This window comes from Sus scrofa, chromosome 1 (assembly GCF_054392235.1).
Source record: "Sus scrofa isolate SSC_HxYL_T2T_F1_AM1 chromosome 1, Sscrofa_HxYL_maternal_Yorkshire_Landrace_v2.0, whole genome shotgun sequence".
Lineage (NCBI taxonomy): Eukaryota > Metazoa > Chordata > Mammalia > Artiodactyla > Suidae > Sus > Sus scrofa.
Window position 1 is genome coordinate 85,845,719 of NC_139383.1, and position 576,716 is coordinate 86,422,434.

The window sequence follows — 576,716 nt, forward strand, 5'->3', positions numbered from 1 at the left end:
GAAGGGGCAGTAGGAAAGCTTTGGAGGTACTAGAAATATTCCATGTCTTGGAGTTCCCATCGTGGCGCAGTGGTTAACGAATCCGACTAGGAACCATGAGGTTGCAGGTTCGGTCCCTGCCCTTGCTCAGTGGGTTAACGATCCGGCATTGCCGTGAGCTATGATGTAGGTCGCAGATGTGGCTCGGATCCCGCATTGCTGTGGCTCTGGCGTAGGCTCCGACTACAGCTCCGATTAGACCCCTAGCCTGGGAACCTCCATATGCTGCGGGAGCAGCCCAAAGAAATAGCAAAAAAAGACAAAAAAAAAAAAAAGAAAGAAATATTCCATGTTTTGATCTGGGGGGGGGTGATTACAGATGCACATAAAACTTCACTGAGATTTACATGTAAGATTTGTGCACGTACAAACTTATGTTTTTGAGTTGCACCTCATTAAATAAATCAATAAGAGTGGTGTCTGTGGTAGCATACAGGGTTACTTAGAGTACAATGTGAATTTAGCTTTAGAAAAACTTTCATGATTACCTATGTTCACTCTGTCCTTCACAGATGAGGGAATTGGTACCAAACTGATGCAGAAACTTACCTGCAATGGTACTTGTTGTTGACAGCCTTCCCATTCTTTAGTAATGCCTCCAAAATATGGTTCATGTGCCACAGCATATTTTTAAAAAGAATATCCAGAGGTGTCACTGAATTCCTAGTTATAGTTATTTACCATTTACCATATTATTTCTCATAATTTTTCTCATTTATTTTTCTTGGCTTCTCTGAACTGGATTATTCAAATCTTTCCTTTATTCTTCTTGACTTTTATACCTGTAATCAATCTAACATATTTCTCCCTGAAGGTGCTGTTTTACACCTACAAAGCTAATCTTATTTATTTCATAGAGATACAATAAGTGTACCTGTTCTCAGACTTCACAAAAATGCCCTCCATTCCCAAGGAAAACTCTTTGCCTGGAGTCATTTTATATTTATCAGGTCACTGTTTTTTAATAGTTATAATCTTTGGTCTGGAGTTCCTGTAGTGGCTCAGTGGTTGACAAATCAGACTAGCAACCATGAGGATGCAGGTTCGTTCCCTGGCCTCACTCAGTGGGTTAAGGATCCCGTGTTGCCGTGAGCTGTGGTGTAGGTCGCAGACATGGCTTGAATCCCAAGCTGCTGATGTAGGCCATCAGCTACAGCTCCAATTAGACCCCTAGCCTTGGAATTTCCATATGCCTCGGATGCAGCTCTAAAAAGCAAAATAATAATAATGATCTTTGCTCTCTCACTCTATTGCTAGAGAAGGAGATAATGAATGACTTTGCTTTATGTAGAAGTGTCCTCCCTGATTCTTGTTCTTAACTCTCCACAGGTCTTTTCCCGAAAAGCTGTTCACATCGGAATTCCCCACTCTACCCTGACAAACACCCTCCCCCTGTTCTCAACCACTTCTGAGACCTTGGCAATGAAACCTGCCATTGAGAAAACTGCAAAGTGTTTTCTCTTCAGTTGTTTTCCACTCAAATAGTTCTCAGTTCAAAACTGAATCCTCTAAACTTTATACATGGTGCAGAAGAGTCTCTTTTCAGGGGCCTTGATTAACCCTAGGTATGTTAAGGTTTATTGAAAATCTTTATATAAGTCTACATGACATGATGCAAGTGAATTACCCTAGAACAATCCTTTGGAATACTCATAAACAACTGAAACTTTTTACAAATATGCCTGAGATAACTAGACGGAAGTCGTGGGTACACTTGTGGTCATATTCAGAGATGACTACAATCTCAGTTTCTGTTTTTAACACAGCCTATTATTTTACCTGGAATTTCAGACACCATAATCTGGTAAAAGCCATTTCAGTAATCTTCAGAAGATTAGTTCATGGTTAAAAGCAGCAGGTGCCAAAAGATTGCTATCCACTGCAATCCTTTCGCTGGGCCAAATTGGCCCATGTTCCTCTGTGTTGACCTAAGTGTGGCAATTCGGATAAAAGCAAATTTAGGACTTTCTGCTGTGGTGCAGTGGGTTCATGATCCGGTTTGTCGCTGCGGAGATGTGGGTTTGATCCCTGGCCTGGCACAGTGGGTTAAAGGATCTGGCATTGCCACAGCTGTGGCATAGGTCGAAGCTGCAGCTGGGATTCAATCCCTGGCCTGGGAATTTCCATACACCATGGGGGCAACTGAAAAAGGAAAAAAAAAAGCAAATGCAGGAGTTCCTGTCATGGCTCAGCAGAAATGAATCTGACTAGGATCCATGAGGATGCAGGTTTGATCCCTAGCCTCGATCAGTGGGTTAAGGATCCAGCATTGCCACAAGCTGCGGTGTGGGTCACAGACATAGCTTGGATCTGGTGTTGCTGTGACAGCTGCAGCTCTGATTCGACCCCTAGCCTGGGAACTTGGAACTTCCATACACCGCTGGTATGGCCCTAAAAAGAAAAAAAAAAGAAAAAAGCAAATGCACAGACCACTTGATTCCTGTCATCTGCCCCTGCAGATCCACATTACACTGGATCACCCTGCTCTCTGCCTCACAATATTGACTTGAATGGACCTTATCAAAGAGCTCCCTTGCTCTCTGCCTTCCTGATGGCTTTACAGTGGGAGGATGGAAAGACAATGGAGTCTGGGCACTTTTCCCCTGGCTCTGTCAGAGGAAGATCACCCCAGCTTGCTGAACCCCTTGCGTGAAGGTCACTTTCATAGGTCACTTTCCACACAGTCTGCAGTGCCTCTGGATTCTACCAACATATCATTGCCTGCCTCCTTCAGGTCCAGGAAAAATTACCAAGTCTGGCCTGGACTCCCATATGGTTTCCTTGTATCTTACCCATATCTTTTAAAATGACCTCTTTATTGTCCTTTCTTGAAATTGCCCAATTTGAGTTGTCATCTGCTTTGTACAGGAATCTTTTTTTTTTCCTTCTTTTTTGGCCATCCCGTGGCATATGGAGTTCCCAGGCCAGGGGTCAGATCCCAGCCACAGTCAAAATCTAAGCCGCAGCTTCGGCAGCACTGGATACTTAACCCACTGTATAAATCTGGGGATTGAACCCGCATCCCAGTGCTCCACAGACACCAAGGATCCCACTGCACCACAGGGGAGCTCCATGTGCAGGAATCTTGACTGATAATTGAGTTTCACTAAGTTCAAAGTCACTTTGGGTATTCACTCCATCTTGAAAGAAGAAACATTTGGTTGTTCCTTTTCCCTCCTTCTCACCCTCCCAGCAAGAAGACTAGAAGTGGGTTAAGTGAGTAGCAGTGCATTGCATCAACCAGATTGTCATCCCAATCCCGTGCTCCAAATCCCCCGATACAAACTGAAGAGTTTTATCTGCACCCAAGGAGGTGACTGACATTTTACAAGCTTGTCTCTAATTCCATTTTAGGGAAACTTACTTTAAATTATAAACCTCTGAAATTAAGCACCAACATGGTAGTTTGTCACGAGACATGTTTCTACAATATTTTTCTTAGCCTCTTTGCTGAAAACTCCATCTTGTCCTGCTTTACTTTACCTCATCTTCCTACTTAGAAAACAGTCGCAGTGCTAGTAAATGACTTAAGCTTAAGAACAAAGACCTAAAGGCCTAATTTATTCATAGGGTCAGCTGAATGAGGACTTATTGCATTGGTCTAGGCAGGCTGGACCTGTGCAGATTGGCACGCCATTTGCACAGCATGATACATCCTCTTAAGAATAAAAGAAAGAGGAGTCTCATGGCCCCAAGGGGTTTATGAGAGGTCGTTAGCAGGATACTCATTAACAAAGAGAACCAAGGTGAAGACCTAGGCATGCCGGGTTGCTGCAGATAGGCATGCTGTCTGCAGAAGCACAATGGTGATTCTCTAGGTGCCATGCATAGGTAGCTGACACCAAGCTTCCTCAAATGCTAATGATTGTTAAATGCCTAAAGGTCAGAATAAAAGCTTAATCAACAACCAGCTATGTGACTTTTAATATAACTTAAAAAAACCTATATCCTGCACCTACAACCTCACTTGACATAATCCTCAAGAGCACAATAAAAGCAGTGTGGTTTCTTGAGGCGGGGCTCTTGGTCCCTGAGACCTTGAGTCCCCCAGTTCCCACCTTTACTTAAGATAAATGTCTCTGTGTCTTGTTTTATGTTAACTTTTTTACTTAAGTTCACAGCACCCGTTCTTCAGCCCCATCCTGCTAAGCTGGTCTCGGCAGTAGTTGTTCAATCTTCCCTACATAGCACGATTTATGGAGTAACTCATGATGGTGGTGATAAGTGAGAAAGTGAAAATCAGCCCTGCTGATAGTTAAATTGTGATGTTTCTAACAGAATATCAACAATGTTTACATTTAGACGCAGACGTGGTCCCTGGAGATCCATTCGCCTTCTTACATTTCCTGGAGCGTCAGTATGGAGATTGAGTGTCCAGTCTGTGCCAGGTCATCAAAGCTGTGTCACCTTAAAGGCTTAGACTTTATCCCATGGCTTGGAAAAAAATGATCAGATTTGCATTGCAGACCCACAGCTCTGGCGGCTACGAGGGGGATAAGTTTTTGTTAGATGTGTACTGGAAAAATTATACATGTATGAACTAAATAATAATAATAACAGTTCTAATAATATACAATGAAGCAGGATACAGATTGGAGAGGCAGATTCAAGAAATAAGAAGTAATATTGTGAGATTTCAGTGGATGTGGTTGCTGAGGGAACGATAATAAAGCACAGCTGATTCTGGGTTTCTCAGCCAGGTAACAGGTGGACGGTAATAAAATAGAGAATCTACCAGCAACAGGGAGAGGAGATAGTTGAGTTGAATGCACGAAGATTTGGCTTTGACATGCACTGAGACTGAGCGACCCACAAAACTCACCAAAGAAAATATCCAATAGACATTTGGAACTAAAAATATGAGTGTCAGGTGACATGTCTGAGTGGGAGATGTAAGTGGTAATTAAAATCCCAAGGATCACCATATAACCCAGCAATTCCACTCTTGGGTGTATATCCAGAAAAAAACAAAATCACTAATTCAAAAAGATACATATATCCCAACACTCATAGAGCATTGTCTACAATTATCAAGATATGGAAGCTACCTAAGTGTCCATTAACAAATGAATGGGTAAAGAAGATGTGGTTCTATGTATGGATATACACACACGATGGAATATATATATATAATTTTTTTAAAAAGCCCAAAGGAGGTGTTTAATAAAGGATTATCAGAAAAATAAAGAGAAAAAATAGTTAAGAGCATTTAAAAGGTTTTTTTTTTTTTAAGCAATTAGTCACAAACCTTGGACAAGCCAATGGATGAAAGAAAAGGAAGCCAACACACTTGCCGCCGCACCAGACCTAACAGGATAAATTAATCTATTTAGAGACTAAAGTTCCAGCTTTAATAGGGAGCCCTGTACTTTCAGTGTCTTTAACCAAACTACAAGCCTTTGCAAGACAAACAGAGACCTCCCATAAAGAGCAATCATACGTTCATACTCCAGGATGATCCTTCGTGTGACAACACCCTTATGACTCTGGAGAAACTTCTGTTCCCATAAAACTTGAGGATGCATTTTACAGCCCCAAATCCAAGCCCTCATGGGAAGAGAGATGCTTTTTAAGGAACACATCAGCAGTCTGTTGTTTGCCTCTTGCACGCTGACCCTTCTTGGGTTTAAGATGACCATTTTCCGAGAATAGAAAATTTGGTCTAAATGAGAAATACTCTTTAAAATTGCTTTATTGCTATGTGGGTTTTTCTTTGTAATTATGGTTAAGTTATTCCATAAAATTTACTGCGATGATAGTTCTATAATGGCAGTACAGTCCAACCAATTTTTTTATTCACTGGAGAAGATGGTAAATGGGCCACAGAATCTAAAACTTCTTCTGCTGAAGACACTGGTTAGGTTTTCCAGAAGCCTTTGGTTGGGTTTTCCATAGGAATTGGCCTAAAGGCAAAGCTGAATTTGAGGTGTCCTAGAAATAGCATGAGAAAATGCCTTTCTAGCCTTATTTCCATCTTAAATAATGAGCAGAACCGTGTGTTGAAAGGGAATCATTTGTGTTGGACTCAAGCAGTGAAGGAGGGGAAAGGGGAAAAAAAATGGAAAAGCAAGAACAAATGTAGGCAAAGTGCCTGGAAATAAATATGAATATATATTTATAATATTTTTTAAAACTTTAAAACTATAGACTTGAAAAATACAGAGCTCCCAATCTCTGAAAATAGCAATAGTTTTGCCTCTCAAGGTGATATTGCAGAAAGCACGATCCATTGCTACTTAATTTGAATCTGAATTAGAATGTAGTAGCATATTAAGAATCCTAAAATTCTCCTGAGTTCCTTAAGGAGTTCATTCTTCATGAATAATACCTTAATTTTGTCTGCATATTCATACCCTACTACAGTCTCCCAATTTCCCTCTGTCCTCCTTACTGAAGGCAAGTGAAATCATGAGTTTAATAAAGTGTCCAGCCTGTTATTTAATTAACATTAAATAAAACTTAATTCACTTTCCAACCTTTAAATTTCTTCTGTCTCTGAAATTCAAATCCATAGCTGGTAATAAAAAGAGGGCAGTAATAATTGAACATGTGACACCAAGCCAAATACCACTGTGTCTAAAATAAGTAATAAAAATGTCATCCACACCCTCCCTGAAACCTGGATTCTGTCTGTTATTATATGTTTTAGACTGTTTCAGCTCAGACAGTGTTTCATTCATGAATGAAGAAAGAATGAAAATGCTTGAGTCAGACATAAATATAGCCCCTGCTGTAAACATTGGAGGAAATGCTATGTAGGCCAGAGCTTCTCCTTCAGGAGTAAAGCACCACCAAATGCATCATGATGATAATACAGGGCATCCAAGTATGGATTCCAGAAACCTGGTACCAGGACAGAATTTCCTCTTGTTCTGTCTTGTCACGTCATGTGGGTAAGCTTTACTCCTCTGAGCTTCAGTGCCCACTGGTATAAGATGAGGATAATAATACCTACTAGTCAGGGTTAAAGATTAAATAACATTAATCCTCTGAGCTTTAGTGCCCACTGGTGTTAAGATGAGACTAATAATACCTACCGGTCAGGGTTAAAAATTAAATAACATTATGATGGGGAATCACTACATTTACAGATCAAAGTGGGGTCCTGCAGCAGCAGTTTCTGCAACATCTTGTTAGAAGTGCAGGTTCTCGGGCCCTACCCCGGACTTATGGAGTCAGAAATTCTAGCGGTGGAGCCAAGCAGTTCGTGTTCAACAAAGCCCTCCAGGGGCAAAAACCATTGCTTTTTAAAATAAATATGATCCTGTTCTTTCCATCACAGGATATTGATACGTGGAACATGTTCACATATGTATCCAACTATTCAGCTATAAAACTATTCAACTATGTGAAGATTTATCTCATTTTAGAAACGTGAGAACTAAAATGTTTGAGTGAGTTGTCCAAGTTCGTACAACTTTTTAAAATAGGTCATATTATAAAAGTACACAGACGTACAAACACACACAACAATGTTCCCATTGCCTTGCTTTGTAAATTTAGTGCCATGAGGCCCTAAAGAAATAAAAGATTCTTCAATGTGCTAGGTTGGAAAACTGTGAGCCAGTGTCCTAGCTTGCTAGGTACTATGATCCCTAAGCTCCGGGGGTAACCTGGATGACACAGACCTTCCCAGGTTGGCATTTTGTGTTATTAGACTTTGCCAATTCTAGATTCCCTCTTCTTTGAACTGTCCCCCTTTCCTCCTCAATTGACATGATTTTTTCTCATTCTCAGTGATCTCTGTATTTTACTTCTCAACCTCTATTTGCATGTCATAGAGAAAGAAATTAGAGAACCATGCTAAAGGTGACTTACTGAAATGAAAGCTTCAGGTGAAATAACACCCGCACTACTCAGTACTGTGGGTTTATCAGACTAAGTTCTCACTCCGGCAGAGATGTATTCACTAAATGCTGAATAGGCAAGTTATTTCCATATAATGACTTTTCTCATCCACTTTTTCTCATTCTTTTTCAGCAAGCACATGAGCAAACTCAAAGGTTCTTTTTAATGTAATTTAGCAATTATAACACAGACTTGAAAAACAGTAATCTGAGTTTTAAATACAGGAATTGAAGTTAAGTAGCATTGAAGTCTAGTTCCCAAATCAGGCAAGGTGTGGGAAGAATATGAATAGTAAGGGGAAAAAAAATCAGAATCTGGGTTCATTGTCAAGTTTATGATTTATTCTCTAATGTCCTAACAGAAAGAGTTAAGAAAGCTCTATAGGTACAAGCAAAGAAGTTGAGAAAATAAGTTATATCAGTGATGCAATGGATGCACTTGTTGCATCGGTGTTTATCAGCCTCAGAACTATGGACAAGTTGAGCCAGGTAAATATTTGTTGTAGGGGTTATTCTGTGCCTTGCAGGAGGTTTTGCAGAACTTTGATGCCATCAGCATCCCCCTGAGTTATGAAAACCAGAAATATCTCCAGACTTTGCCAAATGCCCCCTCAGAGAATAAAACTGGCCCACACTGAGAACTACTCTATTATACTAAATGATCTTTCCTCTCCTGAAAATGAAGGTCAAGAGGTTAAAGAGCATTTAAAACAAGGTAACACAGGCCACACATTTTTGCCTTTATCCTGTATAATGCAAATTATGTGAAATGCATAAGGAACAATTAGTTGAATATCAATCTATCCTTTATTTCAAGGGACTAGTCCTAACCCAACTAGATGAAAAATGTGGGTTTAATGCTTTTTCTTTCATTGGTATCTCAGAAGAACAGCCAAGGAATGTATTAACCATATCTTTTCATTTTCTATATTCTGATGCTTCGACCTAGAGGCCTTACTGACTTTAGATGGACTGTCCCACCCAGGGTTAGCCAATTCTCAGAGATAGTAAAGCACTCGCTCATGAGTGTGCTTTTCAAATACAAACCAATCCAGAACTCACACTCAAACCCTCTCTTTTACTGGTTTCCGAACCCTGGGCCACTACGCATCTTCCCTAAGCACCAGAGCCAAGGTACAGCCCTATACTGCAGAACCTGCTGAAATTGCTCACGCTTAGCCAATCCTAAGCCTGTTTACTGTGCCTTGCCCATTCTTCCCACGGAAACCACAATAAAGGTTCTTGCTCACAGTTCCTCCTCTCCCTCTGCCTTGTAACCAGTCAGTATGCCCCTGGGTGATCCCCACCAGAACAGTATTCCTCTTCCTATTAGGAACTGTGAGTAAACAATAGCCTTTCATTGGAATTTATTGGTTTTACTATACCTCAAGTTTCCTATTAACACATTTAGGAGCTAAGTCTCAAGATGTCAATCGCTGGTTTTGACAGGTCTAAAGGACAAGATTGATCTGCCTCTCAAACAAAAATGACACTTTTAGAAGTGTCTTGTTCCTTTCTGCTCTGTCCATGTTTTAATTGACCCTTAAGCTTTTGGTTTGACCCTCCTTCTTGGCAAACAATGTATTTTCTAAGCTTCATTTTGTTGCTGAAATATCAGCTGCCTCTGCCCACCAATGCCAAATAGAAATGTGAGACACCGTTGGAGGAAACAGAAAAAGTAGCTTTAATTGACAGGCAAAGAGGGGACAAAGCAGGCTAGTGCCTCAAGGACTGTGAGTGCCCCCCATCCCGCCCTTGGAGGGGGAGGTGAGGAGTCTTACAGTGTTTGAGGAGTAGGGCAAATGATCAGCTCATGGACATTTTCCTAACTGATGGGTGGAGAGGTCACTGGAAGTCAGTGTCATCAACCTTCTGGCTCTAACTGGTCTGGGGTCCATGTGCTTGTGGGCAGCATACAGTTCACTTCTTCCAGCTGGAGGGGGCTTCAGCACTTGCCAAACAGCTTCAAGGACATGGCTCAGAATATTATCTATCGTCTTTGAAGAATTGAATTTCCTTGACTTTGTTGAACGGCTGAATTATACTTGTTTTCTTTTTTCTCTGTATTTTTTTTTTCACTTCTCTGATTAACTTGGTTCTTTGACTAAAGCTTTTCTATAGATAAAAAGGCAAATGGAGGACATGATGGGGTTCCACTCTGGGAAGGCCTCCTGGGGTCCTGCTCAGTTACAGTTTCAATGGTGTGTCTGGGGAGAGGCCATTACGGATATAACTGTGGATATAAGAAAGTGAATGAGCTTTGGGTAAAATTAAATCTAGCTTTTAATCCACAGGTTAGAGAATATCCTTGGGTCTTCTGTTTCTACCCACCTGTTTCTGTTTTCCTACTTGTAAAAAGAAAATAATAGTAAAATAATGATTAAGATCTAGAATTATTTTAAGGATTATATGAACTAACATTAAATTTTTATTCATTTAATAAAATATGGCCTATTGGGTACCTGCTGCTCTTTTGTGATGTTCAGGATTTTATCAGGGTGACAAAGTAAATAAACAAATGAATAAATGAATGAGAATTTCAAATGAAGGACCCTGAACAGGGCAAAAGGTCATGGAGTGATAGACCTGACTGGGATGTGCTTTGTTTTTTATCCGTAGTGATTCTACCAAGCATTTTTTTAAAAAAAGATTTATTGAAATACAGTTGCTTTACAAAGTTAGTTTCAGATATACAGAAAAGTGATTCACACATGTATATATATTCTTTCTTTTCATTCTCTTCAATCATAGATTTAGATATGGTGTCAGATAGATCTCTCTGAGGCCACCTGACCCTAAACAAACTCCTTTGCCCTTTTAAGTTTCAATTTAATAACTGTAAAATGAAATAAACTTATAGAATTGTTTTTAGCATGCACAAATTGTATTTAGCACATAATAAAATATTAGCTATTAGGATGGCGGTATTAAAGTTTATATCATTCTCAGAGTAAAATTTGGGGTTTATCCCTCTCAACAACTTCTTTCATAGCTTTCATAAATTTCTAATCTGAAGAACTCCTCTTTGGACTGAACCAAGAATTCCATCTTTAGCAAGACTTCTTTCTGATAGAATGTGCTAGATACCATAGCAATATTTACCACAATGAGTTGCTATTCAACAACAGACATCATGAGAACGGGAAGTAGTGTTTGCAATGCATTTCCTAAAAAACATTTCAAAAAATATTGGTGGAGGAGTTCCCATTTTTGTTCAGCATGTTAAGGATCCAACACTGTCTCTATGAGGATATTGGTTCAATCCCTGTTCTCGCTCAGTGGGTTAAGGATCCTGCATTGCCATAAGCTGCAGTGCAGGTTAAAGATGCAGCTCAGATCTGGCTCTGGCATGGCTATGGCTGTGCCATAGGCCAACAGGGCATCTCAGATTCAACCTCTGGCCTGGGAACTTCCATATTCCACAGGTGTGGCTGTAAAAAAATAAAATAAATAAAATAAAATATTTAAACAAAGATTGGCTGAATGAACAAAAAGGAACTACTGATGGAGAGATTATCAGCTTTATTTTCTGTAAGACCCACTTCCATCTCTTTCCAAATTTCTCTTACTCTTTTTTTTTTTTTCACTTTTCTAGCTCTTGCAGGTGAAAATGGCCTCTATACTTAAGTAGACTGACTAACTCTCATTTAAATTTAATTTAAAAAGAAGACTTTAGTAAAGAAACATTTATTTGTGAAGAGTTTCCAGATACTTCCATCTAAGATGCTGTGTAATCAAAACAGGAAAAAAAGTTTAAACAGTATAGAAATTATTAAATACATCCATGTTTAGAATTGACAACTTAAGTTTTTAATATCATTCTTACAAAAGAAAAAGAGCAATCCTCTAGGTAAGTTATTCTATGCACCTGTATATGGGATAAGGTGCATTCTGGGAAAACCCTAATTTTAAAAATAATAATTTAGAAATTTATAATATGGAACACATATAATTTACCAAGTACCAAGAATTCTTCTAAATGCTTTACGTTAATAAAAGTGGATACTATTATTATCTTCATTTTATTAACTGAGAAAACAAACATAGAATAGCAATGTGGTTCAAGTTCTGAGAGCTAGAAAGTGGCAGAGAAGAAATTGATTCAAACCCAGGCAATCTGGCTCCTGAGTCCATGAATTTAGCTCTTGTTCTACCTCTTGAAAGCAATTAACCTCAATATTAATTTCAAGTCTCAGGGTTATATAAATCATAGGACTTCTACAACTGGATTTGGCTCTGAAAAAACTCCAGTAACAACTGGCATCAATTTATTACTTTCATGGACAATAAAGCAAACACTTAAAAATAAATGCTTTCAGTCCTTCCAAAAGACCTTCATACATTGCTTCAATTTTTGTTTTGTTTTGTTTTGTTTTAACATATCATAGGTATAAACAAATTGCTTAGTACCATAAGTAAATTGTAACTTAGTATTTCTTTGTACTTGGAATTACTGGTTTGAGGGAAGTTAAGATGATGTGAGGTCAAAAGGAATACAGCAGAGGAGAAATTTAACATTTACCAGTAAAGTACAAAACCAGACACTTCCTTCAGGACACATAAAAAGGAGAAAAAGCTATTCATGGCAAAGATAGGATGAGGAAAGAAATATATAGAAAGAGTTCAAGGAAATAATGGAAACTGAGCTATTACTGAAAAAAAAAATGTTCAGAAAACATGAATTACTTTTTATTCCAGAATTTGCTGTGTTTAATCATATTGCTTCAAGGCACTAAAATCTACATAAAGAACCAAGCAATCCAGACCTTCACCCAGTCATGATGTTTTACAAACTTTTGGGATATGAAGCAAGATTAAAATGACAATGCATCGTTTTAAAAAATCCTTTTTGGCATTTCTGGGAAAAGCAGATATCCTGGCAAACTTTGTTAAATGATAAATTCTTTCTATAAGTATTTTAGGGAAAGTAATAAAAACTGGTCCATTAGAAAACTATTTCTGCATAAAACAGCAAATTTTTGTGTTATGTAAATATCACTGAAAGGAAAGATTTCAGCTGCACATAGAGCAATTCCAATGACTTCGGAGAAATTACCTTTGAGAAAATTACTCTGAAGTTAACTATTGGGAATCTTACTGTTATTTGAGATGCTAGCATCCAAAGGGTTTGAAGAAATTGCAAGGTTGAAGGAAACTACAGTCAACGTTCCAATTCAGTTAGAAGAGAAAAAAAAAAAAAAAAATGAAGCATGGAAGGGGAGCATAGCAAATATTTCAAGAGAAGAACATTTTCTTCCAAGCTTAGTGGCCAAAGCTAACTTGGCTCCCAGGATCATTCAGGCATGAGACCCGTGGCCTGTGGCCGTGGCACACCTATACTGCTTAAACTTTTACAGGCTAATGCAAGAAGTCTCAAGGCTATAACCACCTTGAACTATCTGCAGATGTCTGATTTCCTAAAATTCACCCCAAATTAAATTTGAAAGTTTCAATCCCTACTACTCTTTTTTTTTTCCAATGCTGCAAAATTCTTATGTTTGCCGAAAAATGTTTATAAAGAATGAAAACTATATGAAAAAGCAGACAAATATCCATCATCTTCTCTCCCCAGACATAACTAAAATGATTTTTTTCCCCTCCAAAAAATGATCAATGTCTTGGTCTTATGTAACTGAGAGCATACAAAATGAAAAGTGAGAAATGATTTTTCTACATCATTTAATTCCTTTTCATTGATCATTTTAACACCTCGTGGTCTTCTTAGGGAAAATTAGGTTATTTCTAATATTTGACTAACATATAATATTGCAGAGAACATATTTTCACACATATTTTTTTGCAATGTGATTTATTTCCTTTGAATCGATTTCTAAAAGGGAGGGGGAAAATGCCAATCCATTCAGTTTATGAATTCATCTCTTTTAAAATACTATATTGGCGAATTAATGTATATCAACATGTAACTTTTCAAAAGGATGTAGTTGGTATATATTATAAAGCCTATGAGTATCTGACAATGTTTCTTTGTTGCCTTCACAGATCAATGAAGCTGTAGATTGTTACCTGGTTCTCTGATATTTACTGTGGGAGTGGTGAATTTGGATATCAGTCTGAATTCTGCCTCAAGATGCTTGTAGGAGGTTTTTTTTTTCATCTTCTTCTTTTCTTTATGGCTGCATCTGCGATATATGCAAGTTCCACCAGGCCAGGGATTGAATCCTAGCTGCAGCTGCGAACTCCAATGAAGCTGTGACAGTGCCAGATCCTTTAACCCACTATGCTGGGCTAGGGATCAAACCCATGCCTCTGCAGCAATCTGAGCCACTACCGTTGGATTCTTAACCCACTGCACCACAGCAGAAATTCCTCCTCCTCCTTATCTTCCTCCTCCTCCTCCTTCTTCTTTTTAAATTTGTGTCAACTCAAAATGTTATAAGACTGGGATAGGTCTACCCTCATTGTTCTCTACTCCCCCCCCACACACACTTTGGAATTCAGCAAGCCCTTTTTGTTTGTATCTGTTAGACTTTTACACTTAAAAAAAGAAAAAAAAGGGAAAAAAAAAAAGAGTCTGCTTCCAGTAAATCTTTCATGATTCTCCTCTTTCTCCCTCTATCCTTCCCTCCCTCTCTCTCTCTCTCTCTCTCTCAATTCCGACTGCTTCCTCAGAAGTACACATACTGCTCAGGCTAGATCTACATTCTCTGTTCTCTGCATCTATCATTATATCCCTTAAGGTTTTATGTTTTAGTTTTGTGGCAATAGTTTCAAGGAGTCTCCACATCACTAATAGAAATGTTTAATTTAACATCATCAATTCAGCCTTTATTGACTCCATTGCAAGTGTTAATTCATATAAATTAATTTCACTCTTGCTTTTTTCTTCAGTTTTCTGGGACTCTCTTGTATCACAAATTTCACTGTAATGCAGTGGATCTATATCTAGCTTCTGTATTCACATTACATGTATTCTAATCCAAGTGCTACCACTTTCTTGCTATACAAGTATGGGAAAAATTTTTTATATTTCCAAAAGTCCTTGAAAAGAAGATAATAATGATACCTGCCTACAAATTTATGGTGAAGATTAAATGAAATAATCTATGGGAAGTGCTTAATCTAGTGTCTGGCACACAGTAAATAAGCACTTAGCAAATACCAAGTCTTATCATTGTCATTATCATAATCATCATCTCATGGTGACTTTCCATCTCAGAGGATCCTCTTTTTAAGGGTTTCTTCTGTTTTTGAGCAAAAGTACACATCACAACACAGTGATTCTATGGTGCTCTTATGCTTCTTGTTTCAAACCTATTTTTGGTTGCAAAATCCAAATAAAGAGATTGGTTTAGAGACACTTCATCTCAGTTTGCCAGATTTTCAGTAAAATGAGTTCAACTGGGTTGTTCCACATCTCAGGAGCTTATCCTGGAGGAAACACATTCCTGTGGCCACCAGGACGAATGAACATGAAGTTTTGAATAAATTAAAATCAAACCTGGGAGTTCCCATTGTGGTGCAGCGGAAACAAATCCGACTAGGAACCATGAAGTTTTGGGTTTGATCCCTGGCCTCGCTTAGTGGGTTAAGGATCCGGTGAGCTGTGGTATAGGTTGCAGATATGGCTTGGATCTGGCATTGCTGTAGCTCTGGCATAGGCTGGCAGCTACAGCTCCAATTCAACCCCTAGCGTGGGAACTTCCATATGCCACAGGTGAGGCCCTAAAAAAAAAGACAAAAAGCCAAAAAAAAAAAAAAATCACACCTTTCTACCAGTATATATAAGTTTTTAAAGTTTGCCTTGACACTTTTCATCAGAGAGAGGATTTTTTTCTTTTTTGGCCACTCCTGTGGCATATGGAAGTTCCTGGGATAGGAATCAAATACAAGCTTCAGCTTCAACCTACACTGCAGCTGCAGCAACACCAGATCTTTAACCCACTGTTCTGGACTGGAATCAAACCAGCACCTCCGCAGACACAAGCTAGATCATTAACTCACTGCACCACACAGGAATTCTGGAGAGGAGATTTTTTAAATGTATATAATGTTATTTTATTTCATTCAACTATAGCTTCCTGAGCACTATATGTGCCAACTTGTTAAATTAGCTTTCTTGGGGGGAGGGGGGTTAGGACTGCACCTGCGGCATATGGAGATTCCCAGGCTAAGTGTCCAATTGGAGCTACAGCTGCTAGCCTACACCACAGCCACAGCAAAGCCAGATCTGAGCCGCATCTTCAACCTACACCACAGCTCATGGCAACACCAGATCCTTAACCCACTGAGAAAGGCCAGGGATAGAACCCGCAACCTCATGGTTCAGAGTCAGATTCATTTCTGCTGTGCCAGGACAGGAATTCCTAAATGAGCTTTCTATTTACTAATCTTTTTTGTTCTCAATCCTTCCTGGAATATAAACTTCCTGAGAGGCTTTAAGTCATGAGAATGACCACCACTCTATGAAGTGAGTCGGTTTCTAAACTTTGCTTCACCCGATTCAATCAATAATATGCACCGTTATTTAGAGAGGAAAGAATCTCACCATTCAATTGACTTATCAATGCTAACACGTAAGGAGTTCCCGTCGTGGCTTAGTGGTTAATGACTCTGACTAGGAACCACGAGGTTTCAGGTTCGATCCCTGGCCTTGCTCAGTGTGTTAAGTATCTGGCGTTGCCGTGAGCTGTGGTGTAGGTCGCACACATGGCAGGTATTCTGCATTGCTGTGGCTCTGGTGTAGGCCAGTGGTTACAGCTCCGATTAGACTCCTAGCCTGGAAACCTCTATATGCCAAGGAAAGCAGCCCTAGAAGAAGGCAAAAAGAAAAAAAAAAAAAAAGATAACACTTCAAAGAAAAGCAAGTGTACACATCCTTACTTTTGAATGACAGAGAAACAGACTTGAAAAGTGACAAAGTAAAGGAAAAACAGGCAAAGCAGAAAGTACAATGAGATTTAAAGACTTGATGAAATGATGACTGCTTCAACAATAATAAAAATTTAAAAAAACAGAAGATAATTTTTTTTTCAAGATCTCAAAAGTCTAAAATCTCTTTAAATTTAATGAATGTCTAGGATCCAAAAATAGGTTAGGTTGGCATTAATTCCGCATTAAAGGTCATCAGAAACAAGGCGGAAAATCTCACAAGCACCTAATGAAATATTCTAAGGTCATCTCAGACAGCATCTTTTTATCCCTTAGTCCAGAGTCAAATTCATAAATAAGTATTCACAGTGAGAGAAATCCTCTGTGTAGAGTACATGAAGAACAATTTCTAACAAGAGCAGAGAAAATTCTTATGGAAAATTTGCTGGCAATACATTCACAATTTAAAATGTTCCACCTAGGAATCAAGGTAAATGTCATATAAACATGGAATGTGAATACCAAAAGTATCCTTTTAGAAGTCATTTAGGGAGTTCTCATCATGGCGCAGCAGAAAAAATCCAACTGGGAACCATGAGGTTGTGCGTTCGATCCCTGGCCTCGCTCAGTAGGTTAAGGATCCCGCATTGCCATGAGTTGTGGTGTAGGTCAAAGATGTGGCTCAGATCTGGCATTGCTGTGGCTGTGTCATAGGCCGGAAGCTGTAACTCTGATTAGACCTCTAGCCTAGGAACCTCTATATGCTGTGGGTGCAGCCCTAAAAAGAAAAAGAAAAAAAAAAAAAAAAAAGAAAGAAAAAGAAAATGGTCATTTAGTCTAATCCTTTTATTTTGCATAGGGAGAGCCTATCCTAACCAGGTACAATAATGTGACTGACTTAAGGTTCCTCACATTTCGAATGGACCAAAGCCCTACTCAGTGTTTTCAAGACTGAGGATACAGTTGAGGCACAATACAAGCATACACAATCAACATGAGCCCATAGAGCTAAATGGCCTGGGGTCAAAGCCCTCAATTAAATTACTAGAACCAGTTCTAGAATAAGTAGAGGCTCATAGAGAAAGGGCTTCTGAATAAACTGAACATTTTATACTGTTCCAAGATCTTCTGTAGGTATATAGGGGTATTAAAGACAGAGAATACTCTAAACAAATTGATATAAACCTATGTATGTTAGCAGTCTTCAGCTCAGGCTTCTCTCTAGAAATTCACAAATGCAAAACCCAATTCTTCCTCATCAACTACACTTAAAAATATGTCCTTCTTATTGGCTGTGGCTGTGGCCTACGCCGGTAGCTGTAGCACGGATTCATCCCCTACCCTGGGAACCTCCATATGCCACAGGTGTGGCCCTAAAAAGCAAAAAAAAAAGAAAAAGAAAAAGAAAGAAAGAAAAGAATCTTCTCTTGAGTACATCATTTAAAAGGTGGTTCTAGTTCTCTCCCTATTTGATGTCTAAACAATCCTTCTTTGAAATAAGACACTATTACACAACCTAGGACTTTATTCTTTGTTATATACTACACCAGTGATTATCCTCAAGGCATTAAAACATATTTGAAGAGGTAGGACATGTAGAAGTGTTTCAGTCCATGACAGCATATAACCTTTCTATCCTTGCTTTACCAATTAAAAGCCACAAGACAACAGGAAGAAAACAGTGACTTTCTAAAAGTAACATCACTTGGTCCAAATGTCCATTCCTTTCTCTTTATTCATGTTAGAATTTATATCAAATCACACTGTAATTCTAATTCACAGAACCTTTAATATCTTGGGACTCATAAGATCAAATATAATTTTGTTAATAGCATTCTACTCCTCACTTCAAGGTTTTGTGGCTCGACTGGCCAAGCTAACCTACCGGTTAAACTCCTGACATGAAGTGAGATTGTTGCTTTCAGGGTGGTCCTAACTGAGCAACATCACAATGCAAGCCACTATACTTTTTTTTTAATTCTGAAAAAAAGTTTGTGCAAGATTTTTCTGACTAATGAAAAATAACCAAGAAGGCACTAACTATTGATGAATGTTTTTCCCACCAAAACAGCTCACTATTTATAGATCTTTAATATGAGAAGAGTACTCTTTCTCTTATTTGAAGGAAAACATTTAATGTTCCATTATATGAAATCTGGTTTCAAACTGAGAAACTCTCAGATATGTGCAGTTTCAAAAAATAAGGAAAATTCTTAAGAGGTTCATAGATGGGATCATATGAGAAGACCAGAATGAGGTCTGAATGAAGAGGATTAGAATCAGTCATACATGGATATGTATACTAGGTAGTGGATTCAGCTCTTAAATGTCTTTTATATATATATTCATATGTGTGTTATATATACGTATATGTATGTGTGCTAAAGAAAAAGACCCAAGACAGGCACAGAGATGCAGTGTTTGAAAAATCCAATCAAAAATTAACACTAAGTTAGCACTCATTCTGGAGCTGATGAGGCAGAGAACTTTATATGTATGAGTTCATTCAGTGCTCATACTGTATCTCTGAGTAGGTTGGTATTATCCATTTTACAGAGGAGGTCTGTGTTAGTTTCCTAGGGCTGCTGTAACAAAGTATCACAAACTTGGGAGCTTAAGATAATAGAAATTTGTTCTTTCATGATTCTGGAGGATACAAGTCTGAATCACGGAGACTGCAGGACCATGTCTCTCCGAAGTCTCTTGGGGAGGGTCTATTTCACAATGTTCTTCTAGTTTCTGGTGGTTGCTAGAAATCCTTGGCTTTTCTTGGCTTGTAGATGTATCACGTGTGTCTCTCTTCACATGTTCTTCACTCTCTGCATGTGTCTCTTCTCTTCTAATATAAATACCAGCCCCATTGCATTAGGGCCCACCCTGCTCCAATATGGCCTCATGTTAAGGAGTTACATCTGTAAAGACCTTATTTCCAAAGATCATATTCTGAGGTTCCAGGAAGCACATGAATTTTGGGGGAAGGGACACAATTCAGTCCAATACCAGATTACTGCAATCCATAAAGACCTCAAGTACTAGAATTATCCATTTTAAAATATAACATAAATACATTTAATATTTAAAGAATTAATATATGGGGTTTACAAGTGACTTGAGAAAAAGAGATTATTAAAATTGGAAAGGCCTATCTTAAAAAATAAAAACAAAACTTCCTTAGAATAAAAATTGTAAGAATATATATACTCAATGTATATTGTAGATCCAAAAATGAAATTAATTTACTAGAATGTTTATCTGAAATTTTCTAGAATGTAGCACATATAAATAGACAAATGGAAAATATGACAAGGTAGCTAAGAGACATGGGAATAAAGTAGGACAATCCAACATCCATTTACACGTAAATAGAAAAGGAGAAAGAGTATTAAACAGAAGAAATGTTTGAAAAGATAACAAGTAAGAAATTCACACAACTAATAATTAGTCATAACTACTAATTAATGAATATCAAGGAGGGTAAGCAGAGAGAGGGCCACTCAAATTAATAAAATCAGAAATGCAAAAAAAGTCAGAGTGACACCACAGAAATACCCAGGCTCATAAGACATTACTATGGACAAGTATATGCCAACAAACTGGAAAAGCTAGAAGAAATGGATAAACTCCTAGAAACACACAGCCTTCCAAGATTAAATCAAGAAAGCTGAACAGACCTATTACTAGTAGTGAAATGGAATTGGTAATCAAAAAACTATCATCAAATAGGTGAATTCTAGCAAAGATTTAAAGAAGAATTAATGCTTATCCTCCCCAAACTTTTTTTAAAAAATTAAAGAGGAAAGAACACTCTCAAATTTGTTCTCTAAGGCCAGAATTACCCTAATACCAAAACCAGACAGAGACAGAAGAAAGGTAATTACAGGCCAATATCCATGATGAATATAGATGAAAAGTTTTCAATAAAATACTAGCAAACCAAATAAAACAATACATTAAAAGGGTCATGCACCATAATCAAGTGGGATTTATCTCAGAGAGGCAAGGATGGTTTGATATCTACAAATCATTCAGTTTGCTATGACATATTAACGAGACGAAGGATAAAAATAATGATTATCTCAATAGATACAAAAAAAGCACTTGTCAAAATTCAATATCCATCCATAATAATAATAATAAAAATAAAAACCTCTTAACAAAGTAAGTATAGAGAGAACATCCCTCAACATAAAGGCCATATATGACAAACCCATAGCTAATATCATATTCAATGGAGAAAAGCCGAAAGCTTTTCCTCTAAGATATGAACAAAACGAGAATACCCACTCTTCCCACTTTCATTCAGCACAGTATTGGAAGTTCTAGCCACAGCAATTAGATAAGAAAAAGAAATAAAATTATCCAAATTGGAAAGGAAGAAGTAAAACTGTCACTATTTGTAGGTGATATGATGCTATATATAGAAAATTCTAAAGAGTCCACACATACATAAAAAAACTATTAGAAATAATTCAATAAAGTTTCAGGATACAAAATTAACATACAGAAATATGTTGTGTTTCTATACACTAATAACAAATTATAAGAAAGTGAAATTAAGTTTCTGTTGTGGATCAGTAGGTTAAGGACCTGACACTGTCCCCATGAAGATGCAGGCTTGGTCCCTGGCCTCTCTCAGGGGTTTAAGGATCTGGCATTGCCACCAGCTGCAGTGTATGTCACAGATGTGGCTCAGATCCAGTGTCTCCATGGCTGTAGCATAGGCCTCAACTATAGCTCCTATTCGATCCCTAGCCTAGGAATTTCCATATACCTCAGGAGCAGCCATAAAAAGAAAAAAAAAAAGTGAAAAAAGCAATCCCATTTGCAGTTGTCTAAAAAAGAATTAAATACCTAGGAATAAGTTTACCTGAGGAGGTGAAAGACCTGTACTCTGAAAACTATTATATTCATTAAAAAAAGAAGACAAAATCAATAAATGGGAAGACATGAGTGCTAATGGATTGGAAGAATTAATATTATTAAAATGTCCATACTACCCAAAGAAATCTACAAATTCAATGAAATCCCTGTCAAAATACCAATAGCATTTTTCATACAAATAGAACAAGGAACTATAAAATTTGTGTGAGAACACAAAAGACTCCAAATAGTCAAACTTGAGAAAGAAAAAAAAAAAGCTGGAGATAATCACACTTCCTGATTTCAAACTACACTACAAAGTCATAGAGACCCAAACGGTACTGGCACAAAAACAGACACATTAATCAATGGAACAGAATAGAGGGATTAGAAATAAACCTGTGCTTGTTCTATCAATTAATCTATTAGAAAGGAGGCAAGAATATAAGTGGGAAGAGAGAGCCTGTTCAATAAATTGTGTCGGGGAAACCTAGACAGATAGATGTAAAAGAAACTGGACTACTCCCTCACAATATAACCAAGGTAAATTCAAAACATATTAAAGACTTATATGTAAGACCTGAAACCATATAACTCTTACAAGAAAACATAGGCAGTCAAGTGTTTGACATAAATCTTAACAATATCTTTTTGGATATAAAGGGAAATAAAGCAAAAATAAACAAATGGGACTACATCAAACTAAAAATCCTTTGAACCATGAAGGAAACTATCAATAAAAATAAAAGACAGCTTGCTGAATGGGAGGAGACATTTGCAAATGATATACCCAATAAGGGGTTAATATCCAAAATATATAAGAACTCATACAACTTAATATCAATAAAACAAGCAAGCCAATTATAAATGTGCAGACGACACTTCATTTTCCCAAAGACAACATATAGATGGCTAACAGACACATGAAAAGATGCTTAATATCACTAATCATCAGCAAAATGCACATTAAAACCACAAGGAGCTATCACCTCATACATGTCACAATGGCTGTTATTAAAGAGAGGATGTAACAAGTGTAGTGAGGCTATGGAGAAAAAGGAACACCCATTTTGGTTGGGGTGTAAATTGGTACAGCCACTGCAGAAAATGGTACAGAGTTTCCTCAAAAAGTGAAAAGTAAAACTGCTATACAATCTAGAAATTCCACTTCTGGATATTTTCCCAAAGAAAACAAAAACACTAATGTAAAAGATGTATATACCCCTATGTTCACTGCAACATTATTTACAATAACCAAAATAAGAAAGCAGCCTGTTTCCATCAAAAGTGGAAAAAGATGTAGTGTAATTGAAAATTAATATTACATCTTAATATATGTAATGGAATATTACTCAGCTATAAAAGAGTGAAGTATTGCCACTTGCAATCCACTTGGATGGATCTAGAGGGAATGAAACAAGTCAGACAGAGAAAGACAAATACTGTATGATCTCAGTTAAGTGTAGAGTCTAAAAAAACCAAAACAAATGAACACAACAGAACCAACAGGCAGATATAGAAAACAAACTGGTATTTGACAGAGGTGAGGTGGGAGGTGAACTGGACAAAATAGGTGAAAGTGATTAAGGGGTACAAACTCCAGTCATACAATAAGGCATAGATGCAATGTACGGCATAGGGAATACAGTCAGTAATATTAAAAAAAACTTTGTACGATGACCGAGGCTTGTTCTGGAAAACATTTCCTAATGTACATAAGTGTCAAATTTATATACTATGTTGTATGCCTGAAATAAGCATTGTATGTCAACAATACTTCAGTTAAAAGAAGAAAAAGTAAAATGCTCAAGATGTATTTTAAAAGAATATAAAGCTACAATTATATTTTAACCACAAGACCATTTATTTAGAATTCTTTGTAATATGCCATTTATTTAGAATTCTTTATAATATGAAACCATAAACTTCTGAAATTCAACAAGGTATTGGAAGCCAAAGCTAAGAAGAAGAATGGTATCCATTCATTGTAGGATTAATGCATCCTTGACTTCTTTAGAGTCTCAAGTAAACAAATTTATCTTGATCCTCAAAAGGGACATCAGGCAAGACTCAGCAGGATTTGTTACACCTTGGCAGATTCCCATAAGGGTAACTGGAAATAAGAGGGGGGGAACGTGTATATACATACACATGCGCACGCACACACACACACTTACACACAAACACACACACACACACACACACACACACATATATCAACCACCTCTGTTCTCTGAGTCCTGAGGGAACATTTACCCTCTGAACATATTCTCTGAAATTCAAGCTTTTAAAGAATCTTCAGATCTGTGCTATCACTATTCAGGGCCAGTCCGTATTTGTGCTCTTCCTATCTGCGTAGGGTGGTATGGCTCTATTAAAAAAAAAAATGGATAACATTATATTGGCCTCAAGGAGGTGAGGAGGCAGTTGAGGAAGTAATGCTGATGCAGATTTAACTCTGAACAAAGGATGCACTTAAATTAAGGGACTGCAGGTCCCTATGTATCCTAGTTGATTAAAGTGCCTAGGCAGTAAATTGGGACAACTGAAATACACAAGGCAAATGGAAAACATAAACAAAAATCTCATTGTCAGCTGATAAGTTTGGTGTCCCATTTCAGATTCTCTCAGGACTTTCTGATAATGGAAACCAATCTACTTACTATACGATGTATGCAGTAATATTTTTTTTATGGCTGCTCTCACAGTATATGGAAGTTCCCAGATCAGGAATTGAATCTGAGCCCATAGCTGCAACCTACACCACAGCTGCAGCAACACTGGATCCTTTAACCCACTGCACCAGGCCAGGGATCAAACTCATGCCTCCACAGTGACCCAAGCTGCCGCAGTCGGATTCTTAACCCATTGTACCATAATGGGAACTGTGCTTTTAGAAGTTCCCTGGTGGTCTTGAGGTTAAAAGCCTAGCATTGTCACTGCTATGGCTTGGGTTCAATCCCTGGCCCAGGAAATTCCACATGCTGTGGGCTTGGCCAAAAAAACAAACGACTAGCTTTTATTTTATCCAGTTCTATGCAAAAGGCTTCCAGAGTTTTTCTCAAGCCTCTGAACTCAGAATATAAGTCCATGAGTATTTAGCTGGTGAGTGGGTAGAAATTTAATTGAGAAAACATGGCATCCCAAAACGTGGTACCACATGGTTCCCTAAACTCTTCTGCGGGTTGATCTCTAAGGTTGCTCTGATGGCCCAGGGGAGAACCTACACCCCTGACCTCAGTTTGCCACAGTTCTGAGGAGCTACTCTGGATCCCTTGCACTTGGAATCACACTATAGAGAAACTTGGAGTTTGAGGGGTCTTGGGGATTGATGCTCCATGTTTTCTCCATTGAGGACAGTTTTTCCTAGCATCTCTGTGTTTCCAATCCTGCCCATTCTTCACAGCTCGGAGCCAAAGCTGCCTCCTTCATAAAGGCTAATCCCCCTGCACACACACATAGCTACTATACCTTGTGAATTCCCATTGCTCCTTTTCTGTACTTCATTCACCTTACATCAGGCCTTATATTCAGCACTTGCAAGGGTGTCTAATATGTACCATTATACATCCAGAGATGACCTCAGTAGACAGACCATGCTCAGAAAGTGTTTTGTTGAATGAATAGATAAGCCATGGGCACATCTTAGCATCCTTGAGAACACAATCCATGGCACAGTTATCTTTATAACTGTAGAGTTCATGGCCTTTACCAAGAACCGAATAAATGAATTGAGGCCACTTATTCTCATTTTGATTCTGAAGAAACAACTTGGCTTACCCTAACATCTCTTCATCAGATGTTTCAGGAATGATTGTGTTTAGTTCTAACCCCTATCATTGCCATACATTTTTTTTTAATTTTTTTTTTTTGGTGTGTGTGTCTTTTTGCCATTTCTTGGACTGTTCCCATGGTATATGGAGGTTCCCAGGCTAGGGGTCCAATCGGAGCTGTAGCTGCCAGCCTATGCCAGAACCACAGCAACATGGGATCTGAGCCGCGTCTGCAACCTATACCACAGCTCCCGGCAACACCAGATCCTTAACCCAGTGAGCAAGGGCAGGGATCGAACCCACAACCTCATGGTTCCTAGTTTGATTCGTTAACCACTGTGCCACGATGGGAACTCCGCCATACATTTTTAATTTCCTTTTAATTTCACTAACAAGCCCTGTATATGTAACCTGTTAGGCATCTTCCTATGAAAGGAAAAAATTAAGGCTTCAAGTCCACTTGATGACAGGTTCACTGGGAACATATATTTGGATGAGGTAATTCTCATGCAAAGTATAATTTTCATGAGAGATCAGAAGCCTAACACCGCCTTGATAGAAAACATTAGATTCTAAATTGAAGTGACTATGTTACAGGGAAAAATTCTGGAGCAAACCTGACCCTAAAATACCCTGATCTTTAAAGTTTGAGCAAGACATATTTAAACACAGCCAAAAAAATCATTTCTTGGTCCATTAGTTAATAAGAACATGTGAAGAACATAAGAAAGCACGTTTCTTTTTTTTATTTTTTCATTTAGTTGATTTACAATATTCGGTCAATTTCTGCTGTACAGCAAACTGATCCAGTTATACATATACATACATTCTATTTCTCACATTATCCTCCATCATGTTCCATCACCAGTAATTGATTAGGTATAGTTCCCTGTGCTACACAGCAGGAGTAAGCACATTTCTGAAGCAGACCCAAGACAGGAAATTAGAATTTCCATAGCTGTTGTGAGTTCATCAGGGAGTTGAAAAGTCCAGTAGAGATGTCGCTGGAAAAACATCACTTCTGGATTCTTAGTTCCTTTTTTTTACCAGAGGGAGTTTTCTGTAGAGGGGAGATTCAGTAACAACATGAAGGCATGGTGACTCCCTCAGACTAGTCCCTGATAAGCAGCCTTTGACAGTAGATATGGAGAGCCCTTTTACCATGTTCAAGGAGACAGCATTCACTCACAATACTTGTCAACGTGTCCAAAACTTCCAAACTCCCAGATCTGACAAGCTCTTTCTAACAAAATACCAGGTGCCTGTATATCTCATTCCTCCAACTTTCCAAAATTCCTTCATTAATAATACATGTAAAGAGGAGAACCAGATGAGCCTTGTAAGAAACACACTCGACTTCCTCCTAGAACTCGTCTCCTGCTTTATTGGCAAATGCAGAAATTACCCAGCAAGAGCTTAAGAAATTTCGCAAGACTTTGGCACTGGGCTGAAGGTCTGAGTTCATCAAGTACCTCTGAGATCCATCCATCAAAAGAAGGTAATTATGACAAGTCATATATCTAGTTTATTTTTTTAATTTTTTTATTTTTTGGCTGGGCCCACAACATAGGGAAGTTCCTGGGCCAGCTATGGAACCCACACCACAGCAGTGACAATGCCAGATCTTTGACCAGGGAACTCCTCTAGTATCCTTTAAAAAAAAAAAATCACTTTTTTATCCAATCACTTGTGATAGAACATGATGGAAGATAATATGAGAAAAAGAAATATATGTGTGTGTGTGTGAGTGTGTGGGGGTCACTTTGCTGTGCAGCAAAAATTGACAGAATATTGTAAATCAACTATTCTTTAATTTTAAAATTTTTTGAAAGAAGGGTTAAAAAAAAAACCCACCTTTTGATGTCCTCCTGGTTCATTTCCATGTATATCCGCAGTTCCCATCATAGTGATCAATGACAATATCAGGAAGCCATGGAGACCTGCAGCACCTAGCCTTCCAATCTCCCAGCAAAAGCTTCCATCTGTGTCAGATATTGCTGGTTTATTGCAAAACCATACCTGGGTCCAGATATCTCTATTTCCCTTCCTCTTTCCCCATCAGTAAAGAACATTTCTTGCACAAAGACAGCAGAAAAATTGAAGAGCAAAAACATCCTTTTTTCTATTCATATACTTGCTGAGTGAGCCCTTATCACTGCTGGGGAAATGCTGATATGTTTACATAGAGGACCTCGGCTATCTGAGGAAGGGTGGATGCAATCAGAGAAAACTCTGAAGTTTCAACCTGGATGTCTATAAATGTTTGTGTTTCTGTGGAGAGAAATGGGGGAATCAGGAAAGGGAAATGTTTTGATAGAGAAATATTACAGGAAGTTTATTTTATTTTATTTTATTTTGTCTTTTTTGGGCCACACCTGTGGCACATGGAGGTTACCAGGCTAGAGGTCGAATTAGAGTTACAGCTGCTGGCCTAGATCACAGCCACAGCAACATGGGATCCAAGCTGTGTCTGTGATCTGCACCACAGCTCACGGCAACACTGGATCCTTAACCCACTGAGGGAGGCCAGGGATTGAACCTGCACCCTCATGGATGCTAGTCAGATTCGTTTCTGCTGAGCTACAACAGGAACTCCCAGGAAGTTGATTTTAGACATGTTGAGCCTGCTGGAGTCTGTCTGAGCCACATTGTTCCCATCTGTAAAATTGGGGAAATATACTGTTGTGCAGGGAAATGTGAACTTTAAATACATTTGTTGTTAAGTTTACAGTACAGTAGGTGCTTATAGGTAGTAGTTGTTTTTCTTTTAAGCCCTGAAAATAGCCAAACCACTTTCTTTCCATGATTAATGGAGAGGAATCTGAAACACACAACAAGGGCTGAACAAATTCAGTAAATTTCAGACAAAAACGTATTGAAGGGAGTTTCCACCATGGCACAGTGGAAACAAATCCGACTAGTATCCATGAGGATGAAGGTTCAATTCCTGGCCTTGCTCAGTGGGTCAGGGATCTGGCATTGCCCTAAACTGTGGTTTAGGTTGAAGATGCAGCTCTGATCCTGTGTTGCTGTGGCTGTGGTATATGCCGGCAGCTGTAGCTCTGATTTGACCCCTAGCCTGGAAACTTCCGTGTGCTGCAGGTATGGCCCTGAAAAGCAAAAAACAAAAAAAGAAAAAAAAAAAAGAAAATCAAAATATAAGAAGCTCAAAATCTCAAAGCTTTTGATTGAAAACAACTCCTCTCTTTGAAAATCTTCATTTGTTTGTTCCATTTTGAGGCAAATTTTGCCCTCATCTCTCATTTCCCTCCAAATCTATCTACATCATAAGGACAACACTTTCTATGGGAGACTGTGTCTGAGGTCTACCAAGTCATAAGAATCGAACATCCTTTTCTTTGCCTAAGAAAAGAATACGTTGCCAAACCTAAACACAGCTTGAATTCAGATGGAGTATTCTTTAAATTCTGAACAATTTTTCAGTTTGGCTAAAACGACTTGTATTCCCTCAAAAGGCAATACTTACCAAAGAGCAATATCCAGCAAAGCAAGTCTCTTTTTACTTCACACATAAGGACAAAGCAAAATGGGCTGTTTAATAATAAAACCATAATTCAGACCAGATCACTCAAAATATGTTTGCACTTATTTAGATCTTACAGATAAATCTAATTTAGAAAAATATGTGATTTTCAGTTCCTCACTTACTCATCCTTTTTTTCTGTTTTAATTGAGGGCGTGTGTCATTCCAACCTCTCCAAATAGTACTGTAGAATTCAGAGAATTCATCTCTGCTACACTTTTGATAACTTCCACTTCTCATGCAATGGCAGCAAGATGGAGACCTGAGACGATGTTCGCGGTGGCTTGTTCCCAGTGAATCACAGTCTGAAGAGGCCCCTGGCAGAAGTAGAGACAAATAGCCCCAAGGTTCATTTGGAAGAAGAGAACTTTATGGAAATATCAAGCCTTCTTGGCAGTCTGTAGCCCCTGACAACCTTTATTAGATTCCCACAAATGCATGGAGCGGCAAGCCCAACATTCTGGATTCCACATGAGTTCCTCAAAGCCATGAATGTGGAGTTAAATATTTCCCTGGTTTTGGAAACCTGGGGCACATAGGCTTTAAGAACAGTGAAATGTCTTTCCTTTGCTCCCTTAGAAGGACAGAGAGATGACTCCTAAAATTCCAGTTGTGGACCCTCAGAACGAGTTTGAAGCTGCGATAGCCTCAGTTCAGTTGTCAGCTGTTTCTCGATTGAGTGGAGGGTACACCAACTATGGAGAGTTTCCCAGAGAGCCTAATGTGATGCTTGGTGATTCTAAAATAAGGCAAGGTCTTTGAATCACATTCTTCTCCTTGAGTTGTAATCTGACGATCAAGTGGTTAATTCTAAAACTTATGGATAGTGCTTACTATGTACCAAGTGCTAAGAAAAAAAGCATTAGGGACACAATGTCAAAAAGATATAGCTCCTGGCCTCAAATATTTCTTGGAGGAAACAGGTAAATATATAGACATTAACAATATTTTTTTGACAAATTACATGAAACATAAATACATCAGGTATTAGAAGAGGTGATAAGGAGGATCATCTAACTCAAATCTGGAGCTGAAAAGAGGATCAGAGAAAGTTTTCCAGATGAAATGCCCACTCAGCTGAGAGGATGGGGGGATGTAAGCCAGGCAAACAAGGAGAGATTGTTCCACGCAGTGAGGAAAATAGTTAAGGCCCAGAGGAAAGGCAGAAAATGGCCCATTCAGTAACTTCAAGCACTTCAATATGGGGGGAGTGTTGGGTTCAAGAGGAGAAATGTCAAGAGCGCTGAAGTTAAAGAGGTTTTTTTTAAATAAATAAATAAATAAATAAAAGGAATTCAGAGCCTGCACGATATGTTATGCTAATGCTTACATGTTTAAACTTTGTCATAAGGATGATGGTAAGTTTTAGAAGGGTTTTAATCAGACAAGAGAAATGATCAAGTGTCTACATTGTTACTATTTTATTATTTTTTTATTTTTTGTGCTGCTGTATGCAGTGGCTTGATGTGGGATCTCAGTTCCCAGGCGAGGGATTGAACCAGGGCCACAAAGGTGAAAGCACAGAATCCTAATCACTAGACCATCAGGGAACTCCTGGTAACACTTTATAAAACTCTGGAGCTTGGAAGAAGGAGTCAGGAAAATCAGGTAGGCATCTGAGGTAGTGATCAAGGTGGCAAGGATAGGAACCTAGACTGGACACTGGCAGTGAATATGGACAGAAATGGATAAACGAGAGAAGAGCAGAATGTGGATACAGCCGATCTTAGTGAATGATCGCTTGTGGGAACAATGGAGGCAGAGAAGTAAAAAATGACACCCAGGTTTTTGAATTAGGCAACAGGAGATAGTGTTCACTGAGAAAGGAAGGATAGGAGAAGCAGGGCAGAAAATGATGAGTTCAGTTGGGACATGTTAAGTCTGGGGTCCCAGAAGAACAGTCAAGGAGGAAAATTCTAGTAAGAAGGTAGAAACATAAACATAAATGTTTGATTCTTCCCCAGTATGTGTAGTAGGTGATGCCCTAAATGAGTGACACCCCCAGGGACTGTGTGTGTGTAATGAGATATAACAAGACCATAACAAATATCACAGGAAGACCAACAATTAAAAGGATCAACCAAGAAAGAAGTGCCATAGACAGGCAGAGTAGAGAATTCCCCTGAGGGTGGAGAAACACAGAAGACAAGGAAGGGTGTTTCATGGAGAAGAGTTCAAATCAAGGAGCTCAAATGTTATGGAGCGGTCAAGGGAGATAAAGTCCGAAAACTGTCCATCTGACTCTGTAATTTTAAGCCAAGAAGACAAGTCTTGGTCCAAAAGTAGTATCTCAGCAGAGTTTTGATTCACTCTGGACTAGCGCTTGCCAGTTTTTTTTTTTTTTTTAATAACAGCAACCAATTTTTCATATTTCTTATTATTCGCAGCTGAGATGTACCACCAAGCTGCAGAGCTCCAAGACCCTTCAGCTTCAATATATGGAGGGAAAACCTGAAAACTGAACTTTTTTGAAACAAAAAGGGCTTCAAGTGTTTTTATTTTTCTTCCTCTATCAAGTGGTGAGCCAATACTTGTGCAGTCTTTACCCAGACATGTAATACATTCATCCTCTCTTTAGGGTGGGGTATTCCAGACAGCTTTCCTTCTGTGTGTCCTTGAAGTCAAGTTCAAATAGAGTTCATGGGAAATATAAATTAAGCAAGTGCTTCTACATTAGCATTTGTTTTGTTCCAGAAATATCCATTTCTAATGAAGAAACTTCTCTCCAAGTTTGCTTTTAAAGGATACTGTGAGCAATTTTATTATTAATTCAAGTATGTGATCTTTGATTTAGAGTTGTATGAGATATATTCAGCATTATTTGTAATAGCTCAATTGGAAAAATAAAAATGTGATTTTCCCAGAAATTTCAAAATGTCTTGCTATAAATATCTCTTCATCAGTTAGCTAATTTTGAAGGCTTAAAATATATAAGCAATGGGCATATTTCTTGCATCTGTTTTCATACGGAAGCCTTTGGGGTAAAATCAATACACAGCTAGCTCAGGATGGGAAGCCCTCAAAAACAGAGGGACATGAAAAATATATCTTCTGCCATTTTTTAAAAACTTAAATCGCGATTCTATTGACAGTAGATGGTCTTTATCTATTTGGGATGGCTAGGGAAATGGCTTATGGATCCAAGTTGTCACAATGAATTGGGATCTCTCAAATCACAGAGTAATTCCATGCAGTTACATAAGCTTGAAACTCAACCTTTGCAAGACTCAGTGAGAACCCTGGTTACATATTTGGGAATAAAATTGATGGAAAAATTCTCTTCCACCAAGTCCTCATGCAGCCAGCTTTCCAAAAGGTAAAGCCTTAACCATGGGCCAAGGAAAGTGTACCAAACACTTCTGCTTAATTGAGTTTTGTTTTTCATGAGGGTTTGGTAACTTTCCCCTTTTCTCTTGGAGTGAACTGCTCAGAAGATCAAGTTAACATTAGGAACAAACGAAAACATAGATATCAGCCTTAATTGTCCCAGCCCTCAAATCCTTGTCAAACAACCACTGATAGTAACAGGAACTTTCTATTGGGTGTTTGTTGACTATATCAGCTACCTGGCTGGGCACTTTGTGTTAATAATCTCATTTAATTATCATCACAACTGTATAAGGGGATTTCTGTTGTACACATTTGATAAGTGAAGCATTCAAGGGTTAGTGGAATAAGTGATGTTCCCACATGTTCACTCAGCTAGTGTGTGACCTAGGCAGGATTTGTTCTCTGATTCCAGAGCCCAAGGTTTTAACCACAGTGCATACTGCCTGTATTAACGGAGACCCTGCCACCTCTCCTACCTACTAACCAATAACTGGAGAGTCTATGCATTTATACATACGTACAAATTCACAAAAAATACCCAGCCTCTCTTGTGTTCCCAGATGCCCACAAGCACTTTTTCTTCAAAACTTCATTCTGGCTATTTGCTTGACCCATGAGGTGAAATCAGGTTACGGCGGACTGATTCACTATGCATTTTTTCCTATCCAAGAATAAGAGATGCTTTCCTTTGATGGTGTAGAGAGTGTGTGGAAAAAATTAATACGACTGGAAGCCAGCCCTTCCTTCAACACACTTGGCTTTTCCATGAGAGTTTGCCCCATTCATTTTTTTCAGCAAGCCTAGATTCTAAGACAGCTTTAAATTCAACCCTAAACTAGGCTCTGGGGAAGTCACAAAAGAGACTGAAGACCGGGTCCCTGCTCTTGATGAAGATAGGAGCTTAGCTGGGAAGATCATTAACCAACAAGAGATCTAGGTCCACACCCAAGTCCCAGTTAATGCACACCAAACTGCACCTGAGTGCTGAGGGCAGCAGAGGAGGGAGGAAAATTGCCCATAATTCCAGATACCCGAGCCCTTCATTTCTCATTTTAAGACACAGATGAAAGCGGACACATTTGCCTTTGATTTCCTGACCACTGGCACTGCAGTGTGTTTGCAGTTTGTGAGATTTCTGTACACTGGGAAAACATAAGAGGGCCACAAAGAGGATTTGTCAGTAGCAACAGGTAGAAAGAAGGAAGGATCCATGTCTGAGGTTTCCAAAAAGGTCACAGCTTCCAGTCCTCATCCTGGTGGCAAAGAGAGTTTTACGCTTTTCTGCAGGACTCTATACAACTGCACATCAGTTCGAGCCACCACATTAGCACAAGAGTGCTGAGTCGTTCCAGAGAGAGAGCGAGGAAGTGAGCCAGCAGCCACAGCTGGCAGCCAGGGAAGGGAAAATGTGCTCCCAACACTCAGTGAGTCACCCGTACAGACAGGACGGAGTGCCTGCCAACTTGGCCTGGACGCCTAGCTGGAGCTCACACACTCAGCTGGGTCAGGATTTGCATCCATGGTGAGTTCTCAGGCAGTAGCTCTAGGTGGCTGGGTTCACGGGATCTTTCTCCCTGGTGCCAGCACTAATTTCCCATGGATCTGATGGTCCAGGGACTTACTTCCAAAGAAAGCATAAAGCTGAGGTCTGGCAGAGGTGGCTGGCCACTGGCGGCTCCACCCACACGTCCCAAGTTCATATCAAGTGTCAGTACTTCCGGTTGCAAGTGGCATCCTAGCTGAAGTTCCTTCCCCCAGCTCATTTCCTCCTGTGGTTTCAAAGGCCACCAAATTCATCCACATGCTTCACATTTGCTCTCAAGCTACTCATTAGAAAGAAGAGTATGTCTGATAAGTTTGTCACACAAGAGGTTGTGTCCAGTACTCTGTTTATGATAAATCAGTTCAATTGAATCATTCTCAAAGGAAAATAAAACAGTTGATTGTGGCCAACAGAGAAGCAAAACAGAAAAGTATATGGCTGTCCACACAGGATAATGAACCCATCTTTTCCCCCATGAGAAAGCAGGTGGGTCATGATAGAAGATGCGCTTGTCCTAAGAATTGAAGAATTCTCTTTAACACAAAGATGAAAAGAGAAAGCACCTACACAATGCACACTTCAAGTATAAGAATCCTACAGGGACCTTACTAAGAAAAGAACACCTCAGTAAGAGTCTGTATTTTTAACAAGTGCCTACAGTGATTTTGATACAGGTCTAAGAACCCACTTGGAAAAATGTTGTCTTGCAATATACAGGGCCACTAAGGCAGCGGCATTTAAATGACACTTGGCAGGACCTTCTGCCCAAATATCATCTTCATAGTTAAGTGCTTAGCTGCTTTGCTTTGGATCTTGAAGACTTCTCTGTTTTCTGATGGGTGATGGAGAAGTGGGAGGGCAGAGTAGACATGCCTTCAGCCATTATAAGACAGAAATTTTATATTTTATATATGAAAGATTATATTTCATAAATTCTAAGAGATTACATCTTTTACTTTTTTAATTAAAAGATCAAAATAGCTGCAGACAGGAATCTAGAAGCTGGGAAAGGAAGTGTGGATGATGAGACAGGTGAGAGAAACTGGGAACTGCCAGCGCTACAGCCTTTACCTGAGCAGGGAAGTACCATAGGCTTTGTTACGGTTTCAGTTCTCTTTTTTTCCTTTTTCAATTGAAGTATAGTTGATTTACGATGTTGTGTTCATTTGGGATGTACAGCAAAGTGATTCAGTTATGTGTTTGTGCGTGTGTGTGTGTGTGTGTGTGTGTGTGTATTCGTATTCAAGTCTTTTTCATTATTAGATAATGAATATAGTTGCCCGTGCTATATAGTAGGGCCTTGTTTATCAGTCATTACTTCATTCAACATGCAAACATTGATTATCTGCTTTGTGAAAAGCACTCTGCTTGGTGCCTAAAAAGATACCAAGACTTCAAAAAAGGATATAAATATATTTAAATGAATAGAAAATGTGCTATTTAAAATAACAGTTAATTTGATCTTTGTGAATAGCAGATGGTTTTCTCTTCAGCCTGACACCTTGACTACTTTGCTCTGAGTGTGACAGGTGAGGTACCCAGCATGTGGTTGGAAGTACTCTGGGAAGAAAAGAGACAGCGAAGTTAGTTTGACAAGAAAGTAAGGAGAATGTGAAGAATGAGGTTTTACGTACCATGGGCAACATGGACAGGAAAGGGGTGTAGGTGTGTAGGGCCCATCCCACGATAGAGGGGTGGCCTTGTGGAGTAATGCTAGCTGGTGAGAAATTCCTCAGTTGAAGGAGCTGAAATGACCCAGAAGGATAGCTGTATCAAATATCCTTTTCTTTTTTTTCTGTCTTTTCTCTTTCTGCAGCATATGGAAGTTCCCAGGCTAGGGGTCAAATCAGAGTTGCAGCTGCAGCTGCCAGCCTACAACTCAGCCACAGCAATGCCAGATCCAAGCCATGTCTGCAAACTACACCACAGTTTCTGGCAATGCTGGATCCTTAACCCACTGAGCAAGGCCAGAGATCGAACCCACTTCTTCATGGATACCAGTTGGATTTGTTTCTGCTGAGTCATGACAGGAATTCCTCAAATATCCTATTTTTACTATATGCCACCAAAAGGAGTGTAAGTGCTACTTCAAATGAACAATATAATGAGGAATATTATGAAGGAAATGAAACAAAAGGAGCAATTTCTAAGTCTAGTTGGTGGAGAGCTCAGATAAGGTAAACGCTTTACGAGTTGTATGTGATTCCTACAAATAGCAAATAGGAATGAGGGGAGCTAATTATGGGACTGAGACCATTGACTTCCCAGAATTTGTTGAAATCTTAGAGGAGACCCTGAACTTCCCAAAGGATGTGAGACAATTTGATTTCTGTTCAGTATGTAGAGGAACTTCTGCTGACAGCCAAGGTACTTAAAAGAATGGAAGCCATCTTTTCATCTCTACATTTCCCCTCACTCCCCATACATTTAACCCTGGTTTTTAAGGATGTCACCCTCAGGAGTATGAGATCCATGCATAAGGTTAAATGCAAGACGGTTCCATATGCAAGAGGTAAATGCCGGACATGGGGGCATGAGACTTCTGGTCTATGTGTAAAACAGGAAATAAGAGGCAAGATGTCTTCCAGCAGGAGTGATTAAGGAGGATTCCTGGGTGAAGTCAGGTCTGAGCTCAATCCTAAAGAACACTTATAATCAGGATGAAATTGAAACTGAAAGGATAATGTGTGAGCAAGTCAGGAAAGCTCAAACCACAATGGAAGGTCATTAAGAAGGACAAATTGGGAGTTCTCCTGAAGCACAGTGGGTTAAGGATCCTGCATTGTCAGTGTTGTGGCTTGTGTCACTGCTGTGGCATGAATTCGATCCATGGCCTGGGAACTTCCACATGCTGTGGGGGCAGTCAAAAAAAAAAAAAAAAGAAAAGAAAGAAAAGAGAAAGAATAAATTGGGCACAAAGGAGGAAGGACAAGTCAGGAGGGCCAGATTACAGAATAGACTGCAAATGCCTCTGAAAAACATGAAAATGTCTGTGTTAACCTTGAAGGACCTGGCTGGATAGGGCTGGAGAGGTGGAGAGCTGGGCCGCTGAGGCTGTGTGTGGTCTTGCAGACAAATCCATGCACATACTCCAAGGGTCTTCGGGGCCTTCATCTCCTGAGGACACATCTGGAAAGATAGTTATGCATCCAGTGCCTTGCAAACAATACTCAACTCCGTCCAGGTCTCTGTGGAAGATCAGAAGCCATAAGGGCGGCTGTCCTGACTTCCATTTTTTAAGAGACTCACCAACATGCAGCCCATTCTCCCACAGTGTTTCATGTCTGAGATCCCTGTGGCTTCACTGCCTCTTTAAACAGAAAGTGTAGACCCTCATGAGTAGAGTAAGCATCAGGGCTTCCTGCTCTGCAGGTTCACATGCCCCAGTCATGTGGGGCCCATACCTCTGCCAGGCCACCAGGGACAAAATTGTGACTAATTGCAGTTGGAAAGAACAATGACCCTTGGCAAGGACCAAGGGTCTGAGCTGATGGTGAGGTTTTGTTCTCAAGAAACAGAGCACATTTTCTGTCTCCTCACTGTGGGATACTCCTAGGGCCTAGGGAGCCACACACTTTTCCCCATAGACTCTGCTCCTTGAATTCTCAACAGTGCTTGCAAAGTTCACAGTAGTCTTGGCCTTTTGGACACACCCTGAACCCAATTCTTTTTTTTTTTTTTTTTTTTTTAGTGCAGCACCTACGGTACATGGAAGTTGACAGGCTAGGGCTGCAATGTGGTGTCCAAGCCATGTCTGTGACCTACACCACAGCTCATGGCAATGCCAGATCCTTTAACCTACTGAGCAAGGCCAGGGATCAAACCTGCATCCTCATGGATATGAGTCAGGTTTGTAACCTGCTGAGCCACAATGGGAATTCCCCTGAACCCACTTCTGATTTCAAAGCCACTCTTGTCAAAGTTAAAAGGAAGCTGGTCAGGGGAGGGTAGGAAGCAAATGTCTTAAGGAGCCTAAGCCACATAAATTCATGTTTATTTAATAGGAGCCCAAATCCATTACATCACAGAGCTCAAAAAAGAAAAGATACAATTCTAAGCAGAGCATCTCTCAGCTGTGTGCTGAGGGGGGAGGTGTGGGGGACAAGGCAGTGGTATGGAGAAGAGGTCGAGAAGCCAGCTGACTCAGACAGTATTGAAGGAGGAGAATAGCAATGGGGGGCAAGGAGACTATGAGGAGCTCACTGAGTACCTGGCTCTCTAGGTAAAGCAGGGAGAACAGGAAGATTTAGAAAATGTTGTAATACACTAACACCTCTGAGGCTTTGAGAACCTGCTCCCTCCCCCTGACTGAGGATGCCTTTGAGGACAGAGAAGAACAAATCTGATTCCACATTGGATCTGTTTCTTTTACTTTAAACTTTATTCTGCTGCTTTTGCTTCAAGTTAAGAATGTTGCCTATAGCTGAAATGTACAGGACAGCCCATTCTCAAGGCTCTGACCTTTAAGGGTATAACACTTGCCCATTCATATAGAGATAAAAAGTTGCAGAACAGAGAATAACATTTATCTGGATGAAAGTTTACAGGAACATTGCACCCTGACCTTTCTAAACAGCAGCAAGAACAAAGGATTCCTGCACCAAAAAGTCTGCAATAAGCAGCCATACCCCCTCTCCTTTTAGTATAAAAAAAAAAGCCTGAATTCTGACTCCAGTAAGATGATTCTTTAGGACATGAGTCCACCATCTGCTCAGTCTGCTGACACTCTGAATAAAGTTGCTATTCCTTTGCCCAATAAATCATTGCTTTATTTGTTGGCCTGTCATGCCATGAGCAGTATCAGCTTGAATTCAGTAACATTTGAGCTTCCTCTTTATACCACTCCATGTCACTCCTTTTTTTCTGCCATGTCCCATTAAACCTCACCAACCCGGTGTCCCAGGTTCTGAGGGCCTTGCATTGTTCTCAGAGCCAGGCTGCCTGTTCCACTAAGTTTTTCTGTATTTCTAGGAGGCTTGGACACAGAGGCTCTCATTGTGTTGGTCATTAACGCTGTTCACATAATATTTCTCATTTTTCAACTGAGGTATATGGTAGAAGCACATCTCCCTGCCTTTGAAGGTTCCTCTGTTTCACCTTGTTTTTTCCACTTCCCCTTGAAATAGCCCCTTACTTTACTTTGTCCATGAAATATGAAAAAGTGACACGTGGCCCTTCCAGACAGAAATTCCCACTTCTGTGCATGCCTCATCACCTGCCACTTCACTTATTCAGTCATAGTGAATCACGTGTTCAGATGCAGCCTTCACCAGCTAGAGTCCCTGGGAACTATGATGAGCAGAGCTTCCCCTCCCACCTACCACTTAACCATGTTGAAGATAATGCATGAAAAAGAAATAAACCTGTTATTTGTATCCACCACACCCGAGGAGTTGTTTGTTACTGCAGCACAACTTGGTCTGTCCAGACTGATGTGCATATGTATGCTAAGAGTGATTTTTCTGAAAACAAGAGTCAAATGCCTGTGATTTTCATGTATCAGGGACTAAGGGTGCATGCTGGTGTGTATGTCTGGGTATTTGTCTTATAGGGAAGGAAATGTATTTGTGTAGTAATATTCCATTGTATATATGTACCACATCTTCTTAATATACTCCTCTGTTAATGGACATTTATGTTGTTTCCATGTCTTGGCTATTATGAATAGTGCTGCTGTGAAAATAAGAAGTCAGAGCACTGACAGTAAAAGGGAGAGTTTCCTGTACGTCAAGAGGCAGTAAGTTTTACAAAATTGCTTGTTTCTAGGTCAATCCAAATAGCTCTTATTCCTGACATTTTGTTGGTAATTGATTCAGTTATTCTTATGAATTCCTTTGCTGTCAACTCTCCCTCCTTCCTTTTGACACTGCTTGGCTTCAGAGGACTCCCTGACCACACTTTCTCCTTCTAACATGCTTCTTAGAATCATGAGTAAAATAAGAGAAATTGGATTTTAAATGAGGTACTAAAGGGTACCTCTGTGAGTAAAGAAGTTAAGGTGTCACACATAGACATTCTGAAATAACAGAAGTGACATTTCATAATCCTTTATAGTATATTAAATACTTTTACATTTGTGACCACCTTCACTTAAAATTTTTTATAGTTTATTTACAATGTTGTGCCAATTTCTGCTGTTCAGCAAATTGACCCAGTCATATATTCATAAAATTTTGTATATTCTTTTCCATCATGGACTATCCCAGAAGATTTGATATAGTTCCCTGTACTATACCTTGTTGTTTATCCTTTCTAAATGTAATAGTTTTCATCTACTAACCCCAAACTCCCCATCCACCCCTCCCCCCTCCCCCTTGGCAGCCACCTGTCTGTTCTCCTTGTCTATAGGTCTGTTTCTGTTTTGTAGATAGGTGTATTTGTACCATATTTTAGATTCCATATGCAAGTGATATCACGTGGTGTTTGTCTTTCTCTTTTACTTCACTTAGTATGAGAATCTATTTGCATCTATGTTGCTGCAAGTGGCATTATTTCTTTCTTTTTAATGGCTGAGTAGTATTCCATTGTTTTTTTTTGTTTGTTTGTTTGTTTTTTTTGTTTTCCCACTGTACAGCAAGGGGGTCAGGTTATCCTTAGATGTATACATTGCAGTTACAGTTTTTTCCCCCACCCTTTCTTCTGTTGCGACATGAGTATCTAGACATAGTTCTCAATGCTACTCAGCAGGATCTCCTTGTAAATCTATTCTAGGTTGTGTCTGATAAGCCCAAGCTCCCGATCCCTCCCACTCCCTCCCCCTCCCATCAGGCAGCCACAAGTCTATTCTCCAAGTCCATGATTTTCTTTTCTGAGGAGATGTTCATTTGTGCTGTATATTAGATTCCAGTTATAAGTGATATCATATGGTATTTGTCTTTGTCTTTCTGGCTCATTTCACTCAGGATAAGATTCTCTAGTTCCATCCATGTTGCTGCAAATGTCATTATGTCATCTTTTTTTATGGCTGAGTAGTATTCCATTGTGTATATATACCACTTCTTCCTAATCCAATCATCTGTCGATGGACATTTGGATTGTTTCCATGTCCTGGCTATTGTGAATAGTGCTGCAATGAACATGCGGGTGCATGTGTCTCTTTTAAGTAGAGCTTTGTCTGGATAGATGCCCAAGAGTGGGATTGCAGGGTCATATGGAAGGTCTATGTATAGATTTCTAAGGTATCTCCAAACTGTTCTCCATAGTGGCTGTACCAGTTTACATTCCCACCAGCAGTGCAAGAGGGTTCCCTTTTCTCCACACCCCACTCCAGCACTTGTTATTTGTGGACTTATTAATGATGGCCATTCTGACTGGTGTGAGGTGGTATCTCATGGTAGTTTTGATTTGCATTTCTCTTATAATCAGCGATGTTGAGCATTGTTTCATGTGTTTGTTGGCCATCTGTATATCTCCTTTGGAGAAATGTCTATTCAGGTCTTTTGCCCATTTTTCCATTGATTGATTGGTTTTTTTGCTGTTGAGTTGTATAAGTTGCTTATATATTCTAGATATTAAGCCCTTGTCTGTTGCATCGTTTGAAACTATTTTCTCCCATTCTGAAAGTTGTCTTTTTGTTTTCTTTTTGGTTTCCTTTGCTGTGCAAAAGCTTTTCAGTTTGATGAGGTCCCATGGGTTTATTTTTGCTCTAATTTCTACTGCTTTGGGAGACTGACCTGAGAAAATATTCATAATGTTGATGTCAGAGAGTGTTTTGCCTATGTTTTCTTCTAGGAGTTTGATGGTATCCTGTCGTATATTTAAGTCTTTCAGCCATTTTGAGTTTATTTTTGTGCATGGTGTGAGGGTGTGTTCTAGTTTCATTGCTTTGCATGCAGCTGTCCAGGTTTCCCAGCAATGCTTGCTGAATAGACTTTCCTTTTCCCATTTGATGTTCTTGCCTCCCTAGTCAAAGATTAATTGACCATAGGTGTCAGGGTTTATTTCCAGATTCTCTATTCTGTTCCATTGGTCTGTCTGTCTGTTTTGATACCAGTACCACACTGTTTTGTGTACTACATCTTCTTAATCCATTTCTCTGTTCATGGACATTTTGGTTGTTTCCATGTCTTGGCTATTATGAAATGCTGTTATGAACACTGGGATAGCTGTATCTTTTTGAATTATAGTTTTGTTCAGACATCTGTGATCACTTTCAATTTTTAACATCCTGGCACCTACTTTGACCATTTGAAAATACGTTTGTGTAGTGCTGTACTATGTCTCTATTCCTAGCCAGAAAGTTACCAGATAATGACAGTCTATGACAGACTGAAAACTTTTTTTCCTCAAATATTTGCACCAACCCCCTTCCTTGTAAGAAAAGTTTTATTTCCTGCCTTCGCCATGTGATTTGTAGTGTCTCCTATAGGATAAATAAACACCCCTACCTCACTGAAATTGCACTTGTTCATATGATGTGGTTTCACCAATGGAATGTGAGAAAATGTGGTCTGAACACCTCAGAAACATTTAAGCGGCTTTACCATTTTTCTCCAGTTATCTCACATTTTCAGCTCCATCTCCAGACTGTATCAAATAGTGACCACTCCTGCAGGCTGGGCACAAGAAGAGGAAGACACTTGGAGTGGAACTAAGTGGATGTCCAGCAGCTATAGCCAACTCATAGCCAAAGACCATATTATGAGAAGGAATAAATGTTTGTTGTTTCAATCCACTGAGATTTGGGAATAGCTGATTATCACAGCACAAGTTGATTAATAGCCATGCTAAGCAGGATACACTAAAAATAATGTGGGTAATTTTTAAAGTACTTTAACATTTCATTTTAGAAAGAGTTGAGAAAAATGGAGGGAGAATGCACTTCAGTATCATCAAAGAGATCTGCCACTTTATGAACTCTTCATCTTAGCAAATATGAAATGCCCTCTGGAGAACATTTTTTTCTGCATCTCTTTCTATCAGAGGCAATTTTCCCTCACACTCCACTTGGAATCTTGTCAACCAACTTGAACTCAAAAAGATTACTTGACCAAATAGTTTGAAATACATTATTATATTAAGATCCATGAGCTCACTATAATTCTCAAAAAAAGAAAAAAGAAAGCCAACTTATTAGTCACCACTGAGATAGCCTGGGAACCAACTCTGTATCAGAAACTAATGGGGAAAATTAAATGCTTAAGTATTTCAATATGAATCATATGAACTGTTTTTCAGTAAAAAATAGTACTGGTTGATGAGGCAAAGTTTTTCTTGGCAGAGGAATCCCAGGTAATGAATATCCAATACATTATTATTTAACATTATATAAGTTTACAACCACCAACGAAATAATGGTTTTAGGAAATGACTATCAAAAAATTCTAAAATCTCTTGGGAAAAGATTGATGGGTAACTGGGTATTTGCAGCATGATCAATTGTTACTGTGTGGGTTGATGCCTGGTTTTAAAGAGGAAATATAAATTTTACACTGAAGGGGTGAGGCTAGCCATATCATCATTTCTAAAAGTGGAACATCTGGACATGGTATGGCCACTGACGATGTAATATGAAGTTCATAGAACAGTTTTCAAGGATTCTTGTCAGGAAAGATGGCCTGAGTCTAATCAAGTCTTTAGATCTAACTTTAGGTTTATAGATAATATGGAGAATAGAGAACAGGTGGAATCTATCTGATATAATTACAATAGGGAAGAAGAACTCTAACTCTGTATTACAGCTGTTCCTTTAACTTTTTGCTGTGTTGCCTGTGCTTAGTCATGCTGGCTCTGCACATTTTGTAAAAGAATGGTTCTGACCTTTAAGAGTGCATTCATATAGAGATAGAAAGTTGCAGGACAGAAAATAACTTTTATCTCATTGGAGGTTTATAGGAACATTGTGACCTGACCTACACAGATAGTTGCAAGAACAAAGGATTCTGACACCAAGAAGTTTGCAACAACTTAAACATGCCCCTCCCTCACCTTGCCTAAATGCTTTGCTGAACTCCTTCAAGGAGTCCTGGGGTGTGAGGGACGCAAGCCATTAGTCTCCTTGCATGGCCCTGCAATAAACCTTCCTCTGCTCCAAACTCCAATGTTTCGGTTTGTTTGGCTTCACTATACATCAGGCACACAAATGTGCCTTCAGTAGTATAACCTTGTTGCATATTTCCATATTGATTAATATGATTAAGTTTGATTCATTTGTTTATTTTTACCACCCATCTGCCCTTGTGGAATATAAACTCCAACAGCACAGGAATCTTGTATAGCTGATTCACCACTCTATTCGCAGGATCTGTTACCATATTTGGCATGCTTTGGGTGTTCAATACAAATGTGTTAAACACACAAATGAATGAACAAGTAATTTTAACCTCATCAATCTTGTTTCCACATCTGCAAAATGGAGATGACAATCTTGCCTTAGAGGGTTTACTCAAGGGTTGAATGGAGTAATAAACAGCATCTGGTCCAATTCGTGGGACCCTCTAGGTGTTCAATAAGTGGCATCTATTCCTTTCACAAATATCATAATCTGATTCTCACAATAACAGTTTATTATGGGGCAGGAATTATTGCCCCCACTCGGCAAATGGGAAAATTGAGGCACTGAAAGACAGGTAAGGAAGATGACTCTCAGAGTTCCCACTGGGGCACAGTGGAAATGAATCTGACTAGTATCCATGAGGATGCATGTTCGATCCCTGGCTTCACTCAGTGGGTTAAAGGATCTGGCATTGCCATGAGCAGTGGTGTAGGTCACAGACACGGCTTGGATCCTGTGATCCTGTGTTGCTGTGGCTGTGGTGTAGGCTGGCAGCTGCATCTCCAATTCAACCCCTCATCTGGGAACCTCCACATGTTGCAGGGGTGGCGGCCCTAAAAAGCCAAAAAAAAAAAAAAAAGAAAAAAAGAAAGAAAAGAAAAGGAATAAAAGAAAGATGACTCTCACCTGGACTTTCATTCAGACTACACAGCCAACCACACCCAGAAAATCCTGGCTTTTAGTCTCCAACACCTACTATGAGCCTCACCCAGGTTTGCAGGTTTCATCACACCAATTGCTCCCCCTGCTCTGGACCTGCTCACTCCTGGGTGGTTGATGCTGGGTCTGCTGACATGCTGCAGGCTACTCCTCTGTATGGAGATGATGCTCCACATTCCAGGGGCCCAGCCTTGTGCTGTCAGGCCACACAGTTCCCCTTAGCAGAGTTTCCAGACAAGCCTCTTGTCCTGGAGCCAGTATGCTACTGTACAAACACAGGAAACCATGTATGATGTATTCTGGACCTTCTCAGGAAGGTCTGTGGTGGAGCAGCCCAATTATTCCACCACATCAGACAATACGCAGGGGCCAGGCTGTGGAGCTGGTGCCCTCACACACACACAGTTTCAAAGCTGAGCAAAATCTCATGCAGTTATGCAGCCAATGATCCATCTAAGGTGTTTTAGTCTGTACAGACAGTGGTCTTTTAACTTACATTGGATTTGGGGAAATGAGTCAATGTTTACTTGCTTTGACATAAAAAGTTTGCACTTTTTCTTGGTTGCACCCATGATACACAGAACTTCCAGGGCCAGGGATTGAACTATGCCACAGCAGTGATAACACCATATCTTCAACCATTAGACCAACAGGGAACTCCCTGCACTTTTGATGCCACTAATTCTAGAAATTGTTTTCACTCCTGGTGCATCCTTGACTCTTTCATGCAACCATAGCCAATAAGCCTCACAGCCACTGAAATTCTACATAATCCATTTCTCCAAACAAATCTCATTCTTCGGCTCTCTGTGTACCTTACATTCCAGTCATGCTGCACCACTCATTTTCCTGAACATTCTTTGGCAAATTCCCTGTTCCAAATCCTTGCTCTGTTGAGTAATACGGCACAGAGATAGCCCACAGTATTTATTTATTGACTTATATATCCCACCTCAGACCTAAAGATTTGATGAGATTGGTTTGCAAAAGGAAACAATAAAATCAACATGTGTAGAATTTAAGGAGCATTTTTTTTATTAATTTATTTTTTTTTCCCCGCTGTACAGCATGGGGATCAAGTTGCTCTTACATGTATACTTTTTTCCCCACCCTTTCTTCTGTTGCGACATGAGTATCTAGACATAGTTCTCAATGCTACTCAGCAGGATCTCCTTGTAAATCTATTCCAAGTTGTATCTGATAACCCCAAGCTCCCAATCCCTCCCACTCCCTCCCTCTCCCGTCAGGCAGCCACAAGTCTATTCTCCAAGTCCATGATTTTCTTTTATGTGGAAATGTTCATTTGTGCTGTATATTAGATTCCAGTTATAAGTGATATCATACGGTATTTGTCTTTGTCTTTCTGGCTCATTTCACTCAGTATGAGAGTTTCTAGTTCCATCCATGTTGCTCCAAATGGCATTATGTCATTCTTTTTTATGGCTGAGTAGTATTCCATTGTGTATATATACCACTTCTTCCTAATCCAATCCTCTGTTGATGGACATTTGGGTTGTTTCCATGTCTTGGCTACTGTGAATAGTGCTGCAATGAACATGCGGGTGCATGTGTCTCTTTTAAGTAGAGTTTTGTCTGGATAGATGCCCAAGAGTGGGATTGCAGGGTCATATGGAAGGTCTATGTATAGATTTCTAAGGTATCTCCAAACTGTTCTCCATAGTGGCTGTACCAGTTTACATTCCCACCAGCAGTGCAAGAGGGTTCCCTTTTCTCCACACCCCACTCCAGCACTTGTTATTTGTGGACTTATTAATGATGGCCATTCTGACTGGTGTGAGGTGGTATCTCATGGTAGTTTTGATTTGCATTTCTCTTATAATCAGCGATGTTGAGCATTGTTTCATGTGTTTGTTGGCCATCTGTATATCTCCTTTGGAGAAATGTCTATTCAGGTCTTTTGCCCATTTTTCCATTGATTGATTGGTTTTTTTGCTGTTGAGTTGTATAAGTTGCTTATATATTCTAGATATTAAGCCCTTGTCTGTTGCATCGTTTGAAACTATTTTCTCCCATTCTGAAAGTTGTCTTTTTGTTTTCTTTTTGGTTTCCTTTGCTGTGCAAAAGCTTTTCCCTTTGATTAGGTCCCACTGATTTGTTTTTGCTTTTATTTCTGTTGCTTTGGGAGACTGACCTGAGCAAACATTTGTAAAGTTGATTTCAGAGAATGTTTTGCCTATGTTCTCTTCCAGGAGTTTGATGGTGTCTTGTCTTATATTTAAGTCTTTCAGCCACTTTGAGTTTATTTTTGTGCATGGTGTGAGGGTGTGTTCTAATTTCATTGGTTTGCAAGCAGCTGTCCAGGTTTCCCAGCAATGCTTGCTGAATAGACTTTCTTTTTCCCATTTTATGTTCTTGCCTAAAGAGCATATTTTTTGTCAAAGGGAAATAGAATATTGGGATGATTCCTTTTGTGGGCCTCATTTCCAAATTGCAGAAAATGGGATCCATGGGGCTGATTAAGACATATCTCTGATATCAAGACATGTCTGTCACAAGCCCTTATGGTCTTTAGATACTTCAGATATAGTCTTCTTTAAATCAGCCAAACCAGTTCATGCATTCCACAGAGTGATTAAGTAGCCTCTGCTGACCTGAAGCAAATAGATTGCCTGATATTTCTCCATCAAAGATGGGTTTATTTGAGATCCTCAGAGAATTGCAGTTTGGGGGTCTACAACCAGGTACAAGGCCCCATACAGCAAGGGAAAGAAGGAGAATGTTTTATAGAGTGGAAAGAAAGCTGGGAGGGCTATATCGAACATGAATCCAAACGCTTTCCATTGGCTGAGTCCTTCTTCCTCCTGTTGGGCTCTGCTATCATCTCAAGGTGTGAGAGTTTCCCATCTGGTCTCTGACTCTGCTTAGTTGAGGTTAATATTTAATGGGTTTTTGTTTGTTTGTTTGTTTGTTTGTTTGTTTTTGCATTTGACCATAACTATAGATGCAAACACATTTACAGTCGTGCTTGTTTCCTCTCTCTTCTGCTTCCTTCACAGGAGTCCCACTCCAGTGTGGGAATCAGCACTAACCAACAGTATTACCAGCTTGGTGAGTGAATCCTCATGCATCTTTTCCTTTCGAAAAGAAAAACAATCGACTATAAGAACAGACCTATTTTAGGCAATGACTTGATAAATTTTTTATGAGCTACAGGTCATTAAACATTTAATCTTGGCAATTAGAGGAGATCTAAACAAGAAGCAAGGGGGCATTTATTTCACACTGAAGGTGGATACTGCTTGAAAATAAAATCTGACAAGTTAAAGGGACTTGAAGGATTGTTTTAGGCTAGTCATCTCTCTATATAATGCACCACTGGGGGTTGGAGATCATCTTATTTCATTAAGAAATTCTATAGCAAAGAGACAAAGAAAATGTAAACAATGTGATCATTTGTCATATTTCTTAGGTTTATTAAAACAAAAGAATGCAGACTAACATTTCTGAAGCAAGAATTGAAAGCTGTGATTTGACAAGGATAAGTGTGTTCATGAGAACACATCGTTAGAAGCTAATACTTGCCTTAGAAAAGCTAAGTGTTGTGGTGGCCATATCTATAGGCAAGATGTCAGAAAAATTGTTGAATTCAATTCACCCTGTCAGTCATTAAGCAGTTCTGGTGCACCCTCTGAGATGAAGGTAATAAAGGCAAGTTCACATAAATTGCAATTTAAGAATCTAACAGTTGTATGGTTTTATTTAGTCACAAAGAATTGTTATTAGCAAATACTTGGATTATATTAAAATAATTTTAAACCAACACTGAAATCTTGAATTTTGTCATCTATATCTGATATTTAATGAGCTGACAATTTTAGACAAATCTAGAACTAAAGATTAAATTCTTTCAAGATGTATTAATAATCTTATTCCTGGTATGGAGTAACATTAGCTTTTTATAGATCTCTTTGTCCCTTTTCTATTTGCTCTTAATTCCCCCTTCTACAGGGTTATCATGACAACCTTCCTAAAATACTTAGTTGGTATTAATATCCTATTTTAAACTCTTCCATGGTACGCAATGACCTACAAGTCAATTTTTAAATGGCAGCATCCAAGTTTCTCCACTATCTGGCTGCCATTTAACTTTCTTAACTTTCCTGTCTTCCTCCATTCCAACCCCTCAAACCAAAAAAAACTATTTTTCCAGCTCACTGAAACTTATCATTCCTAGACATTTTTTGATAGGGCTATCAATGTACTCATAATCTGTAGAGCAATGGAAAATATGATTTTTTTAATTTGGCTTTTAATATGACATGGGGGGGATGTTTAAATCTTCAGCTTTGTTCAATCACTCTCAGTTAACAGAGTCTTAGCCTGCATGGTTACAGTAAAGATCTCTATCTTCTAGATTTCTGTCTATTGAATTAGGGTAAGATCTACTATTCATTACACAGACTCTCAATAAACTTACATGGCTATCAGACAGGAAAATTTTTGATGAACTTGATGGAAAGACTGAAAATTATAGATCAGATGATTACCTGTGGCCAAAGTATAGGATTCTGTTTTTATATGACAGAGAAATCCAGTGATCAGTAAGTATTTTGTTTCTCTGCTCAGTGATAATATGAAAGACAACAATTTTCACTCCACACCCTTAGCCTTTTGGCTTTTTCCTCAGATTTCTAGCTTCCTGGACAAAGAAAAGAGGCTCCAGGCATATGTTCATGATCAAAGAAAGAAGAGAAACATGCTCTTAGCTATAACTCTATCTTTCTTATCAAGGCAAGAAATCATTATACAAAAGCCACCTCCCTGAAAATTCCACTTATAACTACATCATGGACCAATATTTGGCCAAATATTCACTTCAGTGTGTAAAGGAGGAATAGAAAGAGAGCATCTGGCTTTTTCAGCCTCACTAATGGCAAGGGAAAAGGGAGCTGGCGATGGATGTTAGTGATTTCTCAGTGCTATTTGGCACTGGAAACATCAATCCTTAGATCCCTAGACTGTCCTTCCGGTGCTGTCTGCCCCATCTCTGCTAACTTTATAACCTTTCCAGGACGACTCAGGCTGCTCTTAGCTCTGATCACTCTTTGGACTCCAACCATTCACTGAGGTCTGACTACATTATCCATTTGGTCCCTTTCCCAGATGGCACAATTCAATGCAGTTGCTGTAGAGTTCCTTATTCCCCCTGTAACAGTCCCCTCTATCCACATTACAAAGGAATCAGGAATGTTCTTTAAAGAAAAAGAGTATGGCCCCCTTCTGCCCAATCACACTCTATCATTACAGTTATTTATAATATGGAAATATCCCTCAACTGACCTGGAGATAGCCAACAAGTCATCTTCTAGAACACAGCCAAAGCAAATCTCCCTGATTCTTGGAGTTCATATCTTCTCCAACATTTCAAAGTCATTCTCTCCTCACCAGCTAGGCATCAAGTGTGTATTGGAGAATATGCTGAAGTGACCCTAGAATCTTCTAAACTTTGCCTTTGTTCTTGGTCCTCTGATTCTCACAATGCCTCCTGCTAATCCCAAAATAAGATATCTTCTACTTTCATCTTCCAAACACCATTGTCATGGCTAAACTTAAATACTGATCCAAGTTATCTCTTCTATACAATCAGAAAAATAGCTGTGGTAGCCATCAGGCCCAGTCCTTGATGTTAAATGAGAACTAAAATAATTGTTATTATTTTTGCTTTTTAGGGCCACACCTATGGCACATGGAAGTTCCCAGGCTAGGGGTCAAATCAGAGCTACAGCTGCCAGCCTACACCACAGCAACACAGAATCCAAGACACATCTGCGAGCTATACAACAGCTCATAGCAATACTGGATCCCCAACCCATTGTGCAAGGCCAGGGATCGAACCTGCATCCTCATAGATACTAGTCAGATTCATTTCCACTGTGCCACAAGGGAATTCCCAAGAAAAATTATTTTAAAAGTCCTTATTCTCTCAACTTTTGCCTATTGGCAAAATCCAATTTTGAATGAATGAAGTTGAATATGCACTTTCTTTGATTTTTTTTTTCTCTTACAAACTAATTTTTCAAAATGCTACCCAGTTATTTTTCTTTCTTTTTTTTTTCTTTTTATTTTTTTACAGAATAAAATACATACATTTACACACAATTACATTCACACAGATTATTATAACATGGATCTTAAGGAACAGATTAAGTGACTCCCTCTGGAGTAGTGGAATGGAAAATATGCTGAGACAAATAGGAAATTTATTCTATACTTTATCCCAATTTTATGGCTTTCATCTTTACTACTTAGTTTTATCTATAATATTTCAATTTTTCTTTAAAAATTAGCATTATATTAAATTGTTATATTATGCAACTAAAATTTATAAAGAAGAAAGCCTTATATACCATTAAATATTTTATACAGCATAGTAAAAATAATAACTGGTAAGAACAACAAAAATAATACACCCTCTGAAAATAAGTAAAATATAAAATGCATAAGTTGGTTAAAAACAGTGTAGCTATATAAATATGTCCTCACAATTTGTTCCATCTCATTGATTCTTCAATAAAGGCATTATACCATTCTAGGTGATGTGATAAACAAGACATTATAGACTTTACATTGTACCATGGAGAGAAATGGTTATTAATAATACAGTTGTAGAACTGTATTATTTCATTGTACAGTGGCATTATTTAATTATAATTATCATAAATTATTTGATGGAGAGGAAATCAGAATCAGATGTAAGAAGACTTCAGCATTCCAAGAATGATGTCAAATGACCCCCTTCATGGTGGATTATACACTTATTTACTGTAAGATATATTTCTTCTCCAAAGATTCTTTGTTTGTGTATCAATTGTAGATTTTTGGTTTGCAGTTATTCCAAAGTTTTGATGCAAGAGTCTATATGTATATGAGATTGTTTTAAGTTGTTGTTCTCTTAACTGCAAGTTCATCTCCCGTGTCCTGCATTTGTACCCACATCTTCTCATGATTTCTGATTTTGATGGTATAATTGTGCATTTCGTATCTTTACTGTATATATACCTTGACTGGTGAGCCTTGTCATTTGTGGAATTTTTGTTTCCTGTTGCTGTCTTTTCTTTTCTGCCTAGAGAAGTTTCTTTAGTATTTGTTGTAAGGCTGGTTTAGTATTGCTGAATTCTCTCAACTTTTGCTTATCTGAGAATGTTTTACTTTCTCCTTCAAATCTGAATGAGAGCCTTGCTGGGTAGAGTATTCTTGGTTGGAGGATTTTTCCTTTCATCACGTTAAGTATATCATTCCATTCCCTTCTGGACTGCAGAGTTTCTGCTGAAAAATCTGCCAAAAACCTTATTGGGATTCCCTTGTATGATACTTGTTTCTTTTCCCTAGCTGCTTTCAAGATTTTCTCTTTGTCTTTAATTTTGGTCAGTTGGATTATTATGTGTCTCCGTGTGTTCCTGCTTGGGTTTATTTTATATGGTACTTGTTGTGCCTCCTGGATTTGAGTGAGTGGTTCCTTCCCCATGTTAGGAAAGTTTTCGGCTATTATCTCTTGGAATATTTTTTCTGTCCCCTTCTCTCTCTCTTCTCCTTCTGGCACCCCTATAATACGGATGTTGGTGCGTTTAATGTTGTCCCAGAGTTCTCTGAGACTCTTCATTTGTTTTCGATCTTTTTTCTCTTTTCTGTTCTGCATCCATGATTTCCACTAATCTGTCCTCCACCTCGCTTATTCATTCTTCTGCCTCCTGTATTCTGCTGTTAGCTGCTTCTAATGAATTTTTTATTTCAGTTATTGTATTTTGCATCTCTTCTTGTTTAAGTTTTATATCTTGTATCTCTTTGGTTAGTGTTTCCGTAAGTTATCAATCTTTGCCTCCAGTTTATTTCCAATGTCTTGCATCTTCTTCAGCATCGACAGTCTAAAGTCTTTTTCCTGGAGGCTGAGAATCTCCTCATTGCTTAGCTGATTTTCTGGGGTTTTTCCTTTCTCCCTCATCTGAGTTATAGTTCTCTGTCTTTTCATTTTTATAGGTTTTTGGTGTGGTAACCTTTTTATAGATAATAGAGTTGTAGCCTCTCTTACTTCTGGTGTTTGCCCCCGTTGTGGCTGAAGTCAGTATGGGGAGCTTACTGTAGGCTTCCTGATGGGAGGGGCTGATGCCTGCCCCCTGGTAGGTGGAGCCGATTCTAATCCCTCTGGTTGGTGGGGCTTAGTCTCTGGATGGGATTAGAGGCCACTGTGTGCCTGAGGCTCTTTAGATAGCCTGTTTACTGAGGGGTGGGGCTGTGATCCCACCTGGATTGTTGTTTGCCCTGGAACTTCTCAGCACTGACTGATTGGTGGGGCCAGATTTTCCCAAAATGGCCACCTCCAGAGAAAGGCAACTGCTGAATATTCCTGAGAGCTTTGCCTTCAATGTCCTTCCCTCACAACAAGCCACATTCACCCCTGTTTTCCCAGGATGTCCTCCAAGAACCGCAGTCAGGTTTGACCTAGGTTCCTGTGGAGACCTCACTCTGTCCTGGGACCTAGTGCTCGTGAAAGTCTGTGTGTGCCTTTTAAGAATGGGGTCTCCGTTTCCCCCAGTCCTGTGGAGCTCCTGTGCACAAGCCCCGCTGGCCTTCAATGCCAGATGCTCCAGGGGCTCTTTCTCCCAGTGCCAGATCCCCACATGTGAGGGTTTGATGTGTGGCTCAGAACTCTCACTCCTGTAGATGAGTCTCTGTGAACCAGTTAGTTTTCAGTCTGTGGAGCTTCCCACCCGGGAGGTATGGGGTTGTTTATATCATGAAATCACCCCTCCTACCTGTGGATGTGGCCTCCTCTTTTTCTTCTGGAGTAGTGTATGGGTTTCCGGTCCATTTGGGTGGAGATTGCTCAGTCTTTAGTTGTGAATTTTGTTGTTTTTAGGAGAGAAGTTGAGCTCCAGTCCTTCTATTCCACCATCTTAATCCCATCTCCAAAATGCTACCCGGTTATAATTTCACATTCCTACCTATAGTTTGTATTAAAGACAGGCTACATGCACATGGTAGTGCCTTTACTTCGCTTGTCTCTTTCTATATTTGGAGATAATCTTAGGCATCCTAAAAGACTCTTTTAACTGTCACTTCTTCTGTGAAACCATTAACACCTTGGAGGGAGTTTCTACTCTTACTTGGGATCCCAAAGAATTTTAATAGAGTTATTTGTATTGCTTTCACATTATATGTACTGATTAATACTCTCTTTCCCTTTGAGGGAAACCTGTGGCTTATTTAAACTTCCTTTCCTTAAATCTATGCAGGGATTCATGAATGTGTATTGAATGAATGTCTAATAGCATGTTTGCTTTTTCTAAGATTTTTTTAAATTTTTTTTTTCTTTTTTATGACTATACCTGGAGCATATGGAAGCTCCTGGGCTAGGGGTCGAATCAGAGCAGCAGCTAAGGCATACGCCACAGCCACAGCAACACTGGATCCAAGCTATCTATGTGACCTATGCCACAGCTTGCAGCAATGCCTGGTCCTTAACCCTTTGAGCAAGTTCAGGGATGGAACCCACATCCTCTCAGAAACAACATTGGGTCCTTAACCCATTGAGCCACAATGGGAACTCCTCTAAAAAATCATTTCACTTTTAAGTACTGAGACAACCCAAGATGCAGGTTTATTGTCACTAATATATTGAATGCTTTGGCAGAACAGTCCAGAACCATTCATGCCAAACACCGATATTTTCCAGAGTAGTCTGTGGAAATAACCTTTGGATGTAAGCTTCATTCTAACTTATTTAAATTATTTTAACATACCCACCCATAACATTACTAGGTGAGAAAAGGAAGATTGGGGTATTGTTTTATTTTCCTTAGTGGTTAAGAGCATTTAAAATAGTTGAGGGTTTCCTATTGTGGCTCAGTGTCCCTGACAGAGTGTCCCTGAGGATGCATGTTCAATCCCTGGGTTAAGGATCCAGTGTTGATGCAAGCTGTGGTATAGGTTGAGGTTGTGGCTCGGATCTGGCATTGCTGAGGCTGTGGTGTAGGCCGGCAGATGCAGTTCTGATTAGACCCTGGCCTGGGAACTTCCATAAGCCATGGTGTAGCCCTAAAAAGACAAATGATGATGATGATGATAATTTGATTTGATGTAACTGAGTTTGAATGTCCAAATTTCTGAAAAATCCTACTGTCTCAGAACTTGAGACCCAAACAGTGTTTATATTATATCTGGCTCTGGATAAAATGTTTGAAAGCTCAGTTATATAAATATGTGTACATATGTATACATACACATAACCATATATACATACATATACCCATACACAGTTAAAACAGTAGTCCAAGATGTTTTACATTTTATTTATTATTTTATTTTATTTTGTCTTTTGTCTTTTTAGGGCTGCACCTAAAAAGAGTTTCCCAGGCTAGGGGTCAAATCAGAGCTGTAGCCAGCAGCCTGCACCATAGCCTCAGCAACACAGGATCCAAGCTGAATCTGCAACCTATACCACAGCTCAACACAACACAGGACCCTTAACCCACTGAGCAAAGCTAGGGATTGAACCCATGTCCTCCTGTATACTGATCGGGTTTGTTAACTGCTGAACCACGAAGGGAACTCCTGATGTTACATTTTAATTTTTGTCTCTAGAAAGAAAGCTTCAAAACATTAGTATTAGTCCTAAAGAATATTCATTTGTCTCTTGTTTGAAAACCTAGAGGGATATATATATCCACCTCCGCTTTTGCAAAAGCATGATGGTTTAAAAGCCACATCTAAATGGTCTGTCTGCTTGTTCACTGGTGTTGTCTTCAATTCTCTTTGCGACAACCTGCTCCCAGCTGCAGTTGCACATTCAGCCTAGAAGTTCACAGCCCAGAGACTTTTCTATTACTCCCAAGTTTACCAACAGGGAAGCTGTAGTGTTCTCACAGAAAAAGCCAAAAGTTGCTTGAAGAGTTCCAGTAGAGGTCATATTTTCCATTTTATTTTAATTTCTTTCTGATCCGGCACCTTAGACCAAGACTCATTTCTTTGACCCATGGTTTTGTGATATTAAATCCCACCACAGCATCAACATTTTACACTCTTAAAAAGCTCCTACGGTACATACATTTTCACCAAACACTTTAAATAGTTTGTAGCTCTTAATGTTATAGTTTTTTTGAGTTGAGGAACCATGGGACATATTTTAAAAGTCAAAGGATAGAGACGTATATAGAATGGAAAAGTGATAGTCCCCCTTTGTGTTCCAATCTATGCTGCAAATCCCTTGGCCTTGATGGAAGTACCCTTAATGCACTATCTTCCTATGCTTTTCCTGCGCAGCTCACAGACATGTTTTTTCACTCGGATGCAGCTTTTCACACTTTGGATGATGGGGAGGATTAAGCACATTATATGTGAGTTAACATCTGGCTTCCATTACATGTTAGATACTGCGGAAAATGAAGGAGCATGAAAGCACATTATCTCAGCCTGGATTTCTTCCTCTGTTACCAATATACACACTTGGTAACACATATGCACATGCACACACACACACACACACACGCGCGCGCGCGCACACACACACACAGAGTCATTCTTTACTTAAATGGTGCCATAATATGCACACGGTTCTGTGACACGTTTATCTCACTACTTCTTGTCGTCTTTCCTTGTCAGGATATGTAACCATTCCTCATATTTTTCTCTTTCTTTCTTTCTTTTTGCTTTTTAGATCTGCAGTTGCATCACATGGAGGTTCCCAGGCTAGGCGTCAAATTGGAGCTATAGCCACTGGCCTAACCACAGCAACACCAGCTCCAAGCCATGTCTACAAGATACACCACAGCTCATGGTAATGCCAGATCCCCAACCCACTGAGCAAGGCCAGGGATCAAACTAGCATCCTCATGGATACTAGTGGGGGTCCTTATCACTGAATCACAACAAGAACTTCACATTTCTCATCTTTCTTAATGAGGATCTCATAGCATATGGACTTTCCCATAATTTATGTAATCATTTCTGTATTTGATAGACTCTTGGGTTGTTTACAGTTTTCCTGTTAAAAGAAATCTTCACAATTCTTATTTTTTCATATGTTCAAGCTTTTTGGGAGGCAGGTTTTAAGTAGTAAAACTTGAAGGGGAGTTCCCATCGTGGTGCAGTGGTTAACGAATCCGACCAGGAACCATGAGTTTGCGGGTTCTGTCCCTGCCCTTGCTCAGTGGGTTAACGATCCGGCGTTGCCGTGAGCTGTGGTGTAGGTCGCAGATGCGGCTCTGATCCCGCGTTGGCTGTTGCTCTGGCATAGGCTAGCAGCTACAGCTCCGATTAAACCCCTAGCCTCAGAACCTCCATATGCCTCGGGAGCGGCCCAAGAAATGGCAAAAAGACAAAAACAAAACAAAACAAAACAAAAACTTGAAGGTAATGAAGATTTTTGGGTTTTGATAGATAACCACCAAATGGCATCAAAAATACTGTAATAATTTCATTCCATGTTGCATAAAAGTCCAAGATTCCTCACACTGTTATTGACACTGAATAATAAAGGAGAAAGCTTTAGGAGTTTCCTGGTGGCTCAGTGGATTAAGGATCTTACATTGTCGCTACTATGGCTTGGGTTTGACCCATGGCCCTGGAAACTCCACATGCCACAGGTGCAGCCAAAAGAACAAAAAAGAAAATTTTTGTGTCCTATATGTATGAAAACATAAATTCTGGAAAATGTCCATTGTTGTTTGTATCTCTAAATCGAGAAGAAACCTTTTCAAAGTCTATTTGTTTCTTAAGTTTTAAAACCACATATAAAATTTGACATAAGCAGCATGCCTTACTTCCCAATTAAATGGAGTTATAACTGGTAATGAAATATAATTTATAGTTTAAGACAGGACAAGAACATATCAAACATAAGTAGTTCCCATCATGGCTCAGTGGAAACAAATCTTTCTAGTATCCATGAGGATGAGAGTTTGATCCCTGGCCTCACTCAGTGGGTTAAGGATCCAGCATTGCCATGAGCTCTGGTGAATGTCATAGATGAGGCTCAGATCAAAAGATGCTGTGGCTATGGTGTAGGCCGGCAGCTGTAGCTCCAATTTGACCCCTAGACTGGGAACTTCCATATGCCGCAGGTACAGCCCTAAAAAGCAAAAACTAATTTAAAATAATTTTTAAAAATTTTTAAAAGAAAAAATTAAACGTAAATTTGCTCTCTGTTGTTTGGGGCCCCTCCCTCCCTAAGGTACAACGTGAGCCAGAATCTCCTGTTAACCAGAGCTCCTCCAAGATAGGAGAGCTTGTCAACAGTAAAGATCAATTCTTTTTTTTATTCTCCTGACACTAGCAATGTAACTTCTTAAAAGAATAGTGTTCTTTCCTAGCTCTGTAAGTGGTCATGGTGATGTGTTCACTCTGCACTTGTTTACCTGGATTATGTATCCTTGGTGAACTTTATGTAAAATATCAGTACGTCATTTTGATGTATGATCCTTTCTCTGAAAAATGTCTCTGACTGTGCCTTCAGCTTCTAACAGAGCTTCCTGAGACTCTCCTCCCCTGGTTATAATCCTTAATTTGGCGTGAATAAAATTCCTTTCTTTTTTCTTCTTAACTTGATAGTTAATTAAATTTTTCTTGACACTGTGTTAGCTGTATTTTAAATGATGAACTTCCCTAGCAAAAAGGATCCAAACTACAGTGGCTTAGAGGATAGAGAGATGTCTTTCTCATGCAACAGAACTGAAGTGAGCAGTTCCAATAGACACGTGACCTGCAGTCATTTAGAGACCCACATTCTTGCCACCTTATTTCTCCTCCACCCTCTAGAACACACACAAAAAAGCTCCATCCCTACCATATACAGAAAGAGTCTGGAGGAGTTTTGCCCAATGTTTTCATTTCCAGACTCAGACACAGGGCTTCTGCTCACATTCTCCAAGTTCTGTCAAGAACTTGGGCATCTAACTGCAAAGGAGGCTGGGAAATGAGGTCTAGCTAAGAGGCTTGGACTCAACCACAGCTCTGTTTTCATGGCAGAAGGGAAGAACAGATTTGGTGGCATTATCAATCTTGCACTTATTATACTCCCAGATATCATTCAAGGAACTAAACTAAATTAAGGAGAAAACATTTCCTAAAGTCAAAGAGAAGATAGAACTGTTAGAGTCAAAAGGCAATATTTTTACACACACATGCTTTAAATTACACGGAAATTGTCTCCCAATGATTTTTTTTTAAATATTTACTACTATGTGGTCCATCTTATGCCATCTACAGGAACTAGTCATGTCTCCTTATCTGCAGAAATGTCCTGTAAATGCTGCAGCGACTTAGAGTGAAGTCTCAGGACACCCTAATTCTCACACCTTTTTCTTTAATTCTTGGAAATTTCATCTCCAAACTATTCAATTCTGGGCCATTTTTCAAAAGGCTAAACAAAAACAAATTTGTAATAACTTTACATTTTGAAAGTATACAGAAAGGAGCCTAAAAAGAATTGAGCATCTAGAATAAAAGGCACCAAATATATGCTCCACATACAGCTGGCTGTCGATTCCAAAGCAGGCCTGTGAGAGAGAAAAAAACAGAGGAAAGCCTTAATCCCCTCTAGTTGGGCTTAAGCCCACACTGGAAGACAAACCTAACTCCGGTCTTGCTGGCACAATGAATACATTTCACTAAAGGCATACAAATGGTCCTTTATTGTTTTCTGGAAGATGATAAGACCAGCTGAATAGTTTAATGCCTTTTTTGGCAGTGAGAGATGGAGTCAGGGAACTTTGGCAACTCAAAAGGAGCAATAAAATGGCCATGTGAAAAGGGCACTTTGGAAATATAGTAACGACAGCAATATAAGATGCATAAATATGACCAAGATTTACTGCTGGAGATGTCACCAGAACTTCTGATGTGCTGTCACTCTCTACTGAGCTTGGCAGCTGGCTCTTGGAGGAGTAGGAGGTCACAATTAAGTGCCCATAAAGGTAACTTCAGGACTTCAGCCTGCAGCCCGCTTCATTCTGATCTCATAAACAAGGTATTCCATGGAATGTACATGAGCATGAGCCAAGGACTGTATAAAAGGTGATACAATGACTAACATAAAACAGAGGGGTAGGTAATTTACCATTCACTTTACCAGATGGCTCCTTTAAGCACAGTCTTAAATAATAAGATAATGTTATGTAAAAAGAATCAAAGGAAGAGAATACATGGACAATGGCTTCAGCATGGCCATTTTACAAGACTTCAAATGTTTTAAAGGAACTTTGCTCGTTTTTCTGGAAACACTCACCCCTCTATCCTCTGCCCCTTTGAGATTACACTGAGGAGACTCTTTCTGGCTCAAATCCATCCCACCTTCCCATGTTTGTTACCTGAAGATGTATTGAACTTCCGTATTTAGCTTGATAGCTTTCCCTTTCCAAAAATGTGTCTCTGGCACTTGCCTTTATTACTCATTATTCTCTTTTCAGTTCAGTGTCACTCACCTGTGACAAGGAATCATTAGCTGCTTAATGCGAAGCATGATGTAGAAGGAAAACTGTGCAGAGGCCAATTGCCTGCTCAAGAATCTGGCTTTAATTTTCTCACTATCCCAACCCCAACCTTTCTCTAGGAGACCAGTGATAGGGTTCAGAGCAGATTATTTGCTTGATGGATTTCCAATTGGAAGAGGGTTCCAAGAGAGCCTAGATTGAGATGGCCAATCTCCTATACACCTGTGAACCAAGCCAAATTACCATCCAGGGGGTCAGTGGTGAAAGACACCCCATTACCCTCGCTGACATCTATTCATCTGACACACTCTTCTCTGAACTCTAAAGGTCTGTTTCTTTTGAAATATTTATGGCACTGAAAGTAAAGGTCATTCCATTCTGGTCTTTAACTTCACATGATTATTAAAACTGACCCTTAAAATAATGAAATCACTTTCAAAGGCAGAGAGTAAACACACAATGATGTGTCCTTTCCGCCATGCAAGAAGTAAAAGAAATGTACATATCCAGTTCCTGAAAGATAAATCTTCACACCATTATAAATGGGATTTTTATTCAAACATCCCAATGACAGTTTCTTTGGAGCCTCTTCATTTAGTCCATGGTAACCAAATTGAACACATTGCCTTATTCTATTATGCTGTCTCCTCTTGACTGTCAAAACCTGGAGAACTCAAAACAAGGGTACAAGTAAAACTGAAAGAAGTCATCACAAGGGCATTTGCCACTTATTAAGATCCTCTGTGCATTGATTCTCAGAGACATGTTAATGATTAAATTAATAAAAATGACTTTGTAATTTTTTACCTGACACTTTAGATTTATTTTTTTTAATTTAAAAGGAAAACAACAATCAAGCATAAAAAGAGTTGGTCATCAAAATATTTATTTCAAAAAATAAAGTTAGTAATTTGGACTTGAGTTTCTTCTGTTTTCTCAATGCTTTTTGCAGTAGTCAGTCACCCGTTGTCTTAATGTCTTTTCCCATCAATCCACTGAAATTGCTATTAACATGTGTTAATAACTTCTTTGATATTAAATCTAAGTGGCATTTCTCAGTTTTTAACCTACTTTACCCCTTACTAGTAGATCCAAACAACATTTATCAAATATCTACTGTTAGGCACTGCATTAAATGTCAGGCATAAATGTTGAAGTGGAGTTCATTGTGGAGAAAAGAACATGGATATTAATGAGTTACAGAAATAATTATTCAATTGTAGTTGACTAATGATAAAAAGAAAAAATATAGTATGCACTGAGAGAATATGGTTAGAAAATATAATTCAATCAGAGATATTAGCAAAATTTCCCTGAGGAGATGACTTCTAAGCTTAAATTTATTTTTTTCAGTGTTTTTTTTTTTGTTTGTTTTTGTTTTTGTCTTTTTAGGCCTGCCCCCCTGGTATATGGAGGTTCCCAGGCTAGGGGTTGAATCAGAGCTGTAGCCAACTGAACAAGGCCAGGGATCGAAACTGTGTCCTCATGGATACTAGTCAGATTCATTTCCCCTGAGCCACGACAGGAACTCCTAAGCTGAAATTTAAAATTAATCACTCAAAAGTAGACTTGCACAGCCATATAGTGTACTTATCTTCCATTCAGTCACTCAAGAACATCAATTAACCAATATATTCACAGATACCACACAATAGGTATCTAGATATCACACAATACTGCTCAGTAGGTCTTAACTGGGCTGACTTAAACTGACAAATTGAGGCTAGAATGTAACACAGTGCCTGATACAGCCAGTACGTAGGCTGAGGCTGACTGATTTACAATAACTTGATAGGCATAGCTAGAATTATCAATGTTTCTTTTCACTTCAGCATTCTTTGGCACACTAGCTCAGACTTATTCAGTTGACAGGCAAAGACTTCAAGAAAGAGAGTGGAAACCTGTGAAATCTCTTAAGGTCCAGGCTCAGATCTCACATACATCACTTCCACCACAGTATATAGACTAAAGAAGTCATAGGCCAGCCTAGATTTGATGCGCAGAGGAATCTTATAGGAGAAGCTACAAGGTCACCAAGAAAAGTTGGAATAGTTTGTGGCTATTTTCAAAATCTACCACAATGAAGTAGGTGTTATTTGTCCCCATTTTATTAAGCTGAACTAAGGCTGGAATATAGCACAATGCCTAGCACAAAGTACTATTCACTAAATATTATAAAAATAAAGAATACAGTCATGAATAAATTGAATAGATAAATTAATGCATATTTAAATAGAGCTATGACAAATGCCTGGCTTGTCTGTTTCCATAGCCAATTCTTTCTTCTTGGTTCCTGAATATATTTTAAAAAAATCAAATATGATATAAGAGTTGAAGAATGACATGACACTCTCCAGCTGGAGACTCCTGTTGCTAGCCATGAGACAGCTACATATGAAGCAGTGGTTTTAAAACACTGGATCACAAAGAGCACAGAACTATGATCCCTGAGAGAAGGGAAACACACAAGGAAAATTCTACCAGTGCCCCAACTTGCTGCCTAGAAGTTTCCAGGCTACAGTACAGAGTGGGGAAATCCAACAGAACCCAGAAGTCTTCCTAAATTTGAGATTACTATTCAAGAAGGTCCATACAGGAGTTCCAACTATGACTCAGCAAGTTAAGGAGCTGACGTTATTTCTGTGAGGATGCATGTTCAATTCCTGGATGCATGTTAAGGATCTGGCATTGCGACAAGCTGTGGCATAGGTCACAGATGCAGCTTGGATCCAGTGTTGCTGTGGCTGTGGCATAGGCCTCAGCTCTGAATCGACCCATAGCCCTTGAGCTCCCATATGCCGCAGGTGTGGCCATAAAAAGAGAAGAAGAAGAAGGTCCAGATAGCTAGAATTTGCAGAAAAGGGTACTGGAGAAGAGAAAGCTGCACAGAGAGATAGCTCCAAAGATGTACAGAAAAATACCATAGATGGCTGAGCAGAGTTCTGTGAAAGCAAAAAAAGAAACTACCCAAAGCCAGGGAAAGAGCCACTGAAAAGAAGGTGAATAAGTTGTAGAGCTCAAATAGGACTGGGAATTGTCTGTACTCCTGCCAGCTAGAATAGGGAGATTTTATAACCTAGAGAAAAATGAGCAAAGTCCCAAGAAGGGTATTGCCTTAGTAGTGGCTATAAGTAAGCTTGAGACAGGAGGCTTCTCTGGACCCAAGAAAACCTCAAAAAGATCAAACTGAATTCAAGTAACTTAACGGTACATCAGAATAAAACCAACACTCTTTATTTTATTTTAATTTTTATTTTTTGGGGGCTGCACCCAAGGCATACGGAAGTTCATAGGCTAGGGGTTGAATTGGAGCTACTGTTCCTGTCCTGTGCCATAGCCACAGCAATGTGGGATCCAAGCCACGCCTGTGATCTACACCACAGCTCACAGCAACACCAGATCCCTGACCCACTGAGTGAAGCCAGGGATCAAACCCACATCCTCATGGATACTAGTCAGATTTGTTTCCACTGCACCACAATGGGAACTCCCCCAACACTCTTTAAAGAAGTTTAAAAACAAAACAATATCTAACAATGAAAAGAATCACAATATTCAATATCCAATGAAAAATTACCAGCATGCAAGAATCAGGAAAGTATTTGCCCCACAATCAAGAGAAAAATCAATCAACATAAACAGATCCATATATGACATAAATGATGAAACTATGAAGAATTTAGAACAGCTATTATGAATATTACAAATGTTTCATGTAGTCAAGAAGTAGAAAAACACATTAAGATGATGATGAGAAAAATGGAAGATATAAAAAGACTAAAAAAGACAGTTCACACACACGCACACAAATAGAGCATTAGTGACTATGAAATAATATCAAGTGGTCTAGTGTATGTATACTTGGAATCTCAGATACAGAAATGTAGCAAAGCAAAAGAACAAAAGAGAAAAGCACACAATTGCACATCATATAAAATTACTGAAAACAAGTAATAAAGGAAAAAAATCTTAAAATCAGCAATGATGGAGGAAACATTTTTCTAAACAAAGATATGTCTTTTTGTCAAGCAGTATGCAAGAAGAACACAGTGGATTAAGATCTTTGAAGAATTCTATAATGACCAAAAGTATCTGGAAAAAAATGAAAGAATAATAAAGATTTTTTTCAAATGAAAAGGAAAGAAAAAAAATAAAGAAAGCTGAGAAAATTCATTGCCATCAAACATGCATGAAAACAAACATTAAAGAAAGTGCTCAGGCGGAAGGAAAATGGTAACAGATTGAAACTAAACTCTACAGAAAAGAATAAAGAATTCTGAAAATGGTAAAACATATGGGAAATGTAAAATCCTTTAAAAATATTTTCTCATTTATAAATATCTTTTACAGATAATTGTTTAAAACAAAAATAATCATGTATTTGGGGTTTAGAATATGTAGAAGTAATATGGACCACTGCAATACCAAAAAGGTCAGGAGGAGGAAAATTAAAGTATGCTATAGTAAGTTTCTTATACTATATGTAGGGGTTGTAACATTATTTGAATGTAGACTATGATAAGTTAAAGATGTGTACTCTAAACCTTAAAGCAGTCACTAAAAAAACTAAAACTAAGATGTATAGCCAATAAACCAATAAAGAAGATAAAATAGAATCATAAAATTATTTAATTTAGGTGAATGCAGAAAATGGGAATAAAATATCAAATAATAGATGGAACAACCAGGAAATAAAAACTAAGAGGTAGATTTAAACCCTACACAAATGGCTAAACACTCCATTTAAAAGTCAGAGATCATGGACTTCCTTTGTGGCTCCCATCATAAAAGTCAGAGATCATTACAGGGAATTTAAAAGAACCATCCAATTTTATTCTGTCTACAAGAAAGCTGCTTTAAATATGAAAACACAAATAATTCAAAAATAAGAGAATGGGATAAAATATACCATGCAAATACTAAGCGTAATAAAGTTGGAATGGCTATATTAGGAGTTCCCGTCGTGGCACAGTTGAAACGAATCTGATTAGGAACCATGAGGTTGCAGGTTTGATCCCTGGCCTCACTCAGTGGGTTAAGGATCCAGTGTTGCCATCTGCTGTAGTGTAGGCTGCAGATGTGGCTCAGATTCCATGTTACTGTGGCTGTGGTGTAGACTGGCAGCTGTAGCTCCAATTAGACCCCTAGCCTGGAAACCTCCATATGCTGCAGGTGTGGCCCTAAAAAGACAAAAAAAAAAAAAAAAAGAATGGCTATATTAATTTCAGATGAAAGAGGGTTGTCTTTTGTTTTTTGTTTCGTTTTGTTTTGTTTTTCCCCCTGGTCTTTTTAGGGCCATACTCACGGCATATGGAAATTCTCAGGCTAGTGATCGAATTGGAGCTGTTGCAGCTGGCCTATAATACAACCATGGTAACGCCAGATCCAAGCCATGTCTGTGACCTACACTGCAGCTCATGGCAATGCAGGATCCTTTAACCCATTGAGCGAGGCTAAGGACTGAACCCATGTCAGCATGGTGCTAGTTGGGAACTCTCTGAAGTAGATTTTAGAACAAGAAATGTTAGGAGTTCCTGTTGTGCCTCAGTAGTAACAAACCCAACTAGTATCCATGAGGACATGGGTTTGATCCCTGGCCTTGCTCAATGGGTTCAGGATCCGGCATTGCCATGAGCTGTGGTGTAGGTCATAGACATGACTCAGATCTGGCATTGCTGTGGTTGTGGTGTAGGCCAGCAGCTACAGCTCCCATTTGACCCCTAGCCTAGGAACTTCCATATGTTGTGGGTACATTCCTAAAAAGATCAAAAAAAAAAAAAAAAGTAGAAGAAACATTAACAGGAATAATGGAGGACACTTCATAATTAATATGGGATCAACTCATCCAGAGAGTGCAATAAAATTCCAAATGTTTGTGTACCTAGTTCATATACAAATACATTTAAAGTTTTTAAATGCATAAGGCAAATATTGATAAAACTGAAAAGAAATAGATGATCCAAAGTTATAGATGAAAAGTTTCAAAATTTTTATTGTAATAATATAGAACAATTAGACAAAAAATCAACAGGATATAGAAAACATGAACACTATCAACCAAACTGATCTAATTTATATTTATAGAATATTCTTCCTAACAACAGTAGAATATACTTTTTTTCAAATGCACACAAAAATTTACAAAATAAAGTGTATTCTGGGACATAAAAATGGTTAATAATTTTTTTAAAAAAGAGTTATTTTCAATTATGTTTTATGACCACAGGATAATTAAACTAGAAATTAAAAAAAGATATTTGAAAAGTCCCCCAAATACTTGGAAATTTTTAAAAGCATGATTCTAAAAACCCAAAAGCCAAAAAAGACATCTCATGGAATATTTTAAAGCATTTTGAACTTAATGAAAATTAAAACATAAATAAACTGAATGGTTCAGGGCAGCTAAAGCAATGCTTAGAGGAAAATATATAGTATTATGTGATGATATTAGAAAAGACATTCTCAAATCAGCGATTGAAGCTTTTATCTTAATAAGCTAGAAGAAAAGCAAATTAAACCCAAATTAAATAGAAGGCAGCAAGTAATAAAGATAAAATCAGAAGAAAACAGAAGAACAATGAAGAAAATAAATGAAGCTAAGCTCTAGTTTCTAGAAGTGATTATGCCCAGCCAAGGAGGCAAAATAAATTTCAACAGATTATAGGATAAAGTATCAAATCACCTTGTACAAACATCATCACTAATTACAGAGAAATCCTCAGGCCCCAGCAGACAGTATTCTTATTGTTTCTCCTTGTTACAACAAAACATTTTTTTCTCCCTGTTTCACAGAAGATCTGGCACAGATACAAGCAGCCTATCTTTATTTTCACTGGTTGCAAAGTGGGGTGATTTTTCATGTGGGAGCTGAATTCATAATATAACTCTGCTAAACCATAACCCAGGAGGAAATTGCCAGCCTGTATCAGACCTGTGTCAGCAGTAAGTCATTGCCAGGAAGGTCTGAAATGAAACAGAAAAGTAGGTTTGTTTTCCTTAGATACAAAATTGAAAAAAACATCCCCATTAGCCTCTCAGCAGGAAAAGAAATCCTCTTGCTTTGAAAACAATGGAATTGCATTTGTCTAATTTGATTTTTTTTCAAACCAAGAAAAAGAGGTTTAAACACACAGCATCATGTCTTTTGCACTTACAACCTACAGTACTATTAAAACTGAGCAGGACACTTCGGGTGCCCACCCCCAATGCCCATGTCCCCAATGCCTTTTTGTGTCCCTCATGCAGGAAAAAGTCTCTGAGACCTCCCCTGAGTTCCAAAAGGCATATTCAAACAGTTATTAAGCAAGGGAGTGAAGGAATGCAGAAACAAAAGAAAAGCAGTCAAGAAACAATAGTGCAGAGGTAAAGCAGAGACTTAGCTCCTCAAGTTATATACAGAACAATCTGATGTTCTCTGAATTCTTCAAGATCTAAGGCCCTCACCTAGCTGGAGGGTGGTAAATTCAGGCTGAGCTTAAGCACATAGATCCCAGGGTGGATGGAACCAGAAGGCTGATGATTGAGATTCCTAGAAACTTATCTTGTTACCTCCCCACCAAACCAATCCGAAGAAAGTCACACCCTGCAATTCTCATGCCAAATTTTGCCTTTTGACCCTGCAAGAAACTTTTCTCTGCTCCAAACTCTGGCGTTTAGAACAGTACATTGGGCATAGGAAGTCGGGTTCAATAATAATAGGGACATCAAGAAAAGAAAAATTCACTGGAACGTGAACTACTGAGATAGTAGTTGTAAGATTCTTACAGAAGACCATGTCAAAGTGATCAGGTTTCTTAGGTTTCCTTGTCATCACCTGCTATGGTAACTAAGTGTCCAAAACTGTCATGCCTTCTTGAGAATAAAATAACTTAGCCCCATCCATGCTATTTTAAGTCCTTCCATTTTATGCTGCTTTTGAAATGACTTTTATTTTCGGACACCTCAGATATAATCCTTTCACTGACCACAAAGTGGTTTATTCTGAAAACTGCTGTAAAGAGCAAATTCTTTGAATCCATATTTCCTCAGTTGACATGACCAAACTGTTACGATTTCTCAGTGGCATGTGGCAGTTGCATCTGTAACCAGTCATAACCAGAAGAAACTCTGGCAATTCAGTGGTTGCACAATTTATACTAGCCATTGGAGGAGTTGAGTATTTTGGTCTTGAATTCCAGTGCGGCCTAAGGAATGTTAGCAGTCTCTTTTTCCAAAATTGTGGTGTACGTCTAACTCAGTTAATTCCCTAACACAAGGCTTAGTCATTATCCCCTGTATATTTGGAGAATGTTTTGTGTGTGGCAAATTAATGTAAACTCATCTTTGTTTGGTTTCTTCCAAGCTGTAATTCATTAAATTCTCTATCAGTGAGTTGTTCCACTTCTTAAGTCTGGGAAAAGTCTTTTCCAGACACTCATCTATAATTTTGGCCATTCCTCCTCTTTGCATAAGTACAATTTAATTAGTCATAAAACGCTACAGGGGGTCCATCCAGGCTCACTTGGAAGCTTCAAAGCCAGGAAGACATAATGACAAGTTTTACTTGCATTCCTTTCCACTCCTCACTCCAAGAGCCTATGGCTCTCCATGCAAGGGACCCAAAATCCTGTTTCCCCAGATCCTAATTGCTTTCAATACTCCAAGACTTTTATTGGACTTACTTTATTGGTCAGCCATACCTCTTCCAACTGAAGATACGTCCCTGGAAACTTCCAAGGAGACTGATGGAAGTCACAATAGTTTCCAGAACAAGCCTTTCACACCAGAAAAAAGAGACCCTCAGCACTTAAAATACAGAATTCTGGTGACTACAGCCAAGACTTATGGCTTATAGTTCTGTCTCTGTGTCTCACTCACTTTCTGGTCTTATGTAAATCTCCCCATCTCACAGGCTCTCACATCTCTAAGATCTCTCTAGATCCCAAAATGTATGAAACTAACGATATAAAAATTCAAGAGGGAGAGTAATAAAATTCAAGAAGATGACTTCATTATTCTATTTATCTCATTTTAAAAATTTTGGTTAAAAACACAACGTAAAATGTACCCCTTGAATCGTTTTGAGTGCACATTTCAATGTAGGGAGCAATCAACATCCATCTCCAGAACTTCTTTCATCTTCCAAAACAAAATTCTGTGCTCATTAAACAATAACTATCCATTTTTCCCTGCTTGCAGCCCTTTGCAACCACCACTCTACTTTCTGTCTCCATGATTTTGACTACTCTATGTATCACACATATAGAAAATAATACAGTATTTTCCTTTTTGTGACTGGTTTATTTTACTAGCATAGTATCCTTAAGGTTCATCTACGTGGTAGCATGTGTCAGAAATATCTTCCCTTTTAAAAGTGAATGATATTTTATTTTATATAAATGTATCTGTCAATAGAAACTGAGGTTTTGAGAAAATTTGATTTTTTTTTAATTATCTGCTATGGTGTTAATTTTCTTGCAGATCAGATTCTTAGCTACATGTCAAATTTTCATAGGCGTTTTCAAAAACATAGATGCATTATGCATCTCTCTTAATCATAGATTTGCTAAATCAGAATTTCCCCCATAGTGGGACCTAGGAATCTGTGCTTTAAGAAAACTAAAGGTCTAACTTCTTACCAAAAAGTAATTGTGTATCTGTTCTTTCCTAAAAAAGAAAAAATTCTTTGGGGGGTGATCTGAATATCTATCTCTATACCACATTCAGTGTACTCATGGCACGTTGTAGTTACAACTTAAACAAGAAACAAGTCAGGAGGAAATACACGTGTGTGGAGCGGGTATATAAGTTATTAGCCCCTCTGCCCTGAGGGAAATCACTGGAGCTGGAGCAGAAACAGGAAAAGCCTGGCCACAGTGCATCCTGGGAGACTATGACTTTTATTGTCCTTCTTTGATTCACAGGTTTAAGGATCAAATTATGGGAGTAATACAGAACTGCACTATAATGCATCAAAGCAGCTCTATCTGGATGCTGATCAGCTACTGAAAACCTCCCAGTAGGTAAATATCCCAGAAAGAGATTCTTCCATAAAAATAAGTCAAGTGTTAGCCTAGCCATGTAAAAATCACACAGACTGTCTGCTCACAATTCCATTGTGCAAAAATTATTACATCATAAAGAGACAAAAATTAACATGGAACTTAAAAACATGAAAACACAAGGGAAAGAGAACAGCACACCAAGACTCTGATGATAGTCAGAAAATTAGAGAAAGCTGGTCATTCTCAAAAGGATGTTAAAGAGATGCCTTTTCTGAAAGGCAAAAAATAAAAATAATAATGAACAGACTCTGAATATTCGTTAAGATAATACTTACTGCTATGACAAATAAACCCCTGCATTTCAGTGGGACAAGAAATAAAAGTTTATTGTCCTGGTATATGAAATCCAAAACAGATGGTCCTGATAAGCAGATGGCTCTCCTCCAACTGGCAGTTCAGGGAATGAGGCTTTTTCCACCACAGAGCTCCACCACCTTCAACACATGGCTTTTAAGCTTGCCTTGGAATTGGAAATAGCAGGAGAGATTTTTATGGGCCAGGTGTGGAAGTGATTTGATTCAGTTTTTCATAGATTCCATTGGTAACATTTGATCATGTGGACATCCCTAACTTCAAGAGGGACTGAGAAATGTCTAAGAGGTGTGCAGGAGAAAGGAGAAGCAGGTTAGATGAACAGCTAATCAGTTTCCAGCACCCTGACTACAAGAAGCCTAAAAAATGAAATGCACATACAATAACCTGGGGAGAGAGAAGGCTGGCTGAGATAGGCGGAAATAAAAGAACAATCACAAAAATGAAATCCATCACAGGAAGGAAGAGCAAAACTGAAATGGCAGGATATGGAATAAACTTATGAAGCCTTCCCAGCACACAGAAGAAAGATGAAAAGTTCTAAAAATAATAAAAGAATATGGTCGATATGGAGAGCATAGAAGTGAGAACAGAGATCTTAATTTCTGCCTTGGAGATGCTCTAAAAGAAGAACCAGAATAAAGAATACACAGGAAATAACAAAGACAAAACCAAAGAGACCCAAATATGCAGACACGAATAGCCAACCGTGGTTCAGGTTAATGTAGTGAAGATATCCATGCAAAATACATGGTGGAAGAATTTTAGAAATAGAGAGATAAGAAAAAAAGAAATCCTACAAGCATACATGCAAGCAAATGAATCAATAATAGATAATAAACAAAGCAACAAAATCAGATCTGCAACTCTTTTCCTCTGCTACTTGAGATACCAGGAGGCAAGATTGCAATATCTTTTGATTCTGGAGGAAGGAGCTCTGATGAAATTTAAAAAAAGAATTTTACATATGTCAATGTATCACTCAGTACCAAGACAACAAAATGCAATTTTCAGTAAAGCTAGAATTCAGATATATTTGATTCAAGTAATCCTTTAAAAAGAAATACAGAACAAAAGCAACATTTTTCACTGAATAGCATACTCTAAATGAGAGTAAATCAAATTAAATGCCTCAAGAATGGGGGGTCATATGATTAAAAAGTAGTGTTGAAAGTAAAAATTAAGACACAAGAAACACAGTGTCTTTAAATGTGTATTTATAAAATTGAATGCAAGTGTCCAAAAGAATTACTAAAGAAAAGACATAATAAAAATAATGTAGTTACCCTAATCTGCTTACCAGAAACTAGGAAGTAATTACAGGGATAAGTGTTGGGTTGGGAAAAGAGTAAAAATATGCAATATTCTTTAATATGTATTTCTCAGTCGATATTATAAAAGATATGAGAGAACTATAGGTTCAAAATTTTACCAAGTGCATGGCACAGTGAGGCCAAACAAACCAAAACGTTGAAGTCTGGAATTGAGAAAGGATTATTGCAGGGTCATGCAAGAAGACAGGGGGCTTGTGCCTCCCAAACCCTGAACTCCCCAAGAGTTTCAGCAAACCATCTTTAAAGGCAAGGTGTGGGAGGGGCATGGTTGGGTTATTGCAAATTTCTTGATATAGGAATCCTTTGTTCGTGCAGCTGTCCTATAAACCTCCAACAAGACAAATGTTATTCTCTGTTCTGAAATTTTTACCTCTACAGGAATAAAAAACTGGTGTAACTTTAAGGTCAGAGCCTTGAGAAGGGGCTATCCTGTATATTTCAGGCTATAGGCAACATTCTTTTTTTAATTCCCTTTATGATGATTTTTATGTTTTTCCATTATAGCTGGTTTACAGTGTTCTGTCAATTTTCCACTATACATCATGGTGACACAGTTACACATACATGTATACATTCTTTTTTCTCACATTATCATGCTCCATCATAAGTGACTAGACATGGTTCCCAGTACTACTCAGCAGGATCTCATTCCTAATCCATTCCAAAGGCAATAGTCTGCATCTATTATCCCCAAGCACCCCATCCATCCTACTCCCTCCCCCTCCTCCTTGGCAACCACAAGTTTATTCTCCAGGCAACATTTTTAATTTAAAGCAAAGGCAATAGAATACAAAGGTTAAAGTAGGGAGTTCCTATCATGACTCAGCAGTTAATGAACCCAGCTATCATCCATGAGGACTCAGGCTCCATCCCTGACCTCGCTCAGTGGGTTAAGGATCTGGCATTGCCATGAGCTATGGTGTAGATCGCAGACATGGTTGGATCTGGTGTTACTGTGGCTGTGGTGTAGACATGCGGCTACAGCTCCAGTTCAACCCCTAGCCTGGGAACCTCCATATGCCATGGGTGTGGCCCTAAAAAAAAAAGACACAGCTTAAAGTAAAAGAAAAAAATTTAATATAGAGTCAGATTTTTTGTTCTTCTCTATATCAGAAAGTTGCTTTTTCAAGTTTAAAATTAATAACAAGTATAATTTCAAACAGGATAAGAAATCTGGGTCAAAGAGGATCTGGGTGGCAATCCCTAATCCTCCTCTTTCAAATTCTCACTAAATAGCTGTTGAAAACAAAAATAGATATAAAGTCTCAATAACAATGAAAACCAAGACTGAAAGGCATTTAGTATCTGGGAGGAATTAGCACTAGTTGAAAGACAGTGGAGCTGTTGCTTCTGACACATTCTAACTTAGCTTCATGGAAAAAATTTCCTAAGAATGAGTTTCCTGTCTCTGCTATCATCCATCCATGTACTGAGAGTCCCAGGACCTGGAACAACCAGGACACTGCAAAGATCCCTCTCTACCCATTAAGAGATGTTCTCTAAAGCAGAGTATCCTCTGCCTAACTCCAGGTGCTGCCCACTCCTGGAAAACAATCAGGGACAAAGTAAAAGACCATTTCAGGATGCAGTGCATTTTCTGAGACAAAGTACTTGGGTAGGAAAAAACAGAGTGCAATAAGTGCCTATAATATGATTTTTCAGACAAGTTATCAGTTCAAATTAACCATAGGTTAATTACTAGGGACAGAAGGGAAAAAGAGAAAAACAGCTAGAACAGAGCAGAAATAAATTCCACAAAAGCAAGCAATATAGAAACTCAAACAAATTCAGAAGTTACAGAGATTAACCTGCTCTGAAGCTAGAGATTTAAACAATGATGACAAGAGTGAGATGACTGGGAGTTCCTGTTGTGGTACAGGGGAAACAAGTCCAAATAATGTCCATGAGGATTCAGGTTCAATTGATCCCTGGCTTCACTCAGTGGGTTAAAGGATGGGATCCGTCATTGCTGTGAGCTGTGGTGTAAGTGGCAGACGTGGCTCAGATCCCACGTTGCTGTGGCTGTGGCATAGGTAGGCATCTATAGCTGTGATTCAACCCCTATCCTGGGAACTTCCATATGCTGCAGGTGTGGCCCTAAAAAGCAAAAAAAAAAAAAAAAAAAAAAAAAAAAAAAAAAAAAAAGAGTGGGAAGACTGTGTAACCTGGCCAGTTGCCCCAAGTTTTAAAATATGGAAGGAAGAAAACTAAGATGAAAGCAAAAACAAGAAGCCTATCAAAAAGTATTACAGAAGAAAAAGGATAAAGACATGGTTGGGAATTCAAGGTAGATTGAAAACATAATTCCCTCTGCTTTCTCTTGATATTCCAGTCAAATTATTCAAAGGAATTTGAAACACACACACTTACACACACATGGCATTAACTTAAATCCAAGAAGACAAAGGGGAAAAGAGAAAATAAGAGTAGCCAAGAGATAGGAACAAAAATTTGAAAACTAATAAGCAGAGAGGAGTATTTGACCCTGGAAGAGTGCTGACAGTCGGGAGCTGGTAAATGTACAAGCCAGTTTACACCACAGGAACGAAGAAAGGCTTCAGGATTTTATAGGTTAGAATTAAGAGCAGAAGTATTGCTTAAAAGTATATGTGGTTGCCAAGGGGGAAGGGGAGGGAGTAGGATGGATGGGGTGCTTGGGGTTAATAGTTGCAGACTATTGCCTTTGGAATGGATTAGCAATGAGATCCTGCTGTGTAGCACTGGGAACTATGTCTAGTCACTTATGATGGAGCATGATAATGTGAGAAAAAAGAACATATACATGTATGTGTAACTGGGTCACCACGCTATACAGTAGAAAAAAAAAATAATGTATTGGGGAAATTTTTAAAAAATTGCACAATAAAAAAAGAAAGAAAAAAAAAGTATGTGAAGGAAGCAGATAGACTCCAAACTCTTGGAAGCCTACCCCATCTGGTCAAGGTACATGTATTGGACAAGCTGAAACAGAAATTGTAGAATTGGGAATTCTAAGAGTGGAGCTAGAGTTGTATAATATAAGAATTGGAAGATGAAGACAAGAGGTCCAACATATACACCTGGGACACTCAGACTTCTTCCCACTTACCCCTGCACTTAGGCAGGGATTGGCACCCTCACTGGAAAACACACCTGCCCAAGAGGCAAGACATATAGGTAACAACAGTGGGGAATCCTTCCAGAAAAATGTCTGAATCTCTGTCCATTCAAACTTTGGTGAAGCTGCTACTTGAAAAGCCTCTCCTACACTGCACACAATTACAATCAGCTTTAAGTGTCCAGGATCATTGGAGTTTGAGGATAATCATAAATATTGAGACTTAAACACACACAACAGAAACAAATGCACTCGGGGGAGCCAGACAACACAGTAAGAAGTAAATTTTTTGAAAAAAGAGAAAAATTAATTAATATAAACAAAAAAGTCAAGAGAAATATTGAATCCAAAACGGAAAAAAAAATCCATTTTAAAGACACATTCAGGGGAACACAAAATAGCTTTTTAATATTGAGGATTTGATGTTTAAATTCAATTAAAATGTCAAAAAAGAAAGCTGAGAAAATCTTCCAGAAAGTAAAACAAAAGGAAAAAAGATGGAAAATAGGAGGGAAAATATGAGTCTTTTTTTTTTTTTTTTTTTTTTTTGTCTTTTTTTGCCTTTTCTAGGGCCTCTCCCAGGGCATATGGAGGTTCCCAGGCTAGGGGTTGAATCAGAGCTGTAGCCACTGGCCTATGCTAGAGACACAGCAACGTGGAATCTGGGCCACGTCTGCTACCTACACCACAGCTCATGGCAATGCTGGATACCTAACACACTGAGCAAGGCCAGGGATCGAACCCGCATTCTCATGGCTCCTAGTCGGATTTGTTAATGAATGAGCCATGATGGGAACTCCACGGGTCTTAAAGATATACACTAGGATGGTCAATATCCAAGTAATAGAGGAATAGGAAAGAAAGATTAGGGAAAATGTAAAAGATGAAAAATGTCAAATTAAAATGTAAATTTCTAGAACCAGAGAGCATAGTCTTTCAGATTGAAAATCTACTTCACATAAAACAACAAATGAACAGACACATTCCAAGTTCCTTGGTGGTGACATTCACAAACCTCAGCAATAAAGATCCTACAACCTGTCACATATAGATTAAAAGTAAGGGGATGGGAAAAGATATTTCATGCCAATGGACAAGAGAGGAAAGCAGCTGTTGCAATACTCATATCAGACAAAATAGACTTTAAAATGAAGGTCATAAAGAAAGACAGACAAGGACACTATTTAATGATAAAAGGAGCCATTCAAGAAGAGGATATTACAATTGTCAATATATATGCCCCTAATATAGGAGCACCCAGATACCTACAACAAATACTAACAAACATAAAAGAAGAAATTGATGGGAGTACAATCACAGTAGGAGACTTTAACACCCCACTCACATCAATGGACAGATCCTTTGGACAGAAAATCAATAAGGCAACAGAGATACCAAAGACGCAATAGAAAAGTTAGACTTAATCGACATTTTCAGGACATTACATCCAGAAAAAATCAGAATATACATTCTTCTCAAGTGTACATGGAACATTCTCAAGGATTGATCACATACTGGGGCACAAAGCTAACCTCAACAAATTTAAGAGTATAGAAATTATTTCAAGTATCTTCTCTGACCACAATGACGTAAAAGTAGAAATCAACCACAGAAAAAGAAATGAGAAAAAACTGACCACATGGAGACTAAACAACAGGCTACTAAAAAAACCCATCGGTCAATGAGGAAATCAAGTAAGAAATTAAAAAACACCTCAAGACAAACGATAATGAAGACACAACCACTCAAAATCTGTGGGATGCATCAAAAGCAGTGCTCATAGAGAAGTTCATAGCAACACAGCCTTTCCTCAGAAAAGAAGAAGAACCTCAAACTGACAACTTAACCCACCACCTAAATGAATTAGAGGGAGTTCCCATCATGGCTCAGTGGTTAACGAATCCGACAAGGAACCATGAGGTTGTGGGTTTGACCCCTGGCCTTGCTCAGTGAGTTAAGGATCTGGTGCTGCCATGAGCTGTGGTGTAGGTCACAGACATGGCTCAGATCTGGCATTGCTGTGGCTCTGGCCTAGGCTGGCAGCTACAGCTCCAATTAGACCCCAAGCCTGGGCATCTCCATATGACACGGGAGTGCCCTTAGGAAAGGCAAAAAGACAAAGAAAAAAAATTAATTAGAAAAAGGACAAGAAAAACCTGAAGTCAGCAGAAGGAAGGAAATCATAAAGACTAAAGAGGAAATCAATAAAATAGAGATTCAAAAAACAATAGAAAAAAATTAATAAAACCAAGAGCTGATTCTTTGAAAAGGTAAATAAAATTGACAAACCTCTGGCCAGACTCACCAAGAAGAGGAGAGGAAAAACCCAAATAAACAAAATAAGAAATGAAAAAGGAGAAGTAACAAGGGATACTACAGAAACACAAAAAACCATGAGAGAATACTATCAACTATTATATGTCAACGAATTTGACAACCTAGAAGAAATGGACATTTTCTAGAGACTTACAGCCTGCCAAACCTTAATCAAGAAGAAAGAGATCAACTGAACAGACTGATCACTAGAAATCGAATTGAATACGCCTTAAAAACACTCCCTACAAATAAAAGTCCAGGACCAGATGGCTTCACTGGTGAATTCTACCAAACATACAAAGAGGAAATTATACCCATCCTCCTTAAAATTTTTCAACAGGTTGAAGAAGAAAGAACACTCCCAGAAACATTCTATGACGCCACCGTTACCCTAATTCCCAAACCAGACAAAGATACCACCAAAAAAGAAAACTATGACAAATATCTTTGACGAACATAGACACAAAAATTCTCAACAAAATTTTAGCCAACCAAATCCAACAACACGTCAAAAAGATCATACACCACGACCAGGTGGGATTCATCCCAGGTGCACAAGGATGGTTCAACATATGCAAATCAATCAACATCATACACCACATTAACAACAAAAAGTAAAAAACAACATCATCATCTCAATAGATGCAGAAAAAGCATCTGACAAAGTCCAACATCCTTTCATGATCAAATCTCTTACCAAAGTGGGTATAGAAGGAACATATCTTAACATAATCAAAGCCATTTATGACAAACCCACAGCAAATATAAGACTCAATGGAGAAAAGCTGAAAGCCTTCCCACTAAAATCTGGAACAAAACAAGGATGTCCACTCTCACCACTGTTACTCAACATAATACTGGAAGTCCTAGCCATAGCAATCAGACAAACAAAAGAAATAAAAGGCATCCAAATAGGAGGAGAAGAGGCAAAACTGTCACTGTATGCAGATGACATGATACTGTACATAGAAAACCCTAAGGACTTGACCCAAAAGCTCCTTGAACTGATCAACAAATTCAGCAAAGTACTAGGATATAAGATTAACATTCAGAAATCAGTCGCATTTCTGTATACAAACAGCGAAATACTAGAAAAGGAATACAGAAATACAATACCTTTTGAAATTGCACCCCAAAAAATCAAATACCTGGGAATACACCTGACCAAGGAGGTAAAGGACTTATATGCTGAGAACTACAAAACATAAATCAAGGAAATTAAAGAGGATTCAAAGACATGAAAAGATATTCCATGCTCCTGGGTTGGAAAAATTAATATTGTAAAAATGGCCATACTACCCAAAGCAATCTACAGATTCAATGCAATCCCTATCAAATCACCCATGACATTTTTCACTGAACTGGAACAAACAATCCAAAAATTTAGATGGAACCACAAAAGACCCAGAATTGCCAGAGCAATCCTGAGGAACAAAAACCAAGCAGGGGGGCCTAACTCTCCCAGACTTCAGGCACTATTACAAAGCCACAGTTATCAAGACAGTCTGGTACTGGTACCAAAACAGACACACAGATGAATGCAACAGAATAGAGAACCCAGAAATAAACCCAGACACCTATAGTCAATTAATCTTTGACAAAGGAGGCAAGAACATAGAATGGGAAAAAAGACAGTTTTTTCAGCAAGTATTGCTGGGGAAACCTGGACAGCTACATGCAAATCAATGAAACTAGAAAACACCCTCACACCATGCACAAAAATAAACTCAAAATGGCTGAAAGACTTAAATATAAGACAAGATACTATCAAACTCCTGGAAGAGTACATAGGCAAAACATTCTCTGACATCAACCTTACAAATGTTTGCTCAGGTCAGTCTCCCAAAGCAACAGAAATAAAAGCAAAAATAAACCAGTGGGACCTAATCAAAGGGAAAAGCTTTTGCACAGCAAAGGAAACCAAAAAGAAAACAAAAAGACAATTTACAGAATGGGAGAAAATAGTTTCAAACGATGTAACGGACAAGGGTTTAATCTCTAGGATACACAAGCAACATACACAACTCAACAGAAAAAAAGCCAACCACTCAATAGAAAAATGGGCAAAAGACCTGAATAGACATTTCTCCAAGGAATATATACAGATGGCCAACAAGCACATGAAAAAATGCTCCACATCCCTGATTATTAGAGAAATGCAAATCAGAACTACCATGAGAGGAGTTCCTGTCCTGGCTCAGTGGTTAACGAATCCGACTAGGAACCATGAGGTTGTGGGTTCGATCGCTGGCCCTGCTCAGTGGGTTAAGGATCTGGCATTGCCATGAGCTGTGGCATAGGCCACAGACATGGCTCGGATCCCGCATTGCTGTGGCTCTGGCATAGGCCGGCGGCTACAGCTCTGATTAGATTCCTAGTCTGGGAACCTCCATATGCCGTGGGTGCAGCCCTAGAAAAGGCAAAAAGACGAAAGAAAAAAAAAAAACTACCATGAGATACCACCTCACACCTGTCAGAATGGCCATCATTAATAAGTCCACAAAAAACAAATGCTGGAGAGGATGTGGAAAAAAGGGAACCCTCCTGCGCTATTGGTGGAATGTAAGCTGGTAGGACCACTGTCGAGGTACCTTAGAAACCTATACATAGAACTATCATATGACCCAGCAATCCCTCTCTTGGGTATATATCTGGAAAAAAACTTTCCCTAAAAAAGATACATTCACCCGCATGTTCATTGCAGCTCTATTCACAATAATCAAGACATGGAAACAACCCAAATGTCCATCAATAGATGATTGGATTAGGAAGATGTGGTATGTATACACAATGTAATACTACTCAGCCATAAAAAAGAACAAAGTAATGCTATTTGCAGCAACATGGATGGAACTAGAGACTCTCATACTGAGTAAAGTGGGTCAGAAAGAGAAAGAAAAATACCATATGATATCACTTATATCTGGAATCTAATTTACAGCACAAAGAACCTTTCCACAGAGGGGAAAATCATGGACTTGGAGAATAGACTTGTGGTTGCCAAGGGGGAGGAGGAGGAGAAGGGAGTGGAATGAATGGGGAGCTTGGGGTTAATAGATGCAGACTATTGCTTTTGGAATAGATTAGCAATGAGATCCTGCTGCGTAGCACTGGGAACTATGTCTAGCCACTTATGATGGAACATGATAATGTGAGAAAAAAAGAATGTATACATGTATGTGTAACTGTGTCACCATGCTGTACAGTGGAAAATTGACAGAGCACTGTAAACCAGCTATAATGGAAAAAAATAAAAATAATCATAAAAAATTTAAAATAAATAAATAAATAATTTTAAAAATATATCCTACAACCCTTCCAAGCTGAGAGAACAAAATCAGTGTTCAATCTAAGGGGACACACACGATTTCTCAAAAGTAAATAAAATAAGAGTGTCAAGTTATAACAGCAAAACATTTAGAAACTGCAATTCTACATCCTGCTAAAGGAACAAAGAAGTTGTGAGGGTAGAATTTAAAAAAAAATTTTTTTTTTTATTTATACATGTGAGTTCTCAAAGTTTTATATCACTTACACACTTTCTCAGAGGTTTCTGGAAAATTGGCTCCACTGAAGCAAGGAAAGACCAAAATAGGTACACAAGAGTCCAGGAAAGAAAGGGTTCAACACAGGAATGAAGTCAATACTTAATCCACAGTGCCAGGGATCAAACCTGCATCCCAGTGCTCTAGAGATGCCACTGATCCTATTGTGCCATAGCGGGAACTCCAAGAAGTGAATTCCGATGAAGAGGATAATGATGGTGATGATGATGAAGAGGGATTCAACATAGTGTGGGAGCAAAATCTCAAGATATTATCTGTGCTGCTGGTCCAGAGGGCACACAGTCCCAAAGTAGGAGGGACTCCAGAAAGGATGTATCCGTGAGAAAAATAAGACTGATAAATTGAGAAATTAATCTTCTATGGAAAAGTTTAGGTGTAAATTAATGAAAAATGTACCCAAACTAATCAAATAATAAAGAAGCATTAGGGAGAGCAAAAAAGTTGTATTTAGGCTGTATTACATGGCTGATGAGAGAAAACGACCTAGTCACAAAATGTAAACATTAAAATCTGATTGACAGAAAAATTATGAAACTATTCCTTGGTGATATTGGGCGCAGTGTGTATTAGTGAGATAATATGAAGGACATAATCCTCAAATTCCATAGTATGATAATAAATGAAAAACAATAAATTCAAGAGATAGTAGTATGAGTATGTTATTCAGGTAAGATAATTACTAATTACCAGAAGAAACTGGTAATGAATGTGTTCAGAAGTGTTGTCATTGGACAGTGGTAATTAAATGGTCAGAGTTAAGGCACCACGAGGCAGAGAATTGCTTTTCTTTGCTATAAATTTGTTATAGACTAGCTGTCATTTCAACTAGGATATTAAATATAATTTAATAAGAAAAATATTGTCATTGCATAAGAAAATATGAGTTGAAATATGAGTTGTTTTCTATCTCTGAAAACGAGCTACTGTAGGATCCATAAAGAACTTTTCAGAAAAATGCTCAGCATGCTCTATTAAGAACAAGATAAAACCTCCATAAATAAGAATCCAAAAAAAAAAAAAAATCACAGGGAAAAAACAAGTTAGAAAAGACAACTTGAAATGAGAATGGACTGAAAACAGAATATTATGGCAGAATAAAAATCAATATTGAATGCTGTAAGGAATATAGAACTGTTGCAGAAAATAGAAACAATATAATGGAGAACAAACTTAGCCATCCAGGAAGATGGAAGAAAAGGACAATGGGATGAAAATGATGGAAGGATTATGAATATTGAGATCAGAGAAGAGGACCAGTATAAGACACAATATTCATAAAGAAAATCTAAAAACAAAACAGAAAAACAAAAAACAGCAACCAGAACCTGCAATGGGCTACATTTATTTCCCCTCAAAATTCATATGCTGAAACCAAACACCCAGTATTGTGGTATTTGGAGGTGAGGGCATTTGGAAAGTGATTGCTGATTAGATTTGGGAACAGGATTAGAGCCTTAAAGAAAGAAGTCTGGGAACAGTCTCCCAAGGCGAGTTTACAGCAAACGAGAAAGCATGGAACCAGAAAGACATCTATCCTCAGGTGATGTTGATCAAGTCCAAGTCCTTGATCTTGGACTCCTAGCTTCCAAAACTTTGAGGAATAAATTTCTGTTGTTTACAAGCTACTCAGTCTATGGTATTTTGTTATAGCACCCTGGACAGACCAATACAGAGCCCTAATATAACAAAATATTCTGAGCTGAAGGAAACAACTTCTGTATGTGTGTTAAAAGGCTTGCTCCATTCTAGAGAGTTAACAGTCAAAGGAAGCATACACTTGAAAAAGTTTTACCAACAAAAGGATGAAGAAAAAGATCCTACAAATAATCAAGAAGAAAATATGCATTCCATGAAAAAGAATGACAGTCAAGTGTAATGCTCAATAAAGCAATGTCCAGAGAATATTAACAGAATAAGGGTATAAACCCCCAATTTTACACATTGCCAATTTGTAGTTTATATGTTAAGTACATGTTAAGGCAGAGAAAGACATCCTCTTTTTCTTTTCCTTGAAATGTAGTTGATTTACAATATTGTTTTTGTTTCTTGTGTACAGAAAAGTGATTAAGATATAAATATATAATATTCTTTTTCATATTATTTTCCATTATGGTTTATCACAGGATATTGAATATAATTGCCTGTGCTCTACAGTAGGTCCTTGTTGTTTGTCTATTTTATATACAGTAGTGTGTATATGTTAATCCCAATCTCCTAATTGATCCCTTCCCCCACTTTCCCCTTTGGCAAACGTAAGTTTCTTTTTAAGGACATTATCATTTATTATACCAGTGTTCATGAAACACCATTTTATTAGTTTCCTAGGACTTCTGTAACAAATTATCACAACCTCGGTGGCTTAAAACAGCAGAAATTTATTTTCTCCTAGTTCTTGAAGCCAAGAGTTCAAAACCAAGGTGTCAACTAGACTCTTATCCCTCTGGAGGCTCAGGGAAAGAATCTAGTCTGTGCCTCTCCCAGCTCCTGACTTCTTCCAGCCATCCTTGGGTTCCTTGAGACACAGCTCCATCACTCCAGTCTCTTTCTCTCTACATTGTCTGCTCCTTTTCATACCTGTCTAAAATTCCTCAGCCTTCCTCCAAGAAGGATAAAGGTGATTGCATCGTGTTCACCTGGATAATCCAGGATACCTTCCTCCTCTGAAGATCCTCCGCTTAATCATTTCTCTTGCCATACAAGGCAATATTTGCTTTTTTGCCATATAAAGTAATGATTACAGGTTCTGAGGATTCAGATGTGGATGTACTTTTGGGGCCACCATCCAGCCCACTACAACACCTATGTGAACTTCTTGAAAAATAAATTGCTTGTAAATGTCTTACTGCTGATTAATAGAGTGAAATCAAGTGCCCATGAATGAGAAAATTGTAGTATAAAGTATTGATATATAAAATATGATTTTTCTAAATGGTTGTTCAAAATCTATCTTGTTATTCAACATAATACAGGAAAATATTTTTTAAAATTTTTTATTAAAGTATAGTTGATTTACAGTACTGTGCCCACTTCTGCTATATAGCAAAGTGACCTAGTCGTGCATATGTATACATTCCCTTTCTTATATTATCTACCTTCCTGTTCTCTCCCAAGAGACTGGATAGAGTTCCCTGTGCTATGTAGTAGGACCTTATTGCTTATCCATCCCCAGTGTAATAGTTTGCATCTATTAACCCCGAACTCCCAGTCCATCCCACTCCCTCTTCCTTCCCCCTTGGCAACCACAAGTCTGTTCTCTATGTCTGTGAGTCTCTGTTTTGTAGAAAGGTTTATTTTCACCATATTTTAGATTCCACATATAAGCGATAACATATGATGTTTGTCTAACTGTCTAATTTCACTTAGTATGAGAATCTCTAGTTGCATCCCTGTTGCTGCAAATGGCATTATTCCATTCTTTCTCATGGCTGTGCTGTATTCCATTGTACGTATGTACCACACTTTCCTAATCTATTCATCTGTTGATGGACATATAGGTTGCTTCCATGTCTTGGTATTGTGAATAGTGCTACTATGAGCACGTGGGTACATGTATCTTTTTGAATTATAGTTTTGTCCAGATATATGCCTAGGAGTGTGTTGCTGGATCATATGGTAGTTCAATGTTTAGTTTTCTGAGGAAACTCCAAGCTCTTTTCCATTGCAGTTGCACCAGTTTACATTCTCACCTTTTCTCCACATCCTCTCCAGCATTTGTTACAGGAAATAATTCTTAAGATAGAATGGCTATAAAGTAAAAAATAACAATTGTCCGTACATTAAGCCCATATTATTTTATACATTTGGAATTTTGAACCATATAAATGTATTTCTATCCAAAAATTATTAGAATGTTTTAATGGATATTTTAGAAAAAGGACTAAATCTCTCACCTAATAAGGTGAGGGTTTTACGTTATAAACACAAATTTCATGTTAATCGAATAAGACGCAAATTTGAAACTGACACTTGAAAATTATTAGTGAATTTAATTTTATTATGCACAGGTGCATTTAAACTATATAGTCATTTGAAGAATGAAGTTTTAATACAATTTGTGTAATTGGTTACGTAAGAAATTGTTCCTATGCACTTAAAATCTAGCTGTTTACAAACTAAAACGCAAACTAGGAAAATATTTACAAAAAATGATGGAACATAGTGCAAATATTCTCTTTTTTTTTTTTTTGCCTTTTATCTTTTTTTTTTTAGGGCCACGCCCATGGCATACGGAGGTTCCCAGGCTAGGTGTTGCATAAGAGTTGTTGCTGCTGGCCTATGCCAGAGCCACAGCAATGCCAGATCCAAGCCGTGTCTGTGACCTACACCACAGCTCACAGCAACGCTGGATTCTTAACCCACTGAGCAAGGCCAGGGATTGAGCCCAAAACCTCATGGTTCCTAGTCGGATTCGTTTCCACTGTGCCATGATGGGAACTCCCACAAATATTCTTATTATATGTGAAGAACTCTCATAAATTAGTGAGAGAAATAGCTAACATTCTTTTAGAAGACTTGGTAAAAGACAAGAAAAAAGAATTTACTAAATTTATGAGCAAAAAATCTAATAATAATTCAATGTTATTAGTAAGAATCCTTTGATTCTACATTTTACTAATTGGCACATTGGTTCTTTGAATTTTTTTTTATGGCCACTCCCACAGCATATGGAAGTTTCCAAGCCAGGGATTGAATCTGAGTCACAGCTGCAGCAACACCAGATCCTTTAACTCACTGAGCGGGGCCCAGGATAGAACCTGTGCCTCTGTAGTGACCTAAGCCACTGAAGTCAGATTCTTAACCCACTGCATGACAGCAGGAACTCTGGAATTTTTTTTTTTTTTTTTTTTTTGTAAGTAAACAGCCATTTCAAATTGAAGTGAGTTTTGTTTTTGCTTTTTGTCGTTTTCAAGACAGAGAAGACTTTCAGGGCAGTGGTGGAGAGAAGAGAGAATTGAGAAAGTTATAATCCCCTGAAGAGTGGGATAGACATTTGAGTAGATAAGTCACAGCTGAAATAAAGTATCTATCTACAGAGATTTATGCAAACCCAAGGCATGAATATCTCACTGATACCGCATGAATGTATTTTATACAGAGATTTTCAATGAAATGCATGCATAGAGTAGATGTTAGTAATACAAAGAAAATGTATTTCAAATCTAAAGAAAATAACCTTTGCCTCCATTCAATAAGAATCCCAGGCTTTTGAGATGAGAAGGGATTTTCAAATGCCGTTTGTTATCTCCATGCTATTTCAATAACTTTCTTACACCTTTCTTACACAATTTTATCAGAATCAAAATTGATAAACCATAATTTATGTCTTGACATTTCCAGAACTGTGAGTATTATAAATTAATACTATATCTTTAAAATCTTATTAAATATGTTTGGTGGTTGAAAGGAAACAAAAAGGTAATTTTAAACTAGAGTCCACGATTGTCAAAAATTCATCAAGGACGATGGTAAACATTTTCGACACTTGCTTCCTCTTCCTGGACTATGTTATCATTATCCTAATAAATCTGTTGACCGTTGAATATGCTCTTTACTGCAAAGGCTGCCATTTGCCACAAGTTACACTGAATTTAATAAAAACATAGGATATGTAAAAGGATATGTAGAAAGCACATGTCATGTTTACCTTATTTAATCAGGTGTTAGGAATTTCCTCAAGCCTCAGAGGCTTACACTGAATATGCAAAATATGAAACACCTTTTCTAAGAACATAGCCATTTTAAATAAAATAGATGTTATGGGAATTACAGGGCTCACCATTTTGCATCTCTAGAAAACAAAGAATAAAACTTATGGCTCATGGTTAGAAATGTCCTTGACAGAGAAGTGATGCAGAATTTATTTTAAAATTTTAGTCATCAAAAATAACCACAGAAGCATAATTTAATGGAATGTTCTTAGACATAAAAGAACATAATATGCTACTAAAAGAATCAGACACAAGACATATCTCAATAAAAATAAAGGAAAACTTTTTTGTTAGAAAACCTGCTGACCTCATCAAGTGAGTTTAATATTTAAATGTGATGGACTCTGGGGAAAATGAACAACAAACACTGTGTAACTGTTGAAAATAACAGATGGTGATGAAAAATTATGCATAAAATTTTCCTCTGCTAGTGGCTGTATAAAATGTGAGTGAAAGGCAATCTATATTTCATTTCAACATAAGGAAGGAAGGGCCTGATATATCGGACACCTGGAATCACCATATTCTGGTCTGGGGCTATACATTAGATATACTCAGCAGTGTCATTGATCTTGATGAGACGGGGCTTATCTGGTTTAGGAAGTTATACCTTATTCAAAAGGGATGTAAGAATGATAGTGAATGTCACAAATGCAGGCTTCTCTATGGCAGGTCATACAAATAAGGTGAAATGAGATTAGGAACCATCTAAGTGAGACAGAAAAAAAAAATACCTGATCACTTTGTATGCCTGGGTTATATAGCTACACTCCAGAACTAAGATATGAATAATATTTTCCTGATACAGATCGAAAAGGACAAAGTAAAACTCTCTCTCTATTAGCAGATGACACAATCCTCCATGTAGAAAATACTAAGGAATCCACTAAAAAACTATCAGAACTCATAAATGAGTTCAGCAAGGCTGCAGGATATAACAGCAATACACAAAAATCACTTGTACTTCTATACAACAAACAATCCAAAAAGGAAATTAAGAAAACAGTTCTATTTACAACAGCATCAGAAAAAGAATAAAATAGAAATAAAGTTCTCCAAAGAAGTGCAGAACATATATTCCAAAAACTGCAAAACATTGTCAAAAAAATTAAAGATTTAAATAAATGGGAAAACATCCCATGTTCATGGATCAAAAGATGTAATGTTGTTAAGATGGCAGAAAAAAAAGAGAGACAATATCCACCCCCAAAAAAACTCATCTGCAACCCCTATCAAAATGCCAGCTGCCTTCTTTATAGAAATGGACAAATTGATTCTAAAATTCACATGTTTGAAAGTGACTGGAAATAGCCAAAACAATCCTGAAAAAGAACAACTAAGTAGGAAAACTCACAATTCTCCATTTCAAAACTTACTACAAAGCATCAGTACTAAAAACAGTGTTGTTTTGGCCTAAGGATAGACGTGGAGACCAACGGAATAGAACTGAGTGTCCAGAAAGAAATACATGCATCAGTGGCCAACTGGTTTTTGACAAGTGTGTCAAGACCATCCAATGGTGAAAGAATCATCTTCCCAAGAAAAGGCACTGGCATAAATGGGTAACCACTTTCAAATGAATGAGGTGGGACTCTTTCCTCACACCATATACAAAAATAAACTCAATATGGATTAAAGACCTAAAAAGAAATAAAACTGTAAAACTCTTAGAAAAAAAATAGAGGGGTAGATATTCAGGGCCTTGGGTTTATGATACCAAAAGCACAAGCAACCTAAAAGAAATAGACAAATTGGACTTCAAAATTTAAAACTTTTTCATGCTTCCAGGTACACCATGGGAGAAAAAAAGTGAAAAGATAATTCACAAAATGTGAGAAATGTGATTTGCAAACCATATATCTGATAAAGGATTTGTATCTAGACTATATAAAGGACTCCTCCAACTCAATATTAAAAAGAGAACCCAGAGAAAAATAGACAATCTGAATAGAGCTTTCTTATGACTCTCTGCACCCCATTCACATGGAGAAGTGATTTTTTTTTTTTACTGTATCAAGACAAGCTACATTTTCAAATTCTTTTCTTTAACCCTTTATTTTATTTTATTATTAAAGTATAGTTGATTTACAATATTCCTTCGTTTTCTGCTGTAGGGCAAAGACCCAGTCATACATACATACATTCTTTTTTTATACTATCTTTCAATTCTTCAATTCATTGATAATCCAGGTCATGTTCCAACTCTTCACTGTTCCACACTGCTTGGACTTTGGAAATGTTGTGTCCTTTTATGGCTAAAGAAGTACAAAATATCACTCATTATCTATTAGTGTCTAAATTCCCTTAGGTATTTTTTTTTCATCAGTTCTCTGAGGATGCCCTCTTTGGTCTTTACAACATTCCAAGGAGTAAGACTGTTTAAGCCTCGCTTTCTCCTTCCCATGGGTATCTGGTTTCTTCCTCTTCTGACTTCTTTCTATATACTATACTGTTCTATATTTTAAACAATATAGAACTCTATAGAATAGTGTAGTCTCCTCAAATGATTCATCTGCCTTTAACCTCAAAAGTTTTCATTTCTTAAGGTAGGAGTTATTCATTTTACTGCCATTTTATAACTGCTAGATGCATCAAAATTTCAATCAAGTGTTTTTACCTGATTGGTATCTTACTTTACTGGCTTTGATGTTGCATAATGAAATGTCACAAAACTGCTAAGACTATTTAAAGAGATAGTTCAAAATAGTCTGGGATACCTTCAAATTAGAGGGTTACCGTAAATGAAATATATCTTAGAACATCCTAGAAGTAAGTCATTTAAAATCTGACTTTCAAATTTCGCAAATAACTAACACTTTTCTTTCTGCCAGAATGCAAATTTTGGATGGAGAGGTCGATAGTGAATTCGAAGTTGGCTTCGGATTTCTTGTACCTAACAGCTCTCTGGGCCACTTTTGTAAGCCACATGTCATTTTGGCATTTCTTTGGATTTATTATACAAGTACCACATTATTTCCAGCGCCTGGACCATCTGAAATAAGTAAAACTTCCACCTCCGTGTTGCAGGCAGTTAATAACTGGATGAGCCCCAGTCAGGCAAGAAGGCAGTTTAGTCCCTCTACTTGCCAAACCAAGAGCAGGGAAGGCTAGAAACTGGCTTGCAGGGTCCCATAAAAACAGAAACTGACTTGAACCTCACTTAAATACAAACCAAATACCATCATGAGGTTTAAAATAATCTGCACCCCCATCTTTCTTTATTAGTTCTGTTTTTTTTTGTTGTTATTGTTGTTTTTAATGCCCTGAACTTTTCTTGGGTTCCAGTCTGAACTGTAAGTGCCAGCAAAACAACACAAAATACTACCACTGTGTTTATGTCCTGACCAGAAGTGGAAAGCACTGGAAATATCAAGACACCGTAATTAAAGTCCATCCAATGACAATTCATGCAACAAAGAACACAAATAACAAGACAGTAGCCAGTGCGGCTTTGAAAGGGACTAAGTCTGAGGCCCACTGGCAAAGGGTTTTTTAAAGTATATATATATATATATATATGTAAATCTAGAAATAGAAAAGAAGAAATGAAACTGCTTATTTGGGAGTGACTGAAAGGCAAAAGTTGTGAGCATATATAAGTGAAACCTACTCCAAAACCCATCATCCACTTTAACAATTAAATTCAATGCCTTTTCTGTTAAAAGATTTCTGATAGTGTTAAGTAGAAAAGGATGGTTAAATTTTAAATGAATTCTTCACTCCTGTACAATGTCTTGAAGATAGAAGAATAATTTTTATAGTAGAAGAGACTAGAACTAAAGATATGGATCATCTACAATGAGAAAAATCAACTTTTGAATTATTGAGACAATTCTACATATTTGTAACTGGAAGCCAATTTTTCCCTTTTCCTTCCTTCCTCCCTTCCTTCCTTCCTTCCTGTCTTTTTAGGGCTTTACTTGCGGCATATGAAAGTTCCCAGGCTAGGGGTCAAATCAGAGCTGCAGCTGCAGAGCCACAGCCACGCCAGATCCGAGCCAAGTCTCTGAACTCCACCACAGCTCACAGCAATACCAGATCCTTAACCCACTGAGTGAGGCAAGGGATTGAACATGAGTCCTCACGGATACTAGTTGGGTTCATCAACTACTAGAGCCATGACAGGAACTCTTTCTTTCTTTCTTTCTTTCTTTCTTTCTTTCTTTCTTTCTTTCTTTCTTTCTTTCTTTCTTTCTTTCTTTCTTTCTTTCTCTCTCTCTCTCTTTCTTTCTTTCTCTCTCTTTCTCTCTTTCTTTCTTTCTCTCTCTCTCTCTTTCTTTCTTTCTCTCTCTTTCTCTCTTTCTTTCTTTCTTTCTCTCTCTCTTTCTTTCTTTCTCTCTTTCTTTCTTTCTTTCTTTCTTTATTTTCTTCCTTCCTTCCTTCCTCTCTCTCTCTCTTTCTTTCTTTCTCTCTTTCTTTCTTTCTTTCTTTCTTGATACTAGTCGGGTTCATTAATCACTGAGCCATGACGGGAATTCCCTTTCTTTCTCTCTTTCTTTTTCTTTCTTTCTTTCTCTCACTTTCTTTCTTTCTTTCTTCCTTCCTTCCTTCCTCCCTTTTTCTTTTGATGGCCATATCTGCAGAATATGGAAGTTCCCTGTTCAGGGGTTCAATTGGAGATACAGCTGCCAACCTATGCCACAGCCACAGCACTGCAGGATCCAAGCAGCAACTACACTGCAACTTGTGGCAACACTGGATCCTTAACCCACTTAGCAAGGCTATCCTTGTGGAAACTATTGTTCTTAACCTGCTGAGCCACAATGGGAACTCCCAGATTTTCTTTCTCTTTCTCTTTTTTAAATTGAAGAATAGTTGATTTACAATGTTATGTTAATTTCAAGTATACAGAAAAATGATTCAGTTATACATGTATATATTCTTTTTTCAGATTCTTTTCTTTTATAGGTTATTACTATATTGAGTATAGTTCCCTGTGCTATACAGTAGGTCTTTATTGTTTATTTTAAATATAGTAGTGTGTGTCTCTTAACCCCAAATTCCTAATTTATTCCTAGTTTTCAAGAGGAACAATAAAGGTGTTTAGTAAGCAACTATGATGTTATCAGTATTGTGTGTACCAAGGACCAAGTGACTGAGAATTTTGGTTTCAGTAGTAGAAGTAGGGAAGAACTGCTTTAGGAGGAAAATGACGCCTTTTATTTTAGACATGCTATGTGTTGAGATGGGTTTGGCAGGCACTCAGATATTCAGAGCCTGGAGGAAAGTTGGGAGTAGAGACAGAGGGGGTAAATTGAATTTCTAAGGGTGAATAGAATCTAGAAAAAGAAGAGGATGACAGGAGTTCCCATGGTGGCTCAGCGGTAATGAATCCCAGTAGTATCCATGAGGACGCACGTTCGATCCCTGGCCTTGCTCGTTGGATTAAGGATCCAGCATTTCCACGCACTGTGATGTATTGAAGATGCAGCTCAGAAACCACGTTGCTGTGGCTGTGGTGTAGGGCAGCAGCTACATCGCTGATTCCACCCTTAGCCTGAGAACGTCCATATGCCATAGGTGTGGCCCTAAAAAGACAAAAAAAAAAAAAAAAAGAAGAAGAGGATGACAGAATTACACATGACACTTTTAGGTGGATGAGCTGAAAGAGAAATCAGAGAGAGGCCAGGGCCAGTATCATGGGTGTGACCTGTGTCACAGGCTTCATGCTCAGAAGGGCTCCAAGCCTTATGAAACACTTTACCAATACAGTCTCAAAAATCTTAAGAATTTTGTCTTAACTTGTGTCTGTAACAGAAGTTGGGTGGACCATGGAACACAGAATAAGGAGAGGAAATATGTATGCCCCCATACTCATTCACCCTTCTTCACCTTCCCATCACAGGTAGTGCTGTCCCCTGACACAGACTTCCTGTGCCCACCATGTGTGGGAGGAAGTTTGGCAAGACTCCAAGGGAGTACCCGGTGATCTTCACTGGAAGAAGGGAGGTAGGAAGAAGCCTGAACGCCCTAAGAAGCCATGATATCTGTTTAAACCAGAATTCACTGGTTCAAAAGAAATTGAGGCCCTTCTAAGAAACATGAACAACCATGTAACCTTCTTATAGTTTTTCTTACTTGTGTGACTTTCCCGTATTAGCCAACTACTTATGCTTAAAATGATGACATAGAAGGAAAGGTGACACCAAGTTCTTCCTTTTCAGTCTTTCCTTACTGTCGGTGAGCCAGTGGTAGTGTTGGTAGAATGTGTGCATATCAAGAAGCGAGTTTTTAAAACAGCAGTTTGTTTTATGTAGTGCTTCCACTGTCCTTGTAAGAATGAAATATGTTACATGTATCAGCTAAAAAATCCTCATTGTGTAATTTCAGTGATTCTATGTATAAAATAAACACTCTTAAATTTGCATTTAAAATTGGTGTAGGAGTTCCCGTCGTGGCGCAGTGGTTAACGAATCCGACTAGGAACCATGAGGTTGCGGGTTCGGTCCCTGCCCTTGCTCAGTGGGTTAACGATCCGGCGTTGCCGTGAGCTGTGGTGTAGGTTGCAGACGCGGCTTGGATCCTGCGTTGCTGTGGCTCTGGCATAGGCCGGTGGCTACAGCTCCGATTCAACCCCTAGCCTGGGAACCTCCATATGCCGCGGGAGCGGCCCAAGAAATAGCAACAACAACAACAACAACAAAAGACAAAAATAAATAAATAAATAAAAAATAAAAAATAAATAAAATAAAATTGGTGTAGAAGATAAAGATAAATGGTATGGTAACATTCATGTTAATGATTTACAATTTTAATTTTTCTTTATTTAGAACGGCATGAAACAGCAAATTAAAAGACACAAACAGAAGTGAAGAGAGAAACTGTGTGAGAAAGGAAAAAGCTTTATATCTGAGTATCTTTCATTGCATTTTTTTCCTGCTTTTTGAACAAGGGAACCCACATTTCCATTTTGCACTGAGCCCCATGCGTTCTGGAGCTGACTCTGAAAGAGTCATTAGGTTGCAGAGGAACCAGGATTATCAAGGCATGGAAGGAAAAGGAAAAATGTTTGGAAGAGAAGTTTTGGTCATTTGCTCAAATACAGCCCTGAAAGAGCAATCTTGCTGGGGGTGTGTGTGGGCAAGAACTCTCACACCTGCCCTCCCTCTGGCAGATGGCCAGGGCTCCAGAGAGATGGCTCATCTTTGAATTCTGCCTTCCTTCCCTTCTGTCTCCAGGCTGAAGACTGGGAATAGACTTTGGATATGAAAATTAACCTGGTAATCTTTTTGAGAGCAATATGGGGAGACTAGCAGGATTGGAAGCCAGATTTCAAAAAAACTAAGGCGTCAGCAAAGAGAACATTAATGCAGCAAGGATATATTACATCCTCAGAAAATGTATTAGAAGTCTGGATGGATGGATGGATGAGATCGATGGATGGAAGGAAGGGTGGATGGATGGGTGGATGGATGGATAGATGGATAAGTGGATGGATGGATGGATGGATGAAATTATAGATGCATAAATTGACATGAACCTTCTTTTCTACTCTTTATAGATTAGGCACTAATATAGTATGAAATGGGAAAATGGGAGATTTTTTATAAAAAGTTATTTGAAAACCAAGAACAACACTTAAAATACTGTGTAAAAAAATTCTCTGTGGAACAAACTATCACTTTTAGTTCAACAGGACATTGGTTTATAAGCAAAAACTGGACTTTCAGATGTAGGTAACTTTACCTATCCCTTTTTGTTTTTTAGATTTTCCTCTCACCATTAAATAGAAATGCTGCCAACTGAGCCTATGAACAGATGCTGGGGCTGTTCTAGAGAGCAGGCTATATTTGGCACTTTCTCATCCAGTTTTAGGCCTGGGATACAGTACAATCAACATCCATACTCTTCCTCAGGATCAAATTGCGTCCCATGACAGGCATCTGCCTGAAGTTTGCCTGGAGATGGGAATTCAATCTGTGCATTTGAAAGTTGTTTCCCTCAATACAAAGCCAAGCAGCCCACACGGGATTTGGCTCTTCAACCTCTGTCTCATTAACAACTAATGAGTAGAGCTCAATGGCAAACAATAGGGAATTCCTGCTTTGATTATTCCAGGTTCACGTTTATGGCATTGGCCTCCAGACTGAAACTGGCTTGCAGAAAACTGAAACATACTCTGTACTAATAAAAACACAAACTGCATATACCATAAGGCGTCTTGGAGTGATTACACCTGAAAGACTATTAGTGGTAGTGAGATCATTTGCTTTTCAAATAGTTCCAAGGGTGTCATATTATAGCCTCCTGTTCAGAACACTTTCCTGGCTCCAACTTAGCTTTCAACAGTTTCACTGATTATACAGGGAAATCCACAGTAGAAGCAAATCCATCTTTCTATGAATGGCCAACTCTTGTTCCTGTTATCGTGAGGCTGTTTTTACAGTGTGAACAAGTGTGGGTTTTAATCTCAGCTGAGAGTCATGGAATTGTAGGCTCCTGACAAATGATCAGTTTCACTCATTGTGGTGTAACAAAGAAGCTTGAAGAAAAAAAAGGAAGAGAAAGAGGTTCTACTTCTATCTGAAACAGACACATTTTCCTTGTAGAATAATGCTTGTCTGAGAGTTATTTTGAACAGTCAGAGGGTAGGGCTGCCCTCTCAGTGTCATTTCATGGCTCAGGACCTCCTCACCCCATATCAAGACAGAAACGGCCTGGATCTTTTTCCTCCCCTTTTCCATCAAGTACCCATTTCAGGTGCAACAGCAATGCCTCATTCAATTACCTGCGCATCTCTGCAAGCCAGTGGTCCATTCCAGAGCCCTGGTTATCTGTGGGGTTTCTGGAGGATGCTAGCTAGCTGTTCTTTCTTTCCTCAGTTGGTTCCATTAGTTTCCAGTGTGGAGTAACTGCATGTTTGAGTTCATAGCAAAAATACAAATACATAAGTAATAAACACGTGCTAAATTCGAGCGCACCTAAATTATACACCCTTGGATTAAAAAAGAAAACAAAGAGGCTGCAGAACATCACTCCAGGCCATCATGAGTCATTCCAAACTTCCTAAGGAAGGTTGAAAATATTCGGGAATTCTTTGTAACTTACTTCACTGCCTCCAATGTGTCACTGGCAGAAATAACAGCCATTCTGTGGTCCACAGAAGTAGCCCAGGGCTTGCTGGGAAGCTGTAGGACTCCATCAAGCATAGGGTCACCCAAATGTTAGTCACCTCCAAGCCACCTACATAATTTTTGCCATATTAATGTGTTTCCTTTTTTTCTTTTTATGGCAGCATCTGTGGGCATGTGGAAGCTCCACCGGGCTAGGAGTTGACTCAGAGTTGCAGCTTCAGGCTTACACCACAGCCATGGCAACACAGGATCTGAGCTGCATCTGTGAACTTTGCTGCAGTTGGTGGCAATGCTGGATCTTTAACCCACTGAGTGAGGCCAGGTATCAAACCCACATCCTCATGGACACTATGTTGGGTTCTTAACTGACTGAGCCACAGTGGGAACTCCTAACATACTCTTTATCCTCTTAATCTCTCAATATCTTTATGTAGACCTCTGCAGACTTTCAGAGAGTCCAGTTTATCCACTTAAAAAGAAAACTTTTAAGAGATTGCCATTCACCTTCTGCTGAATTGGATTATATGTTCTGGAAGGCATGGACTTGATCCTACATTTCTTTTGTAATCTCCTTGGCCACAGCCTGGGCGAGGCTTACAATAATACAGTTTGTACAACAATGCTCATGGAATGAGGTCAGCTTTTCTAACTTCAAGGAGTTTCATCCATGAAGAATATTCTATACCCAAAGCATAGAAAATTCAAAATATTAATTTTCATGTGTGATTCCATGCATGAAAAAAAAATCACGTCCAATTCTCAGCGGACTTCAGACTTTCACATTCCACCCAATCTTTTATTTGAAGAGACAAGAAAATAAATGATTCCCAATGATATTCTCTTGAAAAAAAAAATAGTTTCTGGTAATCAGAACCATATTAGCCCTTGACACTGTATAGCAGTCTCAGCCTTTTTAGAAATGCTCGTGTCAACATGCTCAAATTCTCACCAGTGAAAAGCCAGAGACGTGGAGTTTCAAAAAGGTGCAATGGGAGCAGCAATAAAAGTGACCTTTTGAAACTACTTCTGCCTCTGCTGTTTATGCCCAGATTTGAAGACAGTCACTATTTTCTTTGCTAAAAATTTTCCAAGTGTCATCAAACAGAGGACTCAGGCCATCTTGTCTGGTTTTGGGTAGAGCATAATTACCATCTGCTTCCTACAAATGTGGGTAAGTTTGCACTGAAATAAACCATCCAAATCCATGACGAACATCAAAATTGTAGACACAAGGAGCAAAGCAGAAAATTGGAGTATGACAAAATAGCTACAGTTAATTATGTCAAATTACAGAGAATTGCAGTCTTCTTTAGAAGTGCTTTATTTAAACTTACATCTAAAGGCACGTCTCTGGTTAATGCAACTTGCATTTCAAGTCAGGGCATTGGCAGAACAATATTTATTAAGGTTAAAATTAAAGCAGACTGCAATTTTGGATAGTTTTAGGGTCTTCTTTTTTTTTCTTTTTTTTTAGAAAAGTGTCATTTTAAAATTGTGAGGCAAACTTGATCTCCTCTTGTTACATCGATTCCTGCACGTGCCCCTACCTGTAAAGGCTGTTCTGCCCCCTCGCCTGTTGTATAAATACCCATTTTAGGTGCCAGAGTCTACTCAAAACTTTGTCTTCTAGGAAGTATTCCAAGAGATGATGTTCCCTGGTACTGTGACAGCTGCTGGGACAGCCCTCAGATGTCTTTATATGCAATGTTAGCCACCCAGTTCTATTCTAGCACCAGGAAGGGCTGGCTGAAGGACTGAAAAATCAATGACATCCACCTCTGATTACACTGGGAAGTCATTAAGCACCATCACACCCATCAGCTACCCTGACCTCTATGGCCTCTTTCGGAGGAAAGTGTTGATGTCCGGTCTCTAAAACCACTTCCACCCTGACTCTAGGAAATTGAACCAGAACGGGGTGGGGGTAGGGGACTCAAGAGTTCACTTTGAGGAGTTCCCATTGTGGCTCAGCGGGTTATGCATCCAATGTAGTCTCGTGAGGATGCAGATTTGATCCCTGGCCTTGCTCCCACTGGCTATGGATCTGGGATTACAGCAAGCTGCAGCACAGGTCACAGACACTGCTCAGATCTGGCATTGCTGTGGCTGTGATGTAGCCGGCAGCTGTAGCTCCAATTCAACCCCTAGCCCAGGAAATTTCATATGCCACAGGTGCAGCTGTAAAAGAAAAAAAAGAGGTAATTCTGAGTCAAAATGAGAGCCGATATCCCTGATCTGGGGCATTGAAAGCAAGATGTTTCTGGAGAGGCTGTACCACAGGTGGGTATCACTAAACAACCTTGACCTCTTGGTCTGAAATTGGGTTTGGCCGAAGAGGCACTGACAGGCTATCAGCGGGTAAAGGAGAGAGACTAGGGTATACACCTTCCTCTGCCAGATACCCATACTATTTCAGCAACAATTCTGTTTCTCTGTGGCCACAGCTCCTGCCAGGCAGCCCCCATGGCAACCGCTCTCACTAGGCTCCAGGTCTGTTCATCCTGCTGCTCCTTCAGGCTGCATAGTGATACCTTCCAGAGAGCTGCCCGCTCCTGCACGCTTCACCCTCCCTTCCTTTTGTGTTGCCTACATCTCCCCATACCTTTGTAAATAGTCCCTTTATTAGGTTCTATTCCATTATAACCTTTGCCATCTTCTGCTCCGACGCTAACAAACTTACAAATCATAACAAAAAGGGCCAGTATATTATAAAGGCATTACTATAGTACTGCAGAAGATGAATTATTTCTTTTTTAATCTTCCCTTCTGTGTTTACGTAACAAGTCGTTGTCATACAAATCATTCATTATGAGGGGGGAGAGTTAAGAGATAAAAAAATTATATTTTATTTACTTCAGGTTTTTTCAGTAATCAGATGGACTAAAAGATTCTTTAGTGCTGGTGTTTAGGAATTATGTTTTAAAAAATAGGAAGGTTACTCAATGTTTAATACTGCTAACAGTTTAGACTTTACTAAATATATGCTGTTTAGTAAAGTATATATTCAGCATATATATATATATATATATATATATATATATATAGACAATAAACATGCTAAAAAGTACCCTTTTGTTATGATGTAACCCATGGCCCTCATTCTAACACTCTGCTATATTCTCTACCTATTCCTATACAACAAAAATCATAAGTAATAATGGTTATAATCACAAGTAATAATAGTTATAATCATAACATACATATAATTTTGCATCCTGATTTTTCCACTTCAAAATATATAATGAGCATGTTTCCATGTGGCTACATAATCTTCATGATCGTTACTTGAAAACTCCACATTGTACCTAATTGTCTGAATGCACCATACATCACAAACCACTGCCAGCCGTTCCATTTTCTCCTAAGCAATTTTCTCTTAATCTATGTGAAAATTGTTACTGTGCACGTAATGATATCAAATAAATCTAACAGACATGAGGTCCTTCCTTAGAAGAGTAAACCAAGTTGGGAATAACATATGTTGCTCTAAGACTTAGACTGGTCTGCAGGATGGGTGGGTGAGTCGGCCAATGGTCCATGTGTACAGAGAATTAGGAGACCTGCAGAGGAGCCCGGTCTCAGAGAAGAGGGCCCTGGGGACCCAGACATAGACCAGAAACACTGCTTGAGTCCAAAGGAGGGACAGAGGTTCTGAGTACAGCAATCACCAACAAAGAAGCACATGGCCCATTTCACCAAATATTCTACTTTTTTTAATATTTGAGATTTATTAAAGCATCTTATCACAAAGAGGGAAACATATGCCAATTAGAAACATGCAACCATCATCCTCCACGGTAAAGATAAAATGTTATCTATTTTTTCTGTTTTCACAACTGAAGACTTTAGATCTTATACTGAATTCACTCACCCTGAATATTTAATTCATTCTTCCTGAATGTATCCAGGGCAGTAAATACCCACAATACAAAGTATTATATAAAGAAAGTGCAAAGTTAAAGAAGGAGATGTGTAGAGAACATCCCCTTCCCATCCCCCAATCAAAGGCAAACAATGGCATTTTGTTCTTGCCTAACCTAGATTGCCTTCAAAAACTATTAAAACTGAACAACAATAAAAATCTGACTTATACTAGATAGCCAACCAGCTCATTTGTGTTTCAAAATAAATGTTTCAACAAAAGAAAAGCTACTTTATATCAAACGAGTTTGAAGAGCCCTGTATTGCAGCACTATAAAATCACGCTGGGGCACATGGCCATGCTCTCTTGGGAACCATGTACCTAACAGGAGATGGGAGAACCCCCTGCTTCGGGAAGGAACATAGAGCTCCAGGGCCTAGTGTGAGACATCCACAGCCTCCTCACCTACACCCAGTCCCTGAGGGGCTCCGAGGGCTCCAGGGTAGGGTGTGGCAGCCACAGTTGGCCCCTGTTGCAGCATCAGCCCTGCAGTGCCTTCCATAGCTGCTAGCAGCGGACGTTTCTGCAGGAGCTGAAGTCAGAGTCAGAGAGCGTTGTGGACTCTATCTGACTGTTGGAGCAGCTCTACAGCAATTCCCCCAAATAATTAGGGAAAGCTTTATGAGGCTGTCTGGCAGTTGGGACAGAATTTAAAAAAAAAAAAAAAAAAAAAAAAAAGCAAATACAAAACACTTCTTGTTACTATTAAGGCTAATTTAAGTTTTCCTCTGGGTTGCGGCAGCCTAGGGAAAATGAATTGTACTTTCCAATTTTTACATTTGGTGAAAGGTACAGTCACTCCGCATATGTTCTCTAACCCCTTTGAAATATTTCACATCAAATATGGAATAGGGGGAAAGTAAATGTATGCTTCAATAGGAGGAAGACATGGGGAATTTGTGTACAGTATTCTCAGAAAAATTTGCTAGTAGACTGATTTGCTAGTAGGCATATTAAACTTCTTTGAAGAAGAAAACTCTCAAGGGCTCTTTTGGGCTATATGGGTAGGTTTAAAAACAGCTCTAAGGTCTCATGACTTCAGTAAAGAACTTTCTTTGACTAGGCCTCCAAAGGGTAAGCCTTCCAAAACAGAAATGCTGTGGAACTGCTCATTTTCTTAGCCTAAGGGAAAGTTGCCAACAGTCTGCATTCATTTATTTTATGGCTAAGACACTTGATATTACCACAACAAAATCTGCATCTAATTTGCATGTTGTAGATAAAAAATTCAAGCACAATCCATAGTCCAGTCCCAAAGGTAGAGAGTTTTCCCCAAGTATATTTTATTAAAAACGTCGACTTTCTTCTTTCAAACAAAATATATTCCAAAGAATTCGAATGACTGAATTAGGATGTTTCTGCTTGCAAGCAACAGAAATCCACTTTAGAACAAAGGAAGTGCAAGCATGTTGAGATAATTCCTCACAGAAGGAGAGGAAGTTAAGGCTGCACGTGGCAGAAGTGGAGCTGGCGGTGGGAGTGCCTGATGCCATCTTGCACAGCAACTTCCTTTTTGGTACACTGGTTCCTTTTTCAGATAGAGATGGCCTTCCTCTACGAGGGAGGCAGCAGTAGGTCATTCCAGAATAACACTGTCTCAGATCTTTTGTTTGAAAAGGGCTCTGATTGGTGGTTTGGGTCACTTTCCACCCCTGGACCAATCATCCTAGTCCAGGAGATGGTGTCCTGCCTCTGGCCTGGTCTCAAGTCTGCAGACCAACTGCAGAAGAAGGGGGACCAGCAGAGATGGGACCACTGGGAGGGTAACTCTGGGTCAGGTTGACTCTCCATTTGTGACACGAGAAGAGCTTAAGAAAGGAAAATGACTGACAGTCTCATCACTCTCAAATTAACAATTCTGAATACACATTCCATTCTGGTCTGTCCATTTGCAGATACATTCTAATGTATAATATTGTTATAGAGCCCCTTAAAATACATGGTTTTGAAATCTATCTGAAGAAAGAGGCCTAAAAGTATTGAAACAAGTCTTGGGGACTTTTGAGGTCTAGCCCCACAGGAAGGAGTTTCTAAAATTCCTAAAGAAATGAAATACAACTCCATGTCTCTGATGGTGCAGAATATCAAGTGGTATAAAATATCAAAGACTATCAATATATTTATTTAAATGTCTACTCAAAGAAAATTCTGCCTAAGTGCTTTTCTGGTACAAGGTCTGATTTAACTATGGGCTTGCATTTCCTTTCATTGGTTTGTTCAGCAATGTACTGAGAGCCTCTGTAGACCAGGCACTGTTCTAGGTTCTGAAGAATTATAGTAAACAAACAGACCAAACCCCCTGTCTTTGTGGAACCAGTAAAATGTAAGGGACAGAGGGGGGAAAAATCCTCAGATCAAGTAGGTAGATGATCCACATGGATGACAAAAAGATTTTAAAAGAATTATTCGAGTTCCCTTGTGGTACAGTGGGTTAAGGATCCAGCATTGTCACTGCAGAGGCTTGGGTCACTGCTGTGGCATGGGTTTGATCCCTGGCCTGGGAACTTCTGCATGCTGTGGGTATGGAAAAAAAAAAACTATTCTAATTCTATATAGAGTGATATAAATTCATATTTTGTGGCAAAACAAGAAAAATTTAAACAAAAAAATTTTCTCTGGCCTTTGCCACCCCACCCCCACGGGACAATGTGTATCTACATTAGGGATCCACCAAAACTTCTCCACTGGCAGAAATATCCATCCAACCTTAAAGAGCAACATTCTCCCAGCATCAACAAGACACCTTAAAAGACAATGTTCCTTCTCTATCTCCTAAGGGGCCACAACGATACTTAGATGTGGATTGTGCAAACGGTCAACAATATGTGATTTAACACACAGCCCTCTGTCTCAAAAAACTCACATAAGTGTACCTTGACTTCTAATGGGCAGAAAAGTTCTCAGAGCTTTATAAAGTATTATTCCCAGATTAGAATCCTCAAATTTGGCTCATTTCTTTCATTCTTCTTCAGCAGTCACTATATCTTAGGAAAATTCATAGTAAATAAAATATTTATGGTAGACAAGTAGACCTCAGCAAGAAACCAAAGGACTTTTGGCAAAACAAGACCTTAATAATTACTTTCTTCAAGTAATGGAATAAAATATCCTAATAACAAAGGTCTTCGCTTATCAACATTTTGGGTAAATAATTAGGTTTGGTTAAAAAATCTCCTTCTCTCAAACAAAGGCCCTTGATGATATCAACTGATACAACCATGGCTATCATGTAGCCTTTATTTCCTGACATCATGACTGTATAAAAACATCCACCATCACATGATACAGACATTATAAAAGAAAAAAAAAAAAAACTTCCATTTTTGCAAAAAATAACCAACTTTACAGTTTTATTTTTCTCATTTGGAAAGTTCTGCTTTTAACTTTATTATTCTTCTCATTCTTCTTGTGCTCCTTCCTCTTTTATCTTGCATCCTTGTATTCTCATTCTCTCTCTTTAAAAGATTTAAAGTCTATGAATTTACCCCTGAATAACATTTTTGCTGAAGTACTAAGTGATCTTATGTTCTAATTATGTTGTAACTGTGTTGTATTTTCTCCTGGGTTCCACAGTTACTTAGCTGGCTGCTTTTTTATTTCTTAGTGGGATGTGTTACCTTCTAATACACTTTTCTTTGGGGAATTTACTGTTATTTTTCCTTGTTCCTTGCTATAGAGTCAACTTTTTAAAACTACTTATGTATATGCTAAAATGCAATATATTCTCTGATCACAATATATTCTCTGATCATAAAGTCACAAAGCTAAAAATACATTTCTATTGACGTAACTCTATTATTTATTCTTGTCTATTTTGTCAAATTGAAAGCAGGCTGGCAAAGACTTTTACAACTATTCTGTTCATATCCTTTGAATTTTAAGTTTTTTGCTTACATTTAAGAGTACACATTTAGAACAAAAAGAATTCACTGCTTTATTTTCCCTGTGATATATTTCTTTTGTCAAATATGGAACATTTGTTGAACATAAAAAGTGTATCTCAGCTAATTATTGATGCATATCTTTTCATTTAGCTGGTTTCCATTCTTATTTCCAGTCCTTTCCAGCTACGATTTCCTCATTCTTGTTCTAATTTTATTTCTCATTTTCCTGGCAAATAGCTTTACTTACAATAGTCAGGGAGGTATCAGGTATCAAGATTTCCAAAACTTGCCTGTATGTGAATGTTTCCTATTTCTTTCCAAACTAGATGGGCTAGAAAAACACAGAGTCTCCAAACCTCACGTCTCTCTGGAAATTGTGATGTGATGCTTTGAGGTCATGTTCCTCACTCCTCAGCTAAGCATCTCTTTAAGGTCATGCTGTGTACCTACCTGGTAGACACTCATTAGTTCCATCCTTGGTGTACTTGGAACAGGTAAAAGTTTGAGAACCAGTCTTTTAGAGTTTGGGGTCCTTGACACAACTTAGGCTCAATAAGTCATGCTTCTACATGAGTAACCTGACTTTCTGTTCTTCAGTACCCGGCAGGCCTGGGTCAGGGCCATCTCTGTGGTTGGTGCTGGACGGCACTGGGGTTGGCAGGCCCTCCAGAGCCACATGCGCTGGAGAGAAGGAGTCCTCTAAATAAAGGCAGTGCTGTCACTAGGGAGGTGGGGGTGGGGAGGCCAAGTGGCCAGAAGCCACCCGCCTCCACCACAAGCAAGCTGACGGGAAGGCGATTTCATCAAACCCACTAAACCGAGTGTAGACCCTCTGTGAAACGTCTCCTTGGGATCCCACCAGGAGTTTCTAGATTATGCAACTTAAATTTCAGGAACTGACATGTCTTTTCTCCTCTGCCTCATTTCTTTTTCTAATGTCTATCATTTACTTAGCTTGGATAATAACTATCAGTTGTATAGAACACAGATGTGATTTGTTTCCCTAAAGGAATGGGATAATTGGAGCAACAGAAGAGTATATTCACTTATATATCAGTTGTAGAGAATATGTATAGAATACATTCTTTTCCTAAAGGAACTATGTGATTGGAACTAGAGACAATTACATTTGCTTATACATCCACGTTGTCACAGGGAGAAGGCTTTTTATCCTGAGGATGGGGATAGTAGGGGGTTTGGAATTTGGCCTTCATGTAACATCTCTTGAGTGTTTTCTTATGGCTATTTTCCTATTTTCATATAGGAAGATCATGTTTGTATTGAAGACAGTGATTTAGATGTATCTGTATATTTTGTGCCATCATCAGAGTTTAGCATTCACTGTAAGCTGTTTATTGTAAAATGGAAGGGGGCATTCACTGGTGGGCACTGCAGGGTTAACTGGAAAAGGGAACCAGAGTAAAAATCAAACTAAAATTAGCTAGGAGGGCGTTCTCATTGCAGCACAGCAGAAACAAACTCGACTAGTATTCACAAGGATGAGGGTTCGATCCCCAGCCTCACTCAGTGGGTTAAGGATATGGCGTTGCTGTGAGCTGTGTTGTAGGTTCACAGATGTGGCTCAGATCCCATGTTGCTGTGGCTGTGGTATAGGCCGGCATCTATAGCTCCGATTCATCCCTAGCCTGGGAACTTCCATGTGCCATGGGTGTGGCCCTAAAAAGCAAAAAATAAAATAAAATAAAATGAAGTAAAATAAAATAAAATAAAATTAGCTAGGAGAAAATTCTTACAGTAACAAATGCATTTTAAAAATAGTACTAAAAAGATACCAATGGCAATATAACTTAAGTAACTTCCCCTAAAATCATAAATAATATCAACTAAAAAAACTGAGTTTGACTAAAGCAAATATGTTCAAATAGAACCCATTATCAGCCAAGACGTGGAAGAGCAGCATACGTTCCCTGCTCTGCTGGACTGACCCCATGAGATCAGAGTTCCCGGCAAGGACGCCTGCAGCCTTAGTGGAGAGGGAAGGCCAAAGCCAAGGTCCATACTGAGTTCTGGCATCTAAAACTCAGAATATCCTGAACCATAAGCCTAATGGATTCCCTAAATCTCTTCCAAACTTACTGCTAACAAGTACATCTTTTTCCATCCTAGACTGTTCAGGTGTTTCTATTTTTACACCAAGCACAGAGCTGTATTTTTAACCCTAACAAATGCTTTTTTGTTCTTTATTTCAGCCTCTGCTATCCAGAATCTGTCGCAAAGTGCCTTTACTTGACCCTCAAAGTTTCTGGCAATCTACAAATTGTCAATTTCTATATTCTGGCTCTAAAAAATCTGATAAAAATAAACAGGAAACATTTATATATATATATATTTATTTATTTATTTATTTATTTTAGGGCTGCACCCAAGGCATGGGGAAATTCCCAGGCTAGGGGTCGAATTGGAGTTATATCTGCTGCCACGGCCACAGCAACACGGGATCTGAGCCACGTCTGTGACCTACACCACAGCTCAGAGCAATGTCGGATCCTTACAACCGACTGAGTGAGGCCAGGGATCGAACCTGCATCCTCATGGATACTAGTTGGGTTTGTTACCTCTGAGCCAAGATGGGAACTCCCAGGACACAACTTTTTAAATTGTAGTTTTAAAGTAATGTATGCATTGGTAATCCTTAAAAAAATGCCCATTTTTCCCCTAGTGTTTACGGAGAAAGGAAAACACTACATGACCCCATTTCTCTGGGTTTTTTTTTTTTTTTTTTTTTTTTGTGGGAGGTGGGGATCTTTCTGCTGGAACTGGTGGGGAGCAGCTCCTCTCAAGCGTATGGGAGGAGAAGGGATCTGACAGCCCTTCCTCTGGGGGCAGGGCTGGGATGAGGACTCTGCAAAGGGGTCCCTGAGACTGTCCTTAGGTATTGCTAAACCATGGTAAAGGGCAGGAGAGGCCCAATCAGAAAAAGAGGCCCTGGCCAAGTCCCCAGCAAGCAGGCTTCCTCCTGTCCAACAGAGTCCTTAGTTGCTGTTAATGTATTTTCTTCTCTTTTTTTAGCTACTTAATAATATAAAGAACATGGAAAAAAACATTTATAACATCACGGCCAAAAAACCAAAACCAAAGCAAGCCAGAACAAACAAGATGGACGTTTAAATGACAATTTTGTCGCAAGAGACAGGCTTGGGCTGGCCATCTCCCCCCCCAAAAAAAAAGAGGCAGCAAGGTTGATCCCACCCCACTACAGTCTGGAGAAAAAGTACATTTGTTCAGCACTACACCACCTTGTCGGGACAAAAGGGAAGAACAAGGGAAAAATCCCAGAAGTTTCGTCAACATACAACCATCTTAGCCACAAAGAACAAAACCAAATACGATGAAGTTGAAAGAATCAGCATTTCTAAACATTTCACTTTCATTCAGATTTAATGAACAAGTTTATTGCTCTGCCACAAAAATTCTTTCTACTAATGAAAAAAAAGAGACGTGATATGAAGACAATCTGATTTTCCTTTATTGAACACTATCCCACAGCCAATATGTACAGATGCAATTAAGTAGAATTTATAAGCCTACCATGTGGAACATTTAAAAAATTACTCTGAAATACTCTTAATGGAAATGATCAATTTACATGTCTTAATACAGTAATTCATAATTTTTCAACCAATATCCAAGATGGTTCATTTCATAAAAACTCCATTTTCAAGAAGAGGAAATATAGAAAAAAAAATCAGAAAAATATTTCAGTATCTAGTCACAATCTTCAAGTTTTTCTGTAAAAGAAATAAATAATAATTATAGACATTCTGGCCACCCTGAACTAAATATAGATTGTATGATTACTTTCTTTAATGACATATTTAACTTCCAGCAGAGCAGAGCTATTCTTGTATCACATTTTCACAATAGACCTGAAGATGTTTTTATGTTCAAAAAGAAATACAAGTCCAGGAGTTCCCATAATGGCTCGGCAGTAATGAACTCAACTAGTATTCATGAGTTCAGTCCCTAGCCTCGTGCACTGGGTTAAGGATCCAGCGTTGCCATGAGCTGTGATGTAAATTGCAGACGTGGCTCCAATCTGGCATTGCCATGGCTGTCGTGTAGCTCCAATTTGACCCCTAGCCTGGGAACTTTCCTATGCCATGGGTACGGCTCGAAAAGAAAAGAGAAGACAAGAAAAGAGAACAAAGAAATACACATCCAAATTTAAAACCAGTACCTTTAAAAATAGCAACAAGGGAGTTCCTGCTGTGGCATAGCGGTTAAGGATCTGACATTGCCACAGCTATGGCATAGGTTGCAGCTGTGGCTTGGATTCGATCCCTGGCCCAGGAACTTCCATATGCCATGGATGGGGCCAAAAAAGGAAAAAAAAAAAAAAAAAAAAAGAAAAGAAAAGAAATAACACTAAGGCACACAGCCTTACCTTGACTCCCTGTTATAGATGGACCATGGAAGGGATAAGATGGACATAAAAGTGATAAAGTCCTCTAACCAGTCCTAAACGAGCCTGTAGAAGCTGGCTGCCCTCATAGGCATTAAGAGGACATCAGAAAGACAGCATCTACTTCTACGTGTCCAAGAGAAGACAGGGGGCGTGTGGACTAACTTACGACACACTTACATAAGTAAGTGTGGCCCTAACTTATGCCCATAACAATATCCTCAGAACAGAACTACCACCATGGGGATCCTAGTGCCAGATGAGGGCAGTATTTTCTCTACATGGACAAATGTAAAGGTGTCTGGCTCTGGTAGGTGAGTGGGCCTTAATATCCATACATAGAATTCAGGGATTGCAGTGTTTTCTAAACTTTAAAAAAGTCTGGGCTATGTTACTATCTAAAACCTATTCTCACTTTTCCCTTCAATACAGTTCTTTAAAATGTATTATTATTATTTGGACAACCTAAGTATTAAAATGTGAAGCATTTAACTCCCATGTATGCATTTTGAACCATTTCATAAATGCCAGAGATAAAGTAAATCAGTATATTAATGACAACAACTTCTTAATTAAAACTGTGGAAAACTAACTTAACAGTTTTTAAATGGTATTCATTTTTGCCAGAGTAAAACTACTGGAGGCACAGAAAAGCATGGCCTAGAAAATCTCAATGAATACATATCACTTATTATCCAAAAAAGGTCTGGAAATGGTAGTAGTGCTGAATATCTTTTTTTTATTATTATTTTTTTTTTCGCTATTTCTTGGGCCGCTCCCGCGGCATATGGAGGTTCCCAGGCTAGGGGTCGAATCGGAGCTGTAGTCTCCGGCCTACGCCAGAGCCACAGCAACGCGAGATCCGAGCCACGTCTGCAACCTACACCACAGCTCATGGCAACGCCGGATCCTTAATCCACTGAGCAAGGGCAGGGACCAAACCCGCAACCTCATGGTTCCTAGTCGGATTCGTTAACCACTGCGCCAGGACGGGAACTCCCTGAATATCTTTTTAAAGTAACAATTTCCCTTATACATAATAAACAGGTTTTCTGTTCAACAAACCTATCTTTCAAGATAATATAAAGGCACATTTCAGAATGCTAAGAATCATCATATAGTTTATGTTTTAGTTTTTTGTTTGTTTTGGTTTGGTTTTGTGCTTGCTTTCTTTCTTTCTTTTTTTTTTTTTTTTTTTGAGGGCCACACCTGGAGCATATGGAAGTTGCCAGGCTAGGAGTCAAATCTGAGCCACAGCTACCAGTCCACCTTGCAGCCACAGCAATGTGGGATTTGAACTCTGTGATCTATAACCACAGCTCATGGCAACACTGGATCCTTAACCCACTGAGCAAGGCTAGGGATTGAACCCACATCCTCATGGATACTAGTTCCCACTGAGCCATAATGGGAACACCTATATAGTTTAAATCACTGGCGTCCAAATTAATGGTGCTTGAAGTGCCGTCTTTCCATAACAGAAATTATCCCTATTCATGAATAGTTTAAAATACTGGTGAAAATATACAGAAAGGAGGGTAAAAGTTGGAACCACTGGAGTAAGACTTATTTGCAATCACGGCAGACGGCAGCTTCATCTGGTGTTATTCGATGGTAACATATGGATGCTTCTGTTTTATAGGAATCAGATAATACATATGCTTGATATGTTTCTATTAAATGTGAACATAGGTTTACATTTTTTTTCTGAAATCCACGCTTTGTTCTGAAAGTTGCCAGTTACGAAAATACAACACACTGATGACTGTTGTTCCTTGGCTCACAGGACATCAATGTAAGGGACCCTCACTAGCTTTCTCAAAAAGCAGGGCAGACTTACCTCCCTGGTCAATAGTTGATCATTTTGCGAAGGGCATCATAGCATTTCCATTTGTCTGGGATATAGAACGGCTCAAAAATGTGAGGGAATGGCGTGTCATACCCACAAACTCTGGATATAGGAGCTTCAAGGTTCAGGAAACATTCTTCCTGCAGAGAAGAATCCAGATGGTTAACTTTAAGAACACTGATGTTTTTTGTTTTGTTTTGTTTTTTCCTTTTACATCCGCACCCACGGCATATGGAAATTCCCAGGGCCAGGCATCTAATGGAAGCTAAAACTGAGACCTACACCACAGCCACAGCAACATGGGATCTGAGCCACATCTGTGACCCATACTGCAGATTGTGGCGATGCCGGATCCTTAACCTGCTGAGTGAGGCCAGGGATCGAACCCACATCACCACAGACACTATGTTGAGTCCTTAACCCACTGAGTCATAGCAGGAACTCCAAGAACACTGCTTTTTATTCATAGATATGAAACATTATGATTTAACATACAATGCACCCAAGGGTATTAAAATAATTACATATATTATAATGTGAAAAAAGCAGGTAACCAGAGTATCCTGGTGGCACAGCAGGCTAAGGGTCTGGAATGGTCACTGCTGTGGCTCAGGTTTGATCTCTGGCCTGGGGACTTCTGCATGTCACAAGCACAGACAAAAACCAAAAACCAAAAACAAAACAGATAATGACATATTTGGCATGATCCCAGTTTTACTTAGAGTATATTTTCATGTTTCTATGTGTATTTTAAGCATACACACCCTCTGGGATTATACCAAACAGGCTATTCTACAAATATAAATGTATGGCAGAATTATAACAAAATGTTCACAGTAAACTCTGCAGGTTGAATTAGTGATGGTAAGTGTTTTCCTGTTTCCTGCATTTTTCAAATTTTACATATAGTCAACATGTATTACTTTCATAATATACATTATCACTAGCAGACTGAACTACCATTTACTTCACTATGACCAGGTCTCTCTCAGCGCCAGGCTTTGGTAGATGCTGTCAGTCCCGGGCTACTCACAACCCAAGCCCACTGCTCTTTGCCTAACAGATGCACTGACATCTCCCTGCTATCACCTTAGGAGGCATCTCCACCAGGAAGCCTTCCTTGATAGTACCTCCCCAATCCTGCCCCACTGATGAGGGATGTGCTTTGGCCCTGAACTCCCACAGCACTGAACTCAGCACAACCCACAGCTGAGGCCCAATTATCACTCTTCCCTAAGAAGGTATGAACTCCACCAGGTGAGGCTAGTGATCTGGCTCAAAAAAAAAAAAAAAAAAAAGTAAGATCCCAATCACAGGAGACCCTGTAGGAAATTATCTTCAAGGGGAAAAAAATAATGTTATTCAAGGGAAAAATTCAAATTTGAAAATAAAAATTTTAGAGCATTAAAAAAAATCAAAAAAGAGATACGTGATTAAACTAGTCAGAGAAAAATGATACTACCATTCACCACTATTACCTGAAATCACAATCTTGGGTTTTTACACATCTACTTTCTACACGGCCTTATGTTCCAAAGGAGTTGAGAGGGTTCACAGTTTCTTAGAAATTTCACTAACTGTATTTTTAAATTCTTATCCAACACCATATACAGGCTGGCTCTTCCAGCAACAGGAAATCTTCATCAACAACATGAGAACCTTGAATGCGTAAGGTTTAGAGTCACCTAAGAAATTCCACAACTAATGAGTTCAAAGAGATGACAGATTGGGTGGGCTGTTTCTTGACTGAAATAAGTAATTTTAAAGGGATTTAAATTGTCAATTTGGGATTAACTCAGTTTATTACTTCAGTTGACATGACCTGCTTTTTTCACCTCCCCTGAATACTACATTCTTCATAAACAAAATATCCATGGGCACTGCTGAATACTGAAAAGCAAGGGCAAAATATTTCACTTAAATACCTTTGATCTTCTGCATGTTAGAAAATATTATTCTTTCAAGCTAGTTCCCTGGAAAGCTGATAGAAGGATGTTTCAGTGTTTGTGAAAATCACTATTTTTTAGCAGAATGACCAACATCACCAAACTAATTTTTTTTTTTTTTCAAATATCAGTGCTTCTAATTCCTCAAGAATGTGCGAGCATGCTACAGGAATACGTCGATATGTTTGCAGAGGCACAGAAAAAGGCTGTGAGGTCACGCTTGAACTGTAAACAGTGGTCACCCTTGGAGGCAGGGAGTGGCAAGGAGGTGACAAAATGATCCCACTTGTACATTATACGTACTGTTGGAGCTATGATGTCATAGCAATGCCTTTGTAATTATGTGGCACTGAGATAAAGGAAAGAGTAAAAGGAATCCTCTTCTTATGCAAATAAAGGTTCCTGTTTTATTTACACAAATCTGTTATTTTATATATAGTATTTTCTTAACTTGGAAGTAGTTACTATAAGGTATGTAGAATTAAATGATTATAAAGTATTATATATAAATGAACTATAAAAATCATGGAAGATAATTCAAGAATATATGATTTAGTTTTATAAAGATATATCCTAACCAATGGAAACAGTATAAAATTTTAATGCTTTGCTATCTGAAATATTAAAGAGACAAGTTATTAAAGAGTATTAAAGAGATAAGTATTAAAGTATTAAAGAGTACAAGTTATTATTTCTGTTATAATAACATTATAATATTATAATTATAATATAATAATATAATACTATAATAATTATTATACAATAATAATAATAATAGAATTATTATTATTATTATTATTATTATTATAACAAGTTATTATTCTCTCTGAAGTATTAAAGAGACAAGTTTTTCTTTCCATGGACTTGTATTAAAACTTCTTTTAAAGAAATCAGAAATAAGATGTTTGGGTCAAGCAGCTGTGCAGTTACTTCCTACTAAACTGGTTCACATACACGATCTCTCTGTAACTATGTGTGTCTTTGGCAACTATCAAAACAGGCATCCTTGGAGTTCCCTGGTGGTACAGTATGTTAAGGATCTGGCATTGTCACTGCAGTGGCTTGGTACTCTGCTGTGGCGTGGGTTCGATCCCTGGCCTGGGAATTTCCGTATTCTGCGGGCGTGGCCAAAACCAAACCAAACCACAAACAAAAAAATAAGTGTCCTTGTTCAAGCTCATTTTTTTCCCTCTAGAAGCCATATGTACACACAGACACAGAAATATTTAAAACTTCTCAGAAGATTTGTAGATCAACATACCAGATTAATGCTGCACAAAGTTTATCTCTCTACATTATTTCCACATTATGACACCCTAACTACAGCAACCACGTGCCCTGAACTTTCAAGACAATTCAGATTAATCATATGCTTCTTTTTCATTGGCCACATATGCCCACTCATATTTTTAAAACTGTGATGATTTTTGATTTAGAAGTAGAAACCCATAAAATTAGGAATAGATAATTACTTAATCTGCGGGGTTGTCATGAGGGTTACCAGTAATATCCAGCCAGGGGCTAAGATAGGAAGTACCAGTTTCTGGTCTCCCTTCCTGGAGAGCTTGTGTGCAGACCGGCTCAATCTGTTTGGCACAATGATGGATGGGACTGCAAGGTTCCAAAGCAGATCACAGTGGAGCATGTAACCAGGGGCAACAGAAGAGAACCCAGGCAGGGCCAAGAGAAACTTTCTTCCAGCTATACGTGTTCCAAAGTTTCTCACCCTGGATCCAGTGAAAAGAGCCAAAAGGAAACTACGAGGTAGTAACACCTACCTATACGGTATGTGCTTTGACATAAATAATCAGGTGCTTTGAGAAAAAGGGATAGTCTAGTCCTTCTAAAAGACCCTCACAGGAAATTCTAGGTGATGATATTTGAATTTACTTCTGAATGTGTCTTTCTATAAGTATGAAAATTTTCATTATGTTAAGAATAGCAAGCAGTACTTAGGATGTAGCGACACAGTGCTAAATGAGTTCTAGTTTATCTCATTTAATCGTTTTAACAAATCTATAAGGTAGGTATTATATTTCACTTCCAATGAGGAAACCAAGTTGAAGGAACTTGTTCAAGGTGGACCAGCTACATACATCATCAAGTTAAGACTCAAAGCTGACTGTATTCATTCTGCAAATTTTGAGGCATAGCAATAACAACAATAAAAATGTTTAAAAATGGTAAAGTGGAAGGCAGGCTGGGAATAAGGTTTTACCATAGACCATCGAGAGGGTTAAATTCGGTCTAAGAAGCCTTTCCCATGTATATATAAGGAAACTAGAAGTTAAGATGTGAAAAAGCTGAAAGCACACATTTAAGCAGGACAGTAACACAGAGTGATAAACAGACAGTCTTGGGTATCAGGAAGCTCCAGGCGGTCCTAAATGATTTAAAGACGCATAACTCAAACTGCTTACATATTAGCCATCTGGGTTTCTATGCATGTTATAACCAGAAAAGGAAGCAAATGATATGAAATAACAATTCCAAATCCTAAAAATCGCAGATGCAGGCAAAACACATTATTTTCCTATGTTCTGTAACAAAGCAAAAAAAAATTTTAAACGCCTTGTTGAAATTGTGACGGATGGAGAGACTATCAATTTTCTAGCAGGTAAGAGAGAGTAAATAAACATTAAAAAAAATAGGATCCACGATTGTTTTAGAATAAATATTATCGCTAGGTTTTGAAAAATTAAGTGTACTTAATATTAGCTATAGTTAATAATACTGTATGGCATATTCGAAAGTTATTAAGAGACTAGATCTTAATACTTCTCATCACAAGAAAAATGAAGTATATGGCAGTTATTCATGTGTTTTGGTGAATGTAATACAGGTTACATGTTATGTACATGGGTATGTAAAGGCATGTATATTTGGGTTTTCATGGGTTCCCTCAAGATATCTCAATATTTAACCTCATTTCTCCATTAAAGTTCTAAGGACCTGAGCTATAAATCCTTGTCACCGTGTCACAGGAGTTATATCACTGAAATCAGTGTCAGGCATTCTACCCTGCAGCTATGGTGACTTGCAACAAATCTTTTTGTTGTTTTTATGGCAATGCTGTATAATGTAATTGATCCAGCATGGAATTCTATCTGAAAGGAATCTTTGTTCTACTAGGATTTAACATCTCTAAGGCTCTGTTGACAGCAAAAGAGAAGTATCAAAAATTCTGTCGGTCGTGTTATCATTTTGTGACTCCACTCTTACTCTGCCTATTTGCCTCTCTAGCTTGGGCAGCAGCATATGAGAAGTACCTGGTTTCATGCCTAACATATCATAGTGCTCAGTAATTGCTAGGTTTTTTTTCTTCCAGTTTTATTGAGATATAATTGACATAGAGCCCTATGTAAGCTTAAGGTGTGCAGCATCATGATTTGACTCATGTATCATGAAATGATTGTCACAGTAAGATTAGTAAATATTCATCATCTCATCTAAATACAAAATTAGGGAAATAGAAACAAAAAAATGTTTCCTTGTGATGAGAACTCTTAGGACTCTTTCTTTCTTTCTTTTTATTTTTATTTACCTTTTTTTTTTTTGGAGGGTGCTCCCATGGCCTGCAAAAGTTTCTGGCCAGGGATCAAACCCGGATCAGAGTGACCAGAGCCACAGTAGCGACAACACCAGATCTTTTTAATCACTAGGCCACCAGAGCACTCCAAGACTAATTCTTAAGAGCTTTCATATATAACAAACAGCAGTTGTACATTGAATCCTAGTACTTATAACTGGAAGTTGGCACCTTTTGACTGCCTTCATGCAGTTCCCCCTCTGCCTCCAGTAACCACAAATCTGATTTTTCTTTAAGTTTGTTTTTAAAGTATAATTGACCTAGTAATTGCTAGATTTTTATTTTCCTCTTAAGATTTCCAAGTTATAATAAACCCAAGATATCTGAAATGATAGACCAAAGCACCATTGAAGACAAGATTTTGGTACAAAGAACAGCCAACACTGAAAAGTTAACATCCATTATAGTGTTGTGCCTGACAGCTACTATTTATTGGACACTTACTAAGCCTTAAAAAATGTAAGAAAATACTCAAAACAAGTTACTGCTGCATGAGGAAGGAGGGTGGAGGCCACTGAGGCCACAGAAGGAACGAGGCTGAGCTCACCAGAAAGGCAGGATCTGGTGCTGCCCCCTGGTGGGGAGCAGGGAGCCTACACACTGATTGCCAGTTCTGGGCCTAGAATGACAGAGTAATTATGGCCAGATAGGGAAGTCAGGCACTCCAGAAATGGTTAAAAAAATAACACACACACACACACCCGGGGCAAAAGAACATAATTTTCAAGCATTGCTACTATAGAAATGTAGCCTGTCAGTCAGCTACTGGAAGGTTCCAGGTAATGTGATCAAGACACACACACTTCAAAAAATAGTCAAGAATAAAGACCAAATACTATCATTTGATTTAGTTTTTTTCACGTTGCTTTGTAAATATCTTTAATTTGTTTAATTTTTAATTTACTTTTTATTGTAGTTGATTTAGTGTTGTGTCAATTTCTGGTTTAACCTGAGTCTGAAATTGCATTGAAGGAAAAAATGAGAACTGAATGATTGCTTTAAAAATAATTCAAATTTCTTTCTAAGAACAATTTTGTTATAATTTTTATTTGGTCTTTCGAATGTCAGAAAGTTGGATACAGCCCATTGCACAAGACTACATCTTGGAAAGTTGTGAAGTTTAAAGTGAGATAAGAAAAAATTAGGTCTTTTATGTTCCTACTTTCTTACGGCTGATACAGGATGATGAAATTTCTTCCCCCTTTCCTGAGAAACTATTCAGCTAATTTTCCTAAAGTTTTAATGGAAAGTCAGAAACACAGGGCACTGTGATGAGAAACACATCAAAGTCAAAATGCACTGCCTATAGGATTATCTGATGAATCCGGATTTCATATTCCTCCTTGGAACAATGAGGACGATCAGTCCACAACTTAATTCCAAAGTAATAACTCAGATTTGTAAATTACTTTGCAAACAAAAAGGTCCAGGTTATACCACATAATCATTATGCTGCTCCTACCACATTTAAATTAGGGGCGCACATTTTGTTTCTAAGAGGGCGTTGGAGGGGGAGGGTAAATTAAGCTTATTGATGTTATAAGCACTGAACAAGGCATATAGATTGTAGAGTTATCATCTGTTTTCTAGGAGAAAACATTAAGAAACAGCTTGAAGTGATTTGCGAATGTGCTTAGTTTTAAACCTAAACTCCAACACCATTTAGTCCTTCTTAGTTATTATTGAAAATAAAGCAAAATATTTTGCTTCTAAATTCAATTAGTTGTCTAGGAGCCGTAATGAACTATGCAAGAGTTGAACTAAAAAAATATGAGGAAAACAAAATTTACATACCAAAATGATGTCTATTTGATAGTCCATGAACTTAGAGACCTATGTTTTGATTTGAAGTTGATGACTCCTAGTTATTTATGTAAGGTGAGACATCACCCAGCTTCCAAATATTATCAGAGAATATTTGTTTCAAATCTACCATGAAAACTTGCCCACAGCCAAAACATTTGAGTTTCAGCAGATGAGAAAAAATGATGCTGGTGTCTGAATCACAAATGAGTCACAGAAACCTGAGAAGGCACTCTGCCAGGAACTTGGAATTAATTTCATTACTGAATTAAACAAATACAACTTTACTGATGTAAAATAAAGTATTTTTCATTTACCCTAATGGTTTGAGCAGTATATATTGCTTTTTTAAAAAACGGAGCTTAAAATATACATGTTATGTCTGTATCACTCTTCTATATAGCACAGACCTATGGAATGTACTCTTCAGACCGCAGAGTCCCTACTCTATCTCCAAACTAACAGGATGCTCCCCTCATCATTACAGCTATGTTTATTTTATTTTTCTAATACCATGCACACGAGATGCACTCAACAAACACTTGATATGAGGTCTCTCACTTTTAAAATACAGTTGAACCAATTCAAGTAAATAAGACAGTATACAAATAATATAATTTCATCCAGCTTTGTATAACACCTATGACTACAAAACATTATAGTCAACCCAAATATTTCAGCAAAACTTTCCTTTAAAATTATAACCTTGACTAAATTAAAAGTTAAGATCTCTATTGCTTAACCTCACTAGAACATCTTCAATGTCTGCCGATTAAAAAAAAAAAGTCCCTTTCTTCCTCTTTAATGCAAATTACTGGCAATTTAGTACAAATTTTGTTTTCTAAGATTTCTTTCAGCTAGTTAAAGAATGGAACTGAATTCTAAACTCGGATTTTCACTTAAATTCAAATTCCATTTTTAAAATGGAAGTTTCTTTCTGAAGTTAGACAGAAATATTATTTCTGATCCAAACGGGTTTCCTTGGATACAGTCTAGCTACCTTAATCAGAGTTAGAGAATGCTATTAAAATATACATAGAAAAGGATTTATGGTTCAAATTTGACAGTTGTGTTAGGATATGAAAATGTTAATATAAAATTACCTATGACTCTCAATACATCAATTTTACATTACTGTAGAACAAATTTTAAAATTAATGTTAATAACTTATTATATAGCAGAAATTGCTTTTTTCTCCAAATGACACTTTTGTAAATTTCACTATTTTAAAATCAGAAGTAAGTGAAAGCAAGGGACAACTTCTTTCTACCATTTATAATCTTATCTGAAATCATTTTTTTTAAGTACCTAGTGCTCATTATGGCCCAGAGACGGTACTAAATATGTTACAAATATTAAGTCTTTTTAATTGTTCATAAACACTAAATTAGCAATCACAAAGGTAAAGCAAGCACCCCATCCAAACCACTCTGGTTTGGTTCTGCTTTCGAACATTCCCCCAGATATAGTTTTGGGCTGTGACCCGCTGGGGCGGCCTCACCATTTACACCTGAAGAGTACAAAGGCTAATAATAATAATAATAACAACAATAATAATTTCTTCATTAAATCTTCCCTCAACATACTCTGTTAATTTGCTGCAATCAGTCTTCAAAGATGTGCTGATGTTTAAAATGTTCCAAATCTAAAGTTCTCTTAAATTCTTGAAAGATGTGCAAATCTTGACATATAAAATGCACTGTGGCTACAATGCCTTTGTTAAAGCACTTTACATTCAACAGAGAGGGGGAAAAAAAAGGCAATGCTCTCAAATTTCCACAGACGCTGAAGCTTCTCAAATTTTATAGTTCAAAATTCTTCCTATAGAAAAAAGAATCCACCGGCAGCGAAGTTTGAGAGCGGAATTTCCTTAGAATGGAAATGCATAATGATAAACATAAGCGACTAGCAGCACTGGGTCGTCTCAGGAACAAATCACTCTCTGTAAGGTAGGATTTTTGCTTGGCTTGGCATTAGGACATTTAAAATACTCCTGTAAAGCAACTTTTGATGATCCTACAAGGCATTCAATTTTTCTGCTTGTTTCTCAGCAAAATTCTTTGTATGGCATTCTGACACCACCAAACGGTGCTCGGAGGGCAGAAATCAATCCTGGCTGAAGTGACCTTACGATTGCTTTGTCTCACAGAAAGCATATTCTTTTAGAATCGGGGGTGGGGGTTGAACCTGCACTCAGAAAATTGCTAGTGGGACGTGTCACTGTCCCCATTTTGCAACCTGTTTTTTGAAGTTTCAAGACTAATTACAAAACGAAACTGCTAGAATAGAGTGATTTGACCCTCTCTGGCAGCATCTTTCTAAAAAGTTTAAGAAGTTGGATTACAAACAAACAATAGAAAAAGAGGGCTAAACTATTTGCTATTTACATATGATACTCTTTTGTTACAGTATAATGGCAGCTTTTTCTTTACGGGTTCTTTCTCTCTAAACGTTAAATTTCTAGTCTACATTTTTGTTTATGTTTAAAAAATGATGAAACAACTTGCTAAATGTAAAAAAAAAAGCAAGGAAAGAGAAAAAATCAACTTTGTTTTACCTATATGATGCCAAAAGAGACATGTCAATGTTTTTTAGCGAATTAAACATAATTTGTTTTTTAAAGTTAATCTGGGGTGTCACAGCAACACAGCCTTTAAACTTGCTTTTGCCGAATGTATCAATCAGACCAAGTTACTTTTTTCTTAGCAGCTTAATGTTGGTCATCAGGTCACTGCAATTTTAATAAGAAAAGCACAGCAGAAATAAATGTCCTAGGCTAGCATCAATTATTTCAATTAGGGAGATTGGTTCCCAAACTTGTTAACTGGACCCCAGGAGCAGTAGCATTCCCAAAGTTTAATAATTGAACAAATTAACAAAGCAAACAAGTTTCTGGCAGAAGTCTCTGACCTTTGTTAAGAAAAGGCTTACTTGTAAGAGCTCTCATTATTTACATGCAGATGACTTTTGTTAACATAAGGAGTTTAACCTATTCATTAAAACAACTCTAGCAATTTTAATTATGGTCTATATCAAAAAAAAATATATATATATATATGATGCAGAGTCCAAAAGATATTTTCAGTCCTATTTACTGTATTTACATATGCATGTTTCTACCTTTAAAGTTGGGTAATATTTCTTACAAAGAAGCTCTTCAGGTTGAATGTCTAGGCATTTACATACATGTTTTCATGTTAAAATTTCAAGAATCAAGAGATAATTGAGAATTAGGGGGATAATATGCATTCCCTCCTTTTTTTTTTAATTTTGTATAAACTGTATGCTAATGAAGTGAACCCAATTCTGTACATATTCTCACAAAGTCTGTATTGCATACTCAGAGTGGACAAATTTCTAACAAGCCTGATTAAATCATAGATACATTAGTGAAGGGGTGGTTAGTAACTGGGAGCTGGTTCTGGTTACTTTCATAGTTAAGCATGAAAATTTAATGTTAGAAATGTCCAGAGGGACTATTCCTTAATACATTTTCATGAACGACATTTATATAGGTCCTATCAACAGCTGATGTTCATATATTTTACTGATTTGGACCAGACCATTTACATACCATTTTTTATCTCCTTACTTGGAGCTAAACTATATAAAAATTCAATCCCGTCCCTCAACGAGGCATCAGGCTAAGACTCATAGCACTGATCCCCACAGAGCATATTAGTCATATGCCAACAGACAACAGTGTACATACATCTCACATGTGGTCACAAACCAATAATTCTGTCTTTAACCAACACATGATGAATATCCTGAGAAACAGCACGGAGGCTACCAGGAAAGAAATGTGTCCAGGTGGCCATGCATCAGTTCAGGAAAAGGAGTACGCAGTACACGTGGTCAGAGAACAGAAAAGCCAGGCGGTCACTCAAGAGTGACAAAGAGATGTTCCTACTGAATAATAAACAAGTACAGTGATTTATATCATCCCACTGAATCCTTTCAGCAGTCTAGGTGTCAGTGACAAGTGGGGTGCCGAGGCCGGCAAAGGTCAAATGAGGTGACAGAGGTCACCCAGGGGTACTTGAAGGAGTACACACACCTGCCTGGTTCCTCCTGGGTCTCCTTGCAGGAGACTTTAAAAGTGGGCACAACAGTCTTTCATGGATGCAAGGTGAAAACTGTATTACTAGAGTTACCACTACCACCTTGAAAGAGAAACTGGTGGAAATGTCTGCTTGTTTAGGAAATACCCTATCAAGATCTTTTTTTTTTTTCTTTCCAATTTTAATAAAAAGCTTAGCAGTTTTTAGTGCCTTGGGGCAGGGGTCACTGGGGAATAAATGGATCTTTTTAGTTGGAGTTGCACTAGGTTAAGCTTGGCTGTCTGTGCTTGGTGTCTTTTAGATTCTCGCTGAGGAGAAGTTGAAGGGAAGGAGGGACAAAAGTGGAATTTGTTCCTCGTTTTTGACCAACAGCTAGTTTGAGTGCAAGGCGCAAGCTGCCACTTTGGGTTCTGAAGCTGATTTTGAATTTTCAGGAAAACATGGGCGTTCGATCTATGGTAGGCTAGACGTTTAAAGTTTCTTCTAAAAGTTAAAAAAATCATTACAGTGCTTCACCAGGAAATTAAATTTGCTCATTTTCATCTCGTTCCTTACCACTGATTGACTCTACATGAACTTAGGTAGCTAAGTAATTTGATAAGAATGCGACGGCTTTTTGACAGATTAGACAAATGGTTTAAATCAACATAGGTCACAAGTTTTCTCCTGGTCTGAACTTAAATTGGAATATGAAATGTAAGCCTCTGCTCCCAGTAAATATTTTATGGCTCTTTTCCATGATTAACTCACTTTGGAGAACTCTAAAGCTACAGGAGAAAATTTCTGGCGGATTTCAATACATGTTTCTTGAGAAGAAAATGAAAAATTCTTTTTTTTTTTTCCCCCTGCAATGAAAACAACAGACAGGGCATTGCAGTTAGGTTCATCTTAAAGTTAAAATGCAAATTTAAGTGTGGTGTGGGGGTCTGCCGGCTTCAGTTAGTGGTTATTGGCACAGTCTGCACAGCTGGCTCTGGGGTGTTTATTAAATAGCCCTGAGCTCTCATTATAGGTGCAAAGCTCGTTGCATGCTCATACGTGCCATCCAGTGGACCTGGCCATGTACAGAGGAACCCATTCCTGTGCGTGGAAGCTAAGGGGTCCCAACTGGCTGAGGCCAGCATTTCGGTTATCCCTGAAAATTGTCACTTTTACAGCTCAATTAAAACATGCATTAGGATTTCATCTTTTTCAACTCCCAGCTCCCTCCATAAGCGGGCTTCTCTTTGACAGAACAAGTCAGCAACCTGCAAGCATTTTCCTTAGGTTGCCTCAAATGCTAATGATGGAGCAAATCGAATTAAGTTTGTATGATTTGCTTCAGCCGTAGGTACCTCAGTGACTCCAAAAGGAATGTGAAGCGTCTCTTTTCTCTCCAAAACAACCACGCCGCACGCCAAACTGATAACCGTTAAACACAGCTGCAGAGCAAATGTGGTGGGGTTGGGATCCTGTAAATAGCGTTTACACTTCCATCTGCCTGCAGAGGCAGAACCACCACTGATGGCAGGTTTCTATTACTGTAAAATGAATGTCATATATAAAGATTAAGTTGCTTGTTTCGCCCAGCACTTACTGAGCTGATTTATGTGCCACGAGTTTCCTCCAGGTGAGAATGTTCACCCACACACTGGAAACCCTGACTATTGATCAGCGCATACCATCAGCATCTTGCTGAAATGGCCTGCAAGCTCTGCAGTGCACAGAAATAAGAGCAAAGGTTGCTTTGGGTGTTTGGGGGCATATTTAGGGAATAACCCACAGGCAATATAGCTAACTGCATTCCTGAAGAAAATCACATACACTGTGTTTATTAGAAATGCTTTTCTTTTAAATTACAGTAAGTGTGCAAAAACAAATCTTCAGACACCTCTGAGCTACAGATATTAAACTATTTTTTATTTCAGTAGGGGCTCTCCAAACTGGGTGGGTTGCTGGGCGCTTAAGGCCATGACCACATTCCCTCCAGAGGCTGTTAGACTGCTATGGCAACTAACCTTCCCCCATCAATAAGCAACAGCTCTGAATGCTGATGTTCGGGGGTGGGGGGGTGGGGGTGGGAGTTTCCTTTTCTGTGGCAATAAATAACGACATGAACTAGTTTCAAGACTGAAAATACCACTTTTTTGTGTGTGCAAAACAATTATCTTTGCTGACTGAATTCTTTCACTAGAATTCAACTTGGTAAATAAAGGCAAAAAAAAAAGGGGGGGTGGGGAATCAGCCATCAGAGTCCAGTTCCATTTTAAAGCAAGAGTAACATTTTTGACATAAGCAATCTAAGGATATGGCAGCTGGAGTAGGTTATGAGTGGAAGAAAACCAGGTCTCCCAAGACCAAATGACCTGTCAGAAGCAAAACTGACAGCAAGAAAACAACATGTGCTTCCCTGCAGCTCTTGGAGTTTCTTAAAAGAAGCACACATGTCAATAGCCCTATTTCTTATCTGTGATGGTTTCCAGGCACATACTTTATTACTGGTCAGGGTAACAAATAAATTGATTACATTTTAAAATTCAATACATTTTATTATATTACAGTTGTACAACCATCATCACAACCTGATTTTAGAACATTTCCATCCCAAACCCGCAGTCCCCTTCTCCCCCCACCTGTCTGTCCCCTTTGGTAACTGCTAAGTTCTTCAAAATCTGTGAGTCTGTTTCTGTTCTGCAAAAGTTTGCATCCGTTTGTTTTAGATTCCACATATAAATGATAGCATATGATATGATTACATTTTTTTTTTTAAGTTAACTACATCTTTCCCTCCTATTTAAGGAGGAAAGTATTTGTCTTCACTGGCTCAAGCATCGCGGTTAAATCTTTAAGCTGTGTCTCGTTTTAGGTTGGCAAACCTGACAGTGTGAAGTGCCGTGCACGCTGGTTTTCACAGCCTATGGTATTAGGAGTGCAGTGTACAGCACAGAGTAAATATCTGCTAACGCAACAATTCCAACTGTGACCTATATTCTGTCCCACGCTGGGGTGTTAATGAACTCTGTCACTGATGAAGCAAAACATCAACAAGGCAGGAAGTGGGGTGTGCAGATTTTCACTCCTTTTGCAATTACTGAACCCTCTTACTCATACACCAGATGCCACACAGTTGCCATTGTCATCCAGTCCCTCCCCTAGTTAGAGCTTTTTCCTGGCTCCCCAAGGCTTATTCTTTATCCTCAATTCCCTCGCAGCCCAGCGCAGACATGCATGGGCTCACTTCCATGCCAAAACTTACTATCTCATAGCACCATCTTGACATACAACTCTCTGAATTTTCTATCCCCTGCTATCTTCACAAAGATCACTTTTCCAGTTCAGCTCAAGGATCCATGTCCAAGAAGCCTTTAGGACCTTGATGTTCACTTAAAAAAAAAAAAAAAAAAAACAAATTCCTGTATTCAACCATTCATCAATCAAATATTCCCAAGCCCACTGTGTTCCTACTTTCACAGGGTTTTATATTCTGCTGGGAAAAATAGGTACAGGGAAAGGTTGGAAAGGAAACAGGTAAGGGGCCTGTGACAGACAGTGGGGTGGTTGAGCTCAGGGAGGATGTGAAAACACAAGGAACCGGCTCTTCCCAGGACCCAGAAGGAGCATCTACATCAGGGATGCAGGAAAGAGCTCCTGTGACCCAGAGATGGAGAGAAGGCCCTTGGGACCGTAGCCCAGGAGGAGGGGGCACAGCCAAGGAGGGACAACAGAGCAGTGAATAGGGAAGGAGGACAACCAGATGGCCAGCAGACCCGCCCTGGCGGGAAGATAGTGACAGATGGTTCTGATATTTTCCGTATCTGTATTCCTCAGAGTCGGTTTGAGAGTAGCTACGGAGACTTCTAAGCTTCTCCAGGTAAACTCAGAGTTCACTTACAGGAAATCAGAAATACCAGGAGATGTGACTTGGCTAAGAGTTGCTGATAATCTGAGTGAGATAGTAAACAATATAGGGATGAGGGCTATAATTCAAAGTACCCCATAGGAACAGATTTTGAATGTGTGTGTGTATGTGACATTCAGAGGTAAACAGCATTTCATTCGGAAAGAAACTTTTCCAGGATCTACATGGAAATGCTCACTCCTGAGGAAGTTGGAAAAATAAAATTAGAGGATTGGAGAACTGAAAGCCTCTTACGGTAGTTTGCGGCTATACAGGATCCCATCTTGGCAAGGAGTCAAATATCTGTCGTAGTAAGTAAGCCATTTATTACCATACCCGGTATCTTCATGATAATATCAATTTCCCATTTATTCACACTACTGATTTTTTCTCCGTCTCTCATCTCCACATCTCTCAGTGGCTTTTTATGATCATGCATTGTGAAGGAAAAGGCTTCTAGGTGAGTAACCTAGCAACGAGTCCAGAGATCATATTTTTATAGATGTTATCGACTATTCCTTTGGCAGGAAGCAGGAATCTACTGCAAATAGAAATGGATTTTCATGTGCTTTGTCTAAGGGCAGCAGAAAGAAACCTTTCCTGCTCATTCATGCCCTCTCCGGATTTTCTGCCACCACAGCTGATTACAATATAGCCAGTTCTGAGCTGGTCCCATAATAAATTTGCTACTTAGCAACTTGGGGGTGATTGTGAGCTAATCTAAAAATGAAGGCAAAGTATAACTAGAAAGATTTCTGTGTTCCCAATTACAATGTGTAGAAGGGTATACTTGTTTTTGCTTTTAGCATTTCTTTTCATTCTAATTGAAAAAATTCTATTATTTGGAATCGCTTAGAAAATTTAAATTCCACTTTATCTTCTTTGTGTTGTGAAAAAATGTTCCCTAAAGACAAAACATCTCGACTTCTTTGGGTTTCAAACTAATACTGTGCTAATGAGCAGATTTGGGTCCTTGTCCTGAATCTGGTATCAACCAGGTAAGTGGTAAGCCAGTGTGGCTCAGTTTTCTCCTCCATCATTCACACTGTGGGAACACACTGAACAGCAAGCTAATAAAGGAAATCAAACCCCAGCTGCTGAGAGAGTAAATATTCTTCCTGAGTCTTTCTAATAGAGGCCATCCTAGCATTCCATGTCTAGCACACAGCAGATACTAATTAGAGGTTGACCTGAAAAATTCCAGTTTTCACTTATCTTCACATCTCTCTGCTGGAGAAAGGGAAGGGCTTCTGAGCTGTTAGCTCTTCAATATTGATAACAGAAGCAATAGATTTTGAACAAGAAGGACTTCAGCCCTGATTTCTTGACAAAGCTTAGACTCGGGAGGTGGTCACCAATGATCGCATTGACACTCAAATGACAAAAGAGGACAATAAAATATAGATGCCCATGGAGCCAAAACCAAACGACAAATAAATAAGCAGGAAGACAAAAGAAACCCCTAGGACCTTACAAAGTAAAATGCATTTGTTTAAGGTATTATTCCAAATAACTGCTAAAGGGAGCTAACGTCATAGTAACAAGACCAAAAAGCACATGAGGAGTTCCCACTGTGGCACAGTGGGTTAGGAATCTGACTGCAGCAGCTTGGGTCCCTGCAGAGGCTTGAGTTCAATCCCTGGCTCAGTGCAGTGGGTTAAGGATCTGGCGTTGCTGCAAGCTGTGGTGTAGGTCACAGCCATGGCTCAGATTCAATCCCTGGCCCAAGAACTTCCATATGCTGTGGTGCGGCCATTTAAAAAAACAAAAACAAAACCAAAAAAAACCCCAAAAACCATGAGAACCATCCATATTGGTGAAAATAATCTTATCACCATAAGCAAAATGTGTGTAGAAAGCTATCCCCTAAGGGAAGTGGAGGAATTTCTTGAATGCGGAACACATGGATGGAGGGGAAAGACTATTTCTTTTGTAATAAAACCCCAGAAAGTCTGACAAAAATATTTTTTAATGGTGAAGGGCAAAAGACAGTTTCCTGGGTTAAAAGGCAGAAGCCATCTCAAGGGAAGATCAGAACCTTCGGAAAATGATAAAATGTTACAGACTTAGTAAAAGTGGGCATAGGACGGACTGGAAGCAAATGTTTGCCAATCATAATATCCAATAGAGGTGTTATATCACAGGGTATGTAAACAATTCTCAAAACTCAACAGGAAAAAAATTCAGTGATCAAGCGGGCAGAAGACAGAACAGCAGACATGTCATTCAAAGGAGGTAGGTAAGCACATTAAAAGGTGTTCAACCTAGTAGCCATGGGGGATATAGAAATTATGGCCACAGTAATAAATCACTGCATACCTATTTGAAAAGAAAAATATACTACTAATACCAAACACAAGTGAGGACGTAGAATCTCAAATACGTGGGTAGTGGGAATGTAAAATGGCACAGCAACTCTGGAAGAGTCTTGTAGTTTCTTACAAAACCAAACTTACCAGATGACCCGGAAATTACACACTTGGGCATTCATCCCACAAAAGTGGAAACTCATATCCACACAAAAATGTGCACACAAATATTCATGATGGTTTTTCATAGTAGCAAAGACTGAAAGCAGCTCAAATGTCCTTCAGTGGAGGAATGGTTAAAAAAAAATTGTGGTACAGTCAAACATACCATGAAAAACTAATCAGTAATAAGTAGGAACAAATTATTGATACACACAATAGGGATGGAGTTCAGGGGATGAGGCTAAGCCAAAAATGTCACATCTCAAAAAATTCCACTAATAGAGACATTCTTGAAATGACAAAAACTATAGAGATGGAGAAAAGGTTGGTGGCTGCCAGGAAATAGAGGGTAGGGAGAAAGTACAAATATCAAAGGGTATTATGATGGATGGCAGTGGTGTCTTATTCAACTCTGTATATTGGATAAACCTGCATGAACCACACACACACACACACACACACACACGAGAAAACTGCACAGAACTAAAGACACACATACACATGAATACAGGCTAAGTAGTGAAACGTTCTGTAGGTCTAGTTAACAGTATTGTGCCCATGTCAGTTTCCTGGTTCTGATACTATACTTGAGTTGTGTAAGATGCCACCATAGAGAGAAGCCAGGCGAAGGGAACACAAGACTCTTAAGTACTATTTTTGCAACTTTCTGAGTGACTATAACTACTTAAAAAATATATATATATATATATTCTTTGTCTTTTGTCTTTTTAGGGCCGCACCTGCAGCATATGGAGGTTCCCAGGCTAGGGGTCAAGTCGGAGCTATAGCTGCTGGCCTACACCACAGCCACAGCAATGTGGGATCCAAGCCACATCTGCGATCTACACCACAGCTCACGGCAATGCCTGATCCTTAACCCACTGAGAGAGGCCAGGGATTGGCCAGTGTCCTCATGGATGCTAGTCGGATTCATTAACCACTGAGCCATGACGGGAACTCCCAAAATTTAAGTTACAAAAGGGGTGTGGGGGGGTTATGGTTAAAAAGATGACCTTGCTGGTATGCATCTTTCCATAACACACAAAGACATAAATGTAAAGAGGAAGAAAGGCCTGGCATTGAAATAACAACCAGGCTCTTGTGCAGAGTTTGTCAGGAAGCACCTGACTCTGGACAAGTTAAAATTTTGAGTCTCAACTTTTCTCACTTGTAGAAATGTTAGGCCTGTCCTACGAGCTTCTAAGAAATGGATGTGTTAACATTAGTGAAATCCGGTATATGCTTGGCACACGATGGATATGAGTTGTCTTGGGTTTTGTTTATTTGTTTATTTTATAGCCACACCCTCAGCATATGAAGTTCCTGGGCCAGGGATTGATGCCAAGCTGTAGCTATGACCTATGCTGCAGCTGTGGCAAGCCTGGATCCTTAACCCACTACATCAGGGCAAGAATACAATCTGCGTTTCCACAGCAACCTGAGCTGCTGCAGTCAGATTCTTAACCCACTGTGCCACGGCAGGAACTCCACAAATTGCCTGTTTCTTAACCTTTGCTACATGACAGTGAAACAGACTATCATGGACCCAGAATAAGGTCCAAAACACCAAATCTAAGGGGCACTCCAGCCCCAAAGAATGCAGGGTTCTGGCCTTTGGCAAGCTCTGTTGTAGTAACCTTGTGGTAGAAATTCTTTTCTGCAAAACTGATTCCCAAATTAAAAAAAAATAATAACTTTTAAGAGTTCCCTGGTGGCTCAGCAGGTTAACGATCCAGCATTGTCACTGCTGCAGCTGGAATGGCTGCCAGGGCATGGGTTCAATCCCTGGCCCAGGAACTTCCATGTGCCACAGGTGCAGCCAAATAAATAAATAAATAACTTTAAATGTAATTTTAGGTTTACAGAAAATTTGTGAAGACAGTACTGAGTTCTCACATACTCAGTGAGAACACGTGCCCACTTCCACTATTATTAACATCTCATATTAGCATGGTAGATTTGTCACAATTAATAAACAAAGATAATACATTATTATTAACTTAGTATTTCCACCCTTGATTCAGATTCTCTTGGTTTTCCACTAATGTTCTTTTTCCATTCTAGAATTTCATCCAGGATCCCACATGATACTTAGTCTCTTGTTTCCTTAAGATCCTTGGCTGGGATGATTTCTGAGTTTTTCCTTTTTTTTGATGAACATGACAGTTTTAAGGAGCCCTGGTCAAGAATTGTGTAGAAAGTCCCTCAAATAGGATTTGTCTAATGATTCTCTCATGATTGGACAGAAGTTTTAGGGTTTTTCTCTCCAGTGTTTTTAATCCCCAACTTTAATTCCAAATTGAAAACAGTGATTGAAATCTGACAACTTAAACTTCCAGAAACTAACAAATAGTTTTCTGTTCACTCTCCTGTTAAGAAACTGCTTTGGGACACCAAATGATTTCTTTTTCCTTTTTTTTTTTTAATTTTTATTTTTTCTAGGGCCACACCTGTGGAATATGGAAGTTCCCAGGCTGGGAGTCAAATCGGAGCTGCAGCTGTTGGTCTATACCACAGTGGCAGTAATGTGGGATCTGAGCTGCATCTGCAACCTACATCACAGCTTGCAGCAACGCCAGATCCTTAACCCACTGAGTGAGGCCAGGGATGGAACCTGCATCCTTATGGATACTAGTCGGATTCTTAACCTGTTGAACCACAATGGGAACTCCTTTTTTCATATATATATATATATATGAAATATATATATATATATATATATATATATAAATATATATATAAATATATATATATATATATAAATAAATATATATAAATATATATATATATATATATATTTGACAGGCAGGGGAGGTGTCTGCAGCAAGTTGAAGTTACTGGGCCAGAAATGGAACCTGTGCCACAGCAATGACCCAAGCCACTGCAGTGATAATGCTGGATCCTTAACCTACTGTGCCACAAGGGAACTCCCAATTTCTTAAGATCATTTTGACTATTAAATACATCAACTCTAATGTGTCAATTAGAACTATACATAAAAACAGTCCTAAGATTGATAGTTATGAGCTTTCTCTAAATAGTTTTTTGATCTCTTACTAAAGCCTTCTTTTATCTCAGCTACTAATTCTAGTTTATAAGAGACTTTGAAGTCCTTTAAAGCTCTTAACAGCAATTGTTCCATTTTCTAAGCAAAGAGTTTGCAGACTCTTAAAATGATACATCTAGGAATCACATTTTTCTATCAGAGAATAGCGAGAGAAAGTACAGCAATGAATTTGCCTGATAATCTCCAGAAATAAAATGACAGAATGCTAGATTCTGCTACAAGGTGAAGGAATGAGGATTTTACAAAAAATAATCAGTAAGACATGATACAGATGGTTAGATGGTACAGTGTTTAAGTAAATAAACCATTGGCTATAAGAAGTTATTATTTGGCATTTGTCATGTTACATTCTAAAATACCATAGGGAGATTTTTCTCTGAAATATCTGATGCTCAGAGAAACACAATCACTCTCGTATTTTCTGTATGCCATTCAAAATGTAATTCATGTATGTAATTTGTTCCACTGAATCAATGTGGCTTCTATTCATGGGGTGGGCAGTACTGGCTGTCTGTCCAGCACCCATTCCCATCTTCTCTGCTCATAGCGCCTGGATTTCCTTTAGGTGTACATATTTTTCTTCCTTCATTCTTCACATATTAGGAGGAAAGCTTATACTTCCCCCAGCTCAGGGGCGGGGGTGGGGGGGCCTCCCCCATCTTAGCCAACCGGCATCTTCTATTGGACTTTAGTCCCTGGTTCAGGAAGTACGACCTCTAATGGTCCAACTGGACTGAATCTAGACCCCTTGCTAGAACTGTTACAGATCCAAGGCCACCGTGAGGGAAGTTAGCTCTGTGATCAAGCATCTGATACCCAGGCTCCTCCCACCTGATTTACAAGGAAAAGGGCACAGTGGCCACAGATAGGGGTTTGGATGGACGGAGAAGGATGGGGAGAGAACGGAGGGGAGTGAGGAAAGGACAGATGTCTTAAAGTTGCCTAGAAGCTTTTGCAAACTGCAAGTTCATCCCCAGTCCCCAAACAGCTGACTCCCGCCCTAGGGGAGTAGCTGAGCCTCACTGCTCTATATGCAAACACACACATGCCAGGGGATTGGTCCTGACAGGCAGATGCTGTATTTCCTGCCAGAGTTCCCTCGTCTTCCCTTCCCCACCAAAAAGTATTAACATGGCAGCCCACATTTCCTCATTTCCTCCCCACCCACTTGTTCCCCTGCAATGACTCCAATCTCATCGAACCTTAGAGAATCCTCTCCAAGAGTAGGACTCACTGACTGCACATTAAAACCCTTGAGGAGCTCTAAAAACAAGATGTCTCTAAGAACAGACTTGTGGTTGCCAAGGGGGAGGGGTGGTAGGAGGGATGGACTGGGAGTTTGGGATTAGTAGATGCAAACAAGTATATATATGACAGATAAACAACACAGTCCTACTGCAGAGCATAGGGAACTATATCCAATATCCTGTGATAAACCATAACGGAAAAGAATACAAAAAAGGATATATATATATATATATGTATATATATATATATATATATATGCAAAAAACTGAGTCACTTTGCTGTACAGCAGAAATGAACACACCACTGTAAATCAACTATAGTAACTTTTTAAAAAATGATGTCTCAATCCCCCCCACCCCTAAAACTCTGATTTAATTTTCCAAGGATATAGTCAGGCCATCAGGAGTTTTAAAACTCTAGGAGGTTCTAACGTACAACCAAGATTGAGAACCAGTGTACTGTTGAACAGATGTTACACATGATGTCTGAATCGCTGAAGGCAATGGCTTTTTCTCAGCTGTCTTTACTGTCAGCTGAACTGGTGGGGAAAATAGGAGAAATAATCTTTTTCTCACTAATAATTCCTTGAAGTGTGGAGAAAAGAACTCTAGGAATGTGGACATGAGCATGATGGTTAAAGTGTGAGAAGTTAAAGGGAAAAAAATACTGTTTGAGAAAATTCATCTTAGAGAAACTCTGAAGAGCAAAGAGGAGAAATTACTTTGTACCATTTGTCAACAAATTCGTCTCTACTATAAAAGTCTGAAATGGGTCTATAGACCTGTATGTAAACCCACTTATTAATAAACTCTAAGAAAAGCCCTCTAAGGTGTTTTAGTGCCTTAAAATTTGTGTTGGGAGGTAGTGTGTGTGTGTGTGTGTGTGTGTGTGTGTGTGTGTGTGTGTGAAAAGAAAACACGAGATAACAGAAATTATCACATTTTTTGTGCAGTTTTGGAGACAAAAACGATCATTCTTAAAAAAGGTTAGTTTGTATTATGTGTTCACAAGTAACAACTCAAAAGGCATTACTAGCAGAAAACAAATTAAGAAGATGGCTTTCTATAGTGGAAATAACACTAATATTATTACAAATGTTATGAGCCGGTATTAAGCCTATAACTTGCTTTACTTCACTAATCCTCAAGAACTCTGTAAGTGGGAAGAAACTTCATTATTCCCACTTTAGAGATGAGAAAACTGAGGTTTAGAAAAGCCAGGCAACTGGCCCAGTTTGCATGTGGGAGGAACAGTTTATTTGAAATCAGCTCTGTCCAATTGCAGAGCCTGTGTTCTTAATTGTTATGCTCTTTAATAAACCATTATAGACTCAGCAAAATCAGTTTAATTTTTTTTTTTTAAATCCACAGACACACAAGGCTGTATTTTTAAAAAGTCACTGGCAAATAAATGGAGAACATTTTGGGCTATTACAGGACAGCAAGAACAGAAGGCGAGGGCAAGTTTAACCTAAAATGTAAAATCCAGAACCAGTCACCCTGGGGCGTCCTCATAAATGTTTATTGGTAATGACGGAGAAATTATGATTTTACACTATTCTTGATCTGTGCTATTTTTTGCAACTTTAAAGTTCTCCCTTTGCGAATATATTTTCCCATAACTCTGCTTTTCATTTCCACACAACCACAAATCACTCAACCAAAGTCTTCTCTAGCTAAAGGTGGCTAAGTAGATCCATTTTTGTTTAGAACACACACGCTGCAGGCTGGCTCCCATGGACACGAAAACGATAGCTTTGAAAGTAGAAATGATGGCAGTATTCTGCACAAGTACTCACCTCTTAGCTACTAAATAATGTACAGATACCTGCTCTACATGATGATGATCCAAACTGGAGCACCTCTCCTTCTAAAGGAATGCTCCTTCTAGGCAGGTACCATATTCTATCCATCACTGTCTCTCTACTGCCCAATACATGTGGTACAATCCATGTAAGTACCTGCCGAGCTTATGTAAAGTTTGATATTCACCAAAATCCTATTTCACATATATATAGGAGGTGAGAAGACACACTGGATTTTATGAGTGTACGTTTCCTATTGGAAATCCCAGATATATTCGTTTATATTTTACAACGTGTAATCGGTAATGGAGAGGAACAGAAAATCAGGAAAGGAATATTTTGTGTTTTGATTACAACTGGATATTTTTACAACTCTTGGGGATACTAGACATTAGTTTCCTATTTTACATTAGCTAAGATACATTAAAGATGATCATCCATCAGGGTAAATAACTATTCCTCCTTTGAGTGTGATCCCTTCTTTAAAATTTAGGCAAGCTGGGTTCTCTGAAAGTTTCTGAGGATTCACACAGTTATAGTCATGTTAATGAAAAATATAAAACATATTTAGGTTTGAAAAGAGTATGTTAGGAATCTAACATCATTCTCATGACCACATGGATTTCGACTTGTCTGTTTCTGGGTAGATTAACTTATTACCGTGGCCATTCCCCAGGTGACCTATCCAGATCCTCTTCCCTGAAAAGGATATGACTACAGAAACAGGGTTTTCCAGAAAAGGTTATTCAACAGAATTAAGGAAAGATCCCACGTTACAAATCAGAAGGTGAGAGGGCTACTGTTCTCCACGTCCCTTGCCATCCAGTCATTTAAGGAGGGAAAATGTGTGCCACTCCTCACCCAGGGCCGACAGTCCATACCCGGGGCAGACATCACTAACTGTCCCTGCATCCTTCCACTCTGAGCCCAGGAGCCTTCTCGACACACACACTCTAGGTAGCACCAAGGGTGATGGGGGTTGCACATGAGGTGAAGGGTGTCTGCCCTAGATTAACTATAGGTGACCCTTGAACAAGGGTTTGAACTGTGTGGGTCCACTAAAAGTGAATTTCTTTCAATAGTAAATACTATAGTACTACACCATACCCAGATATGAAACTGCAGATACAGGGGAACTGCAGATATGGAGGGCTGACCACAAGTTATGGGCAGAGGGTCAGCATCCCAACCTTTCGTTGTTTACAACTTGATTGTAATTTGTCTCTTTTCTTCATTACTAAGTGAAATGTATCAGAAAGATAAAGACAAAGACCATATGATATCACTTACATGTGTAATCTAAAATACGGCACAAATGATCATATCTGTAGAACAGACTCACAGACATAGAGAATATACTTGTGGTTGTCAAGGATTAGGAGAGAGGGGAGTGGGATAGACAGGAGTTTGGGGTTAGTAGATGCAAACTATTACACTGAGAATGGATAAGTAGTGAGGTCTTGCTGTACAGCACAGGGAACTATATCCAGTCTCTTGGGATAAACCATGGCGAAAGATAATATAATATATATATAATATATATATAATGTATATAATATATAATATAATATATAATATATATATAATATAATATAATATAATATAATAAAGGAATGTGTATATGACTGAAATTGGTACAACATTGTAAATCAATTATAATTTTTTTAAATGTGAAAAAAAGAGTCAATTGTATATTGTCTAATTTTTTATCTGTTAAAAATGTCACCACTTTCACGATGTAAACTTGCTTAGGTCAGGAAAGACTCTATCCACGGTGTGCGGTCTCGGTATTTTTACCAAATTTTTACTAGTTACATACTTTTTTCAGGGGCCAGATCCCAAGTGCAGGGAGAAAATATCTCATTTTTATGGCATTATTGAAAGCTGAATCGATGGACAAAAACACTATCTCTGAGAAGGTATTACTTTTCTACTAACATTTCAAAAATATGGTCACTGTTGCATAAGTATAAATGTTCTAAGAAAACACTTATTTATGGACAATTGATATTAGGACGTATTTGTTAACATTCACAGTCTGACACTGTAAAAAAACAATTTTTGAAGGGTAAATTTGGAAGAAAAAAAGGACTTATTTGTAATAGTTTTATAAAAGTTCATGTTTTATAAAAGTTCATGTTTTCTCCGTTAAAAAAAAAAAAAAGTGTTCACTTTGATACGACTTAGATTTCATTTTGCTCATTTGAAACTAAGGCGAATGTGCTCTTATTTAGTACATCTTAAATTTGACAACATATACATTTAGCAATCTTTACACAATGTGTCCTATTTCATTAAAGATTTACGAGCAAATACAACATATGGCTAATCACCCAACCTCTAAAAAACCGGATGCTACAACTGTGTCTATTAATATTTTAAAAGAAGCTACTTCAAAGATCACTTTTTTTTCATATACCCACAGCACATGAACGTTCCCTGGCCAGAGGCTGAATTGGAGCTGCAGTTGAGGGCTACACCATAGCCACGGCAACACCAGATCTGAGCTGTCACCTACACCATGGCTTGCAGCAATGCCAGATACTTAACTCCCTGAGGGAGGCCAGGGATCAAAACCCACATCTTCACAGAGACAACATCGGGTTCTCAACTCAATGAGTGACAGTGGGAACTCCCAAAGATCACTTTTATTTAGGATGCTAATTACATAGCTTAGAGGAAAAATCAGTTTCTTTTCAATGGTCCTTCTCCATATCATATCATTAGATTTAAAAAAAAATTACATAATTAAAAGAAAAATGTGAGAGCCACTTTCGAATGTAAATTAAGCATTATTAATTAACTTGCAGAAAACTGATGATTCCTCTTCCTAAACAAACATAGCCCCTCATTTGAAAGTTGTATCTGCTTGGCTTCACCACATACCCACTTAGGCAATACGACCAGAGGACTTACAAGGTTCCTTAGACATCTAGAGGCAACTCCTGAACATAATTAAGAGAAAAACTGGCTTGAATCAAGACATTTCTTCCATATGATAATGGCAGAAAAGTGATGAGTAATTCAAGAGAGATCATCATGATAAATGGTGATGGATATGCAGTATGAGAACATTATTGAAAGTCTTCTGCCTGCTCTGTGGCATTCTAAAAGCTCAACATTATTAACTAATTCAAACATAACAACTCGCTGAGTTGGATACCACCAGTGGGAAAGGAGGGGAGAGAGAGAGAGAAAAAATTTGTGCAAGACCACACTTTTAGCAGCTCCTGGGCTGATTCTGATCCCTACTGGTTCTTCAAAACAAGGGCTGAGAGAGAGAAGGAAAATGCAGGTTGTGACCTGTCACTTTTTTCCACATTATAAATTCCATAAGCATTGCTCTTTTCATAAAGACCTTTTTCTCTGGATGGGATGGTCATGCTACTGGCTGCCCAGCCCAGCCTCCCCAGAACAATATTTCTGAATCTCGTGTGGAGACCTGAGGGCTTACCTTTCCTGACTTCCCATTATCACACACACACACATACATACAAATGTGCCCCTACCCAACCTGCATGCAGCAATGACTGCACTACAGGTCTTGCTATTACACCGTTAGCTTCTTGAGGTTGGGGACCACATTTTTATCCCATTATCCTTATAACTTGCGTGTGTGCGTGACTCACTGATTAAACTGATGTTCTGGTTTTAGGACCCCTCAACCACTCTTTAAGGAGCAAGGCTGCCATGGGAAGGGGGAGGAGCACAGGGTTGTGACTTACTGCCCTAACGCCCACAATGGCTGGGACCCTCTGGCTACATCTCTGGAGTATGCTGTCAGTTGAGGAAAGTTGCAGGAAGAAGGCTTGCATATTGATTCTAGGTCTCAAAAGAAGCCCCAGAGCTGCTGGGGGAAAGCAGAGAGAGAGAGCCAAAAACCAGCCTGTGAAACAGAAAGGAAACTAGCTGAGAAGTGCTGGTCTGGAGCCACAGGCACTGAATTTTGTGCTTTTAAAAGGACTCTATCCTGGCCCACTGTGGTGAGGGAGAAAAAGGATGGCTTGCTTCCTTCAAGTCCCCAGATTCGTGTGGCCCAGTGAAAAAAAAAACAGGAGATTGTTTTGGGGAGAACTATTCTAAAAAATGCCTACATCTTAATCCTCAGAAACGGTGCATATTTAGCTTTAACATGGCAAATACGACTTGACAGCAATGATTAAAGACCTTGAGATGGGAGGCATCAATCCAGGCAGGCCCCATCTAATTACAGAAATCCGTAAACTTGGAGAACTTTCCCCAGCTGTGGTCAGGGAGAGGGTGATGTGACTCCAGAGGGAGCCAGAGACGCAGGCTTACTAGCCCTGAACGTGGAGGAATTTCCACAAACCAAGGAATGTAAATAGCCTCTAGAAGCTGGGGAAAACAAGGATGACCCTAGAGAATCCTCCAGAAAAGAACCCAGCCCTGCTGACACCTTGATGTTAGCTGCGTGGGATGTGTGTCAGACTCCAGACCCACAAACTGTAAAATAATAAGTGGGTGTCATTCCCAGCCACTATGTTTGGGGTAATGTGTTTCGGCAGCAATAGAAAAGTACACAGGGAACTTCAAATTCAAGGTGATGTCTGCCCCTGGAGGGTAGAGGTTAAAGCTGCAGAGGCCCCCAGTCAGTGAGTAACAAGGGGTCCTGAGAGCTCCATGAAGGCTGAAAGGAACCGGAAGGAAAACTTTAATGCGGAGAATTAGAGCAAGCGCAGAAAGAGTGCCTGATGCAAAGCATGAGAGGGGTAAATCTTTTTTCATCTTTGGAGAACTGCTGCTCTAGTTCTGAACACCACCCCATGCTTCTCTTTAGGGAACCTGATTTGAGCCGACTTAGAACATCTGAAAACAAACAGAAGACAAGACACACTCTTAGGTGCTCCTAAAGCGGTTTCTGCTGTCCATGGCACTCCAAGGTCAGAGCCATCTGTGCAAAGCTTCCTGTAACCAAACCTGCGCCTGGGCGGCAGGGAGACAATGGCCAGCCACCGCGGGCTTCAAGCAAGTAAGATTGCTTTCCTTTGATTTCTGTCAGTACTTCTAGGCAAAGAAAGCCGAAATCATAAGACCAATGTTAGTAGTATGAAACAAAAACTCTCTGTGGGAAGCATCTTAGTTTCACAATTGTCTTCATTAATTAAGAGTGAAGTTGGAGTGCTTGAAGGCTGGACATCACACACACGTTTGCTTATGCTGTGACCCATCACATAATTGTACGATGTGAACCAAGCGGTTGCTGGGAAGTTAAGCTCTAATGGAAAGAAGGATATTTTTATCCTTGTAAAATTTTAGAATAATGACTATGTAATAAGAGGGAAAAAAAAAAAAAAACCCTGATGTAAAATGAGAAAAAAATAACCAGCTTGCGTTGGAGTTTCATTGAATATTTTGTCTCGTAATGATACAGAGCTAGAATTTCTCTTATAAACAAGTTAAATCATTATGATTCAAGGAAACTCTAAGACAAGTATAGCTTAAGTTCTTAAGATGATTGGACTCCCAATTAGAAAATAGCTCATTGAGGTCTGTAAATGTTTTAACATCTGTTTTATGATTTAGCTGTCAAACTAAATTATCCTCAACTGGAGACTGTACTACCTAACGAGCCTCCCTACCAGTTACTTTCACTGTTTCAGAATCTTGAAATTACAGAATATATAGGAAACCATAGAAGTCACTCCAGTCCAGCAACTTGCCTGATGAGAGCAACATTCTGGATAGAGATTTTCACTTTTTAAAAGGCTCCAACTAATAAAGGATTTGTCCTTACGGAATCTTCTGCAGACCAGTTTGTGGTCTAACTTATGATATAGACAGAAAGGAAAGAGAAGGAAATAGTCATTTCTTCTGTGCCTACATGTCAGGTATTGCGGTGGGTGCTTTAAGGAATTTACTTAAAGGAATTTTTAAGGAATTTACTCTTTGAAGTTTTCTGATGGCTCAAGCCAGTTAAGGATCTGGCATTGCCACTGCTGTGGCTCAGGTTCGATCCCTAGTCCGGGAACTTCCACATGCCACAGGCACTGCCTCCCCAACCCCCAAAAGAATTTACTCTCCCATTGTCCCAGTGAAACACTATGAGCTAGTTTTATAGAAGAAAAAAACACAGCAGGCTAAAGTACAGTACACTACTTTTCCTCTAATTAAAACACCTAAAAGTTAATACTGTACAACGAGTAACATTTCAAAGATACAGTATCATACAATGAATGATGAGGCTACAGAAAGTATGAAGCAAATAGGCTAGGTAAAAATGCATTCTTGCTTCTCACATTTACTGTCAGTGATCCATATTTTTTAATAGCAGACCAAAAAATAACCAATAGGGTTACCATAAGGAAATATTTTAAATAATAATAGCAAGTACACAATAGATTATTTAATTTGGGTAAAATTATAAAAATCATGTGAGTGTGCCTATATATCCTATAAAAACACACACATATATGTATATATCTGAATGGCAAACTAAATTTGTAAATAAAATGTAGGTAGTTTCTCATTTCATCTGAATAGTACTGTTTAACAGTGATATGTGTAAGGTGTTTAATCTTATTGTGAATATATACAGGTAATGATCAAAATTAGTAACTTTGATATAGAAATAAATTTGAATACACTTTGTCAAAAATCAACATTAGTGAAATTTTGCTCTTTCATATTTGCTGAGGCTTGACTTTGTGAATAGACTAAATAGTCAACAACAAAAGAAGGTTTAATCTATTCTTATATAATGGAATACCTTATAGCCATTATGCAATATTTTTGGCCATTATTAAGGATATAGGACATCATGACATACTGCCAAATGGAAAAAAAAAAAAGCATGAAACAAAAGACAGACAGAAAGATAGACACACACATAGGAAAATCCCAACAGTGTACAAAAAAATGACATACATGTACATTTAGGTACACAGGGGCAAACATAGATAAGGACTTGTCACTGTTTCCTGGACCTTGCAGTTTAATGTAATCTTTTCTGTTTTTCCAAGTTTTCTCATTTTATTCTATTTTATATTATAATTAATGTGTATGTTTGTTTTATTTCTCATTAGACGGTAAGCTTTTAGGGGCCAGGGACTATCCCTTAGTTGCAATTATAGAGACCTTTGTGCTATCTGGCATTCACGAAGTTTTGCTGGATTAAATTGAATGAAGTGTAAGATAGTTTATGATTTTACTTTAAGAATAGTTTCTATATATTTTAAAGTTTGCTTTTATTTGAAAATATTTACAACAGTCAGTAGTCCAAAGCACATCTGGATAGCATTCCATTTTAATGGATTATCTACAATTTCAATAATCTTATTCTCTTTAAATGGTTTTAGATCCTAATTTTCAAAAAAAAAAAAAAGTCTACTTCATTGTGGTGTGTGTACTTCATATTCTGCACAAAAGAAAAAGACAAGAACAAAAGTCACTTTGGACGTCCAGCTCATGTCCCATATTAAAATTAAAGTAAACCCAAATAATTTATACATTTTCTATACTGGCTATATATTCTGTAAAACAACTTTTTTTAAAAAAAATTATCCTTTTAGTGTAACATGAATATTTTTCACTAGAAGGTAATTTTGTAATCATTACTGGACATATCTGGAGCCTTTTAAGTTTCAACTTACTGAAATTTTAAAAGAGAGGCATGCTCTTTCATGGGGATGTACATGAAAAGATGTAACAGAAAATCATTAGCCCTGTCAATCATAGAAAACTGACAGGGCAAGGAGACACTGAAAAGTGGACACAGTCCAATTTTAGAATATGGGAAAAAGAGAAAATAAGAACAATTTAGGGTATTCCTATAAAGTATTTGCAATGCACTAGGGCCTTTTGCATATATCACCTCATGTCATTCCTGTGTATTGGATTGATCACCCCCATTTTTCAAGTAAGAAATTTGAGATTTATAGAAGAAAATAACTTTCCCGAGAAAACACACCTATTGCATGATATATTCTAATCCCATTCAGTCAAATGAAATAAAGTCTTTTGCTCCGTCATTATGCCTCTTGGAAAAGAACAGGTGGTGAAGATCAGTGGAAGGGCTGAAGGGCAAGTTTCAGAATAAGTGGCTAGCTATATCATTTCAATGACAGGAGAGGCTTAAGGACCTGCTTCAAGATAGAGAAAGAGCTTCCGGAACAGATCTCAGATGGGCTGGAGCTTGGTCTGATGAGGAATCCTTCTGAAAGGTGACCTCTACCTCCCCCAGCCTCATGGTAAACACCAATCAGAAATGCGCTGTGGTTTATTTACTGGTTCCAGCCACTAGCTCTTGACTTGCAGGTAGACTAGGAGCCAGTGTCTAGAAGACTCTCCAGTAGTCAGCCAACTCACAGAAGTAGCAGGTGTCAGGAAGAAGCCAAAGGGAGCATTCACACCTGGCGTCAATCCACAGAGGCAAACGCAAAGCCATGCCCCCAGGTGAGAGTGAGCTGTCATCACCTAATTCCTATCCAGTAAGTTTCTGTATCATTTTCCATTCAGGAAATGAAATTCCTTATCTGTGTCTAATAGTGCCTTTCCATCAACACACATCCTGTCACCCCAACCTTGCAAAGGTCATCAAATACCTACTTACTATGAATGGAATTCCCATCCTATCAGCCCTGGCTTATCTGCTTACCTGCCCAGCACACGGATCCTCATTCTTCAAATCTCAGAGAAAATCCTACTTTCTTTATGAGTCTTCTGGAAGGATTGCCTCTTAGCTTCATTCAGGCACCTCTGCTCAATATTTAAATTGTGCTGTGTACATATTCTCATGATACTGGTGTCTGACAAATGTCTCTCCCCACAAAACCGCTATCTTTGACCAGATGGTTCTTTAAACCCCAGCCTTTAAAGAAGGCTCCATATTAATTTATGAAATAATCTACTAGTCACTGTTTTTATCACTTAAGGAACATATTGTTTAAACACCAGCCATTTAACAATGAATTAAAGTTGACACAAAATAAATGCAAAAGATGACATGCTGATGAAAGCATTTTGAGAAAAAGAATAACGGTATAAAGAAATAAAAACAGGAGTTCCTGCTGTGGTGCAATGGGTTAAGAATCCAACTTCAGTGCCTCAGATTGCTGCATTGGCATGGGTTTGATCCCCAGCTCGGTGCAGTGGGTTAAAGGATCTGGCATTGCTGCAGCTGCTTTGTAGATCACAACTGCAGCTCAGATTCAATTCCTGGCCTGGAAACTTCTATAGGCCTGGAGCCTCTTTTCTTAATTGATTCATTTAATCTTCACAATGACATTACAGAAAAAAGTTCTGTTGTCTCCCGAATTTTCCAGATGAGAAAACTGAAGCAAAGGAAGATTAAACAACCATCAGGTCATAGAGCAAACAAGGGGTGGAGATGGGATTTGAATCCAGGTTCATTGTTCTGAGCCACTATCAGTCAAAGGCCTCCCTGTTGGTGATTTATATATGCCTTTCCATTTAATCCCTGAAGGCAGTTAGTAAAGATAGGAGTAACATGATATGAGGAGAAGATATGTTGAACCTACCTGATCTGGTCCCAGGATTTGCAAGTGGGTGGTGGGGCAGGTGCTATTGGGCTGTGTGTCTGAGTGCCTGGTGAGGAACACAGAGGTGAATGGTGCAAACATTATCAACTCATTGCTGCTCCTTCAATAGGCAGCAGAAATTATCCCTCTAGTTCTGCCCGTTTGGAGCGTGTGAGGTTCTAGTTCTTCTATAATATTTAAGAATCAACTTGTCAAGTTTCAAGAAAAAAAAAAAAACTACTTGGATTTTTGTTTGAAGTTGGACTGGCTCTATAGATCAATTAGATAATAACTTACTATTGTAATGAAGCTCCCATCTGTAAACATAATCTTTTTTAAAAAAAAAAATCACTTAAAATTGTTTTTCTAATGATTTAAAGTTTTATAGTTTTTCATAAAGGTCTCTTTTTTTTTTTTTTTTTGTCTTTTGTCTTTTTAGGGACGCACCTTCGGCATATGGAGGTTCACAGGCTAAGGGTCAAATTGGAGCTAAGTCGCCAGCCTATGTCCACAGCTCACAGCAACGCCGGATCCTTAACTCACTCAGTGAGGCCAAGGATCAAACCTGTGTCCTCAGTCAGGTTCGTTAACTGCTAAGCCACGATGGAAACTCCCTCCAATTAATTCTTATAAGCAATATATAGATTAAGTTGGTTTTTTAATGTAGAAAATCATACCCTTTATCAACAAGTGACTTTTTTTTTTTTTTTTGGCATGCCCAAGGCATGCAGAATTTCCCAGGCCGTGGATCAAATCCAAGCCATAGCAGCAACTCAAGCCCCAGCAGTGAAGCCATGACAATACCAGATCCTTAGCCCACTGTGCTACCAGGGAACTCGTGACATTTTTCTTTCTTTTCTCTTGTTCTTATACATTTATAATTCTTATTCTCATCCTACAATACTGGCTGGGACATCTAGTACAACTGGTCTCAGTGTTTTTCCTGGTTTCTGATTTTAAAAGTAATGCTTCTAAGGTTTACCATTAAATATAAGGGTTTTGGTAGATAACCCTCATCAGGTCCAGGGAGTTATTAATTCACTAAGTTTATTTTTTTCTTTTAACTGTTATCAGGTACTGAAAAATTTTGAATGTTCTTTCTGCATTCACTAAGATGATTACTTCTTCAATTGGTCAGCGAAAGTAATGAATTATATCAACAGACAGTCTAATATTAAACCAATCTGCCATTCCTGTAATAAATTCAACTTGGTCTTGAATATTTCTGGATTCAGTTTGTTATACAAACTTTGCATCTAAGTTTATGAGTGAGATTGGCCTATAGTGTTCTCTTGTTGAATTGTCCTTGTCTGGCTTTAAAGTGATACTATCTTCATAAGATGAGAGGCACCAAGTTCTTTTTCTCTTTCTCAAAATTCTTTTTAAAGAGTTTGTTTACAACATTGAACTCTGGTAGAACTTACCTATAAAATCAATTGGGCCTGATGTTGTCTGGAAGGGAAGATAAACTATTGATTTAATGTCTTTCATGCTACAAGAATATTTGAGTTTTCTTTTTCTTCCATCAATTTATTTTTCTAAGAAAGTCAAAACTACAGTTAATTGACATTCACAGACATCAAATTCAGAATTTGGGGGGACATTAGAAAACAAATAAAAATGCAGAGCAAACCCATTTCCCATTAAATCAGACAGAGAAATCCAAAATTCAAAATCTGGCAAAGGCAAAAGATGATCAACTGATGACTCTACTTGACCTAGGAGAACAGTGGCAGTCAGACCTGCCGAATGCCTCTTATAAAAACCAAGGAGGGAGTTCCCTGGTGGATCAGCAGGGTAAGGATCTGGCATTGTCAAAGCTGTGGCACAGGTTTGATCCCTGGTCTGGGACCTTCTGCATGCCATGAGCACAGCCAGAAAAAAAAAAAAACGAAAACACCATAACATTGATAATATGTACATATCCATATTCTTATACTCTTTGCACATTTTCACAAATGCAATTTAGAGTATTTGATCTTAGGATAGAAACTACTTTTGAATTAATCTTATTATTCCCATAACCTTCCTTATCTCCAGCAAATTACAGGGTTTTTTTTTTAAACTTTCTTTCCAACATTCTTTTGTGCTCATACAAAACAATCTTTAATTTAGTTACATCTTTAATTAGTGTCCCAACTTAAAGATGTTGATCAAACTGCATAAAACTATGACACTAAGTCATGCCTCACTCTAAAACTGAGCATTAGGTTTTCATTTATGTCATCAATCAGAAAAAAATTATAACTCTGTGTGTGTGTGTGTGTGTGTGTGATCTGCTTCAGCAAGATATTTTTTCTTCCTTCAAATTTCTGAAAATAAAGGGGAGGTACAGCAAATAGATCTAAGGAAGCTGTAAGTTAAAAAGTTGGTACAACCACTATGGAGAAGAGTATGGAGGTTCCTCAGATAACTAAAAATAGAACTACCACATGATCCAGCAATCCCACTGCTGGGCATATATTCAGGGAAAACCATGACTTGAAAAGGTACATGTACCCCAATTATTTATAATAGCTAAGACCTGGAAGCAACCTAAATGTCCATTGATAGAGGAGTGGATAAAGAAGATGCGATACATATATGCAATGGAATATTACTCAGCCATTAAGAAGAACACAATAATGCCATTTGCCTGATTCTGGATTAAGATGGTGGAATAGCTCAACTTCTCTCCTAAAAACAACAAAATTCACAACTAAAGGCTGAGCAATCTCCACCCAAATGAACCAGAAACCTTAAAAAAGATACCCTACTCCAAAGAAAAAGAGGAGGCCACATTGAGAGGTAGGAGGGGCAATTTCACAATATAAACACCCCCATACCTCCCGGGTAGGAAGCTCCACAGACTGAAAACTAACTGGCTCACAGAGACTCACCTACAGGAGTGAGAGTTCTGAGCCACACATCAAACCCTCACATGCGGGGGGGATCTGGCACTGGGAGAAAGAGCCCCTGGAGCATCTGGCATTGAAGGCCAGCGGGGCTTGTGTGCAGGAGCTCCACAGGACTGGGGAAAACAGAGACCTCACTCTTAAAAGGCATACATGGACTTTCATGTGCACTGGATCCCAGGGCAGAGCAAGGTCTCCATAGGAGTCTGGGTCAAACCTGACTGCAGTTCTTGGAGGACATCCTGGGAAAACAGGGGTGAATGTGGCTTGTTGTGAGGGAAGGACATTGAAGGCAAAGCTCTCAGGAATATTCAGCAGTTGCCTTTCTCTGGAGGTGGCCATTTTGGGAAAATCTGGCCCCACCCGTCAGTCAGTGCTGAGAAGCCCCAGGGCAAACAATCCAGGTGGGATCACAGCCCCACCCCTCAGTAAACAGCCTATGTAAAGACCCCCCAGGCACACAGTGGCCTCTAATCCCATCCAGAGACTAAGCCCCACCAACCAGAGGGATAGGAATCAGCTCCACCTACCAGTGGGCAGGCATCAGCCCCTCCCATCAGGAAGCCTTCAGCAAGCCCCCATATGGACTTCAGCCACAAGGAGGGCAGACACCAGAAGGAAGAGAGGCTACAACTCTATTATCTGTAAAAAGGTCACCACACCAAAAAACTATAAAAATGAAAAGACAGAGAACTATAACTCAGATGAGGGAGAAAGGAAAAACCCCGAAAAACATTTAAGCAATGAGGAGATTCTCAGCCTCCAGGAAAAAGACTTTAGACTGTCGATGCTGAAGAAGATGCAAGACATTGGAAATAAACTGGAGGCAAAGATGGATAACTTACGGAAACACTAACCAAAGAGATACAAGATATAAAACTTAAACAAGAAGAGATGCAAAATACAATAACTGAAATAAAAAATTCATCAGAAGCAGCTAACAGCAGAATACAGGAGGCAGAAGAATGAATAAGCGAGGTGGAGGACAGATTAGTGGAAATCATGGATGCAGAACAGAAAAGAGAAAAAAGATCGAAAACAAATGAAGAGTCTCAGAGAACTCTGGGACAACATTAAACGCACCAACATCCGTATTATAGGGGTGCCAGAAGGAGAAGAGAGAGAGAAGGGGACAGAAAAAATATTCCAAGAGATAATAGCCGAAAACTTTCCTAACATGGGAAAGGAACCACTCACTCAAATCCAGGAGGCACAACAAGTACCATATAAAATAAACCCAAGCAGGAACACACGGAGGCACATAATAATCCAACTGACCAAAATTAAAGACAAAGAGAAAATCTTGAAAGCAGCTAGGGAAAAGAAACAAGTATCATACAAGGGAATCCCAATAAGGTTATCGGCAGATTTTTCAGCAGAAACTCTGCAGTCCAGAAGGGAATGGAATGATATACTTAATGTGATGAAAGGAAAAAAACCTCCAACCAAGAATACTCTACCCAGCAAGGCTCTCATTCAGATCTGAAGGGGAAATCAAAACCCTCACAGATAAGCAAAAGTTGAGAGAATTCAGCAATACTAAACCAGCCTTACAACAAATACTAAAGGAACTTCTCTAGGCAGAAAAGAAAAGACAGCAACAGGAAACAAAAATTCCACAAATGACAAGGCTCACCAGTCAAGGTATATATACAGTAAAGATACAAAATCATCCATGCACAATTATACCACCAAAATCAGAAATCATGAGAAGAGGTGGGTACAAATGTGGGACACTGGAGATGAACTTGCAATTAAGAGAACAACAACTTAAAACAATCTCATATACATATAGACTCTTGCATCAAAACTTTAGAATAACTGCAAACCAAAAATCTACAATTGATACACAAACAAGGAATCTCTGGAGAAGAAATACATCTTATAGTAAATAAGTGCATAATCCACCATGAAGGGGGTTATTTGACATCATTCTTGGAACGCTGAAGTCTTCTTACATCTGATTCTGATTTCCTCTCCATCAAAGAATTTATGATAATTATAATTAAATAATGCCACTGTACAATGAAATAATACAGTTCTACAACTGTATTATTAATAACCATTTCTCTCCATGGTACAATGTAAAGTCTATAATGTCTTGTTTATCATATCACCTAGAATGGTGTAATGCCTTTATTGAAGAATCAATAAGATGTAACAAATTGTGAGGACATATTTATATAGTTACACTGTTTTTTTTAACCAATTTATGCATTTTATATTTTACTTATTTTCAGAGGGTATATTATTTTTGTTATTCTTACCAGTTAAGTTATTCTTTTTACTATGCTATATAAAATATTTAATGGTATATAAGGCTTTCTTCTTTATAAATTTTAGTTGCACAATATACACAATTTTAATATAATGCTAATATATAAAGAAAAATTGAAATTTAATAGATAATACTAAATAGTAAAGATGAAAGCCATACAAAATGGGATAAAATATAGAATAAATTTCCAATTTGTCTCAGCATATTTTCCATTCCGCTTCTCCACAGGGAGTCACTTAATCTGTTCCTTAAGATCCATGATATAATAATCTGTGTGAATGTAATTGTGTTTAAATATATGTATTTTATTCTGTAAAAAAAAAAATTAAATTAAAATAATAAATAGACTTAAAAAAAAAAAGAAATTATCTCAGAGTTCCCATCATGGCGTAGTAGTTAAGGAATCCGACTAGGAACCATGAAGTTGCAGGTTCCATCCCTGGCCTTGCTCAGTGGGTTAAGGATCCGGGGTTGCTGTGAGCTGTGGTGTAGGTCGCAGACATGGCTCGGATCTGGCGTTGCTGTGGCTCTGGCGTAGGCTGGAGTCTACAGCTCCAATTAGACACCTAGCCTGGGAACCTCCATATGTCTTGCGGGCAGCCCTAGAAAAGACAAAAAAAGAAAAAAAAAAAGAAGTTATCTCAAACTTACTGAAAATTGTGGAAGCAGTTCAAAACATACAAATAAAAATCTGAATAAAGAATATATAAATATGCATGTGTGTTGTTTATGTATCCTTTATCTAGATTTTTGTTTTGGCTGTGCCCTCAGTAAGCATAAGATCCCAAGCCAGGGATTGCTCAAACCTGTGCCACAGAAGTGACCTGAGCCACAGCAGTGACAATGCCAGATTCTTAACCCACTAAGCCACCAGGGAACTCCTGGATTTTCACTTGCTAATATTTTGCTCCATTTATTTATTATTTGTTCTTTCTCTATCTACAGTGTATCTATAAATCTTTTATTATATCTAGACTTTTAGTCATGTGAAAAGAGCCAAGTTATAGAGAAATTCACCCATGTTTTCTTCTAGGACTTGTATAGTTTATTATTTCCATTTGGACTGCTGCTTCATTTGGAGTTTATCCTTGTGTATATTGTATGGAATTCATTTTATTTTTTCCAATTGTCCCAGCACAATGAAGTTAAATTAGTATTTGTCCATTTCTATATGTATTCGGACCTTTCTAGACTTTATATTCCATCCACTGGTTTGTCTCTTCATTTGCCAGTACCTCACTCTTTTCATTATATAAACTTTGTAGTAAGTTTTAATTTCTGGTAGTGCTAGTCACCACCCGTAGCTCTTCATATGAACTTTTTAGCAACTTGCTTAACCCATAAAAATCTTATATTTTGGGGGGAACTAAAATAAATTTATAAATAAAATTAGGTGGAACTATCATCTCAATAATGTTGAACCATCAGCCGAGAATAAGGAATGTCTATTTATTTAACTTTATGTTTTTCAGGAGTATTTTTATTGTTTTCTTCATATAGTTTTGGAGCATTTCTCTTTATGTTACTTCATCATATTTTATCTTTTTGTTGCTACTACTACAAATGAGGCTTTTCTTCCATTAAAAAAAAAATAATGCCATTTGCAGTAATATGAATGGACCTAGAGATTGTCATACCTAGTGACATTAGACAGTGAAAGACAAACATCATATGGTATCACTTATACGTGGAATCTTAAAAAAGGATACAGGGAGTTCCTGCTGTGGCTCAGCAGAAACAAACCCAACTAGTATCCATGAGGATGTGGGTTCCATCCCTGGCCTCGGGGGTTAAGGATCCAGTATTGCCATGAGCTGAGGCTGTGGCAAGCAGGTGTAGCTCTGATTCTACTCCTAGCCTGAGAACTTCCATATGCCGCAGGTGTTGCCCTTAAAAGCAAAAAAATAAAATAAAATAAACATAAGAATGATCAAATGAACTTATTTGCAGAACAGAAACAAACTCACAGATTTTGGAAACAAATTTATGGTTGTCAAAGGGAGCATGTACTGAGAGGGATGGATTGGGGGTTTGGGGTTGGCATATGGACACTCCTATATGTGGCATGGAAGGTCAACCAGGACAGCTGTACAGCACAGAGAACTCTACTCAATATTCTGTGATAATCTACATGGGAAAAGAATCTGAATGAGAATGGATGTGTGTGTGTGTGTGTGTGTGTGTGTGTGTGTGTACAACTAAATCACTCTTCTGTATAGCAGAAATAATCACAACATTGTATATAAACTATACTTCAAATGAACTTTAAAAGGGACTATAAGAAATAAAACTTGCCTTTTCATTGCTGAATTGGATTAAAAAAATTTACATAGCAACGCTTCAGGAAACCTCTGATTCACTCCCTCTCCATTCAAAGACTCACACTAGAGAATGGTCTTACCTTAAAGAATCCTTTAGAATCTTGGAAGAAAAAAATTACTGCCTCCTATGTTTTCTAAAACACCACAAGAGATTTGGAATAGAAAACTTATCCTTTCTAAAAGCCTTCTAAAAAGTACTCCAGTGAACATTTTCAAACAACATCAGCTGTCTTGAAGGCAACACCTGTCCATTTTAAGACCAAGGTAAATTCCATCAGTGGTCACACTGGGCTCCCAAACTTCTACCAAGCAACTCAATAATCAAGCCCACAACTGAAAGGAATTCAAAATCGACTAAGAAGGCCCCAGGGTGACACTTAAATGGCCTATAGAAAAAAATTTAAGGCATATGAAAGAAATAGTAGTTCTCTTGTGGTGCTGTGGATTGGGTTAAGGATCTAGCATGGTGACCGCAGAGGCCTAGGTTGCTGCTGTGGCGTGGGTTTGATTATTGACCCAGGAAGGTCCATATGCCATGGGCTCGGTAGAAAGAAAAGAAAGGAGGGGGAGGGGAGGGAAGGAGAGGAGAGGAGGAGAGGGGAAAGGAGATGGGGGGAGGAAGGGAGGGGGAGGGAGAGAGGGAGGGAAGAAGGAAGGGAGGGAAAGTAAACGTGGAGAAGGCCTTAAGTGAGGAAAGCACTGGCTGCGCAGGTGGGGGCCGGTGGGGGAGAATTCATTAATTGAGAGGAAGGAGGAAGCATAGTAAAGAAATATCTGATGGTCTCAACAGTATTCACAGATGGTGTTCGACTGCATCCAATTTTCCTTGAGCTGTTCAGAGGTCGTGTCCAATTTTCACACTCTGACATTTCAGAGGTTCCTGCCACCTCCATCACTGTTGGGTAGGCTGAAAAAGAGTTGGCCGATTTCCCTAAAATATCAGCACAGGCAAATGAATCTAAGAACCACTTAGGTCTCCACTCTCTTCTCCCCACTGGAACAGACACATTCAATAGACACTATAAAGATGGTAAAATAACAAGAAGGTTACAGCAACAGGAAGTTGAAAACAGAGCTGAGAGTAAGAACAGAACTGAAGTCAGGAACTTGCCTCCTTCTCCCATGCCCAGAGGGAAACTCCCAGCTTAAGGACGTAACAACATCCTCTCCTGGGGACTCAAGGTGTAAGTGCTGCCTAACCAGCAAACAATAAGCAGTCTCCCTGTGCTCCAAATAAAGATACAGGTTCCCTAAAGATTTTATGAATACATCAAATCTACTCACAATTAATTCAGTAAAATAATCACAAGTAAAACTAAAAAAAAAAAAAAAAAAAAAGGCACAAAACGAGTCCAGAGAACTTGGTTAGTGACTAGAAAGTACTTGGCACAGAATAGTCAACTGTGCTGCTTTTTTTTTTTCTTTTTTTTTTTTTGCTTTTTAGGGCTGCACCTTTGGCATATGGAGGTTCCAAGGCTAGGGGTCGAATCGGAGCTATAGCTGCTGGCCTACACCACAGCCAAAGCGACTCAGGATCCAAGCTGTGTCTGTGACCTACACCACCGCTCAAGGCAACGCCAGATCCTTAACCCACTGAGTGAGGACAGGGATCAAACTGGAGTGCTTATGGATAACAGTTGGGTTCATTTCCACTGCACCACCATGGGAACTCCTCAATTGTGCTTTCTTAATCCTGTTATTTTTAATGGCGTGAACTATGTAACAAAAATAACAAACCTGGAGTTCCCGCTGTGGTGCAGTGGGTTAAGAATTCAACTGCAATGGCTCCCATCACTGTGGGACAGGGTTCAATGCTCAGCCCAACACAGTGGATTAAGGATCTGATGTTGCTGCAGCTGGGGTATAGGTTGAGGCTGTGGTTCAGATTCGATCCCTGGTCTAGGAACTTCCATTTGCCTCAGGACACTATATCAGGTTCTTAACCTGCTGAGCCACAGCAGGAACTCCTATGCTTATTTTTAAATTATTGCTTTTCCATTCTTCCATAGCATGGAAAAATAAAAATTTTAAGATATTAAAGTATAGAAAAGATTTCCTAAGTTATGTTTCTATTTTTTAGGTGAGGATCTGGTCATCTTACAAAAGAAAGTTATTAACTAGTGCTGGGGAATAACAATACAAGGTCAATGTAAAGTTAATGATTAAACCCTTCCATTCAGATCTCAAAACACACAGACACACCAGCTAACAATTAGTTACCCATATTTGAAGGACTCCAAACCAGGTCAGAAAGTTGGCTAGCCAAATTTTTCCTATCACTAATATGGAATATTGATACTTGAAAGCTTAGATTACCTAAAACCTTTTAGAAAGATATAAACTTTTCTTCTAGTTCTTAAAGAAAGAAAGAAAAAAAATATCACAAATATGTTATGAATAGTGCCTACTTGTGAAAAAAAAGTTGACCAAAATTTATGACATCGACTGTTGAATAATTTATAATTTTCTAACACAAAATTATCTTGCTGCTTAAAAAAATAGCAAAAAAAGGATTACATGACTAGGGATTCTTTATAGTATTTTTTATCAATAAAACTTGTATCAGTCACATATAAAACAGACTGAAAAGGTGTTCTAAAACTAATCCCAAAGGTCCAAATTCTTCATAAACATGCTCACAAATATTTAATATATTCGTGTTCTTCAAATTCTATGAAAGATATAGCCTCTGTTTTTCTGTCAGAGATAGATTTTAGGGAAGTTGAGCAATCTGCAGTCAGGTGGCAGATGTTCTACCTACTCACTCTGTGATCTTAATTAAGCTGCTCCATTTCTGTGTCTTGGTCCCTTCATCTGTTAAAATGGAAACGACAGTTGGTTCCTATTTTATGGTATTCTTCTTTGTTATAGTTTTGTGTTAATAGTTTTATAAATGAAAATAGGAGTTACCATCAAGGCTCAGAGGAAATGAATCTGACTAGTACCCATGAGGACACAGGTTCGATCCCTGGCCTCGCTCAGTGGATTAAGGATCTGGCATTGCCATGAGCTGTCATGTAGGCTGGCAGCTGTAGCTCTGATTTGACCCCTAGCCTGGGAACCTCCATATGCTGCAGGTGCAGCTCTAAAAAACAAAAAAATAAATAAAAAATTAATAACCCAGAGTGAGAGTTTAGAATGGTGCCTGGTGTAATAAATGTTGATCCAAACATTCTTTACTGTATTTTCACTTTTCATGGTCTCCATTTTCCTTAAACAGACCACCAGTAAATCCACAACAAACGGTTGACAAATGAATTAAAGGGAACAAACAAACAAACAAACAAAACTCAGGCAAAAAAATGCATCTCTTTTAAATTAATTAACTAGTTTGGGCTTTAACAGCCCCAAATGACTTATAATTGTATTCCTATTACTTTGCTCCAACATTTTTAAACCTTGAAATATATAAGATTTTTTTTTTAAATTACTAAAAACCTTGAACATTCTTGGAACACTCTTTTTAGGACAAGCTGTTCCTACTAATTATTTTCTTGGAGATCCACCTAAGTGGACCTTTTAGTTGTGTGATAAAAAGCAAAGACCAAATAAAGACATAGCTATAAAGAGCTAAAATGTCTGTATGATAATGAAAAAAAATGCTCTTGTAGCACCATCTCAAGAACTGATACAATTTCCCAAACAAAAACAAAGCAAGAAAGGGCCAATAGGCATCCTGTTGAATTGTTACAAAGACATTAAAACAAAAGCCAATTAACATCATCAACTGAGAAAAGAAAAATGTACTGTAACATGAATAAAAGAAGACAGACAAAAATCACAGAATGAAGGACTACCCTTCCAAAGGAAGGATGTAAGTATCTGAAGAGTTTCTAATTTCCATGAAATAAGATCAAGGAGGAGGCAGGGGAGGGGAGAGGGAGGAGGAGGTAAGGCAGAGACAGCACTCTCATTGTTCTCCTTTGATCATGGACTAGTTTTTTGAAAAAGAGATTTTTTTTAATTTGTCTTTTTGCCATTTCTTGGGCCGCTCCCGCAGCACATGGAAGTTCCCAGGCTAGGGGTCAAATGGGAGCTATAGCCACCGCCCTACGCCAGGGCCACAGCAAAGCGGGATCTGAACTACATCTGCAATGTACACCACAGCTCACAGCAACCCCGGATCCTTAACCCACTGAGCAAGGCCAGGGATTGAACCCGAAACCTCATGGTTCCTAGTCGGATTCGTTAACAACTGAGCCACGATGGGAACTCCAAGAGATCTTTTTTTTTAATTTATTTTTTATTGTTATTTCCCCCAACACTTTTTTTTTTTCTCTCTCTCTCTCTCCACAGTACAGCACGGGGACCCAGTTACATGTATACTTATTTTTTTCTCCCATTGTCATGCTGCACTGTAAGTATCTAGACACCAGTTCTCAGTGCTACACAGCAGCATCTCATTGTTAATCCATTCCAAGAGCAATAGTTTGCATCTGTTAAGCCCAAGCTCCCAATCCCTCCCACTCCCTCCCCCTCCCCCCGGGGAACCTCAAGTCTATTCTCCAAGTCCGTGATTTTCTTTTCTGTGGAAAGATTCATTTGTGGTGTATAGTAGATACCAGATATAAGTGATATCATATGGTATTTGTCTTTCTCTTTCTGGCTCATTTCACTCAGTATGAGAGTCTCTAGTTCCATCCATGTTACTGCAAATGGCATTATGTCGTTCTTTTTTATGGCTGAGTAGCATTCCATTGTGTATATATACCACATCTTCCTAATCCAATCATCTGTCGGATGGACTTTTGGGTTGTTTCCATGTCCTGGCTATTGTGAATAGAACTGCAATGAACATGCGGGTGCATGTATCTCTTTTAAGTAGAGTTTTGTCCGGATATATGCCCAAGAGTGGGATTATGGGCTCATATGACAGTTCTATGTATAGATTTCTAAGGTATCTCCAAACTGTTCTCCATGGTGGCTGTACCAGTTTACATTCCCACCAACAGTGCAGGAGGATTCCCTTTTCTCCACACCCCCCACCAGCACTTGTTATTTGTGGACTTATTTATGATGGCCATTCTGACTGGTGTGAGGTGGTATCTCATGGTGGTTTTGATTTGCATTTCTCTAATAATCAGGGATGTTAAGCATTGTTTCATGTGCTTGTTGGCCATCTGTATATCTTCCTTAGAGAAGATATTCAGGTCTTTTGCCCATTTTTCCATTGGGTTGTTGGCTTTTTTGCTGTTGAGTTGTGTAAATTGCTTCTATATTCTAGAGATTAAACCCTTGTCAGTTGCATCATTTGAAACTATTTTCTCCCATACTGTAAGTTGTCTTTTTGTTTTCTTTTTGGCTTCTTTTGCTGTGCAAAAGCTTGTCAGTTTGATTAGGTCCCATTGGTTTATTTTTGCTTTTATTTTTGTTGCCTTGGGAGACTGACCTGAGAAAATACTCATAAGGTTAATGTCAGAGAATGTGTTGCCTATGTTCTCTTCCAGGAGTTTGATGGTGTCTTGTCTTATATTTAAGTCTTTCAGCCATTTTGAATTTATTTTTGTGCATGGTGTGAGGGTTTCTAGTTTCATTGATTTGCATGTAGCTGTCCAGGTTTCCCCAGCAATACTTGCTGAATAGACTGTCTTTTTCCCATTTTATGTTCTTTCCTCCTTTGTCAAAGATTAATTGATCATAGGTGTCAGGGTTTATTTCTGCATTCTCTGTTCTGTTCCACTGGTCTGTATGTCTGTTTGGGGGTGCAATTTTAAAAGGTATTGTATTTTTTGTATTCCTTTTCCGATATTTCATTGTTAAAATACAGAAATGCAACAGATTTCTGAATGTTAATCTTATATGCTGCTACTTAGCTGAATTTGTTGATCAGTTCAAGGAGTTTTTGGGTTGAGTCCTTAGGGTTTTCTATGTATAGTGTCATGTCGTCTGCATACAGTGACAGTTTTATCTCTCCTCTTCCTATTTGGATGCCTTTTATTTCTTTTGTTTGTCTGATTGCTGTGGCTAGGACTTCCAATACTATGTTGAATAGCAGTGGTGAGAGTGGGCATCCCTGTCTTGTTCCAGTTTTTAGTGGGAAGGCTTTCAATTTTTCTCCATTGAGTATTATATTTGCCATGGATTTGTCTTAAATGGCTTTGATTATGTTTAGGAATGTTCCCTCTATTCCCACTTTGGTGAGAGTTTTTATCATGAATGGATGTTGGACTTTGTCAAATGCTTTTTCTTCATCTATTGAGATGATCATATTGTTTTTGACTTTTCTTTTGTTAATGTGGTGTATGATGTTGATTGATTTGTGTATGTTGAACCATCCTTGTGCACCTGGGATGAATCCCACCTGGTCATGGTGTATGATCTTTCTGACAAGTTTCTAGGGTCTTACAGCCTGCCAAAACTGAATCAAGAAGAAATAGACTAACTGAACAGACCAATCACTAGAAATGAAATTGAATACGTCATAAAAACACTCCCTACAAATAAAAGTCCAGGACTAGATGGCTTCACAAAGTGAATTCTACCAAACATATAAAGAGGAACTTAGACCCATCCTCCTTAAACTTTTTCAAAAGGTTGAAGAAGAAAGAACACTCCTAAAAACATTCTATGACACCACCATCACCCTAATTCCAAAACCAGACAAAGATGCCACCAAAAAAGAAAACTATAGGCCAATATCTTTGATGAATATAGATGCAAAAATTCTCAGCAATACACAATGGAATATTACCCAGCCAAAAAAAAGAATGAAATAATGCCATTTGCAGCAACATGGATAGAACTAGTGACTCTCATACTGAGTGAAGTGGGTCAGAAAGAGAAAGACAAATACCATATGATATCACTTATATCTGAAATCTAGTATAAGGCACAAATGAACCTTTCCACAGAAAAGAAAATCACGGACTTGGAGAATAAACTTGTGGCTGCCAAGGGGGAGGGGGAGGGAGTGGGGTGGTTGGGGAGCTTGGGGTTAATAGATACAAGCTATTGCCTTTGGAATGGATTTGCAATGAGATTCTGCTGTGTCGCACTGGGAACTATGTCTAGTCACTTATGATGGTAATATGCGAAAATATAATGCGTACATGTATGTGTAACTGGGTCGCCATGCTGTACAGTAGAAAAAAAATGTGTTGGGGAAATAACTATTAAAAAAAATTCTCAACAAAATTTTAGCCAATTGAAAAAGAGATCTTGACACAGACAGAGTTGACTCTCCATAGATTCTCTTCTTAACTTGCTCTAGACCTAAAGACTCTTGCTGATTTTTATGTGGTTGCATGATTTTTATGCAGATGATCCACAATTAGTTTTCTGGGACAGATTCATGGGCATGCAAAGAAATGACAAGGGAATCAAGAGAGATCAGAGTAGAAGTGGGGAGATGGACATTCTTTAAGTTTTTTTTAATTTCATATATTCTGTCCTATTTTTTAGTTTCTTTTGTCTCTCATCTATTTCTGCTAGACATATTCAGTTACAGCTCATAAGTGGACTTGGCTACTTTTGAAAAATACTTTTTCTCCATCTAGTCTGCTAGATTTATTACAGCAGCCCTACCTCGACACTAGAGGATCTTGATAAAGGATTATGTAAGTCCCACATAAAATATAAGAGAATTATCCTTTGAGTTGGGCAATATCATGGCAAAGACTCTTCTCCATATCATTTTACTTTACTTCCTAGTTTTGGTGAAATACAACTATCCTATCTGTGCCAGAAATTCTGCTTTTTTTCTTTTCTTCCAAATTTACCTGGATATAATTGTCATATGTCACTAAGTTTAAGGTGTTCAGATAGTGACTTGGCTTCCATATGTCATGAAATGATTATCACAGCGAGTTTAGTGAACATCATCTAAATACAAAATTAAATACATAGAAAATATTTTTTGTGTGTGATGATAACTCAGGATTTAGTCTCTTAACTTTCCTATGTAACTCTTAGGATTTAGTCTCTTAACTTTCCTTAACTTTCCTATTTAGTCTCTTAACTTTCCTTTCTTAACTTATCCTTTTCTATGTAACATACAGCACTATTACATTTACCATGTTGTATAGTACACCCCTAGTACTTATATTTTAAGAGGAAATTTGTACTTTTCTACTGCCTTCATCCAATTCTCCCTCCCCTCACCTGCCGTCTCTAGTAACCACCAATCTGATCTCTTTTTCTATGAATCTGTTTGAAGCATAATTGACCTAAAACACTATGTTACACAACATATTGACTTCAGATTTCTAAAAATTTCAAATAATCACCAAGAGAAGTCTCGTTAATGATGTCACCATACATATAACCATATAGTTATTGACTATACTCTCCACACTGTATATTTCACACCTGTGACATTGATTTTGCAATTGGAAGTTTGCACCTCTCAGTCTCCCTCACCTGTTTCTCCTACTCATCCCCTTTCCCTCTGGGAACCACCTATTTGTTCTCTGTATCTATAACTCTATTTTATGTTTGTTCATTTGTTTTATTTATTAAGATTCCACATTATGTGAAATCATACAGGATTTGTCTTTCTCTATCTGAATAATTTCACGTAGTCTAATACCCTCTAGGTCCAACCACACTGTCATAAATGGCAAGATTTCATTTTTTGTCATAGTATTGTGTGTGTCTGTGTGCATATAGTATAGTTATAGTAGTATGTTATAGTATGCTGAGGAGTATTCCATTGTATATGTGTATACCAAATCTTAATCTTTTCATCTATTGATGGGCACTTGGGTTGCTTCCAAATCTTGGTGATTGCAAATAATGCTGCAATGAACGTGGGGTACATACATCTTTTCTAATTAGTGTTTTTGTTTTCTTAGGATAAATAACCAGGAAGGGAACTGCAGGATCACATGGTAGTTCTATTTTTAATTCTTTGAGGAATCTCCATACTTTTTTTCATAGTGGCCGCACCAATTTATATTTCTACCAGCAGTGCATGACAGTTCCTTTTTCTCCACATTTGGCACTTTTTCCCTAAATCATCATCATCTCATTTAAGCTAGCACTGCTATTTGTGAATCTCAAACATAAGTAGTGCTGTCACTCCACAGATCAGAGTTTTTCAATAAATGCTGCTTATCTGGTATGTTCACATTACAGAGTTTGTTTCATAGCAGAGCTCTATTTCATTTTATTACAGAATTTCATCTCAGTGCAATTTCATGTAATATTTTTCCTTTTCCTTTAAAATGTAACTTAAAAAATAATAAATCCAAAATATAGCTTAGAACAAAACAAAAGTAAAAGCATAATTAATGGTGACAGTTGTTTTCAAGGTCTGACCAGATAGAAAACACAAATTCCTCTGGATTGTACTGACATCTAACTAGCTGTGTCAGAAAATGCTTCCATCACCTACTTGGCAACATATGGCTTTGCTAGAAAAATTATCATTTCAATCACCCAATCCTCCAACATGGTTCAATTATATCAAGATTATAGAACTATACATTTTGCAAAATAAAAAAGGTGTGCAATAGGCTTTGGCATTCACAACAGATCATGTACAAAACTCTTAAGAAAAATCCTATGATTTGTTCTCAAAAATAATTTAGTACAATAGTTTAAATTATATAATTAACATTAAATATATTTCAATACATGCAAAGATACTTTTCTCCTAGAGTTTTCAATATGAGTTTCACCTGCATTTCTGAGATAGATCACTGAAACAGTATTAAATTCACCTAGGAGATGAAAATGCTTAAATATTATAAGCTTAATTTGACCACAAAAGAATATTTTTTGTATTCTATACCTTGCATTATTTTAAAATATCCCCACAAATATTTTGCATTCTACTTGCTACATTCAATGTGGAAATAGTCATTAAAAAAAAGCCTCCTTTTCTTAATGTAACAGAAAAGAGAGTTGCAAAAAGCTTAACTGCCATTTTTTGTGAGGGTCCCTGGAAGAAAACAAAATAAAGTCTATTTTTCAGAGTATTACTACCCCCCTTTATAAGATGAACATTTATTTAAATTACTGAAATGATGTTTACATCCACACTTGCGGGTAGGGGGGAGCACTTTTATCTTTAGGGCAAAATGAAAGTTTCCTTAACATTCAAATAATTTTGTAACAACCTTCAGCTTAATTCAAATGGATTTCGATGTACAAGTACAGATGTGGTGTGGTTTCTGGTTCCTTTACTTGCCTGCTATCTAGTCTTGGGCAAATTAATTGCCCTTCTTGAGCCTCAATTTTCTAATCTGTAAAAATGAACATTAACAGACACTTTGTTAAGAGAGTGAGGAGTAAATAAAAGAAGGTGTGTAAATTCCCGGCAGAGCAATGAGCACATAGTAGGTGCTGGAGAGTTATCTCCCCTTCCTACCCCATCCCAAGCCCTGCTCCTCATCCTTCCACCACTGTGAGAGCACCCAGCAAAGGAATGTACGGTACATAAAGTCACTCACAGGATGCCCTGATGTCATTTTGATGTTTGTTCAGTTTGCAATGATATTCGTACTTTCATTCCTGATATTAGTAATTTATGTTTCCTCTCTCCTTTGGTTGATTAGTCTTGCTAGAGAATTATCAATTTTACCAATCTTTCCTAAGAACCAGTGTTCTTTTTCTTTTTTCTTTGATTTTTATAATTTCTGTTGTCTTTTTTCTATTTTTTAAATTTCTATTCTGATCTTTATTATCTTCTTCCTTGCACTTACTACAGGTATATTTTGCTTTTCTTTCCTTATTTGAAGGTAGAAACTTCAAACCTTGCTCTAAAGTTTTCTTTTCCTTTTTAATATGAGTGTTTATAGTTATGCATGTTCCTCTAAGCACCATTTTAACTGCTCTGAACAAATTTTATATGTCTATTATTCATTTCATGATTTTATATTTTCTCATTTCTTCTTTAAGCTATCATTATTTAGAATTGTATTTCTAATATCCAAATATCTGTTTATTTTCTAAGTTTTTCATTGTTATTAATATCTAATTTCATTGTGGTCAGACAACATATTATGAACAATCTGAAATGTTTAAATCTTATTCAAACTTGCTTATGGCATAACATATGATCTCTCTCGGCAAACATTTTGTGTACACTAAAAGAATGCATGTTCTGCAGGCTTTAGTTATAGATTCGAGTGACCATCTGGTGATGTTTCCTTTTAAAGTTAAGAATTTCCTTTAGTATTTCTTGCAGAACAGGACCGATGGCAGTGAATGCTTTCATTTTTTATTAGAAAATTATTTTTTTCCTCTATTTTGAAGGATAGTTTGACTGAATATAGATTTTCAGGTTGTTTAGGGTTTTGTTTGTTTTGTTTTGTTTTTAGTTTCATCCCTTTAAAAAAATTCATTCATTGGCTTCCATTGTCTGATTGGAAATAAGCTGCCATTTGTAGTGTAATTCCTTGTATGTAATTGATTCAGTTTTTTTCTCTGGCTATACTGTCCTTATCTATAGATTCTATCAATGTCTTTGGATTTTCTAGTTTTCTCTTTTCCTTCTAACAATTACATTATGACCTTTGCAACCGTATTAATAAGTATAACTGAGGACTACTCTCATCATCATTTGAAAGAGATAAAAGCCAATAAGGAACAACTGAAAAGAAAAAATCATATACTGAATTGTTGTTTAATGATTACCGATTAAAATTACAGGAAATTTTAAATCATATGCTACCAAATGTAACATTTATCTAAAAAACTAAAAGAATGTTTTCAGTTACTTTCATAATTACATAAATCAGCATTAGATATACTTAAAAGTTCTAAATGCTATTCAAAATACGATATTAAGAAAGGTAAAATATAACACCATACCATAAGAAACTTAAGTCACTCATCCAGGGCATTTTTGTCTTAATCTGGATCAATTTTTCTATTTTTGTCTGCTTTGTAAAATATCTTGAAGCTATGGTCCAAAGTACATGTTTTTAGCCTCATGTTTTTTCAACCACAGTTACATTCAGTTAAGGAACAAGTAGGTCTCTGAGAATAGAGAAGAGAGAAAGGGGCAAAGAGGGCTATGAAGTAAGGAGATAAAGTTTCATTATGAGGATGATGGAATATCCCTGGGACAAGGAAATGCCATGATCTAACTTATACTTTGAAAAGGCCATTCCATGGGTAAGAAGATGTGGTACATGTACACAATGGAATACTACTCAGCCACAAAAAAAGAATGAAATAATGCCATTTGCAGCAATGTGCATGGACCTAGAAATTATTATACTGAATCAAGTCAGACAGTGAAAGACAAACATCATATCATATCACTTGTATGTGAAATCTAAGCAAAGGATTTATTTGCAGAACAGAAACAGACTCACAGACTTTGAAAACAAACTTATGGTTATCAAAGGGGACAGGTGCGGGAAGGGATGGACTGGGGGTTTGGGTCCACCATATGCACAATGAAGTATATGGAATGATCAGCCAACAGGGACCTGCTGTCTAGCACTACTCAATATTCTGTGATCATCTATGTGGGAAAAAGAATCTGAAAGAGAATGGATATGTGTATATGTATAACTGAATCACTCTGTAGTACAGCAGAAATTATCACAACTTTATAAATCAACCACACTTCAATAATAAAAAATGGAAAAACAAATTCAGAATGGCAATAGCAAAGCACTGAGAGAGAGAGAAAGAAAAAGAAAGAAAGAAAGAAAGAAAGAAAGAAAGAAAGAAAGAAAGAAAGAAAGAAAGAAAGAAAGAAAGAAAGGAAAGAGAAAAAAAGAAAAGGAAAGAAGGAAGGAAGGAAGAAAGAAAAGAAAGAGAGAAAAGGCCATTCGAACTACACTCTAGAAGCACTTATGAGAAGAAAGTGATAATTCAGAGAAGAAAGGCAGTGGTTTTCACTGAGTAACAGAGACGCTAAGTTAAGTGGAGGATGAAATACTTGTTTTTAGAGTTGTGCTCCTCCTGGTGGATTGAATACAGGAAAAGGGAAAGATAGGCATTAATGAGGCTTCCCATGATTTTGGCCTCAGGTAGGAACACTGAGAAAAAAGTAGTGAGTTTGGACATTGACTCTCTCTCTTTTTCTTTTTCTTTTTTTTTTTTTTTTTTGAGACACTTACTAGAGAGCCAAATTGAAATATGGAGTAAGTTGATAGAAATTTTGGAAAATTGAGAAAATTTAAATCATTCATATTATAATCCCTCTACCTAGAAATAGCAAACATTTGCTAATAATTTAGAATATTTCATTTAAACATTGCTAAATGAATTTGAAAAATAACCTTCTTTAAATGATTTTACCAAAGAGTGAATATATATAAATGTCTCAAAAGGCAACAGTAACTGCAGGGTACAGTAGAAGTCCCCTTTGATCATAATAATTTAGCATTCAATAGCTTCTCTGAAAAATCCAATTATCCATCAATAAAAATACTAACATGTAGAACAGTATCCTTCATCCCTAAAAATATCCAAGTAAATTTTCTACTATAGCAAGTCAGGAACTGACCATATGAATAGACCAACTATGCCAAGGGACAAATTATTTTGTTAGCTGTCTAGCACTTAAGATGACAAAGGGTCACTATTTTATAAAATGTATTATTATCATACCATTTTGTTCATTCTCGATCTGTTTGCAATAAATCAGTGTAATCTGATCATTACTCCATCTGGTGGTATAAACTGGCAGTCTTACCTTTTAAAGGAAAGGACAAATTCAACACCACTGTATGTAACCCTTAAAGGGCTCATGAAATCGATGAAAAGATTACTGTTGTTAGCTAAAATTTTAGACTACGCAATGAAATTTTATATGTGACCATATTATCCAAAATGCCTTACCTGAATCATAAGAAGAAGCAATCCAAGAAACTTCCCTCCTCACAAAAAAAAAAAAAGGGTAGGGGTATTTGAAAGTTCTAGAAGCATACAGATTGGCCAATCAATAATCTCTTAGCAATGAGGACTGTACCAACACCTGTTTTGAGAAATCAACTTGGTATGTTCACCCAAATTGAGAAATGTGAAATTTATACACACAGTTATGTTTTGTACCCTTAAACAAAAGTATACTCAGCTACTCAAGCTCCCTAAACCTCCATGGTGTCCCTAGTCTTCCCAACACTGTTACTAGAGCCGCTCCAAAAATGAACCAAGACCATGCAAAGAAAACCAGGACCTTAAGGCCCAGGATAATTTGTGAAAGGCTGGGCAGTCTCATAAGTATTTTGCCTGAATTTAAGGAAAATAAAACATATATATGCCAAAAAAAAAAAAAAAAGGTGTAATTCAACAAAAGTTGGTTTTAAAAAACTTCAGATGGAGTATGGTCTGTATAACACACAACATGGAAATAGGTCCTCCGTGGTACAGACAGTTTAGTAGCACTTTAGGAATGAAGGTCACTCAGGAAAGGGAGACTCATGCCAGAGACCCACACCCATTATTCCAGTGTCTCCTGGGAGCTGTGTCCTCACTTACTTCATTAAAACACACAAAGTATTTTTAATGTCATATTTATTTGTTCCTAAATCTCTCTTTTCAATGAGATCCTGATCTGGCCAACAGGAGTTCTCTCATTGAAGTATTTTTTTTAGAAACCTACGCCCCAAAGTCAGTATGCTATTCAATAAAATTTTATAGGATCGTTTCAGGCCTCTAATAATATGATTCAATGTAATGAAAATAAAGTTTACTAAAAGACTAAACATACTGAAATAGCTAACAAATCTCTCCGGATCCTTAATTTACCATTAGGGAACAATGCCATTTTTTCCCCTTTAGCAATTATTTCAAAAAGCCAAACTTGTAAAAATCAAAAGTTGTTATTAATAGAGAGAGTCATTTTATTGTTCACTGATTGGCAGATCAATGAAAAGCTTTTTTCAAAGTATATTAAGTCATATGATTTCATATTTTCATTTTCATTTTGTACATAACACAAAAACCTAAACACCCAATTTGGATGGAAGGGAAGTATTTTAAATTATTTTAAATACATTCAGTACTTGATATTTTCAAACCGTTAAGGATAACTTCATTCCTAACACAACAAATAGCAAGTTATTTCATGATTCCCAAGTAGTTTGCCAATAATTAAGATCGAATTACATGTGCGATAAAGCAGCAGCAGCCATTTGCAAAGATAACTTATCCTAAATTATTACTTTTTTTGGCTATATCCTTAGCATGTGGAAGTTCCCGGGTCAGGGATGGAACTCATGCCACAGCGACCTGGGCCACAGCAGTAACAATGCCAGGTCCTTAATCGTCTGTGACATCGGAGAACTTCTTAAATTCTTCAACACTATATTTAAAAGAAATAATCACTAAACAATGAAATGACATTTATGTTCTTGAATTTCATTTTTTTTAATTTCTTGGACATTTAAGAGATCCAAATTTGATTTAATAAGAATCCTTCCTGCATAGTTGCAATTCCATTGTCACTAAACTTTACTTAAGGTTTTTTTTTTTTTTTTGCTCTTTAGGGCCGCACCCCCAGAATATGGAGGATTCACAGGCTAAGGGTCGAATAGGAGCTGTGGCCGCTGGCCTACACCAAAGCCACAGCAACACAAGATCCAAGCCACATCTGTGACCTATACCACAGCTCACGGCAACACCAGATCCTTAACCCACTGAGTGAGGCCAGGGCTTGAACCTGCAACCTCATGGTTCCTAGTTGGATTTGTTTCCACTGTGCCATGACAGCAACTCCCTACTTAAGGTTTAATTGCAAAATGTGGGAGGTGACATGTTCCCATGAAGAAGCCTAAGTAAGTAATTATAATACATCCTGGTTGCATGGAATGAACCCAGTTTATGCTTTCTGTCTATGTTTGGAAGGTAAAGTACATGGTCGCCTTTTTTTCCACTACCAGCTCAAGTCCTATCTCTATGACAAGCATCCTATCCAGACAATAGGAAATGAAAACTAGTAGAAATGAGAACAGCAGTTTTAACATTGGACCAACAGAAGTGGGCCTCATTTCACAACTCCCTACCAGTTGGCCTCTCTTTAGCCTGACATGGAAGCTGAATTTCTGTGGTCACTTACTGTACATACTGAACCTTTCTCTTTAGACAAATGCACCCTAATAAAGATGTCAGCTCTATCTGATGTACAGATAACCAGAGGCTCCATGAAAACCAATGCAAATATGAAATCACACTTAAAATGCATATGGCACAAAAAGGAAAAGATCAGTATTATTACAGGTGATCATACTCCGCTTCTGTGACACCAAGAACCAAGCTTTCATTAATAAAAACCTTTACTTATAACAAAGGGCTTTAGATTTTATCTATGAAATAGCAATTTTAAAATGTTGCAGACAAGAGACAGTTGGCTTCACAGATGTAAGGCAAAGGACTTTCAACAAACCAGTATTCACCGAAGAAGCCCACCTATCCTTCCCAGTGTCTCAAAAGATGCATCTCTATTTGTATAACATGGAATTCTATCCTTTCTGAAAACATTGGTTTAAGGCTGTCTGCAAGGAAAACAAAATTTGTTAGCCATTAGCAAGTGAGCCACGCCTTTGTAAAAGAACCTTTATAATAGAGGTAACGCAATGATGATGCCAGCGACACCTCTGCTTTACATTCTTAGCTAAATGCCACACTTCATCAGTGAACAAATAATATTTAATCCCAATTCTGAGTAAAAAGGCGGGCATAAGAAAAGTCATACAAAGTGAACTTTTCAAGTACGTAGCAAATTTCTTCAAATGGCATAATCAATATTTCAAAATGGGATGTTTTTGGAGTTCCCTGGTGGCCCAGCAGTTAAGGACCCAGCATTGTCACTGCTGTGGTGTGAGTTCAGTTCCTGGCCCAGGAACTTATACATGCTGCAGGCATGGTCCCAAAGGGGGGAGGGGGAGTTCCTGCCATGGCTCAGCGGAAATGAATCTGACTAGTATCTGTGAGGATGTAGGTTTGATTCCTGGCCTTGCTCAGTGGTTTAAGGATCTGGCGTTGCCATAGCTATGATGTAGGTTGCAGATGCTGCTTGGATCTGGCATTGGTATGGCTGTGGAGAAGGCCAGTGGCTACAGCTACAATTCCACCTCTGGCCTGGGAACCTCCATATGCTGCAGTTGCAGCCCTAAAAAGAATAAAAAAAGGGAGGGTGAAGGGTTTTTGTTTTTGTTTTGTTTTTTTGAGGACATTTGTTCTGAAGGGGAAAAAATGAAAACTGTGCTTACTCTTAGGATAAATCATTTTAAAATGTTTTATGGACCCCGTTTTTTTTTTTTTTCTTCACTTGATATTTGGAAAATAATGTCTTTCTTAATTATGCATCCTAATGATCCCCCCCTCGTCAATTTTAGCAAATTATCCTCTAACAGCATCATTAAAACCACTGTGAGCTTTGATATCCTCAGAGGAAATTAATAATATACGTAGAAGTTTTGCATATAACACTCTATTTCATGATGCCTTTTTTAAAAACCATCGTTAAAAAAGTTAATTCATACATTTTTTGGTAGGAAGCACACACATGCATGTCATCCTGATAGAAGATCCACTTTAAAAATGTTTTTCGAACGGCATTAAGCAATTCTATAATTTTTTAAATATCACTCTTGACCGACCATGTGAAAAAGAAAAGATAGGCCTATGTCCAGCCTCCTTCCTCTACTGTCCTCCAGGACAGGACATGTTTAATTCTTGCCAAAGAGCATGGAGAAGACTTTTGTAAGCACACACAACCTAGAATGATGCTTAGTCTGTCCATAGTGAGAGCAGAATTACGGTTTGGCTGCAAAGACCCATGGGTTTGCTGAGACCAGCATGCAGAACATTGTCAGGAAAAGCAAAGAGAAAGAAAGGGAGGGAAGAGGCAAGAAGGAAGAAAAGGAGATGAAAAAGATACTGTGGTTCTCTAGGAGTTCCTGCTGTGGTGCAGTGGGTTAAGAATCTGACTGTAGCAGCTCAGATTGCTGGGGAAGTGCAGGTTCGATCCCTGGCTTGGCACAGTGGGTTAAAGGATCCTGCATTGCTGCACCTGTGGTGTAGGTCACTGCTGTGGCTCAATTCAGTCCCTAGCATGGGAATATCCATGTGCCGTGGGGTTGGCCATTAAAAAAAAAAAAAAAAAAAAAAAAAAAAAAACTGTGGTTCTCTGAAGGGCTAAAAAAGCATCCAGGCCACATCCTCACTAAAGAAGGGTCAAGCTTCACCTGTGCTATGGTGGCTTCCATGATTCAATGTGAACCCAGGCTAGTCAGCATCCTAGTTTTATAAAGTACGGAGTTTTTATTAAAATGAATACTTCATTGAAGAATTAGGTAAATTGCGAGCTGCATACATAATAAAACATTCCATCATATTAAAAGCCTCTTTCATCAACATTTGTATAGTACTTCATTATTTTTTAAGGTACCTCAACTATGTTTTTGGAATTGCCACAGGAAAGCTGGTTTTAATAAAGTATAGGATTGTGAGATGTTGTAGGAATATTATTCACAAAATACATTCAATCTGGTCTGCTATGCACACTTGGGTAGAAATCTATTCCCATAAAAGTTCATGGTTAAGAAAACAGCGCATAAATTTATTGTCAGATTTTAGAGGCTGGAGATTCTTCTGTAATGAGCTGTACAGGTAAGACTACATTTTAATTTCCTTAACTGTTAATATAGAATTAACCATTGGTAACATTTTTAAAAGACGAGTAGAATAAAGGAGAAAAAATGGTGCTAGAACATTTTAAAATACAAGGCATCTCAGTGAAAACCGAAACTGACTGGTCTAGAAAGCATTCAACAATACGGGCACAATAAGTATTTTACAATATCTGTATTCTAAGTGGGGAATTTAAAAGAGGTCCAGGAAAGAAACGCAAAAATGTAGTTATTATGGGGGTGAATTAATCCCATCAAAAGATAGGGAATAATCAGTATTTGTTTAAAACAATGGCACAGGTATAATTGTAGATGATATAAATGTGAATTTCGAAATGTTAGTCATCTCAAGGCATTTCTTAAAACGCAAATATTTAGACCCTCTTAAAAGTACAGTCCTGAATTATACCTTTTGCCTAATAATTTTGATAAAGACAAATAGATTCTTGGTGCCATATGCAATATGAAACTACCTTAAGTAGTAAATATCATTGTATGATTCTTTAAAGGAAAAACAGAAAGGTGTCTTAATTCTTCAAAAGGATTAAGAATTAAAGTCTCTTTTTTAGCATAACTTTAAAGAAAATAATCAAATATTCAATACTTTCCCAATTAAAGGCAATTTTCAGACATTTCTGTAAGTGAAAACCTCTCAAACATTTTCTTTGCTAGATAAAAATCAAAACAATTATAAACTAGATGATTTCTGCTTACAGCTTTCATTTTCAACTGCTTGTTTTAGTGATAAGTACTGATTGTAACTTGTCTTAATTTTCACAAGTGTTTAGATTCTAAGTGAGCAGAAAATTCATTAGCAGTAGTTAGTCTCTACTTTCATGTCTATTTTCAATTCAACCACGTTTTGGTGAGCTGTGAACTCATTCATAGAAAGAGATGATGGGCCTTGTAAACTAATTGGAGCTGTAAAACTAATTACATGAAATCACCAAAATAAAATGAGTTTTCTTTCTCTTTCTCTTTTTCTTTTTTTCGGTCTTTTTAGGGCCACACCTGCAGCATATGGAGGTTCCCAGGCTAGGGGTTGAATCTAAGCTGTAGCCGCTGGCCTACACCACAGCCACAGCAACACTGGATCCTTAGCCCACTGAGTAAGGCCAGGGATCAAACCTGAGTCCTCACGGATGCTAGTCAGATTCATTTCCCCTGAGCCATGGAAAAAACTTTGTTTTCACATTTTTCCAGCTACAGTAAATTTATTTAAGATTTTGCAAATGAGGGACAGCAGAGCATGTATCCATGATGTGGCCAGTCTTCTTGGCCACCTTGTACAACATTTTAGGCAAAAATGGAGAAGCATATTAAGTCAGTCGAGAAATTTTAGGCAGGTTTTATCAGCATTGTTTTCACTATCAATAAGGGGCCGGTTGGCCCCCTGGAGATACCCCAGAACTAAATTTCTCAGCTTCTTTGTCGTGCCTCTTGGTGGGCAGTCGAGTTGCTGTTGTTGAAAGCTCATTTTGGGAATTCCCATCGTGGCTCAGCAGAAAGGAATCTGACTAGTGTCCATAAGGGCACAGGTTCAATCCCTGGCCTCGCTCAGTGGGTAAAGGATCTGGCATTGCTGTGAGCTGTGGTATAGGTCACAGACGTGGCTCAGATCCCGAGTTGCTGTGGCTGTGGCTACAGCTCTGATTTAACCCCTAGCCTGGGAACCTCCATGTGTCGCAGGTGTGGCCCTAAAAAAAGACCAAAAAAAAAAAATTATATTTTTGGAGTTCCCTGGTGGCTCAATAGGTTAAGGATGGGGCATTGCCACTGCCATGGCTCTGATTACTACTGTGAAGCGGGTTTGATCCCTAGCCTGGGAACTTCTTCATGCCATGGGCATAGACAAAAAAAATGTTTTTTAAATACGAGAAACTATTTCACACAAAATAAGGAGATGAAATATTTTAAATCAACTACAATTTTCTTTAAGGATACAACCAGGTGTTCAAGAATTACTGCCTTGAAAGGAAACTCCAAGGCTTTAGGTGCTGAAATGTAATTTAAAGATAACAAAGAACAGAAATCACTAGCTTCTAAAAAAGAAAGCAATACTTTCCTTTAGAAAATCCACTTTGCTCATTAAATGGTCAGCTCATTCTATCAAACTTCACTGGTAACTATACAAACGGAATTGTCTTTTTCCGCCTCATTAGACAATCATGATGAGGCAAAAAGTATCATCCTGTTATTCAAAACAAATAACGAAAGGGACATGGAGTGGAAATGTGAACAACAACAGCATATATATCAGTGCTCATTTCAGAAGTTAACCTGATAAACACAAACAAATCCCTTGGGGAGGGGGCAGGGGTCCACAAATTGGATTGGTGCTCTACAACGGTTAACAGTTCAATCTAGCAGGTTGTATAACTAGGAATTTCTATATACAACATAAACCAGCAAGAATATAATTTTTCAGAGAAACTGCTAACAACAGTGACGCTTGGGGACAAAAATTCATTTCAATTATTTACTGAGCACCATCCAGGGCCCTTAGGCACCAACCATGCTTGTGGGAGCCAAGATGAAGCTTGCTTTCAACCAAGGGAAGAAGGGCACTAAACAAACAAGATACATGCAGACCTTTTAAGAGGTATGAGGACAGTGAGGCAGAGCGACATGATACAGGAAGACTCTGGGGTTGGAGCTACTGGAGATGTGGAGACTCTGTTTCCAAACTCAGGTTACTGGAAGATCCACGAACTCCTTAAACAATATCCACCTTGAGATGTAGGACTATACCTTCATAACATAAACCCTCAGTTGAGCATATTTCAAACAAAACAGCAGAGTTCATTTTTTCCATCCGAATGGCAGACCAGTCGTTCCAAAGAAGGATGAACATCGTCAAAAGAATAGGACAAAATGCTAATTGGGGGTTACAAAGAAGGTGGGGGGGAATGGGGAGGGGAATGGGAGGTCTGGTTATGAATGCACCTTTGAATTCAAAGGGTCCTGCTTCTGATTGGAAAAAAATATGAAGGATTGTAGGAGAGAAACTATACACTTTAGCCTTCCTCCGAGAGATGGCATGTGGAGAATCTTTCTGATGGATCACATCCAAAAAGATTTCAAAAAGAGCGATAGCAATCTGTTGTCAAGCTAATACCAAAAGAAGGGAAGAAAAATAAGCAGGGGACTCAATGTTAGTATCATTACATGCTAGTAATGTTTGTTTCAGTCTCACTGACTGCTTAACACAGGAAAGTTATATCATCTGGACACTCCAACCTTATGCTGCTTTTACTTTTATAATGAGAGCAATGAATCAAATATACCATGCATGTGAGGAAAGAACTAACCTGCCGAATAACCAAATCTATGCGGTGGGGTTTCACTGGTTTTAAAATTACCCCACATCAGATGGAAATCCTGTGAAATCAGATTGTTATGATCATTATACAACTACAGATGTTATAAATTCATTTGAGTAATAAAAAAAAGTAATTAAGGGAAAAAAAATTACCCCACATCACAAATCTGAGTTGAGTATCATCACTATGAACAACAATTCCCAGAAGTCAAATGAACATGAGCAAGCAAATGAAAGATGAAATTTAGAAAATCAACTCCACAAGCAAAATGGGTTTTCTTCTTGAGAACAGCTTATGAAGAATTAAAAGATCTATCGTGCCATGTGGGAGAGACATCTAAGTATAACAAAACTCCTAGTTATTATAAATTATGGTGCATGTCCATAGAAAATAAAGAAACTATTAGGAAGAAAATATCAACCAATAGAAACTTTATTTGTAAGATTTTTTTTCCTATGCCTAGATATACAGTTTATTTTCTATAGTTATTTATAGTTTATAGTTATTCCCTATTTTTCCTATGCCTACGTGTATAGTTTATTTCCTTTTCACAAAATTGGGCAAGTAAAATACCTATTAGGATTGTCTAGTGGGTTTTTCACTTAGCATTATATCCATACAAATGTTATAATGTTGACTATTCTTTTAATGATTTTAACAAATACACAAAGTTCATCATAATTGATTCAATTGTATTCCTGTTGTAATTGATATTGCTTCCAGTATTTTACTATCCGAAGCATGGCACAGAGAAGAATGCTCTTAGCCATTTTCGTGTGTAACTCCAAAATGAGGAGGCCTAGAATTCCTAAGTCAGAGGAAGAATCTTGATACACATTATCGAACCGATTTCCCAGAAAGATGAATTAATTTCTCATTCACTGTGTACCACCTCAACACTAAATATGGTTCATTTTTAAGCAGTGCTACTCTTAAGGGTAACAAAGAATATTGATTTCTCATTTTGAAATATACATTTTTAAGCCATTATAGTGGTACATAATTTCATGTTTACTGGCCATGAGTAGTTCTAAAAATAATCTGCCTCTGAAATCTTTAAATACTATTATTTAAAGGGGCTATTAATTTCCTTATTGGTATTTAAGAATGTTTAACATAGTACACATATCAATCTGTTGTCATGGGTTCCAGCACTTTCCCAGTGGTCATTCTCCTTTTAATTGTGCTTGCTTTTGTCAAATAGTTTTAATTTTGTGCAACTACATTAATCTGTGATAACATGACTCATCCTGTTGCTTTTTAATTTTTGCTCAAAAATCTTACCCATTTCAATATTATTTATTATTATTAATATATATTTATAAATTATATATTATATAGTTATATATATTTATATCTAATATGTACTTATGTATTTTATATATTTAATAATATTATTTTCTACATTTTTTCCTGTAGATTTAGTGGTTTGGTTTTTTCTTCTTTTTTTTTTTCAGTTCATTTAGAGTTTATTAGGGGAATAGAAAGCAAAGGGCTGATGTGAGAGAGATTTAAAACCCAACTGCTGGATGGGCTGGAGGTGAAAGGGAAAGGAGGTGGATGAGAAGGAGGTGGTGTGGGAGGGGAGAAGTTAAGGAGAGACCAGGGAGGGGTTCAAGTTGAGAAAATGGCACTGCATGCTGAGCAAATGGGATTGAGGTTTTGAGCCCATTTCTAACTATCTTATTTCCCCCCTTTCATGAAAAGTCACATTTCATGGAAGAGGCGTCTCTATTTCTTGTTTAAGGTCTTCACCATTCATTCAGCAGCCCAAATACAATAGGCGCCCCATTTGCTTTCATCAAAGTTACCCCTGGCTCCAGGTGTCTCTACTCCAGATACAACCATCAGCCTAGCTGACAAAGGTGGGAGCATGTAATATGATTGGCCACCCATACATATTAAAACTCCCTGCTGTCCTGTCATGCATGGTATGTCCTACTCCTTCCTTCTCACCAGCCACTCCATCTCGCCCTCCCTTACAGCTCTTCTCTTGTTTGCAAATGCTGCTAGACCTGGAACTTCCCTTCTTGAGGCCATTCTTTTCCTATGTGATCACGCCCATATCCATGACCTCACCATCACCGAAAGATGATGACTCCACAATCTTTTCTTACAGATCCTGTGCTGCAGAGACACACTTCCCATCCCCAACCCAAATTCTGCAAGTCTAAAATGAATTTATCACCTTCCACTGATGACGTACTTAAACTTGTTTTCTGGTAATAGCCCCTGACTCTGGGCCCCTCCATTCAGAGATCACCCAACCTAGACACCAAGTGAAGGCTTCCCGGCCTTACTCCTATTTAATCAGCCAGCAAGGCTTTTATTCCACCTCTTACTCTCTAAATTCACCTTTCTCTCCAACCCCATCCCATGTCCTTGGTTTTAGACCCTTAAACCTCTCACCTAAATTACTCAAATTGTTTCTTAATCTCTGTGACTTCTCGCTTCACTCCCCTCCCCACCTCCAAACCCTAGTGCATCCTCAGCATAAGTGCCAGAATTTTTTACAAACTATAAATCTTTCTGTTAATCTTCTGCTTAAAAGCTTTTTTTTTTTTTTTTTCGGTCTTTTGTCTTTTTAGGGCTGCGCACATGGCATATGCAGGTTCCCAGGCTAGGAGCTGAACTGGAGCTGTAGCTGCAGGCCTACACCACAGTCACAGCAATGCCAGATCCTACTGCGTCTGCAACCTACATCACAGCTCACAGCAATGCTGGATCCTTAACCCACTGAGTGAGGCCAGGGATCAAACCCACGTCCTCATGGATACTAGATTGGGTTTGTTAACTGCTGAGCCATTATGGGAACTGCCAAAACTTTTAGTTACATCCCTTTGCCTTAAATAATGATAATAAACTGTGACTATTGTTTTTTGAGTCTGTACTACTTCCTATCTGCCCGGAAGTTTATAAGGTGTATTTTAAATACATTATACAGACAAACTAGATCTCATATTTGTTCACATCTATATTTATATCTATTTATATCTACTTATATCTACTGTCATATCTATTACTGCACACGAAAACAAATTACTTAGTATTACATGTAAGAGTCTTCAGAATCTAATTCCCACCTACCTGTTGATCCATAGGTCATGCTACAAATCTCACATGCTACACCTTAACTATAACCAAACCATTTTAATCCCTAGAACATAAAAGATTTTTCCTGCTTCCTTATTCACATGGCTCCTTCTGCCTGAATCCCCACCCACCCTTACTCGCAAGGTCATACCCATCCTCCAAGAGTTAACTCAGGCCTCACGTCTGAGTGAGGTGATCTATTATTTTATAGCCTCATATTTCTCTGACTCTTTCTCTGTCCAACTATGGAACACAGTATAATTATCTATTTAGCATCTATTTCCTCTACTGAGCTCTTAAGTGTCTATAAAACAAGGACTCCATTTCTTGAATGAAAGGCCCAAATTAAGGCTATGCCCAGAACATTCAATAAAGGCTGGTTGCAAAAATTTTGCATTAATTACCATTTGGTAAATGTCTGATGACTATGATACTGGAATCATAAAAGAATGTGAGAAATAAAATTGGAAACATCCATTTGGGCAAGGATCTTGAACTCTGATATAAAGATCTTATATCTATAACCAGAGAGGGTCTACTGGAGGTTTTCAGAGGATGGACAACATTTGATATGTGTTTTAAGAAAATAGTGAATAGTAAGGGGATAAGACATGAGAAGCTTAGGCACAGAGATAAGATGACAATTTAAGAAGCCCAGAAAGGGCTTGAGATAAGGTGATTCCAGAAACTGGCTCATATCCATGTGCCACCATTTCTCCCTGAATCATGTTAAAATCCTTCCACATAAACCATTTTACCATATTATATTTCTCGCCACTATCAAAATTAGCATGAAGTTGGAATTTGGAGTCAAAGGCTCCACAGGCAGGGCAAATCCAGAAGGTTTCAGATTTGAAGGTTCTAAGACTTAGCCAGTGCAAATGGTTGAGACAGACCAGGCAAAGATGGGGACAGGAGGTAGAGCGCTGAGGGAAGGAGGCTGGCCACCTGTACACTCATGATCAGAGAAGAAGATCAAAGGAGACAAAGTGTGGTCAGGGCAAGGGGGAGACCAACAATGAGAAATAGGTGTAACTGGCAACAGTGATGCGGCAGCCGGGCCCATGAAGCATCCCCAGAAAGACTGGTTCATACTGATGGCCAAGGAAGCTGTTTACTGATTATTCAATAGCTGCAGGGCAAGACTAGCCTTAGAAAAGGCCATCATCATAACATCTGAATACTCTGTTAAACTGGTTTTCTGATGCTCTGGCTCCATCTAGATAGATGTTAGTAGACATCTGCTTGGCCTGATTGGCATATTTTTTGCTGGCAAAGACTGAGTTACTAGTCAAAAAAAAATAGGTTTATGAAATGGCAGTAAACTACTCATCAAATTACTACTACTCTGATAGTTTTCTCTGGTGACCCTGACTTTATCAACATGGTCATTTTATTTAAACACATTTTTCCACAATGACAAAAACTCAAGACCATTTAGGACCTTTCCTTCTTCTTCAGACTGATGTTTTAAAACAGACCGCTGGTAAATGTGATGGTAATAATAAGTTTATAAGGAAAAAAAATATTTCTGCATAATCTTTCCCAACATGAAACACTAAGAAAAGCAAGTTTTCTTTAGTTGAAAATTATGAGTTTCCTTTTACACAATGATTAATGTAAACCCTATAAAAACCTGAAACTATTACAATATGATTACCTTAAAAATACATGTCTGTGTGCATAATTTCTGAGTTCTTATCCTAGGAATAGAGAAAGGATGGAACAATGGTATGGAAATTTACCATCCTCTCCAATTGGACTCTTTTTTGCAGATTTATTGCTTCCATGTGTTAAAAAAAAAAAAAAAATTCAAACCTTTAAGCCAACCCCAACCCCTAAAATTTTTGGCATTCTTATTAAGCATTGAATCCAGAAAATTTTTTAAAAAACATTTTTTTTGTATTATTATTCCAAGCTTATCAGAGTCAAGATGTAGTTCACCATTACAGGAATGTATTAGAAATTAATAATAAAGACTGGTCTCTACAAGGCTTATAGAAGCTATGCTATTTAAAGCTGCCAAAACACCAGAAATCATTTGATCTTTACTATTGATCAATAATGCCTCCTTTGAATATTACATTTTCAAATACAGAATATAATCCGAAGAAATATTAAAATGGATGAGATTAACATAATTTTTTTCTTTACACAATGAAGTTTTTGTTTTTTTGAAAGCTGTGGTTACATAAAGCTGAAGAATACTAACATCACATTAAACGAAGTTATATAATTTTCCAAAACAACATCTCTGCTCAAACTACACAATGAGTTAGCTAAACTATGTTGTCTTTGAGCTTTTCCACAAATCAGGGTACACAGTGGAATGCCTAACTCCCTAAAAGAAGCTCTTCTCCAAGTTTCAGTGTGTGTCAAAGGATAGAAGGAAAAACGTTCCCTCACCCCAAAGTGAGAACAGATGGCAATGTAAAAGGAGATGGCAATGTAAAAGGAGATGGCAAGAGACAGTGCAGCGCAGCTTCGGAGCCCTGACCAAAAAATCTTTCCCTGAGGAAAGCTAGATCCACCAGACTCACTCAGTTTGTTCTGCCTCCCAGTTAACTTCCAAATTAATCCAATAGGAATGCAAAACCGTTCTTAGATTCAATGGATCGGTTTTGAGTTTTGTAAGCGTCTATGTAAATTTTTGGAAGAACTGACGGCTAAACAGAAGTTTAAAGTATTATGTTGAATTGACACAAAGTAGTCTCCTAATCACTTTGGGGAATTTAACCTTACTTTAAAGAGAGACCACTCCCAATGAATATTTTTTGAAATGATAAAAATAAATGGCTTTAGAAAAATGAGGGAATGGGCAGGGAAAAACTTGTGGACAATGAATTCCTTGTATGACAGAAAAGACATCTGCTATGGACTGAAAAGTTACATAAATAAAATATGAACGTATTTTGCAGTCATTCTTTTCATATTTTATCTAACTAAAAATAACCAATAGTAAAGCCAGCAACACTTCCCATAGCTAGCAAAAAAAAAAAAAAAAAAAAGATCCTTTACTTGATATTCAACTTTACACAGCATGATATAATTTTTCTACCTAAAAATATCAGTTATAAACCTCAAGAAATACTGTCTAAAATGCTGTCTTCCCTTCAATGTTTTTAATTTTAATAATTTAAATTTCAGGAAAACCGAAAATGGTGCTCTCAATATTTTATGTATTTAAAAAACAGTACTTTTATTGTTAATAATCATTCTCTTAAAATAGTATAATAATAAGAGCAATTTTGAAAGATTAACCATGAGCTTTTCAAGAGCTACCAAATATCTTCCACAAAATGATGCTTCTAGAGATTTTGTTTGGAGATGTTCCCTTTCACATAAAATTTACATTTGTTGATATGAGGAAAACAACTCAGCATTTTAATCAACAGTGCTCAAAGATACAGACCACTAATCCATAATTTCAAAGTTCTTTTCTAAGACAACATTGACAAGCCCTCTGTGTACCTCTTCCCTGCCTTCCAGAAAAGTGGCTTTCAAAATCTTAACCCTGTTTTATCTTTCTCAACCTTACAGAGTATACATAACAAAAAGAAATACAGAAATATGAATCATTCCAAGTGGTGAAAGCAGCTGCACCTCACACTTAAACGATTTCAGATTGAACAACCTCAGACTCCGGAAATTTGATACAGGCTTCACTTTCAATAGGGAGTGAGGCCTTCTATAAAGAGGACGCTATACACTGTATACGCATTTACTCGAATATATGTGGGAAACAATTACAGAAATGTAGATTGTATTATTCACGTTATTCTACATTATGTGCATAGTGTTACCAAAAAAAACCACAAAACCTCAAGGTATTTAGCCTTTTTTCCCCCTGCTTTGTCAATACATAAAAGCCAGAGCAGGCAAACATTTGAAGTTACTATGCTTATATTTCATTAAAATTCATCTTCCATACTTCCCATTGGTACAAGTGAACTCTGAATGAAGCAGAAAACAGCCGTGAAAGTTTTCAAATTCATTCTCACGTTAAGAAATCCAAATTCTAGTTCCCCAAAATATCAAATGAAGATCCCTCTACACATTTTATATTATTGCTTTAATTCATTCTGTGATTGGTTGGTTGAAAGGTTGTAACATGGAAAACAGGGAACATTTTACAATGAATCCAAAACTTCTATCCTCTTCTAAGAGGTGTGTGTGGGGGGGTACTTTGAACAAAGAATACCTATGCACTCAACATTTACTCAAGATTCCTATACTAGCCCCAAAATCTTCCACGTATTTTTAAAAAACGGGACAATCATAAGCACTACAAACGCTCCTATGCAAAAGAAATACGGTTGGTTTGGTTCAGGATTTCTCAGACTTCAAACACTGGAGGATCAATGGGCATATTTGGAGAGTCTGAGTATTACAAAGCATCTTGTTTGTTTTGGTGTCTTCATATTACAATAACAAATATGATCAATTCCAGATAATCTCTTTCAAAAACTTGACCACCGATTATTACCATATTATATCAGGATCTGATTTTGATATTGTATTTAGGATCTTGTTGGTGTTAGCTTTTTATACTGACTACATTTAACTCATAATATGATGTTCCTCAAACTGGAATTCACATATGTATTCTTGGGGCCCAAGAGACAATTTTCCCTCAACACAAGTCCTTGTTATTCAAGACCGGTAGCCATTAGGTTAGATAATATTTCTAATTCTCCCCTAGGCTAAAAAAATGTTACATTCTATTGCAGCTATAATAATTTAGGAATTCAAAAAATCACACTTAAGAGAAAGCAGACTTTAAAAGAGGAATTATAATTTCTATGTTCTACTTATTTTCCTTTTACATTTAAATACAAATGAAATTCGAGATAATAAGATGGCATTCAGTGGGCAAAATGAAACAAGTCTGTCTGATAAAGATCTTATTTGCAGGAACCACTTCTTCTCATATCCAGTGGTTTAATGGACTCCACAGTAATTAAGAATCAGAAAATCCTAGCTTCTTTTTCCAGTTTGTCTTTGACTTTGAAAGAGCATGTTGGTGCTTAGCGACTCATTCTAGCAAGCCCTGTTTTGGTTTGTTTTTTGTTTTTTGTTTTTTAACAAAGATAGTGCATTATGCTACTCAATGAATAAAATGCTCAGTAAATACCAGGTACTCATGCTAATAATGAAAGCAATATGTTTCAACTTGTAGTCAATTTGTATAATAGGAAAACAACAAATCTACAAAACTCAAAGGTTTTCTTAATTTTGTTAGTGATAATATATAGAACATATAAAAATAATAGCATAATTTTGCTTTTGATCATCATAATGAAATGTTTTGATCTAGTTTTTAAAAGATCGATGTTTAAGTTTGATTCATAAAATTTTAAAATATTTATAACATTGTCGTTTCTTACTTAAAGACATTTTATTGGTAGAAATACTGATGTAAACATCAGTACTCACATATCATAATTTTATATCAAGTTTTTAAACCATATACCCTTAGAAGAATTTTCAGTTTACATGATTTATATGCATCTTAACAAAAGAATCATTTTACCACCAGTAAAGACAAGTAAAATGTTTGCTAAGTGCAAAGGTGCTCTGAATTTAAAATGCATGTATCTTGCTGTTTAAAATTAATTAAATTAAAATTTTAATTTTTAATTTAAAAAATTAGGAAAAATGAAACATTTAAATCATCTTATTTACATCTGTAATATAAATGAGAATGAAAGTTTTAAGGAAAAATTCTCTATAAAGAGGTCTGTAGAATTTTTTCCTGACATGTAGCATCTTAACTGAATACTTTTTTCAAAGAAATGTTTTTAAATCACTTCTAAAGTATTGCCAATAGCACAATTTGATTAATCAAACTAATAAATTTTTATTGTGAATTTGCTGAATTTAAGTCATTGACTTGAGAGATGCATTTTTTGTAAGGCTGGTAACTCTAAGGTCAACTTTACAAATTAACACATTTCATAAAAGGTATGTTTTATCAAAAGAGAAACATCACATTCTAATTTAAGAATTTTCTTTTCCTGTTATCCTCACAAACATAACTGACATTATTAGCATATTATTTCAAACTTTCTTCTTCCTATTAAGCAATTTTCAGTTTTTATTATTTCAAGATTTCTTTTTTGGAAGATGTAATTAGACCATTATCTAAAGGACACTGAACTGGAGTCAAATAGAAAAATGTACATTTCTAAACAGTGCATACTTTTCTATATTGTGATAAGTAATTTTGTTCTTGAAATAGACACAAGCAATTGCACAAATGTTCACTTCAGTGCCAAAAAGTTACTTTACCTGAACCGTTGAGCTGATCTCCGAGGCAAAGCCGCCTGTCAAGGGAGCCTCGTGACTAACTAGCAGTCGCCCTGTTTTGATCACAGACTGAAAGAGAAAAGGAAAGTCCGATGTTGAAGCCAATACGTATTTTCAAGTATATGATGGTACATTTGATTAAGTAATAAAAATAAATTATTTAAACCTAATAAAAATTAAAAATTAGCAATTCTATGGTATGCCAAATGAGTTACAACTCTCTTTCAACTAGACAGCTGTTTGATTTCCATACTGTTAAAAAAACATTTTCCATAGAGTTTATAATCCTAGTGGAAAAGAAAAATGAGATTTATAATTCTATGTATGTCATTAAAAATGCACTCCATTATAGCATATTTTTATGTTATAAACTGAATTACCGTATTTCACATTTTTATATCTGAATAGCACTTTTTTTCTTCATAGGACTTTAAGAATGAAAGTGTCTTTTCTGTTCATTTGAGGGTACATTTGCATATAAATAAAGAATGTTAGGAAATATTGCTTTGTGGAGAAGGAAAACACAGAAATAGCATGGAAAAGCTGTAGCAAAGGAAACGCTCAAGTCACTAGATCCTAGAGGAAACGGAGCAGGAACAAATCACTGGGAAAGTAAAAGGCTTACAACTCCCTTCATTCATAGGCACTGAAATCTGGTTAATGACAGCAACTCCATTGTAAAGTAGAAAATGTCACAGACAATAAGGATGGGTTCTCAACACTGGATCAGTGCAGTTGCTCCCACAGTGCACAACTTACTCTGGACAATAATAAATCAAAGTATAGCTATGATATCACGGCAGAATGCAAGTGTGGTGGAAGGTTAAAAAATACGCAAATCAACAGCAAGTTATTGCTTAAAATATGTTGAAAAAACTACCGTATTACAAAGGAGAAGTGGTCATTTCTCCTCTTCACGTCTATTAATTTGGTATTATTTTCTTTAAATTCTACATTACTATTTTACAAATATGAAATAAAAATCTTCCAAAAAATTTATAGGCAGATCTAATTTTATTGCCCTTTGCTTTACTGCGCTGTGCACATATGTTGCAGTTTTCATAAACTCAAGTTTTAACAAACTGAACCTGTGCATCAGAGGATGGTGAGCACTCTTTAGCAATAAAGCATTTTTTCACAAACGTAAGTACATTTTTTTAGTTAGAATGCTATTACACACTTTATAGAATATGGTAGAGTACAAGCATTAACTTTCTACGCACTAGAAACCAAAAAAATCAGGTGGCTCGATTTATTGCAACATTCGCTTTATTTCAGCAGTCTGGAACTGTACCCACAATGTCTCCGATGTGCCTGTACATAAATTAAAAGATTTCCTTCATTCTAGGCAATTGGAGATTAGCATTTCAAAAGTATGCAGCAGTTTCAGCCAGCCCATGTTAAACTCCAAGATATGGCCAATAGCCATGACAAAAATAAGTTACTGTATCTACTAAATAAATAGTGACTGAAAAACATAAAATTTTATGAACAGCTTAATGAACACCATGCCCAACCCCAGTGAAATATTAACCTTGCAGTATTTGAATTTTATGACTATGATTAATTATGCCAATATGAAAATCACAAATTAAATTTCAATGCACCTGGTTAGAAATATAGACAAAGATATTCCACAATCATGAAAAAAAAAAAAAATCAATGTATTCTCAAAGTATTCCCTAAAAAGATATCCTGACTTTAAGGACTGCCATTTAAAAGAACATATTTGACAATCAGACCTTTCTTATAGCTCTGAAACCCAGAACTCTGCCAACATAAGAATGATATTGCTAAAATCCATGCCAGCTAGATGGTGCAACCTAGCTAGGGGCTAGAAATGAGAAACATATATAAAAATGCTGTTGTTACTTTAACACCCCACACAACAGAGCTGGTACTTTTTATCTAAACTGAGGCCACCCCAATATCAAATGACAACCTTGAGGATGATTTCTGAAGGCTTATAAGCAACTAAAGCAACTGTTCTAGGCTTCCTCTAGCCTGCAGAGTATAGTGGGGAAACTAAGCACAGATGTACCCAGGACAAGAGCTTCCAACCCTTGGAGTTCATGCAACATCATGTGTAAGCAGATGAAATCTGTCAGAAGAAAAGCTAAAGAAACCAAGATAAACAAATACAGGAGAGTCTATACAGCCATGAAAAAGTCCAAGGACATGGAACAGGGCCCACGATAAGTTAATTGGTAAAATAAGCCAATTGTAGAATAATATTATCTCATGTTTGTGAAAAACAACCGTCACAGTAATGGCAACACCAGTAAACATAGCCATATATATATATATTTATAGCCAATATGTGTACATAGTCTAGAAGGATGTATTCCAAACCATTAAAACTTGATTCTCTTGAAGACTGACAGTGAAGGAACTGAGGGGAAAGAACTTTTTTTTTTTTAACTTTACATGAAAAGTATTTTTATATTATTGAAAATATTCTCAATTAAGTCTACAGGAATAAAAATAAAGAGAAAGCCCTTGAATTCATGTCAAAGATAACAAATGCAAAAGACACATTGTGCTATAGTCATATTCTCAAAAAAACATAGTGTTTTTAATGGTATCTTAGGACTTAGCTTCAGATACAAGGGAACCCTGAGATCCAACACTTCAGTAACAAATAGGCACAAGAGAAAACAGGGAGTCAGGCTCTCCACGCCAGGTTCTGTGGGACTTGCTGCACATCGAGATTACATTCAGCACACATAACACTGATTTTTTCAAAGAATTAGCATATATCATTAAAGTCTATAAATAGAGTTCCAGGAATTTATAAAGTATAATATAAATTCAGCTTGGTATGTGCTTTTTATCATTCACAGTTTTAATTTATCAAAATTTTGAAAGATGGCTACTTTTCTATTTTGGAAATTATTAACACTTTGTAAATATTATAATAATGAGAACATTACAAATATACGAAGTGGAAGAGCATGTTACTCTTCCCATTCCTTGTGATTCAAATAGACATTCTGATTAAACTATGCATTTTATCAACTTCAACAGGCATTTTAGTTTTCATACATTTAGGCACAATGTATGTGCTAAGCGCTAGGAAATTTTCCTAGCCAAGTTTAGCATTTTGACCTACTTAGATAGTAAAAATATGGTGCCTTTCAGTGGAGATAGCCATTCACCTTTTAAAATTTTGTTACTATTGATATAAACACTAATGAGTTTAAAATTCCATTTCTTTAGAAAAAAAGTGATATTTCAAGTTTCATGTTTTCTTCTGAGATAAATGTATTTCGCCCCTTGAAAAAAAAATTTAAGGGTTTAAACAACTTTTCAATATAAAAGCTAAACCTATCATAGCCAGGAAAGATCACGTAAGGCTGGATTTTCCAGTATCCGCTTCTTCAACCTCTTGCCACTAAGACCTGCTCCAGGATTCTGGCTTCAGCAGAGGGAACACCAGTGAGTTAGAGCAGCTAACAGCACCAGGGAAAGCTGAGCCAGTTCTAGACAGGACTGTGAATAAATGCCTCTGTGTTCCCAAGCACAAAACAAAATGGCTTTGTTCCCCAAAGGGCTCAAAAAATTTGTTGCAAAAACTTAAAAAACAATTCTGAAAGGCTAGGAGTGAAACAGCCTGTGGCTGGGAAGTTGGTGGGCACTGGCCTGCCCTGGATTTCTACAGGGGATTGTCACTCTTTCTCCCTGTTTCTGTCATTCTCTCCCCACAAGGCATCAGCAGCACCCTATCTAAGAGAAGCCATCCTGATCTTCATGCTGAACACACAAGGACATGGCCAACAACCAACCACCGTGACACCCCTGTTGTGATGGAACCTTTAAGATACTTTGCTGAACAAAAGAAATTAACATGACTTTGTAAATCAACTATACTTCAATAAAAAAAAATTTTTAAGAAAAAAAAAAAAAGATACTTTGCTCCTGGTTTAGTCCCTCCATAACTTTTCCCCATGGTCCACTTTCTACCCGATGTCATTACTAATGGCCAAAACTTAAGGTTATCTATTCAGGATACCTAGCCGGATACTCAGACCATGGTAGACGCTCAAGCCAAGTTAGATAAAAATCTATCAAAATAACTTAACTATATTCAGCATGTCTTTCTTTGATATAATTTGAAGCTATTGCTTTCTTAGCAAAATGCTTTTTCCTTCACTGAAGCACAGTTGATTTACAATGTTGAATTAGTTTTAAGTTCACAGTGATTCAATTATATTTTTATTATGCGTATATATTCTTTTTCAGATTCTCTTATGGCTTATTACAAAATAGTTAACAAAATCCATTTTTAAATTTAAGATAATGCAAAAGTTAACTTCAGCACAATCTAGAACAATGTCGATATGAAACAATTGACTCCAAACTGAGGACATTTTAGTATAACTTTAACAATAAGATATCTGTGGTAATAGCAGAGTTGCTAAATTAAGCTCTGTTAAAATGACTGCACCGATTTTGGCTGCCCAAACATTGGACATATGTTTTAGTGAATGTAGCCTTTAAAGATTTTCACACACTCCAACCGGGAAAACTGTTAAGCTGTCATTCCAGGAGAAAATAATACAGAAAGGCAGACCATTAAGCTTGCATATGCCTGAAAGTGCAACACACATTCAAAAAGCAAAATATATTTCTGTTTTTTATGATTTTTATTTTTTCCATTATAGTTGGTTTACATTGTGTCAATTCTCTACTGTACAGCAAAGAGACCCAGTTACACATACACATATACATTCTTTTTCTCACATTATCCTTTGTCATGCTCCATCATAAGTGACTAAATATAGTTCCCAATGCTATACAGCAGGAAATCATTTCTTATCCATTCCAAAGGCAATAGTTTGCAACTACTAACCCCAAATTCCCAGTCCATCCCACTCCCTGCCCCTTCACCTTGGCAACCACAGGTCTGTTCTCCAAGTTCATGAGTTTCTTTTCTGTGGAAAAGTTGTATTTTTCATTTCTTACTCAAAACCTACAGCAAGACTTTCTTCATACAGAGCAATTCCACCTGACTGACACTATGTTCATCAGTCTATTCTGAAGATTGATATAGTCAAGTAGTAACTAAAGTAACACTTTGTAGGCAATTTATAGCCCTTTTAACATGTTCTATTTGAATATAAAGCTAATGAAATGCAAAAGAAACATCAAAGCTGGTCTTTACCAGTTCCTTTTGAAATGAAATCTGTTGGTAAATACATAGAAGCAGAAGTAAGAGTAAAGTTGTACACCTTTTGTTTGATCCATCAAGAGCACGGTCATCATAATTAAATAGTCAAGAAGCATTAAGGACATGATTTTGATTAGTTTCAAGTACCACTGCAGATAAATTAAATTTTTGAAGCGTGTTCTTGTCTAGTAGCCAAAAGCATTTGACTTGCTAGCCAGAAAAACCTCACAATTAATTACAGGCTAACAAATGTATTCATACATGCCTAATAACTATGATGAATCAGCATGCTTGTCACATACAATCAGACCACTGGCTGATACGCCTTTGGAGAAATACCAACATTTAAAAGAGAAGATTCATGAACACCAGAGAAAATTCGGGAGAGGTCCATTTTGGCAAGGATATTAATGGTGGGGTTACAAAGTGTCTGGTATCATAGGAAATTGGTGTAAACTGAGAAAAACTAAATCCTCAGAGCTTTATCAAAAAAAAAAAAAAAAAAAAAAGTAGGTAAGGAGCAAGTGGAGCAGAAAGAGAACTGAATAAGGTCAACAGCAGAAGAATGAACAAATCACATTGACCAAGGTGTGAAGTGTGGCGGAAACTCAGAAATCCTCAAAGGTTCATTCTTGTCTGAATTATTTACATCATCAGAGCTGATGAGCCTCGGAAGAAACACTTGTGCACAAATTAAAAGTGAACAACCTTCTGAAAGCCACTTCAAAACATGTCGGATAAAGGTGCTTGTCAGTCACCCTGACCTCCCCAGCCTGGTTCCTCCAGGCGCCTGTCTTGCGGGTCTACTGGCTCTCCGTGTCTGTGACCCAGGCTCTCCTGCCTCTGACTTCCTTCCCCAAAAGCTGGAGGCAGGCCTTCCAATGCTCTCTCAAGACCTATCTCACACAACACCACCCTCCCTGGTCCCCCCAAATAGCTAAGCTTTCCTTTATTTTGAACCCTATGTTACTTTCCCTTTTTTTTTCTTCAAAAAGTATCTAAGCATCTCTTAGTTTGTAAGGCGAGTATTCTTTTTCGTAGAAGATGAGTGTAGCTTCATACTCTCCTCTGCCCAGACTGAGTAGACTAAATCATTCAAGAGCACAGAATTCAGTAAGTATCAACTATTCTCTACTGAATCACAATACCTAATATAGGGTTATAAATGCGGATGTTCAATAAATGTTCTTGATACCATTTTTTTTAAAGCATATAGATGCTGTGATTTAAATGAATCACTAACACACTTCCAATTTGCTGATGCCTTGAAGCTGTTAGGAGGGACTAACCATGCTGTAAAAAGACATTCAAAGGGAAGTCCTAAAAACTAAGTTCTAATCCTCCCTTTAGCTCTGAGTCAGGACTGCCCTGGTCCAATTCTTTCCACCTATTTTTCCTAGATCAGATTGGTTTGAGAATATGGAATTAGCAGTATTCAATGTGTTTGTTTTTATGTATATCTTGTAAATGCATGACTGTAACAAACATTCAGAACATTTCCTTTCTCTGGTACTGAATATAAATTTCCTCTCCTGTTGACAAGAGCTCACGTCACCATGGTGATAAAGGAATTTATACTGGACTGGTGTTCACTTATTAGATATGAACTGAAACATAGGTAAATGTGCAAACAAATGTCTTGAAAGTTCTTTTTTTTCCATTTTCCCCATTAGCTTAAACATCATGCTATAACCACCTATAGGTATCAACATAATTTCTGTGTATGCAAAAGCAAATTCTCAGACTAAGACGGTCATACCTCCAAATTGTTTCCTAGTCTTCATTTTTACACTGCCCTACCATTTTCCAGCAGGATTTAAGATACTTCCATAAACTTGTACCCAATCTCAATCTCACTTCAACTTTTCTCCACTTCCTTTTATGAAAAGGAGAAATTATAACACGTCATTCAGACATTAATATTGTTGATTTCCATGTTGTAGAACTTTATAAAATCATTACAAGTACCATTAAAAAGCCAGCTGGGAGTTCCCATCGTGGCGCAGCGGAAACGAATCCAACTAGAAACCATGAGGTTGCAGGTTCAATCCCTGGCCTTGCTCAGTAGGTTGCCATGAGCTGTGGCGTAGGTCACAGACATGGCTTGGATCTGGCATTGCTGGTGGCTGGGATGTAGGCCGACAGCTATAGCTCCGATTAGACCCCCAGCCTGGGAATCTCCATATGCCCCAAGTGTGGGTCTAAAAAAAAAAAAAAAAAAAAAAAATCCAGCTGTACTTTTGAAACACAGTCTCCCACATCTTTTCGTAGACCATCCTGAGCTCTTCCAAGCTTCTTTGAAGTTTGCAGTGGCCGGAAGCACTCAAAAGTACCACATAACTAAAAACTTACTGTAAATATGCTTATATTCTTATAACAAAATGATGATTGCTGAACACACTACTTGGCAAACCTAGAACTTGACCCAGTCATAAGGATTATCAGTAGGGCCATTCCCCAACATTTATTATTCATTAATTTAGGCAGTTCACCTTCATTCAAGTAATATTATTTTTTTTACCACAGTATTATATACATATTGCATGCTGGGAGAAGGAGTTGATACTTCACAGGTAACTCATGTACCTAGTTTAGCATCTAGGTTATGGTTATGGGCTGAATGAAAATTCTATACACAGCATTTTGTTTCACCATTCTAACCCTGTTTAACTACAGTTCTGTGGCATTAAGCATATGCATGCTGCAGTACAACTATCACCACCATACAATCCCAGAAATTTTACATCTTCCCCAACTGAAACTCTGTATCCTTTAAACAATAATTCCCCATTCGTTTCCTCCTCCAGGCCCTGGCACCCACCAACCTAATTCTGTCTCTATGAACCTGTCTCTACTCTGGAAAACTCATGTAAGTGGAATCACAAAATATGGTCCTTTTGTGACTGGCTTATTTCACTTAGCATAATGCCTTCAAGAGTTATCCATGTTATCACATGTGTTAACATTTCCCTCCTTGAAGCTGAATCCCATCCCACTGGATTTACAAACCATATTTTATTTATCCTGTCAGCTCTCAGACACTTGGATTATTTCCATCTTTTTGGCTATTATGAATAATGCTCCTATGAATGAACACTAGTGGACAAATATCTGTTTGACTCTCTGCTTTCACTTCTCTTAGGTATATATCCGGAAGTAGAATTGCTGTTCACATGGTAATACTGTATTTAATTGTTTAAGGAAAGGGCATACTTGTTTCCACAGCAGGGATACCATTTTACATTCCCACCACCAATGCACAGAGGTTCCGATTTCTCTACATCCTCAATGTACTTGTTACTGTCTTTTTTATTTTTTTGATAGTGGCCATTTTAATGGGTATGGGGTGGTACCTCATTGTGGTTTTGATTTACATTTCCCTAATGATTAGAAAATGTTTAATCAAATCATTTTTTAATACTTAAATTTTAATCAAGCAGTTTGATTTTCATTGTTGATACAGATAGTGATTTCAAAATGTGTAAAGCATCAAATTGGTCCCTCTGGGGACCAGAAATAAAATCTTTTCAGAATATGCTATATCCTATGGGAAAAAAATATATAATCAAGCTCAATTGTTCACTATGTCTTCTTTTCTGAAAAAGCATTACATCTGGTTTCCTCACCATTCTCCGTTTTGAAACAGACTCAAGGACATTTTTTCCTAGGATGACTAATGTCACATAGATTATTTGCACAACTATTTATCTATGATAGCACTCCACAAAAAAATCTTCAGTGGTAAGTCAGCTGAAGGTAATCACAAAGATAACTCATAAACAGCACCTGTAACCCACCATCCAAGGGAACAATGGGGTCTAGCTACACCCCATAGAATCTTTGAACCTTAATCTCTGCTTCATACTCTGCCCATAACTAAAAGATAGAATAATGCCAACTAAGACAGTCTGAAACATTGGTACAAAACAGAAAATCACCGTCATCACCTGATTTGACTATTACATACAATTTCCCAATTAACTTTTAATGTTGTATAAATTCCAAAGGTCACTAGTTCATATTAAAAACAATTTATTGAGCCAATCACATGTGAAAATAACTAGGGAAACACAGATGAGTTAACCCAGGTCCCTAGAGGACTGCCACAACATCCTAGGGCAAAGTGTACTCAAGAAAGACAGTAATTAATTTAAATATTGTTAAGGCAGAATATTGAAATTAAAAATCGAGTTATATTTGATTAAAAAAACATTTTTTTTTTTCAAATTTGAAATGTTCACCCCACAGTCTTTTTAAAAATAACGTTGGGAGTTCCTGTCGTGGCGCAGTGGTTAACGAATCCGACTAGAAACCATGAGGTTGCGGGTTCGGTCCCTGCCCTTGCTCAGTGGGTTAATGATCCGGCGTTGCCGTGAGCTGTGGTGTAGGTTGCAGATGCGGCTCAGATCCCTCATTGGCTCTGGCGTAGGCCAGTGGCTACAGCTCCAATTCGACCCCTAGCCTGGGAACCTCCATTTGCCGCGGGAGCGGCCCAAAGAAATAGCAAAAAGACAAAAAAATAAAAAATTAAATAAATAAATTAATTAATTAAAATAACATTAAAAAATGATTTTTTCTTTCTTAAAACAAACAATTATTAATATTCTTTCCCTTTCCATTCATAAGTCTCCTTTCAGCAAATTTTTTTCCAGTGTGGACAACAGAGGGAAATACTATGTCTGGCCATCATAAGATTCTTAAGGGTAGAAGCTGACTTCATCCTCTTTGCTCCCAGCACACCGAGAATAAAAAAGCGACCCTAACCCAAACTAGGATTGCCAGCCAGTTACATTTTACACTGCTGTTTTCAGCATGTATCGAGGGTACAATTTTCCCTCTAGCCAATTCGTTGTCTACCAAGGTAATACTTCTCTAAGGAATGATCAAAAGTATAAACATTGCTACATTTCTGCATCACCATGGATGAATGCTCTTATTTTCTAAAACCTGGTCCAATTCTGTTGGAGCAAATGGATTTTTAGTCCATTATGAAACAAAAAACATGTGTCATTCATACTACATGGGCAAAGCTTAAAATCTTTTGAGTCTTTTTTATGACTCAAAAAAGGAGGTATAGAAAAACTCACAGGATGTTTCAGCAAAAGTGACACACAGGGAGTTCCTGCTGTGGGGCAGCAGCGGAAAGGAATCCATGAGGATGTGGATTGGATCCCTGGCCCCACTCAGTGGGTTGGGGATCCAGCATTTCTATGAGCTCTGGGGTAGGTCATAGATGTGGCTCAGATTCTGCATTGCTGTGGCTGTGGTGACAGCTGTAGCTGTAGGCCAGCAGCTGTCACTCCTATTCAACCCCTAACTTGGGAACTTCCAAATGCCACAGAGGTGACCCTAAAAAACAAACAAACAAAAAGTTACACACATATTTTTGGGTATATACAACCAAGTGCAGAGAGAAATAAAGTAAATAAACACCATACTTTTATTAAATAAAGATGATGGGTAGAAATGAGTTATACAACAGGTAGATTCAGGAGAGGAATTCCTTTAGCAGAAATAGCAATATTTGTCTACAAAACATTCATTGATTACTTGATAGAGTAGGTGAGGGGCAGAGAGGCACAGAAATCTCAAGGTCAAGAAACATAGTATCAGACATCATTGCTAACGGAATATCCATGAGAAGTCAAGATGCAATAATAAGAGTTATCCAGAAATATAATTCAATATTTAAAAATTAATTTATACCAAGATATATGCTTTATTTCTTTCCGGGGGGGGGAACTCTGAAATTTTCTTTCCTTGTAAACTCCAAAAATATTAATAATCCATTCCTATTTGATTTACAATTCTCTATTCTGCAACTTTCTTACTGACAAGAACTAATAGAATAAAGTGATCATGGCCATTATATCACAAAAATTGAGATATACCTATATAACTTGGGTTGTAAGGGATAAAGCCATTTTGGTTTTTTTTTTTTTTTTTTTGAAGAGCAATCCAAGATTTTGTGCTTATTATTTTGCTATAAGCTGATTATTTTGCTATATCCTCCAATATCACTAGTTATCAGGGAAATGCAAATCCAAACCACAGTGTGAGGTCAGCCACACCTCAAATGGCTATTATCAAAAAGAACACAAATAACAAATATTGGCAAAGATGTGGAGAAAAGGGAACACTCCTACATTGTTGATGGGAATGTAAATTGGTGCAGCCACTGTGGAAGCTGTGGAGGTTTTTCAAAAAACTAAAAATAGAACTCTCATATGAGCCAGCAATTCCATGCCTGGGTATATATCCAACGAAAATGAAAACACTAATTTAAAAAGATACATGCAGGAGTTCCAGTCATGGCACAGCTGTTAATGAATCTGACTAACATCCATGAGGACGCAGGTTCAATCCCTGGCCTTTCTCAGTGGGTTAAGGATCCGGCGTTGCCAGTGCGCTGTGGTGTAGGTCGCTTACACAGCTTGGATTCCGCGTTGCTGTGGCTGTGGCATAGGCTGGCGATTCAACCCCTAATCTGGGAATCTCCATATGCCGAGGGTGCAGCCCTAAAAAGCAAAAAAAAAAAAAGGTACATGCACCCTAATGTTCATAGCAGCCAAGATATGAAAGCATCCTAAGTGTCCATCAACTGATACATGGATAAAGAACCTGTGGTATATATACCCAATGAAATACTACTTAGCTATTTAAAAAGAACAAAATTTTGTCATTTGCAGTAATATGGATGGACTTGGAGGACATTATGCCAAATGCAATAAAACCAGACAAAGAGAAATACTGTATGATAGCACTTATACACAGAACATAAAAACTACAGCTAACTAGGGAATATAACAAAAATGAAGTGGACTCACAGATATAGAGAACAAACTAGTGGTTAGCAGTGTGGTGGTGGTTGGGGGAGGGGGCAATACAGGGGTAGAAGAGTGAAGGTACAGGTTACTGGGTAGAAGACAGGCTACAAGGATATACAACCCTGGAAATATAGATAATATTTTTGTAATAATTGTAAATGAAGTACAACTTTTAAAAACTATATATAAAGGAGTTCCCGCCGTGACTCAGCAGATAGCCATCTGACTAGCATCCATAAGGATTCAGGTTTGATCCCTGGCCTTGCTCAGTGGTTTAAGGATCCAGCGTTGCCATGAGCTGTGGTGTAGGTCAGGCATGTAGCCAGCACCTACAGCTTTGATTCAGCCTCTAGCCTGGGAACCTGAATATGCTGCAGGTGTGGCCCTAAAAAGCAAAAATAAATAAGTAAATAAATAAATAAATAAACAAATAAAAACTATATACAAAAAAGAGCAAAGAAAGAAAAAAAAATATTGAAACACTATGTTGTATACCTGAAACAAATATGATATTGTAAATCAACTGTACTTCTATTTAAAAAATTGTAGTATACCCATACAATGGAATACTACTCCACAATAAAAAAAAAAGAACTATTCAGTTACAGAATAACTTGACTGAATCTCAAAGACATTAGGCTAAATGGGAGAAACCAATCTTAAAACAGTATATACTATATGCTTCCTTTTATATGACATTCTCAGGAACACAAATTTACAGTGAACATGAACAAATCAGTGGTTTTCCAGAGATCAGGGGTATAAAGAAGGAAGAGGTAGTTACAAGGGGATAGTCCAAGAACATTTTTTGGAGTGATGGAGCTTCTGTATCATGAAAATATTGGTTATTATAGGAATCAATACATGTGCTACAATTAATAAAAATATGCACCAGGACTATATTCACAAAATGGTTACATAATTAAAAATAAAAGAGAAAATGAATCAAAGTGTGGAAAATACTATTATTATAGAAGAGAAAACCACTATAAACCAAACAAAATGTTCCACTGTTCTAATATTTTTAAAAAAAAATAAGTATAAAAATAAGAATAAAATGGCACCTCATCCATTAAAGTCACAAAATAATTTAAATTTTAATTCTGGCAAGACTACAGTAAACATCTTTCTTACACTGTCTATACAAAGTAAACTGGCATAAAAGTTTTGAGGGACACTTTGCTAATATGTTTATCAAAAGCTAACAATTATTCAGATTCCTAAAATAAGCAATCAGTTCTAAGATTTATCCTCAGAAAAGACCAAGAGATGTAAAATATTGGACTTCTGATTTTAAATGATCATTTGTACAGCCATTAGATGAGAAAAAGTAATAAAAGGAATCCAAATTGAAAAGCAGTAAAACCACTGCAGTTTGCAGATGACACGACACTGTATCTAGAAATCCCAAAGATGCCACAAAAAAACCATTAGAATAAATGAATTCAGTACAGTTGCAGGATACAAAATTAATATATATAAATCTTTTGTGTTTCTATACACTAAAAATAAACTATTGGAAAGAGCTACTAAGACAACAATCCAATTTACAATTCCATCCAAAAGAGTAGAGGAGTTCCCATCATGGCTCAGTGGTTAATGAATCCAACTAGGAACCATGAGGTTGCAGGTTCGATCCCTGGCATTACTCAGTGGGTTGAGAATCCAGCATTGCTGTGAGCTGTGGTGTAGGTTGCAGATGTGGCTCATATCCAGTGTTGCCCTGGCTGTGGTGTAGGCCAACAGCAACAGCTCCAATTTGACCCCTAGCCTGGGAACCTCCATATGCCATGGGTGAGGCCTTAAAAAGACGAAAAAAAAAAAAAAAAGAATAAAATATCTAGGAATATATCTAACCAAGGAGGTGAAAGAACTGTACTCGGAAAACTATGACACCAATGAAGGAAATTGAAGACAGCACAAACAAAGGGAAAGATAAACCATGCTCATAGATTGGAAGAAGTAATACTGTTTAAATAACCATACTACCCAGGGCAATCTACAGATTCAATGCAATCCCTGTCAAAATGCCAAGGGCATTTTTCACAGAACTGGAACAAATAATTCTAAAATTTGCGTGGAAACACAAGTGACCCTGAATAGACAAAACAATCTTTTTTTTTTTTTTTAATTTTATTTTCCCACTGTACAGCAAGGGGGTCAGGTTATCCTTACATGTATACATTACAATTACAGTTTTTCCCCCACCATTTCTTCTGTTGCAACATGAGTATCTAGACATAGTTCTCAATGCTATTCAGCGGGATCTCCTTGTAAATCTATTCTAGGTTGTGTCTGATAAGCCCAAGCTCCCGATCTCTCCCACTCCCTCCCCCTCCCATCAGGCAACCACAAGTCTCTTCTCCAAGTCCATGATTTTCTCTTCTGAGGAGATGTTCATTTGTGCTGGATATTAGATTCCAGTTATAAGTGATATCATATGGTATTAGACAAAACAATCTTAAGGAAAAAAACAACAAATGATCTTAAGAAAAAATAACCAGGCCAGAGGTATCACACTCCTTGACTTCAAAGAATACCACAAAACTCCACTAATCAAAATAGCATAATATTGGAACAAAAACAGACACACAGACCAATAAAAGAAGACTAGAGAGCCCAGACATAAACCCATGCTTATAAGGTCAATCAATCTTTGAGACAGGAAACAAGAATATGCAATGGGGAAATGACAGTATCTTCAATAAGTAGTCCTGGGAAAACCAGACAGCCACATGGAAAAGAAACTGGACTACTGTCTCATAGTATACACAAAAATAAACTCAAAATAGATTAAAGACCTAAATACATAAAACTCCTAGAAGAAAAGCTAGGTAGTATGCTCTTTGGCATTCCTTGGTTCTAGCAATATTTTTTTGGATATGTCTCCTCAGGCAAGAAAAACAAAAGTAAAAATTAAAAAATGGGATCTGCATTAAAACAAACCACCCCTGAAAAGGATCCACTCAGCAAGTAGAACATGTTACTTACTGTGCATTCAAGAGAATACAAGATCTAACTTTCAGTAGACAGGAATAAAAATTCTGAGACCTAAGGCTGGGTGAAAAAGGATACAGATGAGATGCTAAAGTCCCTTGTCGGACCTGAAATCACATGAGTGAAACCGACAGGAGGGGTAGATGTGGGTAGCTGGGTATCTTCCCCCTGCTGCCCTCTGCCAGCCCCATATAATGCTTCTCACTCGGTGGACCTGAAAACTATGTGCGGAATAACTGAGTATGGATAAACTGGCCTCCTCAAAGTGTCAGAACAACACAGGCACAAGAGGCCAGCAGACAAGATGGCAAGGTGAGGAAAAAGGGCTGTCTATTTCTCCTGCCCCGGCCACAGTATGTCAGCTTTCCCTGGATACCTTCCATCCCCCTGGGCACCAGAGGACCAGGACACAGACTGGAGAAGCAGGGCCGGCCTTCCTCCCCTTCTCCCTGCCCTGCGCCTTTCCCCAGGAGCCTGCTATTGTCTGATCTGGGACTGGAGCCAAGAGGAGCAAAGAGCTGGAGGCAGAAGGAAGGATCCTCTTCCTAGTGTGACAGCATCTTAAAGGATAAGGCACAGAGACCACCTACAAAGAGACAAAAAACCCAGGTCTCAGGCCCTGGGGAAGTGATGTGAAAAACAAAATTAACTAGTGGGTCATGGGGGTGGGCTAGGATCATCAAAGAACACAGTTTCTGGCTTAGGTAGTCAAACCCTTTTTTTTGGTTGTTGGAAAAAACCACAGAAGAAATTCCATCTTATTAGTTTACATTCACACTTTATATAAAAAGAAATCTCTCTGGATATATCCTACAGAATGTCAGGTAAAATCTGAATTAGATATACTTATTAATTTTTTCCCATTTTTTAAAAATTTATTGAAGTAGAGTTTATTTACAATGTTGTGTTAGTTTCAGGGGTACAGCAAAGTGATTCAGTTATGCATACACACACATCCATTCTTTTTCAGATTCTCTCCCCATGTGGGTTATCACATTACATTGGGTAGAGTTCCCTGTGCCAAACAGCATGTCCCTGTTAACCATCCATTCCATATACAATAGTGTGTATATGTCAATTCCAAACGCCCAATCCATCCTTCCCCACCACCTTTCCACTTTGGTAACCATACTTTGTTTTCACAGTCTGTATCAAATTCTGCTTTTTTTTTTTTTGATACTGTGATAGCCAACCAAAACATGTCTCCCTGCCAGATTCTGCCCAAGAGTCTGCAACCTACACTTTAAGGAAACATCTTTCTGGCAAAATGACACTTCTTTTCAAATCTCGAGATGCACTTTCTGCCATGTTATCTTTACCCACAAAATTATACACTGAATTAGGCAGCCTTCTCCCCAAACATTCTTGTGGATATTGACCTGTGTAAACATCCATCTTGTTGAACTTGATGTTTAGTGGAGCAGACCCAAAGTTTCAAAAGAAAGACATCTGAGCCATTTCTTCATCACATGTTTCTAAAACCAAGAAAAACAATCAGCTATCCAAGACAAAGTGTAAGTTTAAGCTTTCAGTAGCCCTGCTGTATATTCCAAAATGACATCGTAAGTGGACAGTTTCAGAATTTAGAATTTCAAATGTGCAGAGTAAAAGTACCGCCAGCTCTAAACCTCTTCCCCACAATGCACTGGGTAACCCTGCACTCCTGAGGCATTTATACATTCTTCCAGGCCTTACCAGGAGACCTCCAGTGTGTTTATGTGCTAGTGAAAGAGTCAAATCAGTCTCCCAACTAATTTTAGTCCTTCAAAAGAGAAATACCACAGTAGGAATATCTGTAATAGATGAGACATGTTTATGTTTATTAAAAGAAGTTTTAATAATTCATCAAAAATATAATTTTCTAGAAAATATTCTTACATAAAAAGGACTCTAGAATTCTTTCATATTACCACTACCTACATATACCCACTACCACCACTAGGTGTTTGTTTTTTTTTTTTTTTTTCTGGCTGTGCCCACTGCAAAAGTTCTTGGGTCAGGGATTGAAACTGCCACAGCAGGGACAACACTGAGTCCTTAACCACTAGGCCACCAGGGAACCCCACACCACTAGTTTTTGAATATGTAAATTGCTCACCTTGGCCACCAGCACTGGGAGCTGGGTTAAGTCAAGAGCAGAGGGGGATGTCCAGAGCTGTGTCTGTCTTACCACAAGGAACAGGGATAAGAAGATGAAGCATTGGAGTTCCCACTGTGGCACAATGGGGTCAGCAACATCTTGCAGGCACTGGGATGCAGGTTCGAGTCCTGGCCTGGCACAGTGGATTTAAGATCCAGCATTGCTGCAGCTGTGACTTAGGTTGAAACTGCAGCTTGGATCTGATTCCTGGTCTGGGAACTCCATATGCCTCGAAGTGGCCAAAAAAAAAGAAGAAGAAGAAGAAGAGGAGGAGGAAGCACAGACACCCTAGCCAACATTTTAAAGCATACGAAGAGAATGAAAGTGCCCCATGAAAATAATCAGGTTCTTTCAAGACCCACACAGAAAGGGGGCTAGAAAATTTGAAAGATGAAAATGATGAGGATAAGGACGTTCTTGTGTGGCGCAGTGGGTTAAGGAGTGCCCGGTGCAGCATCTCTGCATGCGGCCCACTGCCGCCATCTTGAACTGAGTGTAGGGAGCAGTGGCTTTGCAGGGAGCTCTGGCTGAAGGGCTGGTTGCAGTACTGATAACACTACAAGTGATGATAGACAAAGCACGAAGGAAAAAAAGGCTGCAGGAATGTAGTTGTCCTGGGAGAGCTCAAGCTGATAAATATTCCTTGGAGCATCAGTGACCAGTGTCCTTATCCTCACAGTGAGCCACAGCTGACCCCCCGCCTCTCCAGGAGACTCTCCAAGTCCTGCAGCAGGTGCAGTCTCCGAGTGAGCCTCTCCCCTCATGACCTGTGCAGATTATGCCATCAATAGCAGGACAGGGGACAAGGAGGAGCATTTGGAGCACACAGCCAAGGGGCCCTGTGAAGGCTTGCAGCAATGTGGGTGCACTAGAAAAAAGAGTTCTTCATTTCTACTAAGGCCAGGGCCAGAATAGTTTCAGGGCAGAGTGGTCCTCCTGTGGGAAGCTCCCTGCAGCCATGCTTTCTCCTGCCACTGATCTGCGAAGTGAATCCAGTCCTGCCAGCTATCCCATCCCACGCTGCACATCTGCTCAGAGTAGAGGTGGTCATTCTAAGTCACTCTATGAAGACAAAGTTTCCTACTTAGAAGATCAGCACAGGGAGAAATGGCTCTAGAGGTGAACAGTGACATCAGGAGACAGGAAGTAGGAGAAAGGAGCAGAGCAAGAAAATGAAGGAGATCACTGAGGAGGAGGAAGAGGAAACTGCAGGAGGAAGAAGAGGAAGAAAAAGAAGAGGGGAGGAGTAGAAAGCCATCATATTCCCTATAAACCACATTTAATAGTGAATAATGACATGTTAAAAGTGGAAGATGAGTGACAGTCATGTAGTAATTGCTAAATACTTTCCATCTTTGATGGGTATTTCTGAGCTAGTGCAGCATATTTTTTATTCTGATGCAAGTAATCCTTCATCCTACTGATTAACAACAGAGTCCTGAAATTCCTGAACCTAGAGTACAAATACCAGCAAAAAATTAGGGACTACTAGTCAACTTTTCCAAATCAAACTCATTATTTTTGTTAATTCTCTCTCTGTATTTGCCTGGTTAAAACTGTGAGGCATTTATTGTTTGGGGGAAAAGAATAGGAATTGAGACCATGCATATTTCACCTCAAATTTTTATTCCACTACTTAGTAACTGTATGACTCTGGACAAGTCATCACTTCTTTTTGAATATATTTTTCTATTTTTAAAATGAGAAGAATAATATATTATGTACATATAATAGTCATTCCATCGATGTTAAATTTTACTACTAAATTCTTCATCTATTAAAAAATATTATATAGTACTTGAATAAAGTAAACTTTTGGAGGAAAAAAATGCTATAATCTTTCAGTGTTGTCTTGAATTATTTTTTATTATACTTTACTTCAGTATGTTCAAATATGCTTATAATTCACATATGGTAAATATCTAAATGAAGCTTCACATTACATAAATGAATTAAACAAGGAGGAGTTGCCTTCGTGGCTCAGCGGTTAAAGATCCCGACTAGGATTCATGAGAATGCAGGTTTGGTCCCTGGCCTCGCTCAGTGTGTTAAGGACTGGGTATTGCCATGAGCTGTAGTGTAAGTTGCAGACAAGGCTCAGATCCCGCATTGCAATGACTGTGGTGTAGGCCAGCAGCTCTAGCTCTGATTCGACCCCTAGCCTGGGAACTTCCATATGCCAATGGGAACAGCCCTAAAAAGCAAAAAAAATAAAAAATAAAAAAGAATAAACAAGGAGGCCATTAGTTTCTAATGGCCACGGTGACCTCCATAAGCAAACCAAAATCTCAACCTGTAAATGCCTCAAAGCTACGAAGTCAAAACTCTAAAGAACAACCAATCACAAACAGCCAATTAGGTTTTAAGGTATAGCCAATCAAATAATTTCCTTTCTCGGCTTCTACACTCCTCTATGTAAGTCTTTCACCCTGGCTCCTGTTAATGGAGCAATCCTAAGAACTTCTGATTTGGCATTGCCCAATTCCAATCAATAAATGCTCAAATCAACTCTTACAATTTTGAATAGGCTTCAGTTTATCTTTTCTATTTTTTTTTTTTTTTTTTTTTTTTTTGTCTTTTTAGGGCGGCGCCCGAGGCATATGGAGGTTTTCAGGCTAGGGGTTGAATCAGAGTTGTAGCCACTGGCCTACACCACAGCAGTGCCATATCTGAGCCACATCTGCGATCTACTTCACAGCTCACAGCAAGGCCGGATCCCTAACCCACTGAGGGAGGCCAGGGATTGAACCCGTGTCCTCATGGATGTTAGTCAGGTTCAGTTTATCTTTTAACATATACAAATAAAAATATGTAGCTAAAACTATCCAAAAAGATTCCACATGACAGATGACGTAATATCATTTTGCTGAACTAAAAGATCATTGTGGGTTTGTTAAAAAAAAACAAAAAAAAAAAACGGAAAAACCCCACACATATAGGTATTTGATTCACTTTCTGTGACAACTTATGAATTTGTAATGTTGAGCCTGATAGACCATTTTTTAAATCACAGTCATCCCTGTAGTCATTTTTCCTCTTAAAAGAATAGCTAATTTAGACCATAATCCTTGCTGTAATGGATTCATCCCTTTAGCAGTCCACCCAAAAACTAATACCAAAAAATTATTTTAAAATTTAAGGAAAATTCTTAATTGTTTATCACCGCTTACTCCTCATGAACTACTTACTGCAAGTACTACTGATGTACCAAGATGGGTCTGCAAAGAACATCTGTGAGCAACACCGTTGGTACCTATTGCTCTGCATGGATTTCTGTGAGTTCACTATGCTTACACTACTATATGTCCTGTGATGATTTAACTGTTCAACCAGAATTCTCTATTTGACCAATGATAAAACCTCTTGCAGTTGTTACCAGAGGCTGTGATGTCATTTACTTTTCACTTGCTACAAAAATCCTATTTATATATTAAGTCTGCCTCTGTTCACTCATTTGCTTGTGACAATTAATATAGAACATTCTTCCACCACACTGTCATGTTCATGATGTCAAAACATTCTAGATTTATTAAGTAAATTATTAAGCTTAAAAAAAAAAGTTTCCAGCAATGCCGCAGCTGTGGTACAGGCAACAACTACAGCGTGGGTTCACTCCCCAGCCAGGGAACTTCCACATGTCATGGGTATGGCCAAAATAAGAATAATGATAATAATAATAATAATAAGGATCAGGATAAGACTAGTTCTCCTCAGAGAATCATGATGTGGGCTCAGGTTCACAGGTTTTATCACTTCACCACTACTGCCATCCTCTCAGAGTTGTCAACTCCATACTTGGCACATTGACCTAGACTCAAAAACAATGCTCAGATTGGATTGGGGCCTTTACTGATCATAAATGCATTTCATAAGCATAAACACTGATGTTTTTGTATCTAGTGTAAACTACTTCTTCAGTTCTGATGGGGGGGTCACATTATGAGTATTCCCAATAAATTAAAGGACAGGTACCAGGGTTTTGTTATTCTTGAGACTATCCATAGTCCTAAAGAACTTAAAAGGAATCACTTATAAATCTCTGTCTTAAAGAAAAATAATCATTTTTCACATCTACTATAAAAAAAACATGTATGACCTATAAAATATGTGTGCTTGGGTTTATATATACCTTTTTCACATTTTTTTATCGACAGCATTTGAAGTTCATGTATTTTAAACCCCAGCCCTAAGGAAAGCAGGAAACCTCCACGAAGGTGAAATATTAAAGTAACCCTCTGCTTCCTGGTCCTACAGTTTCATGGTGCCTGAGGGGGTCACCTTACAACATAAGAGCCAACCATAATTCTGAAATCGGAACTCAGCTGGCTCTGCATGACTGATGCTGAAACCATAATATTGAAGCTGGCCTGGAGCAGGTAGTTATCTCTGAGCAGGGCAGTGGGGCAGGAGTGGAGGCTGGGGCAAAACATTTGAGACATAAATCTGCAAACTCTCAATAAGCTACTGTTATTCAGACCCAGTATTCAAACTAAAAAAAAAAGTCAAAGGCCAAAGTTCTTTGAATAAAATCAAGTGGTGAAATCAGTAATATCCATAAACATATCTACACTGCCTTTGATACTGAACTATTTAGGCGCTAATTTTTCAAACTACCAGATAAGAGGTCAACCAGAAAACCAGTTAAGGGGGCTGGCATCTCTTCTGAAATCATTTTTAAATAAAAAACTCTAAAGAGAAATGCAATCATCCTCGTCTTTTAAGAATCACACATTTGGCGTTCCTGTCATGGCGCAGCGGAAACGAATCCAACTATGAACCACAAGGTTGCGGGTTCAATCCCTGGCCTTGCTCAGTGGGTTAAGGATCCAGCGCTGCCGTGAGCTGTGGTGTAGGTCACAGACGCAGCTCGGATCTGGCGTTGCTGTGGCTCTGGCGTAGGCTGGCGGCAACAGCCCCGATTAGACCCTTAGCCTGGGAACCTCCATATGCCGCAGGTGTAGCCCTTAAAGGACGAAAGACAAAAAAAAAAAAAAAAAAAAATCATACATTTATTTTGAAATGGAGACAAATGTGAAATTGTCATAGGAGAAACGCCCATGGGTGGGGAGAGGGTGCAGAAAGACTGAAATTAACAAACACAGGCTTAGTTTCTCTACTTATCAATTGTGGCTTAAGGTTAGTAGGTTAACTTCTCAGAGCCTAGGTTTTCAGCTACAAAATAGGAATGGCACTGCTTACTTCCAAGAGTGCTGGAAACCACTAATTCCATACATGACCTTCCTGGCATGCAGAAGACACTCACTAAATTGTAGCTGTTGCCATTACTGTCATCATCATGATGACATCATCACCACCAAATTAGTCTATTATAAAATTAGCCTTTTATAAACTTCAAGATGGGGAAAATGGTCTTAAAAGGATGACCCCAGCAATGCAAACTTTGAGAGTCAAATAAAAATTATTATGCCTAAGGAGCTCCCGCTTGTGGCACAGTGGGTCATTGCAAAGGCACGAGTTCAATCCCTGGCCTGGCGCAATGATTAAAGGATCCAGTGTTGCCACCACTGTGTGTAAGTCAAAGCTGCAGTTCAGATTCAATCCCTGGCCCAGGAACTATATGTCCTGAGTGCAGCCATTACAAAATAAATAAAGTATACAATTCAATGGATAAAAAAATTATTTAATCAAATTTGAACCTTATTTGAGTTAAGTGATTTCTAAGGTGAGCTTTGGGTTTTCATAGATTCCAAGCCCTCACTGAGAGCAGAGGGTTTAACTGCAGACCCCAAAGTTCAATGCAGTTTTATCAATGAACACTGGCGGGGGCCCTGATGGGGACCTAAGAGGTAGGAACCATCAGACAAAGGAGAGTTTGCTTTCTGAAGGCCCATCCTCCATCCTCCAAGGTTCCTTTGCAACCTGAACTCACAGAGGCCCTGGTTCAGTGTTTCTCAACTTGAATAATATTCGATAAAACAGCCCTCCAGAAGAAAATGTCTCAAAGCAAATTTATAAATATCAATTATTCTTATGACACTTAAATGTGTATAAAATAAAAATATAAACTCCTTATGCCCACAGCTTTTATACAACCACAAACCAAAGAAATTTCAAAATACATACCAAATAATTTAAAAGCAATAAAATTTATAACAATAATATTAATTTAATGTCATCTTCCCAAGTCTCAGTCCCTGTGGTACACTCAAAGCAAAGAGACAGTGGCAGAATTACCTATATTGCTTTAACTACTGTGTTTGCAGATACACAGTATATTAAGCCTAATCTTTATGCTCAAAAGGCTGAAAGGAGTTCCCTAGTGGCTCAGTGGGTTAAGGACCTGATGTTGTCACTGTTGTGGTGAGGGTTCAATCCCTGGCCCTGGAACTTCTGCATGCCATGGAAGCTGGAAAAAAAAAAAAAAAAAAAGCCGAGAGAGAGAGAGAGAGAGAGAGAGAGAGAGATTGCCAAGGACATGGACGGGATCTGACCTAATAGAGGTTAAAGGTCTTGTTCATACAAGGCATCCTCCATTGCTAGTGCCTGGCCATAGGACACTGACCCCCAGGACTTCTTACAGAAATGGTCCTCTACTGCGGAAAAAACACAGGCAAATAAAGGAAACCAAATTACAGGCTTAACAACATCCATGCTAATTAGCTCCAGCCTGAGAGAAAGTTCTAGGGAGGAGTTTGGGAGAGAATTACAACCTGAGGACTTAGAGCGTAAATGTGAAGAACATGCTTTATGCCTTTGTCAACTTGAGCTTCAGTGATAGAAACGTACCAGGGCTGCTAAACTGTTTTTTTCTGCTAGCTCTTGTCATCATGGAATAAATGCTCACACTACCCTGCAAGGTCTAGTCTCATCAGGATCACTGCTGAGGTGATAACCACCAAACTAGAAACCTTAGACCAGGAAAAGACAGATCCTTACTCTCCTGGTGCTTGGGTGAGTCTCAGAGCCCTCTAGGCAGCCTGCCTCTTTTTTTTTTTTTTTTTTTAACTTTTAAAATTTATTTTTATGTAAGTCTCAGGTGTACATCATTATAGCTCAACATCGGTATACACAACAGAGAGATCATAACCAACAGTTTAATCCCTTCACCAGTTTTATCCCCTCCCCCTCCACCCTCTTTCCCTCTGGTAACCCTAATCTATTCTCTGTGTAACTGAGATTTTGCTTTGTTTTTTGTTTTAGATTCCACACATGAGTGAAATCATAAGGTATTTCTCTTTATCCATCTCATTTATTTCACTTAGCAGAATACACTCAAGATCCACCATGCTGTGGCAAATGGAAGGATTTCCTCCTTTTTAAGGCTGAGTAATATTCCGTTGTATCTATCTACCACATCTTTATCCATTCCTGTCAATGAACACGAAATGCTTTCATACCCTTGACAATTGTAAATAAAGCTGCAATGAACATAGTGGTGCGTGTATCTTTTCTATTTAGTGTTTTCATGTTATTAGATAAACACCTAGAAATGGAATACCTGAATCATATGGTAGGTCTAATTTTTTTGTGTCTTTAGGGCCACACCTGTGGCATATGAGGTTCCTAGACTAGGAGTTGAATTGGAGCTATAGCCGCTGGCCTACGCCACAGCCACAGCAACTCAGGATCTGAGCTCCATCTGCAACCTACACCACAGCTCACGGCAATGCTGGATCCTTAACCCACTGAGCAAGGCCAGGGCTCAAACCTGCATCCTCATGGATACTAGTCAGATTTGTTTCCACTGAGCCATCATGGGAACTCCAGTACTTCTATTTTTAATTTTTGAAGAAACTCCATACTGTTCTCCACAGTGGCTGCACAAATTTACAATCTAACCAGAAGTGTACTAGGGTTCCATTTTCTCCACATTCTCTCCAACATTTGTTATTTCTTATCTTTTCAATAACAGCCATTCTAACAGGTATGAAGCGATAGCTCATTGTGGTTTTGCACTCATTCCCTAATAATTAGTGATGTTGATCATCTTTTCAGGTACTTTTTGGCCATGTGTATGTCTTTTTTGGAAAAATGTCTATTTAGATCCTCTGCCTACTTTTTAATCAGCTGTCTGTTTTTTTTATTAAGTTGTATGATTTCTTCACAAATTTTTTGAATATTGTCCTCTTATTAGATATTTGTAAGTATCTTCTCCTATTTAATAGGTTGCCTTTTTGTTTTGATGATTGTTTCCTTCACTGGGCAGAAGCTTTTTGATCTGATGGAGGGCCATTTGTTCGGTTTCACATTTGTTTCTCTTCCCTTTGGAGTCAGACCCACAAAAATATCGCTAAAGGAGTTCCCGTCGTGGCGCAGTGGTTAACAATTCCGACTAGGAACCATGAGGCTGTGGGTTAAATCCCTGGCCTTGCTCAGTGGGTTATATATATGGCTAAGATCAAAGTCAATGAGGTTACCACTTGTGTTCAGCCTGCCCCTTATTTTTAACCCCAATGCATCACAGCCAACACAAGAGCAAAGTAGAACAAATTGCCAACACACACAAAAGGTAAGAAAGGGAGAGTTGGCAGTCATTGTTCAATGCTCCAGAATTTTTGGTCCAACAGAACTATAGGCTAGTGATAAAAAGATAAAGATGTTTATAAGGTTGAATTTTTTAAGTAAAGCTAAAGTGTATTGAAGATTTTCTCTGGCATCCTTCTAAACAATGAAAGGGGTATGTTAATTCAATGCTATGTCCTCTATTTGAAATCAGAGCTATGCCAGTTTTCTCTGAGTTAAGCAAGTGCCAAAGTCCCTTCAAGCAACAAAGCCCCTGAAAACATGAATCCTGAGCTCAGTTTGGTAACCTTTTCTCCATATGCACCTATGCTATGAAAGGCTGACTAGATGCTGATGAAAACAGAATCTGTCGCTGATCTTTGAACACTTCTGAGCTTTTAGGCAGAAACAGTATGACCTCTTCAGGGACTATATTTTGTTTCAGTAAGACAAGGAAAATGACAGAGTCTGTAACAAATTAATGTAGAATATAGAATACAGACCTGTTATAGAGCCAAAACCTTAAGTGGAAAATTTGGGATATGAAATAGGGAATATTAAAAGACAGAAGTCAAACTCCTAAAATGCGCATTACAGTTATACATAATTAATTCCGTGGTTTACAGGTTTTAACACAAAAACAGAAAAACATATGTATGGGTTGCCCCACATAGCATATTTATACACTATAAATAGATAGTATTATATGTATAATGATACATTAAAAGATAGTATTATATGTATAATGTGTGTGCATATGTACATATTTTGGGGGTGGGTATGCAGGTGTGAGTACACAAAGAGTGATATTAAAGAAAAGAGAAACTAGGATCTTAAATCAAAAGGAGTCAATCAGCACAATATAAAATATAAGAAGCCCCATGACAGGACTGACTTTGTTTTTTCACTGCTGCGTGCCTTTGTGCCTCAGTACATAATAGCTGCTCAATAAAATCTGTTGAAGGGCTAAACATTATGGTACTTCCCCCCTTTTTTTGGATTTTTTTTATTACTCAAATGAATTTATCACATCTGTAGTTGTATAATGATCATAACAATCTGATTTCACAGGATTTCCATCCCACAGCCCAAGCACATCTCCCCACTCCCCAAACTGTCTCCTCTGGAGACCATAAATTTTTCAATGTCTGTGAGTCAGCATCTGTTCTGCAAAGAAGTTCAGTCTGTCCTTTTTTCAGATTCCTCATGTCAGTGAAAGCATTTGATGTTGGTGTCTCATTGTATGGCTGACTTCACTTAGCATGATAATTTCTAGGTCCATCTATGTTGCTAAAAATGCCAGTATTTCGTTCCTTTTAATGGCTGAGTAATATTCCATTGTGTATATGTACCACATCTTCTTGATCCACTCCCCTGTCGATGGACATTTAGGTTGTTTCCATGTCCTGGCTATTGAAAAGAGTGCTGCTATGAACATGTCCTTGCGAGTTGAAGTTTTCTCTGGATAGATACCCAGGAGTGGGATTGCTGGATCAAATGATAGTTCTATGTTTAGTTTTCTGAGGAATCTCCATACTGTTTTCCACAGTGGCTGCACCAATTTACAATCTCATCAACATTGTACTAGGGTTCCTTTTTCTCCACACCCTCTCCAGCACTTACTGTTTGCAGACTTTTTGATGATGGCCACTCTGGCTGGTGTAAGGTGGTACCTCAGAGTGGTTTTGATGTGCATTTCTCTAACAATGAGTATCTGGAACATCTTTTCATGTGTTTTTGGGCCATCTGTATGCCTTCTGTGGAGAACTGTCTGTTTAGATCTTCTGCCCATTTTTGGATGGGGTTGTTTGTTTTTTTGGTATGGAGCTGCAGAAGGTGTTTATAAATTTTAGAGATGAATCCCTTGTCAATTGATTCACTTGCAAAGATTTTCTCCCATTCTGTGGGTGTCTTTTCGTTTTGTTTAGGGTTTCCTTTGCTGTGCAGAAAATTTTAAGTTTGATTAGGTCCAATTTGTTTATTTTTGTTTTTATCGTCAATACTCTAAGAGGTGGATCTGAGATGTTGCTGTCATTTAAGTCAGAGAGTGTTTGGCCTACGTTTTCCTCTAAGAGTTTGACAGTGTCTGGTCTTATATCTAGGTCTTTAATCCATTTGGAGTTGATTTTTGTGTATGGTGTTAGGGAGTGTTCTAATTTCATTCTTTTCCATGTGGCTGTCCAGTTTTCCCAGCACCACTTATTGAACAAGCTGTCCTTTCTCCATTGTATACCCTTGCCTCCTTTGTCATGAATTACTTGGCTATAGGTGCGTGGGTTTAATTCTGGGCTTTTTATCCTGTTCCACTGATCTATAATTTCTGTCTTTGTGCCAGTACCATACAGTTTTGATGATTGTTGCTTTGTAGTATAGTCTGAAGTCCGGGAGCCTGATTCCTCCAGCTCCATTTTTCTTTTTCAGGATGTCTTTGGCTATTCTGGGTCTGTTGCGCTTCCAAACAAACTTTAAAGTATTTTGTTTGAGTTCTGTGAAAAATGTCCTTGGTAATTTGATAGGGATTGCATTGAATCTGTATATTGCCTTAGGTAGTATAGTCATTTTGCTAATATTGACTCTTCCAATCCACGAGCATGGTATATCTTTCCATCTATTTGTGTCATCAGTGTCTTATGGTTTTCAGAGTATAGGTCTTTTGTCTCTTTAGGCAGGTTTACTCCTAGGATTTTATTCTTTTGGATGCGATGGTAAACGGGATTGCTTCCCTAATTTATCTTTCTGCTCTTTCATTGTGAGTATATAGAAATGCTGTTGATTTCTGTGTATTAATTTTGTATCCTGTGACTTTCCCAAATTCGTGGATGAGCTCTAACAGTTTTCTGGTAGAGTCTTTAGGATTCTCTAGGTATGGTATCATGTCATCTGCAAATGGGGATAGTTTTACTTCTTCCTTTCCAATTTAGATTCTTTTATCTCTTTCACTTCTCTGATTGCCATGGCTAGGACTTCCAAACTATGTTGAAGAGTAGTGGTGACAGCAGAATCCTTGTCTTGTTCCTGATCTCAGCGGGAATCTTTTCAGCTTTTCACCATTGAGAATGATGTTCGTGGTGGGTTTGTCATATATGGCCTTTGTCATGTTGAGGTAGGTTCCTGTTATGCCCACTTTCTGAAGGGTTTTTATCAGAAATGGGTGTTGGATTTTGTCAAAGGCTTTTTCCACGTCTACTGAGAGGATCATATGGTTCTTGATACTTCCCCTTTTAAAAGTAGTCTCATAAATAACATTCTAAGAAACTGTTAACTTTAACCCTTCTACACTATTGGTGGGAATGTAAAGTGGTGCAGCCACCATGGAGAAGAATATGGAGGGTCCTTAAAGAATCAAAAATAAATGATTCAGCAATCCCACTCCTGAGTATTTATCTGAAAAATGGAAACTCTAATTAGAAAAGATGCATGCACCCCAATGTTCACTGCAGTACTATTTGCCATAGCCAAGACATAGAAGCCACCCAGGTGCCCATCAATAGATGATTGTTTTAAGAGATATGGTGTACACACACACACACACACACAGGAATATTACTCAGGGAGTTTCCCTCAGGGCTCAGCAGAAACGAACCTGACCAGCATCCATGAGGACACAGGTTCAATCCCTGGCCTCGCTCAGTGGGTTAAGGATCTGGCATTGCTCTGAACTGTGATATAGGTTGCAGACGTGGCTCAGATCCTGCGTTGCTGTGGCTGTTGTGTAGGCCAGGGGCTATAGCTCTAATTCGACCCCTAGCCTGGGAACCTTCATATGTAGCAGGTGTGGCCCTAAAAAGGCCAAAAAATAAATAAAATAAAATAAAATAAAATAAAAGGAATATTACTCAAGCATAAAAAAAAAATGAAGAAATACCATTTCCAGCAACATGGATGCTGGTCAGAGATTATCATACTAAATGAAGCAAGTCAGACACAGAAAGACAAATGTTATATGATATCACATACATAGAATCTTAAAAATAATACAAATGAATCTATATACAAAAAAGAATAGAATCAAAGACACAGAAAACAAACTTACAGTTATCAAAGGGAGAAGGGATGGGAGAGGGATAAATTCGGAGTTTGGGATTAAAAGATACATACTATTAAACATAAAATAGATAAGCAACAAGGACCTACTATCTGTCACAGGAAACTATATTCAAAACCTTGTAGTAACCTATAAAGGAAAATAACCTGAAAAATAAATTACATGTATATACATAAAAATACTGCGGAGTTCCCATTGTGGCTCAGCAGGTTAAAAACCTGACACAGTGTCCATGAGGATGTAGTTTCAATCCCTGGCTCTGCTCAGTGGGCTAAGGATCTGGCATTGCTGTGGCTGTGGTGTAGGCCCCAGCTGCAGCTCCAATTTGACCCCTGGCCTGGTAGCCTCCATATGCCACAGGTGCAGCCCTAAAAAGAAAAGAAAAGAAAAAAAAAAAAAAAGCCCACAATCTCTTTGCTGTACACCTGAAACTAACACAATGTGTTAAATCAACTACATTTCAATTTAAAAAAAAGAAAGAAAAAGAGAAACCCAATTCAACTGAATATAGCTTTATTCTTCTCCCCTCCAGCCTCATTGAGATATAATTTATAACACTTTAAGATGTGTAACATAATGATTTGAGATATCTCAAGACATTGGAAAGCAATTACCACAACTGGTTTAGTTAACACATGAATCACCTCGCATTGTGTGTGTGTGTGTGTGTGTGTGTGTGTGTGTGTGTGTGGTGAGGACTCTGAAGATGTACTCTCTTAGCAACTTTCAAGTATACAAAACAGAACTGTTAACTACAGTCACCACGCTATACAGCAGATCCCCAGAAGTTATTCATCCTTTAACTAAAAGTTTGTACCCTTTGCCCCCCTTCACCTATTTCTCCCAATTCTGACATCCTTCCACCCCAGCGAGCATCAATCTGTTCTCTTTCTATGAATGTGGGCTATTTTAGATTTCACGTACAAGTGCAATCGTACAGTATTTCTCTCTCTCTGTATGAAATTTATTCTTAGTAATGTAGGTGTTCACATTCGTAAGCAACTACAGAAATTATAAAATTGCATGAGGAAACTACTAGATTTTAGAATAAAACCTTCCATCACCAGTACACCCATTTGAAAACATCCTTTCCTGTTACCCAATAATTGTCTAATTCAAGTCTCTGTTTTGAACCTATAGTGTTGTTTTAAAAAATACACTATGAGACAACTACATTTATCATGGCTAAATATTATTAACGATTATATCTCTTGCCTGAAAATCTAAGCCATCAGAAGGTGTCAACCTCAATGTATTTAAATGAGAAATTATGGCTGAAGCCTAAAATCAGGAGTTAGCTGATTTCATAGCAGCCTATTCAGTTGAACCTAAGAAGAGTACTATAAAATTGTTTTCTTTCCAAACAGAAACTAAGCTTTAAATGGTTGTATAAAAATTGGTGATTTTTTGTGACTATAAATCAGTTGCCTCAGATAATCAAATCACTTCACATATACACAATTCATATGCATATATATACACATAAACACATGCATATACATAGATTATATGAATATATACAAATATGACATTAAAGAAAGAAGAAGTTAAATAACATGAGTCCTTTTTGCCAACTTTGAATTTTACTGACTTAAGCTTATTATTTGCTGCCAACCTAATGACCCAAAGAGAAACAAATGGTTTCTCAATTCAAAGACTAGCATATTCTAGAACTTCCAAGCTTTGGGGGTATGAGTTTTTAGTACTTCTGTGGACAACGGGAAATATATTTTGGTCTCTGTCTCCAGTTCCCTGCACAGGGTTCTTGAAACCCTTATACTTTCCTGGGCGACAGGAGTGTCTTTTGTTCTAATGAAGCAACTCTGGGTGTCTCCTGTTTGCCTGAATATATCCTTTATATTCAGGATGGGGGCTGGTCACATGCAAGACCAAGCCATGATTAGAAGCTTGGAATTTTCGGCCCCGCTGCCCACTCTCTTGAAAAAGGAGCAGGGCTGAAAACGGAGTTAATGATTGATCATGCCTCCATAATAATCCCAAGAGTGTGGGGCTGGAGAGTTTTAATAGATGGTTGAACATACCCACGTGCCAGGAGCGTGACACACTCCAACAGGGACAGAGGTCCCTGAGCTCAGGACACCCCTAGACCTCATCCCATCTATATCTTCATCTGACTATTTATCTGTATCTTTCGTCCCGTCATTTAGTAAACTGGTAAACATAACTAAGTATTTCTCTGAGTTCTGTGAGCTACTCTAGCAAATTAATCAATCCCAAAGAAGTGGTCATGGGAACCTCCTATTTATAGCCAAATCATGCATAACCTGGAGGTATACAACTGCAAGTCAAGATCAAGACTTGATCAAGACTGCAAGTAAATCAAGACTGCAAGTCAGCATCTGAAGTGGGCTGAGAGCAGCCCTGTAGTTCTGAGCCCTCAACCTATGAGATCAGATATGATCTCCAAGCAGGTTTTAGCCAGTGTCAAAGAATTGCTTGGCAGGAGGAAATAACCCCACATATTCAGTGACCCTAAGTGTTAGTAGTGTTGTGAGTGCGGTAATAGTGAGAAAGTAAAAGAGACACAAGGGGAAGGAAAGACTGGGGCTTTTTCAATGTGGGGGAACAAACAGAGGCACAGAGCATCAGGGTGCAGATCACTTCCCTGATGGCGGAGACACGCTACCAAAACCCGGAAGTCAGATTTCTGCATCTGGCTTACTGTCTTATTAGTTGTCCATAAATAATTTTAGTGACCAGGATAATATATTTAAGACTTTTATATCCTTTACATTTTCTCTAATGAGACTAAGAAACGTTATACACAGTACATGAAGCATATCCTTTATATTCAGGAGGCTAAGACATATTCTGCAGGATATTACTACATAATTCGATTTGGAAAACTACATTTCCATTGTTCTCTAATCACATGGAGCCACACCCATGCCTTGTATCATTATATGCTGTAAGACCGTGGTAAAATCCTTCTAGCTTTATGATCCTATAACATGGAAAACTGAGTGTTTTCTCCATATTTAGTTTCTCCCCTCTGCACACTGTACAATAATTCCTTAGGGATAAACTGCCTGTGGTGATCTGAATTTTTGTCCTTCTATTTTTTGAAAATCAAAGTATTTGAGAAATACCAGAGTTGTTTTTAAATATAGAAAAAGAAGCCACTATTAATGGAAAGAAAGGAATGAGATATGAAAACCTTTACATGAAAGATTCATTTTTGGAAAACTGTAGAAGGATGGCTCTTTTTAATATTGAAAAAATTACAATGATTACTATGTTATAATTCTCACAAAGGATTATATATGACACCTCTCTTTTTCACACTGCAGTTTGTATAATCAGCAAAAACCAATAAGGTACAAAATCAACACTAATAACACTTGAGCTCTGCTTTCAAGGAGATGACAATCTAGAATTTTGTTGAATATGTTTTTTAAAGTATATATAAAAAATAAATATAACCTGTAGTGATAATATAATCAGACTCATTTTTATCTTTCCTAATTTTTTTTCTTTTGGCCATGCTCACCACAAGCAAAAGTTCCCAGGCCAGGGATCAAACCTGTGCCACAGCAGAGACCCAAGCCACAGCATTGACAATGTCAGATCCTTAACCACTGAGCCACTAGGGGACTCCTAATCAGACTCATTTTTAAACACTGAATATTGCTCTTCAAAATAACCAAAGATTACTATTACTCTAACCATAACGCTTTGGCTGAATTTTTGAAACTTTTCTTCTGGAATTATCTTTAAAATTTGTTTGTGGACAACTAAAAAGATTACTAACATTACTTGAAAATCACATTTCATATGCAGAAGTTGGAGAAGAAAACAAATTCTCAAAAAGAATCCAATTAAAAAAACATGACCCATGAGGAAAACCAACAGGTACACTAAAAGAGATGGGGATAGAATGAGGACAAAACAGTAACAGATGTAAAGTACTAGTAATATACTAGGACACTGAGAAAATCAGGGGAGAAATTATTTCCTTCTTAGATTTGATTACGAAGAGAAAAGGCAGCTCTAAATCCCATCCTGATGACCCTGTACCCACAGTGCAAATAAATGCCTGAATCAAACATAAACACTCTCCTTTGAGACAACATCCTAGACGGTTATTTTGTAATAAAGTAAGGGCCATAATTATTTCCACAGAGAAATGATTACTTATGAAATTTAATTCAAGTTCCGAAGATTTTTAAAAACACGTTTCTATTTCAGTAAGAATTAATTTTTAGAAACCCAGACAGGAATTAGTGATCTATAAAAGCTAAAATTACCCTCTCCCTTCTCTTTTAGAATTAAAAACAAGTTAGGGTTGAAAATCTTCTTTCACCAAGGTTTATTTTTAAAAACCACCTAACTCAGAAAACATGATAACATACAGCTATGAATTTGGGGCCAGAGATCACCTGTGATGAATACATCAAAGAGGAGTATTATTTTCATACAGGACAAAGCAACACCGCACGACAAGACATGTTGCTATCTTCCCTGTGTACCTTCCATGCCTTCTCTCATTTATAGGAAATGTTTTCTTTGGAAGTTTATCCCCTCTCTGTAAGATGATGTTACAGATGCTATCAACCAAAACACCCAGCATTCTCACAACCAAAGAATGGATACACGGCCCCTCAGTAAGGCTAATAACACGCTCTTCTGAGAGCTGACGTATGAATCAACAGCATGGCTTTCTGCCCAAGGATCAAAATCTCATGGATCCCAAAGATGGTACCTGAAAAGACCATCCACTACTTCCTGCAACTTTCCATCCTCTCTAGGTCTGCCCTGTCGTCTGCTCTTCTAAGATACTTTCCAGCCTCTTTTTAAGTCTGAATACATGTAAAATTTTAACACCAGCCTGGCACACTGGCGTTACAGGGCTCGACTGCTAAGGGCTAGGTGCCGGCCCCAGGCCCCACCCACCCAGCTGTCCCTCCCACCCGAAGCCCTTTGGAACCCATCACTGAGTCCTGGCTCATCTCAAGAGGCCCCACCCACTCAGCTATCTCCTCCCACCTGGAGCCCTTTCTGAGCACATCTTCAGACTGCACTCAAACACAAGCTATCCTGTAAACAGGCTGCTCCTGTGTTTAACTGAGCCTGAAGCCGGGTTTTCATGCTGGCAATTAAAGTACTGATGTAGCTGCCAGGAGAACTGCCAGGAGCTGATGAAGAGGATGGTGATGGTGATGGCCTTGATCATAATTATGACGCTGATAAGAGCAAAGGTTGGCACAGAGGAAGAAGAAGAGGAAGAAAGTCTAAAGTGGAAGGGACTTTATAAATAAGTGCTATTTAAATGGCTTTGGATGCAACTGTGTTGACAGAAGGTTCTAGTTGTCCAATTACATTCTTATCTGTTACTTTTAGTATCCGTTATGTATCTGTAACTTTTCGTATCTGTTATTCCCTTATTATCTCTTGGGTTTATAATCAATCTTTGTAAATATTTCAATTTAAGAACTTGTAGGAGTTCCCGTCGTGGCGCAGTGGTTAACGAATCCGACTAGGAACCATGAGGTTGCGGGTTCGGTCCCTGCCCTTGCTCAGTGGGTTAACGATCCCGCGTTGCCGTGAGCTGTGGTGTAGGCTGCAGACGCGGCTCGGATCCCGCGTTGCTGTGGCTCTGGCGTAGGCTGGTGGCTACAGCTCCGATTGGACCCCTAGCCTGGGAACCTCCATATGCCGCGGGAGCGGCCCAAGAAATAGCAACAACAACAACAAAAAAAAAGAAGACAAAAAAAAAATAAAAAATAACTTGTATTTACATTACTGTAAATCTTAGACATTACATTTGCTTGGATAAGTAACCATCTAAGATCTTGTATCACTTTAGTTTTATGTAAAGTACATATAGCTTTATTGGCTTTCATTCATTTCATGCTTTTAAAAAACAATTTTAAAACTTTCTTAGCTCCTGTTAACTTCAGAAAATTTAACTTCAGAAAAAAAGTTTGTTCAAATAACTGATGACCAATAACCTTGTCAAAATGTAGTTTTACCACTGAGATGCCAGTGAGTGGAGAACTAAGGTACTTTCCTAATTCTTCCATAACCGCATCCAGTTCATGACACAGTACTATATTCATCAAATGCAAATGACAAAAACAATCCAAATGATCTCAGCAATAATGCTGTCTGGACTTCTGTTTCTCCAGGAACCACTCAATTTGCCACTTACTTTGACATAAACAAAAATAAGTGTCGGTGTTGTATGAAGATAACTTGGAAAATTTGATTTTAAAAACAACTTCATCACAGGCTTTGGATGTGGGCAACTTGGGTCAACCCCAGCTCTGTTATTCACTAGTTGTGAGTTGTGTAAACATGGGAAAACTAAAATTGAGCCTCGGTTTCTTCATCTTTAAAATGGATAGAGGAGTTCCTGTCATGGCTCAGCGATTAACAAACCCGACTGGCATCCTTGAGGACTCAGGTTCGATCCCTGGTCCTGCTCAGTGGGTTAAGGATCTGGCATTGCAGTGAACTGTGGTGTATATAGGTCACAGACACGGCTCAGATCCCGTGTTGCTGTGCCTAGGCATAGGCTGGTGGCTACAGCTCCAACTGGACCCCTAACCTGGGAACTTCAATATGCCGCGGGTGCGGCCCTAAAAAGACAGGGGGGGAAAAAAGGACAGAATAACACCTAGCACCTAGGACCGTTGTTTCAATGTTTAAAGCTCTTAACTCAATGTCTGGTATTACAGTCAGCATTCTGTAATGTGAGCTACTGTAAGGGCATAAAATTGAGTTTTTGTTCTGTGTCAATTCATCTTCTCTTAGTGTTAGTTGTTAAATATTTATATAATAAAGTCCCTGCTTTTATTTACCAGCACCAGTATCCTATAGGCTAATATCTCAATCAAAAATCTGTACACAGCTAAGGTTGAAAGTATTTTTGCGGGTGAGATTTGAAGCTTAATAACTTAACTCCCCATCATTACTTTTAAAAATACTACAGGTGAGGGAATCAACCATCTGTTGATATTGGTTGCTATACATACTATAAGCAAACAGAAATACAAAAGAGAAAAAGTTGGTTTTAAGACCCTAAGAGTAGTTTTCCATTAGAATACAGAGTATAAGAGAGACTTGAAAATTGAGGCTAGAATAAGAGCTGTTGTCTGTTAATTGTACATAATCTCCCTGGCTTATACAATAAACAAATGGCAGAGGGGGAAAAATCTAAACACAGAAAGGACATACAATTTACCCCCCACCCCCGGCAACAGACAATTTAGAAATTAAGAGCATTTGGTTACAATTACTACTTAATAGAATTCTGCCTTTCTCACATATTCCTGTGACATGGGTAAAATGGAAACATTCTAAGTAAGTTTATACCATCCTCTAAGCTTGAATGGGACTCTTTAATACATAAAAGTTGTAAAATATCAGTTAAGCAATTTGTTCTCTTGGTGCATACTGACCTATAAAAATGACAGGATTATTTGTGAAAGGCTTCATAACTGCAGTGGCTACTTAACCTAGCAGATGGGTCAAACTTCACTCAGTTAATAGATGTATTTTTTAACAAAAGGAGCCTTGGGTTGGTGTTTGGCTTGGTTTTAATTTTAATTTTAATTTTATGGCCGCCCCTTGGCATGTGGAAGTTCCTAGGCCAGGTATTGAATCTGAAGTGCAGCTGCAGCAATGCTGGATCCTTTAACCCACTGTGCCAGGCCAGGGATTGAACCTGCATCTCCACAGTGACCTGAGCCACTGCAGTCAGATTCTTAACCCACTGCACCACAGTGGGAACTCCAGTCCTAGGTTTTTAAACAGCCCTCACAAAGAACCGTCTTTGCTCTACCTGCCTGGTACTACATAAGACTAGATAAGCCCCAAACCCAATTTGCCTTAAATGATACAATACCGTTGCTGGCTCCAAAGTGGCCGTAGTCATTCCAATCAAATGACAGAAGAAGTAAGATAGAAAACAGGCCCTCCTTTTCCTCAGCTGCCCAGGTACCACTCTTTCCAGCTTCCAGATGAAAAGCAATAAAAAGCCCTCCAAACTCTCGTATTCTCCCTGCCCCCATTTCTATTAAGGGATGGGATTCGATTTTGAGAAAGTAGGTGTGGGTCCCTGAAGACAGGCTGAACACACGTTGCAAAGGCTAATAGCATCTATCTCATGCCCTCTTCCTCCGTTTGATAGGAGAATATTAAGATGGGGGCTGGAAGTCTACAGCCACAATTCTATGAGGCACATAAAACGTGCAGCAGCCACTATTTTCTGAGAGCTTAGGAAGAAGTTCTGGGAGAGTTGTGAGAGGAAGCCATGAGCCATGATCTAAGCTCCCAGCCTCAGCTCCTTCCTCAAATGGAGTGTCAGGAATACCAGGCTATGAGGCAGGGGCCAGTGGTCAGGGAGGAAACAGAACCAAACAAGATGCTAACTAATGCCAGAGGCTGCAAGGAGCATCATTTCAGGGCAACATATGCAAGTAAGTGCTCACAAACAACATACCATATACGCTCGTGGCACATGGAAGTTCCCAGGCCACAGCAGTGACTATGCCAGATCCTTAACCCAGTGAGCCACCAGGGAACTCCCTGCACTTGAGTAATTTTAAGGGGAGTATTTCAAGCTGTAAGTTAATTCAGCTACCATGGCAAGTAATAGATTACATGGCTCCCTTATATTCTTTTTCTTGATGAACTATAAAAGAATATAAGTATAAAAATATTAAGTACTGATTCACTGTGCTGTACACCTAAAACTAATACAACATTGTAAGTCGACTATACTCCAATAAAATTAAAGTTAAAAAAATAGCCTTTAAGCTTAAAGTATTTTACATTCAAATTATCAGAATGAGGTTCATGTTTGCCTCACCTGAATCCCACCCTCTTACCTCCACCTCCCAGACTACCCTCAGGTGACTTTTTGAGGGTCTGCCTTAAAAGTGGCATAAGGAACTGACAGTAATTCCTGTGACATAGTTACATCATCCACAAGTTATTTCACTGCTGGGGGTACAGTAGCCCCTGCATTTATACACGATACACACGTACAGAAGAACAAGGTTTAATTTGCAACTAGCACTATCGGTGCTTTTCTGGACAGTAGATGAGTTTTAAAAAAAAACTATAAAATTATTTAATGGAGCCTCCAGGATGAGGCTTCCTAATGGAGTCAGCATAATTGCAGAGTGAATGCATTTTTTCAGCTGTTTTGGAACAGAGGGGCTAAAGTAGCTCTTCCCCAAATGTGTGACATAAACTCTGAAGGAGAATCTGCCAGGTGGCATTCTTTAGTCCATGAGACAGTTAGCACCATCTCCAGACAGTTCTGGTTGGTACCACCAGGGGTGGGAGAGGCAAGAAAAGGAATGCTACCACCACCCAGGGGATAGACACCACGGACACTGCCAGAGACCTTACAATGTTCAGGACAGCCCCACCCCACAGCAAGGAACTGAAACACAAAGCAACCATTGCCAACGCTAAGAAGGTGGAGGTTGCCATTGATGTCTTTTTTTTTCTTTTTTTTACAATTGATTTAAAATGTTCTGTCAATCTCTGCTGTACAGCAAAGTGACCCAATTATACATGAATATACATTCTTTTTCTCACATTATCTTCTATCATGTTCTACCACAAGTGATTGGATATAGTTCCCTGTGCTATACAGCAGGACCTCCTTGCTTATCCATTCTAAATGTAATAGTTTGCATCCACTCAACCCAAACTCACTGTCCAGCCCTCTTCCTCCCCCTCCCTCTTGGCAACCACAAGTTGGCTCTCCAAGTCTGTGAGTCTATTTCTGTTCTGTAGATAGGTTCATCTGTGCCATATTTTGGATTCCACATATAAGTCATGTCATAGGGTATTTGTCTTTCTCTTTCTGACTTAGTTCACTTAGTATGAGAATCTCTAGTTGCATCCATGTTGCCGCAAATGGCATTATTTCATTCTTTTTATGGCTGAGTAGTATTCCATTGTGTATATGTACCACATCATCTTCATCCATTCACCTGTCAATGGGCATTTAGGTTGTTTCCATGTCTTGGCTATTATGACTAGTGCTGCTATCAACACAGGAGTGCATCTGCCTTTTTGAATAAAAGTTTTGTCTGGTTATATGCCCAGGAGTGAGATTGCTGGATCATAGGTAGTTCTATGTTGAGTTTTCTGAGGCACATCCATATTGATTTCCATAGTGGTTTTACCAATTTACATTCCCATCAAGACTGTAGGAAAGTTCCCTTTTCTTCACACCCTCTCCAGCATTTGTTTGATTTTCAAAATTATGGTTTCCATAAAGCTAATCAAGGACAGCCAGTGCATGAATACCTCAACATCACTCTGGCTATTTTGAGGGGTCCTCCGCCACCCGGATATCTGCTTACAGAAGAAGAACCAAGGCAAGTCTGGAAGTTATTCAACAGAGAATTAATCCTCGTTTTCTTTCATTCATTCTTTGGTTTCAGTCACAGCCTATGCTCATAATCCTCAGACCTGTCACCTGGAGTCAGAGCCTCTCCTGGGTTTCATACCCTGGACACCTCCTGCTTTCCCCAGAGCCAAAGCTAAGCACAGTGGTCATTTCAACAACCATCTCTTTTTACCCCCACCCCCTCACCGCCGCCAGTGTGCCCCAACCTCTCCTCTCCTACTCCTCTTCTCCCCTCCTTCTCCTCTCCAGCTCTTCTATCCCCAGCCTTGGTGAGCGGTACCATCACTGACCAGGCAGGAAGCCTGGGCACCTGGGCTCATCCTCACCCCAGCAACATCACTACTCTTGGCACATAATTGGCATTGGACCACATGCTGAATATGAATCACCCTTCTTTCAAACCAGCTGCTAAGTGATAAGCCCAGAGAAGATTAGAGAAAAAGTAAATAAAACAAAACCAGGCAGCAGAGAATATAGTTGGTATAAAAAAAGCAGCACATTTGGAAATACATTCCATGCTCAGAAAACACAGTCACAGACCCAAAAAGAAACCCCAAAGCCCAGGGTGTGGCTAAAGTGACACTGAGATAACAGATGACACTGACCAGCTAGGGTGCTGACTCTGAGAAAAGATGACTTTCTTTAAAATTCAAACTTAAGAAAAAGAATCCTGGCAGTGTAGACACCCTGGACTTGAGGGCTAAGTGAGGCCCAGCTCTGTCCCTGCCTTCCTATGCAGGGGTTGGTTTTTCACATCTTTCTTGGAGATCCAGGGTATGTACACTCCTGCCCTTACCTAAAGTGCACCCAGCTGGGCCTTCCAGCCGGAGCCGACCACAGCACCTAATTCACCATTCAAGCAGCACTGCCTTTTCCTTTACAAACCCAACCTGCATCCCCAACCCAAAAAGGAAGAAAGGGAACTCTAAATGACAAGTTTTCCTTGAAGTCATTAAAGTTTTTGTTTTTTTTTTTTTTTTCTCTCGACTTTTTAGGGCCATACCTGCGGCATATGGAAGTTCCCAGGCTAGGGGTCAAATCGGAACTGTAGCTGCCAGCCTACACCACAGCCACAGCAACACAGGATCCGAGTCATGTCTGCAACCTACACCACAGCTCACAGCTATGCTGAATCCTTAACCCACTGAGCGAGACCAGGGATTGAACCCATATCCTTGTGGATACTACCTGGGTTCATTAACCACTGAGCCACCAGAGGAACTTCCAAAGATCTTTTATTTCCATTTTGAATTCGAGGGGCAGAGGGATGAATTCATGACACATGCTCCTCATGGTGGACTATCATCACCCTTTCCTACAGGGCCTCTGTTTTACTTTACTCATTTGCATAGTTTTTTGTTTGTTTTAACTAACAGTTCTCATTCTCATTCGCATCCCTCTACAGGCAACCATGACATATATTCTTTCATATGTAAATATCCCTGTTAGATTTGCAGTGTTACTGTGGGACATGTAGTCTTTTTTTCACTTTTTTAAATTATAGTTAATTTGAGGAGATGGGATTAAGATGGTGGAATAGAAGGACTGGAGCTCAACTGCTCTCCTAAAAACAACAAAATTTACAATCAAATACCAAGCAATCTTCAACCAAATGGACCAGAAACTTTCAAAAAGATATTCTACTCCAGAAGACAAAGAGGAGGCCACATCAAGAGGTAGGAGGGGCGATTATGCAATATAAGCAACCCCATAACTCTGGGGTGGGAAGCCTCACAGACTGGAAAGTAACTGTTTCACAGAGACTCACCTACAGGAGTGAGAGTTCTGAGCCCCACATCAAACTCCCACGTGTGGGGATCTGGCACTGGGAGAAAGAGCCCCCAGAGCATCTGGCATTGAAGGCCAGTGGGGCTTGTGCACGGGAGCTCCACAGGACTGGGGGAAACAGAGACCCCATTCTTAAAAGGCGCACATGGATTTTCACGCGCACTGGGTCCCAGGGCAGAGCGAGGTCTCCACAGGAATCTGGGTCAAACCTGACTGCAGTTCTTGGAGGACATCCTGGGAAAACAGAGGTGAATGTGGCTTGTTGTGGGGGAAGGACATTGGAAGCAAAGCTCTTGGGAATATTCAACGGCATGCCTATCTCTGGAAGTGGCCATTTTGGGAAAATATGGCCCCACCAATCAGTGCTGAGAATCCAAACAATCCAGATGGGATCACAACCCTGCCCATCAGTAAACAGGCTGCCTAAAGACCCCTCAGGCACACACCCACCTCTAATCTCACCCAGAGACAAGGCCCCACCCACCAGAGGGATAGGAATCAGCTCCACCTACCAGTGGGCAGGCATCAGCCCCTCCCATCAGGAAGCCTTCAGCAAGCCCCCATGCTGACTTCAGCCACAAGGGGGGCAGACACCAGAAGGAAAAGAGGCTACAACTCTATTATCTGTAAAAAGGTCACCACACCAAAAAACTACAAAAATGAAAAGACAGAGAACTGTAACTCAGATGAGGGAGAAAGAAAAAAAACCAGAAAAACAGCTAAGTGATCAGGAGATTCTCAGCCTCCAGGAATAAGACTTTAAGACTGTTGATGCTGAAGATGATGCAAGACATTGGAAATAAACTGGAGGCAAAGATGGATAACTTACAGGAAACACTGACCAAAGAGATACAAGATATAAAACTTAAACAAGAAGAGATGCAAAATACAATAACTGAAATAAAAAATTCATTAGAAGCAGCTAACAGCAGAATACAAGAGGCAGAAGAATGAATAAGTGAGGTGGAGGACAGATTAGTGGAAATCACAGATGCGGAACAGAAAAGAGAAAGATTGAAAACAAATGAAGAGAGTCTCAGAGAAGTCTGGAACAACATTAAACACACCAACACCTGTATTATAGGGGTGCCAGAAGGAGAAGAGAGAGAGAAGGAGACAGAAAAAATATTCCAAGAGATAATAGCCAAAAACTTCCCTAACATGGGAAAGGAACCACTCACTCAAATCCAGGAAGCGCAACGAGTACCATGTAAAATAAACCCAAGGAGGAATACCCCGAGACACATATCAATCAAACTGACCAAAATTAAAGACAAAGAGAAAATCTTGAAAGCAGCAAGGGAAAAGAAACAAATAACATACAAGGGAACCCTGATAAGGTTACTGGCAGATTTTTCAGCAGAAACTCTGCAGGCCAGAAGGGAGTGGCATGATATACTTAATGTGATGAAAGAAAAAACCCCCAACCAAGATTACTTTACCCAGCAAGGCTCTCATTCAGATTTGAGAATTCACCAACACTAAACCAGCTTTTCAACAAATACTAAAGGAACTTCTCTAGACAGGAAAGAAAAGGCTGCAACCAGAAACAAAAATACCACAAATGACAAGGCTCACCAGTAGAGTTATATATACAGTAAAGACACGAAATAATCCACGCACAATAATGCCACCAAAATCAGAAATCACGAGAAGAGGAGGGTACAAATGCAGGACACTGGAGATGCACTTGCAATTAAGAGACCAAAAGCTTAAAACAATCTCGTATATATGTGGACTCTTACAAATTATAGTTAATTTACAAAATAAATAAATAAATAAATTCAAGCTTAATAGGCATGACTGCTCCAGAGCATTGAAAAGAAAGAGGAATACATGAAGGGGAAATGGAGTACAGTAGTAGGATTTGTAAAAATAATAACAACCAGGAGTTCTCATTGTGACTCAGCAGATTAAGAACCCAACATAGTGTCCATGAGGATGTGGGTTCAATCCCTGTCCCCACTTAAAGGGTTAAGGATCTGCTGTTGCTGCAAGCTGTGATGTAGGCCAAAGATGGGGGCTCAGATCTTGCGTTGCTGTGGCTGTGGTGTAGGTCGCATCTGCAGTTCAATTCGACCCCTGGCCCAGGAACTTCCATGTGCTACAGCTGTGGCCCTAAAAAGAAAAATAATAATAGTAATAATAATAACAATAATATTAATAACAATTGCCTCACATATAGGGTTGAAGTTTGTAATATTCACATATAATATTTTATTCTTTGAAAAACTCAGAGGCGAGCAGGTCTTATAATTAGTGGGCAGTGGGCAATGATACTCAGAACTCCCACTGATAAGACACTGAGGTTTTTTAATAGCAATTTAGAAAGAACCATGGATCATTCAGAATGTGAAGTGGCAGAAAGCGTCAAGCCACCATGACAGCCAGTGTTCAAGTGGCCTTCATCACGGCAGAGATTTCCAGTAACAGCCATCAGAAGCCATTCACAGGGTGATTATCCAAGGAGCTGCTATTTCAGGAACTAAACGGGGGTCATTTGAACAACCATTTCCATTCATTTTATGGCACTGCTAATAGAATTGGGTCGACTGGTGACATCCTCCCATAGCCTCCAAAAGCACAAACGATATGCTTTATGGTCATAAGTGAGTCATTATGCCTGTTTTAGCGATAAGATTCCGGAAGGTTTCAGTAAATTGTAAAGACATCCAAGTGAATCAGAAAGGAGTCAGAATTTACACGTTGACCAACAATTTCCCCTTTGTATCTAACATTAGCTCTTCTGTAACATGTCTTTGACAAGCTAACACTTCAGTGGATAAATATGCATGGATTTCAGTCTGACTCATTATCACAAAGCTAGGCCTATACATGATTGAGCACTCGAGTCTCTCTTATGGTATAACTCAGATGGAGGGCATAAGATTCAACAGGTGAGATGGTTTGGTTTTTGCTGTTGTTGCTTTTAATATCACCTGACTTGTTCTTCTTTCTTAGGGATTTTGTTGTTCTACCCAGTAAATCTGAGACAGCTTCGGCTTAGAGGGATAGGCAGATGGAGCCAGGAACAAAGACAGTGTTGTTCAAGTCTAAACGTTCCAAACAGAATTGCTTAAATGAGATCAGAAGAAGCATGCTTTTGATGTTCCAAAAGCACTGGCTTGGAACATGTAGAATTAAGAGTTTATATGGAAGATACTGAGAGAGCATGGCAATAACACAATATGACATCAGAGCAGTTTTCCTGCTCTAGGGAAAGAGACAAACATTTGATGGGTTGGTAACAAGACAGAAGGACCAAAGTCTCTAAAGTGTAAATACCACCTGTTAGTGTGTGAATGCAGGTGTGTGCCTGGAGGGGGATAGGCAGGAAATGGGGTGGTAATAGGGTAAGAAAATTCTAATGGACTCAGGGCATTCACAAACGTTAGGGGCTTGTAACCAGCTTTCTATCTGAACCACTCTGGGGAAACTATTCTGATGGGTCTTTTAAATCAGTGTTGGTAGATACCACAGAGCAGCAATGATGGTGGAGTACGGCAGGCAGAAAGGACTGGGAGCTCTGAGCTCCCCTGCCTAACTGGCCCCAGTGGGCTGTCGGAGAGCTCCAAAGCCATTCCTACCACCCCTTCAAGGGATGTCTGGCAGCACGAGGGGAAGGGAGTGGGGATCCTGAGTTTGGAGAATTATGGAGCCAAAGCCAACCAATGGATCAGCAAGCTGTTCTTATGGTTTTACTTGCTCTAAAACATCAACCAAATGATGCCCCAGTATTTGACACAGCAATAGGGAATAACAGCATGAAGACCAAGGCCAAAGGTCTTGGCAAGGTGAGAACATAAGAGAGGCCAGGGAAGCCCAGGGGACCATCGATGGGATGGACACCTTCCTTTTACCAATGGTCCCCCAATACTGAGACTCCATCTAGAGTATGTTGGTGTGTGTGGGGGGAACACGGGGGAAAGAAAAGCCAAGCTCACAGTCACCTTCAAGTCTAATTTCTCAAGAGCATGAGATTTGGAATCAGACAGCAGGTCTAGGTTCATATGCTGGTTTCAGTCATATTTAGCATTCTGACCTGTCTACACTTCAGTTTCCCCATATTTAAAATGGAGGCAGTAAGACTGTTAGGATTAAGTAGAACTTTGGCTATATTGTAATGTTCTGCTTGTTGATATGGGTGCTGGTCAGTGGGGTATGGCCCCTTGTTGAACATCCATCAAGCTGTACACTTATTTGTGTACTTTAAGTTTTTCATACATTAATTAAAAGTTTTGATGGAAGGAAAAAAAAAGCCAATGAATGTGTCCCAGACTCTGGCTCCATCTACTTTTTGTTTCTGGGATTTGGGGAAGGAAATCTTTTTCTTGTCCTGCAGAAAACTATCCCCCTAAGATCTGTTCCACCTCTGGGTTCCCCACAGCACCCTTTTGTTTTGTTTTGTTGTTTTTTTGCTTTTCATGGCCACACCCACAGGATATGGAGGTTCCCAGGCTAGGGGTCCAATTGGAGCAGCAGCTGCCGACCTACACCAGAGGCACAGCAATGTTGGATCTGAGCCTCATCTGTGACCTACACCGCAGCTCAGGGCAACACCAGACCCTATCCCACTGAGGGAGGCCAGGGATTGAACCCACATTCTCGGATGCTAGTCAGATTCATTTCCACTGCACCATGACAGGAACTTCCCCCGCAACAGCAACCCTTTGGCAAATACTTTCTCATCACCATCAGAAGACACTAAAATTGTTAGGTTGCTTACCTGGCGTATCCATCTCTCTCACAAAGACAGTGTCAGCATCTTTAAATTCCCACTCACAGTTGACTATTTTTCATCCAAGTGGCAAGCAAGTCTAAATACTTTACGCCTATTAAAGTTCCGTTCTTCCTCAAAATAATCACAAAGCGTAACAACTTCTCTTAATCTCTCCATTTTACAGATGAGAAAGTAATGCCCAGGGAGGTAGTATAAATCAAGCTGAGAATCAACCTCAGGCTGCTTGGCTCTAGAGTAGATACTCAATAAAAGTTTGCTGAATTCTATTAAACCCAAACTGGAAAAACTGTGATTCAGAAATCCACAATTCCTTTCTTCCAGATACTGCTTTTGGTCAGCACATTTTAAACCAACAGTCCATGAGAATCCAATTAAGAAACACTGTATCTTTTGTTTAAATAATTTGTCTGTTGTATTACAGATGTCTTTTTTCTACTGCCATGCTCCTTCATTTTTTCCAAGATATCACTATTTTTCTGGAGCCAAAAATCATAATAATATAATGACTTTTGTCAGCTTCCACAGGGCTAGCTTTTTGGTAGAGAAGAAACTAATTCTTTCCATGAGTTGTAAAAAGACATTATCTGTTACTACTATAGTAGACACACACAGGCAAAAGAAGAAAAAAAAAAAAAAACAGCACAAACAAAACGTCTATTATCCATTTTTCCCGGGGAACAAAGACATTTCTATTCTCTATTTAGATAATAATAACAAAATACAAAAAGATTTATGCCTCATTCTTTCAATGGTAATTTTAACAGAGTTAATCTTTTTTAATAATTATGTTGGAACCCTTCAAGATTTGACTTACAAGCAATGCCTTTCAGCATCTCAGTCCCATTTTGGGGGACATTCCCTCAAAAGAACACTTAAATTTCTAACAGATTTTTAAACCAGCCCTTGCCTGGCTATTAGTCCTACTACATCACATATCTTTAATTATGCTATCTTATGGTTCTAGACACACACCTGAACGCCCACCACAGAGTACAAGCTTTCTCTCTCCACACCCCTCCAGCCCTTACTGCCATCTGTCATCAAACACCTCAGCCTTCCACAAACATCACTACTTAACATGTGTTTCCCAATTGTAGTTTCCCAGCAGAAAAGCCCAGTAGCTTCTGTCATTTTACAGACACATGGTTACAGGACAAGGAGTCAGGAAAGAGCGTTTTTGTTTTGTTTTGTTTTTTTCATATATAATTTGCTTACATTTAGAGCTGGTGACTTCTCACTGTTGTAGTGAACTGAAATAAAAAATGAGCCGTTCAGTCATCTTTATATACATGTATAAAAATAGGCAAGTATAAACATGGCCATCCTAAATCTAAGGCCCTATACTTATACTGAGACCCATCTAAAGTAAAATTTTTTTTCAAACATAGATAATATGAGGACTTTCCTTATTAATTCTTACTGTCAAACAATACTTAATTTAATATGGTTTTATCCAGACATGAGTCTAGCACGATCTGTCTACCCTGAATCTTCCTCTATCGGATATATACCGATTTCAGCTCAAGTAGTAAAGTTTGTCACAAAGTACGGGCTCCCCACTCCTTACTCCTTCCCCAGACTGGGATATGCCTACCTTCATATTTGAACTCACCTGATATTTCAGCCTTCACTTTGGTGCTGAAGAATAAAGCATATTAAGCTTTTGCCTGGGAGTTCCCACTGTGGCTCAGGGGGTTAAGAACCCAACATAGTGTCCCTAAGGATGCAGGCTCCATTCGTGGCCCAGCTCAGTGGGTTAAGGTGGTATTGCTCTAAGCTATGGCATAGGTTGCAGATGTAGCTCAGTTCTGGTATTGTTATGGTTGTGGTATAGGCTAGCAGCCACAGTTCCAATTCAACCCCTAGCCCAGGAACTTTCATATTTCACAGGTGGGACCCTAAAAGGAAAAGAAAACAAAAAACTTTTGCCTGGGGATTGCAGAGAGCCGAGAAAATACAAGAAGGCAAGGAAGGGAGCTTGCCTGAACGGTACAATTCCGAGGGTAGTCTCCTAATCAGAAAAAGAGGCTTGCCTGAACCGTGCCGTTCCGAGGACAAGCTCCTAATCAGGAAAAAGGACCTGTCTGAACGGTACAATTCCGAGGGCAGGTTCCTAAACAAGGGGATGCCTGCCTGTACAGCACAGTTCCGAGGACAGGCCCCAGAATACAATAAGGCTCGCCTGCTGACATAGGTGGAAAACTAAATTTCCCAGGAAATAATTTCCATTTTGTGTTACTGAGTGGGGATTGTTCCATGGATAACTCAGTCTTCTCTGTTATTCACTGGCTATTCAGTTTTTCTCAGTCTTTCCTGATTATTTACTTATTATTCTTATTTCCCATTCTTATTGTCCTGTGGTGATTTGTGACTTAACAAAATTACAATAGTATAATAAAAATTTCGTCCTGAAGGACTGTTCCCCTATTTAAATCCAACTTAGTTAAAACATAGTGTTTATCTATTAACTAGTTATATAGTAAATTCTAGAGTTAGGATTTTAATGAGGTCCATAGAAGTTAGCCATATCTTATCCAAAAAACCTAGCAGTGGGTTTTGTCTTTGATTTTAAAAGCCTTTTAGTGATAGCTAGTTTAATTAAGTTGGTTCATATTTACTTGCACTGTCTCCCTGCCATAACGCTTTGAAGATAAGCACCAGTCTACAAACAAAGTTTGTAAATGCTAAATTCTTGTGTTTTATGGCCTCTTCAAAGTACTCACCAAGTTTAGTTAAGATAGAGATCTTAAAACAGGATGCATAGCTGCTATACCATGTAATAGTTAACCAATGTACTTTTAACACTGTAATGTAGTCTATAGTGAAAAACTGTCTATATAATCAACCACTGTTGCCAATAAAATTTGAGCAGTCCAGCGCCCTAAAAGAAGGGACAAAGAGGCTGTCTCCATAATTGTACATTCGCCGACGCCGCATCCCTCTCTGATGGGGAAGTGCATGCTCCCTGGCCGCCAGAGCTGGCCTCTGGCAGGGGATGAGCAGGTTCAGTATCATTTTTCTAATATCCCTGTACTAGGGTCTCAATGTCAGGTCATGCTGCCTTTTGCATTGTCTCTTCCTGCCTAGGAGACAATGCAAATGTCTCTTTATACTTTTAGTGACTAGATCCTGCCCAGTTAGTGTGTGACTAGGATGTGGTACCACAGCCCTGATGTTCCATGGCCGAGTCTTGCCCCCTTAACCCCTGGATCAAGAGGAAAAACCTTTGCCTGATAAAGACATGCCCATTTCAACCATCTGCCAAACCATTCTCTATGCTGACCCATCTCTGACTAGTCAGACTAAAGATCTATCTTTATACCTGCTTGATATAGGTCTCTGGCCACCTGCCTAAATGCCATACTTTATCTGTTTTCTTCCCCTGGCATAAGACCCTGTTCCCAGGGGAGTACCTCTGGACAGCTCATGGATTCTTTTTTTTAATTACTCAATGAATTTTATTACATTTATAGTTGTACAACCATTATCATGACCAAATTTTATAGGATTTCCATTCCAAACCCCCCATGCATCCCCCCACCCCCCAAACCATAAGTTTTTCAAAGTCTGTGAGTTAGTATCTGTTTCGCGAATAAGTTCATTGTGTCCTTTTTTTTTTTAGATTCCACATGTAAGTGATAGCATTTGATGTTGGTGTCTCTCTGTCTGACTGACTTCACTTAGTATGATAATTTCTAGGTCCATCCATGTTGCAAAAAATGCTGTTATTTCATTCCTAATGGCTGAGTAATATTCCATTGTGTATATGTACCACATCTTCTTTATCCACTCCTCTGTCAATGGACATAGAGGTTGTTTCCATGTCCTGACTATTGTATAGAGTACTACAATGAACCGTGGAGTATATGTATCTTTTTGAGTCACGGTTTTCTCTGGATAGATGCCCAGGAGTGGGATTGCTGGATCAAATGGTAATTCTGTTTTTAGTTTTCAGAGGCATCTCCATACTGTTTTCCACAGTGGTTGCACCAATTTACATTCCCACCAACAGTGTAATAGGGTTCCCTTTTCTCCACACCCTCTCCAGCACTTATTGTTTGTAGACTTTATGATGATGGCCATTCTGGCTGGTGTAAGGTGGTACCTCATAGTGGTTTTGATTTGCATTTCTATAACGATGAGTGATGCTGAACATCTTCTCATGTGTTTTTTGGCCATCTATATGTCTTCTTTGGAGAATTGTCTGTTTAGATCTTTTGCCCATCATCTCATAGATTCATCAAGTCCACCATTACTGCACCTAACATTCAGCAGCGATGCTTCTCAGTACCACTGTCCCCAGCCCAGTTTCCAATCAGTACCACATGCCTGTCCTACAGCTCCTGCTTTCGGAATAGGCAGTCATGTTTTGCTGCCCCCAAGACTAGTGATGTGCTGTCCACACTAAGAGAGCGTGTAAGGTATTATTAATCATTGTTCTGGAAAAATAATTATGCTGGATGCCCAGGGCTGGGCATTCTACAAAGGTCTGAGCCAATGGTGAGCCCTAGACCAAAAACAGACAAACCAGAAGGAAAGGCCACTGATCTGCGGGCTAGCCAGCAGCCTTGGAGGCTGGTTAAAAAAATGATTGGAGAGTTCCCATTGTGGCTCAGCAGGTTAAAAACCCAACATTGTCTCTGTGAGGATGCAGGTTCAATCCCTTACCTCCATCAGTGGGTAAAGGGTCCAGAGTGTCCACAAGCTGAGGCACAGTTGCAGATGTGGCTTGGATCTGGTGTTGCTAGGGCTGTGGCATAGGTCACAGTTGCAGCTCTGATTCAACCTCTAGCCTGGGAACTTCCTTATGCCATAGGTGAGGTCATAAAAATAATAATAATAATAAAAAAAAAAGATGATGGAGCCAACATCACAGTGTGGAATTTAAAATAACATGTGTAGGAAAACTGCCAGTTAGTAGTGTGTGCTGCAGATGAAAGACTGAATCAGAGCTGAAGAAGCTAGGATGATCAAGAAGGCTGGTACGTGAAAAATGGAGAATCAGATGAACATCAGTAAAAGTCAAAGTTTGCCTGACCAAGAGCCCTGAGACCTGGCTGCACTGTCAGTTCCTGCAGCTGCCTCCCCACTCCCCAGACTCCCATTTGATTCATACAATGTTCTCTGTATTGTTCCTGTTCATGAATTCCTTATAATCAAAGTTGCCTGACTATGAACTTACAACCATGCCTATTCAACACTTCCTCTTAGACACCCAAGATCATGAACAGGACCATGGCTCCCCAGTCTCTATTCCTTCATTTCCCCTGGACACCAAGTTTGCCTGCCTGAGACATCTATGAAATCAGGTCCTCTTCTCCACTCGAGTTGATGTTACGTGGTTCACTCCTCGGTATGGTCTCTCCATTTCAGGAGCTACCACCACCTCCAAAGTGCCCTCTCTGTTACTCATCCACTCGACCTCCACATAACTCAGTACTACTCAATGATAAATAATGTTCCTCTGGACAAGTAATATGAAAAGAAAGCATAACAAGAAAAAAACAGATTCTACTCATCACAGCAACTAAATCTCTAAGGTATCCAGAAATGAATCTAACCCAACATGAGCAAGAAGTGCAAGAGGAAATATACAAAAGATTAAAAGACTTGAATAAATGAGAAACAGAACATATGCACAGAAAGGATCATTACTGTCAAGATGTCATACTCCCCAAATTACCTATACATGCACTGCAATTCTCATCAAAATTCCAGGAGTTCCTGCTGTGGCACAATGGGATCAGCAGCCTGTCTGCAGCACCAGGACACAGGTTCGATCCCTGGCCTGGCCCAGTGGGTTAAAGGATCTGGCATTGCCTCAGCTGCAGCATAGGTCACAACTGCAACTCAGATCCGATCCCTGGCCCAGACACTCCATATGATGCGGGGCGGCCAGAAAAAGAAGGAAAAAAATTCCAACAGGGTGTGTGTCTGCCTGTGTATGACTTGACAAATTAACTTCCAAACTTCTATAGAAAACACAACGACCAAAAGTAGCCAAGAAAATGTATGAAGAGGAACTTGGGGAAACTTGCCCTACCAGATATCTAGATTTATTATAAAGCTATATTGTCAAGACAGTGAAGTGCTGATGGAAGGCTCTAAAAAGAAGCAAAGAAACACACTAGAGAACCCACAAACAAACACATGCACACTGAAAATTAGATACCAACAGAAGATGCATCACAAACCACAGAAAAGGTGGAGTCAAAAACAGAACAGGATTCCTACCTTAAAGACACTAAAAACAGCAAATGTGATTAAAGGTGACCGAGGACCTAAGTTGGAAAGGCAAGACTCTAAAACTAGTCAAAGAAATATAAAAGAGCATGTTTACAATCTTAGGATGAGGAAGGATTTTAAGGAGATAGAAAAAGCACAGACTATAACTGGAAAGATGAATAAATTTGACCACAACAAAATATTAAACTTCTATACCTCAAAAGATGCCATTAAAAAAGTGAAAATGCAAGCCACAGACTGAAAAATACATGAGGGATAGAAAGATAGACATAGATTAGATAGATAGATAGATAGATAGATAGATAGATAGATAGATAGATAGATAGATGATAGATAGATAGTCAGACAGATAATCATTGACGTTCCATATGTAGAAAATATAAAGAACTCCACAAATCATTAAGAATTTTTTTTTCCAGTAGAAAAATGGGAGGGAATTTATCAAGAGGAACTAGACTGGGCAAATACTCCAATGAAAAGATGCTCAACCTCATTAGTAGTTATGGAAATGTGGACCTGAGCCCAGCAAGATACCATTTTAAACAACTGGATTTATCACAAGACATCCCATATACTGCTGCTGAGCATGTAAATGGTACCACCACATCATAGAACAATTTGACAACAACTCCTAAAGCTGAAAACACAGATAAAGTATGACCTAGAACTTTCATTCTCAGGTGTTTACTGGAGAGAAATACTGCATATGCACACAAGGAAATGCAAACAAAAATATTCCCTGAAGCCTCATATATATAATAGCGAAAACAGGAAAACAACTTAAATCTCCATTAAGAAGAGAACAGATAAATCAATGTTAAGATATTCATATAGGAGGACATTAGCAGTTAGAATAAATTTTTTAAATGCATGTATATGTGTGTATATATGGAAACAACTCAAAATTGTACTGTTACTGGACCATTCCCATCATGTTCTTCTTTATCCCACCTCTTTAAAAAAAAAAAAAAAGAGTCTCCTGAGCCTACTTCCACCATGCTATCCCATCCTCCTTTGCTTCCTCTCTGCCAGAAAACTCCCTGACAATTTCCTACATTAGAAGTTCTCAAGTCCTCTCCTTTCATTTCCCTTCAACACACTTCAATACAGTTTTTTTTCCCAACAGCTCACTAAAATTGTTCTCCTTAATTCCCCCAGTGATCTCTGTGGTGATAAACCAACTCCTCCATCCTCAGTATCATTTTGGGAGTTCCTACGAGCCCTGTTGGCACGGCTGACCACACCCTGCTCTGTGACCCTTCTCCATTTGGCTTCCAGGATTTTGTGATACCTGGATATCCTACTTTGCTCATCACTCCTCTGCCATCTCCTTGGCTGGGGCCTCCCCTCCTCCCTGATCTCTAAAGACTGGAGTGTCCCAAGGTGGCCTCTCTGTATACATTCTGTCTTCTCTCCCTTGGTGAGCTTAACCAGTCTCACGCATCATACCTTCTATAGGCTAATGACCCTCAAATGCATGTTCCCAGCTCAGACCTCTTTCCCAAATTTCAGACCCACATGAGACAGAGGAAATGCAATAGTCCAAACCCAATTCCTGATTTTTCCCTCCACAAAGCATTGTACCCTTGCTGTCATCTCATCTCAGCCAGCAGCAACTCCACCCCTCCAACAGCTCTGGTCACAAGGTCTGAGTCATCCTGCTGCAGGACTGCATACAGAGAGACAGGACACCGAGGCTTATTGCCAAGAAGCAGTGTTTATTTGCGCCGGCACTGGCTCAGCAGATTCATATCCAGAGGCCGAGCCCCAAATGCAGCAGGGCGTCATTGCCTATATACCCTCCATCAGTTTCCCCTTTACATTTTGGTCCCTTTGTCCTCCTTATAAGGTAACATACACTCTGTACATTTTGGTTGGATGGTCTATGTTACCAAGTTATGTGTGTGCACATAGATACTGATTATGCCACGTTGCCTTCCCCTTGTTCTGGGAGGGCCCTTAACCACAATCCTTGACTCTTTCCCACTCCCTACACCTAATCTGTCAGTAAATCCCATTGCCTCTGCCTTTCAAAAACACCGAACCTGTCCACTCCTCTGGTCACCTCTACCATCTTGGTCCAAGCCACCAGCACCTTTCTTCCAAATGACTCCTAATTGGTCTCCCTGACTCTACTCACTGTATTCCCATGTGACAACTGGAACAAGCCTTTTGCAATACTATGGCATCTTTTCATTCCACAATAGCCTGAATTTCCCTCGGAGTAAAAGCCAAAGGACTAACACGCTACACCCCATCTTCCCTCACCTCTGACCACACTTGCAGTCATTGCCAAGGCTCCAGTCACATGAATTTCCTCAGTGTTTCCAAAGTATGCTAGGCATACTTCTGCCTTCTGAACCTTTCTGCCTAGGACATTCTTCCCTCAGAAAAGTGTGTGGCTAATTCCCTCACCTGCTTCAAAGTCCACTCAACTATTGGCTAATGAGGCCTATCCTTATCAAATTATTTAAGATTGTAATTGGAGCTCCTGCTGTGGCACAGTGAGTTAAGAATTCAACTGCAGTGGCTCAGGTCACTGCAGAGGCACAAGTTTGATCCCTGGCCTGGCATAGTGGGTTAATGATCCCATGTTGCTGCAGCTGTGGCATGGTTTGCAACTGCAGCTTGGATTTAATCCCTGGCCTAGAAATTTTCATATGCCTCAGCCATAAAAAATAAATACAATAGAGCTATAATCCCCTACGCCCTCCAATATTTCTAATCTGCTTCTTCTACCTTACAGTGTCTCCTTCATACATATAATTTACTTTTTAAAATGTCTATTGTATATTGTCCCTCTCCTTTAGCTAGAACATTAGTGCCAAGAGAGAAAGAATCTTTCCTTTGTTCCCTTGATGCACCCTAAGCACCTAGAACTATGTCTAGCACAAAGCAAGTGCTCCATAAAAACTTGTTGAATTAATACCTCCAAAAAATACAATGGAGACCAGAAAAATATTGGAGCAAAATATGTACAGGAAGAAACCATATTTTTATTGATGTATAGTTGATTTACATTATGTTAGTTTCAAGTATACAACATGGAAATTATAATTTCTTAAAGATTATACTCCATTTATAGTTATTACAATATAGCTATAGTCCCTGTGCTTTGTAGTATATCCTGTTGCTTACTTATTTTATACCTAGGAGTTTGTATCTGTTCCTATAGTGCTCCTTCCCTCTCCCCTCTGGTAACCAATAGAATTTGTTCTCCATATTTGTGAGTTTACAGAATAATTTAAAGATTATCTCCTCAACAATCGTTTCTTATGAGGAGGGTAAGAGTGAAAATGGGGAAGGGGAAGGACAAGACAGGAAGACAAAAAAAAAAAAAAAGAGGAAAAAGAAGAGGTTCAGTTTTATAAAATTGTGCCACCTCAATGTTTACAAACACATTTAAGTTTTATAACATATGTCAGCTAGGTAGAAAATAGTTTCTACACAACAATCTCCTTGCTCCCTTTGGTTTCCCCTACTTTTCTGCTATTTTTCTCCTTCCTTTCCTTTGTTCCAGTTGTTAGAAATGACCCAAACTCTTTCTCCTCATGGGAACAGCAGAAGGGAACATATCTGAGAACATATTATCTTGATTTTCCATTTCTGATCTGCACAAGAAGGTGAAAGGTTGTGTAGTACTTAAGAGAATGGGTTTTGGAGTCTGAAAGCCCTGAGCTCAAGTCCTGGCCAAGAGAACTTACTGGCTAATGTGCATATGGCAAGTTACTTAACCTTTCACGTCCAGAGTAGAGACAAATACTAACGGTACTTACCTTACAGGGTTACTATGTGAAGAGTAAACAAGGTAAGAAATGTAAGGTGCTTAGCTTAGCAAAATGCCTGGCACGTGATGAACACTAGGAAATCTTAGCAACAATTATCACCAGGTTTCACAGTTGGGTTTCCTTGAGCTTGATACTATAAATCACTCTGTGACAGGCATTATTTTCTACAACCACTGGGAGTAAGGAGCAAGAAGTCACTTACATAGAACTTTCTAGGTGGTAAGCAGTGTAAAAGAGTAAAGTAATAAAGCAGACTCCCTTTTGTCCAGGTTGTTAGAATCACAGAATTGCAGGTTTAGGAGTAACTTTCAATTACTCAATCAGCCAAAAGCTTGATTATCCTCGGTGGCATTTCCACCCTATTTCTGAGCATTCTGGTATGAAAAAGCTTATCATTTTTTAAGTCAGCGCATCCATGCAGAAGGCTCCACCTAACACTGAGCAAAAAGCTGTTTCTCCAATGCAACTACTAAGTGATCCTAAATTTATGTGTCCAAACTATAAAGAACTGAGCTAAACTCTCCACACACTTCTATCTTCACATATTTAAAAAACACTTTCAATTACTTTATTAAACATCCTTAAAGTGAACTATCTACCATGTTTTCTATGATAACATGTCTTAAATTTCCTTACTCTCCTGTTGGTTCCCTTCCAAATCATTCTAATTCACCTAAATTCCTCTTAAAGTAAATTTATATATAAAAATATATATTATTTTACTTCCTGTTAAAAGTTGACCTTAGAAAAACAAAACATTACATATTTTCTAGGAAGTGATCATGAAGTCCATTACAACATATCAGACAAAGAACATCTCTTTCAATTTCTTATTCTTTCTGGATACAGACTCACACACACGCACGTACCACTGATCTCAATGAGGCAGCATAACGTATTGGTCAAGAGCGCAGACTCTGGAGCTGCACTGCCCAGGTTCAAATACCGGCTCAACTCTTGTTGGTATACACCTTGGGGGGTAAGTCATTTGACCTCTCCATACCTCAGTATCTTCACTGCAGCTACCTCATGCCAAGATGGTCAGGAGTAAATGCGTTAACACATGTGAAATGCTTAAACAGGCCATATAGTGAATGCTTTAACCTCTATTCCCTATAAATACTAGCGACCCTTGGGCTAAAGGTGGATATATATAAAGACCATGAGTCCTAAAATTACCTTTGTACTCGTAGATGAGTTTCATTTTTCCAGCTAAACTGAGACCTATAGTTTGAGTTAAATTTAAGCAAATGTCTATGTCCGTTCTGAACAACAGACAAAACACTGACTTTGACTTTGCTGTTCCAATCAGTTCAGTATTACCTGATCACCTAAAAGTCTGTCACCTATTAGAGCACAAAACTGTGTAAGACAGTCCTTCTTTCACACATTCCTTAGTGAACCTGGGAATAGGCACATAGACAAATTACAATAACGTGGGCAATGCATTGGCTGTATGGATAAAGGGCTTGGGGAACAACAACACAACAATAAAGATATGAAGTGATAATTCGTGGCCTGATGTTTTACTACAAATAGGAGAACGTCTAAGTAGCTAGAGGAAAATAATTGTTTTGAATCATATCTTGAATAAACTAGTATGAATAAATTAATTTTATATTTCACATTGCAACCTGAAGGGGTAAAAAAACCAACCCTTCCACATGGTTCACCGCCCACTGACCAGAGCAGCCTAATCTAACGGGCATCTGGCCACTGATGCTCAGGTCCTGTGGCTAAACGCTCACCCCCATCAACAACATGGCAGGACAGAGCAAGGGTTCCCAGCACCAGGGGTCACAGAAGCAGCAATTCCCAACTCAGTCCTGCTGCTCCTTAGAAGAATCAGATTGACTGCTGTCCTGTTGCCATCTGATGCTGTAGAAAATTCAAAGATAATATAGTAAGATCTTTCAAGAAGCAGGACGTGACTCAAGTTATCTTACCCCCTACTCTGCGAGCAGCAGAGGATTAAACAGGGAGGATTGAAAAGACCCTATTTTTACTCCACATAATTATTTCTGCAGAATCTACCTTTGGTCATTGGGCAGAATTAATGTGGCAATCAAATGAGAAGAAATACAGACAAAGAGAACAGACCATGGTGGCCAAGGGGGTAGGGGGTAGGGGAGGGAAGGATTGGGGGTTTGTTATTAGCAGATGAAAACTAGTATATATGGGATGGATAAACAACAAGGTTTTCTATTGCATAGCACAGGGAACCAAATTTAATATCCTCTGGCAAACTGTACTGGAAAAGAATACGAAAAGAATATATAAATGAGTCACTTTGTTATATAGCAGAAATTAACACAACATTGTAAATCAACTATCCTTTAAAAATATTTTTTTTAAAAATGGGAAATAGACCTTGAAGATCAAGAACATAGGCTTTGGTACCAGAGTAACCTAGGTTCAAATCTCAGCTGCAACACTATTTCAAAAATAATCTCTTCTACTTGGTAGAAGAAATCATCTAGGAATCAGCTTTATTTTTTCAACAATTAACCAAAGGCCACTTACTCAAACCTGTCCAAGCATCTGTTCCTCAGAAGTAAAAAAGGAGATGATAAGAACATCTATCCCTTAAGGCTGCGAGGATTCAGACAGAAGCAAATACAACATGTTCAGCCAGCGCCCAGCACTAGAACCATTAGCTACTGTTACTACTGGTGCTACAACCTGTTCTGAAAACTAAAGAACAATATAATTGTAAGATATTTATTATCCAAGGGCCTATTATATAGCCCAGAGTAATCTACTCAATACTGTATAATAACCTATACGGGAAAAGAATCTGAAAAGGAACAGATATATATGGATATGAATAAATGATTTACTTTGCTGTACAGCTCAAATTAACCAACCTTCTAAATCAATTATAATCCAGGAGCTCCCGTTGTGGCTCAATAGTAATGAACCCAACTAGTGTCCATGAGGACTCGGGTTCAATCCCTGGCCTCGCTTAGTGGGCTAAGGATCTGGCATTGCCATGAGCTGTGGTCTCAGAAGCGGCTCAGATCCCGCATTGCTGTGGCTGTAGTGCAGACCGGCAGCTGCAGCTCCGATTAAACCCTTAGCCTGGGAACTTAGAAATGCCTTGGGTACAGCCCTAAAAAGACCAAAAAAAAAGCTCCAATAAAATTTCTTTTTTTTTTTTTTTTTTTGCTTTTTAGGGCCACACCCACAGCATATGGAGGTTCCCAAGTTAGGGGTCCAATCAGAACTACACCTGTCGGCCTATACCACAGCCACAGCAATGCCAGATCCGAGCCACGTCTGCAGCCTACACCACAGCTCATGGCAACGCTGGATCCTTAACCCACTGAGCCAGGGCAGGGATCAAACCTGCAACCTCATGGTTCCTAGTCGGATTTGTTTCTGCTGTGTCATGACAGGAACTCCCGAAACAGTGATTTTTAAAGTAGAATGTTAATGTTTCAGTATTATATAAAAACATGCCAAAGGATTTTTGCTATAGAACTGAAGTCATGCTTTCTATATTTCTCCAAAATTTGCATTTCTCCTAAACAATACATCATAAAACACTTTCCACACCTATGAATGTAATTTAAACTAGTTACATCAAATTATTGCATACCATTCCTTAGGAATGGTACACAATAATTTATTCAGTCATTTCCCTACTGACAAGCCATTCTCGTTGTTTCCAGCTATTCCCAACTGCAAACAAAATGGCATAACCATCCTTTCTCAGCAACCCTTGCCTACTTGTGCTTTTATTTCTACAGGATAATAAATTAACATTTGTGGAGCACACCCTATGGACAAAGCACTTTAATACTTTGTATTATCTGATTTAATACAACAGTATTATAAGGTGGTCTTTCAACAGTACTATAAGGTGGGTACTATAACTATCCTATTTTATAGAAGAGAACAGCTTCTAGTAACATTGAGCATCTTTGTCTTTAGTCACTGGCTACCTGTTTTCTTTTCAAGAACTGTCATCCGTGTTTTGTTTTGTTTTGTTTTTAACTGGGTTATAGAGGCACTTCACAAGTTATAGACTTTAGCCCTTTTTCTTCACATATATGACAGGTATTTTTCATAGACTGCCATTTTATTACTTTCTTCACAGATTATACATTATCATAGTTTGTTTATAAGTTATCAAATTCTGTAACTTTGCCATAAACAAAATTCCACTTATATGTAGTCAAATACTTTTCTCCTTTCTTTAAAGCTTCTCCATATGCTCTCTTATTTAAAAATATAAACCTCCAGTCCCAGGTTACACAACATTCTCATAAGTCTTCTTATTTTATGGTTTAGTTTTTGTATCTAAATCTTTATACACCAAAAATTTCTTTTTACATTTTAGGGATTTAATATTTATTGTTTCGGGTTAGTATAAACTAGTATAATAGCTGGCACCATTTATTAAACAAACTGTCTTTTCCAAATGGCCATGAGACCAAATGGCTCACAAGGTTTAAAATATTTGCTATCTTACTACAGAGAAAGTAAAGCAAACACCCAGGGGCCTGTTACACAGTTTTGCCAAATCTTACTTTAGAATTTTTTTCCGTTTTTAAATAAAATATTACAGATTAAAAAAAAAATTTTTGCTATCTTGTCTTTTACAGAAAACTTTGCTAACCCACTGACCTAAATGTTAATTGCCAGCCATAGGATGTTAATAGGGCTTTGCAATTAGTTTTAATCTCAGCTAACAGAAAATCCTCTTCTCTATTCTTTTGGTTATTTGGGGGCATTTATTCTTCTATATAAAGTTTCATATATTTTTATGCAATTTAAAAAAAACTTGAGACTTCATTAGGATTGGAATTGGGGTTGTATTAAATGGTATTTACATACTTTGTCATCCAAGAACACATACTTTCAAGTCTTGTTTTAAGCCCTTTCTTATGATTTTATTATTATTTCTGCATGCATTCACTATTATTTTTGTAAAATACATTCCTATTTTATATTTATATTCATATCTTCATATTTTGGTTTTGCCTCTGAATAGGGCCTTTTGGTCATTTTCCCTTTCTAGCTATTTAGTGCTAGTATAGGGAAAAACTATTGATTTTTTCATAGTCATTGTATATCAAGCCTTTCTCAATTCTTTTATTACTTCTCAGTTATGTCAAGTTTCCTGGGTTTCACATGTGTATAAGCACATCCCCTCAATACAAAATAATTTTTCTGTATTATAACAATGTGAGTTTGATGTCATTATTTAGTCTCTAGAATCATGTTGATTAATAATGGTGACAGCAGCATCCCAACGTTCTTCCTGACCAGGCTGCTGGTGACTTCAACAACCTCATCCCTTGCAAATACACCAACTTCTTGCTGTTACTCCAACAGGCCAAGCATATCCCTGCCATAGGCCCTTCACATGTGCCGATAATGTTGCTTCCTCCTCCTCCTCAGGCATTGACATTACTTCTCTCTTAAGCACTTGCTCAAAAGGCCTCCCTGAAGAGTGACCATCCCTACCCAACCTACCCAACTGTGTAACCATGGCTTTTCAAATACTTTTCTCCTTTCTTTAAAGCTTCTCCATGTGCTTTCTTATTTAAAAAAATAAACCTCCAGTCTGAGGTTATACAACATTCTCATTAAGTCTTATTTTTAATGGTTTAGTTTTTGTATCTAAATATACACCAGGGAGTTCCCGTCATGGCTCAGTGGTTAACGAATCCGACTAGGAACCATGAGGTTGCGGGTTCGATCCCTGGCCTTGCTCAGTGGGTTAAGGATCCGGCATTGCCATGAGCTGTGGTGTGGGTTGCAGACGCGGCTTGGATCCCACAGTTGCTGTGGCTCTGGCGTAGGCTGGCAGCTGCAGCTCCAATTCGACCCCTAGCCTGGGAACCTCCATATGCCTCGGGAGCAGCCCAAGAAATGGCAAAAAGACAAAAAAAAAAAAAAAATATATATATATATATATATGTATGTACATATATATATATATATATATACCAAAACTTTATCCTTCTTCCTAAGACTTATCATGACCTGATATAAATATATTTATTTACTGACTGTCTTACCCTGTAGAAGTGAAGCTCCAAGATGGCAAATGTTGTCTGTTCTGCTTGTTGCTATTTCTTCCATTTCTAGAACACCTACGAAGTGCTAGAAGTTGCTCGAGGATTACACTGCATGCATATGTAATTGTACTGGGAAGGCCTTTAGCATATTCTGATTTGGCAGGATGTCTTCTACAGTGTTGTAGTGAAGAATCCTGGCCATAGGGCCACCAGGCAGGTACCAGGCTTCCCTGAGGAGTTGTCAGGCTCCCAGCCAGCTTTGGAGTCCAGGTACTCACACCAGACCTTTCTGATAAGGACAGAGTAGGATAATTAAATAATTAGCTTAAAATCCCACTAGGGGGAGTTCCTGTTGTGTCTATAGTGTAGCTCCTGTTCGACCCCTAGCCTGGGAACTTCCATATGTGGGAGCTGTGGCCATAAAAATTAAAAAATAAAATAAAATAAAATCCCAGTAGGGAATCAAAGAGGGAATTTTAAATTTTTTTTTGGTCTTTTTTTTTTGTCTTTTCTAGGGCCACACCCACAGCACATGGAGGTTCCCAGGCTAGGGGTCTAATCAGAGCTATAGCTGCTGGCCTACACCAGAGCCACAAAAACACCAGATCTGAGACATGTCTGTGACCTACACCACAGCTCTCAGCAATGCCAGATCCTCAACCCACTGAGTGAGGCCAGGGATCAAACCCACAACTTCATGGTTCCTAGTCGGATTTGTTAACCACTAAGCCACAACGGGAACTCCAAAGAAGGAATTTTAAGGGAGTTTGGGAGGCTGTTATAAGCTAATGACCCCTCAAGAAAAGAATCTATTAACCTAGCAACCATCTACTCCACCTAGATGGAAGACCAGGCACATCTAAGCTCCTGATACACTCACACCACAAACCCTGACAATTAAAGCATGAGGTAATAGATATGGGGTCTACGTCTTGTTACATGAAGTCAGGGAGTTAATGGCCCTTGAAGAGCAGCATTTCTGCATGTAGCCAAGACAGGAATATAGGTGAAAGGGGAAAGAAACTAAGACAAGGAGGACATCATACCAAAACGAACCACCATATTTTAGTGTATGTCATTACCCTTTTGCTAATATACATGTGATATACATGTGTGTGTGTGTATATATATATATATATATACACATGTATAAAATATATAATAAATATATAAAATAAATATATATAATATACAGATATAAATATACATATATATGTATACTTTTTTTTTAGCCATGCCAGAGGCATGCAGAAATTCCAGGGCCAGGGATTGAACCTGTGCCACAGCAGCGATCCCAGCTGCTACAGTGACAATGCTGGATCCTTAACCCACTGCACCACTGGAGAACTCCCAATATACACATGATTTAAATAGCCCATGGCAGTCCTGATTAAACCATAGAGGTTCAAAGGAGGAACTAATGACGTAAGCCTTGACATCTGCCCAAAAATGTGGAAGAAGGTGGTCCTCTCCCCTCGTCACCTTTTCTTTGATTATAAAGCCCTCTCTGTTCTCAGGGCTGCTCCCTCTTGCCTGCCCCTTTTATTTCTCACAAGGGTCCTATGCTAATAAACTCTTCCTTGGCACATTGCTTTGACTTATGAGAAATTTTTTCTGCAGCAAGACAAAAGAAGCTGAGCTTCAGTAAGTCCTCACACCAGATGAGCAGTTCTAATTAAAAGACAGTGGGTTCAAGTCCCAATCTGAGTCCGGGCTGGGTTCGAGCCCCACATGAAATGAGGTGCAATTTCACCTTTCCTGAAAGCTTTGAGCTCCCAAGCAGCAGAGAAAAGAACCAAGTTCTGAAGCCTGGGCTGGTCTCACTCTGAGTCAGGAGTAAACCTTGGGTCCCTGTACCATTCCTGTTCTTCACTGGGTCTGTCTGGAAGAGCACAGAGGCACCAAAGGGAAGCTAGGACAGAATGAAAGCCCTCCATCCAAATCCATCCACATGTAAATACAGCTAACCCTTCACCAACATGGGGGTTAGGGAGCCAACCCTCCCTGCGGTAGAAAATCCGAGCACAGAGTCAGCCCTCCCTATATGTGGTTCCTCAGTATTCGAGGCTCCATATCCACAGATTCAACCAACCCCAGATCGTGCAGCCCTATAGTATTTACTACTGAAAAAAAACCCATATATAAGTGAACCCCTGAAGTTTAAACCTGTGTCAATTCGAAAATCAATTATAAACACAAAACCCAGGTAAAAGTACTGCGTATGCAAAGAAAACATTTTCAGGACCAGACCTTTAGCTGTCCCTTATTCAAACCTCTCAAGTCCCTTCTCCTGGAAATTTGGAAGCAGATGTTTTAGGTGGTTAAGAGGAAGCTCAGAGGCACAGGTTTAGAAGCCACCTTTCCAGAATTCCTTCTGGAGTCGAATTTCACTCTACTACAGGTAAAATACAATTCAATTTACAAAATGAATTACGCCAAAGTACACTTTCTACTTACACATTTTTGGTCTTTTGTCTTTTTTTTGTTGTTGTTATTGTTGCTATTTCTTGGGCCGCTCCCGCGGCATATGGAGGTTCCCAGGCTAGGGGTTGAATCGGAGCTGTAGCCACCGGCCTACGCCAGAGCCACAGCAACTCGGGATCCGAGCCGCGTCTGCAACCTACACCACAGCTCACGGCAACGCCGGATCATTAACCAACTGAGCAAGGGCAGGGACCGAACCCGCAACCTCATGGTTCCTAGTCGGATTCGTTAACCACTGCGCCACGACGGGAACTCCTACTTACACATTTTTGAATATTTGAAACAAAGACTCTGTAATAGCTCAAAGAGACTATGAGTTCACTGGAGTTTTTATCAATCAATGCATTTTCTAAATAATCCCAGAAATCATGAAAACAAAAATGAAATGAATATTTAATGGTATATTCTCACCTGAAAATGGAAATGGAGTTTGCTCGTTTCTAACAACGTGATTCCTTTCTTTCCCAATTTTCCTGCAGGCAGTCACTTTAAATTGATTCCTTTTCTACTGAAGATTACATCTGGCTGGGGGAAATGTTTTACATACTTTATTTATTATTATAAGTTATTTGGAAGGCTGTTGCTGTTTGTTCGGAGAGTACCCCAATGTCATTCCAAAAAGGCTACTCACCACATATGGTGGTTGGAAAAAGCAAGCACTCTGTCATCCTAAGTCACAAGAAAGAATATTTCCACTGCCCCTATTGTAGGTTCTTTCTAGGGTCCTTGGGGAAGCCAGGGAACTCCAGTGAGTCACAGACTTACTCTTATGAGATAACAGTTCTACCATTTGTAGAGTGCTTTATCGTTTTCAAAACCTCACATCAGACTTTAGCCTCACTAATACTTCAGAGACAACATTTTAAGATAAACAGAGGATTCCTGTTAAGGAGCTTTATGGCCATAAACCTCAGAACAGACTGCATTATTAAACTGCAGGCTGCAGCTCACAGCACCCAAATACAAGAAATGGAGTGTTAATGAGCTAATGGGATTATAAAGGCATTAATAGACCTCTGGGATACAAAAACTGAAATTAAGTTCATCCTTCTCCAGGCTAAGCATAAGTCATTTTCTGTTATATTTTTTAAAACAGAGCAAAATTAAATTAAAAAGTGAGGGCTCTAAAAAGATGAAATAATCCTCATGTAAATTTAAAACTGGATTAACTAGATGATTTTTGAGGGTCCATAAGTTGATTAGACTCCCTAAAGGGACTTTAAGGCTTTAAGTGACTAAACAATCCTTCAGTGTCCCCTGAAGTTCTTTAATGCTGTAATATAATTTACGCGGACAATATAAATAATTACATTGCTTTTCCTTGGAAGAGACTGAAATGATTTCTACAGATTAGACCAGACTTACATCTTTTATTTAACACAGAGCCCATGTGAGGCATTTTGTTTAAATTATTTTAGCCATCTGAAAAGACACCCTATCCATCTATAGCTGAAGTCTCCAGGGAGATGTTGACTCACTCAAGAAACTTCTCTCTCAGCTAATCATTGCAAAAAAAAAAAAAATTTTTTTTTGGCCACCTGCAGCATATGGAGTTTCCAGGCCAGGGATCAGATTAGAGCCACAGTTGAGACCTACACCACTGAATCCTTAACCCACTGTGCCAGGCCAGGGACTAAACCTGGGTCTTGGCTCTCCAGAGATGCTGCCAATCCCATTACGCAAAGAGGGAACGCCTGTAAACTTTTTTTTTTTTTTTTTTTTTTTTTAAGAGTAGGAGTTCCTGCGTGGTTCAGTGTGTTAAGGACCTGGCATTGTCACTGCTGTGGCGCCAGTTTGATCCCTGGCCCAGAAGCTTCCGCATGCCATGGGAAAGGCCCCCCCCCCCAAAAAAAAAGCAGGAGAAAAAAACAAAAGTCTCAATTTTTAAAAGTAGGAAAGAAAAGAGAGAAGAGGTTGACTCATTTGCCCAAGACCATCAGCCACCCACTGAAAACCAGGCCTGCCTTCCTCTTCCAGGCCTAGAGCTCTGTGTACTACCCAGACCCTCAGCCGCCCTATAGCTTGGGGGCTGCAGAACCAGGACAGTAGGCTTCATGGTAGCAAAAAAGAAAGAAGGCGTGGGCCAGATGATCCTCACAAAAGGCTAAAGGCAGGCCTGCTGCAAAAACAAACCCTGCCAGCTCCAGCTGGAAGCCCTTCTCAGGAGTTCAGTGATGCAAGCAAATTCAGCTTCGGCCTGCACGTTGCTGGGAGTGACTTTGGGGCGACAGTTGGTAAAAATCAAGAAATATTCATAACATACCCCCTACAAAGGATTCAAGATGCCAAACATGTATTCCTTCCATCTTCATTTTGATTAATGGACCAAAAAGGAATGCAAATCGATCCCATGTTTGTAGCCCTGGCTGGAATAGATGGCTAGAGGATCCAATCCAACAAGGCCATGTATGCTTCTTCTCAAGATTAATAGTCATGGAAGTTTCAGGGAGCCTCCCTTCCCCTAGAGTAGAACTGTTACAGACTGAAATTTACTTGAGAGATTTCAGGTTTTCAACATCCTTTCCTTGTAACCCAAGAACCCTCTCACTGAGTTCAGCCTTATTGGACTAAATATCTCACAAGAGCCACACGTTTTAAAAATTACCTCATGGAAAAAAAAAAATAATAAGATGATATACTACAGTGGAATATTGTTAACATAGTCAATAAAGGATTACTTGTCCTATGGTAGACACTAAAAAACTCTCATTGGCATAATTTAGCAAAATCTATCAGCTACACAGCCCTGACTTTATAATAAACTCAATATATACTGCACTAACGATTTTAAGAGTAAACAAAATTCCATGGATAAAAATGTCATTAATAAATGGTTCAGAGCATCTAACAATGCAGTTAACATTATCCTAGTAAAAGAGATAGATGAGCAGCTGGTAATGATAAAACAATGCTAATAATAATGCTTTAAGTGTTTGTAACAACCTATTTGTATTGCCCTAATTGTTGGCTCTATAAAAAATAAGTAAACTATGTGGGCAAAAGCAGAGAAAACTAAAGCATAAAGGTTGAGGTGAAGGGAAAAGTGTCAATGAAATTTTGTGAACTGAAGATTTTTGGCAAAAGATGCAGTCTTTCACTGATGCAAAATATCCTTCCAAGATGATTCAGTGATTGGTCAAAGAACAAAAGCGTCTAAGTCATATAATACCATCACTTCTAAGAGAAGAACACTTCCCAGTATCCTTCCCAATATTATGCAATCATATGCTCTATATTTTGTACTTTTCTTCCTTCCTTCCTTCATTTCATTCTTTCTTTCTGTCTGTCTGTCCTTCTTTCTATCAGGTATGGCAAATGGAGGTTCCCAGGCTAGGGGTCAAATTGGAGCTGCAGCTGCCAGCCTTCACCACAGCCACAGCAATACCAGATCCAAGCCACATCTTTGACCTACAACTCACAGCAATGCCAGATCCTTAACCCACTAAGCGAGGCCAGGGATCAAACCTGCATCATCATGGATACTAGTTGGGTTTATTACTGCTGAGCTGCAATGGGAATTCCCTGCTCTATATTTTGTGGTTGGTATTTCTTAAAGGTATTGTTTTGTTTTTGTTTTTGTTTTTTTTTTAAATAGCCATTCTTATTTATTTCTGAAGGACACCACACTCCCAACATGCTTTCTATTTGTTTTCATCTACAACATCCCTGACATTACATGCATCTGTTTAACACATCCAATGACATGGAACCTACTTCTTTTCAGCTATTCCAAAATAGAAGCATAAAAAGCATAAGTCTCCTTCCAGGTCATGACAGAGGTCAGGTCTCAGGAGGAAACAAGTCCTTCTGGGCATTCAGCTAGACAGATCATATCTCAAGTATCCTTTTTAAGCCATTTGTCCAGAGATGAGATTATCATGCGGGTGATGGCAGGTAAACCCTGTGTGAGCCTTTAGACATGGAGACTATGTCCAGAGAAAGGCAGTCAGTACCTCAAGGAAGTACCTTTTAGAAACCAAAACTGTAACAGTAGAAAGGGATGGAATATTTAGTCCAGAGATGAGAAGACTAGGAGGAGGCTTGGAAGCTGCCCAAATACTTGAAGACAAGCCATATGGAAGTAGGTACACACATTCTTATGAGAAAGATGAAACAGAATCAACAGGTGAAAGTGCAATAAAAGCAAATTTCAATGCAAGTCTTTCTAACAAACAGAACTGCAAGACAAGAAAACTTGTTGCCTCGTTTTATGGGAAGAGTCTAGAGTCTAGGAGGAGCTTGATGATGGTCCTTCAGGGTGTAGCTATGCAAAGACGCTGGGCTGGGTGGCATCCAAAGTCTACTCTCTTTGGGCTACTTTTCCTACATCACGTTGGGCAAAACGGCCAATATCTTTGCCTCTCAAGTTGTAAAACTACAGTCATTTTATAGTTTTATGGTTGTATGAGAGAGGAGGAAAGTATTTTTCTTGTAGAGATAATGAAGCATTTTGGAGCCCTGTGGCTGTGGGAGGGATCAGCTAGCTAGATGCAGAGCAGCGAAGATCTTGATCATGCACATGAAGGCAGGTAAACCCTGTAAGAGCCTTTGGAGTCATTGAGGAGGAAGGAGCATAAAAATCCCATGGGAAGTGCTGCAACCTGGGAACAGACGTACAGGTTCTGCAGGACTCTCTCTCCCACAGGAAGGTCTGGCTCTCTCTCTCCTACTTGTGAAAGCTTTTTCAGATGCCCTAAATTTCAGTCACATGGAAACTGAGGTTGTTGGGCTTCCTTAAAATTCCATTCTTCAAAAATAAATCTTTCATTCCTAGAGAAACTAATTAAAAACAAAAAAAAAAATCCATATTTCCAACCATCTACCCTTTTGGTCAGAAATACTATTGAGAAACTAGAGTCTCAGATAAAAGGCTGCTTAAGAGATTAGTCAACCCCCCTCCACCCTTTGGCACCTCCAGCCCAACCTCCCCTGGAGGAGTTTAGCCACATCAAGAAACAGAAGAAACACATCTTAAGTGATTCACACCAAAAAGATGAAGAGTTCCCAGCTGCAGGACAGGGACTTGCAATGTGGTTACTCCACATGGTATCTGTCACACCTCACCATCGCAATCCATGGTAACAGTGAAGCTTAATCTTTCCTTTTGTTCCTCCCCACCCACCCAGTTAAAGAAAAGTTTGGGAAATGTGGGAGGAAATTAATACAGAATAGGATGAGAATTAATAACATACTGAGATTTCTGCAGTCACAAATTCATACGCAGGTCCATGATTGAAAAAAAATAAAGAAAAAAACAAGAAGAGCTAAGAGAAAGGAGTCATTTTATTATTTTCTAAGTGTGACATGAGAAATCAGAAGTTAATAGGAAAATGCCTTAACAGAAGATCACTCCATAACATTATTAGTAATGTGACTGTAACCAAAGGGAAACTAATGATTAGAAGCTAAGCATCAGCTACCCTGCAGCTTTTAGAAAGAAACTCAGCAATAACTCATTGAACCAGCACTGTAAGGAGCTGAGTTATTCAACATATTTGAAAGTTCACCCCACTCATACCTTTAAGCAATATGATTGTATTTCAAACACAGTATAGAGAACATAGTGACAGGTAGAATGTGGAACAATCAATTATAATATGATGCAATCAAGGTAGACGTCTACCTTATTTCTACATTAAATGACTACAAACCACAACGACTTTTTAAATATTCTATTTACTTTTTATTGTTTTTTTTTTTCTTTTCCCATAGAGTGCCTTGTTTTCAGGCTAGCAGTACAACAGCTTTAGTCTGTCAACATCCTGACCTTTGTCAACATAACTTTTCCCCATCTTCTAATGTACCGCTTCTACATCTTCTAATTTGTGGCTTCTAATCTCATGTGGGCTATGACACTAAGTAAACAAGTTTGTTAGAAGTCTATGCCAAGTACAAGTTGAAGGGATATGATCAAGGGCCTTACACATCCAGCATGCATGTGCTTTTATGCATGGGTTTTAAGGCAGCCTACTACAAGCTACTTATAAATCTTTTTCTACCTCCTTCATGATTCTTAGCCACATGATGGAAACCAGATTCTAAGACCCCTAACCTCTAGATAAATGGGAAGTTCAAAAATTATGGGTCAAGAGACGAATTTTGATTTCATGCCTACTCTAGGACGCCACTCATACTGGTAGTTATGAAAGATACAGAGGTAAAAGGCAGAATCTAAAGGGAATGAGACGACATTAAAAACTAAAACCTGAAGGGTACCTGCTCTCAGAGATGGAAGGAAAGTGCCCTGAGAATACTAAGAGTGAGTCCAATGCAGATTTAAAGGACAACAGGAAAAATGGGTCCAGAAAAGCTTCCTGGAGGATAAATTATGTAAACTGAGTGTTGAAAGACTCATCAGAGCTCAGATCCATCTGGAGGAAGGAGATGCAGAGGAAACAGCATGTGTCAAGGCACTGTGGCAACAAGGAACAGGATGTGTTCAAGAAACAGCAATCGATTTGAGAGAACTAGGCTACCACATGTGTGGGAAGAAAATGGCAGAACGTGATAGGAGATGGCACACCAGGGCCAGAGAACAGGAGGACCCATATGTCATAACAGGATTTTAGATTCTGTCTGGAGGGCAACCCCAAACCACCAACTGAACAGTACTATAAGAGGAATGATTCATGAAAAATTACCCAGGCAAGAAGGGGGGCTTCAAAGGAGGAAGAGGATACTATAACCTAGAGAGAAAATCTGATGGCTTGAGTAGAGGGTGCTGAGAATGGAAGAAACAAATGGTCCAAGAGGTAGTGCAGGTGATCCAGTCCAAATAGAGTGGGTTAAACTGGGGAGGTCGGGGGGTTGGGGGAAGGAGGGGATTAGAAGGAGAGCAGCTGTGAACATTTAAAAAGGCCAATACCAGAGAGTTATAATAAAACCACTATAAAACTTGGGCTAGTGGATATCAGTTCTGCTCGCAAAACTGGAGAAATAATTTTCCACTTCGCAAAACTGGAGAAATAATTTTCCACTTGATTATGGTAAAGAGAAGATAAAGCAAGCAAAAGAAAAGCCTAAGGACACAAAGTATTCAACTAGAAATAAGAGAGAGAACTCCTTCGTCAAACAAAAAAGGGAAATGGTAACTTCTTATAATACTTGTATTATTTTATGCCTTTAATTAATACTGAGGTATAACATTTAATATATTCCAAAATGCTCAAAGATGGCTTTCCTTCCTTTCACAGAGCCTCTGACATAGACGGCAGTTAAGGCCATTCTGCCCAATTCTCCTCTTAACGTCTCTGCCAGATGATCATCAAGTTTCTCCCATTCATGAGGGTCTTACAACCACAAGAGGAAACTCATCGCTTTTTTTGACAGTTCTGATTTATAGTCCCTTTATAGGGAAAACTTTATGGATAAAAATTGATATATAGTCTCTTTACTTTGACATAAAATTGCTCCCCTGCAACTTGCATCAAGTGCTTCCAAATGCAATACTCTGGCTTTTTACATCATGATTCTATTCAGTATCTACAAGGCAATTCATAAAGCATCTTTAAAAAATAAAAAATAAATCAAGCAGTTAATTTCTTCTACATGATGACCAAGAACCAGATCTTTTTGTCCTTGCAATGACCCAAGGTTTAGCTGTCAATCAGGGAGGCCATATTTATCACAGGCAAGCCTCTCTGCAGGTAACATTGTTTCACTAGGTCTTTACCGGCTATAGGATAGGAGACCCATTACAGCTGCTCATTAAGTGGCATTTTTCTCAATTTACTGTCAAGAAAAAATATTAATTTTGCTGCCCAATGATGATGCACCACCTCTGCCATCTAAAATTTGATAAACCGGGAGTTCCTGTCGTGGCGCAGTGGTTAACAAATCTGACTAGGAACCATGAGGTTGCGGGTTCGGTCCCTGCCCTTGCTCAGTGGGTTAACGATCCAGCGTTGCCGTGAGCTGTGGTGTAGGTTGCAGACGCGGCTCGGATCCTGCGTTGCTGTGGCTCTGGCGTAGGCCGGTGGCTACAGCTCCAATTGGACCCCTAGCCTGGGAACCTCCATATGCCGGCGGGAGCGGCCCGAGAAATAGCAACAACAACAACAATAATGCCGAGGGAGCGGCCCAAGAAATAGCAACAACAACAACAACAACAACAAAAGACAAAAGACAAAAGACAAAAAAAATAAAATAAAATAAAATAAAATAAAATAAAATTTGATAAACCCAGGAGTTCCCATTGTGGCTCAGTGGGTTACGAACCCAACTAGTATGCGATGAGGGTTCAGTCCCTGGCCTTGCCTGGTGAGTTAACAATCTAGCATTGCCATGAGTTGTGGTACAGGTCACAGAAGCAGCTTGGATTTGATGTTGCTATGGCTGTAGTGTAGGCCGGCAGCTGCAACTGATTCAACCCCTAGCCTGGGAACCTCCATATGCCGCAGGTGCAGCCCTAAAAAAAGCAAAAATAAATATATAAACACCCTCCACAATAAGCCACAAATCTATATAATGAAGTTAATGCTTTCCTTGTCCTACTTAGCACTTCAATTAGCTCAAGATTGGGCTTGAGAAACACCACATTCAATGTGTGTTATCACTGCTGTCATTCCACAGTGTTCAGCAGTTCCAGTCAAATGAGAAAAAAAAAAATATGTAGATGAAAAAAGAAGAGAAAAAATTGGTCTCCTTACAGAAAAAGATCACCAACCAAAAAAATCATACAAAATCAACTAAAAAACTATTGAAAGGAGGAAGATTTGGGGGAAACAATATATAGACCAAGACACACAAATCATCAGGGTTCCTATTAAAATATTTTTTAAAAAATTATAGAGATGCTTTCCAACTCAAGATGACTGACTGAATATACGCTTTGTCTTCCTTCTCTCCAAAGACAGGAAATGAATACAAAGGAGGAAAAAACCTGTAACAGCCAAAACAACAAAGCTGGGGAGGGGCAGTGATGATTGGACAGAAGAGAGTGAAGCGAGTCTCTGGTGGCTATCGGGTGGAATGCAGAAGAAGAGCAGAGGAAGCTAAAGCCCAGGCTCTGGGGTGTGGAGGGTGGACAGGGGCAGAGGAAAGTAATGTCTCCAGAGACCTCAGATGGGAGCAGGTGCTGAAGCTAGGTGCAAAAACAGAATATGAAAACAGGGGAATAAAGCAGCCATACCGACTGCCCCACTTCCCCAACAAAATACATCTTCCCCACCCAGACCTCAGAGACAATCCAGGGAAAGAAGCAAGTCTCTGACAAATCCATTCCAAATGCCTACAAAGACAGGCTTTTACTGTGGGAGCCAATGTCCAAGAGTCAATCCAAGTTCTACTGCACAGCTGAGGGCACCCCTTCTGCCTGTCCACTCACCCTAAGGCAACATCTGACCCATGGGCACAGATCTATACCTTCCCCACAAAGGAGACACTGAAAGAGACCTACAGGAAAACTGTACCAGTCCACTCTCCAGAACAATTCTTGGGAAGAAAAAATATGTATTATCAGAAAAACCAAAACTACTGAAGAAACAGAGATACTGTATAGAACAGAACTGTTAAAGAAAAAAAAAAAAAAAAAAGGCCCAGGAATTCCCATCATGTCTCAGTGTAAAGGAATCTGACTAGTATCCATGAGGATGTGGGTTCAGTCCCTGCTCACTCAGCTGCCGTGAGCTGTGGTTTAGGTCATAGACGAGGCTCGGGTCCTGAGTTGCTGTGGCTGTGGTACAGGCCAGCAGCTGCAGCTCCAATTCAGCTCCTAGCCAGAGAACTTCCATATGCCAAAGGTGGGGCCCTAAAAAGCAAAAAAAAAAAAAACAAAAAAAAATTTGGAGTTCCAGTCATGGTGCAGTGGAAATGAGTCTAACTAGCATCCATGAGGATGCAGATTCAATCCCTGACCTCGCTCAGTGGTTAAGGATTTGGCGTTGCTGTGAGCTGTGGTATAGGTCACAGACGCAACTTGGATTTGGTGTTGCTGTGGCTGTGACTTAGGCCAGTGGCTACAGCTCTGATTCAACCCCTAGCCAGGGATCTTCCGTATACCGAGTATATGGCCCTAAAAAGACCAAAAAGAAAAAGAGAAAAGATCTACTATTACTTTATAATATATAAATAATGTATATTAGTATACCCAGAACAAGAGAAGATATGACATAAAACAAAACAAACAGCATGCTACAAAAAGAATCAATCATAAGAAAAAAATTCTGATTGCTAAAATTAAAACATACAAAGTAATACGTTAAAACTAAAATAAAGGAAATATCCCAAATATTTATTGCAAGAACACCATGGGATAAAAGCTAGGACAGAAAAGATGAGAAACACGGAGAATCAATCTAGAAGGTCTACTAGCCAACTAGTAAGAGTTTTTTAAAAAGAAAACATACCAAAGAGAAAGGATATAATTATTTTTAAATAAGTAGCAAGTCTCCAGAGGAGAGTCATGACAGGCAAAACAAGATGAGTGAAACAAACGTGCATTTAGAGGCAGACATGTGGCATTTCAGTAAAAAAAGGACCAAAAAAAAAAAAAAAAGAATTTCCAGAAAAATAAACACAGAGCAATCACTTACAAAAAAATGAGAATCAAGTTGGCATCAAACTTTTTTTTTTCACCCCAATCTGACACAAGTATATAAAGAAGCATCCTACTCAAAGCCCTAGGAGAAAGTTACTATGAAAGCAAATCCCACGTGCAGCCAAGTATCAATCAAGAGTGAGTAGAAAATAAATACAAATCTCTCTTGTCCACATACCTTTTGTTTGAAGAGAGTAACTACATACTTCATTCCGCAAAATGAGGGAGAAAACCATGCAAGAGGAAAGACTTATAGAACAATGTGTATAAGAGTAAATGAAGAAATGTCCCTGAAGACTGCAGAGCAGACCATTTAGAGAATGGTTGTCAAGCCTGGAACAGGAAGCCAGAGGGACAGAAAAGGCAAGTGGATTCCAAGAAATGGCACTGCTCTTCAAGATATGTTAAGGGCTGGTTACACTTTTTCAAGGAGAAAAGGAAAGGTAATTCGAAACTCTAAAACATCAAAAATGATTGAAAAGAATGCCAGTGGCAAAGCATCTAAAATGTAGCAAGATTTGGGAGTTCCCATCATGGCTCAGCAGGTTAAGGATGCTGCACTGCTATAAGCTGTGGGCATTGCTGTGAGCTGTGGTGTAGGTCGCAAATGGGGCTCAGATCCTGAGTTGCTGTGGCTGTGGTGTAGGCAGGCAGCTACAGTTCTGATTTGACCCCTAGCCTGGGAAATTCCATATGCCATGGGTGCGGCCCTAAAAAGATAAAAAATAAAATAAAATGTGGCAAGATTTTGTATAATTAATTCACTCTAAGAAAAGGCAAATCAGGGAGTTCCTGCTGTGACACAGTGGGTTAAGAATCCAGCTGCAGCAGCTCAGGTTGCCGCGGAGACACAAATTTGATCCCTGGTCCCGTACAGTGAGTTAAAGGATCTAGCATTGCCACAGCTGCAACAGGTCACAGCTGTGGCTCAGATTCAGTCCCCGGCCTGCGAACTTTCATATGCCGTGGGTACGACCATTTAAAACAAAGAGGAAGAAAAGAAAAGGCAAATCTAGATGCCAAGAACATCTCCTTTTAGGGGCCTAGGGGCAGAGAACACTCGGTGTGAAGTTAAAAAATAAAATCTTACCCCCTTGGTCAGCTCAATATTGAAAAATACTTACATTATCATAATATTATCAACAGTGTTTACTAGTTTTTAACATTTTGAATCAACCTACAGACAAAGGTTGGAAGATTTAACTGTAGTTACATAACAGAATGTAATGGTATCAGTCCTGGCAACATAAAAATAAATAACTGATAGAATGTGGAACTGAAAAGGAAGAAAGAGGTAGAGAGGTAGGCCAGAGGACTTTTATTTTTTTGCTTTTTAGGGCTGCACCACAGCATATGGAAATTCCCAGGCTAGGGGTTGAATCCAAGCTATATCCGTTGGCCTACGCCACAGCCACAGCATCACAGGATCCAAGCCACATCTGCGACCTACATCACAGCTCATGGCAACGCCAGATCCTTAATCCACTGATCGAAGCCAGGGACCGAACCCACATCCTCATAGATACCTATCGGGTTCGTTAACCCACTGTGCCACGACAGGAACTCCAGGCCAGGGGACATCAATGTCACCTTCTTACATGGTGAAAGGTAAAGCGATAATGAGAAAAGTTCATAGAATAAGATAATAGAGATTTAAAGAAATAATTGAAAATCAAAAGGCAATTAGTAAAAGAAATAAAATACTATAACTCAAAACTGAGGAAATGAGGAGGAGAAGCTAATAGCTAATGCAAGCACACTGAATCTTAATGCGTCTGAGTGGGGAGGAAATAATATTTAAAACTGAGAAGTGAAAATCTATGTTCATGGATATACACGTGTTCATATATACATGCATATGTGTATGTGTGTGTGCATATATACATATACACATATTGGACCTCTCTTATTCCTGATAACCCAAAACTTTTTAACATACTCTCTCCACTCCGACAGTTTCCCTAATTATTAATCCCACTTTCTCAAGGCAGAATGTAAGAAAGTATTTTCCAGTCTCCATCACAGAGGAGGTAAAGATGGGGCCTCGGCTCTGTCCAGCAGGCCTAGTTCATCAGTGAGCGATGTGAAGAAGGGCGCAAGAGAAGCCCATTTTGGGGGCACAAGGTGTGAACTGTGTTTTGGGGCCAAAGGCAGCAACACCTGACCTTGACCTGCTGGCATATGTGCACTTCGCCCCAACACGTTAACATTTCATGCCATCAAGAAACATGGCAAAAAAGCAAAGCAGAACCACAGAGCTGAAAGCCCAGAGACAGAATTCCACATGAGACGGTTCCTGACTCAGGCTGGTCCACTCGCTCCACCTCACAAGTGTTTATTACCTGGTTCTCCCTGACTTAAATGCATTTTGCCCTTCACTGCATAACTCACCAGGTTCAACGGTTCCCCACTCTGGTTACAAACCCTTTCTTGCTCCAGTTACAAAGTTAAAGGTTTTACGAGTTCTGCCTAACCTTTTTTTTCCCCATAAACTCTGTTATTTTTAGTATTTCTATAGAATCCAAGACTTATAGCAAAAATACCTGTACAGTATATTAGGGATACACAAGCAGCAATCAGAAGAACAAAAGAAATAACTGGTTAAAAGTGGCAGCTTTTAGAGAGTGGACCTAGGGACAGAGACAGAAAATGTTGCCGTGAATTACAAGCTCTGCTGCAGTATGTGTGGTTACCATGTTAATGCATTTCCTTAATTTTTTTTTCTCTCTTCTGCTGCCATGCTCAAAAAAAGAAAAAAGAGGGCAAAAAAGGAAAATGAATAACAATGATGCAATTTCCAATATCAACAAAAACAAAGTACTAAAAAATAAACTTAATGAAAAACTTATGGTTTCCAAATGAGACAGGTTGGGGGCTAGGGGGATGCACTGAGGGTTTAGGATAGAAATGCTGTAAAATTTGTTTGTGATGATTGTTGTATTTATATTTATTATAAATATAATAAAATTCATTAAGTAATTAAAAATAATAATAATAAATAAACTTAAAATGTGGAACAGCTATGTAAGAAACTATATAGCTTAATTAAACTACATAGTTTAATTAAACTTATTAAAACTATAGTTTCTTTTATAGAAACTTTTTTTATAGAGAAAAAAGTTATTGAAACTTTTTTTTAGAGAGAGAAAAACCAAGTTCCTAGAAGACTAAGATCAAGAGAAGTGTTTGACAAGAAATAGAGGTGTTTATTTTCCATGATAATGTTATCCATGATTGATAAGAGCAGCTTCATATTTTAGACAAATTGAAGAAGTGAATGGCATACATCCTGATCTGATCTTATTTTCTAAAACCTTCATAGACCATAGTTTCAATAATTCTTAAGTTAAATTTTAACAGCTAAATACTGCAAAACTGGGGTGGTGTAATAGGAAAGGCAAGAAAATCTTACCAATTACAACATGATTACAATTTCGCTAAGTGTTTAAGTATCAGTTTAAAGGGAAAGTAAGTTCAATGGCTATCAAAGAGAAAAACAGAAAGTCAACAAAGATAGATTTCTTACATTACACCTCAAATGTTAAATTAAGAACACAAGGTACCTATGATCTTTGTTGACCATGCAATGAAGTGATGAATTCTTTCTTTCCCTACTGTTCCTAAAAGCAAAAGCAAAGCATTAAAGAAAATGAAACCCTTGAAACTCAAGTAAAGTAAGCATATAGGCACATCCTGGAGATAACAGTGGGTTCGGTTCCAGACCACTGCAAGAAAGCAAGTCTCACAATAAAGTGACTCACACGAAATGTTTTCATTTCCTAGCGCATATAAAAGTTATGCTTATACTATACCATAGTCTAGTAAGTGTGCAATAGCATTATCTAAATTGTCTAAAGAAAACAATGTACAGACCTTAATTTAAAAAGACTTTATTGCTCAGAGTTTCTGTTGTGGCTCAGTGGAAACGAATCTGACTGGCATCCATGAGGACACAGGTTCGTCCCTGGCCTTGCTCAGTGGGTTAAGGATCCAGCGTTGCTGTAAGCTGTGTTGTAGGGTGCAGATGCAGCTCGGATCCCGATACAGCTCCAATTAGACCCCTAGGCTGGGAATCTCCATACGCTGAGGGTGGGGCCCTAAAAAGACAAAAAAATAAATAAAAAGACTTTATTGCTAAAAAACATTAACCATCATCTGAGCCTTTGGTAAGTTGTAATGTTTTTGCTGGCTGGAAGGTATTGCTTCCATGTTGATGGCTACTGATGGATCAGGAAGGTGATGGATGCTAAAGGTGTGTGTGGGGGGGACTATGGCAATTTCTTTCCCCCTTTTTTTTTTTTGGTCTTTTTGTCTTTTCTGGGGCCACACCTACGGCATATGGAGGTTCCCAGGCTAGAGGTCTAATCGGAGCTATAGCCTATAGCCTATGCCAGAGCCACAGCAACGCCAGATCCAAACCGCATCTGCAACCTACACCACAGCTCATGGCAATGCTGGATCCTTAACCCACTGAGCAAGGCCAGGGATCGAACCCGAAACCTCATGTCGGATTTGTTAACCACCGGGCCATGATAGGAACTCCGGCAATTTCTTAAAATAAGACAATAATAAAGTTCACTTCATCAATTGACTCTTCCTTTCACAAATGATTTCTCTGTACCATACAATGCTATTTGATAGCATTTTACTCACAGGAGAACTTCTTTCAAAATTGGAGTCAATCTTAAACCCTGTCACGGCTTTATCAAGTAAGTTGATGCAATATTCTAAATCCTTTGTTGTCATTTCAACAATTTTCACAGCATCTTCACTAGCAGTTTCCATCTCAAGAAACCACTTGTTCTGCTCATCCATAAGAGCAACTCCTCATCCATTTGAGTTTCATCACTAAATTATAGCAATTCAGTCACACCTTCAGGCTCCATCTCGAATTCTTGCTGTTTCCACCACATCTGCAACAGTTTCTCCACTAGAGCCATCCACAAAGGTTGAAATTAGCTCCTTCCAAACTCCTATTAATGTTAATCTTTTGACCTCTCCCCTGAATTACAAATGCTCTTAATGCATCTAGAATGGTGATTCCTTTCCAAAATGTTTTCAACTGACTCTGCCCAGATCCATCAGAGGAACCACTATCTACAGAAGCTGTAGGCCTTATGAAATGTATATATTCATGGATATGAGTCAGGTCCATTACGGCTGAGCCACAACAGGAACTCCCATGAAATGTAAATATTTCTTAAAGACCTGAAAGTCAAAATACTCCTTGATCCGTGAATGGCAGAAAGAATGTTGTGTCCACAGGCAAGAAAAGATCATTAATCTTGCTGTACATTCTAGCAGAGCTCTTGGGCGACCAAGTGCATTGTCAATGAGCAGTTTTTGAAGGAAAAAATCTTTTTTGAAGAAAATCCTTTTTTTTTTTTTGAGCACTATTTCTGAACAGTGGGCTAAAAACACTCAGTAAACCATATTGTCAACAAGTGTGCTGTCATCCAGGTTTTGTTGTTCCACTTGCAGAGCACAGGAAGAGTAGCATAATTCCTGAGAGCCCCTGGATTTTTGGAAAATGAGCAGTGGTTTCAATTTCAAGTCATCAGCTGCATGAGCTCCTAATGAGAGAGTCAGTCTGTCCTTTGAAGTTTTGAAACTAGGCGTTGGCTTCTCCTCTCTAGCTATGAAAGTCCTAAATAGCATCTTCTTCCACCAGAAGGCTCTTTTGTCTACACTGAAAACCTGTAGCCACTTTCATGAATTTTCTCAGCTGGATCTTCTGGTTAACTTGCTACAGCTTCTATATCAGCACTTGCTGCTTCACCTTGCATTTTGATGTTATGGAGATGGCTTTTTTTAAACTGCACAGACCAACCTCTGCTGGATTCAAATTCTTCTTCTGCAATTTCCACACCTCTCAGCCTCCACAGAATTGAAGAGAGGTAGAGCCTTGCTCTGGATGCTCTGGCTTAAGGGCATATTATGTAGTCAATTGATCTTCTATCCAGACCACTCAAACTTTCTTCATATCAGCAGTAAGGCTGTTTTTGTTTGTTTGTTTTTTGCTTTATAGGGCTGCATCTGCAGGATATGGAAGTTCCCAGGCTAGGGGCCAAATCAGAGCTCCAGCTGCCAGCCTACTCCACAGCCACAGCCACAACCAGGCCAGATCCAAGCCACATCTGTGACCTATACCACAGCTCACGGCAATGCTCAATCCTTAACCTACCAAGCGAGGCCAGAGATGGAACCTGTGTCTTCATAGATACTAATCGGATTCGTTACTGCTGAGCCATGAAGGGAACTCCTGTTATGCTTTCTTATCATCATGTGTTTACTGGGGTAGCTCTTTTCATTTCCTTCAGAGCTTCTCCTTGGCATTCACAATGTGGTTACTGGCTTGGCGCAGAAGCCTCACTTTCAGCCTGTTTGTCTTTAGACACACCCTCCTCACTAAGCCACCTCATTTCTAGCTTTTGATTTAAAGTGAGAGCCATGTGACCCTTCCTTTCACTTGGACACTTAGAAGCCACTATAGGGTTATTCCTTGGCCTAATTTCAGTTCTGCTGTGTCTCAGTGAATAGGGAGGCCTGAGGCAAGGATAAAAAACGGGAACAGCAGGTCTGTGGAGCAGTCAAAACACACATATTTCTCAACTAGGTTTAATATATCACGTGGGCACAGTTCCCGGTGGCTCCCCCCAAAGAGGCAAAATAGTAACATCAAAGATCATCAAACAACATCACTGATCATAGATCAGCATAACAAAATATAATAATACTGAAAAAATTTGAAACGTGGCAAGAATTACCAAAATGTGACACAGAGACACTAAGTGAGCAAATCCTGTTGGAAAAATGGCACCAGTAGACTTGCTCATTTCAGGGTTGTCACAAACCTTCAATTTTTAAAAACAAAGCATTATAAAATGAAGTATGCTGGTATAAAGGGACACAACTGAAAGGATTTGAAATAGAAAAATAAATGGAATTATATAGTTTAATCTTGCTCTTTCCAGTTCCACATAAAAGGAAAAAAAAACAGTGCCAAACGAAATAAAATATGAGAGTATGATTTATAAAGTTCATATGGTATATAAGAATGCTATATATATATATATATATATATATATATATATATATTTTAAAGTATTATGTTGGTGGGCAAATGTGAAAGAAAATTACCAAGATGTTGCAAGCTCAAATTTAGAAGCATTTCACCAGCAAAACCCAAACAATAATTTTTAAAGCATGAAGTTAGTTAACTGTGAAATAACTACTCTAACAAGAAGCACTAATGTGCTTCAGAAATATGAGAGTTCAAGAATTTAAGATCTGAGATTGAAGTGTAGTTCCACTGCTTATTAGCTGAATGACTTAGAGACATTTCTAATCTTTCTAAGACTCAGTTTCCTCATCTCTAAAATGGGAGTAATAATTCTTAGTTATATAGGACAACTGAAAGCATTAAATCAAAATATACACTTCCGGCAGAAAGCCCACATGAAATAAACATAAACAAAAAAATACTACCCCTCTCCATAAATACGTTTTATTTTTTTGGCCATGGAAGTTCTTGGGCCAGGGAGTCTGACTAGTATCCATGAGGATGCAGGTTCAATCCCTGGCCTCGTTCAGTGGGTTAAGGATCCAGCATTGCTGTGGGCTGTGGTGTAGGTTACAGACATGACTCAGATCCAGCACTGCTGTGGCTGTGGCGTCGGCTGGCAGCTGCAGCTCCAATTCAACCCCTAGCCTGCGAACATGCATATGCTGAGGGTGCAGGCCTAAAAAGACAAAAATAAATTAATTAATTAAATAAAATAAAAGTCATACCAAAAATCTGCCAGGTGTCAGGAGTGATACCCTCTGTGTACTTTTTTCTACAGGAATTACCAGATTCTCCTTTAACTTCTTTCACTGAAAAACTAAATCATCATTACATAGTAATACTGTTTTTGCAAGTCATTAAGAGCATTCAAGAAAAATTTACTTAGGTTCTTCCATATACTAGATATTCTCCCAGATGCTTAGGACTACAGCAGAAAGCAAAATACACAAAATCCCCTGAGGTCACAGAACTAAGAGGAATTGGCCTGCAGGCCAATCACATCCCAAAGACAGCAGCTGACAACCTAGAACTTGCTTCATTTGGTCCAACAACTTACTAGTTGTGGTCATGACAAAGAAAATCCAATAGGCATAATGACTTGGAAAGTGGAATCAGTTCCAGACTGTCAGCCTTTCTATTCTGGAACAGAACAACCATTCTCATCAGACAAGAGGACCTTTAGCCCAGCCTTCCTGCTTTCTCAGCAAGGTCAACCTATATCCAAAATCACTCCAAACGAAAAACAAAGCTATTATCGCTACTCCTAAGAGAAAGCATTTCATTTTATCCCAGATAAGTCCAAGTCTAAAGAGATTTTTGAATCACTGTTTAAATAGGTTTTTGATAGTAGAATTATATTACAAAAGAAACACATGCACTTTTTAGCACACAACTTAACCATGGTCTACCCTCAAAAAAAAAGATTAACTGCGCTCAATGATTAAACCAGTAAATCAGTAATTATTTTAAGCATACATCTCCTTTCACTCTCTGGAAGACAATCCTCATCTGGCCATCTCCTTTGCTTACATGTTTTCACTAAAAGCTCATTTAGAGAGTGAAAGTGAAGAGCAGAGAGAAGAGATTCTTAATTTGTTTTCAGCCTAATAGATCATAGTTATTCTGCTATATACTTTATAGAAAACAATTTGGGTTGACTTATAATATATGCTCTACTATAAGAGTACTATCATGGTACTTATTTAGAAATGTAACATAAGACATGCTTAATTTACAATGACAGAGCCAGGCATCACTATGAAAACCTGGGGATATTAACTATGAAATTTGATTTAAGAGAGGCCTCTAGTGGTGATGGAAGTTCCTAGCTCCCCTTCCCACTCCCAACCCTTCCCTCTTTGGGCCTCCTTCTCCTTCCCTATTCTCCCCTCTCCCTCAACAATGCAAAGACAACAAGCAAAACAGCTAGTACTCAGTCACAAAATTGCTCAATTAAGTCCAAGAAATCAACTAAAAAAGATGTATGTAACTGGTGGTACGGAACCATTATGGATTCTCCAAGAGCAAATTCTCCACCTCCCCCCAAGAAACCAATTTAGAGCCATTCGGTACAGAGTATAGACCTTCTATTACCTTGCCAGTGTTAACAGTCTTAATAGAAACACAGACTATGGTAGTCTAAACCAACGCTACGACAGTATAAAGAAGCAAACTTATAGGCTACAAAGTCAGAATCCATGTTATAAAATATAACCCATATGTTTTTATGTTTATCTTCAGTGGTACTACAGTCTTCTAACATGCTTTGCACTATTCACAGATAGTTAAACTAATTCACACCAGGTGTAAATACAAAGACTGAGCAAATTTCGTTCTTTATATATGTTACTCACATCCAGATGACCAACGTTTATCGCCTCCCCAGTTCCATTCCTAAAATATCCCTTTCCTTTTTTACAGAAATACCCTTTGCTCCCAGAACCTCCCCACCCTGACCCCTCCCTGCCAGCCATAGAACCTGCCTTACCTTGATCTAGGGTCCCAGTGAAGTCTTCTGAAGCAAGAATGGAAATAGCCAGGGTAGAAGGGTAGGAGGAGAGGGTAGTAAATCTAGGGACCCTGAGCCTTCCTAACTATGGTCCCTCCCACGTGCCCCAGGTGAGTTACCTACATCTTCTGTTCAACACTGTAGTAACACTGAGGCCTCGCCTTGCTACCATTATAGCCTAACCCCCAAATACCCTGAGACTACAGATGTTTCAATGTGTAGCCAAAGAAAGACCATTTGCATCTATGAGCACAACACCATCTTTTGCTACGTAATTTAGCTTTAAAAGAGAAAGGAGAGGAGTTCCCTGGTGGCACAGCGGGTTAAGGATCCAGCATTGTCACTGCTGTGGCTCGGGTCACTGCTGTGGTGAGGGTTCAATCCCTGACCCAAGAACTTCAGCATGCCAAGGGCATGGCCAAAAAAGAGAGAGAGAGAAAGGAAAGGGAAAGCAAAAAAGAGAGAGCTGGAGAGAAGAGTGGAGAGGGTAAAGAACAAGTAACACATCCTAACTTGGTTAATTTTTTTTTTTTTTTTTTTTTTTTGGTCTTTTTGAGGGCTGCACCTGCGGCACATGGAGGTTCCCAGGTCATATCGGAGCCTTAGCCTCCGGCCTACACCAGAGCCACAGCAGTGCCAGATTCAAGCTGTGTCTTTGACCTACACCACAGCTCATGGCAACGCCGGATCCTTAACCCACTGAGGGAGGCCAGGGATTGAACCTGCAACCTCATGGTTCCTAGTCAGATTCATTAACCACTGCGCCACAATGGGAACTCCCTAACTTGGTTAAAAATTTAAAGAAAACAAACCCACCCATCTCCCAGGCACCTCAATAAAAGTAGATTATACTTGGGGGTGAAGGGAAGGCTTGGAGAAAATATTTTACACCACAATGCATTTGAATTGAGAAAAATCCCTCAATTCGAAGTAGTGCCTAAGAGCTGTGATGGAGGCAAAAGCCATAGGTCACTCATGGGACCAACAGGACCAACAGGAAGGCCAAAGGGAATAGGCCCAGACTGACCTCTTCCAGCTCTCAATTCCATGACAGTAACCCTCCTACAAGGCAGACAAGGAAATAAGACTTGTTCTGAAAAGCCCAAATTGATACCACAAGGTTTGAAGAGCGAAGCATGTGCTCTCAATTCATGAGAAAACATTGAGGGCCCTCCTTCCATGGCCAATGTCCGTGTCTCAGTTACAAAGTTTGGTCACTTGGATCCCATGCACAGCTGGTGATAATGCAACAGTAAAAATAATAATAATAATAAGATAAAAGAAAATTTTAATTTAAAAAGGCTCAAAACTATAGAAGCCAACAACAGTGAAGGCAACAGCCATATACCTCAATAAATCTAAATGTCTTCAATCCAAGTTCATTTGGAGTAAGGTTTTTTGGGGGTTTTGTTTGTTTGTTTTTCAGGACCACACCTGTGGCATATGCAGGTTCTCAGGCTAAGGGTCAAATTGGAGCTATAGCTGCCGGCCCACACCACAGCCACAGCAACGCAAGATCCAAGCTGTGTCTGTGACCTACACCACAGCTCACGGCAACACCAGATCCTTAACCCACTGAACAAGGCCAGGGATTGAACCTGCATCCATGAATCCTGATCGGGTTTGTAACCACTGAGCCACAAAGGGAACTCCCTGGATTAAGTTATTTTTACAAGATGAAATTATATACAGTATATTTCCCTTGAGAAAATATAAGTGAAAAGGATGTAGTGGTGAGAGCAGATAAAACCCTGTAGACCTCGGTAAGAAATCTGACTTTCCCATTGAGTTTCATGGGAAACCATTGAGTCCTTTTGAGATTAAAAGGGATATCATATGATTCATGTTTCACAGGATCAACTCTGCACATGGCAGGGATGGGGCAGAAGCAGAGACCATGGTCAGGAGGCTATGGCCAAAACCCAGGCTGAGAAACCCAGGTGGACCTACGATCAAGGGTAATTTCAGTAGAGGTGGTGGTCAAATTCTGGATATATCGTGCAGAGAAAGCCAAGAGGATCTGCTTTGGAATTGAATGTGGGAAAGCAGAGCAAGCGAGAAAGAGAAATCAAAGATATCAAGATATAAAAGCAAACCCTTATTTATTTCAATAATTAGCATAAATTTAATCTTCAATTAAAGTGTAAGCATATCAAAAATACGTGTCAATTTACCCTTCTCTATAAACAGGTGCAAATCAGCCACACCTTATACATGGTCTTTTTTTTGTTTGTTTTTACAGCACTGAATGTAGTATTAAAAATTGAATGACAACATGGTTGTTAAAATCTCAAATCTTCCAAAGCCTGTCATCCTCTGGCCAAAATCAAGTTCTTATTTTTCATGGGTGGCTTCTCTGAATTTCAACTTATTAAAAAAAAAAAAAAAATCTTCATTTCAAGCTGGACAGCAGCTCCAGGCCTAACTCTGAGCCTGGCCACTGCTTTGTCAGCTTGCAGTTCACTTGGTCTAAAAGCATTTTGAACACGGTCTGTACCTTGGCCAGAAAGGCCATTCAAGCCCACAACTTCTAAGCACTGTTCTTACTCCTGGGAGGGCCTGGGAAGGAGCTAGGGAGCCCCTGTTTCTTGTCAGTGTGACAGCTAAGCTGGGTTAGGAGACCTCAGGATGGAGTTGATGACTCAAGAAACTCCTCCTGGCCAGAGCACACCATGGCTCTCCCTGATCCTGCCTACAAAAGTCCACTACCACCCAAATTCAAGGAAACCAATTCTTGGGAGCACAGTGCTTTTTTTGTCATTTCATTTTTTTTTCCTTTTTTTTTTTTTAACTTCCTGTTTAAGGAAAACATATGCATACAAAAGTACACAAAATGAAGGTTCTGCTCAGTTTTCAAAAACTGAACCCTTATAATCAGCAAACAAGAAACTGTTACCAGCATTCCATGCCCTTTAGGCCCCATTCCAATTATTAATCACCAACCGATAATCACTCATCTGATGCTTAACGCCACAGATGAGTTTTGGCCATCTTTGCAAGTTATATAAATGGAGTCATGCAGTATGTACTCATTTGAATCTAGCTGTTTTAAGTCACACTGTTTTGAGGTGAATACATGTTGAAGTTCCTTCATTTTCATTGTCGAAAATTTCCTACTGTGACATTTCCATCTTCTAGCTTATGTGCATGTAGGTGGTTTACAGTGTGAGGCTATTAAAAATAGTGCTTCTATGAACTTTCTTTCTTGAACCTCTCTTTTGGACATTTCTTTTTTTTTTTTTCCTTTTCACAGCCATACCTGTGGCATAGGGTAGTTCCCAGGTGAAGGGTAGAATCTGAGCTACAGCTGGGGCCTACGCCACAGCCATGGCAACCCCGGATCCTTAACCCACTGAGCAAGGCCAGGGATCAAACCTGCATCCTCACAGATACTATGTTGGGTTCTAAACCCACTGAGCCACAAAAGGAACTTCTCTTTTGGACATTTCTGTTGGGTATATAAACACAAGTGTAGATTGCTAGATCACAGGGTTTAGGCAGCTAATGCCAATTTTTTTAAATGGTTGTATCAATTTATATTCCCAGAAATAGTATAGGAGAGATGGATGGTTCTATATCCATGGCAATACTTGGTATTAAGGGATATTTTTCACTTTAGCCAGAATGGTGTGTTCTTGGTGGCAATGCATTGTGTTTTTAATTTGAATGTTCCGAAGACTAAAGAAACAGAGTAATTAGTTATATGTTTATCGGCCATTTGGATATATTCCTTCACGAAGTACCTTTTCAAGATTTTTGCCCATATTTGTTTTGTCTCTCTCTCTCTCTCTTTTTTTTTTTTTTTTCTTTTCTGGCCATACCCATGGTATTCAAAAATTCTCAAGCCAGGGACTGAACCCGCACCACAGCAATGACAACACTGGATCCCTAACCCTGCTGGCACCATCAAGGAACTCCTGTATTTTCCTCTTGAGTGTAACAGAACTTTAAATTTCTGAATATAAATTACCATGAGTTTCTCCAAATGTGTTGATTTACCTTTTACCAAGGCCTTTTGATGAATAAATTCTTAATTTTAATGAAATCCAGTTTTGTCAGCCTTTTTTAAATGTTAGCACTTCAAAGTTTTTCTTTTCTTTTAGTTAAGAAATCTTTGCACAAGATCATAAAAATATTCACCTGTTTTCCCAGGAGCTTTATTATTTTCTCTCTCATAATTAGGTCCACAGTCCTCCCGGAATTGACATTTGTGTTCCATGGGTGAACATAATTATTTTCTGTGGTACCCAACTAAAAGAGCATTATTTACAGAAAAGTCCATCTTATATTTAAAGTATACCTCTTTTCTGAATGTTAATCTTATTTTGTGCTATTTTGATGAATTCTTTATCAGATCGAGTAGTTTTTGTGTGGAGTCCTTAAGATTTTCTACATATAGTAGATTTCTTTCGTTTGTCTGATTGCTGTGGTCTGGACTTCCATTACTATGCTGAACAAAAGCGATGAGAATGGGCATCCTTGTCTTGCTCCAGATCTTAGTGGGAAGGCTTTCAGATTTTCTCTGATGAGTGTTTTATTGGCTGTGGGTTTGTCATAAAGGGCTTTAATTATGTTGAGATACATTCCCTCTAAAGCCATTTCATTAAGAACTTTTATCATGAATGGATGTTGAATTTTGTCAAATACTTCTTCTGCATTTATTAAGATGATCACGTGGGCTTTTTTGACTTATATGTGTAATGTAAAATATGGCACAAAAGAACTTATCTACAATGCAGAAACGGACTTGTAGACATGGAGAACAGACTTGTGGTCACCAAGGGGGAGGTGGGAGGAAATGGGATGGATTGGGAGTTTGGGGTTAGTAGATGCAAACTATTGCATTTAGAATGGATAAATGACAAGGTCCTACTCTATAGCATAGGGAACTATATCTAATTTCCTGTGATAGACCTTGATGGAAAATAAGATTTAAAAAAAGAATGTACATATATATATGTATATATATACACACACACATATATATACATATATATATATGACTGAGTCACTTTGCTGTACATCAGAAATTGGCACACTGTAAATCAACCATACTTTAATAAAAAATAAAGTAAGTATGTATCTTTTAAGCTGCATATTTGTTAGTGTCATTTTTTAATGAAGTCTGACAGTCCTGGGCTCTTACAAGGATGACTTAATTCATCTGTATTTAATTTAATTACATATATTCCTGGGTTTTTATCTGTCATCTTACAATCTGTTTTCTATTGACACATCTGTCTTTTATACATATTTTCCTTTCTTTCTTTTGGTCTAAACAAATATTTTTATTAATCTATACTTCCCTTTTTAACTTGCTGAATATATACTTTCACTATTATTTCAGTTGTTACTCTAGAGATTACAACATGCATCCTGACTTACTATAACCTAATATAAATTTTACACTTAACTAACCAAACCAGAACACAGAATATCTTAATGCCATGTAAGTCCATCCTGACTTTCTTCTAGGATCATTCTCTTCTGCCTAAGAAATTCCCTGGTGGTATTTCTATTAGTGAAAATGCACTGTTGATAAATTCTCTCAATTTCTATTTTCCCAAACTATTTATTTCACTTTAATTTTAAAAGGATGCTTTCACTGGGTATAGAATTCTAGGTTGGCATCTCCAGCAATTAAAAATGTCATTCCATTGTGTACAGGGATGTGGTTTCCTTTGAAAATATCCCTCTTAGAGGTTCACAAAGCATCCTGAATATGCGGGTTCATGCTCTCAATGTTTCATGAGAAATATTTTTAGATATTGTTTCTGACCAAGTCATTCACTTTTCTCCTTCTTCTATATTCAGATTGTATATAGGACAGATCCTTTAACCAGATCCAGAATGTCATTTACACTCTTTTCTGTTTTAGTCAATTTTTTTCCTCTCTGTGCTTCAGTTTGGACATTTTCTATTAACTTGCCTCCTAGTCATTAATCATATCATCTACTAAATCCAGTATGTTTTTCAACACATCCACTGAGTTCTTACCACCAATTTTTTTTTCTTCTATAATGTTTGATACACACACACACACACACACAACACATCTCTAGACTAATCCTCTACCTTCTTACCTCTTTTGTTCTTTTTTTCTCTATGTACCCAAACATAATAATCATAAAGTCCTTGTCTACTAACTCTAATAACTGGATCACCTGTGTTTTTGCTTTCTATTATTTTGTTTTCTCTTGGTTTTGGTCAAATGTTCCTGTCTCTTCACATACTTAGTCATTTTTTTTTAACTGAATGCTGATTGATAAGAGGCTCCAAATGATAAGAAGTCTGCCTCCTTGCTCTTCTGGGCAGGTAGAGCAGAAGGTAAATTATATTAATTCATAAGGAACTGAGAAAACTAGAGGCGGCCTATGGACTTGGAAAGCTCTGATCCATTTCTGATTTGCCTCTAATCTAAGACTTGACTCCACAGCTTTCAACTGAGGGCATGACTGGTCTTTGTCACTTCACCTCAGCTGATGGCTTGGCTTTTCAGACATGTTTGGCTAGCTCCCATCATAGAACTTGGCAAATATCTTGAGAGAGAGACTGACTGTGTGTTTAAGACCCTTCAAGCTTTGAATTCTGTCCCTACAGCCTCATGAAACAAGGGTTCTATACACCTTGAGTTTCAACTTCTAGTTAAAACTAACATGGGAACCCCAAGTAAAAAGCAGCTGCAGTAAATGCCAATTTACCACTCATTTCAGGGTTTTCAACTCTCATCGCTGGTGTTCTCAGACCACTCCACCCCTACCCACACCCCAGGCCTAAGAATAGGTTTCTGTCTTCTAATCACCCCAAAATTCAAGAGTTTCTATTCTGCTTGTCAGTGGCTTCTGCTTGTAGATAAACTGACTACAAATTTTAGGCCCACTCAGGTCTCTAATTTTGTAGCTCCCCTGAGCAACAATCAAAAACTCTGCTGCTCGAGCACTATTTATGATAGCCAAGACATGGAAACAACCTAAATGTCCATTAATGGATGAACAGATAAAGAAGTGGTGGTACACACATACAATGGAATGTTAGCCATAAAAAAGAACAAAATAATGCCATTTGCAGAAACATGGATGGATTTAGAAATTATCATACTAAATGAAGTCAGAAAGAGAAAAACAAATACCTATGATATAACTTATATGTGGAATCTATGGCACAAGTGAACCTACCTACAAAACAGAAAAAGACATACAAATATGGGGAGTTCCCGTCGTGGCGCAGTGGTTAACGAATCCGACTAGGAACCATGAGGTTGCGGGTTCGGTCCCTTGCTTGCTCAGTGGGTTAACGATCCGGCGTTGCCATGAGCTGTGGTGTAGGTTGCAGACGCGGCTCGGATCCCGCGTTGCTGTGGCTCTGGCGTAGGCCGGTGGCTACAGCTCCGATTCAACCCCTAGCCTGGGAACCTCCATATGCCGCGGGAGCGGCCCAAGAAATAGCAACAATAACAACAACAAAAAGACAAAAAAAAAAAAAAAAAAAAAAAAAAGACATACAAATATGGAGAACAGTCTTATGGTTGCCAAGGGTGGGGGTGGATAGGTGGCTGGACTGGGAGTTTGGGATTAGCAGATGCAAACTGTTACATATAGGATGGATAAACAACAAGGTCACACTGCATAGCACAGGGAACTATATTCAATATCCTGTGATAAACCACAGTGGAAAAGAATATGAAAAAGAACACATATATGTATAACTAAGTCACTTTACTGTATAGCAGAAATTTACACAACACTGTAAATCAATTATACTTCAATAAAATTTTTAAACCAAAACAAAAAAAACCCTGCTGCTTGGATGGGCCTGGACAGTATCACATGTAGTGAAAGATGTCAGACAAGGATAAATACTGTGTGTTATCACTTACATACAGAATCTAAAAAATAAAACAAACTAGTGAATATAGCAGAAAAGAAACAGACTTGCAGATACAGAGAATAATTTAGTGATTACCAATGAGGAGAGGAAAGAGGGTGGGGCAAGAGAGGGAGGGAAGTACAAATTACTACGTAAAAAATAAAAGCGACAAAGCTATATTGTACAGCACAAGGAATACAGCCAATATTTCATTACTTTAAATGGTATATAACCTATAAAAATTTTGAATCACTATGTTGTGCACCTGAAACTAATATAATTATTATAAATCAACTACACCTCAATAAAAAACTAATTTATTAAAAAAAAAAAACCCTCCTGCTTTCTCTGTCCCCAAGCGACTGCTCAGGCTTATAAGTTTCAAACCATGCTTCGAAGATTAAGTAAAAAGTATGACTATGTTCTTAAAACATAGTTAAATTCAGGTTACATAAACCAATGTTCCAGAGTCCTTTTACTATGCACTGTATGCCAATGTGTATGTTCAATAAATTATTTTTTCCTTCAATAGGCTTTTCTTGATTAGGTATTCCAAAAGATGCATTTTAATGTTGAGTTTAACACATAATGAATAAAGTTGAGAAATCTAATTTTATCATAAGACAAAAACAACCAATAGGAGTTCCCAGAAACAAATCTGACTAGTATCCCTGAGAATGTAGGTTCGATCCCTGGCCTCGCTCAGTGAATTAAGTATTTGGTGTTGCTGTGAACTGTGGTATAGGTCACAGACACGGCTGGGATCACAGACATGGCTGGGATCTCATGTTGCTGCGGCTGTGGCCAGTGGCCGCAGCTCCAACTCAACCCCTAGCCTGAGAACTTCTATATGCCACAGGTGCAGCCCTTAAAAAAATAAAATAAACCAGTGATAAAACACAGCACTAACTGAAAGAGACAATAAGCCTAAATGGATTAGTATAGAATTCATAAGGATAAAGAAGAAAAGCTGAACTGTAGTTAAAAAACAACAAACAAAAAATTATGTTGAATATGAGTGTTTGGCTATAGAAGCCTCTTCTTTAAAATTATCTCCAATTCCTAGAAAAGATGCCAAGTATCAACCCTTTTCTCTTGACACATGGGAGGAAAACAGAAGATGTACCATGATCAGCAATGAAGAGAGGCACAAATAGACCTGACATAATCAAGAAATGAAAAACTGGCTTTCACTGGCATAACTGGAGGGTTATCAACTAGAAAAATAATATGATGAAAGCACCCAACCCAAAACTAAAAGATTGATATCAAGAGGTCAGAGGTCTGTTGCATTACTTTCTCATCCAGTAGAGGCCTTTAGGCTCCTCTTTCATCTTCTTCCTTAGGGCAGTAGGAGCCCAAAAGAAACAAGGTCTACATTTCAGGAGCACAAAAAGATGCTACCAGTAGACTTAATAAAGGGTAGGGGTAATAGAGGGAAGGAGGGAGGGGTTGTCCAAAGAAACAGATGGATATAAATATAAATAATTTGTCAGTTCTTCTTTCTTTGGCTTTTCCTCACTTTACTTTCATGGTTAGCAACTTGGAGGGTTATTTTCTTTGTGTTTTACCATAAGCTGCTACAAATATTTTTAAATGTATAATGTATATAAATATGTAAATAAGGCTTAAAAGTACTTGTCCTGTCCTGGAGTTCCCTGGTGGTACAGCCAGCGAAGGATCTGGCATTGTCACGGCAGCAGCTCAGGTTCAATCCCTGTGCTATACCATAGTAACAGCCAAAACAAAACAAAAAAGTGCTTGTTCTAACCATCTATCCCCAAGCAAAAGCACCATTCTTATTATGAATACAAACCCCAAGAGAGGGAGAGGGAGACATGTTGCAAAGAAAAAGCCTGCTCTGGAGCAAAGTCTATCAGCCCCAGTTTAGCCATGATTTGGAATATTTGGCTCTTTGAACAAAACACAATGTCTGACTTGATTTGAAAATGCCCGCAGGAGTTCCCTCTGTGGAGCAGCAGGTTGAGGACCCAGTGTTGCTGAAGCTGTGGTTGCAGGTTGCAGCTACAGCTGGGAACCAGTCCCTGGCCTGGGAACTTCCATATGCTGTGGGTGAGGCCTTTTAAAAAAAGAGAGAGAGAAAAAAAGAAAAAATACATGCAGCGCAGACAAATAAGACCAACATGTACACAAAAAAAGAGCTTAACCTTCCTTATATATCAGTTTGGTAACAGATGCACTTCTATTATCTAGACATTAGTATAAAGGGTTATCAGCTACAATCAAGTAAATGAAATCTAAACAATATTCTAGAGAGGGGACTACGTGAATCCTATGAATAGTAATAATGAGATCAATCTAAACAGGTGACTTCGAAAATTGAAGGTCGGAGCCAGAATCCCACAACCTGACATTAAATTGTGATCCACAGTGCTGAAACTATATAAAGGAAGTTTTGTGTTTTTTTTAATAATCTTTCTCCATCTCTTTTGGAAAGGGGACAAAAGAGAATTCAGCAAAATCATTTAGGGGTCTATATTAAACCTAGCTTATGGAATGCTAACCAATAAGAAAAAAATGCAGGTGGTTTCAACATCCCTAATACGTTCTCATTTGCTTTGGTCCATTACTCACACAACTCAGTCCAAACTGGCTGCAAGAAGGACAATACTACACACTGTGATACTTTGAACAGAGAACTATAGGAAGGAAAAATCTCAAGTGATGTGTTTCCTTGAGCATTAAGTTAAATATACATTTCCTTCAGGGTGTCAATTTTAAAGTTTCAAAGAAGTTGGAAATGCTCATGAAGCTTGAAATTTCAAAACAAAGAATTCTTGGCAAAGAACCAATCAGTTCAGCCTGGGATTTTGAGGAAATGACACTATTGACGCTACATTCATACCTTACAAACTGTATCTACATCCCAAGGAATTATAGTCCTCAGATCAATGACCTCACAGGACACTCCAAGCTTCTCCCGAGCCATGGAAGCAACCTCTCGGATCACATGAACCTGAAATGAGGAAGAATGATCACAGAAAAAAATCAGGTGAATGCTGATACCCTTAATGGAGTCAGTGTATAAACTCAGGGGAATGGATTTGCCACAAGAATTGCATTTGAAACCCACTTTCTACCAAAATAACCAAGCGGAGCTCAGTGGGTTAAGGATCCAGCATTGCCATGAGCTGCGGTATAGGTCAGCCTTGGCTTGGATCCTGGATCCACATGGCTGTGGCTGTGGCTGTGGTATAGACCGGCAGCTGCAGCTCTGATTCGACCCCTGCCTGGGAACTTCTATATGTTGCACCTAGAGCCCTAAAAAGACAAAATAAAAAAAGAAAGAGAGAGAGAAAAAATAACCAAACAGATGTCTAGAAAACAGCTGGAAAGGAGTTCTTAGAGAAAGAGGAGGCAGCCGTTTGTCCGAGATACTGGTTTCAATGATATCAGCACACAAACGGTAAAGAGAGTCAGAAGGGTAGGCTGAGCGTCTAGAGAAGGATAGGACGAGGAAGGGCACAGATCATGGGACCTTGTGGAGGACCAACATTTGAAAGGAAAGTGGAGGATGATGCACTCACTTTAAAAACAAAATAAAAAAGAAAAGGAGGAGGAAGGACGAGGATAGTTAAAGAAACAGAAGGAAAATCAGGAGACAATATATAGAAAATCATGTATGCGAAGTTTCTGAAAGTTGCAAAGTACTACAGAATGTAAAGAATCTTTCATTCAATCAAATAATAATTATGGCGAAAAAAGATATTAAGTCCAAGGCAGCAATACTTAAGATATTAAGTCCAAGGATATGTAAGGAGCACTTCAAAAGAGAGGGTCTTTAATGAATACACTTTTATAAACTCTCAACATATTTTTAATGGCTTCACCATAGGCAAAGATATTGAAATATGACTGCAAAGGCATCCCACCTCCCACCTGCAATCAGAAATTGGTACCAGATACAGATGTAGTGCCAGACATGACTTAACTTGAGCTAAAATGAAGGCATTTTCATTTCTTTGTAGAATCAGAATTTAAAAGTGACTGACAAGGGATTAATCTCCAAAATTTATAAACACCTTCTGCAGCTCCATACCAAAAAAAAACCAACCCCATCAAAAAATGGGCAGAAGATCTAAACAGATAATTCTCCAAAGAAGACATACAGATGGCCAAAAAACACATTAAAAGATGTTCAACATCACTCATTATTAGAGAAATGCAAGTCAAAACCACTATGAGGTACCACCTTACACCAAAAAGTCTACAAACAATAGATGCTGGAGAGAGAGTGGAGAAAAAGGAATCCTATTACACTGTTGGTGGGAATGTAAATTGTGCAACCACTGTGGAAAATAGTATGGAGATTCTTCCAAAAAATAAAAATAGAATTATCATTTGATCCAGCAGTCCCACTCCTAGGCATTTATCCAGAAAAAACCATGACTCGAAAAGACATGCATACTCCAATGTTCATTGCAGCACTATATACAATAGCCAAGACATGGAAACAACTTCTTTTTTTTTTCTTTCTTTCTTTTTTTTTTTTTTTTTTTTTTCTCTTCCCACTGTACAGCAAGGGGGTCAGGTTATCCTTACATGTATACATTACAATTATAGTTTTTCCCCCACCCTTTCTTCTGTTGCAACATGAGTATCTAGACAAAGTTCTCAATGCTATTCAGCAGGATCTCCTTGTAAATCTATTCTAGGTTGTGTCTGATAAGCCCAAGCTCCCGATCCCTCCCACTCCCTCCCCCTCCCATCAGGCAGCCACAAGTCTCTTCTCCAAGTCCATGATTTTCTTTTCTGAGGAGATGTTCATTTGTGCTGGATATTAGATTCCAGTTATAAGTGATATCATATGGTATTTGTCTTTGTCTTTCTGGCTCATTTCACTCAGGATGAGATTCTCTAGTTCCATCCATGTTGCTGCAAATGGCATTATGTCATTCTTTTTTATGGCTGAGTAGTATTCCATTGTGTATATATACCACCTCTTCCGAATCCAATCATCTGTCGATGGACATTTGGGTTGTTTCCATGTCCTGGCTATTGTGAATAGTGCTGCAATGAACATGCGGGTGCATGTGTCTCTTTTAAGTAGAGTTTTGTCCGGATAGATGCCCAAGAGTGGGATTGTGGGGTCATATGGAAGGTCTATGTATAGATTTCTAAGGTGTCTCCAAACTGTTCTCCATAGTGGCTGTACCAGTTTACATTCCCACCAGCAGTGCAGGAGGGTTCCCTTTTCTCCACACCCCCTCCAGCACTTGCCATTTGTGGATTTATTAATGAGGGCCATTCTGACTGGTGTGAGGTGGTATCTCATGGTAGTTTTGATTTGAATTTCTCTTATAATCAGCGATGTTGAGCATTTTTTCATGTGTTTGTTGGCCATCTGTATATCTTCTTTGGAGAAATGTCTATTCAGGTCTTTTGCCCATTTTCCCATTGATTGATTGGTTTTTTTGCTGTTGAGGTGTATAAATTGCTTATATATTCTAGAGATTAAGCCCTTGTCAGTTGCATCATTTGAAACTATTTTCTCCCATTCTGTAAGTTGTCTTTTTGTTTTCTTTTGGGTTTCCTTTGCTGTGCAAAAGCTTTTCAGTTTGATGAGGTCCCATGGGTTTATTTTTGCTCTCATTTCTATTGCTTTGGGAGACTGACCTGAGAAAATATTAATGATGTTGATGTCAGAGAGTGTTTTGCCTATGTTTTCTTCTAGGAGTTTGATGGTGTCCTGTCGTATATGTAAGTCTTTCAGCCATTTGGAGTTTATTTTTGTGCATGGTGTGAGGGTGTGTTCTAGTTTCATTGCTTTGCATACAGCTGTCCAGGTTTCCCAGCAATGCTTGCTGAATAGACTTTCCTTTTCCCATTTGATGTTCTTGCCTCCCTTGTCAAAGATTAATTGACCATAGGTGTCAGGGTTTATTTCCGGATTCTCTATTCTGTTCCATTGGTCTGTCTGTCTGTTTTGATACCAGTACCACACTGTTTTGATGACTGTGGCTTTGTAGTATTTCTTGAAGTCTGGGAGGGTTATGCCTCCTGCTTGGTTTTTGTTTCTCAGGATTGCTTTGGCGATTCTGGGTCTTTTGTTGTTCCATATAAATGTTTGGATTGTTTGTTCTAGTTCTGTGAAAAATGTCCTGGGTAATTTGATAGGGATTGCATTGAATCTGTAGATTGCTTTGGGTAGTATGGCCATTTTCACAATATTGATTTTTCCAATCCAGGAACATGGAATATCTTTCCATTTCTTTACATCTTCTTTGATTTCTTTGATTAAAGTTTTATAGTTCTCGGCATATAGGTCCTTTACCTCCTTGGTCAGGTGTATTCCGAGGTATTTGATTTTGTGTGGTACAATTTTAAAAGGTATCGTATTTTTGTATCCCTTTTCTAATGTTTCATTGCTGGTATACAGAAATGCAACTGACTTCTGAATGTTAATCTTATATCCTGCCACTTTGCTGAATTTATTAGTCAGTTCAAGGAGTTTTGGGGTTGAGTCCTTAGGGTTTTCTATGTATAGTATCATGTCATCTGCATACAGTGACAGTTTGATCTCTTCCCTTCCTATATGGGTGCCTTTATTTCTTTTGTTTGTCTAATTGCTGTGGCTAAGACTTCCAAAACGATGTTGAAGAGCAGTGGTGAGAGTGGGCATCCCTGTCTTGTTCCAGATTTGAGTGAGAAGGCTTTCAGTTTTTCCCCATTGAGGATTATATTTGCTGTGGGTTTATCATAAATGGCTTTGATTATATTCAGGAATGTTCCCTCTATACCCACTTTGGCGAGGGTCTTGATCATGAATGGATGTTGAACTTTGTCAAAGGCTTTTTCTGCGTCTATTGAGATGATCATATGATTTTTGATCTTTTTTTTTGTTAATGTGGTATATGATGCTGATTGATTTGCATATGTTGAACCATCCTTGTGAACCTGGGATGAACCCTACCTGGTCATGGTGTATAATTTTTTTGGTATGTTGTTGGATTCGGTTGGCTAAGATTTTGTTGAGAATTTTTGCATCTATATTCATCAATGATATTGGGCGATAGTTTTCTTTTTTGGTGGTATCTCTGTCTGGTTTTGGAATGAGGGTGATGGTGGCATCATAGAATGTCTTTGGGAGTATTCCTTCTTCTTCAACCTTTTGAAAGAGTTTAAGGAGGATGGGCACCAATTCCTCTTTAAATGTTTGATAAAATTCACGTGTGAAGCCATCTGGTCCTGGACTTTTATTTGTAGGGAGTGATTTTATGACCTCTTCAATTTCATTTCTAGTGATCGGTCTGTTCAGTTGGTCTGTTTCTACTTGATTCAGTTTTGGCAGGCTGTAAGATTCTAGAAAATTGTCCATTTCTTCCAGATTGTCAAACTTGTTGCCATACAGTTGTTCATAGTATTCTCTTATGGTTGTTTGTATTTCTGCTGTATCCGTTGTGATTTCTCCTTTTTCATTTCTAATTTTGGTTATTTGGGTTCTTTCTCTCCTCTTTTTAGTGAGTCTGGCCAGGGGTTTGTCAATTTTGTTCACCTTTTCAAAGAACCAGCTCTTGGTTTTATTAATTTTCTCTATTGTTTTTTGAGTCTCTATTTTATTGATTTCTTCTTTGATCTTTATAATTTCCTTCCTTCTGCTGACTTTAGGACTTTTTTGTTCTTCTTTTTCTAATTCGTTTAGGTGGAGGGTTAAGTTGTCAATTTGGGATCTTTCTTCTTTTTTGAGAAAGGCCTGTATTGCTATAAATTTCCCTCTGAGCACTGCTTTCGCAGCATCCCATAGGTTTTGAGAGGTTGTGTCTTCATTATCATTTGTTTCAAGGTAGTTTTTAATTTCCTTCTTGATTTCCTCATTGACCCATTGGTTTTTTAGTAGCATGTTGTTTAGTCTCCATGGAGTAGGTTTTTTCTCTTTCCTTTTCCCATGGTTGATTTCTAATTTCATGGCATTGTGGTCAGAGAAGATACTTGAGATAATTTCTACGCTCCTAAATTTATTGAGATTCTCTTTGTGTCCCAATATGTGGTCGATTCTTGAGAATGTTCCATGAGCATTTGAGAAGAATGTGTATTCTGATTTTTTGGATGTAGTGTTCTGAAGATATCAATTAAGTCTAACTTTTCTTTTGTTTCCTTTAGGATCTCTGTTGCTTTATTGGTTTTCTGTCTAGAGGATCTGTCCATTGATGTGAGGGGGATATTAAGGTCTTCTACTATGATTGTATTCTCATCAATATCTCCCTTTATGTCTGTTAATATTTGTTGTATGTATCTGGGTGCTCCTATATTTGGGGCATATATGTTGATGATAGTAACATCCTCTCCTTGGATGGATCCCTTAATCATTAAATAGTGTCCTTCTTTGTCTTTATGTCTTTTGTTTTAAAGTCTATTTTGTCTGATATGAGCGTTGCGACTCCTGCTTTTCTGTCATATCTATTGGAGTGAAATATTTTTCCCCACCCTTTCACTTTCAATCTATATGTATCTTTTGTCCTAAGGTGAGTTTCTTGTAGGCAGCATATTGAAGGTTTTTGCCTTTTTATCCACTCAGCCACTCTGTGTCTTTTGATTGGGGCGTTCAGTCCATTGACATTTAAGGTGATAATTGATAGATGATTATTTATTGCCATTTGAACCTCGAGTTTCAGGTGATTCTATGGTTCTCCATTCTTCCTTTTTTTTTTTTTTTTTTTTTGGTTGGATGGTCTCCTGTTATTATCTGCTCGAGTGTATTTTTTTTTTCATTTTTTTCAAATGCAATATTTGTTTTTGGCTTGTGGTTGCCCTGTTTTTTAAGTATGCTAACCCCTTCCCATAATTGTGTGTTTTAGCCTGATGGTCCTGTAAGTTCAAACACTTCATTACTATATTAAAATTAAGAAGAGAAACATACAAACAAACAAAAAGGGTTATTTACTTCCTAACATCCCTTGCCCACATTTTATGGTTTTGATGACTCTTTTTTATTTTTTTCTTTTTAATTTTATTTTGTTTGAAGCATGTTCATGATTAAATCTGTACACTGGCTTATTTGAGTGACTGCTCTCTGATTGTGGTTTCCTCAGTCCTAGTTCTTCCTCTTCTTCTTCTTCTTTTTTTTTTCTTTTCTTTTTTCTTCCCTTTCCTTCCTTTCTTTTCGGTTTAGAGAAGCCCTTTCAATATTTCCTTTAACCTGGGTTTTGTGTTGCTGTATTCTTTAAGTTTTTGTTTGTTGGGAAAAATTTTCATTTCCCCTTCTATTTTAAATGATATTCTTGCTGGATAGAGTATTCTAGGTTGCATATTTTTTCCTTTGAGCACTTTAAATATCTCTTGCCATTCCCTCCTGGCCTGTAGTGTTTCTGTAGAGAAATCAGCTGATATTCTTATGGGGGTTCCCTTGTAGGTAACATTCTGGTTTTCCCTTGCTGCCTTTAGGATCCTCTCTTTATCACTAACTTTTGCCATTTTTATTATGATGTGTCTTGGTGTGGGTCTGTTTGGGTTCAGTTTGTTTGGGGCCCTCTGTGCTTCTTGTATCTTGAATCCAGTATCCTTTAGATTTGGGAAGTTTCCAGCAATAATTTCTTCAAATATATTTTCCATTCCCTTATCTTTTTCTACTCCTTCTGGAATTCCTATTATGCGTAGATTGGCCTGCTTTATATTATCCCATAGGTCTCTTATATTGCTTTCCAGTTTTTTGATTCGGTTTTCTGTCTGTTGACCAGATTGAGTGATTTCCATTATTCTATCTTCCATATCACTGATTCGTTCTTCTGCATTATTCATTCTGGTTTTTACTGCCCCTAGTTCAGTTTACATCTCTGCAAATGAATGTTCTAGTTTTTCTTGGCTCCTCCTTATATTTTCTAGTTCCTTTCTGAGGGTATCTGCATTACTGTTCATATCTTCTCTTAATTCCTTCAGTATTTTCACTCTTTCTCTTTTGAACTCCAGGTCTGTCTGACTACAGAGATCTGTTTCATTGTTGACTGTTTTAAGTGAGTTCTCCTGTTGGTTTGACTGGGGGTGGTTTCTCAGCTTCTTCATCTTGCTTCTTGTTTTCTTTCTCCTGAGGGAGTTGTACTCTCCGTTATCAGGCAGTGTTTGCCTTGTCACTGCCGTGGAATATTTCCTGAGGGCTGGCGTTGTTGGTCAATCTTTTTTGAGGCAGTGTGGCTTTTATGGAGTGTTGATGGGCTAACAGTGTTTCTTTGAAGCAAAGGAGGACTTCCTGAGGGCAGACAGGACTGGGAGGTCCACACCACGATGGTAGCAGATTTCACTTGGTCATGCAGAGCTTGCTCTGGTGTTTTTGGGCTGTGGGGTTCTTGCAGGGGGTTGGCGGTGTTGGGCAGCTGCTCCTCAGGAGTGTAGCACCCCCTGGTTGCTGGAGCAGCTATCTGGGTCACTGAGAACCTAAGAGGCTCTTCCCTGGGGCAGCCCAACTCAGAAGGACAGCCTGAGAATGTAGGTGGATCTTTTCACAGTCAGGCCGAGCTTGTTGCAGCTTTTCTGGGCTGCAGGGGCTCTTCCAGGGGGCTGGTGGTGCTGAGCAGTTATTTCGTGGGAGTGGGGCACCCCCTGGGGGCTTGGGCAGGTAGCACGGCCACTGGAAACCCAAGAGGCTCCTCCCCAGGGCAGCCCGACTCAGAAAAACCGTCTGAGATCTTTTCCCGACTCGGCCAGGCTTGTTGCAGCTTTTCTGGGCTGCAGGGGGTCCTGCCTGGAGCTGGCAGTCCTATGCAGCTGATCCACTAGAGCATCCCCTGGGGGCTTGGGCGTTGGAAACCCAAGAGGCTCCTCCCCGGGGCCACCTGACTCAGAAAAACCATCAGAGAATTAGGCCGATCTATTCATGGCCTGCCTAAGCTTGTTCTAGCTTTTCTGGGCTGCAGGCCTTTTCTCGGGGGCTGGTGGTGTTTGGTGCTGTTCTGCGGAAGTGTAGCCCCTCCAAAGGGCAAGCAGGCCTGTGCAGGGACAGCCCCTGCGGTGGTAGGCTTCAGGCAATTGTTGAGGCCAGCCCTCCTGGATGGCAGGCAGCCCCAGGTCCGGTGAGAGCGTAGGGGGTGGCGGGGGTGGGGGGAGGGGATGCACTGGGAAGCACAGCTTTCAGCTAGCTAGCAGGCCTGTGAGCTTGCTGTGGCGTGGGGGGTATTCTATGGGGACCCACCCCTTCTTTCCCCTCCCCAGCACGGGCGCAGACCAGGCTCTTCTCCCAGGTTCCCTCTGATGCGGCTTTCCACTTCCCCGCCCCTAGAGTACTGTTCCCTTCCTCTGCGACAGCTTTGTTTTCTAGTCTCCCAGGCAGTCTCTGCCCGGTCAAATGGTTTCTAGACCTCCCAAGCAGTTTCCGCTCTGCCCCGCCTCCCCAGCCCGGGGACTAACCTCTGGAGGCGAGGTCTCGGTGCCCAACCCCCACCCAGGCGTCTCAATTTTTGGTGACTGTGCCCGTAGTTCAGATGGTCTGTTCGGTTCTTGATCAGCTTTTCCGTACTCCAACTTACTGCTACACTCTTCTCTGCATCTGGAGATCCCTCCGGTTTGTTTGATCTTTCCCCTGGTAGGTGACTTTCCAGGGTGCGGGATCCCTTTCTCCTCTGCAGTTCCCTTTCGGAAGCGCCCATCCCGCTCGGATTCACCTTCTCTCACTCTCCTTTCTCCCGTTCTGCCCAGTAATGTCATGAACTTCTTGCCATTATTGGAGTTTAGGTTCTTCTGCCAGCGATTGGTTGCTGTTCTGTGCGAGTCATTTATTCTGTAGATGTGCTTTTTTTTGTTGTGTTTGTGGGAGAGGGCGAGCGTGTCCCCCTACTCCTCTGCCATCTTGTCCTCTCTCCTGATGGGTGGTTTTCTTCATGGGTCGGAAACAACTTCTATGTCCACTGACAGAGGAGTGGATAAAGAAGATGTGGTACACGCACACAATGGAATATTACTCGGCCATTAAAAGGAACGAAATAACAGCATTTGCAGCAACATGGATGGACATAGAAATTATTAGACAATGAGAACCAACATCGAATGCTATCACTGACATGTGGAATCTAAAAAAAGGGCACAGTGAACTTCTTTTCAGAACAGATACTGACTCACAGACTTTGATAAACATGATTTCGAAAGGAGACAGGTTGTGGGGGGATGCACTGAGGGTTTGGGGTGGAAATATTATAAAATTTGGTTGTGATCATCATCGTACAACTATAAATGCAATAAAATTCACTGAGTAATAAAGAAAAAAAATGAGAGTTTCCCAACACCAGATGGGCATGACCAGCTGGTATGACCACTACTGACCTGAGTGCCCCAGGCAACAAGAGTCACATCACTCCCTTCTTGGATGACTTCGGCCTGGGACAGAGGGATAGTGTATGGTTCTATGGGAACCTGTTCCACTGAATATACAAGAAAAAAAAAGGAAAGGTTAGTTATTTTTCCTCATGTGACACTTGTGCATAACAGAATACAAGAACCACATTGTGGCAGAGTTTTATTTGATTTTTTCTCCCCCAAATTCCTTAAATTATTTATGACAGAAAAGTCATTTATTGCATATGCTACACAGATGAAAAGGTCCAAGATAAATTAGCTATCTTGGAACAGAAAAAGGACTTTAGGTAAAAACTAAGAAAACCTTAATAAAGTTGGGGCTTTAGTCAGTATTCATGTATCAACGTTGGTTCATTCACACAGTACCAAGTGTACCGTACTAACATAAGGTTAATTACAGGGGAAATTGAGAGTTCCCTTGTGGCACAGTGGGTTAAAGATCCAGCATTGTCGCTGTTGTGGGGCGTGTTTGATCCTTCGCTCACAAACTTCTGTATGCTGCAGGTGCAGCCAAAAAAAAGTAAAAGAGGAAACTGAGTGTGGGGTGTATGGGAACACTGTAGTATCTTCATACATTTTATGTAAATCTAAAACTATTCTAAAAAATGAAGTTTAAAAAAATTTTAGTATGTCTACTAAAACTTGACTGGACTGTACTAAGTTCTCAGACAAGTTTTCTATCAAGGAGCAAATAAATGCATAGGTGTTTGAAAAACAGGGGCGGGGGGAAAGCAGGGGCCCCTTTTTAAGTATATTTTATTTTTGCATCTTGCAAAATGAACATTTCATCAATCATGGCCGCTGACAACATCTTAATTTTCAAAGCTGAATCCTGCAGACCTCAAAGAGATAAACTGAACTGGATGTACCAGGCCCAAAGGAAGAATAAATGGCTGGTATTCCAGAGAAAATCATTTCGTGATGTTCATGATGTCTCTCTCTGCCCAGTCAAGTGCAAATAACATAGAATCGACTGAATTTAAGAGGTAATAGGAAGATGAATTTTTAAGTGAAACAGAGTAGGATGTTGATGGAATTAGCCAGTTATGCTGGGAAGGCCTCTTGATTCCTTTGTGCAACAGTCTAACAATGGAAGTGTGCAGAAAAAAAGGTTGTTCCCTTTTGTTCCTTCTCCACATGGTTTTTTTTTTAATTATCATTGTTATATGAGCTTTTTTTTTTTAATTCAAAGAGCACAGAAGAGTAAAATAAAAGATTCCCTCTGCTCCCCAGTCAGCCCTTCCAACTCCACTGCCCAGAAGTAATGAATACCAACAATTTCTGTGGTGTCTCCAGTGGACAGCTCTCACTCTTTCTGTTGTCCGGACCTCTTAATTATCTACAGTCCTTTGTCAAAAGGCAGGACCCTTGGTCTACTATAGAAGTCAAGTCCACACATTCACTTTCCCAGCTTCCTGGGCAGCTAGAACACAAAACGTGGACTCTGCCAAACAAATGCGACCACCCATGCCAGACTCTGAATGGGAAGCTGATGACACAGAGGACTAGCAAGTATCCAGAATCCATTTCAGAATACTGGTACCAGTGGAGGTCGATCCAGCATCCAAGCTCAGTGGTACCAAATGATTCAGACACACAGTTCTAGGTCCAGTGACAGCTGCTGGGCATCTTTGCAACACTAGTGATGCCAAGAAACTGTGGCATAAGCCTGGTTCTTAGGCACTCCAGAGACCTCTGAGCTATTCACGATCCTTCAGTTAATCTCTTCTGCTAATATTGGCTAGGTGATCTCATCCCTTGAAAACTAACTGATTCACAATCTTTCTGATATTTATAATAGTTCAATATGCACAGATAGTTGACCCTTGAACAACGTGGAGGTGAGGGGCATAAACATCCATGCAAATATCTGAGTATAACTTACAGCTGGCCCTCTGCATCCTAGATTCCACATCTGCAGATTCAGCCAACTGTGGACCACAGTACCACATAGCACTTAACTACTGAGAACAGTTCACATACAATTGGACCTGTGCAGTTCAAATCCATGTTGTTCAAGGGTCAACTACATGTGACATATGTAAATCTTATTTCCACAAATAGAATCATACTGTACTCCCTCTGTAGAAACCTTCTTCAACCTCCTTTCACCACTTAGCAATATAACTTAGTTACGTTTTCATATCAAAGTATAGTTTTGGAAATCCTAGTTTAAGTAAAAACTATCAAATTTAATGGTGCTGTTATCAGTGATAGGCAGGAAATTTTTATTCCTTGTAATTTTGGGTATTCCCAATCCAATGACTTTTCTATAACCAGTGCCAGAGAGATAAGTTTTAAATTACCAATATATTTAAGTACATAGATAAATAGAGATAAATAAATTTTAAAAATAGTAAGACCTATAAAACCACCTTTATGGGTAAACCTCAATGCAGATGACAACTGAGCTAACAAACCCAAGGCATGTACAAGCATTTAAAGCATATTTTTAAAGTTTTTGTGTAGCACACAAGATATGTTGTCAGATACCTTCAACACTCTAAACCAGGGGTGAGCAAATCGAAACTTTTGTAAACAATGTTTTATTGGCACCAATCATGTCCATTTATTTACATATAATCTATGGCTGTTTCTGCTGAGTGGTTGCAAGAGGCAGTGTGGCCTAGGAGCCTAAGATACTCACTATCAAACCCTTTACAGAAAATGTTTCCCAGAAGTTCCCTGATGGTCTAGTGGTTAGGAATTGGAACTTTCACCACTGGGGCCCGAGTTTAATTCCTGGTCTGAGAACTGAGATTCTACATAAGCTGCTGTACACTGTGGCCGAGAGAGAGGGAGAGAGAGAGAGAGAGAGAGAGAGAGAGAAGGGAAGGGAAGGGAAGGGAAGGGAAGGGAAGGGAAGGGAAGGGAAGGGAAGGAAGGAAGGAAGGAAGGAAGGAAGGAAGAAAGGAAGGAAATGAAATGAAAATAGGAGTTGCTGCTGTGGTACAACAGGATCAGTGGCATCTCTGGAGCACTGGGGTGCAGGCTCAATCCCTGGCCAAGCACAGCAGTAGGTTAAGGATCCGGCATTGCTGCAGCTTCTGCACAGGTCGCAACTATGGCAACGCTTCTGATCCCTAGCCCGGGAACTCCATGAGCCTCAGGATGGCTGGAGAAGGGAAGGGAAGGGAAAAGAGAAGAGAAGGTTTCCCAACTTTAATTCTAAACAGTGCTTTCAGAGGTTAATTCCAGCCTATGCATGGATGGCTTAAATGCAGTATTAGATGGATGCATGGACCAACAGAAATATGGACAGATAGACAAAGGAACAAACAAACAGGGAGACAGCCATATTCAACTAAAATAACACATTTTACTTAGCAGTTCTCAGCTGCTAAACCAAAATGATGGTCAGGAACAATGCTGATAACATCTGGCAAGCATGCCAAAGGTAGCATGCAGGCTCTTTGCCACCACCGTCTTCTTTCCCCAGGCAGCAAGATCTGCATGCCAAAAGCCAAGGCTTGAAGCCAGTACACACTCTGCCTTGCTAGTGAGTTGGTGGCCGGCATTCAAGATTTCTGTCCTTCCTGCCTTGTAAATCAGTTGCCAACTGGTGATTAGCAAATCCCTGGAACACACGACTCTAAGGGCTGGCACATCAAATGAAATGGGCTGGCGTTGCGAACCACCTCCTCTGAAGAACTGCCAGTGTGTGACTAACTGCTTCATGGTATTCAATAAATTACCCAGAATAATAAGACCTCCTCATTACTTTAACAATTAATTAAGGGACAGAGGGGAAACAAAGATTTGTCTTCCATTGAGGAAAAAAAAAAATCATGCCAATAAAGAGTCTTATATTAAATTAAAAACAATCAGGAGTTCCTATGGTGGCTCAGAAGGTTAAGAACTCAACATTGTGTCTGTGAGGATGTGGGTTTGATTCCTGGCCTCACTCAGTGGGTTAAGGATCTGGCATTGCCATAAGCCGTGGCATAGGTTGTAGTTGTGGCTCAGAACCCATGTTGTCGTGGCTGTGGCATAGGCCTCAGCTACAGCTCCAATTCAGTCCCTAGCCTGGGAACTTCCATATACTGCAAGTGCAGCCATAAAAAGAAGAAAAAATAAATAAAAAATAAAATAAAAATAAGAGTACAGTTTTATGGATTAAACCTAAACTTAAGACCAGAAACCATAACACTTCTAGAAGAGAACACAGGCAAAACATTCTTTGCCATAAATCAGAACAATGTTTTTGGTATCTGTCTCCTCAGACAAAAGAAACAAAAGCAAAAATAAAAAAAAAAAAAATGCGGAGTTCCCGTCGTGGCGCAGTGGTTAACGAATCCGTCTAGGAACCATGAGGTTGCGGGTTCGGTCCCTGCCCTTGCTCAGTGGGTTAACGATCCGGCGTTGCCGTGAGCTGTGGTGTAGGTTGCAGACGCGGCTCGGATCCCGCGTTGCTGTGGCTCTGGCGTAGGCCGGTGGCTACAGCTCTGATTCGACCCCTAGCCTGGGAACCTCCATATGCTGCGGGAGCGGCCCAAGAAATAGCAACAACAACAACAACAACAACAAAAATAATAAATAAAAAAAAAAATAAAATTCACCTTTAAAAAAAAAAAATGCCATCTGATTAAACTTAAAAGTTTTTGCACAGCTCAGGAAACGGTTGAAAAAATGAAAAGACAAGTTACTAAATGGAAGAAAATATTGACAAATGATATGACCAATAAGGGGTTAATATTTAAAATAAACATATAGCTCAAATAACTCAATAACCAAAAAAATACCCAGACAACTGATTAAAAATTGGGCAGAAGACCTACAGTCATTTAAAAAAAAAAAAAAAATAGGCACATGAAAAAATATTCACCATCAATAGTCATCAGAGAAATGCAAATCAAAACCATAATGAGATATTACCTCATACCTGTCAGAATGGCTGTCATTAAAAAGAACATAAATAACAAACATTGGCAAGGATGTGGAAAAAAGGGAACCCCCCTACACTGTTGATGGGAATGTAAAGTGGTGCAGCCACTGTGGAAAACAGTATGGAGGTTTGTAAAAAAACTAAAAATAGATCTACCATATGACTTAGCAATTGCATTCCTGGGTAAATATCCAGAAAAACCAAAAATACTAACTCAAAACGATACATGCAACTCAATGTTCACAGGAGCATTACTAAAAATAGTCAAGGTATAGAAGCAACCTAAGTGTCCATCAACATATGAATGGATTAAAAAAAGCTGTGATATATAGATATAGATATATTTATATAAAAGCAGGAAAAGGAGTTAGAACATGAATCTCAGGAACAAAAGGGCCCCCTATGCAATCATTGTGCAGATTCCTGTATTCATAGCAGTGGGACTATCGGTATCACTTCATGTTACCACCTGCTGATTATATTTCGATTTTAGCACTAATGAGCATCCCACAGAGAATCTCTTCAGCATCAGAGACTTTGACAAAAATGTGTGGCTTTTTTAAAAAGAGGGAGTTTTCTAAGGCAAAAATTTTTAAAAAAGATGGAATTTTTTTCTCAAATATCAGACAGGATAGATTTTTTTTTTAAGGGCCGCACATGCGGCATATGGAAGTTCTCAGACCAGGGATTGAATGAGATCTGCAACTGCAGCCTATACGACAGCCACAGGAACAGCAGAACCGAACCGTGTCTATGACCTACACCACAGCTTGTGGCAACAACAGGTCCTTAACCCACTGAGCGAGGCCAGAGATCAAATCTGAATCCTCATGGATACCAGTCAATTCTTAACCTGCTGAGCCACAATGGAAACTCCTGGACAGTATAGGTTTTTAAATGTATACTGTATGAGTTTTCTGGTGGCTCGGTAAGTTAAGGATCCGGTGTTGTTACTGCTGTAGCTCAAGTCACTGCTGTAGCACAGGTTCAATCCCTGGCCCAGGAACTTTCACATGCCATAGGTGAGACCCCAAAGAAAAGATTCCAGACTATGAAATTGAAAGAGGCAGTTCCCATCCTCCTAGGGAAGCACACACTCAACTGGGAGTGGAAAAACATGGAAAAAGATGATCAGCAAACAAAAACTGATACAGCAGTGAGGACAAACTGTTCTAGGCAGACAGAGGAAAACAGCAGCCTGACTGTAAGATCGAAGCAGCTTCATCTCCATCAAGGGGACAGCTGATGGGAGTCATAAGTTCTTGGCACAAGAGAAAAATAAAGGATGGATTTCAGGTAGAAAGAAAAGGTGTGTACAAAGAAATGGAGGTGTGAAATGTGTGTGTAGGTGTGTATACACACCTACAAACACATGTAAATACCAATTTACGTGATGTTTAAGGTAAAGGTGAATACTGAAACCTTTGAATTACATTCCCAAGCCCCTAGGAACAACTCCCCAGTGCCTTCTGATTTAATACATTAATAACTCATGTAGAAAGAATCAGCAAGAGAATAATAACTCACTCTTAATGATGTTGGACAAAGTATTATTTCAGAAGAAATAGGGTCACTTCTCTGCTCTGGCGCTAATTTACAGTAATGCTCGTTTCCTCAGAGATGGGAAGCTCGGTTGGGCTTTACCATGGGGCATTATACATGATGCTATGTTAAAGCATAAACGTTCTTTTCAAAAAAGAAAGTAGAGTTCCCATTGTGGCTCAGCAGAAACGAATCCAACTAGTATCCATGGATCCCTTGCCCCGCTCAATGGATTAAGGATCCACATTGCTGTGGCTGTGGTGTAGGCCGGCAGCTGTGGCTCAAATTCAAGCCCTGGCCTGGGAACTTCCATATGCCGCAGGAATAGCCCTAAAAAGCAAAAAGAAAAAAAGTATATTTCTACAATCCATTACTTCATGCTACCTGATGTCTCCGCACCTGAGAAAAATGCTCTCATATGCCAGAAATGACAGTCAGATGGTGGCCAAGGGAATCCACACACACCCAAGGGCCCAGTCCCACCCCTGCCTCTGCATCTAATCTGATGTCTGACAAGGCATCATATGACATCTGTGCCCAGTCTCCCACCTATAAACTGTGGAAAGCAGCCAAATCCTAGGAAAGGAATGAGGACACATTAAATTCATGGCAGCCAATGTTCTTTCAGTCCTTAGGAAGAAAACAGCTTTACAATTTCAAATAAGTCAGCAGTACAGTCATTAAGAGTGGAAAATTTTAACTAAAAAATTAAAAAAAAAAAAAAAGACTGGAAAGTTTTGGAGTTCTCTTGTGGCACAGCAGGTTAAGGATCCAATGTTGTCACTACAGCAGCTTGGGTCACTGCTGTGGTACGGGTCTGATTCCAGGCCCAGGAACATCCATATGCCATGAGCGCAGCCAAAAAGAAAAAAAGAAAAAAAGGACAAGAAAGCCTTCATTCCAGGAATGTTAATCTTATTTCTATTATCATCTGCTGTATAAAACTGATATTAACTATAAATTAATCTCTCTATATGACAGGTGTCCTTTTTCTGAATAAGTACTCTCAGATTTGAGGTTATTAATTATGCTCATAATTTTTTGGTAATTTTCACTATTCCATTAATAGTTACCTATAATGCTGGTGTTAGGAATAAGAATACATGAACAAAGGAACTAAGAGCAATTTCGTCTAGTAATCACTTTAAAATTACTCTCCAAATACCACTGCACCCCATCTTCCCCTGTCCTCTGCCCCTCAAATCACTGAAGATGTAAACATTAACAGTCTAAGCTAGAAAGTCAGTATAGGAGTTCCCATCACAGCGCAGCACAAACGAATCCAACTAGGAACCATGAGGTTTCAGGTTCGATCCCCAGCCTTGCTCAGTGGGTTTAGGATCCGGCATTGCAGTGAGCTGTGGTGTAGGGTGAAGACTCGGCTCAGATCTGACGTTGCTGTGGTTCTGGCGTAGGCTGGTGGCTACAACTCCGATTAGATCCCTAGCCTGGGAACTTCCATATGCCACAGGTGTGGCCCTGAAAAGATAAAAAAGACCAAAAAAAAAAAAAAAGTCAATATACTGTTACAATATTTCTCTATTAATCTGTATTGATCAATATACCTGTGATAATATTAGTATAATATTACTATATAATTAGAAGGTAAAATTACGTTTCCATAAATAAAAGAGTAAGTGCGAAACTCTGGTATTCTATTCTTGAAGCCATGTTGGTTATTGGGAACAGGTGTGGACAGGATAAATGGAAGGACACCAGAGAAGTGTCCTGGGAGCCACAGCGGTTCAGGGATCACAATTACATGATAATGGAGGCCTTACGGAAAACAGGACTGTAGAAAAGTGAGAGAGCAGGTGAACTGGGGCAAACAGAGGAAAACCACGAAAAAAAGGTAGATCCTTAGGGGTCTGGGATTGGCCTAGGCACACTATTGCATATGGAATGGAAGGTCCACAGACCTACTCTGTAGCACAGGGAGCTCTACCCCATAGTCTGTGCTCATCTATATGGGGAAACAATCTGATTAAAAAAAAAATGGATGTTTGTATATGTGCAACTGAATCACTCTGTTGTACAGCAGAAACAATCACAACATTGTAAATCAATTAAACCTCAATAAAACTTTACAAAAAAGACAGATCCTGAAAAATGAATATAATTAGATGCACAAAGACAAAAAGCTGGCATGCTGCAGATATATATGTATGACTGGGTCACCTTCCTGCACAACAGAAATTGGCACAACATTGTAAATCAACTATACTTTAATTAAAAAATAATTTTTAGGAGTTCCCATTGTGGCTCAGTGGAAACAAATCTGTCTAGTATCCATGAGGGCACAGGTTCGATCCCTGGCCTCACTCAGTGGGTTAAGGATCTGGCAGTGCCATGAGCTGCAGTTAGGTCACAGATGTGGCTCAGATGCTGCATTGCGTGGCTGTAGTGTAGGCCGGCAGCTGTAGCTCTGATTCAACCCCTAGCCTGGGAACCTCCATATGTCACGACGGCGGCCCTAAAAAGGAAAATAAAATAAAAGATAAAAAAATAAAAAATAATTTTTTAAAAAAAGCTGGCATTCTAAGTATTAGGGCACCTTCTATGAGCAACAGCAAAGTTAAAAATGAGGAAGTGAGAACACCACATGTCACGTGACATGATGCCCTGACCAGGTACCGCATTGCTAGCACGGTGTTCTTGACAAATACGTGCATAACCTGAATTTAATCATGAAGAAACAGGCAAAGTGACTGAAGGGCATTCTACAAGACAGCAGACCAAACGCATAGATCATGACAGACAAAAAGACAAAGAAGAGTTCCTGCTGTAGTGAAGTGTGTTAAGAATCCTACTGCAGCAGCCTGGGTTGCTGCTGTGGTGCAGGTTCAATCCTGGATCTAGATCTCCCATTTGCCACAACCATTAAAAAAAAAAAAAAAAAAAGAGTCCCCTTTGTAGCTCAGCAGTTAACAAACCCAACTAAGATCCATGAGGATGCGTGTTTGATCCCTGGCCATGCTCAGTGGGTTAAGGATCCGGCGTTGCCGTGAACTGTGGTGTAGGTCGAAGATGCGGTTCAGATTCTGAGTTTTTGTGGCTGTGGCTCCAATTCCACCCCTATGCTATGCTACAGGTGCAGCCCTAAAAAGCAAAAAAAAAAAAAAAAAAAAAAAAAAAAGACAACTGTCTGACCAAAATAAAGGAGACTAAAAAGAGATAACAAGACTGGATTCTGATCTAGAAAAGAACGAAGCGGGACTAACAATGAAATTGGAAATTCTGTGTGTAGAGGAGTTCACAGTACTGTGTTTGATCATTACTGCTGTGGTTATACACCAGGTTAAAATCTGGGGAAGCTAAGAGAGGAGGACAAAAGAAATCTCTGTACAATTTTTGAAACCTTTCTTTTTGAACGTATTTCCAAATGAAACATCTAACAAAATTTTTAATGTTAAAATTTTCAAAAGGAGCTCTGGCCCACCATAGCAAGTCTTGCACAGATTTGGGGAAAAATAAGAGTGGAAACAACAGGCAGGTACACCAAATTAGACAGGTCCCTGAAAGTCAACTATAGGAAACAGCTTACATAATCCATGAGAGAGGCACTGAAAATTGACAGTGTCTTGTAAAACAGGCTCTGTGTTTGGAAGTGTTAATATAAGTTGAGAAAATGAGGGTACTAATAAAGCTACCCAACTGTGAAAGTAAGAAAGAAAGGAAGGAAGGAAGGAAGGAAAGGGAGAAAGAAGGAAGTAGAATTTTTATTTTATTCTTATCGAAAGCAAAAAGCTATTCTTAATCAGACTTGGATATTATATATCACCTTTATATATACATCATAACAAAATATAAGCAAAATAAAGCTATTTCTAAGCTATTTCTAAAGCTTACTTTCAGAATCCAATTTTTCACACTCACCCTTTGACTTAAAATCATCAGTGTATGTATTCTCTACAGAATATCATTTTCCGTATCATGAAACACATCAGTGGTACAGCACTTTTTAAATGAATCCATTAAAAATTTTAAAGATAGGTATTAGGCTTTCAAGCTAGCTCAATATTATTTGTTTTTGTTTTGTTTTGTTTTGGCCATAGTGTACAGTGGTTTGATGTGGGATCTCAGTTCCCAGACAGGGATTGAACTTAGGTCACTGTGGTGAAAGTGCCAAATCCTTGCCACTAGACCACCAGGGAACTCCAAGCTAGCTCAACATTAGAAACAGCCTGGTTTTGGAGTTCCCACTGTGGCTCAGCAGTAATGAACCCAACTAATATCCATGAGGATGCGGGTTCAATCCTGGCCTCGCACAGTGGGTTAAGGATCCGGCATTGCCATGAGCTGTGGTATAGGTCACAGACATGGCTTGGATCAGCATTGCTGTGGCTGTGGCATAGGGCAGCAGCTGTAGCTCCGATTCAACCTCTAGCCTAAGAACTTTCATATGCCGTGGGTGCAGCCCTAAAAAGACAAAAAAAGAAAAAGGGAAAGAAAGAAACAGCCTGGTTTTGATTCCTGCTTCCAATGCCCATGGAATTATGATTCTCCACTTTCTCAACCCTTCTACTCACCAAAACCACTTAGAACCTCATTGTTAAAAGAGTAATTCTCCAGCATCTCTGACTTCTATTCTAAACTAGGGATACCCATTCTGTTAGCACTGGGATTGATGATTTGGATATCTGTGCATGATTAGGTAACAGTGACCACTGGATAAGATGACTGCAAGATACCACTGATTTTAAGCCCCATTCCTATTTCAGAGATGTTAAAATGTGAGAGATAATAGACATCTTGGAATCAATAAAATATAGTACCTTGTATTGAGTAGATGACTTTAAAACATTAAGGTATTATTAGCGATAGATTCTACACCACTTTTTTGGTATGTAAAGTTTCCATAAATATATTACCCATGAGGAGCTACCATTCCCAGTAAACCCCAAACATTAGTTCTTGTCCACTGACTTCCTAAATACAGAGAATGGATAGAAAAAAAAAATCACTGGAGCATAGCAACAAAAGACAGTATTGCTAAGATATAAGAAAACTGTATATGGACTGATATAGCTATTAGAATGCAAAATTCATCATTGCACATGTAACAGTGAACAATAACTACTGACTTTCTATATCAGGATCCAATCAGGAAAACAAACTTCTCTAGAAGAATTTAATTCAGGCAATCTGTTATAAAGATACAGGAAGGGCTGGTGTGGCAAATGGCAAGATAATACAACTCAGAGATCAGGAAGCAGATATCACCTATGGGCTGGACCCATTCACCCACAGGAGCCACCGATGGTGCTGGTACGAACATGCACCGCTGCTGAGCAGGACGGTCCTGTAAAAGGCCCATCAAGACTCTTGGCATCAATGTGACAGAACAGAGTCTCATCAAAGCCACAACCAGAGGTGCCTCCAAAATCACAAAGGCCTCCCTCCTTTCCACCTTCAAACCACCTTCTAAATGACTGCACATACAGTCCACTGACAGACTCCTGCTGGAACTCAGATTGCCAGAACCTCAAGGAAATACAGCTTACTAACTTCCAACTCCTTTCCAACCACTACAGAGGAGACCAAGAAGGGCAAGTGCAGAGACAAGAGCCAAGTGACAGATACGACACGGATTTACCTTATAAATAGCATTTAAGAGGAAAAAAAGTCACCATTGATGAGAAATAAAGGAAACCCCAATAATAACCAAAAAGGCTAATATTTATGGAGCCCTTTCTATATACCAGATACTGTTTCAAGCCTTTTTTTTTTTTTTTTTTATGGCATATGGAAGTTCCAGGCCGGGGATTGAATATGAGCTGCAGCTGCAACCTATGCCACAGCTTCAGCAATGTCAGTTCCTTTAACCCACAGCCCCAAGACATTGATGGAACTACCACCTCTGCTGCTCCCAAGTGGCTACAGTCTGTTTCTTAACCCACTGCACCACAGTAGGAACTCCTGTTTTAAGCATCTTAAAAGTATCACTTAATTTCATCCTCAGAACTCAAACGTGATTGATATTAAATTTACCCCAATTCTACAGATAAGGAAACTGAGACGGAAGAGATACTAAGTAGCTTGGTAGAGTTACAAGATAGTAAATGGTAACTCTGGGGTCCAAGCTCATAATTACTATGCTATATTGCGCAAAAATCTGCCCAAGGTAGGTTTCAGCAGAAATGTTAAAAATTAAACACATGTCAAGTTTGATCTTTGTCATAAACCTTAAAAATCAATAGCAGCAACTGCATATTTTAAGGGAGGGGATATTATGTTTACCACATTTTGTAAAAACTGACAAACATAATCCTAATAAAGAATCGCTATTTTTCCTGAGACCAATCAAGCATTAGATCTAGAATTTTCTCACTCACTTGCAGCAATTCACTCCCATTTTTTCAAATTTATACATGAAATGGCTTTTTATTCCACAATGCAAGTATTCTCTTAAATCTCCATATATATTCACCCAAGATCTGCCTCTGTGTAGTGTTATATCTAAATCCTCTGTTAGAAATCTATATTTCTCTTTTACTTAAATTCCTTTATATCAAATCATGGATTAAAATTACCAAATTACTAAGGATGCTGGGCATCCTTATGCAGCCAGAAACTGCAAATGTGTAGGCCAGTGATTTAAGAAAGGCAAATATCACTTATTTAATAATCATCTCACACCCCAAGACATAGTCAGTGCTTGAGATAAAGAAAAATTAGTAGAACCCATAAATTCCAGTACAGCACTGAAAGATGCTGAAAGAGTAAAGACAGAACTTAATGAATGTTTCAAATTGAGAAAAACTGAATTTTTACAAAACCTGACAACTTAACCTGTGAAAAGTAAATGTACATAAAAATTCCTAAATAACCTAATGGCCTTAAGAGTTTAGTGCTTCCTGTCTATATAATGTATTAGCATGGGCAGACCTCAATTTACACAGCTTCCCTTCTGCTCAACACACACTTGTTTATATTGAAGATAAAAATCTGTAAAGGGCTGTTTGTATGCCTTTTACTCCAAATTTGAAATACTGAAGATCAACTGCTAAAAAGTCAGCTCAAAACATCCCTATAAGTTAGTCAACAGTTCAGCTGTGACAATGTTAATAGTATCATTAAGAATATTGTCACAATGTACAGCAATGTTTCTATACTAGGAGAGTTAGTACATTTGCTGTCAATATTTTTTAAGTGAAAAACAAAAACACTAAAGCCACCAAAGAAAACACCATAAAACTGAGCAAAGAAAACACTGTAAAACTGAGATCAACAAAGAAATCACTTGGTATACTGCACATAAATTTTTAACCTCACTTGGATGCATTTAAGTCACTTGAATTGCTCAACTCAGAAATAAAAAATATCATGTTGGTAACTAGGTCATTGACAACTGTATCTTAAAAAAAAAAAAAAAAAGGTGAAGTTCAGGTTAGAATTTTTATATTTCCTCTCTTGACAAAAAGTCTATTAAATACCAGTCAATCTTTGGCTTTCATACATCTGATTTTGTTCACATTTTGAGAAACACATTAGGAACTGCCTGTAATCAAGAAGTAGAGGACTTCAGGGGTTCCCGCTGTGGTGCAGCAGGTTAAGGATCCAGCATTGCCACAGCTGTAGTGTAGGTCACTGCTGCAGCTCAGATTCAATCCCTAGCCTGGGAACTTCCACACACTGCAAGTGCAGCCAAAAAAAGGGGGTGATGGGGCGAGTGAGGGGAAAAGAGGACTCCACTTTGATGTACCATGGTACAATGTATGTCCAAATATGCTGGCAAATGTTGTACACCTTAATGAAGCTTTGTAAAAATCTCTGGCCAGCTAAAAACATTCCACAGTGGCCTCATATTATCGAGGACCTACCAACTATTTCTTCTCACCTTCTTGTAAGATCTGAATTATCCAACCCACAGATACAAAATTGAAGAGTGATTTCTCTCTCTTCTGGAACGCATTTTGGACCAACTATTTCTGAAATCAGCAATTTGGTGGCTGCCCTCTCTTGCTAAAGCTCTGTAAAATCCTTTACTCCTTTTTCTATCCTGAATTAGAAAACTTATTAGTGTGCTCATGGCCCCACATCATGAATAAAGGCTTATGTTTATGGTGTTAATATTAAATTATTGAAGCTTTGTAAATAATTATCATAGAAGCATCTTTTAATACATTGCTAATATTTATTAAGCATTTTTATATGTCAGGTATTATTCTAAATATTCCATATGTATTAAAAGATGAAGTCAAATGATACTTTGGAGAAAATTCTGTATTACTAAACTTGAAAATACAGAATAAATATATGATATTGTAAAAAGTAGAGATGATCAATATTTACTAAAGAATAGAGATGATCAATATTTACACAAGAATAGATAGTAGACCAACAAAAATAAGAGATATTGAAAAAAAAATCAAAAATCTGTCCAAAAGGCACCAGAAACTAGTTTTATAAGCAAATTATATTAAACTTTATAGAACAGATAATACCTACTTATTCAATCTGGTCTGGAACACAGAAAAAGAAAGCAGCACAGTTCATTCTACAAAACTAGCATAACTGATTCTGAAACCAGACAAGAATGGTGAAGGAAGAATAAACTATAGACCAATTTTTACATAAATACATATATTCATGTTTATACATGTAAAGAAAGAGAACTATGGTCTAATTTTATGTATGAATATAAAGGTCTTTTTTTAAATTGTCTAATTAAATCCAGCAATACACTGAAAGAATAATGCAGCATGATCAAGTAGAATTTATCCTGGGAATATAAGAATTACTCAACATTAGGAAATATGTTAATGAAATTCATTTCATCAAGAGATCAAAGAAGAAAAACCACATAGCCATCTCATCAGATACCTAAAAAAAACTGATAAAATTCAACACCTTAGGAGTAGAGGGAAGAAAGGACCTGTGACTAAGTTAAAAATAAAGAGAAATTTCCTTAACTTGATAAAGAGTACCAACTAAGATGTTCCCGTTTCAAGAAGTTCAGCAGTAATGAACCTGACTAGCATCCATGAGGATGTAGGTTTGATCCCTGGCCCCGCTTGGTGGGTTAAGGATCCAGCGTTGCTGTGAGCTGTGGTGAGGCCGAAGATGAGGCTCAGATCCCGCACTGCTGTGAGTGTGGTGTAGGCCAGCAGCTACAGCTCCAAATCGACCCTCAGCCTGGGAACCTCCATATGCGGCAGGTGCAACCCAAAAAAAAAAAAAAAAGGGGAAAGAGAACCAACTGAGTTTCAAGTTAAAAAAGGATGAGGCATTTAAGACATACTAACTACTTTGTATAATAAGCTACAAGGATATACTGTACAACACAAGGAATACAGCCAGTATTTTATAATAGCTATAAAAGGAGTAAAGCTTTAAAGACTGTGAATGACTATATTGCATGCCTATAACTTATATAGTATTGTCCATCCACTATACCTCAATAAAAATTTTTTTTAAAAAGTATGAGACAATTCTAATAATGAAAAAAATATTAAAATGTTTCTTCAATTATTGGGGGAAAAACAGCTATAGCTATCATTAGCTATAGAGGATAAGATTTTCTACCTAGAATATCAGACAATTAACTGAAATTGAGTAAGGTTTCCACGTGCAATATTAACATACAAAATTAATAGCTTTTCTATATACCAGTGATAGCCAATTAGAAATAGTTAATGGAAAAAAGATCCAGTTATTTCAAAGTGGACACTTTTTTTTTTAAATGGACGCACCTGCAACATGTAGAAGTTCCTGGGCCAGGGATAGAATCCAAGCTGCAGCTGCAGCAACACCGGATCCTTAACCTACTACACCAGGCCAGGAATCAAACCCATGCCTACAAAGGAAGTCCTCAAGGTGGACTTCATTTTTTTTTCTTTTTTTGCTTTTTGGGGCTGCTCCAGAGGCATATGTAAGTTCCCAGGCTAGGGGTCAATTTGCAGTTATAGCTGCTAGCCTACACCACAGCCACAGCATCTCAGGATCCAAGCCACATCTGCAGCCTACACCACAGCTCATGGCAATGCTGGATCCCTGACCCACGGAGTAAGGCCAGGGATCAAATCCTCGTCTTCATGGATACTAATAGGATTCATTTCTGGTGCACCACAAATGGGAACTCCTAAGGTGGGCTTCTAATAAACAGGCTAAAGACACTTTTTAAAACAATACAGAATGAAAATAAAGTTTTGAAAATACAAGAGCAGGCAAAATTCTGATGCACAAGAGAATAAAAATTCAAGGCTTTCATTTTTATTATTCCCGAGTTAAATATCTTACAAAGATTTCCAGCTTTCATTTTTAGCTTTCAGGCTACAAACAGTTACATATTGAGTCTTGTCTCCCTGTAATACCTATGTCAGTAATACCTGGCCATTCTAATTTTTCACTAGCTGACATCCAGAGACTTAATAGTGTCTGCCTTCATCAATTATTTATTAGTTGGGGATTAATCAAAGAATATAAGAGGCTTACAGAAAACAAGAATGGAATTAAGAAATACATGTTTTAAAGTTTATTCTACAAAAAACACAGGCTTACAATTTTCTTCTTCCACACACCCAAATATATATAAATAGGAATTTTTACTTCAACATTGTTTAGAATAGGCAGCATTTAGAAAGAATGCAAAGTTCCATAAGAGAGGAGAAAAAAAAAAATGCTACACCCCAAGAAATTTTTATCAACTAAAAATCAGATAATTTTTTTTATTTTATTTTTAGGGCCACGCCCACGGCATATGGAGATTCCCAGGCTACGGGTTGAGTCCGAGCTGTTGCTGTATCCAATCACAGCAATGCAGGATCCGAGCTGCATCTGTGACCTATACCACAGCTTACAGCAACGCCAGATTCTTCACCCACTGAGGAAGACCAGGAATTGAACCTGCATCCTCACAGATGCCAGGCAGTTTTGTTAACCACTGAGCCCCGATGGGAACTCCCACTGACAGTGAAACGCATCCAAAATAAATGGTAGGAAAAGCAAGTTTCAAAATAACTGTACACAACATGCTTATTTTTGTTATTTGTGTACAAATATTCTATACATTCACATGTGCACAGTTACTGAACAATGTTTATAGTATGATCTTATACAACTGTTAATATGTAAATGTGCTGTATACATTCACATATTTATAAATCTAAATGCACAAAAAAAAGTACAAGGAAAGGAGTTGGGTAGGGGAGAAAAAAATTCTACTTTTTGTTCTACAGTTCTATGACACTTGAACTTTTTACAAAGAGTGAATGATTCATGACATTAAATTTCAATAAACACATCCAAAAAAATAAACCACCCTTTATCATGTACTGTAAGCTTAGGCATTGAGAATGGTTCCAGTTGGATTAAGCCAATGATCAAAAATAGACATTGGTTGGAGTTCCCATCATGCCTCAGCATGAGCACACAGGTTCAATTCCTGACCTCACTCAGTGGCTTAAGGATCCAGCATTGCCATGAGCTGTGGTGTACGTCACAGACGCTGCTCGGATCCCATGTGGCTGTGGCGTAGGCCTGTGGCTATACCTCCAATTTGACTCCTAGCCTGGGAACTTAAATATGCTGCGGGTGCAGCCCTAAAACACACACACACACACACACACACACACACACATACACAAAAAGCCATTTGTTTAATGTCCAAAATCAGTCTGAAAATGAATGAATAATAACAAGAATGTGCCAGAATATAAGAAAATGCCACTGAGTCCTAGTCCATTAATATTTCAACTTAGTAGATCAATCACTCAAGACATATAAACAAATGCAAAGGTAATTGTGCACTTCAAGTTGAAAACCTTCTGATTCTTCTTGCTACTCAATACTAAATCAAGCCCTTCTCAACACAAAATGGAATAATAATCTATTAACTGCATCTCCTGCTTGTTTTAAGTTTACAAATGCCACTCCACAAGGCTAAGATTGAAGTCTGTGTGAACAATTCATACAGAACAAACAAATAAGAGATTAGTGGCTGCCTAGAGCTGGGAGTGAGGGAGGCTTTGGTGGGAACAGTGGGTAGTTGCTGCTCATGGGTACTGGCTTTCTTTTCAGGGTGATGAAAATGTCTTTAAATCAACAGTGGTGATGGTTGCACAACTCTATGTACTAAAAACCACTGTACTGTACAGTTTAAATGGGTAAATTGTATGGTCTGTGAATTATATTTCTATAAAGCTGTTGGAAAAAAAGAATCATCAAGTATGAAATTAAAAAACATGAAATGTAGGAATTCCCATCATAGCTTAGCAGGTTACAAACCCAACTGGTATCCATGAGGATACAGATTCTTGGACTCACTCAGTGGGTAAGGATCTGCTGTTGCCCTGAGCTGTAGTGTAGATCACAGACAAAGCTCAGATCTTGTGTTGCTGTGGCTGTGGCATAGGCCACCAGCTACAGCTCCAATTTGACCCCTAGCCTGGGAACTTCCTTATGCCACAGGTGTGGCCCTAACGAGTCCAAAAAAAAAAAAAAAAAAAAGAATTGTAAAATAGGTTACGTGTAATCTTGTAATCAAATAAATGAAAACTGAAATAAACTGACAGTAATAAAAGTCTAACAGTATATCCAAGAAAATGTCACCAGTAATTAGAGGATGGTTTTATGAGCTCCTTTTATCATCACTTACGTACTTTTTGTGAGTTTTAACACATACAAAAGATTGAAAAATGGCCATAATCCTTTAACCTGTATCCACACCCTTTGCAATGTGACTTTGCAGTTGCATCCATGAAGAGATGAAATCTACTTGCCTGACTCTTGAACTTGGATTGGCCTTGTCACTGGCTTTGGCCAATACACTGTAGCAAAAGAGATTGTGTGCCAGTTCCTAGCCTATGCCTCAAGAGCCTCACATGCTCCTGCTGGTTCCCTTGCAAACTCTGCTTCCACCCTGTGAACAAGCCTAAAGCAGTCTATTGGAAGAGGAGGATAGAGAGAGCCCAAAGTGCATCAACTGGAGCTTCTGATATATGAGCTTGCCCAACCAAGATGAGCAAATCCAACCCACGTCTTGACTTGCAACTGCTGGCAGACCAATAGAGCCCAGCTGAAACCCGAACTGTCCAGCTGAGCTCAGCCTACACCACTGGCCTGTACACAAGCTCCACAGAAAGCTGATTTAAGCCAATAAGTGGCTTGTGAAGCATCAAAGCTGACCAGCAGAGAATGCAATACCTTCATAAAGAGAAAAATAAATCTTTTTAAGAAAACAGTGCCAACAACTATAATGTTGTTTACTCTGAAATATTAAAATAGCTTATTTTCAGAAGATGTATCTCTCTCTCTCTCTTTTTTTTTTTTTTTTTTTTTTTTTGGTCTTTTTGCCATTTCTTGGGCTGCTTCCGCAGCATATGGAGGTTCCCAGGATAGGGGTCGAATCGGAGCTGGAGCCACAGCAACGCGAGATCCAAGCTGAGTCTGCAACCTACACCACAGCTCATGGCAACTTGGGATCCTTAACCCACTGACCAAGGCCAGGGATCAAACCCGCAACCTCATGGTTCCTAGTCGGATTCGTTAACCACTGAGCCATGACAGGAACTCCTCTTTTTTTTTTTTTTAATGGCTGCAGCCACGGCTTATGGACGTTCCTGAGCCAGGGATTAAATCCAAGCCACAGCTGCGGACTATGTTGCAGATGCTGGATCCTATAGCCCACTGGGCCGGACCAGGGACTGAATTGAACCCACACCTCCACAGCAACCTGAGCTGCTGCAGTCAGATTCTTAACCCACTGTGCAACAGCAGAAACTCCCAATGTATATCTTTTTAATTGAAAAAAGAAAAGTAAAATAACTTAATGAGGTAACTGAACTGCTTCAGAGTTCCAAGTTGCCATTTAGCAAACCTTTACACTGCCCTCAAGTATATGGACAAATTAGCTGATGTGTATCTAGAAATTGTTTTTATCACATATTAAAGACTAATGATAGAATTAAGTTCTCCTTGGAAATCAGATTAACCACCACTAGCACTGACTGAGAACTTTCATGACACCCCCCCAGACCTTTACATCTATTCATTTCATCTTTAAATCAACTTGATAAGATAGGTGTTATCATTGACCTCATTGCACAGCTGAGAAAACTAAAACAGAGAGAGGTTAAACAGCGTGCCAAAAGTCACCTAACTAGGAAGGAGTGGACTCAGTATTTCAAACTTAGGCAGTCTGGCTCCAAATTCTACAGACCTAATCACTTTACTGGATGCCCCAGGAAAGAAGTATCACCTTCAGGCGATAAAGAGAAACCACACTGACCACCTAATGTGTCTGAACATAATGAAAAAAAGATGACATTGGGGAGATGTGGGATAATATTAGTCGAAGAAACATGAGAAACTTAAGCAAATGAATAGGGAAGGAAGAGGAAAAAACATGTCGGAGAAAACAAAGACTTGCATACCAAAAAGGGGATAAAAGAGTGCATTTTTCTGGCTCAGACATCATACCAATACAGTCACACAATGTAAATATGAAATAATGATCTGACCAAAATTATACTATAACTCTATAGAGATATTTGAAAAGTTGGGATATTTTCTGGGGAAGGTATGGTACATGGCAGGGAAAGAAGGTAAGATAAAATAGCTAATTTCCAGTGGGAAGTTAAAATAATGATGCCTAAATCTTTAAAAAGCATTATAAGATTACTATTTCAAAATATGATGATATATTACAAGAAAATACTAGAAATGGTTGCCTCTGGGGAGAGAAGCATGGATTTGGTAATGATTTTTTTTTTCTTTGTCTTTTTAGGGCCATGCATGAGGCATATGGAAGTTCCCAGGCTAGGGGTCAAATTGGAGCTGTACCTGCCAGCCTACACCATAGCCACAGCAACGCAGGATCTGAGCTATATCTGTGACCTACGCCACAGTTCAGGGCAACAGTGGATCCTTAACTCACTGAGCGAAGCCAGGGATGGAACCTGTATCCTCAGGGATACTGGTAAGGTTTGTTATCACTGAACCATGATGGGAACTCCATTGATTTGGTAACAACTGAGGTAAGGAACTACTCTTTTCATCACAAGACATTATCTAACTTTTTAAATTTGGGATATCATTTTAATTTAAAAACTAACAAATCCAAAAAATAAGTTTCCTTTCATTACTGGATCAAATATAATTCTTGTCAGTAAGTATACCTAGTATTAAATGTATGAGACTTCACAAAAGTTAATTGCTTAATGACGTCCACCAAAACAAATTTAAAATAGAAAATACAAATTTCTTTTTTGTGTACACTGATAATTGGAAAAAATATTTTTAAAGGGGTTTACCATTTAAAAACTACTTAAAACAATTCTCTTCAAAATGAATGAATTCATACATAATCTATGTATATGCTTTAAAAAAAAACAAACAAAAAAAAAAACCTCAGTATCATTATGACCTATTTTTCCCTGAAAGGATAGGTAGTGTGACTTCTGGAAATAAAGCAGCACAAGCTTTTATTCTTACTTCTTCTCACTAAAAGAACCACAGAGGGGCGTTCCTGTTGTGGTGCAGCAGAAACAAATCCAACTACTATCCTTAAGGATGCAGGTTCTATTCCTGGCCTAACTCAGTGGGTTAAGGATCCAGTGTTGCCGTGAGCTACGGTGTAGGTTGCAGCTGCAGCTCCAATTCGACCCCTAGCCTGGGAACTTCCATATGCCATGGGTGTGGCCCTAAAAAGCAAAAACAAACAAAAAAAGCCACAGATGAAAGTCATATTTACTTCAGTATCACTGTTGTCCTGAATCATCCCATTAAATAAAACCAGAAAGTTCAATAGACATACAAAAACAGCTTCTCCACAAGGTGCCTATATCTGATAATGTCACTGACTCATTCTGTCTGTGAATCATAACTATTTTTGTACATTTTTTGACACTGTCTAGATGGCACTGCCTATCTTTTCTAAATATCCCTCTGCCATTTTTTTAAAGTTTAATTGCATTTAAATGTCATAATTAGAATAAATGATCCAGAAGTATTTAGTTACTTTTTCCTCCCAAATGTAGAAGGTACAAGTTTTATATCTATCATGTATTCAAAATAAACAGAAACAAACTTCAAGAAAATTGCTGCCTAAAGAATGGGTGGATTGACCTATTTTGATTTTCAATCCTGCAGTTTATAAAGTTAATGGCTGAACTAGAAGAAATCCTGTGTCAATGTTGTAGATCAGACACACAGGAGAGATACCACAGAAATGATGTTTGAACATAGAACAGTGTCTGGGGACCAGGTCCAAAAATGAGGGGTCAGAAAGCTCAAGAAAAACTGTGACAGAGCCAGTTCCACCCCCTATCCCTGCAAAGCAGAAAGACTACAATCCCCAGGTGCCTTTGCCTCTAGTTGGGGCCATGTGACTAAGTCCCTCAATGACTGCATAAACCAGACACTCCCAAACCTTACCTGGAACCACCCTGGACTGCATCATGTCTAGTTTTTATAACTTTCCAAGAAGCAAACGTGCCAAGGGGGAAGTTAACACAGTCAGTACACATTCAAGCTCTGAACGATACAATAAAGAAGGGATGCAGTGCCTTAATGAATGGCTATTTCCATGAATGACAAATATTTCCATTCAGCTAAAACACAGGAGTTCCCTGGTGGCTCAGCAGGTTAAGGATCCAGTGTTGCTGTGGCTCTGCTTACTGCTGTGGTGTGGGTTTAATCCCTGGCCTTGGAACTTCTGTGCATCACAGGAGCAGCCAAAAAAAAAAACAGCAGATCATCGTATTTCTGCAGGATTTTTTTTTTTTTAAATAGCATATTTCTCGGCATGAAACTAGGACAATGGAACAAATTGTTTCCCTTATGCCTTCCACTCAATAATGTTTAAGTGGGATGCAAATAGAGTAAGGTTAGGCTTAGAGGATTAAGGACCCAACATTGACTCTGAGGATGCAGGTTCACTCCCTTGCCTCACTCAGTGGGTTAAGAGTCCAGCATTGCTAAAGCTGCAGCATAGGCTACAGATGCGGCTTGGATATGGTGTTGCCACGGCTGTGGTGTAGGCCAACAGCTGCAGCTCCATATGCCACAGATATGGTCATAAAAGGGGGGAAAAATAGGGTAATGTTATAAACAGGGCAGTCTCTGGGGTTAGAACACCTTGGTTTAAAACCCAGCTCTGTTGCTCATTGCTCTGTAAGCAAGTTTTCTTAAACTCTCTAACTTTCAGTTTCAGGAGAAGACCACCAGACAGAGCTTTTGTGATGATTAAACGGAATCATCTGTGCCATAGACGCCTAACACCTAACTCTAGAGAGGGGACTGCCTGGGTCTGAATCCTGGGTTTTCTTGGATTTGGGCAAGTTGTTGAATTTCTCTGATCCTCAGGCTCCTCGTGGATAAAATAGCGATAGTGACAAAATTTCAGGCAAGGTTGTTGTGAGGATTAAATGAAAAAGTCCCTAGGCCTACACAATACAGCAAGCCCTGTGTCTAGCACCGAGCATTAAAAAGTGCATAAACATTAGGGAAATACACACTTAATCCTCTCAACAACCTCATGAAGTACTATTACAAACAGATGAGGATCTGGCTTTTGTTAGGACAAAAGTAGCATTTACATTGCTCTCCAAAAGGCCACCATTTATTTTGCTAATCCAACGGGGGATGTTTCATCTTCAAAGAGAACATCTTTGTTCTTTTAACCAAGATGATAGATGAGCTCAATCAAGTTTCCCTATTTTATTAGCAAAGTCTACAGAAGCGTGAAATGCAAAGGAGGTTCAACTGAAAATGAGATTAAATACAAGGACCTGGGGCTACGCATTAATCAAATTAAGATTAAAGGAATAGGTTAGTTCCTAAGGTCCCCTGGGTTACTTATTCCTTTAATGAAATGCAATGAAAAAGGAAAAAACTACTGATAAGCATAACAATATGGATGAATCTCAAAACCATCAGGCTGAGCAAAAGGAGGCAAACACAGAAGACTATATACAGCCCCATGATTTGCTTATGGGAAGCCCCAGATCATATGAAACTAATCTGGGCTGAAAGTAATCAGAAAGTGGCTAAGTCTGGGGTTGGGAGAATGGATTGGCAGAGAGGCAAGAAGGTGCTTCCTAGAATGACGAAAGTTTTCCACGTCTTGTTCTGCACAGAAGTTCCACGGATATAGAGGCTGTCAGATCTATCCAACTGAACACTTGATATCTGTGCATATGTAAATGTACATTAACTCACATCACGCCAAAGCAAAATATGTTTTCAAGCTTAACTAGTCAAGGAAAAGAGTGATTTGCCTGAACAGCTTTTCTTGAACTCAAAATAAAATATACTTTAGGTACAATAGTTTGGTGTTTAAATGTCCATGATAGCAGAGTTCCCATTGTGGCGCAGCAGAAATGAATCAAACTGGCATCCATGAGGCTGCGGGTTCGGTCCCTGACCTTGCTCAGTGGGTTAAAGATCTGGCGTTGCTGTGAGCTGTGATGTAGGTCACAGATGTGGCTCGGATCCCGTATTGCTATGGCTGTGGTGTAGGCTGGCAGTGTAGCTCTGATTGACCCCTAGCCTGGGAACCTCCATATGCTGTGGGTGCAGCCCCTCCCCCCCAAAAAAACAAAACAAAACAAAAAAAAGTCTATGATAGCTTATAAAGAAGCAGTCATAGAGGAGTGTTTACAGAATTATAATTCTGAGCTGGAGGGAGAGTGATCAAATTCCTCAGTTTATCTTAGACCCCCATCTCAGAGTGGACCTGATATCACAGCATGAACAGTGCCTGCTTCACTATCAAGACAGGCCTAATTCAGATGAAGACCTGTAAGGACACTTTAGCTACTAAAAGGACATTTGATATTATTTAGCACAAATATGCTCACCCATTTTTCCATTCAACCCAAATCTATTTAGCATCTATTATGTAACTAAACAGCTAAACATAATCACTACATTCTTTTTTTTTTCCTTTTTATAGCCATACCCAGGGCAAATGGAAGTTCCCAGGCTGGGGGTCGAATCACAGCCGCAGCTGCTGGCCTCTGCCACAGCCACAGCAACACCAGATCCAAGCCTCATCTGAGACCTACTCCGCAGCTTGCAGCAACTCTGGGTGCGTAATCCACTGAGTGAGACCAGGGATTGAACCTGCATCCTCATGGACACTATGTCAGGTTCTTAACCCGCTGAGCCACAACAGGAATTCCAAGTTCCTACATCCTTGCTACCACTTCACAATGCTTCTCTGTTTTCCACAATCAAAATATAAAATGGCTAAACATATTTTCCCAAAAGTTATCTTAAAAGATACAGCTGAGGACAAACTAAATATAGAAGAAAATCAGAATTTTTTTCTACAAGGGAACTATAAATCAAGCTTATGAAAGAAAATTATAATTTTGAGATGTTCAAAGCAAAATACACAGAGACGGTCATAAATATAAAATTGTTCAAAACAAAATGCATGAAGACGGTCATAAATATAAAATAAAGGAAGTCTTTACCTGCTGCTCTGTAAAGTATTTTAGGTTCAAAAAATATACAAGGATTTTTATCCTCTATGCATGACAAGAGAAGTCCCTTAGCTTGGAAAGGGCTTCTGGGTACAACCACCTGCAGAAAAACAGATTTTTTTAAAGACAATTTCAGTGACAATATATCCCAGTAAACTCACACATACGGGTTGATATTTAACTAACCAATTATAACTAATTAAGTATAGAAATTTTATGTTTCTGGACTAATTACCATTTATCATACAACTTACATATTGTCTAAAACAATCCCATTTGTTCCACAAATATTTAGCAGATGCCCACCACATTCTGGTAACTAAGATACTATGATTTCCTTAAGGAGCTAACTTGCATATACATAAAAAATAAAAGGAACCCACAAAGAGCACTCGTGAAAACAAAAAGTAAAGTTGTCAATAAAGGAAGCTTTTCTACTAGAAATTTGGAGAAGACTTGCATACCCACCAGCTCCAGTTTGACCCCTAGCCTGGAAACCTCCATATGCCATGGGTGCAGCCCTAAAAAAAAAAAGGTAAAATAGCACAAGTCTCACAATGTTTTGAAGACAGACTGCTAAACCCATTGCTCATCATCACCCCAATGGCTTATCTTATGTTTCTATTTTAGTTTTTCTTCATCTGCTTTCTTCATGTGTTTATTTTTAACCTTTTGTACTATATGTATATTCTCTTTTGGGATAAAATAAAATATGGGAGGAAAGAAGGTAGGGGATTAAGAGAAAAGAATTTTTCTTAAAAATACTGGGTAACATCATAAACGTTAAATCAATCTTCAGCTCAAGCGCAAAAATAGCTGTTGCCTCGAATGTGATTTTTGTCCCAACTTCTAGCCGACATTAAAAAAATTATGCAAAATTTTTCTACTTAACTACAAAAATTTTACAACTTTGATCCAGTAGAAAAAACAATAAAACATAGACAAACATTCTCAAATGATTCAAGCTATCAAAAAGCAGACATACAGTCCAGGGTGGACAGATCTATGTGTTTCTATAACAATACCCTACACAGCGCTTCACAAAACAGCAAAGAAGATAATGTAAAAAATTAAGACATAAAATAAGAAAAAAATAGATATTTTTTAATCAAAATACCTAAGCTATTGTGGAAGACCTAAGATTATTATGGAAAGCTATAAAAGAGACACTTCAAAATTAATTATCTAAGAAATTATTACCTCACCCTGGACTGAAAGACACTCCTAGGTAACAAAACCTTTTGTCAGTCTATTCAAAAAGTAATAGACTAAAAGCAAAAGTTTTATTCCTGTGACATTGAGGTAAATATGGACGAAGCAGCAGATTTATTCAAATTACTGTAGAATCAACTGTTAAGTCAGAAACTCCATTAGAAAGAAACAGCTTTGGAGTTCCAGTCGTGGTTCAGTGGGAACAAATCTGGCTAGTATCCATGAGGATTCAGATTCAAATCCCTGGCCTCACTTAGTGGGTTAAGGATCCAGCACTGCAGGTCGCAGATGCAGCTTGCTTCTGGCTGTGGCATAGCCGATTCAACCCCTAGCCTGGGAACCTACATGTGCTATGATTGTGGCCCAAAGAAACAAAGAAAGAAAGAAAGGAAAAAGGAAAGAAAGAAAGAAAGAAATAGAGCTTTGACAGAGATGGAAGATAAACCAACTATGTTCTCGGTCTTGCTCCTTGAAGTCCATGAAATTAACATGAGATCAAGCCAGCGCTACTTCAAGGAGAATATTCTATCAACTTGGGCACTGGGAAGCTTAATCTAAAAGAAATATAAGCTCACCTTCTTAAAAACAATTAAGTTCACATAAATTTGAAAAATCCTAATTGCTTTACTCTAGATAGGCATATTAATGTTAACAGAATGAACCTACTTGGAAACATCAAATGGACATCACACAGAGTACAGAAGTGAGCCTACCTTGATTCCTGGGCAGTGGGCAAAGAATGCTTCAGGACTCTGGGAATGATAGAGAGCCCCATGGCCGACACAGCCCCAAGGGGACCGGATCGTGAGGCTGCCACAATTAAAGAGATCCCCAGAGCGATAACGATACTTGGCAGCTTCATTAACTATCTGCAGGGGAAAGAGAGAAGAGACATATCACAGTGAGTCCTTTTTCCCCATCCATTTTCTCAAGCCATAGTATAAGATCTTTAAATACATGCCCATAACCTAAGAATTCAAAGGTAGCAAAAAAAGATAGAGGTGGGGGAGGGGAGGTAATATTTCAATACTTCGTGGACGTACCTTACAAGTGCTCAATTATGGCAAAATGCAATCTGCTTACCTGATCAAAAGCAGGGAAAATATAATCTGCAAACTGAATTTCCGCAATGGCAGTAGCACCAGTGACTGCAATCCCGATTCCAAATCCAACAATTCCCTGTTCACACAGTGGGGTATTAAAAACTCTATCTTTACCTAGAAAAGAAAAGAACATCATCTTCACACAACAAAGGAGAATTACATCATACACAATACAACCGAAAATCCACTGAGATAACAAGGGGGTGAGACAGAGGAAACAAGCATGCAACAAACATGTGGATCAAACACAAAAGAGATAGTCTGATGGTTGGTTTAAAGGCAAACATGGAAGTTCCCATCGTGGTTCAGCAGTAACAAACCCCACTAGCATCCATGAGGATGTGGGTTTGACACCTGGCCTCGCTCAGTGGGTTAAGGATCCAGTGTTGCCGTGAGCTGCAGTGTAGATCGCAGATGTGGCTCAGATCTCTGTTGTATAGGCCAGCAGCTACAGCTCCGATTCGACCCCTAGCCTGGGAATCTCCATATGCCATGGATGCGGCCCTAAAAAGACAAATAATAGTAATAATTAAACAAAGGCAAACATAGTAATTATATTAGCTACATAATTATCAGTAATCTAAACTTTCCAGTTAAAAGAGATTGTCACACTGGGATAAAAGAAAGCAAAACTCAACTACTTAAAAGAAAACACTCAAATAATAAATAACAAATATAAGTAAAAGGAAAGAAAAAAATATCATGGACTTGGAGAAGAGACTTGTGGCTGCCTGATGGGAGGGGGAGGGAGTGGGAGGGATCGGGAGCTTGGGCTTATCAGACACAACTTAGAATAGATTTACAAGGAGATCCTACTGAATAGCATTGAGAACTTTGTCTAGATACTCATATTGCAACAGAAGAAAGGGTGGGGGAAAAAATGTAATTGTAATTGTAATTGTAATGTATACATGTAAGGATAACCAGTCAGGTTCCTTTGCTGTACGGTGGGAAAAGAAAAAAAAAAAAAAGAAAAAAATACATGGAAAACCTAACCAAAAGCAGTTGGTGTCACTACATTAACAGCAGACATAGCAGACTTTAGTTGGCATTACCCAAGATAAAGAGGGAAAATTCATACTGTTAAAAGGTTCAATTCATAGAGGACAGAATTCTAAATTTATAGTCATCTAACATTACAAGCACCAAATAGCAATAATTAACAGAATAAAAAAGGATAAACAGATAAAATTCCCAATATAATGGGGGATGTTCACTGTACCAGACTTACTGACAGAAAAAGCATGCCAGAATAAAAAGGTAAAAACTATTGAAGATTTTAACACAATTAACAAACATACACACAACACTGCACCCAAGAGTTAAGAAAACAAATTCTGTTTTCTTGAAAAGTAAATTTAATACTTTATATGGAATAAATTCTCAGACCATGGTGGAATTAAGTTAGAAATCAATAACAAGATTTTTAAAAAGATATATGCAACCCCTTGTTCACTGCAGCATTATTTTCAATAGTCAAGATATGGAAAAAACTTAAGTGTCCATTGATGGATGAATGGATAAAGATGTGATATAGGGAGCTCCTGTTGTGGTTCAGTGGTAACAAATCCAGGTATTATCCATGAGGACGTGGGTTTGATCCCTGGCCTCCCTCCGTGGGGTAAGGATCAGGCATTTGTCATGCAGGTCACAAACATAGCTTGGACCTGGCATTGCTATGGCTGTAATGTAAGCCAGCAGCTGCAGTTCTGATTCGACCTCTAGCCTGGGAACTTGTATATGCTGCAGGTGCAGCCCTAAAAACCAAAAAAAAAAAAAAAAAAATGAAGGTATGATATGGGTAGATAGATATCTGTATCTCTATATACACCACACATAGTAAAATGTTACTTGGTCATAACAAAGAATGAAATCATGCCATCTGCAACAATATGGATAGACCCAGAAGGTATTACACTAAGTGAAATAAGTCAGACAGAGAAAGATAAACTCCATGTGATTTCACTCTTATGTGTAATCTGGAAAAATTAAAAAAAAACAAAAACAAAACAGGCTCGTAGGTACAGAGAACAGGCTGGTGATTGTCAAAAGCAGGGCTGGGGAGTAGGGGTAATGAGTGAAGTGATAAAAAGGTACAAACTTCCAGTTATAAAATAAAGAAGCCCTGGGGATGTACTACAGTGTGGTGACTGTGGTTAATAATATTGTATTGCATATTTGAAAGTTGCTAAGAGAGCAGATCTTAAAATTTCTCATCACAAGAAAAAAAAATTAACTACGTAAGGCGGCAGATGTTAACTAGAATTATTGTGGTGACCATTTCACAGAGTATACAGACATCAACTTATGTTGTACACCTGAAACTAATGTCAATTATGCCTCAAAGAAAATTTAAAAGATTTATGTCAGAAAAAAATGTTTTAAAATATATGACTAAATAGCTCATGTTTCAGAAAAGAAATTATAATGGAAACTAGAATTACTTTAAACTGAATGATAATGAAAAACCACATTTCACAACATACTGAAGTCCCAGTTTCAGGAATAACTGAGTAGCTTTTCTCAATATAACCCTCCCACATCTAATGATTACAAATCTGGACAGACTATAACGAAACAACTACTTCAAGGCACTGGAGAACCAAAAGGCAGAGCTGAACCAAATGGACTTGACCCTTGAAAGGAAGTGAACTTTATTAGGCTTGTGCCCTTAGAGGACTCCCCAGGCTGTGACATGGGGCAGCTAGAACTCAGACACACAGACCCCATCCTATTGACTTGAGGTGTCAGGGAATGGAGTTAGAACTGCCGGTGCCTGGAAATTTAGAGCCTAAGTCCCTCAGAGTAGGGCACTGCATGGGGCACCACCAAATCTGCACATTCACTCCACTCAGATCCTCGGCTGCCCCCTGGGCCTGCCACAGGTGACAAAGCAGGAACCCACAGAGCTGAGCAAAGAAGTCAGCAGTGCCAACTAAACAGGGGACAGGATGGGAGCTGGAGGTTCTCAAAACCAAAGAAGCTTGATTTTCAGAGGCTTCCAATGAAAACCTTGGGTTACATTATTAGCCTATGACTCTATTCTCATCTGAAATTTTACCACCTTTCAGCCAGTGTCCGTATCTCATGAAAAGTTCTCATTTCAGAGAGCTGGATGGACACAAGGAATGGCCACAGTCTGGCCAGGTCACCAAAAGTCTGGGGACCAACCCAGGATTCATGTTTCCTTTCTACAATCCAAGCATACACGTTCTTCTTGGTCCACAGAACTCCCTTCCAGCTCAATCTGACTGTGAATCGCAGACCAGCCAGGTGCTGGAATGGCTGCCTGTGGACTCATCCTCGAGTCTGCAGCCTACAAGCCACAGAAGGAACTTACGGCAGGATTCATATTCATCACAATCTGTGACTATCATGACAGTCACAGATGTGAGCTCCACTCCCATCTTGATGGCACATGGCTTGGTAATTAGTGAAGGTCTACACTTCCATTACACTAAGAACAACTCATTGGAGGAGTTCCCTGAAGGCTCAATGGGTTAAGGATCTGCGTTGTCAATCCTTAACTGCTGTGGCTCAGGTTGGATCCCCGGCCTGGGACCTTCCGCATGCCATGGGTGTGGCCCAAAAAAACCCCAACTTGTTGGTAACAAATGAACACAGGTTCCGGCTGCCACCATGGAGTCTGCACCCCTGGGACACTGAAGGCACCTTAAGTAGATGAGCAGGGCTCCACTTTCCTTGTTGCCTCAAGGTCCCAGATTCAGACACTTTTCTTCTCAGTAAAGCAACCCTTTTTGCCACTAGAGGGTGAAAGAACTCTTACCGAAAAACATGCTTGGTTCGAGGAACCTGTTTAAAGGCTTCAATTAAGTTTCTATGATCTCATGGAAACTGCTGCAACATGAACTACATGTTAAAAATTTGTTTTTATTTTCATTCAAATAGGTAGTGATCGGAGGGTAAGAGCACAAATAAAATGCACCATACTGATAACTTCCTCTACTTTAGAAAGCAATTAACCTAACATAAACTTCACACACATTATATTGCAAGGGTAAATTAATACATACAAGGATTGCACTGTGAATCCAGACAGACCTGGGTTTTTTTTTTTTTTAATTAAAATATAGCTGATTTACAATGCCGTGTTAATTTCTACTATACAGAAAATTGACTTAATTATACATATACAACTACGTTCTTCGCGGGGGGGGGGGGGGGGGCACCATGCACATAACACATGGAAGTTCGCAGGCCAGGAACTGAACCTGAACCTGTGCCACATCAGTGACTAAAATCACTGCAGTGACAACACCCGCTATGCCACAGAACTTCTGTAACTATATTCTTTCACATATTCTTTTTCCATTACAGTTTAACACGGGATATTGAATAGAGTTCCCTGTTCTCTACAGTAGGACCTTCTTATCTATTCATTCTATATATACCATTTTGTATCTGCTAATTCCAAACTCCCACACCATCCCTCCCCGACCCCCCAGACTTGGCAAACACAAGTCTATTCTCCACATTTGTGAGTCTGTTTCAAAGATAAGTTTATTTGTATCATATTTTAGATTCCACATATAAGTGATATCATATGGTATTTGTCTTTCTCTAACTTAGTTTACTTAGTATGATAATTTCCAGATCCATCCATGTTGCTAAGACAGATCTGGGCTTAAGTGTTATCTCTACAAATTACTAAACTCCCTAAGGCTCAGTTAAATATCTGTGATAGACCAATCATGACACTGAAAAGGCTGAAATAATTTTATACACTTATCCTGACACTTACAAAGTACCTAATATTGTATAGACACCATTCTAGATGCAGAGAATACAGGAGCAGACAAGACCAAAAAAATTCCTATTCTCGTGGAACTTACATTCTCCTCAAGGGAACGAGATAATAAAAACAAAACAGGGAGTTCCCTTCATGACTCAGTGGTTAACAAACCTGACTAGTATCCATGAGGATGCAGGTTCGATCTCCGGCCTCACTCAGTGGGTTAAGCGTTGCTGTGAGCTGCAGTGTAGGCAGAGTCTTGGCTCAGATCCGGCATTGGCATAGGCTGACAGTTGTAACTCTGATTCAACCCCAGCCTGGGAACCTCCATATGCCACAGGTGTGGCCCTAAAAAGCAAAAGGAAAGAAAGGAAGTAAGGGAGGGAGGGAGGAAGGAGGAGTTGAAGGAAGTGAAGAAATGTACCATGTGTACATCCCAGGGCATAAAGCTCCTGGACAGAGGGACCAGCAAGTGCAAAAGTCCTGGGATATGAACCTGACCAGCACATCAAAGTAAAGGAACCATGTCCAGAGTGCCTGGTATGGAATAAGAGAAATAGGGGCAAGAAGTGGAGTAAGGAGTTCCTGTTGTGGCTCAGCGGTTAGCAAACCTGACCAGCGTTCATGAGGACGTGGGTTTGATCCCTAGCCTCACTCGGTGGGTTAAGGATCTGGTGTACCTGTGAGCTCTGTGGCTCTGGTTAGACTCTTAGCCTGGGATCCTCCATATGCCATGGGAATGGCCCTAAGACCAAAAAAAAGGAGTAGAGTTAAGAGGATGGGCTGGGGAGATAACACGGGTCAGGTAGGGCTATGGAGTCACTGTAAGCACTCTGACTTTGACAGTGAGAATGAGTGAGTCAGAATATAGGTGAGACAGGAAGCCATTGAGCAAAGTCATGCCATCCTCCAGACTGCATTTCAGCAGAATCCCTCTGTCAAGTATTCAATGAGCAGCCTGTGCAGAGGCAAATGTGGACCCAGCAAGACTGACTACAGGATGCTGCAATGATCCCAGTAGGAGATGCTGATACAGAAGAGCAGAAAAGGTGTGAGACTCTAGACATAGTCTAAAGACAATGCTGGAAGGGTTTATTGAGGAAATGGTTGTAGAGCATGAACCAGAGAAGTGCTAAGAATGATTCAGAGGCTTGTGGCCAGAGCAGCCTAAGGAGAGAGTTACCACCACCTAAGGAAGGGAAACTATGAAGCAACATGTGGGATGAGGGACCAGGAACTTGGCTTCAGAGTTATCTTTGAGATGCTTTCATACATAAAGCTCAAGCCATTCATTGCACTGCTGGATATATGAGTTCAAAGTCTTCAGCATGAAGATTGAAAAACATGGATAAAAAAAAAGAGTTCCTGTTGTGGTGCAATGGAAACGAATCCAAATGGTATCCATGAGAATGTGGGTTCGATTCCTGACCTCGCTCAGTGGATGGGGGGGATCTGGCATTGTCGTGAGCTGTAGTGTAGGTCACTGATGCAGCTCGGATTCCCTGTTGCTGTGGCTGTGGTGTAGGCTGCAAGCTATAGCTCTGGGACTTCCATATGCCTCCAGTGCAGCCCTTTAAAAAAAAAAAACAAAAAAACAAAAAACAAAAAAAAAACCCTGGATACTCTGGCTTCTCTTTAGACCATATAAATCTTCTATTTTTTTCTTTAATGGGACTGGAAGTTCTTGCTTTGGTGCACTGGGTTAGGAACCCAACTACAGAGCCTCAGGGTCACTTTGGAGGCTCAGAGTTTGATCCTTGGCCCAGTGCAATGGGTTAAGGATCCAGCACTGCCAAAGCTGCCACATAGATGACTCCTGCAGCTTGGATTGAATCCCTGGCCTGGGAACTTCATATGCCTCAGGTGCAGCCATTTAAAAATTATAAAAATTTAAAAAACCTTGGGACTGGATGAGATTCCCAAGTAAATGGGTATATAGAGAAAGAAGGAGCCCAATGTTAAAAAGACGTGGGAGTCCCCAGGTTGTCCAGTATGATAAGGATCCAGCATTGTCACTGCAACAGCTCAAGATTGCTGCTGTGGCACAGGTTTGACCCATGGCCCGGGAACTTCTACAGGGCGTAGGCACAGCAAAAAACAAAAAGACATGAAAAATAATCAGCAAAGTTGAGATAGAAAAAAAGACAAGAGTTTGAGGAAAACAAGTAGAACATGTCTGGCCTATAAGTCAAATGAAACAAGTGATTCTAAGAGGAGACAGCCATCAACCAATGCCATGTTCAACCAAATGAAAAAGAGATGAGGGCTGAGGACTGTCTCAATGGTGACCCTGAGGTGACAGTATCTGCCAAGCAGGAGGGAGAGAGAACATGAACACCTAATTCAAGAGGGATGAGAGAAGAGAAACTGGAGACAAGTAATGACAGTTACTTGGAGAAATTTTGCTGTAAAGGAAAGAAGAGAAAAGGAGCAACATCTAGCTGGAAAGAAATATGGACTCCACAGCAGGATTTTTTTTTTTTGGCCACACTCACAGCATGTGGATGTTCCCAGGCCAGGGACTGAACCCATGCCGAAGCAGCAACCTGAGCCACTGCAGTGACAATGCTGGATCCTTAACCCACTGTGCCACAAGGGAATTCCAACAGAGGAATTTTTTTTTTAAGATGGAAGAAATAACAGGGTATTTGAAGGCTAAAAGGAATGATCAATAGAGAGGGGGAAATCGATGAATGAGAAAATTCATGGAGAAAAGGAAGAACCATTGGAACCATGTGTTTAAAAAGGTGATATGGGGTGGGAGGAGGTGTCTGGTGTAGAGAGATTGGCAGGAACCAAAGTACAGGAGAAAAGCATCTGGGCACCAAGGCTGGTACATGGATATTCAGTGCAGAGAGCTTGCCAAAGTTTTCACTTGCATCTATTCTGCTTAGTAAAATGTGAAACTAGATGATTAGCTAAGAGTAAGCATTGGGGGGGGAGGGGGGCAGTGCTGAGAAGACAAAAGAAAGTATGAAACTGTCATCCAGGAAAATGGAGGGGTGAATGGACCAGGAACATGCAGCAGGAGTGGGCCCTTGGAATCACCAGTTTTGAATTTAAAGTGAGATCAGTTGGCCAGAGGACAAGTGCTGCCCAGCAATAGTCAGCCCAGGATTTAGGATTTAGACACAGATGGAATTAGCTGGAATTGGATTTTGCCAAGCATATCATGGCATGGAATTTCAACTGGGTAGAAAGGGAAGAAAGACGATCAGGGGAGCGTAAGTCAGTGACAGGGATTCATGGATTTTTAAGAATCAATAAAGTCAAAGGTCCCCTGGTGGCTCGGGTTATGTGTCTGGCATTGCCACTGCTGTGGAGTGGGTTCAATCCCTGGCCCGGGAACTTCCTGAATGCCATGGGCATAGCCAAAAAAAAAAAAAAATCATAAATCAATAAACTCAAAGAGTTGTTGGACTGGAAGCACTAGAGGCAGTGAGCTGGGAAGGGTGGAGGAGCACTTGAGAAAAGGACAAAAAGTGAGCTGGGAAGGGTGGAGGAGCACTTGAGAAAAGGACAAAAAGTTAAAACCACCCAGGTGGATACGAACGGGAGTGTTGGAAAGACTGATGGTGAGCCAGGCCAGGAACTAAGAGGGTTGGCCTGAGGTCAACAGATGACAAGGAAAGATAGGGTTACTGCTGAGTAATCAATAAATTACTACATTATTTATTGCAAGTATTCAATAAATGTTTATTTTGTAAGGCTAGATTAGATAACAAGAGCTAGGCTTCTTTGGATTTAGAAATTAATTTTATAAATCTTTCTTTACCTTCTGGGATGAGTTAACGATTTGATATTTGGAACCAAATTCCTTGAATTCAGTACATTTAAGTAGTGATGATATACATACATTAAGTATGTGACTACAAAGTAATCTTACACAGACCACAGCCTGGAGGTCAAGGGCACAAAAAAAAAAAAAAAAATGGATATCCCATAAACACATGACAATTGAAAACATTCGTCCAAGTGATAAATAAAATCTAAGACCAGCTGCAAGTCCTATCTTTCAAGGGCAGCTTAGGCTACAAGGACACAATCCATTTCTGAGGCTCCAAGAATGCTGCAAGCAGAAGGGACCCATGGAAAGTGCTGCCAACAGACTCAACTAACATTTACTTAGGTGGTCAGTGGCTTTGATTTAGTACAAAGGAAAAAACTATGCCTGCTCTGAAAGTTCTTCAATGCCCAACAGCTTTGAATGGGTCAGAAAAAAATAAACAACACCTGAATTACTTCTTTCTCAACTTAGATAACTGAGTAAGATTAACATTTTAGATAAACTTAGAGTTGTTGGTAATACAGATAATAAGAATAAAAGATACTCATTTGCAGCAACATGGATGGACCTACAGACTATCATCCTAAGCAAAGTAAGTCAAACAGAGAAGACTTACATAACGTATGATATATCTTACATGTAGAATCTAAGATACAACACAAATGAACTTTTCTATGCAAGAGAAACAGACTCACAGATACAGAGAACAGAAGTGTAGTTGCAGGGGGTTGGGAGAGGAGGACTGGGCTGGAAGTTTGAGACCAGTAGATGCAAACTATTAAATGTAGAATGGATAAACAACAAAGCCCTCCTGCATAACATAGGGAATTATTCCAATATCCTAGAATAAACTATAATGGAAAAGAATGTGAAGAAGAAAAGTTACCATCATCGCTCAGCAGTTAACAACCCAAACTAGTATCTATGAGGACTCGGGTTCGATCCCTGGCCTTGCTCAGTGGGTTAAAGATCCACCATTGCCATGAGCTGTGGTGTAGGATGCTGTGGCTGTGGCGAAGGCCAACAGCTACAGCTCCAATTTGACCCTTAGCCTGGGAACTTCCGTATGCCATGGGTATGGCCCTAAAAAGACAAAAAAAAAAAAAGAATGTGAAAAAGATTATATATATATATTCTTATATATGTACAACTGAATCACTTTGCTATACACCAGAAACTAACAAAACGTCTAAATTAACTACACTTTGATAAAAACTAAAAAAAAATAAACCTACAATAAAAGATATTCACAAACATGCCACTTTCCTACCTTGTGCTACCTTTGCTTAAGTTGTGATCCCAAGTCAATGAAAATGTGTAGAATGCACACATGTGGATAGATGATCACTTAAGTAACTGACTTCAATTCTTCTTTGTTGAAGATTAAGTATAAAGTCATACCACCACCCTTTCTTTTGTAAAGGGAACATCACTAAGTTTTACTCTACTGACAGTGCGCTATCTTAAATATATTGTCCACTAAATAATTCCAAACATTAAAAAAAAAAAAAACTAGCTGATTTCTCAGATGGGCAAACTGAGTTCACTAGTGAACCCTGTTCCCTATGACAATATTTAGGCCACAACCGAAGACCAGAAATAGTGAAAAGAGAGGAAAGAAACAACAATTAGGAAGAAGCAGCAGCCATAGTTTAAGGTGACAACCAATTACTTCCTGGTACATGAAGAAAAATGAGTGTCTCAGTATCTTCAGTGTCCAGACATTTTTCAGAACCCATAACCAGCTTTAAACTAGAGTTTTCCTTATGAACAAAGTGGTATTGTAAGATAAAAAATCTACCTGGGAGAGAGTTAAAATTTCTTTTCCCAAAAAAAAATTTCTGAAAAGGCAGCTTTAAAATTGCCCATCTCTGTCTAAGCAACTAGTATTTCCTTAATATACAGATCTGAATAGGTCAGAATATCCTTCCAGAGAAGAAAATCAACTCCATCAGAGAAACAGCTCAAGTCCCAGATTCCTTGAGCAGAAAGATAAATAAGGACATAAACATGTATGACAAAGCTACAAAAGAAACCACAGGAAGTAAATGCCATTATAGACACAATTTTAATGGGAGGGGGTAATATGTCCCAATACTTTGGGGGAAAATATTGTGATTTCACATTTCAAGTTTGCTGTGAGAAAGAAAGAGAGAGAGAGAAAGAAAGAGAGAAAAAGAGAAAGAAAGAAAGGAAAGAAAAAAGAAAGAAAGAAAGAAAGAAAGAAAGAAAGAAAGAAAGAAAGAAAGAAAGAAAGAAAAGGTAAGAAAAGAAGAAAAGAAAAGAAAAGAAAAGAAAAGAAAAAGAAAGGAAGAAAGAAAGAGAGAGAGAGAGGGTGGGAGGGAGGGAAGGAGAAAGAAACAAAGTTGGTATCACAATCATGTTGAAATCCTCATTCAATGTGTGTATATTCCATTATTGCTGGAATCAGGTATAGAAAATTCTGCAGTGCATTCTTACTGATATACTTCCTACTACCGAACTGTTGAAAGTTCATTGGAATCTATGAAATGCACCTGTCTGTAACCTGAACATTTTATTGCTACAATGCTGGCTGCTTTAGGTATGGCATGCATTGATGCTCCCAGCACAGTTTATTTGAATTTCAGTGAATGCTTTATATACTTCAGACACTGTAAAGTAGCTGGCTTTCACATAGCACAAAAGCAATAAATACAAACACCAATTTTATCACATGGTAATATGTGATTCATGCTAGGTGATTCAGATTATTTTTCTAACATTCTCTCTGACTTTAAAACCCCCAAATTTTAAATCTCACCGAAAATGTGAAAACTCCCAGAATATATTCACAGACACATAGAGTTAGCTCACACAGGTTAGAGAAAAAAATACCCTAGGAAAAGTAAAATATCAAAATAATCACTCTACTGTTCAATTTTAGAAGAAAAATCTACTTAAGAATAATTTGGGTACAACCACTATAGAAGACAATATGGAGATGCCTCAGAAAACTAAATACAGAACTATCATATGACCCAGCAATCCTATTCTTGGGCATCTATCCGGACAAAACTTTCCTTGAAAAAGATACCTGCACCCGTATGCAGCACTATTCACAATAGCCAAGACGTGGAAACAACTAAATGTCCATTGACAAATGAATGGATTAAGAAGATGTGGTATATACACACAATGGAGTACTCCTCAGTCATAAAAAAGAACAAAATAATGCCATTTGCAGCAACATGGATGGAACTAGAGACTCTCATACTAAGTCAAGCAAGTCAGAAAGACAAAGACAAATACTATATGATATCACTTATATCTGAATCTAATATATGCCACAAGTGAACCTTTCCACAGTAAAGAAACTCATGGACTTGGAGAACAGACTTGTGGTTGCCAAGGGGGAGGGGGAGGGAGTGAGATGGACTGGGAGTTTAGGATTAATAGATGCAAACTATTACATTTAAAATGGATAAGTAATGAGGTCCTATGGTATAGCACAGCGAACTATATCCAGTCTCCTATGATAGAAAATACTGGACGATAATATGCATAAAAGAAAGTGATTATGTGTATTTGTGTGTGTGTGTGTGTGTGTGTGTGTGTGTGTGTGTGTATTACTGGGTCATTTTACTCTACAGCAGAAATTGACACAACATTGTAAATCAACTATAAAAAAAAATTTTAAAGAGCTGCTTCTGACTTTGATTCAATAATTAATTGCATTTCTATTCTAGCTCAGCAGAAATGAATATGACTAGCATCCATGAGGACACAGGTTCAATCCCTGGCCTCACTGAGTGGGTTAAGGATCCAGCATTGCCGTGAGTAGGTTGCAGACATCGCTCGGATCTGGCTTGGCTGTGGCTGTGGTATAGGCCAGCAGCTGTAGCTCCAATTCAACCCCTAGCCTGGGAACCTCCATGTGCCAAGGGTGCAGCACTAAAAAGACAAGAAATAATAATAATTGCATTGTGACATAGCACTGTTATTTGGCATAAATATATACATGTTTCTATCCTGAAAAGATAGTATACAATCTCCAAACTTGTGTATAAAACCAAAATGTTACTGGTAGTAAGATGTTAAGTAGTTTTTACACTCCCATCTTATGGGAAAAGGGGTGGAAAGAAAGGGAAACAATTAGATATTATGGAAATTTCAGAAGTCTTCATAATAGTTCAGATTCAACCAAGTATCTCCAACTAACTGTCAATTTCACAGTTCAAATGATCTTCATTGCAATAGAGTTAGTGCCAAAAAAAATTAAGTAAATTCAACATTTTATGCTTGTTTTCCTCTTGAAGTCAGTCATATATTTTAAAGAAACTTTTTACTTTTTAATGAATTATTTTTTGAAAAATCTTAAAAAGTAAAATAAAAATGATTTGGGGGGAGTTCCCTGGTGGCCTAGCAGTGAAGGATTCAGCATTGACACAGTCGTGGCACAGGTTCAATCAAAGGCCCCTGAACCTCCCTTCGCATGCTGCAGCCCAGCCAAAAATAAAAGATTTGGGGATTTACAAGTCAGATCTTCTTTTGTTTGCCAAGAAATTCAATTACTAGTAACAATTACTGGATAGGAGACAACTAGAAATATGGAACACTGGAATTAAATTTTAGGATGAACAAAGCACTAGATTTGTTATAACTTAGTGAAGATCTTTAACAAATGAGCTGTATCCTAAGACACAGGATAAACTGAGGATACACTGAGACAGATGTTGCAAGTATGCCTTCCTAAGCTTATTAGAGGTATGTGGCTAAGGATAACATCAAGCCCTGAATCCTCCTGATACCATCAAAGGCTTCAACTCAGACCCACTGAAATGTATTATTTGCTATAATGTTTTTTTACCCAGTGGAATAAATATTTATACAATATGTACTTGACCATGTACAAGGCACTGTAGTTAGATGCTACAAATGATAGAGATAAACAAGATAGCACTTAAACAACATTACACATTTAAATATTCAAACAGGAGTTCCCTGGTGGCCTAGTGGATTAAAGGTCCAATGTTGTCACTGCTATGGAGCAGGTTCCATCTTGGGCCCAGGAACTTCCACATGCATGGGCATAGTCAAATAAACAATTAATTAATAAATATTCAAACAACTTACAAGGCAGTAAGGAGATAAGTCACATACAAATAACTATGATACACAAAAGCGATGTAAAAATAAAATGCTATTGAAGGAGGGGGAAGGAACGATTCTTTCAGACTGGGAGGAATCCTGCAAAGTTTCATGAAAAAAGGAAGCACTGGAATCGGGTGCTGAAAAAATTGGTAGAATTTCAAGAGGCACAGGTAGAAGGAACAGTGTGACCAAAGGCACAAAGGCAAGAAATAACATGCAAATTCCGAGTTGGGAAGTAAATCAGGAAAGCTGAAGGGCCAAGGGATCAGAAGCAGCAGTGAGAGATAAAAGCAGAAGGTCTGGCTCATATACATATACTAGTTAGCATGGTGGACAAAGGGCGGCCTCCGGCTCAGAACCTGTGGATTTAGATGTGGTTCCACCATATCCTGGCTGTGGGATCTTAGACTGTGCTTCAGTTTCTGCATTTCTGAAATTAAGATAAAAATAACTAATTCAGCCTCCCAACCTGAATTGATCTAAGGATGCAGTAAAATCAGGCATGTACAAGTGCTTTGCAAATCATAAAGTATTTTAAGAATGTACAGGGGTTCCTGTCATGGCTCAGTGGAAATGAATCTGACTAGCATCCATGGGAAAGCAGGTTTGATCCCTGGCTCTTGCCCATGGGTTAAGGATTCAGTGTTGATGTGAGCTGTGGTGTAGGTCTCAGATGCAGCTTGGATCCCATGTTGCTGTGGCTGTGGCGTAGGCTGTCAGTTGCAGCTCCCATTCAACCCCTAGTCTGGGAACCTCCATATTCCTTGGGTGCAGCTCTAAACACACACACACACACACAAGAATATACAAAAAACTAAACAAGCAAAAAGAATGTAAAATATTGTATCAGGATAACGGCAATGAAAAGAAAATGGAGAAAGGGTCCAAGATACACCATAGAACCAATGAGACTGAAGTGGTGTTAGCTGAGAGGCAGGCAGGAACAGAGAATTGCTGAGGGTTGGCACTGAGAGGTTCTGGGGTTGGAAAGAGGTCTTTAAGGCCCCCAGATCATAAGCTGGAGGAGGCCGCTGAGCACTGAACCCAGCTACAGTCAAGGGCACTCTCTTAACCTACAGTGAAGGGCAGGGTTGGGAAGGGAAGCCAGTCACAGTGGCAGGGCCGTAGCAAACAATTCTAAACTATGAATTCAAATCTTGTTCCATTAAGAAGACCACGAATAGGCATCACAGGAGGAGGCTGGCCCACAGTTCCAGGCAGAGAGCGAGGCTTACAAGGAGGTAGAGGAGGGCCACACACCCAGGAGGCCCAGCCCCTGGTCACTTACCACCAGAGATCTCCCAGAAGTACAGGTGGTCACTAGACCTCCTGTGGTGGTCATTTCATAAAGCGTGCAAATGTCAAATCACTGTACAGTACACCTGGGACTAACATAGTACTGGACATCAGCTTTATCTCAATTAAAATAACAAAAATTGGATGTTCCCTGGTGGCTCAGTGGGTTAAGGATCTAGTGTTGTCACTGTTGTGGCTCAGGTCACTACTGCAGCATAGGTTCGATCCCCAGCCTGGGAACTTCCGCATGCCAAGGGTGCGGCCAAAAAAACAGCAACAAAAAACAAAAATACAAAAATCAAATAAAAAGTATTCCAGGAGTAAGAAGGAAGGGTTAACAAAGGCAACTCTTGGATTGAGGAACAAAAGTCCTAGGACTGCAGCTATGTATGCACAGGGGCCTGGAGACAGCAGGGGCCCAAGGCCTTTCATGCACGGCTCAAAAAGAGCATTGGTTGATACCAACAGACTACAGCACCTTTCAAGCAAGTATCCACTTGGGAGCCCTGGTTCTACCCACCCCAAGGCCAGGTCCCTGAGCAAACTGAGGTCTGGTCCTAAACTCTGTGACTGTTCACCAGGCTTGGCACCTCCAGAGCCCAGAATATCATCAGGAATCACCCACCACTGGCTCTGATGGGTGCTCCAGGCCCATGGGAGACAAAACACAACTAGTAATAAATCAACCACTGTCATTCCAACACCTGTGCATAAGCTGAAATTTTGTTTCTGAATATGATCAATGTGTTTTAAGGAGACAGAATTCCCACTTATAAAATCACCTTGCCTTGATGAAACTGAATTTAAACAAGTGTGATCCTCATGCTTAGCTTTGGGTATGTACTTATACAACTGTTAAGGCTTAAGTAAGCCTCTCCATTAAGAGACACTTGGAAAGAAAAACACAAAACCTCATATCAGTCAAAGTGGTGTTTACTAGGTCTCAAAAGAAGAACCACAGAAGGGGAATTATTCGGTTGTACCTTTTATTATAATCAAATCGACACATTTATTGATGAAACTGTACAAATTTCTTGAGTGAAGCTATCTGCAATTTATTGAGAGTCCAGAGAGTATTTAGAGACATGCATACTACATACATATTTTTTCAAATAAATGTATACAGAGTTCCTGTCGTGGCCCAGTGGTTAACGAATCCGACTAGGAACTGTGAGGTTGCGGGTTCAATCCTCGGCCTTGCTCAGTGGGTTAAGGGTCCAGCGTTGCCATGAGCTGCGGTGTAGGTTGCAGACTCGGCTAGGACCCTGCGTTGCTGTGGCTCTGGTGTAGGCCGGTGGCTACAGCTCTGATTAGACCCCTAGCCTGGGAACTCCTTGTGCTGCGGGAGCAGCCCTAGAAAAGGCAAAAAGACCAAAAAAAAAAAAAAAAAAATCAAATAAATGTACACATAGCTGATGGTGAAAAAAAAACAGATTCCCATAAATTAACACAAAAAGCACTTCTGAATAAACCTGTCATGACTTCACTGTGCTTGAATACAACTAAAGCTGTTTCTCCAGAAAATGAAAAGAAATATTTTCATCATCCTTGTGAAACCAGCTGGAATTTCAGGGCAAGCCATGGAAATTATTTTTTAATCTTTCTTCATTTATATGGAAACGAGTTGTTCCCTAAAACATATCCGTACCCAGGACCTACGTCAACACCGGAGCTCAAAGCGCACACATTCCTCCAGCTGATTCCTGTCAGCGCACGCAGCCGCCAACATCCTCTCAAACCCATGTGCGTCATTCACCGAGGAGGACATTACCGAGCTGTCAATTTCAATTAACCTGCCTCACTTTATAAATAGCCTAAACGTCCCTATCTCAATAGGTTGGTGCCCTTTTCTCAGAAGCAAAGGGAACAACATGACAAAAGAAGCATGAAAAATAAATGAGCTTTCCCCTCTGTAAATAGGAGAAAGTTGACATTAAACCAATTCTGAGTCCAAACTGAAGAGCTATTAATAAAATAAAGCTCAAGAGAATGAAGGACCAGTTTTAACCAGCAAATAAACAACCATCACTAACTATATCAGCTCTTTTTAAAGTATCTGAGAGTCTCGGGGCTAGAGGAAATAATTCAAGGTCCACAGACAGGCAGAGCTAAACCCAGACACCACAATTACAATACTTTTTTTTTTTTTTTGGTCTTTTTAGAGCCGCACCCAAGGCATATGGAGGTTCCCAGGCTAGAGGTCTAATCGGAGCTATAGCTGCCAGCCTAAGTCACAGCCACAACAATGCCAGATCCAAGCCACATCTGCAACCTACACCACAGCTCACAGCAACGCCAGATCCTTAACCCACTGAGCGAGGCCAGGGATCGAACCCTCTACCTCATCGTTCCTAGTCAGATTTGTTTCCACTGTACCACGACAGGAACTCCCATTATTACAATCCCTAATATGATCCCCAAAGTAAAAGAGGTTAAAAGCCCCAAATGATTGATGATCAGCCAAAAAGAAGTTACTTTTGAAGAGTCAATTACACCATTCTATTCTAAATCTGAAATGTTTTGGAATTATTTTAACCTATAACATTATCATTTCTTTTGCTAGCTCTAGATATTTTTTTCTCTAAAATCAATTACAACCAACAGATCCTACACTTCACTTCCACAATTTAAGTACTTGTGTACAGCACTTTTCTAGTTCACACTTCAACAAGTAAATAAAGGAAGAATCAGAAAACACCAACCATTGGGGAAGGGATAAATTAGGAGGTTGAGATTTAATATATACACACTACTATATATAAAATAAAGAAGTAACAAGGATCTACTGTATAGCACAGAAAAATCTACTCGATACTGTGTAGTAACTTACATGGTAAAATAATCTGAAAAGGAATGAACATATGTATAACTGAATCACCTTGCTATATGCCTGAAACTAAGACAACATTGTAAGTCGACTATATGACAATAAAATTTTTTAATAAAATTTAGATAAAAAGAGAAAAGACCAATGGAATTTAGCAAAAAAAGTAGAAAATAATTGGTATAGACAATTAGGCAGGCTAGTGAACCCATTAATCCATCTAACTAATGTGTAGGAAAACATAGACGGTGGAGTGTTCTTGTGGCCCAGTGGGTTAAGGACTAAGCATTGTCATTGCAGCAGCAGGGTGCTGCTGTGGTACGGGTTCGATCCCTGGGCTAGGAACTTCCACATGCAGTAGGTGCAGCCAAAAAGAAAGAGAGACAAAAGAAAATACAGATGGTTACCACATTAATCTCAGATAAAATATACAGACGTGTATATGTATCACCCATATATATAAATGTGTCATCCAGACAATACTTAATAAGTTTGCCATGAATGGCACAACATAGTAACCTTCCATATAGAAAAAGAATAGGATTCAGCTCACTGAAATATCTAGGACACAATCAAAAACTAAGAATTAAGTAAGTCTACAAATAACAAATGCTAGAGAGGGTGTGGAGAAAAGGGAACCCTGCCACACTGTTGATGGGAATGTAAAGTGGTACAACCACTATGGAAAACAGAAAGAGGTTCCTCAGAAAACTATATATAGAACTACCATATGATCCAGCAATCCCACTCCTGGCCATATATCCAGACGAAACTAAAACTCAAAAAGATACATGCACCCCTGTGTTCACTGCAGCACTATTCACAATAGCCAAGACATGGAAACAACCTAAATGTCCATGGACAGAGTAATGGATAAAAAGATATGGCACATATATACAATGGACTACTACTCATCATAAAAAGAATGAAATGATGCCATTAGCAGCAACATGGATGCCAACTAGAGATTTTCATACTAAGTGAAGCAAGTCAGAAAGAGAAAGACAAATACCATATGATATTCCACTTATACGTGGAATCTTAAATACAACACAAATGAACCTATCTACATAACAGAAACAGACTCATAGATATGGAGAATAGACTTGTGGTTGCCAAGAGGAAGTGGGGGGCGGGGAATGGACTGTGCATTTGGAGTTAGTTGATGCAAACCATTACATTTAGAATGGATAAGCACTGAAGTCCTACTGTACAGCACAGGGAACTACATCCAATCTCCTGGGCTAGACCATAATGGAAAATAACAAGAAAAGGGGTGTGTGTGTGTGTGTGTGTGTGTGTGTGTGTGTGTGTGTGTGTTTATGACTGTCCCTTTGCTGTACAGCAGAAATTGGCATAACATTGTATACGAGCTATACTTTAAAAAGTTAAAAACCAAGAATTAAGTTAAATTTAAAAGATTTCTGATCCACAAAAGACCCAAAAAAGTCAACAGACGTCAAGAGGTCCCATAAGCCCTCACTCACAGCAGCTTTGAAAAACCCCATTAGAAGGCATCCATGGTCAGTAATGCTCTTAATGCGTCAGTTAAATGAATCATCACTTTATTTGCACCAAGTCATGACATGGTTTCCTACCCTTCCATTCATTCAACCAATTTCTATGCTTGGCACTATTCTGGGCAGCACAGGAGACAGGAAGATGAATTATAAATAGAAATAAAACTCGGGACAAAATAAGCATATGCATTACAGATGCAGCCAGATGGCAATAGACAGAGCAGTCCAGGGAAATGACTTCTAGGTGGCAAAGGCTGAGGAAGAAGGGCAGTACGCCATAGAGCCGGTTGGGTTTGAAGCCAGGGGAGGACTTTCTGAGAGGCCTCGTTGAGGCAGAGGGGCAACTAACTGGTAAGCAGTGTGGATGCAGCCAGGAACATAGGGGGAAAACCAAAGCTGGAAAGAAAAGTCAAAGGCAGACCACTTAGGATCCTGAAGGTTAAGCTAAGGAAACCAGACATTACCATTCAACACAGGGAAGGTTCTGAGCAAGGAAGTATGTGATCAGAGCTGTATCCTGAAAAAAATCAATCTCACAGATGTATATAACATGAACTGTAATAGCAAGGAGGGTGAGAACAGACTCAGAGATTACAGTCATTCAGATCAGAAGGAGGGAGTATAAAAAAGAATGAAACCCTGGGAATCTGGGGTTAATAGATGGAAACTATTGCCTTTGGAATGGATAAGCAATGAGATCCTGCTGTATAGCCCTGGGAACTCTATTCAATACCCTGGGATAAACCATAATGGAAAAGATTATAAAAAAACAATATACCTACATATGTACAACTGAATCACTTTGCTGTACAGCAAAGCTAAAAAGAAAGGCATTTTAACACGTTCTTTAGTTCTCCCACATGCATTTTCAGTAAACAAAGGGATCTTATAATAACAAGAGCAATATAAAGCATCTGACTTTTAGGAAAACACAGCTATTATTAATCCTTTTAAAATACTTTTTAAGCATATTAGGAAAAAAAAGTTTGCACCATCTTATGAATTCCTGTTTTTACTACAAATTTATGAATTGGTTAGGAATCTTTCACCAAAAACTAATATATTGTAAATCAACTATATTTCAATCAAATGAATTAAAAAAAAAATGAGCACATAAACTGTAACAGCCATAGTAGGGACAAGAAATGAGAGAAGCCCCAAGGCAGAACCATCAGAACCTGACTATTCTGAAGCTTTCCATCTAGCTTGTTTCAAGAATCCATAAGCAGAGTCCAAGAGGCAGGCAGAGCTTGAAAGTCACCATACATGACAATATGAAAGAGAAAGAGTTTCTATATGGATCTAAAACCAACACCCATATACAAAGAATGATGAGTTTCTCTAGCAATAAACAGGGTTAACACTTTTTTTTTTTCCCACTGTACAGCAAGGGGGTCAGGTTATCCTTACATGTGTACATTGCAATTACAGTACTTTTTTTAGGGCTGCACCCACAGAATATGGAAGTTCCCAGGCTGGGGTTAAATCAGAGCTACAGCTGCCAGCCTACACTACAGCCACAGCAATGCAAGATTCCAGCTGCATCTGTGACCTGCACCACAGTTCATGGCAACATGGCATCCTTAACCCACCAAGTGAGGCCAGGGATCAAACCCACATCCTCATGGATACTAATCGGGTTCATTACTGCTGAGTCAGGATGGGAACTCCTGGGTGAATGCTTTTTAAACATCATATCCAGTTTTAAACAAAAGGTCAGGGGAAAGCCAGAAAGTATCACAATTAGTAACACAATGGAAGACTTTGGTCTGGTTCAAACTAGAGAACCTACTAAAATAAGCAACACTACAGAGTACAAGCCAATGTCTCTGAATTAAAGAAATCTGTATTCTACATGCTCGTACAGGATAACCGCATCTCCTCAAAGCCTTCATCTATTTCTGACCCCTCTTTCCCATAAAAGTTGCTTTTAGTTTTTAGGTTCACAAGTGACTGATGGCCTCCTAATTGCACACCTAATGGAAACTTTTCATTTTCCATAAACAGTTCAATATTTAACCCCTGACAAGTGTTCTAAAGGCTTTCCTCTCCATTTGCCTCCACTTCCAAAGAATAAGAGACCCTCCCAATTCCCCTTGACTGGCCCTTCACTAACCCCTTCCTGGATCTGTCTCCCCTGGTTGAGGTTCTCATTACCTCTCAGACAGACTCAGTGGTTCTTGAACTGTGGTCCTCAGCCCAGCAGCTGCAGCAATGTCTGGAAACCTGCCAGAAGGAAAAATGCTTGGGACCCTCCTGAGACCTACTGAATCAGAAGCTCTGAGGGGAGCCTCCAATAATCCATGGCTAGGCAAGCCTTCCAGGTGATTCTGATGTACTAAAATTTAAGAAGTTCTGGGATCGGCAACCATCCCGCCCTGGTCTCCCTGCCTTTAGTTTCATAGCTCCCCAACTCTGTGGCCAGAGCCAGGTTCTAAATTACCAATTTATGGGGTTCCCATTGCGTAACGAATCCAACTAGTATTCATGAGAATGTGGGTTTGCTTCCTGGCCTCACTCAGTGGGTTAAAGATCTGGCATTGCTGTGAGCTGTGGAGAAGGTCAGAAACGTGGCTCGGATCTGGCACTGCTGTGGCTGTGGCTGTGGCCAGCAGCTGCAGCTCTGATTTGACCCCTAGCCTGGGAACATCCATATGCCATGGGTGCGGCCCTTAAAGAAAAAAATTTGAAAACTCCAATCCCCTGGGCACACCCCAGACTGATGACTCAGAATCTCTGGGGCGAGAGTAAGCATCAGTACTTCAACCTGCAGGTAGGGCTGAGAAGCAGTGCTGCGAAGTGAAGAACACTGCTGTCTGGAGACCTACATGTCAATCACTTATCCCACACATACCCACACACTCCTGAAAGGCGTCCACCCTCCTATGATGGCATCTCCAATAAGCTCTTGGGCCTAATGTACTGGTCTCTGTAACTAGGAAAATAACCTGACTAATCTGAGGAAATACTAAAGAAGGGCCACAGCCTGAGACAAAGTCCCAGGATGTTTTTTCCACTTAGCAGATGACACTTTAACATGAACCACCTACTTCCTGTGGGCTGTGTGGCAGTGGTAACAGTCAACGCCAGCCTCTCTCCATTGAGTATAATTCAGTCCATGGCTGCCCTCATTATCCCTTCATTTCTTGTGAGTTGGCCTAGCAATCATATCACATACTAGAACTGACCCAGAGCTATTTTGAGTGGCAACTCTCCAGTTCTGCAGAAACTCTAAAACTGACCCAAAGAAACTGATGGAGTTGCCAGGAAGCCGAGGCTCCAGCATATCTGTATGGGAGGAGCTGAGGAAAGGCATTCTGGATAGAGACCAAAGCCAGATGCCTTGTCTTGATCTTACACATTCAGAGCCGGCTTGGCATTTTTCCTTAGATTTTACACATGCAGGAGGTGGTTTGGGGGAACTGATGAAAACTAAAGTTGAGTCAAGCATCCCTGATTCCCAATGTTAGCAAAGGCAGGGACCACAGACGCCCATCACGGCACCATCAACCAGAGGTTTCTTTCTTTCCTCTCTGGCTATTCTCCGGAGGCCTGGCATCAGTCCGCCTCTGGCTGCAGACACAGGGATGACAAGAAGAGGACAGGAAAGCCAAGGCAGAGAACAACTGCTACAGCCTCCACAAGAGGGAACCACAAGAGAAAACCAGGTTCCATGTGGTTTGGAAAAGAGAAGATGCACGTCAGGCTCACAATGGGGACTGATCCCTCAGCAGTCCTGTAGCAAATAGGGAGGGAAGGTCATGCTCTTGAACAAAGAGCCCATGAGAGACCACAAAGGGGACCTGCAAGGACAGAATGGAGCTAGAAAATCCTGGTGTGCTAGACTCTTCTCCCACTGAAAGACACATGCCTATCAACATCTCTTCCAAAGTGCCATGTCTGCTCTCTGATGCTCTCATTCGCTGGCCCACGAGAGCATTCTGAGAAATGGGAAGGGGATGGAAATCCATGACAGCGGTAGCATCCCACGGCCCCAAGGAAAGTTCAATGGCAACAGCCTTCTCAATAACTTGGCTGTTGTTCCCTTAGTAAAATGAATCACCTATAGATCACGTAGCCTGGAAACATGGCAAACAAATTTTACCAAAATGCGCCTTTACTGAAATCTTTAAGTGTAGTGGAAGCTAAAGCTGAATACCGCCTGTGAAAAGAAACAGGTGAGTGAGTTATGGAGGCAAATAAAGTAATTTGGGAGTTCCTGTCATGGCGCAGCGGAAACAAATCTGACTAGCCATGAGGACGCAGGTTCGATCCCTGGCCTCACTCAGTGGGTTAAGGATCTGGCATTGCTGTGAGCTGTGGTGTAGGTCACAGACTCGGCTCGGACCTGACATTGCTGTGGCTGTGGTGTAAGCTGGCGGCTACAGCTCGGATTCGACCCCTAGCCTGGGAACTTCCATAGGCTGTGAGTATGGCCCTAAAAAGACAAAATAGATAGACAGATACATACAGATAGATAGATAGAGGAAATCTGGCAAGAATGAAATGAGGGCAATGCTTCACTGAGACTATCTGACTCAAATTCTGCTCCTGAATATCTGAGAGGAATCAGGAGAGGCTGAGTAGGTCAGAGGTTATGGTTCTTGGCCTGGGTCACTGTCAGCAGATTGTGGGATGAAGGAAGCCCTGAAGAGAAAACAACAAGGAACTCTATTCAGTACCTTGTAATAACCTAGAAGGGAAAAGAATCTGAAAAAGAAATGTGTGCGTAACTGAATCACTTTGCCATACCCCTTAAACTAACACAGCATTGTAAACTAAGTACACTTCAATTTAAAAAGAAGAAAAAAATAAGGAGTTCCCATTGTAGGTCAGCGGGTTACAGACCCGACTAGTATCCGTGAGGATGTGGGTTCGATCCCTGGCCTCGCTGCATGGGTTAAGGATCCGGTGTTCCCATAAGCAGTGGTGTTGGTCAAAGACACAGCTCAAATCCTGTATTGCTGTGGCTGTGGTGTAGTAGGCCAGCAGCTACAGCTTCGATTTGACCCCTAGCCTGGGAACTTCCATATGCCATAAGTGCAGCCCTAAAAAATAGATAGATAGATAGATAGATAGATAGATAGATAGATAGATAGATAGATAGATAGATAGATGGAGTTTCTGGTGGCTCAGTGGGTTAAGGATCAGGCATTGTCACTGCAGCAGCCTTGGTAACTGCTGTGGCATAGGTGGGATCCCTGGCCTGGGAACTGCCATATGCCAGAGGTGTGGCCAAAAAAATAATAAACAAAAAAATAAAGTTTCCGTCTGAGTTTTGAGGCAGTGTCCCTTTTTTAAAGAACAAAATGCTCAAGTTCAATGCCTCCAGGATCTTGATTAATTAAGCATGTAATACTGCATTTGTGTGCGTTCCCTTTTGGCTGAAGAAACAAGTCTCTTTGTTTCTGCTGGACTCCAAGCTGGCAGCGACCAGAAGAGAAAAAGATGAGGGTCAAAGCAGCAGCCTACAGAGATGAGGAGAAATCCCTCATTACCGATGATGCTTCAGTATCCTGAAGCCAAAACTACAGAAAAGGAATCTTTGGGCTAATTTAAGCTTGGCCAGATGCCACCACTTCTGGCTGGTGGCCAGAGGCCCTCGGCTGGGAGAGGGCTGGCAGGGTGCCCCTGGAGAAGGTCAAGCATTTCATTGCTGAAGCTGCCATTGGGTGTGTCTGCTCACTTGGAAACTAAAAACTCTTTGATCCAACAGGCTTCCCCAGTGGTTCCTTAGCACATGACACCTGCCAACCTTTACCTAACTGATCCCACATCCCCTCTGCCAATCAAAGCAACCCAGAATCCTACAGTCAATGGGAACAGAAAACAAAGCCCCAGCCTTGGACCCTCTATGGCTTTACATATAAGGCCTTGCTCAAGGATCTGGCAAAGGTCATGAAAGCTTTCCTCCACACATGGTTCTATGTTTGGGCTCCTACCAACTGACTAGAAAAATCATTTTTCCTGGTAAACTTAATTACCAGGTGACTTCATCACTGCATGGAAGGTGCTAAACAGTGGAATTCCAAGTAAGAATTGAAGCATGGGCTGCATGGCTGTGTAATAACCTACAGTTTTAGATTCAAGCCTCCTGAGACAGGTAGGTTTTGTCACAACGACAGCTCAATATCTAAGCCTTTCGCTGTTAAGCTGCCATGGCCACCAGGCACTCTACTTCTAGAAGAAAGAGCATTCTCAGTTGTAATGTAACGGCTCTATGATTTGTTCCCTTAAGACAAACAATACAGAATGGATTCCCAGATATTGAGTAATCTGAACTGCCTGTAAAAAAAAAAAAAAAAAAAAAAAACCTGTTATACTAGTCCCTTTCACCCCTGATCATTTCTGGGTTCTAAAAAGAAAATCCTTGAGAACTATACTCAGTATTTTCCCTATAAGGGAAAAGAATCTGGAAAGGTATATATACCCAAGTCCCTTTGCTATACACTGGAAACTAAATGTTGTAAATCAACTAAACTTCAATTTTAAAAAATGAGAATTTTGAGGAGTTCCTGTTGTAGCTCAGCAGTAACGAATCCAACTAGGATCCACGAGGATGCGGGTTCAATCCCTGGCCTCGCTCAGTGGGTCAAGGATCCGACAATGCCGTGGGCTGTGGTGTAGGTCGCAGATGTGGCTCAGATCCAGCACTGCTGTGGCTGTAGGCCAGAAGCTATAGCTCTGATTTGACCCCTAGCCTGGGAACTTCCATATGCCACAGGTGTGGCCCTAAATAAAAAAGAGAGAATTCATAAAAATTAAATAAAAAGAAAAGATTTCTAATTCAAAAATTATATTTGAGTCAAATGAGCAGCAATTCTGAACACAAGGAAAGTAAAATTGGGGGGAAAAAATCACTGGATTCAATGTGTAAAAACTAGAAAATGAGCTGTCCCAACTAAAACAATTATAAATGCCCCCTGCATCCAAATCCAAGAAAGCCTAAATGCTAAAGCAAAAAGTTTGTGTTTTTCCCTCTGTTACAAGTACCAGACTAGAAGAGGATTTCCAGAAGACCCAGCCAGCACCACACTTTGTAAGATAACTTAGCAACATCCTCCGTAATATTAAATGAACAAATGATATATGTCATACTTGACAGGGAAAATAAAAAACAAAAGACCTTTTTACTCTCTCTTAATCTATATTGTTCTTGATATACTTTCATTTCCCTAGTTCTTACTTATGATGTTTAAAAAGACATATGAATCAATTTTGTACTTTCTGACAATAATGATCTATAATCCCATTTTTCCTGGTCTGCTTTAATCCAAGCCCATCTCCTAAACCTCTCTCAGTGCTCACAGCTGATCATTCTAAAAGCCTGCCGTTGTCAAATAAGCCTGAGAAAAACTAGCTTAAGGGTATTCCTCCTGATTGATGCTTAAAATGTCAAACAGAACACCTGTTGGCAGCTCTAACATTTACTGTTTAATCAACGAAGAGCAAAAGAAAAAAAATAGTCAAAGCAACAGCTGCCGCCTCAGAACAACTTAATGTGTTGGCCGAAAAGTGTTCACGAATAGAATTTTTAAAAACTTTTTAATATGGATGACTGATGACTAGCTGCCTCTTACTCCATGAGTAATCAAAACCCTTGAGCATTATTAAAATTCCTTTCATAGTCCTTATATTTCTCATGTTTTTATACCCATGAGTTGCTCACTTATAAATAAGAAGGAAAAACAATGTAGTACAAAAAGCTCAGAACTGGATCTATTTCTGCCTCACCTACTTGCTGCTGGGCTGTTTGGTAACATAGAACCTCTCAGAACTTCAGTTTCTGCATGATGTGGAAAAGGACCAGTCCAAGGATTCTCAACCTCAGAGCTACTGCGTTTGGGGCCAGATTATTCTTTGTTCAGAAGGTGCCTCCACCCAGTTGAGAATCACTGGACTAGTTATAGACTCAATTTCTCTCCAGCTCTAGTACCCTACAAAATAGGCTAAATATCTTATTTTCTTAAACGTTATTTGTTAAGCACTAGTCAACATCCCCAGTGTGAGGGTCTGTAGTTTGAATCAAAATACAATAACCATTTGTACCAATTCTAATTCTAAAATCTTTTTGTTTGGCGATAAATATTCACAAAAGGACAATAAAGCAAAATATAAGAGAAGCTAATATAAATGAAATATATGCCAATAGTATTTTCATCCCATTTTTGAGGGTAACTCTTTCAACTGGTTAAAAAGGAAAGATAAAAAGAAAGGCATTTTAATGTGCTCTTTAGTTCTCCCACATGTGTATTTTTAGTAAGCAAAGGAGCATTATAATAACAAGAGCAGGCGTTCCCATTGTGGCTCCGAGGTAACGAACCTGACTAGTATCCATAAGTACAAGGGTTCAATCCCTGGCCTCACTCAGTGGATTAAGGATCTGCCATTGGCCTGAGCTGTGGTCACAGATGAAACTCGGATCTGGCATGGCTGTGGCTGTGGCATAGGCTTCCAGCTGCAGCTCTGATTCAACCCCTAGCCTGGGAACTTCCATATGCTTCAGGTGTGGCCCTAAAAAGACAAAATAAATAAATACATAACAAGAGCAATTTAAAGCGCCTGACTTTTAGGAAAGAAGGAAAACAATCCTTTTTAAGCTATTTTTAAGCATATTAGGGGGAAAAACGTTTATACCATCTTACGAATTCCTGTTTTTACTCCAAATTTATGAAACAGGTACCTTACAATCTATAGCTGGTATTCCATCTGCTCTGAGGTGATAAATGTATACTCTTCAATGAGGGAAATAAACCTTGGATTCCATATTCCTGAAGAACTGGTATTAGTTTACCGAGTCCTTTTTGTTTGATTTGGTTTTTTCAGTAAAATTAGTTTCAACTGCCCAGAGGCCAAATCCCATCTCCCAGATTACTCATCTTCAATGAAACATGACAGGAAACCCAAGAGGATGACTATCATTCAAGTTACCCTTTCCTGGAGCTCCCACTGCGGTCCAGTGGGATAACGATCTCTGCAGCAGCTCAAGTAACTGCAGAAGCACAGGTCTGACCCCCGGCCCAGTGCAGAGGGTTAAGGATCTGGTGTGGTCCCAGCTGTGGCGTAGATGGCAGCTGCGGTTAAGATTCAATCCCTGGCCCAGAAACTTCCATATGCCACGGGTGCAGCCAAAAAAATATTTTTTAAGTAACCCTTTCTTTACACAGAAACATATAATGCAAGGGCGCTTTTTCTGTTGAAGATGTTAATTTCATAATCCAGGTAAAAGTAGAAGACTTTTGTGAGATTGTGACTTTAGTCTCCAAATTTAAAACTTATTAGACTGGAAAAGGGACTTAAGAGAAAATTAAGTGCCTAAAGTGGCCCATGGTTCTAATATGACATAACAATTGCTGTATTTCTTTTTTTTTTTTTTTTTTTTTGCCTTTTAGGGCTGCACGCATGCCACATGGAGGTTCTCAGGATAGGGGTAGAATCAGAGCTACAGCTGCCGGCCTGCACCACAGCCACAGCAATGCAGAATCCGAGCCTCATCTGAGACCTACACCACAGCTCACAGGAACACTGGATCCTTAATCCACATCCTCATGGATACTAGTTGGTCTCATTACCACTGAGCCACAATGGAAACTTCCAACAACTGCTCTATTCCCAAAAACCTCTAAATGTAAAGGAGAGCAAAGCATAAAGTAAACATGTTGCTCTTTTTTATTTTCTGTCTTTTTGCCATTTCTTGGGCCACTCCCGCAGTGTATGGAGGTTCCCAGGCTAGGGGTCAAATCGGAGCTGTAGCCGCCAACCTACACTAGAGCCATAGCAATGCAGGATCCAAGCCACGTCTGCAACCCACACCACAGCTCATGGCAACACCGGATCTTTAAACCACTGAGCAAGGCCAGGGATCAAACCCGCAACCTCATGGTTCCTAGTCGAATTCGTTAACCACTGAGCCATGACGGGAACTCCATTTTTTTTTTTTTTTTTTTTGTCTATGTTGCTCTTTTTTAAAAAGAGGTGAGATGGGAGTTTCCCTGGTGGCCTAATGGTTAAGGATCTGGCATTGTCACTGCTGTGGCACAGGTTCAATTCCTGGCCCAAGAACTTCCTGCACGAGAGGGCAGGGCCAAAAATAAATAATAAAAAATTAAATAAAATCAGAGATATTTAATAAATAAAACTGGAGACATTTAATAAATTAAATAAATAAAATCAGATACATTTAATTAATTAATTAATAAAGGTAAAAGCTTAAAGAATACCTAAACGTGTACCCACGAAGACAGCACTTTCACTTTACCGATGAAGACAGGAGAACCCAAAGTCAACTCCCAAGTGTTGGCAGATTACAGATGAAAATGCGCCTCCTCATTTTCCTTCCCTTGTTCAGTGTGTTAAAGTATCTGGTTATACAACATCTACGATATTTACATAAGAAAGCAAATAAGGGGTTATATTCATTTTCCCAAGTTGCTAGCCACAGCTGTGGTGGACACAAATGACTCGAGTAATGGAAAAACATCAGATCCCGTGAAAAGGCAGACAGTTATGCCTGTAGACTAATCCAGCATGTCCTCTGCTGTTCCTTTTCTCACCTAAGTTCCCTCCAGCAAACGGACCAAAACACAGCCTTCAAGACCATAGCCCCGCTGCACTTACAGAAGGACAGAAGAACGTTAAATTAAAATGCGCCCAGAACCAGGCCGACCAAAGTCTCATTTTAATAAAGCACACATACTCTCTCTCCCACAGAGAATGACAACTGTGAGGGCAGATTTTGTGTATGCCATGGGGAATCTGTCTCACGACTTGAGTAAATGAGAGAGTGTGTGGCATAAAGTCACAGATACCCTAAAAATCAACTACCTTTAACGGCTTCTCTGGAACTCCCCCAGTCCCAGCTGCTGCCCTGATCAAAGGATCCCCTTGCCTAAAATGGTTAAAACTGCCATTTGGAGGAGTTCCTACTGTGGCTCAGCAAGTTAAGAACCTGACATAGAGACCTTGAAGATGCGGATTTGATCCCTGGCCTCGCTCAGTGTGTTAAGAATCCCACGTTGCTGCAAGTTGGGGCATAGGTTGAAGATATGGCTTGGATCCTGTATTGCTGTGATTATGACACGGGGTGGCAGCTGCAGCTCCAATATGACCAACCCCTAGCCTGGGAACCTCCATATGCTGCAGGTGCAACTGTAAAAAGATAAAAGGAAAAAACAAAAAGCAAAAAAAACCCTGCCATCTGGTAAGCAATGTGTTGAAGAGGTTATACTCTGTTTCTAGTTTCCAAGCATGTCTTTGATCTTCTATCAAAGGATAAGGAAAGAGAAACGCAGTTCAGTGGTGCTAAACTCAAGCTCATCTGCATTATCTGGAGTTGAGCTCTCCCTCCCTTCCTTTTTTTTTTTTTAATAGCATCCTCCCTAATGATTCAATTCCTTCTTTTCAATACTGAGTAGGATTCAGCTTCACAATATTATGTCAGTAGCCCGAAATCCTTCTTTCCCTTTGGGTGGAATTTAAAACACTTCTCCCATTAGTCCCAGGCCAAGAGGGACAGTCTCATATCAAAGTGTAGACTGCCACCTACTGTCTGCTCCCTTCTCGCACAGCTCTCTGTTCTCCCCAGAAAGTGAACCAATCCCCCACAAGGTTTTCTTGCTGTGTCATTCAATGCAATCTATTCAACTTTATCGACATCATCTTTTTAAGTTTTTGAAATAGAAATCCTTTAAACAAGGATTTACTGTATAGCACAAAGAACTACCAATATCTTAAACTATAATGAAAATAATTTTTAAAAAATTATATATTTATATATATATTTATGAATAACTGAACCACATTGCTATACACTTGAAACTAACACAATATTGTAAATCAACTATACTTCAATAAAAAAAATTTAATTAAATAAATACAAATTCTTTTAACTTCACAAAGAGGACACCAAGGAGTTCCCACTACGGCACAATGAGGTCGGCAGCATCTCTGTAGCAACAGGATGCAGGTTTGATCCCCAGCCCGGCACAGAGAGTTAAAGGATTAGACATTGCTGCAGCTGTCCTGTAGGCTGCAACTGCAACTTGGATCTGATCCCTGGCTTGGTAACTCCATATGCCACAGGGCAGGCAAAAAAAGAAAGAAAAAAAAAAAAAATTCCCAGCCTGTACTCAAAAGGCAGAACAGGAGTTCCCGTCGTGGCGCAATGGTTAACGAATCCGACCAAGAACCATGAGGTTGCGGGTTCCGTCCCTGCCCTTGCTCAGTGGGTTAACGATCCGGCGTTGCCGTGAGCTGTGGTGTAGGTTGCAGACATGGCTCGGATCCCGCGTTGCTGTGGCTCTGGCGTAGGCCAGTGGCTACAGCTCCGATTCAACCCCTAGCCTGGGAACCTCCATATGCCGCGGGAGCGGCCCAAGAAATAGCAACAACAACAACAACAACAACAACAGATAAAAAAGACAAAAGACACAAAAAAAAAAAAAAAAAGGCAGAACATTATTTTTAAAAGATGTGCTACTTTTTCAAATACACAAAAAGTTTTGTTTTGATAGCTTTCTCTTCACCATTTCCTTTATTCTTCACTCCTAAGAACTGAAGCTCATTCCCACTTAGAGAGAATGGTAGTGATTTAATTGTTTATATTGATCAACCTGGGATTATTCAAAATAATAAATCCATAGTCCTAAAACTATTGCAAAAATTCACAGCTGCTGCTGACAATAAAGCTGAGGTAATTAGATGTTCATAGCTCAACCCTTTGTCACACACACATAAATCTGCCAATGCATCCATTCTATGAAGAGTGGGCTTTTTTAAGCCAAGAGCTAGTTTCTCCCAGTTGAGCCAATTTAAAAAAGAAAAATCAGACCAACTGAAAATCCTTAAAGGGAGATAAGGAAATCCCCTTTCTGAGGCAACAGGCCACTGCCACTGTCTTGGTGAGATTGAAGAGAAAATTCACTCAACAATATTCATGCAATAAGTACTGCCTGACACTATATTAGGAGCTGTCGGTTGCCTTTGAGAAGTTGCCTGGTGAAACGATCTCGTAGGACAACAATTACATAACTCGCAAGATATAAAAGACATACAGTGATAAGGAAGTAGCTGGATCTGCCCTGGAGGGTCAGGAAAAACTTTAAAGAGGAAACTTTTCAAGATGAAATAGGAGTTTCCCAGGGAATCAAGATGAGGGCAAGAGATCCAAGTGGTATGCACAAAGGAAGAGAGATGAAAAACACAAGGGCTTGGGGAAGACATCTGGTAATTCAGTATTAGTAAAGAATAAAGTGAGTGAGGCCAGGTAGGTGGGAGGGGGCAAAGCCTTTGGCATATTCTGCCAAGAAATGTGTCCTTCAGCATGATGGCACTGGCGACAAGGTAGGGATGAGAGGGAGAGTGATTACAAAGAAAAGCAACAAAACTGTCCAAGCAGAAATGACTATGGATCCAAAGGGAGATTCCAGGGTAATGACAATGAAAGAAGACAAACTTTATAAACATAGGACAAACTCTACACAAGGAACTATATTCAACATTCTGTAATAACCTATAAGGGAAAAGAATCTGAAAAAAAAAAATATGTATGCATAACTAAATCACTTTGCTGGATACCTGAAACTAACACAACAATATAAATCAACTACAGTTTGGAGCTCCTGTCACGGCTCAACAGTAACGAACTTGACTGCTATCCATGAGGACGCGGGTTTGATCTCAGGCCTCGCTCAGTGTTTTAAGGATCCAGCATTGGCTTGAGCTGCAGTGTAGGTTGCCGACACAGCTTGGATCCCACGTTGCTGTGGCTGTGGTATAGGCCAGCAGCTGTATCTCTGATTCAACCCCTAGCCTGGAAACTTCCATATGCCTTGGGTGCGGCCCTAAAAAGCAAATAAATAAATAATATAGCGTTCAATAAAAAATAAAAAGTACATCTTTAAATAACATTCTAAACTGGCAAAGAAAAGACAAACTCTGAAGATTAAATCATAGGACCTGACCAGATATGGGGGATGAGAAAGAGGAAAGAGACTTGGACCTCCCAGATTTCTGGCTTAGGTACCAAGCAGATGGTGATGTGTTTGCTGAGATAGGAAATGTAGGTGGGAGGCATGGATTTGGTAGGTGGATATAATAAACTCAGCTGAGTCTGAACACCTGAGGAGGGAAATGCTGGTGACAGGAATGTGAAGGTGAGGATTGCGGTGGGTCGAGGGTACTGAAGGCATTCGTGATGCTCAGGCCAGAGGTCCCAGACTGGAGGTAGAAATTCACAAGTCAATAGCGTGTGAGCACAGGAGAGAATGCCCCAGGTGGAATGGGTACAGTAAGAAGAGCACTGTGGCTGAGATCCAGGCAGAAGCCAAGAGAAGAGCTCCCAGCTTCATAAAGCAGGGGGCACACGACTGCCCTGGCTCAGAGAAAGCAGAACAGTGAAGGCTAGAAACTGTCAGCACAGACACAGCCAAGGCTAAGTTACAAACACGTAATTTGACTTGTGATTTCAGTTCCACAGTTTGGCAGTCATCATGCCATCCTGATAACAAGTAAAAAGCTTCTTGGACCCATCAGAGAGAGAAGGGCACAAAGCAAACCGCTGCCCCCAAGGTTAGAGGAACAGATGGGTAAGCAGATGGAATCTCAAATTTCCAGGGCAGGAACCAGAGCTGGGGTAGGAAACGTGGGCTGTAACTGATAAACTGCTGGAAGTTCACTGTGAAGGTTCAAGCTGGAGAGTTAAAAACTCCAGGGAACCCAGGCATAGAGCTCCCGTCCCCCACCCAATATTGTGAGGTTTTGCTGCCAGGAGCTCAACCAGGTTTCCACAGTGAATATTAGAGAAATTCCTCTTGCTTTCAAAAGGGGAAATGGACAAGGAATCATTCTGAAATATGCCTGGGCATTCCCTAAGGATCCGGCCTTCTCACTGCTGTGGTGCAGGTTGAATCCCTGCCCGGGAACTTCCACATGCCATGGGCACAGCCAAAAAAAAAAAAAAAAAAGAGGCCATGACCTCATATAAAACTAGTTAACCACACACATCCATTCTTTCTCAGATTCTTTTTCCACATAGACCATCATGGACTATTGGGTAGAGTTTCCTGTGCCATACAGCAGGTCTCCGATGGCCAATCATTCCATAAACCTCAAGGTATACAGGCATAACTGATCATTTTGTTGTACAGCAGAAATGATCACAACACTGTACATAATTACACTCAATAAAACTTTTTAAAAAATAAAAAAAAAAAAAGTTAACCAGAGCATAACCTACTGGGAAAACTAGTGAACCAGGGCCTAACCTAACTGGTACAGGGAACCGGAAATACCCAACTCAAGCCCACTCTAATCACCCTGTCCTACCTGAGCAGGAGAAAGAACTGAGAAACATTTGTGAAGTTCATGGTCCAGCGGCAGAACTTAGAGTAGTTCCTTTTACCCAGTGCATCAAGTTTGGCTCTGAAGAAAAAAATTACAAGGAGCACCAAAAGGCAAAAGACACAATCTGAAGACACAGAGCAAACCTCAGAACAAGATGTGGCAGGGATGCTGGAATTATCAGACGGGGAATTTTGTTTTAATTATTATTCTTTTCACAGCCACACCGATGGCATATGGAAGTTCCCAGGCTGGAAGTTTAATCAGAGCTGCAGTTGCCGGCCTATGCTACAGCCGCAGCAACGTGACATTTGAGTCACATCTTTGACCTACACCGCAGCTTATGGCAATGCCAGATCCTTAACCCACTGAGCAAGGTCAGGGATCTAACTCCAGTCCTCACAGACACTGTATCAGGTTCTTAACCCCCTGAGCCACAACAAGAACTCCTAGACAGGGAATTTAAAAAACAAGCATGATTAGATGCTAAGGTCTCTAATGGATAAAGTAAACAACCTGCGAGGACAGATGGTCATGTAAACAGAGAAGAAAATCCTTTAAAAAAAAACCACGAAAGCATAATGCTATGTTTTAAATAGGTTAATATACGTAAGTACATTCAAATACAGTCTAGAAGTATATATGTCAAGATTATGCACAGTGGTTTTCTCTGGTAGTTTGGGCAATTTTTATTTCTTCCTTATGCTTTTCTACATTTTCCAAATTTTCTTTCTCTTTTTCTTTTCAGAGCCAAACCCACAGCATATGGAGATTCCCAGGCTAGGGGTCTAATTGGAGCTACAGCTGCCGGCCTACACCAGAGCCACAGCAACACCAGATCCAAGCCACATCTGTGACCTGCACCACAGCTCATGGCAACGCCAGATCCTTAACCCCCTGAGTGAGGCCAGGGATTGATTCCACAATCTCATGGTTCCTAGTCAGATTTGACAGGAACTCCCCCCATTTTCCAAATTTTCTATGATGCATTTTGAAGTCAGAAGAATAACATTTTGTTTTGTTTTTTAAGATCTAAAATCTCTAGAAGTCAGAATTAGCCGGAGCTAATTAAGATAGTTTGAGCTGGCTAAGATTGGTCCAGGCATCTCAAACTCAAAAGAACTGTTAAAGGAGTTCCCATCGTGGTGCAGTGGTTAACAAATCCGACTAGGAACCATGAGGTTGTGGGTTCCATCCCTGCCCTTGCTCAGTGGGTTAAGGATCCGGCGTTGCCATGAGCTGTGGTGTAGGTTGCAGACGCGGATCGGATCCTGCATTGCTGTGGCTCTGGCGTACGCTGGCAGCTACAGCTCCGATTAGACCCCTAGCCTGGAAACCTCCACGTGCCACAGGAGTGGCCCAGGAAATGGCAAAAAGAAAAAAAAAAAGCTGTTAAAATAGACAGCCAGGGGAGAAAGCAGAGGGACAGGACCCAGAAAAATCAAACTGCTACAAAGATAAGGACAAAGAACAATCTCAGAGTTCCTGCTAAGTGGGCTGGAACCTTCTATGGTTTCCTGGATTCAAGTATAATATAACCTCAGAGTAGAACAAGAAGGAATATCAATTGGGGGGGGAGCCTTAAGGACCCTCACTCCTTACTCAAGGCACAGGAGCTTTACAGAGCAGTGGCAAAGGAAAGAAGCAAAACTAACTGCTTTGATTTTCAGATTAGATTAAATCTGAGAAAAGAAAGGAAAGGTCAAAGCCCCTCTAAGGCACCCTCAGCAGTAAGGGGTGGAAACACACTGCAGTGGTTTTGTTCTTACGACACAATATTCAAGGAGAACAAGTTGCGAGTGGGAAGCTGCAATGGGCCAAAATGCTAGTCTGAGTCAAGGGAAATGAGTGAAAGCAACAGACAGAAATTGACCACCTGCCAGGCAAAAAGCAGAGCCAGTGGGAATGAAACATGTGGAAGGATAACGTGAAGGTTAATGTCAGGTGTCCACCTGCCTTGGTGCCTTGCTGTTAGAGACCCGTCTAGCTATGGATTGCTGTGAAGGTATTTTTAGATGTGATGAACATTTAAATCAGGCTTCATCCAATCCCTTGAAGGTCTTAGGAGAAAAGACTCAGCTTTCCCAAACGAGAAGAAATTTGTCCTGAAGACTCTGCCTGGGCTTCCAGCCTACATATTTCAGACTTTGCCATTCTCACCATGTTGTGAGCCGATTGCTTAAAATATAAATTTCGCTTTCTTTCTCCTTTTCTCTTTCTCTCCAGGAAGAAAGAAAGGGAGAAAGAAAGAAAGAAAGAAAGAAAGAAAGAAAGAAAGAAAGAAAGAAAGAAAGAGAGAGAGAGAGAGAGAGAGAGAGAGAGAAAGAAAGAAAGAAAGAAAGAAAGAAAGAGAAAGAAAGAAAGAAAGAAAGAGAAAGAAAGAAAGAAGGAAAGAAGGAAAGAAAGAAAAAGAAAGAAAGAAAGAAAGAAAAAAGGAAAGAAGGAAGGAAGGAAGAAAGAGAAAGAAAGAAAGGGAGGGAGGGAGAGAAAGAGAGAGGTAGAGGTATAGGTATAAGTACAGGTAAGTATAGATATAGATATATGTACATATAATACATACATACACACGTATATATGTAGATACAGCCTAGTGGTTCAAGTTCTCTGGAACAGGTAATTAAAGTCGAAATCTGGAGTTCCTGCTGTAGCACAGTGGGTTAAGAATCCAGCTGCAGCGTCTTGGTTCAATCCCCGTCCTGGCACAGTGGGTTAAGGATCCAACATTTCCATGGCTGTGGCAAAGGTCGCAGCTACAGCTCAGATTCAATCTCTGGCCCAGGAACTTCCATATGCCACAGGTGTGGGACAAAAAAATAAATAAATAAAATAAATAAATAAAAAGATGAAATCTATTAGCAGAGACCAACAGGGCAGAACCTTGAACTAGAGATAATAGAATTGACACTAAGGTAGGCACCACAAGGAGATGAGAGATTCCCAAATGTATGAATGACATGATAAACAATACAGTTAAGAAGACTATTTTGGAACCTGTAATATGTGTAATATCAACTAGATCAGAAGGAAGCTAGAAGCAGAACACATTTAGAAAGATCTAGACCAAAGGAACCTGTGGAAACAAAAAGCAACCCCACCATACAAGAAGCATTTGGCAAACATTTTAACTGGCATATTTTGTATTTTCAAGGTCTTTGGGAGTTCCCATCATGGCGCAGTGGAAATGAATCCAACTAGGAACCATGAGGTTGTGGGTTCGATCCGTGGCCTTGCTCAGTGGGTTAAGGATCCAGCATTGTCATGAGCTGTGGTGTAGGTCGAAAACTCGGCTCAGATCCCACATTACTGTGGCTGTGGCTGTGTCCAGCAGCTATAGCTCTGATTGGACCCCTAGCCTCGGAACTTCCATAGCATCAGGTGTGGCTAAAAAAAAAAAAAAAAAAAAACTTTAAATGAAAGTTCTACAGGAATACTCTTCCTACATAAAGGTACAAACTTACCATACTTGTCTCGCAAGCCAACAGTACATCTAAAGACTCCACCAAAGGCCACATCTTCACCAAATATTACTGAAAAGCAATGTTTAAAGAACACATTTAATTAAATGATACTAACAATGAAAATAAGGAATCTAAATGTTTACATTTTAAAATAGAAAATAGAAATGGACCACAGATCTAATTTTTTTTTTTTTTTTGGTCTTTTTATGGCTGCTCCCACAGCATGTGGAGGTTCCCAGGGGTCCAGTTGGAGCTACAGCTGCCAGCCTACACCACAGCCACAGCAATGCAGGATCTGAGCTGCGTCTTCGACCTACACCACAGCTCACAGCAACGCCGGATCCTTAACCCACTGAGCGAGGCCAGGGATCGAACCCAAGTCCTCATGGGTTGGGTTTGTTTCTTGCTGAGCTGCTATAGGAACCCCTGGACCACAGATCTAAATCAAGGTTTTGATTAAGACATCAGTGACACTCTAGGCTGGAGAATTCTGCACAGCGGCTTGGCCTGTGCACTGTGGATGGACACTAGCACCCCTGGTTTCTCTCCAGGGGTGACCATCGCCTCACACACAGCTGGGACAGCCTCAAATGTCTCCAGACACTGTTAAATGCAAGGGGACAATGGGGCATGGGGGCGGGGATGAAAATCGCCCCAGGTGAGAATCTGGAATCTCATCTCCTTTTGCCCACAAGGGAAATGAGGCCAGAAAAGGAGTCAGAAAACAAGAGGGAGAACCAAGACTCATGCTCCAGGCACCCAAGTCCCTGGCTAGTGGTTTTTTCCTTACCACACAATACACAAGGAGAGCCAGCAATCTGAAGAGCTGAAGGAAGAGTATTTCAAGCTGAGGGAATAGTCACAAGTAGGAAAGTGACTCAGGCTGCGTGCAAGGGAGAGAAGGCAAGTATGATGGGATGGGATGACAGTATAAGGGAATACTCAGTGGTGCTCTGTAATGAGGCCAAGAAAACCAAACAATGAAGATTCCCAAAGTCTGAGTTCTAGCCCCACCAAAGCACCTCCCCAGCTTTGCGGACCTAAGAAAATAACTTGCCCTTACCTAAGCAGCCACAGTCATTCTCCAACAGCATTCAAAACAAAGTAGGGTCTAACCATCTGCTAGTTTAGCCCTCACTGCCTCCAAAAAATAAACTGTTTTTCACTTGACCTTAAATCCAGAGATTCTCAAGTGGAAACTCAAGGCATACTAAATATATGAAGTAACATCAATCAAATTCAGAAAACATGGGTTCCTGTTGTGGCTCAGTAGTAACGAACCTGACCAGCATCCATGAAGACACGGGTTCGATCCCTGGCCTCGCTCAGTGGGTTAAGCATTGCCATGAGCTGTGGTGTAGGCCAAGCAGCTCAGATTTGGCATTGGCACAGGTTGACAGTTGCAACTGATTCGACCCCTAGCCTGGGAACATCCATATGCTGCAAGTGTGGCCCTAAAAAGACAAAAAAAAAAAAAAAAAAAAATCAGAAAACATACAGCAGGACAACTGTTTTTATATCAATAATTCTCTAAGACAAAGCTGCTTATAAAGTTAATTACAAATATTAAAGTCATTTCCAAAAAAAACTTTTACAAGTTGGGGTTCCCATCGTGGCTCAGCAGAAACGAATCTAACATCCACGAGGATGCAGGTTTGATCCTTGGCCTCGCTCAATGGGTTAAGGATCCAGCGTTGCTGTGGCTGTGGTGTAGGTTGACAGCTACAGCTCCAATTCAACCTCCAGCCTAGGAACCTCCATATGCTGTGGTGCAGCCCAAAAAAGAAAAAAAAAAAAAATCTTACAAGTTTAATGATAACATAACCCCAAAAAAGCACAGAATCAAACCTTCATTTTATAAATAGATAGCTGGAGGAGTTCCCGTCGTGGCGCAGTGGTTAACGAATCCGACTAGGAACCATGAGGTTGCGGGTTCGATCCCTGCCCTTGCTCAGTGGGTCGGGGTTCCGGCGTTGCCGTGAGCTGTGGTGTAGGTTGCGGATGTGGCTCGGATCCTGCGTTGCTGTGGCTCTGGCATAGGCTGGCAGCTACAGCTCCGATTCGACCCCTAGCCTGGGAACCTCCATATGCCGCAGGAGCGGCCCAAGAAATAGCAAAAAGACAAAAAAAAAAATATATATATATATATAAATGGATAGCTGAATGAAATAGTATTTTCCATTTTTTTCTATATGCTAAAGAAACCCCCCACAAAAAAATCCATATTGATGCAATTTTAGGACCCCCACATACTATGGGATGTCAGAAATACATGAGAACTAACTCATATTAAGTGGATTTAAAAAATGTGTTAGTATCATAATTTGATTATTTAGCCTTAAGCATTTGTTCAGGTCTTTTAAAAATTTCAAGTGAAGGAGTTCCCGTTGTGGCTCAGCACATTAGGAACTTGACTATTATCCATGAGGATTAGGGTTCTGATCCCTGGCCTTGCTCAGTGGGTTAAGGATCCAGCGTGGCCACAGGCTGTGGCCCAAGTTGCAGTTGGGGTGCAGGTTCGATCCCTGACCCAAGAACTTCCACATGCCACTGGTGCAGCCAAAAAAACCAATTTCAAGTAAAGGTATCCATTGAGCTCCAGACAAACATTTCCAGCAAATCTTCAATTCTGAATTAACAGAACTACCACAGTCAAGCACAAAAGAAGTTTACCTGCAGTAGGATCTTTGGCCAATGAGTTATCCAAGGCACTTGTTACTGCCTGGAAGAGATTCATTTTCTGAGTTTGCCCTGTGAAAAATTTTAAAAATAAATAAATAAATTATTGTCAAATATGTTAAAAAAAAAAAACCCAGTTTCTTAACAATTGATTAAAACTTGATTAAAGTCAAGGTAGAAAGGAAGGAATGGCAGGTATTACACAAATTTATTGGATTATTTACAGTGGTGCTGGCTCTGTAAAGGATACAAAAGCAATACAAACACCATAAACAGATGTTTATGATGAGGAAAAATTTAAACATTTAAACAATTTAAAAACCAGTATTTAAAAAAGGAAAAGGGAAAATAATAAAGTTGAACAAATGTGTGCAGACAATAAATAAAAGCTATGGAAAGTCAAGAAAAGGAAAGCAGGAGTTCCCTGGTGGCCTGGTGGTTAAGGCCTTGGCATTGTCACTGATGTGGCTCAGGTTTGAGTGGGTTCGGTGGGGAAAAAAAAGAAAACGGAAGCATCCAGAGTAAGATCAGTCTGGGAAGATGCCCTGGATGGGTGTTAGGAACAGAACCATAACAAACGCACGTGATCAATGGCATGTAAACGTGCCAATATGAGCAAACAGTTATGGGCCATGGTTATGACCATGGGGAGGCCAAAAAACTTCAGTGCCCAGAACTGCTGGTGTTTGGAGAGTTCTATGATCCCATATCTAAACACATCGGCCTTGGTCCTTCTTACTATCTTATTGCTCAAACAGAATCTCTGCAAGCCACCCTCTGTCTCCCTAAATGGGTTATTGAGAGGGTTAACTGGAACAATGCATGTAAATTACTTAGAACCGTGCATGACACAGCGAGCACTGAGTAAGTATTAGCTCTTTATTGTTAGACTCTGGATTTGGTCCGTGTCCTTCATCTTGACCTTGGCATCAGTCTGAATGGTGTAAAGCTTTACTGGGGAAAGTTCCAAATGTTGGAAATCAGAAATATTTCATAGCGACTTTATTGCTTTTTTTTTTTTGGCCTCACCCACAACATGCAGAAGTTCTGGGGCCAGGGATCAAACCTAAGCCACAGCTCTGACAATGCCAGATCCTTAACCCACTAAACCACCAGGGAACTCTAGAAATATCACAAGTTTAGAGCTTTGGTTTAAGCCTCGGCACTGCCCAGGGTTCACAGTCATCCCAAAATATTAGGGTCAAATCCTCTCCCAAAGTGCCAGTCAAGAGCAGAAAAGGTTTCTGCCTGAATCTCCTCTGATGCACAGGCCCAGGGCTCCAGTTAGTGTCAGATCCATGCACCGTGGGTGCTCGCCTTAACCCACAGCCATGCTGACAGCAAACCCCTCCCACCTGTGCTTATGCTGACCACAGTCCTAGGTAACTGCTGTGAACTTCAGCAGCCTGTGTGTAACCAAAGCCAAGGTCTAATTCCCAGGGTGGGTCATGCCTTCTACCCTGTGACCATGAGACTCTGGTCACCAGTCCTTTGCCTGGAGACCCATTCCTCAAATGGCCTGATTCCACGGGAGGCTCTGACCTATGACAAGCCCAATCTTCCACCTTCCACTAACACCCCACCTTCTGATCCTCTTTCAGCCCTGGGCACATACATCTCTTTGATCCCTTCAACACTGCTGAATGCCCAGGCTTCAGGTCTCAGCAATTCCCAAGCATATCTGCCCTGCTACTTCAGAGCCCTGAATAAAGACCTGTTCTACTCCTACTTCTGGTGGGGAGAATAGGAATTCATTCAAGAAATTATTGTCATATTCCCTATGTCAAAGGATACACATTCACACCACATGTCCAAAATTACTTTATTTTTCTTCAAGCTAGGCCTATATCATTTATAGATACTTTATAGTTATAGTTTTTATAACTCTTGAAGTTGTTGACTGGCACCCAGCATCAAATGATACGGGTTTAGGGTAAACTATTTTCCCAACCACCATAACATTCCGACTCTTTCTCCTATTTCACACATTGCCTAAAGTAAGATTTTCATTTATCTATGAGGATTTTCACAGCTAAGAACCTACGGAGAATAAAAATTCCTACACTTCTAAGCTGGTATTTATTTCAAGTCTGCTGACCATTTGAAATAATACTGAATGCCCCAAAGACATCGCATCTCATTGCCACTTGGCAAGTTTCCAGTAGGAAGAAAACAAATGCTCTAATAATAAAAATCATACAAAATGAATCTGGAAAGTATTGCTTGATAACCACAAAGGATTTGCTCATCTTGTATGAAAATAATTTACAAGTAAGAATGTTCCTGAATACTTTCTTTTTCCAAATAGAATCAGAATTTTGGGATTTTGGATTAACTGCTATTCTACTAGATGCTTCAGAAAGCTTAAACGATAATTTTCAGTAGAGCAACAATGACTTTTGATTCTTTTTGAATCTGCAGCGTGATTTATGGATGGGTCAGGGGGAAATCACAAGTTATTCAGAGCTAACCTCATTTTAATATATATTTTTCCTAGAATTATTTTCCTCAGCAACAACTATGGATAAAGTATGCCTCAAGTTCCCTCATGGTAAGAGAAGCACACCTGTACCACATCCAACCAAAGCTGTACCACCAGTAAGACTTGAAAAAAGAAAAAAAGAAAAAGGTCAGAACACCACTACAAAATCATTCAACACACGCAGCTGACAAATTATGCAATTACCAGTATCACAACTGGCTGCAATTGCAAAACCAGACTGATGACTCTTCTTTTCCAAGACACAAAGTTAAAACAAACATATAAATGCAGCCAGCAGCGCAATTTTCTGAGGTAAGGGTACCCTTTCATAAAATGGGGCTTTAGGGGTGGAACTGAGCTGCCTACTCAAAACTGTCCTAAGTAGACAACTGTGAAAAAACACATCATCCTTTTGCTGCAAAGATAAAGTCATATGTTGGTGGGATGCGATAGAACATCAGCTCCAAGAGGGCAGGGCTTCTTAACTGCCTTTGATCAGAGCTAACTGCGTGACTCTTCCAACAACATGACATAGGAGGTGCTCAATAAGTAGTTGTGTGAATAGCTGAATAAATCTATGAGGCTGTTTCTTAAAAAATTAAAAAATACATAAAGCAAATTGTTCGTCAACTGCTTAAAAATAAAGGAATAGGGTAGGAAAAAGAAAATCCACCAATGCCACAATTTAAAGACAAACTGCACCAATGTGATTGTCTTCCCTAGAAAACCCAAGAAATCCAAGTTCTCGTTGTGGCTCAGCGGAAACGAGTCTGACTAGTGTCCATGGGGATTTGGGTTTGATCCCTGGCCTCACTCAGTAGGCTAAGGATCCAGCGTTGCCATGAGCTATAGTGTAGGTCACAGACGCAGCTCGGACCCCAAGTTGCTGTGGCAGTGGTGTAGGCCGGCAGCTTTACCTCTGATTTGAACCCTCACTCGGGAATTTCTATATACTGTGAGTGCGGCCCTAAAAAGCAAAAAAAAAAAAAAAAGAAAAGAAAAGAAAACCCAAGAAGTCAACTAAAGTTTTACTTTAAACAGGAAAAGAACTTGATAAGGTAGCCGAGTACAAAAATACACATAAATTAATAGCTTTCATATATTCATATCACAGTTAGGTAGAAAATGTAATGGAAAAAAAGTCCTATTTACAATGGCAACAAAAAATGATAAAATAAGAGTTTCCGGGTGACTCAATGGGTTAAGGATCCAGCATTGTCACTGCTATGGCTCTGTTACTGCTGGGCTCTGGTGACTACTGTGGCGTGGGTTAGATCCCTGGCCCAGGAACTTCCACATGCTGCCAAAAAAAAAAAAAGATAAAATAACTAATAATAAATGTAACAAGATACAAAGCACTAGATAAAAAAATTTTAAGACAACACAGATTGACACAAAATAAGATAAGTACATAGATATCCACTCTCACATAGAAACACTCATTATTAAAGAAGTCAATTTTCCCTAAGGGATAAATTTAATCTGATCTCAATAAAAATTCCTAAAACATTTTTTTAAAAGACAAACTGCAGGTAGAAGGGAGTGGGGGAGAGGTGACACTGCCATACCAGCCCGATGGAGCAGTACTCGGTTATTCTGAGTAACCATTGCACATGCAGCCTGGGGAAAGACTGAAGAGTCAGAGAGGTAGAGCAAAGGCACCTGAGACTACAGGCAAGCAGGTGCCCAAGGCAGTCTCCAGAAATAAAAGAGGGCAGAGCAGCACATGTCAACAGTGAGTTAGAACAAACAAATACAAATGCAACAGCCATGTTGTGGAAAACTAGGGTCGACTTCAGAGAATGAAGCTTCCACCACCACATCCAGCACTGGCCCCTCTCTGAGCTGCTGAGACCCTGGTATAGACCTGGGTATCACAGCCCTTCCTCCCTCACCATGTCCCTCTTAGAGACTTCAGCATTTAACACAGTGCCAGATACATACATGACAGATAGTACATGCCTGCTGAAGCAATGGTTTCCATGGCATCATCTAGCACCAAGCACATAGTAAAATGAGAGGATCCCTAAGAAAGTACCTGTTTTCCCCCAACCAAACCTCTTCCACCCCCCAGGTACTCTATTCTCCAGGAATCTTTTGCTGTGACCAGGTGTGTACCTCTACCCCCTTCTAACCTCTATTAACAGGTGTCCCAACCTCTACCCCATTAAGTTGCAGAGATATGCCAAATATCAGGGGCGGAACATTGTACCCTGAAATGTACATAAAGGATCTATAAACACAAATATCTTTTTTTATGGCCACACCTGCAGCACATGCAAGTTCCTGGGCCAGGGACTGAATCTAAGCCACAGCTGTAACCTACATCATGGCTGCAGCAATGCTGGATCCTTTTACCCACTGCGCCGGGCCAGGGATCAAACCTGAGCCTCCGCAGTAACCTGAGCCCCTGAAGTTGGATTCTTAATGCACTACAACAGAGCGGTAACTCCAACACAAATATCTTTTTAAGGTGCCAGTGTTACGGCATATCCATCAAAAGGAAGAACTGAAGAGTTGGAGGAGGGGGTTATAGCAACATCCGCCATGCTACAACTCCCATGGTATGACAGCCTACAGTTCCTTTCCCTTTGCTGGCCCTCCTCTACTCAGTCTCTGAATGATCTTTACATCCATCTATATGCCAGTGGCTCACAAATGGATCTCTCCAACCCAGACCTCTTCTCTGGGCGCTTGGCTTTTTTTATCCAACAGTCATCAGGTCTCCATTTGGGTGTTGGTTTTTCTAACTCAACAGGCACAAAACTGAACCCTAGGTGTCTGCTCCCCAAACCAGTCTTTCCCATTTTAGCAAATGGCGTTACACTGCACCCAGGTGCCCAAGCCAGAAACCAAGGAAGAGTCCACGAATGCCTTCCCTGTGTTCCTTCTTCATATCCGATCCATCGAATCCAACTTCCAAACATACAACTTCCAAAACTTAGCTTAAAATCTAGCACTAACCATGTCCTATTTCCAGAACTCACCATCCTCTTCCTGTTCCAAGAAACCAGTTCCTAATGGCCTATCTTAGCTCTAGCTACTGTAACAAAACACTATTTGGGCAGTTTACACAACAGAAATGTTTCTCTCACCATTCTGGAGGTGGGAAGTTCAAGATCAAGGTGAGTTCCTGGTGAGGACTATCTTCCTGGTCTGTAGAAGGCCGTCTTCTTGCTGTGTCCTCACATGGTAGAGAGAAAGGTAATCTCTCCTCTGTGTTTTGGGTTTTGGGGTGGGGTGGAGGAGAGTTTGTTTTTTGTTTTTGTTTTTTTGGCCATGCTCCTGGCATGCAGAAAAGTTCCTGGCCAGGGATCAAATCCGCATCATAGCAGAGACCTGAGCCACAGCAGTGACAACACGAGATCCTTAACCTATTATGCCACCAGGGAGCTCCTCCCATGTCTCTTTTTATAAAGGCTCAAATCCTATGCATGAAGCCTTCGCTCTCAAGACCTAAGTACCTCCCCGTGGCGCCACCTACAAATACCATCACACTGGGGTTATGCCTTCAACATAGGACTCTGGGGTGTGTACCAACATTCAAGGCTCCTCATTTCTACTTTCACTGCTCCAAATCATTCATCGGAGAGCTGCTATAATGAGTCTGCAAAGGCAAAGCAATGTTATTTTATGTTACTCCTCTGTTCAGAATCTTTCAAAGGCCTCCAACTCTCTGTGGAATAAAGCCCCCCTCCTCACCACGCCCACCAGGCCCTGCCCACCTCAAGAGTCCCCACACCACTGCTCCCAAAGCTCACTCAGTCTTCCGTCCCTTCATCCAAACCAAGCTCCCTCCTGGCTCAGGTCCTTTGCGTGTGTAGACTCCTCCACCTATTACCCCATTCACACCTCCTTGGAGGCCCCCTTCTGTTCCCCCCGCCTCCCAGGGCTGGTTCACTCTTACCTCTTCCTGAGGGCCTTACCCAGTCTCTGCTACTCTCTTCCCAGCTCCTGAACATTCCCTCCAGGTCCTTTACCACCACTGGATGTAAGCATGCATCTGCTTGCTCTTTTTTGTCCACCTCCTCCACAGGACTTGAAATTCCATGAAGACAAGGCCACAGTCACAGCCCTAAGCACCGAGTACAAAGTTTGGCCTCCAGGAGAAAATTTCAAATCAACAAGTGAACAAACTCACATGTATACACGATGCCTGAATTCAGGTCAGGGAGCAGCCCGGATGTATGGTTCTTAGGGAGCAAAACCACATTAACGAAGGAAGCAAACACACGGGCACTATGCAGGCCTGGCCTGGCATCTCTTCTGCCATTTACTCCCTGTGTGACCCTGGGAAGGTTACTTGACCTTCAGCTACCTCCTGGCAGAGCTCTTTTGAGAATTCAGTGAGATAGTTACTATCGAATGCCTGATATATATGGAGTACCTACTACTTACTTTCCCTCTCCCCAGATTAGGGAGGCCTTTTCTACCAATAGTAACCACACAGACATCTCACTGAGTGCCTCCAGCATCCCTGAGGCAGTACAGATGAGGAAGCTGATGAAGACCAATAAACAGGGCCAAGGTCACAAGGCTAAGCTCTGAAGTGGGGCTCGCATTCAGGCATGTCTGAGGCAAGAACCCCGGCTCTAGGCATCTTGGCAGAACTGCCTCAAGAATGACACAGTCTTTTATGATGATGGCAAGAACAGGATGAGGAATCAAGTTCTCAGAATCAGGTTCCCAGATGACCTAGGGAAGCTATCTGAAGGTGTGTAAATTCCAATGAAAGAGGACAGCAGTGGTTGCTCAAATGAGATGCAAAAGAAGGGACGCCATTGGAGAGAGCCAGGTTTGGGGCGGGGTGAAGAGGAGGCAAAGTGCTGTGGGAAGAAACTAGGAACATGGATGAACAAAAAATTGCTCAGGTGCATGGACTCCAGGAACAGCCTGAGCCAGACCTCTTAAATAAGGAGCTGGCTCCACCTCTTCTGGGTGGTCTCACCTGAGGAGGTTTCAAGGTCTATAAGTAGAAGTTTGGAGTTCCCACTGTGGCGGGTTAAAGATAAGCATCCAGCGTTGCTGCAACCACAGTGGTGGTGTAGATCACAGCTGCAGCTGAGATTTGATCCCTGGCCCGGGAACTTCCATGTGTCATGATGCAGCCAACAAAATTTTTAAAAATAAATAAATAAATAAATAGAGGAAGTCTGGCTCCACCTCTTCCAAGTGGTATGACCTGGGGCAGTTTCAATGCCAAAAAAGTAGAAGGTCAACCAATTTGTGTCTCAGTTTCTTCATCCGTAAAATAACAGGATCTCTGTCACAGCACTAACATGTGAGGATCAAGTGATTTGATACATGTAAGACACCCAGAATAGGCATGATACATGTCTGACACATAGGGAGTACTGATTAAAGTGTCTGCCATCATTGTTTATCTTCCTTCTGTGGGCTACCAGCAAAGGCTTGGATGAGCAAGGAAAATGAACAGGAAACACAGAGAAGGAGAAAAGAGGAAAGACACAAAGGGGGCAACTGTGAATAAGATGAGGAAAAAAGAAGAGTTCCTGCTGTGGCACAGGGGGTTAAGAATCCAACTGCAGCAGCTCAGGTCACTGCAGAGATGTGGGTTCTATCGCCAGCCACAGTGCATTAAGTTAAAGGATCCGGCATTGCCACAGCTTGGACGTAGGTCCCATCTGCAGCTGAGATTCAATCCCTGGCCCAGGAACTCCCACTTTTTAATATGTGGGTTCCACCGTTAAAATATACATATTATATATATATATATATATATATATATATATGTATATGTATATATATGTATATATATGTCGGGAGCCATAAGGCTGCTCCAGTAAAGAAAGCAAAGCCACAGTTGGCACCTGCATGAGGCTTGTCTGGTTAGCAGAGCTACAGACAAGCTGAAGAAGGAAGAGGGATTGCAGAGCAATCCCTTGAAAAACATCGGCTCCTGGAAAATAAAAATGATATCCCTTAAAAAATATGTTAATCTATTTTTTCTGTGTTTATCCTTCTTTTTCTATCTTTGATTCACAGCTTTCTTACAGCTAAGGATTTGCCCCGGGTACGTAAAACACCTGAAACCAAAACAGAGTGAAGTTATTTAAACAATGTAATGGAAAAAGCCTTTGTTTTGGAGTAACAATTTATGGCACCTATTCTGTAAGAGTATACAGGGGAAACTTATGATTTCAGTCCCTTCACTTGAAAAGAAGTTTGGGGCTGGGAAAAGTGTTGTATGGCCTACAAATTGCTATTTTCTACAACAGATATATTTTTTATTAAATAACAGTGTCACCTGTAACCTTCATCCCTTGTGGGGGCACTTGATAATTTTTGGGTATAATACTCCTTTCTATTGAAATTGGTGCTTTGGAACTTACGTAAATCAGCACAATAGGTTAAATGCTTAGCTTGCTGGCGCCAAATAAATCGTAGCCTCAAGAATGTCTTGAGCCCAAGGCTTTCATGCGTTTTTGTTAACTACATACGCCTTTAGTTAAATAATGTTAGGTATCATAGTTTATTACTTATTAAAGCTTTGTTCTTAATATAGAATAGAATAGCTACTGTTGTTGACCTTTTAAGAAAAATACAGTGTGAAACTTTAAGTTTGTAATCTTGAAGAAAAATCTAAAGTTGAAAGGAACATGTTTTAACTAACCTTTTTTTTTGTATCTCAGGAGGAGGGAACAGAAAGGGCTTTAAATCAAATGTTAATGTCAAATCTTACACGAAACCTGATTGTGAAATGGTATAAAAACTGATGCTTTTCATTTAATAAATTGGGTCATCTGCAGCATGCAGCTGAGGAGTTGGCTCCAATTCTTTCCGTGCCATTTGTAGCCCATCCTCTCCTTCGGCACTCCCTGGCTGCTGGGGCTGGACCCCGGCATATATATATGGAAAAGAGACAGGGAGAGAATCTCATCTCAAGGGTTCCAATTTTGACATAGTTGTTTTGCTGCCTACCTCATGGTACTATATTCCACTTCCAATGCTAGAGACTGAATGTTTGTGTCCCCCCAGATTTAGAAACTTTACCCCCAATGTGACAGTACTTGGAAGTGGGATCCTTGGGAGGTATGTCACGAGGGTGGTGCCCTCATGACTGAGATTAATGCCCTTCTCTTTTTTTTTTTTTTTTTTTTTTTTTTTTGGCTTTTTTAGGGATGCACCTGTGGCATATGGAAGTGCCCAGGCTAGGGGTCAAATCAGAGCTGCAGCTGCCAGCCTACATCACAGCCACAGCAACAGCAACACGGGATCCTAGCCACGTCTTAAACCTACACCAAAGCTCATGGCAATGCCAGATCCTTAACCCAGTGAGCAAGGCCAGGGATCAAACCCACATCCTCATGGATACTAGTCAATTTGTTTCCACTACACCACACAGGAACTCCAGGATTAATGCCCTTCCAAAAGAGACCCCAGGAAGTTCTCTCACCCCTTCCACTATAAGAGAACACAGTGAGAAGACAAACATCTAAGAACCAAGAAGGAGACCTTCACCAAACACTGAATCCAAATCATCTCTGACTCTGGGCTTCCCAGCTTCCAGAACGTAAGAAATAAATGTCTACTGTGTCTAAGCCATGCAGTCTATGGACATTTTTGTTACAGCTGCCCAAATGGACTAAGACATCTCAACACATCCAAAATTTAAGTCATCCCCTCTCTCTCTGAAAACGTGCTCCTCCTCCAGCAGCCCTCATTTGTATCAGCGTGACCATTCCTCTACCAGCCTTTCAGCCTCCAAGGCTGAAATTGTCAAGTCACCTTTGAGACACCTTCCTCCGAGCCCCCACGTGCAAAACAGTGCCAAATCCAGTTAACCCCTCCCAAACATACAACCACCTCCACCCATACTCTCCAATGCAAGCAAGGATACACTGTCATGTGGAAAGTTACAGTAATCTCTCTGACTGATCTCTGCTCCTTACTCCCCCTTCACTAATCCATTCTATAAATTTGCCAATAATATAACACAAGCACATCTCAAGTCCTTTTTTTTTTTTTTTTTTTTTTGTCTTTTCCTCCTTTTAGGGCCACACCCATGGCATATGGAGGTTCCTAGGCTAGGGGTCTAATCAGAGCTGTAGCTGCTGGCCTACACCACAGCCACAGCAATGCTGGATCTTTAACCCATGGAGCAAAGCCAGGGATCGAACCTGCAACCTCATGGTTCCTAGTCGGATTCGTTTCCACTGCGCCACAATGGGAACTCATCAAATCCCTTTCTTAACAGTCAATGGCCCTCCAGAGTCCACAGAATTTGAATGGGTACCTAATGCATCAGCGCAATGAAAGAAACATTGGAGATCTTCAATCTTTTTTCCTCCCCAGCTTTTATTCTGGCTTTCAAGGCCTCCATTTACTTTTCCAAACTTATTTCCCACTCCTTCTCATTTTCCTTCAAGTAAACTCACTGCTTCCTGTTCCTTATATAAACTCCATGCTTTCTAATCTCTCTTTGCTGACATTTTTCCTGACCCTAAAAATTTTAATACCGGAAAGAAGATGCTTATCCCACAATGCAAGCCCTCTTCCTTCTACCCTTCATCTTTGAGAGCTGCTTACCGTCCGTCCCCTACACAGGACATCCCAGCCACAGTGGCCTTCTTGGTTCCTAGAGCATAAGCTCACCCCACCTCAGGGCCCTCGCCCTTGTTTGTCCTTGTTTCTTCCTGGACAACAAAACTCCACTTTGGTCTTTGCAGAGGTGATTCCTTTGCCATTTCTCACGGCGCAGATTATATATCACCTCCTCAGTATCAACAGTGACCACCATTCTATTCAAGGAGTCCTTTCCATGAGTCAAAATAACCAAGATAAAAGAATAAAAATTACTTGTAGTGCATATGTATGGCAGAGAGATACTGTGTAAAGGCAGAGGGAGAATAAATATCTTCATTACTATCTTTAATGTACAAAATGTTAGTCCAACAAGTGTGTGGGAGGCTCTGGAATTAGACAAATCCAAATTCTTGTCCTGCTACTCATCGCATGTAGGCAGGCCACTAACATCTCTAAGCCTCAACTTTCTCGCCTGTAAAATGGGTGTAATACTGTCCAGCTCACAAGGTTACTGTGAGGATTAAAGTCTGACATCTACCACCACACCTGGAAGAGGGCAGCTGCTCAAGACTGGTAGATAACATTAGCACTGACAAAAAAAGTCACCACAGGTACAACTTTTAAAATACACACACAGAGTTCCCCTGTGGAGCAGCAGGTTAAAGAACCGGAGATGTCACTGCAGCAGCTCAGGTTGCTGCTATGGCACAGGTTTGATCTCTGGCCTAGGAACTTCCGCATGCCATGGGCACAGCCAAATAAATAAATAAATAGAATAGAATAGAATAGAATACATAAAAACAAGGGACATTCAATTCATAAAAGAGAAAATAAATCTGGCACAAAAATAGATGGGAAAATATTCCTCAATAACAATGAAACGAATTCGTTTTAAAACAAAGTGCAGTTAGCACAAAATACTCGAGTGTCTGTATGTGTGTGTATACACATATAAGTCTTTTTTTTTTTTTTTTTTTTTTTTTTTTGCTTTTTAGGGCTGCACCCATGGCATATGGAAGTTTCTAGGCTAGGGGTCGAATCAGAACTTTAGCTGCCAGCCTACACCACAGCCATAGCCACACAGGATCCGAGCCACATCTTCAACCTACATCACAGCTCACAGCAATGCCAGATTCTTAACCCACTGAGCGAGGCCAGGGATGGAACCTGCAACCTCATGGTTCCTAGTTGGATTCGTTTCCGCTGCACCACGACGGGAACTCCCTACATATACAATTCTGATACCATTTCCAAAGTGTGTGGTTTGTATGGGAAAAGAATCTGAAAAAGAATGGATATATGTATATGTATAACTGAATCAATCACTTTGCTGTACGTCTGAAACTAACACAACATTGTAAATCAATTATACTCCAATATAAAGTAAAAATTAGATTTTTTAAACAAGTGAGTGGTGGGAGTTTGTTTTTCCTTTTTATGGCTGCACCTGCAGCATATGGAAGTTCCCAGGCTAGGGCTTGAACTGGAGCTGCAGCTGCCGGCCTACACCACAGCCACAGCAATACCAGATCTGAGCTGTGTAGGCAACCTACACCACAGCTCTCGGCAACACCGGGTTCTTAACCCACTGAGCAAGGCTGGGGATCAAACCCATGTCCTCATGGATACTAATTGGGTTTGTTTCCACTGAGCCACATTGAGAACTCTTCTAACACGATTTTATTATTTTTATAAGAACAAATCTTTTATTATCATTTTACTCAAACTTTAGTAATTTTGTAATTATGGAAGGAGGTTAAGAGACCTACGCTCTCAAGTACTGGGCTAAAGTTTCTTTGCTTTGAAGACAGAAGTCAAGGTTTCTCTTACTGGTGAGAAAAAAACTGCTGTTCACCTTTAAGATGTCTTCTATTTCACAAAACAGGGACACCTCTTGGTAAGTTATTTCTACATGCAGTTTAGCAAGCTGTTTAGAATGGAAGTTGTGGAATCTAATTAGATTCCAAAGCTGAAGCTCTCACTGACTTACCAGGACAAACTCCTCAAGGACTCAGTTAACCTAACTGAAAATTGGGAATAAAAATACTACCCACCTCTGAAGGTTGCCCTAAGCATCAAATGAGATGATGACTATAAATTTCTCAGCCCAGAGCCTGTCTGTGGTAAACGCTCAATAAATGTTCATTCTCCTTATTTCAGAGGGAAAGACACACCTCCCAAAATGCCAGCTCTACCATTTGAGAAGTTAGTAGCCGAGGAAAAGGTCACCGTTTTCGTATTGTTTTCAGTATTCTAATGATAGGCACTGGATCTTTTGGAGAGTATGTAAAACTTGCAGAAAAAACCGTAAAAGTCATGCAACTGCGGTCCCGCGAGGTGTGAGATGTGCTTGCTGTGGGTTTTTCTCGCGGCTGGAAGCACTGGATGGCTTCCTCCGCCGCTATCTGATACTGCTTCCCACTCCCAGAGTAGCACCCTTACCCAGCATCGGCTCAGTATCAAGCTCAGAGATGAAGCCTGGATTTTTCGCTTCTCTAGGAAGAACCTGTTTTGTGACCTTGAGAAATCAATTCAGTTACTTTAGTCCCTCAGTTTTCTCTTACCTGCTAAAAGTGGGGGAGACGGCGGCTTTTTCTTTCCTTTTAACATACTGCTGCCTATAGTTAGCGGCCCGGCCCTGAGCAAGCTGGGACAACTCCTAAGGCAAAGGCTGGGAAAGCAAGGATAGAATGGGAAAAGGGAGGCGTTTCCTGGCACCACCCCTCCACCCTCAGACCCTTGCAGACCCGGTGAAACCCCCTCACCCATTTCGAACGTGCCAAGAGACTGCCTCTCGAGAGCTGCACAGTCACAAAAATGGAGCAAGGAGGAAATCAGAGTCAGACCCTACGGTAGAAGAAGGCTCTAAAGAGGAGGGCAGGGATTGTGCCGTGGTGCAAAGAAGTCAGCCTACAGGACCCCGCCCGGGACAGGCAGGGCCGTACTCGCTGGGACATTCCGCTGGCCTGGGAGTCTGGGCTGCAGCCGGAGCGGACAGGGCAGCCCCTATAGCTCACCGTACTCCACGGTCTCCGGGTCGGGCTGGAAAGTGAAGTGAGCCACCTGCCGCTTCTGGGCCGCATCCCCGTCGGCTGAGGCAGGTTGCAGGAAGCCCCGCAGCAGCCCCCCGCCACTCAGGGGATGCCAGTGTCCCTCCACCCGGGCCACCCGGAGCCGCAGTAGCCGTCCCACAGCAACCGCCGCTGCCGCTGCCACTGCCGCCATCCCCACTCGCCGCCGATGTTTGCAGGCTACTCTGCCACCCTTTGCCGGCAGGGAGGGCGGAACACCAAGACGGCCCCCACATTGGGTGGGCCGAAGGGGCGGTCCCGGGAAGCAGACCAATCAGAGTTCGGAATTCGGGGGTGGGGAAGACGACGAGAAGACCCGGCGTCGTTCTCCCGTTGTGCGCATGCGGAAAGGGGGCTGGGGCGGGAGCGAGCGGGCAGGTGAGCTCCAATGAAATTGTTCCCGGAGGTGGAGTCTTCCCAAGGTCTGCTGCTTGGGGCAGGGCCGCAGATCTGGTCTGCAAAGTTCCACGCTGTGCCTGGGTTTGTTCCTTTCCTGTGTCGTCTGCCTAATGCATTCAGATAGCTTTTTCATTTTAAGATTTATATGTCCTTTTGAAATGAAACCCTTTTAAATCCTCTCCTGTTCTTTACCTCTATTATTCTATTGATTGGTATTGGTTATTGGTTTTTTGAGTTTCAGACGGCTGTGAGAAGCTCTGTTCTAACCCTGAGCTCTTTATTCAAACCCTTCTAAAGTGCTTAATAAGTATGTATAGATTTTTACTGGTTTTGTTTTTCTGGATTTAAGTGAGAGTGAAAGAGGTAAACTTAAGAGTTCACCCCGCAAACCCACTTTACAGGAATTCAGTTGCGTTTTTGCCCAGGTGCAGCAAAAATGACCTGAAGAGCTTAGAAACCTGGAGAAATTGAGAATCCATTCATTTACATTTAAAATAATCAACTTTGTAAATTTTCCTGTTAAAAATCCAAATGTTTAAGAGGATACCTTCTCTGTTCATGAATTTACACATTATAGTAAAATATGATTAGAGACAAGGGTGAAAGTGTTTCCATCAGATGAGGGTGGGAAGGTAGGAAAAGAATGGCCCAAAACAGAATTTGAAGAAGAGAGAGGGAAAGAATGAAGGCGAAGGAGCAGGAGAACGAATTTCCCCTTATGCTCTTTCTGGCCATCCAGCCCATCCTTGGTTTTACAAAGAGGCAGAGGAAAAGAGAGAGGAAATGGGGTGAGAGGAAAGGCAGAAATGCACCAGCTGCATGTTTTCTGATTGGGTTTGAGAAGCAGGAATTCAAATCTGCCCAAAGGAGGAAGTTCCCACATGGCCTAGCCGGTTAAGGATTCAGCAGCTGTCACTGGTTACCGCTGTGGCAAACTTGGATCCCTGGACTGAGAACTTTTGCATGCTGTGGATTCTGGCAGAATTTTTTTTTTTTTTTTGTCTTTTTTGCTATTTCTTGGGCCGCTCCCGCGGCATATGGAGGTTCCCAGGCTAGGGGTCGAATTGGAGCTGTAGCCACCGGCCTATGCCAGAGCCACAGCAACGCAGGATCCGAGCCACGTCTGCAACCTTGCAACCTACACCACAGCTCACGGAAACGCCGGATCATTAACCCACTGAGCAAGGGCCGGGACCGAACCCGCAACTTATGGTTCCTAGTCGGATTAGTTAACCACTGTGCCACGACGGGAACTCCCTGGCAGAATTTTTTTAAATGCCCAAAGGAGAAACAAAAGTATATCTTCATTATTTCTACTCCATATCAAGCCCCCAAATTCAACATTTTGGGGATTTTTAATCTTGTCTTTTGTTGTGTTCACCTCCTCTGTTTCATGGTGTGTGTGTGTGTGTGTGTGTGTGTGTTTTATTTTTATGTGAATGAAGGGTATTTTTTATTTTATTGAATAAAGGAGAGGGGTAGCTAAATAAAATTATATTTACAAAGTCAAGTTTTAATTTTTAAGCAAAAAGAGGGCAAAGAGCAAGGATAAAAACAAATCAAACTGCATTTTCTCAGTTAGCTGATTGGGGAGCTAGAATGCTAAGATGATTTAGGCCTGGGGGAAAAGAGAAAAATAATAAAGGGACTGGTGAGAATTTATTGAACTTGTGCTATAAACTGAAGATAAACCACCATTGAAACAAATGTGTTCAAGATACAGTCTTGCTTTAAGGATGTCCAAATTAGTAGAGAAAGGAGAGCGATTACATAACAAGTACCCGGTCCAATGAAATAGGGGCCCTAGGAGTTCCTGTCATGGCTCAGTGGTTAACGAATCCAACTAGGAATCATGAGGTTGCGGGTTCAATCCCTGGCCTTGCTCAGTAGGTTAGGGATCCGGCATTTCCATGAGCTGTGGCATAGGTTGTAGATGAGGCTCAGGTCCCACGTTGCTCTGGCTGTAGTGTTAGGCCAGTGGCTACAGCTCCGATTGGACCCCTAGCCTGGGAACCTCCATATGCCGCAGGTGCGGCCCTAGAAAAAAACAAAAAGACAAAAAAAGAAAGAAAAGAAAAGAAATGTAAATAAAATGAAACACAGACAGGGATCAATTATGAGGTTGGGATTAACATATGCACACTACTGTATATAAAATAGATAAGTAACAAAGACCTACTGTATAGTACAGGGAAATCTACTCAATACTGTGTAATAACCTAACCTAGTTGGAAAAATAATCTGAAAAAGAACAGATTTATGTGTGTGTGTATATATATATAACTAACTATATGTATATATATAACTAATTCACACACACATATATATAAAACTAATTCACTTTGCTGTACACCTGAAACTAACACAACATTGTAAGTCAACTATACTCCAATAAAATTCTTTTTAAAAAATGAAACACACAAAGAGCAGTAAGCTCTGCTTTTGTTAAATCAAGAATGCTTCCAGGAGTTCCCATTGTGACTCAGCAGATTAAGAACATGACACAGTGTCCATGAGGATGTGAGTTTGATCCCTGGCCATGTTCAGTGGGTTAAGGATCCAGCATTGCCGCAAGTTGCAGTGTAGGTCACAGATGTTGCTGGGATCCAGCGTGGCTGAGGCTGTGGTGTAGGCCAGCAGTTACAGCTCCAATTTGACTCCCAGTCAAGGAACTTCCATGTGGCAGGTGCAACCATAAAAAGAAGAAAAAAGGAGAAGAATGCTTCTAGAAGTAACACTAAGCTGTATCCAAAAGATGAGTAGAAGTTACCAGGAAAATGAGGGAGGAGAGGATATTAGAGACAAAATTAAAACATGTGCAAAGACTCATGGGCAAGAAAAACAGTACATTCCAGGAAGAGAAAAGAGCTTGCTGCTGCCAGACTCAGGTTGTAGGGAAAGATACAGAAAGTGACAGAAGTAGGAAATAAAGATCGGAGGGAGATTTTGAAGTTCTTTATATGCTGGTCTAAGAAGTTTATACGTTCAACTCTATGCAGTCAGGAACAACAAAGAGCATATCTCACAGAGTTGTCTGCCCAGCAAATCACCTTGGGAAATTTTTCCTACCCCCACCACACCATCTACCTAGTAAACATGACAATGTCTATATTGCTAAAATGGGATCCACCTGGGCCACATTTCATTGATAGTAAGTTGAGAGACTGTCATTTTCTGAGAACTTTGAAAGCATAATTGAGAAAGAAAGATAGGCTTTCCATGACACAGGGAGATGCAAACACCAAGAGTTTTCAATAATCTCGTGGACTAGAAAAGGCAAAGAATGTGACTGCATTTGAGTTCTTTTTTTTTTAATTATTTTTATTTTTTTTCCGCTGTACAGCATGGAGACCAAGTTATACTTACATGTATACATTTTTTTTTCCCACCCTTTGTTCTGTTGCAATATAAGTATCTAGACATAGTTCTCAATGCTACTGAGCAGGATCTCATTGTAAATCCATTGCAGGTTGCATCCAATAACCCCAAGCTCCTGATCCCTCCCACTCCCTTCCTCTCCCCCTGGGCAGCCACAAGTCTATTCTCCAAGTCCGTGATTTTCTCTTCTGTGGAAATGTTCATTTGTGCTGTATATTGGATTCCAGTTATAACTGATATCATATGGTATTTGTCTTTGTCTTTCTGACTCATTTCACTCAGTATGAGAGTCTCTAGTTCCATCCATGTTGCTGCAAATGGCATTATGTCATTCTTTTTTATGGCTGAGTAGTATTCCATTGTGTATACATACCACATCTTCCTAAACCAATCATCTGTTGATGGACATTTGGGTTGTTTCCATGTCTTGGCTATTGTGAATAGTGCTGCAGTGAACATGCAGGTGCATGTAACTTTTCAAGGAAATTTGTCTGGATATATATACCCCGCAAGAGTGGGATTGTGGGGTCATATGGTAGTTCTATGTATAGATTTCTAAGGTATCTCCATACTGTTCTACATAGTGGCTGTACCACCTAACATTCCCACCAGCAGTGTAGGAGGGTTCCCTTTTCTCAACAACCCCTCCAGCACTTGTTATTTGGCCATCATTAATAATGGCCATTCTGTCTGGTGTGAGGTGGTAACTCATGGTAGTTTTGATTTGCATTTCCTTATAATCAGAGATGATGGGCATTGTTTCATGTGCTTGTTGGCCATCTGTATATCTTCCTTGGAGAACAGTCTATTCAGGTCTTTTGCCCATTTTTCCATTGGATGGTTGGCTTTTTTGCTGTTGAGTTGTATAAGTTGCTTATATATTCTAGAGATTAAGCTCCTGTCAGTTGCATCATTTAAAACTATTTTCTCCCATTCTGTAAGTTGTCTTTTTGTTTTCTTTTTGGTTTCCTTTGCTGTGCAAAAGATTGTCAGTTTGATTAGGTCCCATTGGTTTATTTTTGCTTTTATTTCTGTTGCCTTGGGAGACTGACCTGAGAAAATATTCATGAGGTTGAAGTCAGAAAGTGTTTTGCCTATGTTCTCTTCTAGTTTGATGGTGTCTTGTGTTACATTAAGTCTTTCAGCCATTTTGAGTTTATTTTTGTGCATGGTGTGAGGATGTGTTCTAGTTTCATTGATTTGCATGCAGCTGTCCAGGTTTCCCAGCAATGCTTGCCAAATAGACTTTCTTTTTCCATACTATGCTCTTGCCTCCTTTGTCAAAGATTAATTGACCATAGGTGTCCGGGTTTATTTCTGGGTTCTCTATTCTGTTCCATTTGTCTGTCTGTCTGTTTTGGTACCAGTACCACACTGTTTTGATGACTGTGGCTTTGTAATATTGCTTGAATTCTGGGAGAGTCATGCCCCCTGCTTGGTTTTTGTTCCTCAGAATTGCTTTGGTAATTCTGGGTCTTTTGTGGTTCCATATAAATTTTTGGATTGTTTGTTCTAGTTCTGTGAAAAATGTCATGGATAATTTAATAGGGATTGCATTGAATCTGTACATTGCTTTGGGTAGTACGGCCATTTTTACATTATTGATTTTTTCAATCCATGAACATGAAATATCTTTGCATTTCTTTACATCTTCTTTAATTTTTTGATTAAAGTTTTATAGTTATTGGCATATAAGTCCTTTACCTCCTTAGTCAGGTGTATTCCCAGGTATTTGATTTTTAGGGGTGCAATTTTGAAAGGTATTGTATTTTTGTATTCCTTTTCTAAGATTTCATTGTTGGTATATAGAAATGCAACTGATTTCTGACTGTTAATCTTATATCCTGCTACTTTGCTGAATTTATTAATCAGTTGAAGTAGTTTTTGGGTTGAGTCCTTAGGGTTTTCTATGTTTTTTTGTTTTTTGTTTTCTGTGGGTTTTTTTTTTTTTTTTTTTTTTTTTTGCCATTTCTAGGACTGTTTCTGCAGCATATAGAGGTTCCCAGGCTAGGGGTCAAATCGGAGCTGTAGACGCCAGCCTACACCAGAGCCACAGCAACATGGGATCCAAGCTGCATCTGCAACCTACACCACAACTCACGACAATGCCAGATCCTTAACCCACTGAGTAGGGCCAGGGATCGAACCTGCAACCTCATGGTTCCTAGTCAGATTCGTTAACCACTGAGCCACAACGGGAACTCCATTAGGGTTTTCTATGTATAGTATCATGTCGTCTGCATACAGTGACAGTTTTATCTCTTCTCTTCCTATTTGGATGCCTTTTATTTCTTTTGTTTGTCTAATTGCTGTGGCTAGGACTTCCAAAACTATATTGAATAGCAGTGGTGAGGGTGGGCATCCCTGTCTTGTTCCAGATTTGAGTGAGAAGGCTTTCAGTTTTTCTCCATTGAGTATTATATTTGCTGTAGGTTTGTCATAAGTGGCTTTGATTATGTTCAGGAATGTTCCCTCTATACCCACTTTGGTGAGAGTTTTTGTCATGAATGGATGTTGGTCTTTGTCAAATGCTTTTTCTTCATCTACTGAGATGATCATATGATTTTTGACTTTTCTTTTGTTAATGTGGTATATGACGTTGATGGATGTGCATATGTTGAACCATCCTTGTGAACCTGGGATGAACCCTACCTGGTCATGGTGTACAATCTTTTTGATATATTGTTGGATTTGGTTGGCTAAAATTTTGTTGAGAATTTTTGTGTCTATATTCATCAAAGATATTGGCCTATAGTTTTATTTTCTGGTGGTATCTTTGTCTGGTTTTGGAATTAGGGAGATGGTGGCATCAGAGAATGTCTTTGGGAGTGTTCCTTCTTCTTCAACCTTTTGAAAAAGTTTAAGGAGAATGGGCACCAATCCTCTTTATATGTTTGGTAGAATTCGCCTGTGAAGCCATCTGGTCCTGGACTTTTATTTGTAGGGAGTGATTTTATGACCTCTTCAATTTCATTTCTAGTGATCAGTCTGTTCAGTTGGTCTGTTTCTTCTTGATTCAGTTTTGGCAGGCTGTAAGATTCTAGAAAATTGTCCATTTCTTCCAGATTGACAAATTTGTTGGCATATAGTTGTTCATAGTATTCTTGCATGTTTTTTTGTATTTCTGTAGTATCTGTTGTGATTTATCCTTTTTCATTTCTAATTTTGTTTACTTGGGTTCTTTCTCTCCTCTTCTTAGTGAGTCTAGCTGGGGGGTTGTCAATTTTGTTTATGTTTTCAAAGAACCAGCTCTTGGTTTATCAATTTTCTCTATTGTTTTTTGAATCTCTGTTTTACTGATTTCCTCTTTGATCTTTGTAATTTCCTTCCTTCTGCTGACTTTAGGTCTTTTTTGTTCTTCTTTTTCTAATTTGTTTAGGTGGAGGGTTAGGTTGTCAATTTGAGATCTTTCTTCTTTTTTGAGGAAGGCCTGTATTGCTATGGATTTCCCTCTGAGCACTTCTTTTGCAGCATCCCATAGATTCTGAGAGGTTGTGTCTTCATTATCATTTGTCTCGAGGTATTTTTTAATTTCCTTCTTGATTTCCTCATTGACCCATTGGTTTTTTAGTAGCATGTTTTTTAGTCTCCATGTGGTAGCTTTTTTCTCATCTCTTTTCCTGTGGTTGATTTCTAGTTTCATGCCATTGGGATCAGAGAAGATACTTGAAATAATTTCTATGCTCCTAAATTTGAGGTTAGCTTTGTGTCCCAATATGTGGTCGATTCTTGAGAATGTTCCATGTGCATTTGAGAAGAATGTGTATTCTGATTTTTTTGGATGTAGTTTCCTGAAGATGTCAATTAAGTCTAACTTTTCTATTGTTTCCTTTAGGATCTCTGTTGCTTTATTGGTTTTCTGTCTAGAGGATCTGTCCATTGATGTGAGTGGGGTAGTAAAGTCTCCTACTATTTTTGTATTCCCATCAATTTTTCCCTCTATGTCTGTTAATATTTGTTGTATGTATCTGGGTGCTCCTGTATTTGGGGCATATATGTTGACAATAGTAATATCCTCTTGAATGGATCCCTTAATCATTAAATGGTGTCCTTCTTTGTCTTTCTTTATGTCTTTCATTTTAAAGTCCATTTTTTCTGATATGAGTATTGCAACTCCTGCTTTCCTGTCATGTCTATTGACATGAAATATTTTTTCCCACCCCTTCACTTTCAATCTATATGTGTCCTTTGTCCTAACGTGAGTTTCTTGTGGGCAGCAGATTGAAGGTTTTTGCTTTTTTATCCACTCAGCCACTCTGTGTCTTTTGATTGGAGCATTCAGTCCATTGACATTTAAGGTGATAATTGATAGATGATTATTTATTGCCATTTTGAAACTTGTGTTCCAGTTGATTCTGTGATTCTCCATTTTCCCTTTCCTTTATTGGTTGGATGGTCTCCAATTATTTTCTACTTGAGTGTTTTTCTTTTCATTTTTTTGTGAATGCAATGTTTGGTTTTGATTTGTCATTGCCCTGTTTTTTAAGTATGCTAACCCCTTCCTATTATTGTGTGTTTTAGCCTGATAGTCCTGTAGGTTCAAATACTTCATTACTATACTAAAATTAAGAAGAGAAACAAAAAAAGGGGGAAAAAAAGAAAAGAAAAAAAAATTTTAAAGAGTCTGTTTATTTCCTTACTTACCTTGCCCACATATTATGATTTTGATGACTTTTTTATTCTTTTTAATTTTATTTTGTTTTAAACATGCTCATGATTAAATCAGTATGCTGGCTTATTTGAGTGACTGCTCTCTGATTGTGGTTTCCTCAATCCTAGATCTTCCTCTGTTTTTTTTCCCCTTTTCTTTCCTTCCTTTCTTTTTGGTTTAGAGAAGCCCTTTCAATATTTCTTTTAGAATGGGTTTTGTATTGCTGTATTCTTGTAGCTTTTGTTTGTTGCAAAAAAAATTTATTTCCCCTTCTATTTTAAATGATATTCTTGCTGTATAGAGTATTCTAGGTTCCATATTTTTTCCTTTTAGCACTTTAAATATCTCTTGCCATTCCCTCCTGGCCTGTAGAGTTTCTGTAGAGAAATCAGCTGATAACCTTATGGGGGTTTCCTTATAATTGACACTTTGCTTTTCTCTTGCTGCCTTTAGGATCCTCTCTTTATCAGTAACTTTTGCCATTTTTATTGTAATGTGTCTTGGTGTGGGTCTATTTGGGTTCAACCTGTTTGGGGCCCTCTGTTCTTCCTGTATCTTGAAATCAGTATCCTTTAGATTTGGGAAGTTTCCATTGATAATTTCTTCAAATATATTTTCCATCCCCTTATCTTTTTCCACTCCTCTGGAATTCCTATTATGCGTAGATTGGCCCACTTTATATTTTCCCATAGGTCTCTTATTTTGCTTTCATGTTTTTTCATTTGGTTTTCTGTCTACTGTCCTGTTTGGGCGATTTCCATTATTCTAATATCCACATCACTAATTAGTTCTTCTGCATTATTCATTCTGGTTTTTATTGCCCTTAGCTCAGTTTGTATCTCTGCAAATGAATTTTCTAGTTTTTCTTGGCTCCTCCTTATATTTTCTAGTTCCTTTCTGAGGGTGTCTGCATTACTGTTCATATCTCCTCTTAATTCCTTCAGTACTTTCACTATTTCCCTTTTGAACTCCAAGTCTGTCAGACTGCAGAAGTCTGTTTCACTGTTGACTGCTTTAGGTGAGTTCTCCTGTTGGTTTAACTGGGGGTGGTTTCTCAGCTTCTTCATCTTGCTTGTTATTTTCTTTTTCTTGGTGGAGTTCTACTCCCCATGGCCAGGCAGGGTTTGCCTTGGCACTGCTGTGGAATGTTTTCCAAGGGCTAGTGCTGTTGGTCAGTCTTCTTTGAGGCAGCATGGCTTTTCTGAGGATGGGTTGGGCTGACAAGTTCTCTCTGAAGCAAAGGAGGACTTCCTGAGGGCAGACAGGACTGGGAGGTCCACACCACAATGGAAGCAGATTTCACGTGGCCAGGCAGAACTTGCTTTGGTATTTCTGGGCTGTGGGGCTCTTCCGGGGGCTGGAGGTGCTGGACAGCTGTTCCACAGGAGTGCAACAACCCCTAAGGGCAGGAGCAGTGAGCTGGACCACTGAGAACGCAAGGGGCTCTTCCCCAGGGCAGCAGGAACTGACAGGACTGCCCCGCAATAGAAGCAGATTTTGAACAGCTGGGCAGAGCTTGCTCTAGCTTTTCTGGGCTGAAGGCCTTTTCTAGGGGGCTGGCGGTGCTGCATGCTGCTCCGCGGGGTTGTAGCCCCTCCAGAGGGCAGGCAGGCCAGGGCTGGGAAAGCCCCTGTGGTGGTCAGCTTCCTGCAAATGGTGAGGCCAGCCCTCCAGGATGGCAGGCAGCTTCAGATCTGGTGCAAGTGCATGCGCGTGCGTGTGCAGGTAGGGGGAGGGGGGATGCACTGGGAAAAATAGCTTTCTGATAGCTGGCGGGCAAGTGAGCTCACTGTGGCATAGGCAGTATTCTATGGAGGCCCACCCCTCCTCCTCTCCCCTCCCCAACACTGGTGCCTTGTCTCTCCTGCAGATCCAGCTCTTCTCCCAGGGTCCTTCTGATATGGCTTTCCACTCCCCAGCCCTTAGCGTATTGCTCCCTCCACCCGCAACACTCCACTTTCTAGTCTCCCAGGCAGTCTCTGCCCTACCAACCCAACAGACCGCTTCCTAGTCCCGGGGCGGTCTCCGTCCTGCCAGCCCAACCAACCGGTTCCTAGTCCCCTGAGCAGTCTCTACACCGCTCACCCCAGCCCGCTCCCAGGGACTAACCTCCAGAGCCGAGGTTTCCATACCCAACCCCCACCCACCCAAGCATCTCGGTTTTTGGTGACTGTGCCAGTAGTTCAGATGATCTGTTCGGTTCTCACTCTGCTCTTCAGAACTCAAACTTACTGCTGTGCTCTTCTCTGCATCTGGAGATCTCTCTGATTCAGTTGCTCTTTCCGTTGAGTAGGTGACTTTGCAGGGTGTGGGATCCCTTTCTCCTCCACAGTTCCCTTTCAGGAGTGCCCATCCAGCCCCGATTCCCCTTCTCTCACTCTCCTCTTTTCTCTTGTTTTACCCAGTTATGTCACGAGATTCTTGCTATTATTGGAGTTTAAGTTCTTTTGCCAGCGATTAATTGCTGTTCTGAGTGAGTTGTTTAACTTGTAGATGTGGTTTTTTGGTGTGTGTTTGCGGGAGAGGGCGAGCGTGTCCCCCTACTCTTCTGCCATCTTGCCTTCCTCTCTCTGCATTTGCGTTCTTAACTGTTCCTGAAGCCTAAACACTTTCTGATCCTGAGGTTCTGTGAGATGCCATGATATTCTTAAAAGCGATTCTCCTCTTTGCTTAAGTTACTTCCAGTTGCATTTCTGGCACTTTAACCTCCCTGGATATACAGAACCATGACTATGGAGCCAAAATGCAAAGTTTCTGGCCATTCTTCAAAATGACTCTTGATTTACTTTCCTCACTGTCTTTACAACCTGTACCTGATTGAACTCATCATGCTTTGGTCATATATAGCAACATATTTTGTGGTGGTACATAATTAAAGACTAAAAACCACTGAATCATACATTAAAAAGGTGAAGTTAATTTAAGGCATATAAATTATATCTCAGTAAAACTATTTGTTTAAAGATCAGGACTTCCTATTATGGCTTAGCAGGTTAAAGATCTGACATTGCCTCCATGAGGATGTGGATTCAATCCCTGGCCTTACTCAGTGGGTTAAGGATCTGGCATTGTCTTAAGCTGTGGCTCAGATTGCCTGTTGCCACAGCTGTGGTCAGATTCCATCCCTGGCCTGGAAACTTCCATATGCCACAGGTGTGGCCAACAAAGAGAAAAAGGAAAAAAAAATCAAGTTATAGGAGAATAAGGAAGTTACGTTTGTATACCAAAAATATATAGATTAGGAGATTCATGCTCCTACAACATGTGTGTGATAACATGTATGTCCACAGGCTGTTTGGAGTTAGTTTCAAGGGGGTTGGGGATACTTAGGTGGAAGAGCTCCATGTTTTTTCTGGCTTTGTTCATTACCCAACAGGATCATTCTGAAAAGAAAATCCAAAATATTGTCAAAGCCAAGGTGTTCATTTCCTAAGCCTGTAACAAAGTAGCAGGAACTGGGTACAGAGATTTTTTGACCCATGTTTCTGAGGCTAGAAGTCCAGGATAAAAGTGTTGGCAGAGTCACGCTCCATCTGAAACTTGTCCTGCCTTGCCTCTTCCCATCTTCTGGCAGTTTGCTAAAAGTCTTTGGTATCCTTTGGTTTATAGCTGTGTAAACCCAATCTCTGCCTTCGTGGTCACATGATGTTCCTACCCATCTTCCTTTCTTGTCTCCACATGGCCATCTTCTTGTAAGGATACTAGTTTACTTGGATCAGGAGCACACTCTAGTATAATCACATACTAACCAAACTAATTTCACTGTAAAAGCGATTCCTCTGGAATCTTCAAATTAGACTGAAGCATTGTCACTGAAAGACTATTATGCTTCCAAATTTCTGCAGAATAAATCTGAATTCCCCTAAATCCTCTCTTAAAAAAAAGAACAGAGTGAAAGGAAAGTAAGTTAAAAACACATAACATATAGCAACAGAATAATTAGGACACACAAAAGACTACAAACTCCAAATTTATGTGTAAGTGGGAGTTCCTGTCATAGCTCAGTGGTAACAAACCCAAGCTTACACTTACGTGTAAGTGAAAAATAGACTTGGCCTTAGTGTCACAGAAGTGGAAGGAATTTAGAAAAAGCTTTTTTTAGCTTAAAAGGAGATTTCTATTTAGGAAATTCAATTCATACTTTAAAACATTTCAATAGAAAATGCTCAAATGGCTTCACTGGTGAATTCTACTAAATATTTTTAAAAAGAAATATTACCAATTTTATTTTCAAAATTCCAAGATAAGTTAATACTTTTCAACTTATTCTGTGATGAGAGCATTACCCTGATATTAAAATATGATAGATTATGAGAAAGAAACCTACAAATATTCTTTATGAATATAAGTGCAAAAATACTCAACAGAATTCTAGAAAATATAAGGAAGCAATGTATAAAAATTATGACCAAACGGAGTTAAACATGGGAATGCAAGGTTGGTTTATTATTTGAAAATTAATAAATGTAATTCATCATATCAACAAAATTAAAAAAATAAACACACACACAAAATGTGATCACTTCAATAAAAAGAGAAAAAGCATAGATAATCAAAAGGCAAAAATTGCCAGACTGGATTAAAAAACAACAAGATCCAACTAAACACTATCTAGGGGAACACAATTTAGACTCAAAGAGATGAAAGTAAAAGGATGGAAAAGGCTATAGCATGCAAACAGCAACTGTAAGAAAGGTAAAGTGGCTACTACTATCAAGCAAAATAGACTTCAAAACAAACAAAAAAATTACTAGAGAAGATGGGATTAAGATGGAGGAGTAGAAGGACTGGAAAGCAACAAAATTACAACCAACTACTGAACAACCTTCAACAAGACAGACTGGAAACTATTAAAAAAAAAAAAAGATATCCTACTTCAGAAGGCTAAAAGAATGGCATATTGAGATGGTAAGAGGGGTGATTACCAGATATACACACAAACACATGGAGACTAAAGAACATGCTATTAAACAACAAATGAATCACTGAGGAAATCAAAGAGTAAATTAAAATATACCTAGAAGCAAATGACAGCAAAGACTCAACAATCCAAAACCTATGGGATGCAGCAAAAGCAGTTCTAAGAGGGAATTCCATAGCAATTCAAGCCTACCTCAGGAAACAAGAAAAATCTCAAGTAAGCAATCTAATTTTACCCCTAAAGCAAATAGAGAAAGAAGAACAGACAAAACCCAAAGTTAGCAGAAGGAAAGAAATCATAATGATCAGAGCAGAAACCAATGAAATAGAAGCAAAGAAAACCATAGAAAAGATTAATGAAACTAAAAGCTTGTTTTTTGGAAAGATCAACAAAATTGATAAACCCTTAGCCAGACTTATCAAGAAAAAAAAGAGGACTCAAATCAATAAAATTAGAAATGAGAAAGGAGAAGTTACAATGGACATCACAGAAATACAAAGGATCATAAGAGACTACTACAAGCAACCATATCCCGATAAAATGGATAACCTAGAAGAAGTGGACAAATTCTTAGAAAAATACAATCTTCCAAGACTAAATCAAAATGTAATAGAAAAGATGAATAGATCAATCATAAGTACTGAAACTGAAATTGTAATTTAAAAACCTCCAACAAACAAAGATCCAGGACCATATGGCTTCAGAGGTGAATTCTATCAAACATTTAGAGAAGAGTTAACAGCTAGCCTTTTGAAACTATTCCAAAAAATGGCAGAGGAAGAAACACTCTCCAGCTCATTCTATGAGGCCACCATCACCCTGATACCAAAACCAGACAAAGATACCACAAAAGAAGAAACTTACAGGCCAGTATCAATGAGGAACATAGATGCAAAAATCCTCAACAAAATACTAGCAAACCAAACCCAGCAACATTAAAAGGATTGTATGCCATGATCAAGTGTGATTTATCCCAGGGATGCCAGGATTTTTCAATTCCACAAATCAATCAGTGTGATACACCACATTAACAAACTGAATAATAAAAACCATACGATCCTCTCAACAGATGAAGAAATAGCTTTTAACCAAATCCAACACCCATTTCTGATTTTAAAAAAAAAACCTCAGGAAGTGGGCATAGAGGGAATATACCTTAACATAATAAAGGCCACAAATGACACACCCACAGATAACATCTCATCGAAATGAATAAAATACCTAGGAATAAACCTGCATAAAGAGGCAAAGACCTGTACTCAGAATATTATAAGATGCTGATGAAAGAAATCAAAGATGACACAAACAGATGCAAAGACATACCATGGATTGGAAGAATCAATACTGTCCAAATGACTATACTACCCAAGGTGATCTACAGATTCAATGCAACCCCTATCAAATTACCAATGGCATTTTTTTCACAGAACTAGAACAAAATATTTTAGTTTGGAAGCACAGAAGACCCCGAATAGCCAAAGCCACCCTGAGAAAGAAAAATGGAGCTGGAGGAATCAGGCTCTCTGATTTCAGACTATACTACAAAGTTATAGTCAGAAAACAGTATGTTAATTGTACAAAAACAGAAATATAGATCTTTGAAACAGGATAGAAAACCCAGAGTTGAGCCCATGCACCTATTGTCAACTCATCTGTGACAAAGGAGGCAAGGAAGTACAATGGAGAAAAGACAGTCCCTTCAATAAGTGGTGCTGGGAAAACTGGATAGTTACATGTAAAAGAAGGAAATTAAAACATTCCCTACAGTATACACAAAAATAAATTCTAAATGGATTAAAGACCTAAATATAAGAGTGGATACTATAAAACGCTTAGAAGAGAACATAGGCCAAACACTTTCTGACATAGCCACAGCAATATCATCTCAGATCCACCTCCTAGAGTAATGACAATAAAAACAAAAATAAACAAATAGGGCCTACTTAAAAGTTTTTGTACAGCAAATAAAACCCTAAACAAAACAAAAAGACAACCCACAGAATGAGAGAAAATATTTGCAAATGAAACAACTGACAAGCAATTAATCTCCAAAACAGATAAACACCTCCAGCAGCTCAATATCAAAAAAACAAACCCCATGAAAAAATGGGCAGAAGATCTAAACAGGCAGTTCTCTAAAGAAGACATGAGATGGCCAAAAGACACTTGAAAAATGTTCAACATCACTAATTTTTAGAGAAATGCAAATCAAAACTACCATGAGACACCACCTTACACCAGCCATAATGGCCATCATCAACAAGTCTAAAAATTATAAACGCTGGACAGTGTGAAGAGAAAAGGGAACCCTCATACACGGTGGGAATGTAAATTGGTGCAACCACTATGGAAAACAGTATGGAGATTCCTCAAAAAACTAAAAATAGAATTACTCTATGATCCAGCAATCCCACTCCTGGACATCTATCCAGAGAAAACCATGAACTTGAAAAGATACACGTATGCCAATGTTCACTGCAGCACTATTTGCAATAGCCAAGACATGGAAGCAACCTAAACGTCCATCAACAAACAAGTGGATAAAAAAAAATGTACATATAAACAATGGAATATTTACTCAGGTATAAAAAGGAATGAAATAATGGCATTTGCAGCAACATGGATGTACCTAGAAATTGTCACGCTAAGTGAAATTAGTAACAACATGCTCCTACTTAATCAGTAAGTCAAAAAAGAAACCAAGGAGTTCCCACTGTGGCTCAGCAGTTTAAGAGTCTGACTAGTATCCATGAGGATGCGGGTTCATTCCCTGCCCTGGCTCAGTGGGTTAAGGATCTGGCATTGCCACAAGTTGTGGCGTCAGTAGCAGATGCAGCTCAGATTTGGTGTTGCTGGGGCTGTGGTGAAGGCCTGAACCTACAGCTCCAACTTGACCCCTAGCCCAGGAACTTCTATATGCTGCAGGTGTAGCCCTAAAAAATAGGAAGGAGGGAGGGAGGGAAATCAAAAAGGAAATTATAAAATTCTTTTAAGTGTTCCAAATTTCTTTATTGATTTCTAATTCCATTCCATTGTGGCCAGAGGGCATACTTTGTATTATTTCTATTATTTTAGATGTACTGAGGTTTATTCTATAACTGAACACATGATGAATGTATTCTGGGGAATGTCCCACGTGCACTTGAGAAGAATGTGTAGCTTGCTGTTGTTGGGTGGAGTATCACACACATCTGTTAAGTCTATTTGGTATGTAGTGTGTCTAGACTGTCTATTTTCTTGCTAATTTTCTACCTAGTATTTCTGTCCATTATTGAAAGTAGAACATTGAAGTCTTCAATGCTCTTGTTACACTCTCTCTTCCTACTTTCATTTCTGTCAGTTTTTGCTGTGTTAGTATGCTCTTCTTTGGTTGTATAATCCTTTTGAGAGGAATGAAAATGAAGATACACTATATCAAAATTTATGGGATAGATCTAAATCAATACTTATGGCAAAATTTATATCTATAAATGCCTATGTTGGAAAAGAAGAAAGATCTCAGATCTGCTACCTACACTCTCACTTTAAGACAATGGGAAAAAAAGTAAATGAAACCTAAAGCAAGCAGAAAGAAGGAAATAATAAAGATTAGAGTAAAAATAATGAAATATAGAATAGAAAAAGCAATAGAGGAAATCAGTGTAACTAAAAGCTGATTCTTTGGAAAGAGCCCCCCCAAAATGAACCTTTAGTTACACCGATCAAGAAAAAGGAAGAATCAAATAACCAGAATCAGAAACAAAAGAAAGGAAATTATATCAGAAAGAATAAAGAGGATCAAAAAGTGGCAAATAGGTGGGTAAATATAAAAGTTGTCATTCTTGGAGTTTCTGTGGTGGCACAGCAGTAACAAACCCAACTGGTATCCATGAGGATGCTGATTCAATCCCTGGCCTTGTTCAGTGGGTTAAGGATCTGGAGTTGCTGTTAGCTGTGGTGTAGCTCATAGACACGGCTCAGATCTGGTGTTGCCATGGCTGTGGTGTAGGCAAGCAGCTACAGCTCTGATCAACCCTTAGCCTGGGAACTTCCATATGCCACTCATATGAGCCCCAAAATGACCAAGAAAGAATTGTTGACATTCTTTTTTTATTTCTCTCTCTCTTTTTTTTTTTTTTTTGTCTTTTTGCCATGTTTTGGGCCACTCCCTCGGCATATGGAGGTTCCCAGGCTAGGGGTCTAATCGGAGCTGTAGCCGCCGTCCTACACCAGAGCCACAGCAACGCGGGATCCGAGCCGCATCTGCAACCCACACAACAGCTCACGGCAACGCCAGATCCTTAACCCACTGAGCAAGGGCAGGGATCGAACCCGCAACCTCATGGTTCCTAGTCAGATTCGTTAACCACTGAGCCATGACGGGACCTCCTCTTTTTTTATTTCTTAATACCATCAAAAGACAAATGATTGTTTAAAGTAAAAATTATAGCATCGTATTGTGGGGTTGGCAACACGTTTAGAAGCGTAGTATGTGACAACAATGGTACCAAGGATGCAGGTGTGGATGCCATTATACTACTCAAGGTTCTTATAGTTTGCCTGAAGTGTCTTGATATTAAGTCTCAGTAGATGGTGATAAAAGTTGATTGATAAGATTATCATATTGGAGGCACCATCATCAGCCCATTAAAAAAAAAAAAGCTACATTAATAAATTGGAGTAGATTAAGTGTCATACTATAAAGGCGGTGAGAGAAGTACTTGGTTTAAATTCCAATTCTTCCATCTCTGGTTGCATAACCTTGGGCACATCACTTAATCTCTCTGAGTCTCATGGGGAGAATATGAAAAGTTAGATGCAGAAGGATGTCATGATAATAAGATCACATACTACGTAAAATTTACTGGCACATCGTAGTCACTCAGTAAGTGCTTATTGAACTAATTAATTACCTCATTAACACATATAAAAGATTTGATACAGTGACTGGACCAGAAAAATATCTAGTAAATATGAGCTATGATTATTTTTAACAACTCTCAAATATAGGTTGTAGTTCCTTGGTTAAGACACCAGATGGCATGAGATAATAAAAATTACCACTCCATAATGCTCTTCGGAATACAATTTGATTTGCATACCACGTTTGTTCACAAAAGGTTGAGATTCAGATTTCCTAAATCAGGATACAAATTTTAAAATGTCTTTATTAGTTCATCTTCTGGTAGCAATTTCATTTCAGCATTTCAATGTATCTACCTTTGCCTCAGATAATAAACTAAACACAAGCATTATAGACATTATTTTATTTTATCCTCAACTCTCCTAGGAGGTTGGTATTAAGTCGACTTTATAGAGGAGAAAATTGAAACTAGGGCAAAAATAGGATTCAAACCAAGGCTTGTCAGGAATGCCTTTAAAATATATGTTACATGTTCTCCTGTGATCTTTAATCTCTCTAAAGGAATATGAATAAAGAAATAAACTTTTAGTTCCCTTGTGGTGCAATGGGTTAAGGATCTGGTGTCATCACTGTTATCATGTGGCTTGGGTCGCTGCTGTGGCTCGGGTTTGATCACTGGCCCAGAAACTTCCACATGCTGTAGTCACAGCCAAAAGAGAAAGGAAGAAAAAGAAAAAGAAGTAAGGAAGAGAGAGAGAGAGGAAGGAAGGAAGGAAGGTAGGTAGGTAGGTCGGTCTCAGGCAAGAAGTTCCCATGTGATCCTTTGGGTCCAGGATCCAGAGTTGCCACAGCTGTGGCTCAGTTTGCAACTTCGGCTCAGGTTTGATCCCTGGCCCGGAAGTTCCACAGGCTGTGGGTATAGCCAAAGAAAATTTTAAAAACAAATAGTCCCAGGTATATATAAGGGGTGGTATATGGTACTAGTTGTATTTCAAATCAATGAAAAAATAATGCATTTTCCAACCAATGATATTTTGAAAGGAAAATTTAAAAACCAACTTTATATCATGTGTCAAAACTCCAATTGGATTAAGATTTGTAATGTAAAAAAACCAAACTAGGGGTTCCCATCGTGGCGCAGTGGTTAACGAACCCAACTAGAAACCATGAGGTTGCAGGTTCAATCCCTGGCCTGGATCAGTGGGTTAAGGATCCGGCATTGCCGTGAGCTGTGGTGTAGGTCGCAGGCGCGGCTCGGATCCCGCATTGCTGGGGCTCTGGAGTAGGCCAGCGACAACAGCTCCAATAGACCCCTAGCCTGGGAACTTCCATATGCAGCGGGTGCGGGCTTAGAAAAGACAAAAAAAAAAGAAAAAAAACTAAATATTTACCTGTATTTTCCATATATGTTTACTTATGTTTTCTGTGTTTACTTGTATTTTCTAGGTACACATTTATATAATGTAAAGGAGGGGAAAGATTTTTAATACATGCCACTAAAGGTGAAAAATATAAATGAATTACTGAGAAGCTTGGCTAACAAAACAGCAAACTTCCACAGAGAAAAAAAATCTCTAATATCTTTAGCTCCAAGGGTGTATTTCCATCTCCCTGCTGTCCCAACTGCTGGCTTCCTAAGTCTGCTTGTGGTTTGCTATCTTCCCATCACCAGCTTATTCATAATCAAGTAGGTGAAAGATCTCTGATCTAGTATTCAACTCTTAACCCAATTGCACCTGTGATCTCAAGTATGCCAGACTTTCAAGAACTCAATTCCTTTTCTCATATATGGAGAGTGTTGCTCTGGACATTTTTTGAGATCTTTTCTTTTTTATTTTTAGGGCTGCACCTGAAGCATATGGAGGTTCCCAGGCTAGGGGTCGAATCGGAGCTACAGCTGCCAGCCTATTCCACAGTCACAGCAATGTTGGACTGCCAACCTACTGAGTGAGGCCAGGGATCAAATTGAGCCCGCGTCCTCAGGGATACTAGTGGGTTCATTACCACTGAGCCACAACAGAACTCCCAAAGTATTTTCCATTCTAAAATTATGATTCTCTTTTTTATAGCCTCTATTCCTCCTGTTGCAGTTTGAGGGGGAGAATAAATAACCATCTTTCTCTTCCAGTTTAGAACCAATTAAGAAATAAAGAGAGACAAATGGTAACCCAGGGAATAGCTTTCTTACTGACAGTGTTGGGTTTGAAAATATGGCTTGAGGAATTCCCTGGTGGCCTAGTGGGTTAAGGATGCGGCACTGCCACTGCTGTGGCATGAGTTCAATCCCTGATCCAGGAATTTGTGCATGCTGTGGGCGCAGCCAAAAAAGAAAACAGAAAATATGGATTGAATCCATGGCACTACGAACATGCTAACACTCTCCCCCCCAGTACAGAATTAAACTCAATTAAACTCAAGACTGAACTGGACTATCATGGTCCCCTACACTCCCCCACTCTTCCCCAGGGCAGAGAAGGAAAACAAAGAAGCCACACAAGCTCATTTCCTCCTTCCAACCTCCCCAGAATTTGGAGTGTAAACTGGAAAGACGTCCCAATATATGAAACTGAAGAAATGAGAAAGTACCCCACTCACTCCAGTGGGAATTACTCCTTTCTCTTTACCTCAACCACATATTTTTCCATATTTCTGCTTTTTTTTTTTTTTTTTTTTTTTTTTAGGGCCGCATTTGTGGCATATGGAGGTTCCTAGGCTAGGAGTCAAATCAGAACTGTAGCTGCCAGCCTACACCACAGCCACAGCAATGCCAGAACCAAGCCATATCCGTGACCTACACCACAGCTCACGGCAACACCAGATACTTAACCCACTGAGTGAGGCCAAGGATTTAACCTGTCCTCTCGGATACTAGTCAGATTCATTTCCACTGAGCCATGATGGGAACTCCTATTTCTCCATATTTCTGATAACTGACCTAGTTCAGAGTCCTCTCTTCCTCATCAAGAAAAAAAATTTTTCAATCTCTAAATTGGTTATCCTATTTCTGGCCTTCCCACCACCTTATCTATTCTGTGCACCACTTCCAGATCAGTTTTCCAAAATCATGCCATAATCATGTGATCACTACCCAAAATCTGAACTGGGAATCAGGAAACATGGCCTTTGATGCTGGTTCTTTTACTAAGTAGACCCTGGGCAGGTCACTTATGGAGTGTCCTCATCCATAGCACAGCAAGCTTAGACTCTCCCTGGAGTTCCTGACGTGCCTCAGTGGTTAACAAATCTGACTGGGAACCATGAGATTTTGGGTTCAATCCCTGGCCTTGCTCAGTGGGTTAAGGATCTGGCATTGCCGTGAGCTGTCGTGTAGATTGCAGACGAGGCTCGGATCCCGCGTTGCTGTGGCTCTGGTGTAGGCCGGTGGCTACAGCTCCAATTCGACCCCTAGCCTGGGAACCTCCATGTGCCATGGGAGCAGCCCAAGAAATGGCAAAAACTAATTCCAAGTTCAAAACTTTCGGAATATGTTTGTAATACAAACCCATTAGCATGGTATATGAGGCTCTATACATTTAACTTGTGATTTCCAGACTTCATTCCCAGAACTTTCTATGGGGTCTGTCTAGCAAAAGAGATTTCTAGGGCATTCCCATTGTGGCTCAGCAGGTTAAGAACCTGAATAGTATCTGTGAGGATGCAGGTTCAATCCCTGGCCTCGATCAGTGGGTTGATGATCAGTGGGTTAAGGATCTGTGGTGTAGGTGGCAGACCTGGCTCAGATCCCACATTGCTATGGTTGTGGCAGCTACAGCTCTGATTCAACCCCTAGGCTGGGAACCTCCATATGCCTTTCTGTGGCCCTAGAAAAAAGAGAGAAAGAAAGAAGGACAGAAAGAAAAAAGGAAAGAAAGAAAGAAAGAAAGAAAGAAAGAAAGAAAGAAAGAAAGAGAGAAAGAAAGAGAGAAAGAGAGAAAGAGAGAAAGAAAGAAAGAAAGAAAGAAAGAAAGAAAGAAAGAAAGAAAGAAAGAAAGAAAGAAAGAAAGAAAGGAAGGAAGGAAGGAAGGAAGGAAGGAAGGAAGGAAAGAAGGAAGGAGGAAGGAAGGAAGGAAGGAAGGAAGGAAAGGAAGGAAGAAAAGGAAGGAAGAAAAGGAGAAAAAAAGTACTCTCGCCTTCAGGTCTAGGATGGAGGTATGTTTGTCGTACATCTTACTGTGTCAGAGAAGTGGACTGCTCCCTAAATGGCCATGCCTCTCTCCCACACTCTTTGCTGCTAAATGGAGCCTTGTAACTGGTTCTAAACAATGGACCATATGAAAAAGGGACCCATCCTATTTCTGGGCCAAATGACCCTCCAGCTTTCTCTTTCCCAGCTGTGGCAACCTGACATCTGTGTTTAGATATCCTTTTCACAAGACTCGTGATGTGAGGGAGATGGAGGACAGCTTGATTAAGCAACTGAGATTCGTTACCACAGCATAGCCTGGCCTGTTCTAACTCACCACTTGAAAGAAGCCTAAAGGTCACATGGCCACCTACTGTTTCTTCAGTTCTACACAGAGATAGCCATGGCACTATGCCTTTTTACTTTTAATTAATCATTATAATAGTCTACGAAAATAATAAGTTATTATAATACTGTATTGTTGCCTTAAGAATTATGTATTGTATTGCAATACATATTATATCACTGTTATCATATCGTTTAACATAAATGCAGGGAATTCCCATTGTTGTGCAGTGGAAACAAATTTGACTAGTATTCAAGAGGATGTGGGTTCTATCCCTGGCCTCATTCAGTGTGTTAAGGATCTGTCATTGCTCTGAGCTGTGGTGTAGTTCACAGACAAGACTTGGATCCAATATTGCTGTGGCTGTGGTGTAGGCTGACAGCCGTAGCTCCAGTTCAACCCCTAGCCTGGGAACTTCAATATACCTCGGGTGCAGCCTTAAAAAAGACAAAAAAGCAAAACAATAGTAAAAAAATTTTTTTAAAGTTCTTTTAGAAATTGTACTTTCTTGTTATTTTTTTTTCTCCCTGGAATGAAAGGAGCTTTGGAATTAATGCCTTTTTTGCTTTCTGCTACACATCTTCTTCAAGGATCATCCTTTTTCATTTTCTTTTAAATTGTTCTTATAAACAAATCTTAAGAAAGAGTTCCTGCTCTGGCACAGTGGGTTAAGGATCTGGCGTTGCCCCAGCTGTGGTGTGGGTCACAGCTGCAGCTCCAATTTAATCTCTGGCCTGGGAACTCATGCTGTGGATGAGTCCACAAAAAAAAAAAAAAAAAAAAATGTCAAGAACACAATCAAAAGTAGAGCTAATGATCCAATGAACCCCATTCATCCATGACTCAGATCCAACAATTATCAAGATTTTTCCCAACTACTTCACCTATTTTTAATTCTTTAAAATATTCATTTTTACATAACCACATTTTCATTGTCACACAACCAATTTTTAAAATTCCTACAGTGATTTTTAAATGAAAATTGATGGAAAAATCAGTTTGGCTGAGGAAATTCTTTTGAAGCCCATCACAGTACCCCTTGTCAGACTTTGAGGTGCTCTCAAATTCAACAAAACACAGACGACACCTGTTTCGGTGTCCCTGACAGCCTCCAGGGCATCATCAGCTGATGGGGACACAGGCAATCAGCCTGCCAGGTTTCCCTCCAAACATAAACACCCACTCCCAGGATGAAAGTTTATCTCTGCTCCTCTCCACCAAAGCCTCTTCCCTTAGCCGTATGGTAGGAGGCTTTTTGTTCCAAAGACACCCTTGGGTACATGAAACTGAAACTGGAGAAGGTGTATAAGAAGGGGCTGCTGAGATTCAAGGAAGCCAAACAGTTCCCAAGTCTCTGAGGAGCTGGTGTTGGTGTCACTTATGGTTATAAGTTAAATGTATACTGAGGTGGTGAGTGTGTGTGTGTGTGTGTGTGTGTGTGTGTGTGTGTGTGCATTGTTATAAATTTTGATTTGTGTAGAAAGGGAATTAGAAAACAGCAGAGGATGAGAGATCCCATTGTGGCTCATTGGGTTAAGAACCTGACTAGTACCCATGAGGATGTGAGTTCAATCCCTGGCCTCTCTCAGTGGGTTAAGTATCTGGCCTTGCTGCAAGCTGTGGTGTAGGTCGAGAATGCAGCTCAGATCTGGCATTGCTGTGGCTGTGCTGTAGACCTGCAGCTGCAGCTCTGACTTGACCCCTAGTCCAGGAATTTCCATACAAAGTGTTTGGCCCTACTAAGAAGAGAAAAAAGAAAAGAGCAAAGAATAACTGGAAAGACCTCCATCACCAGGTGGAAACTGTGAACATCAGAGATCCATCCTGCTTTTGCCATCTACCACAGGGCTCCATTACCTGTAATCGTTGACTGGAAAAAAAAAAAAAAATTACAAGGAGTTCCCATCGTGGCTCAGCGGAAATGAATCTGACTAGTATCCATGAGGACACAAGTTTGATCCCTGGCCTCTCTCAGTGGGTTAAGGATCCGGCATTGCCGTGAGCTGTGGTGTAGGTCGTAGACTCAGCTTGGATCCCACATTGCTGTGGCTGTGGTGTAGGCTGGCAGCTATAGCTCTGATTCGATCCCTAGCCTGGGAACATCCATATGCCTAGGGTGCAACCCTAAAAAGACAAAAATGAAAAAAAAAATGAGCTGCATATGAAGAAGCTGTGACTCACGGGCCATGTAGTTCTGGCAAGTCGTTCATCTGTAATCATTGGTGTCCTCCTTGAGGACCTAGGAAATAAGCTTCCTCTCAGTAGTGTTAGCACGACAAGGACTTGAGAAAATGTGTAATGAGGACTGGGTAAAAATCACCCTGTAAAGGCAAGGTTGAGCTGGATGGAAAATGGTTCCCAGCTTATCCCCGTGATCCAGTTTGGGAGTAGGTGTGATTCCTGGATCCACTACTTTTCTTATCCTGGACATAAAATTTCAGGAGGGCAGAAGTTTAGACCTGGTCACCCAGAAAGCATGAGCATGGGAGTTCCTGTTGTGGCGCAGCAGAAATGAACCAGACTAGTATCCATGAGGACCCAGGTTTAATCCCTAGCCTCACTGAGTGAGTTAAGGATCTGGCATTGCCACGAGCTGAGCTGCAGTGTAAGTTGAAGGTGTGGCTCAGATCCCGAGTTGCTCTGGCTGTGGCTTAGGCTGGCAGTTGCAGCTCCAATTTGACCCCTAGCCTGGGGACCTCCATATGCCACACGTGCAGCCCTAAAAAAAAAAAAAAAAAGAAGAAGAAGAAGAAAAGATAAAAGAAAACTTGAGCATGGAAAGGGAGCAAGGGGTCTCTGGGTGCAGGCTCCATTTTCACATAGGAGTGCACTTCCTTGACCTCAGTGTCTAAGACAGGCCGAGGGCCAGGCCTGAGACATCAGTGGCAAAATCTCCAGTGCAAATAAAAGGGGAAAAATTGCATAGAGAGAAAAGGACTTGCTCATTGCCTTGCTCCTCTAAAAACCATGTTTCTTATTGTTAAATTTGTGTGAGGTTAGAAATTGTGGAAGCTATTTGCTTTGTATGGATAAATCACTGAACTGTTTCAATCCCAAAAAGAATCCATGGTGGCTTCACAAGGCTTGGGGTAGGACAGGGAGTAAATGGGAATGAATCCCTCTGTGCCATGTGTAGGGAGAGGTGGGAAAGGAGACAGTCATCGAGGCACCTGGGGCGAGCGGTGCCCCAGAAGCTGAAGGCCTTTCTCGCCCCTAAACCTCCACACTGCTCCACTGCCTAAAGCTGTGCACAGCTTGAGGTGTTTCCTAACAGCTCCCTTTGTGCCTTAAAAAACACCAGCTGGTGATCCGGGGATTTCATCGCCACCACATCAAGCACAACGATGGTAAAAATAAGAATAGAGGATGCATCTTCAGAGCCGGTCAAGTCCTGTTTGTCCAAGGAAATCTCCTGACAGGGAGTTGTAGTGCATTGACAAGCTGGGTGGCAGTGCTTAACTTTTCCTCGAAACTCAGAGAGATTGCCCCTTGCTCTGGATTCCATCTGATTAGAAGCTGACATCTATTTCTGACCCAAAGGTTTAATCTTCTTCTGTCATTTGGAGGGCTGGTAGAATTTTCCTCTTGATTCAGAGAGTAACTCAGACAGGGGTCCCTTCTGTAATCATTCATAGCTCAAGCGCCCTTTGCTTTATTTTGATTTTGGTTTGGTTTATTTGTTTTTATTTTTAGGGTGGCACCCGTGGCATATGGAAGTTCCCAGGCTAGGGGTCGAATTGGAGCTATAGCTACCAGCCTACACCACAGCCATAGCAACGCAGGATCCAAGCCACATCTGCAATCTACACCACAGCTCACAGAAATACCAGATCCTTAACCCACTGATCAAGGCCAGGGATCGAACCCACATTCTCATGGATACTAGTCATGTTCTTAACCTGTTGAGCCATCATGGGAACTCCTCAAGCATTCTTTGTTAAAACATCTTCCGCCCAATTACTTGTGTAGGGCTAAGCTTATGAAAGGCAAATATTTTGGGGGGCATTGGTTGGTTTGGTTTTGGTTTTAAGTTTTGGGGTTTTTTTCTTCTTTCTTTTCATACTTCTGGTTTTAGATTTCTGTTACTATTTTTTGTCTTTTTAGGGCCAAACCCCAGGCATATGGAGGTTCCCAGGCTAGGGGTTGGACTGGAGCTACAGCTGCCGGCCTACACCATAGCCACAGAAACACCAGATCCGAGCCACATCTGTGACCTACACCACAGCTCATGGCAACACTGGATCCTTAACCCACTGAGTGGGGCCGGGGAACGAACCTGCATCCTCATGGATACTAGTTGGATTCGTTTCTGCTGTGCCACAACAAACTCCCTGGCTTTAGGTTTTTAAAAACACTTTCTTTCAAAGTAATTTCAGCCTCACACGAAGTTGCAAAGGTGATGCAAAGAGTTCCCATCTGCCCTTCACTTGGATTCTTAAAATCTTAGCAGCTTACACAACCATGGTACAATGACCACAACCAGAAAATTAATATTGATAAGATTGATTATCTAGTCTGCACACTTCATTCAATTTTGCTAATTGTCCCAGTAATATCACTGTGCTCATCTAGGTTCCAGTTCAAGAGAGGCTCACACACACATATTTTCATTTTGTTTTGTTTATTTGTTTAAAGATTTAAAGATTTATTGTATAAAGTCAAAGTGCTTTCCTTTTTGAGGTGGGGGGGCCACCCTCATGGCCTATGGAAGTTCCCAGGCTAGGCGTCAAATCAGGGCTACAGCTGCCCGCCTACACCACAGCCACAGCAACACCAGATCCGAACCTCGTTTGCAACGTACATCACAGCTCACGGCAACAGTGGATCCTTAACCCACTGAGCAGGGCCAGGGATCGAATCTGAATCCTCGTGGGTACTAGTCAGGTTCATTTCCACTGAGCCGCAACGGGAACTCCTTAAAGTGTATTCTTATGGCATCCCCTGCTTTTTGTAAGTTCTCTTCATGCCACTCGACTTTCATGAAAGACCCATGACTTGCTCTTGCTAACCAAAAGAAATCCAAAGAGGATTTTCACTCTTATTTTTAGGAAAAAAGGCAAAAAAGCAAAAATAGCCTTTGCTGTTTGTTTTTCAGTGAGCCACTGTACTGGCAGCCTGCACCTGAGCCACGAGGGGTGTTGCCAAACTCCTTCCCAGGGAAGCATACTCAACATCTCGGCATCACATCCCAGCATCCAACTGCCAGAGCTTTGAACTGTGCCTGTGAGCATTGGTGCTTTATCTGCAATATGTTTTTTATCCCTTAGCAAGATACATTCGTAGGTAATTGCTTCTTCCTTTGACTGTTTCAGCTTATGGAAGGATTTGCGGGTACATTGTACTTTCAGATAGCGGGGGAAACCTGTATTTAGCTGTGTTCCCTGGTTCATCTAGATTCTATACCAGAGATTAGCAAATCTGTTCTGTAAAGGGCCAGACAGTAAATATTTTAAGTTCTGCAGGCCAAATGGTCTCTATTAGAACTATTCAACTTGGCCAAAAGTCACCCCAGACAAGATATAAACAAGTGGGTATGGCTGTGTTCCAATATAACTTCATAAAAAAGCCTCCAGCCTGATTTGGCGTTCCCATTCTAGACCACTAAGATCTCAAACTGGCCCCCAGATCATTACCATATGTATCACAGTGTAATTTGCTAGATATGCAAATTTCCAGGGACTTTCCTAAATCTATAAATCAAAAACTGAGGGGGAGGTGTGGGAAGAACCAGTCTGTGTTTTAGCAAATCTTTTCAGGGGTTTATGATGTATGCTAAAGTTCTAGAACACTGATCTAGGCAATTTCTCCATCTTTGTGTTTTAAGATTTAAGACCTTAACGCCTTTTTTTTCTTTTTTTTTTTTTTTTGTCTGCGCTCCGGGCATGTAGAACTTCTTGGGCCAGGGATTGAACTTCCGGGGCCAGGGAGTGAACTAGCAGCATAGCAGTGACCCAAGCTGATACAGAAACACTGGATCCTTAGCCACCTCTGCCACCAGGAAACTCCAAGACCTTAACTCTTTTGAAGAGTATAAGCCTATTGTTTTATAAGAAATCCCTCAATCTGAGTTTGACTGATGTTTGTTCATGATTAAATTCAGGTTGTGGGAGTTCCCACTGAGTTGCAAGGGCATCAGTGAAGTGCCAGGATGAAGGTTTGATTCCCCCAATGGGTTTGGGGAATCTCGTGTTGCTGCAGCTGGTGGAGAATGTTGCAGCTGTGGTTTGAATCTGATCCCTGGCCCAGGAACCTCAATATGCCTAGGGGCAGCCAAAAAAGAAAAAAAAAAAAATCAGGTTATGCATTTTGTGGCAAAAATGCCACAGAAATGATACTGTGTCCTCCTCATGGGGGTGATGAGAAGACATGTAGTACCATTTTTCCAGTTAATATTAAGGCTCACTTGGATCACTTGGTTACAATTTCTACCAAGTTTCTGCACTGTAACGTTACTATTTCTCTCTGTATCTCTCCAGTATCTTGCGGGAAGATACCTGAACTATGTAAACATTCTTAGGTGCTAATTTTATTATTTGCTTGTTTGTTTTTAGAGCCACACCTGTGACATATGGAAGTTCTCAGGCTAGGGGTTGAATCAGATCCACAGCTGCTGGCCTATACCACAGCCACAGCAACACCAGACCCTAGCCACTGAGTGAGGCCAGGGATAGAACCCTAGTCCTCATGGATGCTAGCTGGGTTCATAACCTGCTGAGCCACGATGGGAACCCCTATGTGCTAATTTTAGCATCTGTTGATGACTCTTACCTAAGATCACTATTACTGTGTTTTTTGACAAATTTGATTTTTCCTTTTTCTTCATTCTTTCTGTATTACTTAGGATCGTACTTTAATAAACAGCCTTTCCTTATCCTTCATTTAGTTATTTATTCAATGATTTACTTATATCAGCATGAACCCACAGATTCTTATTCATGGGGTATAATTCATTGCTATCATCATTAATTGCATTACTTCTGCTCTGGCTCTGATTTAGCCAAGGTGAGTGCCTTCAAGTGGCCTCTTTTGTTTGGGCATGTCCTCTCATATTTTGAGCCTTGAGAATTTACATTCTGGTTATCTACTCTCCGTAGTCCACTTCCACAGAGACTGGGGTTGAAGGAATATGGACTGCTCTTAGCGATGCATAAATAAAATAATAATAATGAGAAAAAATGTATTCAAGAGAAATAACACAAGATGAACTCAGCTTCTTAAGTATGTCCATGAAAGACTGTCTTCCCAATGTCTTGAATTCACGATTTTCTTGAAAATGGATGCAGAGACTTCAATCTGAACTAGTCTCCCAAGTGTGTGAAAAGGTGACTCAGGAGCTGCCAAGAGAGCATGGTCACCAAAGCCACAAATTGACAATTTCACCTTTATCTCCATTTGGAAGTAATAAAGAAGAGTAACCTTTCAAAATTTCCATAAGAGAGTACCATTTGCACATGCCATACTGGTTGCAGATATAACAGACCTAGATTCTTCTGTCTTGACATCTTTGGAATTAAATGACATATATGTTCTCCAAAACAAATAACAGCATGATTCAGCAAGGTTGGTAAAACCTGGCTTCAGTAAAGGGAGATTATGTCCTGTCCATCTTCGTGGCTTAACCCTGACACTCCTAAGGGCAGAATTTCCAGCCAAAGCCTACAGTGGGTAAATAAGGTATGTTCTTCAGGTCCACAGAGATGCAAGACGCTGCCCCAGCCGCTTTGGATTGCTCCAAAAAGCTGACAGCCCCATCAAACACCTACTTTTGAACAGTTTATGATTTGAGTTACAGGTCAGAACGTGTGAGTGATGAAAGGCAGCAGAGGTAGGAAGGACCGCACAATCTAATCTTTTATTACTCAGGCCATTGGAATGGTCGGCAATAACACTCATTCAGTCATGCATTTACCTACTGTGTATTTATTGAGCACCTACTGGATTCAAGGCCCTGATCTATGTCCCATTGGGACACCAAGTTATATTACAGAGACACCTCAAAAGAGTCATTCCTAAGGATTAAATAAATATTATTTTTAGAGGAAAAAAATGTAATGAAATACACACACACACAGATAAGAAATTGCCAAGGCAATTAAGGGTGCCTCTCCACTGGAACTGCTGTTTTTGTAGCTCAGTGAGCAAACGATTTCTTTAGAAACTTTTCAGTGAGAGGCTCAAGCTGTTAGAAATAAAGTTAGATTTTAAAATCAATTTTTAAATACACACATTATGATTCCATTTATATGAAGTTCTAAAAGCACAAAAATTAAACCAACAAGGACTTACTGTATGACATAGGGAAGTCACTCAATACTCCATAATAACCTATGTGGAAAAGGAATCTGAAAAGGAATGGATATTTGTATATGGATCACTGATTTATTTGTCTGTATGCCTGAAAGTAATACAACATTGTAAATCAATTCTACTTCCATATAATAAAGACAGAAATCAGCAAAATTCGTCATAATACAAAAATCAGAATAGAGATAATGGAGGTGTGTCATAGTATCTATTACCATGTCACAAATTACCTTAAATTTAACAGCTTACAATACTTACAACAACTATTACCAAATAGTTTCTGTGGGTCAGGAATTTGGGAGTGCCATCTCCTAGTGGCTCTGGTTCAGGATCTCTCATGAGGCCGAAATCAGGACATCAGCTAGGACCGCAGCCATTGGATGGTTCAGCCAGGGCTGGTTGTGTCACCGCTCAGATGGCTTATTCCCCTGGCAGCTGGCAACAAGCCTCAGTCCCTTGCCACAGGGAACTCTCTCCAGTGCTGCTTGGCTGTCCTCACAGCTTGGCAGCTGGCTTCTCTCACAGCAAGTCATCAGGAAGAAGCAGGATGAAATCAGCAATGTCTTTAAAGATATACACTCTTGTTTTCATGGTCCCCTGCAGTTACCGTGATCCCTCTGATTTGGTGTTGGAGGAGAATATGTGAGGGTATATTATGGGTGGGGGGGATTTTTATGCGCCATCTTAGAGGCTGGCTACCCTAAAGGGTGGGGGATTGACTGGGAAGGAACGTTCTGGTGAAATGGAAGTGTTGTACGGTATGATAAATATGTGGTGACATGTGCACATATATTTGCCAAAACTGTGAAGCCGAGATTTGCCCATTTCACCCAATGTATATACATTTTAAAATAAAAGAGCTATGGTTAATAACAATAATCAGGAAGGGCTGGGGGGTGGATGGAGGTATAGATTGTGTGGTAGAATGATGATAATTTTGGGAGCTGGAAGGATTGGTACAGTGAATTTTTTAGATGAAGACACCAGACATTATATGTCATAAAATTTCATATTTTTGTATTTTTTAATTATAGCTGATTGACAGTGTTGTACCATTTCTGCTGTATAGCAAAGTGACCCAGTCTTACATATAAATACATACATTCTTTTCTCAGATCACCCGCCATCATGTTCTATCTCAAGAGATTAGACACAGTTCCCTGTGCTATACAGTAGGAATAAGGGTCTTTTTTATTTCCTCTTTTTTCTTTTTCTCTTTTGCTCCCCCCTCCACCCGCTCCCCTACCATGGAATATGGAGTTCCCAGGCCACACCTGTGGCATATGGAAATTCTTAGGCCAGAGATCGAATCCAAGCCACAGCTTTGACCCATGCTGCAGTTGCAACAATGCCAAATCCTGAACCCACCGGGCCACAGCAAGAACTCCCTGAAGGTCATTTGGATCTCATGGGCTGAGTGCTGGAGCAACCTGTCTTCCACTTCTAGTGCTGAGCCTCCTCCACTGAGAACCAAGGAATCAAACAGCAGTTCTACCCACAGGCACTACACCGAATGTTTAAGAGCAGAGTGGAGATGAGACAAAAATAACTGGGTTCGAATCCACCCTCCACTACCATTTACGCATTGTTTCACTTTGTCAAAGTTATTTAACCTCTCTATGCCTCGTTTTCTTTTTTTTTTCCACTTTAGAATTTTGCTCAGCTCATTTAAATTATTTTCTGATACCCCATGTTTAGCAACATCTTCATTACAAACGCACACCAAACAACCTTCACCCCAATCGCTGGAATTCACAAGCTTTTGACCCTATCCCCATCTTCCCCTAACTTAACTTCCACACACATATCTGATCAGTCTCTGGTTGCTCTCTCTTTAGGATTCTGGTATATTTGTCCTGCCTTCCTACCTCCTCTTGAAAAATAGCAGTTCTGAGAATAGGAGAGTGAGGAGGAAACAGCTGCAAAGGCACCCAGGTAGCACTAGAAACGAGAAAAGCCCTTGACCGTGTCAGGCTCCTTGATTCTAGACCTTCAAGAGTAAAATAGCCTGTGCCCATTGCATTTTGCCTTGTTGCTTAAAGTTGCAGTGAAAAGAAACAAGGGGTCTTGGTGTCTTTTGTTTTTTGGTTTTGTTGCTGTTGTTTAGCATTCACAGGAAAAGTTACACTTTTGCTGCAAAATGATCCTTTAGAACTCTCTCTGATTTTCTTAAGGCTGAGAGTGGCCTCTTTGAGCCCATAGTCCCAGGGCATAAAGGAGGGCTAAGGGTACAGTAAGCAGCAGTGGGGATCTCATGAGGGTAAGAAATGGAACGGAAGAGCCGTGGAGAGGGAGATAAGCTGGGCTTGTCTTCTTCTGAAGCTCTTCCCTCCTGAGCCCTGAAGGTGTCAGATGCTGCTACATTGTGATGCTGTGTGAAAGCACCTGCCTGTCCTCACAAAATTGCAAACCCACATTGTCAACACCAAATAGCCTTCACCTGCCACATCTGCCCAGATTCCCTGAAGGGGCTTCAAGAATTGAGTGTAAGTGGCTTAAAACGCCCAAACCTAGGAGAATTAACATGCTATCCTGAATGAGTGTTGAAATGTCAATGGTCATCTCAGGTCATTGTTGGCATTGAAGGAGAGCCTCTGAAACAAGAAAGAACAAGGGAGCGAGGGGAAAAGGTAGAGCTTGACATCGAAGAAGACTGAACTGAAAGCAAAGGTAGCAGACACTTCCTGTCATCTCACCAGGACCTGGCTCATCTGGATCCGCCAGGACAGAACCCGCTCTGGAGCAAGGGACCCCAGATGGCTAAGTCTGCTCAGGTCTGAGCCATCACCCAGCCCCCAGAGGTTTCTCAGGCTGTAGCACTTTCAGTGCCAAAACCAGGGGGGTCTTTTGCAAACCACGATCTTTGGTGACCCCAAGGGCGCTTCGTGCCTGGTGTAGTTCCAAGGGAGGTTATGGGAGCTGGAAGTTAGACTTCAGAGTAAAGGTCTGAGAACTCTTTTAATGACAGAAAGATATGATTCATGGGGTATTTATTTCAGAGGATTGGAACTCCTGCCTGACTTCTTCCTGGTCCCTACTATAAATGGAGATAAAGTGACCAATGCATGACTTTTCTTTTCCTTTCCTTTCTTTTTTCTTTTAATTTTATGGCTGCACCCACACCATACAGAAGTTCCCAGGCCTGGGACTGAATTCGAGCCACAGCGTGGACCTCAACCACAGCTGCAGCAGCTCCTGATCCTTTAACCCACTGTGCCTGGCCAGGGATCAAACCCACACCTTCAAAGTGACCCGAGCCACTGCAGTTGGATTCTTAACCCACTGTGCCACAGCAGGAATGCCAGAGCCGTGGCCTTTTAATGTAATACTTTAACTTTCAGTGAAAGACAAACTCTTCCCCAAACACTCAAATATTAAGTAATTTGGTTGTAATGAAAGCAATCCCTTCTATCAAGATTTCAAATGCTGCAATTCCATCAGTGAATCAAGAATTATAGAGCAGATGTTGGAATGTTTAGAAATAACCTTAGATCCATCACTGATTGTGATTAACATCTTCTTGGTGCCCATCATACACTGAGTTTTTCTTTCTTGGAAATTTTAATAATAAAATGATGAGCTGCTGTCCATTATTATATACTTTGGCTTTTTAATTTGTATTATGGCATCTCATTTACTTCCCTGAATATACTGGTTAAGGATCTGGTTGTGAGGCTGCACTAGCTTTAACCACCTATTGACAAATGGTCTTGGGTAAATCTTGTGACTCAGTTTCCCCATCTCCAAAATGGTCATAGTAATAGTCCTTATGTCCATGAGTAGTTGTGATGATTATTTGAAGCTATTCGGAATCCTACCTGGCACATAGTATGTGTTCAATACATTTTCACTATTACTAGTATTTTTTGTATTAGTCATTCCTAGTCTTGTTCAACTTGGACTTTTTTTTTTTTTTTTTTGATTTTTTAGGTCTGCATCTGTGGCATAGGGATTGATTTGGAGCTGCAGCTGCCAATCTACACCACAGCCAGAACAAAGCAGGATCTGAGCTGCATCTGCAACCTACACCACTCAACTTAAACTTTTGATGTGACATATATTTACAAAACGGTTGACAAGGAATAGCAGCCAGGGTTTTAAAACATTAAACTTGGGGAAACATTTTATTGCTTCCAGCAACCTAGGAATGTTTTCAGTAGTTTGGTGTGCTACCAGTCCCAGGTGATGTTGATGGTAACCAGCCCAGACCTTCAACAGCACAGCACAATTCTGAATGGCTGGACCAAAGCCACTGGTCAGTCTCAGTTCTTCACTGAAGCCATGCAGTTGGGTCCAAGGGTCTAGAGGGAAAATCACAGCCTGACCAAGGAAACAAATACCCTCCACTGCAGTCTAGTTGGAAGTATGGTGTAAAGTATTGTTTTCAGGACCTGACTTTAAAAAATCAATAAAGTCACTTTCCTTTCACTTTCAAATGTAACTATTTCTGGCAAGCAGTTTTTTTTTTTAATGAGATTTTTATTTTTCTATTATAGTTGAATTACAATGTTCTGTCAATTTCTGCTGTATAGCAAAGTGACCCAGTCATATATATATATATATATATATATACACACACACACACATTCTTTTTCTAACATTATCTTCCATCATGTTCCATCACAAATTACTAGATATAGTTCCCTGTGCTGTACAGCAGGATCTCATGGCTTATCCACTCCAAGTGCAATAGTTTGCAACTACTGACCCCATGAGAAGTAGTTATCTATGGATTCTTATTTCAATTTGGTCTTCCATGTTCTTAATTCCCCTAAATGGCAACCCCAAACTGCCCAAACCTACAATTACCCTTTTTCTTCTCCTTCCTCAATTAAGGTGACCATCTTCTTGATTTTACCTCTTTTTTACTGAATTCATCCTCTTCTCTCCATCCCAAATCCACTGTCATAGTTTACACCCTTACTGTCTCACTCCTTGTCTTTAGCACTAATCTATTTTGCTTGTGTTCCCATTATTCCATTTTCCTCAAAAAATGAGAGAGACATTTTAGAGTGCAAATAGAGCCAGGATTTTGTCTCCAGCATGCTTTCAAGCCTTGAATCGTTCCCAAATGATGGTAGGAAAAGTAGGAACTCCTCAGTGTGGTGTGTATAAGTGCCTGACATCTGGCCCTGACACCCTACTCCAGCTTTGGTGCCTGCTGCACCCCTATCAGGTTTGGGGGAAAGGTACTGTCTTATTTATTTTCATGTCCCCAGCAGTTTATCCCAATCCTGAATTTGGCAAATACCTGCATGCATAATAACAAGCGTAAACATGAACAGTTTTTTTGTTTTTTGCTTTTTGTCTTTTTAGGTCCACACCAGCAGCATATGGAAGTTCCCAGGCTAAAGGTTGAATCAGAGCTACAGCCACGCAATGAGGATCTGAGCCACATCTGTGATCTATACCACAGCTCACGGCAACGCCGGATCCATGACCCACTGAGTGAGGCCAGGGATTGAACCCACAAACTCATGGTTCCTAGTCTGATTCGTTTCCGCTGCACCACGATGGGAACTCCTTTTTTTTGCTTTTTAGGGCTGCACTCGAAGCATATGGAAGTCCACAGGCTAAGGGTCGAATTGGAGCTACAGTCGCCGGCCTACACCACAGCCACAGAAACACCAGATCCTTAACCCACCTAGCAAGACCAGGGATGGAACCTGTATCTCATGGATACCAGTCAGGCTCATTACCACTAAGCCACAATGGGAACTTCCTATAACTATTTATATTTCCTAAAAACCTACATATCTTTTAACATGATACACATGCTGACGTTTATATCTTTTTGCCAGGTAAAAAGTGAGATATTTTTTCATTAAATAGTGTCAATTAAAAATTAACTTTTAAAACAGGCAGCTAGGCTTTGAGATAAGATAAGCTTCATCATTAGGAAAACAGAGAATAAGGAAGACCAAAGTCAGACCCAAGAAAAAGGCAAAGAGCCGCTGTGATTGGAGCCCAAGGATCAGGCCAAAGGAGAGCACACCTGAATTTTTGTGGCCGTGACCTGGTGGAGCTTCTGGCTAACCCACACAAGAGGCAACTCGTGGGGACATCATTTCAGCCAGCTGCAATCACTCATTATCCTACATGCCAAGTGCTATGCCTGAATGACCATGAAATAGACCTTGCCTTAAGGCGCTCACAATCTAGCAGGAGAGACAAATAAATTAGCTGTGAATTATCGTGGCATATTCAGAATGCCATGGCACCTCAAGAAGGAGTTCTGCTCCAGTGACAGGACCAAGGAAGAGCCCAAATCAAGGAACATGTCTTAAGGGAGGTGACATGAACTGAGCCTTTAAGGGGAGATAGTGAAGGGGGATGAAGCAGAGGACCTGGTGCGAGTATCGGCAAGGGAGTTTGTTCATCCAAAGGGGTGAAGGTGCAAGATGGGAGGTGGGAGAAAGTGATGGAAATGAAGCTGGACTGGTAGGTTGAGGTCAGGTGATCAAATGTGAAAGGCAATCTAAATAATAAATGGACAATAGAAGTCTCAAACCCAGCACCCTAATTGGATGCCCTGAAACGAGAGCACTCCAGGTGGGTGATTTTGCAGGTGCTGCTCTTTATCAGTGAAGCAATAGGAATATGGAGCTAAGGTCATTTTGATTTGTTAAATTTCAAAATCTAGATCGTGCTTTTAATTCAATGTTGTAGATATCAGTGTTTTAAGAACCACCATTTTCGAAATGCGAATCAAATATCTATAGTCCAAACACAGGGATTTTCTAAATTTGGCCAGTCTCTTTAGAGCTAGCCATTTGATCTTTCCAGGAAAATATGCTTTATTTTAGCGTTACAGGGTCCCCACAATCTTTTTACTTTTATGCATTTATTTACACTCCTACCTCTTCTACACATGTTTTAATGTGTCTCTGGTGACTACAGGGTAAAATAAGGGCAAAATATAAGTAAAAATAAAGAATTCTGACCAAGAAGATAGAAGAAAAAAAAGTTCAAGACCAAGGAAAAAAAGAACAAATAGGCAGATAATAAAAACAGATATAATTCTTTAAGAAGAGCTTCAAGTCTGACTCTGAGCTTCCTAGGAACCAAAGCAAAAAGGGGTATGCCCCAGTCATCTCTATTCTCCCTGTGAGAAAGAACAGATACACACCAGTAGCTCAGGGGACATGGCTTCTAGACCAGGTTTTCTACTGGCTTGTGTGACTTTGGGACAGGAACTGAAAATATTCCTTGTTTCAAAGTCCTCATCTCTGAAATGCATAATATCTCTCTTAGCCTCTCTCAGGAGAATCAAAGGAATCTGCAAGCACAGAAGCACTTTGAATAATATCAAATGTTATACACATTTAAGGTATTATTATTTCTAACAGAATGGTGGGAAAATTGCCTTCAAAGTGTTTGCTATCTGGCTACAATGAGGCAAATGCCATGGCTTTCTGTAATTATTCCTGCCAGCATGATACTCATATGGACATTTACATCACTTCACGGGGTCAATCAAACTCTAGCATCCCACAGAACTGTCATTTCAAGCTCTAGAGAGCACAAGTCCTGGATGCATCAAATCTGCCCCTTTATGGAAACAGCATTCAAAAACATCTCTCAATGCTCTCGTTATGGATAACCCCCTCTTTTGCTGTTTGTTATGTATATGGACCCTCTAGTGAAGAGAATTGAGTTAATCCACATCCATCCCATTCTTGTCCCATTTATGGCACGTGGTCATCACCAACACGTGTAAATATCTTCCCCTGATTTTTACAGTTTATTCCTTTTTCCTCTTTCTCCACTATCATTGCTTTCCCCTCAATATATACCTATTCCTCAAAGCCTGTGGGGTTTTTTTTGTTTTTTATGTATCTTTCTCTTTTTTCACTATTTTATTTTTTTAGCCATGCCTGCAGCATTCGGAAATTCCCGGGCAGAGATCGAACCCAAGCCCCAACAGTGACAGTGCCAGATCTGTAACCCTATGAGCCACCAGGGAACTCCCATGTAGCTATTTTAAATTTTGACGTGTATCATTTTATTTGTATATTTCCTTAAAAAACTAACTTAAATGCTATTTTGCCTGAGAGTTCATTCTGTCTCTCACTTTCTTAGCACTGTTATTGGGATCTGTGCATGGCAGCCTGTGGACAGCTAATCTCTTGCAGCTGGCCTGTCCCCATTTCCAGCTGCGACCTATGTCACGGCTGTGGCAATGCCAGATCCTTAACCCACTGTGCCAGCTCGAGAACTGCACTTTAACAATTCTTTTTTTTTTTTTTTTTTTTTGTCTTTTTGCTATTTCTTGGGCCGCTCCCGCGGCATATGGAGGTTCCCAGGCTAGGGGTTGAATTGGAGCTGTAGCCACCAGCCTACACCAGAGCCACAGCAACGCGGGATCCGAGCCGCGTCTGCAACCTACACCACAGCTCACGGCAACGCCGGATCGTCAACCCACTGAGCAGGGGCAGGGACCGAACCCGCAACCTCATGGTTCCTAGTCGGATTCGTTAACCACTGCGCCACGACGGGAACTCCTGCACTTTAACAATTCTAACGACAGGTATCAAGGGACAGTTTAAATGAGAAATTGTCCTTGCAATTGAAACAGGTGAGGTATGATCTCTACTGTCTATGGTAGGAAGAAGGGAGTCAAGAAAAAAGGGAGAGAAATAAAAGGAATTTAAATGATTGGATTTAAAATGAAAATTACATATTAAAGTAGGAGGATAATAGGAATTCCCACTGTAGCTCAGTGGTAATGAGCCTGACTAGTATACATGAGGATTCGGGTTTGATCCCTGCCCTCGCTCAGTGGGTTAAGGATCTGGCATTGCCGTGAGCTATGGTGTAGATCACAGATGCGGCTCTGATCCTGCATTGCTGTGGCTGTGGTGTAGGCTGGCAGCTGCAGCTCTGTTTTGACCCCTGGCCTGGGAACCTCCGAATGCCTCTGGTGCAGCCCTAAAAAGACCAAAAAAATACATATATATATGAAAACAGTGTAGGAAGGTTATAGAAGAACCATCATTCTAGGCTTTGTTCTGGAGAGTATAAGACAGGAAAGAGCATCGACAAATGGCTAAATGGTAGAACCACCCATTTCCCTTTGGATATTTCTGGGGTGAGTTTAGGGGACATAAGAGTGATGACAGATGGGCAAGTCCTGTGGCTGACTTCTGAAACTGATTTTTTTTTCAATTATATTTATTTATTTTCTGAGAATATAACAGTTTTTGTGTTTTTATAATGATTTTTATTTTTTCCATTATAGCTGGTTTATAGTATTCTGTCAATTTTCTACTGTACAGCAAAATGACCACCAATACATATAGGCATTCTTTTTCTATACTAGTCACTTATGATGAAACTTTTTTTTTTGTCTTTTTGCCTTTTCTAGGGCCGCACCCGTGGCATATGGAGGTTCCCAGGCTAAGGGTCTAATCGGAGCAGTAACTGCCAGCCTACGCCACAAGCCACAGCAATGCCAGATCCAAGCCACGTCTGTGACACAGCTCATGGCAACACCATATCCTTAATCCACTGAGCAAGGCCAGGGATTGAACCCGAAACCTCATGGTTCCTAGTCAGATTCATTAACCACTGAGCTACGACGAGAACTCCTGAAACTGATTTTTTAAAGCATAAATATAGTCTCATTACATTATGCTCTTGGTTCCCAGACGTAATCACAGCTCTATCACTCATTCATTGGACCTCAGTTGACAGCAGAGGCCACTTGCTTTCTCTTGTAACAAGGAAGTTCCTCTGCTTCTGCTCTGGGAACCCAAGACCTCTTTGGGCTTTCCTGCCCCTCCCCATCCTAGCACTGCCGGGCCTTGGGACATACTGTTTATGTGATAGCCTCCAAGTTTGGAAACACATTCAGTCTCCTCATCCAGGGCCACCTGCTATGCTAAACATATAAGCCAAGAACACAACCCAAATCTAATCACTGTTATTTCTACAAAGCCTTCCAACCCTGGATTGCAAAAAAGGCCCATGTGTTTCTCAGAGCTGATTTCAGTAGTGTGATGAGCTTGGGCAATTCAGAGCCCTGTGGAATGCTGGTGTTTGATGGGAGGTTAACTTTGGGGTGGCCAAGGCGATCCACATTCTTATTTTCCTTGCTTTCATTCTTCCTCTCCCCTTTGTTGTGACCTTTCAAATAACATGGAGAAATGTAGTTTGGAGAGAAAGCCATTTATAGATGAGGAAATTAAGATTAATCAAATAGCAGAGGTTAGAACATCTATCCTGGTGTCAAGATGAGAAGTGGAGTTCCCTTGGGGTGCAGTGGGTTAAGGAGCCAGTGTTGTCACTGCTATTGTGAGGGTTTGATCCTTGGCCCAGGAACTTCCACATGACTTGGATGCAATGCCCCCCTCCCCCCAGCAAAAAAAAAAAAGAAAAGAAAAAAATTAGAAGTGATTTTTATTTCCCTTTCTTTGCTTTGATTTTTAATTCACACTCTCAATTTACATATTGTGTCTCTCCGGTTGGATGAAGTGCGTTTTTTTTTTTTTTGTAGGCCCCACTCTATTACCCAGTTCCACTTGGCCTGGTCTTAAAAGTATTTCCTTTTGACATTGTCCTTTCTGTCACTCAATCCAAGCCTCAGTGCAAAAGGAAGGGGCAAAGGAGGGGAACAGATGTATCTTACTCATCAAAACCACATGATATGGGAGTTCCCACTGTGGCTCAGTGGTAATGAACCCAACTAGTATCCAAGAGGATGCGGGTTCGATCTCTGGCCTCGCTCTGTGGGTTAAGGATCCAGCATTGCCGTGAGCTGTGGTGTAGGTTGAAGTCGAGACTCAGATTTGGCCAAAAGAAAAATAAAAAAACACGATCTGGGGCAAGAAGCTCATTTGTTCATTTGTATACATTAAAATGCCCCAAAGAATAGTGAGACTTTGGGTAAGTCTTAAGACAGTTCTGAGCTCCATGTGCTGCTTCGTATAATGACAATATTAGTGAGAACATGTCTGAATAACTCCCAGTTCTCCACTTCTTTCACTGCCCACCGCTGACTGTTCTCTTTGCATGAGTTTTCTCCTTCAGCAGTCACAAATAAATTATGGGAAATTTGTATATCTCAATACACATAGATAGCTCTTATACATGATGTCACTGCGTCTCCACCATGTCCTGGACATTTTACATTCCTCGCTCCAAGTAATCCTCAGAATAATGTTGCAAAGTACATTGGACATAAAAGAAAATAGAAATTTAGAGAGGTTAAGAAATGGTGTTCATGCGCGACGGATTAAGAATCTGACTGCTGCGGCTCAGGTTGCTGTGAAGGTGCAGGTTCAATCCCTGGCAACCTGGCGAAGTGGGTTAAAGGATCTTGCATTGATGCAACTGTGGCTTGGTTTCAGTCCCTGGCCTGGGAATTTCATTATGCCTCGGATGTAGACATTAAAAAAAAAAAGAGAAGAGGGAGTTCCTGTTGTGGCTCAGTGGAAATGAAACTAACTAGTATCCATGAGGACAGGGGTTGGATCCCTGGCCTTGCTCAGTGGGTTAAGGATACGGCATTGCCATGAGCTGTGGTGTAGATTGCAGACGCAGCTCAGATCTGGTTTTGCTGTGGCTGTGGTGTAGGCTGGCAGCTTGGGCTCCGATTCAACCCCTAGCCTGGGAACCTCTGTATGCTGAGTGAAGCCCCAAAAAGACAAAAAAAAAAAAAAAAAAAAAAAAAAAAAAATGGAGGCTAAGGCTAAGCAAGTTGCTTGAGAACCTCCAGAGAACAACCCCTCCTCCAAGGGACTCAGAAGATTGTCTCAATCCCAGCCTTTAAGGGTCCATCCTGATTGGCCTCAGCTCAAATTGGTGGTCTCAGTCTTCTGCCAGTGACTGGTTTTGATAGTTAGAATTTAGTTTCAGTAATAAAGATCAGCCTGACACCTCAACCACCAGATCCACTAGAATCTAAGGGATAATGATGTTGATTTTTTCTGACCCTCATGACTTCAATTGTTCGAGCTTGGACTCTGTGGACCACCCAAGCCCTTTATGAGCATGCAGGCACCCTCAGCTTAAAGCTTCCCTAACTGCTGCTCAGGGAGACACTGTTTTGAGAAAGATCCCTGGTGTTCTCCTTACTGCAGGCAATAAATCCTTCCTTCTCCTGATCTTTGGCTTGACAGCCACCAAGAGGTGAACTCAATTATACGGTAACAGTGCCAGCACTTTTCCTGTTCCTTTGTTGTTGACCATTTCTTTTGTGCATAATTGGTTATTTTCTGATTGTAGGACACAGAGTTCCTCCAGTTTTAACAAGCAGATACCTAAGGATGAAATAACAGACATGGGAGGCCATCAGGGGCAAACACTAACATGAAAGTGGAAAGATAAAAGAAAGCGTTTTCCAGCTCAGTCTTTCCAAGAGGAAGAGTCAAAATCAGAAAACTCTCCAGGCCAATTAGTATAAGAACTATATTAATGAGGGCTAATATTGGGTATTTATGCCATGCCAAGCTCTAAGCACTTTACTTATATTAACTCATTCCTTGCCTACAATGACTCCAAGAATTAGATACTAGGTCTTCATCTGTAAAATGGGGATAACTGAGGCCTGAAATAGTTAACTAATGTTTCCAAGGTCATACAAGTAGCAAGTAGTGGGGCCAACATTAATCCTCAGGTAGTTGGCTCAGAATCATGCTTTCCATTACTGCCTCTTCAAGAGAAGGTACAGATTTGACTAAAGCTTCATGCATATCAATAATACAAATAACATGTATTTATTAAGCACTTATTTATTAAGGTCTGTTAAGCACCTTCAAGATCATATTTACTCTTCAAAGCAATCATTTGAGGTATGATGAGTCCCATTTTTTAGGTAGAAAAACCAAGGCTTGGGGAGATAAAACAATTAGGAACAAAATTACACTATGTCTGACAGATCAGAGTTCAAATACAGATCTGAATAACTCCAAAGCCAATGTCCTTAATTATGCATTTGATGGATATGGATAAACTATCTGGTGAGGGTCAGGCATTAAAGGCCAAGCCTGTGTGAGCCACTGTGTCAGCCAATTTTGCATCATCATTTCAGTTCATCTCAGTTATTAAACATTATTTATTTATTTGACCACATCTGAGGCATGCAGAGGTCCTAGGGCCAGGAATTGAAATTGTGCTATAGCAGTGACAATGGCAAATCCTTAATCCACTGAGCCACCAGGGAATTCATTCTTTCTCTTTTTCTTTCTTTCTTTCTTTCTTTCTTTCTTTCTTTCTTTCTTTCTTTCTTTCTTTCTTTCTTTCTTTCTTTCTTTCTTTCCTTCTTTCCTTCCTTCCTTCCTTCCTTCCTTTTCCTCTTCTTTCCTTTTCTTTTCTTTTAGGACTGCACCTGCAGCAGCATATGGAAGTTCCTGGGCCAGGGGTTCAATCCAAGTTGCAGCTGCTGGCCTATGCCACAGCTACATCAGATTCAAGCTGAATCTGCAACTTCCACAGCAGCTTGTAGCAACATTGGATTTTTAATCCACCAGGCGATAGCCACAGCAGTCAAACAAAAGAAATAAAAGGTATCCAAATTGGAAGAGAAGAGGTTAAATTGGCATTGTATGCAAAGGACATGATACTACATATAGAAAACCCGGAGTTCCTGTCCTGGCGCAGTGGTTAATGAATCCTACTAGGAACCATGAGGTTGCGGGTTCCATCGTTGCCCTTGCTCAGTGAGTTAACGATCCAGCGTTGCCGTGGTGTAGGTCACAGATGCGGCCCGGATCCCGCGTTGCTATGGCTCTGGCGTAGGCTGGCGGCTACATCTCCGATTAGACCCCTAGCCTGGGAACCTCCATATGCCGCGGAGCGGCCCAAGAAATGGCAAAAAGACAAAAAAAAAAAAAAAAAGAAAAAAAGAAAAAAGAAAGAAAACCTTAAGGACAACAGAAAAACTGCTTAAACTGATCAGCGAATTCAGCATGCAAGATTCAGCATTTTTTTTTTTTTTTTTTGTCTTCTTGCCTTTTCTAGGGCCGCTCCCGCGACATATGGAGGTTCCCAGGCTAGGGATCTAAGCGGAGCTATAGCTGCCACAGCAACGTGGGATCCAAGCCGCATCTGCGAACTGCACCACAGCTCACGGCAACGCCGGATCCTTAACCCACTGAGCAAGGCCAGGGATCGAACCTGCAACCTCGTGGTTCCTAGTTGGATTCGTTAACCACTACACCACAACGGGAACTCCAAGATTCAGCATCTTGTATTCAGCGTACAGGATGCAAGATTAACATTCAGAAATCAGTCCCATTTCTGTAAACTAACGATGAAATATTAGAAAAGGAATACAAAAATACAACACCTTTTAAAATCTCACCCCCAAAAATTAAATACCTGAGAATAAACCTGACCAAGGAGGTGACATATGCTGAGAACTATAAAACATTGATCAAGGAAATTAAAAAGAATTCAAAGAAATGGAAAGATATTCCATGCTCCTGGATTAGAAAAATTAACCCTCTGAGTGAGGCCAGGGATCGACCACTCATCCTCATGAATGCTAGTCTGGTTCTTAACCTGCTGAGCCACAATGGGAGCGCCTAAATATTTTTTAAAATTAGGTTTCACTTCTGAAAATTTGGGATTCAGTTAGATATTAATTCTTCTTGTCTAGTTAAAGGTTCATGAGATACAGACTTAAAAATTAATATATTATTTTTCTTAAAGCTGTAGAGATTTAAAGGAAAAAAGAGGTCCAAGGTTGTGGAGTCAGAAGATCTGGATTCTAGTTTTCACTCTGAAAATCAACAGCAGTGCCTTTGGGGGAGAGTTATTAATTTCTAGGGCTCAGTTTCTTCATCTACAGACACAGATGACACAGGTTGGCTAGAATGACAGCATTCTAAGAAGACTGCCTTCTTAGGCATATCTGCAACATATGACTCAGGAAGAAGCAATTCTTTGGCTCCTGGTGGTTCACGAATGTCCAACACTCAGCTTACAGAGTGAGACACAATAAAAGGGATTTTTATTTTATCACCATCTCCCTTGATTCTTCCACATGTATCCACTTTGCTATCTGCATTACCAAACTCAGGTTCAGCCACTCACCCCTCAAAAGCCAATTCTCAAGAGGTGTTGCCCTGAAAAGAAAGTTTGCTTTATTCAGGAGGCCAGCAATCTGGGGATAAGGTGGACTCATGTCCAAAAATCAGCTCCAATTCTGGACCATGGTGAAAGTTTGTAATTGGAGAAAGAAGAAATTGCCGGCAGTTAATCATTTGGGGAGGGTATTGGCGTCTTCATTATCTTCCATGTGTGCAGACTTTCTTCTGATTGGCTGGTGGTGAGGTAACTGGGTGGGGCTCCAGGACTCTTGGGCTCAGCCTGAAATTACCATCCTCCACCTGGATGGGGGCCTTAGTTCCTATAGAGAAACTCAATGATATTGTTATACATACATCCCTTGAGGAGGAACCAGGACCCTGTTTTATCACTGCACTTTTGTTTCTTTTCCTTTTTTAGGGCCCCACCTGCAGTGTATGGAAGTTTCCAGGATAGCAGTGGTATTGGAGCAGCAGCTGCTGGCCTACACCACAGCTTGAAGCAATGCTGGATTCTTAACCCATTGAACAGGGCCAGGGATCAAATCTGCATCCTCATGGATACTAGTCGACCACTGAGCCACAGTGGGAACTCCTACACTGTTTCATTTCTCCTCCTTTGTTTTTGCATCCCCTCCCTTTTCTGGTTAGAAATTGTTTGAATCTGCCCTTTGGAACTCGGGGAAGGTCAGGGAGGTTGAGTAAAGCCTATTCCCTAGGAACAAGAAATGGGACACACGGGAGTTTCTGGTTATGATGTTTATCAGTGGCTGAGAGGTTCTCACCTGGAGTACTTGTTAAATCCCATTCCAAATTTTCTGATCCAGGGGTTCTGGATGAAGCCGGAGAATTTGCATTTCAAGTTCCCAATGATACTGTGAGTAGATAGGATAAGGGTGTCCCCAGAAAGAAAAGCCGGCATGACTTTCTTGACATAAGAGAAGCCACTTTGTGATCTCAGCCCGGCCACAATGCTTGCCCTAGAACAGGTCTCAGTAATCAGTGATAGTAAGGGCAAGGAGGGAAGGCAGGAACAGAGGAAAAGCAATCAAGAAACAATAGTTCATGATAAGACAGAGCACTAGTTCCTGATAAGTATCACAGGAACTAAGGAGTGAGGGTGTGGACCCTGGCGACTTCAATTAACTCAAGTTTGGACTCTGTCGCCCTAGTTCCATGATGAATTCTCCTGTTCAAGCCTATGCATGTACCCTTAGCTTAAAACTTCCCTAATTTTGCTTTTCAGGGAAAACAGTGCTTTGGGAAAGATCCTCCGTGTTCTCCTCTTCTTGCTACAAGTAATAAACCCTTCCTTCTCTTGGCTTGGTTGTCTTTCGGCTTGACACCCACCAAGAAGGGAACCCAGTGTTAGGGGAACAATAATGATGCTGCTAATCTAGGAACCACACTTTGGGAACCATTGTTGTACATGACTGATTGGTGGTCACAATAAAGAGTGAGGTGGGGGTGATTGAGCACCGAGACAAGGGTGGTGGTTTTAAAGATGGGAGTGGGAGTTCCTATTGTGGCTCATCAGTATGAAAACCCAACTAGTATCCATGAGGATGAAGGCTCAATCCCTGGCTTCGTTTAGTGGGTTGGGGATCTGGTGTTGCCATGAGCTGTGGTATAGGTCGAAGACATGGTTCCGATCCAGTGTTGCTGTGGCTGTGGTGTGCAGCTGCAGGTTTGATTCGACCCCTAGCCTGGGAACCACCATATGTCACAGGTGTGGCACTAAAAAGCAAAAAAAGATGGGAATGGAAGAAGAGGATGGAATCATGAAAGAAACTGGCACATGGTTGTGATAGGTATGAGAAAAGCAGGGGAAAAGATCGATAAACTTAGAGGTCAAATCTGTAGACTGAAATGGCAAGGAAAAAAATGGAGAATGTTGGATGTAGAGCCATCTTGATCATCAGCAGGAAAAAAAATTCAGCCGTCATCATAAGTTAAACCCTTCTTGCTTTGTTCCGAGTTCCCCCAATAACAGAGATTATTCGGTAAGGACCAGCTCGTGAGGACAAAACGAACCCCAAAAGATTTGCAAGAATGCAAGGAAAGTGCTCTGGGTACTCACCAGAGATTGGGTAAGCAGTGATTGGCAGTGTTTACCCACATGACATGACCCATTTAGCAAGTCTCCCTGGTTGAGATTTATAGGATTGTTTCAAATCAGTCATTTGTGTAGACTCACACCCAAACCAGAAATTCTTGCCTAGGACAAGAAGCACAACTGTTGCCTCTGCTATTCCACACCTGCCTGGGGGGCTGTGAACCTTGACTCACTGTGCCACTTCCATGCATTTGCTCTCCCAGCACCTTAAGAACTAGAAAGTCAATGCTGGAATATCTGGGCTATAGCCAAAAAAGAAAAGAATTTAAAAAATTAAAAGTAAAAATTCCCCATATATCTTAGAAAGAGTAACAGAAATAAGCACACTGAAGGTAGGGACTTAACTTATTTGAACAGAGACATATTTCCCCTGGGACTGTGTCCTGTGTCGCCTCTGGAAAGGCAGGTCCACATTCTGTATGCAGTCCTCCCTGGCAGCTAAGGGCACATCTGGGGAAAGGTCTACCTCTGTGAACATCCTTTGGTCCTCAAATGCCTGTGTTGAGAACTGGGTCCTGCCTTTAAGGACATCTCATTTTGGTCAGCACTCTAGGGGTTACAGCAATCTGCTGGATAAACCAGATTGCTAATCTGACTTCTATCATATCTCCGTAAGAAATGCTTTCTAACTCTTTCTTTCCAGGAAGAAACGCTTTTACTCATATTTTCAATCAATATTTAGCAAGTGACATATATGGGCCGGGTGTTGTGTTAGGGAATACTATAGCGAACAAAACCAATAAAAAGGCTGGCATTCTGGGACTGGTATTACAATGGAGAGAGACAAAGAGTCTAAAACTGAATGAGGAGTTCTGTTGTGGCTCAGCAGGTTAAGGACCTATGAGGATGCAGATTTGATCCCTGGCCTCACTCAGTGGGCTAAGGATCCAGCATTGCTGCAAGCTGCAGTGTAGGTCTCAGGTGCAGCTCAGATACGGTGTTGCTGTGGCTGTGATATTGGCCAGCAGCTGCAGCTCCCGGAATTTCATATGCCACACGTGCGGCTGTAAAAAACAAAAACAAAAACAAAAAAGGAACCAATTATAGAGAATATTAGAAGATGAAGACTACTACAAGTAATAAAGCAAGTAAGGGGATGATGGAGTACAGGGAATAGGAGAATTATGAGTTTCCTTTTTTGTCTTTTTAGATCCACACCTACAGCATATGGAAGTTCCCAGGCTAGGGGTCAAATCAGAGCTGTAGCTGCTGGCCACAGCCACAGCCAGAGCCACGTCTTCGACCTATACCACAGCCCGTGGCAATGCCAGATCCTTAACCCACTGAGCAAGGCCAGGGATTAAACTTTTGTCCTCATGGATGCTAGTCAGATTTGATTCTGCTGAGCCATGAGGGGAACTCCCCGACTAGGATTTTCAGTATGCTATTTAAGGAGGGCTTCATTAGGAAAATGACAGATGAATACACACAAGGAAATGAGGGAACAAGTCTAGAGACTATGGGGGGAAAGCCATTTTGAAAAGGGAAATGCAAGACCAAGGACTCTAAGGCAGGCATGTGTCTAATACACACCAGAGAGGGCTGCACACAGAGACCCAGCCTTTAAGGCTTCGGGCATTTATTCTAAACTAGATGTGGTTCAGCCGGAGGGTACTGAGCAGGGGAGCAAAGTGCTCTGGACATTCCATGAAGGGCAGAGGACAGAAGGACAAAAGCAGAAGCAGAGAGAACAGTTAGGAAGTTACTAATCCAGGTGGAGTCAATGAGGCTGCTACAGTTCCAGAGGTGTCTTGAAAGTGGAATTGACAGTATTTCCTGGTTAGACAGTCATTGTCTTCTCCCTAAAACAGTGTTTAGGTAAATCTAAACACTATGAAGCTTTTGGGATGATCACTACACATCAGGGGTCAGGGATGGCTTAAAAGTAAACTAGGTATCAATTTCCAAATCTAATATCAAATTGCTGATTATTAAAAAAAAATCTATGATGGTATCATGATCTTTATTTGTTTTAAGACCATTAACTTTCAGTCTTTAAAAACAAAACAGCTGTGCAGAAGTTTATTGTTATTTAACACAAAATAAAAAAATAAGGAAATATTTTTATACATTCACATGATAGGATATTGCATTGGAATCGAAATTATATTTATGAGGGATTTATTAAATGACTTAGGAAATGGGAGTTCCAGTGGTGGCTCAGTGGTTAATGAACCCAACTAGGGTTAGGGTTAGGGTTCCGACTAGGAACCATAAGGTTGCGTGTTCAATCCCTGGCCTCGCTCAGTGGTTAAGGATCCGGCACTGCCGTGGGCTGTGGTGTAGGTTGCAGATGCGGCTTGGATCCCGCATTGCTGTGGCTCTGGCGTAGGCCAGCAGTGACAGCTCCGATTGGACCCCTAGCCTGGGAACCTCCATATGCTGTGGGAGCGGCCCAAGAAATGGCAAAAAGACAATAAATAAATAAATAAATAAATAAATAAATAAAGACTTAGGAAAATGCTTGTGTGAAAAGAGGGTGAAAAAAACAGGGGTGAAAAATTGTCATCTGGAGATGGAATTAAGATGGTGGAAAAGGACTGGAGCTCAACTTCTCTCCTAAAATCAACAAAATTCACAACTAAAGCCTGAGCAATCTTCAACCAAATGGACTGGAAACCTTAAAAAAGATATCCTACTCCAGAAGACAAAGAGGAGGCCACATCAAGAGGTAGGAGGGGTGATTAAGTGATACAAGCAACCCCGTACCTCCTGGGTGGGAAGCTCCACAGACTGGAAACTGGTTCACAGAGACTCACCTACAGGAGTGAGAGTTCTGAGCCCCACATCAAACTCTCTAGTGTGGGGATCTGGCACTGGGAGAAAGAGCCCCTGCAGCATCTGGCATTGAAGGCCAGTGGGGCTTGTGTGCAGGAGCTCCACGGGACTGGGGGAAACGGAGACCCCATTCTTAAAAGGCACACACAGAGTTTCACGTGCACTGGGTCCCATGGCAAAGCAAAGTCTCCATAGGAATCTGGGTCAAACCTGACAGTAGTTCTTGGGAGACCTTCTGGGAAAACAGGGGTGAATGTGGCTTGTTGTGGGGAAAGGACATTGGAAGCAAAGCTCTCCGGATTATTCAATATTCAGCAGCTACCTTTCTCTGGAGGTGGCATTTTGGGAAAATCTGGCCCCACCATCAGTCAGAGCTGAGAAGCCCCAGGGCAAACAATAATCCAGGTGGGATCACAGCCCCACCCCTCAGTAAACAGGCTTCCCAAAGACCCCCCAAGCAAACAGCCACCTCTAATCCCATCCAGAGACAAAGCCCCACCCACCAGAGGGGTTAGAATCAGCTAACAATCAACAACAAGAAAAAACTGCAAAAAACACAAAGACGTGGAGACCAAACAACCAATGGATCACTGAAGAAATCAAAGAGGAAATTAAAAAATACCTAGAAGCAAATGACAACAAAGATACGACATTCCAAAACCTATGGGATGAAGCAAAAGCTGTTCTAGGAGGAAAGTTTATAGCAATAATACAAGCCCACCTCAGGAAAAAAGAAAAAGCTCAAATAAACAAGTTAACTTTACATCTAAAGCAGCTCGAGAAAGAACAGACAAGACCTAAAGTTAGTAGAAGGAAAGAAATCATGAAGATCAGAGCAGAAATCAATGAGATAGAAACCAAGAAAACCATAGAAAAGATCAATGAAATGAAAACCTGGTTCTTTGAAAATATCAACAAAATTGATAAACCCTTAGCCAGACTGATCAAGATAAAAAGAGAGATGACTCAAATCAATTAAATTAGAAATGAAAAAGGAGAAGTAACAATGGACATCATAGAAATACAAAGGATCATAAGAGACTACTATATGCAACTATATGCCAATAAAACAGAAAACCTAGAAGAAATGGACAGATTCTTAGAAAAATACAATCTTCTAAGACTAGACCAAGACGAAATAGAAAAATGAATGGACCAATCACAGTCCAGGACCAGATGGCTTCACAGGCGAATTCTGTCAAACATTTAGAGAAGAGCTAACACCTCTTCTTCTGAAACTATTTCAAAAAATTGCAGAGGAAGGGATACTCCCAAACTCATTCCATGAGGCCACCATCACCCTGATACCAAAACCAGACCAAGATACCACATACAAAAAAAGAAAACTACAGGCCAATTCCACTGGTGAACATCGATGCAAAAATCCTCAACAAAATACTAGCAAACTGCATCCAACAATACATTAAAAGGATTGCACATCATGATCAAGTAGGATTTATCACAGGGATGCAAGGTTCTTCAATATCCACAAATCAATCAGTGTGATACATCACATTAACAAACTGAACAATAAAAACCATATGATCCTCTCAATAGATGCAGAAAAAGCCTTTGACAAAATCCAACACCCATTTCTGATAAAAACCCTTCAGAAAGTGGGCATAACAGGAACTTACCTCAACATATATGACAAACCCAGAGCTGACTTCATTCTCAGTGGTGAAAAGCTGAAAGAATTCCCGCTGAGATCAGGAACAAAACAAGGATGTCTGCTGTCACCACTACTATTCAATATAGTTTTTGAAGTCCTAGCCACAGCAATCAGAGAAGTAGAAGAAATAAAAGGAATCCAAATTGGAAAGGAAGAAGTAAAACTATCACTATTTGCAGATGACATGATATTATACCTAGAGAATCCTAAAGATGCTACCAGAAAACTGTTAGAGCTCATCCATGAATGTGGCAAAGTCGCAGGATACAAAATTAATACACAAAAATCGATGGCATTTCTATACACTAACAATGAAAGAGCAGAAAGAGAAATAGGGAAGCAATCCCGTTTACCATCGCATCCAAAAGAATAAAATACCTAGGAGTAAACCTACCTAAAGAGACAAAAGACCTATACTCTGAAAACCATAAGACACTGATGAAAGAAATCCAAGATGACACCAATAAATGGAAAGATATACCATGCTCGTGGATTGGAAGAGTTAATATTATCAAAATGACTATACTACCTAAGGCAATATACAGATTCAATGCAATCCCTATCAAATTACCAAGGACATTTTTCACAGAACTCAAACAAAATATTTTAAAGTTTGTTTGGAAGCACAAAAGACCCAGGATAGCCAAAGACATCCTGAAAAAGAAAAACGGAGCTGGAGGAATCAGGCTCCCGGACTTCAGACTATACTACAAAGCAAATCATCAAAACCGTATGTTACTGGCACAAAGAGAAATAATAGATCAGTGGAACAGGATAGAAAGCCCAGAATTAAACTCATGCACCTATAGCCAACTAATTCATGACAAAGGAGGCAAGAATATACAATGGAGAAAAGACAGTCTTCAATAAATGGTGCTGGGAAAATTGGGCAGCCACATGGAAAAGAATGAAATTAGAACACTCCCTAACACCATACACAAAAATAAACTCCAAATGGATTAAAGACCTAGATATAAGACCAGACACTATCAAACTCTTAGAGGAAAACATAGGCCAAACACTCTCTGACTTAAATGACAGCAGCATCTTCTCAGATCCACCTCTTAGAGTAATGACAATAAAAACAAAAATAAACAAATAGGACCTAATCAAACTTAAATGTTTCTGCACAGCAAAGGAAACTCAAAACAAAATGAAAAGACAACCCACAGAACGGGAGAAAATCTTTGCAAAGGAGTCGACTGACAAGGGATTAATCTCCAAAATTTATAAACACCTTCTGCAACTCAATACCAAAAAAACAAACCCCATAAAAAATGGGCAGAATATCTAAACAGACAGTTCTCCACAGAAGGCATAGAGATGGCCAAAAAATACATGAAAAGATGTTCAACATCACTCATTATTAGAGAAATGCAAATCAAAACCACTAGGAGGTACTACCTTACACCAGCCAGAATGGCCATCATCCAAGAGTCTACAAACAATAAGTGCTGGAGAGGGTGTGGAGAAAAAGGAACCCTATCACACTGTTGGTGGGATTGTAAATCGGTGAAACCTCTGTGGAAAACAGTATGGAGATGCCTCGGAAAACTAAAAATAGAACTGTCATTTGATCCAGCAATCCCACTCCTTGGCATCTATCCAGAGAAAACCATGACTCGCAAAGACACATGTACTCCGATGTTCACTGCAGCACTATTTTCAATAGCCAAGACGTGGAAACAACCTAAATGTCCATCCTCAGAGCAGTGGATCAAGAAGGTGTGGTACATGACTACAATAGACTATTACTCAGTCATTAAAAGGAGCGAAATACCGGCATTTTTAGCAACATGGATGGACCTAGAAATTATCATGCTAAATGAAGTCAGTCAGACAATGAGACACCAACATCAATGCTTCCACCGACATGTGGAACCTGAAAAAAGGACAGAATGAACTTCTCTGCAGAACAGATACTGACTCACAGACTTTTAAAAACTTATGTTCTCCAGAGGAGACAGTTTGGGGGGTAGCAGATGCGCTGGGGTTGTGGGATGGAAATCCTATAAAATTGGATTGTGATGATCATTGAACAACTACAAATGTAATAAATTCATTGAGTAATTTTAAAAAAGAAAATAAACTATCTCAATGGTGTAAATATGCCAAAAGTTATCAGTAACTACTCATAAAAAGTATCATTGAACCACTACAAATGTAATAAATTCATTGAGTAATTTTAAAAAAGAAAATAAACTATCTCAATGGTGTAAATATGCCAAAAGTCATCAGTAACTCATCATCATCAAGATGATGGTTTGGGCCTTATTTATGCTTCTTTCTACTATACTTTTCAACTAGGTTAAGATGAGACAGAGTTCCCTGGTGGCCTAGTGGTTAAGGATCGAGCATTGTCACTGCTGTGGCTTGCTGGCCCAGGAACTTCCACATGCCAAGGGTGTGGCCAAAAAAAAAGAAAAGAAAAGAAAATGATGAGACCATTTTCCTGTTATAATAATATTTAAAAAGACCCCAAAAAACTAAATGAGAAATTTACAGGGAAAAGCCCCCTTCTATGGCTGCTTTCTATTTATCCTGAGATGAGATGGGGGAGGCAATGTGGCAGGCTTATTCAGGCAGATCAGTCCTACCAAAGGGAAGAAAGGCAGCATGTTTAAGTCTCCCCAGATATGCCTTCCCAGTGTGGCTCCCAACCCTTCTCAGAAGAATTCATCCCTCCTTTCTCTCCTCTTGACACCTGACCTCTCTCACCTCCCCCATCACAGGCTCCACCAGGCTTTTCTCCAGGGTAGAGTTAGCTAGTCCACCATTGTGCCATGACTAATTATCATTTTTCTTCATTTGCATATGCTTTTTAAAAAGCATATTATACTTCCTGCATATTATATATCCTACAAGGACATTATAATAGCCTTAAACCCAGGGGAGACTTTGCCACAGTTTGGGCTGAATCTCTGCTCCACTTGATTGGAGGCTAACTTTGCTCTTGGGTCACTTCACTGATGAAATGGTAGCCAGATTATAAACAGCCATGCTCACCTCCTCCTTTCATCACCTCTGTCTACAGGGACCTTTCTGACTTTATTCTCTCAAATGCACTAATTTAGTGTATTTCTAATAGCAAAGCATATGAATTAGTTGTATATACATGTCTATATATTCTATATATAATATATATACATTACTGTAGTTCTACAAACATTATAACACAATAAGGCAACTTAGTAGTGTAATTACTAGGAGTTACACATTAGTAGTGTAATTTTTTTCCCTCTTCCATACACTTTCCTTCTGGAGGTAAAAGTGGAGAAGCAGAACAGAGAGGAAAGAAGGAAGAAAAGAACAAAGAGGAAGGGGAAGGCCCACAGAGAGCATCCCAAAGTTGTAACTACTTCAGGAAAGTGGCATAAAATAAACTCTCCGAGGCGATATAAAAAACCGGGGCACTTCTAGTCCCTTTGTGCTATTCAATACCTACTAGCCCTGGGGGCTCGGAACTAAAGGGTAGGAACTCTTCATTGAGGCAAAATAAGTATTGCTATCTCTTCTGATAAACTCAATTAGTGCAGTTCGCCATATTTTTTAGCTTCCTTTTTTTTTTTTTTTTTTTTTTTTTTTTGAACACAGTTATTACATTAAACCATGTAACTCCTTCAGCCAATGAATGGTGAGTGGAAGTAAAGGGTGTCACTTTCAAGGGCTAATTGTAAGAGACAGTGTATGATTTATCAGGCTTTCCCTTTCTGTGTGCCATGGCCACATGAAAGCCCAGGTCTGAGAATAAAAGCAACCCAGAGCAGCATCCTTCTTCCTCCCCCAGAGACAGTGATGAGGAATAGAATGATGTTGTTTAAAGCTATTGCTAACTTGTAGGTTTGCTTGTTACTCAGGTGACAACCTACCCTGATAGATACTTATACTGGTTTAAGTTAATTGTAAAACATGGGCTTTCTCTAGGATTTCCAACAATTGAGATCAAGGAAATAGATTATAAACAAAGACCAACAAAATCAGAAGAAGTGTACACAACAGTACACTTATATAGCAGGGCTGAGACTGCTATTCTTAAAAAGGCCTTCTTGGAGTTCCTGTGGTGGCTCAGAGGGTTAAGAACCTGATATAACATCCGTGAAGATGTGGGTTCAATTCCTAGCCTTGCTCAATGGGTTAAAGATCTGATATTGCCATGAGCTGCAGTGTAGCTCGCAGATGTGGGTCGGATCTGGTGTTGCTGTGGCTGTGGTGTAGGCCTCAGGTGCAATTCCAATTTGACACACCTAGTCTGGGAATTTCCACATGCAGCAGGTGTGGAGGGAAGGAGGAAGGGAGGATCTTCTTGCGAGGCTAGTCCCTGGCTCAGGTCTGGGAACTTAGATTTCATGAAGGTTCCCACCATTACCTACAATAGTGATATAATAACTCCCTGTGCTAAAACTGTGAGGTACAAACAACTTGGTTTATGCTAAATATCTGCTTTCCTTCTGAGTCTGAAATTTAGGCACATACAAGGCAAAGGGTGAGTACATGACCAGCCCTCAGAAAAAACCTAGAGTGCCAAGTCTCCAATGAGCTTCTGTCGAAGAAAACATATTATAGGTTATTGTCACAAACTGTTGCTAGGAAGTCAGGTGCAACCCAGGTGAACCACTGGGAGAGGACCCTGGGACTTAAGTCTTGTTTCCTGTAGACCTGGCTCCGTGAACCTTTTCCGTCTGCTCATCTGGCTTTATGTCCTTTCATTCTATAAGTCACAACCATGAGTATGACTAGATGATAAATCCTGTGAGTTCTCCTAGCAATGCATCAAACTTAGGGGTCTTAGAGACCTCCAACTCAGTAAAAACCATGAGCAGAGCTGAAAAATAAGAAAAAAAATTTTGACTCAAAATCTTTACTGGAGTCACAGATACAGAATGTAAAATTGCTTCTTGTAAAATGTGTAAAATGACTAAAGAAATAAAGGACAGAATCACACATTTGAAGAAGAAACCAAGGAAAAACAGACATATTTGAAAAATAACCAAATGGAATCCTTAAATGTGAAAGAGTTTGAAGATATAATGGGTGAGAATTTTTATTTTTGGCTGTGCCAATGGCATGCAAAAGTTCCCATGCCAGGGAATCAAACCTATGCCACAGCAGCAGTCTGGGCTGCTGAAGTGACAACACCAGAGCCCCAAACTATTCCAGATTTTTTCAGAATCAGTAAGATATGTGACTCCATAGACTTGAAAAGAAATGTGACTCCATAGACTTGAAAAGAATAATATATACCAAACAGGATTAAAAAAAAAAAAAAGAAAAATCAATGACTAGCCATATTTTAGTGAAAGAGTAGATCATAGAAGGTAAAGATCTTAAAAGCAGCCAAAGGAGAAAGGCAAAGGCAGATCACATATCAAAATCATAATCAAAAGGAGAGAAGACTAACAGCAATAATGGAAACCAGGAGAAGGTACAATAATACTGCCAAAGTGCAAAGAGAAAATAATATCAGTTTAGAATTCAGACCCTGAAAAAACAATTTTTTTTTTTTTAAAAGTAAAAACAGGGGTGAATTTAAAATATTTTCAAGGAGCACTGTGGAGCAGCAGGAACCAACATGTAGGTACGATCCCTGGCCTCACTCAGTGGGTTAAGGATCTGGTGTTGTCATGAGCTGTGGTGTAGATCACAGACTCGGCTCAGATCTGGTGTTGCTATGGCTGTGGTATAGGCTGGAGGCTACAGCTCTGATTCAACCCCTAGCCTGGGAACCTCCATATACTGCAGGCATGGTCCTGAATAGAAAAAAAAGTTTCAAGATCTTTTTTTACTTTATCTTGTAAATAGATAATTTTACTATCAGCAGATCTTTGCTAAAAGAATTTTCAAAGCATACTTTGGAAATTTGGAAAGCATTCTAATTTTCAGGGCATACTTCAAAAAGAGAGAGGAAATCATCCCAAAAGAACAGTCTGAAATACAAGGAATATATGAAGTGGTACATATTTCTTGGATTCTAAATAAGTAGTGTTCGTATAAAGTGATTATAGCTTATAGGGTTATAATAGGGTAAAACTATCATACCATAATGCCATATAAATTGTGCTAATGTAGCTGAAATGCAGCAACATCTTTGAATTGCTTGACAAATAAGCTGAGATATTCGTTTGACTTAAATCTTTGTGAAGTTAAAAAAAGCATGGTAAAATTTAAGATTAACCACTAAAACAAAATAAACAAATGAGAAATTCTAAAACTTCTAAGCCTTCAGTGGGAAGAACTATGGGATATAGAAACAAACACAAAACTAGAAAAAACAGACAAAGGAGTTCTCATCGTGGCTCAGAGGAAACAAATTCAACTAAGAACCATGAGGTTGTGGGTTCAATCCCTGGCCTCGCTCAGTGGGTTGAGGATCCAGCATTGCCATAAGCTGTGGTGTAGGTCGCAGACATGGCTCACATCTGGCGTTACTGTGGCTGTGGTATAGGCTGGCAGCTGTAGCTCTGACTGGACCCCTAGCCTGGGAACCTCCATATGTTGCAGGTGCGGCCCTAAAAAGACAAAAGACAAAAGACAAAAAAAAAAAAAAAAAAAAAATTAAAAAAAAAAAGAAAGAAAAAACAGACAAAAAAACAAAGGGAGCACAGAACAAATAGATTAAATAGAAACATAAACATGATGGTAGAAACAAATTTAATATAATCATACTGAATATTAATAGATTAAATTTTTCAGGCAAGAAAGAAATTACCAGTGATTGGATATAAGGTAAAATTCAGGTCATGTTATTTACAAGGGACATTCCTAAAAGGACACAGAAATTAAAGGATATGTATGTATGCATATGAATATATGTATATATGTGTGTGTGCAGACACACACACACACACCAGGCAACTATTCACCAAAAGAAACAATGAAAGGCCACCTTTAATTAATAAATGAATATTTAGAATCAAGAGAATCCCTATGAAATGGTAAACATTATACTTACCAGGAAGATAAAAAATTCTAACTTTGTATGCATCTAGTGAAACAGTCTCAAGATACATAAAGCAAAAATGGACAAAATTTAGCAATCAAAAAATAATACTTTAAACACTGTCATCCTAACTTGATAGTGTAGAAAAAAAAAAAAAAAAGAACAATGAGACACCACAGCACATCTACTAGAGTGGCCAAATTTCTGGAACACTGACACCCAAAGCTGGCAAGAATGTGGAGCAACAGGAACTCTCATTCGCTACTGGAGAGAATGCAAAATGGTACAGCCACTTCGGAAGACAATTTGGCAGTTTCTTACAAAACTAATAACTCTTATCGTACAATCCATCAATCATGCTCCTTGGTAATCATTCAAGGAAGTTGAAAACATATGTCCACACAAAAGCCTACATACAGGTATTTACAGCAGCTTTATTTATAATTGCCAAAATTTGGATGGACTGAATTTGAATGGATAATCTGTGGTACATCCAGACAATGGAATACCATTAGGCACTAAAACGAAATGCGCTCTTGAGCCATGAAAAGACATGGAGATGCCTGTTACTGAGTGAGATGCACATTCTAAGTGAAAGAAGACAATCTAAAAGGCTATATACTATTCACTTCCAACTCTATGAGTCTAGAAATGGAAAAACTATGGAGACAGTAAAAAGACCAGTGGTTGTCAGGGGTAGCGTGGGGTTGACTAGGTGAGATGATGCCCAGAGAATTTGGGGGGCAATGAAAATACTCTTGTAATAGTTTAATGATGGATACATGTTATTATACATTTGTCCAGACCCACAGTATGTGCACCAGCAAGAGTGAACCATAACATATGCTATGGACTCTGGGTGATTATTATAGTGTATCAATGTAGCTCAATAACTGTAACAAAATAAGACTGGTGGAGGATGTTGACATGGGGGAGGCTATGCCTGTGTGGTGGGGGCAGGGGTGAAATGGGAAATCTCTGCATATTCTCAATTTTGCTATGAATCTAAAACTGTTCTAAAAATAAAGTTTTAATAAAAAAGAGTATTGAAATCTAAAGAAAATATTGGGGAAAAGAATACTATATGATAATATCTTTAAGTAATCTGACAGATTGAGACAAATTCTGGGACCACATTTGTAATTATTCATTACCAAGCAGGTCATAACAATGAGGTCATACCTATACAGCCTACATCCCACAATCCCACATTATACTCTGAATACCCCAAACAATAGATACTAGGAAGAATCAAAGGGAGAATTAAAAGTAGTTCTAAAATTCTGCATATTATAAGTGTCATAAAATAAAGATAAATGAGAGTAAGGTCTACTCTCATTTTTCCTTAACCCAATTTTTATTAATTAAGAATTCTGTTGGCTCACCAGCAATATATTTGCTTGAAGAAAACAATTCTGCAATGTTGACATTTTAGTGTCATTTTATACTATACAAAGCCTTATTTACATAGTTCTTGAGAATATATTTCGGTTTTCCACCCACTATCCCAAGTGTGAAGTGATATCAATTACATTGGATTTACAAAGGAGCGTAAAAGAGAAAACAATCTACAATTTAATACACAGCATGACATTAGTGGTTATTTTTACAGTTCCACTGAATTTTTCTGCCAGTGACATTTCAGAGTGAAGCTGAGTAGATTTCCACAGAGAATCAAGAGTATAACAGTCCAAAATATTTTACAGGTGATACCTGACAGTTTATGAGTAGCTGCAAATCATTTTTTCCCCCATTTTTTCCCCAAAGTCTCGGATGATGAAGAGGAATCGTGACTTTCACCACCACTATAGTGCTCATACAAAGTCTGAAATTAAAAAAAAAAAACAAAAAACAACTTTTTCGTAACTTTTAAAACTCAATGTTTTACCATATCAGATGAATAAAGGTAACTCCAAATATTCTAATATGATTTTTTTTTTCTTTGTCTTTTTGCCTTTTCTAGGGCTGCTTCCCACGGCATATGGAGGTTCCCAGGCTAGGGGTCGAATCAAGAGCTGTAGCCGCCAGTCTATACCACAGCCATAGCAATACGGGATCTGAGCCGTGTCTGCAACCTACACCACAGGTCATAGCAATGCTGGATCCTTAACCCACTGAGGGAGGCCAGGGATTGAACCTGCAACCTCATGGTTCCTAGTCAGATTTGCTAACCACTGAGCCACGACGGGAACTCCCACATATTCTAATATGTAACACATTTCTTTCCTCTCCTTATAATTAGGAAATTATTTTATACACTATTGGAGAAAATTTAAAAAATTTTAAACACCTAGCTAGGCCCTGGGAATGAGTTACCATGAAATGCAGATCAATATTTCTGTAAGAAAAGTGTAACATAGCTATTTATAAGCATATGTATGCATCCTCAAGTTCTTCTTGATCCCTTTTTCTTTTTGATGTTTCAACACAACTTTTGTTCATCTTTTATTTTCATTACAGTTGATGTACATATTATACAGCAAACTTTTTAAAAAACTGAAGTATAGTTGACTTACAATGTTGTGTTAATTTCTGGTGTACAGCAAAGTGATTCAGTTATATACATTTTTTTTTTCCATTATGGGTTAATACAAGATATCTTACTTTTTGTTAAATAAAGCCAGTCTTTATTTAAGAAATAAATAAATACACTCATCAGGAAATATTCTGATGTTTAAACTAAAGAACAGAAGATATTTTCAAAAATCATACAATTGTTTTTTTATTTTTATTTTTTTGCTTTTCAGGGACACACTTGTGGCATATGGAGGTTCCAGGCTAGGGTTTGAATTAGAGCTACAGCCACTAGTCTACACCACAGCAACACAGGATCCAAACCGTGAATATGACCTACACCACAGCTCATGGCAATACCAGATCTTTAACCCAGTGAGCTGTAAGGCCAGGGATTGAACCCGCATCCTCATGGATCCTAGTCGGATTCGTTAACCTCCTTGCCATGAAAGGAACTCCATACAATTGTTATATAAATAAAATGGTAGAAATTTAAACATGGAGATATGAAATAGAGAAAAATCAGAACACAAATTTTGTTCAATTCCTAAAGCTATTGATTTAGCTATCAGCACTTGAAAAAAATTGAGAAAAAAATTAACCTTATATCATTTGGATGCAAATACAATGGTGAATATACAGTAAATTCCTCCAAATGTATCCAAGTTTTTAATACCTTAGAATGGTGTTACCGAGCTAAGAGTATTCCCCAAAATTAAGGTATGGATAGAAAGAGGCATTGGGAGACTAGAAGGTTTGAGACATTTGCTTTGAGAAATATATTGACTGCTACTACAGCTTCACGGAAGTCATTACACATGACAAGTCCTATGATTTCTATAAGATGCTTTAAGCAAAAAATTGGATAGGAGAAATGACTTCAAAGGCCAATTTTTTTCTTAAAAAAAAAAAAAGAAATGAATTCAAAAGCTGTGTTAAAAATGGTCCTGATTTAAAAGATTTCTTGGAGTTCCCGTCATGGCATAGAGGAAATTAATCTGACTAGCATCCATGAGGATGCAGGTTCAATCCCTGGCCTCACCCAGTGGGTTAAGGATCCAGTATTGCTGTGAGCTGTGGTGTGGGTTGCAGATGCGGCTCGGACCTGGCGTTGCTGTGGCTGTGGTGTAGGCTGGCAGCTACAGCTCTGATTCGACCCCTAGCCTGGGAAACTCCATATGCGGCAGGAGAGGCCCTAAAAAGCCAAAAAAATGAAAAAGAAAAAAGATTTCTTATTAAATTTATTCCAGTTGAGACCTGACAGCAATCCTTTGAATGTAATTTATATGACAATCCATGTTCAGTTGTGCTGTCTGAACAATAAGAATGTAAATCAAATTAATCTATATTTGTCAAAAAGCATGTAAAGTATCTAAATAGAGAAATACATAGTTAATCTGATGATTGGGCCATCTTTTCTTTGGATTATCTGTTTAAAGTATCTAAGTCACTAAACTATACAAAACAATTCAAATTAGCATAGACAGAGATTAGACAGACTTACTTTAGCAGCTTTCAAAATCGAGTTAGGAGAATTCAGGCCAACAAGTTGGCCCAGGACATATTTCATTTCTTCAGTGGTTCCCTTAGCCATTTGGTTACCTGTAAAAAATATATGTATAATCAATAACACACTGGTATCAAACAAGAAAGTATAAGCTCATTTATAAATATGTATTCTGCTAAAAAGCACAAAAACTACCAAGCATGTAATTTATGCTAGGATAAGTAAAAATGAATGCTAGCAAGTAAAGAGGCAATTTCATTTATTTTCGTATTTGTCATTAAGGAAGGAGGCAGGCAGGAAAAGAGTAGCCAAAAGACTGTTTATATCAGCAGTCTGGTAATAAACTTATTTATTTTTTGCAGTCATAATATTAATTTCTTATTATTAAAGTATAATTAATTGACAATATTTCTTCAAGTTCTGTTGTACAGCAGTGACCCAATCACACAGTTCCCTGTGCTGTACAGTTCGGCCCATTGCCCATCCATTCCAAATATAACAGTTTGCATCCCAAAAACCCCCAAAATGCCCACCCATCCCACTCCCTCCCATTTCCCCCCAGGGAACCCCAATAAACTTATCTTTAAATAAGTACCTGGATGAGTTTGAATCTGAACATATGGATGTGCCAGAAGCTCAGGGATGGATATCCTCTTTTTAGGATCTCTTATTAAACAACACTATAAAAATAAAGATTAATTAAAAAAATAAAGCAAGTTTTCTTATACAATATTGATAAAATATTCTTCTAGACTGCATATTACAGAAGCTGCTTTCTAAAGAGCCTACTTAGAAATGGCAAGATTATTTTACAGGTTATTTTTAAAAAATCCCCAAGTATTCCTAAGGTTTAAAATATTTTCAAAAAGTATTTAGGAGTTCCCTTCGTGGCTCAGTGGAAACAAGTTTAACTAGCATCCAGAAGGATGCAGGTTTGATCCCTGGCCTCATTCAGTGGCTTGGGGACCTGGTGTTGCCATGAGCTTTGGTGTAGGCTGCAGACGAGGCATGGATCCCACGTTGTTGTAGCTGCGGCGGAGGCTGGCAGCTATAGCTCAGATTCAGCCCCAGCCTGGGAACCTATGTATGCTGTAAGTAAGTAAGTAAATAAATAAATAAAATAAAAAGTATTTAATTTTCATATTTGTAATTAGTATTAAATATTGGAAGTATTAATAGCATTTAATACTAATTCAGTCAGCAATTCCTTTCAACAGACCAGTTATATCTAAGACGATTACATAATCCCAATCATTTCAGTTATTTTTTAAGTAAACAAATAGTATATGAAACATAATTCTTCTCTATTGATAGAGTATTAACATTACCTTTAATACATCTTGAAGATCCTTCTCTGGAATATCAGGAAATTCAATTTCATGATTAGGGTCAATTATGGCATGTAATTTAGAAATCTGATTAATTATATGCTGAAATGGTGTTTTCCCGTAAGTCATATAGTACAAAATGCAACCCAAGGACCAAACATCACTTTTGGGGCTTATCTAAGTTTAAAAAAAAAAAAAAAAAAAAAAAAGAGCAAGTTACTGCTATTTTAATATAAAATTAAAATAATATTATACACACACATATAAATACACCCTAATATTTAAAATCACAACTAAACCTCAATAAATGTGTAAGAATTAGATTATGTTCATGGCAAAACATCCTTTTCTAGTTTTTATTACATTTGGTTATTTTATCAAAATAAATGAAGTTCATATTAAATCTTTCAACAAACTCAAAATTAAAATATCCCAACTAAACTGTTACATTCTTGTCAGCCTGTGAAAATACAAAACTAAAAACAATAACTGCAAATTTCAAATTTACTTGTTTTCCCCCAAATTATTAGATTACAATAAATTTTTATATAAATTATTCATATGTTAAAAAGGTTATTTAAACTGAGCTATCTTAAACCCAAGAACACAAACTATAGAGCCAGGCTGGGCTAAGCTTGAATCCTGGCTTTCTCACAAAGGTATTTAAACTGAGCTAGCTTAAACCCAAGAACACAAACTATTTAGCCAGACTGGGCTGGGCTGGAATCCTGGCTTTCTCACTAGTTGGTAATTCTACACATCTGTTTTACCTCTAAAACAGAAATAATAAAAATACATTGTTGTGGACATTAAATGATATAAACATGAGGTATGGGTAAGCATAAAGAATAGTTTCTGGTTATAATATGTACTCAATAAATATTATTATTAAATGTTCCATGTATTAAATAATCTCATTAGAAATAATGCAATATTATAATAATTACCTTTGACTTTAAAAAGAACATGATTAAGAACAAACACATCAGTGAGCATAAAAAGAATGGCTAAATTCCTTTTAACCACATGCTCTACACAAAGGATTAATCTAAACCAAATGAAACACATAGGTAGAAGAAAAAAACAGATGTATATAACCAAATCCAAAAAAGAAGAAAAAGGGAAAAGAAAGCAGAGACAGAATATTAATATTAGAAAAATAGAACATGACAAAATATTTCTACCACAAGAGAGAAAGCCATTTCATAGTGATAAAAAGTATAATTAATGAAGAGAAGGTAGTTATGAACTTCTATGCATTGAAACCACATTTAATAGAACTAGATTAAGCAAAAACTTTATTAAAGTCTTTGAAGGGGGGAGGATTTTAATATGCCTTTTGGTACATGACAGATAAATTAGATCCCATTATCCAAACACAAAGAAAACTGAAAATTAAAAAAAAAAGAACCTTCTCTTCCTCCACTTGGAAATTTAAGTATTTCTAAATGCTAATCATGGACTCAGAATTTCAGATTCTGGGAAAAAGGCAGTGGGGTTTGTCAGACTCTCCAAATCCCCAGATAAGACAGAGCAGTGTGGTGGCAAAGCCATACACATCTGGAAAATATCTACAATAAAACCAGAACGTGAATGGAGACAAATCCCCAACAGCCACAAGTCCTGCAAGGCAGAGGCATCTGCAGCAGAGGGAATGACCTCAGAATAGTAACCTCAGAACAGCAACCGCGAGGAACCAACAAGCATTCACTGGAAAGAACAGAGCTAGACTGGGAGGGGTTTTGAGCCCTTCTACAGCAGGGACTACCTCACATGTTGAGATAAAAATATCTTCTATTCAGTACCACTAAAGTCACTGGGTAGCAGGTGATTCAGTTGAATTGAGATTTACCAATACTACATACTAAGTTGACAAATGGAAAAAAAACCTAAATACTACACATAGTTCAAAATAAATTTAAAGTAAAACTGAATGAAACAATTTAAATGCCGAAAATTAGAAATTTTGGAAATTGATGAAAATGGGAAACACTACTGTAAAACCTACAAGTACCAGCTAAAGTAAAAACTCAAAGTAAAATTTAGTTGTAATTTTAAATTATAGAGAATACTAAAATTAAACTAGTAATTATTTAAATACGGAAGCTAGGAAAAAACGTAAGGGGAATATAAATAATAAGGATAAAAGTAGAAAATAATTAGAGAGTAAATGAAATTAGAATTAATAAATAAAATCAAGACCTGGGTCTTTAAAATTAACACTCCATGGCAGGTCTAATCAAGAAAAAGAAAAAAGAGACAAATCTAAATGTTAAAAGGGAAGCTAAAAAGATATAAAAAGAATTTTTTGGAGTTCCCGTCGTGGCGCAGTGGTTAACGAATCCGACTAGGAACCACGAGGTTGCGGGTTCGGTCCCTGCCCTTGCTCAGTGGGTTAACGATCTGGAGTTGCCGTGAGCTGTGGTGTAGGTTGCAGACGCAGCTCGGATCCTGCGTTGCTGTGGCTCTGGCGTAGGCCCGTGGCTACAGCTCCGATTGGACCCCTAGCCTGGGAACCTCCATATGCTGCGGGAGCGTCCCAAAGAAATAGCAAAAAGACAAAAAAAAAAGAATCTTTTATAAGAGAGACTAGGTGGCATAATTTTGTGCCAGCTATTTGAAAAGATATTTAGAAGTCACATTTTTCTCAGAAGGAAAATTTAATTTTGTAAATAAAAGCATATTTATTGTTGTTTCTAGGTGAATAATGTACTAAGTGCTTTAATCCTCAATTACTTTTATGGGGCAAAGGCAGGGGGTGGGGATACACCCACCATACATGGAAGTTCCCAGACCAAGGATCAAACCTGAGCTACAGCAGTGACATTGCCAAATCCTTAACCACTAGGCTACCAGAGAACTCCCTCAATTACTTTTAAAATAGGTACTGTTTGGGAGATCCCACTGAGGCGAATGGAAAGGAATCCAACTAGTATCCGTGAGGACGCAGGTTCCATCCCTGGCCTCACTCAGTGGGTTAAGGATCCAGCATTGCCATGAGCTATGTTGTAGGTCGAAGATGCAGCTCGGATCCCGTGTTGCTGTGGCTGTGGGGTAGGCTGGCAGCTGCAGCTCCAATTCAACTCCTACCCTGGGAACTTCCATATGCCGCAGGTGCAGCCCTAAAAAGCAAAAATAAATAAATAAATAAATAAAAGCACAATATTAAAAGAACAATCTCAAATCAATGAAGGATGAAACTGAATCCCATGACAGTCTGCTTAATAAGGCAAAGTCTGTGTAATGGCCTAAAAAAGGAGTCTATTCCCCCCTGGTGTCAGATAAGTGGGATATAAATAACTTTTACAGTACCTTTGATTTGGATTTCCCATTCTCTCTTGAGGAAGACATATCTTTGATTGCTTCTGGTGGCATATAATTAACTGTACCGACCTACTTGCCAAATCACAGAAAATACAAATCAACGAAAACACTTCCTTCTGCTTTAGATTTTTTTAAATGTGAATACCAGATTCTTAGGAATTTGCATAACTACAAATTTCAGTAATAATTTGAGAAACTCAAATAACTGACAAAAATATCAAGACAAATTTCTTCACAATTCCAGCAAATTAAGTTAGAGTCACAATCAGAAAACTGACTCCTGAGAATGCTGAGCTATTCCTATGATTTTGGTGGGCAGCTACCGTAAAACTTTCCAGGATAAAATTAATGACCATAAACTTGAAGGAACTGAGCAATCATTTCTGTACTAGAAAAGACCCAGAATAATTTGTTTGTTTTACTTTTCAGGGTGGCAAGTGCAGCATATAGAAATTCCCGGGCTGGCGGTTGAACTGGAGCTGCAGCAGCTGGCCTACGCCACATCCAGAGCAGCGCCAGATCTGAGCCATGTCTGTGATCTACACCACAGCTTACGGAAACGCCAGATCCTCAACCCACTGATGGAGGCCATGAATGAACCCACATCCTCATGGATGCTAGCTGCGTTCATTACAATAGGAACTCCCAGAATAATTTTTTAAATAAATCAATCAACTGCAAGTCTAGCTTTCTCTCCAAGTACTGTCTGGGCCTGTGTCCAAATAGAGATGGGATGGGCATCTAAACCATGCTAGAGTTTCCACGGTAGGTTACGACAAGCTTACAATGCGTTCATTTCACCCTAAAATGGTTTTGCTTTCAAACACAGAATACTTGCACTTCAGAGTCTTGCCATAGAAGGTATCTTCAAGGTGATTTATGACTAAATGTTCAGTCATATTTTTGATATAAAAAAGAAGTGATTGTTAAACAGAATTGTTTGAAGGGTGAACTGCTCATCTACTCTTTAAAAAATCTAGTTCCTGTCGTGGCACAGTGGTTAACGAATCGGACTAGGAACCATGAGGTTGTGGGTTCGATCCCTGGCTTTGCTCAGTGGGTTAAGGATCCGGCATTGCTGTGAGCTGTGGTGTGGGCCGCAGATGCGGCTTGGATCCTGCGTTGCTGTGGCTCTGGCGTAGGCCAGTGGCTATAGCTCCAATGAGACCCCTAGCCAGGGAACCTCCCTATGCCGCGGGAGCAGCTCAAACTCCTAGGTTTAAGGCAGATCCACATCAGAAATCTGTAAACATGGAACACATCTCCTTGGCTCCAAGCAGGATGCTTTTCAGTCCTTCTTTGGTTGTCATCATCTCAGTTTTTATGGTGACAATTTTATCTGAAACTGGAATTCTCTTTGGCTGCTACCAGGAAAATGAGACAAAGTTTCAAGTGAATTTCAGGTAATGACTATGAAGATTTCCAAGGCAGGTATTACTGCTTCTCTTCCTTAACTACAGGAAAAGCATTCAAAATTGCTGGATATATTTCTAGCGGATCTTGACTTTCTCCACTAAATTGTGTTAATTGTGGTTTTGGTTTGTTTTTATAGTTATAGGATCTATACTTATAAAAGGCTTCAAATTCTTTGAAAAATGAGATAGGAAAAAATAAAATCCTCATTCGCAAAATAATACTTCATAAGTGAAAAGGAACTGAACTCTACTGTGTGCTAACCAGCCATTCATTACCTGAGAGTCTTTAATGATACTTGTTGTATCTGGTTGCATTTGGTTTGCAATCCCAAAATCAATTAGCTTTAGCATCCCATCAACTATCAGAAAGTTAGCAGGTTTCAGATCACTGTGAATGATACCTTCAAAATCAAAATCCAATATAATATTAGACCACGTAAAACATTCCAAGTACAAAAAAAATTCAAAAACTACTTACCAAGTTGATTCCTTTAGTCAATCAAATTAAATATTCATTTATAATATATTCTACAAATATAGACTATATAGAACATACATCTGCTATGTGCCAGGCACTTTTCTAAGTTTGTTGCTTGTATTAAATCATTTAAACCTCATGCCAATGCCAAGGTAAGTGCTAGTACTAGCCCCATTTTCAGTTGAGGAAACAAAGGCAGAGTTTGAGCAATTTGTTCAAGATCACATGGCCTAGGTAAGAATATCACGAGTTGAACCCAGGCCATCTGGCTTCAGAGTTTATGCTTTTAACAACCACTCTGACTGCAAGAGAGCACCATAAAGGACACTGCCACACGGCAGGACCTGACTCCTCCATCCCTACAGCCTGATCACTGGTGTATCATCTTTTAACTTAAAGGAAGGGAGATACAAGGAGACAATTTACAATTATCTACATTATAGTTAGTTAAAATAGGATAAGGATGAAAAAATGCTCAACACCACTAATTATTAGAGAAATTCAAATCAAAACTACTATGAAGTACCACCTCACACCTGACAGAATGGCCATCATTAATAAGTCCACAAATAACAAATGCTGAAGAGGGTGTGGAGAAAAGGGTACCCTCCTACACTGTTGGTGGGAATGTAAATTGGTACAACAACTATGGAAAACAGTATGGAGATACCTCAGAAAACTAAATATAGAACTACCATATGACCGAGTAATCCCACTCTTGGGCATATACCTGGACAAAACTTTCCTTGAAAAAGATACATGGCACCCATATGCTCATTGCAGCATACTCACAATAGCCAAGACATGGAAACAACCTAAATGTCCATTGACAGATGAATGGAGTAAGAAGATGTGGTATATACATACAATGGAATACTACCCAGTCATAAAAAAGAACAGAATAATGTCATTTGCAGCAACATGGATGGAACTAGAGATTCTCATACTAAGTGACATAAAGTCAGAAAGAGAAAGACAAATACCGTAAGATATCCCTTATATCTGGAATCTAATATATGGCACAAATGAATCTTTCCACAGAGAAGAAACTCAGGGACTTGGAGAAAAGACTTGCGGATGTCAAGGGGGAGAGGGAGGGAGTGGGATGGACTGGGAGTCTGGGGTTAATAGATGCAAACTATTGCATTTGGAGTGGATAAGCAATGAGATTCTGCTGTAGAGCACAAGGAACTATATCTAGTCTGTATTATGGAACATGACGGAAGTTAACGTGAAAAAAATAATGTATATATGCGTGTGACTGGGTCACTTTGCTGTATAGTAGAAATTGACAGAACACTGTAAACCAACTATAATGGAAAAAATAGAAATCATTAAAGAAAAACTAAGGATAAAGTATAGGCAAAGAAATCCTAAAAAAAACCCTGAGTCTAAATGTGTAAAAAGCCAAACCTGAATGTAGAGCTAACAGTTAAAAATAATTAAAAGCAACTCCATACAAGATACATAATACATAATGACTAGGGTAATGAGTGAAATAAACATCTCAGATTTTTAGGATGCCTGACTCCAAAGTCTCAGATCTACTATGATCCAAGTATTTAGAGACCCAGGACTATGGACTATGTTATACTGATACAGATATATTTTGCATTAGGAATGTGTGGATTTGATATCCTTTGGTTAACAGCATTTGAAAGAAATAGTTTTGTCCCTTCATTTTCACTAAATAAAATTCCAAACATTTAGTTTTAAGTAAAGGTGCTGAATAAGTCTAAAGTTGCCAATAACCAATACCTTAAAATTATAGAGGTAGTTCTCTAAGATAGCATATTAACGGCTATTTTAATTTTATATATGAAGAGATTTTAAAATACCATGTTGATGAATTGTGTAAACTGCCTCCAACATATTTTTCCAGTAACTCTTGCGTTCCCATGGATTGATAGATTTCTTCTTTTTAAGCCAACTATTGAGATCAATATTTCCACACTCCATTACCATGTAGATGTACTGGTCTGTGATTTCGCTGCCATTAAGAACAAACAAAAACAACAGAACAATAAATGGTTAGGCATAGCATACTATTAAGCTTTATCTTAAGAATTAAAGCCTCCGCCCAAATTTTCCTTTTAAATTAAAAAAATTCTTACTAATCATAAAGTCGGATGATCTTATCACTGTGCTGTTGTAGTTTATTCAGATAAGCAATTTCATTCCGGTAACTATCAATTGTTTGGCTGTCTGCTTCTTCTAAGTTCACATACTTTATAGCATGTATCTGTTTCTTTTCATTCAACACCTGAAATACCTATAGAGTAGAACAAAGGAAAAAGTTTATAATACACTACATACTGTCACAATATCTCCACATTTATTAGAAACTTAGGTTAAGAATTGTTGATGTGAATAAAAGGTCTGGGCTTATTTTGAGTATAGAAAAAAAAAAAACATGTTAGGAGAGTAAAGTATATTCTCAACGGCTGATGAAAATTGGCATTCAGTAACTCAAAGGTGTAAACCTAAAACGTTTTCATATCAACATATTAAGAATGGTAATTTGAATTTCACACACATTCATGACACTGTTAGATGGCTTAACTGGGGGAAAAAAAGAAAAAGACACTGAAAAATGCTATGAAAAGGGGAGAAAGAAGGAACGAAGGAAGGAAGGAAGGAAGAAAGAAAAAGAAGGTAAGGAAGGAAAAGGCTAAGGAAGACTGAGAGCTGTAACAGTCAATTCACTTCACAGATGGTATTTATTCCATTGTGCGTGGAGTTGACAATTTCATTCATGTAGTAGAAAATATTTAAAAATAGGTACTGGAGTTCTCTGGGGGCCTAGTGGTTAAGGATTTGGTGTTGTCTCTGCTGTGTCTTAGGTTTGATCCCAGGCCCAGGAACTTTTCACATGCTGTGTGCATGGCCAAATCAAACAAACAAAAAAATTTAAAAATTGGTACTAATTGTAAGCTATCAGTACATTTGGTTGTAAAAAGTAGATCAGGTCCAATTTTCAAAATGGAGTTGATAGGAATAACATGATTCTGTATGCAGGTTGAGCTCCAGGTCAAACTGCTCTGGCTATAATGACAGCCAACTTCCAAGCAATATTGATAGGGCCAATAATACATTTCAAAAACACTGCTAATGTGCCTAACTTTCAGGAAACATGCAGTAGGGGTAGGGCTTCAAAAATGTGAGAATTCAGACACAAAATGCAGGTGTAAGCAAAAAAAAATATTCATTTATATCTTTTGACACACTGAAGTGAGACATCATTTATTTAAAAGCCAATTAAGGAAAAACTTACAGCCTAGAATACTCTATCCAGCAAGAATATCATTTAAAACAGAAAGGGAAATATGGAATTTCTCCAACAAACAAAAACTAAGAGTATAGCAATACTAAACCCATTCTATAAGAAATACTGAAAGGGCTTCTCTAAATAAAAATAAAAAAAAAAGAAGTGAGAAGAAATAGGATGGAGGAAACCACAATTGCAAAGCAATCACTTAAATCAGCCAGCATACAGATCTAAAAGAGGAAAACAAACAAACAAAAAAAAAAAACCTACTGTAAAAGTGATGATTAACATAGGAATAACAAAAGGACAAACATGAAGATGTTAAAAAAGAATTTCAAAATCATAGAATGTGGGGAAGGAAAATAAGAAAGTCTAGTCTCTCTCTCTTTTTTAATAATGTGTTTGAGGTTTTATGACTATCAGGCTAAAGCAAGCAGATACAGGAAGGGGTTAACATACTTAAAAAAAAGGGCAACCACAAATCAAAATCAAACATTACATTCACAAAAAGTAAAAAGAAAAGTACACAAGCATAAAATAAATGGAAACCATCCAACCACAAAAAAGAAAGGAACAAAGGAGAAACAGATTCAACTGGAAAACAAGGTTTAAAATGGCAATAAGTATTTATCAATAATTACCTTAAATGTCAATGGACTGAATGCTCTAATCAAAATACATAAAGTGTCAGATTGGATAAAAAGGCAAAAACCTACAATCTGCTGTCTACAAGAGACTCACCTTAGGGCAAAGGACACATATAAACTGAAAATGAGGGGATGGGAAAAGATATTTCATGCCAATGGACAAGACAAGAAAGCAGGAGTTGCAATATTCATATCAGACAAAATAGACTTTAAAATGAAGGCCATAAAAAAAGACAAAGGACACTATTTAATAGTAAAAGTATCCATTCAAGAGGATATTACAATCATCAATATATATGCCCCTAATATAAGAGCACCCAAATACACACAGCAAATACTAACAGACATAAAAGGGGAAACTGATGGGAATACAATAATAGTAGGAGACTTTAACACTGCACTCACGTCAATGGACAGATCCTCCAGACAGAAAATCAATAAAGCAACAGAGATTCTAAATGACGTAACAGAAAAGTTAGACTTAATCTACATTTTCAGGACATTACATCCAAAAAATCAGCATATGCATTCTTCTCAAGTGCACATGGGACATTCTCAAGTATCAATCACATTGGGGCATTAAACTAACCTCAACAAATTTAACAGTGTAGAAATTATTTCAAGTTTCATCTCTGACCAGAATGGCATGAAACTAAAAATCAACCACAGGAAAAGAAATGAGAAAAAACTGACTACATGGAGACTAAACAATGTGCTACTAAAAAACCCATGGGTCACTGAAGAAATCAAAAGGAGATTAAAAAATACCTCGAGAAAAATGATCATGAATATACAACTATTCAAAATCTATGGGATGCCATAAAAGCAGTGCTCATAGGGAAATTCATAGTGATACAGGCCTTCCTCAAAAAAGAGGAAAAATCTCAAATAGACAACTTAACCCATCACTTAAAGGAATCAGAAAAAGAAGAACAAACAAATCCTAAAGTCAGCAGAAGGAAGGAAATCATAAAGATCAGAGAGGAAATCCATAAACTCGAGATTAAAAAAACAATAGAAAAAAAAAATCAATAAAACCAAGAGCTAGTTCTTTGAAAAGTTAAACAAAATTGACAAACCTCTGGCCAGACTCACCAAAAAAGGGTGAAAAAAACAGCAAATAAACAAAATAAAAAATAAAAAAGGAGAAGTCACAACAGATACTGCAGAAATACAAAAAACCATAAGAGAATACTATGAACAATTATATGCCAGTGAATTTGACAACATAGAAGAAATGGACAACTTTCTAGAGACTTACTGCCTGAGAAAACTGAATCAAGAAGAAATAGATCAACTGAATAGACTGATCACTAGAAATGAAATTTAATATGTCATAAAAACACTCCCTACAAATGAAAGTCCAAGACCAGATGGCTTCACAGGCGAATTCTACCAAACATACAAAGAGGAACTTATACTCATCCTCCTTAAACTTTTTCAAAAGGCTGAAGAGGAAGGAACACTCACAAATACATTCTATGAAGCCACCATCACCCTAATTCCAAAACCAGACAAAGATAACCACCAAAAAAGAAAACTATAGACCAATATCTTTGATGAACATAGACACAAAAATTCTCAACAAAATTTAAGCCAACCGAATCCAACAACATATAAAAAAGATCATACACCACGACCAGGTGGAATTCATCCCAGGGCACAAGGATGGTTCAACATACACAAATACATCAGCGTCATATACCACATGAACAAAAGAAAAGTCAAAAACCACATGATCATCTCAATAGATGCAGAAAAAGCATCTGACAAAAATCCATTCATGATCAAAACTCTTACCAAAGTGGGTATAGAGGAAACATTCCTTAACATAATTAAAGCCATTTATGACAAACCCACAACAAATGTAATACTCAATGGAGAAAAGCTGAAAGCCTTCCCACTAAAATCTGGAACAAGACAAGGACGCCCATGCTCACCACTCTTATTCAACGTAGTACTGGAAGTCCTAGCCACAGCAATCAGACAAACAAAAGAAATAAAAGCTATCCAAATTAGAAGAGAAGAGGTAAAATGGGCACTCTATGAAGATGACATGATACTATACATAGAAAAACCTAAGGACTCAACCCAAAAACTACTTGAATTGATCAAGCAAGTCAGCAAAGTAGCAGGATAAAAGATTAACATTCAGAAACCAGTTGCATTTCTGTATACTAACAATGAAATATTAGAAAAGGAATACATAAATACAATACTTTTTAAAATTGTACTCCTAAAAACCAAATACCTGGGAATACACCTGACCAAGGAGATAAAAGACTTATATGCTGAGAAATATAAAACATTAATCAAAGAAATTAAAGAGGATTCAAAGAAATGGAAAGATATTCCATGCTCCTAGGTTGGAAAAATTAATATTGTAAAAATGGCTATACTACCCAAAGCAATCTACAGATTCAATGAAATCTCTATCAAATTATCCATGACATTTTTCACAGAACTAGAACAAACAATCCAAAAATTTATATGGAACCACAAAAGTCCCAGAACTTCCAAAGCAATCCTGAGGAACAAAAACCAAGCAGTGGGGCCTAACTCTTCTAGACTTCAGGCAATACTACAAAGCCACGTTAATCAAGACAGTGAGGTACTGGTACCAAAACAGATATACCAATCAATGGAACAGAATAGAGAACCCAGAAATAAACCCAAACACCTACAGTCAATTAATCTTTGACAATGGAGGCAAGAATATAAAATGGGAAGAAGACAGTCTTTTCAGCAAGTATTCCTGGGGAAACCTGGACAGTTGCATGCAAATCAATGAAACTAGAACACACCCTCACACCATGCACAGAAATAAATCTCAAATGGCTTAAAGACTTAAACATAAGATAAGATACCATCAAACTCCTAGAAGAAAACATAGGCAAACATTCTCTGACATCAACCTTACAAATGTTTTCTCAGGTCAGTCTCCCAAAACAACAGAAATAAAAGCAAAAATAAACCAGTGGGAATCTAATCAAACTGACAAGCTTTTGCACAGCAAAGGAAACCATAAAAAACACAAAAAGACAACCTGTGGAAAGGGAGAAAACAATTTCAAATGATGCAACTGACAAGGGCTTAATCTCTAAAATACACAACTTATAAAATTCAACAGCAAAAAAGCCAACAACCCAATTGAAAAGTAGGCAAAAGACCTGAATAGACATTTCTCCAAAGATATACAGATGGCCTCCAAGCACATGAGAAAATGCTCCAGATCACTGATAATTAGAAAAATGCAAAACAAAACTACTATGAGGTACTACCTCACACCAGTCAGAATGGCCATCATTAATTAAGTTCACAAATAACAAATGCTGGAGAGGGTGTGGAGAAAAGGTAACAATACAGTTGGTGGGAATGTAAATTGTTACAACCGCTATGGAAAACAGTATGGAGATACCTCAGAAAACTAAATATGGAACTACCATATGACCCAGCAATCCCACTCTTGGGCATATACCTGGACAAAACTTTCCTTGAAAGACACATGCACCTGCATGTTCACTGAAGCACTATTCACAATAGCCAAGACATGGAAACAACCTAAATGTCCATTGACAGATGACTGGATTAAGAAGATGTGGTATACGTACACAATGGAATACTATTCAGCCATAAAAAGAACAAAACAATGCCATTTGCAGTAACATGGATGGAAACAGAACTCTCATACTAAGTGACATGAAGTCAGAAAGAGAAAGACAAACACCATATCACTTATATCTGGAATCTAAGAGATGGCACAAATGAACCTTTCCACAGAAAAGAAAATCATGGACATGGAGAACAGACTTGCGGTTTCCAAGGGGGAGGGAGTGGGATGGACTGGGAATCTGGGGTTATAGATGCAAACTACTGCCTTTGGAATGGACAAGCAATGAGATCCTGTTGTATAGCACAGAGAACTGTATCTAGTCAGTTATGATGGAGCATGATAGTGTGAGAAAAAATTAAGTATGTGTGTATGTATGACTGGGTCACCTTGTCATATAATAGATAATTGACAGAACACTGTAAACCAGCTATAATGGAAAAAATAAAAATCATTAAAAAACATATTCTTGGGCTTTGGTAAAAAAATAAATAAAAATAAAAGCCAATTAACCTTGACTATTCACCAAATACTGGCAAGGAATAAAAACAGAACCAAAGTATGTAAGAGGTTCATGCACTGAAACTGTACCAATAAGCAGCATCTATCCTGATGTCAGGTACAGCTTAGTTATCTGTATTTTAAATACAAAACTTTAATAAAGTATTATTGGTTTGAATTACACAGAAAGCAAATTAGATGGAAATAGGCATAAATAGTGATAGCATAAGAGGCAGCAGAAAATAGCAAGGAAAGTGAGAAAAGTAATTTTAAAACAGCACAAAGCCATTTTGCATGATACACAGCCTTACAAATCTCAGAGAATTGAGAGCATCTGCTATTCTGCTTTATACAATTAAAATGTTGTTAGGAGCACCTGCCACGCAGGGCTGGCAAGATGACTGGGCTGATGTGTGTGAAGTGTAGCAAATGTTTGCCACCATTAAAGACAATTAGGACAGAATAAAGCAGACATTTCAAACCATATTAAACTCAGATACAGCAGAAGAGAGATGTTAAAACAAAGATCTCAAAATTTTTGAGTACTTGAAAACTTTAATTTTATTTTTATTTTTTATTTTTATTTTTTGCTTTGCCCAAGGCATGCAATAGTTCCTTGGCCAGGGGTGGGACCCTGGGTCAATTCAGTGACCTGAGCTACAGCAGTGATGCCAGATCCTTAAACTGCTGAGTCACCAAGAAATCCCAAAAACTTTTAAATCACTTTTTGCAATGTACATGCTTTTACTCCCCTATTGTCCCTGCTCTGCCAGTAACTGATGAGATGGAATAGGGAGCCCTCATTTCCATTTCAGAGATAGTGTCAGTTATAATTTGTCAGTTTCATGGAAAACTAGTGAAAGAACTAGAAAGGTCAGTGTCTTGACCATCCTATTAGCCCTATGACTTTTCTAAGAGCTCTTAACACATTATTAGTTGGCCACTTATACTCTAGAAGAGACAACATAAACGTTAATTTCATAAAACACGTTACCCTGTTTTCCTTGAGGCATGCTGATTTTTGTCAATGCCATCATAATTAAATAATATTTTTTTTTTTTTTTTTTTTTTTGTCTTTTTTTGTTGTTGTTGTTGTTGTTGCTATCTCTTGGGCAGCTCCCGCGGCATATGGAGGTTCCCAGGCTAGGGGTTGAATCGGAGCTGTAGCCACCAGCCTACACCAGAGCCACAGCAACGCGGGATCCGAGCCGCGTCTGCAACCTACACCACAGCTCACGGCAACGCCGGATCATTAACCCACTGAGCAAGGGCAGGGACCGAACCCGCAACCTCATGGTTCCTAGTCGGATTCGTTAACCACTGCGCCACGACGGGAACTCCTAAATAATAATTTAATTGTACTAATAAAATATGAGCCAGTCATAGCTTTATCACTTGGCCCTTGACTTAAGTAAGCTTACGTCTTCACTATCCTTCAAGGAAAAATGGTTAAGATTATTCTATATCTTCTGAAAACATGCTACTAAATAATAAGGAAATATATTGATAAAAATCTATTGCATAGTCTCTTTATTCCTATGCCTACAATGTCAGGCAAGGGAAAGAACAGAGAAAATGTATACAGAGAAGAAACTAATATTATTGAACAACTGCTAAGGTGGTAACATACATATAAATTAATTTGACATCTGAAGCAAGTCTAGTTATTGTCAGCTGGCTTAAAAAATTATACCAAAACTTCACATGAACCCAGCAGGCCTTCATAATATCATTCATAACAACTTAGAGTAGCAAAACAACTGAGGAGGGATAGTCCATTCATTCAATAAACACTTCAGTCTCTGTCACGTTATAAGCAATGTTCTAGGTAACAGAGCAAACATTCAAGTGTAGTTGATGTCTATGGAGTTCACATTCAAGTGCAAGGGGACGCCCACAACAAAACCTAGTAAGTAAACTACACAGCATGCTAGAAGATCTGATACAGAGAATAAAGCAGGAGTGGAGAGTAGAGGCAACAGGAAGGTAGAAGTTGTAATTTTAGAGTGTGGTCAGGGAGGGCCTGATTAGAAAGACACTTGAGCAAAGATGTGAGAATATCTGGAAGAAAATCAACTCATGTTAAAACAGACCAGGAGAGCAAGGACTGAGTCAGTGAGACCAGTCAGAAGGCTACTGTAACAATCCAGGTGAAAAGATGAAGTTGCTTTGGCCACAGTGGTAATAGTTGATGTGGTCCAAGAATAGTCAGATTTTTTTGAAAGGCTTTGGGAAGAACCAACAAGATTTGCTGACTGGCTGGATGACTGTGTGAGTAAGTGGAGTCAGTGATGACCCCAGAGTGTTCAGCCTGATAACTGGAAGAATGAAACTGCTATTTACTGAAATGGAAAAGACTATGAAGCAAGAGGTACGTTTGGGACATATAAAGTTTTAAATATCTTGTAGACACCCAAGAAGATGCTCAGCAGTCAAAGTGAATATACAAGTCTGGAATTCAAGGGACAAGTTTGAGCTGGAAATGCATGTGCATGGTATATAAAACCGAGACTGAATGAGAGCACCAAGGAAATGAGTGAGTTTAGAGACAGAAGAAAGAGGCCAAGACTGAGCTCAGGGGCATCACACCACTGAGGTTAGGGCATGAGGAAGACGCCAATTGGAGAGGCGGAACACTGAAGAGGACGAGTGGGAAAAAAAGCTTCAGTGAGAAAGAATAATCAACTGTCCTCAATTCTAAGTTACTCAGAATCAAAGCTAAGAATTAGTTTTGGCAAAAATATGGAGGTCACTGGTGATTTTGATAATAATTGCTTTGGTGATTAATGAAGGTAAAGATGAAAATCTGATTTAAGTAGATTTAAGAGCATAAAATGAGAAAAACTGAAGATAAGCTTAGACAACTCTTTTCAGATGCCATCTATCCAGAGAATTAGAGCCATATAAATTTAGTAACCAGATAAATTTAGGAAATGATCTACTGCAATTCTAGAAGTTCATTTGTTACTAAACTCTGATTTTGAAAAGGAGAACTCAAACAAAACCCATTAATTAGGAGTTCCTGTTGTGGCTCAACAGGTTAAGGATCCAGCGTTGTCCCTCTGTGAGGATGAGAGGTTTGATCCCTGGCCTCCCTTTGTGGGTTAAGGATCCAGTGTTGCTATGGCTGTGGTGTAGGCCGGCAGCTGCAGCTCTGATCTGACTGACCCAGGACCTTCCATATACCATAGGTGCAGCCTTAAAAAAAAAACATTGATCAAAAACCTTGCTGAATCATCTTAGGTATATCAGTTATTTATTATTTACATCAGTCTGATCCACTTTTAGAAAGACTCATTTTGTGATGATACAAAGCTGCCATTTGCCACCCCTGAGTCAATACTAATATTATTTAGAGAAAAAATATGGAATCATAGGACATGGAGGGGAGAGCAGGGAACTGGAATTAAGAAATGGGCTAAAGATATACACCATTTGTGGAGGGGAAGGGATGGGAGAAGGGATAAGAAAGATTTTTTTTTTGCTTAAGGGAAATGTGGGCCCCTAGAAGTTAAGAAAAAAGGGCCCCAAAGATAAAAAGACAAAGAAGGAAAGTTTAAAATATTTTAAATTCATTCCTTAAATTTTTAAGATACTTACCTTACTCGAACCTCCACTTCCTATCTGCTTCAGTATGGAATATATTTTCCCTTTAACTGAAATACATTCATTTGAAGAGGATGCTGAAATCTACATAATTAAAAAATACAAAAATTCAAAGAACATGCCTAAGAACCTAGCTTGCATTTAATACGGTGAAATGCTTCCAATTTTGAAGTTATCTGAAATCTTAGGTAATATGTCATAATATTTTAAAGAGGCAATTTAATACTACAACAGAGCCACAGCAACGCCAGATCCAAGCCACATCTGCAACCTACACCACAGCTCAAGGCAACACCAGATCCTTAACCCACTGAGCAAGGCCAGGGATCGAACCCACAACCTCATGGTTCCTAGTTGGATTCATTTCCACTGAGTCACGATGGGAACTCCAGATGCAAAAAAAAAATAATATACAGCTTTATTATCCCCATTTTATAGATGTTGAAATGAGCACAAGAGTTTAACTTGTCAAAGATCGCATAGCAGATAAACAGTGAGGCCAAGAGTCAAGGCCAAGGTCCCCCTTCAAAGCCTTTACTTTCTATCACAATTAAGCTGCCTCTCAGATAGTTATTAGAAACTAACGTCAGTACTGATGTCAAGAGAGTATTTGAGTAATTTTCTTCTCCAAATGGCCATAACAATCGCCTAACCAGTAAATTTTTTTATTATTTTATAATTACTTTATAACATATTCTAGTAGCATCTCATATTGATTGCTATTATGATATTCTTAAATTTTTACTTGTATATTAATCAGACAATGAAATGAGGCTGCTCACTAATAGCTGGCTTAAATAGTTAAATGGAATAAAAACAACCTAGATTACAAAAGAAATTTTATCTAGCAATTCAAACTAGATACTTTGGCCCAGTTAGTGAAAAAACTTCATTAACTTCGCAGTAACTTCTCAAAGTCAAAGCACCTTTATGCGAATATCAGAAAAGAGTTTTGCTTATTGGGACTAAGAATGGCCAAGTCCTTAACATTTTTTCTTAACTAGAGGCTGCAAAAATATAATCTTTAAAACTGATCATACCTTAACGTGTACCATCATAAATAAAGTTTATCAAACCTGTAAATTCTGAAGTGGAGTAACGGGTATTTGCTGCTGTTGTTGCTGGAAACAGGCAAGTTGGCTATAGGGTGTTGACAACTGACAAGCAGGTGGAAAGTCGTTCTTTACAACCGGAGTTCTAAAACTAGATAAGATATATATTTTTAAATTCAAAACATTAAAAACAAGATTCTTTCTTTCTTTTTTTTTTTTTTGTCTTTTTGTCTTTTTTTGTTGTTGTTGTTGTTGCTATTTCTTGGGCTGCTCCTGGGGCATATGGAGGTTCCCAGGCTAGGGGTTGAATCGGAGCTGTAGCTGCCGGCCTACGCCAGAGCCACAGCAACACGGAATCCGAGCCGTGTCTGCAACCTACACCACAGCTCACGGCAATGCCGGATCATTAACCCACTGAGCAAGGGCAGGGACCGAACCCGCAACCTCATGGTTTCTAGTCGGATTCGTTAACCACTGCGCCACGATGGGAACTCCTAAAAACAAGATTCTGACTCAGATTTTGCGTGATTTTCAAGGGCTGATATAAATTTAAATGCATTATATCAAACAGTATCTCGGTCAGTTTTCCTGACAGAGCTGAACTATTTATTCTAGATACACCACCACCAGAAATTTCAACTGGAAGAAATTCTTTCTCAAAGTAATTTTTTGTCCCCATGCAAGAAATTCTTATTAAAATAAATGTCATTTAAAATATAGAGTTGGGGCTATTTTATAAAATTTAGCCAAAGGCAAAGCTCAGCCTATGACTGATCATCGATTTTGAATGCTTTTTAACAATAATGTCCTATAATGGCCTACTAGAAACTTGTGAAAGCCAATTACATCACAGGAGTTTGGCCTTTGAACATAAAGCTGTTCAGCTCACAGCTGTGCTTTGTTTGTCTTATTCACTATTGTATTCTTAACACCTAGAACGGTGCTTGGCACAAAAGAATTCTTCAAATAATTGTTGACAATAAAAAACCTAATTTCACAAGAAATAATTACACCCCTAGTTTAGTTAGCAGTTAACTAACTGCTTCTAAGTATAATAAAATGTAATGCATAGCAGAACTGTATTAAATAGGTAAGAGAATATGTTATAAAACCCCAAGGCCAGTTCTAGTTGAAATCAAATATTAAATTATGAAAATGAGAAGCAAAAGGCGTCATGGACATCAGTTATCTTCTAAGACATTAAAAATATATTAAAAATATAGCCACTAGTTGTAGGATATGCTATACCACATCCTTTCCTTTCTTTGAAATGTGCCAGTGGCTGCTTTTGCAGTATCCCTTGTGTTTCCTATCTATCAGCACTGACTATTCAACTTCTTCACTCATCTGTCACTCCAGCTGCTCGTCTTGAACACCACCAGAACTATACCAGCAACCTCTTTCAGAAACCATCTCACTCCAGTTAATACCTCTTTTGCTATAAAACGTACCCACCTTTTATCCGCTTTAAGAATGCTAATAAATATCTCTCTTAATTAGAGATATCCTGTGATAATGCATGATTATCAGGAAGTTATGCATACTTAGAATATTTATAGGTGAATAGGTATAAAAAGTACAGTAGGTACAGATTACAATGACAGAGACTTTCACAACAATCCTTAAAAATACATTGTAGCCACCTTCTTCCCTTTTGCAGAGGAAAAAACTGATGCTGAGAAAAATAATATTAATTCAGAAAGGCTTTTTTTTTGTCTATTTATTTATATATTTTTATGATTTTTATTTTTTCCATTTTAGTTGATTTAGTGTTCTGTCCATTTTTACTATACAGCCAAGTGACCCAGTCATACATACATATACATACATTCTTTTTCTCACATTATCCTCCATCATGTTCCATCAGAAGTGACTGGGAATAGTTTCCTGTGCTATACAGCAGGATCTCATTGCTTATCCACTCCAAATGCAATAGTTTGCAACTATTATAATTCGGAAGGTCTTTAAAGTAATACTGCTGGGCCCACCTCCAGATCTCTTCGGCCCTGAAGCCCACATTATTGCTATTGTACCAAGCAAGCTAAGATCCAAAAGTATTTACCAGCTCATGTAATCATCCAAGGCACTGCTGCTGGGTGTCTTACAAATAGATTTTGGGTCAATCCACTTAGGTGCTGATATTGGCGGTGACTGCTTTGAAACTGAAAAGGCAGGTTGCTCAAAAGTGGTTTGTTTTGGCTAAACCAAAATAAAAAACATGATTTAGGGTTTTTAAATTAGTCACCCATTCAACAGTTTCACAAACATTATACCTTCTAAAATAAAATTAGAATATGTACAGTTTCAGCAGACAAAAGTATGCTAAAATAGGTAGACACATGCATTCTAGACTTGCAATAACTTTTTTCCCCTCCTTTTTCAGCTGCACCTGCAGCATATGGAAGTTCCTTGGCCAGGGATCATTCTGAGCTGGAGCTGCAACCTAAGCCACAGCTGCAGCAATGCAGGGTCATTTACCCACTGCACCACAGCGGGAGCTCCTCGGCAGCTTTTTAGGATAGAGATTTGACTCTAAATTCTGAAACCTGTTATATTTTCCCCAAATGGATGACAGGTAAAGGGAAGGCACACAGCACTGCTTAACTAAACAGGACCTAATATCCCTCCCATCAGGGCTGGTCTAACTAACACTGAGCTTTTATAATCTAAATAAGTTGCTCTGTGGAGTTCCCATAGTTGCTCAGAGGAAATGAATCTGACTCGGACCCATGAGGACACAGTTTGATCCCTGGCCTCACTCAGTGGGTTAAGGATCTGGCGTTGCCCTGAGCTGTGGTGTAGGCTGCCAATGTGGCTAGCTAGGATCCTGAGTTGCTGTGGCTGCGTATAGGCCGTCTGCTGTAGCTCCAATTCGACCCCTAGCCTGGGAACTTCCATATGCCATGGGTGCAGCCCTAAAAAGACAAATAAATAAATAAAATAAAATAAAAAACACAAAAGACAAAAAAACAAATAAATAAATTAGAGCCGTCTTGATGTGTTAAGTGGTATCTCATTGCAGGTTTGATTTGCATTTCCCTAATGACAAATAAATAGTTTAAAGTCCCTTTGCCATCTTATTGGTCTATAAATTTTAAAAAGGAAAAAAAGAGGAGATGCTGTTTGCCCAAGATTTGACCTGCCAGAATTGTTCTCATCTAACATTTATTACCCAGTCCATGACTTAGATCAACAGTTTGCAAAGAATGATCCAAGAAGAGCAGAAAGGGTTCCCCAAGATTCTTACAGAGTCTGAGAGGTTAAAGCTATTTTCATAACCACACTAAGACATTATTTGCCCTTTTCAATTTCATTCTTTCATGAGTATAAACTAGAGTTTTCCCAAAACTATATGTAAGGCAAATAATAATGAAATAGATTGAAAGCAAAAAGCAGATACAAGAAATCCAGTCTTCTGTTAAGCCAACCATTAAAGAAACTGAAAATTATAAAACAATATTACTCTCCTCACTATAATTATTTTGTTTAGAAAAATTCAGAGGGAACATATCTCAACATAATAAAGCCATGTATGACAAGCCCATAGCTGACATCATAACCAACAGTGAAAAGATGAAAGCTCTTCCTCTAAAATCAGAAATAAGATGAGGATGCCCATTCTTGCTCCCATTAACTCAACATGGCATTGGAAGAACTACCCACAGCCATAAGGCAAGAAACAAAAATAAAAGGTATCCAAATTGAAAAGAAAGAAATAAAACCGTCACTATTTCAGATGATATATTATATACAGAAAATCCTTAAGAGTCCACCAAAAAAAAACCCGTTAGAATAACAAACTATCAGAAAAAGAAAATAACAATTGACAAAAACCCTAGAAATAAATTCAACCAGGTAAGTAAAAGATTTGTATACTGAAAACTATATACAGTGATGAAAGAAACTGAAGACACAAATAAACAAAAAGCTACTCTGTGCTCATGGATTGGGAGAATATTAAATTGTCCATACTACCTAAAGCAATCTAAAAATTCAATGTGATTCCCATCAAAATCTCAACAGCATTTTTCACAGCAATAGAACAATCCTAAAATTTTTATCGAACCACAGAAGACTGTGAATAATCAAAGCAACGCTGAGAAAGAACATAGCTGGAGGCATCATGTTTCCTGACTTCAAACCATATTACAAAACTATAGTAATCAAAACAACATGGCATTGGCATAAAAACAGACACAGATCAGTGGTGTTGGAAAAGAAGACAGCCACATGCAAAACAATGAAACTGGACTAATATCTCTCACCATATACACATTAACTCAAAATGAATTAAAGACTTGAATGTAAAACTTGAAGACAAAATTTCTAGAAGAAAACATACAGAGTAAGCTCCTTGACATGGGTCTTGGCAATGATTTTTTTTTAATCTGACATCAAAAGCAAGGAAAATAGGCATTCCCACTATGGCACGGTGGGTTAAGAATCTGACTACAGGAGTTCCTGTTGTGCCACAGTGGGTTACAAACCCATCCATGAGGATGCGGGTTCGATCCCTGGCCTTACTCAGTGGGTTTAGGATCTGGCACTGCCGTGAGCTGTGATATAGTTTGCAGATATGGCTCAGATCTGGCGTTGCTGTGGCTGTGGTGTAGGCTGGCAGCTGTAGCTCCGATGCAACCCCTAGGTGTAGCCCTAAAAAAAAAAAAAAAAAAGAATCTGACTGCAGCAGCTCAGGTTGCTATGGGTGTGCGAGTTAGATCTCCAGCCCAACGCAATGGATTAAAGGATCCAGCATGGGTCGCAGCTATGGCTCAGATTCAGTGCCTGGCCAGGGAACCTCCATATGCTGTGGATGCAGCCATAAAAAGAAAATTTTAAAAAAGCAAGCAAAGACAACAAAAGTAAAAATAAGCAAGTAGAACTACATCAAACTAAAAATTTTTCTGCACGCAAAGGAAACCATCAACAAAATGAAAAGACAATCCATGGAATGGGAGAAAATATTTTCAAACCACAAATCTAATGAGGGGTTGATATCCAAAATATATAAGGAACTCACACAACTCAATACCAAAACTCAATAACTAACTTAAAAAGGACAAGGGATCTGATGAGACTTTTCTATAGAAGACATACAAATAGCCAACACATACATGAAAAGCTATTCAACATCACTAATCATCATGGAAATGTAATTCAAAACCAATGAGATATCATCTCATACTTGTCAGAATTATCAAAAACACAAGAAATAACAACTGTTGACAATGATGTGGAGAAAATGGAACTCTTGTGTAGTGTTGGTGAAAATGTAACTTGGGGCAGCCATACTGTAGAAAATAGTATGGAGGATCCTCAAAAAATTAAAAATAGAAATGCCATAAGACCTAGCAATTCTATTTCTGGGTATTTATCAAAAGAAGAGGAAAACACTATCATGAAAAGTTATCTGTACCCTAATGTCCATAGCAGCACTATTTACAATAGCCAAGAAATGTAAACGACCTAAGTGCCCATCGAATGGCTAAAGAAAATGTGGTAGATACATACAATGGAATATTACTGTCATAAAAAGGTATGATTCTTGACATTCTTGAGGACTCTATAATATGTGAATTAGCCAGACAGAGAAAGACAAATAATGCATAGTATCACTTATATGCAAAGTCTCGAGAACAAAACAAAACACCAAAAACACCAAGCTCACAGAGAGTTTGGTGACTATTGGGGGTGGGGTGCAGAAGATCAAAAGATACAAACTCCCAGTTATAGGATACATAAGTCTGGGGAATGTAATGAACAACACAGTGACTAGAGTTAATACTAATGTATTACATATCTGAAAGTTGCTGAGTAGATTTTTAAAAATTCTCATCACAAGAAAAAGACTATAGTTATGTACAGTGGTGAATGTTAGCTAGACTTATTGTGGGGATCATTTCTCCAGGAACAACTGGGAGGTTAGGTGCACTGACCTCCCATAAAGTCAAAACTTCACTCATGACTTTACAGTTGGCCCTCTGTATCCACAGTTCTAGACCCTTGGTTTCAACCACCCGAACATCATGTAGCATTATAGTACATGTTTACTAAAAAAAAATTCTCATGTAAGTGGACTCGCACAGTTCAAACTTGTGAGGAGAAAGGGTCACCTGTGTATACAATAGCAAATCATATATTGTTCACCTAGAACTATTAGAACGTTATTTATCAATCACTCAATAAATCAATACAAAAATTTTAAAATGGAAATCTATCTGGAGTTCCCATTGTGGCACAGTGGAAATGAATCCAACTAGTAACCATGAGGATGCAGGTTCAATCCCTGGCCAGTAGGTTAAGGATCTGGCATTGCCGTGAGCTGTGGTGTAGGTCACAGATGCAGCTTGGATCCTGTGTTGCTGTGGCTGGCAGCTGTAGCTCCAATCAACACCTAGCCTGGGAACTTTGATATGCCGTGGGGGTGGCCCTAAAAACACAAAAAAAGCAAAAAAAAAAAAAAAAAGTGTATCTATAGTCACATTTAGTAAGTTTATTGTTATGTTAATAGTTTAAAAACTTGTTGGTTTTACTTTCTAATATACCAGATACAGATAAACATCACCTAATTTTGGTTTTTACCAGAGCTCTTTAGGGGCCTCAATAAACAAGAGTATGAAAGAGGGTGCCGGAGTTCCCGTTGTGGTGCAGCAGAAATGAATCCAGCTAGGAACCATGTGGTTATGGATTCGATCCCTGGACTTGCTCAGCGGGTTAAGGACCCAGCATTGCTGTGGCTGTGGCGTAGGCCAGCAGCTGTAGCTCCAATTAGACTCCTAGCCTGGGAGCCTCCATATGCCGTGGGTGCAGCTCTGAAAAGACAAAAGACAATAAATAAATAAAAGAGGGTGCCAAAACCAAACTATCTGAGAACTGCTGAGTTAGACAACAACTCAGGAGTAATAGTGAAGAGTGTGCGACCGTGGACTGTACATAGGTATGGCTAGCTCTCCAGTTGTCCACCACATTCTTCATCACTGGGAATGACCATTCAACCTGTTATGAGTTCACACTGTTTAGCCTGTATTTTTCTATTTTATCCCTGAGGACGACAATAGGAAATTGTCAAATGCTTGGTATAGCATTGCACTGGTTCAGGGATCAGTATATCATTTTCTGTAAAAGGCAAAATAGTAAACATTTTAGGCTTAACTAGCCATTTGCTCCCTGTTGCAATTACTCAGCTCTGTTGTTACAGCTCAAAAGGAGGCACAGACAGGAAATAAATAAGTGGACATGGCTGTGTTCTAATAAAACACTGTTTATAGGCAGACAGGCTGGGAACTAGATTTGGCTCCTAGGCTGTAGTTTCCTGACCCCTGAACCAGTCTACCAGCAATCTAGAAACACTATTAAAAATAGAAAAGGATTCGGCTTGACATATACCCTTACTAAACTAAATCTAGAATTGCTACTGATGGTGAATTTAAAAAAAAAAAATCATTTGGGTAAATTACTCCACTAAATATGGTGCAAAAGGTTTTAATAAAAGAAAACATTTCACATGATCATCACACTGTAAACAGCAATGTTACACGTGAGGGGAAAAGGAAGTTACCTCTGTATCAACTTTTTGGATCATCTCTGGCATTTGCCACTGATTTGAAGATGCATCAGGATTCTGGTTTTCCAACTTGTTCTTAGATTGCCAATATTTCTGGTTACTTTCTGGAATCTTTGGTTCTTGATGTTCTTTAGTTTCTGAAATTGTATTTGTTGTTGTTATCATTAAAAGGCAAGAATATTTGATAATTAAAACATTAAGCCCAAACAATATAGCATTTTACAAAGTGTATTATTAGCATTTGCTCTTTAGAAACAGTGAGAAACGGAAAACTTTTTTTTTTTTTTTTTGTCTTTTTTAGGACCGCACCTGCGGCATATGGAGGTTCCCAGGCTAGGGGTGTAATCGGAGCTGTAGCCATCAGCCTACACCAGAGCCACAGCAATGCCAGATCTGAGACACGTCTGCGAACTTCACCACAGCTCACAGCAACACTGGATCCTTAACCCACTGAGCAAGGCCAGGGATTGAACCCGCAAGCTCATGGTTCCTAGTTGGATTTGTTTCCGCTGCACCACGACGGGAACTCGGAGAAACTGAAAACTTTAAGCCAGCTGCAGACAATTCGCTTTTATTTATTTATTTATTTATTTATTTATTTATTATTTTTAGGGCCACACCTGTGGCATATGGACATTCCTGAGCTAGGGGTTGAATCGGTGCTGCAGCTGCTGGCCTATGCTGCAGCCACGGAAACACTGGATCTAAGCTGCATCTGCAATCTATGCCACAGCCTGCAGCAATGCTGGATCCTTAACCCACTGAGTGAGGCCAGGGATCAAACCTGCATCCTCAGACACTACATTAGGTTCTTAACCTGCTAAGCAACTACAAGAATTCTGACAACTGGCTTTTAACAAGTCAACTTTACAAAGCTACAACAGTCATCTTTCTAGGTTGTTACCTAGAGCTTTATCAGAAGCCATTCTGAATTTAAATGCTTCCGGTTTTTAGCAGAAAATAAGGAAGTAAATATTTAAATACATATGTGTCATAAAGTCTTACAAATAAAGAGAAGCTAATTTACCAAATTTAATTTTTATAGTGGTTTTTTTTAACAAAAATTTTACCTTAAACCAGTCTGTAACTTACTTGCTTAAGGGTCTATGAACAAAAGTCTCAATAGATCATTTTATGAATGTCAATATTGTGTCCCTATCAAAATAGATGCAAAAAAAAATTTTTTTTTTCTGTCTTTTGTCCTTTGAGGGCCGCACCCATGGCACATGGAGGTTCCCAGGCAAGGGGTCCAATTGGAGCCACAGCTGCTGGTCTATGCCAGAGCCATAGCAACACCAGATCCGAGACGCATCTTCGACCTATACCACAGCTCACGGCAATGCCAATATGTCTTGGTGTGGGCCTGTTTGGGGCCCTCTGTGCTTCCAGTATCTTGATATCAGTTTCCTTTAGATTTGGAAAGTTTTCAGACATAACTTCTTCAAATATATTTTCAATCCCCTTTTATTTTGTTCTCCTGGAATCCCTATTATACATAGATAGCCCACTTTATATTATCCCATAGATAGATCTCTTATATTGCTTTCATGTTTTTTCATTTGGTTTTCTGTCTGCTGTCCTGACTGGGCGATTTCCCCTATTCTATCTTCCAAGTCACTAATTCATTCCTCTGCATTATTCATTCTGCTCCAGTGTTTCTAACTCAGCTTTCATCTCCACAAGTGAGCTTTCTAATTTTTCTTGGTTCCTCCTTGTCTTCTAGTTCCTTTTAAAGTAATCTTCATTACTATTCATATCTGCCCTTAATTCCTTCAGTATTTTCACTATCTCCTTTTTGAACTTGGTGTCTGTTAGGCTGCAGAGGTCTATATTTCTTTTCTTTTTTTTTTTTTGCTTTTTAAGGGCTGGACCCACAGCACATGGAGGTTCCTAGGCTAGGGGTCTAATCAGAGCTACAGCTACCAGCCTATACCACAGCCACAGCAATGCTAGATCCGAGCAGTGTCTATTACCTACACCACAGCTCACAGCAACACCAGATCCTTAACCCACTGAGCAAGGCCAGGCATCGAACCCACAACCTCATGGTTCCTAGTCAGATTCGTTTCCACTGCATGCACCATGACAGGAACTCCGCAGAGTTTCATTGTTTGCTCCTTCAGGTGAATTCTCTTGTTCTTTTAACTGGGAATGGTTCCTGAGCGTCTTCAATTTGCTTGTATTTTTCTTATTCTGTAAGTTTAAGAATAACAACTACTGTAGTCTTGAAGGGCTGCTTATATGTGCAAGTGCCCCTTGGTATTTTGTGAGGGCTTACTTTTTATTTTTAGGATGCTGTGAGCTTCCAGGGAGATGGAGGCTATGGGCAGGGCTAGTGCCTGGTTGCTGGGCCCTTGACAGTGTCAAGAAAGGTGGTGCAGGTGCAGGCTTCTCCTAGTTGCAGGACACTGGGAAGTGACAGTGATCAGGCATGTGTGGGTGCTGCCCCAAGCATTTGGCAGTGGTAGCAGCAGGATGGGTGTGTTCCCAGGGGAGTGAGCGCAACAATGGGTGGTGCTCGGTTGCAGTGCTTCTTTGCCGACCTCTGCAGTGATTGGGGTCACAGGTGGTGCCTGTTCACGGACCCCTAGTGGAGGCAGGCCACACCCACCTCTGGTGTCTGAAATGACTGCCTTAGTTGGTCCCTGCCACTTATAGACCATGCAAGATGCTCTGCATCATGCTTAGCCCCCTGCTGCCCTTAGCCCATATAGAAGGTGCCCGGCCACCTGCAGCCCACACAGGAGGTGTCTTGTTGACCACAGCCCATGCAAGTGGCCCCTCACTACCTGTAGCCTGTGCCAGAGGCACCCAGCCCTCTGAGAGTCTGCACAGGGAAAGAGATTTCTATGGCGGTCCGCCCCTCTCCCTCTTGCCCTCCCTAACAATAGCGCCTTGCTTCTCCCGAGGGCCCAGACCTCCTCCTGGGTTCCCTCGGCTGTAGCGCTCTGTTCCCCAGCCCATGGCACATTGCTCCCTAGCATCTCAGGCTGTCTCCACACAGTTGACCCTAGTCCTCTCCCCAGAACTGACCTCTAGAGCCTGAGTCTCAGGGCCAGCCCTGCCCGAGCATCTCAGGCTGTGGTGTCCGGGTTAGTGGTGCAGATGGTCTGTGCGGCTCTCACTCTGCTTTGCCCTCCTCAGTCCAGGTGCTGCGGTTTTCTCAGAGACTTTGAAGTTCCTCCACCTTGGCTGGTCTCCCTGTCGGTTAGGTGGCTTCCCAGGGTGCGGGTTCCTTTCCACTTTCACAGCTCCCTCTCAGAGTGCTAGTTCCATCCTGATTCCTTTTCTCATTCTCTTTTTTTTTCACCCCCTTTTGCTCTATCCAGATATGTGGAGGGTTTCTTGCCCTTTTTGGAGGTCTAAGGTCTTCCACCAGCATTCGGAAGATGTTCTGTGTGACTTGTTCTACATGAAGATGGTTTTTTTGATGTGTTTGTGGGAGAAGGTGAACACCACAACTTACTCCTCTGCCATCTTGATCCCTCCCCTCCTTTTCAATAATACTTTAAAGCCTACTTAAATGAATGAAGAGATATGCCAGGGTAATGGACTAGAAAACTTATCTGTTAAGACATCAATTTATGCCACTAGATCTTAATCAAAATCCCACTTAAAAGAAAAGAAGGAATCTGGCAGATTCTAATATCATACGGAAATCCAAAAGGCTTAGAATAGCTAAAATAGCCCAGTCAAAGAAGGATGGAAACTTTACACTGACAGTTAGGAAGACTCATTGCAGTAATGAAGACATTATTAGCACAGAGACACAAAGGACCACAGAACAGAGAAGAACCCAAATCCAGATGTACCCAAGGCTCATCTAATTTACAACTCACTGAGGGAAAAAAATGCTTTTTCAATAAATGCTGCTGGATTTGCTAGACATCCACAGGAGGGAAAAAAGGATTTTGACACTTGATCTGAACTATATACAAATATTAAATTCAAGTTCAAATGTGAAAAGTTAAATGATGTCTTCCAAAACATGGAAACACCTTTATGATTTAGAGTAGGAAAAGACTAGTTTATAGACAAAGAAAACACCACAAAGGAAAAGGCTGATAAACTAAAATGCATGACAATTAAGAAATTCATCAAGTCTTTGCCACGTAATGGGAGAAGTTATTTATAACCCATATCCCCAACAAAGAATCTGTATCTAGACCATATAAACATCTCCTAAAAAAGAAATGAGAAAAAGAAAGGAAACCCAGCAGAAAAATTGGCAAGACCTAAACAAGTGCTTCACAAGAGGATACCTAAATGGCCAGTAAACACAAAAAGGCCTTCAACACCTTCAGAAATCAAAGAAACACAAATTAAAACCACAATGAGATATCACTTGGCAGGATCAGAATGTCTAATATTAAAAGCCAACAACAAAACAATGGGAAGAATATGGAGCAAGGAATATGGAGCAACAAACTGCTGGTCTAACGTACTTTAGAAAACTGTTCGGCACTATTGACAAGTCAATGTATGGAGCACCCTGTCACCCAACAACCACACCTAAGTGCACTGGACAGAAATGCATGTAAAAGAAATAGTATTCTGTTGAGCTGTACTCTTGTGATTTGGGCGGTTCTCTGGTCAAACACTACCTCCTTGAGTGTAGGTACTCAACAAGCATTCAGTTAAAAACATTAAATTAAGTGTCAGAAAATACCATAAACAAGCATTTTGGTAAAGATGATTTTTTAATCATAGTTTATAGTAAATGCTATGAAAATATAAAATCTAACAATTTCGCCCAAGTACTAGGAAGAGGAACCTGTAGTTGGTCCTCTGTATCCAGAGGTTCCACTAGGTTGACTCTACCACATCATTTTACATAAAAGATTTGAGCACCCCAGGATTTTAGCAGCCTAGGGGGATCCTGGAAAACATCCAGGTGGATACTGAGGGATGATGCTATTCCCAGTCAAAGTAACGGCATCCCAGTTTTTGGGGACTGAGGGCTTTCCTGAGACATGGTACTTTCAGGGCTAAAACCATACTAGTACCAGTGCTCCTCCTCAGTCCAATTAAAAGAAAAAAAAAAGCACGCAATGAATCTGGCAACCTTATTTGGACAGTGATCATCCAATTCATAATCCTGGTTCAAAAATCTCTGATGTACTTTGACATCTAAAAAAATAAAAAATTTAAGCCTTAAATTCAAAGTCTACCTAGCCTTTTTTTTTGGCCACATCCATGGCATTCGAAGTTCCCAGGGCAGGAATTGAACCTGTGCCACAGCAGTGACAACACCAAGTCCTTAACCACTAGGCCATCAGGGAACTCCCAAAGGCTACCTAGTCTCATCTCCCACTTCTATACTACCTGGGTGACAGTTTTCAGGATAGTTGGGCCACCTTTTATTCCTAGAATGTTTTCTTCTGCTGCTTAGGCTATTCCCTTCACCTGAAATATTCTATCACTGCTATTTCTTCCTATTTAATCACTGACAGTTCTTCACATGTCTTCTCCTCGACAAACTATTTACTTATTTTCCCTAAACCAAATTAGTTACTCAGATTTCTCCTTCCTCTGAGTTCTCACAACATTTTATTGATGTGGTGCTCATGATACTCAATACATTCTACCCAGCATTCTATCTACAGCACATCTTCCACACTGGATGGCAACCTCCTAGGAACCCTGTCTCATTCATTCATACATCCTTAGACCATTTACCTCAGTACTCAACAATGGAAGAGGAAATGTGTGGCAAAAAAAAAAGAAAGGGAGAATTGTCACATAAATACAGTTTCTATGTCCTTTCCAGAAAGTATATGTCAAATCGACTGAGAAAAATAACTTAGTGCCACTGTATTTTCTCCTCCATGCTTCCTTTTATATACCTTTAGGCAAATAAACTCCCTTTGCTATAGAATTTAATACTTTTCACACACTGTACAATTTAACTGAATTACATGATAAAGGGACATGGTCTTACACTGCAATTGTTAGGGGTCTGGTGAACTTTCACAAGTTAAAAAAAAGTGGTTGTTTTAATGAAAGAAGTAGTCATTTTGTCACTCTTACCTTCTAATTTTGTTAGAAGACTTGATTCATTTTTATTCTTCAGAGTTATTGAATCAGTAATAATTTTAGAACTCTTCTCATCTGTCATCAGAGGTTCCTTGGAACGAATATTTTGAACAGACTATATAAAAATAATAAGATAGCAAATAAAATGAAGTCTCATAAACAAAAGTAGTATTAATTTACTCAAAATACTAAAGTCTCATCTACATGAAAAGATTGCTAGGAAAACTATCTATTATAATTACATGTATTCTCACAAACTCCCAGCAAAGATAATTTCTTGAATTACTGACTAAATGGGAATAGTCTTAACTATATATTTGGCCAATTTACTTTCAATTGACATATTAATCAAAGGATAAAATATATTCATTTAAAAAGAGAGGTTAAAAAGTTTGCATCCAACGTAAAACATGCTTCATTATTTTGCTACTATAATTGTATTTTATCTCTGTAAATAATAGCATTGGTCAAAATTAAGATTTGTGTAAGTCTAAGACAATAGTTATTATAAATGCAGAAAGAAAACTTTTGATACAACTGTGCACTATTCTTTAAGATGGCTGTAGATTAGTTAAACTCATTATTGTTTTTTTGGTTTTTTTAACACACTATATTTTTACATTATATTTGTAGGGGATTTTTTTTCTGTGTGTGTGTAGTATCTTTGTTAGGTTTTGATATCATGGTGATTCTGGCCTCATATAATGAGCTGGAAAGTGTTTCTTCATTTATTTTCTGAAAGAGTTGTGTATCTCTACTATTATTTATTTATTTTTATTTTTATTTTATTTTTTTTGTCTTTTCTAGGGCCGCTTCTGTGGCATATGGAGGTTCCCAGGCTAGGGCTCTAATTGGAGCTGTAGTCACTGGCCTACGCCAGAGCCACAGCAATGCGGGATCCGAGCCAAGTCTGCGATCTACACCACAGCTCACGGCAACGCCAGATCATTAACCCACTAAGCAAGGGCAGGGATTGAACCCACAACCTCATGGTTCACAGTCGGATTCGTTAACCACTGTGCCACGACGGGAACTCCAAACTCATTGTTTAAAAGTATGAAAGAAGAGAGAGGAATTACAAAGAACATAAAATTGAAAAGACCCACATGGTAATGCCTGGGGTTTAACTCAAATACGGTAAGAAAAGATTAACCCTTAAAAATCAGTGCACCAGGGACTGAAGCTCTTTCCTGTCTTTGGAGCTCACGCTGCCGCTCGGCTGCATCAGGGAGACAGGACTGATAACCTAACCCCTCCCCTCTGCCCCATCACAAGGCTACTCCCTCATTTGTGTCTAAGATGCCGTGCTAGATGTATGACTAAACAAATCAAGAAACAAAAGCCAGAGGCATGGCTCCCCAGCTACTCCAAACCCAGCCAACCAACCCGCTTAAACACATGCACAATAATTGCTACTTCAAAGTTCTCCCAGGAGATGGCTGATCCTTGCCCTACCACCTCTATCTGTGAGAAATGGTTTAGAACTCCTGTGCTACTCCCCATTGGCCACTTTCCATCTCTTGGGGATTCAGGAACACTGCTGGAGATACATAAACCATGGACCCCTTCCTCAGGAAAATCTCCATGGACCCTGGATCAGAAGCCCTTGCTTCACATAAAGATGTAAAAATTGAAATACCTTTAAACTTCTCAGTTCACTGGAATCATTTCCACTTGATTTAGTTCCAGGCACAACTGCATCTCGGCATTCTGATCCAGAGAACTGTCTATTACCCAGGAAAAAAACAATTTTCATGTTTAATTTGAAATCAATCTTTTCAGTGTATTATTTTTCCATTTGCAAGTTGTCTTTGTAACAGTACATACATACACCTTTTCATTGGAAAAGTCACTTGTTCAGATATCTTCAAAAACAGTAAGATTCCAATATATAAATGTCATGAAGCTAGGTGCTGGGTGATGACAAAAATGGTAAGAGATGAGTTGTGGGTGACTGCCTACCCTTTTTTGTAACAAGGAACAGTTGGAATTAAGGTATGAATGTGGAAAAGGATAAGGGAATAGCATATGTAGGTCAAACTATACTTCAGGTTGCAAACAGCTTAAGGGTAAGAACTTGGGTATAGATTCTTCTAAGGGCCTCCACTATGCAAAGCTTACAGGCTATCAAAACAAGCACCAAAGAAATGGCTGGCTTATTTTTATTTTTATTTTTTTGGAAATGGAGAAAGTCTCCTTTATTCTTCACCTAGGAGCCTCTTCCATTAGCAAATAATGCTGTGAATGGTGGTTAGAGTTAAAAACAGAATGGAAAAACAAAGTCCCTTAGCTGAGAGCTTCTCACTTCTTTCAAGGGAACATACACACCCAGCTGAAGGAAGGAAAACCCATTGGATATGGTAAACAACATACACGGTTTTTTTTTTTTGGCTACGCCCACAGCATAAAAAGATCAAGCTTACACTATGGCAGTGACCCAAGCTGCAGCAGTGACAATACTGGATCCCTAACCCGCTGAGCCACAAGAGAACTCCAGCATACTTCATCTCTACCTACCCTGCCCCACTTCTTGAAGCCCTCAGCTCTGAAGCAAATGAGTGAATTATTCATCTTTCTCAATGACAGCTGCCCCTTCCCTCAAACTAGCTGCAAAAGGAATTGTTTCCAGACCTTCATCCAGCCCTATGGCGACTTAAGCATATAGGCTAGAGACTCTTGCCAGAGGGTAACCATAAGTGAGAAATGTCCAAACATCAGGAGTTTTTTCACCCCATCACCATTTGCTTTTAAGCTTCAGATTGACTTAATATTTTTCCTGTTTTCTAATTTTTTAATAGTTCCTTAAATGAATTTATTTCTTATTTTTTATTTTTAGGGCCACTTCTGTGGCATGTGCAAATTCCCAGGCTAGGGGTAAAATCTGAGCCACATCCGTGACCTATACCACAGCTTGTAGCAATGCCGGATCCTTAACCCACTGAGCAAGGCCAAGGATCAAACCCACATCTTCATGGATACTAGTCAGATTCTTAATTTGCTGAGACTTAATGGGAACTCCTAATGAATATTTTTAATGAATGAAAAAAGTAAAATAAAGTCATATATTCCACTCATTCCTCTGTCTCTGACAGCATTTAGAGACTCAGTAACTTTTAACACTAAATAAAAATGTAATCATAACCACTATTATGAAGTAGAAGAATTTAAGATCATTCTGCTATCAACCTTCAAGTATTGAAAACAAACTAAAAAATTAAAATTCAAACATACCTTTTAGTAAAAGTTGGTACCACTGGACCATCCATCTTCTCATGATAATCTGGGCTACTTAGAAGGTTAACTGGGACTCTTCCAAATGGACATGCCTGAAAATGTTTTGGAAGATTAAGTAACTAACTAGAAAATACACACAGACCTCACTACTACCATTTTAATCAAAGCAGATTAAAGATAAGCTTACCCGTTTACCCTTGTTTGTTTGTTTCAAGGGATTTCGATGGCCTGTCTCTGCATCTTGAGGGGGTATGTTCTCTCTAAACAGAAAGAAAATACCCACGATTTTCAAATAAACATTGTTATTTTAACATGAAAGTATATAGTGAAATGTATACATAATATAAACATATGACAAGCATTTAAAGACTGGATTCAGTTTTCTTACCCATACAAAAACCTGGCTTTAGCAGTCTGTCCCCTGGAATCACAGCTGATGTTCCTATTCTGTAAATGCCCAAGTGTACTGGAGAATGGTTCCTGCACATTTGATACTGTGGGTGCTACAAACATTTTGAAATTGTAATTAAATTCATAAAGACATAAGGAAGACACAAAAAAGTCATCTCGTAAAGAACAGTCTAAGTCAATTCATAGCAAATATCTGTCCCCAAATAAGATATGCAGACGTGAAGATGTTATGATGATATACTGCATAACTGCTTTATCATTACAAACTGTTTACCCAGAGTAAAGGCATATCTCCTATTTCTAAAAGCAAAAAGTCATTCTCTTGCCTAGATCAAGCCTTTTTTTTTTTTCTTTTTAGGGCCGTACCCCCAGCGCATGGAAGTTTCCAGGCTAGGGGTCTAATTGGAGCTACAGCTGCCAGCCTATCCCACAGCCACGGCAAAGTGGGATCTGAGCCATATCTGTGACCTACGCTGCAGGTCACGGCAACGCCAGATCCTTAACCCACTGAGCAGGCCAAGGATCAAAGCTGTTTCCTTGTGGACACTAGTAGGGTTCATTATCACTGAGCCACAATGGGAACTTCCTTTTTGTTTGTTTTTGATTGAAGTTCACTTGATCTATAATGTTGTGTTAGTTTCTGGTAAATAGTAAAGTGATACAGTATACATATATATATTCTTTTTCATATTCTTTTCCATTACAGCTTATCACAGAATATTGAATACAGTTCTCTATGCTATAAAGTGGGATCTTACTATTTTATATCAAGTTGTTTTTAGTGTGTTACCAGAGTCCAGTTAGTAAAAAAAAAAAAAAAAACATTCCAACAAGAGAGTAAAGACCTTTACTTCTGTAGGAGTTCCTGTCATGGCTCAGCGGTAACCAACTGGACTAGTATCCATGATCCAAGTTCGATCCCTGGCCTCGTTCAGTGAATTGAGGATCCGCCGTTGCCGTGAGCTGTGGTGTAGGCTGGCAACTGTGGCTCCGATTTGACCCCTAGCATGGAAACATCCATATGCCTTGGGTGCGGCCCTAAAACAAAACTTTGTTACTTATAAAAGTCTTACCTCTTTCCCATCTAAAACTTAGTGTTAGATGTTGATTCTAAATAATTATTTCATTCTAAATAATTGCTATTTTTCTATAAAATATATATCCTGAATCCTTTTGGCAGGACAAAAATACCACAAGAAGGTATTAACACACACTAATTTGTTTACCTGATAAACTCTTCTTTTCCTCCTCTGAAAGTAGCTGCTTTTTTTGGAGGTTTAAATTCCGAATGGCAACTTCTAGCATTTCTAGTGGCACTGCCCCACATTCTACAGCTTTATGAAGAAGTTGCTTACTTTTTTTGAAATTACCTAAGAAAGTGAAAAATAATTGTCATTTTATTGCAGCAAACTTCACTCCCCAGATACAAATTCATCAGGACCTAGGAAAAAAATTTAAAAGCCTAGAGCAAAAAAAAATTTATCACAGACTTCATTCCTAAGCAAATAAGCAATTTCTCAATTTTGATAACAATTCATGTCAGTTTACTTTCATAACATGTACTTGATGTAATTATGTATTACTTTAGCATCCACTGTCCATTTTCAGAAGTAAAATAAATATTAGCAAAGCAGTTACAAAGTGGGGACAACAAAGGTCAACTAGAACAGAAATTTGAGAGAATTTAGTCAAAAGGTAAACTGAGCTCTAGATGTTGCAACAGTCTCAAGAACATCAATCTGTTACAAAGCAGTGTAATAATCATCATTCAAAATAGCAGTCATTAGGGAAAGGCTGACATTTTTGCTAAAGGGAAGCCCCATCGAAAGGATACATGTGAAAAAAAAAAAGTAACAATAAAGATTAATCTTTGCTACCAGACTTAGGTACACTGCCCCAAAATGCAAGATAACTGACAGATCACCAAAGCCACTTTTCTGACTATAGATAAATTACCAAAAAATTTATTTCAGCTGCAAACTCACTAAATACATTTAGTCTAGAATTTCAGTTATAAATATTAAATGTATATATGTTTGTTATGAAATGCGTCATCAGCATCTATGGGAGCCACTGAGTTATGCGCCAAGCTTGGCACTTGAGGTATAAGAATGATTAAAGGAGTTTATAAATTTTAAGAATATAAACATATTTGATAGTGGTTAAATCTACATTTATTCAGAGTAGTGGTATTTCATGTATTGAGCATTTCAGGATAGCCAAAGAAGAGAGAAAAACCTAGATAGGAACTAGTAATTATAAAGATTACTAACGTCATAGACTCCTTTGACAATCTGATAAAAACTATGGAAATGTCTTCAACACCTACAAAAATACACATACACAACAAAAGCACAAAGGACTTGAGGGATTTTGTGTATTTCCTGAAAGCCTATTCATCAATCTTGTTCAAAACAGTCACAATTTTGATCTGGAGGTTTGACTATATCACAGTGGTACCAATATTGTTTCTTTTTTTTTTTTTTTTACAAATAATTTGAGATTTTCAAAATTTGTGTTCTAAAGCTATCAAGTTTGTAGTTGCTGTTGAAGCTATCATACCTCGAAATTTTTTTTTTTTTTTGTCTTTTAGCCATTTCTTGGGCCGCTCCCGCGGCATATGGAGGTTCCCAGGCTAGGGGTCGAATCGGAGCTGTAGCTGCCAGCCTACACCAGAGCCATAGCAACGCAGGATCCTAGCCGCGTCTGCAACCTACACCACAGTTCACAGCAACGCTGGATCGTTAACCCACTGAGCAAGGGCAGGGATCAAACCTGCAACCTCATGGTTCCTAGTTAGATTCATTAACCACTGAGCCACAACGGGAACTCCTGGAATATTTTTAAAAGTAGAATGAAGGCAAGATAAGAGGGTTTTAAGATTGCCCTTGTTCTATCCAAAGTACAGACTATGAAGAACCAAGTGAGCAAGAAATAAAATCTTCTATAGCAGTTTACTTTTTTAATTAAAAAAGAACTACGAATTAATGCTACAATTATATTTGGTGCTATGACATTCTAGCACATGAAGAACTTAGATCCAAGTTCTAGCTTAAATATCTTATATACTTCATCCCACAAATTCTCAGTAAGGAAGCCACTTTCCTTTAGGTGTTTCTTGAATCTAATTTTCCTGGATTACTCCTTTCAAATGGAAGGGCTAACAGTCTCTACATGTACACCTTCTTCCCCCGTATTCTCATCTGATCAACTTTCATGCCTTTGGCCTCATACTTCTACTTCATACTCGTGATTTAATATTCAAATCTAAGTTATAGCAGGAAGTTATCTCTTACTTCAAGTTTGGACTTGACATTTTCCAGATTACCTTGTGAGAGCTCAAACTGTGCAAAAGATATATGCACAAAAGCAAACTTCTTGCAGTTTGCTCTGGCCATCTGAAAGTAGTCACGTGCATCATCTGGCTCTTGAATCCTGAAACAAAGAGTTCAGAGTCAAATTTTAGGAAAAAGGACACAGTTGCCTAAGTTTGATAACTCCTCACTCTATTTTTCAAAAGACACAGGACATTGGAGGGGTTTTTGCATGTAAAATTAAAGTTAATTTTTAAAACCTTCTTAGGGAGAGTCTAGAGTATGTAAATTTTACAGAAATTTGTGTACAGCAAAGGTTTACATTATTTCTTTATTATAAACAAAAGGAGTTGGTGAAAAAACAGTAATTTCCTTACAAGCAATCCTGAACATGTTTTCATTTTACTCTTTGGTGATGTAGTTATGGGTTATGTAACAGAGTTAGCCAAATGCAGTTAAAATGCTAATACTTACGCTTTTAGTTCAGCAAATCTCACTTGAATTCTAGCAAAACTCTCATTCTGGCCGTATTTATCTGGAGGAAGTGCTTCAATTGCTTGATTGTAACGGCCAATCAATTTATTTAAAAGGGCATCATTTAAAGGGACACTGTTTTTCTCTAGTTTGAGCAATAAATTCAACCAGTCCTCTGGATTGTTTGCCATCATCATCATTTGGTTAACAGTTCCTGAGTTATCTGAACGAGAGACAAAATATACCACAACAGAAGAAGGACACAAAACAAATGTCAAATTGCACTTTTCTTTCAAATTATAGTTAATCTTTTACATTCTCAGCATGAACATACACAAACCCCTTCAAATATTTAACAATTCATGTAAATATATAAGCAACTTATTTACATATATATATAACATATATATTACATTATATATATATGTATGTGTTATACACACACACACATATATATACACATAGTTAATGAGGGTCTGTTTTACTACAAAAAGCTGTATCTTTCTACGGAAAGAAAAAGAAGTAAATGTTTATTAAAAAAAAAATATATGCAGTCTAAGAAAATGGTACACTGTAGCAATAAAATTCTATTTTAGCATCCTAACAATCTAAAGAAAATCCAAGCCTCTCCCACCACCTCAGTATCAACTTTCTCGGAAAATTCATCAATTACTTATTCACTAAAAATTTAGAAACTTATTGTCCCAGCCTAACATAACCTTCTTTACAACCGTATCTATCCAGCATTATCTCCATATACCTCAAACTGACTTTTAAACCAATCGAACAAAACCAGTTTACAAAAGATAAGCAACTGATGTGCTCATTTTTTCTCCTTCCAAGTTACCCACATTCCTCCACAATTTTCATCTTGTAATTTATTTTTAACTTTCTTTCATGTTAACAGTTTTGGGTGTTGATATATATATACTTCACCCATAGCATGCAGATGCCAAGGGCAAGAGATCAAACCCATGCCACAGCAGTGACCTGAGCCACTGCGATGACAATGCTGGGTACTTACCCAACTGAGCCCCTAGGGCACTCCAACAGTTTTTAAAACTAAGACAATATGAATTAATGTCACTGTCCCCTTCAGGATATTTTAGTCACTACTAAACATTATTAAATTCAGATTTCTCAGAGAAATTATCAGTAACCTTCAACAAGGGCTAAATATTTGCTTTTTCACAGTTACTGTTTCTACTTTTTACAGAAACATAACAAATTCATAACTTTGCCTTAACTCTTATATTTAACCTGGTCTGATCTTAACTTCATTTTCCAGTTATACCTTCCACTGCTTTCCAATCAAATTAGTCTTCAAGGTGTCTAAAAAAGTCTTTGCAGATGTATTCCTCAAGCTCCATTCTCTCTCTATTCAAAATTTAAAGCATCCTGTCTTTATTGTGTTAGTATTCATTTGATGCCAAGTGTATATTAGAGTGTAGCATAGTGGATACACAAAATTTTTCTCATCTAGAAACCATAGTTTTAATCTTCCTCAGTATTATAACATCTTACAGCCCTTTATTTATTTATTTTGTCTTTTTAGGGCTGCACCGGAGGCATATGGAGGCACCAGAGGCTGCCGGCCTACCCCACAGCTACAGCAACGCCAGATCTGAGGCATGTCTCCAACCTACTCTACAGGTCACAGCAACACTGGATCCTTAACCCACTGAACAAGGCCAGGGATCGAACTTGTGTCCTCATGGATACTAGTCAGATTCGCTTCTGCTGAGCCACAATGGGAACTCCCCCAATTATCAATATATATTAGGCATTCACAATTTTGAGCAAGCTGAAGATTTTAATTAAGGACTCGCTTACCTTGGTGTACAAGCTTTATTAGCACTTTTAATACACATACTTTAAAAATTAAATACACATTTTATTTTGTATGTACATAATTTGTTTTAAATAATACACAAAATAAAGTATGGTGATAGAATATCACCATATTAAGAATTTGCTTAACATCAAAATGATCAGTTTCTAAGTTGTTTCAAGTGGTATGACCTGCCATCACGACTAGTTACAAGTTCTTCCATTCCTTTTCAATCCCTCATCCATTTAATGGCTAGTATAGATACAACTTATCCAAAGGTCACTTTTCTAAAAAACCTCAACAATCTAAATCATAGTAAAGAATTCAGTAGGGGGGGCCTTGGTGGGGGGTAGAATTCATCTTCTGAGCTAATACTTTTCATAAAACTAGGGCATTAAACTTTGGACATTTTTACTCCATAATTCAATAAATATTTAAGTACCCACTACTTGCCAGGCACCACTCTCAGCTCTGCAGCTACAACACAACAGATAAAAACCATACCCTCATGGAGCTCACATTCTAGTGGAGGAGACAGTGAACACATGAATAAATGAGATAGAAGGTGATTGGTGTCATGAGCAAAGTAATACAGGGAGGGAAACGGGAGGCACAAACCCAAGCCAGAAGGCTGCTGTTTTAACTAGGTGTGTTAGGGAAAGCCTCGCAGCGATGACGTGTGAACAAAGACTTGGACGAGGTAACATGGGCAGATAGCTGGGGAGCAAAGCTCAAGGCAGAGAGCAAGAGCAAAGGCACTGGGACAGGAGCTGGTCCAGCATAGGGGAGACACAGCAGGGAAGCCACTGTAGCTGGAACAGAGTGAGGAAGGGAGGACAGGGAAAAAAGGCCAGAGGAGTAACAGGAAGATTCTTCAAACCAAACATTGAGTGTTTAAATTTGTCATTTTATTAAGACTGGTGAGGCTTTCTCAGTTTGCAGTAAAAAAAGGAATGGGAAAAATGGCACACCTGTTAATGGTAAGTATTTCAGCAGAAATGATAGTTGAAATTAACTCAGTGTAATGCAAGAGTTAAGAAAATCTGCCTCTGAGCACACTGTAATAAAAATTGTTAGGGTTCTTTTTAAGAAAGCAGGGAATTGTGGAAATATTTCCACACAAAAGGTTAAAACATAAAATGTTTGTGCCCTAATTGGTAAGCATCAATCACTGAGAAAATTACATTATGTGAACACCCAGTAGTTAACATTTCCTTCATCTCCAAGAGCACTCAAAAAAGGGAACTTACCTGTAGTATCAGCAGAGACTTTATTCAAGCTTAGCTCATCAGTAAGGTCTTCATTTTTAAATTTATTTTTTATATCTCTCACTTTGTTCATTATGGAATCAATTGTCAATTCTCTGCCACCTAAATCCTCAGCCTCCATTGCTAAGGAAAAAAAAAAAATTTATAATACCTTTTTAAAATAGCATTAAAGAAAAAAGATGTTGCAACTAGCCTTTTAGAACCCAGGAGATAAAAGCATTAGCTATATGAACACATCTCAACATGGATGTTATTAGGGTGGTATTCATGAAACTATGTGCACAAAAACAAGAGCATGTCTGTGTACTCTGTCCAGCAAGGTTTCCAACAGGTAAGTACACCTTTTATTCCCAACATTACTTCTATAAAGGCATTGCACAATTCAAAAGTTGCTGATCCCTTTCAAACTTCCCATTTTTCTTGTACGTTTTCCTTTCACTCTTTCTCCAGTATTATTTTCTCACGACCATCTGTAAATTCAGTGGTTTTTAAAAAATGTAATGGTATATTTGCTTGGATTCTGGTAGTTACATACAGGCATAAAAAATCTTTTTGGTAATATAACCATTCTTTTATTAACCTGCTTTATGTCAGTAAACATGCATATTGCAAGTGCTTTCAAGGCAGAATACTACATCACAGCCCTTTATATTGATAAATGGGATAGCAGCAAGCTTCTTTTTGCACATATTTGGCAGAAACATTATTTGCTATCTTAATCATCCTAATAACCATGTATCTAGTACTGAGCACTTGCAGGTCTGCAGGGTGTTGATGTTTGGTCAACAAAGTGTCCCAGCTTTTCTTCCTGTCACTCTCTGTGATTCTCAAATATCAACGTCGCCCTTGGTCTCAAGTATAACAATGAAAAGGGGCGATAAGGTGAAGTCAGGTTCGAAAGGTAACTGTCAGAACCATGGCCACCACCTCCTTCTCTCCCAGTGCTAAAACGCCAGACAAGAGGGAGTCTCCCCAGATGCCCTGCCAGGCCATCTTCCCAGCCAAGTCCACACCCACCTCTCGCTTCTGGGTTCTCTGAAATCTCCGGTACAACCCGCTCCTCCCCCCCAGCCCAGCCCGTTGAGCCGCACCCCGCGTCCTCTGCTAGGCTCTCAGCCCTTCCCACCTCGCTCCCACTGCTCACCGACCCGCGCGGCGGGGCTAAAAGCCCACACAGCAGCCGCCGCCGTCCCTCCCGGCCCTGGCGAGGTAGGACTCTCCTCCAGGAAGCGGAGTTTGGAAGAAAAGATGGAATCCCCTTCCCTCTCCGCAAACACATTTGAATTTCCCCGCCGCTACCTCCGCAGCCGCCTACTGGTCAGTCCCAGTCACGTGGAAGCGTCTTCCGCGATTGGCTCGAGTGCGCGAGCACTGGCCCGTGGGTCTTCCGCTCTGATTCCACCCTTGCCGTGCCGGGGTCTTGCACCCGGGTGCTGAGTATCGGCGGGCGTTCCCGGGGAGCCAGTAGGCCGGCTCTCCTGCACCTTCCCATTTAGCCGGGCCCGGGAGCCCCCAGAAGTATGGCTCCCAGGCAGATATACCCACTGAGAGGAAAATAAGAGCGCCGCCGCTGCTCCCAGCATCAGCACCTAACAGATAACTTGTGAGTGGGCCTTTCCCCGCCACCGCCACCTCACTCCTCAGTCCTTCAGGCTCCTCACTGCCCGGCTTAGGGAGGTTGTGGCAAGGAAGCATCGTTCACAGTGCCTTCAGCCTTGCCGCCAGCTCAAGACTCCCAGTGCTTTTTGTCCTTGAGCTTTCACTTGTGCCCTTCCACTACCCTTAAGTGATTCTTTGCTTTGTCTTCCAGCCAAGGCCCTCCCCTTTGTTAGAATTCTGCGCAGAACTCAGGCGCATCAAGATTGCTCTACCAGAGCTCACCTATCAGCTTCCCCTCCTCCAAACCTGTCCCACTTTATAGCTCAAGTGCCCTCAGGGAAAGGTCACCTCCCTTGTAAGCTAGGCAAGGGCGAGGCTCTGCTTGTTAAGTGGCTTTGTGGTCTAAGGCAGTGCTTTCTCTGCATCTGTGAAAGGGGATGCCTGTTGTACCAGCATGTTGACATATGCTTGATGGTAGGACACGGTGGTTGGTTTTGGTTTCTGTAGGAAACTAACTGCAGCTGTCACTTGTTAAAGACAAGGCTGGCCTTTGAACCCTGCATTCCCAGCTCTGACTAGCCACCAGCCAGCCTGAAAGCCGTACCTCACCTCATACATCTTTCCTTACCTTTTGGCTCTGTATTTTCACTTCAGCAGAGCCAAATGATTTGCTAGACTTGGTTGGCTAGTCAGTACATTTGCATCGTTGGGTCTAACACTGGTTTTTAGTTGGAGGAATTTACTATTCCACCATTTCTCATTGATCTCTTTGGGGCCTAATCTCAAAACTTGCATTTCTTGAAAGTATTGCTGCTGACACTTCTTTCTGCACCCTTTTGGTGATCTCCTCCAGTCTTACAGTTTAAAATACCATCCATATGTTAATGACTTGCAAATGTGTAAATCCAAAAGAACTCTCTCTCCTAAACTCCAGACTCATATATCCATTGCCTGCTTAACACCTCCACTTAAATATCTCAGGTATATTTTTTTATTTTTATTGGAGTATAGTTGACTTACAATGTTGTGTTAGTTTCAGGTGTACAGCAAATTGAATCAGTTGCACATGTATATATCCATTCTCTTGCAGACTCTTATACAGGTTATCACAGAATATTGAGTAGATTTCCCTGTGCTATGCAGTAGGCCCTTGTTATTTATTTTATATATAATAGTGTGAATATGTTAATCTCAACGTCCTAATTTATCCCTCCCCCTCAACATTTTTCTTTGGTGACCTTGAGTTTGGTTTTGAAATCTTTGAATATGTTTCTGTTTTGTGAATAAGTTCTTTAGTATCATTTGTATTGTATTCCACATATTAGTGATCTCATGATATTTGCCTTTCTCTGTCTGACTTACTTCACTTAGTGTGATAATTTCTTGGTCCATCCATGTTGCTCAAATGGCATGATTTTGTTCTCATAGGTATCTTAAACTCAAAGTGTTCAAAGCAGTCCCTGATCTCCCTACCCCCAACCGACGTCTTACAAAATCTTTTCTGTAAAAAACATTCATTGTTCCATTTTTAAGCCAAAAATCTTGGTGTCATTCCTGATCCCACATCTAATCCATAAACAGATTGTATCAGGTCTGACAAGGTGGTCCTGGAATCCTATCACTTTCCTCCACCTCCATTGCTCTTGCCCTAGTCTCAGGCACCTTCATCACTCATCTGGGTTATTGCCGGTAGCCTCCTGGCTGATCTCCTTGCTTCTGCCCTCAGCTCAGTTTGTTCTCCAGCACAGCAGAGTCATCGTAAATGAGATCATGTCACTTCTTTGCTCAAAACTATGCAGAGCTCAGATAAAAGTCCAAAGGCCTAGAGTTGTCTGGTGGTACAGCACATTAAGAATCTGGCGGTGTCCATTCTGTGGCTCAGGCTACTGCTGTGGTGAGGTTTGATCCCTGGCCCAGGAACTTCTGTAGCCATAAGCGCAGGCAAAAATAAAGTCCTTTCAGTGGTCTAGAAGTGCACTACTTACTATGGCAGCCATTAGCCACATAGAGCAATTAATTGAACACTTGAGATATGGCTAGTGCAACTGAGGAACTGAACTTTTTAATTAATTATCTTAACTAATTTAAATTAAAAAACATACTCAGCACAATTAGTGGAAGACTTTAAGTCTATTTGGAACAACATGAGAATGTGAATCTACTTTTCCAACTGTAAATTTTGTGACATCTAAACGCATTAACTACTTTTCCGATGAAAGTGTTTAATATGTGCTATAAGTATAAATACACATTTTGTTTTGAAGATTTAGTATGAAAATATATATATATATATATATTTTTTTTTTTAGCCACGCCTGTGGCATATGTAAGTTCCTGGGCCAGAAATTGAATCCACACCACAGCAGGAACCTAAGCCACTGTGGTGACAACACCAGATCCTTAACCCATGTGCCACAAGGGAACTCCTATAAAATATATTATCAATAATTTTAAAAATACTGATTATAGTTTAAAATGATGTTTTGATAGATTGTGTTAAAATGTATTATTAAAGTTAACATCCCTAGTCACAGATCAGAGAAGACTAAGGAGACTTGACAAATAAAAGCAATGTGGTATCATGGATTGTCTCCATGGACATTAGTGGAAAAACTGATGAAATTCAGGTAATAAGTAACTTGAGGTTTGGTTGATGTAATTTGTGTGTGTGTGTGTGTGTGTGTGAATGTGTAAGAACAATATTTAGTATCTTTCAGTTATGCAGCGTACACTTACATTTCCATTTTTTTAAATAGGAATTCACTATTCTCTGCGGTGTCCGTATACAACTGAAGTGTTCAATCCTAAACAAATTAAATGGTACTAAGAATATTCTTAGAACTCTTTTGGGACAAGACTTACCTCCCTAATGACAAAGTTCCCAATGTCAAATTGTTTATGAACAAAGTAAAGGTTTATAAATATTCCAGCATTTTTTAACTCTTCCTAGCATAGCTTGGAGGCTGATACAAAACTCAACAGAAGTAAAGGCTCGATGGCCAGCATGAATATGCTTTATTATTTCTTCCCTGAATCCAAGAGATTTCATCAACAAAAACAATAGCATCTTCTCACCAACCAAAGCACTGCCATGTTGATTAGATCACACTGACACTCAGAAGAGACCAGAGTTAAGTGACAAGGCTGTGGGGAGGTGGCAGGGGTATAGCCAGTGGAAGAGGGTAGACAAGGAAAATGTGATGGAGAGCTGGGAGCCCACATTCCTTTACTATCACAGAATTACTTAACCTTGACTTTGAAAACCAGAGCAATTTCAGAGGTAAGGAATTACCACGGCTCTTACTAGTGATGTTGAAGAAGAAAAAGATTAGCCAGGGTCTTTCACTGATAGGCAATAAGTTTTAGGAAACAACAGAGACAGAAGCCAAATCAAGTCAACATAAAGCAGTAATAAAATATAAAAATAAGACATTATTAAACTATATTGGATGTTATCCTAGGTCTCAAAAATTTGGAAAATGTATTTTTAAATTAAAATCTTACTTCGTCCAAAAATCCAAAGGGAAAAAGTACTAATTTTAGTAAAGATAGCAACAAATATGTAGATATAGATACACATATGAATAATGCAAAATAGATTTACAAAGCTGTTTTTTTGGCAGTTTTACTTGAATTTTTAAGGAAAGTAAATATAGATATCTTAGCAGACAAATTCTCATTCTGGAGAAGCAGGATGCAGAAATAAAAGGTTCAAGCATCTCCCTTCTTAAAAAGAACATTGAAACAGATGACTTTACCTGTCAAACCTTCCGGTTGGCAACTTTAATAGATCTGGCTTGATTTCTCAAATTCCACAAGTCTGACAAAGTCATTTTAGTTTATATCAGTGATACCTGGTCATCTACTTTCAGTACCTGTGCCATTCAGCCAGAAATTCATAAATAGTAGTCCCAGGAGAGAAATCTTTAAATTTCTGAAGGGAAATACTGCTCAGTAGATAAAATCTCCTGGAATTTCTTGTAGAAAAGTTTCCTCAAATTTAAATCATTTGGAAATGGCCTTCTGCTCCATTTTTCTCTTTTTCAGACTGTCTGCATTGTCCTAAAGTATATGAAGAAACTACAATTAACCCCTCTGTTACAACTGGTTTCCAGTTTCTGAGCATCTGAATTACTCTCGGGCACAGAATCGCCTTCCTGGAGGACCTGGGCTTCTTTAGATGCCCCCTTTCAGCTCGAAGGAAGCTTTCCTGAGCCCTGCTCTGTGCCAGCCAGGGGTATTTCAGACACTTTTCATCAGTGGCTCGATCCTCAGGTTTCTTAACTAAAGGTGTCTTGATGAAGTCAGTAGCTGACTCAGACACAACACACCAGATTCCTCCTCAGAATAATTTAAATTCATTCATCTGTGAGATGCTGAGGAACGTTTCTTGTTTATTATCACCTAAGAAAGGTGATATTCCTGTCAGCAGGACATATGTTAACTCTCCAATGCCTCACATATCTGTTGTCATGCTGATAGGATCATAACTAAGAATTTCTGGAGCCACATACTCAGCAGTGCTCGTGATCTCCCGAGCTCTTCTGAGCTCTTAACTGTTCTTCATTATTCCTTTTTTTGGGGGGGGGGGGCGCGCAATATGGAAGTTCGTTCCCAGGCTAGGGATCAAATCAGAGCTCCAGCTGCCAGCCTACACCACAGCCACCACAATGCGGGATCCAAGCCTCAACTGCTACCTACACCACACCTCACAGCAATGCCAGATCCTTAACCCACTGAGAGAGGCCAGGGATCAAACCTGCATCCTCATGAATACTAGTTGGATTGTTTCCACTGCACCACAGCAGGAACTCCTGTTCTTCATTATTCTTCATAGACCAAAATCAACTAACTTGATGTCACTCAATGGAGATTCACTTGTCAGCAGAATGTTCTGACACTTCAGATCAAGATGAACTGCATCATGAGTGTGTAAAAAGCGAGCACCTTCGAAGATCTGCCTCATGAGTCTCTGAATTTCTTTTTCCTTAAAGGCTTCTCTGTCTGCAACATGCTGGTCAAAGATTTCAGCCCCAGGGGCATATTACAGAACTAAAATCATTTCTGATGGAGTTTCATAGACTTCATGCAAGTTAATGACCCAAGGATTGTCCTATGCTAGTTCAAGTACAGCAATGTTGTGAATTACTTCCATCTGACAGTCTTGGCCTTTTCTTCTTTCTCTCATGAACCTTGCCACAAATTCTTTTCCAGAGTCTTTCTTTATACATTTCCTCACCACTGCAAATTTCCCCCTGCCCATCTCCTGACCTGGACTTAAGCTGTAGCTGTCCTGGAAGGGCTTGGTGGGCACCCTGCTGCCAATCTCTGTCAGCAACCCGTGGGCTGGGGTGGTGGCCAGAGCAGCAAGCTCAGACCTTGGCTGGCCGGCTTTTCCAAAGGAATCATGGCCTGGTTAATGTAATTTTGACAAATGTACCACAGTATATTAAGATCTTTACAATAAGGAAAATTGAGAGAGGAGTGCACATCAACACTGTACTACCTTCGCAACCCCTGTGTAACCAAAAATTACTCCAGGAGTTCCTGTTATGACTCAGTGGAAACAAATATGACTAGTATCCATGAGGATCCAGGTTCAATCCCTGGCCTCGATCAGCGGGTTAAGAGTCTGGCATTGCTGTGAGTTGTGGTGTAGGTCACAGACATGGCTCAGATCCCATGTTGCTGTGGCTGTGGCATAGGCCAGCGGCTATAGCTCCGATTTGACCTAGCAACCTCCATATGCTGCATGCTAAAATGACAGAAAAAGACAAAAATTACTCCAAAATTTTAAAATTTCCTAAAATATGGAATTTTCAAAGGAAGGGAAAGAGAGCTAGAGAATATATTAGAAGGAAAGATGGCCCAAAATTGTCCAAATCTGGTAAAAGCTATAAACCAACAGATTGAAGAAACTCAAGAAATCCCAAGCACAAGAAACTATAAAAATTACATGTAGGCACGTAATTGAATTGCCAGTGATAAAGTCTTAAAAAGCAACCAGAGAAAAAAGACACCTTACAAAGAAAGAGGATGCATCACAAGGCTACAGAAGACTTCTTGTCAGAAACAATGTAAGCCCAGAGATAGTGGAGTAATATCCTTAAGATAAGGCATACCTGAGAGATATTGCAGACTTGGTTCCAGACGACTGCAATGAAGCAAATATTGCAATAAAATGAGTCACGTAATTTTTTGATTTCCAGTTTATATAAAGTTTATCTATGTTTACACTAAATTATAATCTATTAAGTGTGGTGTGCAATAGCATTATGTCTAAAAAGCAATGTCTATCTCTTAAATCAGTTGACTCTTCCTTTCACAAATTACTTCTCTGTTCTCTGCATTCTCTGTCGCATGCAATGCTGTTTGATAGCATTATATGCACAGAACTTCTTTCAAAATAGAAGTCAGTCTTCTCAAGCCCTGCAGCTGCTTTATCAAATAAGTTCACAAAATATATTAAACTCTTAAACTCTTGTGATTTCAAAAACTTCATAGCACCTTCACCAGAAGTAGAGTCCATCAAGAAACCATTTCTTTTGTTTTTTCTTTCTTTCTTTCTTTTTTTTTTTTTTTTTTTTTGCTTTTTAGGGCTGTGCCTTTGGCATATGGAAGTTCCCTGGCCAAGGATTAAATCAGAGCTACAGCTGCCTGCCTATGTCACAGCCACAGCAACGCCACATCCAAGCTGTGTCTGCAACCCACACCACAGCTTTCACCAACACTGGATCCTTAACCGGCTGAGTGGGGCCAGGGATCGAACCCGTATCCTCATGGATACTAGTCGGGTTCATTTCCGCTGAGCCACAATGGGAACTCCAAGAAACCACTTTCTTTACTCATCCCCAAAAAGCAAGTCTTCATCCATTCAAGTTTTATCATGAAATTGGACCAGTTCAGTCACATCTTCAGGCTTCATTTTGAATTCTAGTTCTCTTACTATTTCCATCACATCTGCTTCCACTTAAGTCTTGAACCACTTCCATTAGGGTTGGAATCGACTTCTTCCAAACTACTGTTAATGTTGATATTTTCACCTCTTCCAATGAATCATGAATTTTCTTCCCGCCATCTAGAACAGTGAGACTCCTTCCCAGAATGTTTTAAATTTACTTTGCCCAGATCCATCAGAGGAATCCATATTTATGGTAACTACAGCCTTACAAAATATATTTCTTGGAGTTCCCATCATGGCTCAGTGGAAACAAATCTGACTAGCATCCATGAGGATGCAGGTTCCACCCCTAGCCTCACTCAGTGGGTTAAGGATCTGGCATTGCTGTGAGCTGTGGTGTAGGCCAGTGGCTACAGCTCCGATTCAACCCCTAGCCTGGGAACTTCCATATGCTGTGGGTGTGGCCCTAAAAAGAGACTGTATATATTTTTTATAATATATGAAAGATATATTCCTTAAATAATAAGACTTAAAAGTCAAAATTACTCCTTGATTCATAGGCTGCAGAATGGATGTTGGGTTAGCAGGCATGAAAACCATGAATCTTACATCTCCATCAGAGGTCTTGGGTGACCAGGTGTATTGTCAATGAGCAGTAACCTTTAAAAGGAACCTTTTTTTTTTTTTTCCAATAGATTACAACAGTGGGTTTAAGATATTCAATAAACTATGCTATAAACAGATGTGCTATCTTTCAGGCTTTGCTGTTCCAAATATAGAGTAGGCAGAGTCAATTTAGCATAATTCTTCTTGTTTTTTTTGGCTTTTTAGGGCTGGACCTGTGACATATGGAAGTTCCCAGGTTAGGGGTCAAATCAGAGCTACAGCTACTGGCCATAGCCACAGCAACTCAGAATCCAAGCCGCTTCTGCAACCTACAGCTCATGGCAACGCCTGATCCTTAACCCACTGAGGGATGCCAGGCATTGAACCCACATCCTCATGGATGCTAGTCAGGTTCATTATCACCAAGCCACAATGGGAACTCCTTGCACTTTGATATTATGGAGACCGTTTCTTTCCTTAAACCTCATGATCCACCTTCTGCTAGCTTCAGACTTTTTTTTTCCTGCAGTTTCCACACCTCTCAGCCTTGTTAGAAATGAAGAGAAGGCCTTGCTTTGGATGAGGCTTTGGTTTAAGGGCTTGTTTTATCCGGACCACTCAGACTTTCTTCATAATAGCAATAAGGTTGTTTTGCTTTCTTTTTTTTTTTTTTTTTTTTTTTTTTTTTTTTTTTTTGTCTTTTTGCTATTTCTTGGGCCGCTCCCACGGCATATGGAGGTTCCCAGGCTAGGGGTCCAATCGGAGCTGTAGCCACTGGCCTACACCAGAGCCACAGCAATGCGGGATCCGAGCCGAGTCTGCAACCTACACCACAGCTCACGGCAACGCCGGATCGTTAACCCACTGAGCAAGGGCAGGGACCGAACCCGCAACCTCATGGTTCCTAGTCAGATTCATTAACCACTGCACCACGACGGGAACTCCTGTTTTGCTTTCTTACCACTGTCTTACCATTCATGCTTTCACTAGAGCAGCCCTTGTAATTTCCTTTAAGACCTCTTCATTTGCATTCAAAACTTGTCCAATTCTTTGATGCAAAAGGCCTAGATCTTGGCTTGTCTTGGCTTTTGACATGCCTTCTCCATTAAGTTTAAACATTTCTTGCTCTTGCTTAAAGTGAGAGACAAAGCAATTCTTCCTTTCACTTGAACATTTAGAGGCCATTGTAGAGTTACTAATTACACTAATTTTAATATTGTTTTTAATTTTTTATTTTAAAATGTTTTTCCATTTTATTGTTTGTTTGTTTTGGCCATGCCATGGGATGCAGAAATTCTGCCATGGGATCAAACCATCAACCCATGGTTGTGCCACAGCTGCAACCTAAGCCACAGCAGTGACAGTGCCAGAACCTTGGCCACTGCACCACCAGGGAACTCCCTAATTTCAAAATTGTTGTGCCTCAGGTAATAGGGAGGTCCAAGGAGAGAGAGAGATAAGAGAAGGGTTGGTGGAGCTGTCAGAACACACACAGTTAGCAATTAAATTTTCTATCTTATATGTGTGCAGTGCATGGTGCCCCAAAACTATTAGAATAATGTCAAAGATCACTTATCACATAATATATTATTTTCTGCTGTCACTTTTCTGTACAGCAGAAATTGGCACAACATTGTAAATCAACTATACTTTAATAAAAAATAAGTTAAAAAAAGATCTCTGGTCACAGATTGCCATAACAAATAATAGTGAAAAAGTTTGAAATATCGTGAGAATTACCAAAATGTGACACAGGTGAACTGAGCAATTTCCTTTGGAAAAATAGTGTCAACAAACTTTATTAATGCAGGTTGGCCACATATCTTCAACTTGTAAAAAACACAATGTCTATAATATCTACAAAGTGCAATAAAATGAGGTATGCCTGTACTGAAGAGAAAAACAATGATCAACCTACAGTTTTATATGCTGTGAATATATTTTTCACTATGAAGGAAAAATAAAGATGTTTTTAGATACCCAAAAGTTGGAAGAATTAATCACCAGTAGATTTATTTCTACTTCAAGAAATACTAAAGGAAGTCCTTTAAGCTGAAAATATTCTGAATCTACCTTAAAAGAAAATGGTTAATCTGAGTACATATACAAGACATTTTTCATAGTTTAAAAATCTCTTTACAATGTAACAAAACAAAAAATAATAACAGTAATAACAATTTATTGTTAAGTTTATAACATACAAAAGTAAAGCATATGATACTAACAGCATTAAGGCCAAGAGGAGAGAAATGCAAGTTTAAGGTTTTTCTACTTTATGTAAAGTGGCATAATATGACTTGTGATAAGTTAAAGATGCATTCTATAAAACTCCACTGTCTGCTATTGTAGCTCCTAGCCACAAGTAGCTCTCAAGCACTTGAAATGTGACTAATTTGAAAGGAAATAGCCTACAAGTGTAAAACGCACATCAGATTTCAAAGACATAATGGAAAAAATAATATAAAATTTCTCATTAAGATTTTAATACTGTTATAGGTTAAAATGATAATTTGGGTGTATTGCATTAAATTTTTAAAAATTAAAATTAATTTTGCCTGCTTCTTTTAACTTTATTTTTTTTATTTAAATGGCTGTTAGAAAAAGTATAAATTATATATGTAGCTGACATTTTATATCTATCAGAGTGTTTCTAGAAACTTTAAAGCAGTAAAAAATTCTAAAATCAGTAAAAAGCTAAACATCAAACAAAACTAAAGAAGCAAATAAATAAAAACAAAATTTATGGCTAATCAGTGAACAAAAGAAGAAAAATGAAGATATTCAATTAACCCAAAGGGAAGCAGAAAATCAGGAAAGAAAGAAAAAAAACAGATGAAGAAATAGGAAAAAAAGAAAAAAATAGTAGAATTAAATCCACTATGTCAATATACAATTAAGAGTACATAATCAAAACACCCCCTGAAAAAGGTAGAGATTTTCATATTGAACAAAGAAGCATATCACAATTATCTGCTGCCTATGATAAACCCACTTTAACTACGAAGGATAAAAGTAAAAAAAAAAAGGTATAAAAGTTAAAAATATATACCTATATATGTATATATATATACATATATATATACCATGCCAACACTGCTAAATACAGAACCAGAAAGGTCTAATGTGATAGAGGTCTGTTAAAACAGACCTAAGAGTTTTTGATCATCTAGGTAAATGGTCTTTGATCTCTGATCTAAGATATGTTTTGTTTTGTTTTCTTTTAAATTTAATTTTATGGGAGTATAAAATTGTATACTCCCATAAAATTGTATTAGTTGTATTAGTTTCAGGTGTACAGCAAAGGGAACCAGTCATACATATAAATATCTCCATTCTTTTTTCCCATATAGGTTATTACAAACTACTGAGTAAATTTTTCTGTTATACAGTAGGTTCTCCTTAATCATCTACTTTATACAGTAGTATGTATATATTATTCCAACCCTCCCCACAGTTTCACCTATGATAACCACCAGATTGGTTCTGAAATCTTTTGAGTTTGTTTCTGTTTTAAAAATAAGTTCTTTTGCATCATTTTATTAGATTCCACATATAGTTGATATAATTTGGTGTTTGTCTTTCTCTGTCTGCTCAACATCACTAATTATTAGAGAAACGCAAGTCAAAACTACTTGAGGTCTCACCTCACACCAGTCAGAATGGCCATCATCAAAAACTCTACAAACAAGAAATGCTGAAGAGGGTGTAGAGAAAAGGGAACACTCCTACGCAGTTGGTGGGAGTGTAAATTGGTGCAGCCACTACGGAGAACAGGATGGAGGGTCCGTAAGATCTGTTTTGAAAGTGTCCTCAGACATGAATCCAGAAAGGAGACTTGTTAGAAGTAAGAGTGTCCACTGGAAGTCTAGATCATATGCTTTAAAGTCCAGTTCCAGGTTCTACATCCCAAGTATTTGGACAGCTGTGAAAGCAGGCACTGTTCCTCTCTGATGGTTGAGTCATAGCTGCCAGCCTACACCATAGCCACAGCCACATAGGATCCAAGCCGTGTCTGCGACCTACACCACAGCTCATTTTTGACACACATCATAGCAAGACACTGAACACAAAATTTATTAAAACAGTTCAGAGTCACTAGCAACTAAAATTTATTAAAACAGTTCAGAGTCACTAGCAACTAAAATGTCTCTGCCAAAACTTCCGGATGAGAAATGGGATTTCATTGGAATAATTTGCTTTACCATTGGAATCATTTAACTACCCAGCCCCACTACCATTCACTACGAACTCAGGTCACTGATCCAGAGAGGAGAAGAGGAGGTAAATCAAAAGAGAAAGGAAAATCAACATGTATAACACTCTCCTGTGAAGTACTCTGTTAAGAGCTAAGATGACAGCTCTCTGGGTTGACCTAAAGTGATCCAAACTTCAGAGGAACCAAATGAATATGAAGAAGTGTCTTCAGGGTAGAAATGTGTATTATTCAGAAGTTCCGCTGTGGCACAACAGGACTGGTGGCCTCTCGGGAGGACTGGGATGCAGGTTCAATCCCTAGCCCAGTGGGTTAAGGATCTGGTATTGCTTCAGCTGCCACTTAAGTCTCAACTGCAGCTTGGATCTGATCCCTGGCTGCCCTGAGGCCAGGGGCAGCAGCCCCCCCCCAAAAAACAAACAAACAAACAAACAAAAATGTGTATTAGTCAGCTTGGGCTGCTATAGCAAGATGCTGAGTGGCTTAAACAACAGAAGTTTATTTTCTCATAGCGCTGGAGGCTGGACATACCACATGAAGATGCCAGCAGAGTTGGTAACTGCTGAAGGGGGATAAAGCTTTGCCTAGGCCTGTGGTAGGAGTTGGCAGACTGGTGATCTCTGAATGGGTCTTTTTTTCCTTTTCTTGAAGCATAGTACGTGTTCACAGCTGAATAGGTCTAGTTTTTGTTCTGTAGAATCCTGGAAGCCTAACAGCCTTTCTTCATTTTATCCCATCTTCCCTGTCTCTGCTTCAGCTGACGGTGTTTCTGCTGGTAGAATCTCATCCTTCTTTGACAGAGATGGCTAATTAAAGCTGTGAGTAAGCTCTGTCTGGAATGATTGTCCTGCTACATGCATGGTGTTCTTTTCCAAACATGCTTTCTCATTTTTTGCAGTATGGATGGGCAAGAATTTCCCAAATCTTCAAGTTCTGATTCCTTTTGGCTTACTAGTTCCCTCAATTTATCTCTCTCCTCTTGCATGTTGCTATAAGCAAGAAGAAGGAACCAAGCTTCACCTTCAAAATTTGCTTAGAAATCTCCTCTGCTCAAGGTCATCCCTAGCAAGTTCAACCTTGCACAAGACACGTTTCAGTGTGTTGTCATTTTGTAACAAGGATTGTCTCTCCTGCAGTTTCCAGTGAAATGTTCCTTGTTTCTGTCTGAAATCTCACCAGAAGCACCCCTAATGTTCTTTTTTCTACCAACATCTTTTTCCTGTGATGTACGTATTCTTCTTTTTTTAATTTATTTTTTATTTTTTTGTCTTTTCTAAGGCCGCCTCCTGCGGCATATGGAGGTTCCCAGGCTAGGGGTCTAATTGGAGCTGTAGCCACCAGCCTACGCCACAGCCACAGCAATGCAGGATCCTTAAACCACTGAGTAAAGCCAGGGATCAAACCTGCAACCTTATGGTTCCTAGTGGGATTCGTTAACCACTGCGCCACGACAGGAACTCCATTCTTCTTTTTTTAAAATGAAGAAGTTCCCAGGCCAGGGACTGAATCTAAGCAATAGCTGCAACCTACACCACACTGTGGCAACACTAGATCCCTTACCTACAGCATCAGGCTGGGGATCGAACCCGGGCTGCCACAGAGACAATGCCAGATCCTTAACCTACTGTGCCACAGCAGGAACTCCAGCCTTGCATTTAACTATTAGCGATAAAGAGAAACCAGGCTGCACCTTCACCTCCTCCAAGTTCTGAATTTTTCTTCTTTAACATCCATGTTTCTACCAACATCCCCTTCAAAGCAATTTAGGATTTTTCTTGTGTGCATCTCAAAACTCTTCTAGCCTTATCCATCAAAGCCATTTCCACATTTTAAAAATATTATTTAGGGAGCTCCCATTGTGGCACAGTGGAAATGAACCCAACTAGTAACTGTGAGGTTGTGGGTCCGATCCTTATCCTCACTCAGTGAGTTAAGGATCCAGCGTTGCCGTGAGCTGTGGTGTAGGTCGCAGACACAGCTCAGATCCTGCATTGCTGTGACTGTGGCGCAGGCTGGCAACTGTAGCTCTAATTCAACCCCTAGCCTGGGAACCTCCATATGCCGTGAGTGTGGCCCTAAAAAAAAAGGCCAAAAAAACCCACCTTACTTATTTATTGGCTATGCCCATGGCACACAGAAGTTCTCAGCCCAGGGACCAAACATGCACTACAGCAGTGATGTAAGCCATGTCAGTGACATCTATGGATCCTTTAGCCACAAGGCTACAAGGGAACTCCCATTTCCGCATTTTAAGACATATGTTATGTCAGCATTCTACTTCACAGTGCTAAAATCTGCATTAATCTGCTTGGACTTCCATAACAAAATACCATTGACTGGTTTAAACAACAGAAATTTATTTTCCATGGTTCTGGAGGCTGGAAGTCAGAGATCAAGGTGCCAGCAGGGTTGGTTTTGGGTGCACCCTTTCTGCTTGGCTAGTAGGTGCCACCTTTTCAGTGTCTGCACGTGGCCTTTCCTCTGTGCGCAGGTGAGGAAAAACCTCTGGATGCCTCTTCTCTGCTTATAAGGACAAATCACACTGGTGGTTAGGATTTCAACATATGAATCTAGTGGAATTCCCAACGTGACTTAGTGGAAACAAATCTGACTAGTACCCATGAGGACACAGGTTTGATCCCTGGCCTCGCTCAGTGGCTGAAGGATCCAGTGTTGCCATGAGCTGTGGTGTAGGTTGCTGACGCAGTTCAGATCCTGTGTGGCTGTGGCTGTGGTGTAGGCTGACAGCTGTAGCTTCAATTCAACCCCTAGCCTGGGAACCTCCATATGCTGCATGTGTGGCTCTAAAAAGACAAAAAAAAAAAAAAAAAAGAATGTGGGGGCACACAAACATTGAGTGTGTAATCATTGTAATATATATAGATATACATGTGAGTATATATAGTGACTCATATGAGTGAATAAAAAACAATGGAAGCATATACATTTTTTTTAAATGGTGGGTAAATAGATAAAAGCAAAATAAACACAAATGATTAATCTCATCCAAAAGCCCCAAACATTGTTGAAAATGTTGAGAGGATATTTTGAAAATGGAATGCTGTTCTGTATCTTAGCCTATTTGTGACACACTCTTCCCAAACTGCTAGTGCAATTTTCTGTTTCTTTGAAAAGTGTACATTCCTCCGCTATTTCAGAAACTCTCTTGAATTTTTTTATTTCTTTCTCACTCTCTCTTTTTTTTTTTGGTCACACCCATGGCATGCGGAATTTTCCAGGGCAGGGACCAAACCTGTGCCACAGCAGCCAGCAAAGCTGCTGCAGTGACAACACTGGATTCTCAACCCACTGCACCGCAGGAGAACTCCAAGTCCCTTGAGTTTTCATGGACAAGAACATGCAGCAACTACAGAGGATTGTAACTGTCTTCCTTTATCTACTAAAACCAGCCTTCCCAGGTCCTATTTGGGTTGCAGGACACCTCTGCCATTTCCCCTGCTGCATCTATTCCTGAGACTCTATTAAATCAGGGGTCGGCTTTACATGTGTGCCAAATTCCTCGACATAGGCCTGTTCTAATGTGAAAAGTAAGCCAGTAGAAGTTTGGCCTCCAGGAACCTCCTGGAAGAGGTAGTTGCTAGATAGCTCATCTTGGTATGGAAATTCTTCAGCAGAGAGGAGGAAACCAAAGCCACTGAGGTGTCTCAGGGAGGGTCCCATTTACGGCCCCTGGGATAGGCAGGAACTAAGCTATTTGAGTCAATGCAGAGGTATCACATATTAATGTCAAGCATGAGTTTTGTGGCAAATCACAGATCTGTGCCACTTGACATTTTCTCAGAACCAACTCTAAGGAAATATAAGCCTCTTGGGAACTAAGGGAGAGTGCTGTTAGAAATTAGGAGTTCCCACTGTAGTGCAGTGGGTTTAGGATCTGGTATTTTCTGTGCAATGACTTAGGTCATTGCAGAGGTTGGATCTGATTCCCCAGCCCAGCACTGTGGGTTAAGGATCTGGTGTTGCTGTGAGCTGTGGTGCAGGTCAGCAGCTGCAGCTCCGATTTGACTCCCAGCCTGGGAACTTCCATATGCCGCAGATGTGACCCTAAAAAGCAGAAAAGTGGGGGGGGGGCTTGCTTACTATTTACTATATCTCCACAGGTAGAGGATGTGCTTAATGAAAGTGTGCTGAGTAAAAATGAAAGAAAAATAATAAGTCCATTAAAAACCTAAGAGGCTAGGAATTCCCTGGTGGCTCAGTGGCTTAAGGCTCTGGCATTGTCACTGCTGTGGCTTGGGTTGCTGCTGTGGCACGGGTTTGATCTCTGGCCCAGGAGCTTCCACATGCTACAGGTGCAGCAAAAAAACAAAACAAAAACAAAAAACAACAACAACAAAAAAACAAACTTATGAGGCTAGGTCTCTTTCTTGACCAGAGAGTAGTATCTAAAGCAGCATCTTCCATCTGTGAGTATGTGACCCAGCACCTAGATCTGAAGGAAACCCATCAGCTGGCAGGTGCATTCAAGGTCACCTGAAGACCACTCATATCTAGGACTTATCACCCCTAGCTGCCTAATGCTGTCCTCATCCCCTGAGATGTTCCCTTTGTTATTTCTGAAAGTCACATGGGTTGTCTTATGTGTCATCGGAAACACATCTAGCCTTACTGAGGACCACATTTCTCCTTCAAGGGTCACCACTGCTCTCCAAGATCCTGCTGCTCCAAGCATCTCATTCTTGAGCAGCCCAGTGGCTACTCCACTGGGCACAAAGGACTTTGCCACATGCTCTGAGGTTCTTCAAATTTTGCAGCACCAAAACTTGGTGATCTCTGGCAAATTGGGGTTACCTGTTTCCCCTTTGTAACTTTTTGGGGGAGAGGGGCCACACCCATGGCATATGGAAATTTCCAGGCCAGGGACTGAATCCAAGGCACAGTTGCAACCTACACCACAGCTGCAGCAATGCCAGATCCTTAACCCACTGTGCCACTGTGGGAACTCCATCCCCTTTGTAACTTTCAGAAACAATGCAGTAGGTGTGTGTGCCTCAGTGTTTTATGGAATGTTCAGTGTGCTCTTTAAGTTTTTACTGAGAACTCTCACTTGGTCCAGGCCCCAGATGTGACTGTATGGGACTGGGCTGGGAAGAGATGTGACAGTCACAAAGCTGTACATACACAGACTCTCTTTCCTCTGATGACTCAGTTCCTTGTGCCTCCCTCCTCCTGCCCTTTGATAAGTTCTCTCCAAGAAGATTCTACAGCCTGCCTTCAATCTAACTTCTCTCAGAGCATTTCCCAGTTTTCCCCAAATGCCTACAGCCCAAGCAGGAAAGGGTGCTCACGCTCTTTCCCATAGGCTTGTCAGGCCCCAGGAAAATAGGCCTGAAGTTCCTAGATGTGCTCGGACAGGCCTGAACCTGCATTAGCTGCAGCCCAGGTTTGCTATCCTGATGCACAAGAAAATCTTCATCAACTCAGCTGTGACAAACCTTCAAATCACATCAAGCCACCCCACACCCTTGGCAATAAAGTCAGCCCGCAGCAGCAGAGGCCGTGATGTGTCAGCAAGTGCAATTTAATAATTTTTTTTTCTCTTTATAGCCGCACCTGCAGCATATGGAATTTCCCAGGGTAGGGGTTGAATCGGAACTGCGCTGCCAGCTACACCACAACCACAGCAACATGGGATCCAAGCCATGTCTGTGATCTACACTGCAGCTTGTGGCAATGCTGGATCCTTAGGCCACTAAGTGAGACCAGGTATCAAACCCACATCCTCACAGACACTATGTCAGGTTCTTAAGCCATAGAGCCACAGCAGGAACACCATGCAAGAACAACTTAAAGGCCACCAAAGGGAACAAGGAGCCAAACATGACACACAATATTCCACCAAGAGCAGGAAGGAATTTGAGCTTTGAACAACTGTGGAAATTCTTCCATGTCACTCCTCACACTGGGGACCGCCAGTTCCTTGTTAATATATAAATACATTGACTGGGAGACTATATACACAGCATTAAAATGGTTGTTCTCTGGATGGAATCATGCTGCTTTTTCTGAATAATGCGTAGTTTTTGTTTTCATGATGAAAGGACAGGAAATCAAACTGAAGGTTGCTCTCCTTATATATCTGTGAGCCTAACTAAGATCATCAGCACAATAACCTTTTGTTCAAACAAAGAATTCACATTTAAGTCTCTCTAATCCCTTGTTCAGTTTGTGAACGTGTATGTTAAAAGCCATGACAAAGAACAGCAGGAGCTCAGGTCACAAACTCAAAAGTCAAGAATCTCTAAGTCACCTGAAATCCAACAGCACAACCCTTTCTTACATGCTGGGAAGACATTCCTTAATAGCGGAGGCTCCGCCCACTCAAGGCTGTACCTTGTGTCCTGAGTACCTTTGAGGCTCTGGAGATGCCCACTTACAGATCATTTGTTCACAGTGGTTCCTGTTGAAGTGTAAAGTCATTTTCAGAGGCTCTGCTGCTTTGGTCCCTATTTGAGGTCCTGGAATCATCAGCTGGGCTGAGAGTGTGGAAGGGCCAGGCTTCTAACCGCCTGCAGAAAGAAACCAGCTCCTCTCAGGGTCCTCCCACCTCTTGCCTTGGAAGCAAGGAAATACTGAGGGACTGGTCACCTATTTAGAATAAATAATTCCCAAAAAAGCCATCAACCTGAATTCCTAGAGAACCTTGATAACAACTCAAGCACATACAATTAACTTTGTAACACAGCACCATGATGCTAAACATAATAAGCCCTTTGTAATCCTAAAGCGATTTCTGCAGATTAAATATAAAGCATGGAATGGTTAAAGTCTTTTCCAATTTACTTATTTATCCTATTTTCAATTACTTTCTGGAAGTGCCCTGGTAGCCTAGTGGTGAAAGACTTGGCACTCAGGTTCCATTCCTGTCCTGGGAACATCCACATGCGGTGGGTGTGGACAACAATAAAAAAATTATCTTCTAATTGTATCTCCTATGAGGGGCCTGAATTAATTTATCATCTGAATATATAAAGTAGCTCAAAACCTTCCCGCAGTTAAGAAAAAAGTTTAACACATTATTTTATTCTAATAAAACCTGTTTATGCTAATAATTTAGAATATTCTAATAATTATTTTATTATAATATAAGTTTATTCTAATATATATTTCTTTTTCTTTTTCTTTTTCTTTTTCTTTTTACAGCCTCAACTGTGGCATATGGAAGTTCCCGGGCTGGAAGTACAATCAGAGCTGCAGCTGCCGGCTAATGCCACAGCCATGGCAACACTGGATCCAAGCTGCACCTGTGACCTACAACACTGATTGCAGTGATGCTGGATCCTTAACCCATGAGCAAGGCCAGGGATCAAACCCGCATCCTACAGACACTACGACAAATTCTTAACCACTGAGCCACAATGGGAAATCCTCTAATATATGTAAAACAGTTCTTAAGTAAGTAAATGCATATCTTTTAGCTAGGAGCAATATCTTAGTGGTTTTCATATTGTTCTCTTTTATTTCAAAGCTTCTTAAGGATTTAGCTCACTCTGAGCACTCAGATGTGGCAAGGCATTCACCTAGGGCAAGGATAAAGTTACCCACCCACAGCCTCTTGCCCAACCACGTGTGTACACTGGTCTGATTAAAGTGCCACCTGCACCCGGGTCATCCAGGATGGTGACAACAGCACCTGGCAGAGGCTCACTCCCAGCTCTGCCTGATAGGACAAGGTTGCACAATGGTGGGCCAGCCATCCAACTAGTTCTGTCACAGATGCCTGAGAGCCAGAGAAGGGAGCAAGAAGGGTCCCTTTCCTCTAAAATGAGTCAAAATGAGAAAATTAAGAGGCAACTTCCCCAATAAGTTTATAGATGAGTATAGGGAGGAGAGACAGGAGGAAGAAAAGGAGGCATTGCTAGAATGGTAAAGTTGCTTTGACAACATAGGAATCTTATGGAAAACACATCATCTGATTTTTAAAAATGGAGAGAGAAAGAAAAATAGGAATTCAAGGGGACAGATATAACATAGGACCCTTATGCTAGTAGATGTAAATTTCTCTGTACTTTAACACTATAAAATGTACTTCAGCACTATCAAATTACATCAATGGTATTTTAATGAAATTGGATATTTAATAGCTGCTAATTTCAAATTCTGAATTGTCATTTGGGAAAGAAACGTAGCCTACTACATAATCACATCAAATAAACCTATACTGATATAAAATGATAAGGGTAATAACAGCAGTTGATCTTAACTTCCTGAAGGAAATAGCCAGTGAAACATATGTGTAAATAATAATTTTAGAAGTGCTTTCATTTAAATGATCTCATTTAATCCTCACGTCAGTTTAAGAAAAAGGCAGCACAAATTTTTTTCCCATCATTTGCAGGCAGAGGATGGAAGCTTAGACCAGTGTGATGATTTGCTCTAGGTTAGACTCTGGGAAATAGCAAAACTAGGAGGAGGACCCTGGTTTTTGCTTCCCAGTTTATTTATTTATTTATTTGGGCTGCTCTGGCAGCATGTGGAAATTCCTAGGCCAGAGATGGACTCCTCACCACAGCTGTAACCAGAGCCACAGCAGTGACACTGCCGGATCTTCAACCTTCTGAGCCAGCAGGGAACTCCCTTTCTAGTTTATTTTTATTTCTGATGAAATGATCATTCATAGATCTGCAGTTTCTGTCACTGAGAACAGCCATTCATTTCCAGAGTTGAATCAGGCTTGTCCACAGGTAGGCATAATCTGCAGTCTTTATTTTTATTGGATTGATACAGTTTGTGGTTGTTCCTTTCCACGTACTATTTAAATAACACGTGAGCCAAGTAAACAACTGAGCTCCCACCTTTCCTTGGGTTCGCCAAGAGCCTCACTCCTCAGACATGGTTCACCGGCCGATGGCTTAGCATACTAACCCAACTTCCATCTACCCCACCCTTTGACCCAGTTTCTACCAACAGTTGGAACCACAGCTGTTAGATGGCATACAGTGCAGAAGTTTGAGTTTGCTTTCAGCTTGCCTCAGCGAATTTCAACCAGGTGATGTTAGTGCCTCTAGAAAGGGCAGGAGTAGGGAAGCACATATGCCAGGACACTGTCATGTTCATTCTCTTCCCTACCTGCTTCCTAGGTCCATCCCTTTCCATCCAGACCCAAGAGCAAATGTGCAGATGATTCTGACTACAGTCTCTGCTTGGGTCACATAGATCTTGAGAGGGCCATGGAATATTTTCAGGATCCCTAGAAATTGTGGAAACTCCATATGTGGTGCAGTTCCATGGAGAACACCCTGTTTCACCTAGAACTTTCTGGTTACCAGGTCCTCTTTAAGATCAGAAAAGGTAAAGAGCAAGAGTACAAATAGAGGCCCACATGTCATCTATCTAAATATTTAAATGGTATAGGTCAGCCTAACAAGCTGTAAATGAAATGTATTCTTTCCTCCTACTGCAATAGCAACCAACAGCGCATCCATCATAATAACAAAGGCAAAATCCATGTTTATATTGTGTTTTGGTTTGGATTTTTTTTTTCTTTTTAGGGCACCACCTGAGGCATATGGAAGTTCCCAGGCTAGGGGTCAAATCAGAGCTGCAGCTGCTGGTCTACACCACAGCCACAGCAACTTGGGATCTGAGCCAAGTCTGCAATCTACACCACAGCTCATGGCAAAGGCAGATCCTTAACCTGCTGAGTGAGGCCAGGGATCAAACCCACGTTCTCATGGATAGTAGTTGGGTTTGTAACCCACTGAACCACAATGGGAACTCCCCAGTGTTCTCATTTTCCTTAGAAAAAGATGACACATTATAATGATTTTAATTAAGATTTTTACATTATCTGGGAGTTCCCGTCATGGCTCAGTGGTTAATGAATCCGACTAGAAACTATGAGGCTGCGGGTTCAGTCCCTGGCCTTGCTCAATGGGTTAAGGATCCGGCGTTGCTGTGAGCTGTGGTGTAGGTCACAGATGTGGCTTGGATCCCGAGTTGCTGTGGCTCTGGCGAAGGCCAGCGGCTACAGCTCCAATTAGACCCCTGGCCTGGGAACCTCCATATGCCACGGGTGCAGCCCTAAAAAGACAAAAAAAAAAAAAAGATTTTTACATAATTTGTGCTCTATTGACAGTAAAGAGCTAAAGATTTAAAAATTATTTGTAACTATACTCAGGGAGTAAAAAATGAATATATTTTCAGTAAAAAACATAAAATTAAAATTATTTTACATATACTTCTCCAAGTTATCCTTTCCAAAATATTCAAATGATATATTAAAATTAAAAGTTGGAGTTCCTGCTGTGGCAGAGTGGGTTAATGATCCAGCTTGTCTCTGTGGAGACACAAGTTCAATCCCTGGCCCACCACAATGGGTTAGGGATCCGCATTGCTGCAGCTGTGGTATAGGTTGCAGCTCTGGCTTGGATTCTATCCCTAGCGTGGGAACTTCCATATGCTGAAAAAGAAAAAAGTCAAAATACAAACTCTAATTAATACATGTGAAGATTTTAAATCAAACTTATTTAAATAATGTTGACTTCATTTTTTTAAATTTAATTAAATGTTATTAGACATTTTCATAAAAATTAAACTAGCCATCCACTCCTCGAGAGTGTTATACTAAGTGAAATAAATCAGGAGAAAGACACACCCCTGGGAAGGATGTTAAGAGAAGACTTGCCATGTTAACCAATTTGTCCTTCTTTTACGCCAACACTTCTACCACCCTTATCCTCTAAATCTGTGTCCACTTCCAGTGTTGGTAGTTGCACAACCCACAAAACTTCACGGCTTCAGGTGCCTTTTGTTTCAAAGGTCATGGAGTAAAAAGTTTGGAGAAGCACGTCCCGAAGACTTGTGGCCTGAATGGGGTTAGAAACAAGAGTGAATCTTTATGATTACAGATCACACTTTTTTTTCTTTTTAGGGACGCACCTGAGGCACATGGAAGCTCCCAGGCTAGGGGTCAAATCGGAGCTACTGCTGCCAGCCTATGCCACAGCCACAGCATCACTGGGTCACATCAGCAACCCATGTCAGAGCTTGCTGCACGGTCAGGTCCTTAATCCCCTGAGCTACAATGGATTTTTTTATCCATTTTCTTTCTTTCTTTCTTTCTTTCTTTCTTTCTTTCTTTCTTTCTTTCTTTCTTTCTTTCTTTCTTTCTTTCTTTCTTTCTTTCTTTCATCTTAAAGGAAGTTAAATGGGCCCCTTTGTGTGAGCATAGTAGCATTCTAAGGATTCTAAGCGTGGCAAGGCCAGGTCTAAGGAGTGCATTGGTTTGGTTGCTGACTGCCCTGACTTGGAAGGCTCATACTCCGTTAAGTGTTACTAATTTTCTGATTTCCTTGAGTAGCGAAATATCTAGATACAAAGATGCAGACTCTCTTAGTGGTTATTATTATTATTGTTCTGACTTAGCACTTGGAGATATTTGTGACATTGCAGTAAATTGGGCTATTTGCTGATATAAAGCCTCAGCATGCAAACACTTATCAAGCATCTGTTTGATGCATCATGTTTGATGTTCTCCTTGGCCAACGCTGACACAAGGCCAAAGCCATAGTCATTTTGGAAGGGGACACACCAGAGCATGGATATTGGGAAGAATGATTCATGGGGCATTCATGTGGCATCTAACACAAGATCATTGAAAACTGTAATGTATCATTTTCATAAATAATTTTTAGAATGGGAGCATATTTTGGAAATTAAATATCAATTAAAGATATCATCAACCTCAGTGCATGGATTTTACTTTCCATACTTAGCATTTGCATTTCATTGAATTCATAGATTTTTTTAAAAAAAAAAACAGCACTGTTATTTCTTTTCTTACATTATTCTACTTCTGGATTTCACCTAATGTAATCATTTAACAATATAATCATAAGAATTATATAGAGTCAATGTTTTAGTGCTTTAAAATTTTTTCTGTAGTAAAAAAAGTTAAGCATGTTAACAGATCAAGGGAAGGTTACTATTTTCAAAGTATTTTTATGGATGAGGTCCTAATTGTCAAATACTATGTCAAACCAACAAACAACAACAACAAATAACAACAAATATATATGCCACACAAAACACATCTATAGACTGAATTGGGCCCAAGAGCTATCAGTTTGCAAACCCTGGCTCAAATGAAAAGTAAATGCTAAAATTAGTATTTTAGCAGAAGCCCAATTTTTGCTGCATTGCTAAGTGGTCCAGATTGATCCTGAAAGAATTCAGAATGCTAATGTTTTGCACCATCTGCCATTTTCAAAACAAAATCCTCAATCTAATTTGGAAAAAAAGATCAGCCATACAGGAGACTGTTACAGAATTACATGCATATTCATTACTGATAGGCATAAAATCAGTTTAACTTAAGTTATACAGGTACAAATGCTATTCAAGAAAACTTGAACATGAGGCTTTTAGCCAGAATATCTTTAATTTCATGCCAATACATAAAATTTAGCTAAATCAGTCCTGTTGTATGATAACAGGTAATCACTTTGTGGAGGCAGAAACAGGATGTGTAAGGACCCTCAAAATGATGCTCTGCAGACCAATAACATTAGCATCACCTAGGAACGTGTTAGAAATGCAGAATCTCAGGTGCCATACTAGGCAAACGAAATTGGAATCAGCAGTCTACAAGATCCCCAGAGGGTTTGCATGCACATTTAAGTTTGAGAAGCACTGGCCCAGGATACATTTCTTTTACCAAGAAGTGGTGTCACAGTCAAAGCGTCCAGGAAAGACATGACAGTGAAGCATGAGCATCTGAGGGTATGGACTCTGGTCGCAATGGCACATAGAGGTTTGAATTGGCCCCAAAGCCCATGGAAATTTTTGCCCAGGGCCCTGTGCAAAAATGTTACACTACTGCTCCTCAAGTAGCTGAGAACTGTTTCCACGTGCAGAGTGGTTTTCTGAGAGGACATACAGCCTCCCTGCAATACTTGCTGTCAATACATTTTGCTCAGAATGACTCCTAAAACTTTCACCCACATTTCATTTTATGAGTCAACCTAGTAGCTTCCCTGAGAGCCTTGGGAAGAGGAGCTCCAGAGCCGCTTTCTGCTTGTCTTTTCAGAGACCTGGTGCCATATGATGTTACACAGGTGGTGGCCTTTTCAGTGCCCCAAGCCGAAGGCACATGGCATCCGTCCATCCCTTTATTGGGCATGTTAATGTGATCCTTTTGCGAAGGTACTACCTGCTAGTTTTTCCCTTTGTAACTGACGAGGTCTGTGACCAATCTGCTCCTTAAGAATTCTTTAAACTATAAATTTTAGCATCCATGGATAATCTAGCCAGCATCAATTATTACTACGGCAGTTGGAAAATTATGGCTTTTCTACCCCTTTCATTCCTTCATTCATTGGTGAGCATTTATGTCAAAAGACGCAAAAATGTCACTCAATTACCTTTCTTTTATCAAAGTTGTAGGAATTACATTTTGCTACCTCTGATGTAAGCTACCTTCACTCATATCTCCTTATATGTAATTTAGTTTAAAGCCTGTGGAATAGGAAGTGTCACATTAGAAATCACAAAAGAATGGGTATGTTGTCATAGCTGCTTATTTCCTTGCTACTCAACTGCAGTTTTACAGGATACCCACAATTTCTTCTGCATAATATAAATGAGAACAGATGCTATGTTATTCATATTCAGTCAGGGCATATAAAGGATATTTCAGACTTGACACATTTTAAGCAGTCATTGCTTGCTTCTGGTTGTTTGGTTATCATATTTCTTTCTTTCTTTTTTTTCTTTTCTTTTTTTTTTTTTTTTTTTTTTTTTTAGGGTCGAACTTGAGGCATATGGAAGTTCCCAGGCTAGGGGTTGAATTTGAGCCGCAGCTGCAAGCCTACACCACAGCCACAGCAACACCAGATCTGAGCCACATCTGTGACCTATGCCACAGCTTGTGGCAGTGCTGGATCCTTAATCCACTGAGGTAGGTGAGAGATCAAATCCACATTCTCATGGACTTAATGTCGTGTTCTTAACTCACTGAGCCACAACAAGAACTCTACTTTTTTCCTTCTTATTCTTACTGACTTTGTTTTTGTTCAACTTTACTTTGCAGCCCCCACATTCCTACTCCAAGGACATGTCTTCTTGTTACATCTGTAATGCTACAGGATTTGGAAGAAAATGCTTAAGTATTAAGTATGGTGAATAGAGATTTTTATAAATATTTATATGCTATAATCTTTTACTTCCTAGCTAGTCAGTAAAGCTCAGTGCATTGTGAATAATCTCCATGGTGCATTGGGCTTATTTATTTTTGCCAAATGACTATCGGGAGTGGAGACTGTTACGGGTAATCAGACAAGAGATAGGGGTGTGTGTGTGTGTGCGTGCGCGCGCGCACAAGTGGCAAGCTGTTATTCGTGCCCCCATCCTCAAGCCTGCCAAATTAACAAATCCAAAAGAGATTGTAATATATTGCTTTAGTCTATATTTTCTAGATAAATTTCTTATACCTTCTATTCATTCATCCACTCATTCAACATTCGCCATCTACACTGACAATCTCCTTGCAGTCAGGCACTGTTCTTACTACCACATACCTACCCTTAAATAATTCTCATTATTGTATAAGAATCAATCCTTCTCTAAGGCCCTCCTCCTTGCTTTCCCAGTTATTTCCTCTAGAACGCAATACCTGCTTGTGTTATCTTCCTCAATGCAGCTGCAAATCAAGGCTCTTTTTTTCTCCCCCGCTGTACAGCATGGGGATCAAGTTATTCTTATGTGTATACATTTTTCACTCACCCTTTGTTCTGTTGCAATATGAGTATCTAGACATAGTTCTTTTTTTTTTTTTTTTTTTTTTTTGTCTTTTTGCCATTTCTTGGGCCGCTCTTGCGGCATATGGAGGTTCCCAGGCGGGGTCCAATTGGTGCTGTAGCCACCAGCCTACACCAGAGCCGCAGCAACGCGGGATCCGAGCCGCGTCTGCAACCTACACCACAGCTCACGGCAACGCCGGATCCTTAACCCACTGAGCAAGGCCAGGGACCGAACCCGCAACCTCATGGTTCCTAGTCGGATTCGTTAACCACTGCGCCACGACGGGAACTCCTAGACATAGTTCTCAATGTTACTCAGCAGGATCTCCTTGTAAATCTATTCTAAGCTGTATCTGGTAACTCCAAGCTCCCCATCCCTCCCACTCCCTCCCTCTCCCATTGGGCAGCTACAAGTCTATTCTCCAAGTCCATGATTTTCTTTTCTGAGGAGATGTTCATTTGTGCTGGATATTAGATTCCAGTTGTAAGTGATATCATATTGTATTTGTCTTTGTCTTTCTGACTCATTTCACTCAGTATGAGAGTCTCTAGTTCCATCCATGTTGCTGCAAATGGCATCATGGCATTCTTTTTTATGGCTGAGTAGTATTCCATTGTGTGTGTGTGTGTGTGTGTGTGTGTGTGTGTGTGTATACACATACCACATCTTCCTAATCCAGTCATCTGTCGATGGACATTTGGGTTGTTTCCATGTCCTGGCTATTGTGAATAGTGCTGCAATGAACATGCAGGTGCATGTGTCTCTTTTAAGGAGAGTTTTGTCCAGATAGATGCCCAAGAGTGGGATTGCTGGGTCATATGGAAGGTCTATGTATAGATTTCTAAGGTATCTCCAAACTGTTCTCCATGGTGGCTGTACCAGTTTACATTCCCACCAGCAGTGCAGGAGGGTTCCCTTTTCTCCACAGCCCCTCCAGCACTTGTTATTTGTGGATTTATTAATGATGGCCATTCTGACTGGTGTGAGGTGATATCTCATGGTAGTTTTGATTTGCATTTCCTTATAATCAGCGATGTTGAGCATTGTTTCATGTGTTTGTTGGCCATCTGTATATCTTCCTTGGAGAAATGTCTATTCAGGTCTTTTGCCCATTTTTCCATTGGTTGATTGGCTTTTTTGCTCTTGAGTTGTATAAGTTGCTTATTTATTCTAGAGATTAAGCCCTTGTCTGTTGCATTATTTGAAACTATTTTCTCCCATTCTGAAAGTTGTCTTTTTGGTTTCTTTTTGCTTTCCTTTGCTGTGCAAAAGATTTTCAGTTTGATTAGGTCCCATGGGTTTATTTTTGCTCTTATTTCTATTGCTTTGGAAGACTGAGCTGAGAAAATATTCATGAGGTTGATGTCAGAAAGTGTTTTGCCTATGTTCTCTTCTAGGAGTTTTATGATGTCCTTATATTTAAGTCTTTCAGCCATTTTGAGTTTATTTTTGTGCATGTTGTGAGGGTGTGTTCTAATTTCATTGCTTTGCATGCAGCTGTCCAGGTTTCCCAGCAATGCTTGCTGAATAGACTTTCTTTTTCCCATTTTATGTTCTTGCCTCCCTTGTCAAAGATTAATTGACCATAGGTGTCAGGGTTTATTTCTGGGTTCTCTATTCTGTTCCATTGGACTGTCTGTCTGTCTGTTTTGATACCAGTACCACACTGTTTTGATGACTGTGGCTTTGTAGTATTTCTTGAAGTCTGGGAAAGTTATGCCTCCTGCTTGGTTTTTGTTTCTCAGGATTGCTCTTTTTTTTTTTTAATTAAAAAAAAATTTTGGCCACACCCAAGGCCTGCAGAAGTTTCCAGGCTGGGGATCGAACCCTAATCACACCTGTCACCAGAGCCACAGCAGTGACATTGCTGGATCCTTAACTGACTAAGCCACAAGGGAACTCCCCAAAGCTCTTTTGAGGACTGTTATCCATGTCTGCTTCTTCCAGAAGGCTGAGAATTACTGTCTAGCACTTCTTGGCCTCTCCTTTTTTTCAAATTTAATTTTTGTCTTATATTGGAGTATACTTCACTTACAACGCTGTATTAATTTCAGGTGTACAGCAAAGTGAATCAGTGATACACATACATATATCCTTTCCTTTTCAGATTCTTTTCCCATGTAGTTTATTACAGAAGATTAAGTATAGTGCTGAGCTATACCAAGGGTCCTTTTTTCTTTTTTATTTATAGTAGTGTGTATATGTTAATTGGGCCACTCCTTTTAAGACTACTTGTAGGAGGAATTGTATGTTTCTCTCATCTGCTATGAAGTGACTGGATATACAAGAAATAGAGGCAAGAGAGAAAAGTATTTGTTGTGAGGGAACAGATAAAAATTCTAAAGAAAACGTATATTCTCTTTTCCTTGTATATCCCTCAAGATCTCTGTGAGAGAGAAAATAATGTTTACATATCTAATCAAAGGTTATGGCTCATGTTATTCTTTTTAAGAACAATAAAAATAATGAACAATCCTAAGTTATCTAAATTACATTTGTTGTGACCAAATCTATAAATTCCATTTAAATTATCCTGGTATTGTGGTACTGGGGTATGCTTTTCCAACATGAGAATATACTATAGAATACCCAGAGCGCTCTAATTTTTTGCCATGGGAAGAAATAGCAATGGTGTTTTCTTTTTTGTACTTAAAGTGCAGCTTAGACAATTTAGAACACAATTCAACTATTAATGAAGAGAGATATATCACAATAGTTTTTAAAATTGTTTTAGTTGCACTTGTGACATGTGGAAGTTCCCAGTTCCTGGGCTCAGGATCAAACCTGTGCCAAAGCAGTGACAACACCAGATCCTTAACTTGCCATACCACCAAGGTATTCCCACAATAGTTTTGTTTTTTGTTTGTTTGTTTGTTTGTTTTTGTCTTTTCTAAGGCCATGCCCCCGGCATATGGAGGTTCCCAGCTAGGGGCCTAATCGGACCTGTAGCCGCTGGCCTACGCCAGAGCCAAGGCAACGCAGGATCCGAGCCGCGTCTGTGACCTACACCACAGCTCACAGCAACACCGGATCGTTAACCCACTGAGCAAGGGCAGGGACCGAACCCACAACCTCATGGTTCCTAGTCAGATTCATTAACCACTGAGCCACGACGGGAGCTCCTTCCCACGATAGCTTTTAAAAAATCTTTTCAGGGAGTTCCCGTCGTGGCGCAGTGGTTAACGAATCCAACTAGGAACCATGAGGTTGCCAGTTCAATCCCTGGCCTCGCTCAGTGGTTTAAGGATCCAGCGCTATGAGCTGTGGTGTAGGTCACAGACGCGGCTCGGATCCTGCGTTGCTGTGGCTCTGGAGTAGGCCAGCGGCTACAGCTCCCATTAGACCCCTAGCTTGGGAACCACCATATTCCTCAGATGCAGCCCTAGAAAAGGCAAAAAAGACAGAAAAAAAAAAAAAAGACAAAAAACTTTTCAATTTACATCGAAGAACTTAACACTTTTTTTTTTTTAATGACCCAAGGTATGAGGAAGTTCCCAACCAGTGACTGAATCCAGGCCACAGCTGCAACCTATACTGCAGCTCAGCAACACCGGATCCTTTTACCCACTGGGCCAGAGATCAGATTCTTAACCCACTGTGCCACAGTAGGAACTTCAGAACCTACTCTCTTTAAATTTACTGGTAAAAATTTCAGTGGTAAAAATGCCATGCTTTACCTATATTTTAATATCCATTATCTCATTTGATCCACACAACAATTAAATGAAGAAGATAGGAAATGCATTATCTTCATTTATCAGATCAGGGGAACCTAAAAGAGACTAATGACTTGCTCATGCCATCACATCTTAGGTCCAGAGATACAAACAGAACTGAGGCCTCCTGATTCCTGGACCAGGATGCTTTTTATTATAACATACTTTCTTCCTAATTGCTTTTAACATCTATGATCTGTGGCTGACAAAGTGCCTAAGGAAAATCCTATCAATAAAAGAGCAAGCTACTAAGTTAGAATCTAAGAAAATGTGCTCAAATTACATTGCTTTCCTTTGGTTTTATTCTTATTTATTCCAGGCCAAAAAAAAAAAAAAAGAAAAAAAAAGAATAAATAAATGCATACCACCAGAAATTTACCAAGAAGCCAGATATCTCACAGTTTTGTGGATTTTGTGCCCAGTACTAATCCATATATCATCCTTTATTTGCAAATCTTTTATATTATTGGGGATCAAAGTCTTAATCATAAAATAAGAAATGTTGCTGAATCTAACTCATCTTTGGCAACTAAAATTTGTCAGTTTGTGCTCTACCAGACAGGCCTCATTATTTATAGACATGATTTAGTTTTTTGGTAAACTGATCTTTTCAGTAGGGCATAAGAGCACAATATTTCTGTCACTTTCTATTTTGACTTCATAACTAGGGATAATTTTATGATCATTTGGGTCCTATTCACTCCCAAACTCCTGCAATTTAATTCTGTATATGCTCTGGCCAGGACAACACTGCAATTCACAAAGACGTTTTTATTTTGAGCATACCCATTAGAGGAGTTCTCATTGTGGCTCAGCAGTAATGAGCCCAACTGGATTCCATGAGGACACAGGTTCAATCTCTGGCCTCCCTCCCTGGGTTAGGGATCTGGCATTGCTGTGAGCTGTGGTGCAGATCACAGACACAGCTTGGATCCTGTATTCCCGTGGCTGTGGCTGTGGCCAGCAGCTGGAGCTCCAATATGACCCCTAGCCTGGGGACTTCCATATGCGGCAGGCGTGGCCCCCCCCAAAAAAAGAAAAGAATGCCCATTGGCTCCAGATATGAAATTGAATGATGTCAATTATTTAAAAGAAAAAGAAAAGATATAGAAGGCAAAAATGTGATAGGAAAGTAACTTTTGATTTGAATCTCAAAAAATGTTGAGATAGTCCTTGTAAAAACTCATTGAATGTTTTTGGAATGAACACATGAATGAGTTTATTGGTGACATATGTTTTAGCTATTACCGTTTCTAATAAGCCACTGACATCCCCAGTTGAGATGCTCCCGTTTCCACTGCACCTCACCATACTTGTCTTAATCTGTCACCAATGTTGCTATTGTTGAGATTAATATCATCATTATTACTATATTTACTTAATTGTAAAATAAGAAATGTTGCTGAATCTAATTCATCGAAGGCTGAAGCAGTGAGATTAACTAACTCATCTTCCAAAGTCACATAGTAAGGAAAGAGTCATTTGTCATCACTTGCTACCTTTATTATACTCACTTTTTACTTATCTCTCTACTACCCTGTCAATTTTTTGAGAATGGCACCTGAGTCAGAGTCAGATTCAATAATTACCGGAACTGTAGCAACCAAAATTCAATGAATATTTATACTACTTTAGGTGGCTGACCTCATTTAAATGAGATCCAAGTTGCTGCACCAGTTTAAATTCCCACCAACAGCGCAAAAGTGTTCTGTTTTCTCCACATCCTTGCCAACACTTGTTATTTCTTGTCTCTTTGGTAATAGCCATTTTGGCATATGTGAGGTGATATCTCATTGTAGTTTTCATTTGCATTTCCCTAACGATGATGTTGAGCTTTTTTTTCATGTGCCTGTTGGCCATCTGCACATGTCCTTTGGAAAGAAATCTATTCAGGTCCTCTGGCCATTTTTTATTTTATTGTTATTATTGTTTTTGGCTGTAGCTTGCAGAGGCTTGATGTGCGATCTCAGTTCCCAGATCAGAGACCAAACACAGCCTGCAATAGTGCAAATGCCAAATCTCAAGAGCTAGACCACCAGGCAACTCCCAGGTTGTTTGCCTTTTTTTTTTAAACACATACTTTAAAAAAATTTTGATTTGTGTGCGTGTGTGTTTGCAGTGGCTTAATGTGGGATATCAGTTCTCAGGTTAAAGGTCAAACCTGGGCTTCAGCATCGAAAGTGCCCATTTTTAAATCAGGTTGTTTGTTTGTTTTTGAGTTCTTTGTATATTTTGGCTATTAACTCCTTATCAGATATATCCTTTGCAAATGCCCTAGCTCACTCAGTAGGGTGGCCTTTCATTTTGTTGTGTTTCCTTTGCTGTGCAAAAGCTTTTTACTTTGAGGTAGTCCCATTTATTTATTTTTGCTTTCATGTCCATGTCTGAGGAAACAGATTCAAAAAAATATTGCTAAGACCAATGTCAAAGAGTGTACTGGCTATGTTTTCTTCTAGGCCTTACATTTAAGTTTTAATCTGTTTTTGGTTTATTTTGTTTGTGGTGAAGTAGAGTAGTCCAGTTTGGTTCCTTTGCATGTGGCTGTCCAGTTTTCCCAACACCATTTATTGAAGAGGCTGTTTTTCCCCCATTGTATATTCTTGCCTTCTTGTCATAGATTAACTGACCATATAAGCATAGGTTCATTTCTGGGCTCTCTATTCTGTTTCATTGATCAGTGTGTCTGTTTTTGTACTAGTACCATACTATTTTGATTATTGTAGCTTTCTAGTACAGTTTGAAATCAGGGTGCATGATACTTCCTGATTTCATAAATTTTAAAAGGATTTTTCATCATTGTTCATGAAGAATGTTGGACTATAAATTTCATTTCTCACAAGTTTTCGATTTTGATATGAGTTATGCTGATATCACATAATGAATTGGGAAGAGTTATCTTCTTTATATTCTGAAAAAAAACTGTGTAAAATTGGTATTATTTCATTCTTAAATGTTTCATAGAATTTGGCAAAGATGCTATCTAGGCCTGGAGCTTATTGGGTCGTTTTAAAATTGTAAACTTAATTTCTTTCATAATTTTAGGGCTATTCAAAATTTACATTTCTTCTTGTTTTGATTTTGATAAGTTACACTTTTCAAGGAAGTACACTGAATCTAATTTATTAAATCTTATAGCATAAAGTTATTCATAATATTTCCTTATTATCCCTTTATTGACTGCAGGTCCTATGATAATATCCTTCTTTCATTCTCTAATTTTTTTTGATTGGTTAACTCAGGGTTTATCAGTTTTCTTAATCTTTTCAAAGAATATACTGTTGTCCATGCTTATTTTCTCAAATGGCTATTTTCTATTTCCTTTTAAACTCTCCATTATTTTACTTCTTTTACTTTCTTTCAATTTATGTTTTCTCTCCAGCTCTTTAAGTTAGAAGCTTAGAACATTAATTGTAAATCTTTCCTCTTGTCTAGCAAAAGTATTTTAAGTTATTTATTTTCCTCTAAAGGCTGCTTAGCTGCACCCCACACATTTTAGTGCTTTTCTTCTTTTTTTATGGCCGAACCTATGGCATATGGAAGTTCCTGGGCCAGATATTGAATCAGGTATGCTGTGGCAACAAAATATCCTTTAACCCACTCTGCTGGGCCTGGGGTCAAACCTGCACCTCTACAGTGACCTGAGATGCTACAGTGGGATTCTTAACCCATTGCGCCATAGCAGGAACTCCTAGTATGTTCTCCTAGAAGTGTAGATCAGGTTACAGTTTGAAAAACACTATTCTGTAGCCAAGACATGGAAGCAACCTAAATGTCCACTGATGGATGAATGGATAAAGAAGTTGTGGTATATATACACAATGGAATATTAGCCATTAAAAAGAATGAAATAATGCATGTGTGGCAACATGAGTGAAGTCAGACAAAGACAGATATCATATGATATCAACTGCATGTGGAATCTAAAAAAATGATACAAATGAATTTATTTACAAAACAGAAATAGACTCACTGGTATAGAAAACAAACTTATGGAAACCAAAGGGGATAGTGGAGGAGAGATAAATCTGGAGTTTGGGATTAACATATACACACATGTATAAAATAGGTAAACAACAAAGACCTATTGTATAGCTCAGGGAGCTATATACTCAACATCTTATAATGGAAAAGAATCTGAAAAAGAATATATGTATACATACAATTGAATTACTTTGCTGTATACTTGAAACAAATAAAATATTATGAATTAATTATAATTTTTTTTATAAAAAGGCCATTCTGGTGGAGGTGGTCATGAGTGAGCCTAACTTATCCCCAGCCTACAATATATGCAGTTAAAAATTATTATAATAAATCCAGTGAAACACAAATAGACTGGGAAAATACATTTGCAACATACATAGCAAACTTTAATAACTTCATTACATAAAATCTCATAAATCAATAAGAAAAATAGACACAACTAATAGTGCAAGGAATACAAAGAGGCAATTCTCAAAAGAAAGAAGCTGAAAGGCCAATAAACGTGATAAGCCATTAAGCAATAATAAATATCATTATCTTTCAGATTGGTAATGATTACAAAGTGGAATTAGACTCACTAAGAAGAGGGTGTGGGAAAATGAGCACAGTTTCATAAGTTTTGGAGGAACTGTGAACTGATACATTTCTAGGAGGAAATCAGTCATCATGTATCAAAATGTTTAAATTAAAGCTCCTTGACCCAGAGATTTCCCTTGTAGAAATGTATGCTAAGAGAATAATCAGAGAAGTCCACAAAATTGTGTATACAGGGATACTAATAATCAAATTGACATAATAGCTCAAATTAGAAAAAATCTAAATTGTGGTGGCTAAATAAGGATATTGCCATAAATGGAATATTAAGTAGTTGATATTTTCACATTAAAAAGTGCTCCTGATCTATTGTTAAGTTTTTAGAAAGCAGATTATAGAATACCATTATAATAGATAACATTTATGTAAAAAAAAGAGTTTATACAGGCATGTAAAAATCTGGAAAAATAAAGAGATGGGATTATGAGGGATTTTCACTTCACTGTATTGTTTTTTTCAGTACTCATGAATTATTAGGAGAATCTATACCCACTAAATGTACTAAAAATAATTGTATACAAAGTAACAAAAAGTAAACATTTTAAAATTTTTATTTTATTATTTATTTATTTATTTGGCCATGCCCACAACATGTGGAAGTTCCCAGGTTGGAAATGGAACCCACACCACAGCAGCAGCCCAAGCCACTTCAGTGACAGCACCAGGTCCTTAACCTGCTGTGCCACAAGGGAACTCCAAAAATTTTTTAAATGAAAGATGCCTTAAAGGCAAAGACTGCAATTCCAAATTGATTAAGAACCTGTATTATGCCATGGGTACTACTTTTTATCTTTATGGAGTAGGAATAGTGAGCAAAATAAAACAGAAGACTGGAACTAATAGACAGCCCTTTGTATTACCATTGATTTTTCTCCATTCTCTGTAAGTATTATCCACTTGGCAAAATTTACTTCTATAACATTTAGGGTCTCTCTACAGCTCTTCTTGATCAAACTATTTCCTTTCACTCCTCATTCAACAGATTCCTAGGCTTACCTTTCTTTGAAAGCATAGGCTGCTGACAAGATGGACAACATAGAAAGGTGAAAACATCAGGGAAAAAAATGGATAGTTTGATTTATGTTGTTAACTCTGTATGGGCAGCCAGACATAACAAAAAAAGTTGCTATTTTTATTATAGTCATATCCTCTTCTTTACTTTTTATAGGTAACTGTATTGCAGTTGTATTCAATCCCCAACTAAGAACTCTGTTCTCAAAACTTTGCACATACCATGGATGCTTGTATTTGATTCTGTTCTGTCACAATGCCATCATGATCTTGGTGAGACAGCTGTCACTCTAGGTGAGTGGACATGCAGGTCTCCTTTCCTTTGCAGAAACTGAGTATGTAGGCTTTGTTTGTGGTCAGCCAATGGAGTTTGTAAACCACTTGTGAACTGAGAACTGGCAGGTCAGTTTCCATGCTGGGTAATAGTAAGTTCTAGCGCTCTGGTTCTTGGCGTAGGTCTGGACAGCCCCTAAATGCAAACATACTATTCTATCCAGTAGGGTGGGGAGGAAACTCAAGTGCCACTCCTGACATACTTGCCATCACTTGTCTAGGATTTTCTTATATGTGACAGGCGCCCCCTAGTGAACAGATGGACCTCAGTTGGCCTCGCTATAAAAGAGCAGCTGGGGAAATACTCTCAGTAATGGTTTTAAGAATTTCACATTACATTAAACAAGTAAAGATGCGAAGGTTTTGTGTGTGTGAATGGGAGTGAGGGTGGGGATTTGTTCTACATAAAAAGCATCCCGGGTCTCACAATATATAAGTAGTAATCAATTTGCTAGATGAAGTTCAAACTAATCTGATCCTTGGCTAGGCCATCTACTCAAGTGCATAATCATTACCTGCTCTCCAAATATAGACACTTGACTAGATTTTTTTAAAATATAGTTAATAGCTTTTAGAATATGACTGATACACATAACTTTGGGTTGAGACTTGAGAAACTATAATTTCAATCCAAAAAGCCTTTAAGCTAGTAAATATATTTGATAAATAACATTGTATTTGGTTAATTTCAAAGAAAATAGAGCATTTAATAAAGACTCTGGTTACTTGTGATCAAATAAATCAGTTACTTTTAATTATCTCTTCTTTCTGTAAAGTGTCTGCCATTTATAATAGCCCTTTTTTAATGCTCTCAAAAATGTTATCCTTTTGACATCATGATAGATATTTATCAATTATTATTTATAGCACTGGGGTAGGTCCTCAACAAAGAACCCAAAATAATTCTTATCCTCTAGGATGCTTCCCCTAGGAAATAAAGTCAAAGAACATATAACCAGTCAACTGGAAAATAAATAAATAACTATGACGAATTATCTTAAGAGTGTCAAAGAGCAGAAGAAATCAACCTGCACTTCCTGGCCTTTAAATGGAGCATCCTAAACCAACAATTGGATAAAAGGTTACGCAAAAAGTAGGTGACATGCTTAAATACAAGTAGGCAAAATGTTATTGGGCTGTTCTCAAAGCTCTTGCTCTATGTCAGAAACTATCAAATTATGAACCGTTTGTAGCCTAGTGTAGTTTTGCTACTTTTCAGGATCCACTTTTCAAGGGTAGGATTATCTTGCTGCTTCCCCTCCTCTTATTACTATCCAAATACCTTTTTTTTTTCCTTTTTTTTTGTCTTTTTAAGGCCACACCTGGGGACACGGAAGTTCCCGGGCTAGGGGTTAAACCCCAGCTGCAGACGCTGGCCTGTGCCACAGCCAGAGCAACACAGAATCTGAGCGCTTCTGAAAACTAAAACACAACTCACCACACCACAGCTCAAGCAACCCACTGAGTGAGGCCAGGGATAGAACCCGAGTCCTCACGGACACTAGTAGGATTCTGTACCGCTGATCCACGACGGGAACTCTCAAACACTTTTTTTTTAATTAAAAAAATATTTTCCCCTCTTTCGCCTAGCGTATCTCGTTTCCTGAGCAGATAATGTCAGATTCACCACAACCCCTTCAGGTGCAAGCAGACTTTAACTGTAAGGCCTCTCTCTTCTTTGAACTCCTAATGACTTTATTTAACTATTATAAACTCATTTAACAAACATGGCTTTGACTATTTTCCACCTTAACAGGGGCTGCTGAACTCATGCAACATTCATCAAATTATTTGCTAATTTGTAAATGAGTGGACCCCAAAGTCCATTCTCCATCACTGTTGCTTGAAAATAAATATCCCCTTACCAATTTTAAGGGATGACTTGTGTTACTTCCTTTCATGGTGACAAGCCCTTGCAGGTGTAATGGAAGGAGGCAGAACCCAAGGAAAATTGACGTGAACTACAGGTAAGGCCCAAAGCACGTCGCTACCCTCTTCTGGCCCACAAAACACCTTTTCCTGTCCAGTTCCCTAGGACGCATCCCAGGCGGATGCGAGGTCACCCGTGGGAAAGCGGCGGGTTCCTCCGCAGGGGCCTGCTGGGAGAGGGGGGCGGGGAAGGGGCCTGGGGTGACCCGGGGGAGACGACAAGGGGCAGTCGCCGGGTCTCGATCTGCGCTCCCGCGAAAGCAGAGGTGGATCAGGAAGAAGGGTGCGGGGCGGCCTGCGCCTGCGCAGCCCTGGCTCCCGTCGCCCCCCTACCTCCGCCCCCTGTTCCCCAAGCTGCAGCATCCCTGCGCAAGAGTCCCCGCACGCGGGCGGGAGGAGGGGCGCGCCGGCCCTCCGCCCCGCGCGCGCGGCCACGTGACGCCGGCGGAGGAGATTGGAGCGGCGGCGGCGCGCGGCGGCAGACTGGTGCAGCGCCTGGCGCTCACGGAGGGATCTCTTCCTCCTCCTCCGCCACTCCCCCCACCCCCCTCCTGCTCCTCCTTCTGGAGCTTTGACGGTACCTTCTCCTCTGCCCGGCTCGCCGCCGCCGCCGCCGCATCCCCCAGCACCGCGGCGCGCAGAGGAGGAGGGGAAGACGCAGCTGGGCCTCCACCGTTAGAGGGGTCCCCGGCTGCCGCTCGGTCGGTCGACCGGCGCCTCCGAGATCACCCTCCAGCGGGGTCTCCACTCCCTCCTCCCAACGCCGCCGGCGCCCGCTGGCCGCAGCGATGGGGCTCCTGGACTCGGAGCCGTGCAGCGTCCTGAACGTAGTGTCCACGGCTCTCAACGACACTGTGGAGTTCTACCGCTGGACCTGGTCCATCGCAGGTAAAGCCGCTGGCTTCCCATCCTCGCCCGGCCCTGCGGGAGACAGGAGCACCCGGCCCGGCAGCCCCCTGCCTCCTGCGGCTGTTGGGATGCTGCGAGTCGGAAGAGGTGCCGGGCGCGGGGACCATGATCGGGAGCTGGTTAATCGGATCCGAACGTTAAGGCTTCCCCCTCCCCCCGACGCTTGCACGGTTTTCCCCTGCGCTTCCACCATCTCCGATCAGATTCTCGGATGCAGGAGCTGACATGCCAGATGGAGCCTGTGCTGCTGCTGAGAGCTAGTCGCGGGCCCGCCCCACCCTGTAGTCCCACATCTCCCGAGCTCATCTGACAGTTCTAACTTACGCACTGGGATGGGTTTTAACCTTTAGTAATGTTCCCTACAGTGGCTCGGGGAGGGAAAAGGGCCCAGGGGTCGCTGTCCTTTAGCTTCTTTGGCCTCCTGGTTGCTTTGCCGCACCTGCTAGTATTTTCTTGTGTAGCTCATCTATCTGTAGTATGATTTGGAATGAAAAGTAAAAAGCCATTGTTTGGCTCCTGGAACCTTGGAGAAGCTTAGTTTCTGAGGCTTTTTTCAACAGCCAGTATGTTTGAAGTGATTGTGATGGCTTTGCGCAGTGCAGTGCAGTCGTGGGGAGGGGGGAGGCTAAAACACCGGGAAAGAAATGGGGAGTCTTTGGGAAGGGGGTCTCTACAGCATCACCTAGAGGTTGTCCCAGAAACCTACATGTGAGCAGTTTTCTTAAATGGGCAAACTTTTCCCTTTAGCCTTTGCAGTTGGACAGGGATGGTCAATTGGTTGAGTTCTGCAGCTCTTCTCAGGGGTAGCAATGTGATACTATTTTTATATGGTACCGTTTGTTTTCTTCATTTGCTTTAGTTACTTTGGGTCAAAGCCTTTACACTTTTTTGAGATAAACAATTAGTTAACAGGAATTTGATTTTATGATTTACCCTTTTCTGGTCCTTTTGCCTTGCATCCTAGCACGGGAGGAGATTAACATTTACACGTTATGACTGTGTTTCCCTTCCTCAGAAATGGAAATATATTTCTATAGTTTTGTGTTTGTTAAGAGTAAATGGGACCATGATGACAGCATGTATACAGTACGATACATGGGATAGAGGTTGTGGAAAAAAATATGTACTGGAATTATTTCTGTGTGAGACAAAAGGATTCTTTGGCATTGCTATGGCTTTAACTTCTTTAGAAAAGTGTCTTCTTTTTCAGAGGATCTCAAGTTTGACACTGAGAAATAAGCTAATTAAGCCTTTGCACTTGAAAAAAGTGGCTAAAAGGTTGGAGTTCCCATCACTGCTCAGCGGAAATGAACCCGATTAGTATCCATGAGGACTCGGGTTAGATCCCTGGCCTTGCTCAGTGGGTTAAGGATCCCACCTTGAGGTGAGCTGTGGTGTAGGTCACAGAGGAGGCTCGGATCTAGTGTTGCTGTGGCTGTGGTATAGGCCGACAGCTGAGGCTCCCATTCGACCCCTAGCCTGGGAACTTCCATATGCCTCAGGTTCTGCCCTAAAAAGACAAAAAAGGAAAGAAAGAAAGAAAGAGAAGGTAGTTAAAAGGCAGTTTCTAATGGAGTGGTTCCTTTTTAAGTCTTTCTTCTATGGAGTGTACGCCGAGGTTATGTGGTACCTACAAAAACTGGGAAAGATATGTATGCTTCCCTTCTCTCTGTGATTTTGGTTATTTAAACATTGCATCAAGGTTTCCCATTACACAACTGTGCAGAGCTGAACATCAGACAAATTCTTCAGCAGATAATAAACTGCATTTTGCATACTTAAGAATTCAGACATTGTCAAGGTCCTCCAATCTCCATATAGCCAGCCACACCCGGGAATTCTCATTCCTATCTGTCTTCCCTCACAGCTTTCCCACCTCTGGAGCCTCAGGAGGAATAATGGAGGCCAAAGGTAGAATACACCTTTCTGTGATGGTTAATTCCTTCCTAATGATGCTGGTGTTAAATAAGTCACAAATGAAATAGGGAACTTTGTGCCTCATGTGAAAACTTTCTACTAGCCTGTGAAGGGCAAATAAAATGATGTAATATCATGGGCCAGGCCTGAGAAGTGAGAGTAGCCACTGAAACACAGATGACCTCTCACTAGCAGGCCAGGGGGTAGGTATTCGCTCATGCTCTGGCTATCCACTTAAGAAACCTGAGATTGCTTCCTCATTTTCAGTAATGAGCTACCTAATGTAGGTAGAGATAGTATTTCTTAACCAACTGAGAGGCTGAGTGGGCTAGATTCTGTTCTGCCTTGCAGCTGTGTGAGGAGGAATATTTCAGACTCAGGCAGAATAGGCGTGAACCCTATGGTGCTCCATTTCCTTTCACACCACCCGCCTCCCTGGCAAGCTCTGCCCTCCTCTCTGGTTCATTCACACTAAGGATCTCCTTCCTGTAATTTCATCAAAATTTGTGTGAAGGAGTTTCAGAGTGGAAATGTAGATTATTAGATGAAGCTGAAGTAAAAATTGATGAGTCAGATGTTTGGAAAGGGGAGAAATAAAACTGGGCAGAGAGAAAGATGGTCTTGAGAAATAATGATGAGTGTGGTCAGAGGAAACAAATCATTCAGGGAGCAGAAAATGGGCCAAGTCTCTGTGCCCTGAGTGCTTCCATCTCCACTATTAGTTGTGTGCTTCTTTCTATTCTATCAGTTCACTAAGTATTTCTCTGCGCTGAAGTTTTTTCCTAACTAGAGCTACTTTGGTCTGTCCTAACGGGCGTAGTTACAGATTTGTAGAGTGTATTTGACAGTCCCAAAGATTTTTGCCCTAGGGCAGTTTCTGGGAAAATGTCATTTTTGTGCTGTTATAGAAAATGGTGTGATTTAATAAAACATGTCCAAAGCAATGTAGCAAAGCTGGGCTTTTCCGAAACAGATCCAACAAATGCAGACTATGTCCCATATATTATATGAACACAGAAAATGTTCCTTGTACTAGATCATCCACACTTTACACAATAGAACTGAAACTTTGAAAGAGCTGTACTTTTAGAAAAACAGCGAAAATAATTTTTCCCTTCTATTATATTTTTTGATGTTTTGAATAAGTAAGTGAATCTTGGTTTAGGATATATAGGAAGGTATAGATTGATACAGGACTTTTTTTTTTAACGTTTACTAGGATAACTTTTATGTTAAACAGAACGAAACAAAAAGTACTCACAAAAAATGATGTGTGTTTTCTATAGGGACATATACATGGAAATAAATGCATAATTTAAAAATCTAGATAGCTACAGAACAGACTGGATACAGGACTTTTTTATACCACTTGGTGGCCTAAGAGTAGGTACTCCGATGTTGTGTGTTTTTCCTTCTATTCTTTCATTTTATGAGTCCATTAAAAATTATTAAGGCTGGGATCCTAGGCTCAAGGATATATATCTAATCAAGAAACATTGTATATAAAGTTTGAAAACTATTGTCTTTTTTTCCCTTTTATTTTTATTTTTTATTTTTTAATGATTTTTGTTTTTTCCATTATAGTTGGTTTACAGTGGAAAACTGGTGAGTCTTAATATCCCTCAACTTACAAATGCCCTGATTGTTTACATTATCCATTGCATGTATCATTTTACTTTTTATTTATTTTCATCTTTTAATTTTTTTAAAGATTTTTATTTCTTAATCACAGTTGATTTACAATGCTCTGTCAATTTCTGCTGTACAGCAAGGTGACCCAGTCATACAAATATATGTATGTGTGTGTATATATATACATATGTATATATGCATTCTTTTTCTCACATTATCCTCCATCATGTTCCATCACAAGTTGCATGTATTATTTTAATAAATATTCATTGGTAGCATTTCGTATAGCTGACAGTGACATAGAAGCATCCCAGAATGGTAATAGCCCACATTCCCACAATAAGGCCACATGTCTCTTGAGCTTCAGTATTTCTTTTTGGCCATGCGTTTTTTAAAAAAAGAGCCATCCTTCATGGAATATGCATGCCCATGTGTGTGTGTTGGGAGGAGGCGGTGAAAAACTTGTGTCTGCCTGGGAGTTCAAGCTAGAGCCTGAAAGCCCAGTCTGGCTGCTTTCCCCTCCCTTTGCAGGGCGAAAGGCAGAAGGGAGGACTCCTGCGGGGTGATGGTGAACTTTGGAAGCTAGGCTTCTATACTCCTCTCTTCTTAGCTCATCATGTGCCATGGGCAGGCGAGGGGCTGGGCCCTGGGGAGAGAACCAGAATGCCTGGTCCCTGTCCCAGGGCAGTGCAGGGGTCACGGCCACTCCTTCCTGGTGTCATGATCTGAAGGCTGTGTTCTCAGAGTCAATCAGGCCTTGCTGGGCCCAGGGAAGGTCAGGAAAGCCCTCCTCTACTCTTCTGTCTCCACTTCTGTTTGCCCTGCAGTCTTGAGCCATGAGAGGAAGATACGGGAGCTGTCTTTAGAGGATCTCTATTCTTTCACCATGTGAAGCTGGTGGAGGGAATTTGATAGGTCGGCCAAGGCAAGGGGCATTAGACCCAACAGTCCATGGAAACTGGGAATGTGTTTAAGGGCCAGCAAGTCAGCCTGGTCTGCTGAAATGGGGTGAGGGGTTGTGGCAGGGGACATTATCTCAGCTCAGATAGGCTGAGGCCTATCCCAGGGATTGCTAGGCCCCAGAGGAGCATGGTCTTAAACATTATCTGTTAGTTACATTGGTTTCATTATTTGTCACAGGTAATGTGTGGGGTTTTTTTTTAATCTATGTTATTATCTAAAATAGGTTTTGTTTGGCCTAGCCTGGGAACTCACTTATCATTTTCAATGTTCCTTTAAGAAAAGACATTCTCAGTTCTAGGCAGTTAATTAAAGACAAACATGTGGACTGTTTCCGTCTTCTAACGTGGGGTCTTCCTTTGCCAGTGTTTTTAATGAGGTCCTAGTCCTCCCCTACCCTCATAATATCCCTGAAGCCTCTACGAGGTCAATACCATTTCAGGTTTTGTTTTGTTTTGTTTTTTGTTTTGTTTTTTGTTTTTTTAGGGCTTCATTTGTGGCATGTGGAAGTTCCTAGGCTAGGAGTGGAACGGGAGCTGCAGCTGCCAGCCTACACCACAGCCACAGCAATGTGGGATCCCAGCCGCTTCTGTGACCTACACCACAGCTCGTGGCAGTGCCAGATCCTTAACCCACTGAGTGAGGCCAGGGATCAAACCTGCATCCTTATGGATCCTAGTTGGGTTCATTTTTCCACTGCACCACAGCAGGAACTCATGTTTGATTCTTGTTGCTTTTTCCCTCACCACTGGTTTTTTTGTTTGTTTTTTCACCACTGGTTTTGATGGCGGACTTCTGGACTTGAATGTCTGATGCTCTTGTCCATTCCTCAGCAGCACGTGATGGAAATCCAATCACAGATGGAATTCTAGGAGCGGAAACAAGGCAAATTCTAAAACCAGTGTCAGGACGCAGTTGTATACAATTAGATTCTTTGGCTTAGGGAGAAAAGGTTTTCAGGATTACATAGACAACAAACAATGATATTCTGCTATAGAGCACAGGGAACTATACCCATTGTCTTGTGATGGAACATGATGAAAGATAATATGAGAAAAAGAATGTATGTGTGTGTGTGTGTGTGTGTGTGTGTACACATGACTGAGTCACTTTGCTGTATAGCAGAAATTGACACAACACGGTAAATCAACTATAATTTTAAATTTTTTAAAAAAAGATGTCAAAGAATTACATACACAATTATATTACACAGTGCTTTTGAGCCACCAAAGAAGTTGGTCCTCCTTTTACAATTCAAAGTTTTATTTTTTTCTTAAGTCATATGATAATGTCATTAGTGAATGATTTAATGTTATTAACCTAAGTATTAGGTTAGATGTACTGAGTCACTTATCATTTTCAAGTTCGGTAACAGAATCTGTTTTTTCTCATATCAGATGGCTCTTTTTTTTTTTTTTTTTTTTCATTCTCGGGACGTTTTTCCTGTTAAGGTGCTGTTGTTTTATTTTCCCTTGGAATGAGAATGGATTAGAATATATGTTTTAAAAAGTCATCTGGGTTTTGGCTTTTAGAAAAGAGAAGGGAGGAAGTACATGGCCTTTCAAACCAAGTTTCTATCTTTCCTTTCTAATCTGGTCAGTCAGCATTTCCCAACCCACAGACCTGCAGCTCCAGCCAAGTTGGTCATTCAGCCTTGATTAACACGTGTGCACAACCTCCTTGATGCTCTTATTGTGCTCTTCCCCTTGGCTCTGCTGCCCTTCCCTGTGGCTGCCTCTCCACACACCCTTCAGCAGACCTGGCTCAGTCTCCCTCCCACACAAAGCCTTTCTTGCTGTGGTACCCAGAGTGGTTCCTTGCTCCATCTGATCCATCACCCTCAGTGATGCTCATATATTTCCTTGTGCTGTTCCTTCTGGGACTCTCATCTTGCAGCTTTAACCTTCATTATATTTATCTCACCTTGTTTTTTCTACCCAATTTTAGTGCCCATACATTTTATTGATTTGATATGACCCCCTCCCTCTCACATAATTTCAAAGAGTGATATATTCTGGTTGCTAAATACTGATAAGGTTTGGGGCCACCCTCAATTACAGAAAGTTTTAAAAATGACCTTTCTCATTAGTTAGTCATCAGTTCAATTCATGCTGAATATATTTAATGAAGGCATCAAACTCTTAAATCATTTATTAGCACAAAACACTTAACTTTCAAAAGGGATAAAGTCAGATATCCTTATTCCTCTGCCTTCATTGTCTGTGCTGAAGCATTGTGGTGTATGTGGAAGGCTTGGTATAGGAAATGGGAAGAATGCTGGACTGGGATTTAGATTTATCCTAGTCTGCTGCTGTTTGCTAAGACAGTTTTTACTGACCTTTTGCTTTTCCAACTCACCTTTTTTATTTGCAAACTGAGCTGAATTAGGTCATCTCTAAGGTCTTATCTGGCTCTTAAATTCTGGCTATAGATGCAATTTTTAAAAAATTCTATAAATAAGTAAAGCGATTTCAAATAAACATATATTGATCCCTGAAAAACCTCATTCTATGCAATAACTCCAGTCATTTCCAAGAAAACTGTTATTAGTGCTGCCCAAGTAGTAGAAATAATAGACTCATATTTAGTCCTTTTTACTTTCTCTTATCTGCTCCATAAGAAATAGCTAAGGAAGTAGAAAAACAAAGGAATACAGATATTTAAGCACCTGTTTTGACATGGCACTGTGTTTGTTGCTGTCATACTTTACCTATTTAATTATCTAGCTTTTCCTTGAACAACCTGGTGTTAAGTATTTTGTCAAAAATAGTAGCAGTAACATTAAAGAATAAGCTTATTTTTCTGAGGATGGCATTTTATGTGGTCTTGGACAAGTTATTTCTGATTGTTTGGTCTTACATTTCTGTGGGTACAATGGGAAAGTTTCAAACTACATGCTCTCTAAGGCCATTTTATTGACTCCTCATAGTATCTCCTGAAGCAATGGCTTAGATAGCTAAACTTAATCTTACTTTATATTTTTCTATAGAACATGCAGGTTTTATTATACATTATTAAAGAAGCTTTTCAACTATAGGCACTTTATCTTTGAGCATTTCTAACAAATTTGGAAGTATGGCTTAAAATTTTTGTAAAATTGCTACAAATATGTAGGTTTTAGCATATGGGGAAAACAAAAGAAATTAAATGATTTTTATATTAATTAAAAAGATCTTTTGTTGTATATTTTTCTCCATGTAATATTATCAGTATTAAACCTATGCCTCAATATGCTACATTTTTATTTTGTGATCACATTTAATTAGAAAAAATATTGGAATTTGAAAGGCAAACACATTAATCCACTGAAGGAATCAGTTATTCACTATCCAGTGTGATCAAATAAAGGCATTTGTGATTTTGAACTAGAGTATTTGAAGGAATAGGCTTCTCTGTTCTCATTTTATTTGTTTATCAAATGAAAACTTAGGCACAGGTATGTATCATTAAAGAATTCCATGTTTCTGTCCACACACCCATGTCCATAGCCAGCACTAGTCACAATAGCCAAGAGGTGGAAGCAATCCAAATATCCACTGATGGGTGAGTTGCTAAACAAAATGTGATATTTACATATAGTGGAATATTATTCACCCCCAAAAAGGAAGGAATTCTGACACAAGCTACAATGTGGATGAATCTTGAGAACTTTATGCTAAGTAAAATAAGCCAGTCACCAAGAGACAAATTCTGATGGTTCCACTTATGTGAGGCCTCTAAAGTGGTTAAATTCATAGAAACAGAGGGCAGAGTGTGGTTGCCAGGGGCTAGAGAGAGGGGGAGTTAGGGAGTCATTTAATGGATCCAGAGTTTCAGTTTTGCAAGATGAGAAAGTTCTGGAGATTGGTTGCACAACAATGTGGATATATGTAGCACTTATGAAGTAACACTAATGAAATGTATACTTAAAAATGGATGAGGTGATAGAGTTTATGTGTTTTTTACTACAATTTAAAAAAAAAGACTTCACATGTTATAAAATTAATGTAGTACCTCTAGAAATGATCTCTCTTCAGTGTTCAATACTTTTTAGGAGTTGATTGTTCTATTTTGTTTTTTCAGTGTATGCTAAAATGGCTTTAAAAAGAGAATGTGTAGCTGTTGCTTTAAAAAAAAAAAAAAGTAGGGTGTTCCTATTGTGACTTGGCTTTAAGGAACCCACTAGTATCCATGAGGCCAATTCCTGGCCTCTCTCAAGTGTGTTAAGGATCTGGCATTGCCTGGAGCTGTAGCTCCAATTCTGCCCTTAGCCAGGGAACTTACTTTATGTATGCTCTGGTGGTGCAGCCCTAAAAAGGAAAAAAACCGGCCGGGGGTGGGGGGGGGACCCAAATGGCTAGAAAGTAGCAAATAACAAGGATAGCAACCTTGCTTTTGTATTTTGCTTTACAATGTTGCCAAGAATGTAGAAACAACTCAGGTTAATAGGCCTGGCAGGCAGCCATTATTCCCTATATTTGGGCATCCCCAGTATCAGAAGTTTGTAGTGAAAATGGGTCCAAATAGGTTGTTTTGTCTCCCAGCCTGGTGTCCTTACCTCCCATAGCACTAGCCCAATAGAAGAGCAAAGTCCTCTGACCTACATTTCTTCTCTTATTTTACCTTATCTTATACTTGTCTCTTGTCAACATGGTATTAGGATTTAGAATGCTAAATCTGAACAAATTTGTAACACCACCAGAGGTCATCTAAAGAAGAGCATCTGAATGCTTAATGGTACTTGAAGAGCTGTTGTATGAGATTAAACTAAAAAGTAATATTTACTTATATACATTTATATATTTATACCATAATATGAATATAACCTAAAATATAAAAAGTAGTATTTAGCCTGAGAAGGTGAAGTTGACTTGTAATTATGGACCAGCTAGGACTGTTGAAAAAAAAAAGATATATTCAAAGTGAAATGTGAAAGTGTTTGTCAAAGTTCGTAATACAAGAACCAGAAACAATTGTTAATTAGTGAAAAGGAATTATTGATTCAGAACCAACCATGGATATTCAGTTATAGAACGGTTAGCAAGAGAAGATTTTGGCCAGAGTTCCCATTAAAGCACACACACTGCACACACTTACTCCAGTAGTATCTTTCACCTTTTTTTGCTAAAGGGAAACCATTTTGATTTTCTTAAAGCCTTGAGAACATTGGCAGCACAAAGGGACGTGGAACTCCCAGGTTAGTACAGGGAAAGTTTTATGACAGCTTTTTCTGAGAAGCCCAGCAAAATGTGAAAATGGGATGAGAAGGAAACTATCTGCCTTCTCTCTTGCTTCCAGGACAAGGCATCATTCTTCTATGTCAATTATCTATATTTGAGTCTATTTCTTCATCATAGAGCATTGATAAATAGTTACTACCTTATAAGGATGCTGTGAACATTAATAACATAAGGTGTATAAAAATAATGATCCTATACTAGAGGCTTGGTAAATAGCAGTGAGATTCCACCATGTGCAGATAACAACTCAATTTATGGTTAAAATATATGTGTATATATTACACACGCACACACGTGCACATGAATGTGTGCACATACACACACTTCTCATTACCCTACATCTCTCCCCCCTCCCCCCCACTCCATCCTAGGCATTATTTCCCTTCCCTGTGACCTGGCTTTTATGAATGTGTCATTTTTTTAAGCATGAGTATAGATAGCACCTGCACATGGTAAAACTCTCTGCTGTTTATTGAGCTTCTGTTATAGGACCATTATGAACTATAAAATGCTATGATATGAATTTTATGCACCTTGTGTCATTTAATGTTTATTAGTGTCCTTATAAGGTAAGTATGATTTAACCCTTCTACGATGAAGATATAGACTTTTTTTTTTTTTTTTAAATACATCTGGAAAGTAACAGAGCTGGGATGGAGTCAAGATCTTTCACCTTGCTACATCAATGACCATTGCATAAAGCAGTGCAGCTGCCCTACTCATCCAGCAAAGACTGTTTTATTGCCTATTCATCACAGGGAGCATTTTTTGAATGCTTACTGAGTGCCAGGCGCTGTGTCCGGTGCTTTGTATGTACTGTCACATTTAATGCTCACACTCCTTTGGGTTAGGTACTGTTGCTATTCTCATTTTCCAAGTGAATTTACTGACTTTCTGGATCTCATCCATCTAGAACTAACCTTCCCCACTCCCACCCCCAATTTTCTGATCTCTCTCACTTTCTATATCATGTTCTCTGTTCAGGTAAGCTTGGAACCAAAATTATTTTTTTCTTCTACTTTCCAACTCCTCTCTCCCTTCTTTCAGGCCCTTGGAGGATTGTTATACAACTGAGTTGATAAAACTATTCTCTGGCCCCTTGCTCCTTCACACCCCACAGCTCCTTCCACTCCCACCTGTCTTCCCATTGCACTCTGACCTTTTGATCTGTTTCACTTCAGCCTCTGCTGGTCCACATCAGATTTCTCCAAGAGCTGGCCTTTCCTTCCATTCATCAGGCATTCTTCCAAACTCAAACTACCACCCTCTTCCCCGAGTTCATGGGGGTTAAAGCGCCACCCTGGCCCAGTGGGGAACTCACCCCTCCTTCCTCCACCACCTTCAGAATCTCTTTCATTTCTGGAGTACATCCCAGATTGTCTCTTGCCCCCTTTGTTCAGTTATATGAAGACCCTTCTCCTCTGCTTCTGCCATTGTACCTCACTGATGTCCGGCTCTTCCTGGGCTTGGAGAATATATTAAAGCATCATAATTTAGACCAGAACCTAGAAGAGGTGTTAGGTTCTCTTATTTAGTTTATCCTTGTCATGGAGATAAGATCTCTCTCAAACTCTTCTTGACAGCAATTATCTATGTTTTTCAGGAACAACTTCTGTCACCACATGTTTGAAGGCATTGTTCTAGAGCTCCCTCTGTCCATCCAAGAATAAGGGCTGTGGCCCTGGCTGCCATGATACATATAATAAATGGAGGAAGACATTGACCACTTCCTTAAGAAAGACACTGCACTTTCTCTTTGGGCTGCTTTTAGCATGCAGCATGACATGGAGTAACCCTTATTTCTGTGTAGTCAATAAAAGCATATGTATTTATAACAGCACCACCTGAATATTTGTGATTAGCTTCCAGGTGTAAAAAAATGGAGTTGATTCGCAACTGTTGGTCCTAACTTGTTAGAGAGGGGTGAATAATATATAGTCCATACTTTTTTGGCCGGCCACACCCTTGGTATTTGGAGGTTCTTGGGCCAGGGATTAAAACGCACAGCACAGCAGCAACCCGAGCCGCTGCAGTGACAATGCCAGATCCTTAACTTCCTGTGCCGCCAGGGAACTCCTAATCCATACTTCTTGATATCTTGACTACTCCTGAAGCTACTCAGTATCTCTAGTTGGTTGTCAGACTTGTGTTTTTCTTTTGTTTGTGGCAAGTTAAAAATATATGTAGATGTTGTTAGAAGAAAAAGAAGTGGCTGTTTTATTCAGATAGGCACTAAGAACAAATAAATCAAATTTATATGACCTGATTATATATTATATAAAGTAGGCCCACATTTCTGAGCAAACTGGAGCAGTTCTTCTTAGACTTTAATGTGTTAATCACCTGGAACTCTAGTTAAAATACAGATTTTGGCTTAATAGGTCTGGAATGAGGCCTCAGGTTCTATATTTCACATAAGCTTCCAAGAGGTGTTTTTCTGTGGTACATGGACCACACTTTAGAGAGGGAATGGGGTTTTCTTAATGTTCTTGGTAATCTGCTACTATGTACTATGATGAAAAAAGAAGAATGTTAAAATATTCTTAAGCTACCAATTTTAAAATTTATTTAAGAAAAGTAAACAGTGGCATGGATTTTTATAGAACAGTTAGGGTTTGGGTTTTTTGTTGTTGTTGTGTTTTTTGGCATTTGGGGTGGAATATGGAAGTTCCAGGCTAGGGGTTGAATTGGAGCTACAGCTGCCAGTCTACACCACAGCCACAGCAATGCCAGATCTGAGCTATGTCTGTGACCTACACCACAATCCATGGCAACACCAGATCCTTAACCCACTGAGCGAGACCAGGGATCGAACCCATGTCCTCACGGATACTAGTCACGTTGGTTTCCTCTGAGCCACAGCGGGAACTCCAATTTCATTTTCTTTTGTTTTTTGACCCCAACAGGAACTTTGTATTTCGACCCCAACAGGAACTTTGTATTTCTTTTAGAACAATATTGAACAATAGCTGGTACTCATTTCATCTGAATCAAAAGGGCGGTTTAGGAATTTCCATTGTGCTCAGCCAATTAGGAACCCAGGTAGCATCCATGAGGATTTGGATTCAGTTCCTGGCCTGGCCCACTGGGTTGAGGATCTGGCGTTGCCATGAGCTGCAGTGTGGGTTGCAGATTCCGCTTGGACCCTATGTTGCTGTGGCTGTGGCACAGGCCTGATTCAACCCCTACCTGGGAGCTTCCATGTGCCACAGGAGCAGCAATAAAAAGAAAAAAAAGGGGGGGGGGAAGTTTAGAAATGTCTTGAATGACTATTCTTGCAATAACAGTAGCCACAATAATAGTAGTTATTTTCTAACTACTTTGGGGCCTATGGCATGCTAGGTAGGTCCCAGCCATTTGCTAGGTGCATCTACTGTGAGAGCCTTTGTGGCTGTAGAGACGAAGCCCCTTCTCTGTCAGGTGTGGGACACAGTTAAGCAGACAGTGACAGGACAGGCAATCACAATGTGCTTTAAAAGTTTAAAAAGGAGTTCCCATCGTGGCTCAGCGGAAACAAATCCGGCTAGTAGGCTGCGGGTTTGATCCCTGGCCTCAATCAGTGGGTGAAGGATCTGGTGCTGCCATACTGTGGTGTAGATCACAGATGCAGCTCGGATCCCACATGGCTGTGGCTGTGGTGTCGGCTGGCAGCTGTAGCTTCAATTTAACCCCTAGTCTGGGAGCTACCATATGCCTCTGGTGTGGCCCTAAAAAAGTTAAAAAAAAAACATATTAATATTTTTAAGTGCGAAGAGAGTTAATGTTGGAGAGTTTTCCTGTAGAGAGTTTTCAATTTGAGCCTCAAAGCAACTCTGTGACTTGGGCAATCTTATTATCACCTCCACTTTACAGAGGAGGAAATTGTGGCTCAGAGTTTCAGATTCACGGTCCTGGCACTAGAAAACAACCTAGATCTGGAATCTAGTTGTCGTAATTCAATTCCTGTCCCCTGCCTAGTGCCACACTCCCTCTACATCTCTGACTTCCCAAAGCCAACACCCAACTGGGATCATTTCCCTCTGTGGTCTTGTGCCCTTTCTGGTTCATTCTAGGAATTTGAGTGTTGTAAAAATGTTAATTTTTACTAATTTTTCTTTTGGGAGATGATGACCAGCTTAGGCTACTTGGGGAAAAAGATTCCATATGACTGGTACAAATCCTGAATTTGAAAATGTTTTGAAAGAAACCAGCCTTTCAAAGAAAGAGAAGGCCTATTAGGGATTTTTTTTTTTTTCTTTTCTTTTTAGGGCCGAACCTGTGGCATATGGAGGTTCCCAGGCTAGGGGTCTAATCAGAGCTGCAGCTGCTGGTCTACACCACAGCCACAGCAACATCAGACCCTAGCCGCATCTGTGACCTACACCACAGCTCAGGCAACACTGGATCTTTAACCCACTAAGCAAGGCCAGGGATTGAACCTGCAACCTCATGGTTCCTAGTCGGATTCATTTTTGCTGCTCCATGATGGGGGAACTCCCAGTTAGGGATTTTTAAGGAAGTTGCTTTCATATGATAGTTTGTTGTCAGAATTTTTTTACAGTTGTTTATATATAAGTAGAAGCTTCTAAGGACTTGGGTTACTGCAAAACTTTTGGATTAAAAATATTTTGTTTAGGAGTTCCCGTCGTGGTGCAGTGGTTAACGAATCTGACTAGGAACCATGAGGTTGCAGGTTCGATTCCTGGCCTTGCTCAGTGGGTTAACGATCCGGAGTTGCTGTGAGCTGTGGTGTGGGTTGCAGACACGGCTCAGATCCCGTGTTGCTGTGGCTCTGGCATAGGCCAGTGGCTACAGCTCCAATTCAACCCCATATGGAGAAGGAACCTCCGTATGCTGTGGGAGCGGCTCTAGAAAACGCAAAAAAGACAAAAAAAAAAAAAAAAAATTTGGAGTTCCCGTCGTGGTGCAGTGGTTAACGAATCCGACTAGGAACCATGAGGTTGCGGGTTCGATCCCTGCCCTTGCTCAGTGGGTTAATGATCCGACGCTGCCGTGAGCTGTGGTGTAGGTTGCAGACGCGGCTCGGATCCCGCGTTGCCGTGGCTCTGGTGTAGGCTGGCAGCTACAGCTCCGATTCGACCCCTAGCCTGGGAACCTCCATATGCCGAGGGAGCGGCCCAAGAAATGGCAAAAAGACAAAAAAATAAAAAAATAAATAAAATAAAAATAAAATAAAATAAAAGAAAAGAAAGAAAAGAAATGCAAATGACTCAAACATATAAAAAAAAAAATTGTTTGTTAAAATCCAGTTCACATTTTCTCAAAAAAAGAGGTGTTTTTTATTTTAAAAAAACTTCCCTAAATTAAAAATTTAAATTTAGACCTGTTATGCATGTGCTCTCCTGAATAAATTACAAAAGGTGCTGTATTCTCAGTATAAAAGTTATAAAATATTCTATTTTCTCAGTTTAAACTCTTCTCCTAAGATTAGTTACTGATGGTATTTTTTTTTTTAAATTTGGTTTACCTCTTCTCTTGGAAGAGAGAATTAATTATTAATTAATTTATTTATTATCTTATTTATATTTTGGCCATGCCTGCAGCATGCTCAAGTCTTGGGCCAGGGATCGAACCTGTGCCACAGCAGTGACAGTGCCAGATCCATAATCCATCGAGCCATCAGGGAACTCCAAGAAGAGGGTTTATTGGTTTGATTATTGTCAGTAATAATGGCAATGCCGATGCACATTGAGCTCATGTTCTGTGTTCTAAATCAGGCCTGGCTGATTTGGAAAGGCTTGCCTTGCGGTGGGCAGGGCTCAGGTTACCCTTGGCACAGGACACCCCTGTGTGGAGGTGTTGTGCCGTGAAGAGGTACAGGGTACAGTAGGAGGAGCAACATTCAACCATCTTGCATCCACCCTGTAAGATGGAGATTATTCCTTGTTAAAAAGAGAAGGAAAGCCCAGTTGATGCTCCATCTACAGAGTCTGTTGCCTGCCCCATCATTTTGGAAACACCTCACTCTCTCGGTCCTCACACACATAATCTTCTCTTCCTTTCTTTCTGCCATTTATCCCACCCTTCCCTTAAGTGTTCCCCAGGGCTCTGACTTTGTTCATTTTGCTCTCTCATTCTCTGTGCTCTTTCCCTTGTGACCTGAAATTATGTGAGAGTCATTGCCAGTGACACTCCCCCACCACCATGGTTGTGCAGCCCTGGCCGTCACCTGCAGCTCCAGAGCCTACGAGATACCTCCACCTGGCTGTCTCATGAGTGCTCCAGATACAGGATGCCTCACAGTGCACCTGATCATCTCTTTCCCAGTCTGCTTTCGTGCTCTGTCCACAGCTTCACCATCTCTGCCACCGGCCAAAGCCAGAAATCTGGGGATAATCCTGAACTTGCCTTTCACTCTCGCCTCTCACATCCATATCAGTCACCAAGTCTGCAGGTTTCACTCCTACACCTTTCCTATTTGCCTGCCTTTTCTATTACAGTGCAGCCCCCAAATCCAGGTTTCCTTCATTTCTTGAATTGTAGCGGTCCCCGAGGCTGGCTGCCCATTAGCATCGCCAGGGGAACTTTGAGATTGTAGTGCTGCTCCTGTCCTCCAGGGATGTTGGTTGAGTAGATTTGGGTTGGGGCTGGAGTCTGCATTGTTAACAAGCAGATGACTCTTATGTGGGCAGCCTAGCAACAGCCAGATACTTGAGAACTGCTGCTCCAGCTGGGTTCCCTGCCTTCCCCCTTCAGAATGTCTCCCACAGCCTCCACTGATCTGTTAAGAGCCAAACGTGAGCTCCAATTTCTAACCCACAGGCTAGCTCTCCATTGTCTACAGGATAAGCTCCAGCCTCTGCAGCACAGTTGGTGAGGCCCTCTTAGGCCTACTCTGACCAATAAATTCAGTCATTTCCTGCCCTCTTTGCTTGTATGTATTCTCTACCCCAAGCCTGCTTCATTTACAAAATAAGCATTTGAGTTTTTGCTTTGGGGCTCTTAGTACATATGGTTCATTTGTTCCTCTCTGCAAGAAGGCCCTCCTCCCTCCCTGACTAGCTGGCAGAGTCCTCTTCTTTCTTTGAGAAACAGTTGGGATGTTCACCTCATTGCCACTCTCCTGTCCTACCACTGTTAGACTGGCCTCTGACATTGCATCCATCATCCTGCAAAGCAATTAATTTTTCATGTCCACCTCCTCAAATAGATAATGAGTTTTGAGAAGTCAAGGACCAAATCACCTGCCCCAAGTCACTTAGCTCGGAAAGTTTGGGGGTCTGACTTGAAAGTCTGTTTTGTCTACCATGCTGTGTGATTCTAAGATACAAATCAGGGAGTTCCCTGGTGGCTCAGCTGGTTAAGGATCCAGTGTTGTCACTGCTGTGGCTCAGGTTGCAGCTGTGGTGTGGGCCTAGTCCCTGGCCTGGGAACCTCTGCATACTGCAGGCATGGCCAAAAAGGGTGAGGAGAAAGACACAAATCAGGTTAAGAATGGAAACTGTTGGTCGAGAATATTAAAGGAAGCCCTACTTCAGATGGACCACTCTTCCCTCCCGTTTTTCGTGAAGGTATCATTTACATATAATAAAATTAATTCTTTGGGAGTTCCCGTCGTGGCGCAGTGGTTAACAAATCCGACTAGGAACCATGAGGTTGCAGGTTCGGTCCCTGGCCTTGCTCAGTGGGTTAAGGATCCGGCGTTGCCGTGAGCTGTGGTGTAGGTCACAGACGCGGCTCGGATCCCGCATTGCTATGGCTCTGGTGTAGGCTGGTGGCTACAGCTCCGATTAGACCCCTAGCCTGGGAACCTCCATATGCCGAGGGAGCGGCCCTAGAAAAGGCAAAAAGACAAAAAAATAAAAAAATAAAAAAATAAAAAATAAAAATAAAATTAACTCTTTCCATTGAACAGTTTGTGCATCCTGACAAACACATACAGTTGTGTAACCATTGCATGGCCTTTTAATATAGATAAAACTGTATGATTGCCAACCAAACCACTGTTTATCAATGTATCAGTCCCACCTGGCCTGAACTTTATGAAACAGTCAAAGTGTTCTAAATGGAAATGACTTCCTGAGAAAGAGCTAACCCTTACGGTTAAGGTAATGTGTCTTAATAATTATTATTATTAAAGTTTTAGAGTTCCAGTTGTGGCTCAGTGGTAAGGAACCTACCTAGTATCCATGAGTGTGTGGGTTCTATCCCTGGCCTCAATCATTGGGTTAAGGATTAGGCATTGCCATGAGCTGTGGTGTAGGTTGCAGATGCAGCTCCGATCCCATGTTGCTGTGGCTGTGGTGTAGGCGGGCAGCTATGTCTCTGATTTAACTCCAAGCCTGGGAATTTCCATGTGCCATGGGTGTGGCCCTAAAAAGCCCCCCCCCCCAAAAAAAATAATTAATAAAGTTTCTTGCTCCTGAACTTTATTTGCTGCTGTATTTAGCCTTAGGGTCACTTCACTTGAATTTAAAACTAGGATAGGGAACTCATGACCAAAGGAGGCAGCTCTTTCTACTTAAGAAAGGAAAACCTAATTTTCTGAATTTAGGTGTCGTTTTCCTCCCCAGAGTTATTCTCACTGGTGCTCTGGAAATAGAGAATAATTCTGATCTCTCTTTCAGCCTTTCTCCAAGCTTAACATCCTGGTCCTTCCCCACCAGCCTGTGTCATGTCTCCAGAGCATCGGGGTCCTGGACCAGGTCTGCTAGGTGCAGCAACTGAGACAGGACAAGACTTGGTTGGTTTATCTCTTGTCCTTCTTTCTGTAGAGGGAACTTGTGTAGGTCTCTCTTATTTTCTTTCCCTTGAAGGAACATGGCTGAGAGTCACAATTCTGTGTGAAAATATTCTTGGGAGTTCCCACTGTGGCACAGCAGAAACAAATCTGATTAGGATCCATAAGGATGCCGGTTCGATCCCTGGTCTCGCTCAGTGGCTTAAGGATCCAGTGTTGCCGTGAACTGTGGCATAAGTCACAGACACAGCTCAGATCTGGCATTGCTGTGGCTGTGGTGTAGGCTGGCAGCTGTAGCTACAATTCAAACCCTTGTCTGGGAACTTCTATATGCCTTCGGGTGTGGCCCTAAAAAAGCAAAACAAAACAAACAAACAAAAAAACACAAAACAAAAAACCCAAAAAACAAAACAAAACAAAACTTTGTATTTATAACCTAGGAAGAAACTGATGGGAAAATTTCTCCCTTAAAGGGAATGGGTAGAGTTCCCTGGTGGCACAGAGGATTAAGGATATGACATTTTCACTGCAGCGTCTGGGGTTACTGCTGTAGCTTGAGTTCAGTCCTTGGCCTGGGAACTTCTACATACCATGGGCACAGCCAAAAATAAAAAGAAAATAAAAATTTTTTTTTAAGTGAATGGGTGTGGTGACTGAGTGTTCCTGGACTACGGAAGTCTCTTGCCCTGTCTTCTCCAGCACGTCTCAACCTCTTTGAGTCTCCTTTTTAAGATAAAGGGACCATTTCTAAATCTAAACTTGTGCATATCTAGTTTAGTTCAAGGCTTACATGCAACGTGAAAGGCTTTTAAGACTGTTAATAAATAGTCTCAGAGTAAGAACAAAATCCCATAATGGCATAAAAATATTAACATATTAATTATATAAAATACAAAAATGAGACAAACAGTTTGACAAGCAAATCAACTAAAGTCCAATTTATATTTGACAAGCAAATCAACTTAAGTCCCTATTGACCCCCTTCCCCCAATAAGCTTTTCAAAGAGAGAACTCCCAATGTTACATAAAACCCCTTTGAATCTTGGTATTCCTTAATGGTAGAATTTGTCTTCAGCGGTGGCAGGAAGGATACAATTTGTTTTCTTTATTTTTTCCCTAACAAATTCATGGTATGGAGTCCTGCCCATAACTATGTAGATTAGGGCATTGAGGAAACAAGAAATATATCTGCTTTTACTCTAATAAGCATAATCTTAATTTGGATTCAGTGTATCTCAGATGAATAGAGGATTTAAGGTACCTTCAGAAGGTTATTCAAACAAACAAACTAACACCAAACTCAGAAAAAGAGGTCAGACTTGTGGTTACCAGAGGTGGAGGGTGGTGGGGAGTGGAGAAGTGGAGGAAGGTAGGTACAGCCTTCCAGTTATGAGATAAATAAGCACTAGGGATGTGATGTATACATGAAGACTATGGCTAACACCATTGTGTGGCATCTAGGAAAGTTGTTTTGTTTTGTTTTTTGTCTTTTTAGGGCCACACTCACTGCATATGGAGGTTCCCAGGCTAGGGGTCAAATCAGAGTTACAGCTACCAGCCTACACCACAGCCACAACAACACGGGATCCAAGCAGCATCTGTGACCTATGCCACAGCTCACAGTTACACCAGATCCTTAACCCACTCAGCGAGGCCAGGGGTTGAACCTGAGTCCTCATGGATACCAGTTGGAATTTGTTAACCACGACAGGAACTCCTAGGAAAATTGTTAAGAGAGTCAATCCAAGAGTTCTCATTACAAGGAGAAAAAATTTGTCCCTCCTTTTCTTCTTTTCTTTTTATTGTGTCTCTATAAGAAGATGGATGTCAGCTGAACCTGTTGGGATTATCCTTTCACAATCTATATAAATCAAACCGTCATGCTGTATGCCTAAACTTTATCCAGTGATATATGTCAGTTATTTCTCAATAAAACTGGGGAAAAAAAGTGAAAAAAAAGTAAGCAAACACACACCTTTCTAAGAAGAAAGGTAAGATAAAAAATATTGTTTAAACATTTGAGTTAATAGAAAGCTGGATAATTCATCATTTTATATAAAATGATTCGTTATAGAAAATGGGTAAAGCTTCGGGTACCTCAATGCTTTTTATTTACTGTTCTGATCCCCCATCATTTGTTTTGGTTCAGGACTTGGGGGTACTATTAGTAATGGAGATTTGTTGTTTTTTTTTTTTTTTTTTTTTTTTACTTTTTCCTTTTTAGGGCTGCACCTGCTGCATATAGAAATTCCCAGGCTGGGGGTTGAATCAGAGCTGCAGTTGCCAGCCTACACCACAGCCACAGCAGCTTGGGGTCTGAGCTGCATCAGTGACCTATGTCATAGCTCAAGGCAACACTGGATCCTTAACCCACTGAGTGAGGCCAGGGATCAAACCTGAGTCCTCATGGATGCTAGTCAGGTTCATTTCTGCTGCACCACAACAGGAACTCCAGTAGTGGTGAATTTTGGTAGCACTGTTTTATAATATTGTGATGTACTCAGTCCTTCTCTGTAGTGGAGAAGGGAAGGAGATCTTGTCAGGTCGACCTGAAGGAAACACAAATGCACATAAATCCAGAAAGATGCAAATGACCACAGAGACATGGAGAATTTGTCCTCGCCATTACCACAGGTGGCAGTTGCTTTTATGCTGTGTTCAGGTTGCTGACAGTTACTGTAGTACTCATTGGAGGTGGAATTTGGGGGAGCCTCCTGACCCCTGTGCACTGGAGGGCTAATTTAAGAAGGATACAGTGTGACATGTGGCCTTTGAGAGGCTGAAAGTAGGGTTCTATTCAGTGGCATGACTTGCATCGTTGGGCAAGGAAGCAAGGGTGTTGGGCATTTTCCCTGGAGAAAGCATTGAAGTCCACCATGAACCCCATGGAGTGCACATGCACCCCCTCAGTCCTGGGGTGAAGGTTAGAGCTGGGGGCCAACATATGGGGAAGGGTTGCTGGACGATGAAGAAGCCTGGACTCTCACTAGGTGGACTGTTGGGTTTCACTGGAGGGATAGAGAATGAAGGGCTAATGGGAGAAAGACCTACTCCTCACTTAGTCATCAAGTAGATGTCCTCGGTGGCCTTGTAATGAGGAGATGGTCTGCAGGGAGGTGGCAGTTTAAGAAAGGTCACAGGACCATGCGACAAGCCCCGTGAGGGAGCATGTGTTCGGGGACTGTGGCTGTGAGAAACGGTTCCCTCTGCCGGGAAATCTGCCTGTTTTCTTTTTTCTTTCTTTCTTTTTAAACTCAATGAATTTTATGACATTTATAGTTGTACAGCGATCATCACAACCTAATTTTACAGCATTTTCATCCCGGACCCCCAGCCCATACTCCCAAACCCCAACCTGTCTCCTTTGGAAACCATACGTTTTTCAAAGTCTGTGAGTCAGTATCTTTTCTGCAAAGAAGTTCATTGTGTCCTTTTTTTTTAGATTCCACATGTAAGTGATAGCATATGACATTGGTGTCTCACTGTCAGCCATCAAAAGGAATGAAATAATGGCATTTGCAGCAAGATGGATGGACCTAGAAAAGATCATGCTAAGTGAAGTTAGTCAGACACTGCCTGTTTCTTGATTCAGTTTTCCTCACCTTCAGTTCCAGTTTTCCTCCTAATTGTTACTTTCAAAAGTAACAAACTTCAGGGAGTTCCTGTCCAGGCTCAGCCATAATGAACCTGACTAGTATCCATGAGGATGCTGGTTTGATCCCTGGCCTCACTCAGTGGGTTAAGGATCTGAGATTGCCCTGAGCAGTGGTGTAGGTTGCAGACACGGCTAGGATCCTATGTTGCTGTGGCTGTGGTGTAGGCCTGCAGCTACAGCTCCGATTCAGCTCCTAGCCGAGGAACTTCCATATGCTGCAGGTGCAGTCCTAAAAAAGAAAAAGAAAAACAGAACAAAACAAAAAGCTACTCCCAGGAATTGGTCTTGTTTCTTTGGTTTTTATATCGTGTATTTTTGTTGGGACTGCAAGAATCCCAGTTTGATCAAATTAGGAAAAACTAAGTTGAAATGTTATACTTCCTAATACATGAATATATTTATTACTTTAATGGATTTCATGTTCTTTCTGTAGATAAACGCGTGGAGAATTGGCCTCTGATGCATTCTCCATGGACTACACTTTGTATAAGCACTCTTTATCTCCTGTTTGTGTGGCTGGGTCCCAAATGGATGAAGGACCGAGAACCTTTCCAGATGCGTTCAGTGCTCATTATCTATAATTTTGGGATGGTTTTGCTTAACCTTTTTATCTTCAGAGAGGTAGGTTTACTTTATAATTTCCCAGTTCCATTGAAAATTTAAAAATGGGAATGTATAGGTGTTCCTGCTGTGGTATAGAGGATGAAGAGTCTGACTGCAGCAGCTCATGTCGCTGTGAGGTGAAGGTTCAATCCCCGGCCTGGTGTGTAGATTAAGGATCCAGTGTAGCCACAGCACAGGTCACAGCTGTGGCTCAGATTCAGTCCCTGGCCTAGGAATGTCCATATGCCATGGGTGCAGCCATAAAATTAAAAGAAAAACAAAAGTGAGAATGTGTAGAACTATCATTGTAATTTTGTACCCTCAGATTAACTTTTAGCTACTCTAAAGTACATTTTATATTGTTGACAGTTTTCATTTTTGGATAACAGAAATATGAAATGTAAGTAAAGTGTAAGACAGTTGTTTAACAAGTGGAATTTTGAAGCATATAGGCAGGAGTCTAAAAATAACCCTTATTAGATTTGCTGACATTGGAAGATTACTTATTAAACTTTTTTGAAACTCATTTTCCCCATCTGTAAAATGGGCATAATACCTACACTATCTTCTAGGGTATCAGAGATAAATGACATAATTTTTGCATGGTGTTTAGAACATATTAAGCACTCAGTAAATAGTTGTAGCTATTCATTTAGAATTCTTATTCAGCAGTTTCACGTTTACTAACTGATGAAAATATGCAGATGTTAAATACCAATTTCAAGTTTAAATTCTGTTACATTATTTTATTTTATTTTATTATTTATTTAGGCTGCACCCATGGCATATGGAAGGTCTCAAGTCAGGAATCAAACCTAAGCTGCAGCTGCAACCTGTGCCACCAGTACAGCAACACCAGATCCTTAACTCACTGCACAGGGGCGGGGATCAAACTTCAGAGACAGCATCAGGTCCTCAACCCACTGTGCCACAGCAGGCACTCACATGTAATTGTATTTTAGGTTGGAACTAAAATGAATTAACTGTTAGACAACTGTTGCTTCTTAATCATCGTACTTTCATGGGCACCAACATACCCTCTGTAACATTTTGAAAGGAAATCCAAAAGGCTAAAGTGACACAGCCATATTTTAAGTTATAAGAGTGAAAGGAAGAAGAGACTCCTCATTAAGATTCCTTATGAACCCAGAGAACTGGACTGGTGATTCTAGGAAAATAAACTGTTATGTTCCTTTAAAAAAAATCTTCTTTTAATAGACAACTCAGCCTACAGAAGCTCAACTTTACAAAAAACTCTATTTGGGTACTTTACCTAATTTGTTAGCTGCAAACCGCTCTGGTTTAAAACTAGAAAATCAGTACCATTCTTAAATCTGTGACATGGTTAATCACCATTTCTCTTAATATTATGAGGTATGTGGAGTCTCTGTCTCAGTCCAAATGGTACGTGTCATTTTAAATTTAGACTTAAATTTTAAAATAAATAGACAGTAACTTTTAGGAATTTCAATATATTAAATATTTAATGCATTTGAATTTTCTTGGCCAATTTTGCTTTTTAAAATATTTTGGAAGGATGCCTATTACATTTAGTGCTGCTATATCTACTAAAACTTTACTTCAAATATTATTCCCTTTTTCCAGTTATTCATGGGATCATATAATGCAGGATATAGCTATATTTGCCAGAGTGTGGATTATTCTGATAATGTTCATGAAGTCAGGGTAAGTACATTTAAAATGCTGTTAATCAGTAGTGGTTGGTTTAATTTTATAGTCCCTAGTTGTGAAAAGTATGCTTAGTGGTAAAAGTGTGCTGGATTGATTTGTGTTATTCTTTTAAAGTACATAATTGAAAATCTGTTTCTATACCTCCCAGTAGCTTCTCTCATTTGGTAACGTGGGAGTGAATATGTGTTGGGTTACTAAAATGAAGTACTCAAAAACAAAAGTTCCATGTTTAGTATAAAGATGATATAGATTTTGGGGTTTTTGTCACAAAAATTACTTATTACTCTTTATGAATCATGCTAATTTACAGGCCCAGATTGGGGAATCTTTCTCTTTTCCTTTCTAAAGTTTCCTGCACCAAAAATGTTCTACTTTATTTTAAAGTGAAATAAAGTTATATTCTATTTTAAACATAATAATATAAAAAATAGTGTGGGAGTTCCCATCATGGCGCAGCTGAAATGAATCCACCTAGGAACCACGAGGTTGCAGGTTCGATCCCTGGCCTCACTCAGTGGGTTAAGGATCCAGCATTGCCGTGAGCTATGGTGTAGGTTGCAGATGTGGCTCGGATCTGGCATTGTCGTGGCTCTGGTGTAGGCTGGCCGCAACAGCTCTGATTAGACCCCTGGCCTGGGAACCTCCATATGCTGCGGGTATGGCCCTAAAAAGACAAAAGACCCAAAAATAAATAAATAAATAAAGTATGGCTGTGATTGTTAACCATTTCAAGCCTCTTTACAATCCACTTTATCATTTTTGACATTATCATGACTGAAGCAAATTCAGTAAACAGTTCTCACTTTGTAAATACGAGACATTATTTTCTCTTTGGCTTCTCTCTTTTTTCCTTGCCTAGAAAAAGGAGATTGTAATGTTGTTTCTCAAATACCGGTTATTATAGATAATAACCAATCAAAAGCAAAAAACCAGATGCAAACGAACAAAACCCCACGACACCCAGCAGGTGCAGATCTCAGATGAGGAAGAGCTCTGTCTGCTTTGAACACCTAAGCCCAGCTGTGATGGCGTCTGCAGAGGGTTATGAGCAGTTTCAGTTGTAGAATGTCACCTTTGCCATCTGTACATTGGACATGTGTCCTAGAAAATACTTGGTGTAAAAAAAGATCAGCTCAAGTTACTATTACAGAAGGATTCTTGTAAAATATTTGAAAACATTCACGCAGAGGTCACCTCTCCTTGGATCCTTGGATCCTTAATCTCAGCATGTAATGTAATCTTTCAGCACCATCTGGTGTCTTAATTAGGGCCCAGAAAAAGAAAGTACTTATTCATGTAAGCAGGATTATATTTCTGTCCTAGGAAATATTTGTTGTTTTTGTTTGTTTCAGTTTATCACTTTAAAGATTTTGCTGCCTAGTAAAAGCTACCTGTGATGATATAATTTTGTTGCACATGTTAAAGTGAGAGACAGACACAGAGACCAGTTGCTACACAATCAGGCATATCTGAGGTATGATATAGGCCAGGCATGAACAACCAAAATACCTTTACAAAGTAAATACCTTTGCTTTTTTCAGTTATCAGATTGATAGGAATTTGGAAGCGTTTATAGCTCTGCATTTAGCAGTTTGATACCTGTGACATCCACTGTGGAACAGACTGAAAATTGTCTCCGAATTGTTGGCACTGTGCAGAAATGGATTTGGACTTTTTCACCCCTGGTATTTTCCCCACGAATAGGTGCCTGGGTTTCACATCCATTTAGGCAAAAATGATCCCATGCATGCCTTGTACATTGTGTGCAGTGAAGATTATTTAGGACTTAGAAGAAAACCACGTGCTAATGTCATCTTGGTGTTTATGACATGGTTTTCCTTTCTTTTTGCAGATAGCAGCTGCTCTGTGGTGGTACTTCGTATCTAAAGGTATTGAGTATTTAGACACGGTGTTTTTTATCCTGAGGAAGAAAAACAACCAAGTCTCTTTCCTTCATGTATATCATCACTGTACAATGTTTACGTTGTGGTGGATCGGAATTAAGTGGGTCCCAGGGGGACAGGGTGAGTGTTTACAGGATGTATTAGATCATATAAATGGGTCAGGTGGGAGGTAGCGAGAGTTTGGCTTGGTCTGTAATTTAACTTACTCTCATGGTGAATTATTCCTGTGTTAATTTCATTTTAAAGGAATTTGGAGAAAGTAAAGCGTTAGCTTTTTTTTAATCTGTGACTATGTTCACACCTCAAGATTGAAGATTGACCCCAGAGATAAGCATAAACCAGTCGTAAATGTAGCAGATAATACTTTGATGAGGAGCAATCCTAATGGTTCTGACCCAGAGGATGCCAGGATTTAACTTCTCAGTCTGAAGGCTGGGTCTCCAGTCCAAGCCCAGAGCCGCCTCCTGCTCCAAGTAGGCCCACATGTATCTGTTGGTTGTTACCAAAGGAACCTGTATGTAGCCTTCTTAATGTTGAAGAGAATCTGAATTCACAGTTTGGCTAAGATCTGCCTCCAGCTTTTCAGATGCCTGTAGATGGGAGATGAGTCACATCCCTGAGCTGGAAACAAACCATTCCAGTGATGGGGATTCAGAATACAAGACATAATAGTGCAGTTCACCTGGCTGCTTTCCATTCAGACTATTTCGAAACCTCAGAAATAAGTACTGTTTTGTTGTAGCTATGCATATTGGCACATGTAAGGGCAATAATGAGACCTTTACAAATCTGTCTAAACAACCGTATATACCATGACTTTTTCCCCCAAGAATAATTGAATGAAAAGTAATATTGGCAAAGTTCTGTATTAGAGCCTACTTAAGCCATGGGGGTAATCCCCTTTGGACACTCTCACCACTTTAAAAATCCTTTGCATTTGAAGAACACCCATTTTTATTTACATGGTAAAGCCAGAGTCCAAACTTTAACAATTCTTAGCATGATCTGAAGAGAAGTCTTTTCCATTAGAGCTATTTTATAACTTTTATTCCTAATCTGTATTCATGATTAAGTGTTAGGGAATAATGTAGATTCATTTACTTTATGTCCAAATGGATTATCACCTAATAAAGGTTTGTGTGTCTTCTAACTACCTCTGTTTTTCTAAAGCATTTTTCGGAGCCCAGCTGAATTCCTTCATCCATGTGATCATGTACTCATACTATGGGCTAACTGCCTTTGGGCCATGGATTCAGAAGTATCTTTGGTGGAAACGATACCTGACCATGTTGCAGCTGGTGAGTTAAACGCTTCTAAAGTTCTTTTCTGGTGAAATGCTGAAAATGTTTGGATCTTATTAGCTGTAAAGGCTGAGTCATTTTCAACAATTTTCTGTTACCAAGTTGACCTTCCCTGTGCTCCAGCTGTGGGAGTTGAGGCTGTTTCAAAGCTCTGAGCTACCTGTTCTTAGACCTGGTGGTCGCAGCTACTTGCTCCTTAAATGTCCTTAAAAGACCAGACACAGCACTTGCCTCTCTAAGGGAAGTATCCTTTAAACATATCCATGAAGTGGTTGAGTATGGAGTTAGACACACCACAAAGAACACAGACTCATTTGGATCAGAGACATCATCTAACTTCCTTCTTAGGTTCTTTTCATGTTTACTTAAAATGTTCTTATTATGTCTCTTCATCTGATCTTGCTTACCTTTTCTGTTTTCTATTCCATTTTCTGTCCTTGTTAATGGATCCCATACATTTAGAATGTAAAAATTATAGGGAAGGCACAGAGCCAAGGAAGGGGTGCGGTAAAGGAAGGGTACAGGACAGAGTCCTAATCCTCTCACATTCAGTCCTTAAAGAAGAGCAGCTCTGTGTTTTCAAATGCTAGTCGTCATAGCAGCCAGTTTGCAGCACATACCCCGCCTGCGTTTCTTGTAGCATCTGGGTGCATTGGTGCATTGTTCAGAGCTGAGCCCTAGCCTAGTAATCAAACTGGAAAACCAAAACAAACTTGGTAGCCATTCCTCACGCCTTGGAGTTTATTATAATTTGCTTTAATCATAGCATGTACAAAGCTTTATCAGTGGAATCACATTTGGAAATATTCATCTCTGCTGTAAGTTGCTAAACAGCTGTCCAACCAAACAGGAAGCACAACTCTTGGGGAATGCTGGGTGTGAAGGATTCGTATGTGACTAAAATGCTACAGGGAGCTTCCGCCAATTTTTGTATAAGCTGTTTACACAGTTTGTGTAATTCATGGCTCTCTGTAATTAGTAAATGGTCTCGAGAAAATGAGGAGATGACAAAAATCAAGTGAACTCTATATCCATATCTCTGGAGCTGCACTTGACTCTCCCTGAGTGATGCTGCTCAGTCCCACCCATGTACACACCCTTTCTCAGGAATGCAGGTTCTAAGAACCATTGTGAAATCAAAAGTTCTTAAAATCTGGACTTTGCCATGGAAGACTTCCAAAGTTTTTTAGTCTGATAGAAGTTTGGGGCTTACATGGGACAAACTATTTTAATAAAATTTAATATAATAATTAATATTGATAATGCTCTCCTTAAAAGAGAAACCACAATTGCCCATTCCAAATAGGATGATCACCTTGGGAAGGGTAGCACATTTCCAAGCCAGACGTTCTCACAGCAGTTAATCACATGAAGTTAATCTTGTGAAAAGTTAGCCCTTGTTAATACCATGGAATTCAGAATTCTTATATTGAGACCTAGTCCCTCTTTTTACACTTATTCTCAAATTAGTTTTATCCAAATACATTTTATCCAAATTTTATTCTCTACTGAATTTCATCTGAAATCTCTGTTTTTAGTTCCAATGCATATTTCCCTGTCTGGTATTCTTATGAAACAGATAATGAACCGTTCAGATAAGTTCGTTCTTAAAAAGTACATTTATCAACTTGCTGGCAGCTTTGCGGAAAGCAGTCAGTCTAAAACATGGGAGGAAGACAAAACTCGAAGAGCCTAGAGCACTTTTGCTTTACTCTCTTAGACCACCAATATTCCTTCTCATTAGATAACCCCATTCAACATGATCCAAAAAGTAATTCACTGAGTCCAGACCCTGTGCCAAGGACTCAGGAATCGTGGGAAGCAGCGCCAAGCCCTACCCTCGGGTTGTACACAGGTGGAGAGACGCACAACCAGAGCCAACAGATGCACAAGGCATAATTCGTCTGAAGGAACCCCCCTCCCATGCCCTCCCACCCCCCACCACAAAACAGAAGCCCTTGGGTAAAAGGGTTGAGGGACCTCTTGAGTCCCAGGCTGCAGGAGGCCCTGGCAGCAACCTGAATGAGAAGGAGCCAGAGGACTGTTAAGTCTTAGACAGCAAGGCAGAGTGTGGGCCTGCCTTAGGGAGGGAGGAGGCTGAGGTCGTGCCCAGCTGTCTGGTCCTTGCAGTAAAGGTACTCGGCGCTGGTTTGTTTTGCAGGTTCAGTTCCATGTGACCATCGGGCACACGGCACTGTCCCTTTACACCGACTGCCCCTTCCCCAAATGGATGCACTGGGCTCTCATCGCTTATGCCATCAGCTTCATCTTCCTCTTCCTCAACTTCTATGTTCGGACATACAACGAGCCCAAGAAAGCAAAAACTGGGAAAATGGCGGTGAATGGTGTCTCGGCCAATGGTGTGAATACATCGGAAAAACACCTAGTGGTAGAAAATGGAAAAAAGCAGAAAAATGGAAAAGCAAAAGGAGAGTAAATAGAACTGGGCCTTAACTGTTGTTGACAGTGAGGAAGCTCCCATTTCATGTAAGATTTCAGGGAAAACAGAAGCAAAGGAGGGCTTGGGGTTGGGGAGAAGAAGGCAAATGTGCTCTCTGTATTAGTAACCTTTAGATTGAGTAAACTGTTAAATACCACACCCAGATGTTTTATTTATGATGTTTTAATTTTCAACATTTTTTTTTATTAGCCTTGACATTGTCAGACCAAAGCAATCATCACGTGACTTTGAAGGCTCCCTCCCTCCCTCTGTTCACATCTGTGTGTCTGATGCATGCAATTTTTCATGTATCTTCATTCTTCATTGTGATGATCACAGAAACACGGTCTTTATACATTTGGGGCCTTGGGGGGGGGCGGGGAGGTGTGGGGGGGAGCTAAATTGCTAAGTACCTACTGATGAAAACCAGTTACCTTACATCTTCTGGCCCCAGGCTGGAAATGTGGAGACTTTAAAATGTGCACATTTGAATCCATTTGCTGGCTGGAATAGTCAAATCTCTCCACCTCTAGTCTGAAAATACCCTTTTTGGTTGTAATTAAATTTTTAAAAATCTGATGATCTTTGTAGACCCTTAGAGGTTTGATGATGATGGTGTCAGTGAAAACAAGAATTACAGTAAAATTCTTTCTGGCAACTGGAAGCTCACAAATCAGTGTGGGGAACAATTTTTGTGATGAAAAGGCAGCCTTTCAATACTCCTGTTACTACCAGAAAAATATGAAAATTAAGATTGTTGTCTGATTGGAACATGAAACAACTCCTGTCTGTATTAGTAACATCCTAAAATAGTTAACACTTATGTGCTGTTAGAAGAGAGTATGTTAATTTTTATCAGGCTTTCCTTGTTTTGATTTGTGGCTATTACTGATTTTTCATATGTGGAAATATACCTACCTCTTCTGTTGGAAAGAACATTTAAAATGAAATAAATTTTAATTTAAAAAAAATCAAGTAGTCCTCTAATGTAAATTTTAATATTAACTTTCAAATTCACTAGCATTGTTTTGTATTCTTTACAAATATCATACACCAAACTTTTCTGTGCAAGTATCCTTCTCTTTCAATGTGTTTCATTTGGAGTGATCTTTTCCTTGTGACAAAATTGCAAGATCTTATTTTTAACTAAATTTGAAGTGAAAATCCATTTTGGTGTGATATTCTTGACTCCTTGGTGCTAAAGATCATTAAATTCGCTTGTTACAAGGTGTCAATTGCTAAGACATGAAAGGAATAAAAGTGAGAATAGCTAGAATGAGAAAGCTAAATTTGCTCTTTACAAATGAAGTACTTCAGGAGTTCCCGTAATGGCTCATCAGTAATAAACCTGACTAGTGTCCATGAGGATTTGGGTTCCGTCCCTGGCCTTGCTCAGTGGGTTACGGATCCTGTGTTGCTCTGGCTGTGGTGTAGGCCGGCAGCTACAGCTCCCATTCAACCCCTAGTCCAGGCACTTTCATATGCAGCCTAGGAAGACAAAAAAAAGAGAAAAAAAGAAAAGACAAGTATTTCATTAGTAAAAAAAAAAAAAAAAAAAAAACCTGGAAATTCACTAGGAAAGAACTGGTACCATGTCTTATTACATAGGTTAAATTGCTAGAGGATATTGTACAGGGATCATTAGAGAAAGAGACAATGTGACCACAAAAAAAAAAAAAAAAAAAAAAAGCATGGCTATTTCTAAGCATCTTTAACACATCAGAACTGCATGTGCAGGATATAATGCTGTTTGTGCAGGTTATTTCAGAATATTTTGTAAACTATAAAATATTCATTGTGTATCAAAATGACACTCCTCCCAAGGCGTGCAGTCCTGAGATTTACAGAAAATTGCAACGCATATAATAGTTTTGTCTAAGAGGATTCAGTACCTTTGTTTTTGCTGCTCAGTGTGTATTGACTAGAGATTTGTAAATCTTTGTGAACATTCTGTATAGTTCCCCAGAGCTCTTCATTCCCTGCCACCTGATTTCATCACAATAAACATGCTACTGCTGTGAGAAAAGATGATTTTTTTTTTTTTTGGTTAATCAGTTTACTATACTGTAAATTATCTGCTACATGTTTGTTTATTTGATTCCATTGTTAATATTCTAAATTTTTCCCGGCTGCCGATTTCTGATGTTGGAAACAATATGAAACTAGAAGTTGGGTGTCAACAGTTTCTGGTAAAAAGCTTATTTTTTTATGGTAGCCTATTTTTACTTTAAAAATTAGTTGCCTTTGGAAGAGCTTTTGGATCAAGACCTAAAACACATCATTTTCTTCTAAATTCTTCTTAAGTCTGTCATTTCAGATGTAAGCTTTGACACTTTTTAAGGCTGTACCTTTTTTTTTTGTTCCAAAAATAAAGTTGGTAAGCTCTCATGTTCTGATATTTAAATTATTCAGTCCTTACTATACTAAGTTTCTTTCCTGCCCCCGCAAAATTTTTTAAGCCACACCTGTGGCATGCAAAGATTCCCAGTCCAGGGATCTAACCCACACCACAGCACTGACAATGCCAGATCCTTAACCCACTGAGCCACCAGGGAACTCCCCAAAGATGATTTTAAGATTTGATAAATACAGTCTTTTCTGGTAACTTTCGTAATTTCTCTATCATCACACTAAATACTCATGCCTCATATATAGGAATCAGTTGAGGAGTGCATTCTCCCTCTTTTTGATAAAACTTTGTCACTAAGGAAAGAAACATTTTCTTACGTAGAAAACAGAATTTATTAGATATGTGTAGTGAGCAGAAATAGCTGGAGCATGTAGTAGTGCATTTTCCAGTAGCATCGATAACTGTGGCTCTTCTTTTTTCTCTTTTTTGTGTTGGCTCTGTCTTGCCGGTGGCTGCTGACAGGTGATTGGTTTCAGTTTTAGCATTATTCATTTAGTCATTCTCTTTTTCTCCCTTTCCATACACACACTATAGGCTTGAAAAAATATTTTCCTATGGATTATTCAGATTTTAGAACATGGAATCCAGTAGTGTTTTGTTGTTTACCAGGAATATTTTAATTTACAAGTGTGCTCCATATATGCAACTCAGAGACCCCATAAATGAGAATGAGAACCCAGAGTTTCCGTTGTTGTGGTTCAGCAGGTTAAGAACCCAACATAGGGTCCGTGAGGATGCAGGTTCGATCCCTGGCCTCGCTCAGTGGGTTAAGGATCCAGCATTGCTGTGACTGTTGTGTAGGCTGGCAGCTGCGGCCCTGATTTGACCCCTAGCCTGAGAACTTCCAAATGCTGCAGGCGCAGCCCTAAAAAGAAAGGAAAAAAAGAACCCAGACAGGGAGGTGATCTTCAATGTCATATCAATCTGATAATAAATTTAGGCATCATGTATTGGCTCTAGGGGGGCAGAACTCACTTTCAGTACAAAGTGACATCACACTGAGCTTTTCCGCAATATAGCCTTAATCTCAAGTCAGCTGAATTTATAAGGCTGTTGTTCCTGAGAAGATGACTGCAGATGTACAGGATGAAAGTAGGGTGCTGAGCACAGATCTGGGGCTCAGGCTTAGGATCATGCTGGATGGTAAACAGGGTTCCAGAGCCAAGAAGCACGAGATGTTGGGCTACATGCATCAGAGCATCTGAGCCAGCTTAATGACTGGTCATCTGTCATTCGTCACCTGCCACTCAGCATGCAAGCAATTTTGACAGGTAGTCTTGGAAAGCAAGTCCTTCATGGTGTATTTTAGAATCCATCCTTAAATTAAACTTAGGTATTTCAGGCAGATGACATCTGAACCAGAAGAAATAGTTGTGAATAGGGAGAGATGTCGAAATAGATCCCTTGTTTCAAAACACTACAAATCATGTAAGTATTAAAAGTTGGTTTTTCTGATACAAATTACAGAGGGAAGGCAGAGCTATGAATTGAAAGGCATAGCTTTTTTTTTAAGTTTTTAAAATAGAAGGATGTAACATAACTACATTCGTGAAGGAGATTCAGAGGTCTAAATTAAAAATTATAATTGACAGAGCAAATACTGGATGAAGGCTAGAATAGATCAGTAAAAGAACATTGTGATATGTGAAGAGGTGGTAATAGCTGGGTTTATTTTATTTACTTATTTATTTATTTATTTTTGCCCTTTTTTTAGGGCCACACCTGCAACATATGGAGGTTCCCAGGCTAGGGGTCCAGTCGGAGCTATAGCCACTGGCCTATGCCACAGCCATAGCAATGCCAGATGCAAACCGTGTCTGTGACCTACACCACAGCTCACGGCAACGCCAGATCCTTAACCCACTCAACAAGGTCAGGGTTTGACTCCACTACCTCATGGTTCCTAGTCAGATTCATTTTCACTGCACCATGACAGGAACTCCCTGTAATAGTTGTGTTTAGATGGTGATTATTTATCAGGAATTTTAGGTGGCAAGGGATGATCAGAGTTCTCTCTTGGCATTCTTTTAGACTTATAGAAATTATAAGTCAATCTTGCTATATCCTTTGAGAAATTAAACTTTTTCAACCTGTTTTTTTTTTTTTTTTTTAAAGCTCAGAACTTAGGTCTCCTTTTCTCTTTGTCTTTTTCATTTTACCACCTAAAGACATGTTTACATGTCCACATGTGAGCAACACTCTCCTTCATACCTTTGTTCCTTGGAGATCTAGCTGGTCTGAAATTGAAATTCTGCTAGAATCTTTTTGATTTTTTCCCCCCGTTCTCATAGGTTAGTTTTCCCCAGGGAGTGTGTCCTTAATTATTTCCTTTAAGAATAAATGCATGCTGAAACACATCGCTTGATATCTATCTACCTAATTATCCTAATCTAATGCAGCTATGAGAAGGTCACGTTGTAATTCAACATCTGCACAAAGAATAAGTCCAAATTAAAAGCCATTCTACAACTCAAAAATTTCTGAAGTTTCAAATAATACAGCCGTTCCTAAAAAGACAGGGTCTTGAAATCATTGGGTATCCAGCCCACTTTAAATACAAGACCTGGGTGTTAAAGAGTATCTTTCAATCCACAGGCATGTTCCTTATACTCTCAGTCTCCCTGTACCCTTGAATCTCTTTTCTGCAATTTTATTTATTTGTTTTTTAGGGCTGAACACATGGCATGTGGAGGTTCCCAGCTAGGAGTCAAAATGGAGCTGCAGCTGCCAGCCTACATCACAGCCACAGCAACGCTGGACTGAGCCACATCTGTGATCTACATCACAGCTCACGGCAATGCCGGATCCTTAACCCACTGAGCAAGGCCAGGGGTGGAACCCACGTCCTCATGGATGCTAGTTGGGTCCATTAGTGCTAAGCGATGATGGCAACTCCCGTCCTTTCTGCAGTTTTAGAGAAGCCGGTTAGGTGGTGCTTTTCCTCTGTTTAAATTTTTTTTCTTTGAATTTGCCATGGGGAGAAAGGAAAGCAGTTGAAATTCTTTGTCATCCATTGGTGACAGCAAGTTTAAACCGAGCTTTTGCTCCCCGTGAGGAAGCTTTCCTCAGAACCAGTCTTTCAAGAATAATGATTACCAAGCTATTTTGTAATGAGAGGGTGGGGAGCTTACGAGACTTGCACAGTAGGTAGCATTATGTTAGTGACAGTCACACCTCACCTTTGAATGTGACTTGTGTTGTTCTGATTTCACTAATAAACCTAGGCATAAAATACAGCTTTAAAATTGTTCTAAGCAGACGATTTAAGCAAATTATTGAAAATTATATTTTCTAAGCAGATTAGGCAAATTTTTCTAAGCAAAAGTTATCAGCTATACACATACCACTGGATTTCAAATATTTTCCAAGTTCTGTTCTCATAGTGAATTTTTTTTTCACAGTCTGCTTACTTATTTTTTTGTCCAGACTGCATAAGGAAGTTCCTGGGCCAGAGAGCAAAACTGTGCCACAGCAGTAACCAGAGCCACAGCCATGACAATGCCAGATCCTTAACCTGCTGAGCCACCAGGGGACTCCTCATAATGAAAATTGAATAAAGATGTTACATGGTCACAAAAGGACAGATGACAGCTCATCAAAGCTGTATTGATTCAAAAACATTTACATGTTTTCATTATGCTTCTATTGTTACTGCCATCCCTTGTAAAAGTGATCTCTGGTCTTTTTGCCAAAAGGGGGAAAAACGTATGGGAGCTTATGAAGCCAAAGAACAAGCAGATGAATTTGGGAACGAATTTCTAATCTATCCTTGGAGTTGAGATTTGGAGTTTACATCCTAGAGTCTTCCCTATGTGTTAACAACTTCAGAAATCCAGAACCATCTTTGGGTTTGTATGCTAGATGTTGATGGGCCCTTTGAATCCATCCCTAACTCCTTGACATATTCTCCCTCCTTCCCTTTCCTGGTATTACAGTCTTGAGGACTAAAAATTACGTTTCTTGGAGTTCCCATTGTGGATCAGTGGGTTACAAACCTGACATAGTCTCTATGAGGATGTGGGTTCAATCCCTGGCCTCACTAAGTGGGTTAAGGATCTGGTGTCGCTGCAAGCTGCAGCATAGGTCACAGATGCAGCTCGGATCTGGTGTTGCTGTGGCTTGTGGTGTATGCCACAGCTCCAGCTCTGATTTGACCCCTAGCCCGAGAACTTCCATATGCTGCAGGTGTGGCTATAAGAAGAAAAAAAAATTATGTTTCTCAGACTCCCTCTTAAATTTAGGTTTTGTCGGTGTGAGGCACTCATGAAATTTTTGAAAGGCAAAAGGGAGGTGGATGCCATCCTTTTGTAATAATGCAATTATATAAATAGACTCCTTACAGACCAAAGTGTTAACATAAGCTGAACTACATGTTCGTTCCACTATCTTGGTACCAATTTTGTGGAGGTAGGCAGTAGTAATGGTGACAGCAATCGTGGCAGATGTGGTCATGTGAATTTGAAGTCAAAGACTTGGGAGGTGGCCTCTGGAATTTCATTCCTCCAAGTTACCAGTAATCTTAACAAGCGTCTAATCCTTTGAATTAAAGCTCTTTCTGCTGGCATTACCTTGAGTGGTATCTATTTCATGCAGTGCCCCTGACCTAATTAAATATTTAGCACCAAAATATAATCAGGAAATGAACTGCCTAGGATAAGAATATGAAATTGGTTATCTGATCTCTTTGAGTTTACAAGCAGTAATATCTTCATGGCCAGTGGGAAAGGCAACACTGTTTTCCATATAGAAAATTGTTGACTTTTCCCCTTTGGCCACCTAGAATGAAATAACTATTGAAAGCTAAGTCTCTGGCAGATCAAGTGGCTGCTGCATTGTAGCATTGTGATGAAAATGGGGCATATGAAGATTTGAGTGAGATGGCTGCTTTTGATTGCCCTGCAGAGCTTCCAGAAAGAAAATTAGCTCATTTTTGGCTGCCCTAAGAGGCCTTTTCTCTCTTGTAGCTACAACTTTGAAACGTCTTAAAACAAGATCCTAAGTTTGATCCAAAGTGGGTTGCAGAATTACAGCCGAAGTTCACAGCCTCAATACGTGAAAGTTGTGGTAGGAACAGGGAAAGAGTGGGACCCAAAGAATTGGAATGGGAGCATTTGGATGGATTTGGATGAATCTGAGAACTTGAATCTCTAAACCCCATTGAAAATTTCTGTTCAAGGAAAGCAACTTTCTTTCTTGTTAGATATTAATCCTTTGTTGCTGGAGATCTGGTAATGACCTCAATCAAAGTAGTTACCTTCCAAAGGGTTACTGCTCATCCTTGTGTCTACTTTCTATTCTTTCAATTCCATTAGGTCTGTAAGAATTAGATCACAGCATGCTGCAGGGAGATAAGTAAAGAATCTATCCTGGGAAGAGATAGCTTAGAATTACAGAATTTGGCTAATTCCTCCCCACCCCCGCAGAAATGTGTAAGAATAGATTTATGAGTGCTGAGCAAAGCAGAAGATAACATACCTTAATATAGGTGCACTTACAAGAAATTCTTAATTTGAGGACATAGCTCAACAGTAAGGAGTGGCTTTAATGATTCTTTAGGTGTAGAAAACTTGGAATTATAAGTGACCCACCTCAAAATGAAATATATGCTAAAAATTCATTGCAGTGCCATGGAGAAGAGCATCCAAAGGTTTAGGGAGTTAGGAGTTAGGGACGTTGGAGATGGTTTATCACATGCTGCCCACTGACCTCACTGTACTTGAGAAATGCATTGGTAAATGTTCACAGGTGAGGTGGCCTTGAAAATGTCTATAGAGGCTGCTTTCTGTAGGTTGGAGGTTATATGGAGGAAACCTTTTCCTCTACCCTCTTAGATTTGTGACTGAGACCTACAATGAAGCAGATAAAAGATAAACGTTTTACAACTTTTATTGGTATTGATACTTTTAATTTTACATTCATAGATGCTTCCTGTAAAAGAAGTGAAAAACCCAAAGAAGTGGTTAGACTAGGGGTTCCTACACCACTTTAACAAAAGATGATAAATTGTGGAGGCATGACTTGATAAAGGGAAGGGCATCTGGGTTTCCAGGGCGGATGCATTGTGGGAAAGCAACTGGAAACATATGGGGAAAACTAGTGATAGATAAGGGTATTTTATAAGGTTTGTCCATTTTCAGTGATATGGACTATTCTTTTCCTGATGTGGGAGTGGAGGACAGATTCACAAGGGAAATTTACGCCCTGCCATTAGGCAGAGGGAAGGCAGAGAGCTCTTCCTATGTCGGCTTTTTCTCAGTTGTCTTCAGCTCAAAATAATCCTTAACAGAGCCGCCTTTGGGGGTGACATACTCTGATCCCCTCCAGGATGGTGAGGGAGGAAGGTGCTGTCTCTGAAATGCATGCCCCAGACTTCAGTAGGAATGATGGTATGACAGATTGCCAGAGGCCAAATGCCAATACTTAAATGCCAGAGACAAAATGGACAAGGTTACAGCAGTTGGCAGCTGAGTCAGAGTAATTAGAATGTCTTTGTCCACGAGTGTCTATGGTAGCTAATTTGTTATGCTGTCCCTAGGACTGAAATAGGCAGGCAACCTAATAAAGGCCTATGTTATTTCTCTTCCTGACTCTTTAAGTTGGTGAACACAGGCCTGGCTTGAGTCACCAGGATAGAGACACACAGCCCCCTCACCAATTTCCGTACCTGTGTCAGTTCATGGACCCAAAGCTTCCTAATTGAATTTTGGGTTCCCATGAGAAAAGTCCTTGTGACAATGTCAGAAGGAGATACTGTAAATTCTACCAGCTCTCACTAAAAGGGAAGGGAAATAAGCAAACTTTGAGGTGACTACTGAGATACTGAGCTGATACTGATCATCGGGCACTCCAATTGTTACTGTGGTCATCAGTCAAAATTGGGGGCTAGAGGAGGCTAGATGGTAAAGGTAGTTTTGGTCTGAGTCCAACTCACAGTGGACCCCAAACATACCTTCTCTGGTTCCTAACTGTATAATTGGGTTAGACATACTCAACCTCCAACTCAGTCTTGACATCGGCTCCCTATCTCACGGAATGAGGGCTAACACAAAAGCCCATTTCAAAGCTCCTAAAATACTCCTTGCTTCTTGAAACAATGGACAGGAAGCAATGCCACATTTCTGAGTCAATGTCAGAGGTTCACGCCTGCATCAAAGGCATGAGAGATTCAGGAGTGATGACTTGTATCATAACATGCATTTAACTCTCCTGTTGGACCTGACCATGAATTAGAGAGTCATGGAGAATGACAGTGGATTATCACTCATTTAATCATGCCATTCCAAGTTCAGTGGCTATTCCCAATGTAGTTAATTAACTGAAGCAAAACAGCGTAATTTTGGCATTTGATATTTAGCAATCAACCTATGAATCTTTTTCTTTTCCTTTGCGATAAAGCAATAACAGAAGTAGTTTTTCACCTGTATTCCTTTGTGGTCTTACTCGTAAGATAATGTCAATTATTCAGTATTCTGTGATAATCTAGGAAAACTCTTTGTCTCATCATGCCATAAGATATTGCTTTGGGAGTTCCTATTGTGGCTTAGTAGGTTAAGGACCAGATGTCGTCTCTCTGAGGATGCAGGTTCAATCCCTGGCCTTGCTCAGTGGGTTAAGGATCCAGAGTTGGGAGTTTCCATAATGGCTCAGAGGAAATGAATCTGGCAAGTAACCATGAGGACGAAGGTATGAACCCTGGCCTCACTCAGGGGGTTAAGGATCCAGTATTGCCATGATCTATGGTGTAGGTCGCAGATGTGGCTCAGATTCTGCCTTGCTGTGGCTGAGGTGTAGGCTAGTGGCTACAGCTCTGATTGGACCCCTAGCCTGGCAACTTCCATATGCCATGGGTGCAGCCCTAAAAAGAAAAAAAGGGGGGCGGGGATCCAGAGTTGCCGCAAGCTGCCATCTAGGTCACAGATGTGGCTCAGATCTGGTGTTGCCATGGCTGTGGGGCGGGCCTCAGCTGAAGCTCTGGTTCGACTCCTAGCCCAGGGACTTCCATATGCCACAAGTGAATCTGTAAAAAAATAAAAAAAGAAAGATATTACTTTGGTCCAGTATACTGACTGGATGTGGTGAGCAGGAGGTAGAAAGTACCATGGTTCTTTGGTAAGGAGCATGTGTGCCCAGGGGTGGGAGAGGGAAAAGCATGTATATCCAATGGCCATGACATCAGTGGTTTGGGGCAGTCCAGTGGCCTGTAGCAGGTTGAGATTTTTTTCTCCTCAGTGAAAGACAATTTTTATACTTTTGTCACCCAAAAAGTTAAAGAGGTGAATTTCTGAGACTGGTTTTTTCATTGGACTTTTTTTATTCGCCCCACAGTATATAGAGTTCCCCGGGGCCAGGGATCGAGTCTGAGCAGCAATTGCAATCCATGACATAGTTGCAGTAATGCTGGATCCTTAACCCACTGTGTTACGCCAGAGATTGAACCCGTATCCCTGCCTCTTCAGAGACACCACTGATCCTGTTGTGCCACAAAAGGAGCGCCCCATTGGACTTTTGAACAATGTACACATTTGAGGGTGCTACTTTGACCCACTTATCAAGTAACCCATAAGGCTGCATTTCAGTTCTGGAAAGGGGCCAGAGTAAGAGATAGCTTTGTTCCTACTGTGGACTGCCATACCAGGTAGTCTGCTACTTGAACCTTAACCTGCTGTACAGCACAGAGAACTCTACCCAATATTCTGTGATAATCTATGTGGGTAAAAAATCTGAAAGAGAATGGATGTGTGTGCATATATAACAGATTTGTTTTGTTGTACAGCAGAAATCATCACAACCTTATGAATCAAATATACTTCAATAAAACTTTTTAAAAAATCCAATAGATTAAATGGTGAAGAATCTGACAGAAAGCAGTCCTGTGGGGGCCTCTGGCCAGCCTTGATTTAGAATGACGGTGCGGTCTTTTAGGGTTGTAGGGCAAAGCCACGAACTAGTCTCCAGATAACTTTTCTTTTCTTTTTTTTTTTGTCTTTTGTCTTTTGTCTTTTGTTGTTGTTGCTATTTCTTGGGCCACTCCCACGGCATATGGAGATTCCCAGGCTAGGGGTTGAATCAGAGCTGTAGCCACCGGCCTACGCCAGAGCCACAGCAATGCGGGATCCGAGCCACGTCTGCAACCTACACCACAGCTCACGGCAACGCCGGATCGTTAACCCACTGAGCAAGGGCAGGGACCGACCCCGCAACCTCATGGTTCCTAGTCGGATTCGTTAACCACTGCGCCACGACGGGAACTCCCAGATAACTTTTCTTTTAAGCAACAGACCCTGGACCACTTCTGAACCATGGTAAAATTTGTGTATCTGACCATGGACTGCCACATGATATGTATGCTGAGCTGCCTGCCAGGGACTGGGTTTTACCCAACTCACCACGTCATAAACTGGGGCAGCACAGCAGCATCCCTTCATTAAGTAAAAGGTTGTATAGGCATAGGTAAGTGGCTGTGCAGGTGTCTCAGACTCCCACCACATCACTCGTGCTGCATTGTCATTTTTCCATCAACGCACATGTTTGACCTCTTGAAAGTTCCCAAGAAATGTAGGCTGATGGTGTTTGCACACCTCTGACCCATTCTGCCTTGTTTTGTGTCCTAGGAGACTGTCCTATATGAACAGTGCATCACCTTGGCTCCCTTGCCAGCTGGCTTCCAACTGGGTCTAATCAAGAGAAAACCAGCAGGTGGATGAGTAGAGTGGGTAGGACATGAGTTCTCCCTACTTGGGTGTTTCATCTCTGACTAGCTACCTCCCCCAACAACAGCAGGCCCTGCTGGGAAGCCTTTTACCCATGGAACTCCAGAAATTCTCATTGAGCTCCAGGAACACTCTTTTCTTCCCTTGTTTCTTTGCTTCTAGGGGTGATAATGGCATCACATTCTTGTTGGTGTCTGGGTACCTCACCATCCTTTGCTCCACTCACCTCTATATAAGCAATCTCTTTATTAAAGGCTCCTCACTTAAACTAACTTGGATAAATTTTAATTTATGCTGGAACCCTGATTGAGAAACTGGAAAAAAAAAAAAAAGAAAAAGTAATGGAGCCCAGTTTACAAACTATTCCACAAGTATGCAAACACAAGCCAGAAGTGGACAGTGGCAATGTTACTTTGCAGTGGCCCTGAAAGATGTGTGGAAGAACAACCCTCCAAATGAAAGGACTTTGGGCATTATGTCTAGTAGTCCACTGTTCCTAGAAGGAAAAATTACCAGAATTATAAATTTACATTGGCTTTGGGGTAGTTGATAAGGGTTTGGCCAGATGTTCAAGAACTTGTAAGGAATAAAATTGAGGATGGATGACAAGAAATTCTGATGAGTTCTGAGTATGACTTTATGTGCGTTTCATGGAAATGTTTACCAAAGGCACCCACTGTAGAAGAGGCTCTTAATACACAGGGGGATGGGGCGGGGGGGGGGGGACCTGTTCTATGGATATTGTCAGCCTCTTTTCCTAGCCACCCCATGTTTGCTCAGTTCATTCATAAACAAAATAAGCAAGGTGGAATGTAATGAATTGAATGGTGGCCCCAAAGACATCAGGACTGAATCCCTGGAAGCTATAAAATTACCCTATTTGAGAAAAAGGTCTTTGTAGATGTGATTAAGTTAAGGACCTGCAGGTGAGGAAATAGCCCTGCATTACCTAGGTGGGCTTTAAATGCCATGACAAGTGTTATGATAACAGGGAGATGTGACGCACAGGAAGGGGAGAATGTGCTGTGAAGATGCAGGCAGAGATTGGGGGCATGCCAGTCTGGAATCCCGGCAACCACTAGAAGCTGGGAAAGGCCAGGAATAGATTCCTTCTAGAGACTCCAGAGGGAACATGGCCTCACTGACACCTTGATTTCAGGCTTCTGTCCTCTAGAACTGAGAAAATACACTCCTGTTGTTTTAAGCAAATAATACTGTGGTAATTCATTACAGCATCCACAGGAAACCCATACATATAGGAGGGAAAATTATACGGGGACTTAGACAGGGTGGAGTTCTCAGCAAGGCTCAACTGGCTAGGCCCACTGCTGAGTGCACGACCTGCCAACGACAGAGACCAGCGCTAACCCTGTAATATGGAACCATACTTGGAATAGGAGCTGACTCTTCTGCTGGGGACCCTCCGATGCCAGATTGGGGAGGACTGTATTTTGAGGCACCAACACCTGTATTATCTGTATTAGTTCTCATCAAAATTTTTTTTTTCAGGAGCTAAACTTTCCTTTTTTTCAATGAGGGCATAAGAAGTGAAGGTTGGTGCTGTAATATTATGAATTTTATGGATGAGCATGGTAGAGGGGAATGGAGTTTTTGACTGTTCCATAGATATGCTTTCCAAACCCCCCTTTTTCAACTCAACTTTTCATACCCAACCTCCATCAGTGTGACATTTTCTGGGGGTTATGGAGGGGAAGACAGCTCTCTCCTTCACTATCGCCACCTACCCCCCCTGCCCCCCCGTGACTTGGTGACAGTTTCTACTCTGCCTCATGCTCCAATAATTTAACCACCTGCTTTCCATCTTCCAAAAAATTATTAGAGCCTCTCAACATATTGTAGCCCCTTCATATTCTCCCCGTATTGTGGTCTTAGACATTTTCTTTCTTTCTTTTTTTTTTTTAGGGTCACACCTGCAGCATATGGAAATTCCCAAGTTAGGGGTCGAATCAGACCTGTAGCCACCAGCCTACACCACAGCCACAGCAATGCCAGATAAGAGCTGCGCCTGCAATTTACACCACAGCTCACAGCAATGCCGGATCCTTAACCCACTGAGCAAGGCCAGGGACGGAACTTGCGTCCTCATGGTTCCTAGTCAGATTCATTTCCGCTGAGCCACAACAGGAACTCCTAGGTTTTTTTTTCTAATTGCAGCTTACCCACAGTCTGTTTTTATGTTCATCTCCAAAAGCAATAATTGTTCCCTCCAAAGAAACTATTCATTACTTATTTAAGACAATTCATGATTTTCTTATTTTTTCTTCATAGCTTAAAACCTGCTTCTGACATCACTTTGCTGTAGTTAGAAACTAGTAAAAACTTCCTTGTGAATTGATTATATTTATGCATTTTAAAGATAATACAATGCACTGTGTATATTAACTGCTTAGTAAAGGATTCTGTGTACTGACAATTATAAAGCATAGCTAGTATATTATGATTTATCAGAAACCAGTTATAATGATGCTCTGAATTTCAGACCTCCTTAGGAAATATTTATACTGAAATGGAAATAAAATCTTCAGTGCAGAGGGAAATCTTCCAATTAAAAATTTATTGGGGTGTTATTTATATCTCTGCTATCCTGATATTGTTCATTGTGGACTAATATACTGTAATTTGAATTCAGGCAAAAGAATATCACGAAAGAAAACAGCATGATTTCTTAATCAAGCACTGAAGCACTTTGAAGTTTATTTGATAGCACCATAAATTCCAAGAACTTTCTATATTAGCTTTTATTGTTTTATATTAGGAATTAATTTGCGCTTGTTGTAAGACAGTTCTGAGATAGCTCTGGTTAGCATAGCAGGAGAGATAATCAGATTAAGGGCTCATGGTCAGGCACTGTGACAATAATAGAAATTAATGACTTCAAATCCAGAGGGGCCTGCCATGGATTCCTGGATTAAGGGACGTTACTAATGCCATATCTGTCCCTGTATACATCAATAAGTCTCCTACAGTTTGAAAAAAAAAAAAACATGATTATGAATAAAGCTGTTATAAACATCCAGTGTCCAAGTTTTGTGTGGACATAATTTTCCAATTGTTTTGCGTAAATACCCAGAAGCAAATTGCTGGTTCATGGGTAGGAGTTATATTTGCTTGTGTAAGAAACCACCCAGCTTCTTCCACAGTGGTTCTACCATTTTGCATTCCTACCAGCAATGAATGAAAGTTCCTGCTGCTCAGTCCCAGCCAGCATTTGGTTTTGTCAGTGCTTTAGAGTCCGGCCATTCTAACAGGTGTGTAGTATTATTTCATTGTTGTTTCCAATTTACATGTGATGTGGAGCACATTTTCATGTCCTTATTTGCTACCTGTCTGTCTTCTTTGGTGAAGTGTCTGTTCAGGTCTTTTGTCCATTTTAAAATTGGGTTGTTTATTTTCCTACTGTTGAGTATTGAGTCCTTTGTATACTTTATTTTATTTATTCTTATTTTGGGGGGAGAGAGCCACAGCCATGGCATGCAGAAGTTCCTGAGGCAGGAATCGAACCCACACCACAGCAGTGACCTGAGCCACAGCAGTGACAACACTGGGTCCTTAAGCCACTGGATCACCAGGAACTCCGGGAGTGCTTTGTATATTTTAGATAACAGTCTTTTTTCAGATATTTTCTCTTAGTCTGTGTCTTGTCTTCTGCTGTCTTTATAAATCATATTTTTTGGATTAATTTATCCTTTAGGGCATACAAATTGGAGCAAATTCCAGAGTTATTTCATTCTTGCTTATTAAGACATAAATTTTGATTTTTTTTTTAATATATTATGTCCCAAGAGTCAGAGGCTATTATGAAGGCAACACTACTTGCTTCTTGGAATAATCAGTCAGAGACATTTAAAGTTAATCACTTATATTTCTCATTAATACAGTTAGTTTCATTTAGATATTTTTGAATGAATCACCACTTTTTTTGGCCATCACTGTGCTATACCCTGGCCCGGGAAGGGGAAGAAGGAATTCTTTTTTTTTTTTTTTTTGGTCTTCTTTTTTCTTTAGGGCCAAACCCATGGCATTCAGAAGTTCCCAGGCCAGGGGTCAAATTGGAGCTATGGCCACCGGCCTACACCACAGCCACAGAAATGCGGGATCCTCAACCCACTGAGCAAGGCCAGGGATCAAACCTGCATCCTCATGGATGCTAGTCAGATTCTTTTCCACTGAGTCATTTCAGAACTCCCAAGAAGGAATTCTTTTTTTCCAATAAGAATTTGAAATAGCTTAGCTATTCCATAATTTATCTGCATATTTAAAAATCCTATCCTCTCTCAACTGAGTGGTTCAGTTTTAGAGAGAAAAGCATTTAGCCTAGGGCATGGTACATACTAAATGTTCAGTAAAGAGTCAATATTATCACAGGGTTTCCATAATATTATTGCCACTGAAGTAATTATAGCATCTTATTGTTCCTGTCATATAGTTGTAATTACATAATAGTTATTTTGACTAATAACTCATCTCATTTTGATTTATATTTATCAACAGTCTTGAGAAGCAGCGTTTACCTGCTATGGACTTCACAATGCCACGTGACCAGCTCAGTCTAGGAAAGTGATTGCCTTCATTACACACTAGGCTGGGAGCATATTTTAGGCAGTAGCAACAGGAACAATTAATAAACATATTACATGCAGGTCGGAGTTCCCATTGTGGCTCAGTGGGTTAAGAACATAACACAGTATCCATGAGGATGCAGATTTGATCCCTGGCCTCACTCAGTAGCTTAAGGATCCACTGTTGCTGGAAGCTGTGGTGTAGGTCTCACATGTGGCTTGAATCCAGCATTGCTGTGGCTGTGGTGTAGGCTGCAGCTGCAGCTCCTTTTTAACCCCTTGCCCAGGAACTTCCATATCCTGTAGGTGCAGCTATAACAAATAAATAAATAAAACATATTATGTGCAACTAGAAGAAAGTCAGATTTACTTATTCATGGATTTGTAGGAAGTGGGTCACCATGACCTAATGGGACTTCTTATCATTGTCGGTGTGTAATATTAACTATTTTCTGGTGAGTGAAGAGTCAAGAGTGACATGGAGAAGAGTGAAAAAATAAGGCAGATATGCAGATTTTAAAATATTTTTCTCATGATTTACTAAATTTACATAAATTACTAAATATTTAGTATAAATTAATGCATTGCTTTAATTTTTGTCCACCAGTTTTGTTTATATGTAGATAAATCTTGATATGAAAGTTTCATTTATTTGTATATATAAAATTATGGTGTGGATTTTCCAATGTGGCACAGCAGGTTAAGGATCTGGCATTTTTTCCCACCCTGGCTCAGGTTGCTGCTAAGGCACAGGTTAGATACCTGGGCATTGGGTTAAAGGATCTGGCAGTGCCACAGCTGTAGCACAGGTCACAGCTGTACCTTGGATTCTATTCCTAGCCAAAGAATTTCCATATGCCATGGGCACAGCCAAAAACAATAAAATAAAATAAAATAGGTGTAAGTTCTTCTTAAGATACCTCGACAGGGCTATGGAATTACTACCAACTGAAATTAACTGTCTTTCAAAAATTTAATTTTGAACATCTCCATTGATGATTAAAATGACCACAATTTATAAAGGTTGTAAAGGTTGTGATAAGGTTAAAATTCCAACAATTTCAACAATTTATTTAATCTTTACCCTTTTTAATTCAGATTTTAAGTCAGAGGTTTCCTAATTGTCACCATAATTTATATGAACACTTGGAAGACAGTACTGTAGTTATGGGAATAAGATATTTCCCAGTCAAGAAGTAGTGTGATAATGTCAGAATTTAGATAACACAAAGATAGCTTTGCTTATGATTTTATGGTAATCATACTTTATACTCTCAGAATACTGTTGAATATACTCATTTGACAAATATTTGGCTAATTCTTTACATGTGCCAATTATTGTGTTAGACTAAGGAAGGTAATAACTTATACACCCTAAGCTTTTTTTTTTTCTGTCTTTTTAGGGCCACACCCACAGCATATGGAAATTATCAGGCTAGGGGCTGAATGGGAGCTTCAGCTGCGGCCTACACCACAGCCACAGCAATGCCAGGTCCTTAATGCACTGAACAGGGCCAGGGATCAAACCCGTATCCTCATGGATACTAGTCGGGTTCATTAATGCTGAGCCACAAGGGGAATTCCCCATCTAAGCTTTTGAAGAAGCCAATGACTTGTGCAGAAGATAGGCAGAGAAAACAAATAATTATATTATAAAAAGTGCTAAAATCAAGGTCCAGACAAAGATGAAATAGAGAGTTAGAACCATTTCATAAAAAGCTTGCTTCTAATTTATTTTTTATTTTTTATTTTGTAATATTATGTTCTTTTGGGGGGGGACTGTGCCTACCTCATACTAAAACTTTCCAGGCCTGGGATTGAACCCACACCTCAGAAGTGACAATGCCAAGCCCTTAAGTGCTAGCACAAAGGAAATCCAAAAGCTCACTTCTAATCTACAAAGAGCTTTTTGAATAATATTTTCATACCTAGACAGGCATAGATTTGTGTTTAATATTTATGATGGCCAATGTACTCTTAGATATGACATATACCAGAAACTTTAATTGAACTATTTTTGACCTACAGTATTATATTAGTTTCATGTGTAAAACATGGTGATCTGACATTTGCATGTACTGTGGAATATCACCACAATAAGTTTAGTCACCATCTGTCACCATACAAAGTCAACACGATGTAATTGATTGTATTTCCCATGCTGTACATTATACCTCCGCAACTGATTTATTTTACAACTAGAAGTTTGTACCTCTTGATCCCATTTATCCTCCTCCCCCCTGGCCACCACTTTTTGTTTTCTGTGTCTATGATGGGTTCTGTTTAGTTTCATTTGCTTTGTTTTTTAGATTCTACATATAAGTGAAATCACACAGTATTTGTATTTTTCTGTCTGACATTTTACTTAGCATAATGCCTCCAAGGTCCATTCATGTTATCACAGATGGATTCGTTTCTGCTGAGCCATGACAGGAACTCTTGGGCTCTCTATTCTGTTCCACTGACATAGGTGCCTGTTTTTATAGGAATACCTTACTGTTTTGATTAATATAGCTCTGGACTATAGTTTAAATCAGGTATTGTGATACCTCTGGCTTTGTTCTTCTTTCTCAAGTTTGCTTTGGCTATTTGGGAATCTTTTGTGTTCCATACAAATTTGAGTATTATTTGTTCTAGTTTTGTGAAAAGTGGCATTGGAATTTTGATAGAGATTGAACTGAATATATGTAGTATATTGCATATATTGGAAACTTTTAGCAATATAAATTCTTCCAATCCATGAGTAAAAAAATATTTTTCCAGAGTTCCTATTGTGGCTCAGTGAGTAATGAACCTGACTAGTATCCATGAGGAGGCAGGTTTGATCCCTGGCCTCGCTCAGTGGGTTAAAGATCTGGCATTGCTGCAAGCTGTGGTGTAGGTCGCAGACAGAGCTCAGATCCTGCATTGCTTGCTGTGGCTATGGCATAGGCTGGCAGCTGCAGCTCTGATTCAACCCCTAGCCTGGGAACTTCTGTATGCCACAGGTGCTGCCCTAAAAAAAAAGCAAAAAACATTTTTCCATTTATTTGTATCTTTAATTTCTTTCATCAATATCTTACAGTTTTCAGTGTATAGGTCTTTCACCTCTTTGGTTAAATTTGCTCCTAGATATTTTGTTCTTTTTGATGCAATTGTAAATGGGGTTTTTTTTATTCATCTTTCTGATACTTTATTATAATTGTATAGAAATGCAACTGATTTTTTTCTTTTTTTGGCTGCTCCTACAGCATATGGAAATTCCTGGTCCAGGAATTGAATCTGAGCCACAGCTGCAAACTACACCACAGCTGTGGCAATGCCAAATCCTTAACCCACTGTGCTGAGCCGAGGATCGAACCTGTGCTTCAGCAGTGACCCAAGCTACCACAGTGACAATGCCAGATCCTTAACCCACTGCCCACAATGGGAACTCCAAAATGCAGCAAATTTTTGTAATTTTGTATCCTATAATTTTACTAAATTTATGTACTAGTTCCAACAATTTTTTTGGTGACATCTTTAGGATTTTCTATTAATAGTATCATGTCATCTGCAAATAATGACAGTTTTACTTCTTCCTGGATTTATTCCAGGGATGCAAATATGGTTCAGTATCTGCCAATCAATATGATACACCGTATTAACAAATGAAGGATAAAAATCATATGATCATCATGTGATCATCTCAATAGATGCAGAAAAAGCATTTGACCAAATTCAATATCCATTTATGTTAAAAAGCTCTCAGAAAAGTAGGTATAAAGGGATTGGTATCTCAGCATAGTAAAGGTCATATATAACAAACCCATACCTTATGTCACACAAAACTGAAAGCTTTTTCTCTAAGATCATGAATAAGACAAGACAATTGCCACTTCTATTTGGTACAGAATTAGAAGTCCTAGCCACAGCAGTTAGACAATAAAAGAAATAAAAGTAACCCAAATTGGAAAGGAAGAAGTAAAACTTCTAATTTTATTGATTTGAGTCCTCTCTCTTTTTTTCTTGATGAGTGTGGCTAAGGGTTTATCAGTTTTGTTGTTCTTTTTCTTTTCTCCTTTTTTATTTTTGTCTTTGTCCTTTTTTAGGGCCACACCCGCAGCCTATGGAGGTTCCCAGGCAAGGGGTCTAATTGGAGCTGTAGCTGCCAGCCTACACCACAGCCACAGCAACTCGAGATCCGAGCCACGTCTATGACCTACACCATAGTTCACGGCAATGCCAGATCCTTAACCCACTGAGCGAGGCCAGGGATCAAACTTGAAACCTCATGGTTCCTAGTCGGATTCATTTCCACTGCCCCACGACGGGAACTCCTGATCTTTTCAAAGAACCAGTTTTTAGTTTCATTGATCTTTTCTATGGCTTTCTTCATTTCTGTTTCATTGATTTCTGCTCTGATCTTTCTGATTTTTTTCCTTCTGCTGATTTCAGGTTTTGTCTGTTCTTCTTTCTCTAGTTGCTTTAGGTGTAAAGTTGGGTTGTTTATTTGAGATTTTTCTTGTTTCCTGAGGTAGGCTTGTATTGCTATAAACTTACCTTTTACAACTGCTTTTGCCGCATCCCATACATTTTGGATTGTTGAGTCTTTGTTGCCATTTGCTTCTAGGTATATTTTAATTTCCTCTTTGATTTCCTCATTGATCCATTGGTTGTTTAGTAGCATGTTCTTAAGTCTCCACATGTTGGTGTTTTTTTGCAGTTTTTTCCTTGTCGTTGATTTCCAGACATATGGCATTGTGGTTGGAAAAGATGCTTGATATGATTTTGATTTTCTTTTCTTTCTTTCTTTTTCTTTTTTTCTTTTTTTTTCTTTTAAGGGCCACACCCTGAGGCATATGGAGGTTCCCAGGATAGGAATCAAATTGGAGCTGTAGCTGCCTGCCTATGCCACAGCCACAGCAACACCAGATCCAAGCCATATCTGCAACCTACACCACAACTCATGGAAATGCTGGATCCTTGACCCACTGAGCAAGGCCAGGGATCAAACCCACGTCCTCATGGATATTAGTCAGGTTCACTACCACTGAGCAACAACAGGAATTCCTGATATGATTTCAGTTTTCTTAAATTTACTGACACTTGATTTGTGGCCCAGAATATGATCTGTCCTAGAGAATGTTCTGTGTGCACTTGAGAAGAATGTGTATTCTGCTACTTTGGGATGGAATAGTCCATAAATATCTGTTAAGTCTCTCTGGTATAATGCATCATTTAAGGCCTTTGTTTCCTTTTTGATTTTCAGTATGGGTAATCTACCATTGCTGTAAGTGGGGTGTTCAAGTCGCCCCTCCTATGATTGTGTTATTGTAAATTTCTCCTTTTTAAGATTGTTAGCAGTTGCCTTACATATTGAGGTGACTCCATGTTGGGTGCATATAAATTTACAATTGCTACATCTTCTTTGATTGGGCCTTTGATCATTAGGTAATGTCCTTCTTTGTCTCTTGTATTATTCTTTAAGGTCTATTTTGTCTAATATGAGTATTGCTACTCCAGCTCTCTTTTGATTTCTGTTTGCATGGAATATTTTCTTCCATCTCTCACTTTCAATTTTTTGTCTGGAAGAAATAGCCTTTTGTGAAGACTTTGTTCAAGGGATGTAGAAGTGCATTTCCCCCTAGAAACTAGAGTCAGGAGCTCCACATGCCTGCTGGGCATGGAGGGACTTCGGCTACAGTATGGGTGAGTGAGTTGTGGCCAGGCTCTGGCACAGGTTGGGTAGATCACAACCACTGGTGCTAGCAGATTAGAAGGAGAGTGTCAAAATGATACCCATAAGGTTGATGTCAGAGAATGTTTTGCCTATGTTCTCCTCTAGGAATTTGATGGTGTCTTGTCTTATATTTAAGTTTTTCAGCCATTTTGAGTTTATTTTCATGCATGGTGTGAGGATGTGTTCTAGTTTCACTGATTTGCATGCAGCTGTCCAGGTTTCCCAGAAATTCTTGCTGAATAGACTTTCCTTTTCCCATTTTATGCTCTTGCCTCCTTTGTCAAAGATTAATTGACCATAGGTGTCTGGGTTCATTTCTGGGTTCTCTATTCTGTTACATTGGTCTGTCTGTCTGTTTTGGTACCAGTACCATACTGTCTTGATGACTGTGGCTTTGTAATATTGCCTGAAGTCTGGGAGAGTTAGGCTTCCTGCTTGGTTTTTGTTTCTCAGAATTGCTTTGGCAATTCTGGGTCTTTTGTGGTTCCATATAAATTTTTGGATCGTTTGTTCTAGTTCTGTGAAGAATGTCATGGGTAATTTGATAGGGATTGCATTGAATCTGTAGATTGCTTTGAGTAGTATAGCCATTTTTACAATATTAATTTTTCCAATCCAGGAGCGTGGAATATCTTTCCATTTCTTTACATCTTCTTTAATTTCCTTGATTAAAGTTTTATAGTTCTTGGCATATAAGTCCTTTACCTCCTTGGTCAGGTATATTCCCAGGTATTTGATTTTTTGGGGTGCAATTTGAAAAGGTATTGTATTTTTGTATTCCTTTTCTAATATTTCATTGTTAGTATACAGAAACGCAACTGATTTCTGACTATTAATCTTAAATCCTGCTACTTTCCTCAATTTGTTGATCAGTTCAGGTAGTTTTTGTTTTGAGTCCTTAGGGTTTTCTATGTATAGTATCATGTCATCTGCATACAGTGACAGTTTTACCTCTTCTCTTCCTATTTGGATGCCTTTTATTTCTTTTGTTTGTCTGATTGCTGTGGCTAGGACTTCCAGTACTACGTTGAATAAGAGTGGTGAGCATGGGCGTCCTTGTCTTGTTCCAAATTTTAGTGGGAAGGCTTTCAGCTTTTCTCCATTGAGTATTACATTTGCTGTGGGTTTGTCATGAATGGCTTTAATTATGTTAAGGTATGTTCCCTCTATAACCACTTTGGTAAGAGTTTTTATCATGAATGGATGTTGTACTTTGGTTTTGCACGGCAAAGGAAACCAAAAAGAAAACAAAAAGACAGCTTACAGAATGGGAGAAAATAGTTTCAAATGATGCAACTGACAAGAGCTTAATCTCTAGAATATACAAGCAACTTATACAATTCAACAGCAAAAAAGCCAACCACCCAATGGAAAAATGGGAAAAAGACCTGAATATATTGTTCTCCAAGGAAGATATACAGGTGGCCAATAAGCACATGAAACAATGCTCAACATCCCTGGTTATTAGAGAAATGCAAATCAAAACTACCATGAGATACCACCTCACACCAGTCAGAATGGCCATCATTAATAAGTCCAGAAATAACAAATGCTGGAGAGGGTATGGAGAAAAGGACACCCTCGTGCACTGTTGGTAGGAATGTAAACTGGTACAGCCACTATGGAGAACAGTATGGAGGTACCTTAGAAATCTATACGTAAAACTACCACATGACCCAGCAATCCCACTCTTGGGCATATATCCAGACAAAACTTTCCTTAAAAAAGACACAGCAGCACTAGTCACAATAGCCAAGACATGGAAACAACCCAAAAGTCCATCAACAGATGATTGGATTTGGAAGATGTGGTATATATACACAATGGAATACTACTCAGCCATAATAAAGATGTATTTGTTTTTAATAATAAATTAAGACACACACACACACACACTCACACACACACAATGGAATACTACTCAGCCATAAAAAAGAATGACATAATGCCATTTGCAGCAACATGGATGGAACTAGAGACTCTCATACTGAGTGAAGTAAGTCAGAACGAGAAAGACAAGTACCATATGATATCACTTGTATCTGGAATCAGCTGTGTAGCACTGGGAACTCTGTTTAGTCACTTATGATGGAGCTTGATAATGTGAGAAAATAGAATGTGTACATGTATGTGTAACTAGGTCACCATACTGTACAGTAGAAAAAACATTGTATTGGGGAAAGAACAGTTAAAAAAAAAAAGAAAAAAACAAAAATGATATCCACCAGCAGCAGCATTAGCAAGGAAGATGAGATTGCAAAAATGGTGCCCACCAGCTTCTCCATCCCTGGAAAAGGTCCCAGCACATTCCTGTCTCTCCAGCAGATGATTTAAGATGAGCACATGGGTCTCCTTCACTTAATAGTTTAGGTGCTTTTCAACCTGTTGTTTTTGCACTGAGTCTTGGAGCAAGTTAAGTCTGTACATGAGTCCTTTAAGAGTGAGTCCTCCATTCTCTACAGTTTGATGTTTCTCCTGAAAGTAATCCCATTAGTTTTCAAAGCCAGGTATTTGGGGGCCTTGTTTCTATGTTGCCCTACCCAAGGGCTGGAATGCCTGATGTGGGGCACAAATTCCTCAGTGAAAATTCCACATTTTTGAGATTCCTTTCAATTGTGGGTCACCTTGCCTGGGTTAGGTTTTGGAGAGAGTATGTCACTACTTATCCTACCCGTCTTGCTGTTGCCCTTTACTCCTTTGCTGTGGAGGTGCCATTCATCTAGTTTTCAGATCTTTTTCAGAGGAGATTAGTTCATGTGTAGCTGTAGATTCGGTGTATCTGTGGGAGAAGGTGAGTTCAGGTTCTTCCTACTGCCTCTTAGAAAAACTCTTGATGGTGTAAATGGAACATACCACTTCTTCATAAACTGATTGACAAATTCATTGACTGAAACATGTGCTTATGGAAATATGAATCTGGGAGGATATTGAAATTACACATCACCTATTTGACTATATATGTAAATAATAGGATACAAACTAGAAAAATTTGACCAAGTTCTGTAGCCAGCCAGAACCTGAGCTAGAAGCCATGTTTCCTGTTTCCTAGTCCATACTTTTATCTTTAACATAAAAAAATTGGTATATATGAACAAGGCTGATAAAATAATAATCTCAAAGAAGTAGGTATTTTTTCAGTTTATAATGAGGTCCTGGTTTAATGTAAGAACTCAGTACAATTTAAATAAATATTTAAAACAAGTACAATACAATGTTTACTAGTGTTAACATTGTAGAAATAAGATATTTGATGTGGTTCTGGAGTATGTAAATTTTCATTAATTCCTTTAGCAGGTGGGTGAGGTAAAAATGGCCAAATGCCAGCATATCACTGCAAGAGAATATGCAGTAAATGCTCATGAACATTAAGGAAAAATTTAAATATATTAAAAATAAGAACTCATTTTTACCAAGTTGAACAAGATTATGTTGTAATTTTTAATTTATGCAATAGTAACTAACCAAGTGTTTATAAAGGATGATGACAGAGTTTGCCTTGCTAAGCAAGTTTGGGTTCATTGCTGTTAGTTTAAATTGAAACTATGGGAATGTTCCCCAGGCATAGTGATATTACGCAATGTATCTAACATCTATATCAGTAGTCTCCTAATTATCCTTGGGTTGTATTTCAAAAATTTGTTGGTCATTTATTTATTTGGCCCTCTAGCTGAATCAATGTCATAAATAAGTATTAAATTTCAGGCCTACCCTCAAGGCCTAATGAATCTAAAATTCATCTGAAATTAAAAGTTAGGGTTCCTGCTATGATGCAGTGGGTTAAGGAGGTGGCATTGACTCTGTGGTGGTACAGGTTTGATCCCCAGCCTGGTACAGTGGGTTAAGGATCTGGCATTGCCGCACCTATGGTGTAGTCGCAGCTGCAGTTCAGATTTGATCCCTGGCCCGGGAACTTCCATATGCTGCAGGTGCGGTGGCCAAAAAAGAAAAAAAAAATTGTACTTGAGGAGTTACCTGGTGGCTCAGCAGGTTAAATATCTGGTATTGTTCCTGCTTTGGCATGGGTCACTGCTGTAATGCAGGTCCAATCCCTGGCATGGCCAGGAAGAAAGAAAGAAAGGAAGAAAGAAAAGAAAGAAACAAAGAAAAGTTGTATTTGAAACTTAACCATCAAGAAAATTAACAGCATTTCTCTGGGAAAAGACTTTGAGGCTTCTAACTGGAGGTGCCTGTCCCACAATCGACATCCCCACCACAGTGGAACCAGGAACCCACAGAGCTCCAAACCACTGCTGACTTAGAGCAGGATGATCACAGGTCAAGGTCTGGGTATAGGGGATGGTAAAGCAGGGAGGAAATTGACCAGGGTAAATAAACACCTTCCTAGCTTAGAAGCTTCCTATTGGATTGGGAATCCTTTGAGGGCTGAGACAGTATCTTACTGTTTTTGAAAAGATGTTTTAAGCCTTAGGGTTTGGCAAGAGCAGCTTTCTAAAAATGGCTGCTGTGATTTGTCGAATAATGGCTAAAGTCATTGATATATAATTCACCCCAGGAGTAAACTAATAGCTTGGACTACACCCATGGACTAAAAAAAAAAAAAAAAAGAAAAAAAAAAAAGTCAGTGTCCATTTTTAGAAAGCTTCAGATCTTGGAAATAAAATCAACTGTCCCTGAAATATAATTATTATTATTACTGCTATCACTAACTATTATTAAACACTAACTGCTGTTATTACTTCTATTGACTAAATACCTATTATTGCCTTCTCAACACTGCCTCACTATTCTGTTGATCCCAGCAATTTCAAATTATCTGTTATCAGCATTTTTATTTATTTTTTTAATTAAAAAAATTTTGTTGTCTTTTTTTTTCTTAGGGCTGCACCTGTGGCATATGGAAGTTCCCAGGCAATGGGTCAAATCAGAGATCTACACCACAGCCACACAATGCTGGATCCTTAACCCACTGAGCAAGGCTAGGGTTAGAACCCACATCCTCATGGATACTAGTCTGGTTTGTTAGTCGCTGAGCCATAATTGGAAGTCCCAGCATTTTATAAATATTCTCAATTAAATAAAATTTTATTTCAGATCAGTAAATGTTTATTGTGCATGTCATTGGTATAGGATGTTATCCTAGGAAACTGGTATGTTCAGCCAGTGAAACTCAAAACTGCTGATTCAGGAAAAAAATGTTTGGCTCCAAGTAAGAAGAAACACAATTAATATAGTTTAAATTAATAACTTTGTTCTTTTCTTACATAATCAGAAGTCTAGAAGCAGAGAATACAGATTTGGTGCATTAGTCATTTTTTAACAGGTTGAAGAATATATTCATGTAATTCTTTTTTTGTTTTTTTAATGATTTTTATTTTTTCCATTGTAGTTGGTTTACAGTGTTCTGTCAATTTTCTACTGTACAGCAAAGTGACCCAGTCACACATACACTGCCTCACTATTCTGTTTATCCCAGCAATTTCAAATTATCCCCGTAAGTTATCAACATTTTTATTTATATATTTATTTAATTTAAAAAATTTTTTTTGTCTTTTTTTTTCTTATTGCTGCATATGGAATTTCCCAGGCAAAGGGTCGAATCCCAGCTATAGCTGCCGGCCTACACCACAACCACAGCAACCTGGAATCTTAGCTGCGTCTGCAAACTACACTACAGTTCACGGCAACCTGGATCTTTTTGTTTGTTTGTTTGTTTGTTTGTTTGTTTGTTTAGGGCCGCACCCATGGCATGTGGAAATTCCCAAGCGAAGGGTCAAATCCGAGCTACAACTGCCAACTTACACCACAGCCACAGCAACGCAGATCCCAGCCACATCTGCGACCTACACCACAGCTCACGGCCACACCAGATCCTTAACCCACTGATGAGGCCAGGGATTGAATCCACATCCTCATGGATGCTAATTGGGTTTGTTAACTGCTGAGCCACAATGTAACTTCTCGATTATGTTTTTAAAAACACATCCTCCTAAATTTTGTTCCAGAAGCAAAGACCTCACTTGCCTTACCCTAGTCCTGGTCCTGCTATCAATTATGATAACAATTCTTGTTCAACACATGTACATTAATTATTTTTGAATCTATTCCTTATTTTTGAAGGTTCTGAAGCTTCAGAACAAGGGAAGATATTTCAGAAGCGAAAAAAACCAAACAGGTTAGAATTTGTGTTTTCAGCTATTGGAAATAGAAGTAAAGGGGCCAAACTTATTTAAGCTGTTATATACTGGAATGCCATAATATGTAGTTGCAGGAAATAGGGACTCTTCACTCAAAGCCTGGCTCTTGGCCCTGGCTTCCCTCTTTAGAATCTGTGAGCCAAGGAGCAAGTTGAAAATCCTCCTCTGGCCTCAGTTTCTTCACCCCTCAAATGAAGGTATTAACATCTGCCTTGTCTATCCCTCAAAGATCTAATGAGATCAAGAGAGTGAAAAAAACATGTTTTAAAATATAAAGGTATAAAAGAGCTTTGTGAACTATAATGTAGCCCTTGAAGAAGTGAGCTGGGGACAATGTGAAAGTGATCAACTGAAGAGCCAGCATTGGAGTTCCTGTCAGGGTGCAGTGGATTAAGTGTCTGACTGTGCAGTGGTCACTGTGCAGTTTGATCCCTGGCGGGTGCAGTGCATTAAAATTTCCAGTGTTGCCACAGCTGTGATGTAGGT

General features: G+C 39.5%; 3 protein-coding genes, 3 long non-coding RNA genes and 1 pseudogene across 22 annotated transcripts; 2 read left to right on the forward strand and 5 right to left on the reverse strand.

Moving 5' to 3' along the window:
• Positions 1-106,862: 106,862 nt before the first annotated feature.
• On the reverse strand, positions 106,863-370,418 carry BCKDHB (branched chain keto acid dehydrogenase E1 subunit beta). Of its 8 annotated transcripts, XM_021082900.2 has the most exons (11): positions 370,178-370,418; positions 356,126-356,203; positions 353,453-353,521; positions 315,344-315,477; positions 314,974-315,129; positions 313,040-313,148; positions 287,156-287,253; positions 277,758-277,868; positions 181,776-181,862; positions 109,661-109,809; positions 106,863-107,146 (listed from the first exon to the last, which is right to left on the reverse strand). In XM_021082900.2, exons 1-10 carry the CDS (start codon positions 370,383-370,385, stop codon positions 109,669-109,671), a joined length of 1,191 nt encoding a protein of 396 aa, XP_020938559.1. In that variant the 5' UTR covers positions 370,386-370,418; the 3' UTR covers positions 106,863-107,146; positions 109,661-109,668.
• LOC146406177 (uncharacterized) lies at positions 118,832-124,371 on the forward strand. Its single transcript, XR_014807865.1, has 2 exons — positions 118,832-118,957; positions 121,374-124,371. It is a non-coding gene; the product is annotated as an uncharacterized LOC146406177 (long non-coding RNA).
• On the reverse strand, positions 209,364-267,434 carry LOC146406178 (uncharacterized). Its single transcript, XR_014807873.1, has 2 exons — positions 267,370-267,434; positions 209,364-211,033 (listed from the first exon to the last, which is right to left on the reverse strand). It is a non-coding gene; the product is annotated as an uncharacterized LOC146406178 (long non-coding RNA).
• Positions 361,709-362,688, reverse strand: LOC146406179 (uncharacterized). The gene is made up of 3 exons (XR_014807868.1): positions 362,540-362,688; positions 362,151-362,220; positions 361,709-361,829 (listed from the first exon to the last, which is right to left on the reverse strand). It is a non-coding gene; the product is annotated as an uncharacterized LOC146406179 (long non-coding RNA).
• Positions 370,419-430,145: 59,727 nt separating the features above from the next.
• Positions 430,146-478,438, reverse strand: TTK (TTK protein kinase). Of its 8 annotated transcripts, none has more exons than XM_021092069.2 (22): positions 478,413-478,438; positions 477,096-477,236; positions 474,015-474,237; positions 473,555-473,661; positions 471,453-471,596; positions 470,204-470,318; positions 470,003-470,075; positions 469,813-469,907; positions 468,221-468,308; positions 466,576-466,696; positions 460,540-460,682; positions 455,044-455,180; positions 453,006-453,132; positions 451,924-452,013; positions 442,412-442,569; positions 442,136-442,287; positions 440,096-440,220; positions 438,393-438,473; positions 435,081-435,257; positions 434,348-434,432; positions 433,750-433,847; positions 430,146-431,556 (listed from the first exon to the last, which is right to left on the reverse strand). In XM_021092069.2, exons 2-22 carry the CDS (start codon positions 477,232-477,234, stop codon positions 431,470-431,472), a joined length of 2,565 nt encoding a protein of 854 aa, XP_020947728.2. In that variant the 5' UTR covers positions 477,235-477,236; positions 478,413-478,438; the 3' UTR covers positions 430,146-431,469. The 8 variants fall into 8 exon arrangements, with proteins under 8 accessions (XP_020947728.2, XP_020947714.2, XP_020947710.2 ...); XM_021092055.2 differs by lacking the exon at positions 478,413-478,438 and adding an exon at positions 478,262-478,394; XM_021092051.2 differs by lacking the exon at positions 478,413-478,438 and adding an exon at positions 478,258-478,394.
• Positions 478,439-482,663: 4,225 nt separating this feature from the next.
• LOC146406180 (serine/threonine-protein kinase 17A-like) lies at positions 482,664-484,121 on the reverse strand (annotated as a pseudogene).
• A 33,090-nt stretch (positions 484,122-517,211) lies between these two features.
• ELOVL4 (ELOVL fatty acid elongase 4) lies at positions 517,212-549,700 on the forward strand. 3 transcript variants are annotated; one of them, XM_084964413.1, is made up of 8 exons: positions 517,212-517,650; positions 519,539-519,582; positions 521,173-521,193; positions 540,168-540,355; positions 541,943-542,023; positions 543,882-544,053; positions 545,104-545,231; positions 547,396-549,700. In XM_084964413.1, the coding sequence occupies exons 2-8, from the start codon at positions 519,570-519,572 to the stop codon at positions 547,669-547,671; spliced, it is 879 nt and encodes a 292-aa protein (XP_084820539.1). In that variant the 5' UTR covers positions 517,212-517,650; positions 519,539-519,569; the 3' UTR covers positions 547,672-549,700. The 3 variants fall into 3 exon arrangements, with proteins under 3 accessions (XP_084820539.1, XP_020947756.1, XP_020947766.1); XM_021092097.2 differs by lacking the exon at positions 519,539-519,582; XM_021092107.2 differs by lacking the exons at positions 519,539-519,582; positions 521,173-521,193.
• The last annotated feature ends 27,016 nt before the right edge of the window (positions 549,701-576,716 follow it).

Excerpts from the sequence above, each read along its gene's own strand:
- BCKDHB (XM_021082900.2), bottom strand. The coding sequence starts at position 370,385 with ATGGCGGCAGTGGCAGCGGCAGCGGCGGTTGCTGTGGGACGGCTACTG. Across the intron at positions 181,863-277,757 it reads ATGTAGATACAGTTTGTAAG|TCTGTGATCAAAACAGGGCG; the intron begins GTATGAATGTAG and ends TTTCTCTTTCAG. Across the intron at positions 109,810-181,775 it reads AGATCAGCTCAACGGTTCAG|GAAGAATGTTTCCTGAACCT; the intron begins GTAAAGTAACTT and ends TCTTCTCTGCAG.
- TTK (XM_021092069.2), bottom strand. The coding sequence starts at position 477,234 with ATGGAGGCTGAGGATTTAGGTGGCAGAGAATTGACAATTGATTCCATA. Across the intron at positions 473,662-474,014 it reads AGATTTGCTGAACTAAAAGC|GATTCAAGAGCCAGATGATG; the intron begins GTAAGTATTAGC and ends TCTTTGTTTCAG. Across the intron at positions 434,433-435,080 it reads ATCTTCAAGATGTATTAAAG|TGTTGTTTAATAAGAGATCC; the intron begins GTAATGTTAATA and ends TTATTTTTATAG.
- ELOVL4 (XM_021092097.2), top strand. The coding sequence starts at position 517,551 with ATGGGGCTCCTGGACTCGGAGCCGTGCAGCGTCCTGAACGTAGTGTCC. Across the intron at positions 517,651-521,172 it reads CTGGACCTGGTCCATCGCAG|TTGGTTTACAGTGGAAAACT; the intron begins GTAAAGCCGCTG and ends TTTCCATTATAG. Across the intron at positions 542,024-543,881 it reads ATAATGTTCATGAAGTCAGG|ATAGCAGCTGCTCTGTGGTG; the intron begins GTAAGTACATTT and ends TTCTTTTTGCAG.